A 532790-nucleotide genomic window follows, 5' to 3' on the forward strand; every position below is an offset into this window, starting at 1 on the left:
TCTAATACTACTTAATAAATACTTTTAGCCTTATTATATTAGCCCTATGTATAGTATATTACCCCGAGGTCTGCTATACTCCTAATTATATTTAAATACTTCTCCCTAAGAATCTCTCGCTAGAGTTTTAGTACTTTATCTTTTAACTTCTTAGCCTTATTATATCGGCCCTATATATAATATATAACCGCGAGGTCCACTATACTCCTAATTATATCTAGATACTTCTCCCTAAGCACCTCTCGTCTAAGATCTAATACTTTTACTAAGATCTCTTTATCCTTATTATATTAGCCCTGCCTATAATATATTATTGCGAGTAATACTATGCTCCTAATTATATTAAGATACTTCTCCCTTAGCATATCTTATCAAAGATCTAGTACTTTATACTTTAACTTTTTAGCCTCGTTATATTAGCCCTATGTATAATATATTATCGCGAGTAATACTATACTCCTAATTATATCTAGATACTTCTCCCTAAGTATCCCTCGCCGGGGTTTTAATACTTTTACTAAGATCTCTTTAGCCTTATTATATCGGCCCTACTAATAATATATTACCCTAAGGTCTACTATATTACTAATTATATCTAGATACTTCTCTCTAAGTATCTCTCGCTAGAGTTCTAATATTACTTAGTAAATACTTTTAGCCTTATTATATTAGCCCTACGCATAATATATTATCGCGAGTAACGCTATACTCCTAATTATATCTAGATACTTCTCCCTAAGTACCCCTCGCTAGAGTTCTAATATTATTTAATAAATACTTTTAGCCTTATTATATTAGCCCTATGTATAATATATCGCCCCGAGGTCCGCTATATTCTTAATTATATCTAGATACTTCTCCCTAAGTATATCTTATTAAAGATCTAATATTTTATCCTTTAGTCTTTTAGCCTCGTTATATTAGCCCTACGTATAATATATCGCCCCGAGGTCTATTATACTCTAGATTATATTAAGGTACTTCTCCCTAAGTATCTCTCGTCTAAGATCTAATACTTTAGTTATAATCTCTATAGCCTTATTATATCGGCCCTATATATAATATATCGCCCCGAGGTCTGCTATGCTCCTAATTATATCTAGATACTTCTCCCTAAGTATTCCTCGCCGGAGATCTAATATTACTTAGTAAATACTCTTAGCCTCGTTATATCAGCCTTATTAATAATATATTATCGTGAGTAATACTATACTCCTAATTATATCTAGATATTTCTCCCTAAGTACCTCTTATCTAAGATCTAGTACTTTAGTTATAATCTCTATAGCCTTATTATATTAGCCCTATGCATAGTATATCGCCCCGAGGTCTATTATACTCCTAATTATATCTAAATACTTCTCCCTAAGCACCTCTCGTCCGAGATCTAATACTTTAGTTATAATTTCTATAGCCTTATTATATCGGCCCTGCATATAATATGTCGCTACGAGGCCTACTATATTACTAATTATATCTAAATGCTTTTCCCTAAGAATCTCTCGCTAGAGATCTAGTGCTTTATTTTTTAACTTCTTAGCCTTATTATATCGGCCTTATATATAATATATAACCGCGAGGTCTATTATATTCCTAATTATATCTAAATGCTTCTCCCTAAGTACCTCTCGCCGAAGATCTAATACTTTTACTAAGATCTCTATAGCCTTATTATATCGGCCCTGCCTATAATATATCGACGTGAGGTCTACTATACTCTAGATTATATCTAGATACTTCTCCCTAAGTATATCTTATTAGAGATCTAATACCTAACTATCTATTAGCTCTTTCTCCCTTTATTATCCTCTATTATATAGAAAGCGTGATACTCTTTAAAATAGAGTTACTATCTTAATCTTAGTCCCGCTTACCTCTACCTACTCTCTTATTTATATAATATATATTATATACTACTTATATCGCCTCTATAAAGTTTATTTTAATAGCGGGAAAAAGCTATTTATTATCTATAGAGCTATCCTAGAATAGTATGTTTTACCTTTCTTTAGTTTACTTAACTTATTCTTTACCTATAGCGCCTTACCCATGGTTATCTCTATCGGGCCTCTTACCCCTAGCCTATACTATATAGCTTCTTATATAAGCTTATATATCTTATAGCTCTACTTATTATCCTCTATTTAATATAGGCTAAGAAAAGAAAACTCCTTTAATTATATAACCGCCTCTAGAACCTTAAGCTCTATAGCTTATCTAGTTAAGCCCTTATTACTAATATTATATCGATTAGCCACTACTATTACTAACTTATGCGGTATATCTTAATTATCTAGATATATAACTATATAGAGAATCTAATATAATATCTTACTCTTTACTTATATCTATTCTATTGAGATCCTCTATATCTTAAGTATATTATTTAATACCTCTAGTTATTAATATTAATTAAAGTCACTTATCTTTAGTAATTTCTATTAAGTCTAACCTTATCTAAGGAGGCCTAGGTATTGCTTAGTCATTATAGATATATACTATATATACGCGCTAGCTTATAAGATCGCTAATAATAGGTATTATAGCTCTTTTAGAAAAGCATTTATTTTTACCTCCCTTAATACCTTACTTATAATTAGCGGCTTATCTTAAACTCTTACTAAGAGTATTATCGCCTTATCTATCGCTATAAATTATACCTTAATACCTTAAAGCGGTCTAATTAGTGTACTAGTAATATATATATCTTAATTTATCTATAATACTATCCCCTATAGCGTATATAGTATATATCTATATAGGTTCTAGTTCTCTCTTATCTTATCTCTTTTTTCTTATTAACTAACCCTAAATAACTTTAGGTTATTAGTATTATTAAAGATTATTACTTATTTCCGCTATGCTTTAATCCTATCGCGTACCGCATCTAATAGATCTAACCCCTTAAGCTACTTATTAACCCTAAGCTTCTTCCTAATTATCTTATAATTAGATATAAAAGTTACTTTATTATTAGTATATACCTAGAAGATAAAGTATTTATTATCTATATCACATTATTAATACGCATAGTTAAGTATAATCTACGTCTTACTTAGTTTATTTATCTATTAGTACTTTCGTAATACTATATTATTCCGGAAGTAAAGACTTACCCTAATCCCCCTAGGCCCTAGAGCGCGGCGCTATAGGATCCCAGCGTTTGCGGTAAAAGCTTATCTAGTCTATTAATAAGATCCCCACGACGGACTAGATCCTCGTTGCGGGGATATGGGATGACGCGGACGACTCCGGCACGGGCCGGCGGGTGGGGCAAGCCGTAGTAAACATTCCCTTGAACGTTTCCCTGGTTGATGAAGTTGCGGTCGCGGAAATGGCTGTGGCTAACGTCGCGCTGTTGATGCGCCGAATGCGCCGACATCCTGATTTCGGCTCAGTTAAGATCAATTAAAGGAACCTTTTCAGGACGGGTCTAACCTTGGTTGCAGGTACAGAAAGCTGAAAGACCAACGCTATTCACTTCAGCCGCTCACGTGATTATACGTCAACTCATCATCCTTGATCTTCTTTGCCCTGTGTCCATAGCGCAATACCGCATACAACTCTCCTACCCAATGGATCTTCAGCTTATATCCATATCAACGACAAAAAGTGCTTAAGACCTCTGCGCTTCTGTTCTTTTTTCTTAAGATTCCGCATTGCTGTTGTCTTTAACTAAGATTTAAGCATTCCATATTGCTAGTAAGCCTATGGTCACGTGTATTCAGGCAGCCATGAAGGAAACGCGTCCTTTGTCCTTTGTCCATTGTTGGCAATGGCCTGCCCACCACCTTATTGCCCTTCGTCGGGCTCGTCTTGCTTCCTCGTTCTCTCACTGCTAGCCGTCGCGAAGAATTCGCCTCCTGCACGTCGCCTCTCGCCTGAAATGTATACGCCCGACTACGATCCTCGCCACGCCAACGATAGCCCCCTCTACCTTGATGACGAGTTTGAACTTGACTATGGAACCCCATAACTCCCGACTTGTGATACTCCTTGTGCTAGGGGGGAGTCCGTTTCAAGAAAGCTGCCTACCGTTGCTTTAACTAAATAACTGGGATCCGGCCTTTCGAGACGATGAACTTGATCCAACATGTATTCACTACGATATCGAATGGAAGCTCCAACTCAAGAAGGGAAGACTATCCAAACTGGTCGAGATCACAGAGGAGAACCTCACCCTTGCCCCCGGTGCCTACTGGGATAGGTTTCTGAGCGTCGAGTTAGCGGCGACCGTGAAGGACAAGCTCCCCGAGCCGAGATACGAATCCGACGAGACCACCGTTGTTGTGAGCGTAGAGAAATGTAGCGAATGTAATATGAGAAAGCGATTTAATGGCCTCATCGTCGACTGGAAGACGGTAGAAGATAAATTGAGAAGCTAGGCCCCTCTTTTCCGTGAAGGTAACAAGCTAAGGATTTATATTTCCTTCGTTTATAAAGAGATTATCTAGCTAATAGCCGTGGCTACACGGAGTCGCGGTCGTGGGGCTACGGGCCGGCAGCTCATCGCCAGAGACCAGCTGCTTGCCGATCAGGAAGAGACGACCGGCTCTCGTCCAGTATAGAAAGAGGTATACGAACTTCTGCACTGCATAGGGGTTCCATGTGTAAACTCATAATTTTATTGCTGGCGTGATCCAGGGAGCAAGAAGCATTACAAACTTGACACTAACATTCTGGGAATGCTCGTTGACTTTGCTGAGGAAGGAAATCTTCTGAGGATACACGATGATGTACCTGAGAATATCCGACAGGTGATCTATAAGCACGAAGAGGAGAGTTCGGAGCGAAGGAGGCTGAAGCGAAAGAGATCTGATAGTTCGCCTCCAATCAATATCCACGTCACCTGTCCTGGCCATCCTGGCCAGCATTCAGGGGAAATCTTCACTGAGCCTAATGTGGAAGCGCGAGGAGAAGCGCAGGGGTCGGCGCTGCTCTCTCGGAATCGACCGATGGACCTTGTCATTCCCATGCGGAGAAATAAGGCTCTGGAAAAGTACCACGAATGGCAACAGGATCAAGTGGATAGCCCGCGTTGGCAGCAAAGCATTCAATATGCCTACGAAATCACAAGGGAGGCATGTCTCGATCTTAAGCATGTCCATACCAAAGTCGGTGTCGAGTTTTACACCGATAAAGGAGTCTAGTTGGGCGTTGCGCTGTCGTTCATCAACGATGTTCCACGTTGGGTTGAAGAAGCTCTAGGGTAGTAGAGGGATGGAATGTTTCGTGTGCCTTACGCCTCGTTTCTTTCTAGCTGCAATTACAAACAGTTTCTAGTGCCTCTCTGGAGGTTGCTTAACTGCGAGCCCTGTATTACGAAAGTGACCCTCAGCGCTGGCCTGCCGTTCGCCAACAGCTTGAACGCACGACTTGACATACGCCCCAAAGTCTTTCTGGATCAGGTTGACGTGTTCATCCCACCGTAGTTTCACACAAGCCTTCATCTCGGCAAAGTACTCTTCAATCGGGTTCGTGTCAGGAGTATAAGGTGCTGTCATCTCCACTTTCACGCCGGCCTCGTCACACATCTGCTTGATCTTATCTGAACAGTGAATGCTAGCGTTGTCCATGACAAGCACTAATTCCGGTTCTGGCCATCTGCCACAGTGATGCAATAGCTGCTCGATAAAGTCTACAAAGGTCGCAGTATCAGTCGATCCGCGATAGACGCGCGAAAGCTTGATGCCCCTCTGTGTGTAAGCAGCCAGAACCTGGTACCTCTCCTCTCGTTGAAAGCGAGCGATCTGCATGGGCGGTACGCCCTTGGGAGCCCACCCCTTTCGTCGAACGCCGATGCTTTTATCCAAGCCAGATTCATCGAGAAAGATCAGATAATACGATCGATAGCCGCTTAACTTTAGTCTGTAATGATAATAATGGCGCAGCTGCGGGTTTCGCTGTCTCGCTACGCGGCGTGTATTCTTACGAGTCCACTGTAAGGCCTGCAGGGTTCAGGTGATGCGCGTGGGCGACACGTCTACGTCGAAGCGCTTTCGGAGGAAAGTAACCATCTCACGTCTCAGCATTTCCGGTTTTCTGACCAGCTCTCTGCAAAGTGCATCTCGCATAAGAGGTGTTATTTTGGGATCGGGGCCGGCACGGTTAGTAGGGGCCGCTGCCGTACCGAATCGTCGAATGGCCGATCGTGTTCGGTAAACGGTGCGTTCGGTGCAAGGGATTATTTTGGCGATTTCACTTATCGAGCGCCCTTCCAGCAGCATTGTGCGGATTCTATCCTTCTTTTCTGGAGTGAGTCGAGGGGCCATTTTATATTGTACCAGGTGATGAGGTAGGTTGTAGTTCCTGGACGTTGGAGACGAGATAAAACAGAAAGCAAGGAGGAAAGTAAGGAGGAAAGCAATCACAGGGTATCCTGCCTTGCCTGAGTTATATAAGCCTGAGATATAAGGCCACCCGCTACTGCTCATTGGGCGAAGACACCAAGACGCCACGGGGTCAGGATGTCAGGTCCTAGCCCCAGCCACACACCACACCTCAGCCACGCCCCAAGGCCGTCTTCGCAACATCACCACCAAGGGTCCCTGATAACGAACCCATCCATACCTTGGGCGGATCGCATGATCAACCACGGATCTCAGGGGAAAAAAATGCCGAATCAGACGTTTTATGTAGACCCAAACGTCAGGTCTCCTCTCACATCACCCTGGTTGATCCAGGCTCTGTCTCTAAATGAATTTCCCGCAATGCTACGTCTGTTGGCATTGTGTTGATCTGCACAAACGTTAGTCTGAACACGCATGGAAAGAAGGTGGGTTATACCGCTTTTTAGGGTCGAACCCCGATCTCCATCGTGGACTGCGTATCGTCCTAGAATGGCTTTCGCCACAGATGCAGCAGTAGCTGCGGCAAATTTTTGCCAGTCTTTATTCTTATGGCTATCTGCGTAGTCGCAGATACCCTTGACAACGATACACGGAACTTCATCCCAGGCTCCCGCGCCCTCCATCTCGAACGCAATAAGGCCGTGTCTAGCGGCGACCCGGTCTCGATCCTCTCCGCTCTTCATGACGGTGTTACCGGATCCGATACGACCGATGAAGATCTCTGGGCAGAAATCTCCACCCTGGATAAGATCTCCGGGGCGCTCTCTCACAATCAGATTGGTGGAATCACACCCAGCCTCGGCACACGAAGCCTTGAAAGCTGACTCGCAGAAGACGTCAGGGTCGTTAGTACATACGCTGCACCACTTTCGATGTCTGTGAGTATATGTCGAAGGATATAGTTTGTCTTCCTTCATCCCAGGATAGTCGTAATTGGCTCGGCGTCGTTTCTTTTTACCGGCTTCCTGCAGATGCTTTAGGTGCTTTGAAGCCTCGATCTGCAGCCGCTCTCTCATGAGCTCTGTTTCAAAGACTGCAAGCAGGCCCCGGATGTCCTTGTTGGCTCGTCCAAGACTGTCTTCGACGGTGTTCTTGATGGCGAAATGCCCGGGATATTGCCTGCCGTAGTCGTATTGGATGATGGTCTTGCTCACGACAACATCGCCCAGGAATGCGTCGAAATTCGCGATGCGGGGGACACCACCACATATGCCGACAAGGATAGCGAGTTTAAGACCAGTGTAGCTCGATCGCAAGCTAGCAGTTGCAGCCGCTGCGCTGTTGGTGCCCATGTTTGGAAGAACAGCCAGAACAACATGGTGGTCCCCGATGCGACCAGTGATGTAGGTATTCGTGTCGCCATCTGCTCGGCCGTAAGGATCACGTTCCTCGTCCCAAAACTGATCGAACAGCAAGGTAACAGCATCAGCCTCGTGAGGCAGAGCGCACACTATGGCAACTCGAAAGCTTTTGCGGTCGGCAGGTGGTTGTGGGGAAGCCATCGTGTGAGTTGTGATTGTGCTGCGAGAGAGGGACGAAGCCTGGGACGGACAGGGGTTTATGTTGCTGCCTTACGTTATCACGTGGGGAGCTGAGGTTGTTGGGTCAGCATTTCCTTCCGCCGCGGCGTTTTGGGCTACGATCAGGTTGGTCGATCTCAACTGAGTCGAAATCAAGATGCCAGCGCATTCAGGACACGAACAGCGCGAGGTCAGCCAAAATCGCTTCCGCGACCATACTGTCATCCACCAGGGAAACGTTCAAGGGAATATTTACTACGGCTTGCCCCACCCGCCGGCCCGCGCCGAAGTCATCCATATCATCCCATATCCCCGCAACGAGGATCTAGTCCGTCGCGGGGATCTCACCGATAGACTAGATAAGCTTTTACCGTAAAACTCTGGATCCCATAGCGCCGTCCTTTAAGGCCTAGGAGGATTAAGGTAGGCCTACTTTACTTTTAGAATAGCACTATGCCGCGAAAGTATTAATAGATAAATAAACTAAGGAAGATATAAATTACGCTAGATTATATATATTAATAATATAATAGCGATAATAAATATTATATCTTCTAGGTATATATAGATAGCGAAGTAACTTTTATATCTAATTATAAGATAATTAAGAAGAAGCTTAGGGTTAATAAGTAGCTTAATGGGTTAAATCTATTAGATATAATATATAATAGGATTAAAGCGTAGTAGAAATAGCTAATAGTCTTTAATAATACTAATAACCTAAAGTTATTTAGGGTTAGTTAGTAAAAAAAAAGAGATGGTATAAGCGAGAACTAGAACTTATATAGATATATATCTTATATGCCGTAGGGGATAGTATTATAAATAAGTCGAGATATATATATTACCGGCATACTAATTAGATTATATTAAGGTATTAAGGTATAATTTATAGTAATAGATAAGGTAATAATACTCTTAGTAAGAGTTTAAGATAAATAGCTAATTATATATAAGGTATTAAGGGAGGTAAGAATAAATGCTTTTCTAGAAGAGCTATAGTGCCTTCCGCTAATAATCTCGTAAGCCGGGGCATATATGCGATATATATTAATAATAGCTAAGAAATACCTAGCTCTCTTAAGGCAAGGCTAGACTTAATAGGAAGTATTAAAAATAAGTAATGCGGATTAATATTAATAGCTAGAGGTATTAAATAATATACTTAAGATATAGAGGATCTTAATAAAGTAGATCTAGGTAGAAAGTAAGATATTATATTAGATTCTCTATATAATTATATATATAGATAGTTAAGATATACCGTAAGAACTTATAAGGGTAGCCGCTAGCTAATGCAATACTAATAATAAGAGCCCACTAATATAAATTATAAAGCTTAAGGTTCTAGAGGCAATTATATAATTAAAGGAGTTTTCTTTTCTTAGCTTATATCGGATAGAGGATAATAAGTAGAGCTATAAGATATATAAGCTTATATAAGAAGCTATTTAATATGGGCTAGGGGTAAGAGGCCCGATAAAGATAACTATAAGTAAAGTGCCTAGGGTAAAGAGCGGGCTAAGTAAATTAAAAAAGAGTAAAGTATATTATTCTAGGATAGCTCTATAGGTAATAAATAGCCTTTTCTCGCTATTAGAATAGATTTTATAGGGGTAATATAAGTAGTATATAATATATGCTATATAAGTAATAAAGTAAGTAGAGGTAAGTAAGACTAAGATCGAGATAGTGACTTTACTTTAAAGAGTATTATATTTTTTATATAAATAAGGGTAATAAAGAGAGAAAGAGCTAATAGATAGTTAAGTATTAGAACTCCGGCGAGAAGTGCTTAGAGAGAAGTATTTAGATATAATTAATAGCATAGTGAACCTCGCGATAATATATTATATATAGGGCTAATATAATGAGGATAAAGAGATCTTAGTTAAAGTATTAGATCTCTAATAAGAAATACTTAGGGAGAAGTATCTAAATATAATTAATAATATAATAAACCTCGCGATAATATATTATAGGCAGGGCTAATATAATAAGAATAAAGAGATCTTAATTAAAGTATTAGATCTCTAATAAGAAGTACTTAGGGAGAAATATCTAGATATAATTAATAACATAGCAAACCTCGCGATAATATACTATAGGTAGGGCTAATATAATAAGAATAAAAAGATCTTAGTTAAAGTATTAGATCTCTAATGAGAAGTACTTAAGGAGAAGCATCTAGATATAATTAATAATATAGTAAACCTCGCGATAATATACTATAGGTAGGGCTAATATAATAAGGATAAAAAGATCTCGGTTAAAATATTAAATCTTTAATAAGAAGTACTTAGGGAAAAGTATCTAAATATAATTAGGAGTATAATAGACCTCGCGATAATATATTATAGGTAGGGCCGATATAATAAGGCTAAAGGTATTTACTAAGTAATATTAGATCTCTAATAAGAAATACTTAGGGAGAAGTATCTAGATATAATTAGGAGTATAGTATTACTCGCGTTAATATATTATAGGTAGGGCTAATATAATAAGGCTAAAGGTATTTATTAAGTAATATTAAATCTCTAACGAGAGGTACTTAGGGAGAAGTATCTAGATATAATCTAGAGTATAGTATTACTTACGTTAATATATTATAGGTAAGGCCGATATAATAAGGCCGAAAAGTTAAAAGATAAAGTATTAGATCTCTAATAAGAAGTACTTAGGGAGAAGCATCTTAATATAATTAGTAGTATAGTAGACCTCGGGGCGATATACTATTAGTAGGGCTAATATAATGAGGCAGAGCGGCTTTATTAAACCGCTTTAGACCTTCGCCGGTATATGCTTAGAGATAACCATCTGGATACTATGTAGAGTATGGCGTACCTCGCCTCGACGCGGGAGGCATTATAATAACTACCATCTCGTGAAAGATCAGTTCAGTCTTTGGCGGTCATGCAAGTGCGAGTCGGAGGAAGAAGGGGAAGCGCGGTATAGATCGGTATGGGAGGTTATAAATGGGAAGGTGGGGCGCTTTCGCAAGTGGAGATCCCATAGGAGTATGGGCCCTGAATAATATCTATTTCTACCCAAGGGTCTATATAATATTTCCTATAGTATACGCCGCGCGGACCGCCCCAGTAACTAATCAGCATTTTTATATGCTTATTAATAGGATACTGTATGTATGCATACTGTACTGTACATAATCGTTGGGTGAATGTAGAGTTTGATCAGAACCAGACGCTAGAATAAGGATAATCAAGGCTGATCTTCCGAGGGGTACCAGAAGATGGGTGGAAGTTATTGATGCCTGAATTCTGAGGCACGTAGATGTTGTTACTGTCAGAAGGGGACAGGGATGATGTTGGGGCTAGTGGTGCACTGTGCACTCGCCACAGTTGATCCACTTTTGGCTGTTCGCAGTAAAATTTCAATGATAGATTACTGACGCTGAACCCGCACCCCACTGTATAGGGAAAGTGCAAATAAACGTATACTCTATACTAATGTGCTATGGGCCTCTTTACTACCGGTGTTATAAGCGATTTCCTGAGTCTTATTTGTTCGTTATTGAGCGAGTGTGCTTGCTTCACTCGCAGAGACTAGTGTGAACTATACTAACTGCCACGTTTCTGGCTGTAATTCCTGGAATTTTCTCCTTGCTGTTTCCCCTTTTCCCTAGGTACTATAAGAGGAGCGGGCCTAGTTACAGTACGTACAGTGTTATTTCCTAACTTAATCTCATAATAGGCCCTAAACCAGGTCCTAGTGAACCTATCGAGTCTTTTTAGTAATCACATATTGAATGCCACTAATGGGGCCTATTACCAGGTATCCCAAAAAAGGGTTTAGAGCAAGCTTAGTTTGACGGCTATATAAGACCTGGTCTTCAATTTCCATAATCCTATAACAAAAACAGCTACCCCAACCATCTTACTTAAATAACATATAAACCCAAACAAAAGTTACATAATCCCCATATATCATTATGCCCGATCAAGTATCCCAACAGAGTGATGGGGAACCCCATGATGCGCCAAATAGCACCGAAGGGTTCAGTCTCGAGAAGAGGATGAAATCATATATGCACCTCACGACTTATCACAAGTGGAGCGACGTATGGCCGATTATTCGAGATAAAGATTCTAATCCATTCGACCTTGCAGTTGCACTCAATGATTTGCCTGAAGTCTTTCGACGAAGTGCAGTGGAACATTTCAAGCACGGGAAGGAATCTATCATACTGAATCATATAACCGAAATACAAACAAAGAAGGAGAAGTACGACCCGCAGTCGTTATTCCCCATCGTGGCAACAAGAGAGTTCCTACATTCCTTACCAAAGCCAATGCAGATATGCAATATATGCAAGGAGCCCTACAGAGAGTGGCAGGATATAGTCCCAAAGCTCTGTGGGAATCATTCATGCCATACCCACTGTCTAAAGCTTCAACTACAGGTATATAATGTCCTTTCTATATGGGGTCCTTGTGATTGCAATACTGGCGGGTATGGCTCCTCTTGGCGAGAGAAACGGCATGACTTCTAAAATGCCCCGGGGGGGGGGGGGGCTTTTATTGGAGGACAGGCCGAATTGGGATTTTCTAGCTAGGAAGGAAGAGGGTTTTTTGATTCGCTGGCCGATTTTTCTTCTCGCTCAAGCCAAGTTTTTACCTGATCATTTTAGAAAGCAAGTCTCCCGAGAAGCGCTGCTGTGCAGCTGATCGCATCGATTATATATAAATTTATGGGATAAGCGAGGCAGACAAATTTACGGTTTAGTCTACTTGCTAATGTTCTTTAGCAATATGTTGAATTGCCCCCTAAGTAGCTATGTGCTTTGTTTAAGAGCGATATCTCTCGAAGCGCTTGAGTATTCTCGTTCGTGACCTATTCAGGTAGTAGCGGATGATAGTGTATCAGTAGAAATACAGAGTAGTGCCAATTATCATAGGTATTTGGCATCGGCTGCCTCATCCCTTGGGGTTACTGTGCAGACTGCTAATCTTGTTGGCCTTTTCACGCCTAGGCCATGATGGAGGTAAGCCGATTCCTCATTGAGTCCCACTGTTGCTTGATGTTATTGAGACCTTCCTACTCGCGTAGCCAACGGAGTTCCACGCTTTCTCAGCAGATCAGCATTCGCCTAATCCGGGCTAGTGTGGCTTCTCAACAGTGCGTTTCGCGTCATGACTGGACAGCACCGATAAACCGGGTTCAACCGCGACTGGAGTGGTAGTCCTGATTAGGCCACTTGCTAAGGATCAAGGTGTGGATAAAAAGAATGATCATGAAGGTGCTGACGCTCCGGGCCAATCCGTTGCTACAGGGTAGGCGACTACAGAGTCAGACTAGCGGTGCGCCAAAGCGGCAGCCGGGGGTTACTTGCCCGGCCGGAGCCCTCACCGTGGCTGACTGCGTTACCATCCTTACCCATGCCTACGCGCGCGCCTCGTGGACAGGAATGCCAATTCGCCTGACTGAGAAACAGCTCTGATGCGCTGGGAGCATTGACATGGATTCTTAAACTATGGGGCCTGTGAGGCAGTGCCGCTTCATGCATTTCGCAGCGATGGGCATTAGACAATACAGGCACTTGATTGGTTACTGAACGCCGCCGTACACAGCTGGGATGCCAGCACCAAACCGCGTTACATCCTCGAATTAGTATGCAAGGGACGGGCCGCTCGGCCCTAAACTAGTCCATGTGGTAAATAGTGCCGAAATTGAATAAGAAGCTCCTCCATACGTCCCCGTAAGAAGATAGAATGCCCTTTCATCCACAACGTCGATCTCTGGGGTAACCGGTCCTAATCGGGGGAGTTGAGGAAGCATGGCAGGAAAGCGGGAAGGGAGAAGTGGCGGTGGCAGCGCCAGCTGGTGGTGGCAGTGTGCATGGGTCGGGCAGCAACATCATCTGTGGTTGTCTGATGCCTTACAGCCTACCTTGACGATTGGCCCCTGTTCTTGGATATTATTTCTAGTTTCGTGTCAGCTTGCAACCCTCTAAAAGTTAATTAACATGAGAGACCGTCATCGGTGACCAAGGCGGCCAGAGGACACCAATAGGTAAGGGATTACTTGACGATTGTGAGGATCAGAGGGGTGGCGTCGCCAGCTTGGATTGGGGTAAGAGACAAAAGGACGAGGGCGGGGTAGGGGCACTTTCCAGCATCTCAACGTGGCTGTGGTACGGGCCCTGCGCTGTCGGCAGCGCCATTGGCTTGATTTCTGGATTGTGCTGCCACCTGACCCGCCACTTTGTGTGCGCCGCGTTCGCCCTGGGCCACTTTCGGGCCAACCAGGCACGCTGACTGCCTCGCAAAAGCCATGGGCCTCAACCTTAATTGACCTGGATGCCCTTCCTCTCGCACTCTCACGTCTGCTAGCAACGACACCTCTATTTCCTCTACTTTATTGCAACGAAGAGGGGAAACCCGAGACGCACATAGTCGAAAGCAAAACCTGACGAAGAGTTCATCTATCGCACGGTCTTTCCGCCAAATGGATGTCGCCGAGTCCCTCAGGGCTAGCGGGTGATTAGGCTGCCTTATCCCCGCTTTTGTTACTCCTTCTAACGAGCCATCGCAGCGACGACCTGTGGTCCGCCGCCATCCGCACGCTCGGACACGAACTGACATCTCAGATAGATTTTGCCCAGAACAGCAAGAAAAAGACGCTAGATGAGCTGCTAGCGGTGACTGACCAGGAGAGGAAACGTTTGGTCGACAAGTCGTGGTCCTTCAAGCGGAAGGACGGCGAGGTTGTATTCGTGCGTGACTTGTTGGCCAAGGCGGCCAAGTGGGTCAATCACTTCAAGGCAGTAGGCGACACTGTCGTACAATACGATCCGGTCCACGCTGCTCTGCCTTGGGCGGGTGTTCGATTCTTGTTGAACGTGAGCGACGCTCTTCGTTCATTTCCATTCGGTGCGGTCACACTCACATCTAAATAGGTCGCAATTGGGGACTTGGATACATACAACAGTTTACTGGAGAGAACCGTCGATATTGCAGAAACAATATGCCGAAACGCCCTTGTTGAAAGTCTGCTGAAAGATTCCCAGTCGCAAACCGCAAAGGAACTAAACCGTGCGTTGGTCAAGTTATACGCAAGCATTCTGGCCTATCTCGCCAAGGCAAAGTCATACTACGAGCAGAACAGTCTCAGTAAGTTGGTACATACTCGTTATGGACAGTCACTGACCTGGCTAGAGCGTGTTGTCAAGCATGGAATCCTTGCCTCGTCCGACTTGGAGTCAGCCTTCACCGCCATCAGCGAAGCCCAGGCACACGTGGATCGTTGTGCCACTTCCTTCGGCTTACAAGGTCGGTCACCATCTGCATCAAAAAAATGCTATGCTTACACCATAAAGACCAGCTGGAAAGCCATGCCGAGATGAAGCGGATGCTGAGGGACTTTGATGCCCCCGTAAACCGTTGGGACAAAGCACTCCACACTATCGCTGATCAACTCCATGGTAAGTCTCTGGTCCAGAACATCTCGTTACTGCTAACACACTCAGCAACAAGAAGAACCGAGATTTTGAGTTGGATCTCCAAAGAGCCTTACAGACAACATCACATGCAGACGAGGAGTGAGGTTTTGGAGGGCACAGGGAAGTGGCTTCTGCACGACCCAACTTTTTTACAGTGGAAGAACGAAAGCGCTTCCTCCATTCTATGGCTTCATGGCATTCCAGGGTCCGGCAAGAGCAAGTTGGCGTACGTAAGGTACAATATGGTATGTTCTGATCTAATTATGAATCACAGGTCCATCGTTGTCGAGGACGCGCTGGAGGCATTCCAACAGAAACAGGCACCAGCTCCGGCCTATTTCTACTGTTCCCGAAACACAGCTGAGCCTAGGCGTTCTGATCCTTCCAAGATCGTGGCTAGCATTGCGAGACAGCTCTCCACTCCTGAAACTGGAGGACCACTTCTCGATGCCGCAATCGAGGTGTACAAAAGACGGGAAGAAGACGCATTCGCATCTGGGTCGCTCCATCTTGATGAAAGCAGGAGTTTGATCCTCAAGCTGCTTGAGCAATACCAGGGCGCGACAATGACGATTGTCATCGACGCTCTGGACGAATGCAACCCACTAACTCGGGGAGATCTGCTGGGTATGCTAGAAGACCTTCTGAAGACATCTCCATGTCTCCTGAAGATATTCGTGTCAAGTCGGACGGATCGGGATATTGTCTATAAACTGGACAATTATCCGAACTTGCACCTCTCCTCCGACCGTAACTCGGCAGACATAGATCTGTTCGTACATTCAGAGACAGACCGCCTTATCGACAAAGGGTCTTTGCTGCGGCTCAGTATGCGAAAGGAAGAGATACGCGACAAAATCATCCACGAGCTCACTTCCAAGGCGCAGGGCATGTAAGTTGTTTCACAGTGACGGGGTGGCCATAGTCGACTTACACAATCAGGTTTCGTTGGGCGAGCTTGCAATTGCAGGCTCTCTGCCAACAGACCACCGACGCTGCGATTCTGGAGAGACTTGGACGACTACCGAGGACGCTAGCAGAGCTTTACCAAGAAATCCTTGCGAAGATTGAAAATCTTGACGCGGATGCAGACAGGCAGTTCGCTCAGAGTGCTCTCAGCTGGCTGCTTTGTGCCCAGGAGCAACTTCGGTCGGACGTCTTTCTAGCCGCTGTGTCTATAACAAAGAATGGATCCGCCCCTACAATCTCGAGGGATCAGCTCTTACAGTTATGCTGCAACTTGGTTATTTTCGACTCCGCCGTCGATGCGTTTCGGTTCTCACACTTGTCGGTCAGAGAGTTCCTTGAAAACCAAAAGACGTACCAACCAGCATCCGCAAACGCTCTCGTGGCGGAAGCTTGTCTTTGCAATCTCGATAGGATGGCACCCGAAGCTTCGCCAAAGTCACCCCTTCTGAAGTACTCATGCTTGTTTTGGGCGGAGCATGCCTGCGCAGCCGCTCAGGAAAGGCAAACACGACTGAATGAAGTTCTGCTCAAGTTCTTGTCGGCTGAACAATATTCATCATGCTTTTACCGTTGGCATCGGATGGCTGAAGAGTATTTGAGTAATCGACGAGTACACTGGGTTGCTGCATTGAAGCTCCAGGCCACCATGTCCTACGTGCCTCGAGTTCTGCTCGTTATCTGTGCGTATGACTTGTCTGGTGTTCTCAGCCCGGAACGATGGAGGGAGTTGGCGCAAGAACGGCCCAGTAACAAGGATGGTTTAACACATGAGGAGGTTGCGGTCAGTTATGGCAGTGGTTACATTCTACAATGGCTTTTAAGCAACGGAATTCCCTTTGAAGTGAATGAAGAGGTGCTCAAGGGAGCAGCTAAGAACGAGAAAAGCGGCAAGGAGATACTGGCACTACTTCTCGACAAGCGCGGGGACGAGATCCAGATCACGGAAGGCGTGGTCAAGGCAGCAGCTGGGAACTATCAAAGCGGGAAGGAAATACTGGCGCTGCTTCTCGACAAGCGCGGGGATGAAATCCAGATCACGGAAGGCGTGGTCAAGGCAGCAGCTGGGAACTATCAAAGCGGCGAGGAAATACTGGCGCTGCTTCTTGATAATCGCGGGGACGAAATCCAGATCACGGAAGGCGTGGTCAAGGCAGTAGCTAGGAACTATCGAAGTAGCGAGGAAATATTAGCGCTGCTTCTTAATAAGCGAGGGGCTGAGATCTAGATCATAGAAGGGGTAGTCGAGATAGTTACGAGGAGTTTTAACTAAACTATATTCTAAAAACTTCTTAATAAACGTAGGGCCGAGATCTAAATTATAGAAGGCGTGGTTAATATAGTAGCTAAGAACTATCGAAGCGGCAAGGAAATACTAGCACTACTTCTCGATAAACGCGAGGCCGAGTTCTAGATTATAGAAGGCGTGGTTAATATAGTAGCTGGGAACTATTAAAGCGGGAAGGAAATATTAGCGCTACTTCTTAATAAGCGCGGGGCCGAGATCTAGATTACAGAAGGGGTGGTCGAGGTAGTAGCTAGGAACTAGCGGAGCGGCGAGGAAATACTAGCGCTGCTTCTTAATAAGCGCGGGGCCGAGATCTAGATTATAGAAGGGATAGTCAAGGCAGCAGCTAGGAACAAGGGAAGCAGTAAGGAAATACTAGTACTACTTCTCGATAAACGCGAGGCCGAGATCTAGATCACAGAAGGCGTAGTTAAGGTAGTAGCTAGGAACTATTAAAGTAGCGAGGAAATACTGGCGCTACTTCTTAATAAGCGAGGGGCTAAGATCTAGATCATAGAAGGGGTAGTCGAGGTAATTACGAGGAGTTTTAACTAAACTATATTCTAAAAACTTCTTAATAAGCGCGGGGATAAGATCTAGATCACGGAAGGGGTAGTCGAGGTAGTAGCTAGGAATAAGGAAAGCGGCAAGAAAATATTAGCGCTGCTTCTTGATAAGCGAGGGGCTAAGATCTAGATTATAGAAGGGATAGTCAAGGCAATTACGAGGAGTTTTAACCAAACTATATTCCAAAAACTTCTTAATAAGCGCGGGGATAAGATCTAGATCACAGAAGGGGTAATCGAGGCAGCAGCTAGGAACTATCGAAGCGGGAGGGAAATACTAGCGCTACTTCTTAACAAGCGAGGGGTTAAGATCCAGATCACGGAAGGGGTGGTCGAGGCAGCAGCTGGGAACTGGCGGAGCGGCGAGGAAATACTGGCGCTGCTTCTCGACAAGCGAGGGGCCGAGATCCAGGTCACAGAAGGGGTGGTCGAGGCAGCAGCTGAGACTTCGGCATGTGCACGTGTTGTTGGCTTACTGATGAAAACCGGAAAGAGTGACACCATCGCGGCCATTACGGACAGAGTATGCTTCGCCGCCGCTTCTTGCGGGCAGCTAGATTCTCTTCATTTCCTTTGCCAACACATTCCGCCTGCGAATGTCGACCCGAGTTGGGACTCTATCGCTCGTTTCTATCGAGCTGCAGAGAACGGTGATGTCAACGAAGTCCACAAACTTCTGCTTGAAACAATCCCATTCGACACCAAGAACAGTGAAGGCCAAACCCCCCTGTGGATTGCCGCACTTAACAGGCGAACGGATGTAGTGAGAATTCTGGTACGTGGACGGCATGCCGACGTCAACTCTTTGTCAGCATCTGGGCAGTCACCGATTTTCTGGCCTTCCGCCTATGGATATGAGGATGTTGTCAAAATCCTTGTGTCTGCTGGGGCGAAATCACACTTCATCGATGCTGATGGAAGAACCGCGATCTCAATGGCGAGACAGAACGGGCACGAAAAAATCGTCCGAATCCTCGACTCACAATCGGCACAACACGCAGAGAGTGCCCCGGTTGGACGGAAGCTTCGGTGGAGGCGATTATCACTCGGTATTGGCCTGGTCCTCTTAGGTCTCATCTTTGGTACTTTTTGTATCTAGTTTCACTCGTGCTTGCCTTATGGAGTATTTCACCTTAGCCCCTAGACTCGATGCTCGCGATGGCGTCCCTGACGATCAACATGAGATAAAGATATAGTTGTATGTTTCTCGGCATGCCTTATCTTGTATCCAAGTATTATCCCAGGGCATCCATGAGCAGCTTGAGGCGTACATGTACGGCGAAAATCAAACTCACTTTGGCGGCCTTGGTGATATCATGAGTTGAATCTCAGTGGCAAATTACTAACATAGAAGGTGGAAAAGCACTTAAATACAAACCTCACCCTACTCTATGTGGATAAGCTGACCTCAAACGCCAAAATGGCCTTGGCACCAACATCCCACTTGTCCACCCAAATGTTTTCAGACTTTGGTTGCCCTCGCCACTTGGCCTCGTACAGAGTCACTCCTTCCACCTCCTGCTTTGAGACCAATCGCTCAAATTTGAATTCGTCCTGATCATAAGGGGGCATCGCTTCGTAATTTGATATAGCCCCCGTGCCGATGTCCTTCTTCTTCACCCAGCTGTTATCGCTCTCGGGGTAGCCCTTCCACTTGACCTTGTACCACACTCGCCTTCCGATGCGCCCCTTGGCAACCAATCTCTCAACTTCGAACTCGGTACCTTCTTGGTCCAGAGAGAGAGGCCTATCATGACATTCTTTACCTTGGTTGTCTTGTGGAGGGGCTCTGCTGATAAGTTCCTTGCTATTAGGAACTTCGTTCATTTGACTAGCTGGTGTTGCTTGGAATGACACATCAACATTCATGGAATTGGTAATGCTAGTCGCATCCCATTCTCTCGTAATGTCTGACGTAGCAGAGGAGGAGTCGCAGAGATCCCCTGTGACAATGGTGAGAATTAGCCTTTTATGAGTCTCAAGGGATTATCTTACCTCGGCTTTCCTGGAAAGTGTCTGGTGTTGCCTCTCGTGGATCAATGATAACTGTGCAGCCCGTAAGCTTATCATCCGGCCACGTTTCTGCCAGGGACATAGCAGGATCAATTACATCCTCTGGCGGGACGGATGATAGTGGGGTGCTGTAGCCGGATGGTACGGCATCTTCGCAGTCAGTAGTACCTGAGCTGCAGAAAGGCGTGGACCCTTGGGAAAGGCCTGACGATCCGGGAGATGGCTGCCTCTTTTTGCCATCTGGATAGCTGTTATGGAAGGTGTATTGGGTTTGCAATGCGGTCATCCTGTCGTTTCCCTCAGAGTTATCGAGATATTGTTGCACTCTCTTCCTCTTCGAAGGTGAGATGCCGTCATCCCCATGTCTCGGTCTTTTCATCTTCTTAGTATCGTCACTGCGCTCGACACCGAAAGCATCTTGAAGATGGAATTGTAAATCCAAAACCGAATCAAACTTTGTTGGACAATGAGAATGTAGGCGTGGGCAGTTCAAGGGCCTAGTTGCATTTTCGAGCTCTCTGATGTGGGTTTGGATGTGATCGAGCCAGGTCCACCGCTTCTTAAATTGGTGCATCCGCACAGAAGCTGGCATCCGTTTATCTCCGAGGCAGAACGGACAGTAGCCAGCCCTAGCGAGAACCCCGCCGTAAGCTAGAGGATCGCACCACGTCGGAAGGCTGTCCGGGTGGTCCAAGTGATGTTGACAGTGAGTTTCCCAGGCCCCGATACCATAGAACCATTCATTGCAGAGGAAGCACAGCTCTGCAAAACCATCAGCTTCCGCAGCAGCTGTTCTGTGACAATCGTATATGTGTCTCCAGTCATAAGAAGAGCCATCACTGTCCTTTCCGCAATGGCACTTATCTGGCTCTAGCCCTGGCCGATACTCCACATTGCGACGCTTCTTGTAAAGAGCTAGCATGTCATGGAGCACAGCAAGACCTGCAGGACTCCGTAGCTTGTCGATCAGGAAGAGATTTTGTGCCAGGCGGTCCCGTTCCGGCATCAGGAACCGGACACGGTCAAATATCGCTCTATGGTATCCTGGCAGATCGTCGTGCTTGACTGGCTGGTTCTTTTGCCACTTTCGCAATCGCTCGGCAATGAGTTTCCGCTTCTCCGCGTAAAGCTTCTTACGCTGCTCCTGGGACTTTGTATTGGTTGTGCCCCGTAGCGTAAGAATTTCTCGATTAATGTGCATCATTTCGGCGCTGGTATCACAGTCGTATTGCTGTTTGGCTGGAAGACACTGCCAAAGCCTCGGGTTTCGAGGTATTGTTAAACCTCGGAAGAGATCAAGGACCAAGGTTCGTCTCTCCTGGCCATGGTAGGCTGCCTGGCCATCTGCGCCGTTTCGGGGTAGGTAATGTGTAGCAAGCGTATTTGGGTCGGTATGTCCGGCATAGACCATCCGCGTGGCTTCCGATTCGAATTGATCTATTGGTGAGGGCATGTTAGCAGTAGAAAGAAAAGGGAAAGAAAATCTAATACGTACTCATAAGGTGAAGACCCTCTGCCCGAATATCATGATGTCTCGGTGGTGTTGGGTATCCTGCTCGTAGACCCAGTGACCGCAGTCGATGGCTAAAGGCACCGGCAGTCTCGATATCCTCGCTTGACTGACTTCTAAAGAATGGAGTCTCAAGAAGATGTTCCTTCCATTGTACCACCCACATCTCACCTTCCGGTGGCTTAATCGTGAAGAGCTCGTCAATGGTTTTGTAGTCCCTGAAAGCTTCGTATGCAAGAAGTCTAGCCAGAAATGGAAGCATAGGATTGAAGCAGAGCACTCCAGGTTCGATACCTTCGTATAAGGCGTGTTGCGGTCTAAAGTAAAGACGGATGAGAAGAAGAATTTAAGAGCTGAGCGATGATTCCTACCTTTTGTTAGGCGTACTAGTCATGTTTTTGGCGTCTCGGGTCAGCTGAATGGCGAACTCCGGCAACCCTTCCTCGTTGATAAACGCCACAAATGTGAGATCCTTAGGGGCTGCTTAGTGTTTGTCTGGGTTGCTGGGCCAAGGGCAATATCGTTACCTTGAAGTAGAGGCCTCGACCGGTTCCCCCGCGGCAGGTGGACTCAATGTACTCCCCAATCCGGGAAGAAGAGTAGGTGTTGCCCAATAAGAGACCCCAGTCATCAACAGGTGTTGCTGGGTGTTTGTGTTCAATCCAATCTGCCGCCCAGAGCTGCCTGGCGTAGTTGAGCATGACATTCTTCGTAGCGAACCTTCGACGCCTTTTATGCTTCGGCATGCCCATTTCTTTTGCTAGAGGTCCCTTAATGAACTGGCAACGAAGTTAGTATTTTCAGATATCCTGTGGAATGCCAATGTTGAGATACTTGCTTCTGTCACGGACTGCGCTAGGCCACGCGGTATTGACTCCTGGGGGTAAGCACGCTGCCAAGCGGCTGTGAATGCGTTCCAGTATTTCCGCACGGTCTCCCATCCAGGGACATCAAATTCTCCGTCCTCAGCATCCTGTCCGTCAATGCCGTAGGCAACCTTCCTCATAAAGTCTTTCAGCGACTCCAAGTCATGTACGGAAGCCTTGCTCTCCATCTTCTGGTACCTGTGCACTTGAGTTAGTCAAACATTTAGGCCTGGAATCACTGTGAATATACTCACTCGAACCAGGATTCCATCATCCTATTATAATTTCGCTCAACCGCGGGCTGGAGTGTCCTGTGGACCAACTCGCCATTCACAATGCTGCTCTCTTTCGCCGCGCTCCTTTCAGAGCCTAGGCGGAGAGCGTCAGCTGCACTCTTAGCTTTTCCCATTGGGTAGAGCCGAGTTTATGAGAAGTCAAGAGCAAGAAGTTATGGGTGTCCAATGGCGTTTGAGTGTTTAGATCGGAGATTCGAGTGTAAATACCACGGCGAGGCTTGAGGACAAATGAATGAGCGAAGTCGAGTCTAAATACCACGTCGAGACCTGGGCGCGAATAGGGGCAAAGGCGTCACATGAGTCCACGTGGATTGCCTATCCTCACGATGTGGTCAGGTCTTAGGAGCGAGGAGCCTTGCATCGGAGCGCACTGCTTCCGGACACAGAAGGATTCAAGTGTGGTCAAGTTCCGGGACTTTTGTCAAGGACCAGGAACTGGGTTCCAGTCCCAAAAGAGGGCCCGAGGCTGACTTTGGTTGGGATGCCATGACGCCTGTGGGAGTTGAAGGGGTGACGAGACCCAGAGGTTGAGGGCCTAGAAATGGGATCAAGAGCGACCGGTGCGCTCTGCTCAGCCAAAGGGGTGATCAGAGCTGATGGAGGCTGATGGGGGGCTGAGGGGGGGTGATGAATAACTGAGCCGAAGCTGAGCCAGGGAGCGAAGAGGCCTTAAAAGCGGCGATCTATGGTAGGGCACGTGTCGCTTGAGTTTCGTCTCATAATACCAAAGCATTGCATTGCTCAAATCGAACCAACACCACTTCAGCTTTTACTGATCTAATACAGCAGGCAGTCTGTGGAAAACGCCACACTCATGACAATGGACCGCCCGCCTTCTTGATAAAGAGTGGTTTGCACGTCTCAGTGATGTGCCAGTACTTGTGAGCGGCCCTATCCCTTTCTTTGGGGCTCATGGTGTGGAAGTAACCGTCGTCCCAAACGTTGGGGTCAAACTCCTTGCCTTCGAAGTTGCCCTGTACGTGGTCCTCCCAGTGCAGATCCATGGCTCTGAAGGTGAATTTTAAGCCTAGAGATTTGGCGGTCGCTTCATCATCGCTGTAGTCCTCGTCGTCCTCATTTTCGTTGTCGTCTTCACTTATGCCTTCATCGCTGCCCTGACTCTCGTCATCGTCACTCTTCTTATCGTCATCATCGTCATCGTTGTCTAAATCAGATCCACGCTCATCCTCGGATTCAGACCTCTCGTGACCAGCAAAGCAATACCACATTAGATATTCATTCGCTCCACCATCGCCGCCGTCCTGATCGTAATAGTCAAAGAGATTGAACTGCATCTCAATGGATGGCTTGCCTCTATAAGACTTGGAAGTGAGGCCCTTTCTCGCATTTTCTCTCCCATTTTGGCTCTTGTTCCATCGTCGTGAGAGGAGTCGAAGTGATTTCTTCTAGACGTCCACTGGTGCGCTCCATTCTCCAAACCAAAAGATAAATGAGATCTTCTTCAATGTCGGTATTTCCTCCTTAATATGTAGGAGTAGTGGGACGAGGTAACTAGGGAAATCCTCACTATCCCAAAATTCGTAGTCATCGTCTTCGACTTCATCCGGCTGCGATGCCTCGACAATGAGTCTCTCGCATTTCTTCTTCATATGATCGGGAAGGTTGTTGAGACATGTCTTGAGCTTTTCGCTATCGAGTCCTCGCCCCTTCACCCATTCGCTGGGTTCTTGAATCGGGAGTACTAGGGAAAAATCGCCACCATAAGTGCGTTGTCTGAGATCGGCAGAGATGACTGGGTGAACGTAGAGCAAAGGGCTGACGCCTCTTGTGTATCCAGAATGCACCGGGTCCAGAATGTTGGTTTTGACATCGGGGTTGAAGGCCAGATCGTAGACGAGGCTACGAATCTCCGGGGGTAGATACAGAAAGGAAGTAGGATCCGATGAAGCCATGCTGAGCCAGGACAAAGGTACAAAGAGGAGAAGAGTTTTGCTGTCATTTAGAAGTGGGAATAAGAACTATTTATGGGCTTCAACTGACCAACAGAGCTCTGACCAACAGGCGTTGATTGATTAGTGCTTGCCCTAGGCAGCTGCGAGTATCAACAGGGGTTTGCAGGCCTAGAATTTCATCTAAGTGAACTAAATGGAGAGTTTTTGGCACATCCTGTTGACTCAAGTAAATAATCCATAGAGAAAGCAATCTTGCATACATAGGAAAGCCTTTTATTACATACTAATTCTTGGGATACATACAAGACACCGCGCACATCACCGCAGGAAGTGATCGGCCAGTTTCCAAGCACCCCAGCATCCAACACCCAAAGCCGACCAAGCAAGCAGCCCCCTCGCGATGAGAATAGCCTGAACAATCTGGAAAGTTTTCTTCTCGTTCAACTTTGGGAATGGCTCTTCCGGAACATCCTTTCCCAAAAACTTGCACAGCGGTTCATAGCCATCTTCAGCCTTGAACTCGAGCACCTCCTTCCCTCGCTTCTTCGCCTCGGCTCTCACCATGTCGTAGTACTCTCTGTAACACCTGCCAGTGAAGATATCGCCGTCGCCGAAAAGTTCTTGGCAATATTTCTCCGATTCTCGGTTGAGTTGGTACCAGATCCTATCTGTCGTCCATAGCAGTCCCGTCCACTTGAACCATGGCGAAAAGATGAACCTGAAGCTGTCGGCGGCGCTGCGTGCCCAGACGTCTGGGTCAGGTCGTCCATTCAAGACTATCTTGACGTCGGGGTACATGTCCATAAGGTCGGGAGTGAAGAACACAACGGGAAGATCGCAAATGGCATAATGGCCATGGATGAGTTGGCGTAGCATTTTGTGGCGAACCCGTGTGTCCTTTTCGCGCACCGCCTCTAGAAGAAGCTGCATACGGTCCACATGAGGAATGACTTCTGCCATGTGAAGACATGGTGCGAAACCGATCCTTTCGAGTGCTGCTTGCAAGGATGATGTGGCGGCACGGGGGAGGCCAGCTCCGATGACCATGAGCGGCACCTCTTTGCCCTGATCTTGACGCGGCTTGTCGTCGGTGATGAAACGCATTTTGACAAATTTATTAAGTTGGAAAGAGAAATGAAGCGACGACCCGAAGAAAGTCATTAAATACTAAATCTCACGTAAACCTTAGGAATGCTAGTGCTTATCCTTCGTCATGCCGCCAAGATTTTCTCGTCTGTCTCGCAAAATGTATGCTTAGTTCATCTTACAATACCCAAGCCCATGTAGTTCCAGCATTCTGTGTAAAACGTCAGCAAAAGCGGTGAGGGGATCGAATCCTGCTGTCCAACTTACTCCTCAAGCACAAGTCATCCTCAAACACAGCCCGTCGAGGCTCCTCGCCAAAAACGATTTCTTCGCCAGGACTCCAGAGCACCGCTTGGTTACCGAATGCATATCGAAACATTTCAGGGTAACCTTCAAAGTGCTTCAAATCGGGCTTGTCTGCTGTAATCTGCTCATATATGTTGACAGCGGCGAAATACCCCATTTGCATTGCGGGACTGCAGCGTCGGATGCCCTCAAAAGAGACAATATCCCCGACAGCAAAATGCTGTGCCACAGTTGAGTCGCCATCCTTGATGTTTAGCCTAATCTGGTTCAGCAGGGGCTGTTGACATGAGAGGAAAGAACTCACGTAGTGGTCACTCTCACGTAACCACTCTCATATAGACAACGTGACGGAAGATATTCTGTAGAGGGAATCGGGTTGGAAGTTGCCCAAACAACATGGCCTGCCGTGATCTCGCCACCATCAGCCAATTCCACGACATACTTGTTTCTGCCTTCGCTTCGAGACTTGATGGTCTTGGCTCTCTTCCCGAGCATCACATTGACGCCTTGATCGCGGAGTGCTTGAAGAATCAAACTCTTCAAATTCGGCGGCAACGGCTCCGAGGCCAACAGGGTTTGTCCGCCATGGAGCAACGAGACTGTGGTATCAGGGTGGGTGTGCAAAATCTCGGCTGCAATTTCGACTCCTACGGCGCCTGTTTCCCAGAAGACAAGATGTTAGAAGATGCATCACAGATTTTAGAATGACACCCTTCAAGACTTACCGCCACCGATCACCACAACTCCATCTTTGGCATCCCGGATAGCCTTCACCTGCCTCTTCACATCGGCCAGAAATTCGGACTTTGTCAAAGCTTGGGGGACAACCGGCCAAGCTCTATGAAGCCCCGTGGCTGCGACGAAGAAATCGTAACAAACCGTAGATGGAGTCTCGCTGTTGAATGGCAGGATCACGGCCTCTTTTGACTCTGGTGAAACAGAAGCAAGTTTGCCTTGGATATACTTTACACTTGGATGTTGCAGAATCTCCAGGGCTGAGTACTCTGTCCATACTTTTTGGCTGTACTCTTCACTGACCATGGCAAGTGGTGCCCCAATGGTATGAACTTTTACAAGGTCAGTCCAAAGATCACCTAGGAGCACCCGCTATCTTACAGTATCCATCTCTCTCGTCGACTATTGTGATGAACAAATCTACTCTTCTGCCGTTATCGTCATCACCGGTAGCCTTGTCGAGGTCGAAGCGGGCTTTCCGTCCTTGACACAAGTCGAGCAGGTTCCCAATAAGACTTAAACCAGCAAAACCACCTCCAGCAACGAGAATTCGTTGGGGGCGGCTCGTCTGATGATCGACGGTCATGGTGCGAGATTGCGTCCAGCAGAAAACAAACCTTGAAGAAAATGATATAGAAACATGCCCGTGGAAAAACGACTAAAGACGCTTGTCGGCCCCGATATCGGTCAAACCACTTGCGGTAATAATTCGAGTTTCTTTAACCAGGCATGGGACTTAACCGAGTCTAGAATCGCCCAACCCAGGATTCAAGGTTAATGATACGAGAGCCAAGGCCATGGAACTTTGTCACCCAGTCCGGTTAAAAACCAGCCTTACCATTTATAAGGGTCCAAGTAGGAAGCAATGCCGCAGCATCAACAAATCAAGATCAGATAAGATCAAGACATGCCACCCCCACGTGGGCCTCTTTGTCTTGGCTCGTGGGGAATTCTTGACTAAGCGGGTTAAGATTGGGTCTGCCGTAGGAAGGTTGGCATCCATCCATGTCCCCAACATCCCATAGCCGACAGTTTGTCATCGAGGGTAAAGGTATCCACTAGGTCGGGCCAAGCTACCGAAGAGACATGGTAGCATTAAATGGCTCAAGCTTTGTTGATCGTTACTTGAAGTGTTTGATGGTCATGTGGGATCTAGAAAATGGTCTCTAGAACCCCTTCACTGGACTCTTGGCAGTATCCGCGCCATCACTCCTGATGCTCGCCAATTCCAAACCGCAGTTCAACACTATCACCAAGCTTATGTCGATTAAGCATAAAGCAGTATGGGCCGGGTTCCATTCTCTACTCTCCACCAGTAATTCATGCCCGACTGCTTGGCGCAAACTCTTCCAGGCATGAACTGCGGAGCCGACTGAGCAAAGTATGGGGAAAACCGTTGGCGCAGGGTGTCCCTCGTATTGGGGTCAAGAGCACCAATAAGGCCCCCTTGACAAGAGGGGATCATCAAGCTCGCTTCAAGTCTGAATAGCGCTAGTGACACACACGATTCTTTTCGGAACTCGCACCGACGATCTGATAAAGGTGACAGTATCCCCTCTTTCTCAGGTGCATCCTGCAACTCAACTCCGCATCAACCTCTGCAGCATCCATCATGGCAGATCCAAGAGACGAGAAAGAAGAGGTCGACGCCAAGGAGAGGGCGGCCATTGTCACGCTCGACCGGCCCCAGGGTGAGACGACTCAGACAACCCTGTTCAGCCTGTTTAACCGCGGCGTCGAGAAACAGAATCCCAATGACATTGCTACTCAGCCAAGTGTCTTTGACGACCCTCAGCAAGCCCCGCACTTCCAGCCGCATCCCAAGTATGAGAACCTTCACCGGTTTGACCCAATGTTTACTTGGACGTGGGGCGAGGAGACTGTGAGCACAGACAAGAGATGCTATGGACACACTGCTAACAAACCATGTCTGTAGCCTCTTGTCAAAAAGCTGGACTTGAGGGTTACGTTTTGGGCTTGGGTTGCATTCATGGCTTTGAACATGGACCAGGCCAGCTTGGGACAGGCCAATGCAGACAACTTCCTCGATGACCTGAAGCTGGATACCAATGGTACGTTGTCTTTCCATTCTTGCAAATGGTCTTCGTAGGCTGGCTCCTAATATTTACGCTTCACCAGACTACAACCTTGGTGTTACCCTGTTCAGAGTGACATTCCTTCTCGCCGAGATCCCATCCCAGCTCGTCAGCAAGAAAGTCGGCCCCGAGAAATGGATCCCTACCCTGATGCTGTCTTGGTCTATGGTCGCCATCTGTCAATTCTGGCTCAGCGGCCGCTCATCCTTCCTCGCTTGCCGTGCCTTGATGGGTCTTCTCCAGGGAGGCTTCATCCCAGACCTGGTCCTCTACCTCTCGTACTTCTTCAAGGCGACAGAGCTTCCTATTCGGATGGCGATTCTCTGGACGGCTACACGTCTGAGCAGCGTCGTTGCTCCGCTGCTTGCCTATGGTGTTCTCAGACTAAGAGGTGTCCACGGCTACTCTGGTTGGAGATGGCTCTTCCTGACCGAAGGCCTGCTCAACTTTGTCATTGCCTTCGGATCCATCTTCATGATGGTACCCTCAGTGACCCAGACAAAGAGGCCATGGCGCAAAGACGGCTGGTTCAACGAGCGCGAGGAAAAGATCCTCGTGAATCGCATCCTTCGCGACGACCCGTCCAAGGGCGACATGCACAACAGACAGCCCATCACCTTTAAGCTGTTCTGGAATTCTCTTTGCGACTTTGACCTCTGGCCCATGTACTTCTTGGGCCTGACATTCGTCTTGCCGTCTATGCCGCCGGCTCAGTACCTGACCCTCACGTTGCGTCAGATTGGCTTTGACACGCTCAGCACGAACTTGTTGACTATTCCAGCTCAGCTGGGGACTACCATCAATGTGAGTAACTTCCCCTTATATCCCACCGTGAGGGATACTATTCTTTCTTTTCATTTACCTAACATTGAATCCCAGATGCTGTTGGTCACCTATATCTCTGGCAAGATTGGGCAGAGGGCTCTCATCGGACTCTTCACCCAGCTTTGGTTCCTCCCGTGCATTGTAGCCCTAGCTGTCCTGCCTGCCGACATGAACAAATGGGCCATGTACGCCCTGGTGACGGTGCTCCTCTCATATCCGAACCCCCACCCCCTCCAGACAGCTTGGTGCTCACACAACTCCAACTCGGTCCGCACCCGAGCCCTATCAGCCTCGCTCTACAACATGTCTGTTCAGCTGCAGTCAATCATCGGTTCCAACATCTACAGAGAAGACGACAGACCAGAATATCGCCGTGGTAACCGGGTCCTAATCGGTATTAACTGTCTGAACATTGTCCTCTACATACTTATCAAGGTTTATTATACCTGGAGGAATAAGCAGAAGGAGAAGAAGTGGAATAGCATGACGACGGAGGAAAAGATCCGGTATCTTGAGACGTCCACTGACCAGGGAAGCAAGCGGCTTGATTTCCGCTTTGTTTCTTAAGTGGAAACTGCGCTATATCGCTCGACTGGACCATTTAGTTGTCAAGCTAGATATGGCCACGATTGCGTAGGGAGTTGTATGCTGGACTACAACGTCTTCCATCTTTGAACTAGGTAGTTGGAGTCTGGCATCTCGTACGGAAGTTCATCTAAAGAAATGAATGTCCTGTCATATCCTTGTTCAAATAGTTCGTGACCTCAAACATCCCATCCCAACGCTTGCATAACATCTACTTTTAATTTCCCACACTTGCCTCCATTTTCGCGTCCTATTTACTCTCATTGTCCCACGCCATCTCAGCTGCTCTTCTTCTTGGAACCTCTCACAATGACGCCAAAAATATCCCAGAAAAGCCCCAACCATCCTCGGCTCTTCTCAACGGCATTCATAGCACGAACCCATCGCCACACAAAAGCCTCCGAGTCGGTGTAGTCTTCCGCATAGCAGTCCCAAACAGCCCTCTCATCCTTCTTCGCATCGTCAACGTCGGGGTCGTCGATGGCCACCTTGGGTCCAATAAGCAAGGCTCTTCCAACAATGGACTCATCCGCAATCAGTCTCGTCGCGGCATCCAGAACGTCGGCGTGTTGGGCGGGTCCGGCGGTTCCAGTGAGGAAAGCTGCTTCTGCACCGAGAGGGAACATGCTGGACTCGCTGACAAAGTAGGGACACAGCATTGTCACTCGGACACCATGTTTCCAAGCAGTGCCTCTCATTGCGCGGAATAGACCGGTGATGGCGTGTTTTGAGGCTGTGTAGTGTGATTGGCCGCAGAGGTGCCAAACACCGGCGTAAGAGCCCAAGAAAAGCAAGCATCGGTCGCGACCATCAGCCTCGGGCTTTTCATCAGAGTTGACTTTGTCGGATCCATTTCTCGGCAGCCAGAATAGAGCGAGGTTTGCCGTGTACATGGCTCCTGTGATGTTGACGTCGAGAATCTTGGTGCTGGGCTTGTAAGGCGCATCCGGGTCCGTTGGAATGGCCTCTGGGTTCTCAAACCTGCGATTGGACTTGGGATCGACGATGCCGGCATTAGCCACCACGACATCAATCCCGCCATGAGGCGAAGCCGCCGCGGCAGCCTTGAAAAACGCCACCTGCGAGTCCCAATCCGTCACATCGCAGTGGAAGAAGTGGTGGCTGGCCTTGGGGTACTTTGTCCGTAGCTCGGCGATGAGCTTGTGACCTGCTTCATCGTTGATGTCGCCAATCATCAAGTTTGCGCCGTGAGATGCCCAATGGCGGGCAAAGTTGGCTCCCAGGCCGAGGGAGCCGCCTGTGATGAGGATGGTTTTGCCAGCGACGCTTAAAACATCGTAGGGGAGGGACGTGTCGATGGGGCCTGAAAGCCGCACGGCTTTGGTGAGGTCGTGATACGCCATTTTTCGAGTTGTCTACAGCCACACACAATAGTATAAAAAGTCAAGTTTTCGAGATATGTAGTCAACTGAGAAAGGAATTTTAGCCCTCAACAAAAAGTGCCGAGGCTACCTCAACAACCATGCCGTGAAACGTGTCGTGTTTGCTTCTGGGCCAAGATTGTGGCTTGATAGCGTTCCTTGATGGGAATAGACTGTCAGCCAACGGGGCAGACTATTGATCGAGACTGGGCTATGGAGAGTGCAAACACCAATGAGAACAGCCGCTTGTCTCATTTCTTATCGAAGTATTGGCTTCAGCTGGTAAACATCCTGGAGTTAATTGGAGTTCGGCTTTTCAACCCATGCTGCCTGTTGAGAGAGTTCGTGTCCTTCGAGGAGCTAGAATCCTTCTGGATCCTTTGCCGACATGCGCCTCAATTCTCCTTCCGACGCATCCTGGCCAACATCAGCAGCGAGGCATTGCTCGGCTCTGTCGGTTACCTTCTCAACGCCTCAGACCAAGCCATGGCGGACCACGGAATGCAAACGGCCATGCTGTGTCTTGTGATCGGTCTTTATGAAACACAAATAAGAATAGCTGCTCTTCAGGTTACTCGTAGAAGTCATGTTTGCCAGCGTTCAACATCCCTTCGTCCCGCATCATGGCCGAGCCGTTCACCATTATTGGTCTTCTTGGCGTCGCCGCCCAGTTCATTCAGCTCGCCGTTGACTTTGGCTGCGACTGGAAAGACGTACCTGAGGATACAATAGCACTCATCACCGAACTCCAAGGCCTCAAAGCTGTGCTATCGGTAACACACATCAACATACTCATTCATCATGACTTGCGCGATGCCTTCCTGGGTCGTCGAGCAGTGAATCTTTCCCAACCCGGCATCGGTGATCCCAGTACGACCACGGCGGGAATGGTATCATCGTGCAAGGCAGGACTCGAAGATCTTGTCAAAGCTTTGAGACAATGTGAAAAGGGCCATCGCGTTGGCTGGCAGCGCATCAAAGGGGCGTTTAATGCTAAACCGACACGAGACAAAGTTAAAGACCTTCACCGCCGATGCGAGATCTTGAACAACATGGTATCAATCAACTTTCAAGCCGCGACCTACAATGAAGCCAAGGCAATAAGAGAGGAGCAGCGAGACTGGCGCCAAAGCGAAGAGAATAAAGAAGTGCTAGCCTGGCTATCCGGTCTGAGCTTTGAGGACACACACCGAGCTGTCCTTACCAAGCGCCATCCCGATACAGGACAGTGGTTCCTGAATAGGGATGAATTCAAGCAGTGGCGAGACAGTCAGTCCAATACGACTTCGGCACTTTGGTGTCCTGGGATGCGTATGTTGAAGTTCCTTTATTGTGTGCTGAGTGGCTTGTACTAACATAAGAGTTAGCCGGAGCCGGGAAGACGGTCATAAGGTATAGATTCAACTCTAAGTTTGTTCAGAACTAATATCGCCTAGCTCAGTTGTCATTGATCATCTACGGCAGCAGTGCAATGATTCTACGACAGGCATAGCTTTCGTATACTGCGACTACAAAGACCGGCTGAACCAGACCCCAAGCAACCTACTCTCCAGTCTCGTCAAACAGCTCGCTAAACAAAAGCAGGTCTTGCCTAAAGAGGTCAAGGACCTTTATGACAAGCACGGAAACAAGGAAACCTTTCCCTCTCTGGATGAGTATTCCACTCTGTTTTCGCAACTTGTGGCCTCTTTCGGCAAGACTTTCATCATCGTTGATGGTCTCGACGAACATGTTGGAGAAGAGGATGATGGTTCCATCAACATGGAGTTCGTTGACCGGTTACGAAAAGTTGAACGACAAGACGGCATGAATGGTCGCATGAGACTCTTCATGACGTCGAGGGAAAATGATACCATTCAAAATAATCTCAATGGATGCAGTTCCATCAACATTCAAGCACTGGCCTCAGATATTAGTGCCTTAGTAAGATCCCGCATCTCTGATAACAGCTTCAGATATTCAAGGGTCCTACGGGAGGACCGGACAGATCTTGCCAATACGATAGTTGAGACTCTAACAGAGAATGCTCAAGGAATGTTGGTCTCTCCGTAAACACCGCCCCTCTTGCTCTGCGCTTACTAAACACCGGGTTCTTACTCGCACATCTTCATGTGGATCAACTCGGGAGGCAGACAAACATACGAGACCTCAGGAGAACCCTGAATGATTTGCCCAGACCAAGCAGAATCAACAGCCTCTATGAGGCTATCATGACGCGAATCAACAGGCAACCAGAAGGGGATAAGAATCTTGCGTTGGAAACATTAAGCTGGGTCGTTAGGGCGCGTCGACCGCTCCTCTTAAGCGAGCTACTCATTGCGCTTGCTCTCCGCCCCGGCGATGATGACCTAGACAAAGACTCAATGCCTGTTGATTCTCTGATTGCTTCGCTCACAGCCGGACTCCTCACCATGGAACCGACATTGACCGGTCAAGACAAAACAGTTCGACTAGCACACTTCACGGTTGCCGAGTACTTCAAAGACGAGGGAAGTCAATATCTCATTTACACAGAGGACCATTTGGCAGAGACTTGCCTTAACTACCTTTTATTTGAGGACATGGAGCCAGACCTTCCAATGCGTCAGCCCAATCAGCGATATGGCTTCTACGACTATGCCGCCAATAACTGGGGACACCACGTTCAAGCAGCCTCCACCATCGACCAGAATTCGGTCATGAAATTTCTCAGAAATGAAGCCATGGCCAAGACCTGTTGCACAGCTTTAAACGAATATCTCAACTGGCCCGAATCCAAGCCATTATATCTCACGGCACATTTCCAACTCGAAGAATCAATGCGTACTCTTATCGCAGAAGGATGCGACATCAACGCCGCAACCCCCAATGGATGGACCCTCCTGTTGTCCTTTGTGGAAAGGGGCCAAGAGGCTGTTGTCAGACTTCTCCTCGACAACGGCGCCGACATCAGCCCCAGAGCCACGCAAGGGAACATCACACTGAGAGAACCACTCGCGATTGCTGCAGAGCAGGGGAACCAGACTATGGTTCGACTTCTTCTTGACCACAGTGCTGATCCCAACGCCGAGGTCCAAGGCGGCCAAGAAATCCGAAAGGAAAGGACTTTGCCGCTTGTGAATGCTGCAAAGAACGGGCACGTTGAGATTGTGGAGATGTTACTGGGGACGGAGGGCATCCGTATCAACGAAATGGTTGAAGGTCGCAAGACAGCATACTATTGGGCCATGGTGAGAGGACACGGCGAGGTGACCCAATTGTTACAGAGCCGTGGTGGGGCTATTTGAGGGGTATATCTCGATTTACAGTTTATTGATCAGATTGATGCAAATGGCGACTGAGCGAGCTATAGACATCATTCAACGGTTAGGAATGAAGTAAATCACGGGCTACTATCAACTTGATGACATTTGTTGCCCTTAAGTGCACTAATTTCCAAGTCCTAAAATCAAAATTCTATGCTCATTTGTATGCTTAATGAGCTCTGAGTTATGCATAAGATGATGGCCATATGGATGAGAAGTAGTTGCCAGATCACTTCGTCCCTTTGCCTCATCAAACGGCTCAACTACTCCGTGCTCCCACCCCTGGGCTTCTGGCCATATACCACGTAACTGCAGAACGTTAGCATCGATAAGTATTTGGAAGATTTGAACCCACATCTTCCAATACCCGTGAACCTTGGGATTTCTCAGCTCCCTCCTCACATCGGTGCATAGAGCCATGACATCTTCTTTGCTCCACGATAAGACACGGGTGAACAAAGCAAGGCTCACACCTTCCAAGCCAGCATCAAAGTTGGCCAGATTCCACTTTCCAAGCTCCTTGAGCTTTCGATCCTTGGGCCAGCTGTTGGTGGGCCATCTAAAGATGGTCTCGTGGACATTCTGGAAGCCTGTGCGTTCGAGAATGTCTTTGTACTGATCAGAGGCGCCTAGAGGTCGTCCGAGTTTCTTGGATGCATCAATGAGGCCCTCTTGCCATTTCGTTATTGGGGATGTTTTGGGGTCCAGGGTTCCATCATCGCAAAAGACGGGGAGCTGGATGTCTTGAATCTCGTACCAGCCCTCTGCGCTTAAACCACTATCTTGTGTCAGCGAACTTTTAAACAGACCTAATGCGGAAACGATAAAGCCTACTTGAAGACCTTGTTGGCCATTGCTTCGGGGTCAGCGAAACTTCCCGTCATCATACGGCAGAAGATAAAGTCGAAGGGCGTTTTCCAGGTCCATTCCTTTTCGAGATCGTCAATCTCGAAGGTGCAGTTCGGTGGAAGGCTAAATAGCGTCAGGTTACAGTTAGCTGAAGGGGGTTATCATACGGACAATGCGGGTTGGATAGGACTCAGGTCAACCCCGACGACCTGTGCCATTGTTACTATGATAGCATAGGTGAGGGAAGGTCATTGTAGAGTGGTACCTGAGCTTCTGGGTGCTGATCAGCTGGAACACTGTTAGGAGTTGCGTAAAACTATCGGAATTCTCGACCTGCCAAATTCTAGAGCCCAGAGTCCAGTGCCGGTTCCCATGTCCAAGACCCGCTTGGCGGTCTCAGCTCCTGGGTTGAGGGCTCTTTTCCCGTCGAGCGTGACCAAGTACAGGTTGTCCTGCAGGTCTACATTCTGTCAGTAGACCATTTGTATCACATATAATTTCGTACCTAGTCTATTGTTCTCAGCCTGCACTTATTAGAGAGGGTTTTACGAGTCAAAGGGCGACTTACATCATCGTTGGGAAAGGCGTATTCTTGGTGCCGTCAGTGAGGACTTGTTCCCAAGATTTGCGTATACCTACTGCCTTCACTCAAGCGATGATAGGTGCGACCATTTTCTTGCTGAAATTGGAGAAGACTCGAGCGGAGTGATGAAGTAGAAGGTTCTTCGAGAGGCTGTTATCGATCAGCTTCGTTTTGGCTTCAGACATCTTGGAGATAGTACCACTTCAAGGGCTGACTCAAAGTCGGGGTCCACGGCCTGAGTGTGATTAGTGTCTACTCGTTGATTCAGGTCGCAGACTTTACAATTTCTTCATGCATGGTTGAATGTGGCTTTTCGCAACAATGGCTGAATGGTCACTTTGCGTCGTCAGGTATGGAAGAGGGAAGCGGGGGAAATGCTAGTCATTTATCGTGACTTGCCGTCCCCTGTGGGTGTTACGATGCTTGCATTGATACCTCGATCTTTGATTCGATATTCTGGATCCCGGCGTCTGTAGACCTCGGTGCATATTCCGAAAGAGGGCCGATCTACCATATCCCTGACCTGAGTCGCATGGTGCTGCCGGTGATTGGATACAGGTTCAGAGGTGGAGGACTATAGGGTGGTTGAAGGATCTGGGCAAAAGCTGCAGCAAGTACCTCAACTAGAGAGTGTTTGAGCTCAGCTTTAAACTGGAAATGAAGGCTTGTTTCTATCCTTTTGCCTGGATCTCTTTTGTTGCTTAAACACCAGATTCCAATTTGTGTGTTGCTTATGTCGTGGCTTGGTGCAGAATTTGTTGCATTTGTTACCGGGAATGCCGCCACGATCACATCCTTGCAAATTTTAGTATAGGACACCGATGCATCGCGAACTGCACCTCTCATGGACCATGAATAGGCACTTTTTCATCTTGGTCTGTGGTCAATTGTCATCTTACAACAGGTTGATTCAACCATGAGAGCCCGGAGTTGAAATTGGCCGTTTCCGAGCGCTACTGTTGTATCGAGGCGTGGCTGCATTAGCCCCGTCGCAAGCTGAAGCCATTCCCGAATCCGGACTAGCCAATATTCGCGTTTCAGCTCTTTGAACGCGCTGAAGCCCCTTTTTGTTTTGTCTGTATCGCTCCAATTTGAGGTCGTCAAGATGGCCGACAATGGCCACTCACCAACTGATATCATCACGTACATCGGCGTGCCGTTGGCCGTTTTGGGAGGTACTATTTTCTCGTATATGTGAATGCCAAGACTTCCGGGCTAACGTGTTAAAGTGCTTCCCATTCTGTACAACACGTTCGCGACTCTTGTATCTCTGTCGCGCATAAAGCGCATGCTTCGGCGTAGTCGCTTGACTGCACTCACAAGAAGTGACATTGTCAACCGCGTTATCGAGATTGAATTACCTCGATATGCCGTCATGCCCTTGGACAGGTTCCAGGACCGCTCCGAGTACTGGACTCTTTCAAGACACCCCAGCTCCATACCCGGCGGTAGCTGGACCACCTTCAACTGGAAAACCCATTCCATTGGGATGAAGACTCAGCGCGTCGAGTATGCAGATCAAGTTCGTCAGCCTCAGGTCGAGGTCGCGTTTGATGAGCTTGTTTGTTATCTGCTGGACTTGGGAGCTGTCCCTAACCCCCATGGCTGGAAATTGCTTCGTTCGACAGGGCTCTGGACCCCGGTAGGGTGCTCTTTGATGATGTCGCCCGATGGTCGGGAGGACGCCCTTACAGTCGCCCTCTCAAATGACTCGGATGGCAACCTATCCTTGGCTGTAGCTTGGTCGAGCTCGTGGATCACGAGGAATTACTCTAACCTGCCACCGTACTGGGTGAGACTACCGGCACCGCCTCAGAAACAAGAAAGTCCCGATCAAGGTGGAAGCTCTGAAGCAGCAGGTTCGTCGCGACGAGGGTCAGAGGAAGGCCTCGCCAAGTCAGAAAAGCCGGACAAGGGAATGGACTCGATCGAGTTGGATTCAATTCACCAAGACAACTCCTCTCAATCGAAGAAGGCCATCACCTGCCAGATTGCCATGTCTGGAATCGTCACGGCCTTAACCGAGCAAACGCATTACGGAAACCAGAGCAACTTCAATCTCGACAGCTTGTACGTCGACCACCTGCGCATTCATCCCGTAAAGTCAGATGGAGTATGGTTTGCCAGTGCAGCTACAGCCTTTGGAACCTCGAGTCAGACTATTCTTTGGAACTATAAGATCCCAGATGAGATACTCTACTTCGCCAGAAAAGAGACGGTGCCGTGCGGAGTCCTTGTGGTTTTGGGCATGGTTGATGAATCCGAGACACCAGATTGGACGACGAAGCACAATGATTACGGGGCATCGATTGACCAGTTTGCGAGGAGGAGCCAGGAACGACGTGCGGCGATGGCCGCGGAGGCGCGAATGGCTCCTGCTCAACGGGAGGTAGCTGTGCGGGAGAGAATGCGCAAAGAGACGGAGCAAAGCATGCATGATAGTAAGTACTTGACCCTTCGCTTGCCTCTGAATCTCACTGACAGCAACTAGTGCGTGACAAAATGAGGGCCGACCAACAGCGCCGCGACCAACGCATGATGGAGGCACTCCAAAGTCCCAAGTGGGATACAAAGCTCGTCGCCGAGCACTCTCTCCAGTGGCTCAAGGCTAACGGGCACTGGGACGCCTCATTGACACTCAAGGACGTTGTAGGCTTCATGCTGCACAGAATGGTCCTTGATGGAGAGTTTGCTTCGAATATCTTCCGAATGTTGGACTTGTGGAAGGCTTGGGGTGATGTTGGAGGTATGAGGCAGTCGGACTATCAAGCCGTTCAAGATGATAAGCCCGGGTTTGCGAACGCGACACTGTTGGTTGCTCTGATCAGGGATACATCCACGGCTGTGGAGGGCACGGTTTCGATGGACTTGCAAGAGTGTCTTAGGATGTGGAGAAAGGTTCGTCTTGGATGAAAGTTGGGTAGAAAACGAGAAGACTAGCTATCTAGACACATTGATCTGCAAAGCCAATGTGCGCAGTGCCCCCTGCCTGCCTGAAGACACTGAGGAACATCTACTGAGTATACAAAGGCCTCAACGCCTCGACTAGCTCAACCTTTCCTTGAACAGTCCTCTCATTGGTGCCGAAATCTCCCGCCATGATGCCACCGGGGAGGGCAGAAGTAGTCATCTCCACAAAGTCCTGGATTTGAGCGCTTGGAATCTCCCGAGCATAGAATTCCGCAATGTTATCTTTCTCAATGGGCACAAGCTCAACCTTCTTGCCGGTGATTTGTTCGACTGCTTCCTTGACGTCGAGTGCGCTATAGTGTCTGGGGCCGTAGAGGTCGAAGTAGTATGGGCTGACGTCCTTGGGCGCGGCGAGCAGAGCGTCCGCGCAAGCTCGGCCGATATCTCTGATGCTCACCTAGCATACAATGTTAGTGTACTTGCACTTGTCAAATGCTCTTGCTCAATGTTAGTGTTACCATAGGAATCTTGTGGTCCAGAGGCGTGATCGTGGAGTAGATGACAGGTGGCTCCGCTTGAATCGTCTCAAAGGCATGAGACCAGTTTTCTTGGAAGTATCCCGGCTTGACAATGACGGCCTCGGGCACCGAGTCTTTGAGGATTTTGTCCGAAATGTGGTTCAAACGCAAGAGACCCTGTGATGTTGTTAGGCTTATTGGTCAAGGATATGGTGTTACAAAATGAGACTTACGATACCATGGTCGTACTGAGCACCCATGGAAGAGAACAGGAGCAGTTTCTTAACATTAGGGGCTTTCCCAAGGGCCTCCTTGACATTAGTAGCGGTTTTGACGCCCCACTCTCCCTGATCGGTTTCATCGTAGGTCGGAGGTGGAACGTAAAAGAGGGCATCAGAGCGAGAAAAGTCGAGCCCTGTTCCAGCCCCCACGTCGCCCTGAGTAGCCTCAAACCGTTCATGGTTTGCAAACTCAGCAGGAACCTTGGAAAGGTCGCGGTAGATACCGTGAATCAAGGGCTTGGCATCCGATTCGAGCAAGTTGCGGATAGTCTCTTTTCCGGCCTTGCTTGAGGCGGGGAGGACGGTGATGCGGAGAGTCATGTTGGTTGGTGGTGTTGAAGTGAGATAATGGTAATAGAATTGATGGTGGTAATACGATTGATGATGGTGTTTTCGTATTTAGAGATTCTAAGACTCGTAACAGCTTTTATAGTCTTCATCGTGTCAACTCTAATCGTTAGTTGTAGTCCGGCAACCCGCGGGCGCCGGCGGGTGGCCGAGATCCGCGCCGTCAATGTCCGCATGCGGGGCCGCCTTCTTGCGGAGTTTGACCCCGGGCGACATGATAATCCTACCGATGCCGTCGGCTCGGGTGAATTAAGAGTAGAATCTTAGTCACGATGAATTTGTCTTCAACACGGTTAAGTGGTGCCATGCTGACATCCCTCTGGCCGCTTTGTTACCATTTCGACTTTGACACCTCAAACATGCCCTCGAGGATAATACTCTGGCTGCCGTTGCCAATCAAAACCTTACCAGCAGCCTTCTCCATCGGCTAAGACCTCTGAGGAATCTCAAAAGCTAGGTGTACTTCTTTTCGACTTCGATACGCGAGGTGGCCGTCCCCCCGCTGACAACCTGCATCTTAGTGAGCCCCTTCAGCTCCCGCGGTGAGCGCCGAGCGGTTTGAAACTCTGGCGATACGTAGGCTTTCACTATCTCGGCGCCATCGCAGTCTCCCGTGTTCTTTGCACTGACGGCCATGGCAAGATTCTTGTTATCGCCCTTGCCAGTGATAGCGAGCTCATTCAGCTCAACCGTGGTGTAGGACAAGCCATAGCCGAGGGGGGACAGCAACTCTTTCTGAATCTCCGCGTACAATCTGAAACCAATACAGATGTTCCCTTCGTATAGAGCCTTGCCTTTATTAACCTGGGTGTTGATAAAGACAGGGTTTTCCTCAATGCTAACAGGGAAAAGCGAGCATAACGTACCGCTGGGACTCCAAAATGGCATCAAGGGACATAGATTTCATATGATCAGGATCTACATAACTATTTATATTAAGGAGATATAATTTGTTCTAAGAAAGAATCTATTTGGTTAAAACTCCACCCGTTCGCATCGCTGACAGTCGACAACGTGGAATGATCCTATGTCATTGCAGGATAGCCGAGGCCCATTCTCCTATTCACAGTTTAGAAATCCTAGGTAGGGAACTCCAGTAGGGAGCTCAAAACCTTGCAATCTTACCATGTGATTCATGTCTCACAGGTTCAGCAGCTTAAAGAAGACGGAATCGCATGATGCAAGCGGTCCGATATGTGGTTAACATGCATTCCTTGCATCTAGATCACACATATGCAACGTTATATACCTCAAGCGGATACCCTGGAGCAGATTTCTTTCGTCTTTTCTCGATAGAATCCTCAATTATGGAGTACTGCCAAGTTCAACCCCTGTCCCGATGCAACCTGCATGTCTCACAGCGGGATGCCGTGATGCATACACGAGCAATCTTAACTGGAACACTCCCCTCTCCGTGCGGGGTCTGGCGGTATTTTCCTCCAAGACAGGGCGATCCGAGAGAGATTCATAAGCATAAAAGCCGACGCAGGGATACACCATGGCCGATCCGTCTAAGCTAAACTCTATCGCCTCCTCCACGACACCATGACTTCACTCTTTTCGACGACGGGTTTGCTGCGGTTGCTTCTTCTTTTTGGATCCGCGTCGGGTCTGAAGAAGCCAAAGCATCACGCCCAGCACAGTATGGAGTCTGTCCTGGATGAATATGACTACATTGTTGTTGGTGGTGGGACAAGTGGATTGGTGGTTGCCAACAGGCTGAGTGAGGACCGGCGCAGTAAGATTACCCCCCCGCAGCTGCTGTCAGCAAGAACTGACGATGGATCACAGAAACCGTCTTGGTCGTTGAGTATGGCGACTTTGCCAACACCATCAACGTTACGGTGCCATACTTTACTACCTTGGATCAAACGCCTCGGCTTTACAATATGACGTCTGTTCCCCAGGTACATCTTGACGGCCGCACCAGCAGGATGCGTCTCGGAAGCGTGGTGGGAGGAAGCTCGACCATCAATGGCATGGCTTGGGATAGAGGGTCTTCAATCGACTACGATTCTTGGGAAGAGTTAGGAAATCCCGGCTGGGGATGGAAAAATCTGCTCAAGTATTTCCGCAAGTCGTCGAGGTTCTCTCCTCCAGCTGAGGAGTACGTTGAGAAATATGGTTATACATGGACTCCCGAATCATATGGACATGGCCCGATCAAAGTTGGATATCCATCCTGGCAATGGCCAGGAGCAGGTGAGTTCCTTTGACAAAACCATGGCTCGGATGACTGACTGTTTCGCTGCCAGCCATGCAAGCAGAGGCATGGACCGAAGATCTGGATGCAGATATCCTACGCGATGGCGCTGATGGAAAGAACGTTGGCCTGGCTTGGATTCCCCAGAATTCCGGTGGCAAAGAGGCAACACGATCAAGTGCAGAGACGGCCTACTACCAACCGGCCAGTCATCGCCCCAATCTCCACCTCCTGGTTCGACATTATGGGGCTAGTATCAAGTTCAGCGGCAACGTCACGACAGGCGTCGAGATTGCCAGCCGCGATGGTGGGCCATCGAGGTGCATCTCATCCAAGAACGTCATTCTCGCCGCGGGAGCCATCAACACCCCTCGAATTCTGCAGCTGAGTGGCATTGGCCCCAAGAAACTCCTCGACTCGCTTGATATCGACGTTGTTGTCGATTCACCTGGAGTGGGCGCAAACTTCCAGGACCATCCAACCTTTAACATGATTTATGAGTGTACGGAAACACTACCGCTTTCTTGAATCAAAGACAGCTGACTGAAAACATCTAGTTAACAACAAGACCGTGCCTACGCGCGACCTTATGGACGATCCCCAGTTCTATGATGCTGCCTGGGAGGAGTATGTCGCCAACAAGACCGGTCCCTTCTCCCATGCATGGGGAAACTACATATCTTTCTCATCGCTCCAAGACCTCGATCCAGACTTTGAAGCGATTGCCGACAGTCTCGCAGAACAAGAACCGCTGGATCACTTACCCGCCATCTACGCTGAGAACCCGCCTCTGGTCAAGGGTTTCCTCGAACAGCGTCGAGTCTTGCAGTCGCAATTCCGCAACCCCGAAGCTGGAATTCTTGAAATAGTCTTTAGCGGTGCGATTGTTGTGCCTGTTGCTCTCCAGAAGCCGCTGTCTAGAGGAACCATCTTCATCAACACCACCAACGCCGACCCTTCCATCTCGCCACTCATCGACTTCAATACAGCCGCTAACCCGGTCGACATGCACATCGTGATGCGCGCTCTCACCAAAGCCCGCCAATTCATGGCCGCAGAGAGCGTCGCCTCCCTTGAACCTGTCGAGGTCTCCCCCGGACTCACTCTCCAGGATGAGGTTGAGATTCAGACCGCCATGCGAAAGACATTCCTTAGTCCTAGCTTGGACCACCCTGTTGGAACGGCTGCTATGATGCCTCGAGAGTGGGGAGGTGTGGTTGACACAAATCTCCGGGTGTATGGTGTTGAGGGACTTTGGGTCGTGGATGCGAGCGTCATGCCTCTGCTTCCCGCAGCGCATACCCAGGCTACGGTGTATGCAGTAGCGGAGTATGCAGCAGATCTAATCAAGAAGCACAGCGAGAAGGCGTAGATATAGCAGATATAGCGGTTTCTAGAAGTTGGAACAGTCTCAAGTCGTTGTTTCCTGTCGCAGGCCCTGAAAGTGACGATAAATCACCACTAGGTTGGCACCCAGGTAAGCTGAGGTCAAGGCAACGTTTTTGGCTCTATTCTACCCCCCCCCCCCCCCCCCCGATCTGGCTGTTAGGTGCACCTAGATACAGATGTCCCTACAATTCCAAACACATCTCGACTACCTCATGTATCACCTTAATGCCTACCTCTACGTGCCCTAGCAGCCTCGTACTCCTCGCACGTACGGCACCTGATTACGGGTAGATAACCGGCATCAGGGTCCGTCTCGTAGCTCCAATCAAATCTAGGGAACTACTTATAAACAAGGTCAACGCCAACCTGCCTGAATACGTTTGCTATGGTGCCATCGTCGCCTCGCATATCTCTTTGGAGTCGCATTGTATGCACTCCAGGTTGGGAAGTTGAACTTTGTTGTACTCGAGGTAATGTGCCATGTTTTGTTGGTTGAGCCAACGCGTTACCAACATCATCTGAGGTTGGTGTTGGTTGGCAGCTGTCAGTGCTGGTCAATCTGACACAGAAATGCATCGCACAGCGTGGTAACTACAGGGGTAGGGAAGTAGTACTACTAGCATATAACTTTCGAAGCAGAACATATCTTTACGATCTATTCAAATTACAACTTGGAAGACACTGTTGACTCGCACCCACACCCCGCATCGGTACCCTCTGCAGCCTTCTTGGACTCAATCAGCGTGCTCTGGTTGAAACCCTGCTCACTCGGCGGCACATCCAATGCAGGGTTCTTGGTAAAGAAGTTGACAGGCTTGAGATGCACCTTGAGAATCTCAACCGGCATGACGGGAAAGTCCTCAATCCTCGGCACATGGTTGATACCAAACTGCACCCAGAGAACAATGTCAGACTCTGGAGTCAGCGTCTCGCTTCTCTCTGCCCAGCTGCGTACACCTGTGCCACCGCGTGACTGGTTCGTGTACCAGCCGCCCGCAAACAGCTCCCGGTCGCGGTGGGTGGTGACGTAGATGTTGTGGTCAGCGAACTCGGCGCGGCGGAAGTTGAAGCTCTCATTATCGCTCATGAGTTTCTGGAATGGGGGAGCCATGATCTTGTAGCCGACTGGCTTGCCATTGATGGGGTTCAGTGAGTTGGGGTTGGTGATCTTGAAGGTTCGGTTTTGCTCAAAGTCGAGGTCAAGTCCTGCCGTCTTTTCAACAGTCTTTTCGACAAGTTCATAACCGATGCCATGAGCATTCCAGTTAGGATCTCGCGGCATTTTGTGAGTTTCCGAGTAGACCAGCTGGTTAGTGTGTCCATCGATCATTGGGTCAATGCGCAAAGAGAAGATGTGCTGGTGAAGGCAAGCAAGCACACCAGGGTGCACAACCGTGCCAAAGGATACACCGGTCTTGTTCAACTCGTGGTCAAGTGGTTGCGTCGACAAAATACCTGTAGCTCGTACTTCGTATGTCAATTCTCCAGCTTGGTTGAAGATGAACATGAGAATGTACTCGTAGTTGGAGACTGTGATGATGGACTGAAGAACGAGCTCACGAGACCGGACAACAGCAGATCGACCAGTTCGGTAGTTGACATGCTTCCAGCCAATGCCGGCATCTTGCTCATGGATGCAAATGCAGTTCTCCTTGGGTACCGGCTCACCCTTGTCGTCGCAGATGACCCCGCTGAGGTACTGGATGCTGCCCAGGCAATCACAGCCTAGTTGGAGGTTGTTGGCTGTGGTACCAGCTCCGACATCGCCGAGATCGAAAGCTGACTTTTTATGGAAAGGGTGTCGTGGATCAGCATAGGGTACGGTCATATCGGAGAGGGATAGTCTGTAGAATAGAGGTCGGCCGTCGTATTTGACGTTGTATAGCACCATTCCCTCGCGCTGATTGAAGCCTTGGCAATGTCAGTACTCGCCATGCACTTTTGGGTGTGTGCCAACTTACCGATGAAGAAATTCCACTTCTGCCACTCCAAAACATGCCCTGTTTCGCCCACAGGTGTCACAGTGAAACTGGCACCTTCAGGCTGCAGAACACGAAGCGGCTTGAGGTCCTTTCGCAGTTCCTGGGCCTCTGGGATGTACTCGTTGGCGGGTGTTGGTTGATACGGAGCGGGAGGCTTGATTGTATTGTCTGCGCCGGTGGGCATGGTGTCGATTCGAACCACCTTGTACTCGGTGCATTCAATGACAGGAGAGATGGGCAGTGGGAACGCGTAGTGGTTAGAGTCGGGCTCTGAGGAGTTGGCAGGATCTCGCATGTACAGGAAGACCTGGTACATTCTCTGGTCATCGTCGATGCCATCAGATCCTATAAGTGTAAGTATATGAAAGGCGTCTTCGTGCTGGACCTCTCACCATAGATCCAAGGGTCGGCGCACACAACGGTGCCTTCTGGTAGCTTGAGCTTTTCAAGCTCGGCCAGCACCTTGGGGTCCTCCAAGGCAACCTTTTCGATCATTTGGGCCTCATCGTAGTCTGCATTACCATGGAGATGGGGACCGAGCCTAACATTGCTCTCGACGGTCCCTGTTGTCAAGTTGACAACAGCCTCATGGAAAATGTCCTACAACGTTTAGTAGCCGTGCAGAAATCGGCGCTGGGCGATCTTACAGTCTTGCGGATATAGTATGCGACAAAAGCTCGACGATCGAGCGGAGAAGGTGATCCTTTCTCAAGGGCTGCCAGATACGGCGCCAATTGCTGCTTTGGAGGCTCGCTGAGGGTGATAACCTTGAATCTCAGAGATACCGACGCCGGCCACGCACCCTGCACTAGGCGTGCACTAGCTTGGATCTCAGAAGCGGAGAGGGGGCAAAGAGGATGGGGAGGAGGGCTAGACATGATGTAACAACAGGGCCTCTAGGGCAGAAACTTAAAATGAAGATGAAAATGATGTGATCAGAATCAACACTTGAAGCCGAGGAGACGGTATTTGAACCCCAGAGACAAGATCTGGATCTCGTGGGTGACACCTCCACGTTCCCCCTCCAACCCCTCCTCAACGTTCCGCGTCTCGCAAAATATCCACATTCGGTCATGGTGATGGCGCAATTATCAATGATTGGTCCGTCGACGCCAAACTTCCAGACACGGATAAGCGTGACGATACGGCTTTGAAAACTGCGCGATAGCTACTTTTCTCGGTAAGGATCCTCGCTTGGTTATCTTCAAGGCATTGGCTTGGCTCGTTGTCCTGCTGGGCCGCACATACCGGAATCAAAGCCGCTCGAGAGATAGTTCAGCTGTGGCCGTCAGAAGGATTTAGAAAGGGATTTAGAGCTAGAGTTCCATGGCCTACCTTTTTGTTTTCTTATCTATCTTCACCGGCCCGCTACTGCTCGGCTAAGCCTCCACTAGTCTCCAAGACTTGAGTCGTCAACCGTGAGACTTCTTCCTCCGAGTGGTGACACCTCTCCGCCAACTGCATGTCTCACAACGCTAACTACCTACAGGAACAACCAGCTTTCTTCCTTCTCCTGAACAAACTCCAACCATGACTTGTCCCCGCTTCCATCACCGCCCCAAGCCCATATCTTATCCAGCATCCTCGCTGCATTTCTTGCATTATAACAGCACGATGACACCCAGATATGCCGAAAGGTCGCTCTCACTGCTTGTCTAAGATCTGGACGCTCGGTTTCTGCCCCAAGAACAAATGCCGGCCAGACTAAACTCTTGATATGAAAGTCGTGTGGTGGTATCGAGAGCATGTGGGCTATTCCACGTTGCGTTGTATCGAGGATGTAGGATTCAGATAGATATTGGTCTTCGGAGGATGGTCCGATGATATGAGAAGCATAAACTTCAATCGCTGCCTTATAGGTGCAGGCAAGGTGGTATCGTGACTGGTAGTGTTGTTGATCTGGGAAATCCTTGGCCCACGTTGAGGGCGAAAAGGTGCCAAGGCAGCTGCAGAGGCTAGCAATCGTATCTTCTCGTTCGGGGACTGAGTGATGGACTGAGCGTATCGAATCAATAACCGAGAGCAAATAGAGAAGTTCAGCCGGACAGCCAACCCAAGTTTGGTGTTCAGAGTGTCGAAGAGTCTGTAGGAATGAAGGGTCCAAACAGGATGGTGGTCGGCTGGAGAGGTGTGCTGGTGCCAGTGTCGCTCCCATGATTCCAAATCTGCCATACAAATTAGCAAAGAAGAGATAAATTAGGGCTAATCTCTTACGTCGTGCACGCTGTGTCAAAGTATGTGAGCCACCTGGCCGAGTCCAAGTCTCCTCTTGATGCTGACTTGCGACTTCGAATCATCTCTTCAGCACCGCGCAGATGATGTTTCCACCCTCGGCCTCCGAACTCGACCACATCCAGGCAGATAAAGAGGATGACTGCTGCAATAACCGCGTCGTTGTTTCTCTCGGGGTGAACTTGGAGTTCGTGTTTTAAACACTCGAGGGCTTTTTGCTTGTGCGACAAGGCTGTGCTGAGTGAGTTGCCATAGTTGGGCTGGTTCTTTTGCCAGGCATGGTCTTCCGGCGAGTACCAGTCCTCCGAGACTTGGGTGGGAAATCTCCTGCTGCCCGAAGGGGCTTGAATGTGATTAATCACGATCCGATGCGTAAAGTGGAAGGCTGATATCGAGACCATAATGTGGGACAAGGCGTGACTACCAGGCATAAGAGGCATCAGGGCGAGGAAGGGATTCGCTGACGGATTGTTGTATACGACGCATTCTTTTGACAGCTCGAGATCGACTGACTCGTCAGTTCAGCGAGCAAAAGGGGGAGTGGAGGGGACTCACAGTAGCGTATGTACTGCCGGCAATCTTGTGACAGGTCTTGCAGCCCAGGTTCGACAAGCGACCAGGATACTGACACAGGGGAGGGACGCGCCTCTCGCTCACCATGTTCGCCTGACCGTGGCTCTGGGAATAGTAAACGGACTTCAGAGTCAGACCTTCTGCTGAATCCATCAGCTGTGTCGAATGTGGCCTTCCCCATCATCTTGCCTCTGCTGGCCATACTGTTCGTCCACACCAACCTCTTCCTCCGCTCATACCCCAAACACCGCAACTTGAGGTCCGCACATCGCTGACAGGTCGGAAGAAGCCTGTCACACTTGACCCGCCTCTGCCGGCACGTCCGACACGAGTTTGGCGCGTGGGCGCCGCCGTCCTGCATAGCCGTAAATCGAAAGGTTTCTTTGCCACGAGGAGGCATGCAAACTCGAAGAGGCAGGCAGGCAGGGGGGAAGTTCTCTTTAACCCGGTAGTCCGGGAAAGTTGGCGATGGTGCGATCGGCGTTAAACTGTATTTGGAAGCCAAGACGCGACCCCTGTCGAAACCCCAGATTTCGCTATCTTGAATAAAAGGGATGATGGCCGTCTTTTCAGGATATAGATGTGCTTGCAATTATATCTCATTGGGTCTCTCGTTTGACGACATTCTGAATTATAATAGCCTCATCATGTCTCGGTTCTACTGTGTCGCGGAAATGACTGCAAGGGTGCGATCTCGTCATCTGCCTTTGATGTGAGCACTACCTCATTAACGGTGTCTGTGTGCGACCCCGTGAAACACTATAAGGAGGGGATTTTCTGCTCGATCAACATTAAGGTGCTCCTTACTTGGATTCTATATCGCATCTTCATACTTTGAAGTTAAGCAAAGTCAAGATGGCGCTCAGTCATCGCTCGGACGAGAGTCCAGAAATCCCATCCCCACTCCCGCAATCGGTTGGATATGGCGTCGTCGTGGCAGCTGGACTTGCTTTTGCTTTTGGTTCGTTTCTTTTTATCAGAGTTGTATCGGGCGCGAGCTAACCGGACAGGCATGATCGGAGTGACGGCTATTTTGAAGAAGACTCTCCACGAAGACAACTCCAAAGCCGAGACGTACGACGCGCCACCATCACCCAATAAATCTTCATACTGAATATTCGATTGCAGGTTTATGGTTGCCAACCGTCGAGTCCGAACCGGCCTTGTCGCATCGGCTGTTGTATCTGTACGTCGAGTTCCGGTCTCGGGGTGTCAGGATATCTAACCATTGGCAGTCCTGGCTCTGGAGCACAGCACTGCTCAGTTGTGTCTTTGTAACCTATAGCTATGGTATAAGCGGTGCCTTTTGGTATGGTGCGGGATGCTCGACTATCATCGTTTTCTTCGGGTACCTCGGTGTCGTGTGCAAGAGCCGAATTCCTGAAGCGCACACGATCCTGGAAGTCATTCGGATTCGATATGGTATGTCCAGCAAGCTTGATTAAGTTTCTCTCAGTTGACCCTTCTCTAGGCACCGTGGCTCATCTCAGTTTCACCTTTCTGGCGGTGGTCAACAACCTCCTCAACACCATCAACATGATTCTAGGTGCATCTGCTGCCATTTCGTTTCTGTAAGTCTTTAGCCTCGTTGAAAGCCAAAGGAAGCTAACAACTTGAACCAGAACCGGAATGCACATCATGGCTTCAACTTTCTTGCTGCCGCTTGGCGTGGTTCTGTATACACTTGTTGGAGGCATTAAAGCTACGTAGGTGGTTCTTCGACAGTTTCTTCTTATCAATGGCTGACATAAATATCGTAGGTTCTTGACTGATTACATCCATACCTTCATCATCCTCATTCTGTGCTGCTGGCTCACAGCGAAGGTCATCGCCTCAGAATACGTGGGATCGATCGGTGGCCTTTACGATCTTGTTGTTGCTGCACAAGAGGCACATGTCATTGAAGGAAACTACAAAGGCTCCCTTCTCACCATGACATCCCAGCAAGGCATCTTCTTCGCCATCATTCTTCTCGTCTCCAACTTTGGAGCAGTAGTCGTAAGTCTGCCTAGTCAGCGGAGGAGGCAGAAGCTGACCTTCCTAATCAGATGGATACGGGCTACTTTTTGAAGGCGTTTGCTGCATCGCCTAAGGCTGTTGTGCCTGGATACGTCGTTGGAGGCATCTCATACTTCAGCGTTCCCTGGTGTCTTGGAACAGTGGTCGGGATGGCTTCGCTTGGGCTTGAAGCCTTGCCCATTTTCCCGACATACCCGAGGGTAAGCAATCCATCGTTTTCTTTCTAAGTGAGATCTAACTGTCTTTATAGGCCATGACAGCCGCCGAAGTAACGAATGGTCTTGCTTTGCCTTATGTTGCGGTCGCCGTCGCTGGTAAAGGAGGTGCCGTTGCAGTTCTCCTGATGACATTCATGGCTGTCACATCCACATTGTCCGCACAAATCATCGCCGTCTCTTCGATCTTGACTTTCGACATATACCGTGTTTACTTTAACAGAGAGTCTAGCAACGAGCAGGTGATCCGCTGGGGGCACATCGGAGTCATTCTATTTGGTGTCGTGGCCGCTGCCTTTACGGCCATGTTTCACTACATCGGTGTTGATATGGGGTGGACTCTCTACATGCTGGGTAAGGAACCCCGAATCCACTCAAATTCCATTGCTCACCTTCTACAGGTGTTCTCACGTGCCCTGGTGTCATACCCGTCATCTTTACCATCATCTGGCGCAAACAAAGCAAGATTGCTGTCATCACTTCTGCCTTCTTAGGCATGGGAACAGGCCTCGGAGTTTGGCTCGGCACTGCGTACGCCTTCTCTGGAGAGGTATCAGTTGCATCAACCGGAGGAACTCTGCCCTGCATGTACGGCACGGTTGCCTCACTGTTCAGTCCCATGCTGTATAGCATCATCATCTCGCTGATCCGCCCCGATAACTACGACTGGAACGACTTCAAAGAGGAGAAGCTAGTCATTGACTCGGACGAGAATGAGCAGCAGCAATCCTCCCAAGACAAGTCAGTTACGAGCAGCAGCACGATTGAGATTCCACAGGATGATACCCAACGTCGATGGGCAAGGTATGCTCTTTGGTGGGCTATTGCTACGTTCCTCGGTCATTGGGTTCTCTGGCCACTTCCCATGTATGCTGCGAATTACGTCTTCAGCAAAACAGTGCGTCTCCCCTTTTGTCTTCTCTTTACAGTGTCTAACGTTTCTATAGTTCTTCACTGCGTGGACCGTCGTGTCTCTCATATGGCTGTGGTGGACATTGCTTGCAGTGGGATTTTATCCAATCTGGGATGGTCGCGAGCAGATTAAGACTGTTCTGCGCAATATCTGGAAGCTCTGGCGCTCCTAGACTACAAGGTTTCATCTCGATAGTAGTATGGACCAGATAGCTCTGAAGGTTCACGCACAGATAACTTGGAGTTGTAGAGCAAGAAGAGAACGTGGATTACTATGTTTCTAAAACGCCTTTTCATCAAGAATTGTACAAAGCGGTAGAATGAATGGTAGCCGCCCTCTACAATATGGTAACAAAAGCCCGTGGGGGCATCGCTCAAAAACAAATTCGCTTTTCGTGAGACAGCACCATATGATCTCTAAGTCTCCACGATGGGACCGTTGTACTCCTTTCGTCCTCGGACAAAGTAGTAGACAACGCTGAAAATGGCAACGAAGCCAGTGACAAGAACGCTATAGTTCATCATGTCGACAGTGGGGTTCAGCATCGGGGGCCAGAAGCTGAAGAAGCCAATGACGACCAGATAGCAGATGCTGAAAATGTTGTTGGCAATGCCAAAGACGCCAGGGAGGTGGAAGGGGCCCCAGACGAGTTCAGCGCCAGCAGTGTTTGCCAGGGCTGGAAGGTCTGAGCCAGAGGGCATAGTGAAGCCCTTCGTCATGCGACGATAGAGGAGCAGAACGGCGGCGATGAGGTAGGAGGCGTAAAGGCAGGAGATGGAGAGGGAGGTGACGTTCTGAAAGGCAACGGGGGATCCAATGTTGATGAGGGACAGAAGGATTGCGATGCCTGTAGTTACAGCGACAGCCCAGACGGGAACAGTAGTACGCTCATCAACCGTCGAGAGGACGCGCCAGAAGGGGAGACCGCGATCACGCGCGAAAGACCAGAAGACACGAGAAGTCGAAGCCAGCATACCTACAGTTGCGCAAGCTCCGAGGATCATGATGATGCTGGCCATGACAGTGGCTCCGGCGGTGGAGTTGGTGGCCTGCTTGAAGATGTACATGTGAGGGAAGCCCAGCATTCCAGGACCAGAGGCGATGGCCTCGTCGAAGTTGCCCATGCAAAAGACCATGGCAATGATCATGGCAAAGCCGCAGGCGCCGTTGATGACGAGACTGAGGAGGATGGAGGTGGGGACAACGACAGATGGGTTGACGGTCTCTTCCGACATCTAGGATAAGGGTTAGCAGTGGCTACAAACATTGAAGTGGCGGATCATACGTGAAACGCGGCGTCGGTACCAACAAAGGCAAAGACATTGCCCATCATTCCAACCATGAAGGACAATCCCTGAGATGGCCAGGCACCGTTGTTGATAAAAGTCGTGAAGATTTCCTTGGCATCTCCATGAGGGCCCAGAGTGACTAGGGGAATCAAGATGGCAAAGAAGCCCAAGACGTGAAGGATCAGGATGAGACCCTCAAACTTGGGCAGCGCCGAGCTGGCAAGAGTGTTGATGAACACGGCAAAGATGAACACGGCCCAGAACAGCAGTGTTCCCTGCCACAGCTTGGGCTGGAAGCCATCATCATTCAGAGAGGTGAGACCCAAGATCATGTTGCCGGTCAGCAGCGCGCTCGAAGCAACCGAGCCCTGCCAACCGCCAACAGTCAACATTCCAGTTAGGTAGCTGAGGAACTTGGCACAGGATCGCGGCGCCAACATTGCAACCCAATGATACTGCGCTCCGGCCGTGGGCGCCATCGAGACCAGCTCGCACATTGTGGAGAAGACGCTGAAGTTACCGATCCAGACGATGAGGAAGCTGTAGATGACGCCGGCCGTGCCGCCATTGTTGAGGCCTTGGGCGAAGAGGACGGTGACAGCTTCCCAGGTGATGAGGATGGTGCAGCTAAAACCGAGAATGGACATGAAACCAAAGTTGCGCTGTTGTATGGCGTCAGTATGGATGCTTGGAGGGTCGAGGGGGGATGTGTACCTTGAGGACTGGCTTCTTTCCCAGTCGGGCCAAGTGATCATTATCGCCGTATGTGCTGGTTGATCGAGACGAGGAATTGGGCTCGACTTCAACGGCGACTTGAGCGTTGCTGGTCTTGACGGCCGCCGAGTTGCCCATTTCGTAGGTGGACGAGTTATCGCTGCCCATGTTTGCGGTGGTGGTGCGGCACAATCAAGCAGAAACACCAAAGGAATGGGGAAAAGAATTGAGGAGGAGAAAAGAAAGGGAAACAGGCAAGTAGGCAACAAAAAGCTCCCAGGAAAAAAAAAGTAATCAACAATGCACGTTGGATGCAATGTCAACGGTAGACAACCAAGGCATGCAGCCGCAGGAAGTAGAATGCTACCTATAGCATCCAGACGCAGACTTTAACGTAACCGGATCCTGCCCCGACGCGCCCGGTCGCATCTTGGCACACTTGCTCAAGGGGAATTTTCCAGGTCAGGGGGGGGACCCTGGCAAGCCGTGTACCGAGAATAAAGTGACAACCTGAAGATGGAAGGTCAGGACCGTGCTTTGTGAGCATGGGGGGACCGTTGTGATTACTTTCTTTTTCTTGAATTGCCCTCCTCGGTTACGGCGGAGGGAACTTTTGCATGGGTGCTGGGGGCGATCTGAATGGACCACGCATGGAAGCTATCATCTGCGCAATTTGGTTGAATAGAACAAGATCGACTGTGAATAAGCTCGCGTAGAGAGGATTCAGCTGTCATCACAGTGAAGAGAGACGCCACGAGGCAGTGCCGGATTTGACTTGTCGTCTCTTGCCACATCACACCAGACGGGACAGGATGTGTTTCATCCTCTCATCCTGCTTGTCCTTTCTTGTCTTGCCTGATGCAATGTACGCGCAAGACACTCGCATTTCCTTCATGCCCACCATAACCACCAACAAAATGGATCCGCCTCCCAGTGGCCCCCTGTCTTTTGCGGGAGAGCATCCCGCAGGTTCGTCTTCACAGTGGAGACCGTTTTAGCCTCCTGCATAATATACCTTGGCTTCACATGAAAAGAAGACGATTTTAAGGTGACAAAGTTGGGACATTCAGACCATCCCGCATGTTTAATTGCTTTTTTCTTGTCGTCTACGCATCTATGAAACCCCAAAGCGCCACACTCCTCCCCTCAGGGGAAGAGAAAAGAAAAGAAAAGATTCGGAGTCTTTTTTAGTCCCGCTCCCTCTCGTGCATGTTCTCCACGTCCACCTGCCAAGTCTGGTGAATCAGAATCGTCTGGCTGGAGTGGCTCGTTCGACTCTGCCCATCCCACGTCGCATCCCCAGCCGCCTTGGTTCTGTGCTTGGGCAGGTCAACCATCTCAAAAACTTGACTTGCTTGCGATTGGGTCGTGGGGGGTTCCTTTGCCGTTCGTGATCGGCTGCCCATAGCGCTGTTCTCGGCTGATTTGTAGCCTGCGTATCCCGCCCGGTTGGTTGGGTAGCCGTTGCTGCTCGACTTGCCCTGTCGGCGGAGATCGTCGATCCGGATCTGGCCCGACTCTAGGCTGTCGAGGAAGGGCTTGAAGTTGGGGACGCAGACTGTGAGGATGGCGAGGCATTGGACCAGCTGGATGGCGATGGCGGCTTGCCAGATGGAGAAGGAAAAGTCTATTGAGGCAATGGCCCTGTTGGTGTAGTAGATCTGGACAGCAATAGCAGGTGTGACACTGGATGTGCATGTCAGTATTCTAATCCAAGGCCTCTGGACAATGCATCGGGTGAAACTTACAGAATGCGACTACCAAAGACACTCATCACCAATATCTTCTTGGACAGTGATGTGCGGATCTTCATGACATTCTCGCACATCACCACCACAATAGCAAGATCAGTGATGATGTTAGCAATGGAGTAATAAGTCCAGAAAGCAGTACGGTTAATGCACTTTTCAGCATCGTCGTACAGCCAGGGAGAAGGAAGGCTGCACTGGAAGAAGCTGACGATGAGGGCAGTGAGACCCCAGAGGCCGACGACAGCCTCGCAAGTGATAAAGATCCATTTCTGGCTCTTTTGGCCCATGATACGGAGACTCATTGTGCCTGAGAGCTTGCAGCAGAAGAGGGAGGCGATGAGCATGGCGTTAATGGCATATTGTGTCTACGGTCGCCAACTTGGTCAGCCGTGGAAGGGAGGCCACAATGGGGGCGTTTACCTTGAAGAATACGTCGATATCATCAGTGCTCAATGTGTCAAAATGTTTTCCAAGGCCATGGTCGCATGCGACAAAAACGACAGCGGACTGGGCAACCGAGAGAACCTGGAAAACACCGAGTGAGCCATGAACGCCGAGCCCAAGACTGGTCTACTCACAGTTGCGACAATGGTGAGAATATCATCGACCCTCAACGCCTTGATCATGTGGATCTTTGTTCCCATGCGCACAAAGCATGAGAGAATGGCAACGACCAGAAACATCATGGTCAAAACCTGAACAAGCGGAGACTTGTTGGAGTCGGTAATGACTCTCTGCGTAGAATTCATGTTGGGCGATCCAGCGGCAACAGTAACATGGCGCAAAAAACGAGAAAACTGAGAAACGAAAAAAAAAGATTGACAGAGTCGGCACTTGAGAGGGCAAAAGGCAATTAAGAAAAGGGATCACTGCAGGCGAAACACGGTCACATCTTGGAAAAAGCGGCACAGATTCATGGCCTATAGATTCGTCTTACGGCTTGCATCTCCCGCTCGTCATGTGAAGTCCCTTCCCCCCCGACACACACTGAAAATGGAAGGAAAAGAAAAAGGGCCAAAGTCGAAGCGCGGGATTTCAGCTCTGCTAAGACTCTTATTGACTCCCTGTAGTGTCCTATTCGGCGTTCCAAGCCCTGTCGTCACAGAATGAGGGCCTCAGCTCATTCTCAACCCCTGTGAGATCTTAAAACAGCCCGGATGGAGTTACCGGAGTTGAGTGGCTGGACGGCCCATGTATTGCAACCCGCTTTAGGAAGTCTTGTGCTGATCCTGATACAAGGGTTCTCAGGTGTTGGACGTGGTTGGACTCACAGTTATAGTAGCATCCAAAACGTTTGATATTAGAAAAAGCATTTTCAAGAAAGAGAGAGAAAAAAAAGAGGCCATAATCACGCATGGTAGACCAATGATGCCCTGAGGCACAAAATCACACTCTTCACAGGTCTGATACCCCTGCAAATCTGCAACCCCATCCGAACAGGGATGTCCAGGACCAACAGGTAACTTCCGTAGCGGTACAGTCGGTAGATCGACCCGAACAGTGTCCGTGCAATCACCTTCCATTACAGTTTGAAGGCCCGACTCGCAAAGAGCTGAAGGATCCTTCGCTTCGCAAGATCTCACGATACCGAGGGGAAGAGACGAGTCGACAGTCGCAGTTCGTCACAGTGATAACGGTGAATGAGGTTTCTCCTGCATATCTAGGAGCATTATCCCGTGCGGTGTGGCGCCGGATCACCCCTGATCACATCCCTGCCGTTCGGTGGCGTCCGGCATTGTCAGTAACGAACAGAGAAATTGGCGCAAAACGGATGACCTTGTTGGGGCTCTATGAAGAGCGTGGTGGTGTGGTTTCCAGGTTCTCGGTTTTGGTGGGTGTGTTCTCGAGCCATCTGTGTCTCATCTCATATCAGCGCTGCAACCCTTTCTCTTTGCCCCCAAGATCGCCATCATTGATACCGTGTTGAACACTGAAAAGAGGTAAAATCAGCCATGACTTTCAGGCTGCTTGAAGTTGATCTTGCCAACGACTTTGACCAAGTCATTGAGTGCCAATGGGCCTCGTACGAGAAACCCTATCAACCCTTCTTCCGTCTCTTTTGCCCCCTTCTCGGTGACGGACCTTCTGCGAGAGAGGAGTCACTGAGGGAATCCACAGCCCGCCAGCTGGTATGGCACAACACTGATTCAACAAGCTACTGGGGCAAGGTTGTGGATGACGATGGCACCATTGTTGGTGCTTGTCTTTGGAAGATATACCCAACCAACCCCTTTGAAGACTATAACGCCCATGAAGATGCCGACTGGCACCCTGAAGGGGAGAGGAGAGAGTATGTCAGCAAATGCCTAGAGCAATTTGACCTACCGAGAAGTAAGATGGGGGCGCGGCCACAAGTTTGTAAGTAATAAAGTAATCCTGGCTGTCGATCTGCGCCTCTACTAACCCTACCAGATCTCAACATCCTCTACACGCATCCAGACTATCGCCGTCAAGGCGTCGCCGACCTGATCCTCAACTGGGGCAAGAAAAAGGCCGACGAGATGGGCGTCGAGATGTGGCTAGACGCGACCGAGCTCGGCGTGCCCGTTTATAAGAAGCACGGCTTCACGGTTGTCAACGTCAACCGGTTGCAGCCCACCAAGGCGGAACCTGGCGAGGAGTGGAGGGAGATTGAGAACGAGCTACAGCCCATGACCTTTTGGCAGATGTGGAGGCCTGCTGGTGGTGATTACGTGGAGGGTAAGTCTGTGAAGCCTTGGGAGACTGACTCCTGGCAGAGTGATAGCACTGAGGAGTAGGGAGTAGGATGGGGAGTGAATCATAGAATGCAAGTTCAATCAATTTTTTCCCATTCAATCAGTTTGAGCACCAAAATTAAGCTTTTTGATGTCCTCTATCCCACCTAGTTAGGCATGAAAATACGGACACAACACTTGCTGTAGGGTAGTACGCCTGATGTTCGGTGTGAGGGTATACCCATGTGAATGAGGGTCAAAGCCGTACCGAGGGCGCATGTGACAATTCTCCAGAATCTCCATAATTAAAACGGTCAAATGCACGTAAAATCCCGGTTTTAAATGTTACAGTCTGATCCCCTGGCTTAGGAATTGTCTTAGTGCGAAATCTGGGATTGTGAGACAGACAGGCGCGCTTTCATGCAAGACACGTCCAGGTGTCGAAAGGTAACGTTGACAATTGCGTTCGTGGTTAAGATCAGCAGTGATCGACCGTCATGGTTTTGACTCGACTTGGCGCGTCCAGGCACCTTGCGCATTTCTTTCTGCTTGCTTTCTGATCCACCACCCTTTTTAGAAGGGCGGACGAATCTAGGGTTAGGTTATCAACTGCCCCTCAGCTGGTGCTCATAGCAGAGACAAGAAGGATTTGAACCTGATTTTGATGTAACTAACAAATATGCATGTGTTTTGTATCATGAGGAGCCACTACACGTCAAGGCGAATGGGCTGGTAACCATTAGGGTATCAAACAGCCCGGCCAAATCACACGCAAGGCACTCAACCTTGAGATACTGGAATCATCCTACAAACTTATGCCTCGTTTAGAGCCTTGATAAAGGAAACTTCCGTTCAATATCTAAGACAAGCCGAAGCTCATAGCTTCTTCGATGACGTGAATTAGACTACTATGCATGGGGCCATCGCGAATTCGAAATGACATTAGAAAGCACCCTTTAGCAATTCAGAGTCGCGGGTCAGTTTCCAACCCAATACCATGAAACCTGGAGACCAAACTTGGGCGCACCGAAATCTATTTTCGTTTCTTGAGCTGAGCTCCTGCTGCTCTAAGCTGAGCCTGACAATGCACCATATGAAATGAGGAGAGTCGAGAGCACGGCTGTCACCCTTCAATCAGGATGCTAGAGAAGCGTTCAAAGAGAAAGCAATACTATAAATAATGAACTAGTTCTGAAGAAGTTTTAACCTGCCGTGAGGCGGAACTACATAAAGAGGATCCAGCTCTGGGATGAGCATGTCAACAATGACTTTCCTGGCTTGACGGATGGCCGCTGACTTCAAGTCGCAGATACCAGAAGCAACACCTAGAGGCATCGCATTATGAGCTGAAGTCCCTTAAAGACTTTATCAGGAAGGTTGGCTATAGTATTAACGGCGAAGAAGGGAGTCCGTTATCTACTGAATTTACCCCTACCCCGTCGCGTATTCAACACCATATGCACTTATTCGCATTAGCCGAGCCCCTAAGCCTGAAAGTCAGAAATGATTTACCGCCCAGGTGCCATTCTTCCACTCTTATCACACCTTGGAAGATGCCTCGTGCTCTAGTAGCAGCTGGACTACCCCCTCGTGTCCATTACTAACCGCCCAACTCAGCGCTATCCTTCCATAACCATCCTTTGCCTTAGTATCCGCCTTATGCTCCAGTAACAACCCCACTATAGCCTCGTACCCATGTCTAGCTGCATACAATAGCGCTGTCCATCCATCCTCATCCTTTGCATCGATGTCCACCTCATGGTCTAGTATTAGCTGTACTATAGTCTCGTGCCTAGCTATGGCTTTCCAGTGCAGTGCCGTCTATCCAAACAGGCCCTTTCCATCTATATCTGCCCTATGCTCTAAGAGTAGCCGCACTATCGCCGCGTCCCCATTTCTAGCTGCCCATAATAATGCTGTCTATCTATCTTTATCCTTTATATTAATATCTGCCCTATGCTCTAGTAAGAACCGCATTATAGTCTTATGCCTATTCCTAGCTGCCTAGCTTAGCATTGTTTTTCCCTCCTGATCCCTTATATTTATATCCGCCTTATACTAGAGTAATAATCCCATAATGCTCTTATACCTATTCCTAGCCGCCTAGCTTAATGCCGTTAATCCTAGGTTATCCCTTATATTAATACCCGCCTTATACTCTAGTAAGAACTGCACTGCGCTCTTATGCCTATTCCCAGCCGCCTAGCTCAGCGCCGTCCTTCCCTTATTGTCCTTGTTGTCTACCGCCTTATATTCCAGCAAGAGCCGCACTACCCTCTCATGCCCATTCCTAGCCGCCCAGCTCAGCGCCGTTCTTCCGTCACCATCTGTTATGCCAGCATTCACCTTATACTCCAGCAGCACACGAACCACGGCTTCATGTCCTGCCTCTGCCGCCCGCAACAACGGAGCGAGCCCATATTTGTCCTCCAATTGGATGTTGGCTCCAGCCAGCACCAACAACTCAGTTGCTTCTGAAAACCCATTCCTAACCGCAGTGTCCAAGAGTCTGTCTCTGAATCCCTTTGCAGTATCATCTGTCTGGCTGCTGAGCAAAACTTTCTTCAGGTTTGAACTAGCCCACCCTTCTAGCAAGTAAACAGCTCCGCCTGAAGTGCGAGTCAATTCGTCAATGAATTGAGAGAAAAAACTCGAGACATGTGGATCGCCATGACAGCGATCCAGGTGATCCTTGAGATGCATCAAAGCATAGCTTGCCAATGGCCTTTGGTTGAGGTAGTGGACACAACTTTCGAATTGATTCCAAGTCCAATTTTTGACATCCGAAGGTCTTGCTGCCATGTTTGCGGCGCATAGCATGAGGTACCGGATGCAAGTAATAGACATGGAAACGTGGGCGTCGCTCTCAACCATCCTAAACTTGGACGTTGCTACACATCCATCATCACGAAGAAAGAACTCGCGAACCGTTTGATGCATGGCCTGCACTGTAGCCTTTCCTGTAGACTCGTTAGCCGGAACATGGAAGGGGGATCACTAAGCCAAGGTACCATCAAGTTGCTTGATTTCCAAGAAGTTGCCACCGCAATGTGTGATACGGCGCTGGTGTGGTATGCGCTTTTGAAATGATTCGTCCGAGGCCAGGGATTTTGTTTCAGGGTTATCCGAAACACCGAAAGCATGGAGGAGTTCGCAAACCGTGAGAGGACGTTGTGCAAACAAAACAAACTGAAACATCTTTACTCCATCCTTGTGTTCTTTTTCCGTTCTTCCGACCATTTTGTCAAGCATTCTTCGGTAAAACTCATCCAGTTCTGTGGGGAGGCTTTTTAGGAACTCAAAAACGTCTTCCTCAGCACAACCTTGCTCATCGTAGGCGAGCAGCTCCTCTCCGACCAGTCGTACCCATAGGAAGACACCGTTGGCGTTATCAACAACATACTTTCTTGCTTGCTCAATGAACTGAGAAAATTCCACCCGTTGTAGGAATGCGTTGGCGAAGTTAAGGATGTCCAACTGTGTCTCGTCCTGTAGCCTTATGAAGCTGTGGAATTCGCTGATGCGGCGTTCGAGAGTTGCGACCGGCCGGCTTGCAATGAATGCCTTCACAACGCATTTTTGCGCCTCTGAACAGATCCTGAGAAACAAATCTAGAATTTCGCGCCTGTCGTTGAAATCGGACTCATCGACTGCATCGATGATGAGATAGAGTCGTTCCGCTACCGTGTGATCCCGTAGGGATGAAAGAAGGCTTTTAAGCGACGAATAATCCCATCTAAAGAGACCACCACCACCAGCTGTTTGTAACTGGCGACGATACTCACATTGAAAGTGGTGGTAAAAGAAGGCCTCGTGCTGGTTTAGGATAGCGTAGAGAATCGATCGAAGCATGTTGTAATGACTTCTTTGCGCCTCTCCCTCTCTAACACTGTAGAAGAACGTGGCCACAATCGCCGACTTGACATTTGGTTCTCGCTCCGGTAGATACTTTGCGAAATATTTGGTGAGAGTGCTCTTTCCGCTGCCAGGTTTTCCTTGAAGATACAAGACTCGGGAGGAGTCTGCCTCCAACCATTTCTGGTACTGGTTATGCGTCCAGATCCACTCAAGGGAACCTTGATGCTCCTCTGAGATCTTGCCATGGCGGGAGTTATCGAAGCGAAGACTAGCAAGGCACTCTTCACATATCACAGTGAGTTTAATATGCATCAGAAGTGGGGTGCGAACTGACCTTTCCTCTCCTTGTCATACTCGATGCACGGGAACTCAGGAAATACAACGTTCCCGTCGGCTCGAGGTCGGCTCGTAAGTAAAACCTTGGTTTTCGGTGTTCTTCTCAGTAGATATTGGCCAAATTCATGAACGCCCTTCAAGAAGTCATTCTTGTGATCTTTGACATCATCTAATCCGTCGATAACAATCAGCATCTCCGACTCCTGTTCAATATCCAGAGCTGCCTGTAAAGCAGCCCAATGATCATTGGCTGAAGCCGCATGAAGCATCTGCTCTATTGTCGCATGTGGAGGGCCATCCTCTTTGAAAGACGTATCGAATTGGTGGTGCCATTCGGAAGTCTTGTCGGGCTGCTCAGAATCCTGCTCTCGCTGTTCCACAAGCTTCTCACGCAGAGTATCAAGAAACGCTTTGATGATAGACATCTTCTGCGTCGACGACCAGCAGATGAGTTGATGAAGGAGCCTGTGAACGAGCCTAGCCGTTATTACTTTCTCCCTCACTTGTGATGAGCAGAAAAAGCATAGGACACAGCGCGGTGGTCTCAAAATAGCATTGTCTGGTTGCACAACATGTGACGAAACTTCGTGGAGACTGCATTTAGGCGGTCCAGATAACCAAAGCACCTGGGAATGGCTGGATTGGACCCAGTCCTTAAAGTCTAGGTTTTTGAAGATCCAGTGAAACCTCGGCTGGTTGAAATCGACCGAAATTCTGGGCGTATGTTGCTCTTGGTCCTTGGCTGATAGCATCTGAAGAAATGGACGTAATTGCACACCCTCGACGGCGCATCGGAGCGTTTCCTGTTTGAGTAAAACCTCAAGGCATCAGCAACTAATTTGCATCGCAGGATTTGCGCGGAAGTGGATTATCATACAGACAAAATCGCTCCAGGGACTCTGCGTGTTTCGGCCACTGCGTCTTCTGGGATGATCAACAGGATCTCCTTGGCACATGCAGCTGCAGTCACTGATGCATAAGGCTGCCACGTCTTGCTCTTATGAGAGTCTGCATAGTCACAGATACCTCGGACAACAAGACATGGGAAACTGTTCATCAGGCCTGCTGCTTCCATCTCGAAGCAGAGCACTCCACCAAGCTCCTGGCTAACCCAGTCCCTCGACTGGCCGTCTCTCATAACTTGATTCCCGGAGGCGATTGTGCCGTAGTGAACAGCAATCTCTTGATTGCCACGGGAGTTCCGATTGACCTGTCTGTCTCTATCGCATCTTTCACATGTATCCCCGCCAAGGTGTTCGTAGGTCGACTCAAACAGGATATCGGGTCCTGCACTCTCGGATGTGAACACTGGCGAACGGCTAAGCGTGGATAAGTGGTTTGCAAGATTGCTCATGCCTCGGATGCGGTTTGTCTTTAACTTGGAGAGTGCGTTTAGCAAGATTTCCGGTGGCGAATTAAGTGAACCAGTTCGTTCACATCTGCGTGGCATAGTCTTTCCCATATCATATTGAACCACTCCTCCATGTCGCTTTTCTGGTTGACTGATCACAACATCCCCGAGCCGGATGTCTGCTTTGTCGCTTGGGACACCGCCTCCGATTCCCACCATCAGGCCGAACCGGATCGATGTAAATGTCGACTTCATCCGGGCGGCGACGACAGCGGCAGGGTTGGTTCCTGTCTGACCTGCTGGGAGGCACGCAATAACGACATTGTGCTTACCAATACGGCCAAGAGTATACGAATTGGCGTCATTGGAATCCTGGTGAGATAAGCCCTGGTGCTCCTCATCCAGCACCTCCTGTGCTGCGGCGAGTTCGATTGGGAGGGCACAAACCCATCCCACTGTGTAGTCCTCTGGGCGGAACTTGCATCGACTCATTTTGTAGTGTTCCACGACAGGGGAAGCTCAAATGGGAGGAGATGGAGTTTGGAGCTTCCTGGGGTATTACATGGTTCAGTCGGTCCTTGTTCAAAGTTCTGCCTGATTCCAGTTGGGCTCAGCTTTAGGCCCTGATGCAGCCATCAACTGATGTTCTTCTGTTTATGAGCATAAAAGCACGTCTAATTACATGTGTTCAACCAATATAGATGTATGGCGTTTTTCAATGTATCGGGCTTGGGGTAGGCAGCCTGCATTGGCTAATTCGAAGGTAACTGGGGTTGGCTGAAGGCAGGCTAGACTACAGATGGGCCATCGCTTTACATTCGAGTATGTCTGAGATTGAATGCATTGACCCAGCCTCCCTATGTTGCAAGTCGACCGCCCTACGCTTATGGACTTGATCGAGAACCTCCGAACTGGGTGTGCCGCCTCATTTTGTGGCTACGATGCTCTGAAGGTGGGTTTAAAAGTAGAAGGCTATTGACGATAGTGCCCATGTGGGTGAGAGTAAAGACACGGCAGTTGGACCCTTCTGTAGGGTTGTGGGTTGTTGAGCCAACAATCCTCATAGTCTTGAAAGCGCGATGGCCCGCTGGAGTCTCGGGTTATTACTCACGGAAATACAGTACAATTCACAGCTAGTTGCTTGTTGTTGTTAATAGTTGGGATTCTCCCGGCGGCAATTCTCGAGAAGAACAAAATTTGGGTTATAAAAATCCATATTTAAGATCATGCAGTTCGCGTTATGCTGCCCTCTTCTCGTCTGAGACTCAGTCCGCGGTTTCTACACGATGAAGTGTAAATTGCTGGCTGTGCTCTTCGTAACTACGGTATTGGTCGTTTCGCCGGCTGGATCTTCCGTAACTTCTTCGGTAACTCTTTCCAGCCAAGAAAAACATGAAGTTGGAGACATGCCTGGCTCCTGCGCACACGGTCACATCGACACGGACTATCCGTCTAACTAGCATTGTGTTCATCGCGTTGCTGCCCGCCGTAGTGACCAAAAAGGTGACTCAGATGAGCACTGAGACTGGTTCACAGTGAGTGCTGCTGTTCTAATGATTCATCCCAGGTACTGACCGCCCCAGCCAGTATAACTCCCCTAACCATCACCGTCACTGCCACGGACGTCAATGCCGAGACGATCACCGAAAGCCATACCACTCACGCCACCAATTTTGTAACCGTCACTAAGACAGAAACTGAAACTGAGGTCGTCCCTGAGACCAAACTCATGTTAGAAAAGCCACCATACTTTCACTGCCCTGGCTATCGGTTGTACAGAACCGAGACGAAGACAAGGACTGACCCTTGGTCACCTACTGAGTGCGATGATGGACGGGTCATAGGCAGCAAGCGTGAGTTGCGCCAAAAGCCTCCCCAGATACCTGCTGAATGCTGTATGTCTTGTCCCCCACATGTCAGCTTGTTACCTGCCCTTACTCACTACGATAGGCTGCCTCCTCACCGCGACCAAGGGACATGAGCCCGTACAGATGGCCACGGTCACAATCACTAAGCCCGAAGTTCCTCTGGCCATCTTCAAGATCATCTCTAAGAGGTCTGGTGTCACTAGAACAGTCACCCTCACTCGTTACGCCATAGGCACTACCGTATCAGCCCCCGAGACTAGCACCGAACATAGCACTCCAATAGACCATTCCCTCGTCACAGTCACTGACGACATCACAGAAATCTTTACCGAGACTGAAACAAGGGTCACTACATCGATGAAGACAGAAACTGAAACCAAGTGGGTTGCCCAAACAGCTGCCGCATGCAGCAACCCCGAAGCCCCAAGGAAATCTGGGTGCTTCTCAAATCCCACCGTCTTGTTCGGGAAGAAGTTCGGCAACGTAGCAATAACTGAGCCTGAAGTCACGAAAACATGCTGCGACGCGTGCTTTTCTAACCAGGGCAGCGCCTAGTCCAGAGTCGGGTGGCCGCGCTGCAGAACATACGGCACTCACTCCAAATTGTCAACTCGTGCGACCCTTCTCAGGGTCCGCTTCGCAGGCCAGGTCTGACTCGGAGCATGATACCTACTCCGTAGGCTTTTTATGTGGGAAATTGTTCCGATGCTTGAAGGGGGTCTGATGGGTCTGGCGATCCTCGTACATGGATAGATGGATGGTTTGATCGTTGTAGTAGGCTGTAGAAATGGCCGGGAATATGGTAAAGGCTATTGTGTTGTCAATCATAAGTGTGTGTGAAGCTATAGATAGCCAGAAGCATCTACCAGTTTACAAGCCCAGTTAGCTCTTATATTCACTGAGAGATTAGTCCATATAAGCTTAAGCTCAGGTGGTTGATAGTCCTCACTGCGTCGAGCATGTTCGTCCACTGGCAAGTCGGCGTAGGCCTTTTTGGCGGCTGATCTGTATGGGCAACGTCTTAGTGAACTGAATCACTGAGCAACCCATGCATAACAATAAGGACACTAATTTCCTATTCCTTGACCAAACTATAACTTCAGCTGTATTCATAGTTCCGCCTATCCCCCTGAGTGGCTGCGAGGCAAAGTTATACTGAAGTGCCATGTCTAAGTTATCCCTAATTTCTCATCCAACTACACACTGTATCTATCCCACAGCAGTAGCTCCGGCTGTGATGTGCTTTTCATTACAACTATAAGTAAGCCCTCCCGAGGACTTCCCCAGTACTCAAGTCGCCACTCGCCTCGCCTTTCAACAGTCAAAAGCAACAAAGACAACTGAAAACAATTGGGAAGCCATATTACGTCACGATGTGTAAAAAGACTTATGATGGTTACAAGTGCAACCATTGTCAGGCTATCTACCGGTGGGATCAATCCCATGAGTTGTGCGAAGAGGTTCTCTCACGGAGCCGGGTTTTTCGCTCGTGTACGAGGTGGCAACCTACCATCTCATATACACACTATGGCTTGTGCAAGAGATGTCAACGCGAAGATGAGGAAAAAGGGATGCCCGCTGAGGAGGGAATATTCTATATGGATGATGTGTAACGGTAAAGGAGGGAAAGCAAGGACCTTAAGTGCTGAATTTAAGCCACCCGCAAAGGAAATCATGGTGTTGCACAATTAGTAGACCATGAACATAGGCTGGAGTTCCAATATATACCCACAGCCAAAAGGTTAAACCAAGAAGTCTCCCCAGCTATGTCACCGTCGATTAGAAAGTCTCTTCAGCGTGACATGGGCCGACACAAATGTCACAATGTAAACCAATAGTGATTCAAGCCGAGGCTTCAAATCCCCTACAAACATTGAATACCCTCCATGGTATAACCCCGTCTTCTACGGCAAGGATTCATTCAACTAATGGAGCCCCAGGTCATTACCACCACGTAAACAACAACCGTGACTGCTTTTCATCTCAGCTATAAGTAGACCTCCAGCACAACTCAACCACTCCTTTAGCGCGCAAATCTCCTAAAACCTCCACACCCAAGATTTCTAAGTGTCCCGAATCCACTAACGAAAAAAAGACAAGTATTGCCGAGATGTGCACAGAAACAGTCACCCAATACACTTGCAAACAGTGTGACTATCCCCACAAGAAAACAACAGACCACGACGTGTGCGCCAAGGTGCGCCAGGCAAAGGGCAAATTCAAAGTGATGGGCTCATGTGGGAAGACGGACCATGTACAGAAGAGCAACAAGAGCGAGTTGTGTCCGCTGTGTCGACTGGCCAAGGAGCAGAAGGGCAAAGGAGGGTCTTGACTTTCTAGTTCACTCAAAGCAGCCCGTTGTCCTCGAGCGACTAGTCAGATAATCTGCAGTTAGCCGAACAAGGCTCCGATGGTTAGTCCAAATTATGCAGGCCACGTTGCGAGTCGGAAGTGAAGGTGACGATAGCCTTAGGAAGAACAACACAGACATTACAAAGATTGAAGCCATCCACGAGGATAGCTCTAAGTTCCGACAACACCATCACCTCCTTAATCCTTCTATATCGACCATTCTTGAGTCCACCAGAAACAACAAGCCCAGGTTGGTGATAATCCCAGGCGGTCTGGGTGCCATTTCCTTCCTCCACAAGCACAGCTTGCACGCAATATCAGCCATGCTACTATACTTAGACAAACAATAGTTTTCCTGCTGAGCGGCCATTGGAGGCGGTTGCTACAACTACCACCATTGCCAGACTAGCATCGGGGTGGTTTATCTCTCCAAACCGTGAGACTCCCGAAAACTCCTCAGTGATGTTTGCCGTGACGGACCAGGTTTGGTTCGCTCCAACGACGAGAGTTGAAGCAAGGACACCATCAACGTATACCTCCAAGTCCAAAGATGCTTCTTCGTGTTTGTCGTGCGATGCAACACGACCGTTGATGTATACAGCGTTTGCTCCAACGCGTTGGCCATGAGCAGAAAGATCGGGGCCTGCCTTACCCTGGGTAAACACTTGCCTCTCTTTGTACTGAATCTGATCCGTCTCCAAGGGAGGTGTACGCCGGGGTGCAAAACGAGGCGAGACATGGGCTTGTTCAAAGGCATACCCATAACTCAGAAGAGACACGTCATCGTAAGCCTTGGACGCAAAGGTCAGACCAACCGGCATCTGTGTGTCCTTCATCGTACCCATGGTGACTGTGACGGTAGGCACTCCAAGCTGGCGAATAGCAAAATTGCCCAAGGACCTAGCAACACCGTTGCGCCAGGTCAAGGCTGCAGCTTGCTCGTCCACTTCGGCGGCTGCGCGTCCGACATCACCCGCGGCAGGCCAGACAAGAAAGTCAAGACCTTTCTGGTCCATCCAGTCTTCGAGGTCCCTCTTTCTGCGATCCTCAAGAGAATGAAGCCACTCGCTGAAGCCAGGGACTTCTACAATTGGGCCTCTCCTGTTCTTTGCATCTTCGACCGCAGCGGCATTACCACTCGTTCGGTTGTTGAATGTGTTTCCGTACCGGTCAGGGAGTGTTCCGGGGATTTGAGGGAAGATGAGGGCTGGATCAACATCGCCAAGTTGGACAACGCTTGAAGAATCATTGACGTTGTGCAGAAAGTCATCCCAGGCCAGAGCACCAAAATCCGCAGGGCCGGAACTGCCATTATAATAGGCCGGAAGAGGATAATCGCTGTTGACCTCATTTCGAGTCGGGGCAACCTCAAAGTTACTAACTAGCGGGAAATCGACTTCTTCGATTGTCGCGCCAAGATACTCCAGTGTCTTCCGGGCCTCTTCCCAGAGATCAATGACTGATGCATGAATGTACACCGGTTGAGACACGGCATCTCTCTTTCCGAGAAACATGCTTGGAATGCCAATACGCTTGCCTCTAATGGAGGAGTCGTTTGCGAGTGACAGGAAGGAATTGGGTCGAATGTCTTGGACGTTTGGAAGTTGAACAAAGGGTTGTGACCTCCACAGGTCTCCAGTTGTCTCATTATCTGGGACAAACAAAACGTCAAGCACGGCGAGAAGGTCATGTAACGTTCTGGTATGAGGCACGACCACATCTGCCGATGGAGATAGAGGCCAATTACCCCGAATTGAGAGCATGCCTCTTGAGGGAGTATAGGCCACAAGTCCGTTGTTGGATGCAGGGGATCGCCCTGATGAGACGGTTTCTTCGGCCATGCCGAACACAGCCATGCTGGAAGCAGTGGAGACGCCGCAGCCATTGGAAGAGCCAGAACCCATAGCAGCCGCAAGATACTCTGGGTTGTAAGGACTTTCTGCTCTTCCGTACAACCCTCGCTGCATGCCTCCGTTAGCCATGGGAGGCATATTGGTTTTGCCCAAGACGATACCTCCAGCAGCGCGAAGCACCTCGACTGCAAAGGCATCATCGTGTGCTGTGAGGTTCTGGAATGCAGGTGAACCAGCGGCGACTGGCAATCCCTTCACCATGTAGCTGTCCTTGACGGTAAAGGGCAAGCCTTCGATGAGAGACCGGATAGAACCATTGTTGTCAGCTCTCCAATCATCAGAGGCCTGTGCTTCTTCAAAAGCATTGATGCTGAGTACGGGAATGGCGTTGAGATGCACACCTCTCCGGTCGTAGTGAGCAACTCTATTCAAATGCTTCGCCAGGAGCTGAACTGCATTGATGCGACCCGAGGTCAATGCCTCCTGTAACTCGGAGATGGAAGCTTCAACAATGCTGAGACTCTGCCCACAGACTCGTCAATGTCAAAAAGCAGAAAATAGCTGATCAGATACACCTACCTGCACACCTTGAGGAGTCAACAGGAGTAAATTGACAAGACACAAGGTAAAGATTGATTGAATTGCGCAAATCATCTTCATGTTGTCAAAGTGTCAGCACTGGACACAAAGAATAGCGAGATACTTTGAATGCCCAATGAGAAGATCCGCAGGTTGAAGAAACTGCCTCGAGGGTGGATGGTCGAGATATAACTTGCGATCCAACAACCCAGTAAACGTGTTGAGTAATAAGCTTGCTCTCACCTCATCACCAAGATACCAACTGCCTCATTCAGTCCGGGATACTGAGCCACATCTTGAGAAGCTTGAGATAGGTCTTTTACAACTGGACAGATGTGATACGTAAGAGAAACGTGTTGGCGGTAGTGAAGCCTTGGCTATCGCATCTCATTCGAGGTAACATCGTGATACGTAGCAGGGACTTCTCAAAATCCACCTGTAAAAGCAAGAAGGGTGCTTATCCGCCTGTTATCTGGGAGATACAGGAAAGCAGCCGGCCCCAAAGGATATTTCCTGACAGCCAAAGATTCAGAAGCGAGATGGTGGCTCCCCTACAGTTCTCTGCAGATCAAACTGGGGTAATTGAGTTTTACTCTATATATCCAGGCGATAAGAGATGATGCCCCGAAGTCGATTAAGCGAATGCGCCCACAACGGGGGGCATCTAATGATCCCTCGGGCCATAAACCTGTGACATGCAAGACACTTATCAACCATGTTCCACTAATTGATGGGTGAGGAATGTCCAGCCGACACTCGGTTGGGGTATGACGATGCCAAGACTTGGTTGACCAAACAGAAGGCAGTGCCAATACCCCTGTGCTTTTAAAGCATGAACATGTCAGGTAGCTTGTTCTTTGCGGAGATATCTTTGCGGAGATACGGTCAGCAATAGTTGTCAAGGGCCCAAGTCACAGAACTTGGGGTACAACGAGGAAGACGGAGGAAGACGGAGCTATCGGCACGGGGGAGTGAGCCCCCTGCCCGCTTGATGCAATTATCAGGGATTAGTATGTGAAATCGGGCTCCGTAGACCCTCTAGCTAGTACACACTCCCCTCATGAGGGCTCGGCCGGGGGGACCTTTGGACCTAATCATCAATCAATCGTTCCTTGACATGAGTTGCATACCGTGGCCTTGACAATAGTTGATCATACCCCCCTGCTTATCTTATCCCATGAGCTTCAAATGAGAGAATAAAGGTCCAGTACAAACAAGGGGTCTTTTCACAGGATGCGTAGCAAGAACTCAATTCGGAGCTCAACGTTCTCAATGATAAGCACAAAACTAACTAACCGTAACGTTGTTAGGGGTCTCTTCACCAGATACTTTGGGCTAATGTTATCTTTTCCGAGGCCTCCGCTGGAATCGCCGGCAAGATCTGACTCGGTCGATTGTTCTCGTTGAGGGCGGAGAACCTCTGAACCTCGCCTACAATGTCAGCCCCCACCAACAAGGCACCCAGGGGGTCCGATGGAGCTGGCCATTCTAATCTTCGCTGCTAGGCAGGATTTACTATTATGTGTTTCATAAATCTGTTTGTCATAATTTTGGAGGAAAATCGATAGCGTAGGATGAAACTTATCTCTTCTCGAGGAACTTTCAACAGATAATCGAAACCGTGTGGTTTTGGGTGTAAGCTTATCACAGCAAACCCTCAAATTCAAAGCCATGAGGACTCTGTGGCCGCGGTCTATAAAGTCAGGATGAAAGAAGACACTGTTGGTCAGAAGAACGCCAGCCTCAGTCGATCTTTGCAACCGAACCCCCAATCTCCCAGTCAATTATCGTCAATACCGCCATGAGACACCCTTCTCTCACTGGGCTGATTCTCAGTCTGCAACCTCTCGTTGCACACTGCGCTCTGATCAACCCGGACATCCGAGCGGACACGAACCGTGATGGCGTGGTTGATCTGACAGGCGACTCGGATGCAATCAACAAGGCTGTTTGGAGCGATGCGAGAGGCGCCATCTTTCTCCCCAACGTTGGTGACAAAGAGTTGCGCTGTTCCAACACCGATCGCAACGGAATGCCCTTGAGCAACGAGGAGCTGTCCTGGTGCAATGACGCATCAGGCCATCTTCTGCTTGCTCCAGAGTATCTTGCTCCTCTCAGGACTGTCCCTCTTGCCAACATATCAGATGATGCTTTCGCGCATGTCTACGCTACTCCTCGTGAAGCATATGAAAGGGTCCGTATCTTTTATTTGGAAGATGCGCAGCAACCAAACTCGACAACTTCTTGGAGGCTGGTGAACAAGCAGCTCAACTTCAACGCAACCCAGCTGCGAGATGGCCTGGTTCTCGGAATCGACGGCCGCGAATTTGTTACCGAGGCTGAAGTCTGGGATGGCCATGTTACCGTCCACTTTGACGTATACAACACGCCTGGTTTCAAAAACTACGTTCGCGACTCGGTCGCTCTCAAGGTGGCCCCAGTCCTTACCCATCACCCGCTCCAGCGTGTCGAGACACTCGTCAGCACATTCGCAAACGACTCTGAGCCCATTCAGCAGTACTTTGTTCAACAGCTGGATGATGCTCGCTCCGTCGCCGGTATTGAGAACCCTCTGTGGTTGTTCAATCAGTCCTCTGATATCTGGGCCCAGGATATTGTTGAGCCAGCTTATGCAAGCATGCCAGGCCCTAATGGCCCCATTGCTATCCGAATCATGCTTCGATCAGCGCAGTCCACTCGAACTGGTGGTCGTCAAGTCTTTGAACAGCTTCGAGGCCCCGGCATCGGCGGGTTTCAACCGGCAGATGGTCCAGGAATCGGCTTTTCATCTTCTGGGTTTGGCTACCATACTATCAACAGCTACGGCAACCTTGAGACTATTCCTCCTCACCGTAGCAAGGATGGCACTCTCTACAAAGCTGGTCGAGTCATTCAAGGCAAGCACTTTGAAGAGTTTCCGGCCCAAGCTGTCCGGAACCTCATTTTTGGTAATGGAGTGCAATCGACCCTTTTCCTGGAGACTGGTTGGTTGGTAGTCGGGCACGTCGATGAATTTGTCCAATTCTTGCCTTTTGACAACGACTTGGGCTTCACTATTGGAATCGCCAGTCCAGATGTCGGCATCAAGATCTTGAGCGATGCTCAAGCTGCAGGCCACGGCAACGCGTCAGCCATCAGCTTCGATGCTCAGCCCCAGATTGAACGTTTCGATGCCGAGGAGCCGCCTTTCTTGAACTTGTCCGTTTCCAATCTCTTGGATAACAAGACGTTTATCGAGGTGAACAGATACGCCCAGAAATGGATCGATTACAACCTCGATATTCTCTTGTCCGAGATTCCTCTTGACAGGGAGGATGTCGTCCACGTCCCTGCGCTCTACCGTGACCAATCTGGGTATGGACCTTGGATCCGACCTGATGGACTGGACTACTACTGGCCCCCAGTCCACAAAGATGAATATCAACTGGGTGCCTTTATTCCGGCACCGATCAACGGCATTGTTATTGGAAATCACTACTTGAGTCCTAACCCATTTGGCCCGATTATCAACGGTGTTGATGTTATCGCTCATGCGGTTACAGAAGCGTACGCCCGTACTGGGATGAACGTCACGTTTGTCGATGATTATTATAGCCACCATATGCGTGGTGGTGAGATTCACTGCGGGTCCAACACCCTGAGGGAAACTGATGTGGAATGGTGGCAGTAGATAGGGCTGCGTTCTTGAGCATGTTCGCAGTCTTGAAAAATGCAGCCAAGCCTAGACGTGTTCAGGAGGGGTAGTCTAATTTATAGGTACTGATAGATATTCTTTCCTAGTAGAACAATACTAGATTACCTCCTTGCTCACCTCTTATAAGTAAATCTAATTAAGGCTAAAAATAAGGTATTATCTTAGATCTAGGGCGTTATAGGAGAATATAATCCTAAAAGTAGGCTTATACAAGCACCTTAGCCTAAGCTTAGTATTAACTTAGCTTAAAGTAGTAAAAACTTAACTTAAGAAATAAAAATAGATTTTAATATACTTAAGTTTTGTCTTTAAGTATATTAGTATTTAGGCTTAGTATTAAAACTATCTAATCACTCCCAATAGCTACAAAGCACTCTAAATCTTAAGCACGCAAGGTATCTATCGAGCAAAAGTTCCGGGCTGTGGCCCGAAGAACTCACCCTCCGGCACCTTGAGTCGAGTGCAAGCGTCGACCTCGCAACCACTGTCCGCACTGTTTCCAATCCAGTTGATATCTGCACCATGATAGCTCACGGCGAAGAAGATGACAAGAGCCGCAAGTGCGATTCCAGTCTGCCACGCAGCTGAGAGCACATAGTTGTACTTGGACCAAAACGTGAGATACCTCTTGCGGATGACGACCCAAGAGAGCCAGCCTGGAATAACGGCGGGCCACATGTAGGCCAAGTTGTAAGGCGACCAAACGTGACCACCGCTGAAGATGACAACGGGATGGATCTTGGTAAGCCAGTGCTTCTTGGGGAGCTTGCGGGTTGCATAGTAGTAGATGATGGGGAAGGCCAAGCCGACGGGGAAAGCAGCGAGCAGAGCGGTATACTGCGCTCCTGATCCGAAAACTCTGCGGGGTGCAAGGGAACCAAAGAGGACAGCAGCAGTAAAGTAGCTCTCGACGCCAGGGCAGCTAAACTTGTCCTTTTGGTTGGTCTCGCAAATGTCGGGGATACTGGTGATCTGAAAATTCATGACGCCGGTACAGACAAAGGCGGATACAATAGCTGTCGAGAAGAGTTAGAATAGTCATTTCCAGTTACAGACCAAATACTCACTTGCAACTGTCTGGCACCAAAACGTCTGACGCTGGGGGATCTTTAGATAGTGGCCGAGCTTGAGATCATTGGCAAAGTCCAGGGCGTGAGCGACAGTCACATAGCCGAAGCCTTTGAAAAAGTTCATCTAAACAGAGTCAGTCCTGTTGTAGCATTGACACCTGGGATAGCCTACCGCCAAGGCATTGCCTGGTTGCCACGCTCCTCCAATGAACTCGGCAAGCACATTGTACTCGACTTCGATGCCAGTGGTCGCAAAGATGATACCAGTGGGGATGGTGAATATAATGGCAAGTGCAATTCCAAAGAAAACTGTGCCCACGCTTGTGTTTGTCGGCCAAGCTGCGACAGCGATGATACCGAGGACAATTCCAACGACCTATGAAACCTGTTAGCTGGATCCAGAAACACAAAATAGAAACTCACGTTCAGAATCAAGTACCACCACTCTGGAACCTCGGTATAACTCTCCATGAGCCTCGTGTGAATGTCCTTGAAGTCGTTGACCCTGCCGTTTTTCTTCATGCTCTCCAGCAGGGACTTGAAGCCCATCTTGATGTCGTTCCAGTGGTACAGGGCAGCATAAGATATGACTGCACTGTAAACAGCAAAGAAGTAGATACTGCTCCAAGTCAGTTCAAGGGTCTTCAAAGGCGTCGGAAGAACTAACTAATAAGTGATTGAAGAGGCGGCAATGTAGACTTGGCTGTAAGCCTGGTACTTGCTCTCGTCCAACAATCCGTTCTCATCTAGGATCGACGAAACGTTATACTTGGCTCCAGTATGGTCAAACATGGTGTTCGTGTTGATGGGCAGATATCCTGTGTTGAATGTGTTTGTCCAGTACATTCCCGCAATGGTGATTCCACCCAGGACACAGCCGATAAACATGTTGAAGGTGACGTGAAACGGCACCAGCAAGGGGTCGACGTTATAAGTAGCGACGTTCCAGTCAAAGGTAGGGAACGGGTTGAGGCCGAGGCCCTTCTTGACGCCAGTGATCGCCGCGAGAGTGAAGTTGTCGGGTGCGATCCACGCCAGCCAGTTGAACAGCGAGAGAGCAGAGGCGATGTGCTCAGGGAACCAGAACCAGACAAACATGGCGCCGGATGACATGAGGAAGAACTTGTACCGGGTCATGCTGTATTTCCGGTTGAAAGGGCCTCGTGCCACCGTATTGCTCTCTGTAGATGGTCAACATGCTGTAGCCAATAAGTACCGAGTTTCTTCTTACCATTGTGAAGACTCTGGTTGAGTGCAACTGTGGCCAGCGAGCGAGGCCAGATGCAAAACGATGGATAAACCAAGAATCGTCGAGCAAGTCCTGCGAGCCCAAAACCGAGCAAGTTCATCGACAGCTATCATGGTTAGCAGGTAACTCAAGGTAGGCCATGAACGGAACCAACCGAGAGGCAGACTTGGAATCCAAAGTCTGCTGCAAAAGGCATGTCAAAGTACTTCTTCAACCAAGTAGTGAAGATGATGTATCGTGAGTGAGGCAAACTTGATGCGACATTGGCCATAATCGAGATCAGCATATGTTCCTTCTGGTTAAAGCGACCTGGGTTCAACATGTGTGTCGAGCCAAACAAGGTAAACTCCCCAGTGGGCAACCACTTCTCCCAGGCCTTTCCAAGAGGGTACGAAAGAAGCTGGATAACCGGGGCTTGAAGCTTGATAAACGGCTGGCGAACCGAGAAGAGCTGATTGACGAAGCTCTGTACGACGACAAAGAAGAGGCCAATGATCCAGGCCCGTATCGTGCCGGCGGGTGCCGATGGGTCGTCCTTGTTGCTGACGACGGCGCGAACTTCGGCGTAGGGTGAGTTCATAGTCAGGAGGGCGACCTCAGTCTTGATGTCTGCGATGAGGTCATGATGCTTCTCAGGGTTCTCAAAGAGATCCTCGTTCTGAACGAAAGCCTGGAGGCGAATGATGGAATCCGTATTGAAGTTGGGATCATGTTCGTGAAAGTAGAGCAACGTCTCGGCGCGCTGCCCAAGTTAGATCCGAGATGTCAATGTGATGAAAAAAAAACTCACCCTCTTCGCTTCATCGAGGTCAATCGTCCGTCCATACTCCTCAGCCTCGAGAAATTCCTCAGCAGTAGCACCCAACAAGTTCGCTCGATCAGTAACAGACCCGCTCGTCGACGGCCTATTTGAAGAATCATCCTGTCTCTCCGTCAAAACCGCAGCATCACCCGAGGCGGGCTTTTCCGTGACAGCAGCCATCTTTTGACGCAGATTTTTTGATGCTGGGAGAACGCCCCTCCTCGAGCTGCGTGTGTCTGGCTATATAAACAACGCGCCACCCAGTCATTAAGCCTTTTTCGCGGCCCTTTCTCGGGCGCAGAAGCAACTACGTGGAACATGCTACCTTGGCGCAAGTCTAGGAACAGAAGGTGACCACGTTTATCCTCCAAGGGAAGATCAGTTACGGGGCTCTACCATGGGTGCAGGTTGTTATTTAGTAACGGATGTCCCGATGGTGCTCCACGCTGGGGCATACTATCTGCAAGAACCGATGGGTCTGAGCGGGAAGATTGCCGGAATGAGATCCTTGGATAATGTACATCTTCTGCATGGGATTCGTAATGATCTTCTCGAGTCGATTGTGCTTCCGATTCCACGACAAGCTACTGCCCAGTGCCCGCTGACCTACCCCTATCTTCCCAAATATACCTCCCCTTGTCCTCCCTATGGTGCGGAGTTGTTTCCCATAGAAAACTATCTGCCGAAAAATCGTGCCAAAATTCCCTCTCTGTCTCAGAATCGACATCTCGGAGCTTGATTGCGTGCTTGTAAAGTGGACTCTACAAATGGGGCCGGCCCTTGTCGAGTCTCCATCATATAAAGTTTTCCATCATGGCGAAAGAGGGCCCCGGGCTTGAGAAATGATGCCAAGACTGTCTATTACGTGTTTCAAGACAGATTCTGACCTGGTATTATTGCAAGGGGTATCTATGTCCGTGGTCTAGAAGCATTTCAACAAGCCTAGGTGGTCAGGAGCCGCTTACCTCACATCAGATTCGCATCCATCATTCGATTTTTCAGTGGGCACAAAATTCGCCAGAGGCTTTAGATGGCAAACATAGGATATCAGGGTTCTCTGTGCAGAGACGGGAAGTCTAACCTTAGCCACTGACTCTATCTCAACGACCTGATATCATCAAAAACACGGCTTTCAACACATCAAACCCAATGACGCATAGAGCCGCCCAACGACCGATACAGTTCCCGTTCGACTGGTACCTAGCGCCCGTTAAGAGCGTTGTACTATTGACTTGAGATACCTACTGGCCATGAACCTGATACTCAGGCGTGCGATTGTCCTCATCATCATAATTCCACGTGTCTTCGATGTCATCTCCAACCTCAAAGATGTCAGGCCACTCCATCGCACTCCATTTCTGCGGGTTCTCTACCGCTTCGCGAAAATGCTTAATCGCCAAGACTGTCTGCTCCGCCCATCTCTCTGGAGTGACGAGGCCTGTGCCCGTCGCCATGGGAGTCATGAGTATCCTTGAGATCTTGTCGTTATCGGGTGCTGCACGATTGTGCTTGTCAATGGCGCAGAGCAAGCTCCACACAGCGTCGTAGACAATCTCTCTGTCCCACCTAACGTCCATGGGGACACGCATCGTAGGGCAGAGCGCCAAGAATTTTGTGCCCCAGACGTTCATCGATCGCTGACGGAAGGTTTCCGGGATCCGAACTATGGTGCAGGTTCCGGGGGGCGCAAAGCCTCGCCATTCATCATACAGCTGTTCCTGAGCTGCACGAGTAAGCGCCATATAGTCGTCGCCAGGTGAGAAGGCAAGGGAGATGGCATCATCGAAGCCACCATCTAGCTGGCCATATGAATTTGCAGGAGATACGATGGTGTCGAATTGAACTGTGGATGGCACTCCCGTGAGCTCGCAGTTGAGGATAGACACTTGAGTTGGGGAGCCAAGCTCAAGTTGTTGACTAGCCTCTTGGAAGGCGATGCTGCATTGTTGATCGAGGCATAGCAGATAGATATGAGGGATGATCTGAGCCCGGGACATGATGGCGCAGGTTATCTTGCGCTGAGTTGATAGTTGATGAAAGGCCTGCGGCTGGGGCACCGCAGCGGGGTTGTACTCAAGCCTCCCGCGTCAGGCAGCCACGGCATGCATGAATATGTCACATGACATGATATTATTGGTTTTATCGGGTGGTTTTGGAGTAGGTTGTTGATGCCTGTACAGTATCAATAGGAACATGTCTGGGGGAAATGGTGAGAAATGCCCCCGAGGGCGCAAGGTATAGTGGAATAATCTATCCTAGTGTACATAGTGTCGTCTCCTCCAGCGTCAATATCATACAAGAAACAGTTTTTCTACCATCACTGAGTGGCCTTCTTCCATACCTTTTCCGCCAAACCCTGAGATTGCCCCAAAGGCCAGGTGATGTTAACCAACCTCGCCTGTGCATCTTCCCACCTGTCAACACCACACACTCGACTCCAGGTTCCGATCAATCTATCAAAACACCTCTCAAACTCACCCACGTCCTTTTGAAGAGAGAACGACTGAAGCTTTGCTATACTGTAAGCTCCGAGAAAAGTCTTCCAGAACCACAGATCAGACAAGCTAGGCGATCGTATCTGGTGGACGTTTCGGTCGACGTCGCGCATCAGAATTGACAGGAAGCGGCGGAACATGCGTGGTTCCAATGACTCTCCAGCATACCAGATCCCCAAGGCGCTGTGTAGGTAGAGACCGGTAGCGACGCACATGCTGGACCACGAGGTGCTGAGCCTAGGAGTCTCTGGGGAGTCACCATCTTGCGGTTCTGAAAGCGAAGCGAAGTGTGCTTTGACCGTCTCATAGAGTAACCTCGATTCTGATCCCTCAATCCACTCCCAACTAGGATCATACGTCGTGTTGTCATCGCTGGTGAACAGTATCGTGGCCGTGAGGCTCTTCAGGCATTCCACCATGGGTGTTGCATCAATGTCGTAGAATCTGGCGTCAGGTGGCAGGACAGCGAAGAAGAAGGGCATCATTCTCATGGCGCCTAGCCTCTTCTCTAGATTGCCAATCCTTTGCTCTCGCCAATCATAGACCAAGGACAAAAAGTCAGAAAACTCTGCCACGTTTTCTTGGGTGAATATCTTTTGCAGGGCAGCGCTGCTGACGATTCGTGCTTTGAATCCCTGGAAAGAATAATGTGTACTGTTGGGCCGTGTGAGTAAATACACAGGGTTACGACTTTGAAAACTCACAAGATGAGATATCGATTGGCAAGCTCTTCCCCAACACTCAAACTGTTCAGAAAGTTGCCATCACTCGGGCTTAGTAGATCCACAGCGTCAACTAGTCCTTTGAGGTGAGTTTCTGCTGCGGCTACATTGCCATGGCAGCCCTGTGGCATGGTCAGAATTGGACGACAGGTAGCAAATGTATCACATACCTCGACAAAGCATAGAATTGAGACGTGCCTCACAAAAGTCATCAGCCCAGGCTGATTGATATTGTGAAGCCAGTTGTTCAAGATCCGAATAGTTGCAACTTTGTGGAATAAAAGAGTGGACTGGTAAGTGTGGATATCTCCCACAGTCCAGGCGTAGTGTAGTCCGGCGACAAGCAGGGTGTCCCTAAGCGCGTCTGGGTGGATGGAGAGTAGAGAAAAGCTACGCGCAGGAGCGATTAGTAACTCAATGACTAAAGGGGGGCTAGAAGAGCATACGGGTCTTTTCCCGTTGTGTTTGAGAGCATGTCAGTGCAGCCTTTCGCGTAGCGGACTTTGAAGGGGTTAGCACTGCATGGGTAAAGTGCGCGGCAGTCGCTTACAGTAATGAAGAAGCTGCCTTGACTTGTATGACATGTCAAGTCCCAGACAATCGAACGGATCCATAGAATTTGTCATGGATGATCCAGGATTCAGTGCAACTTGTGTATCCACCGTCCACGGCTGGTGCTCACCAGGGAGCCATTCCGCCCGGCGGTCTCGGAGCGGGAGATCTGAGCCATACTCACAAGTCCTTCTAGACTTTGTACACTTTGTGCTGCCTCCTCGTTAGCGGAGCGGACTTAACGGGGTCTTATTCCTAGCCCGTCGACTCACCAGACTGGCTGGCCTCCATCGCATCGGACGCGACGCTTCCTGCATGTGAGACATCCGGCTCGGCTCCGCGTGTGCGGCTTTCGGCACCTGGTGCTTGTGTTCATCTCTTTTCCAGACTCGGTCATTGCGCGTAGAGTTCAGGGATCAATGGTCTGAGGAACGACGGACTTTGTAGCATTTGGAATGTTGGACAAGGTCGGGATGGGAAGCCTCGTTTTTGGTGTCCCGTTGACTAGGACGGCTGTTAACGGGATGGATGGAACCGTGGTTGACCGGGATTTTGGGATCATGCACTATCAAAGTATTATCTTTATCATGCCTCGATGCGTTAGTGCGCTATTTCTTCACTGGTGCTCACCCACCTCCACTAACTAACACAGCCGCCCTCAGCTCCGTGTGGGGCCGAGTAAGCGTCAGCCCGTCTGGTGACTCGCAGAAAGGTCAAAGTCTTGGAGCTAAACCCTTTTCAGAAGAATAAACGAGCACAACTCCGCCGTCCAACCCAGGAGTTGGCGATAGTCGTCGGAGGTTGATAGTTATTAGTTCACAACTGGCGAAAAAGGCCCGGTTAAGGGTCCACGACGTCAGACTTTAGGAGTTAGATCGACAGGCTTGTGTCAGATTTTATGTATATAAATAAATGTCCAAGCCACCTTTTCAGAGACTCACTCATCACACAGTTCTCAATACATCCTGCAACCATATTTCACTTTTACCACATCATGTCTCAAAAACCAACTCTTATTTTTGTCCCCGGAGCATGGCATCTTCCTGAGTGCTGGCACAAAATTGTCTCGGCCATGGAAGCCCAGGACTTCAAATGTGTTCCTGTGGCCCTCCCCACTGTCTCCTCCAACACCGAGGCCACCTTTGGAGACGACGTCCATGCGATCCAAGACGCAATCCAAGGAGAGACGACCCAAGGACGCGACGTGGTTGTCGTAGTCCACTCTTACGGCGGCGCTGTCGGAGCAAGTGCCCTCAAGGGCTTCACCGCCAAGCCCAAGGATGAAGGCACTGGACGTGTCATCGGATTCTTCATGATTGCCACCGGCTTCGCGGTCGGCGGCGTCACGTTCCTCGATGCCCTCGGTGGTAAGCCACCACCCATCTGGGAGGCCGACTACGAGAAGGGCCTCGCGCCGCTCACAGTCGACCCGAGAGAACTCTTCTACCACGACCTCCCCGAGGAGGAAGGAAAATACTGGGTCGACAAAATCCAGCCTCAGTCACTCAAGGCCTTTACAACAGGTGCCGAATATGGATATCCTGGCTGGAAGGAGGTTCCCGTCTGGTATCTCGCCACGACCGAGGATAGGTCGCATCCGACTGAGGTGCAGAAGATGTTTACGCAAAAGGCGAGGGATGAGGGGGGAGATATTACGTACCGGGAGATTGCGAGCAGTCATTCGCCTTTCTTGAGCAAGCCTGATGAGACTGCCGCCATTTTGCTTGAGGCTATCCAGGCGTTTACGGCATAGGATGGTTGACGTTGTCAATTGTCACTGCCGGCCAGCGCCCACTTTGAGGGTGGTCGAAAAACAATAAGTGGGACAAATCTCGGATTCTTGCTGGGGATAGCTTCGTGTTGGGAAAGTCGCGTCTTTCTGCCTATTGGCATACCTATTTACACCTAGCAAAGACCAGTTCAACTTAGTAAAAGAGGAGCGCATTTATATAAAAACCCAACAATTTCACCTCCACTATTAGTTTAATTCTGTCTCAAGGTAATCTCAAAGGCGCGTCTTTGATCAGGGGAGAACCAGCTACCCTAGAGTCAATGCCAAAACACGGCGAAAACGCGATTCTTAGCTTTGGGGTTTGCTGAATGCTTGGCACTCGAACGCGCCCTTGACTACTCAGGACATCGACTCACGTTTGTTTTCTCAAAGACCAGCGCAGAATAATCGCGTTAGATCACAGCGTCTCAAACAATAGGGCCAATGCGCGATTTTCTCAGCACCCATATTATCCCCACAATCTTGATTTAAGCTTAACGGTAGGGCCATTATGCATGGAAACCGTGTTTTGCAACCAAGGCTATCGCTACCAAACGCGCAGATGCGTCTCTAAAGATGAGGGATTCCTAAATGAGAAGAATAGGAATAGCAAAGAAAGCGAGGGCGTAAGAAAATAGTTGGTGCGCTCCAAAAGCCGCCAAGGCGTTCCCCAATCTTGGCCTTGGGGAATCGCATCCTTTCTGCTGGTTTCGCGCCGCTCCAACATCTTGGCCTTGTGAATTCTGGAATTTGGAGTATCCTGGCCTTGATGCATCGATCCCGTTGGTCTGGATGCAGACGCCGCATCGCCAAGCGCGGGAGCCTCAGCATTTTCCGATGGTGGCGTTTTGGAGACGATAGACGATAGACGACAGGCGACAAGGAGCGACACTTATCGCGACTCGTGGTAGGAATATCGTTGGATGTGGCTTCACATCGTGTATTCGCGTCGCTAGGCTCGTTCGTTCGATGATGGTAGCAACCTGCGCACCCGTTCTATCGGGTCTCGACGCGTCGTAGTTCGATCGTGGTCTGGATGGTCGAATGTTGCAAGAAAGAAACCTGGGAACACGTTTGCATATCAAGACATTGACAAAGAGAACTCTTGATCGACCCATCCTGTCATGCATGCTACCCATCAACTGCAACCAAAATCATACGAACCTCCCGTCGGGCCTTCTATCCAGATCCGCACAAAAGACTGCCTGATTCCGCCAAACGGGGTCGCATTCGAACGGGGGGATGACCCTCCCTTTCTCTGGTGGAAAAAACAGGTACCTCGGTCCATGTCTCACCGAGTGTGCACCACCCCCGCAAAGTGAGAACCTGGGGCCCCGAGCACATAGCTTTCGGTGGGCTATGCGCCGAAATGAGCGGAGAGCAGGTCCTTAGTCGAGCGGCTAAGGCACCTACTCCCCAGCCAAGGAATCATCCCCGAGTTGGGGGTTGGGGGTGTTGGTGTGGTGACCTCCTCGTTTTTTTTTTTTCTGGGCAGAGAAGGAGAGACGAGAGAACGCCAACGGTTAAGCGTCGGACCGTTCATGCAGATGACCATGACGTTGCTGATATCTCGAATGATGCTATTCAGATAAGCAAATCATTATTGCCACCGAATAATAATCCCCTCTCCGAGATGTTGACCCAAAACCATCTGATAACCTCTGTAGATACCCCAGAACTTCTCTCCTCACCGTCCCCGCCCCCAGACGAGTCTGACTCGGTCTGATCACCTTTCCCCCGTGGGGACACAAAAAAAAAGAGGGCTCGTGAACGAGTGGAGCCCATCACACTTAATCTGCCACGGAATGTCACCCCATTCGAGGGAACAAGGGTTTCGCGACTCCATTGGAGAAACCCAACATGGACAGGCTCCGAGAGGGGGCATGTTCATAAAAGGTAAGTGACCGCTCCCCTCATTCTCTGTCTCTGTTCCCCAGCTCTCTTCACACCTTCTCCAAGCTGTCTTTCCATCATGTCCAACGTTCCTGAGACCGAGGGCGTGCCCAAGGCCGCCTCCACGCACAAGGAGGACATTGAGCGCAAGGCCTCTGTTGCTGAGGATGTGTCCAAGGGTGATCAGACACAGTACCACAAGATCGACAAGGAGCTGGCCAAATATGCTGGAGGCGAGGCCATCCACATCTCCCCTGAGGAGAGCACGCGTCTGCGCAAAATGATTGACAAGCGTGTGCTGCTGGTCATGATCATGACGTACTTCTTGCAGGCTATCGACAAGGGAACTTTGTCGTTTGCGTATGTTATTGTGTCAAATAATGAGTGGTTCGAAACTGACTGTTGATAGTTCCATCATGAACATGCCTGCGGATGTAGGAATGGCTCTTCCTGATGGGTAAGTAAACATGTCCAAATCTATACGTCAACTTCTAACAATCACCAGAAAGCCTGGTCCCCACTGGCCCTGGCTCACAACCTGTGTGTACATCGGTATCCTCTTCGTCGAATACCCCCAGGTAAGAATCTTGACCTCAACCGCAACCACACTCTCACTCACAACAACCAGAACTACATCATCGCTCGAGTCCCCGTAGCCAAGTACCTCTCCTTCAGCATCGTCGCCTGGTCCATCGTCCTCGGCTGCCACGCCGCCACGAGCAGCATGGCCGGCCTCATCACGGTCCGCACCCTCCTCGGTATCTTCGAGTCCGCCTGCCAACCCGCCTTCGTCGTCCTCTCAGGAATGTGGTACCGCCGCGAAGAACAGGCCTCCCGCGTGACATACTGGTACATGATGAACGGCGCCCAGCAGATCGTCGGCGGTCTCCTTGCCTACTGCTTCACGCTGATCAGCTCTGGACCTCTGAAGAACTGGCAGTGGCTGTTCCTGTCTTATGCCATTGTTTCCCTCATCTTTGGCATTTTCGTCGGTTGGTGGATGCCCGATTCTCCTATGCGAGCCAAGTGCTTCAGCGAGGAGGATAAGCGTCTGATGATCGAGCGTGTGCGAGATAACCAGACCGGTATCCAGAACAAGACCTTCAAGAAGGAGCAGGCCATCGAGGCTCTCAAGGATCCTCAGACCTGGTGCTATGCTGGTATCCAGTTCTGTACCACTTTCCCCACCAGTGGACTCGGTGCCTTTGCCAACGTTATCATCAAGGGGGCGTTCAACTTTTCTACCCTTCAGACCCAGCTCCTTGCCATGGTTCTTGGTTTCTACATCATCATTGTTCTGCTTGGTTCCGTTTGGCTCGTCAAGAAGTTCAACCAGAACATTTACATCATGCTGGGCTTTGTCGTGCCTTCTTTCATCGGCACAATCCTGATTATGGTGAGTTACGCGCCCTTGAATAGTCTCACTTTGATACTAACCTGTGAAATAGACTGTTCCGAACAAGAACTTTAGTACCTCTGTTGGTCTCCTCATCTGCTACTACATCACCCTCTCTTTCTGGTCCGCCCAGACCCTGGGTCTGAGCATGATGTCCCGTAACGTCGCTGGCCAGACTAAGAAGACCTTTGTCATTGCCAACAACTTCATCTGGTGGAGTGCTGGCAACGCCGCTGGTAGCCAGGTCTTCCTCGTAAGTTGCTCTAAACACGGAATCATTGAATGTCTGCTAACTAGCCAACAGGCCAGGGAAGCCCCCAAGTACCACACTGCTTTCGCCACCCACCTCGGCTGCTACTCCGCCCTCGTCATCATCCTCATCTTCTTCCGCTGGCACCTCAGCCGCGAGAACAAGCGACGCGACGAGATGGCCGCCGCCGGTGTCCGTGAAGCTGCTGACGATCGCATGGTTCACGCCTTTGAGGATCTGACTGACAAGGAGAACCCCAACTTCCGTTATGTTCTGTAAACCAGCACCTTTGTGTGCTTTCGAATGGCCTGCTGGATATGTCTCCAGCTGTGGAGGAGTTACGAGTAATTCCATCATGACGGATAATGAATGACATTGGATACCTCTATGCGGATGCTAGATACCGTTAATGAAGCACTGCAATTGATCAACACCTCGGTGTTGTATACTCTTAAGACAACAAATCTCTTCCGAATGCTTGCATGTCTTAATTCCCTGCACAAGATAACAGATACTGCAGTTGGTGAAAGTACATCCAATCTATCGTACAACGCCTACAAGAGACCGGAACATAGCCCCTTCTCACACGCTGCTCTCTTCTACTCCCTTTAGTCTCCTATAAGCCTTCCGATGCATCTCTAGAAAGAAAAAAATACAGATAGTGTGCCTAAAGAAGTTAGCACTCCACTTAACTCAAACTTGGTTGAAGATACTCACGGCCCCTGACGCAGAAAGCTAGGAACCCATCCCTTGAATACCCACGCTGGGCCATCACTCCGAGATATACTCTTCACCATCTCCCAAACACCAACATCACCCGTCGAAGACATGACCCTTGTCTTGATGACATCAATCGGACTCGTCACTGTGGCAGCCGTCAACCCAGCAATAAACGACGCCGATAATTGCGTTGTCAACGTGTCACCCAGGGGCGTGTGTTCGATCAGCAGCCGCTTTGCCACGTCATAGGTCGCTAGTTGGCTCGCCGTTGTAAGCGCCGCGCGACTGCTGTTGGGAAGCCATCCTCGAAAGTAACTCGCCAATCCTTCTTCTCTAGCCATCCGTACAGCTCCGTCTATGGCATGCTTGTAGTTCCGGCGCTGGTGGACTGGAAGCGCCACGTCATTTTGCATGCGAACGTTGAGGACATCTGCAAAGTTGCCCGCAATGCCTCCAACGAACCCAGAAGATGTGGCCATGGCGATGAGCGAGAGGAAGCTTGCGTCATTACCCACTCTCTGCTTCATCTCTTCATAGATACCGAAGCGAACGGTGGAGTATGTCATCTGTCGGAGAAGAGAGGCAGATATTCCACTGTAGACGCCAAGGGGCCCTTCTGTCTTGAGAATCTTGGTGAAAGTCGTAAACATACTCTTTGGCTCGCCAGGGCCTCGAGTTTGTAACCGGACCTATTACATCTTTAGCATCAATCATCTATTTATCAGTTGTTCATGATTTTACCTTGACTAAAGAGGATCAGCACCAAAACCAGACAAGAGGCATTACAACATACCAAGATCCAGGGGATGCGTGACACATGCAGCCATGCTAGTTGCACTCCCGCCAAACCAGAAGGGGTACCGAATAGGGCTGTTCTTCTTTCGTTCCATCTTCGGGGTCGAGACTCCAACTGCCGTCTCGCTTGACACTGCCGCGCTACTCATCCTGCCGCAAGAATCAGGCAACTCAAATACCCCGAAAAGAACGAAGATAACCAGAACAGCCGCGATTGGGTCTCGGATCCCGGGTGAGATGTCAAAAGTCAGCAGTGACAAAAGATGGACTGATTAGACCTTGCCCTTGCGTCACAAGGCAACCCAAAGACTTGATGTCATTCGACGCGTCAGTCTTCGGCGAGAGAGGATGGTGGTGACCGACGGGAGACAGGCATTATATCATCCCGGTGACCGTCCAAAAGCCCAATTCAGTCCGCCGATTCCCGATGTTGGGGTCGGCGACCATATACGGGCAAGGTGAGTCAGATGGTTTCGGCGACCTTGCAGATATTGAGGCTGACTTCCGGTCATGAGGCGTTTGTGCGGTATGTAGAGACCTTGCTCACCGTTCCCCGAGCCAAGACATTTAAATACTCTCGACGAGGCTCTGCGATTCACGATCATCATGGCACACTACTTCATGTATTCCAACTCCGTGATATATTTCTATGCAGTAATGTACACGCTATCCCAGATTTTTCTCTAGTTGATCCAGCCCTTAGGTCCGCCCCATTGTCCCTTGACCATATACTTCTGGTACACCCACGGGAAGAAGTCCTTCTTCATGTAGTAGAAAGAGCGGCGGGGAACGGCCTGGTCGATGCCAAGCAGATCTCCAAACGTCTCCTTGGGAACACCTCCGTACTTGAACTCGGCCAGCATCAACTTGCCGTACTCTGTCGGCAGAGGGCAAGAGGTGTAGCCGTCGTACGCAGGCTCGGGCTCCTTGCCCTCCATGGCTCGCAGCAGGTTACTGACCAGGACGGGAGCCTCAGAAGTGACGGCAGCAGCCGTCTTGGAGGTGGGCAGGCTAGAAGCATCACCAGCGGACCAGACGTTGGCGAACTTCTTGTGGCGGGTGGTGTTGTCGTCAACATCGACATAACCAGCCTCGTTAGCGAGAGCGCTGTTCTTGACGAAAGCATGAGGGCCCATCTTGGGGACAACGTGCAAAAAGTCAAACTGCTTGGTCACATTCTCCTGACCGTCGGGACGGGCAAAGATGGCCTTGTTACCCTCAATAGCAACGAGATCGTGCTGGAACAGACCCTCAACACCTCGCTCCACGCGGAGCTTCTCAAGCGCGGCGCTGTACTTGGGAACACCGAACATGGTGGGGAGGCCGGTAGCGAAGCTGATCTTGATAGGCGACTTGGAGACGTCCTCGGGGTTGTACAGATCCGTCTGCTTCCAGTGGTCCAGAGCGAGCCACATGGCCTTCTGAGGAGCACCAGCGCACTTGATGACGCCAGCAGGCTGGGTGAAGATGGCATTGCCCTTCTGCAGACGCTGAATGGCGGGGAAAACCTTGTCGCAAGTCTCATAACCGTAGATGGAGGTGACGGGAGAATCCCGGGCAGCAAGGGCCTCAGGGAGACCCTTGATGCTGTCGTAGTTGATCTTGATGCCAGGGGCCACGACAAGGTGGTCGTAGCTGATCTTCTTGCCGTTGGCGAGCTTGACAGAGTTCTCCTCGGGGGCGAGGCCCTCAACGCTGACGTTGTAGAACTTGAACTTGGGATCGACAAGGTCAGGGAGCGAGCTCTTCAGCTCCTCCTTGTTCTTGAGACCGGCGCCGACCAGGGTCCATCCGGGCTGGTAATGATGCCATTGGGCGGGATCAACAACGGCAATGTCATCCTGGGCGAACTTGCCGGTTCGGAGAAGCTGATGGCTGATGGAGATACCAGCAGAACCAGCACCAATGACCACAACCTTGTGGTCCCTGCTCACGGGAGCGACTGGCGCAGCAGCGGCCTTGGGAGCAGCGGCTTTGGGAGCGGGAGCGTCAGTCGAGGCGGCAGTAGCGAAACCCCGGCGGGCATCAGCAAGGACGAAAGATCGCCCAGCAGTACGGGCTGCCAATGTCACGCGACTCCGGAGCATCGTGGGCTGTCTGTGAGTTGAGAATGAGGTTGTTGGTGATACAAAGAAAATCGACAAGAAGAGGCAGCTAAAAAGTGTCGAGTGGAGCCGGGATTATCAATTCAAGGTACGTACCCACCCGAGGTGCCCGGCTAGCCGTTTCGGGGAGTTGTCGGGCCGGATTATCAAAAGCGCGGCGACGGTTGGTCGCCGATTGCGGGCTAGTTGTTGCGGGAAAAACTCTCAGCGATGGCGTGATGCCAGGGGTCGTTCGCCGATGGTCCGGTCTTGATGATTCTGGGCTCTTGGGCGGCGTCTTCCGCTGGAGCGAGAGGGAGTCATTGGCTCGTGAGAGTGAATGAGTCGTTGCTGTGTTGTTTGGTTTGGACCCTGAGACGAGAGGTTCACCGAGGGGCGCTCACCGAGAGGCTGTCGGTGACTGTGCAGGGTCTCTTCTCGGCATGCTCAACCGCTGACGGATCGTGATCTTATTGGCCGAGTGTAGTCTACAGCCATTTGACAGCTTACGGCAACCAATGCAAGCAATTACAATTATCAGACATCCTGTTCACCTGCCTCTCCCCCACAAGACCATACAAGAATTGCCGATTGTGAAGAGGGATAATGAATTGTTTCACAATTGAGCCATCACGCCACTCCCATTCAACGCACTCTTTCAGCCGACCATCAATCTCTTCAAAGCCCGACAACTACCCTGCAGTGTCAAACGCGGAAAAGGCCGGAATGTCCAAAAGCCCGTATTACCAAGATCAATGCAATCTCAGACACTTCTCAAAATCGTAAGAGGTTCAAAACCCCCTACCCATCACAATGACGTATGTGTCCAATCACGGGCACCGTAGGTCGGCTATCTCTCCCTCGGGTGGTCGGCGAGCTGATGACAGGTCCCCGACGACCCGAGCCGCCAACAGCCGCAAAACATCATCGTCAATCAATCGCCACTTGAACTTGATTGCAAATAAACATTCTTGATCGCCCTTCAATTGTTAATCAATCAACGACCATCGCGACATTAAAGACACCATGAAGTCCTTCCGAAGTTTGACTCCACTCACAGCTCCAAGAGCATCCATTTTGAGCGGTTCAATCAAACACATTCGTCCTTTTCGTCAACAAGTGGCAAAGACGGCAATTGCTTCTCGGCCATTGACAACATCAACAACAATCACGCGCCAAATACCCTACAGAAGACCAATAATGGCTACCCAAGCCACTATTGCCCGGACTGCCACCCAAGGTCATGCGTCCTACACGACTCAGGCTAGTGCCGCCGGTGAACCAACAGTCCATGACCTGTTTGAAACCGTTACAGGGACATGGCAGTACGTGGTCGCTGACCCATCTACTCTCACCGCCGTCATCATCGATCCAGTGTTGGACTACGACCCCGTCACCCAGGCCATCACCACCAAAACCGCCGACTTGATTCTATCCCTGGTCAAGGACAAGGGCTACAAGGTTGAGAGAATCCTCGAGACACATGCCCATGCCGACCACATCACTGCAGCTGCGTACCTTCAGAAGCGCCTCACCCAATCGCAAGGGCACAAGCCTCTTATCGGTATTGGGAAGCGCATCGATCAGGTGCAGGCGAGGTTCGGCAAGGGATATGGAGTCCTGGCCAAGGAGTATGAGTGTGTCTTTGACAAGTTCTTTGATGATGACGAGACTTTTGATATTGGCAACTTGAAGGCGATGGCCATCCACTTGCCTGGTCACACCCCCGACCACTTGGGCTACAAGATTGGAGGTGAGTACCGATGCAGTGAGCTTGGCATGCACCGACTAACAAAGATGACCAGACAACGTCTTTTGTGGCGATTCCATCTTCCATGCAGACATTGGCACTGCCCGCTGCGACTTCCCCGGCGGCAGTGCAAGTGACTTGTATGAATCAGGAAGAAAACTCCTCTCCATGCCCAGTCACGTAAAGATCTGGACAGGCCACGACTACCCACCAGAAGAGAGAGGCGCCCCCGTGCCGTACATGACAGTTCAACAGCACAGGGAGCAGAACAAACATGTCAAGGACGGCATCACTTCAGACGAGTTTGTCGCTCTGCGGAATGAGCGAGACGCGAGCCTGGCCGCTCCAAGACTGCTTCACCAGTCGCTGCAGATGAATATTCGGGGTGGACAGCTTCCTGCCCCGAATGAGTCAGGACATCGTTTGCTTCATCTGCCACTTAAGATGAAGGTTGAACCCTGGGATGATGGAACTGCTTGAGGGTATGTATTGATGACTGGAGTTTCTTGAGTATGTTAAGGCTGCGATCTGTCATTTGTTGGGATGTGTTGGCGGCATGATATCAAATTGTTTTCAAGGGAAATACTAGTCCAAAACCTCGCATTCAGAGCAATGAAATACCAGAGCAATAGTTTTCATCAACCTCATCATTTCTCGTGTGACATCTAAGTCGACTACCTCTAGGGCTTGATCGTCTCGCACACCCACTTCCACATCTTCAGAACTCGCTCACGGTCCAATGGCTTCACCTCGGTCATTGCTGCGGAGACTTGCTGGGTGCGAGACAGGTCAAATGCAGGACTTCGCGGGGGTTCCCCTACCTTGCACTCATGACCCTCATCCCGGTAATAGTTCTGCTTCCACAGCCCTAGTAAAACTTGAGATGGATGATTGCCATCTTTTTCCTTCAGCGCTTCTTCCAACCGGCTCATCCACTCTCGGGGAGGTACGATCTGAAAGCTAAGTTCTTTTTCACCGTCTGATACCCATTTCAGCATCTGGCTCCAAGAGGGGTTGGCGTGTGGGCTCAGAACGTGATAGACCCGGGTTTCCGTGGCCGATAGTGATTCGCCGTTCTCTGGCTTCGTAACATGACTGGAAAAGGCAATATCCATCACTGACTGAGCAGCCTCCTCCACAGGTAGCCAATTGAGCATCTCATGTGAAATGTCGGGCAAGCACCCAGCTACTCGTGCTGTTGATAGCAAGAGAGGGTACGCTTCGCTTGCGTTCCAAATACCAACATCATTGCTACACAGCTGACCGATACGAACAACCGTGGCGAGATTGTCTCCGTCACTCGAGAACTGCTTGTTTGCAGACTCGCAGACCCGTTCAGCAACCCATTTAGAGCGAGAGTAACCCATCGGTGAAGCTTCAGAGGGGTCTTGAGAGATTCTTTCCAGGATAGGAGTAGAAGTCGAATTGCTGACAGCCGCTGTTGAACTGACGAAAATTAATTGTGCCTGTGCTACTGCTGCTAGCTTGAGGAGGTTCTGGGTTGCGGCAATCTGATCTTCGAATGAGTTGAGCCGGAGGTTGAAGTTGACCGCCCAAGCTGAGTGGATGATGACGGCGGTTTCATCCATGATGCGTTGTCTCTGTTCTTCTGATAGCCCAAGATCTCCATTCGATAAATCGCACGGTAGGCAGACAATCTTGTCATGATTTGCCTCCGATTCTTCATAAGTCTCCAAGCCAGGCATGGCGCGGTCGACAAGGGCCTTGGAGACTCTTTCATGTGCAGACTGTAGACATTCAGCCCTGAGAAGGCAGTAAACTTTGTTGACTCGAGCATCGCCCCGAAGGAGATTGAGGATATGAGCTCCCAGAAAGCCAGTGGCTCCTGTAAGGACGACGGCATTTCCCTGCCATATGCGAGGCTTTATCTCGATATCTCCAAAAGCGCTGTACTTTTCAGCAAGCTGGCGCATGGACCGCAGCTGGGTTTCTTCTCCGTTCCGCTCCTCAAGGTTGTGCCCTCCCCGAACACGTCTCAAGTATTTCACGAGTGCGGTGATGGTACCTTGGTCGTAAATAACATTCATGGGAAGGGTCATCCCCGGAGACAGACAATTCGACTCGATGAGCTTTCGTATCTGGATGCAGGCAATAGAGTCGACGCCTTGACGATAGAGATCTTGATCAGGGTCAGGCTTGCGACCCAGAACTCGCAAAAAGCAATCCGAAACTGTTTCCGCAAGCTGTTCGTCTACGACCTGGCTGAAAGCTGATCGACTCGAGCTTAGTTTGTACGACAGCTCAATCTCCTTGGCATATCTCTCCTCGGCTTGGCGTCGGAGGATCGTACCTTTGCTGCTTTTTTCAAGAGGCTGTTCTCCGTCGCGAACGGGAACGACTAAAAGCATAGGCTTGGTGATACGGGAGTGACTTTGGCTGGCGTTGTTCATCTGGTTGACATGTGGCCAGATAGAGTCAATGATGTCCTTCTGAGAAACCTTGTTCGAAACAGGGAACAAGAGAGCACCGGCGTAGTCTCTTCCGCCCCCGAATATGAGCACGTCTTTTAACATGTTCGTCGAGGCTAAGATGCTGCCTTCGATCGGCGAGGGATCAAACTTTCTGCCATTTGCAAGCGTGATCTGAGAATCAGCTCTGCTGTGATAACGCCATGCATTTGGTTTGGAAGGATGGGGCTCGAAAAGATCTGAGGTAGCGTAGGAGCCATCGTCGCGGTTTGTTTTGACTTTGAAGGGCCATCTAGGCTTCACCACGAGTTCCGAGAGCCCGTTTTCTCGAGGTTCAAATTCCAAAAGGTGAGTGTCGTTGATGACTCTGAGGTACTGCCACTCCTTATCCTTGGCGTAGTCTCGATGCGAGCACGTTAGGAACCCACACTCGGCGCTTCCCATTCGCGACAGGAGATTCACCCCTGCTTCAACGAATTTGTCACCCACGGCGGAAGGTAGAGCAGCACCTCCAACACCGACCAGATCCATCGATTTCAGGACTTGAATCCCTCGGGCTTCCTCAGCGAGCATCTGGAGGACGTACGGCACAGACGAAAAGTACTTGATAGGAGCGGCGTCTTTGTTGCGAGCGAAGTTGATAGCCTTCAAGATATTGACTCCAGTAATAGGCACTTGTCCTTCAGGAAAGAACCAAATCATGGCCCCGCTCGTCCAGGCTCTCATACAATCAGCCAAGCCTCCGTGATAGAGTGGTGTGGTTGAGAAAGTGGCAGGCTTGTTCTCGCCGGGGAATACTGGTAGCGCTCCGACGACGCCGAATTGACTTTGAGGGATCGGCTTTGGAAGACCGGATGAAGTACCCGAAGTATGGAATATGTAGGCAATGTCGGGCACCTTGGTGGTTCCAGGCAACTCAGAGTCTGTAGGTACCCCGAACTGTCGCTGAGGTTCCTTTGAAAGCCCAGATCCGAGAAGTTCCTGGCATGATAAGGTCCTTAAGAAGTCGATGCCAGGGACTGTGGAAGCTCTATCTCGATGCGCCATGTCTGAAAATATCTTGGTGACGCCCAAAGTCTCGCAAAGATGTTGGATTCCCTGGGGCTCGAGTTGTGGCCTACCAAGGGTTGTTAGATTTCTGTCGAGAGCATCCGCGTGGATTGACCTACGCCAATAGCAAAACCGAATATCCCGAGCGCGCAAGACCCAGCCAAGTGAACACAAAGTCGAAACTGCTGGTGCAGAGTAATCCGACTGTTAAGCCGCCATCTTTGGACGAGTTCGCCCAGCGGGACAATGCTCGCTCAGCGCATTTTGAGAGTTCACAAAGGTCGTGGAATGAGACGGCACGGGGAAATACTGCTGAGATTAGTGAGTGCACCAAAAGAATTGCTGTTGAACTCACCGTTGCGAGTAGACTCTTCATCGTCGAGTGATGCGAACCCAAGAGCTGGAGATTGGGGCCTAGTCCTCGCTTGCGTTTCGATCAAGTCAATCACCGTCTTATATGACTGCATTGGGCCATCGGCTTGCTGTTTCAGCTTCAAAGCCTCCCCAAGTGTGCAGGTGAAGTAGTTGGGTTCAACATCAGCCATAATGATGGTGATTGTAAAGATCCAATATTCAGAGACGGATAGGAAACAACAATCTGTCTAGAAGCCTTTGAGCCAAAGGCTTTTCTCCGGAAAGTAACTAGTGGGTGAACTATTTTGTCTAGGAATGATATGATATCATTGACTCCGCAATCGTGTGTGCAATGAGAGAGGACGATGGGAAGAGAGAGTTGAAACGTCATTGACTCGGCTCGTTGACTCGGCTCCCTCAATTCTTACTGGAGCTTCACGACGCGCCTCGCGCTCGTCCTTGTTTAATTAGTAACACTGCATGGAAAAAGACGAACCAAGTCTCAGCTCATGTAACACGATAACTACCCCTCTTCAGATATCGGAGATAACAGCCGACATTTTGGAAAATAACTCACACTGCCACTGCCGAGTGCTGACGCTCACAACTTTCTCCTTCAAACCTTGTGACACAATCGAGTAACAAAATGGCCAAACGATCGATTTCCGACACTCTCTCGCTGAATAACTCTCTCAAGATCCCACAGCTTGGGTTCGGCGTCTACAGGTCCCCAACCGATGTGTGTATCCAATCATGCCTGACTGCTCTGGAATGTGGCTATCGCCACATCGATACCGCACAGTACTACGGCAACGAGAAGGAGGTTGGCTTGGCTGTCAAGAAGTCAGGTCTTGACCGCAAAGAAATTTATCTCACTACCAAGATCCTGAGTCCCGGCGGTTCTGTCGACAAGAGCTACGCGCAGTGCGCAGAGAGCGTCAAGTTGCTCGATCCAGACACGGGATACGTGGACCTGTTTCTGGTTCACAGCCCCAATGGTGGCGCAGCTGCGAGAAAGGAGATGTGGCAAGCTCTTGAGAGGCTTTACAAAGAGGGAAAGGCCAAGAGTATTGGCGTGAGCAACTTTGGTATCAAGCACATTGAAGAGCTCAAGGAATATGCTGAAATCTGGCCGCCTCATGCGAACCAGATCGAGGTGGGTGATCTTACTTTAGAAAAGATGGTTGTACTGATGGTTCACTCAGCTTCACCCCTGGATGCAACAGAAAGAAATTGTCGAGTACTGCGAAAAGAACGGCATTGTTGTCGAGGCATATTGCCCCCTCGTGCGAAACACCAAGGCCGACGACAAGACCCTCTTGGGCCTCGCTGAGAAGCACAGCGTCACTCCAAGCCAGGTTCTGATCCGGTTCTGTCTTGAGAAGAAGTGGATTCCCTTGCCCAAGAGTGACAACCCCGGACGTATCAAGGCGAATGCGGACGTGTTTGGTTTTGATCTTGATGATGAGGATATGAGTGCTTTGAATGGGCTTGATCAGGGACGTGCAGGTGCTATTGTTCAGCCTGTGGATAACTAGATTTATACGCGGCATCTAGAGTATCTAGATGCATTGCCATAAAGAAGTTAGACTATCGAATGTTGTTGCAGTCCTCATGGATGAAATCGTCTTCAATGCGGATAAGTCAACCATGCAGCCAACCTTTCCTTGACAAGCGCCGAAGTGGTGACCACTCGGCAACCTTCCGTGACAAGATGGAGGGGCATTATCCGTCTGCGGCTGAGAGAAGTGACAAGCAAAAAACTGGTAGGCTCCTTACTGGTGCGTTTTCAAGTCTTCCCGGGCGATCGCTCCGTATGTATATGAACGACAAGTCAAAAGTCAGTCATTTTTCCGTGTTGACGTATTTCATGAGTTATCCACTTATCCGAAGCCGATTTCCGAGGAGGGCTTCATAATTCCAGCAATAGCATCATCTCGTCATCTCGGATGCATCGGCCGACATGCCCAACGTGGAAACTTGCATGCTACCCAGGCCCTTTTGGTGGAAGACATCTAGATCTATCATTGTGTCAACGCAACTGCTTGCTGGTTATGTTCATGACAGTATCTGAATCTGTATCTATACAGACGTGTGATGCAGAATCGCAACATGAATGCCACCTCGGGCGGAGCCGCTTTCAGTTTGGACCAAGATGATGTTCCGTTGACGAGAATGGAAGTCGAGTACTGGACTCTATACGCGGGTTTCCTGTCCCTGGAGATATAAAAGCAAACTGAGTGTAAAGAAAAGCTGGTAGAGAAACAACAACAAACAATCTCCTAAACACCCTCTTCCAACTACCATTCACGCTCATCTCTCAACATCATGAAGTTCTTCGCCATCATTGCCCTTGGCCTTGCCGCCGCTGTCACGGCAGCTCCCGCTCCTCAGCTCGACTGCACTCGCGATGGCTTCTTCTGTGAGCCCTGCGTCAACGGAAAGCAGCAATGTGTTGCCTGCGCTGATGGAACTGGCCTTGGACTGGTTCGAGACTGTTAAATGTAAGAGAGGCCTAATGCGAATATTTGTGATGTACGGATGCTAATTGAAGAAGGGAAAACAATGGTTAAGAGATTTGCGTGAGAGAAGAGCCTGGGACTGCGGATTACTCAGGACCGGAGGGGCCTTCTTGCTCTGAACTCGGGGCAGGATGTTTGAAAAGTAAATACTTTGGACCTAGAACTAGGTATCCAGAGAATGAAAACCTGCATTTAACTGCGGCTGCTTGATTCATTGGGCAGATACTCCGCGGTAGAAGCAAGAGATACACCTCGGTGCTATATCAACCATGTTGACATCGTCCTCGCTTTAATGTCCCAGACCATACGCATCCACAGATGTCTCCTTGAACTTCCTGGCATTGACCCTCTTCTCAAACAGGATGTCAAGTTCCTCATACGTTCGTCCCTTTGTCTCAGGAAGCCGAAAGTATGACCAGATGGCAGTAATGGCCGAAGTTCCCGCCCAAAAGAAACCGGCCTTGCCCTTCCAGTTCCACTCGATGGGGTTGAGCATGTAGGGATTGAGAACATTGGCCACAATCTGGGCCATGGCGTATGTGTTCCTTGCAATCACCACGGTCTGGGGTCGCAAGCGCACCGCGGATGTCTCGGAGATGATGGCGTAGCAGATGGGGCCGACCGTCATGGAGTAGGCGAGCTTCCAGACCAAGACAAACGAGACTTGAGCCCATTGGGCGCCTGAGGTGGAAGATGCGGCTGAGCATATGCCTACAATAATGAGGCAGCAGCTTGTGAGGGTGATGCCCAGTGTATACAACACTCGTCGGCCAAAGTAAGAGAGCCAGACCCAAGAGACACAAGTTCCAAGGAAAGCCATTGCTGTGCTGCCAATGGCGATCTTGAATGCGTTGTCAGTGCTAATACCGGCCTGGATGAAGAAGTAGGTTGGCGTATACGCAAACACAGCACCTGAGAGTTGCTGGCCGGCAAAGACAATCATGCAGATCTCCGTTCGTCGCAGATTCGCGCCCCGGAAGCAGTCGAGATAGCTCGAGTCAGATTGAATGTCAGACTCGAGTTGAATCGTGTGGCGCATCTGAGATACAGTAGCTCGGCAGTCAAGACGAGATCGGTTAGAAAGCCGCATCAGAGACATTTCGGCATCTTCGTACCGGCCTCGCTTAGTGAGCCACCAAGGAGACTCAGGAGCCAAGGTGACAGCGATGATAATGGGAAGAGGCCACATCCACTGAATGGCAATGGGGACGCGCCACGACCACTCTGATGTATACGCAAGCATGCCCTTGAGGACACCAGCTGAAAGGAACTGGCCCATGGCCCAGCAGAGGTTGACATAGACGGTCAAATGACCTCGCAGAGCAAGGGGAGCCACCTCGGAGGCATAGGCCGGCCCACTGGTCGCGTAGACACCCCAAGTAAGACCGCAAAGCATCTGACCGACGAGGAGCATTTCAATCCTGACAGCGAAGAAGGAGATGAAAATGAAGCCTGTCATCAGAGCAAGCGAGATCTGAAGGACCCTCTTGTAGCCGTAGCGAGCTGATGCCCACCCGTTGATGAAGCCTCCAATTACCACACAAGAGTTGGTACCGTTTTGCAGACTGGCTTGCCAAGCTCCAGTGAGTTGCCAAGTATCTTGCTCTGGATACTATATCTTCCGTCAGTTGAAGAAAGATGTTGCAGTAGAATCTTGCGTACATATGATCCAAACTTGCGCTGAAAGGTTGGGTAGCCAAAGAAATTTGACATGAGACTACACACCACAAAGTTAGCATAGTTCCAGCCACTGTAGGGTACACAAACCTCTGGTCGTATCCCTCCATGACAATAGTCAGCGAGATGACAGCAGACCACAGGACTGCTTTCCAGTTCTCTCGCAAAGCCTGCCGCAGGGTGGTGGAATGCTCCGCAGCTGACGCAGCCTGAGCCTCCTCCAGCGAGTGCAGCTGGGCCTTGGGGTTGTCATCGTCATGATGCTCGAGCTGGTGGTCGACAGCATCATCTTTACTAGTGGTTGGATTCATGACTGGAGTAAAGACTCGAGTAGTCCGGCTGATGTGTGATATCTGCTTGTGTTACTGTTCGGGATCTGGGCTATGTACTTATATGGGTGCGGTGTCCGGACACACACGATACCCTCGGCTCTTGCAAGCTGCGTCTGACCCTCAATCCCCAACTTTTGATGGAATTTAGCTAGTCTGATTAAGTTTAAGGGTGCCGATCCGGGGTTAAGGTCGACCCCGGTCAGTTGAGAGAGCCGAGGCGGAGGCTCCGCCTCAGAGGTGTGTATGCCAAGGCCATACCGGATAATATTCTGATGGAACACGAGGGAGGCTATTTCTGAAAGCCGCTTCAACTTGACCAAGACTTGACAGTTGAGTGCGTCAACTGTACGTAATAGACGAAACACTAGGAAGCATCTGGACAAGGCTCTCCTTGTGTTCAGTTCCCGATATGCTACCCCCATAGCTACGTAGTCACATTTATGTTTGACTAGGACTTACACTATTGTATTAAGGCTAAATGACTCTTGCAAAGACTAAAAGTAAGCGAGCCTCCTCTCGTAACCCCCACGCAACTTGACCGTCAATTCGCGAGATGCAAAATAGCCAACCCCTTACAAGGGGCGGTCGGCCGAAGGTGCAGCAAGCCTCGTTAACGCTTTTGATGACGAAGAGACACCAAGAAGATGATTCAGCATCCCCGGACTCCGAGAAACGGACCCTAACCTCAACTTACAATCATCCATCGCTTGCCTTCCTTCGACCGGTCGTCTTGGCCGGTAGCATCGGCTATCAATCGTATCACTTCCCCCGCATAACCCCTCTTCTGTCCCATCCGAGTCGTGGTCAGCTGATAACATAAGCTGGGGGAAGCTTCGTATCGATCTCTGTTTGGACCGCTTTCGAGCTGCAATGTCGATCTTCAGGGACATTCTGCCTAATATCATGGCCCATTTGCTATTGGTTCATATGATGACTCGGTCCATTTCTTGGTCGTATTAAACCTTTCCCTGAATATTCCCGTTCGAGGAAACTGCCATCCCATTCCAGCATCAATACACCAGCAGAATTTACCCTTGTTACTATACCCTGGCCATGGCTTCTTCCACTGCCGGCAACCAAGAGTACGGCACCAGACCCGACCCTGCCTTCACCAATGAAAGCAACCGCCGGCTCGGGTTCCGCTTCGATGCCGAGATCCTCTACATTGAGCCATGGGGTCCTGACTCCCTTCGAATCCGGGCGACATGTCTGGCGACTCTTCCCGAGAGAGAATGGGCTCTGACTGAGAAGCCGTCTGCATCAACACCAGTAATTGACATTCAAGGCAGCTCGGCCTCAATCACCAACGGCAAGATCAAGGCCGACATCAGTCGCCGTGGCAAGATTGTCATCTCAAACACCAAGACGGGCAAGGTCCTTCTAGAAGAATTTGCCCGTCATCGTCTGGACATTCTCGACCCAAAATGCAGCTCTCTGAGAATCCAAGCTCGCGAGTGGAAGCCTCGTCTGGGGTCCCCCGACTATCACTTGACCATGCGCTTCGAGTCCCAAGACCCCGATGAGCGCATCTACGGTATGGGTCAGTACCAACAACCATTCCTCAACCTGAAAGGTGCGGACCTGGAGCTTGCGCAGCGGAACTCGCAAGCGACTGTCCCTTTTGCACTTTCAAGTCTCGGGTATGGATTTCTCTGGAACAACCCTGGAGTTGGCCGAGCCGTCTTCAGTAAGCTCACAACTACTTTTGAGGCATACTCGACCGACATGCTGGATTACTGGGTTGTCGCTGGTGACACTCCTGCTGAGATCATCCAGGCCTACACAGGCGTCACTGGTCGAGTGCCGATGATGCCAGAGTATGGACTCGGATTCTGGCAGTGCAAGCTTCGTTACCAGACTCAAGAGGAGCTGCTGGAGGTGGCACGAGAGTACAAGAGACGAGAGTTGCCGATTGATCTCATTGTATGCGACTACTTCCACTGGCCAAACCAGGGAGACTGGAAGTTTGATCCTACGTTTTGGCCTGACCCTGGTGAGTACTTGCCTCTTTCTAATTGGATATCCACACGCTAACGATTTAAAGATGCCATGGTTGCTGAGTTGAAGGCTTTGAACATTGAATTGATGGTTTCCATCTGGCCCACCGTAGAGAAGGACTCAGAGAACTACGACGACATGCTTCGCCGGGGCCTCCTCATCCGACAAGACAGAGGCATCCGGGCTGCCATGGAGGGTCGTGGGTACGCAATCCACTATGACGCCACAAACCCCGAAGCAAGAAAATTTGTCTGGGATGCTGTCAAGCGCAACTACTACGACAAGGGCATCAAGGTGTTCTGGCTCGATGAAGCCGAGCCTGAGTATACTGTCTACGACTTTGACATCTACCGCTATGCAGCTGGGCCTAACCTGTCCATTGGCAACATCTATCCCTACGATTATGCCAAGGGCTTCTATGAAGGCCAGAAGGAAGCCGGTCAAGAGAACATCGTGAATCTCCTCAGATGTGCTTGGGCTGGAAGTCAAAAGTTCGGTGCCCTTGTTTGGTCTGGAGATATTGCGTCTAGCTGGGGCAGTCTCCGCAACCAACTGGCCGCTGGCCTGAACATGGGCATTGCTGGCTTGGCTTGGTTCACCACTGATATTGGCGGCTTCCACGGCGGTGATCCTGATGAGCCGGCCTTCCGAGAACTTTTCGTTCGGTGGTTCCAGTGGGGAACCTTTTGCCCGGTTATGCGACTACATGGAGACCGAGAACCTAAGCAGCCGAGACTGGGCACCACAGGAGGAAGCTTCTGCCTCTCTGGTGGCCCCAATGAGGTGTGGTCTTACGGTGAAGAGGTGTACGGCATCTGCAAAAAGTACCTCAACATCCGTGAAGAGTTGAGGGAGTACACAAGGGATTTGATGAAGTCTGCTCATGAGAAGGGTGACCCTCTGATGCGTCCTTGCTTCTACGATTTCCCTGGAGATGGCAAGTGTTGGACTCTTGAAGATCAGTACATGTATGGGCCCAAGTATCTGGTGGCACCGATCCTTCATCCAGGACAGAAGACCAGGGGTGTGTACCTTCCTGGTGAGGGTATTCAGTGGAAGGGCGCGGATGGGACTGTTTACGAAGGAGGCAAGCTGGTGACTGTGGAGTGTCCTTTGGATACTATGCCCGTGTTCTCAAGGGACTAAGCATAGGGAGAGATGACGAAATGAGAAATTGTACGCTACAAAATAGATTCTAACAGACAGTCAAGACGATCCTAAACATAAACTCATTATCTGATGCCCTCCCTCGAATCACTCCACCTCCATCCACATAGCCTGCAACCTCGCGATCTGCATCCAATCACCCCCATTATTTGCATCTGCCATGCCAGAATGCATATTGTTCATCATCTGCGCAGCCGTAGCACCGTGCTCAGTCTCATAATATCCAAGAGAGCTGTTCCCATGTAGATAGCCATCCGTCGTTCCAGAGATAGCCGCCATGGAGTTCATGCCTTGGTACATGAGACTCAGCTGGCCCTGATGCATGGCGTTTTGCATCTTGAGCATCTTCATGCCGTGGATAAACTCGATCTGTGGGACCGTTGCGTTGTAGACTTGCATGCGCTTGGTGCCGAATGCTCTGAACTCGTTCAACGCTGCTTCGGATTCTGGAGAGCCAGGGGGTCCAGCTGCGCAGACTTCGAGCCACATCTTGCGCATCCTCGGTGACCAAATCTGACAGACGAGGGCTCGCTCATCGTATACATCCTTGACGGGAAGAGAGTCCGCGAGGGGTGTATCGGCCACGAAGCTTAGGTAGCAATCCGGACAGAAGAGGGCCTCGCCATATCCCCACCATCTTCCCTTCTCTCTATGCTTGATGCCAGGGCATACAGGTACGCTGGCCCACTTCTTGACGTAGTCCGAGTAATAATTGAAAACTCCCTTGTCGAGTGCTTCGGCAAACTTCAGAAGGAAAACGCCAAAGCGAGAGCCCGAAGGACAAAAGTTGCAGACAATATCGATGGTCTGGTCTCGTTCCGCCTGCTCGAAGAAGTGACCGACACCTGCGGGAATTAGGATAGCGTTGTAGCACGCTTCGCAGATGTTCAGATCAGGACATCCACCTGTCACAGTCCACCATTTGCCTCGTATAATGCCATGCTTGGTACAAGGAACAAGACTGAGAATGGCATTAGCGGCGTTCCAGAGGACGTCAAAGTTGCGTTGATAGATAGCCCCTTCCAGAGCAAACTGCATAGAAATCTTGTTGTCTGCAAAATCACAGGCCCATCGTTCGCCGAGTTGTGCCAGGAAGCCGTCAAAGCCAGCTGGTCGTTGATAAGGCTCAAACTCGCCGTTGAACCTCGTCAAGGCCAGTCTGTCCAGGTAACACGCCTCGCAAACGTACATGTCTTTGATCTTGCGGCGTGGGAGGTACCAAGTGCGACTGCTAGCCTCGACAACCTCACCCTCGCAGACTGGAAGCTCAAGACGCTTTTTGGCGGCGGCTACGAAGCCTTGCCAGTCATTCTGCTTTGCCGTCTGTGTCACCATTTTCTGCACGTATGGGATGGCCATGTCGCACGTCCACTTCTCCTCTTGCGGATGAGGCCGAGAAGGTGAGAATTGATGCTCAAAAGGTGTTCCTACCACATGATCCTCGTAACAGGCCTCACACGTAACGAAACCGTTGATCTCGTCCCGTGCCATTTGGAACCACTTGAAGCCCTCAGCCCCAGTGACTTGGGCTTTGCCCTTGCAGGCAAGTACCTCTGGACGCTTCTTCATGTAAGCACGGAGGACGCTCAGGTCGTTGCTCTGAAGAGCCTGTGGCCAGAGGACCTCCTTCACACGAGGGACGTAGAAGCCACAGCTGGACGCAGAACCATCGGGTTGCTTGACTCGCTCAAATTGGCCTGCCAGGTGTGTTGCTGAGATGTGATCGGCGTGACATCTAGTGCATACGAAAAACTCGGGAATATCTGGGAGACGGTACCAGTCGAGTGAGTATCCCACCACTCTGTTCTCGGGGCAGTACGGAATCACCTGCCAATCAGGGCCCGTAGCTTGGTAAGCCGGTGGCCCTCGTGGAAGTTCTGGAGAAGGCATGTGTCCACCATATTGTGTCGCTGGGTACTGCTGCCCCCCTTGTACGTTGAGGGCGTTCATTTGATTCGACAGTGCAGCAACAGGGTCTTGCTGAGGGGCATATTGAGGTACAGGAGGCACTCCCATCCCTGGTTGAGCGTACGATGGCTGTCCAGGTGGTGGAGCGTAATATTGGCCTGCTGGAGCGGTTGACCCTGGCACTGTCGTGGTGGCCGCAGGCGGTTCTGCTGACGGGATGGGCGGACGAGGAACAGGCGCAAAGTACTGTTCATGCTCGGTCCGTGAAGCAGGAGCTTCGGGTTGTGGACGAGGGACAGGCTGAAAGTATTGCTCGTGTTCCTGTCTGTTCTCGATAGCTTGAGGCGCCGGTCTAGGAACGGGTTGGAAATACTGTTCATGTTCTTGTCGGTTCTCAATAGGCTGAGGCGGTGGGCGAGGAACAGGTTGGAAGTATTGTTCGTGCTCATGGTTCCGCGAAGGAGCAGCTTGCGGAACAGGCTGTGCACCCTGCTGGTTGCCGGCTCCGAAATCGTTCGGCTGTGCAGGAGCTGGAACAGGAACAGAAGCCGCTGGAGTAGGGGCGGCACCAGGCTGATATCCACCAACTGGTGGAGGAGGAGGAGTGTAGTAGTTCGAAGCAGGAGTGCCCTGAACAACAGGTTGTGTGTTCGCAGCTTGCTCTGGCACATGAGCTCCATTGCCGGGAGGTGGAGGAGGGTAATATTGGTGCTGATTCGCTGCTGGACTAGCCTGGTGAGCAGGTTGACTGCTTGGTGTTTGTGGTGTCTGCGATGCTGGATCATAGACAGGGGCACTGTAGGCCTGAGAGTTAGGTTCTACCGTTGTCGGTGGTATCGGCCCAGGGCCACCTGGAACTGGAGTTGAGCCTGGAGGACCCCCATGCGGCGGAGGTGGGTAGTAGTGCTGCTGGTTAGCAGCCGGGCTGGTGTGTTGTGCAGGCTGCGTGGCTTGAGCCTGGACCTGTGCCGTTTGGTCTTGATGAGCAGGATAGTAGTGGTTCTGTGCCGGGGATGGAATCGCGGGCTGTTGAGCAGGTGGATTGGGGCTAGCTTCTTGGGGAAGTGCCGTCGGAGTCTGCTCAGGCAACGGTGCTGGAGTCTCGTATGACGGCGGGATTGCCTGGGGAGGGTATTGAGCATCGTGAGGAGCCACTTGACTGACACTAGCTTGTGCATGATGACCCGGGGTCGCTGGAGTTTCTTGATGATGTGGCATTCCTGGAGCTGGCTGTGACGGATGCGGAACTGCCTGCGGATTATAAGGCGCATGAGGATTCCCATGTTCAGTAGGCAACGTCGGCCCAACCGGAGGAACTTGGTAGGCCGGTGACTGCGGCTGGTACACTGATTGGACGGGCTGTTGCACCGCAGCGGGTTGGCCATAAGGGGGAACAGCATGAGGAGACGATGTAGTCACAGGGGACTGAACAACTGGCTGCTGTGGGCTCGTGTAGCCGCCCTGCTGGATAGCCGGTGGTTGCTGATACTGAGGAGGCGCGGATAGAGATGGGTGGATGGGAGCAGGGCTGGCATACTGAGTTGGCGGCGCAGTATACGGTGGTTGATACGGCTGTCCGGGATGAGGAGTCTGCCCGGCAGCATGTCCCTGATCGGGAACAGCACCAGATGGTGACTGAACCGGTGACTGAACCGTTGTCCCATGTGGAAAAGGGAAGCTGTTGTGGTGTTGCAGGTGCTGATATGGAGAGGAGGTATCAGGAGGTGACTGAACCAAAGGACCAGTCACATGGGTTGGTCCTGGGTTATACGGCTGCTGAGTTGCAGGAGGCACCTGAGCGGAACCTGGAAGAGAAGCATGTTGCCCAGGCGGTGTTGGGGGGTGATAGTAAGTGCGAGAAGGCTTCTTGGTAGGCGGGTTGTATGTCTGGGGTTGTGGAGGTGCGCTGACATGACCTTGCTCATGTCCATGCTGCAGTGGGAAAGTCTGGGCATGTTGAACAGAACCCTGGGCATGATGCTGTTGATAATTAGTAACCGGATGAGGAGCCGAGTAAGTACCGGTCGAAGGCGGTGCACTCGGGGCCGAAGCTGAAGAGGAGGCACCAGGCGTGCCACCCGGGTACTTGTTCTTGATGTTACTTGCAAGGTCGCCGAGAAGACCCTTGCCCACTTTGTAGAATGATTTAGCGGTGGATTGGATAGCCGCTGGGGTGGATGGCGGGGCGGAGAAGACAGGACCAGTGGGCTGCTGGGCTACTGGCACCGGAGCAGGTGCCTGCCCGTATGGTAGATGCTGTCCAGGGATACCCGAGTGCTGCTGAGGACTGTACGAGGCCGGGTGAGGAGGTTGGCCAAGCTGCTGACCTGGGGTAGGTGTCTGTCCATATGGTTGGGGCTGTCCAGGGACTCCTGGGTGCTGTTGAGGGTTATACGGGGCTGGCTGAGGGACTTGACCAAGCTGTTGGACTGGGGCAGGTGTCTGTCCATATGGCGACGGCTGGTAGGGTTGTCCGTAGCCCGCGGGATGCTGTTGGGGAGCATATGGAGCTGGTTGAGGTGGCTGACCAGCCTCCTGCCCCGGAGGGGACGGATAGTAGTTGTACTGGGGTTGATGCGACATTGTGTCTACCGGAAGCTATCCGCTCGAAAGTGACTAGACTCAGTAACCTCCAGCGACAAAGCCGTATAACCGACCGTCACTGCCAAGTCAAAGCAGAACATAATGCCACGACTCCTCAAGAAGGACTTCACAGATAAATATGCCGCTTCTCTGATTGTGGAGGGTCTAGACCGGTCCACGCATTTCAGCTGGAACCGCTAGTTCCACACGTGCAAGGCATAATTCCGACGCCGTACATGGCTTCCCAGGGTCCTACTGGCTGATTGGAGACGAGCCCTCCACTCTGCTTACCCCAGGGTCGGGGTTTTGGAGAGTCCGGAGGCGTTTTTTGAGGGTTTGATGGGCGGCTGTGCTGGCGGTTGATTTGAAACGTGGCACGGGGGCCTTGCGTTTTTGCAGATCTGTGAATCCTTCACAATTCAGATTGGCAAGGTTATTAAAATATTGATTGCCTGTGCCGATAAGAAGGGCTAGTTGTGAAAATGATGATTCTGCGGCTCATATCCACTATGTGAGTCTCTCTGACTCGCAACCTCCGTTGCTACCCAATATAAAATATTTGTTGGATGGGATCTAGACTCTTGGTCTTTGAACCTAAACACTCACCTTGCCATTTAAATTTCTTAATTTAAAGCCTTAGTTCGAAGTTGTCCAGCATGTCATCCATGCCTTCGGGCTTGGATAACCCTCAAATTCTCGACTCTTGCATTCACATTTCATGAAGACTATATTTTTCACCTACCAACTCCAAAAACTGTCTCATTGATATCTAGAATTTGCCAACTTATCTTCACTTACTAAGCTCCAAATGATGTTTGAGAGATGTGTGATACACTTTGCTTGCCAGGTTAATTGCTGTGTTGCGTTGTAGATCGGGAAGCCGGATCAGCTTCAAACCTTTCTCTAGACATGGAGAACGAACCGTTCAACTCGATTGAATGATCCACAATGAATACCAATACTCCCACTGTGTGAATCGAGCTCAGATGGTTTGGTTCCTTCGTTCTTGCCGCGATCTAGCACCCAACGCGCCTTCACATCGTGGAAATCCTTCACCAATGACCGTGCCTTCACTTCGCCCATCCTCTGTTGGGCGCCCAACTCCTCCTTTCTCTCTTCTCTTCACATCTTTGCAATCATCCATCTTGGTTCAACACATCATCATCTATTAGTCTTTGCAAGATTCCAACGCGCAGTTTATCCCGACATTATCAAGCATCACGAGCAACGAACAATGTCGAATCCTCCCGATCCGATCGAAATCGACAACCACCCACAGCCTGGCCGGTACTAAGTGGACCTACAGGGGGAGAAGCGACACATTTTCCTGCCCGTTTGCCTCGAGACATCTCAAGAGCTCCGCATAAGCGAAATGACCGTGCCCAACGAAAACGAGCAAATCACTCAGCTCCGGAATGTCAACTATACATCCAAATTAATTGAGACATACCCTCGCTCTCTAGTCGTCTTCATTGGCGGAGCTCGTCCTCGATCAACAGATCCATCAACAGCTCCACTGTCTTGGACTGTGACGTTTGCACCAACGTCACGCCACAACCTCTCTGGGACTCTGGACTCTCACCTCCCTCGAACCGTCATGTGCGCCAAGCAAGAAGCCATTCTCAGATTCCTGGAATTTGTGAAATCAGAGAGCTTCGACCACCGGTGGCGAAAAGTTATCGTTGTTGTCTCTGACTCGATCCCCATGGCAAGACTGGTGGAGTTTCTGGAAACTTACGCCTCCAACTACAATTATCACCCTGCAACGAACTATACCACCGAACAAGGGAGGACCGAGGTCATATCCCAAGAGCTCAAGGAAATATGGATGGTGAAGAATGGGCTGAACGTCGAATTCTGGCTTGTGCCAAGGAAACAGATTGTAGCACCCTTGGCGGCCGCTTCCAACGAGTTGGGTTCGAATGAATCGTCGGGATAGTGGCAGTAGGGGGTGAAAGTTGCAGCTGTATTAAACAGTAGCATGCAAATACTGACAGACGTACTTGTTTTGAAAGATTGCAGAGTATGGTGTTGCAATATGCTCGTTGACCAGGGTGTAATTCGATAAGAAGGGACGATGCTCCAGAAGATCCAGCGCGATAGTATCTGAGGTATGATCTTGCGAGGTCTCTAAGGTGTTTGTATTCTCAATTCCTTGCCAGCTATTTCTCTTCGCGTATCTGCCAGTGCCTCGCTCTCTAGGGTTTCCTATCCAGGAACGATTCCTCATACTTCCAGAACCTCACAAGATCCTCCACATCAGGGCGTTCGTTCGGGTCCTTTTCCATGCATCGCTCGACCATGTCAATCCAGCGAGAAGGCATGTTGTTCTCGCCATCCCAAGTTACTCGAACATCGTTGGGGTGCTTGACCTCCTCAAACCCACCGACAGCCTGCGTCAGGAGCATCCACATGGTTCTTCCCAGAGCAAACACTTCAGCAAGCTCAGTGGCTCTGGGAAGGTTGGCCTGCCATTCCGGAAACACATTCCACGCATGGAAAGTCGCTGGTCTGCTCCCTTTAGGCATGTTGCGACGCGGTGGACCAGTGTACTTGGTGTAGATCAGTCGAGTGCCTTCATCCGTGGCCTCCTCATTGACATCCCAAGTTCCGTCCGCCTCTGGGGCAAGTGTGGCCACGGTCGCACTGCTTTGCTCCCAGTCAATGAGGGTCAAGCTTCTTCCTGCACTAACAAGAAAGTTTCCAGGGTTGATGTCCATGTGGAAGGTATGCAGAATGCGGTGCGTGTGTGCGACCACTTGAGACATTTCATAGCACCATCCGGCTTTCTCTCGTAGCGAAATCCGTGCCATGCCTGAATTTTCTTTTTCGATTACTAAAGCCAGGTCGCCTTGATTGCAGAATGTTGACAAGTGACCCATGAGCACTTCTTGACCCTTCGAGTCGCGAATTGAGACCAGGATCTTGGGGGGTTGTTGGAAGTAGGGATGCGGAGGCATACCAGCAACCAGTTCGCTTGATCGCCGCCAGGTTTCCACCACGGCACGAATAGCCTCGTTGTCGTCATCACGGAGTTTCAAATAAGTCGCGAAGTCAATGCCCTTGAAAAAGAAAGAGATTGAGTGCCCCATGTCTTGGACTTGGGCTCGCTTGTTGCATCCTCTGCCGCCCATGGACTTGAGTAAATAGATCTGAGCGAGGTCGATGGTACGAGCAGAGTTGTCAGGGGGTACCAGGTCGCTTCGCTGGATATGTCTAAGGAGGCCAAGGTATTCATCGAAGAGAGGCGACTGATAAATACACCAAATAAGTCCTTCGTTATCATCGGAGGAGAGATCGATGACGGTGCCGGGCGCAAAGAAGTTGGGGTCTCTGGCACACCGGTGCCAAACGGTAGCGATAGAGGACCAGATGGCGCTTCGCATAGCGGCTCGATCTCGAAAGCTCAAAGTGTCGTCTTGAACGTTTATATCGTGGTAGCAGCTGACAACACGGTTTGCCAGTGATTTCGGCGAGTGTCGGGGATTCCTGTAGAAGCGGAAAATGGCAGGGTTGAGCTTGAGGACTTGGGCGTAGACAACGGTTTCGTTTTGATCGCCCCAGACGCTCTCTGGCACGAGACCAAACTGTCTAAGACGCATTTCCTCCCCCATGATGGATGGTGATGGCAGATAGGCATGGGTGAGAAGGAGAACAGGAAGCCCATGCTTTGAGGAGGGTTCTTTGTTGTGAGCCATGGAATTTGTGTAACCACGCAACATATCACGTGAAAAGCATCCCCAGGCACCTTCTCATGAAGCTTTCACGATTTTTACCGCATTCACATGCCCATATGTTCCGACAGTGCGCTGAAGACATTGTCGTATCATACAGTTGAAGGACTTGCTGGAGATAAGCTCGAGAGCGATACGGAGGAAATCGTAGATTCACAATCTGCTTAGGTACGGAACCTTACGACTTTATTCATTTATTTAATGCCCAGAACTCTCTATGCCACGTATTTTTGTGCAATTCTTGGTTTAACCTATCTCCGTTGGCCATCATCTTCGTTGGTTTGGCCGAGATATCTTATCACTGTCGCCCGGAGGCATGGTTCCCCGCACCGTCTTTGGGCGTGTCACCGCCTCGCAATACTGTCAAATGCAGCATTTGGGATTCACTGTGAGTTCCAAGCCGCTTGCCAATACATACTCATGCTAGTCATAGAGCAATATGCTATTCCTAGAGCGCAGATGGCTTGGGAGTATTCGGCAGTACCTTGGACTCTATTGGATTTCCAAATCCGAGAGCTACTCGGGAATTTTGGGAAGTACGGCCGGTAAGCCGCTATTGGTCAAGAAAGCCGAATGTTCATAAAATCAACGAGTGGTTGACAATCGAAGGGCGTCAAATCGATAGCGTCGAAAACTCAACGATGCCAGAAGCTGCTTTGTGATGATGGTGGCTTCGTTATCGCCGTCCTCTACTTAAATAGTCCAACACCCTCTTCACCTGTTGTGGTTATGCATTGTAGTCCCCGTCTATGAAACGAAAATGTTATTCCACAAGTTAAAATCTGATCCAGGCCTTGCTCCTGATGGCGGAACTCGAGCCTGGCTCCAGGTCGTTGCCGGGTGTCTCATCAACGCCCTCACTTGGGGATATTCGGCATCCTTCGGAGTCTACCAGCTTTATTACACGACAGAATTCGACTTTCCACCATCTCAAGTCTCATGGGTCGGTTCGATACAAGTCTTCTTAACATTCTTCGTGGGAGTGCTCTCTGGCAGGTCGGCCGACGCCGGGTTGGCTCAGCAGACAGTCTTGCTGGGCTGCTTCATGGGAGTTCTCGGGACATTTATGACGAGTCTCGCAACGACTTATTGGCAAATCTTCCTTGCTCAAGGTTTATGCACGGGTTTGGGCATGGGCCTGATGTATATGCCCACGGTTGCTGTCATCAGCTCCTACTTTCAGAAGAAACGGGCCTTGGCTTTAACCACCTCGGCTTCCGGAAGCGGGGTTGGAAGCATCGTGTTTCCTTTGGTGGTGCAGAACCTGCAGACCAAGATTGGTAAGTTCTTTACTCCACCCGAGTTGGCATGTCATCGTTAACTCACTGTCCATAGGGTTTGCATGGGCCGTTCGTGTCCAAGCCTTCATCGCCCTCTTCTTCTCCATCGTCATCATCAGCTTACTTAAACCCCGTCTCCCTCCACGAAAGTCCGGTCCCCTAATGGAGTTGCGTGCATTCTTGGAGCCATCGTACTCCTTCTTCACGATTGGCATGTTTTTCATCTTTTGGCCACTTTACTTTGCCTTCTTCTATGTCAACACCTACGCAACTTCCAAGATCGGGGTGTCTGGTGTCACAGCCGCCAACTTGCTGGTGATCATCAATGCTGTCGGAATACCCTCACGCCCTCTGCTGGGTTTCTTGTCAGACAGGTGGTTTGGCCCACTTCCGACACTCGTCGCGTCAAGCACATTCTTAGCCTGTATGCTATTTGTCTGGATATCGGTCAAGTCGCTTGGTGGAATGTACGCTTGGGTTGTGATATATGGAATAGCTACAGGGGGCACACAGGGGATTTTTGTCGGGGCTTTGGCATCGCTTACCAAAGATCCGGCAAAGATGGGAACGAGGTTTGGCATGGTGTTTTCGGTGCTTGGCTTTTGCACGCTGGCAGGGCCGCCCACCGCAGGCGGAATGATTGAGAACATGAATGGAAGCTTTTTGGGAGCGCAGATATGGGCTGGGGTGGTGACTATTACTGGCACTCTCTTCATTGTCGCGGCGCTGTGGGCGGACAAGAGGGCAAATACTAAGGATTCTCCAAGAGAAGGGGATGGCGAGAGCTCTTCAGGTACGGCATGAGCGCATGGTACGTAGGATAGAATCCAGGTCCAACGTTTCTGTTAGGATATGGGACAAATGTATCCAGTAGCTCCCTGATATTCAGTACTCCTAACCTATCAAATCATCACTCAGAGAGAGATGCTTGGTACAGTAGCAAAGGTGGTTTAACGAAAAAGTTGGTACCAAGCCCACTACGACATAACACGGCAGTTGTTTGATCAATCAAAGGAGACAGCGAGTTGATAAAATAACATCATTGATTTACTACACTGAGCGCCTATGAAACTGACTAAATATGCAAGGTATCAAGATAATAACTTCAAACAGCGAGCAGGGTATCGAGGCGTCCAAGTCATGACCGTTCCGTTGCATCCATCATCTCTCCTCCAGAACCTTTCCCATCGCAATATCACAAGAGTCATTATCCGATTATCATCCTTCATAAGAAACAAAGGAACCGTGTTCGCTACAGGTCGACTTCATATGGTGGCAGAATGTAGTCACCAACATCCTGCTCGCCATCGATCTGTGTCTGGGTATTGTATCAGCGTCCATGAGCCTCGACTCTCATGCGTTTTGACTTACATAATGAGGGATTCCATCCAATTGTGGTGAGTTGCAGCCCTCGACTGCGATTTGAAGGGGGAGTGTCAGGGCAAGGCTTGACCCATGAGGCCCAGTAGTCACAATGATCCGGATTGTGTAGGTTCGAGATACGAGACATGAAAAAAAGGTCGGAAGAAGAACCTTCTTGTCGGGACCAGGGAGCTCAAATGGGACCTTGAGCGTTGCTTTATGCTTGATAGACGCCGTCTTGATGATGTCGTCGCTTCGGGAACTCCGTCTCGATCGACTGCTTGATGCCCCGGCTGATTCTTGGCTCTCGTTTGAGTATTCGGAGCCTCGTCGGGAATTCTCCCCGGACGATGGATGCTGTTCCCATTCCAACTTCTCCTGTTTGTCGAGCACAATCGCATCGTCGATGAAGTAGGTCAAGATCGGATTGGGCATTCCCACAGGGTGCTTGTGCTGGTCTGGCAGGAAGTTGATGTGCCCTGTGGAATAATGAGTCGATGCCTGCAGAGATGCGGCCTTGGCGTAGACTTCGGGCGGTGTCGCTTTTGACGATGCTGGCCAGAACTCGAGCTCAACAGCGACAGAGCCTTCCGATGGTTGAAGCTTATCGGCAGACAGTACAACGGGATCCGGCTGGACAGCTGTCACCCTCAGGTGACCAATTTTGGCTGAGAGTAAGTCTTTTCGCACTAACTTCTCTTGTGATAGCTGGTAATTGGGGTTTGCGGGGTGAATGTGAAGAGGCGGTTGTTCGGGGAAGAAGGGCATGACCTTGACGGGATGACGGCCCTGGATTGTTTCCGGCTTGCCTTTCTTGTCGAGTTTATCCTTCAAGGTGATTTTCGCTTTCACAGCGTAGTCGATTGTGATAGAATGTATGGAGAGGTCGTCGTGCTCCCAAGATCCGATTGTGGGGGGCGGCTGGAGATGTCGATCCCTGATCACCGGGTTCCTATTTCTGCAAGAGGCGCTAGGAAGTTGATAAGGGATCACAAAGGAGAATGGGATTGTGTAAGGCAATCCAGCCAGCAGAACTCCAGATTCAGGAAGAGAGTCCTCGGGAATTGGCATCTTGAGCTCCAAGAAGGTGTGTGTGGCGCGAGGTGCCTCCCGCTGAAGCATCTGAACCAGAGTCGAAGTAGAGCCGGTGAACACAACCTCGAGGGACTCAAAGGATAGATTCATTGGGGGAGTGATGGTCACAGTTCCAGTGACAGATGAACCGGACGTGTAGACCTTGGATTCAAAGTGTCCATTAACGCTGATTTCGATGGGAGAATCCGTCTTCACCAGAGAGGGCACCCAGCTCCTCCCCCGAGGCTTGGCGAGAGCGTGAGGCGACATGGCTTCGGCAACTGATAAGCTCGTAGAGACGACAATAAGGCCGTTTGACGTCTCGTAAAGATGAAAACAAATCCTAGGGACCTTGAACTTGACGGTAGAACAGCGATACCGGCCCTTTTTAATGAAGAGGGAAGGGTAAAGATGCCCTCCCATTAGCTGATCATTCTTCCGTCACATCTTCCGTCACCCTCTGGGCCAACACATGACCCCATCGAAGACGCCAAGGTCACTTACCCCTCTCATTGGTGGTCATGGCCGAAGCCACGGCGCGGCGGGCTGATGGCGCTATTTGATTGGTTGGAAAAGCCGATGGCCGGCCGCAGACTCATCGCCCAGTTTTTTCTAATCGAGTGCGCCCTGACATTGACACGAGGGAAAGGAGATCTGATGAATCAACAGGGCTGATTAATTAGGTTCTGTCACACTATTTTAGGCATTATTCACGCTCTAGCATGATGCAGGGTCCTCGAATACTAAGGTAGCTAGGTCGGATGGAACGCGCCCTTCCTTTGGCAAGCAATCAACGGAAGAGGGACGAGAGTCAACAACGGACCGGAACGTGAAATAAAACCCGAAATACCATCTCTCGCTTGTAACGTGGAGTCTATTCTTCCGTGAACATGCCATTATTGTCGAGAATACGGAGCAGCTGGTCGAATCGCCGAGATCTGGTGGATAGATGGGGGTCCAGTAATTACCGAGAGGAATTGCGCAACACTGCACTCCCGAATCGTATAACCGACAATGCTAAAGCGAAAAGGACAAGCAGGAAGTATCTTCTTTCTGCGACAGCAAGATATGAACCTGCCTCTGCCTCTCGAGACTCAACACCAAGTACCAGTGGCTGCTTAGCGCATCTATTTTGGATGGCTGCTTCACACTCAGCGCGCAACTGTAGTCAGTAACGCCCTATGCAAAGCGCATTCAGCCGCCAGTGGATACAGCAAAAATTTCCATGGAACTTTGTTCCTGGTCCATCTTCCGATCTGCCCACCGAGACTGCTCCACTTGGTAGGGCGTAAGGAGAAGTGGACGCCCTTGCGAGCTCGGAAAGTGCCTCGAGGTTTGGTGGAAACAAAACGTAAGCACAACTCCACTGGAAAGGCGTGGGAGAACCGCTCTTTGACATTCGAGAACCGGGGTATATAGATTATTGATGTTTCATAGGTAGTTCCAGGGTCTCAACTCTAAACAGGTTGGGCTGGTTCATGTCGTATCCACCATCTCGGTCCCACTGTCGAGATCGTCGGGACGGTTGAACCCACGCTCGGACCAGGATCTTAGGGGCCTTGACTTGGACGTCAAAGTAGATACTCAGATGTTGGAATCGATGGTCTCCTGAACTGTAATCCTAGCAGTATTAGTTTGTGGGGATGGGCTGAGATCCAGCCTTCCCTCAACACTCTGGTCCTGCCTGTTTGGAGGCGAAGCAGCAAGTCCTTGTACCTACCATCGAAGATCGATCAGTCGCCTGCCGAAGCAGGGAACTTTTAACTCAATCTATATCCTCTACCTTGGCCAATCAATCTTATCGCCTCGGCGATGGAACTCCAGTAGCATTAATCGCGGAATTCTAACGTTAAATTGGCGGGAGGGGAAGCACGTGGGTGACTTTGATCAAGGTGCGGGCCTGCGGGGTCTTTCTCATGAAAACGCGCGGGGCTGTTCAATGAGGCACGACGCATGCTCACACAGAAAGCGCGAAAAATGATCTCGTCTCTTTCATCTTACTGATGGTGTGAAAAAATTCGAACCTTGAGAGTAAGGAACAAGGCCCGAAAGTTCATTTAGTGTGAGCTCAATTGTCGAAGATGAGTACAAGGAACAAAAACGTTACACTTCATCTCACAATCAGACATCGGACAATAATTTCATCCCCTCTGTGTGTAGCATGACCTCCAAAGGGAAAGTATCTCATGCTAAGCTAAACTGAAAAAAAAAAAAAAAAACATTAAGGATTTATTCGAATGGCCGTTTTACTCAATCTACGATCAAACGATGAAGCCGTTTGCGAAACACCGTTTGCTCTCGGGTAGCCCGACCGCGTGAGGTTGGCACGTACAGTGCGAAGATGGTGGACAAGCTCTTTATTTGGGCAGAGGCACCACCCCCTCTGCGTAACACTGAGCCAAGCCCTTTTGGCCTTTTATTTGCTGCATAGAAATACGTGGCATTTTTCCTGCTCTCTTTGCTTTTTGTGCATCAGTTTGTCACACAGAGCCAGATCAGGGCACAGCGTTCCCCTCTGACTCTGAGTGCTGGAATTAGCACGTGACAGCGTGAGTCAGCATCGGGCAGGCTCTGCTATTGTCGCCTCATTCTGTCAGGCACTCTTTGTCTTTGTCCCGCACTCTGCATCAGCTCAGCAGCGACGAGCAGCGTCATCCTGTCTCTCTTTCTGAGTGTTTCTAGTAGAGAGTCATCGGCGGCACATACCATTTCTGGCACATACTTGCGATAGTATTCATCTCATCTCGTCCAGACTGTGAGACCATCAATCGGCGATGCGGGGCCGATCGCCAAGTGCCCTTTGTCGCGACCATGCTTCCTGATGAGACAATCGACAAGGCGGCTGAGAAGCTTGCCGCGTATCGGAGCAACGATGTACTCCCCGAGATCCTGGACCAGTACCGGGTCCTTATTGACGACTACCGCCGTCTGAAGAGCGATTACGAAGAGGAACGAGAGGGGAGAGAGCGATACAAACAGCTCGCTCGTGGCCAGGAGCGCAATCCCTTTGCCCTCGTCGTCATTGACGGAGACGGTTATATCTTTGACGACCACTTTGTCGGCTCGGGAGAGGAGGGAGGTAGCAGAGCCGCCAAACAACTTATCGACAGCGTCAAAAACAGCCTCCGCCGCAAGGGACTCGAGAGCTGCGAGGTCATGGTGCGCGTCTACGCTAATCTCGTGGGCTTGTCCAAGTCTCTCTGTAAGAACGGGCTTTGCGGCGCTGAAAAGCGTTCCCTTGCGTCCTTTGTCGCAGGCTTCAACAGATCTTATGGCCTGGCCGACTTTATCGACGCCGGTGAACTAAAAGAAAATGCCGACTTCAAGCTCAAGGCCATCCTCCGCCTCTACGCCGACAATGCCCAGTGCAAGCACATCTACTTTGCCGCCTGCCACGACGTGGGCTATGTCTCCGACCTTACTCCCTTTAGGGGTAACCAAGATAGGTTTACCCTGATCCGCACCCCGAGCTTGCTCTTCCACAAGGAGTTTGAGAAGCTCGGTATGAACATTGAAGATCTCCACGGCGTCTTCCGCCAGAATCCCCTCACGTATGCTGCTCCGTCTCAGAGCAAGCTCAACAACTCATCCACCAAACTCAACCTGGCATCTACGAACCTGTCTAACGGGGGTTCCGCCAGCAACGATGCCGTCTGTCAGTTTTACAACCTCGGAAAATGTAGATATGGAAACAGCTGCCGGCTCGCCCATATCGACACCAAAACTTCGTCTTATACGAGCCAGAACAGCACCCCGTCCCCCTCTATCGGTAATGGCCCAAAGCCGGATAGAAACCTCAACAGTGACTGGCGCCGTGGCTCTAGCAACTCCCTCTCCAAGGTCAATATCGAATCACTGCCCAGGAAGGAAGATATCCCAGAAGGCTTTGTCGCTGTCAACCATGTCGACGAACGTCTCGACGCCTTCTTGCCCACGCCTTCCGGCGACTCTATCAAAAAGCTCAAGGCGTTATCTGCCGAGAAGAGATTCTGCAACAATAAGCAGCTGTTTGACGCATGCGACAATGACGCCTGCGAGTACGACCACACCCCAATCGCCGAGGAGCTCAAGCCGGCCCTCGAGTGCCTCGCACGCTCAGTCCCGTGCTCTAGACGAGGCGGGTGCCGAAAGGCTAACTGCGTATACGGGCACGTCTGCCAAAAGGCTGATTGCCGTCACCGAGGTGGCAAAGGCTACTGCCGATTCCCAAGCAGAACATGTTTGGGAGAATACTCTGTCACCAACTACGTCGAAGCCAACGACTCCCCTATGATGTCGCCCTCCATGGACTCGGAGGACGCGCGAAACGCCGAAAACGGTGGCACGAACCTGTGGGAATAGGCTTGGTATGTTTGAATACCTCGGTAGGAGAGGTATACGGAAAAGTTGGTCGTCCAGTCATGAATGCTGGTTTAACTTGTCTTGTTTCTCTATTCTTGCTAACCCGCTTCTCGATTGGCAATACTGAGGGAAGTGGGAGTAAAAAACAGATAGTTGCTGGAATCAACTGATATCATCGCTTTACTTGCTCGTATCTTTTACCTCTTCCTCTGCCAACGTCTGCCTCTGAAATCTCAATGGGGCCCAGCTGGCCTCAAAGACTGCACAGCCCGGTTCAATTGAGGGGTATTGATGCTTGGCCATGACCTCAAACACCGCCACGTCACCCATTACTGTGGCAGGGCCTGCATCTGTCGCTTACTGATAATTGTTACTGGACGCCTCTTTGTCACAAATGCACTTTCGGCGCCTGCAATTCCGCTTCCCCGCTCTGCGTAGCTGTCAGTCTGCTGTTTTGAAGGCAGTCAGGATAAAGGATCAATAGCGCATGAAATCATAGGGAGGAGACGTCACTACGGCCACGTAGGTTGGCAATAAGTATTGGGGATAATGGAAATGGGCTGCATTGAATTTAATGATGATATTCTGTTAAATATTGACTTGATGTTTTCTTTGACACTCTGAGTTTGACGTCATGTATCAACGACTGTGTCTTTCGCTGTTTGGTTGATGGCTTCTTTTGGGGCTGAAAAGAACACTTTCCCTTTACACGTGAGATAAGAAGTGCTGAGTTCACCAACGCGGAGGATATTAGAAGAAGGCTTCTCAGCCTATTAACCCCCCGATGGACCATGTGTCTACCAGTCGTAGTCGTCTTTCTCAATTGTACCCTCCATCCACGCCAACTCGTCCTCCTTGTGATATCGCATCCACTCGTAAATATCACTCTTGAACCGTAGAGACACTCGGCCTTCTTGAAACGCCTCATGCCAGTCCTGCAGGTTCTGAACCGCCACATCGTACCTATCACTAGTATACGGCTCATCGAAACTCTGCGGTCTCCAACCTGTGTAGACAATCTTGACCGTCTCGAGATTCTGCAACCCCCCCTCCGCCACCTTTCTTCCGATACCCATGATGCATCTTGAGCATCCTGTCGTATCTGATTTCTGCAGGATGAGGTTGAGATGTTTGACCGAGGGAGGGATGATGTCTGCTGTGCAGGGGGGAAAGGTGGGCTCTTTGAAGTTCCCGTAACGTGGATCACACTGGCAGATGCCCTCTAGACTGACGTAAAACGACTCTAAAGCCGTAAACTTGGCTAGCATTGGTGCCTTGACTTCCTCGGTCTCACACCATGTATTTGAAAAGTCCAGCTCGAGATGCTTCAGGTGTTTCGCCACTGGCTGCAGTCCTAGGAGAAAGCCCTTTATGGAAACATCATGATCAACAAATCCAGGGGCGCCAGAAGAGGGATTTGCAGAGAAGACAAAAGACTTGAGGCTTGGAGTATGCTTCAACATCTCGCAGAGAGCGCCGTAGTGGGAGTTTGGAGCAGTGCCCTCAAACGTGCACCATTGGAGTCGCAGTGTTGTGAGATTGTGCAGGGCAGGTTTGATGGGGTTGATATCGAAGCGCTCGTACTCTGGAAAGCCGATTATTGAGTCCAGGCTTAGTTGCTCTAACTTTGGCATGACGCATAACAGAGCCATGATGTGGTCGTCGGTTAGGGAGGTGGTTGTCCTGCATGGTCGCGTCACACTCAGGTGGCGGACATTCTCAAAGCCAGTGCCATCACCAAGTTTACCCAAACGTCTGGCGAGATACTTGAGGTCTGCTCCTGGCCAGTCGTTGTAATCGAATCTCTCAAGAGTCAACCTTTCTATCTTGGGAGCCCGCACCATGAACAGTTCAGCCACGAGAGAGTGTTCAAGGCTCAGGCCCTCATTCTGAGCTTGCAACAGGTCAAAGTCCTGGCCGACTGCTGCCAGTAGTTTGCGGGTAGTTTCCATAGCAGGGTTCAAAATCTCTTCGTCGCGCGAGTAGTGCGGCAGCTCCCACTCTCTGATGTAGTCCCCCAGGCTTGGGTCAATGTCGAGGAGCTTGTGAAGGCCTTCATTTGACATGTGATTTTCAGGGATGTGAAGCATGATGGGCAAGGCAATGGAGCGTAGTCGCTTTGAGGTGAGGGTGAGAGACTCTAAGCCGTCTTCGCGGGCTCTCCTATGCTGGTAGTCGCGGGTCGCGTAGCAATGGGGGCAGAGTGTTTCGAGGATGGGCTGCAGGAGCTCATCTGGTAGTGTTTCGAGAGACGCAGGGGTCTTGGTGTTGCGTTGAGTAGTCATTGTGATGGTGATGTGACCAACGTAGCAAGTGAGTGTGCTTGAACGAGACTGGTGATGGTGTTTTGGCCGTGTGATATGGTTAAGCTGACGCGCCAAACTGTCTTGTCTGTGCACTCAATTGAGTGGTGTTTATTGGCTGAAGCTGGTTTTGTGGGTTTGTTCAGTTGAAGGATTCGGTATTGAGTCACTTCGGCGACGAAGATTTAATTACAGGGGCATGGTTCTTCAAATTTGTTTTTTGGCCAGCACAAATCTCTTGTGCAACTTGGGCCATCTGGTAGCTCGTGCAATACCCAATTGTTTTGTTGTAAAGCAGTCCATGCTCTAATCTGATACCTTAAGCAACGTGTTTGCAAGCTGGAAACGCCACTATTAGTGCCATACGAATAGTGGCTTCCATTCAAGGTCAAATCCAGCCTGCATGAAGTGCTCCCAGAGGGCGGTGAGACGGGGCAGAAACGAGACTCCAAGGCACCGACAAGCATCCCAATTTCGTCATCAACACCAAAATTTGAAGAGCCTGCGACTTGTAGCTCTGATATCAACTCGATACCATTACTGCAGACGAATGAGCCACTGCTAGCGATATTCTTAAAGCTCTCCTGTCTTTGTGAGCGAACAACGCAACACGACATAATGAAGCCCCCCGCTACGGACTACGACTCGGATGACGAGGTCTTGATCGACAACACAGAGGCTCTTACTCTTCGTTCCAAAAAGACAGATCGCCAGAAGAAGAAGCTAGAGCGCAAAACCAAGAAAAAAGCAGCCAAGCCTCATCTGCTGTCTCTCTACCCAGAGCTCATCATCGAGATCCTGACACATTTGCGACCCTCGGACGTCATCTCATACCAGCAGACATGCCACTCAGCAAATGCATTTGTTGAGCAACACAACTCGTCTATCGCAAGATGCGTCATATCTTATAGATACTCTGTCCTTGCGCGATGCTTCCCGAGACCCGTCTTCTTGGACACGGTTGACCGCAAATATCACGACGTCATGTTGAGTGAGCGCCGCCAGAAGCTTCTTACCATCCACAGAAAGCCATATTCGCACATTGCAAACCACGATGCTTCAATCCTCTGCTCGTGCCTGACGTGCGTCTTGGCTTGGAATAATCTGTGTCTTATTACCGACCTTTCACACTGGATAAACTCGGCCATCGCACACAGAAAACCTATCCCAATGATCCCGCGTGGTCAGAACCCGGAATGGAACGTGGAACTCGTCGAAAAGCACGCCAATGTTGTCCGAAGGGCACTCAAGTCTCCAATTTGGTACGCTCTCCTCCTGCAGCAGCATCTGCAGTCCACTGTCTTTGGGATTCGACGGTACACGTCCAAGGATGGAGAGGCGGGCTTTGGCCTCGATGATGACGATGTTGCGGCTGAGACTGACGCCTTTTGTGCCCGAGATGGGCCTCCGAGCTACGAGTTTCCACTACATCGTGATACGTATTATTCGCTGCAGACGTATCTGCCAAATCGGATCTGGAAAAAAGAAGAGGACGAGTGGCGGTATCAGCCGGCAGACCAGCACTTTAAGGACCTGGAGTGGATGATGGCAATGCAAAATAAATGGACTACACCTGTGGCGGAGGCAAAAGCAGAGGAAGAAGAAGTGAAACAAGAGCAGCCAGTCAGTCAAGAAGTGACCAACATTGAATAGAACAATAGATTAATGTTGAGACTTCGGCTCTACTCAACAACTCCAAAGCGATACTGTGCCCAACTCAAACTCCTCTCTGGTAAAGTCCAGATTCTTTCACCTCGGTCTGATCCTGCAGCGCCGGCAGCAACGTAGAGGGGAAGAATGTGCTCCAGCGTCGGATGAGCCTCTCTGGCTTCGCTGCCTCTTATCAAGGCTGACATGGTTGCCCGCCTCTCATCTGGATCCGACGCCACAGCGTCTTTGAGCGCTTCGTCAAAGCTATACGCGTACCTGAACTTGATTAGCAGTGTGTGGTATTGCTCATGACTTGGCTTACGGCATGGTCCTTCCAGATGCCCTCATTGCTCTGTAGTCATGCAGGTTGTGGACTGCCATTCCGGCACCAATGATGAGAACCCCTTCATCTCGTAGACTTTCAAGAGCCTGTCCCATTTGGTAATGTTGATTCCAGTCCTCGTTTCCGAAGAGTGAGACTTGAACGATTGGGACATTCAATGGGTTCTTGATGGGATCAAAAGCTGTTCTGTTAGTAAGAGCAGTCACAGAAGAGTTAAGAGACTACCCACCAACCATGAATCCCGCCCAGACTCCATGATCAAGGCCTCTCTCGACCCTCTCGACATCAATATCAGCATCTCGTAACCTTGCGATGATCTTTTCAGCAAGTTCAGGACTCCCCTTGTTGGGATAGTCGTATTTGTAGTAATGAGGCGGAAAGCCGTAGAAGTCATAGATCAGATCTGTCTCTTCAGCAGCATTGATCTGAATTGTAGACGGTCCAGCTTGCCAATGAGCAGAAAAGACGACAACTGCTTTCGGCTTGACTTTGGTTGTAATCTCCCTGCCGACGGCGACAAGTTGGGCATAAGCAGGGTGATCTGTCTCTTCCATGAAGTTGGGTCCACCGATTCCGAGGAAGTAGACCGGTGTGCGAGCTGGTTTCTGGAACGATAAGAGAGACGTCATGGTGCTAGCTTGACCGCTGTTATCTGAACAAGGGTGGAAGTGGTAGAGGAAGGGAACAGAAAAAGCCATTGGCGGGATATCAATGTTGAAGAGTACGGGATCTGCTGGCAAGGGTAAAACAGTGGCATGGCTAGATTTGAATCAGGAAAAAGCCGTCCAGGATTTATGAACCGCAACTCAACGCTTCTCCCGGATGGAACAAAGAGCTTACGAATCTTCGCATGACGACGACTTGCCCAGTTAGATGATAGCCAGTACGAGGCGTTCCTATCCCGGTCGTAATCAACACCCGAATGCCTTTCCCGCGCGCTTTGTGGGGTTGTTAGTTCGGATCATCCGGATGTCAGCTTCATTGGATGTGATCCATGCTCTGAGCTTTCCCGCGCGGATTGTGGGTCTCGTGTAGACTTGCGAGCGGCCATGTTTGGCACCTTGTTCTATTAGGTGTGCGAATTCGTCTAGTGCTACTCTCCCATGCTGGTACTTCGAATTTCTTGATCGGGACCTGAGTTCCCGCGCGGATTGTGGAGTCCATAGGCACTCTGCTTGGCTTCACGGCCTGGTACTTCAACATGTCTAGGTTTCGGGCTATAAGTAGATGGCCTCTCTTCAGAAAAGCATCCATCTCGCATCTTCATATCTCGTCTCGCATATAAACGTCAATCTCACTTTCGAAAAACAACAATGGCTACCAGCCCTGTACTTCTCATCCTCGGAGCCGGCCCTAGAATCGGCGCCTCTGTCGCCGACAGGTTCGCCCTTGACGGCTACAAAGTCGCTATTGCGAGCCGCAGCGGCACAGACTCTAAGAACGAAAAAGGTTTCCTCTCGCTCAAAGCCGACTTGGGCAAGCCCGACTCCATCCCGGCCATCTTTGACGCCGTCAAGGCCGAGTTCCATGCTGCTCCTAGCGTTGTTGTCTACAACGCACCGGCATACACGTACCCGCCAGACAAGGACTCTGTTTTTTCAATTCCAGTTGAGAGCTTTGTGGCTGACTTGAACGTCAACACTGTGAGCCCCTATGTCGCGGCGCAGCAGGCCGTGGCTGGTTGGGAGACGCTGCCCCAGGAGAGCAAGAAGAGCTTCATTTACACGGGCAATATCTTGAATACCTCTGTATTTCCTGTCGCAATGATGCTGGATCTTGGCGTTGGCAAGTCAGCCTCATCGTATTGGATCGGGGCTGCTGATATCCTTTACAAGACTCGAGGGTTCCGGTATGTAGTCCCGCACAAGGTAAACCTTTGATTACCTCTAATGCTTGGATATCTAGATTCTTTTATGCCGATGAACGTACCGAAGATGGCAAGATTATCGGAAAGGATGTGGATGGTACCGCGCACGCCGAATTTTACGCTCAGTTGGCGAGACAGGAAGGGGATATCCCATCCCAGGCTACATTTGTGAAGAACAAGGGATATGTTGCCTTCAACTAATGCCATGGCGCTGAAGGTTGAAAAACTCTCTGGATGGGGCATCTCGACCAGAAACCTCCTCTCCTTATATGCTACTCTATGGCATTGCCTTCATTCGTCTTTCAAACAAGTAACACTAAATCCCCATGACCTTTGAAGCACGTGGCCAGATCGCGCCCCGTATCTTGTCCATCTCTCCAGACCTTTTCCATTATTTCAAGTGCCTTGCCGACTGTGCCAAAAACTCTTGGTGGCTGCAGTTCCTCGACGATCGCTCTGAAACGACGCTCTTGTGCTGGCTCGGCGAGACAGCCTGCGACGCAGAATGGCCACACCATTGTGCGCAGCAAAGCCCGTGGTAAAACTGGGCTCTCGACAAGTTTGAGTATGCCTTCGACGTTGTGGCGTATCTCGACACTCGCTGGCTGCCAGCCGGATACAACGATAGAAAGGTAGATAAGCGCTCCGTGAGCCCAGACCTTGGTGACGAGGGAGCTCTGGGCAGCTCGTGTCTTTGACTGTTGCTCGTCATACCCTGTGAGAACATTGAAATGCCTTTGGCGTTCGTTTGTACCTTTGCTTTCGGTCGCTTCGAGCCCAGTGAGTTGGGTTTCCAGGGAGGTTTTGATTGCCTTGGCGATACGAACCATTTCCATCATATCGAGATTCCCTGCTCTTTTGCAATTTTGCTTCCATGCGTCCAGCGAAGCAATTTCTCCCAACTGGGCGAGTACCCAGTTTTGACAGCCGACGACCCTCTCCAGATCAACCGCAGGACCGGCCTCGTCCACATAATCGAGAAAACTTTGGTGGTATTCATAAAGTTTGGGTTTCTGCTGAAGGACCGTGCTGGCAACAACATCGTCAAACATCAAAAGCGCCGAAGAAAAGCGAAATGCGGATTGTTCAGCGCTTGGTACCTCGAGCCTTTCTGCGATTTGTGACGATGGTCCTAGACGACTGAGTACCACGGAGAAGTTTGACCGAGCATCAGATGATCCAGCGTTGTCGAGAAGTTGTTTGAAGAGAGCCAAGGCGCCGTTAAGGTGCGCCTGACAGTTATCAAAGCTCAGAAGAGAAGTCTCGTACCGTTGGAGCTGCATAATGCCCGCCAAGATACGAATAGCGCCATGGACGTGCTCCATGATATTGGAACCCTGGATGGCTTGTAGGGACTTTCCTAGCATGCTAAAAGCATCCCTTGTTTGTTCGAGCACAGTCTTCCAATCTGCATCTTGCCCCTGTGCAAGAGAGAAGAAGTATGAACTCTGGCACCGGGTTGCTTGTCGTACCACTGGGCTGCTTATCATCATTTCCAAGATCCAAGCCTTTCCACCTTCGAGCAGCGAAGGATTGTAGAGGGGGAACAAGAAAGGGAGTAGGTTATCTAGGTAGAATGTGAGAAGGAAAGTGTCGGGCCTGCTGAAGGTTATAGTATTGTTGGCATTGCCTGCAGTGAGGATGCAGTCAGTTCCTCGTCGAGGATGAGGTGTCACTTCAAGAGATGATTTAGCCTCAGGTTGACCATCTGGTAGAGATTTATGCCGCGATGGTGTATCGTTGAGGTCTCGAGGCGGAATTCGTGGTAGAGACGTATGCAGCAAGCGCTCTCGGACTGGACGGCGTCGATGGGCTTGCTCTTTCACTTCCTTTCGCAGTTTTTCTGCCATTTCTTCTTGTCTTGGACCGCCATCCATCCACTCGGGTTTGTCCTCGGTGAAGTAACAGGTGATGTTGAGTGCTGAGCAAGTGTCGCACACCGGCCGGATCTCATCACACTTCTTTCGCCGGAGGCGACAAGTCCAACAACCATCAGAACTCCTCATGACTGGGTATGAGTCGACTCTGGAATAGCGATATTTGCGAATAGTAAATGCCTTGTCGGCGTAACCTCGTATCAGGAGCGTGGGTTGGGTTAGTGGCGTGGACCGGGAGTAAATGAATGAGAGTCGAACGTCAAGTAATTTGAGTTTGGGGGAAACCTGGAGAAGGCAAATATTGAAGATTACATAAGCCAGAGTTTCCGGATTCTTGTCGGATTGCAAAGAACTCCCCTCAGAACGAGCTTCTCTTTCTGTCCAGGCATGAACATCAATTCGTTTGGTTGAGTGACAAAAAGGAATTCAAATCCAACTTGGTCTGGCAAGAAGAGGTGTGCAGGTGGTAGCACGGTACAGGTTCGTCCACATCTACTCACAGGCACTATGTAAGAACCGAGCCCTGCAGTCCAATAAAGCGACAGCATAGCTGCTATGTATCTGAGCAGACATCTTCGAGCCACAGTGAGTTCATAACTGTTGCTAACACCTAGGATACAATTAGGCAAATGCAGCTCGGATCCGCGTGGCAAGCAAGTGAAGAGAGGTTTTCATTATCAATTGAGATCCGACAGATATAAGGCGCTGGACTCGCGGATGGGATTGACTTTATCATGGATGAGACTGTCAAAGGTTGCATACATCCTGTGGGAAAGTCATTGTGAAGCTATGTGGCGACGATGGATGATTGCGCTGGACGAACCGTCATATCAGTGGTGGGGGTGGTGAAAATTCGACTCGGAAATGCCCAAATCAAAGTGGAAAGACACTGAGAACCGCGAATAGCCGGTACAGGGTTCAACGCTGATGCGTAGGGCGTGGGAGAACTAGCAAGGTCAGAACCCACGGCCGCGTGGGTTCTCAAGTGGTATTAGATATTTCCCGTTACGTTGCATCGAGAAATAGTGTAAGCTGATTCCTAACTAAGCAGCTAAAAAAGGCACGGGCCAATACCTTTTCCCCAGTGACTAGGTTCTCGTCAAAGCACTCAATCTATAGCCCCGATGGCATCATCTGGGCGGACCCGTGCCCTCTATTTGGTGGATTCGAGCGCTCTTGGCCCTGTACTTTCCACCCATTGAGAGCCTAGGCAGCATTATATCTCACCTTGTTGTCGGGCCTTTTGTCTTGGGATTCTTCATGTAGAGGCGACCCAAAGGGTGGTCTAGCGAGATGAACTTGGCAAAGGATTCAAGCAATTCAGGCAGAGTGACGCCTCCAACATGTGATCCTTCCACCAAATTGGGTATTCTGACCAATCGGTGTCATGACAAGCCCGATATATCCTGTTGTGGAGAGAAAAGGCGGGTGAACCCCGTGGAGTCGAGAGCTTCAAACGGTCGGAGGGGAGCCGGTCACGAGTCGGGTTCCAAGCCGGTCGAACAAGGGGATATGCTTATTTTAAGGGATTTTAGACTTAATCAGTAAGGTTGTCTCCGCAAAGCCGCCGATTTCGTACTTGGTCGCAATGTGTGTGATGCAGCCACGGTGATCTCACCACGACTTCCCACGAGTGCGGCTCAATCTAAACTCCAAAGAGCGAAAGAAAAGATGCCCTGCTTCTGGAAAAGGTACCATTGCTCGTCGATTTGTCGGGGCGTGCCTCTTTCGTAGGTGCTTATCCAGGCCCGGGGACTCCTTGTCATGTAACACTAGCTTTGGCGTCATGCCTAGTATCCATGACGTGCTTCGTACAAGGTCGCTCAGACTGGAAGGTCACTAGCCGTCACGCAATCAGGAGCCAATCTTGGTGTTTCGGTATAGTAAGGCCCGATTCTTGGCAGATCGACGTCTAGTGCCAACAGTCTAGGTAGCATGGAGGCACGTTACACAGGTCGTATTAAAGCCATGGCCGTCTGTCTGTTCTTTGCCTGTGATCAGCATCCCATCGTCCATTTGCTCTCCTGCAACCGCCTGCCATAATGGGTCTCTCACTTGGCTGGCGTGCGAAGCCAGAAGCCTCGCCAGCCGTAGTTACGGCTGGCGAGAGTGACCTCAACTACACGTCCGACAGCTCAGACCCGGCTCTCCTTCGCGATGGAAACCTCGCCTTTACCCGAGTTCAAGGCGGAAATGACTCGAAGCCGTCGTATCAAGAGGCTATTGGAGCCCCTGTCGAGTCCAATTCTCCATTAGGGTACCACGTCGGATGGATCACCATCATCTTCCTCAATGTCAACCAGATGGTTGGATCTGGAATCTTTTCGTCCCGTGAGTAGTTGTCCTGTCCACTGGGTGAACCAATCGCTAATTCTTTCACTCAGCTGGAACGATTTTGAACAAAACCGGATCAATTGGCCTGGCCCTGATTTACTGGTTCATTGGCTTCCTCATGGCCCTCGCGGGTTTCGGTGTTTATCTCGAGTTTGCGAGTTACTTTCCCAACCGCTCGGGATCAGAAGTGGTGTATCTCGAGCAAGCGTATCCTCGACCAAAGCATTTCTTCCCAATTGCTTTTGCTGTGCAGTCTGTCATCCTGTCCTTTAGCAGCAGCAACGCCATTGGTGAGCTGGACCAAAGACCCCCTGGACTTGCCTCGACTGACAACCTCTTCCAGTTCTGTCTCGATACGTATGGAGAATTGCTGGCAAGGTGCCTTCTGATTGGCAAATGAAGGGAGTAGCCATTGCAGCTTACTCCCTTGCTGTAATCTGTATGCATTCATACTAGCGATGATGATCAAGCGAGCGCATGCTAACTCCCCAAGGCGTCATTGCCCACAACAAGTACTCCTTATGGGCCACCAACTTCATCGGTTTCCTCAAGATCATTACTCTTGTCTTGTAAGTATGGACCATGGTGTGGCCGAATGTTTTCTAACTTGTCCCAGCATTTCAATCACTGGTTTGGTGATTCTTGGCGGCAATGTTTCAAGCATCCCTGACCCCAAGGCCAACTTCCGTGACTCCTTTGCGGGTACCACCGACAACGGCAACGACCTTTCAACAGCTTTGGTCAACATTGTCTTCTCATACAGTGGCTACGCCAACGCGTTCAACGTAGTCAACGAGATCAAGCGGCCCATCCCAACTATCAAGAAACACGGCTTCTTGTCCCTGCTTGTGGTTGCAATTCTCTACATGCTTTGCAATATTGCATATTTTGCTGCTGGTAAGTAATTGCAGAGGTTAAAAATGTTAGAATTCTGACCAACTTTTGGACAGTCCCCAAGAAAGAGTTTGCCGAGTCTGATGAGATTGCCGCTGGCGTCTTCTTCACCACCGTCTTCGGAACTGGCGGTGCTGAGACTGCCCTGAATGTCCTTGTGTTACTCAGCGCATTTAGAAATCTGTTGGCCGTTCTGATTGGACAGTCTAGAATGATTCGAGAAATCGGACGGTGAGTTTTGATGGTCTCGAGTAGGCTACCAGTACTGACTGTGCGTAGACAAGGAGTGTTGCCTTTCACCACCTTCTGGGTCTCAACAAAGCCATTTGGAACGCCTCTCGGACCGTACCTCTTGAAGTGGGGGATGACATTTATCATGATTGTTGCACCTCCAGCAGGTGATGCCTTCCAGTTTGGTAAGTCTACCTCGAGGTGGCTGATCGGCGTTGATTGATACCCAACTCATCCACATCCCTAACCGTCGTATTTTCCTTCTAACATTTTACAGTCGTCAGTCTAAAGACGTATCCCGACGGTCTCTTCCATTTGGCCTTGGGTATCGGGTTGTACCTTGTCCGACGCCATAACAAGCGTGTGGGCAGAGGACGCCGAGACTTCAAGGTCTGGGACGTCCTTTTGATCTTCTTCATCCTCATCCAGGTCTTCATCATCGCTATGCCCTGGTGGCCACCGAAGGGCGGCCCTTACGCCGGTGAAGTCAGCTTCTGGTACGCAACGTATTGCGTGGTCGGTATTGGAATGTAAGTTGTTCATCTTTAGACTTGGATGAGTTCACTCACTGATATGCGTCTAGTATGATTACATGCTACCTCTATTATGTCGTCTGGATTTACTTGATCCCCAAGTGGAAGGGCTATGTTATTCGGACGGAGGTTTTGGAAGTTGACCAGAACGGCGCCAACACGCACCGCCTGGTCAAGGTTCCTCTCGCCGAGGTAGACAGATGGGACGCAGAACATGATGACGCTGGAAATCTCAGGCAGAGGCATGTCGGGAGCCCTGAACAAGAATCTGTGACGACTGAGGAGAAGGTCTGATCCAATGGTCCGAATATCATATCCAGATACACCACATAGCAACAGAGATGGGTTGCCATCTAACCGGCACCCACTATCTTGGGCCTCCCTTACAAAGCTAGAAGTCTGTAAAGGACACTTAGATACCAACTTGCATTTGATGTGAGATGTGGCTCAAGATATGTGTCATTGATATTGCGATATCCATTTTCATAGATGCAGATCGTCGAAGATATTGCCAATAAGTTCAGACTTTAAGTTGTACACGTCAACTTTCGCCGGACTCCATCAAGGGCGATAACCAACTTTGTTCAACCGCAGTCTAACACCCGCTGCGATTCGGACAGAGCGGGATGTGTGATCGACGCTTCAACTACGTCACGCAGGTCATTGTGTGGGGGCATCGCCGTAAGTCGCGCATTCTCGCCTACCCTCAGGATCCGGGTCGCAATATTTCGAGATACAGAAGCCTACTTTGGGTAAGTATTGCGAAGAATGTATTTATACGGGGACAGAAAGACTGACAGCGGGGCCGTTATATTCGGCGGTGACGGAGCAAAGCCGTCCTTGCGATGGAGGGTTCGGAGTTTTTCTCGTCGATCAAACCCTGTTTTGAGCGGAGACAAAATAAGCATGAATCAGCCACCTGCGTAACCGGTCGGGGTGATGTACACTGTAGTTATTTATTCCAGATGTCCAACAAATTCCATCTTCCAAGAGACGAAGGCAGTTCATCAACATGGCCACGACCTTTGACATCTCGCCCGAGTGGAGGGCAAGTCAACTTCATTTCTACTACCGCCAGCTCTTCATCACACCCCCAATGGTTTCACGTCGCGATGCAGACTTAAGTGGGAAGACGGCCATAGTCACAGGTTCCAACACCGGGCTAGGACTAGAAATAGCACGTCAGCTTCTCGATCTGGGCTGCAAAGTCATCCTTGCGGTACGCGATGAAGCCAAGGGCGAAAGGGCCCTCCAGGAGCTCAGTAATGGTCGTGATCTTCCATCAGATTTTGTGGAAGTCTGGAAACTCGACATGCTATCCTACGAATCCATCATGACCTTTGCAAAGCGCGTCGAAAGCTTGCAGCATCTCGATATCGCCATTCTCAACGCCGGGGTACAGAAAGCAGAGGAATCATTCTTGGCAACCGGTTTTGAGGAAGGCTTTCAAGTAAACTTCCTGTCCACTATGCTCCTGGCAATATTGTTGCTGCCCATCATCAAGGGGAAGACAAGCGGAAGCAGTCCTGGCCAGATTTGCATTCTATCATCCGACATGGCCGCGTGGTCCAGGTTTCAAGAGAGAAATACAACTCCTCTTCTATCAGCGTTTAAACAAAAGATGCCTAAATGGGATTTGATGGATCGCTATTGCACAACAAAGCTTCTCGGACAGCTGTTTCTGTCTGAGCTCTCTAAGCATGTGTCTCCGTCCGATGTCACCGTCTCTTGCGCGAATCCGGGACTCTGCGGCGACTCACAAATTTCACGGGAGTTTCAGGGCACACTCCACTTCGCTTTCAACATCTATTCCTTCTTATTCAGTCGGACATGTTCTGTTGGAGCTCGCACAATTGTGAACACAGTTACCACCCTTGGTGACCAGGCCCATGGACAGTACAGCGAAGATGCCAAAGTTCAGCCGTGAGTTTCTGCCACGTGCACTTTATTGTCTTGCATTGATTAAACTAACTTTCACTTCCTAGAATGTCGCCTCTCGTATATAAGAGTGAAGGCTTGCGTCTTTCGAAACAGCTTTACGAGGAAACTCTTGATGAGCTCTCGTTCGCGGGTGTAAGGGATATTATCAATGACCTGTAAATGTCTTAACTCGGGCATAGCAGGTATAGTCGGCATCGTCACAAGTTTCAGAGGTTAGCGCAGCGCATAATGCCCAGTTCGCCAAGGGGTATCGCCGTCACGGGAGTAAACGTATAGATCTTGGCTTTATTATCCGTGGTTCAGGAAACTTGCCCGACGGAAGGGAGCCGGCCTCCGCGTGCTTTCAAAGGGGAAGGTACTCTGTATGTCGAAGAGAGCGACAAATCAAGTCATCAATTAGGGTAGCATTGCATTCAACCAACCAGAGCCATTAGAAAGTTCCCGTGTTACATGACTTTATCCTTGCTATTGAGCACAAATGAGGCAGGTTCCCCGCGTGGAGCCTTGGCTGAGGGGTTATACGGAGCATGACGTGGTTATATGGCTCACCAGACATCTCGGTCGTATTGTGCGTGGTTTTTCCATCTCCATTGTTGTTCCAGAGCGTGCGGAAACACTATCCGAAATGAGCAACGAGGAACAGACCCGCCAGGGTATCGCCATTGTATGCATCTGGCTCGTGGGCATCCAGTGCATCCTCGGCATGTGCTAATTCGTGTAGGACCCCGAGGTCACTGGCCGGGATGACAATGACACTTGTGATGATGTGGAGAGGTCCAAAAACCTTATTGTATGCGAAGGGAACAGGAACTGACCGTGAGATCAGCACGTTCTCGTCCACGGCATCGGCATCCTCGAGCATTTACGAGTATCGAAAGATACAAGGACGAACCTACCAGAGCTCCAACACAACAGACTATTGGTAATCACCCGTATTAATCTTCACACCTCAAACTAGCGATACTAACTCATCCAAGGGCACCTAATGACGAAAAGCATGTCGAGGCATTTGACGTGGCGCAAGTCTCACTGAACTGTTCACTACGGGTCGATCCGTTAACTGTTGTGTAGGCACGAGTGGCTCACCATGATGTTGGATGACAAGCTGTACGCTGTTCCACTAGGCGACAATCCCCAGGTGAGAAGGTTTCATGCCGAGACATGCATGTTCTGACCATCAAGTAGCACATCTTGGATGTCGGAACGGGAACCGGAATATGGGCCATGTCAGTCTCACCCTACCCGGATCAAGAGCCTTGCTAACCAGTCAGTGATATGGCCGACAAGTTCCCATCTGCCGAGATCATCGGTGTCGATATCTCACCTACCCAGCCATCCTGGACGCCACCCAATGTCAAGTTTCAGATCGACGATGCTCAGCTGGACTGGACCTTTGGGCCTGCCTCATTCGACTTTATACATGTTCGCTATATGCATGGTGCCTTTGATGACTGGCCGAAGCTATATAGGCAGATGTTCAAGTTTCTGAAGCCTGGCGGTTGGTTCCAGCATATCGAGCCCAATATCCACTTGAAGTGTGAGAACCCCAAGTCGGTGGCTGAGAACGAGTGAGTACCTCTGTGAAAGAATGTAAGTAACCGAACTCACGTCGGCTTAGAACCTTCAAGCAATGGGCCGAGCTCTTCTTCGATGCTGGCGACAAGATCGGCCGGACCTTTCGCGTCACCGATGGCATTATGGAGGAGTCGGCCCGAGACGCAGGGTTCGAAGACATTGTGCACAAGATCATCACGATTCCCCTCAGCGGCTGGCCAAAGGAGGAGAGACTCAAGAAGGAAGGCCAATTTGTTGGCTTGTACATGGACCTAAGCTTAGATGGCTTCGCCTTGTACCCGATTGGACAGATTCTTGGTTGGAGTCGCGAGAAGGTTGACGATATTGTTTCCAAGATGCGGGCTATTATCCGAAATCCCAAACACCTCGGCAGTGGAGACATGTGAGTGCGTCGGGGTTGTTACTACAAACAGTGCTAACCAGATGCGTGATAGGCACATGGTGTATGGCCGAAAGCCGCTCAAGACGGATGATTGAGAAGCGCCGGAAGAGTGGAATTGAGGCAGATCAGGGTCACGGGGCGGCAGAATAGATTGTCTCTTTCACTGAAGTTCCCAGTTTCTACTTCGATCAAGATCTCTCTTTTGCATTACTGTGTATCTGATCGCTTTGAACAAATGCCTGCAAGCTAAGCCAGAACCAACCCAGCTCGCAGATGGTGTATACGGGTATTATTTAACAATTGGAAGCTTCCAATTAAGCCTTTCCTTCCTCCCTGTTGTCGTTGACCAGAGCAACCTCGGCAACATACGACTTGAACTTGCGAGCAGGAACGCGGTTCTCGAACATCTCCTGGACCTCGGCGTAGTTGCGACCCTTGAGTTCGGGAAGGCAGAAGTAGAGGTAAACGCACATGGGCACCGAGAGACCGAAGAAGACGAAGCAAACCTTGCCGCCGAGGTTGGCCTGATCGGTGTTGATGAGGTAGGGCATGACCTGGGAGACAAGGCAGGAGAAGGCGGTCGAGACCATGATGTTGATACTGTAGGTCTTTTGTCGGAGTTGGACACTGGAGCATGTTAGTTTTACCTCCTATGTAGATTGATGAGATTCTCACCTGGCGGTTTCACCACCGACACTGTAGGCGACAGCACCCAGGGTGGCCTGGTACAGGAAACCCCAGATCACCATGAAAGCGACAGTCGCGGACAAGCTGGGACCAGAGCCAATGGTGCTGATTCCACCGATGACGAGCAAGAGACCAGTCATGACGAAGCATCCACCAACGATCAGAGGTCGTCGTCCCAGGCGATCGATGAGCGGCCACGAGCACATGTTTCCGACGAGCTGAATGGCATAGGCGATTTGACCGATAGCGAGGGGATCGTTGACGCCGGCAAGACGGAAGTAGTATCTATTAATTGTCAGTCTGTAAGCTTCGGTTGTTGATCTTGGGAACGTACGTGAGATAACCGTTGATGAAGCCAATACCGATAAACTGCTGCGAGAGGTACACCATGATGATAATGGTGGTTCGTCGAAGGTTGGTGCCCTGGAAACACTCAAGCCACTTGCTGTTCTCCTGCGCCTTCTTGGCTTCCTCCTCCTTGGCAATGGCGACGGTCGCAATAGCCATAGCAGCATCCACATCAAATCCGTCACCGTTGAATCGTCGGAAGGCCTTGGCAGCATCGTCACGGCGGCCTTTGATGATAAGCCATGTAGGAGACTCGGGAAGGAAGAAGAGGTTGAGGAGAAGAAGTCCGGGAGGGATAACCTGGGTGATCAGGGGAATACGCCAGGCCATGTCCGAGGGATCCTTCTTGCAGGCGAAGACGACGAGCGAGTTGAGCCATTGGCCAAGAGTGATCATGGTGTTCTAGATTTGTTAGCACAACGCATAGAGCACTTGGCACTTGGCGTTTTCGAGAATACTTACCAGCAGAGCCAAGCACAAGCCTCGCATCTTAATAGGCGCAAGCTCAGCAACGAAAACAGGACCAAGCGAATGACCCAGACCAAATCCAAAAGTCGAAACAACCTTGCCGGCAAACAGCATCAGGATAGACTTGCTAAAGTATTGAACAATGATTCCTCCGAGGCAGATGACACAGGCAACGATGATGGTCTTCTTTCGGCCGATAAAGTCGCTAACGATACCGGTTGCAAAGGCAGAGGTGAAAATTCCAACGGTGGCGGCGGCGTTGAGGATTTGCTGGTCGTGAGCGGCGACAACCCAGGTCTCACCAGCCTGATATCCGAACTTTTTGGCGAAAGGAGTGACGGCGAGGAGTTTTCCCGTCATTGACATTTCATAGCCAAAGTTGACGGGGAGGAGGTAGATGATCAAGCCTTGGCGGTCAATTTGATGAAAACACGCGTTTTTGGTCAATGGCACTTACAGAACATCAAGACGCGTCGGTTCTCCCAAAAGTCGTGCCAGACCAGGTTCTCGTTGGCCCGACTGGGAGGCAGAGCCGCAACCGCGCTCTTAGGCATCTCCTCCAGCTGGATAGCCTCTGGGGCCTTTGGCTCAATGTCTTTACTCATGGTTGATGCTGCTGTTGCTCAGATGAAGATGCAACCTTGGACGATGATGGCATCAATATCGATGCGCAGATCTTCATGATATATAAAAAAACATGCAAAGTCAAACTTAACCCCAGATCTTCCCCGCAAGTAAGAAGCCGACTCCTGGTAAGCTTGTTTTCGGGATGCGGAGAGAGCAGGTTTTGCCTTCCGATTGGGTTCTCACCTCTCGCCTTCAGCCCCTGGAGGAGAGCGGGTCTTGGTTCGTCCAATACGAGTTTTTCGTCTCCAACTGTTGGAGTGAATCTAGAAGCTTGAAGCACCGTTTGTGTTGGCCCTAGTCATGAACCTGGGCCTGAAACTCCTAGTCGGGCAAACCTAAGCGCTTTTGCTCTACCCTTGCACAAGCGAGCCACAGACCATTCCTATATCTTGCTAGCACGTGGATCCCGAGCCTTAACCTCTCGGAGCAGAAGCCATTTGTGCGTTCCGGATTGCCTGATGGGTTCCGAAGACTTAAAAGGGCATCTTCTCCTCCATCAGCTCGTCCTGATTTATCACACCACGTGCGGAGAAGTCTTCACCAACCCCATGACCGTAGCTACCCCCCGCAACTTAAGTGTTCCTTTCCCCATGGGCAGCTATGTCCGTTCAATCGGGTCACTCTTAGTCAGGCAAAGAGACCTGCGTCGGTCAAGCTGACCCTGGCATACCTGGTAGAGCGGCAGTTAACCTCGGCAAATGGAGCCACCAGGGATAACCAAAGTTAACGTGACGTGACAAAGACCACCACTGGACGGGGAATCGATGGATACTACGCTCAGATTGAATATGACGTCCTTGGAAACCTGTAGCGCCTTCTCCGCAAATTCACGTCGAGCTCTATAGCGAGAATGGCTAGCATACTCCATCAATGATCTTCAGTATCACGCATTTCCCGGGGATACTCGGCTACATTAATCCGCAATCCTAGTTATACTCGGACTTCCAGGATTGTAACCGCGCAATATGGAGACAATAGGGCACATGGCATGAAGCTATAAAGGAAAGTGACCCGACCGCTTGGAACTGGGAGCTGCATCCTCACACCTGGGGTAGTTACACGATGGCTTCTCTTCTGAAACTTGTCACGGTGGCCCTCGTGTTTGCCGAGGGTGCTGTCTGTGCTGCTACCAGACAGCCGCCCACTGTGCACGTAAAGAACGGTACCTATGAGGGCAAATACGTTGCTTCATATAACCAGGATCTCTTCCTTGGTGTTCCCTTCGCCCAGCCTCCTGTGGGGTCTCTTCGTTTCCAGAACCCTCAGCCCTTGAACACAACCTTCAAGACCAGAAAGGCGACCGAGTATGCTGACTCTTGCGTCGGATACGGAGTAAGTCATCTTCACAACAACTATTAGTGCAATAGTTTCTGACATCTTACAGAACAGCCCTGCTTGGCCGCATACCCTCGGCGAGGACTGCCTGACCCTGAACATTGTCCGCCCGGCAAAGTCAGGACGTGGCAAGAATGACAAGCCGCTGCCTGTTGGTGTCTTCATCCACGGTGGAGGTTGGTCGATGGATTACAGTGCCAACGGCGTCTACAACCTGAGCTTCATTGTGGAGGAGTCTGTGAAGATGGGAAAGCCTTTCCTTGCCGTCTCTGTCGACTGTAAGTCTCTGAAACCACACCCGGCAACTTCGTCATTAACATTCGATAGACCGACTGTCCTTCTGGGGATTCCTAGCCAGCAAGGACATCATGGACGCTGGCATCGCCAACCTCGGTCTCAAGGACCAGCGCATTGCCCTGCACTGGATCAAGGAGAACATTGTTGCTTTTGGCGGCGACGTTGACAAGATCACCATCTGGGGCGAGAGCGCTGGAGGCGGCAATGTCGGCTACCAGGCCACTGCTTTCGGAGGAAAGGATGAGGGCCTATTCCACGGAATCATTGCCCAGTCCGGCGCTGATGGAACGGACATGAAGAACCTGACTAACCCCCAGAAGCGCTACGACACCATCGTCAAGGCCGTCGGCTGCGACAAGAAGAAGGATAAGATTGCCTGCCTGCGAGATGTTCCTTTCGACAAGCTCAACGCGACTAGTGAACTGGTTCCCGGTAACTTTTACCCCGTTGTTGATGGAGATTTCATTCCCGACTACTCGTCAACACTTCTTGAGGAGGGCAAGTTCACCAAGGTGCCCATTCTTCTTGGTACCAACGCCGACGAAGGCACACTATTCGGAAACTGGGGCCTTAACACCGACGAGGAGGTCAGGAGCCTCATCGCCTCGGCCGGTCCTGATGCGGAGACCATCGATATCCTTATGGCTCTGTACCCCAATGTTGATGCGCTCGGTCTGCCCGCTGCGTATCGCGTGAGGCCCGATGGCCCTGTCGGAGCCCAGTTCAAGCGCGTCATTGCTCTGCAGTCTGATCAGCTCTTCACCTCGTGGAGGCGTCTGAGGACTGATGCTTGGTCCAAGCATGGCGCTACTGCGTACTCGTACTTGTTCGAATCGCCCAACACTCAGAACTGTAGGTGGCCACCAACATCTTATGCTGCTCCAAGCTGACAACATCCCTGTAGTTGAGTTCTTCGGCACTCCTCACTTCACTGAGATCGGCTACGTCTTTTATAACAGGATCGGCCTCGGCTACGCTAAGGGTCAGAGCCCTCTGACTGGTGCCTCCAAGGAGGTCCTCCAGCTGGCCAAGCTCGTCACTCGCATGTGGATCAGCTTCATCAACAATCTCGACCCCAACAACCATGGCAGTAAGATCTCCTCTCCAAGTCTCCTAGTTGAAACAATTCGGCTAACCAACCAAGTCCGCGGTGTTGAGAAGTGGCCTGTGTACAAGGCGGGCGGTGGCTACGGAGAAAACTTTTACTTCAACCCCAACGGTTCGAGTGTGCAGCCTGACACTTTCCGACTGGCTCAAACGACATTTATGAACTCTGTTACGAGGGAGCAGTATGGACGGTAGAGCAGCTTACGTAGCGAACTCATGTTGACGAGTTGATCATGACTTCTATGATCCGCCTTGTGGGTATTAAACTACCCTACATCTGAGCATTTTTCTTCATTAAAAAATACATTTGATCACCTTTCATGATGCGGTGCCCGTATTGACCCTGTTAGACTCTTATGATGTCTAAATCATGCTTTGTAGTTGAATCTCTTCATTCATAGGTTTTCTTGATGAGGTTTTAGGTGTCTTCCACCGCTTGAGAGTTTTCAATACTGCCAATATTTATCCATACCAAGATCGACTCACCAATGGGAAAACATGGAAGGAATAAAAAGTTCATAACATCTAGTATTCAAGTCCTATGCAAGGCCATTAAGTGTATAATCCAAGATATGCCAAGTTATACGGCTAGCTATCTGGAATCTCGGTGACGCAAGAGGCCAATCCGACGGTAAGCGATACGACAAGCAGGGTCCTATCACAGCTGACAATACAACCCTATCACGTTTCCTGCCAACAACACACGGACTATCCAATGTGCACATATCGTGGCACTATTGGCAGACATCTGCAAGCCTCAGCCATGTGGCGTCGGTCCAAGTGACAGCGGGTGCATGACCATTCTTGCATTGAAGATCAATCAGAAGACTGGAAAATCATACGATATCGGTCAATGGCATGGCTGGGAAACGGTCATTTGGCCTTGATGTATGGCCTCTTATCTATTAACACGTAGCATTCCTGATCCTGCTCTGCCTTAAAATGTAAGTGCATCTCTGGATGAAGCAGGGAGCTATTGAACTCTAATGACGACCATTTATCGATAACCGATCTACGCAGTCCGAGTCTTCAATTTCCTCACCGATATTCTATCTGCGGTAATGTCCACCTTCGTTGAGTAGACACCTTTGCGGTCGGCCCAGCAGCATCAGCTTTGATCTACAAAGGAGCGATACGGAGGACATGGTCCGCCACAGCCCTAAAGCCGATACGATGACGAAGCCCATTTGAGGAAGGCGAAAAGACGGCCAGTAAACTCAAAGTCCAGAAATGGAATTCACGTGAAGAAAAACCGTTATTCTCGTCCATTTCGAGAAATCCCGACGGCTGATGGGGGGCTGATGTCTGTTCGCGCGCTCGGACGGACAGCTGTCTTGCAGCAACCTTTACGAGGCTCGATGGAAAGTCATTGCTTGTCACCGGTACCTCGAGGGACATGGTAGGCTTAGCCTTTTTAAGACCCTGTTTTCTTGTTTTCAGAGGATTTTAACAGGGTAAGCGATATCTGAGCTTGGGCTGACTCTATATGTGGCAGCTGAATCCTACGTGTGTATCAGGAAAGGCTGTCACCATTTCGGTGCACTTGCCTCGTCTCTAGCTTCTTATTCTTCATTCTATTGGTGGTCTAATAATAGGGCAAAGAAGAGAATTAGATGCATCAGTAAGGAGTGTACAGTATCAACATGACTCAATATGACGCCACCCAACGTGGCAAAGCAACATTCCAACATCGCAACTTCTAAGGCGACCTCGCATAGAGCCAGAAAACCGAAATTTTCTCTTCGAGGCTCATTTACATAATTCCTCCGACCACAGACGCGATGTGAGGAGACAGTGCTCAATTTAAGGGCGCCTTTGACGACATGCCCCACTGAAGCAACCCCACTCGATGCATCAAGGCGATGATATAAAGATAACCGAGTAAGCTTCAAAATAGCCTCGTTCATCGGCAAGAAGACCACATCGACACATTCTACACTCACAATGGCGCTTTACATCCGACAGCTTAACATCAACGACCTCGAACGGTCTCTCGTCGTCGAGACGGCAGCGTTCCCTCCCGCAGAGGCGGCCACTCGTGAAAAGGTAGCGCCCAAACGATGACGTGTAGAGTCTTTCACCAACCGTGTTCTAGATCGAGTACCGCTTGACCGTCTGTCCCGAGCTTTGCGTCGGTCTTTTTCTTCGCGCTGGAGCAGAGTTGCCCGCTCAAGCCCCTCAGGACATCCCCATCATCACCGAGGGTGCTTCAGACGACGATGTCCTGATTGGACACGTCATTTCCACAATGTCGACAAACAAGCCTGTGCGGGATGAGGACATGGCTTGTCCGCCCGAGTGGAAGGCCAACCCGCAAGCTGACTACGAGGTTGGTCACAAGAAGAATGGCACGACGATTGCACTGCACTCACTAGCCGTCTCGCCCAAGTACCAGAGGTCTGGTTTCGGCAAGGCGCTCATGGCGGCGTATGTCGGCCAGATGAAGAAGGCTGGCAGGGCTGAGAGAATCTCGATTCTCACCTATGACCGCCTTGTGCCTTACTACCAGAAGCTTGGATTCGAGCACTACGGAAAAAGTGAATCGGAATATGCCGGAGTGGCCTGGCATGATCTAGTAAGTACACGCCCACAACAAATTTTGTGAAGTATTGCTAAATGTCATAGTCATACGTTTTCTAAACGAAATTCCTGCCTATTATCAGATGGGAAAATCTGATGCGGATATGTCTCGGCAACAGGAATGTAGATGGGCCGATTTGACCGAGGTTGATGTAGAGACTAGACATGGGTTTTGGTTTCTGGAACAAATAAAACGTGTAAAACATTCCAAAGATGAATAAAATCGAGGATGAATATCGTATAGTATCGAATCACCTATTGATGCACGCGAGGTCAATCTCAGAATTTGGATGAGAGTGAGTTGAGGGTCTGATCTCACAGTCCGCAAGGACAACATAGATCCACTCCTATTCAGTGAGTTAGGTAGGTAATGTAAGGAAACAGCTTCCTGGCCCCAGTGGGTGGTTTTTCTTTTGCCTCGAGCTGCTTCTAGGTCTGTGATAGAGGGTTGATGGTGGCCCAACATGTGAAGTTCGATTTGTGTGGGCCTCCTTTAATCAAAAACCAGGGAGCCGAAGTAGACCATGATATTAGTTTGTATAACAAATATATGCCAGAACTTGAATTATGTGAAATCCGAGGGCTAAGCCTTGGTGGAAAGCCCATTTCATTTGATGCCATGTTAACCTATACGGGCACAGCAATCCTAGGTTTATTCGTCTATCTTGATCCCTGGAATCTGCTTGTTTGTTCTAGATGCTTTCAAGAGTTATGAGGCATTAGTATTCTCAATTATAATGCCTATATCTGTACTTGTTGACGAGGGCATTCATTCTTTAGTTCGATCCATCCCTTGCGACTAGTTCCCTTTAGCAAGCGGAACGACACCACTAGCGTTGCCAGTGGACTCTGAGTTCAATAATGTCAAAGATGAAATTGCATTGCTATGGAGAGGAATGAATTGAAAACCGCTTAAAATGCTGCGGAACGAGTTGCAAGGCAATAAAGAAATGTTGAAACCACGGCATATCTCGGTAGAAACCCAGTTCCACAGTAACTGTCAAGTCTATTGACATTGGAAGCAAAAGTGACGTCGGCTAGATCCGCAAGCGAGACAAGGCTCCGTAGAATCGCCAGAGGCTACGAGCCGTGTCCAGCTGAGTATGGATCCCGATCTGAATCATCACGAATGAGATGTTTCCTTGTCAATGGCGCTTGCCAAGAAGGCTCGGTCTCGGCCTTTTCGACTCCATCAGCCCTGTTCTAGTGAATGATCCACTCGCCAAGTCAACCAACAACCCGTGGGGGGCGTCTTGGGTACGAATGTCTACAACCGACTCCGAGCAATGCATCATCAAACAACGCATTGCACTTCCAAGGCAGATACCATGTTCACCATCCATTTGAGGTAATGTCATTAGTCTCTTATACTCCGAGAAAATATACACAATTAAGGTTATTTGCCCGAACTCAACGCAACGTCGCTTGATGTTCCTGGTGTTATCGCATCGGGGACACGGGACTCGGTTCCGACGGGACGCGCCGTGCCGCCTCAAATTCAAGGCCGTTGAAGATAAAATGCTACCAAATGATAAAAATGCTACCTACGCCATCAGTGCAGATGGCCTCGTGCAATACCACCTTCCATTCAGCCGTATATCTCCGCGGCTTCTTCTTTAAGCAATGGTCAGTGCAACTCCTGGTTACGGCCAGATACAGGCTATGGCCAAAGTTTGTTAAGACCTTCCAAACAGGGACCCTTCCGATGCCACGGTCCCTGGTGACGCGTTGCATCAAACACCAACGGAATGAGCATGCACCTTGAACCTGGGCATTGACGTAACATTCAGACAGAGATATCCCGTCAACCCCCACTCAAAAAGCCCATTACTCATTGTGTGACCAAACAAAAGATCCTTTCAAGTGTCAAAAACAAGACCGAAATAGGCTACTTGGACTTCCACTCGGGTGTCCTCTTCTCAAGAAACGCCCTCACACCCTCTTCCTTATCAGCCGTGCTAAACGCCGTGTAATACAAGCTCCTCTCAAAGTCGTGATCACATCCAAGATCATCCGCTAGGTACCGTGTCAGCGCCGGAATATCAAACAAGGGGAGGACCGGGTGCTGTGCCGGGTACTTGCATCTACATATCGCCTCCTTGGCGAAGGACAGAGCCGTGGGGCTCAGCGCGGCGAGGCTCTTTGCCGTCTCAAGCACGTTGTGCAACACGCTCCCGCTGTCGTAGATGTCGGCGATTAGTCCAGCGGAACGGGCCTCGTCTGCCGAGATGGGCCTCCCGAGGAGGATCATCTGCATTGCCTAGAGTGGAAAAATATCAGCTTCCCGTCCCGGAGCCAAGATATGTGGTGCCAACATACCTTGAACTTGCCCACGGCGTTGGTCAGTCGTTGGGTGCCTCCGGCGCCGGGGATGAGACCAATGGTGACCTCCGGCAGGCCGAAGCGGCTATCTCGAGCGGCAAAGATGAGGTCGCACTGTGACGGTGGTGGGCATTGTCAGCAAGCGTCATTCGTGTCTCTCTGCATGTCTTGGGTTGGGATGACGCCTCAACGTCAGGGTTCAGCTGTCAGCTGTCATGGGGGGCTCAGATCACGACTCACCATCAAAGCGACCTCGAAGCCACCGCCGAGCTGTCAATCATCAGTACGTGGTACTCCACATTAGATCCGAGGCTAGTCTCTTTGTTCTGTCTGTTGAACAAAAGATCTGCTCTCGAAAAAGGGTATTTGCCACTCACCGCCATTCCCTCAACTGCCGCAATGACGGGCTTCCGCACGGATCTCATGCCCGTGCATAGATCCTCTAGATATCGACGACCCCGCGCGGCCTCCGCATCGAGGGCCGAGATCTCGCTGATGTCGGCTCCCGCTACTCGCACGTCAGTCAGCTATCGCAAGTGCCGGGGTGGTACCCCTGGCGTGTGGAGCAGGGCATGGCAGTGTAGATGTGCATGGGTGGGATGTGGGCTCTTTACCGCAAAAGAAACTTTTGCTGCCAGTGACAACAATGACTCGCACGCCACTATCCCGGGATGCTTCCTGCAGCTGTTCCAGAAACACGGTAATCAGCTGCTGGGAGAGGGCGTTGCGCTTGGTTGGCCGGTTAAAGGCGAGGACTCTGACCCCGTCAACCGGAGTTGAAGCAATGACCAGCTCGTCACTCATTGTGTAGAACAAAGGTACAGTAATCACAGACAGACAAGAACTTGGCTGAGTTAATGCTCTGTCTGTCGGGTCCATCCTGGGCGGTGTTGGCTCAAATAGTCGCGTACGCCAATAACGCGGTTTAGCTGCGTCGATCAATGTGGATATGGGACGCGCAGCGCAGGCTCAACTGAGACACCTGAAATGATTGTTCGGCCAACAAGGCTCGCAGGCGTGCTCGGAAGGGAAAGCGTGTCTCGGTTCGCTGAATTGAGGCATTTCTGATTAAGCGGTGGTTGGGGGTGCGTGGATCATCAAATCTGCATAACCCGCGTCGGGCAATTGTCGATGCAAATCGTTTCTTTTTCGGCCGTCGACGTCGTGTCGATCTTCGGGCCTGTCAATCCGTCGGCTCGGTGTCAGTTCAAGCGGTGATGCGAACCATTTACAGTAGCTCAGAAGATCCTTGCACTTACAGTTGGCGGTATGCTTTTGGCCGTCAGTTCAGAAGATGTCAAAGTTGAAGATGAAAAGACGCGCAACTTGCAAGGTTGATCCTGCTTATATGGGCTCCAACTCCAAGCCATAATTCCCACTCAACAACCCAATAAACAGCCAACAAAATCTCACCTTGCATCTCCCTCCCCGAGAACCCCACCGAGACAAACCACACCCCTGCCATCCCTCGGCTCATGTGAGATTCTGCAGCTGCCGGAGCACGATCCTGCAGTTCCCGGTCTGCTGGAGAATGCTTGGCAACCCTTGTATCCGCGGTCATGGAACCGTCTCTGGCCTATGTGGGTGTCGTCTTGCAGGGGGGTTCCACAAAGCGGGCGACCTATACACACACACACACACATCTTGGGAAGCTTCCATGTTCAGGTACTTGTCGGGAACAATGCTCAGCCATCGAATGATTTTCCACAGCCATCCGCATTGTCATGTGGCATACCCTCCAAGCTAGTTAGCGTCCTCGACGCTATTTGGCCCGCGTGCGCTTTAGCCTGGCGTAGACGTCTCCCCCTCCAACACCACTTACCCGATCAAGGCGGAGCAAAGGTCCCCTTTTGGTCATCAGTTTTCACAAATCTCGATACCAACAAGCAAAAAAAAAAAAGACGCATATCCTCCCCCCGGGGGCGGCTGGAGCTGAGACTCGGACCGCGTGCAGCTGACTGGTCCAACGGCCTGGCCCTCTTTTCCCAACAGTGTGTGCCAAGTTCATGGCGGGAGGCTGGCGGGAGGGAAGGGACATATCAAGAAGCGGAGAGGCCTGGCTATTTAAGGAACGGGCTTCTTGTGGTGTAGGGACATGAGCCCTCGATTAATTTTAAATCATCAACACCAATCTCCTCCTCCTCGACCTGCACGTCGAGCAATTTGAGTTTATTTGATTATTACCCGGCGTCGATCGTCATCTTGTTGTATGAGCACTTCATCAAAAGTCCCACCCCCAGCTAGCATGGAGCCATCTATGCCCTCAGTCTCTCTCGGCTCGGCCGTACCCGTCTCGTTTACGAGAGGTACCTCGAGCAGGCCTAGCTTTTCAACCATCACCGAAGCCTTCTACCACCATGCCTCCTCACAGCCCACAGCAGTCGCGGCCCGAGACCTGTCGGTCGAACCTCCTGCAGAGATCAGCTATGCAGAGTTGGCTCAACGCAGTGCCAGGTTAGCCCGGCGGCTTCAGAACCTCGGAGTTGTTCCTGGGGATCGGGTGCCGCTTGTTGTAAAACGTGGTGTTGGCATGCTGGTCGGCATCGTCTCCATCCTGTCATGCGGAGCTCAGTACGTTCCTCTAGATGGATCCGTCGTGGCAGACGAGACACTACAGTTTGTATTGAAACAAACGGGTGGTCGCACTGCTTTGGCTTTGAAATCCACTGCTCATCGTATACTCGATGCTGGAGTCAACAATGTCGTTGTCGTTGACGACATGGACGAAGTTGAGCAAGACGCCACAAGTCTCGAGGACTTCAAGCCCTTGAGTAACCCGGATGACGGATGTTACGTGATCTACACATCAGGTATGGTTTGACATGTCCCCTTCACAGATGCCTAGTTGCTGATGAGATATAGGCACTACAGGGACACCCAAAGGGGTAGACGTCACTCACCGCAACGTAACAAACCTCGTATGCCAGTCGCCTGCAAACTTGGGCATCTCTCCTGGCGTGTGTGTAGGTCAAGTTCTTAATGTCAGCTTTGATATGGGTAAGTAATTCAAATCAAACTTGGGTGAGGGTTGGTGGCTAACTCGGGTGAAGCTGCTTGGGAAACCCTTGGCTGTCTGTCGAACGGCGGCACGCTTGTCATGCGTGGCTCTGACTGGTCAAAAGCATTGAAACAAGTAAGAAGTCTCTTATTTTTTATTGTTCAGCAGTCACTGACCCGTCTGCAGATTGAAGTCTTGATTTGCACTCCCAGTATCTTAGCCAAATACAACCCCTCAGACTTTCCAAACCTCAAGGTGGCAGCCACCGCGGGTGAGCCCTCTAGCCAAAAGTATGTTCGACCTTTTGCATCAAGATTCTTCGTCTAACTGGTCTTTAGACTTGCCGACCTCTGGGCATCTCACCTAAAATACTTCAACTGCTATGGCCCAACTGAGACAACAATTGTCAACACCATGCAACCTCACCAAGCAGGTCAACCTCTATCAATCGGAAGACCCACACCAGGAAACAATGTCTACATCCTCGATGAATTCCTTTCTCCTGTTGCGGTTGGCGAGGTTGGTGTTGTCTGGGCTGGGGGTGCAGGTGTTGCCCGCGGCTATGTGGATTTGCCTGAGAAGACGGTTGAGAGGTTCAGACTAGACCCATTCGCTCAAGACGGGTAAGTCTTCACAAGTCTGCTTCTTGATGCATCTACTAACACACCTTGATAGTTCCAACATGTACAACACTGGAGACCTTTGCCAGTGGAACCACGACGGGACCCTCCACATCCTTGGCCGCGTCGACGACCAAGTAAAAGTAAAGGTGTGTACCTATAACCAACCAACCAAACCACCAATACTAACCACCAACAGGGCTTCCGCGTCGAGCTAGATGGCGTCGTTGCAAGCCTCAACTCCTGTCCCGCAGTGGACTCTGCATCCGCCCTCCTCATCGACGGCGAGATACACGCCTTCCTCACACCCCTCGGCTGTCCTCTTCCAGAAGTTCAGAGCCACTTAAAGAGTCGCCAACCTTACTACGCCATGCCGACAAAGTACCACTTCTTTGAGACGCTGCCCATGACGCAGAATGGAAAGATCGACAAAACGGCGCTGAGGTTGACGGCATCGTCTCCCGTCAAGCACATGTCAACAGACGAAAAGACTTCCTTTGGTCTTGTTCGCGCTCCTCAGCCTGTCCATCTGGGTCATGCTCGGTCCGACTCTTCAACGTCAAGTGCCACGCAGTTCAGCACATTCTCCGACTCATCCGATGCCACTCTTATCGATGAGCATCAGGTTGATCTCGAGAAAGCTCTCCCTGAAAAGAACTATGGCAAGCACACACGCGGTCTTCGCTATAGAGCGCTCATCATCTACCGCCGCCTCTTCTCCCTAGTTGGCCTGTTCAACATCTCGGCAGCCATCGCCCTGATCCTCACCGGAATCAGCCGAGAGTGGCTGGGCAACATCACGGCGATCAACCTGGCGACTGCTGTTCTCGTCCGCCAAGAATTCGTCATCAACGCTCTCTACACGATCACCTGCAGCGTGCCCAAGTCTTGGCCCCTCTGGATCAGGTCTCGCTGCGCCAAGATCTATCATCTTGGAGGTGTCCACTCTGGCGCGGCTGTCAGTGCCGGGGCGTGGCTGCTGGCGTCCAACATTGCCGATATTGCCTGTATGTACGGAAGCTGTGCCAACTGGGGTACGCAGTCGATTGAGTCCAAGACCATCTCATGGGTCCTCTCTGCGCTTTTTGTTGCCATGATCGCGCTTGCGTGGCCCTCGATGCGGAAGCGCCACCACGATCTGTTTGAGAAGACGCATCGATTTGCTGGTTGGACCATGCTTGCTCTTTTCTGGGCTCAAACTGTTCTCATTACCCGAGACAGCGCACCAGCTGGTACCTCTTTGGGTCAAGCTTGTGTTCGATCGGTGCCATTCTGGCTCCTGGCTGTAGCTACCGCGAGTGTCGCCTCTTCTTGGATGTTCCTCCGTAAAGTTCCCGTTCAAGCCGAGGTTCTTTCCAACCACGCCATCAGGCTGCACTTTGACTACACGGTTCCCGTCAATGGATCATTCACTCGGTTATCGTACAAGCCTCTGATGGAGTGGCACTCATTCGCCACTATTCCCGCTCCCGAAGCCGTCAACGGCAGGCCGAAGGGCTACTCGCTCATCGTTAGTAACGCTGGCGACTGGACCAAATCGACCATTCAAACCGGCCCCTCCCACATTTGGACCCGAGGCGTTCCAACCTGTGGTGTCATGCGTATCGCGACCCTCTTCAACCGAGTGGTTCTCATCGCAACTGGTTCAGGCATTGGACCCGTGCTTGGACACATCCAAAACCCAAGCTGCGCGACTCAGCTCATCTGGTCTACCAAGCAACCAGAAGAGACATTCGGCAAAGCCCTCTGCCAAACAATCAGCGACCGAATTCCGAACGCAGTCATCCACGACACCAAGAAGTCCGGCCGTCCGGATCTGGTCAAAATGGGCTACAACCTAGCCAAGAGCTTCCAGGCCGAGGCTGTCATCATCATCGCAAACGAGAAGATTACGAAGAAGGTAGTGTATGGGTTGGAGACAAGAGGCGTTCCTGCTTATGGCGCAATTTGGGATAGTTGAGCATGTTTTTATGAAGTGTAAATGTCCTGTACTTGTTAGAGCATGAAGCATGAGGGACTGGAGTTTTGGGGGTTAATGACGCTTTGAGATGCCGGAATGAGAATTGATGAATGATTTATGGTTATTTGATACCTTTTGACTCGAACTCTGAAATTTGCATGATTTGGAATACCCTCACAAGCGTTATCTGATAGGCTAGCTGTCAAACTCTGTCAAACTCTGTCAAACCTGTCAGATTAAGTTTCAAACTCTGATCGCGGTTCCGGCTGCGTGGTAACTTTCCACCCATGTCACAATGCTACCGAAAGGGTCCGGGTGTGCAAATCAAAGGCAGACGCCCTGGGGGGAGAGTTTAACTTTGGTGCAGCGGGTGGTGTGCAGCTTCAACGTTGGTCAGGGTACATGAACTGCTCTGGTAAAACATGTCTCAAAGAGCGCATGAAGCCTCGGACTGCCCCTGCAGGAGTTTATGCGCGATTAACAAGACTACAACTGTCGATCCAGTACGGAAGCCATCAAGATATCTAGCTATCTGTCGAGATCGAGTTGCCAAGATAGTGGTGATAGTTCATATCGTGCCACGGAAAATTATACCAGCAACCAACCTTCATCACGACCCAAGAGACGTCGGATCCTAATAGATATCCAATATCCTAATAATCAGGCTGTCTTTCTTTAAGGTCTGCACATCTTTCATAAGTCTTTCCTTACCAGATATCCCTTTTGTTGGCGGCTGTTGTATCACGACGCTGGAAGTTGAAATGCTCTGATAGGGCTAGGAGTACATGGGACGCTTCTCGGCGATTACAACCGCGCCTTTCGATTGCGTGGTTTTATGGAATCTTGTGTTCGAAGGAACATGAATAGCCTGAATGCTATTCCGAATGATTGGGTTGTGCAAAACGTGGGCTCCTGATCAACGACACTGACTCCGTGGGTGCAAATATTGGGATGGGACAAAATCCACGCTACACTGCGGAACCACTACAAGCCCCTTCTGGGGCATGAAATTCAGAGAAAATGGGGCTATCTATAACTTGAACTTTAAGAACGCTATCCCACTGGTTTTGAGCCCCCCTGGAACCCATCGCGAGTCTCTCGAGTGGGCGCGTCTTGATGGTCTAGGGTGGCACGATGGTGCCACTTGGTGGTTGTGCCATCTTTGGCCTGTCCTGGGGACTCAACCTTGGCTGGGGTAGCAAATAACGTGTTGCACTGTTAAACAAGTATCAACCGCGCAGTAAAACTGCACCTTAAGTGATATATCTCTCACCGACGTCACCATCACGAGGTCCTTTGTTCGCATTGTGTTTGATCACGGAATCTCACGTGACTCGGAGACCGTCGGAAATGAAGTCTCCACACCGCGGCGACTTTTTCAAAAGTCTCCGCTCCGCGGTCCGGCGCGGCACACGCACAACTGGAACCCGCACTGCCTACCGACCTGACCTGACGTCGCTGGAGGGCCTGGGGATATCCTGACATTATCAGCCTTTCTACCTTGATGGCCAACCTTAGAACCCGCCTTGTAGCGGCCTTCTCAGCTGCGTGACATGGACCCCCGCACAAATACCGACAAGTCCCGCCATCGTGCCTGTGACCCCTGCAGTCAGTTCATGTCCCCCCACGAATTTTCCCCCGAGTGAGCAGACTAACAGGGCTCCCAATAGGGAAGCGCAAAGTGAGGTGTTCGCGACACATTCCGCTGTGTGAGAGATGTTCGCACTTTGGATTGGAATGCGAGTATTCGCCTGTTAGGACAATGGGTAGGCCTCGTGTGCGGCAGCCTCGTCATGATGTCAACTCTACTACTGCTTCGATGCCGAACGATCTCATCAACATGAGCACCTTTGACCAGCCAATGGGTGACATCTTTGGAGATTTCACCGCTCAGCTGCCGCCTTTCAACATGGACTTTGGCGGTGGTCGAAACAGTTCACCTGGGCACGATTTCTTTCAGTCCCGACCGATAGACGAAGACGAGGCTCCCACTTCACCGCAAGATCATCAAAGCCCTTGCTTGCTTCATCATGGGCCAGGAAAGTGTGGGCAAAAGAGCCCAGACCGCGATACAACTCCCAGCCTCTCAACAAAGAAATGCAGTTGCGTCGAGTTGGTGAACCAGCACTTCTCTTCAGTTGAAGATTCCCTTGAGACATTCCAGGTTCTAAAGGTTCTACAACAATCAATACAGTCGGCAAAGTCCATCCTGGAGTGCAACACCTGTTTCGGATCGTGGGACACGAACCCCGGGACGTCTAGAAACGTCTACCTTCTGGGCTCATTAATGTCAAGCATCAGCTCTTCATACGGCGACTTTTTCCTCCATCAGAAGCGCATCGCCGCCGAGTCAACGAGCAGTGGCAAACCTATCAAGGTGCTGCTTGGCCAACCACCAGATGAGGCCGCCACGGTTGAGCTTGCCCTCGACGGCCAAAGCTATGGGGACTTCATACGTGCGAGCCTGAGACAGGAGCTGGGGCGTCTTCTGAAGTTGAGCGATGCGTTTGCGGAAAGACAAACTCGGTTACACAACCAAGGCCACGAAGGGTGCGAGCCGGGGAAGGACTGTACAAATGTAGAGTTTGTGCCTGACGAAAAACATCCGGCAGAGGTGTGTCCGAGAGATGTGGACATCACCGAGGTTTTTTCGTGCTTCCGCACAGTTGACCAGGTGCGGGCCGTTATGATGGAGACGCAGAAGATCATATCAGCATAGCAATAGCGATGGTGTCGGCGTTTAGCTCTTGAAGCATTTATGGTAGCGTGAAATATTGTTGGCACAATAACGAGGGAATGGAACCTGGTTCTGAATTGTTCACGAGTTATTTTTCGCTCGCTTGCTCTGACCAGCGTCTCCATTACTTTCGCATCGGATAGACGCCCTTACGTGCCTCAACTCTGGTAAACTTTGCTAGAAGGAAGATGCGCATCTAATGTGTATTGTATTGTAGTCTTCAAGACATGTCTACAGCGTCTATCTAAGCTACTATCATCCCCCTTTCCCTCGTCCGTTCTCTTGATCAAATGTCCTTGACCTTGGTCTTGAGGTTCAACAAAAACATGGATACCGCAGCCAGAATCACAGGAATGACACTAACCATCTCACCAAGACCAGCATACGCGGGCGGGATGCGGAACTTGACCCAAGCGCCACTGGCCATGGTAACGGCGAGAACGTTGTACACACCAGACCAGATGAAGTTGAAAGCCATCCTGTTGAACGACGCCTGACTGACGTTGAGCAGGAAAGGAATCCCTTCAAGGTCATTCATAAGAATCACATCCGCAGCGCCCTGGGTGACGTCGCTGCTGGTCAACCCACCACCCATCTGAACACCAACGTTCGCTTGAGCAACAGCTACAGCATCGTTGGTTCCATCACCACAGAAGACGACATACTTGGACTTGTCTTGCATGAGAGTGGCGACATAGTCACGCTTCTCGGGCGGGGTGCGCTCACCGACGGCGTTCTCCGGGGGGATTCCAACTGTGGCTGCGACTGACTTGACGGCCACAGTCTGATCGCCGGACACGAGGTGAACGGCAATGTTGCGGGCTTTGAGATTGGCAATGACGCGGATGGCTTCGGGGCGGATTTGGACCTTGAGACCAAAGACGATGAGAGGGATGGAGCCTCGGGTGATCACCAGGGTGGTGAGACCAGCTTGCTGAAGACGAACAACCTCTGGCACATCGTCGGCACCAGTCCATCGAGCATTTCCAGCTTGCAGTCTGGATCCTTTGTAGTCGGCTTCGATACCGGCGCCCGGAACAACCCGAATATTGGACACATCAGTCATGACCTTGACGCTCTGCTCACTCAAATGCTTCTCGACTGCAGCCGAGACAGGGTGCTTGCCTCCTGCGACGAGCGCCTTTGCCAAAGCAATAATCTCATCTTGATCTGTTCCAAGGACCACTTGCTCAACAGCACCAAGCTCGCCCTCGGTAATGGTGCCGGTCTTGTCGAAAACCACATCGGTGGTCTTTCGAGCACGCTCAGTTGTCTCGGCAGACTTGATGATGACGCCGCCCCGGGCCGCAATACCACCAGCGACAACGAGGACCATGGGAACTGCGAGACCAAGGGCACAGGGGCATGCGACAGCGAGAGTGGCGACGGCATACGTGATGGCGTTTCCGATGGTCTTTCCTCCGCTGTAGCCACGGACCTCGATGCCGACAGCGACCCAAATGACAAGCGTGATGGCAGCGACGACTGCCATGGTTGGGACGAACCAGCTGGCGACCTTGTTGGCGAGGTCTTGAAGCTTGGGCTTGGAGTTGGCAGCTTCTTCAACCAGCTGAGCAATGTCGGTGACCGTGTTCTTTCCAGGCAGCCGAGTGAGCTGAGCGACGACAGTACCATCTCCATTAACGGTGCCTGCGATCAAGTCGTCACCCTTCTTCTTGAGGACAGGCAGGGACTCTCCAGTGAGCATAGATTCGTCGACTTCGGTCTGTCCAGAAACGACAAATCCATCGGTAGGAACACGAGAATGCGGAAGAACCTTGAACTGGTCACCGTACTGAAGCAGGCGAGCATCAATCTCGCGATCACCATCTTTAGCGACCAGAACAGCGGTGTTGTTCTGCTTGGATCTCAACGAGACGGCAGCGACGGCTTGGACTCTTGCAAAGGCGGCGATGAGGCGTCCGACGAGGATCAAGGTGACAAGCATGGTGCTCGTCTCGAAGAACTCATCTTCATCCAATGGCTTGCCAGCCATCTTGAAGCTGAAAGCAATGACAGAGTAGATGTATGCTGCACTGATGCTCATGACGACCAGCATGTCCATCTCGACAGCGCGGCTGTACCAAAGGGCACTGATAGCAGGGCGGTAGAACTCGGGGATAGCGATGATCTGGACTAGGGTTCCGAGAACAAGACCGATGATTCCCTTGGTCTTGCCGTCAACTAGACCTTCGTCCCAAGAGACAACTGCAACGGGAATGGTGAGGGCAGCTGCTAGGGCAGTCTTTGTGAGCTGATCCCAAAGTCGACGACGGCTGTTTTCAAGTTGGGGGTCGCCGCGAGGTTGGGCAAGCCCTTGGCAGTGGCCCTCAAGTGAGGCGAAGAGATCGCGGGCACCAATTACAGTTGGCTCGTAGGAGAGACGAACGGTTGACTTGTCGAGAGGTTGGACGTCGGTCACGCCTCGAGGTGGCTCATCAACCAACCTCTTCCCCTCTGTGGATGAGACCAAGACATCGAGGAAATAGTTGCCGCCAACCACCTTGCTTAGAGTGAAACCACTGGCTGTTGTAGCAAAGCGAATAACTTCATCCGCATCCGTGATGGAAGTATCAACATTGAACTCTCCATTCCCCATGACAAAGTTGACTCGAGCTTGAGAGACACCAGTCATAGACCCAAACACGCGCATCAACTTGTCAGCACAAGTAGTGCAATCCATGCCACTGACCAAGAAGTTGACAGTCTCGGCACCATCCGCCTTTTCCGGGTCACTAGTTTTGACACCGCTACCAGAAGGCTTGAAGGTCGGGATCACGGGGCGTGGCTTGTGCTTGTGCTTGTGACCGGCCTGCTTCTTCTTCGGGTTGGACTTGTGGCTCTTGCAGCAGGTATCGGCGTCGCGGTCGATTACGCTACGGCAGATGCAGCGGAGCTGTTCGAGATAGCTGCTGTACTGATCGAAGGCAGCTTGGAGGTGGGTGTTGCAGGCAGCTCCGGTTCGGTGGCCGGCCGTGTCGTGTTCGTGAGGATGATCCGAGGACTCTAGACTTGAGTTAGCCCATGATACGGATGGGTAGGAGGATATGGACTTACTGTCGTGGCTTGGATCACCTTCACAAGCCTTTGCACACTCGAGTGCTGCTGCATTTTGAATGCATTTTTCTGGGGAGACGTGTTAGAGGTGACACGGTGAAATTTTAGGTAGTACGGCTTACCGTCACAGCGCTCTTCAGAGCCACAGCAAGTAGAAGCAGTAGACATGACGCTGGCGCAGTCAGAGTCGTCACAGCATCCGGCGTGGCCATGATCGTCGTTGTGAGACTCTTGGTCGTGATCATCACCACAGCATCCACCGTGGGCGTGGCCATCATGATCGTCATGGTCATCGTGATCAGACTGGTGACCATAATCATCACCGCAGCATCCCGAGTGCTCGTGGCCGTCATTGTGCTCTTCGGGACGCGAGGCAGGGGATGACTTATCCCCATTGGGGTTTGAACAGCACGATGCACCCATGGTCTAGTGAAAGATGCAAGATGGATAAAAGAGAGTCAATGTATTCAAGATACCACTGATAAGATACAACAGAGGAGAAAATTCCATCCAGAGTGTCCACGTTTCTTATATAACCCACAAAGGGGCTGTTTGCTCCAAGGCGGTGTTTATCAATCTGTAAAGTCGCCGCGCGCCGCGGCCCCGCTGCAAGCGACAACAACTCTCCGCTCCGCGCAACTTGTCGGTGAAGCTCCGCTCAAAGAATACGCAAACCAAACAAAAAATTGATTAATTACCGCGTTTCGGGAATAAGTCCATGGCACGGATCTGGTTTCAGGGCATTTGTCTTAGATACCCGCGTTCCTCGGCGACATTACGTCAAGTGTGAGCTGCATCGTTATGGTAACAATTCCTCGGCCGTATTAGACGGGTTTGACGGATGGAAAAGAAGAGTAAGATTAGTGAGCTCGTCTTTTGATGGACCGGATACCGGCAGATCCAGAAGCCAGAAGCCGGGTTGGAATGGCCGATAGTGGCAGGATCAGCCGGAGAGTGTTTGCCGCGGAGAGTAAACAATGAGCTCAAGCTGCAAGGTTTTGCCACAAGGCTAGGAGGTTAATACTCTTGACAGTTGCTTGGTAAATGGCCTCACTGTTTGGCTGCTTGAGGTGGCGTAAAACATGGGTCATGTGAAGCTTGAGAAAACAGATATATGATATGACAGCCTAGCGACACAAAGCCTGACGAGGGTAAAAAACGTGAGATTGGAAGACAACAAATCTAGCGCCGCAAAGGTATTGACTGTTTTTGTCTCTTTGTGACCTAAGCCCTGAAGATTGTCGGTCTTGTCGGTATGTCACTGCAAGTTCTGGTTGCTACAAGGTGATAAATCTTTTTCTTCAAATAGCATGGCTTTATGGAATCATGCATAGCACTCGATAGTCAAGCTAGGGGGAGTCCGATAGTCAAGCTAGGGGGAGCCAAAAGGAAGAGACGAGACTGAAAAAGAAAAGAAAAGAGGTTGGATAAGTAGAGGAGGAAGAAGCTGAGCTTTCCCTATCCCTGGGAAGGCGACAGAGTTCTCAACATGACAATCTTGTAGTCAAAGCCAAGCTAAGAAAAGTCGCGTCCCGTCGGCTGCTGTTGTGACATCTTCATATAAGCGTTCCTGGTCGCCACTCTTCCCTTCTTACCCCAAACAAGCAATACCGCAGGGAGGAGGAGCACCACAAAGCAGACGACAGAGATGAAGATGTGCAGCCCCTGAAGGCCCATGGCTTTGGTCCATGGGGTGAGGGCAAACAAAACCACCACGGCGAGGACGTTGCGAACAAAGACGACACCCACCAACGCAGTTCCGACAATCTATGGCTCGTGTCAGATTCTCTGTCTGGGCTCTGAGGGGCTGAGTACCTACATCGTGATAGCAGTCCATTGAGTAGGAGAGTGCAACGTCGCTGGCAACGGTGAGACCAAATGCAAACATGCCGAGGCCGACGGCAAGGACAGGCCATGAAGCTCCCTAGGTCGTAGAATAAGCCACTGGGTAGTAATATGACCGTTGGGGGTTGAGACTTACGCTGTTCAGCCCCAGACCGAATGTAAGAATGCCGGCCGGGGTAATGATGGCCATCGGAAGAGCAATCCAGAGACGCATCTCAGGTTCGTAGATGCCGTTGTTCCTCTTGGCCAGCCACACAATAGACTTGTCGTTCAGGTATCCGCCAAAGAAGACTCCGGGGAGCGCGCCGACGAACGGGGCGAGGTTCATCAACCCTACACCGACCGCAGTGAAGTTGTACGGTGGAAGAAATAGGTAGGTTGACTGCGTAGAGACCAGAATGGCAAACCATGCCAAAAGGGTACCAAATGTGGCAGCCGTGTAAGCAACCGCAGGGAAGGTGAACAAGACCACCACGGGCTGGTAGAAGTCGTGTAGCATGGAGCCATCAGTTTTGGTGACCCATGCAAGGCGCTCGCGGTATGACTTTTTGCGGGGTGGAGACTCAAGCTGAACAGCAGAGCTAACCTGCTGTAGCTGGGCCTGCTTATCTCGAGAGGTCTCCGTCGACTCGTTTCTCTCGCCTTGGTCAGATGCAACCTCGTGTGAGCCTGTCAGAACACGGGTAAACTTGGTTTCCTCGAAAAACAGGAGAATCAATACAAGGTTGATCCCGAAGAGTATAACACACCACCACCACATCCATCGCCATCCTTGACTCTCGACGATGTATCCTGAGGCCACTGGTCCAAGGTAGGCGCCGGTGAAGGTGGAGAAGAGGTACCATCCGTTCATGGATGCGTGGTCGTGAACGAAGAAAAGGTCAGCGATGGTCATCTGCGCGATGGTTTCGCTTATGGCTCCTCCGAGCCCGGAAATCAGGTTGCTTCCGTATGAATCCCCTATATTCTTTGTCGTCGCAAACCAGATGCAGCCGACAAACTGCAGCAGTGCGCTGAACAGGTAGACTGGTCGGCGGCCATACTTGTAGGCGAAAGGAATAAAGAGAATGCAGCCCACAGCCAAACCGGCATAGTTGACAGCGGCAGATCCATTGAGCTGATCAACTGAGAATCTTAGTTCCCCTTGCATTTGCTCCCAGGCCGTGAATCCAATGTCGAGCTGAACAAAGGTGAGCAGGACATATAGAGACACGAGGGCGAAGTTGACGGCTTTTCGCAGTGCACTCCAGTTCAAGGGGTCATTCGGGTCGTCTGTCGGAGTTGGATGCAAGATCGCGCCGTTGATGAGCTCGTCGCCTCGTAAATAGTTAGCTGATGGATCGAGAGAGTGCGCTGAGGATAGGGTTGCTCACGATCAGCTATGATTACCGTTCCCGGAGCCCAAAAATCAGGGTTTTGGTCGGGTTGACTCGAGGGCGCCATGGTGATAAACAGTTCAGTGTTGCTTGACGAAGTGCTTTCGCCCATCATCTATGGTTCTGGGAGAAGCAATTGATCCAGAGCCGCCATTCATCTGCAATATTAATATTTCGAGGGCCTCAAACAATCGCAGGGTCTGCAACAATCGCGAGCCGGTGGATTACGTAGATAGCGTATCAGGGGGTTACGAAGTGTGACCTCCACGACCGGTAGTTTGAGAGATTACTTATCAACTCGCTTGGGCCTGGCCAATTACACGCCAAAGAATAGGCCGGTCGCTCGACAACGTTACCCCAGACTTACCATCCCATCTAATCGTGCGTGGATTCTTGACGCGCGAAATTCGATCTTGCGGGGTAAAAGGGCACTTTTCCGAAAGCAGCCAATATTTTGCAATCGCGGTGCAGAGCGAGCCGGGAGTTTTTGATAGATACCATGAAATGGCTTGTCGCTTGTAATGCCCATTTGTGGTTAGGTTTTGTGGTCGCAGAGGGCATTCTCAACCGCGAACGAAGCAACACACAGCATAAGAGCAAACTGCCAACACTATCGGCATTCGTTGCCATATCGTAGCAATCCCAATCATGGTCGTCATCAACTCCCCCCAGCCATCCGAAGCTCAACGCCTCGGTGAGATTTACGTCTCATCAATGGCCGACAACCCCGTTGTTGTTGTCCAATTTCCCACACCCGAACGCCGACAAGAATTGCAAGCCTACTTTACAATCTCTATCGAACATTCTATACAAAAAAGGCCCGACACGACATTGGTTGCCAGGCACGACGATGGACGGATTCTGAGCTTCATCAATTGGGATGTGATTGACCCTCACACCGCCCATCAAGAGGCTGAAGAATCGACCATTCAACCAAAAACTGATCCTTCAGCCGGCGAGAGCATTTCTTTTGACAGCGAGGCTCTTAGCTGGCAATCGAATTATCTTGCTATCGCGGAAGATGCACGGGCCAAAACCATGGGTCAACGACCGTACATCCGTAAGAATATGCCCGGGTTTGGTACAGAAGCTCTCTAACTGCTGAACATTTAGATCTGGTCTACGTTTCCACGGATCCCAATCACCAAGGCCATGGCGCTGCTAGTAGACTTCTGAGTCGTCTAATGGAGGTGGCCGTATCCAAGAGGCTACCCATTTGGCTTGAGAGCACAACGAATGCAGTGTCATTTTATGAGAAGAAAGGTTGGAAAAGGGTATGCAAGATTTGTACACCGGCGCCTGGGAATCCCCAGGAATTCGATGGAGGTGTGTATGAAGAACAAGGTATGCTATGGGAGGCTCCTTCGGCTTGAGAAGGCAGTCCCATATCAATTAGTTGGCTGGCAACAATGAAAATTCATCATGCCTGCACTCTTACCTGGTTGCCTGTCGTACCATTTCTCGTTAATGCATCAATGCTGTACTGTTCGAACACATGTGACTATGTTATTGCGCCAAGTGAAGAGAGATTCCGCCACTGGCCAAAGCCAGATGATCCGGCTGTCCTGTTCTGACTCTCGCCGATTATGAATGCCCAGCCTTGACTCGGCATTCACTCGTTTTCTGTTGTTTGCTGCATTTTAGCGGAGTAAGGCCGTAGAAAGGTGATTCCGATCAAAACAGTTGTTGCCAATAGAGCTATTGCACAGATACAAGCAATGAATTTTGTTTTTAACATACTAGCCCAAATAACAAGTATAAACATCCTCAGGGTGAAACAGTCAACTTTTCTCAAATCTTGGCAGAGGGGTCGACAAAGGTCTCCTGGAACAAGGCCACCGAAGCGTCTAAAGTGCAAGACTTAAGCCTCTCCGAAGTGAGGAGGTAAGACTTGGGGAACCATGAAGGCACATCCTCACCCAAGGCCATTCTAGCCACAGCTTGGCCAGTCAGCCAACACTTATCCATACCGTGGCCGTTGAACCCAGCTGCTATCCACTCCTTGGAGGCCTGCCCCATACCAGCTTGCCCAAGATTCCCAACCATGGGTAACCAGTCCGTTGTGAAGCCCATGATTCCAGACCAGACCATCTTCGCGCGAGCGCCATCAGCGCCTGAATAGATCTTCGGGATGATAGATGAGATGTTATCCTTGGCAGATGTCGCAACCGTAGAGTCATCACTTGTCAACAAGTTCTCGACTTCTTGACTCTCTCCTCCTATGTAGATATCCCCTGTCAAAGCATTTTGCTGAGCATAGTATAGTCCTGTCGTGATGCGCTTTGTCTCAGGATCATAGCGGCTTTCGTGCATCTGTGTCCACGAGTATCGGTCGCCGACTCGAGGGAAAGCAGCCCCAGGATCTTGCACCGACATTGTACCCCTCAATGGGTAAAGCTTGCCAGTCAGGCCTGGTAGCAGATGAGATGCATAGCCATTCGTACAGTGGATAACTGTTTTGGCCTTGATGGGTCCTCGTGTTGTCTGCAGTACGTATCCAGGTTCATCCAGTGACTTGTCTTGATAGGAAACTGAAGTGACGGCCGTATTCGTCTCGAGGGAGAATCTACCACGATGCAAGTCCAGTAGACGCTTCTGAAGGATGGTGATAAGTCGATAAGGCCAGAGGGCGCATGCGCCTTCCTGAGTAAAGCAGGCAATGCCATCACGATACATGTATTCGTTCTGTCAGGTGGGAACACGAGTTAGCTTCTGATTAAACATTTGTCATAAGCCTGCTCTCATCAGGCAGCGTACCTTGATGATGTCTTGATCCTCTGTCATGCCATATTTGAGGATGGTATCGGGTATCGTAGCTTGCAGTAACTCCAAGGAACGTTTGGCCTCCTCCAGGGATTTCTTATCCATCACAACATCCGTGGCATTGACTTCTCGGAGCTGTATAAAGTCACGTTCCTCTTGTTCAAGCTGGCTCACCAATGCCTTGAGCTCCGTGATATTAGCCTCGCTGAAGCGCAAAATCCTTGTAGCTTCCTCGGTACCCAAGCCATTGACGAGATCCTCAAATCGCCCACAGGTATCGGAAACAAGGTGGCCGCCATTGCGGCCCGTAGCGCCGCTGCAGGCATCGCGGGCTTCCAAGATAGTTATGCGTAGCCCGGCAGCAGAGGGGTGGTTCAACATCGTATGGGCGACACTCGTGCCAGTGATACCCGACCCGATGATGGCAACATCAGTGACTGGAGGAAGAGTGGACGATTGAGCTTTTGCAACGTCGGCAGGAGGATATTGCCATGCAGACGAGGTGGAGTTCTCTGAAGGTAGACCAGCAGGAAGGCTGATGCGGTCCCTGACCTGCTGGGCGAAGGCTACGAGAATCTCATTAGAGGCGGCATATAGAATGGTACTCAGAAGCTTACACTGTTGAGCCATTGGCGTCAGTTGTAAGTGTGTATGCGTGTGTAGTTTTGGTGGCAGAAAATGAGTGATTGTGAGTCTACCAATGTATTGCAAGCAATCATCAGGTGCACAAATACTTAAGTATCCATAAATGCAATACCTCAGCAGCCCAGCCGGTCTATTTTGGTTGGCGGGCGATCAACGCCGGCTTCAACGAGCTACTGCAGCAGCTAAGCCCATCCGGGGTGTTAGATTGCACGGAATCACGGGTTGTTATCGTTCCTTGTCATGCGGCGTGACGTCTCGGACCCCGCAGATCCCGCTCCATCTCTTGACCACCCTAAGCTCGCTTGGGTGTTGGCAAACAAGATCCTGTCAGGAGGAGAGTATCGACCAGGAGGTCGGTAGAGGATGTCATGCGGTGTCTGGGTGACCAAGGCAGGCTTGATTGGCGACAAGTTGATAGGTGCTCGACCGGCGGATAAAAATAATGCACCACCGGCGTATTTTCTGGGCTATTATTCACCAACTAATCTTGTGGCTGCCATCTGTCAGGAATGTGACGCGAAACCCGCGAGGCACTTTGTTCGGTGCAGGGGATAGTCTTCGTCCAAGGTTTCAATCTCTAGACGCTAGCATTTCTGGGCTTTCATGTCTTCTAATGAGTTTCATCCTGCGCTCATAACTAAGAGACTAAAGTATAACTAATTCTCGTCGTGGTACATGTTCATGCCAGCCAGGGATGAATTGTAAATGATGAATCTGGGCCAGCCCGAGTCTTTCAAAACTGTCATGTTGCTGGCTCGATCTCCCCAAGACCATGAATCCAAGACTCCCGCTGACAAAAGAGGTCACCAAAAAACACCAAACCGTCCCAGAGACTGGAAGTTGGCGGTGATGCTTATTGGTGTTGGACCTCTGTAGAGTCGTACAAATTTCCCCGTTGCTCATTTGGAAAGATGCCGCTTCTAGAGGCACGTCAGGGAAGAATCTCCGGGTCGCTGAGTCCATTAGTGGTGCTAATAGTGAGAATGGGGCATTCGGTCCCTGGCTGGTCTTTGAAGCGAGACTAGCTTCAAGGGTTGCTTCAAAGCAAAGACTCTCTGCTCTTATGTACCCAGATGGGGCCCTTTCGGGGTCATCGGCGCATGGCCCTTCAAACCGCGCGTCGAGTATCCTAGCGTCGAAACGTAGTGACGGAGCCACTGGCTCGGAAATAATGGACGACGACTCTATCGATGCCCAGGACCATGACGGAGCACGATACCTATCCGGAAGGCAGCCCGGCTCTGGTTGCCTTGCGCTAGGCTTGCACATCCATAGAAGACCACGGTGTAAATCGTGTTTCCATAGTCCAGCAAGATATACATCTCCCGTCCTCAATCTAAGTTCCTCGGCGATGGCTGACAAAGCCGGTAGCTTATCGTCTTGTTTAGTAAGTTTCAATTTCGTGTACGCCGGGACGAGGGACTGATGCCACCAATCGTATATCGCCGATATCTCGTGTTCGTTGTGTGCAGCGGGCTGTGAATTGGAATTGTCGGCAGCTATTCGAAAGAAGTCTCTCCGATAGGTTATCTGTGTGTCTTCCGGAGGCGAATGCCCAGTCTCCGTGAATGTCGACGCGTTGCAGTCCCATCTAAGCTCTGCTGAGCCAAACGACAAAATCCTCGGGGAAAGCAAGCGTTCTTGCAGCACCCAGCCTCGTGTGTATAGTGGCTCGCGAAATTCAGCTCGTCGACCACTACCTGCTTCCTCTGAAACCTCTCGAATCATCAGGCCTGCAGGGAGGCCTGGTATTTGAGGTAAATCCCGAACGCTGGTAGTCTCCTTGGGACCAAGGAAGCCGGACTGATCGTCCACAGCTGAAGCAGCAGCGATAGTGAGAAATGAGTTCTTGTAGTTATCACCCATTTTCGCCAATTCCAGCTCCCAGTCCGACCTGAACATTTGAAGTTAGTCCGAGGATCTAAAGGATGAGTAGATCAATCCTGCAGTACCTTTTGTCCTGTATAATACACAACGAGTCTATCCACAGAAACCTAATCCCTAGGCTTCGGGTGATTGAAATCGCATCCTGGAATGTTTTCGGAAGCGATGTCCAAGGGATTTCAGTTTCCAGATCATTGATGTTCTCAGATGTGGTCACAAAGTGTTGAGATGTTCCCCAGCAGTGGCTGAGCGTTATATAGTGGGCTTTTTCGCCATGAGACTCGTAAAGTCTTGGTGGGTAGCCAACGTCGATGACCCGAGATGGGAGACGAGAGTCTGCCAGTCCTTGATGCGAGCAAGTTGGGTGCTGGTTCTCGCAGCGGGATATCCACTCACGGATTCGCTGAATGCATTCGTCTTGCCTCGTGTCTAGGATTCTAGTGGGTAAGAATGCTAAGGCCCCTGCCCGTTGAGCCTGGTACCCATGGTTTACAGTGGTATCGATTGGGCCCTCCAGCGTCCAAGAATTATCTCCTGCAGTTCGTGTCAGCGTGGCATGATCTGCATCACAACGGCTCCCAATATAACTTCTACCGCGCTGTGACTTCGAGGCCAGACCTCTTCCCCTCCAATGGCCGAACGGGAGTGTGACATGTACCTTGCAAGCAGAATGTGAATCTCTTAGATGATGTTCCAGAATTAGGTGAGTATCGAAATTGGAGGGTAAACTGGCGTTGATCCAGGGTTGGTACTGCAATAGTCATGACGCGACATTTGGCGTCCTCAACGTTGGCTTGAAGAGCCACTAGGCCCTCTCGCAGTAGCCTGCAAATTGTGCAACCTTTTTTGGCTTTCGCATTGATGCTGGCGATTTCCCGAGAGTCCTCAATATAGTCTCTTCGCCAATACTTTGGAATAAGTCGCATCAGGCGATAGTTACACCAGTTACAGATGTTGCTCATTGGATAGGATTGAAGGGATACAGCTTCGTTGGTGGGCCAGGGAGACGTTTGGTAAGAAGAAGTTCTGGAAACCAGAGTTTGTCCGAAAGTCCATATCATTCTCATCCGTATACCATTGATGCCCAAAGGAGCCTAACTCGGGCAAGAAGTTCGTAAGCAACAAACATGGGTTCGACACAGCTTAGATTTAGTTAGACCTTAGTTAGGAAGCGTTTTTACACAATCCTATTCTGGCAGAGAAAAGTTTACCAATGAGCTACCTCTACCCTGGTATATCTAGAAGGGAAGACGGACGCTCCCCATCGAGATGGTGGTGGAGAATACGGACCAACTCATGACCCGAGTCGGGTTAACTCATCCTCCTAGAAGTGAGGAGAAGGTGGAAACCGAAGAGTGCAAATCCATTGATTGGTTTGTCAACATGCAGATATCGGAAATAAATGCCATGATGGTACGACCAGGCAGGCCCGACAAACTATATAATAGAACCTGAGTGTGCCGCGGGGGACATGACATGGTTATGAAACACCTCCGTCACTATCCCTCGCAATGTCGACTATTTTCCTACACAACTTCGCGACATCGCCATTTGGTGAAAAAGCTCGGCTCATCTTAGGGCTAAAATCACTACAATGGAAATCCGTGGATGCCGAACTGGTCATGCCCAAGCCGAACCTCACTGCGCTAACTGGAGGATACCGCAAAACACCGGTTATGCAAATCGGAGCAGATATCTACTGCGATTCCAGATTAATTGCGGATGAACTGGAAGAACGGTACCCTTACCTGACTATATATCCAGGCGGCAGCCGAGGCTTGTGCGTCGCCTTGTCAGAGTGGTCTGACAGGCCTCTGCACATCTCGAGTTCTGGGCTTGCCATCGGAGTCAATAAACGAGACTTTCCTGCGAATCTAATGGCCGATCGAAAAAAGTTCTTTGAAGGACTTATAGATATCGAAAAAATTGAAGCCGAAATACCGCATTTGAAGAGTCAACTACGAGCACACGCCGGATTGATCGAAGAGCAACTCGCGGATGGGCGCCGCTTTTGGCTGGGTGAAGAGCCAAGCCTCACCGACTTCCACGCCTATGTTGAGATTTGGACGGTTCGAGAATTTGTACCATCTGCGACCGAAATATTACGTGGATTCCACAAGATGGAAGAATGGGAGAACAGAGTCAAGCAAATCGGCCATGGCGAAATGAGTATTGCTACAGTGGAGGAAGCCCATGAAGCTGCGCGAGTGAGCACAGGGTTGCCAAGACGCGGAGTCGAGGCTGACAATTTCCTTGGGCTCTCAAAGGGCGACTTGGTGGCTGTGGTCCCCGATGACTATGGTAAAGAGCCTGTGGTTGGACGTCTGGTGACTCTGTCACTTTGTGAGGTTGCGGTGGAGAGGGAGGACAGCCTGGTTGGCAACGTCATTGTTCATTTCCCGAGGATCGGATATCGTATTATCAAACGCTAGATTGAGCAGCTATTGACACCATTACTTGGCTGGATGTTAAAGATCATACTGAACGGCTGGATTCTGCACCGATAATGAGACCACAGGGCACTTTACTATCAAGAAATGGCCTCCCTCCCGGCCGAGCCTTATCGGCCACTGTAGTCGAATAAATAGCCAACACACCACCCCAAACCATAAGAGCATCTGTGTTGGCACCTGTGTACCCCTTAAAATGCCTTGTCAAGCCATGTGGTAGTAAAGCCCTGTTCTTGGCATGGATCACACCGCCATCTAATTTCATGAGCGCTTGCAGAAAGTGCAACTTCCCTGGTCGAATCCAAGGCTGATTTAGGGCTGAGTCGCAGACACCTGACAATTCAACAAAGCAAAACTGTAGCCAGCCCCTGCGATTGATGGGCTTATTTAGTTTGTCCCCCGATCAAAGTAGGGAAGAAAAATTCTTCCTTTTCTCCTATCTCTTGCAACAATGGCCACGGCAGTGAAGGCCCCCACGCACGACCCGTTGCCGAACAATCTCCAACCCTGCGCAGCGACAGCCTCGTTTTTCGCATATGCACAGGGCAACTCGATAATCTGCTGTCGTCGTGACTCTCTTGAGATCCAAAAAAACTCTCCAAGGGCATTCAGCCAATATCTGCCTGCTCGTTGCTGACGCTCATAGCCAGTATTTCCTTGGCGACATTATATTCAGCTACGATGAATCGGAGGTTGGCATATTCTGGGACCTATCTGTTGGCAGCGTATTGTCCCGGCTGGGTTTTAACCAGGGCCTAACGGCGGCAGCATGGGTACATAAGGGGGTATTGGGCTTTGGTAAGATTGCCCTCATCGTCCACTGGTAGACTAGTGGATGACTTACACCGGGGTTATCAAGGGTCTGTCAGGGGCAAGATCACTCTCTTTGAGCTGTCTAGTGCGAGCGTGTCTCGGCCGAGACAATCAGCAGCCCAATTTCATCACTATCCGCCGCATTCAGCCGCGACAAGCTTGCAATTGGGTGAGTTAACGATTAACATGAAGTGCACTATGCTAACCCAGCACACGAAAGCTACCACAATGGAACCATTCTCATCACTCGCCTGGCTCCGCGATTTACTATTCTATATTCACTCTCGATCTCAGGGATTAAGTCCCCAATCGTTCTTCTATCATGGCATCGATCTTTTGCTGTCTTGGCTGCACAGAATGATCGAGGGGACCTCTGTTGCTGTCACACTGAAGAAGTTCCACCCAGGCTCATTCGGAAATACAAAGTGATAGATAGTACTGCCTCTGGACCTGGATGGATGGAATGGTTTAAAAATGGTCATATCGTGCAACTGTTCGATCTTCAGGCTCAGTTAACCCATCGAGGGCCGCGCTCCAACTATAATAAAGAACACATTTTTAACACATCATAGCATCATAATCGTGCAACTGTTCAATGCGTAGGTGAAACAAGACGATCCAATCAATTTATCCCCCCTCGAACGCGAATCTTGGCTAACCTCAGTTGATAGGCAAGCACCACTAGCGGTGCGGGACGTGAGGACAAAACATGTCAGACGTACTGACTTAGCCTTGCCTGATATAGTCAAAGGGCTTGCGATCTACAGCCCAGATGCAATGCTATACGTGTTGGGTGCGGAACACGGCATTTGGCAAGTCAAATTTGAGAACGTCGGGCAAACGCCCACAATCCGGCATTTCCGATCCTGGGTACTGAGAGAAGTTAATCCGGTCCTCGAGACGAGCTCCCATATTTTTACGTATGAACGGGGCTCGAGCACATCCAGTGATGATGAGTCCGAAGCCGTAGGCTCACTATGGTCCAAGAAAGGCTTCTCACGTGGGGCAACAACCGCATCTTCCGTGATCAATGGAGGAGCTGATCGTTCAGACCAAAACGATAAACCCGGCTCCATATCGCTCAAGAGCCACCTTAGCCCATGCACCCACCATGACCTCCAGTAGCCACATGAGTATAGCGTTGAGCCTCACCCGCCTGTCACTGAAGGCATGAGGCCACTCAGCCATCCGGAGCCAGTACCAAAAAGGTTCGGAACGTCTGTTGCTGACTTTTTGACACGAGAGTTCCTCGGTTATCAGAGACTGCTCGAAATTTACCAAGATGCTGCCCACCGTATGGAATGATCCCTGTTTGTTTGGAATCATGTATGTTTGATGACATCGTACATGTTCGACCGGAGGCGCCAAGGGAAGACAACAGAGCTCATGGAAGACCTGGCATTTCACCTCTCTGAGCGAGATCTGCTTAGAATGGCATCAAACATCTTTGACTTCGTCGCTTCCCCTGAAGCACAACCCCGAAAAGCGAATACGACGACAGGCAGCCAGGAGAAGGACATCAGGCTGCTTCTCGACCGTGTCCTAGACGGGTTCAACATCGATGCGGAAGAGACAATCCACCAGGCTACTGTGGAAGCACCATACTCCGATGGGCCAAATAGAGTTACGAGCCATGAGAACTATTGGGCCACGGGGCCACGTATGGAGTCTTTGACCATCAACGAACAACTCGAGTCCCACGAAGACGACCCTAACAAGCCCCTCCACTTGCCGCCAGTAACACCCACAACTCCCGAAGGAGAAGATCTGGATTCAGCCAACGGCTCTAATCCTACCAGCAAATTTGGCCTAGCTAACAACTCCACCGACGAGAAGCGGATGCTCAGGGCGGCAGATAATGCTATCCCCTCGACACAGTTGCCCGAAATCGACAGCAGCTTTGGCCATAAGTTCATTAATTCAGCAAAGATAATTCTATCCAGTACTTCATGGCTAGCCAGAATGACGAGGCCCAGGTTGAAAGAAGGGTATCGCCTTTTGGAGTGGACTTGCGTAAGTATTAATCTATTTACCGCCTTCTCTCTTATTGAACTCGAAATGAACCCGGATGGCGTAAACAAGAACCTGTTGCTCATTTCAAGGACTGCGGTGTTGAGTTGTACGCTGACCTCTGCGTTCGCAATTCACAACAATTCGAGAACCTCGCGCTCCCTGAGGAATCCCATCCAACCGGGCACTGGCTCGGAAGAACCCCATAGCCACGGACCGCAGAGCACCGATGGATCTGAAGAGGGTAAAAAAGCGATAACGACACCTGACGGCCAACATGGCACGCAGGACTCCAGCAATAGCAGTGATGGCGACACAAGTTCCAGCACTCTAGGCAGCCCATCAACTCCAAGCACCCCAACCTCGACTCCAACCACAGATGTAGCTCCGTCGAAGAGCGTTGCCACAAATCAGCCGTCTGAAGGGGCGCAGTCGAAGTTTCTTGCTCTCTGTGTCAACACGGGGGGCATTTACAAGACCCTCGCAGAGGTTGACCTGACTGGAATTAAGTCTGACATGTCTGGGTTTCTTAAGATGAAGGAGGCGTATGTTGGCACTCGTGGCCTGCGCTCTAGATTGAGATTTCTTATTAAGCCAGTGACCTTGGAGTTCGTACAGGTGAGTGTTGTCTGGTAATAGGCACCCTCCATGCATCACGCTAAGATTCTTTTTCCTGTCTAGTTCACGCTCTGGAATCGAAAACACGGTTATGTGTCAATTTGCAACAGGCCCGAGAGCATCCCACCACACACAATGAGGGACTATGAATACGCTCCCAAACCGCTTGAGCCACTTCCTCCCATGCCACCAGAGATCTTCCTACACTACCTGGAGCATGGCGAGGGGGAACTGAACGCGGCACGCCACGATTGGCTTCCCCGCCTCCCGTTACGGCTGGGTAAGAGAGTCATCGATGGTGATGAGGCTTGTTATGGATACGGTGTTCACATTATTGAGGGGCCGAACCGCATGACGATCTTCTGGATGTTCATGACCACCATGGCGGCTAGTATACTGGCATGTGTATTGTGGTCCAGTGTGAAGGATGACATTCAAGGTGGCACTTCTCTGGGGGCCTTGATTGTAGCTCTTCCCGCGGCTGTTCTAGCAGCATTCTTGTTTCGATTTGAAGGTGTCTAGACATCCATTATGGGGCTCTGTTTTTGGCTACTGTTTGTCTTTTGTTCAGTCAGACCAGTTCCCAACATACTTTGGGGCAAAGAGAGTGTGGACTAAATTGTCTCGTGTACTGAAAGAGAAGACCGCAAAATGCAATATCCCAATGCCCAATCCAAGCACTGCAAATTCATGCATCTCCATACTCCTTTCCCGATCAGCAGCTCACAGTGCAGGCTCTCCCCAGGACTTCTGCCATGCCACTTCCCATTCTACCCTGACCTCGTCCAGCCATTCCTGGAAAGAAAGCTCTCTTTCCTGTTCACCCTTGATAACCATCTTGCCGTCCCTCGTTCCACCCCAGTCGTCGCCACGGGCTGATACGTACATGTGCTCGGGTCGACACGCGGGTTGCAGCACGACATCATCTATCTCTTCGCCAGTGGTCTTGCCGGATCTCGAAGGTTCTTTGTTGTCGTAGCAGCTCTTGCAGGCGAATGTGTTGGTACAATAGCAGCACAGATAAACAGCCTCAGCCTCGGCATCCCCGCCGATCTGTTTCTCGCAGTAGCTGCAAGTCACAGGGGACTGAGTTTCTCCCGTAAATAGCTGGTCATCGATGACGTAGAACTGACAGGAGGCCGCAATCTCTGCGTGCTTCTTTAGCCCGGGTACCAAGCACAAGACCTTGGCAAGGACCTGGAAGCTTGGCGCGTCGTTATCCTGGTGCTCGTCCGTCAGTGTTGTGACGCATCCTCTAAAGGTCTGATCGGCGCCCTCGAAGAAGCTCAAAGCTGGACTGAGCTTGCGTCGCATGATAGACAACGGGATGCTGATCTGCGACTGGTAAGGCTCAAAGTCGGCCTGCAACCCCTGCAACTGAGACATCAGGTCCTCCATCTTGTCAAGGGCAGCCTGCTTCTTGGCCAGATTATCCTTCAACTCGACAGGTTCTTGTTTTCCTTTTGCAGAACCCAGGAACTGCTCGAGAAACATGTCTGCCAGCCGCCAGCCAATCCGAATCGTAGTGTCGACACTGCCCGCAACCTTGACTCGGAGGGCTCGACGCAGAATCTCCTCTGCTTCATCTGCCGCGTCCGCTTGGAGCCCTGCCCACACGAAGCGCACAAAATCAGCCCACCAGATCGACAACATCTGGGCCGAAGGATCCTCCCCTTCGATCAGGCGGTTGACGGCCTCAGCGTATGTCTTCTTAACCTTCTCAGCGGCTGGCCTGCCCTGTTTCTTGGCTGCTTTGTGGATTCGCCGGTGCGTTTCTGCCATGAAGCCCTTGACGAGCTGGGCGTGTCCCAGGAGATCCAGGAGTTGAAGAACGTTCTCTGGTCCGTCTGAGCCCTTGCTCAACTCATGAACCAGCTCATCGAAAAAGACCGTCGTGCTCTCTTCTTCGCTCTTTTTAGCAGTTTCCACAGCTCTGCTTACGCTCCCCAGAGCACACTTGTTGTCTCCAAGAAGTGCCTCAACCTTGGCCTTTAACCAATAGGTCCGTATCATGTTCCGGCCCTCCTCTTTTGTCCCAAGTGCCGTGACGAATGCCACGCGAGCCGCCTCGAGATACCCCTTCCTTTCCAGGGCCTTTTCCGGGAGGGAATTAGCACCGGCCTCAACCGCCAGATCGGTCTTGTCTTCTGACATTCCATAGCAGATTCGCCCGATCCTATTGTAAACGTCAAACCGAAGCTTAGCCTCTTTGCTTCCCAGGGAAAAGGAGTTCCCGCTTTCCATGAGTTGCTGCAAACTTGTTTCGTAGTCACCGATACTGGTCTTGGTGGGCGTTGTGTCTGATTCTTCGTCTCGCGCTTTCATGGCCCCGTCGTAGGCATTTTTGAACGCATTGAAGACTGCCCTGCCATGCTCACCCTGTCCCTCAATGATCTTTGCCGCGTTGAGAGCCTCTGCCAACGCTGGCTCATAGAGCCCGTCATACCGCAGTGCCATCGCGATGGCAACACTGGCTGTGGCAGCCTTCAGCCTCTCACTCTCATCGTCCCGCCCTTTCAGCCTTGCTCTCAATCCTTCTCCCACTTTAAGGATTGCTTCTGCGCGTGCTTCAGGCTCGGAGCTCTGGGGGTAGGGTCTCTGCCCTTGTGACATGTAGGTATCTCGATCGCGCAACACTTGGTGGGCGAATCGGAATGAGTTGTATGCGCTGCTTGGGAACTGTGCTGCCCCCCAATTGTCGCTATGGCGCGCCGCCAACTGTTCGAGGATGCTGCAGTGAGGCTCTGGGTCATCCCTCTCTGGTTCTATCGCGTTGAGCCAGTCTCGAGGTCTTTCAGACAGGCCGGGCCAGTGATTCCTGTCTACTAAACGCAGCCAGTACGAGAGTATCCTCAACGTTGCACGGATCTCATCGAAGTTTGTTCCTAGCAGAGACTGGCATTTCCCCCAATCTACTTCGGGTACATTGACCTCCAGAAGCTTCAATGCATCATTCTCGTTGCTGAAGACGTAAGCTATTCCTCGTACCACGGTCTTTGCGACAACAGCAGCCGGTCGACTCTTCTCGTTGATTGGAACCTCGGGTCTTGGGAACGTTACGAGTTGCGGTCCCGATGCCTCGTACGGTGGATCTGGTGCGCGTTGTGACCTTCTTACTGGGCCTTTCCGGGGGGGACTGATGTGGTCGGCAACACTGGTTCGAGTCATAGTCTTCTGATTGCGGGAGATTGGCGCGATTGCTCGACGGCTCGTCGCGAGGTCCGCCATGATGCTGCGCGGCGGTGTCATCGCCATGATGCTTCGTGGTGGTGCCGCTTCTGGCCTCATTTGGTGGGAATCCATTGTAGAATCAACATGCAAGTATTGCGATGAAGCCGCCCGTAGGAACTTGAACCAAAGTGTGGCAGCTTGATACAGAAGTTGCTCATAGTTCTTGTCCTTCTGTTCCCCGACATCGGTCTTTTCAGTCAGAACATGAGAGAGCATCTTGAACATGAGGACATTAGCCGGAAGACTAGCCCATGTTGTTGTTGGCCAGTAGGCCTGAAGCGCAGGATGTCGGAACTGAATCAGGTCATCGTCACCCGCTTGGCCACCGTTTTGACCGTGTTTGGACATGGGGGCTGCCCGAGAAAGAAGACTGGTCGTTTAATTAGCATAAGCAATTCCACACGAGCCGCGAGGTGATCTTGCTTGACTCACAGGGATAGGTTGCCGGCGAGTTCTACTTGAAGCCTATTCCCAGCTGCAAGGCCGACTCCGTCACGGGACTTGGCTTCCCCCTTTCCTTCGCTGCCCTCCTCCGCGGATGTGGTGATGTTCCATTGGGAAACCAATTTTAGTAATACTTTTGCTGTGCCAAGACACAGCGGTTGGTTATTGCAAAGAGCCAGCCAGGTGAAGAGACAATGAAGCTGAGTCTGTTCTTGCTCGTTTCGATGATCGATGCATTCGTGGAAGAGGTCCCCGTATATCTCCACATGATTCGTTTTGAGCGTGTTTAATGGAGACAAGTCACTGCCGCCAAGGACGTTGAATCGTCGAAGAGCATAATCCACATACAAGTAGGCTGTGCAGGTGATGGTAAGCACCGGCATAATGAGTTGGGGCATCGGCTTTTTACTTACTGGTCGCTTTCTCACACACACCATTGACGAGGCTTTCTCGTGTTTCGGGTGCGAGGTCGTTCAATGGGGACAGGTTCATGGTGAGATGTTTGGTAAAGGTGCGCAGGTCGTGGTTTTCAGCATTTGTGTTACCGGCCCCCAGAATAATCTTCGACTCTTCCGGAATGTCGATCTTCATATTCGAGCTCGTGGTAAGGACGAGACTGATTCTCAAATTTCTCTTTTCGATGCTTGTCTGGAACTCGAGCAGATCGTTCTTTGACTCGGCAATGTCGACATCGTCAAGAACTAGGAACAACCAGGGTTGATGTGAGTTGCCCTCCGATGGTTTGAATCTGGCCACAAAGTGATCGTCCCATGTTGGGTTGGTACTCTCTCCTCGAGACTTCTGCCCGAGACAGTGATCCATGGCCCACTTGCGATACGCGGCGTCTTGTTCGACGATCTGGATGACGCAGCAACGAATCATGTCGTCAATGGAATTTCTGCCTCTAAACTCTTGGCCGAAACAAAAGTAGGCAACCGATATGCCTGCGGCTTCAGTTTGTGTACCGCTCTTGTTGATGGGGAGTTGTTGCTTGGAGGTCTTGAGGTGCTCAAAGATAAAGGAAGACAGCATGCTTCTCCCGGTGTGACGGCCACCTTGCAGCAGGAGAAACTGAGAGGTTCCATCAAGGAGGGTGTGATAAGCCTGTTGGTGATGAATCCACTCGCAGGTGCCGGGGAGCCGTGAAGACAACATCCTGGTCAGCCGTCTGTGGTGGATGCTCTCCGTATCTCCAATGTTGAATGATGCCCTGAGGGTTCTCAGAACGTTGGATTGATAGCTAGCGTGGTCCACCGTTACGGTATCCGCAGTTTGTTTGCTAGCATCGTCCGTCTTGGGTTTGTGACGTATCTCGTGAGAAAAAGTGCTAAAGTCTCGCCTGAAACTCCCGATTTGCAGTTGCAGGTCGACGATATTGGTGCCGAGTCCATCGATCTGGCCGACGATGTGATGGGTATCGTCGATGACCAAGTCCACCGAGGCGCGGAGATCGGCGACGTTCTTATTGATGTCAACCGAGATGCCCAAAGTGCAATATAATGCCGCCTGGTCCAGTCGAGTGAGCTGCTCTTGAAACAAGGCATGCGCGTCGGATAAGGGCGTGGATGGCTTGGCGAGCTCCTTGAAGAAGTTGATGAACTTTCCGCGGCCGACAAAGATCTGAGCATCAACGATGAAACCGAGAAGCCGGTCAAACACGTCGACAAGCTGCTGGCCAAACTGGGGTCCATCGGGCAACCTTCCCTCAAGCACCGACAGACGCCTGAAGAAGTTTGCTGTGACTTCAAAGAATTTTTTGATCTCGTCGAGCTGGCCCGACACTTTCTGCGTGGCACTCAAAACAAAGACCAAAGCTTCCGCAATGATCGGCGCCGGCGCAAACACGCTCCCTGCGATGGCGCCGATGGTGCTCGCGGTCCGAAGAATGACCTCGGCCGCCCCCTTTGCAACCTTGAGCGTGACTTGAAGCGGGCCCTTGATGCGGTCCGAGAAGTGTCCAAGCGAGTCGCGCTCCTTTTCAAACTCGGCAGTCAGCCGGTTCAAGGTGGCCTGCATGGTGGTACTGTTCCATGGCGTGTTCATGGCCTTGGATTGATCGAGTTTGAACTTGATGCCGACTTTTTGGTTGTGTTTGGCCACGGCTGCAGTCCAAAGCGTGCCTATGTCGGTTCGCCATGCCGAATCCATGGCCGGATCGATCACTGGGGAGCTGGACATGTTGAAGCACACGAGAGTACGCAAGTCTTGTTTGGTGAAGGTGGTAGGGGTGAGCCACTGGCCCTACACGTCCCGGCACGCTGAGACATATTTAAAGGGAGAACTCCGTCACATGCTGATCTTCACCTATCTTCAATACGAATGGCATTGCGTAGGGAGATCTTCGCGCCGGAATGCGGCGGCTCGAGCCGAACCAAATGGGCGGCGCTTGCTGCGGGCGCATCGATCCGATCGGCCATCAGAGTCCAAGACAACTAGATGTCCACTCAGTATCGCCCCTCAAAGAACTTTCCGACAGATATAAAGTTCTACTGGTCATCGCCATGTCTTTATTCCACCCACTGTGCTCGTCAAAGCTACTCCGCTAACCTCTATACATCCAAAACAGAACCGTATCCTGCCACCTGTGCCTGGTGTTTGACGAAAAATCAAGCTTTCCGCTATTTAAACCCATGGCAACAGCCGTAGAAGATCGTTCTAACTAGGCTCTAGAGCCTAGCCCCATTGGGCTTAATGATGTGCCAGTAACCGCGCTTGTTGTCATTGTGGCTGGTAGCTTGTTTTGGAGGAGGGGTCACTAATATTCACAGATCTAGGCTAATAGAAAATGTACCCCAAGAGAGAGGATGCAACGACAGGAAATCTTGTTGAATCTTCCCTTACTCAGTATGGATAATCTCCCTCTAAACCTGGTAGCTTCGCTACGACCTTTGTCCGACGGGCCAGGCGGGCTTCCCGCTGCCTGCTCGCTGTGCCCCGACACCAGCCTGTCGATCCAAGGCACACTAGCCTCAAAACCTGTACGCCTGTCTCATTATGTGGTGTCATTGGATTGGCTATCGTCGACTTAGCACAAGCCCTCGCCGGCGGGCTCGCTGAAGGTGGAATCTCGAGCAGCGTTCATGGCCACCTCCTGATTAATAGCTAGTCATCAAGGCGCTGGTGCCTTTTTATATATTGTTTGTCAGTATAAAGATGAAGAATGATTGCAGCAGAAGCAACTGAAAATACCTCTACTTTGAGTGAGCCTCACGCCTGGAGCCCAAGTTCGCGTTTGACGGACGAAAATGACGCGCCTTCCTCAGGCGTGGCGTTTTCAAAAGTGAATTCAACCTCGTGGAATTGTTGTTTTTGTAATTGTGCTCTTTTAGGCTGGCCATTGATAAGGAAAAACTTGCCCGACGGCATTCCGTCCATTGGGAGTTCGTCAAAAGTGCAAATAGGCGGTGGCTGTGCAGTAACCCTCGTCTCTGGCGACAGCCTCACTTTCAAGCTCAGGATAATTAAATGTCAGCTGCAAAACTCCCTGGGTGGCCTCGAACACATGCTCTCTTGTGCCACCCTCTTTTACAGTTCTTATTATCAGCAATCAAGGGAGGCAAATGGGTGGCACGACATACCTCGAGTTCGTCAGGTTTCGAGCCAAGGCCAACCCCTTCATTTCTGGCCTCTATGAACACCTCCAACGTGAATCTCGCGCCGCAAGCAGGATTGTGTACCTCGATTACCGCCACAATGAGCCATCTCAGCTTGAGCCAAAGCCCGTTTCCGCGATGGAAGACGACCTTGTCTACCTTGTTGAAGGAGTCACGCCCTCCACGACACGCTTCCTTTTCGTGGAGAATATTACTTCCACCATGGTCAGCCAGCTGGGCGAGGATCTCGACATCGATCCTCTCTTCTTTGCTGACTACGTCAATTTTCGTTTCGACAGTATCCAGAAAGCGGCGGCCCCGCCTTCGTATGCGACTTTACCGTCGCTCATCGGGAAAAGAAATCACATCCATCTTCATCACTACCAGTTTGTGGCTTTGGGCGGCAGCGATGGCTCTAATGTCCCATACGCATTGACAACAGGCTCCAATGTTCCTCGGAACGTCCGGCGACTGGCACCAATATCAGGCAGACAGCTTGCCCTCGCTCGGGCATGTTGCTCCTTCATTATCAAGCCCGTCAAGACGTCCCAAATCTGTGAGTACATTCTTATTTTGAGATCGACCTGATACGTGGCCTGACATTACAAGGTCTGTTCCTCGTAGATCCGCCCATTACCTCTGTCGAAGCCCTACATACGGAACTAAACAGGTCATACCACGCAACAGTTTTATGCGATGGGTTTGAGGACTTCGAATCACCATGTTCATTTTCCTCCTTCGCCCATGGCAAAGCAAGCCGTTTATTAAACACAACCTCGATGCTGGATACGATCGTTCGCTACCTAGGGAACCAACGGCCGCCTGGATTTCATGCCAACTCGCCGAGCATTCTGAGCGTAGGATATTATCCAGTCCGCATTGTGATCTCTGGGTGGAGCCTCTACAACTACTTAACAACCCGCTGTTCCAAATACGATGAATACTCGATCCTCAACAAGGCTGGGCCAATACGTGACGAGGATATTGCCCACCTTCAGCGCTGGCGGCGGCGCAGCAAAAGAGGACAACAACGACTTGATCTACTAGCGGAAGTTATCTGCTTTCATACGCAATATGAGGACGAGAAAGAGCTCTGGAGCCTTATTCTCAAAGATGTTAGATGGCTAAAGGCACAACAACAAGAATTCTGTCAGTCCCTCGAGCAAATGATCGCGGTGGCAATGTCAATAGTGCAACTGCTGGATTCGCGGCGATCCATCCTCGAAGCCTTCACCATGAGACGCTTGACCTTTATTGCCCTGGTCTTTATACCATTAGCCTGGGTGGCAAGTCTTTTCAGCATGTCTGATGCATACTCACCAGGGCATGAGCGCTTTTGGGTTTACTTTGCCACAGCACTACCACTTTTGGGAATCGTTCTCATTCTGTCTATGCTTCGCTATGGTCAGATAGGCAAATGGCTGAGACAAGCTTGGGAGGGAAGAGGAAGGATTCAGATGATCGGCGAAATGTATCGACTCCCGCAGGTTGCGGTATGATGTGCAATGTGAAGTCGGGTATTAGATGATGCCATCAAAGCTGTAGATCAAGTGCTTCAAGGAGGAGCTAGTTACCGAGGCAAAAGTATTAGCCCATGGGTTTTCTTATTTCCTAGATATGATTAAGTTTATGCTATTCATTAATTTAATATAACTCGAGATATCAAATATTCTCTCAGAAACCTGAAGATAACTGCTTCCCACCCATCCAAACTTGAACCCTCTCATCCTCAAACTAAGTATCAGTATTGCATTATCCCACTAATGTGTGCTTTATTATAGTTGAAGCCTGGCCCTTGATGGGATAACAGAGGCCGATAGCCAGTCAACCCCGAACCGGTCCTGAGACGTCCATGGTCGGGCAAGTCCCTCACGAATAATCCCTATAAAGAGTTTTAGATTAATCCGATGCTGATCGGTCCCCAGGGTCTCTTGAAAGACTGAAAACTTCGACAACGGCGCTCACCAACCGATATTGTTTGTTGTAACATCAGTCAAGACCTTTGCAACAAGGATTGTCCACACATCGACCATCCACCAAAGTAACCATCGGCACTTTAAGTATTTGGTTAGTGACAGTCGAATCGCAAACACAAGAGCTTGGTCCGATTTCAGAGAAAGATGTGTCTATTAGCAAACGAGAACAATGCGCCGGTCATTTCCAATGCCTTATATGCGTTATGCGTAACCCCAGTAACCTCAACTTGCAACAATAGCCTCACTTCTGAGACCTGTTTTCCATCTCTATGCTCGTCAAATACTGACTCTCCCCCTGGTCCGAAGCAGCCCGCGTCGCCTCTCCGCGCATCATCCTACGTGTCACGCCCTCATCTTCCTTCCCGTTACTGATCTTGACATAGGATCTCCGCGCCGCCTTCTCCATGCGCTCCATTGTATCTGCATCTTCCAGAATACCTCCGATTCGGTGTCCCTGGCGAATAGTAGCGAGCGTACTACTACGCGCCAACGGCGTCAAGTCCGGGTCTCCAGCGCTTCTTGCCGTGATGATCAACAGGATCAAGACACAGACGAGCATCACCCCGTGAAGGGCTACCCAAGGCCATTGGATGTCGTATAGCACCTTGTCCGTGCCGACATTGCCCTCGAAACTCAGCTTTCCTTCGTACCGATCCTGGTCTTGCCCTTCGACATTGTCGAGCCTAGGATTGGGGTTTCTTCGCATCTCGTTTGTCATACTCGTCGCAAGGGCATCGAATCTTCTCGTGATGTTTGTACTCGTCCAGGTCCATAAGCCTCCGATTCCCGGCGGCTCAGCTTCCACGGTGAGTTCCTTGCCGTTGGGACCATGCGAGACTCCATTAAACCCAACAGCGCCTTTGCCCAGTTTCTCCTGTATGCTCTTCTTGATCTCAGTGGTGTTTGTCCAGTTGCCTAGTAAGAGGTCCTGCATGTGATGACTCAGCGCCATCACCGTGTCCGACGAAACGCTCATCGGTTCCGTGGACAAGTTTCCTGGGCCTCTGAGCTTAAGATCTGAGTAATACGCAGCCGAGTACCAGAGGTTAAACTCCAAGCTGTCAATCTCATCATCTGGCGGCGTGTTTATCTTTGTCAGTTCGTCGTTGTTGCGTCGTTCCCATGACTCGGGGTCCCGGATCCAACCATCTGCCTCGGTGATGTTCTCAAAGAGCTGATTTCCCTGAACCTCAGAGTCTACCATCTTGATACAGTAGTAAAGGGAGCACTCTTTGGCTTTCATGGGAATGTTCGGCCAGTAGAGCCCCTTGTCTAAATCTCTATCTGACGTCGTGTCGAGTGATGCGTTGTTGAGATATTTGACATCTGGATAGATAAAGCTCATTGACCAGATCAATGTGTCGATATCCTTCATAGAGTTTGTCTTGTTTGGGTTGCCGGTGCCGAAAGAGGTCAGAGCATATCTTTTGTCGGAGTAGATCCCCAGCGGCTGCTCGTTCACACAACGGTTCCACAGATAGTCGTGAAGTGGACACCCGTCAACATTGGTGATGAAGTGGCCATTGGGTAAAGCAAAGGCGGTCGCATTGACATTCTTGGTACCGTAGCTCACGTCATGTATGGTGAGAAGTGTCTCTCCAAAGCCACCAACACGCTTCAGTTTGGAGCTAAGGTCCTCGCACCTGTAGCAAACACCAAGCGTAGCGAACTGGTCCCAGGTACAGTTGCTTGTCGGGCATTGAACGAGGGCCTCTTGCGCAGCCTCCCAGGGTGATCGAGAAAAGCCGTTCAAGATTGATGCCTGCATCGATAGAGGTAGTTGAGTTGTCTGGTAGGTAACATTCCCAACCTGAACCCTCATCGAGCTTCCCACCTCATAAACGCTTGTCCGAGATGCGAGAGCGGATAATCCAGGCTCTCCAAAAGCTTTCGGTGCAAACACCACGCTTTGTTGAAGCTGTACTAGCTGCTGCGCCAGAGGATCGAGAATGATAGCTAGGAGGGTCAAGATGGCGCCAAACTGAACCGCCAAGCTGTGAGTCGCGGGCAAGGTCAGTTCGTATACATGGGAAGTCAGGCAGTTGCTCTCATGACTCACGCGCCCCTTGTGCCAAGAAGCACCTTGATACTACCCAGCGGGCCACGGGTAGCCGAGTCGATGCGATCAAAATCGACAAGCAAGCGTGGTCCCCTGGCGAAAAGGATCCACTTCCACTGAGCTATGCATTCGGCAATCACAAAGACTAGACTAGTCTTGATCGTTAATGATAGAATTGAGACGACGGCGTTTAGGGTGATACTGTTCCAGGTGAAGGGAGCTTTGCCGTCAAATTTGGATAGGAGCACCACCATGGCGACGAGGGACGCGCTGGAGCCCAGAACTGCCAACAGTTCTGAGCCCCAGGCCCTCCATGACATGAGTTTGAAGATTTTCAACATGGGAAACGAACCATGAAGACGAAATTGTATGGCTTCGAGGATTTCTTGAAAAAGAGCAAGAATCCGCCAAGAGATCAAATGCCGATGTTTTATGATTGTCGGAGACTTTCCTGGACACTTTAGCAGTCAGCCTAGGGTGGCTAAGCTCGGACTCGGACTCCAATGAAGAAGGATGAAGGATGCTGAACCCTGTCGATTTGCGCCTCGCTCTAAACCTATTGGTCCTTAGGACCGTTACATGTCCTATAAATAAGCTTCAAAGCGTTTCACCATTGCTCGCACTGGTGCAGATCATGCCACGGGCATCGGCGAAGTGCTCACATGGTTGTTTAAATAGTTGAGAGGGCTGCCATGATCTCAGCCCTAATTCCTAATAAGCATCAATCTGACCAACTCAAAAAACAATTGTGTATCCCAGTCCGAGAGCTCTATGTTGTGAGTCCGAGACTGTGATGAACCAAGGGCGTAGTAAGCTCAAACATTGAAGCGAGGGCCATCTGAATTGATACAAAGAAAATGTTTATGACTATATTACGAAATCAAATTACTTAGGCAGCCTCAGAAATATTATGTTCTTCCATATTAACTTACCCTAGACAGCCATGATTTCTAGTTGGCATTAACAGCGACCCTAAAAGAGACCATCAGGGACAACAACAAAATATATAATTATCAATAAATAATAGTTATTATTTAATTCCGATATTATAGGCAATACCCAAAGATTCTCATCTCTACTCCTCCGATGTTATGTCCATCGTCTTGTCTGTTTCATTCCCCACCTCCTGACTCTACTTCACCGAATCCCACCTAATTACCAGGATAAGGATTATACCCTCCCGTCATTCTGTTCAAGTCAGACATTGAGCCCATTGATGAATTCAGACTTCTATAGGCCTGGGTTTGTTGCTGCATCGGGGTGAAAGAGCGTTGAGACTGGCGGTGATACTGAAGGGGCGTAGACTGTGCATGGCTCTGCCGATGATATTGAACTGGCGTCAATGACGCAGTAGAGCGGCGCTGATGCTGGATGGGTGGGGATGGCAGCGTTTCGGTAACTTGGTGGATTCTTTCTGTGGTAGACTGCAGGGGAATGCTTGTCGATTCGTCATAGCTGTCAAAGATCTCAGGGCCCTTGGACGGCAAGATCACACGCCCTGGATGAAAGACATTAAAGAGCGCCGTAGTAATACACATCAATGCAGCATCAAAGACGTAGATGTATATTTCGGTCGATTGAAGCGGCCCATTCGCTCCTGTGATGTACTCGACAATGCGGAAGATCGATCGGACCATGATGAAGCCGCTCGCAACGTAGAGAACGAGGATGAGTCGCTTCCACGGAGTCGTGACAGACAGGCTTTTCCGGGTCGGGTTTTTGTTGATGCGGCGGTGGAAGACATGTAGAACGGTGATGAAGAATGCGAAGAAGTAGAGCTGAACTGCGAGGCCGAAAATGATGATGTTCTGGCCTCTCTTCTGATCTGCTGCTGATTTGGCCTGGGATAACATGCCACCACCTAGGCATGCTTAGCACGATCACTACGAACAGAGACGAAGCAATTATACATACCCCCAGATTGAGCCAGGAAAGAAATGACGTCGCCGATCACAAACACTTTTGTCAAGTTCTGGATCGGTACCAGCGAGTAGAAGTCGGCATCAAGGAACACGATGAGGCGTCCCAGCGTCATGTAGATGGATGCTGCGAGCATTGTCGGACCGAGTAGTAGCAAAAGACTCTGCATCGCGTAGGGCATGACAGCCCAGTCGGGGGTTTGCTTCGCGGATATCGCACGTCCGGCATAACCGATTGCTTCGACTTTGGTGACGAGGTTAGCTCGTCAGTTGGGGTCAGGTACTTGGGCCACTAACAGACACATCCAATAAAGAACGGGATGAAGAAGAAGGTCTTGGAGCGAGCGAGCTGATAAAGGTGGCCGAGTGCGGAGGCGGAAAAGAGAGCTATGAAGATGACTGCGGCAATAAATGAGGGATCATAATGGTAGAGCTTGAACTCTGTCATGGTGAAGATGTTAATTACAAGACAAAAAGAAAGAGGGCAGCAAAGAAAGACAGGGGTAGAGATGATTAAGAATTGGCATTCAGGTAAGAAGATGCCAAGGTTAAATATTAAAAGACCTTCAAGCGGGTGCCAGTCGCGGGCGATTTGGCAGAACGAGACCCCTGGTTTAGGGCTACGGAAGCCTGAGAGCACCAATGCACGATCTCTCGTACTTGAAGCCCTCTATACGATAAAATACGTACTATTATTAACTATCGGATGCCGGCTCACCCGAATATCTCCAAGCTTTCTGCTTTGCAATCTGAGAAATTGACATGATGAGGACGAAAGCCCCGGAGTTTTGAGCTTACCTCCATCCGAGCTCAGATCGATGGACCCACCCGTATTTTTTACGAGTGGGTCATTGCAAATCGGGGCCTGTTTAGGCTGCCTCAAATACGGGTCGATTTCCCCTTTTATCCTTCGCATGCACGTCTCCTTGGCCCCGAGCCATCCGCCTAGAAACCGAAACCGAAACCGAAACATCTTTCGGATCAGAGAGCTCCATAACTTGACTGATCTGTTTTTTCTTATCATCGATGACGAGGCCATCGGCCACAATAACAAAGAAAATAACCGGGGTGTTTTTTCCAAGGTCCAGTCATGCAACGCTGCAGACACAAAAAGTCTCGAAAAGGCTGTCTCGAATGCAAGCGACGACACATCCGGGTTCGTTACCTTCCATATAATCTTTTGATACATCTTTTGACACATGAAGCTAGTGTGATGAGGGAAGACCTATCTGCGCAAATTGCATTAGTGCCCGGCGGAAATGCGAGTACCGCAAGCCCGTCGCTTCGGTAGGTGACGTTTCCCTTGTCAAGCTTGCCAAGAGTGGTCATCGCGCCCGCTTGTCACTCTCTTGTCTCTTTAGCTGACAATTGGACCCTAGGACCAGGATGTTACATCAAGGCTCCCCCCACTGGCCACCTTGGGCCTCAGTCCAGGCTCTGGCGTGGCTAACCTCAATATGCATCAACTAGAGCTTCTGGTTCATTTCTCTTTCGCCATATACGTTCCAGAACTTGAGGAAGACCATGATGCGACCAAATTGGTTCTAGAAGCAGCTCTCAATGCCGAGTACCTGATGCTTGAGGTGTTGGCACTATCAGCTCGGCACCTGTCGACAATCCGTCCAGACAAGGCAGCCTGGTATCTTGACCTGGCCTTTGAGTTGCAAACGAAGGCTATCCAACTATTCAACACAAATGCTACCCAAGATGAATCTGTGCAAAAGCTTCTATTCTCATCTATTCTTGGCCGCCACATTCTCGTTGATACGCTTGTCAGCCGTGATCTTGAGTTCGACCAGTTTCTCGACCGCTTCATACAAGGCATGCGCGTCCACCGGGGTACAAAAGCAGTAACGGCGGCCTATGAGTGGGAACCTCTCCTTAACTCGAAGATTGGCTCCTTGATAACAAAGGGCATCGATCCTCTTGGTTTTCACGACCCAGGTTCCCTTCGCCCACATCTTGAGTCACTGATATCCCAGGCAACTCGACTTGACGCAGATGGCAAGCTTGCATGTGACAAAGCCCTACGGATGATAGAGGGCGCCTTAGATGATCTTGAATCTCCGGAGAGGAACACATTCGGCCTTCGGATGATATTTGTCTGGCCCATCTTACTACCTGAGGGCTTTATCAGCCTTCTGCAACAGCGCGTCCCTGAAGCGATCGCCATTCTCGGTCGCTATGCTATTCTTCTACAAGCAGGACGAAGATTATGGCAAATCAAGGACGCTGGAGAATACCTATTAAACCTGGTTTCTGCATTCCTGGGTCCTGGGTGGGAAATGTGGCTGTGAGGAGTTGTATTGAGAGCAGATAAAGGTAAATATTGCTCGTGTCCTTGGTGGGACTGGCGGCCCTGGCCTTGCCGTGTATGAACGAAAGATATGCTATGGCCTGATAGTTTGGGACGAATTAGTTGGAGAGACCCTTCATTACTAATATGAAATGCGAGATCTGATATCAATTGCGATATTTTCAACTCAACCCCGCTAAGGCTGACGCTCAGCAACCACACCATTGACAGGTCGCACTTAAGAAGTCAATTCGAAGATGATGGAGCTACATTCTCACGGCGTTGACCACGACTTCGAGCTCGAGCTGATGCTGCGCTTCCCTCGGGACATGTCGAAGCCTGAGCGGTTCAGCGCGAACTTACCAACAACATGGCCATCCTTCGTTCTCCCGCAAGGTCTCGAAGATTGGGAGCATGACAGTGATGATGAAATTGCCAAGAGAGTCCTGACTGATACCAATTCGCTAGACCTTGAAGCTCGATATCTGTACTTTCGAGTGCTCCGAACGTGGCTGCTGAATTGCGACGAAAACCATGATGAGTGTCGATTGCGACAATCTGGGCGTGGATTCTGGCCGACGAGAGCCATCTACGTTGGAGACCACCCCAGCGTGAGGCTCGTCGAAGAACCGGACGACGAAAAAGACTATATTGTACTGTCACACTGCTGGGGTAAGCCGACGGAAGAAGAACGGAAGCACTTCTGTACCACTCCCCAGAATTATCACCATCGCTTGGACGGATTTTGCTTTGATGACCTGCCCAAGACGTTTCAGGACGCGATCATGGTATCGCGAGAGCTTGGGAAGAAATATATCTGGATTGATGCCCTCTGCATCATCCAAGGTCCCGGCGGTGACTGGCAAAGCGAAGCTGGGAGGATGGAGCACGTCTTTGCCAACGCCTACTGCACCGTCGCTGCAAACTCGGCCAAAGGGTGGAAGGACGGTTTCCTGGAGTCAGGCCTCTGGGATCAAATCAACCCAGAAAGCACGGAATGCGAATGTTTGTTTGATTCAGAAGTTAGTGAGGCACCCTTGATGCAGAGAGCCTGGGTTCTCCAGGAACGGGTGTTATCACGGCGAATCATTCATTTTACCTCGGGGGTTTCGAATGCAAGACCTGGGCATACATATTGGGAATGTGGCGGTGGGATCCGCTGCCAGCAGTTTTCAAAGCTGAGCCCGTGAGTTTGCAATGTGAATACCGAGTCGAGGATGAAGTCAGGTGTTGACATGACTCTAGGCCCATCTACAAAGACACATTTATTCGTGACCCCTACTTCCCAGCGCGGCTCAAGGACGCATCATATTTTCGCGCTCTTGATTTTATGCAATCCCTTTTTCGGGAATACTCACTAGCCGGGCTCACATACAAGTCCGACAGAGACACGGCCATATTAAGCCTGCTCAATCGCATCAGCCATGAACTTGACACAGAGGTAAGATATGGCGTTATTCGCTGTTTTCTGGGTAGTCTGCTCTTGTGGAAGCGAACTGCCGAGGAACTGACACCCTCGATCGACTTTGGGCAACGGGCCGTGCCGTCATGGTCCTGGATGGCGTACGACGGAAGCATCGAGTTCATCATCATGTATGATTACGAGCTGAGGATACCTCGCGACACGGACCTTGGATTCGCTCAAGATGGGGAAGAACTGAACGTCAAAGTCCGGCGATTTGAAAATTGCCAACTAGGCGCAGCCAAGCGAGGTGGTGGATATTCTATCTGCGATGGAAACGAGAAGATTGGGTCACTATGGTTGGACATGAAGGACCGCATCGAGTTCAGGCACTGTGTCGTCATTGGGGCTGGTGATACAAGGCCCCGTCAGAAACAGCTCTACGTCCTAGTGGTTCAGGAGGAGCCAGGCAAAGGAAGATACAAGAGGTTGGGAGTTGGCATTTTGGGTGATGGTTATGTGTCCGTGGAGAGTGAGCCTGGACGACTTGTGTGATGGCGAATCAGAACATTTTTGGGGGGATTAGTCAAGCTGTAAGTTCGGATTAACTATTCACCCGCCCTCGTAAACCTTTCCTCTTTTGGATGTTTACGAGTTGCCGTATTTCGGTTTCCAAGGGATTAAACAGATGCCTAGAATATTTTAGAGGTAAATCAAGGGGAATGGACTGATTTGTTGTTATATAAAGCTGTTCTCCGCGACATTTAGGACTCTTCTCACTTGAATACTCAAAATCATCCTCATCACATTTTCTTTACAGACTTCCCAACATGACCACCACCTCCCCCAAGGCTAAAGCCATCAACGTGTTTGCACGATGGCGGCCACTCGCATCAGATGAGACCAAGTCGGGCGAGATGCGGCACAGCAAACAGCCAGACTCCAAAGGATTTTCTTCTGTCTCTATCAAACCTCAAGCATCGTCCAAAGATCGCCCATGGACGAGTCCCTCAGCGTTCCATACCATCTTTGGTCCCGAAGACCACAACTCCGAGGTATACGACACTGTTGTGGTGCCCAACATCTGCAAGGTTCTCGCTGGTGAAAGGTGCAGCTTCTTCGCGTATGGACATTCGGGTAGTGGAAAGACACACACCATTCTCGGTTACGATTTTGAGCACAGCCGGGAGCTTGGGCTGTGTCTTGCTGCCGCCAAGCAACTATTTGCAGAGATCGAGCGCCTTCAGATGGAGAACAAAGAGCAAGAGCTAGGTATCGGATTCAGCTTGTTTGAACTGCGCCAGAAGTCAGCGTTTGATCTTCTTAACAACAGGTCTGAATGCCATGTCAGACAAGGTCCTGACGGGAAAGTCCACATCCGCGGCGAGACCGAGATGCTGGAAGGAGGCAAAGTCCGGGTTCAACCCATTGTTCAGCGGCCATGCTGGAAATTCGAGACCTTCCAACAAGAGCTTGTCCACGCCCTTGGTCAGCGTGCAACGGGCTCTTCGAGCGTGCACGACCAAAGCTCCAGGACTCACGCTGTGCTGGAACTAGAGATTGTCAGCCAGCCCTTGATTGATGCGAGAATGGCTTTGGTCGATCGCCAGTCTGAGCTTGTGCCCGTGGGAAAGCGCGCCATAGACGTCAGCATCGAGGAGGATATGAAGAGCGTCATTCAGACGAAAGATGGAGGGTGGGCACCCAACCCCGACTACCAGAAGGACGAAGCTCGCATCAAAGCAGTCGAGGATGAGAAGGCCCTATTTGAGGGTCGTGTCGCAGCCGCGGAAGAGCAGATCCAAGCGATCCTCAAATTCAGCCCCTCTCTGTGTTTGGGGGCGAAGATGGTGTTTGTCGATCTCGCCGGCGCCGAATACTCGGAAGACAATGCCGCCCGGATGCGGAAATTGAAGCAGAGTCCCCAAGAACGCCAAGAAGGCCGACAAATCAACAGCGACTTGCTAGCATTGAAGGAGGTGATGAGGGCTTGGTCCAAGGGGTCTAACAGAATACCGTTCAGATCTTCGACTTTGACGATGGTGTTGCGGGAGCATTTTATTGCTACGGGGAGCTCTGCCATTATTGTGACGCTGTCGCCTGCGCAGGGTCAGTATGCTGCGACCCTCAACTCGCTGAGATATGCGAGCTTGGTCGGAGCTCCTGGTGCTTGATGCTGTCATGCAAGTGTCACAAATCAAGGGAGGTTATTGTGACTGTTACCTAGTCAAGCGAGATGTGTTTGGAGAATAAGAGTGAAGTTCATTGGAGATGCCATGTCATCGTATCCTTTATTGTGTCTTGTAAATAGGTAGTTGCGAACAGACTCGACTCTGTTCCCAGCAATTCCCAGGTGTGCCGACCGCGGCCCGTGTCGGAGCCGACTCGGCAGTCTTGTTTCTTGTATCGTCTCAAGATTACCAATACTGTCAAGACCTATGATTAGAACTTAAAAGGATGTTTAACCAAGGTAGATAGAAAGGTACCATGATATTCCGTGTTGTACCTATCTTGCCGGGCCGAGCGGCGCTGCTAATAGGTACTCCCACCTCGATCGTGTTCTGGTCTGACCTTTTTCTGGCGCCTAACTAGGCACTCACGTCATAGACTCGATACTCGGTTCCAAAGATAACGTTAAAAATGAATAACTAGGAGCGGAGAATAATTGACGGTGGAGGGATTAACGTATCTTGCAACCCTTGAATCCGACCGAGAATTGCTTACAAACCACCAGGCGGTTAATCCTAACTCATTGGCCTATTTAGCATCGAACAGGCCCATGTTAAACACAGCTCCATACCGTCTTGTCAGGTCAAATACACGGGCAACAATAATGCCTCACAACGTTCTTCTAACCGGTGCCTCTGGCTACCTCGGCGGAGACCTCCTAGCAGGGATCTCGGAAGCAAATCTGCCACCTTTTGGAACCCTCTACGCTCTTGTTCGCACCCCCGAGCAAGCCAAAGCTGTTGAGCAACATGGCGCAAAGCCTTTAACCTTTGACGTCAAGAATGAGGTTTCTGTTCGTGGTGCAGTTGTGGAGAATGACATTACCATCGTTTTCTTCTTGATTAACGCTACCTCTGCTGTCTCTCAGGAGCTATTTATCAAGGCTCTTGGCGAAGTGAGAAAGAATACTGGCTCTGAAGTTCACTTCTTGCACGTAAGAGATCCTCTTTTTAATCTTTGGATGAGGCACTGACTTGTCTTGAAAGACCTCTGGTGCTAAGCTGTTCTCGAGTCACGCCGGCGCTCCTACAGATGGCGCACTGCGTGATGATGACGCAAATCTATATGACATCCAGGCGACCCAGCGCGCAAATGTTGATGCGTTTAAACCAGTTAGTCGTTGGTTTCTAATGCTGTCTTGATGCCATACTTATGCAGTCATAGGTGGTTGGAGTTAACAAGAAAATCATTGACCTGGCTGAAGCCAACCAAGTCCGCAGCTACATATTTGTACCCTGCATCGTTTGTACGAGATTACTTCCAACGCTTCTCGAGCCAGTATCTGATCGCGTTTCAATATCTAGATGGCAAAGGTCGAGGCTTTGGCAATCCGATATCTATTCAGATAGTGGCCATTGTGAAGGTAGCCAAAGCAATGCGGCGGGTGTATCGAACGGATCAAGGCCGTCCTGTATGATCCCACCCACCCACGATGATCCCATGACTGAGCTAATCTAAACAATTAGACCTGGCCTGTGTGCCATGTAGTTGACAATACCAACCTATACATCGAGATTCTCCGCGGGATTCTAGAGAATAAGGATATTGGTCATGGAAAGGAAGGATATTACCTTGCATCTTCGGGGAGTGTTGCTTGGGACGACATCTACTCCCAATTTGCAAAGGCCCTCGCTAAGCGGGGCCTGGTTGACGATGACGCAGTCAAAGATGCTGATGATGAGGCTTTGGACGGCATGGCTACCGCTCTGAACTGCTCTAGGGATTTTGTTGCCGTGCAGCTTGGGGGAAAGTGAGTCGTGATCCTTTGACACAGAGGGTAATCATTGAACTAACATGCCTTATCCAGATGCACTTTTACTGCTGCTCATGGGAACAAGATTGGTTGGAAAGCTCAGTATCAATCGGAGCATATCCTTGAAACCGCGGAGGGCGAGGTGGACTGGATTTTACAGCACTTGAAAGACTGAGTTGGGTAGATTATTGGTATTTGTGACGCTGGTGATCAGATCCATGAAGTATCTCTATCAGACTGCAATAACACTGCCATAAAACAAACAAAATTCAGTTTTCTGGTATCTATCACGAAATAATTGACGCTGAAATTTACAGGTACGATGTTCCTCCAGGTGATGTCCCATACCCTCCTCCCGCCGCCGTTCCCAACGCTCCACCACTCGGGCCGCCATACACGCCCCCATATACACCTCCCGACACGCCCCCGTTAGGCCCTCCATTTACGCCTGAATACACTCCTCCATGAATACCACCATATAACCCCCCGTTCGACCCATCTCCCCCCGACGGCGAAGATGCGTACCCGCCTGGAGCGTAGCCTGGGCCAAGTCGATCATCAGATGAAGGCCTTGGGCTGGCATCGGCTCTGAATTTGCTGTTGCTTAGACGAGCAGTGGCTTCGGCTGTTCTGCGGCCTGTGGGCTCGACTGGTGATGGCTGTGGTTCTGTCTCTTCTTTGTCGTCTTTTTGTTTTCTTGAGAAAAAGTTTGGGAGACACATTGTCGTGATTTAGAGTTTGAAGTCGCGTACGCGTCTGATGTCACGCGTTTGGCTGTTGTGATGCACACCCAAAGTATCGAGAGGAACTGAAATATTGGTTTTGCTGTTGTGACTTTTGGTTGAACGTGGAAACAAAATTCAATTGGGAGCCTCAACGTTTTGAATCTGGAAAAAATATGCTTAAAATGCAAAATGACAAGTGGCTCAGCGCTCGGCGATCCCCGAGACGCGTAATCTTGGTTGCGAAATTGGCCTCCTAGCCCTCGTGTTAGTCCTGGGCTGGGATCTGCACTGCCCCGTTAATACGTGCGCGGTGATAAGTCACGATTTGAGTAAGGATTAGAACACGTGGAACTATTTAAGTTATTGAGCCGCAGCCTAGCTCTTGGAACTATTATCGCATGCCCGATCAATCGGGGTAGCCGTTGCGCTCAACTCAAATCCATTCTCACAGGCCTGGACCCACAGCCACCGTTTCACTATTGTTGGCCAAGAGCAAGGTTTCTTCGCGTGCCAAAGAATCCAACATCAAGAGTCACCAGGTCTTCCAAATAAGACAAGTCAATGCTAGCTAGCGTCGAATTATCCTCTTCAAAAAACTTGGCGACACGGCGTGCAGTCCATCTTGGGTTCTCATCGGCTGTTGACATGGTTAGAAGTTGAAAAGCGCAATCTTGGTGTTGTTGCCAAGAACTTACCAATCCAATGGCCAGCTTTTGGAATAATGTCGAGCTGAAGATTTGAGGAAATTGGTTCGAAAGATTGACGAAGAATGGATCTAATTCCCAGACTTGCTTCACCTCCCATTCCGAGAAGCGGCACCCTCAGACGGCTTCCATTCAACTTTGACTGGAAGAACTGAGAGTCTTCGTAAACAGTCGCGCTTGAAAAAGGGCCAAGCATTGCTCTGAGGAATCCTGGCTTTGAGATACTTGAAGTGTACCTGTTCACCGTATCCTCACTAAAGCTTGCGGGACCGGAGTAGCTGCCGTGGAAAAAGTACCATTCCAGAAATTGCTTCTCTTTGCCCGACATGAGAAACTCTGCCAAGTCGGGAACCTGGAAGAAGGCGAGTTGCCAGTTCTGATAAAGATCCCAATAGGGCGCCGGGTTGGAGCTTTGCTCATATCCGAATCCTGGGAGGGGATATTCGGCGATGGCAAGTCTCTTGACCAAGCTTGGGTGCTGGATGGCGAGGGCCGTGGCCATGCCGACGCCTTTGTCGTGCGCAAAAACGTATGCCGAAGAGACATTCAGAAAATCCAAAACGCCCTTCAGGTCAGCAGCTGATGCTGTCGCACTGTAGTTTCCGTCAGGGGGAATGCTTGAATCTCCGGCGCCCCGGTTGTCGGGGGCAATGACCGTGTAATTTTGGGCGAGAATGGGACCGATGAACTGCCACGTCAAGCTATGCTGAGGGTTTCCATGAACGAGCAGAGCTGGTGGACCAGAGCCGGCATATCGAAAGTGTATGCTAACGTCGTTCAAAGCAACGCGGCCATGTTCCCAGGTGTCAAAGTCGTTTATCGCTCCTAGGACTGCCGGCAAGGCGAGAGCGGAGACGGCAAACTGAAATGCTCGCATCTTGAAGTTGGAGTTTGGAGAAAGATGTCCCTGTTAAGATTGCTAAAGCCCTTGGACGGGATACGCCCGTTTTTATAATCAAATTTTACTCTACCGTCGTCTGGATGGATGATGAGTCGCTTGCGGCTCAAAACTCCGACTTCTCCATTGAGCAAAGATCCATTCTCCTTTAGGAAAAAGGTGTCTTACCAATCACCTAATGCTAAGGAACCTCACCATAGATCCCACCTTTACAGGCGGTGATGACAAGATGACCGGGATTAAGGCTTATTACTTGTGGCGAGGATGACTTTTCCACGAATTGATTCGTTCCTGGAGTGTGCGCCAGATTCTGGTCTGATTGATAATAATGCACCATGGAGGGCGGAACCGCGATGCCGAACGTTCCGCTCGCTGATAGTTGCCCTCATCCCCTTGAAATGCAGAAGGTGCATGCAGCTGCTGATAAAGAATAATTCAATGAGGATAGACCAAGATAAGAGGTATAAACTTCCTAGCTAAATTAGCCTAATGGCGAGCTATCAAGAATATCTCATAGACCTAACAGCTACATCACCAGGCGCTTACTTTGGTTGCTCAGCGTACGCATAGATACGCTGGGCGATTGGCCCACAACAGCTAAAATACACCTTGCGCATTTCAAGTGGATGATACACATCCAGAACGTTATTTTTGTAGCTGGACTTTGAATCTACGGGGTTTAATAAGAAATATCAATGTTATTCTAGACTTCTTGGATTTTGGCGTCACAGATGGGCCTGGCGTCTGCGTGAGCGAAAACATGCGAATTCGCTGCCTATACCACGTGCAACATTTCAAAGTCACGGTATGCAAGGCGTGGAGTAGGTAAAAACCCAATTAAGCTACTGTTTCTATTCTTTTTTTTTTTTTTTATCATTTTTGGCCAGTGGGCTGTCATGTGAGTAATTTCAGCGTCTGCATGTCATGAGCTTAAGGCACAGGGTAGAGCCTCCTTGCATGAACCATGTCCCCTTCTCACTCTGAACAGGACTGAAGAATACGCAAGCAATCAAATAATCAGCAGTGTTGCCCATTCAAAATCGAACCCTTAATAGGACTGATGGTGGTAGGAATATAAGAAACCAGTATGGGATGTAATGCTGTTGATATGAGAGCTTAGATTGATGGTTTGCTTAGCAAAACAGCCCTAGAACCTTATCGACCATTTCAAAAGCGATATTATAGTTAACATCGTCCCGCTAGGTAACGAAAAAGAGTTCACCACTTGCATCTCATGAAAAAGTTAGTGCATTCAGTCATGACAATCCTCAACGATTCAAAACACTCATCTGTTTGCCATAAAAAGCCCATGCCCCCAGTTCATCCTTCACTAAGCAAACATACAAACCACAAGCCAAACACTTCCGAACAAACACTCACGAACCAAACACAGATTTCGACATGCATTTTGAACCTCGGCAACCGGCTCACAAGGTACCGATCAATCTGACAATGGGCTTGGAATGGCTGAACCGCCTTCCTTTGGCGTGTAACACAACCGCCAACCAAACCGCGAACTGGAGTTTTGGGGAATGGGTTGAAGGTCGAAGCCCAATCGACTTTGGCACATGCGTGTTCGAATGCGTATCTTACGAGGCATTCTGGATCATTGGAATCATCATCATCATCAACGCCATCTTTTGCAACTCTCAGTTGAATGGCTTCAAAAAGTCCAACGAAGAACCTCCCACCAACACTGGGGATTCATATCTTCCCACATTCGACTCGAATCCCGCACCCAAGCAAAATGGCCCCTGTTGGATGCAACGCCACCTAAAGTCCCGGCCCTGGCTTGTTTTGGTCATCAATCTTTGCTTCCTGATAGTTATTTTGGTGATGCTTGAGGGCTTCCCAGTCTTGCTCACGGCCTGGCGATTTAGCATCTTCTTTATCCAACTCACCTTTCCGGCCTGGGAGCCTCGTGCCCTGGCGTTTTTGGCTTATTCGCCATTGTCGCTCATAATCCTACTGGGCTGGGTTGGGGTTTTCTGTGCGGGCCACTTTCTTCTCAAGGTTCAATTTGGTCTTATGAGCGAATTGATCTCGCTTTACTGCGAGAACCCGAAGAAGGGAGTCAAGATTGAAGATATGGAACTAGGGGACTTGGCCGATGAGGAGGAGGATGATGTACGCCCGCCGGCTTATGAAGGATGGCAGCGGGCTGAGCTACGGGTGCTTTAAGGAGAAGAAGCTGCTCTTGAGGGACATGGGGTCAGATTGTGAAGATTGGTATCTGTTGGAGAAGGTTTTAGGGATAAGAAAGAATAAATGCGGTTCTCGTTCAACCTTAGAGACTAAATGCTAGCTCTAACTCTTGTTTAACCCATAGACCACAAGTCAATAGACCTGGCTACTGCCCTCTTGCCCGACCCAACCCCGTTGGCGATATCCGTAATATTGGTCCTTGGAATAGCCAAGTCTGAGTCCGAGCTGTTGATAGCACCGATACTCCACACAAGACACCCGTATTCAGACCTGTCTAAAAATATACCACCTCCACTAACACTGCTGTCTGAGTCACATTCCGTCAAGAGCCCTAGGGAGGTGCGGCAGTAGTCGTTTAGAGTGAATTCGGCCTGTGGTTTGCAGCCGTCCTGGCTAGAGGACGTGAAAACTTGCACCATGACCGAACTCGTGTCACTGAATATGAATTCTCGGTTCGCGGTCCCGTTGATCGGCACTGTACTCCCGTTGCAAAAGGTGGATGTCATCACGTCGTTTAACTTCCTGGGGTACATCTTGAATGGCTTGAACTGCTCGAGCTCGCAGACCGTCCGGCATCTCTGGAGCCCCTCATCTCCTTGTCCGGCGTCTAAAGTCGCCATGACGGGGCAAGATGCAGATGAGGTTGGGGCGTCAGTTGTCCTGGTGCCAAAGATCGAGTCAAGTTCGGATTGGGCATGATCGGCCGCTGCGTCGATAGCTTCTTGGCTCTCTACCATGTCTGGCCACTGTTCCATGGGATGGAACAGGGTGGCTGTTGGGGAATGCGAGGCAGTGCTTATCTCTGTTTCCGTCACGCTTTCAGTAGCGCCTTGGACGTTGCAGCCATAAACGGTTCCGCACATGGCAGTAACCTGGCTTGTCACAGTGCTGGTCGTCGTAGCATCGACAGAAACGCTGTAGGAGGTGCTCGTCATGCATAACTCGGCTGACTCGGTCTCACAATCTGTGGGTTCCTCAGAGAAGGTTGGATTGTTGTCTTCCCCAATACTAGAGACGGCGTATTAGCATCCGAGGCCCTCATGTGTGTTTGTCTTATGTGTGACTTACGTGAATTCTGGCCAGTCCGGGAGATTCCCTTTGATGTTGATCTCAATACCAAGTCCCGGGGGGATGGAGATGGATGGTGGGGGACCCCTGGGATGTTATTAGCAATAGTGTCTAACCAGCAAGAAGAAGGCTCTTACGGCGGATAAATGCCAGGCGGACGGATCATCTTCCACCCAAAGATGGGTCCGATACAGATGTTGAAGAACCACAGGTTGCAGGGGATGACGAAACCGTCATCTGTCGGCTTAGGTTCATCGACTGAGGTTGTCACCGGGATGACAACATTGTCATCGGTTGTGGTAGTTGGAGGGGGGGTCGTCTGCGTCGATGGAGATGAATTGCCATCACCATCACGGGATGTGACCTGGCTATCCCCTGTTGTGGGTTGGCCCTCTGACTCTGTTTGCTCTGGCTCAGTTTGAGTTGTCGCGTCGCCTGGGTTAGTGGTGGTTTCGTCAGAATCCGTTTGTGAGGTGGGCGTCGTGGGAGCCGTGGTATCGGATCCGGTCTTGGTCTCAGCACTTGTCTCCGATCCCACAGTTTCTTCCGAGGATGCATCGTTGCTTTCTGTAGATTGGGATGTAACAGGGTTGCTTGTAGTCTCAGCGTCTGTGGTCTCGGTAGCAGGATTGTCAGACTCCGTAGCCTCAGATGTAGTAGTGCCAGGTCCGGTGGTCCCAGCATCGCTTTCTGTAGACTGGACTGTGCTGGGGCTATTTGTCGTTTCCCGTTCGGTGGCCTCAGTATCAGAAGCGCCTGACTCCGTAGTCTCAGCTGCAGTAGTCTCTGCATCGCTTCCTGTGGACTCGGTGGTGGTCAAGTCACTTGTATCGGGTGCAGTGGTCGCAGTTCCGGTTGACTCCTGAGCAGTAGACGTAGGTTCGGTTGTGTGGGAGCCATCAGTGGCAAGAGAAGAGTTCTCACTTGTTGTCTCGGTCCCTGGAGTTTGCGTGGCGTCAGCTGCAGAAGACTCTTCCCCAGCGGTCTCAGTTGCGGTAGTTTCCTGCGGAGTGGATGTGGCTTTAGTTGCATCGGAACTACCGGTAGGGAATGAAGAGCTGTCGCTTGCAGTTTGAGTTTCAGTAGCTTCAGTTGCGGAAGTCTCATCCCCAACAGTTCCGGTCTCGGTAGTTTCCTGGACAGTGGTGCCCGTTTCTGGGGCATCTGAGCTGCCAGCGAAGGTGGAAGAGCTCTCATCTGATACGGCAGATTCAGTAGGGAAAATCGTTGATATTTGGCCATCTGAGTTGGTAGTTTCAATGCCAGACAAGGTGGCTGAATCAGTTTCGGCCGTCGACACTTGGTCATCTGAGCTAGTCGAGCCAGTCTCTGTCCCTGGAGGGACGATGGTAGACACTTGCCCGTCCGACTCTGTAATCACCGTGGGGACGGTTACGTCTGAGTCGGTCGCAGACTGAGAGCCAATGGTTGACGTCTCGCCGTCAGATCCCGTAACAACGGTCGGGACAGTCGAATCGATATCCTCAGTTGTCGGAAGGATGGTTGAGACTTGGCCATCTGAGATGGTGACAACTGTTGGAACAGCTGAGGTGACGTCATTCCCACCGGAAATCGTCGAGACTTCGCCGTCCGAGTTGGTAACAACGGTTGGGACAGCTGTATCGATGTCCCCAGTAGTGAGAAGGATAGTCGAGACTTGACCATCCGAGCCCGTAATGATAGATGAGCCAATAGTATTCGACTCGGTGCTATCAGGAATGGAAACAGTCGATGGTTGGCCGTCAGAGTTGGTAATGACGGTGGGAAAGTCCGAGACGGTACTGTCAGGTGGCAAGATAGTTGAAACGACATCAGAACCAGTGACGGTTGTAGGAACAGCTAACTCGGTGCTCTCCTGGTGGGAAACTGTCGGCACTTCTCCGTCTGAGTTGGTAACCACTGTAGGGGGAATCGATCCTGTATCATGGCTGGTCTCATCCGAGGCGGTGGTGCCGCCGGGGGTATTCGACCCGTTGTCGCCATCGGACACGGTCGATGCACTAGCAGTTCTAGAGATTCCATCAGAGGAACCACCTCCCGAGATATTCCCGGTGGGCTCTCCTGGTCTCTCGGAAGTAGAGGGGTGGTTCCCGGAGGAATGACCAGAAGCACTCGGGGCCGTAGTGAGAGTGCCGGATATCTCGGCATCAGTGGTAGGATATTCAGGGGTAGGCTTGACTATAGTGATGATAGTAGGAATGCAGTTGGGCCGCCGCGAAGAAGTGCGAGTAACCCGCGGATAGCACATTTCATTGTGTCCGCAGCCCCATCCCTCACGGCAGCAACCTGCGCCACAACACTCCCTGCCTGAAGCGAAAGAGTTAGCAATAGTCCACATATGCAGACCGATGGCAATGTACCAGGGCCACAGATGTGTTGAGGATGTCTCCCCCTCCTTGGGCAACAAGTTTGATCTTGCTCAAGAGCTTGGCATTGATGGCCGCAGAGACAGAATCCAGCCTGGCAGTCCGGCTCATGGCCATATTTCGACGCCGAAACCAAGTGGCTGCTGAGGAAGAGCAGGATTGGGCCGACGGTGGAAGCCCTCATGTTGGCAAGCAGATGGCCAAGGAGGATGTATCATGAAGGAGCGATAATGACGTGAACGAATGGAGAACCAGCAAACGATTGTTAGAGAAAAGAAGAGATGCTCCTAACATGAGCTGCTGTCCTATCTGTCAAGACGGCCTGCTAGTATATGTATATAACTGTTGAGGCAGAACTATAGGCGGCTGGCCAAAGCCCTTCACCCGTGGCTATGCTATGATCTGCCGGGCCAGGGAGACGCAACATGATCCTGGTCATGTTCATCTGATGGACCAACGCGCAATTAATTAATGTTGAAACAGGAGCTGCATATCAGACGGAGGGAATACCCGTGCGGAGGCGCCGATGCCAGCACAGCCCACTTCAGCAGATCATTGGTTATCGATGCTACACGGGCGGATATTGAGTCCCGATAGTGTTGTGTGACTTTCTTGGCTGACGTCTCGTGTCAGTTATATTTAATAAATGCAACGGTGCTGCAGTGGTGCTTCGATCCGATCCGTATAGCCACATCCGCTAATCTCCATCCTCTGCCGAGTCTCCTCTTTTGTTTCCCATCTCCAGATCTATGTGAAACATGCATTCCTTTCAACTGAACTCAAAAGCTCCGCCAGTATGCACCCGCTCTATTCTGGTGACCAGATGGTCAGACAATGGCTGAGGCGGTGCTGATCCTGATCCTTTTGGAGGTTCTATGTTATGTTCATGCTCCTAATTCCTAATTACGCGGATCAAATGACAGTCGGACATCGGCTCTATGCTTTATTATCACCGATGCGCCATCTGGTCCAATGCTTGATGTTATATGAGGGACTTTCAGGCTCACTGTCTCTGTCCGCCATCATTCATTCGTTCCCCTTATTCATTCCTTCTCTTGATGCCATTGACGGTTGCTGCATCCGCCAGCATGTCGTTCAAGTTCTCGCCCTCGTTGGCCCCTTGGCTGGCGAGGCTAACTATTCTTCTCGCTTTCGTCTCCCCAACCATTCAGGGAACCATTTCTGCACGCGCCGGCACCATCGACGACGTCTTCCACATTAAGACAGGCACTGAGAAGGGTGGCTGTGATAACTACGACGTAATTCAGTGGTGGAATGACGGGCGCGTTCTCGCTGGCGCTGCAGACCAAGTTCTGAGGAATGCCAGAACCTCCAAAGCTAATGGTGTCACGAATTCCGACAGTCAAAAGCACCTATGGACCTTTTTCAAGCTTGATGCGGCTGACGACTCTTTCGACTCCATTCTTGACGCCATGATTGGTATGTCTCGAAGTGTTACCTTCCTGTGCGAGCAAAGGTTAACCCCCAAACGTCAGTCAACATAACAAAGGTGCGCAACGCCTTTGACGATGAGTCGGAGGGCGAAGAGGGAGACGACAAGCCGTGGATCTTTTGTGACAGCACCTTTCAAACAGGTAAGCTTCCCTCCCCCTTACTCTTGTCTTTTGCACGCTGACCTCTCGTGACGCAGAGATGAAATGGACTGCCACAGCTTTGATCGAAGGCACAGGCGCCACGGATCCGGACAACAGGCAGATGAGGAAGGTCTATGAAGATATATACCAGGTCAACTACTTGGACCAGAAGAAGAAGAGAGACAAGGCGTCCAAGACTCAAAGAGCGAAGATGCCCCTGCCCTTTGGTATGTGTTCCCTCTTCGGCATGCCGTATTTCACAGCACAATGTTTAACATAAGGCTCCCAGTCCCGTTCTGGTGCGACGACTTGAAGGCCTTCCGCTATGATGAGCCGGGCGACTACTGTTCTAAGGGTCGTGGCAAGCAGAAGACCAACATGGGCGCCACTGACGACAACATGCAGCCAAACACCATCATGTTTTGTCCCCAAAACTGGGGGAATGCCGTTCGCTACCCAAACATGTTTCAGTTCCCTGATGTGACGGCGGAAGGCGTGTCGATGGAGGAATATACCGTCGAGGCCTTGACGTTTCTTCACGAAATGTTCCACTTTGCGTTGGTGAACGAGTACACGCCAGACACGGCATGTGAGCTTTGTCTCGAGTATTCAGGATGTCGAAGAGAGCGCTGACAATGTGTCTTTAGATTTACTGGGTGAGATCGTTGGGTCTGATGTCCTCGCGGGTGGCGCGGCTATCACACAGGAGGAGGCAATCGCAAATCCCGAGTCATGGACCTTGTTTGCACTGGCATGCTATCTTGGGACCCGGTTCCCAGATTATACCTGGGCCAGCACCAAGTCCAAGCTTAGGCAATCCTAGTTGTGGAGGATATAGGTATATTCAACATCTTGGAGGGTACTGAGCCCGAGGAGATGAATATCATGGAGGAACCTCAGGGCAACGTAAGGTTGCGTAGTTCATGATGCTTCAAAGAGTACCCATCCCGCTAGTTACATCGTCAAGCCTCTTCTTTTCACGTCGGTGACTTCGCGTCATCTCGTCGTCGTATATCATGCTGAGGGGTATGAAATCCACATGAACCGATTCCCAACCGAGGCTGCCGAGGTCTTTCAGGTGTTGCTCGAAATCATTTACAGCGAGCGGATAGACGATATCCCTGCCCGCATAAACGACTCTCTTCTCAGTTCGTTTAAAGTGATGCTCCATTTCCTTGCTCTTCCAGTGATGACACCACACGCTTGCCAGTACCTTTTCTTCATTCCAGGTCTGCAGCTCATCGATCCATCCAAAGACCGGGGCCTTTGAATAACAGCGCGGGTTGGGTATCCCGGTATGGACGAGCATCTTTGATTTCTTCACCCCTTGCTGAGTCTCGAGGGAGAGCGAGGCAGGCCAGTAGGCAGTAAAAATCTCGGTGTTGGGGGTAAATCCGTGTCCAAACATTTTATTGGTGAAGATAATATCCTGGGTATGTGTGATATCGACTCCCAGGTTATCCGTCAACTGTTGATAGTGAGGGGATGATTTAAATTTCTCGTAGGCCGTGGGCGAGTTCCAGCCAACAGCGAGGACGTAGTCTTGGGGAGAGTCTGAGTCTGTAATGCGCCCGTAGGCTGGGGTGTTGATATGGCCACTCCAGCTACAAAGCGGCTCAAAAATGATGTCGTCAAGAAGATCGGAAGCTTTGAACCTAGTCCATGTGGAAAATCCAGGCCATTCAGAAAACGCTTTTTGGGCACACATGGTGATGGACGCGCTGTCGGAGATGAGGTTGATTGGCTTTGGTAGTGGCCCGGGGGGAGGGCTTTTATAGCGGCTTGAGGAGCGTGCTGGCTGCCGGGGATGCACAGGCCTGCCACATTTGTTTGTTTCAGGGTTTTGATGACGTGGTCTTGGCACCGAGTCTCAGGCAGATCAGGCAGAGAGGGTTGCATTTCTTTCTCATTCAAAAACAAAGAAGAAGAAGGGACTATTGGGAAGATGATTGTGGCGACCGACCAAAAACTATGTATTGTCTTGACGTGCCCGTTTATGTAGGGTTCCTAGGCACTTAGACTTGGTCGATTTCCCGATTGGCATAAGATGACAACCTGTCACATTTATATGAGCAATCGCCATGGCTGTCAAAGGGAAGCAACTCACTCGATCAAATTTTCGTCTGGGTCACGAACATACAGGCTCTGTATTGGCCCTTGGGCTCCTGTCCGAGCCACAATCCGTCTCCCTTCCAGAACCTCAATCCCTTCATTCCCGAAATTCTTGAGTAGGTCGTCGAGGTTCACACTATCGTCGACTACAAAGCAGAGGTCCGCAGTACCAGGCAGCGCAGTCTTTGCTTTTGGTTCAAACTCCTTTCCTTTCTGATGGAGATTGATCTTTTGGATGCCGAACTTTAACGCTGTCCTCGCAACGGTAGGGTCGGATGGTGGTCTGAATGTCTCGACTTTCATGCCGAGATGTTTGGCATACCAGTTGGCTGTGGCGCCTACGTCGGTGCAAGTGAGGACAAGGTGGTCAAGGGCCTTGACGACGGCTCGTGATTTCGACATTGCAGCAGAGTATGGATGTCTTTGGTGTTGTTTGGAGATAGAGTGGAGAACCGACGTCAGCAAGATGGGGAGGGTGGGCTGTACTTAAATACGCTTTCTGGTTGGATGTGCGTCACTTCAAGCATTGGAGATGGCCAATAGCCGAGGCACAAAGCCGTCTCACTGAACAACACAAAAATAGGCGAAAAATCAGCGTATTTTCTATAGAATATCTTACTGAATCTACCTACCCTGAAAATCTTGCTACAAAATCAAGCCGTAAAATACCCAGGGAAGATGGCATCCTGGTGCTGATCGAACCATTCGCCGTCATGCGCCAAAATAACCTCTACCTGTGGCACACCTTCAAGCCCCTCGTCGCGAATTTGTCTAATGTTTCGTACTGTTTCGGCTGCAAGTGCTTTATCCATATGTATGCAAACATTCATGCCATTTTCAACCCATTCAGACATCTCTGTCACACCATCCAAAATTCTTCGATGATGGCACGCATCTCCAGCAAAATACACGTATTGATCCTGTGCAACGCGTACGAGAAGATTCGTGTGCCCGATGAGATGGCCAGGGCTATCGACTATGAGGATGAGGCTATCGCCGAAGAGGTCTATTACGTTCTCGAATGGTTCAAATGGTTTCCAGTCATGAGAAACACCGGGCACCAGTTGAGCAAGTCGTGGATTTGCTGGCCGTGCAGATCCACCATCGCTCTCTGAGCCTGGGCGTCGAGGTTCTTGTAATTCAATCACGCGACCGATTGGAAGAAGATCTTTCTCAAACTTGGCTGCAGAATGATAGTTCATCCCATGTTGTAGAAGATGGTGGGTCCCAGATCCGACGATGAAATACGCGTTTTCGAAGTCGCTGGGCGTGCCCACATGATCGTAGTGAACATGGCTGAGAATAACAGCGTTGATGCTGGATGGAGTCAAACCACCTCGTCGCAAAGATTCACTGGCATCTGGAAATGTGTGGATCGGTAATCGTGTGGACAGATGAGGTTGAATGTCTGCAGGGTATTCATCCAGGTTCCTCCGCATGCCGAGGTCGAAGACCAGCTTAAAGTCTGAACTGGGATGATGGATCAGAAATGACATGGATGGAACAGTATTTCGGATAGATTTATCTCGCTGGTCGGCGCAGAAGAAGTGCTCGGGGAGTGTGAGAAACCCGCTCGGGAGTAGAGATACTCGCGGAAACGCGAACGGTTGCTTTGGTGAGTCGGACATGATTTGGCTCGTCGTTCTTGGGTGAAGGCCTAATGGAGAGCGAAAGGAGACGTTTCCGAGGTATGTGGTACAATGGAGGGACAGGGTATGATGTGATGGCTATGGAATGACAGGTAAGAGAGTACGAAGAGGCCATGGGGAGAAGATGCGTTGGAGGCGGGTCAGGGTTGTGGAGGTTGTGGAGAGGAGTTGGAGAGACCCGCTGACACCAACTCTCCACGACATCTCCAACGATGAAATAGCCGAGGCACAGGGACAGCCGCTCGTTGTCAGCCTCGACCAAGATTGCACATTGACCAAGCACTGGATATAGGAGAGTGGAGAGAAAGCAGCGACCTAGGCCACTAAGGCCATAGAAATATATAGACAGCGGAATCTTGGGGACAGTAGGTAGTTGGAAAGGACGGCCCTGGATGAAATTTCACTTCTACATCCTCACTAAACCATAATGAAATCATTCCAAGAACAGTCACTTGTCGTACCCAACTCGACCTTTATAGCGGGGGGTTGGTTGACGGTTGCCCAGGATCAATGCTTTGTTGTGTATGGTACGTGATGTTAACAACGCTAATGTGAACCCTGCTGATACGAGCTAGATCCTGCTACGTCAAAGCCTGTGGCATACGTCCCTGATCTAGACTCACGGCAATGTGAGCATGCAGTGGAGACTGCAAAAGAGGCTAGAAAGAAGCTGGCCTTATTGACTGCCAAGGACAGAAGCCGGATGCTTAGGAAGTGGTTTGACCTGGTTCAGGCAGCAGCCGGCGATCTTGCCGACATCATCACAGGAGAAAATGGCAAGCCTCTGGCAGAAGCGAAGGGAGAAGTGAAATACGCTAGCGACTTTATCGACTGGTTCTCTGGTGAAGCAGAGAGATTCGATGGAGCGGTAAGCGGACCCGAAACTGGTTCAGGCGACTAAGGAAGCTCAGATATTGCAGGTCTACCAATCATCGAATCACAACAGTCGTATTGTCACCATCAAGCAACCGGTAGGCGTCGTTGGCATCGTGACGCCATGGAACTTCCCAGCCGCCATGGTGACAAGGAAGGTCGCTGCAGCTCTCGCAGCGGGGTGTCCATGCGTGATAAAACCAGCCCCCGAAACACCTTTGAGTGCAATTGCCCTGGCTCATCTTGCCCACCAGGCGGGGTTTCCAGCAGGGTCTTTGAGTATTGTAACGACGAAGAGGCACACGGTGCAGGTTGGCAAGGTCTTGACCCAGCATCCAGACATTAGGAAGTTCTCCTTTACTGGCTCTACGGCAGTGGGCAAGGTGCTTGCCGCACAATGCACCGGCACCATGAAGAGGGTCAGTCTGGAGCTTGGTGGGAACGCTGCCGTCATTGTCTTTGACGATGCCGACTGCGAGAAAGCCACAGAGGGCATCATGGCGAGCAAGTTTCGCCTCTCAGGGCAGACGTGCGTGTGCGCCAACCGTGTCTATGTTCACTCTAGGATATACGACAAGCTGGCGGCTACGCTCGTTACCATGGTCAAACAGCTCAGGCTCGGGGCTGGACGTGACCCAGAGACCACCCTTGGACCCCTCATCACCGAAGCTGCCGTGGAGAAGGTCGACATGCATGTCCGCGACGCAGTGGCGCGAGGGGCCAGAGTATTGACGGGAGGGTCTCGAGCGACCAAACTTGGAGCAACGTTTTTCGAACCAACAGTTTTGGTTGACGTGGCCGCGGACTCGATATATGCGACTGAGGAGACGTTCGGACCCCTTTTGCCTCTTTTCAAGTTTGAAGATGAGCAAGAAGTCATCAAACTTGCGAATGCTCCTTCAGTTGGTCTCGCGGGTTACTTTTTCACTCAGGACATTGCTCGTGCGTGGCGAGTCGCCGAGGCTCTGGAGGTGGGCATGGTGAGTTTCTCCTCTGCGCATCATGAGTCCCTAGCTAACCATGACTGTGCGCATTCCATAGGTCGGAGTCAACACTGGCCTTATTAGCAATGTCGCCTCACCGTTCGGTGGCGTGAAGGAGAGTGGGCAGGGTCGAGAGGTGAGTTTCCCGGCTGGAAAAGCCATTGCCGGACTTTTTCCCCCATGCCTGGCACAAATTTCTAACAGGACTTGTTACTAGGGCTCCAAATTGGGAATTGAAGAATTTCTTGAGGTAAGACTCCTTATCCACCACTACTTGGACACAGGCGGACTCAGTTAACACCGACCCAGGTCAAGAGTATTACATTTGGATTATAGAATGAGGAATACCGCATTGATAGTATATTGAAGTTATTTTCTCGATTAGAACTCCTGCATCAAGGAGCTAAGAGGTAGCGATAGTTTGTGGCATGCCAGATGGTTCACAGATTGTAACTTAGATGAGGCGGCATTAGCCTATCTCCTTGAGTGCGTTAAGGCTACAACCAGGTCACGAGCAGGGGTCTGATCCAATTAAAATGCCGCAAATTAGAGGTACTTCAATTGCCTCCTATTTTATATGGTGATAGAAGTCCCAACAATCCTGCTGGTTACAAAGGGCAACATCACACTGCCGGCAGCCGTACCTTGTTTTTTTTGGCCCCTTTTTCCTCGTATTAGTGTTGATGCCGGTTAACGGCTTCCTCTTGCTTCGTGACCTAATTTGACCGCAGCGGAGGCCTTGACAAGCAAGGCAAGGGCTATTTTTCCCTCTTTTGACACGTTCATGCAGCTCCATAGGCGTATTTTCGTCGCCAGCTCGAAATCGCTTCCTGGAATGACCAGTCCAATAAGCCGCAATAAGGTCATCTATAAGGCGGCCTCGCCAGTCACTTTGAGACCGTATTTTCTTCCACTTTGGCTGCCCATGAAGCTGAAGAAGATAGCTGTTGATGAGGGCTGTGTCAAGAAGGAAGGTCCAAGCTATAGCCTGCCAAGGGCCGCGACGAATTGAGTGACTATAGCCTCGTGATGCCCTCAGTTGGTCGCCACGGTCCACATGATTCATCTCGTCGTTATAGGTAGCGGCGATAGAAGGGATCGCAAAGGTCTTGATGGCTTCGTCACCAAAAAAAAAAACGCTGTATTGGCCGTGCGCGGGCTTGATCTGTATTTGGCCTCTTCCTCTTCCGTATGATAAGCTCGTCGCCTCTGAACACAGTGGATAAGAAGAGCACGAGGGCGTTATCCTTCCACGCGATTTGGTTGACCTAGGGAAGAGTAAGTCAAATTAGTAGGGTTTCTATAGGTAAATTTGACTTGGCTTGCTACCTTATTATCAACTGTTGGAGCGCTTTTGACCTCATTGAACTGAAGGAGCCTCCGGCCGGCAGAATCATCCTCTTTGAGCTTCGCGAAGGGGGCGTAGATACCACAGTTGCGGCGGGCCGTGCCTGTGGCCCCGTGGCCATATTGACGGAGGCTTCTAAAGAGGTTAGCGGACGAGAAGAGGTTATCAATGAAGACGTGATATATGGCTTTGGCAGCTTATTAATAAGGGCAATAACCACGCTTTGTGTCGGGTTGAGGTGTGTGTAAAGTCGCCTTCTTCTCTGAGATCGAAGCCGCGTTACGAGGCTAACTGGACCGTATCTCTTCTTCGGCTCGTGCCAAAGCCACCGCAAGAAGAGGCCTTTTTGCGCCGTGGCCCAGATCTTGAAGCCCACGGGGATAGGCTTATTTGGGACTCGTGTTGTCTGGTATGACCTTCCTGTATAGCGGATCATACACTCGTCCACAGCGATATTCGTGCCCGGCTTGAGGAATTCAGTTGACGCGTATTGTAGGTGCCGAGACCACTCGTCAACGGCGGCGAAGACCTTCGCAAGGCCAGCTTTGGCAGCCTCTTTGGCGAGGCTGAAGGGGTTGAAGAGCCGAAGGTGCCGATGAAGCAGTTGAAAGCGGTCAAAAGTCATGACTTTGAGGATTGAATGGTCGGAACCTTGGTGCCCTAGCCGGGAAGTCTTCCAATGGTCCCGGATTGTGATTTCCTTATGAATTCCTATATGAATTAGAAGCGCAAGCCATAGATATACCTCTGGCACGGTGGTTGGCTTCCAACTACGAATTCGAGCCCGTGGCTTCCAGCTGCGACTGCGAAGCAAATGATCAACCCATTCATTCGTATATTTAACCCATTTTGCGACTAGGAAATAAGGCACAAAGTGATGGAAGAGGTCAAGAGGCTGCTGGGGCAGCTCTTTGACCTCGAGGTCGCGATCAGGCACCATCACCGGGAGGAAATTGGTGCCGCAGCTAGGGACCGGGTTGAATACAGGTCGGCAGGTGAAATCGGCTGGCTGCTCGCGGCGGCTATTCTCTTCTGTAATTATAATACTTGGATCAGAGGCACTCAGTGCCTGGCTAGGGATTGATTGGGAGCTCATGAGTATCTTCAAAAAGATTTGTATGGTATTTTAGGTGGAAATAATTAATGGAGCACTACGCCGTACCCCTCTCGTACCTACGTCATGACTAAGGTCATGTGGGTCAAGTAACCGGCTGTAGCCTTAACGCACTCAAGGAGATATGGTTACTTAGTCGGCGACTAAAGTGGCTTCAGATAATCGCAACAAGGCGCCAGGTAGGGCGCACATCTCCATTCAGTTCTGTTTTACGTGAAAAGGAGTCCATAGTTTACCTGCGCGTCAATATGAGCTATCGACTGGATGGAATCCACACGGCTGATTCGAACTATTTGTTGTCAGTCATTGCCAGGGGAAGATTTGAAAAACGTATGCCTGAGGCACTCATATTCGGTCAAAAGTATCACCCCGCGTATGAATAAATATGACACTCAAACCTCGCTGCATCTCTGCTTGACCTTGCGCCGACCTCCACTAGGATGACCACTGTTGCCCCTATTCACAGGTGCTCGCACTGCTCGCGAGAATTCGGCCGAGCCGAACATCTTGTACGCCACGAACGGACCCGTACGGCGCGATTCCCTCATCTGTCATCCTGCCATGCTAATGCTACAGTTAGACACGAAAGAAAAGCCATATGGCTGCGACTTGTGCACCCAAGCTTTCTCGAGGAGGGATCTGTTGCGAAGACATGAGTGGAAGGCGCACCAACGTGGACGGCCGCCAAAGGGCAACGAGAGGGTGACGAGAAGAGCCGGAGATGGCACGCAACGACAGGACATGTCTTCGCCAGAAGATGAGTCCCCGTCAAGTCATTCCCAGATTCAGCCAACTATAAATCTACCGGTGAGCATTGAAATTGCCGTCATATTAAGCAGGAAAGAAAGTCCTAACCATGGTCAGGACCAGCAGTGGCTGAGCCATCACCCGCAGGACTCCTCGTCATCGTTGTTTGGGACAAATGTGTCAATCCAGGACTCCTTCATGCCCGACGAGGTGCAATGGCTCCAGACTCTTGACGAACTCGGTCCAAACGCGCTGGACCAGTTTAACTTTGCTGCCTCCCCTTCGCGTGATCGGGGGCCCAGTGTGCAATTTGGCCCTAGCGTTGGAACTGTTCAGCTCAGCAGACAATCTCTGTTCTCTCTCCCGCCGTCTCCTGAGCTGCAACCCCTTGATGATGCCTCACCAGGTAACTCACTTACCGGCGCCGAGCTCGCCATCACGGAAGCCTGCTGGCTCCATCTCCAACAAGAAGCGCAAAGATTGAAGCCGGGTTACGTACTGGTAGGCAGAGATGTTCTCTGCAGCTACATCGATCGTTACTTTGACAGCTTCAACCGTCACCAGCCGTTATTCCATCAGCCAACCTGGACTCCCAGCGAAGCCCCCGCATTTCTCATCTTTGGTGTATGTGCCAATGGTGCTCTGTACAGCCTGGAGGGGTCGACAGCCCGAGACTTGTTCGAGTTCGCCACGGCACTGATGCCTGCCTCGGGTGGAGGGTTGCCGAAACTGCAGGGCATGATGCTCTTGACAGCATTTGCTGCTTGGGGTGGTGAACCCGATGACCTCGACAAAGCACTCCAATACTACGGCCTGATGACGATTTTGTTGCGGCGGGAGTGGGCCAGGATGCAAGGAATCGGGCTTTCGGTCGATCCATGTTGGAAAGAATGGCTTCAACTAGAAACATTGAAGAGGTAAAACAAGACCCTCTGCGGCTATTCTAGACTTCACTAAGTTATGAAATAGGGTAACGGGGTGCATTTTTACCTTGATGACTCTATTGAACGTAGCTTACGATGTGCCTTCGCCCTTTCCATACGAAAAGGAACACGAGCTACCGTCGAAAGAAGATAAATGGGACTCCAAGACTGAAGAAGAGTGGATACAAGCATGCCAGCGATCTACAGATTGCACGGAATCTCAGACTATGGGGTCTATTACCGACCAACTCGCCGATGAGTCGTCCTCTGCTCCGCCAAACATCGGCACCTTTGCCTGCCACCTCGTCATATCCTTCCTACTTCAGAAGATCATCCTCTCTCACCGAGCCCAGATACCTAACGGGACCGAAGAATTGTCGACTCGCGACGAGTTTGCCAACCTCCTGAGCCGGTGGCAGCAAATCTTCAAGCACATTTCAAGCTTGGGGTCGCCACCTGATGACCCGCGGGAGCCTATGCTCTTCAACAGTACCGCAATATCTCGAATTGCATACATCCGACTTGCTTCGGACTTCTCTCACGTGAGAAGGAGCTTCGGGGTATGCTCCGAAGAACAGGTTGTCGAGTTGATTAGGTCCACGCGACCCCCCAGCCGCGGATCGGCCACCACGCGGGCAGCCTTGCAGGCCTGTCTTGCCCTCCGGACGCCCACTCAACTAGGATTCCAGGTTGTGGCGCGCACGAGCTTTTGGTTCTGGAGCGTTCAACATTCTTTGAGCTACTTTGAGTGTGCCTTGTTTCTGTCCAAGTGGGCGCAATCAGTCTCGTGTATTCAAGACTTGTCTTTGGATGAGCAAAAGGTTCTTCGCTTGCTGAAGCAGCTGACGCGGGCGAGTGGCGAGCATTCAAGGGGCGAGACTTATAGACCGCTTTCAGCTCTTGTCCTGTTGAGATGGGCCGAGCTGCTTGATACTGGGTCGACGACGGTGTGGGGTATCATGCCGAGGATGGCAAGAATATTGACCCTGTATGCAGATACACTGGCGTGAGAGTTGACTGGTTCTGGGCCAGTATACGCATCCAAACAGTTCTAATACGTGTAGTGACTGTATTATAGTACTTCTTCTTTAGAGACTACACGATAGGGGATGAGGAGTCGATGCGGTCGTAATAGGCGAATAGCATCTCTCCTACAGCGTGTTATGAGTTTGGGTTGATGCCATCATAAGTTGGCAACTGTATAGTTTGTTATTGTTTATGAGGGCCTCTCTCGGAGACTTCATTGATGGCAAGAATAAAAATGGCGGCTGATGCAATACTAGCCGCTAGCAGCAATGGAGATTTACACCTTCACAGTGGCTCTTTGTGCAAGACATGCTTCGGGGAGTAGAACAAGTCTATATTTGAATAGGCTCACTTAAGAGTTCAGCCGCGCCTAAGGTACGCCTGCATCTAACGCTATCCGTCACTTATCCCATGCAGCCTGACAGCACCACCCCATATTTTGCTAGCATGAAGATTGAGGCGTTCATGGCTTGATAGTCGTACCCTCACTCTCCATCGTAATCAGAACCTTCTCGGCCGCCTTGAAAGCTTCCATCCCGGCCGGAACACCCATGTAAATGCAGACCTGCACGAGCACCTCCCGAATCTCAGTTGACGACACGCCGTTGTTCACAGCACCCCGGGTGTGGACGGCAAGCTCGTGGACCTTGCCGGTGGCTGCCAGCATGGAGAGGTTGATGAGCGACCGCTGCTTCCGGTCCAGGCCGGGACGATCCCACACTGCTCCCCAGCAAAAGGCTGTGGTGAACTCTTGCATGGCCTTGGCGAACTCGGTGCTGCCATTCTTCAAGGCGTTGTCGACGTAGGCGTCGCTGAGGACGGAGCGACGGATGGGCATGCCGACTTCATAGAGGCCCTTCTGGAGCTCGGCTCGGTTGCTTTGTCCCGCCATTGTGAAATTCTGGAGTTGAAAGGGGAAAGATAGATGTTGTTTTGTTGAAGTCGGAAGGTTCAAGGTTGAGTCCAATGACGACTTGTAGAGAAGGGATTCAAAGGTGGTTAGGTGATGATGACGACAATGGAATATTTCGACAGCGGGGTCTTTAAATACCAACTTTTTGGCAAACGGATATGTTTTCCGTGTTTCATCGACGCTTGGAGATTTGCCCGGCATTGAAGCCACCACGACAACCTCTCCAAGATCCCTACCGCGTGGAGAAGCGGGCTGTGTCGGGGGGTTGCAACTCCAACTCTCTCCAACCTCCACAACCATGCATAACAGTTACCCTCCACAGCCTCAACTTCTTGTCTGACAAAAGCACTCTCCAAAATGCTACCTAATGCAGACCCACTGTGGTTATTGTATGTTCATTGCTGCTACGTGAATGCCATATGGCTCAGCCCAATGCACTCCATCAAGCGTACCCCGGCTCCAAGACTACCCGAAGTTGGTATGTCTAGAGCATTGGAGTGGCCAAGGATGGAGTGTCAATTCAACATCAGGATCCTGATGATTAAATACTCTGACCAAACCCTGGTCCGCTTCCAGTTAGACCGCTAGAAGACAATCTTCACATCTTAATTTTACTCCCTCGTACCCTCATCTCTTCAACATGGGCAGCATTTCGCAGACAACTTACGGCTTTATTGGTAAGAAGACCTATAAAACTAAACCAAGATACATTTATTTTACTCATAACGAACTGCAGGCCTCGGCCAGATGGGCCACGGGATGGCCAAGAATATCCGCCTCCGTATTCCCGACTCGTCCCTGCTCGTGGTGTACGACGTGAACCAGGAAGCGGTACAAAGGTTCATCGACGAACACAATGGCACAGGTGTCCGAGCAGCCTCGTCGCCCAGGGAAGTCGCCGAATTAGCAGTACGCCCATCACGACGCAGCTTTATATGAGAACTACCCAATACCTAACACACTTTTCAGGATGCGATCATGACATCGGTCCCGCAAGCTGCCCACGTGCGTGATGTGTTTTTGCACGAGGATAGGGGACTTTTGGCTGCAGAACGGAGGCCAGGCCACAGCATACTCTTTCTGGAGCTCAGCACTATTGACGCCGGTGTTTCGGCTGAGGTAGCTCAGAAGGTCATTGATGGAGGCTGGGGAGATTTTGTGGATGCACCCTGCTCGGTAAGCTATATGGACATATGACTTTGGACTCTGATCCTTACAGTTCACAGGGCGGTGCTATGGGGGCTGAAAACGGAGCACTCTCCTTCATGGTTGGATGCGACGATGCAACCTGGCCACGGGTCTTGGAGATCTGCCGCCTCATGGGCAAGGACGACTCCATCTTTCACTGTGGCAAGCTCGGCTCCGGTCTCAAGACAAAGCTCCTCAACAACTACCTCTCTTCGCTGACGGCCCTGGCCACCGCCGAGACCTACAACATCGGCATCCGCAGCGGCCTAGACGTCAAGCGACTCGACAGTGTCATCAACGCCAGTTCAGGCATGAACTTCAACTCCAAGATCAACAATCCTGTCCCAGGCCTGACCCCTGGAAACGCGGCAAGCAAAGGCTACGCAGGTGGGTTCTCGCTGGAGCTTTGCCTCGGAGTACTGGAGCTGGGTGTCAAGGCTGCCGACGACTTGGGCGCAAAGACGGTCTTGGGCCATCCCATGCTAGATGCATTTAGGGATGCTGCCAAGGATGTTAGGTTCCAAGGCAGGGATTCCAAGGTCATTTACAAGTGGCTAGGCGGCGAGGATCCTGTATTGTGATGGCTGTATTGCTTAGGTAGTTAACACTGATGTCTCGATGGTGTTACGTTGCCCGTTTCTCAATATCTACGTTCCCTCGTGTCTTGTTCAAATGCCCAGGACTCTTAGATAGAACTCCTACAGGACTAAACTTCCAAGAAGATGAGAACAACCCATTACATTACTTCATCTAGGAATGGAGCCTGTGGTAGCCGGCACCAAGAAGCATGGTAAGTTAAGAGACATTCAGTCACGCGTCAATGCCCGCATAGGACCATCAGGTCGGTGAGCAGGTCAGTTGTCCCGTTGATGCCGTGTCCTGTGCAACCTCGGCCGTCTCCAAGAAGGGACCACACTTAGCATCCTGACAGACAGCAACGCGACCAGACGGTGAGATGTCTCGGCGACCAAGCTTCACTTGACCCTTGCCAATCTTGCCCAAGGCAGCCTAGCTCTCCAACACGCTGACGCCACCTCCAACAGAAACACAAGCTTTACCGAGGGAGAGTTACCCATCGAGCCAGTCACATCTTGGAGAAGCCCTTCTCTCCAACTGTTAGCTTTTGCTCCTCTCTAATCTCCATATGCGCCGAGTCGAGACCCAGGGAGAGGCTCTGGGGAAAGGGGGATGGAATCTGGGGAAGTTGTGGGGTAAGGACCTTACCCCGGATTTTCCTGTTGCTTGGAAGAATGGAATGGATTCAATGGCTGTATCAATGTCATGATGGTCAAGTCGCTCTGCGAATTATATAACTGCGCGTCCGCCATTAACAGCTCATCTCTGCCAGTTCTTATTCCCTAAACATCATCGTTCGAAGATCCTGCTCCAACCTTTACCCATCTTAAGAAACAATGTCTCCTGACCAGAAAGAGGACCAAATCGAGCACATCGACATGGCGAACGTGGATAATAAGACCGATCCTGAATACCCGCCCATCGATGACGCTTGGAGGGCCAGAGAAAAACGGCTTGTTAGGAAGCTGGACATGACACTCATGCCTATGGTCTGGGTTTTGTATCTATTCAACTACCTGGACCGAAACAATATCGCGTTGGTGTCATCATGGCCGCACAAGATGGCCAAAAGCTAACTCGCCGTGTCAAGACAAGCAAAGTTAGATTCATTCGAGGATGACCTCGGTCTCAAAGGAAATCAGTTCAACATTGCTGTTTCCATTCTCAATGTTGGGTATGCAACTCGCTTCCAGTGAGCTAACCCGGCTCTTGACTGACTTCTTGGACAGATACATGCTTGGTCAGCTGCCCAGTAACATGATCCTCACTCGCGTCAGACCCTCACTCTTCATGCCATTTTGGATCTGCGCCTGGTCCTGCATCTCTGCAGCTACTGCCGCTACCCATAACTTCGAGGGCCTCGTTGCGGTGCGGTTCTTCCTTGGAGTTTGCGAAGCACCTTTCTTCCCTGGCGCCTTCTATCTACTCTCCTGCTGGTATACGAAAAAGGAACTTGCTCTCCGTACAGCAGTCTTATACTCTGGTCTTGTCTTGGCAACTGCCTTCTCCGGCTTGCTAGCTGCAGGTATCTTTGCTGGTCTGTCCGGCGCCCGAGGTTTGAGTGGCTGGCGATGGCTGTTCCTCCTCGAAGGCGTCGCTACTTTCGTCATTGGTGTCCTGGCTATCTTTATCCTGCCAGACTTTCCCTCTTCCAAGTCCGGTTCGGCCACTTGGTTGCTCAGTGACGACGAGCGACAGTTGGCTGTGGAGAGAATTGCTCGAGACCAGGTTTCCAACCAGGAGTCGAACAGGTCCATATGGCATGGGCTGAGGACCGCAGCGATGGATTTTCGCGTTTGGGTCTTTGTGAGTATCTTATCTCGTCTTCTCCACACGTGACTCCAATTAACACGTTTCCGCCTCAGGCTTTCATTCTCTGCAGCAACCATACTGCCTACGGCTTCAACAACTTCTATCCTACTATTGTCAAAGGCTTCGGCCTTGGCAGTCGCACAATCACTCTCCTTTGTACATGCCCTCCCTACTTTGTCGGGGCAATCGTCTCCTTCGCTGTCGCTTACTCGAGCGATGTCCGAGGTGAACGCGGCTGGCATATCAGTGTCCCGATGGGAGTCGCCATCGTTGGTTTCATCATCTCAGTCTCGGTCCTCAACCTTCCCGTTCGCTATTTTGCATCATTCCTGTACATCTCGGGATGTTTTGCTGCCAATGCGATTGTTTACAGTTGGGCCGCATCATCTACGAGCCAGACGCCGGAAAAAAGAGCTTGTGCTACCGCGATCATCAACCTGACGGGCCAATTCGGAAACATCTGGAGCCCTTACTTCTTTTTACCCCACGAGTCGCCCAGGTATACCACCGCCATGATACTTATGATTGCATTTTCCGGGGCCAGTATTGTTGGCTGCTGTCTTATGAAATGGGTTTTGCGTCGGGATAACAAGAAGCTGGTTGAGAGTTGGACGGGAACTGGGGCCCCTAACTTGTACACCCTCTGATTTACAAGTATGTGGTACTTCCTAGAAGAAGCAAAACCATATACGCATCTCTAGCTTCATTCAGCCAGCGTGAGGGCGACGGTTTGCTTCGAAATTGATCCTCTCTTTGTCAAAGGCGAATCCAGCTTGTCCATCATTCTAGCTTCCACATCAATCCATCATTAATCTAAAAAATTTCCTTCTGATGAGACGTTGAGGCTTTATAATACGCAGAAGCGTTTGAATCTTTGCCCAGCTCTGTCTTAATGTCATAATAATAGGCCATTTATGCGCTAAAAGAAGGCTTTTCAATGGCATAGGTCTAAATGCTGCTATTGGGCCCATAGATGGCGCTGCAATTTCTGCCGTGATGGGCACTTCGATCGTGAGGAAGTGAGGCTATCGTGAGATAATGTTTGGGTGAATGGGGCTAACAATGAGAAGATTAGCCGCTATAGCGATAAGGTCACGTGATACACAGATAAGCTGATGTGGGGCCAGAGCTGCGCCTGCACAATCACAGCAATAGAAGGTGAGCGTGACCGCTTCAAAGCTAGATAATGGGACTTATGTGAAGCAGTAAAGCGCAAGTCAATAAGGCTAGCCTAAGTAGCACCATCTACAGCGACGAGCAAGGCGGTATTATTTTTCAATAATATACTTTGTATGCGAATGGTTTCCTCTGGCCAGATTATCATGATATCTAGGCCCTCATGAGACTGGGCTTGTTTCTCTCGGGCTACCCTGGACCTTAAAAATGACGTCACCGTTGACCACGGGGCACCCAACACGAGCAAGCTCGACACTGCAAGCGAAACCGATCCCTTCAGGGTATAGATTCTGTATTTGGACGCAGAGACCACTGAATACGTCCTAAGTCTAATGCAGGCTGTCTCTACCAGATCACAAAGTACTTGGAGACTTTCAGTCGATACCCCGAGCTCTTGGAGACTTGGAGGTGAGATCCCGGGCCGATCCAAATGCCTACTCGACGTTGAAGAGATAGCCGATTTGGTTGGTGAGGCTAGTCGGCTACTCCCTGTGTTTGGCCAACCACGTTGCTGCAAGCTGAGAGCTTGTCTGCCTTCACATGGACGTCACTCAAACTAACAACCTCCATGACATCAACTTGAGGCCCCAACTCTTTGATAGATGCGGGGTCGTCCCGGTGGAGGTGGTTTGGCCTTATCGCGGGGTTCTAGATCTGGGAACGGAACCCCTCCCGAGGTCACAGAGTAGGAATATATATGAAGGCCTCGGTCGCCTTGGGACTCAACATGTTGTCCTACGTAGAGAATTTCCCTTTCCTCCAGACTCCAGGCTTTCATTAGTCCCTGTCATCATCATTAAGACAACTGTTAACAAGTCACCATGGGAAAGAAGCGAGCCATCATCACCTACGGAGTCGATGTCGACGCCATCTCAGGCTGGATCGGCTCCTATGGTGGCCAGGACTCAGCCGGTGATATTGCGCGAGGTACGCTGCCATTTTGAAGATCGAATCCCCCATCTCTGCGAACATGCGAACGTGGCGTTGACTGATATCCTTCAATTCCTACAGGTTGGTTCGGCGGCACAGTTGGCGTGGAGCGGATGCTCAAGGTCTTTGCCAAATATGACATCAAGACCACCTGGTTTATCCCTGGCCATTCTCTCGAGACCTTTCCGGAACATATGAAGATGGTTCTAGATGCTGGTCACGAGTTCGGACTCCACGGTTACACCCATGAGAACCCCAATGCTATGAGCGTTGAGCAGCAGCGAGACGTTCTCGATAAGAGCTACAGACTGATGACTGAGTTTACTGGAAAGCCCCCACGCGGTATGGTGGCGCCCTGGTATCTTCACATCTAAGCTACTTGCATGGTAGATGCGTCGCTAACCCGTGTTTAGGTGGGAGACTAGCTTTGAGGGAACCCAGCTATTGCTCGAGTACGGTATCGAGTATGACCACAGCCTGGGACATCACGATTGCCAATGCTACTACCCTACAATTGGCGACACCTACACCAAGATCGACTACTCCCAAAAGGCCGAGACGTGGATGAAGCCTTTTATCAAGGGAAGGCCTACCGGGTTGGTTGAGATTCCTGGGAGCTGGTACATTGATGATCTCCCTCCGATGATGTTCATCAAGTCCGCCCCCAACAGTCATGGTTATGTCAATCCAAGGGACGTCGAAGCTATCTGGAAAGACCACTTTGAGTACTACTACCGGGAGTACGATGATTTCATCTTCCCTATTAGTATTCATCCTGATGTGTCTGGTCGCCCCCATGTCGCCCTGATGCATGAACGGTAAGCCCACCATAACTCTTCTCACCATGACACAGGCTAACTGTCTACGAGGTTGATTGAGTGGTTCAAGACGTTTGAAGGTGTTGAGTTCATGACCATGGAGGAGGTGTGCGATGATTTCAAGGCAAAGAATCCTCCAGAGAAAGGTGCTCTTCTTCCGGCCGAAGCAGGGCTGAAGCTAAGAGAGGGAAATTAGGCGGGCGTGTTAAGGCGGTAGCTAATTTACAAAAACCTTCCAAGCATGTTACTCAATAGCATTTTTAACATAGACGTCTCTACACTAGCCGTGAGCGTGTGCTGCCTGATATCCACATGCGGTCTGGGGTTGCGGTGGTTTACGGTATTTGGTTTTGATGTCGCCGTAAATTGATAAATGCAGCCTTTCCTGTTGCGACTGACCCCATCGCCATTTTCGATAATAATAACATTGTCACTGTGGGGTTGTTGTGCCGCGCAGACGGCCATCAAAGCGGCTTTGGTAGAGATTTGTAGCAGACCGTGCTATTTACATGATCACCTCGTGGTTCATTTCACTCAAATTTCCCTTAGATCTGTGTGCCTCTAGTTATACCGACGCCTTGCCTAGGAATTCCTCGCTGAAGGGGTAGTCAGTGTACCCCTTGATCTCGACAGGCGTATAAAAGGTTGAGCGATCGTATGGGTTCATCTCTATGCCCTCCCGGATTCTGAATACCAAGTCAGGTGTCGAGACAAAATATCTCCCAAACACAACCAAAGTATTGTGGTCTCGGTATTCTTCGTCCACAGCATTTTTTGCGGACTCGCTGTTGAATCCGCCAGCGACCAAGATAGGAGACTGGTTGCCCCATATGTCAAAAGCAAACTCCAGGCCCTCCTTCTTCTCACAGTCGATGTTGTTTACGACCCGTGACTCGATGAGGTGAAGATAAGAGAGACGCAGCTCCTTGAGTCCCCGGATAATGTGGGAAAACTGTCGAGTTGCGAGCTCCACGTTCATCTTCATGGACTGGAACGTGCTCCAGGGACTGAGCCTCACAGCAACCCGATCTGGACCGATTGCGTCGACAACGGCCTTTGTAGCTTCAAGTACGAATCTGGACCTGTTCTCAACGGAGCCTCCCCAGCGGTCAGTTCGGATATTGCACGTATTCTGGCTGAACTGATCGATGAGGTATCCATTTGCTCCGTGCAGCTCTACGCCGTCGAAGCCGGCCTTGATAGCGTTTTGGGCAGCCGTTTTGAAATCAGCGATGCAATCCCAGATGTCAGACTCGGTCATCTCTTGGGGAACCGCGTCTGAGTCGCCATCGGTCATGGATACAGCACTAGAACTGTATAAGGGATATTCTTCCTTGTGGCCAGCACGACCGGGAGCAAAGATCTGGCAGTACATGAAACAACCCTTCGCGTGAACTTCATCGGTGATCTTCTTCCAGCCATCGATCTGGGTCTGCGACCATATGCCGGGGGCATGTGACCCTGCAGAATGACGCGGGGAGATGGAGGTTGCCTCGGCAATAATCAGGGTACCGGGAGAGCTAGCTCTCTGCGCATAGTATTCGAGACATTGCGGAAGGGGAACTTGATCCTCGTCTGCTCGGAACCGAGTCAATGGGGCCATGACGATCCTGTGCTGTAGCTTCATATTGCCCAGCCGAATTGGCTGAAAGAGCTTGGATGTGGACGACATTGTGAAGGATTGAAATGAAGTTATTGAAATGAAGGAATTACTTGAAACAAGGTGGAGATGTGTGAGATACTCTCTTGATGCATTCTGCTTTGGCGAGCTATCTATATAGCTCTATGAGCTCTTGGGTAGTTAAGCCGATCACCATCTCTACCCATCCGAGTTATCGACCCCGATTCATTTCATCTCTGTGCCCCTTGGTTGACAAATCTTGGAGCCTCATGCCCCCGAGTGTCCCGGTCCTAGTCCATCAGACTGACTAAACATGTTGGGGTTGATTTCATCACGAGCCAAATCGGCTTCTTGAGATTTGAGGAGTAGCCGAGTTCTTGGCTTACACTAACGCTAACCTTGCCACCTCACGAAGCTTGATCACAAAACAGCGCTGTACCTGGTAAGGGATTTTGCTCAATGAAATTTCAAGAGGCCTTCTGAAGTCAAATGTGCTCATCGGCCGCGTCGGATTCCCCTTGCTCGAAGGCATTGCTTCGCCTTTGAGATTAACTGGTCTCAAAATTTACGTAGGCGCCGCCCCTATAGGGGATTCACTATCTATGTCCTTTACGAGTCTTATGAACATTGTCAAGAATAAGCTCAATATTGTTACTCCATTGTTGTCTATCGTTGAATCATTGTCCACTGTTGATCTAGCTCTTCACCTTAATGACAACTTTGCCAAAATGCGAGCCTCCCTCAAGATATGCGAAGGCATCTCTACCATCCTCAAAACGAAAGACACGATCAATGACAGGATGGATCTCATGCTGCTCATAAAATCGGAGCATTTCTTCAAAGCGATCCTTTGGCCCATTGATGATGCCCTTGAGAGTGACGGTACGCGACAGCGCAAGGACATTGACGTTGGTCCTGTCGTTAGCATCATCTTGTTTCCCAGAAACATAGCCAATGCATGCAATCATTCCACCGTAAGCAACAGAGTTGAAAGACTTTCGGACAGTCTTGGCACCACCAGTCTCGAAGATGATGTCGGCTCCGTCATTGTTTGAGATTTTCATCACCTCATCATCCCAGTTGGGTACATCTCTGTAGTTGATGACGTGATCGGCCCCGAGAGTCTTTGCCCGTGCCAGCTTGGAGTCCGAAGATGATGTGATTATCGCTATAATACTGTTAGGATGCGGGAAGGTGTTCTCAAGGCGCAATACTCACTGGTAGCACCCGCCGCATGGGCTATTTGCAAACCGCTGATACTCACTCCGCCTGTGCCCTGCAGAAGAACGATTTCTCCCTTTCCTCCCGGCTGACCAAGGGGTCGAAACTGGTTGATTGCCATCCAAGCTGTGACAGCGGCAATCGTCAAGCATGACGCCTCTTCATCTGACATGTACTTCGGCGCCCTGAGAAGAGCATCTGCCTGGAAGATTCGATGGGACTGTAAAATTCCGTCCAGTGGCAGACCGAGACCCGTCTTCATGATATCGGGGTTGATGCTCCCGGTAAAGTGTCCCTGGTTCCACGTTGAAACGACGCGGTCACCGATGTTCCATGCGACTCCTTCGCCAACCGCGACAACGACACCGCACATATCGGAACAAGGGACCAGCGCATCTGGCTGACCAGACTCAATAGCCTTGTGATGATTATACAGCCCTTGAGCAACTGACAAGTGGGTTAGTTATTTTCGGGTCGTGTCAGAAGTTTACCAGACCTTCAAGATCGCGATAGTTGAGCGACACGGCTCTGATCTCCACAAGGACTTCCCCGTCTTGAAGGGTTGAGATGGGAGCTCTGGCTAACACGAGGTTCTCCAGGCCATCCTGGCGTGTTTGCCATTGTAAAGTTTCCGAGACGCCCATGATTGCTCGTTCAAGGATACGGCGTGATGGTCTATGAGATACCCGTCCTGGAAAGACGTGAACACATCTCCTCGATCAAATAGTATCAATAACACCTCAGAGACGGAAGAACTTACACTTGATATGTTTGACATCTTGGCGATGTTGTTTATGGGACCCGAGTCGAGATGCCGAGCTCGGCTATAAGATCCATATCTACCTAGGTATGGTCAGTTTACAAATCACGATAATCAGAATTATTATAAATCAAACGTTAGGCCCGCGTACTTTCTACCCCAACTACTTCTTACCCCAGCTGTGTATGACTCCATCAACCAGGGGTCACATGCCCCCAGTACGGCCCGACGAAGTCGTGTGGTTATCGGAAACGTCGTCATCGGAAACGTCGTTATCGCCGCAGACTGCTCTCAACACCCGACAGCTTCTCTACCCAGAGCCAGGAAATCCACTCACTCGGTACACGAAGGATACCCCACTAACGGTGATTCACGGCACTGAGTGGTGATGACAGTGTTGCTGCTGAATGCGATGGCCTCTTAATGGTAAAATAATTAATAAAAATAAATACTTGAGAAAGGAAAGTCTATAAACTAATTGTAATAACAAATCCCCTGTTTCTTACTGCTTGTCCACCTCTATGTTTACGCCCTATACCCCACGATCCAACTTTTGGGCTTCGCACATCTTGGCATATAACCCATTCTGTCGAATAAGCTCCTCGTGCGATCCCACTTCGGAAACCCTTCCGTCATAGAAGACGTAGATCCGCGTTGCCTGCCGGATAGTCGATAGACGATGTGCAACGGCGATGGTGATCCTGTCCCCAGTTGCTGCCTCCATCAGAGCGGCCTGGACGACACGTTCCGACTCGGTATCCAAGGCGCTCGTCGCTTCATCTAAGAGAATAACACAGGGTTTCCGGATCAATGCCCTGGCAATCGCGATGCGCTGTCTTTGACCTCCGGAAAGCTGACTTCCCCTCGTGCCACAAGGAGTATTGAGTCCCTCTGGCAGTGAGGAGATGAAGTCCCATGCGTTGGCGGCGCGACATGCTTCCTCAATGTCTGCATCTGAGACCGAGTTTGATGGTGTGCCTTGTGAAATGTTGTCGCGAATGGACCCGGAGAATAAAGCCGGCTCCTGCTGAACAAGCGAAACATGTTGCCGATATGAGACAGGGTTGATGTCAGTAAGTGGAGTTGAGTCGATGTTGATGGTTCCGCTCGTCGGGTCATAAAAGCGCTCTAGGAGGGAAATCATGGTGCTTTTTCCGCAGCCGGATGCGCCCACAAACGCCACAAACTCGCCTCGTTCAATCTGTGTGTCGTGTAAGTAATAGTACAAGGTGAAAGTTGAGCTTGGGGCCGTATAATAGAGAGACTTGCCGTCATTGACACCCCCTTCAAGACTCTGTTATCCGGAGCCAAAGGGTAGGAGAATTGAACATTGTCCAAGCCATACTTGGAGCAAGCACTAGCAGGCTCTTTGTCTTGGTTCTGTCGTTCGTCGACCGTTGGCTGCAGCCCCAAAAGCCAGAAGTAATAGTTCACGGCCTCATTCGCCTTGGTGAAACCTGAAGAAGAGCCATTAGCGGGATTGTAACCGGACCAAGGCCAGTATACTTACTGCCTGCAAAACTGAACATGGTACCTGCCGCCGAGGCAGAAAAGAAAACACCCATAAACGCAACCATGAACTGGTAAAAATTAATCTCGCCATCATTCACGAGCTTAGATCCCCACCTGATTCAGTTAGCTGGATGCAAAAGCCGGAAACCAAACGGCTGATACCGGTTGGCTTGGGGGTTCAAACTCACCAGAATCCAAGTGCAAGCACAAAGTGCTCCATGCATTGCGTGAAGGAAAACCAAACCATCATGTGGAATAGGAATGGTGTGCAGCGACGAATGGCACCATCGATCTCGTTGGTATACCGCTCAAGGATTTTACCTTCGATTGCCAAAGAAGAGACGGTCCTTATGGCCATGATGGTCTCGGACGCGATGGAAGCGCTTTGAGAAAAGGCCGTATTCATCTTTCCGTCCATCCTGGTTTCCAGCCGGGTTCTGGCCCATCCTGCAAAGACGAGTGGCGGAACTCCGGCAAAGACACCGACGATGCCGACCTTCCAAGCGACAATCAAGGACAGAATGCTGCAGGCCAACACGCTGATAGCAGAGACCAGAACAAAGGATATGTTGATCCCCATCAGCTCCAAGATGGACTGCGGATGCGCATCGAGACGGCTGTTCAAGGCACCGACGGTGTTCTCGGGGCGGTCGAAGAAACGGAGATCTTGTCGGAGAAACGCCTCAAGCATATCTTTTCGTATCAAGGTGTTGAGCGTCTGGGTGTTGCAAATGGGTTAACAAGGGACTGTCCTGGGCTTCCCAACAAAATAGAGTGAAGGCCACTTACCTGCGCAACAATATTGGTTGTCCATCCCATGACAAAGTACACAGCAAGGCAACCAATAGCCAAAATGAAAAACATGAGAGAGATGAAGTTGGCTTCCTTCGTCACGTCATCAGACCCCAGGAGGTTCACGATTCTACCCATGAGAAGGGTTTGGCCAGGATAGACAGCGGCTAATTAAGATCCAGTTAGCACCAAACTCTCAGTCCCGAGGACAGAATACAGTCATCATACCTCCTCCAATGCATGTGCAGAGTGACAGTATGTACCAAGGCACCAGCTGTGGCGTCGACCTCACAAGCCTAGCGATATTTCGGATGAGTCCGCTTTTGGGGCTCTTTTCGTAGTCTTCTCGATCTCTCAGGAGCAAGAGCTTCTCCGCCTCGGCAGTTTGCAGCTTCTTGAGGGTCCTGCTGGGTTCCAGAACCAACTCTGTCGATTCATCATCATCAGAGGAGCTCCCAAGGGCTTCCCCCTTGCCATCAACTGGAGCCAGGTCTTGGGCCTTGACTAAGTTGGCATACACCCCTTCAATGGCAAGTAGCTCCTCATGTCGCCCTTGTTCAGCGATTTTCCCCTGTGAGAGAACCACGATGTTATCAGCGTTGCGAATTGTGGCAAGCTTATGTGCAATGACGATGGTGGTGCGATCTCGTGCTGCGCGATCCAAAGCCTGCTGCACGATGCCTTCGGCGTGGGGATCAAGAGCACTAGTAGCCTCATCAAGAAGGAGAACCTTTGGTTCGGAGATAATACTTCGCGCAATCGCAATCCTCTGTTTCTGGCCGCCTGACAAGAGGCCTCCGTGCTCACCGATTTGAGCATCATAGCCGCCGGGGAGGTCAACGATAAAGTCGTGTGCGAATGCGAGCTTGGCCGCCTGTTGGACTCGCTCCATTTGCTCTTCCCGTGTATCGAATTCCCACTGGGTGCCGACTAAACCGTTGGAAATGTTATCGAAGACGGTACCGTTGAAGAGGACGGGTTCCTGAACATGTCAAGGTCAGCCACTGCTGCTTTCACCCTTCCTATACCATTGAGAAATCCATGACGCCTCCTCACCTGTTGCACTAGACGGACATTGGTGCGAAGCCATCTCAGATTCACGTCCTTGAGTTCTCGACCGTCCAACTTGACACTGCCGGCGGATGTGCTATACCATCGCTCAAGTATACCGATGATGGTACTTTTCCCTGAGCCGCTGGGTCCCTTGACGTTGTGAGCATGTGTTCATATGGCATCTATGAGCTGGGGAGTAATCACTTACTACAAGAGCCGTAACCTTGCCCGCCGGAACTGTCAAGCTGAACTTGTCCAAAACCGTCACCTCGGAACGCGTGGGATAACTGAAAGACACATCCTCCATGGTGATGGTTCCTGTGATCTGTTCCGGCTTCACCCCCGAATTGTCAAAGGCATTGATTTCGGATTCTCTGTCAATCAGCTTGAAGAGTTCCACCGATGCAGTAGCTGCACGACCAAAGGCAACAGTGTGAGGCGCCAGGGACATCATCGTTGTTGCTGCGATAACCACAGAGAGCAAAACCCTAGAAAATGCATTAGATGAGAGTCGCAGGTGTAGAGGGGAACATCTTACGTGAACACTGTACCCAAGTCCTGCACCTCGCCCCTATCCATCATGGCGAAGCCTTGCCAGAACGCAAGACCCATCCCGGAATAGATGACAAAATATTGCCCGCCAAACATGACGCCATAAAGCTTGTTCTTCTTCATGCCTCGGTCGTATGCTTCCTGCAAGAAGGAGTAATACTTGCCAACAACCCTCTCCCGTAAACTGAAAGCGTGAATGGTGCGTGTAGCGCCAAGCACATTCTCGGCATAACTTCCCGCTTGGCCGTACAGTCGAAAGAGGTCGTTGTTGATGAAAGCGTCGAAAATGGAGACACCACCAACGACGATGAGGAGGGTAGGGACGATGCAGATGATGATGAACGTGAGCTTCCATTGGCTGACAAATGCAATGATAAAAGCAGCGACAAACGTCGAAATGGCCTGAATGAAGAGGCCCAGCTTCTCTGCGATGCCACTCTGGATGAGCTTGCCGTTGGTGGTGGCCTGCATGGAGACTGACCCAGCAGAGTTAGTACCAGAAGACCCAGTGTCGTAAAAGCCAATCTCCTGGCTGAAAGCGGCTCGTAGATAGGCCTGTTGAATATTCCTCACGAAATGGTAGGCGTTGTAGGTCATGAGGGAAGAATAGAGATAGGTGCACACGAACCGCACAATGCCGATGTAGACAAAGTACAACCTATCCGTATTTGTTAGGTTGCTCTGTCCTAGAAGTGCAGGAAGTCTGAGATCAACTCACGCTGTGGTGCTGACGGTATCTATGAATCCATTGGATGTGCCTGAAACCGAGACATCGCCGAGAAGAGTGATAAATCTCCCCATGACGACATTGACCATGGCCAGGCCGACCCCAGATGCAATGGCCGCGAGTATTGCGATCGATTGGAGAAGATATATTGTCGGGGAACCGTATTGGAAACATCTCTGGCGTCGCAGTCGAGATCAGCAAACATACACTAGATGCTGTTGAAGGGTGATACATACCAGGAAACTTTTGAAGGCTGACGGATCTTTCGAAGCAGGCGCATCATCGGTAGAAGCGCCCTCCAAAATCACGGGGGAGGCATCTTGGGTGGCTTGCCCACGGTCAACCTTCTCGGAAGCGGCCATTGTTTCGACTGGTGAACGAGTGACAGAGTAAAAGATCAAAAGAATAAAGGAAAGATTAGAAGGAGAGGCATGAATAGGGTCTGGCGAGAAGCAAGAAGAAATTGAAATCCATCTTAAATACGACAAACGCGCGAAGTGTTAGAGGTGGGCAAGACTCCTTACGGAGGGAGCTGTCCGGCCGCAAATCCAGGGTGAGCGGGCGCCAAGAGCCTCCGTCGTGCGTCCGGAGCGGGATGCGGAGCTCCGTAACTCCGTCATTTTTCGGAGCGGAGCGCACGTTCTTCGATCCGCTGATGCACGTGACAAGCTGTTTCTTCCAACTTCTGGGCAAGGCGCCACTGGTCTTCTACTTCATTTCCAACGACCGTCATCGAGGGAAAAGGCCTACATTGGATCCTTGGTACCACTGGTTGATCCACTGGTGGCGAAATGGCGACCTTCACCCCCGCCTACAGTGGCGGTATCCCTACCGTTGAAGACACCACCCAAGTTGACAGCGACAGCCCCTTTGTTGATGAGGAGCAGGGCCCACCTGGCGGGAGAGACGGCCATGAGCCTTCCGCAACAGAAAGACTAGCTGTATTACCCCAAGATTTCTCCATGATGCCTGTTCTGTGCATCCTCTCAAATACTAACAGCCTCTTAGTGTGACCGTTGTCGTAGACGAAAAGTTCGACCGATCCCGCCTAGGAGCAACGTCGTAACTAACATGCCTGTCACTAGATCAAATGCGATCGCCTCCATCCGTGTGCCCATTGTATCAAGGCAAAGTTACAATGCACCTACGACCTGGGCCAGAAGAAGAGGGCAAAGCGACAGCGGGTCATGATTTCGAGCGTCTAGTGTGTTTCAACTGTGCCTCCCAGTTCAGTCACTCGACCACTAACATAGCTTGCCAGCGAGAGCAGGATGGATGAGATTTCTCAAAAGATTGATGATTTGACAGAAATTATGAGTCGTCTTAGCCCTGCCCATGCCGGCATCGGTGACACCATCTCGACAACCAGCCCTCACCCGCCCCCTAACCCTTGGCCTCAATCTATGTTGACCCAAACCCCCCGAATCAACATCCAGGCGCACCAAAGGGGGAGTCACCAGGAACTGACCGAGGCAGATGCAATCGAGCCTTCTCTCTTCTCCCAAGCCGTCTTTGCTACCAAATTCCTTCAAGCTGTTCTGGCCCATGACATATTCTCACCTGTTGCATCCGAGATGACGTCCGCACTCAAGTCGTTGGGTGACATTGTTGAAGCTCAACAGCGGCGCAACAACTCGTACGACGCCTCAAACCCCTTCTCCAAGACTCTCCCGCTAGGCTACACGATTAGAGATCTTCCGCTTCCCCCAACTGGAAAAATCATGGCCTGCTTAAGGCTGGCTAAAGGTCCGTCCAAAATTAGGTGCGGCGCCTGCATTCGATAGCTGACCTACATCCAGAGAATTGGAGAGTCCAATCACATATTCTTCTCCAATTCAAGTCCCTTGGCCATTTCACCGAGTACGTGGTCAAGGCATGTTCTCCAGGACCGATGACCGATGCCGAGTTGATTCTTGTTCACCTGGGTCTCTATTGGCTGTTTTATGAGTGTTCTGGCGTCTCAACAGACCTCAGCACAAAGCATGATTATGCTGCACAAGCATCTGTCTGTGAGAACAGCCTTGAGATTGTCCTGTCAAACCTTTCGTTTCATGCACCTGCGACGGTGGATTACGTGCATGCAATGTATGTGGCGGTAAGTATGCGTTAACCCCAAGATACGTGACTCAAAAGAATGTTGACTGATACTCCATTGAATAGGCCATGTACTGCCTGCAGATGAACAAGCCAAATGCCGGATGGGCCTTTGTATCAAAAGCTTCACTCCTTGCCCAAGCGATCGGCATGCATAGTGGTACTGCCATGAACTCTGAAGTTGTAGAGGAGAGACAATACAAGAATCGTCTTTTCTGGGGGCTCTACTGCCTAGAAAAGTCCATCGCACTTCGTCTGGGTAGATGTTCTACTATCCGGGACCATGACATTACTATTCCTCAGCCATTGAGAGAGCAGAGGACTTCCTCGGGCTGGTTTAGCAGTCTACCGGACGGCATAGAACTATGCAGACTATTTGGCCTTGTCTTTGACGAGCTTTTTAGTCCCAGCGCTCTTGTGCAGCCTGTCTCTGTTCGGAGGTCCCGCGCAAAAGTCTTGTCTGCTAAAATAGAGCAAAGAATAGCTTCAAGGGCCGTCTCTGACGTAAGTATGCCATATGTTCTTCTATATATTGGCCTTCCATTAGTGGACTGGCAGTAATAAAGTAAATTATCCCTACTCTAACTAACAAGTCGCAGATGCACCCAGAACCTCCGAGCCAGCTGATCGAACCCAAGGTGCTCGCCTTTCTCAGACACGCCAACATAGTCTGCGATTACTCTACATTGGCGTCTATCTACAAGAGCATACCACCGGAAGATACTTCTAGTTCCTCATGCCCGGAGTGCATCTCCGCTGCGAGGATCGCCCTCCAAGAGCATGCCACCTGCATCTCCCTGATCGCAAACCAGGCATCCGAATATCTCATTCTTGACTTCTGGATCAACACCTCGCTCTTGCTCTCACCTTTCATACCTTTCAACATTCTCTTCTGCAACATTGTTGAGACATGCGAGTCCTCCGACCTCCAACTTCTAGCACGTTTTGTTGGGGCACTCGAACTGGCTTCTGCTATTCCGCGCTACTCGGCCGCCTGTCATAAACAACTCCCGATATTCAGATCCTTGTACGATGTTGCGGCGAAATACATCGAGGCCAAGGCCAAAGTGTATCAGCAGCACCCGTCAGCCAGCACTACTGCGGCCGGACTCGGGATGGAAACTGTCGAGGCGTCCCCTTCTGCGTTGGCCAAGGCAAAGCAGTCAAATATGCCGAAAGATACGTCCCAAGATGGTATGAATGACAGGCCAGATGAGTTTGGCGTGGAGATGGATTTATCTAGTGTGGAGTTGGGGGATTGGTTTTATCAAAATCAACAGATGATGAGGCTGTTGGAAGATGGGTAAACCCGCGAAAGGCTTGAGGCACAAGGACGTACATGGACCAGTTGTCATTATTAAGGGTCCCCTCATCCCCCAATATTGGAATCCATCCAACTCCGCACAGCGCCATTGACCACCTCCTTTCTAACCGCGGCCTTTCCTATCCAAGTTGTATCATGGGCAGAACGCCATACCTAGTCGGCGAGACCTTGCAGCTCCTGCATACAAAGCCCGCCGATCTTATGTCCACCTCTGGGAAGGTTACCGTATCGACTCAAGACCTGTCAAGAGGATGCTCATTGGCGATGTAAAAGTACTACTCTTATTCCTAGAAGCATACATACAACATCAGGTGACTAGCTTCTTAAGAAAGCTACCGTACCTTGCGTAAGAGAGGCAAGCAATGGTGCAAAAGCCCGCAATCGCTACCCAATGTGTTGAGTTGATCCGGTGCTCCGCGGCCTTCGGATTCTCCGCCTCCCACTCCTCCTTCATCTTCTGGACAAACAGCCCGTAAGCCATATCGCTGTCGGGGACAAAGCGGTTGAGATGGAGGTGCTTGTCTATCCAGTGAAAGGCCTCGTCGTGGATGATGTCGTGCTTCTCAAACTGGTAGCACTGGAGGGTGATGCACACCTTGTCGGAGTTGTTTTTGAGCTGGTGAATCTGGTACTGTTTCTCTCCTAACCATGTCATGTCGCCCTTTGATAGGCGAACCGGGTTTTTGATCTTTTTGGGCATGCGGTTTGTCTGTAGAGCGTCAAACCACGTCACGTCGATGCTTCCGTACAGGACTCTGATGACGGCTGAGGCGTTACCGTGCTGATGAATAGGCGAAGAGTGGCCGGGGGGCCAGATTTCCATCACATAAGGAATGCCGGGGGAGTTGGCCTGCCTGGGTGTCAGCTAAAGGCAGGTAATTGGATGGCATATTGCGAGGACATACCAGGTTGTCACCGACAGTTATGCGGAGATAGGTTTCTAGAGGGTCCTTAAACTCACCCTTCTCCGCCTTCTTTTTCAGAATCTGACCGCACACCTTGTTGGGGTCTCTGCAGCTCTGATCGATGGCCTCGGGCAGCTGAGGGAATGAGGGCGACTGGACTGTGATGTTGGGACCAGAAATGTTGTGATACAGCTTCTGGCAGCCTTCGGGCAGGTTGGCCCAGGTCATAGCTGAGGACTCCTCGAGCTGCTTCAACGTGATCTGGTCCTGTGGTACCACCAGGGGAGGGAAATCCGTTGTCACTGGCGCCTCGTTGAAGTTGACGTCGTTGGAAGGGAGGGACTGAGTAAAGCGGGTTAGCTTCCTGCATGTGAATGCTAATAAGGTACGGTGTCTCACATCGTTATCCCGGGATACCTTGGTTGAAGCAAGGTGATCCATCCAGCCGGCCTTCTCTGGGTCAAATAGAATCTCCATGAATGTCATTGAGTTGTTGGTAAGATGTTGCCCATATCGAATCCGGGCATTGCTCCGGTCCACCGAGATCCAGTAGGTTGTTTTGTCCGATGACGACACATCGAGAAGAGCAGATGCTTTGCCTTTAGGGAACATCACTTGGTTGAAGTACTTGGACCTGTCCCTCTCCTCTGGGTCAAAGTTGGGACATTCAGGAATGTGCTTATACACATCAGAGTCATTCTCCCGCTTCTTCAAAATGCAGTTGTCTCTGGTGATTTCAAGCTTGAGAGTGGGCTGCGTGTCGGGGTTCTCAGGGTGAATGGTGAATGTCAGGTTCTGTTCAGGCAGCTCGGATTTCACAGAGATAGTGCCAAGTCCTCCGATCCTGAAATTAACTCCGACTGTTTGATCCGAAGATGGCACAGAAGAGTTGGTGTGCGAGATCGCGCCTTTAGGTGAGGCCACGTCTGGTGTGGCCAGGCGAGAAAAGCGATTGCGCACAAGGTTCCACAAGGAAGTTTTGTACGAGACAGAGGCTTTTGCGAGCTCATAAGAAGGATCTGATGGAGGACTCCAAAAAGGATCGCTGAATTGGGAGGGGTCTGCCATGGCGATGATACAGTGCAGGTTTCAGCAAAAGGTTGAAGAGTAATAGCAGAACACAAAGATATCCTTCAATATATATACTTTTGTTTTACAAGGCTGGCTTTGATAAAACTAACACTATCGAAGCTGGATGAGCGGCCCTTGCACCTATCGCAGCCATTGCATTCGTCATCCAAGACAAAGATGTGCACGCGGCGGGCCGCGACTAGGCTATCAGCTAGCCACCGACATGCAGGTGGCCAATAGTCAAAGCTCTCCACCTCGGTCTGGACCCCATCCGACGGGGGTTTCATCACAGCTCGCGGCGAGCAGTTGATCTATACTACAAAAGAAGCTGGGCATGCTTGAGCGGTGTGCGAGAAGTCTGAATAGTCACAAGTTGGACATCCCACTACATTGTGACAGATCAAATATTACAGAAGGGAATGAGCTTTTCGTGGAGCTTCGGCGCACTAAGGCTTGACGCTCTGTACACACCGAGAGCTGCGTTAGGCTCTTTGGAGCCGGAAGAGGCGTGGTCAAAATTAAACAGAAAGTAGTTAATAAAGACAACGCGGTCTCAGGATGCTCTAACAAGGCGATTCAGCTCTGATTTACTCAGTTTTTGGCCAAACTTTCTGTCCCCACGATCGTCGTATGGTAGCAGCAGCCGAGGCTTATAGTGAATCAGGCCTCGCATGGACTTTCGGCAGAGCTCCATGTCTTACTAGAGCCTGTAAATGCGCTCCGGACGGCTGGGTACTGGTTTTGTAGCTTTACATGTTGGAGATCTGATATATATGATTTAGAGCTCGTGAAAGTGTCAATGGGACACTCTGGACACGGGATGATAACTCGGAATAGCATGCCAAGCCAAGCAAAAGGTAGCTGCAAGATTTGAAGCTCGAAATATTTGGAGGAATGTAATTATTCTTTTCTTAAATTATTTAGTGATGTGATCAGAAACGTTAGTAAATCTTGACGATCATCTGGGCGTCTCTAGGGTAGGCGGACAGACACCAAGCATGACAGCATCTTGAACATCTACGGAGCTGGCACGGCAAGCTCGTCCATAAAAAAGAGCCTGGCCCGATCAATGCATTGAAATCCAATCATTTAGTTGTATGTTGGATTAAAGACAAGACGACAAGTCAGCGGTGGGCGTCATCTGTCGCGTTGTCAGGGGCTCGAAATGCACAGCCCCGACAGATAACGAACATGCTCTATCTAAGCGCAGATTCAAATACAGGGCAGTCTGACCATCCTAAACAAGACGAATTCCTTTCCTCCTCAATGTTGCATGGAGCTTATTCGGTGTTATTTATGGATCAGAGTGCATGCTCATTGGTGAAAATTGGGGTTCTAGACTTGAACCCTTGTAGGATTTGCGGCAAAGCTGGGGCACAAGCACTGAAATACGGCCAGGGCTGAGCCAACATCGGACGTTACGTTACCTTTTCTGGTCTCTGCGGCGTAGTGACTCACCCGGTAAGAGAAATGGAAGGTCATTCAAGGCTAGATATATATCGCAGAATGCCCGGCTTTTTGCTTCATAGATTGTTCTTTCAATTATCTCAAATTTCAAGTCTCTCGTTTATCCCAATTTTCGTCATGGGTTGTGGTTCCTCAACTCCAGTCGGCGATGACTCGCGAGCTCCTCGCCCAGCAAAGAAACAACCTCAACAAGAAATAGACCTCGGTAGTATCGTCCTTCCTGAAGTCACATGGGAACAGGACGAAGCCTGGACTGAGTGGTTCTGCGCGAATGAAAAGCAAGCGATTGAAGCTGGACGTCACGATGACTTCTTGAGGGTGTACAAGGAATTTATGTTCCATGGCGCTCGTCGACATCTCGCCGAGATGTATCCTGAATGCGACGATGTTGGAACGATTGAAGATATGGGAGAGACACATGTTTGTACCGGTGCAGGTGTTTGTTCAGGCGATGACAAGTGCAAGCATCCTACAAGCACTTTCCTCGTCCTTGACGCGTGCTATAGCGGGATTGTTCATGCGTTTGCTCTGATGATCGCGAAGCCACCCACCAAGCCAGCAACTTCCAGCGAAACTGAGATGACTGAGAAAGACACCCAAGATCAACAACCTTGGCTCATCCCAGGCGCCGAGCTCGACAGCCCCGAAATGAGAGGCGCAAAGCACGAGATGCTCTCTCGTGTCGCCATCATGAGAGCAAAGGACACCAACGTCAGCCACGCCCTCATCCACATCTTCATCGGCGCAGACCTTATCACTTGCCGCTTCGACGCCACACCAAAACCACCAACCATCGACCGTCGTCCCATCCATAGACCAAAGGAGCTCATCCAAGCAATGAACGGCATCGTGAAAGACACCAAGAAGGCGCCCTATGCCTTCCGAGGACTCTTTGCACCGCATTGGTTTAGACAAACCGTGAGAGATTGCAGTAATGGCTGGGAGGGAAGTACGGTCTGGGACGAAGGACCATTGCCTCTCAGACTCCCGAATGGACAGATGTATCATGAACCGACGAGATTGCTCGTCACAAGGGTCTATGAAAAGATGACAGAGAGTGTTGAAGAGGTGTCGTTTACGGCCACACCGCCTCCATTCCCGGGTACAGAGATTGAGCCGTCTGATACGGTGACGCTGGTCAGGAAAGCTGATCCGACCAAGGAGCCCGGTGGTATTGTCAGAATTTCCTTGATCATCGGTATCAACAAGGGTATCACTTGGCCAAAGATTGGCGACTACGCCAAAACCTCGACGATGGAGGCTGGTGAGAAGGCTGTCCATGAGTATGCCAAACGTCTACATGCGAAGGGTGTCCTGGATCGCTGCACTATTCGTGTGTACATGGGCACTGATGAGTCCCTCTTCAAATTTGTCGGCGATCCCATTGGCCTTACAGCCAATACCAGAGCTCTCCCTCCTCCGAGCGAACTAGGAACACCAGCAGGCCTCGCAGCAGCTTCGCCCACTATAGATCCCATGATGGATAAGAGTCTCGAACGAGATTTCAACTTGACTGTCGAAGTTCGACCGAAGCATGAGCTGATGGGCTCGGAGAGCCAGTTCCAAGCCATCAAGCAGTACACAACAGAAAAGGCCATGAGAAAATCCCCCGAGGAGCTCAGAGCTCAGGCTATGCTTATTGGGCCAATGACAGCAAGAATGATCCTCGAGGTCAACTTTCCCAACTGCGAAGTCTCGGACGAGGGTCCGTTCCCTACTATTCTCCCCGACGGCACAGAGACATTAGACAACGACACTCGTCTGATGGTCGTACGGGACCCCAAGCAGGAACCAAGCAGTATCGTGGCAGCTATGAATGTGGTTCCTCTTCCAGATAAGGAGGCCAGTTTTTATAGTGATAAGAATTGGCTTGAGACACCGGAAATGAAGGAGGCTGATGAGAGGCTACTTCAGCTCTTGAAGAGGCTGCATAAGCAGGGCAAGGTTTCGAATGTGGATTGTATGGCGCTTACTATGATGGTCAAGGATGCCACGATTTATCAGTTTGTGGATGGGGAGAGGTTTGAGGATTATAGTGACGAGAGGATGGCACAGTTCAAGTGGGGTTAGCTTGTCAGTTTTGGGGTTGTGTTGTAAATCAAAGGATTAACATGGAATAACAGTAATGCGTAATGTTTGAGAAATAATAGAGGAATGATCATATTACAATGGTTCTGTTAAGCTATAGAAGAAGATTTGCCAATACAGTAGACCCCATTGATATCTAAGAAGGTGAAAAGATTTATGTATTTTAGGGTTCTTAAGAAATTCATCAGAATACCATAATGTACATGATAAGCGAGTACACCGGACAAGTGAGTGCACCAAAAATCCCTTAACCTATATCACTTCCATTTGATCAATTAATTCTCAACAACCAAACATGCCTTAATCAAATAAAAAAGCTAGATTACTTCTTATACTTCACGCCCTTCAAAATAACCTAAAATTAAAGCTGCGACCTACTATAAGACTCTATCAGGTTGACTATTATGCCTTGCGTCGTTAGCATAATGGCATTTAGTCTCAGCGCGATATTACTCCCAAATCACGCAAATTATCCGATCTAGAGGAATAGATCATAGTTTAGTTTATTCTTGACCTAGATTCGCGAGGGTTTCCCCCGCGACTACGTGGTATAAAAGAAATAGCTAACCGACTACTCGCTAACCGCGACGCGCCACCCGTCAGCAAGCGCTAGGCTTCTAACTTTATTAAGCGATATGATAAACTTAAGACGCGTTTTTTTCATAGATATAATTACTAAAGGGCTAAATGCGAAGATTTAGCCGAGATTCAAAAGTGGTTTAAGCTCATAGAGAATATAATCACTAAATATAATATTAACCTTGCCGATATCTATAACTTTAATAAGGTTAGCTTTCTAATAGGCGTTATTATAAGCGGAATAGTCATTATAGGCTCTAAAAGACATAAAAAACTGAAATTAGTATAGCCTAGAAATAGGGAATAGATTATTATTATCTAGGCGATCAATGCGAAAGGCTAAGCGATCCCGCCATTTATCATAAGTGCAGGCTAATATCACCTCGCTAATTAGTACCGAGATAATAACCTCCCGGACGACTAGGCTATTATAACGTCTCCTAATAGCTAGACTAATAATAAGCTAGGGCTTAAGTAGCTAAAGCACTTTAATCGGTATATAAAGACGCGATTAGTTAATCGCTATCGTCTTTTAATCCTCGATAATCATAAAAGTTATTATTCTCTCGAGTTTAAGAAATATTACTAAGCAAACAAGATTATTATACTCTATATGCCGCCTTATTCGTCTCACCTACTTTAGCCCCTTAATATCAGGTACTTTAGCCTACTCAAGAAGGCATATGGTCGAGAAATCAAGCATCTAATCCGATACTTAATAACCCACGTTTCTAAGACCGAGTTCTTTCCCGCCTTTTACGCCGCATTCCAGGCCACTATGACGGAGAAAGACATCAAGGCGGCTTTTAGAGGGGCCGGGCTTATTCCACTTGACGCGGAAAGCGTGATTTCGAAGCTTAATATGCAGCTATGGACCCCGACGCCGGTCGAGGAGGAGACTAGCCCCTCTACTACTTAGGTTTCAAAGACGCCAAAGACCGTCCTTGAGGCTAAATCTTAGTCTAAATACCTCGATAGACGAATCAAAAGGCATAAAAATAGCTCTCTAGAGTTAATTCTAAAGGTATTAAAGTCTTTTTCTAAGGGAATAAAGGCAATAATATATAAGAATGCCTTATTAAGGGCAGAGAACCGCGACCTTCGATAAGCAAATAACCTATTAAGTCGACGCCAGAGGGCAAAAAGGACCTGATTACAAAAAGGAGGAGTAATGACAGTAGGGGAAGCAAGGAGAGCAATTAATTAGATTAGTATAGATAGGTAGGTAGAGGGCGAATCGTCGAGAGGTAGTGGTCAAGGAGGGTCAGCGAGACCGAGGGAAAGGCGCTATGGAGGATGCGGAAAGATAGGACATAATATAAGAACATATCAGATAGTTATGGAAATATCTAAAGAAGAATATAGCGATTAATTTTAATTAATTAGGTGACTTATTGTGTTTTTCTGGTGATTCCTATTTTAAAGGTTAAGATTTTTGGTGCACTTACTTGTCCGGTGCACTCGCTTATCATGTACGTTAATTACTTTTCTTTTTACTTCAATGTTATTAGCAGGAATTACTAAGAATCTAACACTTTATTATATTACTAGTTATATATAGGATTTACAAGAGCCGCCTTGTGACGATCGTGTGTTTCCCAAAGGATAAACCGGTCGTGCTGGGTTTATGTTGGCAGAGAGTACTGGGCATAGTCTGAGCAAAGAGGGTGTAAGTCATGTCTGGTAATGTGTTTAAGGTATTGGGTGTAACCAAGTTGTATTGATAGCTGAAGTAGCTGGTACATAAGAGAGAGCAAATGATCGTATTTTATATACTTAAAGCGTTTCTTGGGACCGAGTTGTGATACCGTCGGTCCGGGGTAGGACCCTGAGGACTGAACTTTGGTCCTGTCGGTCCTAGTGTATGGGACTGGGTGCCGTTCCTTTCGGTCTTGCCTTGGTAATTATTCTGCCGAGTTTTCCCGCCCATGGTATGTCATGGCCGTGACACGCAAGAGGAAGAAGTCTCGACCCGTGAGCTTCCAGCCCGGCAACAAGGAGTCATTTGCAGCGGTGGATGCCATCAGCGCCGCAGGGCTCGCTATTCCTTCATTCCTTATATTCCAGGCGAAGTCGCTGCTCGAGGAATATGCCGTTGCAAACATCGATAACGAAGTCGTCCTTACGCACACGGAGACCGGGTTTAATAACCACCATCGTGCGTTACAGCGGATACAACACTTCAACCGTCATTCATTCTCTCGGAGCAGTAATTTTGACGGCTTGACTATTGAAACCTGGTTCGGATATGAAGCCGATCTCACAAGAACTGCCTAGGTCGAAGACATCGCTTTCAGGGCATCCAAGATGACTCGGAAGTTGGGCCCGGTGCACAGACTGCTTCTGATGGATGGGTTTTCCGCTCATGAAGATCCTGACTTTCTCTGGTACTGCAAGATATTCGATACCACCGCCTTCCAGCTCCCCAGTCATACGACTCACCTCACACAACCTCTTGGCGTTGGAGTCTATCAGCACCTCAAAAAGGAACAACGCAGCGCTCTTACAGACTTCATCATCGGCGGCGGACTTAGGATGACACGTTTTGAGTTGCTTAATATGTGGGATCGTATGTATCGAGCTGCCTTCCTGTCCTGTCAAATCTACACGGGCTTCCAGAAGTCAGGATTATGGCGACCGAATAGAGAAGTAGCTCTCTCACTGCTACGGTAAGAAGCTTAGGATATCGAGGTGCCGATGTTCCCTAAGCTAATCCATCTAGTTACGCCGAGAAAAGTAAAGAAAGACCTCGCCTCTATCCGTCATAAGTTCACCGACTTCAGTATCCCTACCAGGGCCAAAATCGAGCATGCCGAAGCCGCCTTGGACTACGCTATCGTCGCCAAGTTATCACATCAGAGGCTTGTTAGTCCCCAACGGGAACGCATTCGTATTCATACCCTGCGAACGCATACACTTCGCCGGGTGCCGAATCCAACAAACAGTGCCCTCTCCTTCGCCGAGATTCGAGAGAGTAACAGACCGGGCTCATGATGACTGGAATAAGGAGTTTAAGAGGCTGCCGCCGGTGCCGACGACGTCATTGTAGTTCAGGATCTTTCTTCCTCACCGGGTGATTTTCTCTTGGTACAGTCATCGCCAGAGTTGCCTCCTTTACCCGACGATGAGTCAATGGATGAGGATGAGGTTGAGATCTTCACACAGCCACGGGTTGGAGGAACAGCCGAATTGTGGTATAAAAGAGTTATGTACGGGTTTCGTCACCCCTCTCCGGCAGGAGGGGGGGCAGCCTTATAACTCTGGCCCCCGGGTAAGTGTGGGTCAGAGCGCCTACCCAATATCACGTGACTTCATGTAATATGGGCTTGCCCCCGTTCACTACATAGCCGTTAAACTATTCTGCCGAGTCCGAGGCTGTGATAATTTTCGGCAACCGTTTCGATTATATATCTATCCATCTATTATTAAAGTTGGGCACCGGCGGCATCATGACTCGCCGGTGGAGGAATATCGAACGCAGGTGGCAGTGGGGAATGGAGTATGGATGGCCCGAAAAGTGACGTAGAGAGTAGAGAGATAATTACAGGGAAGCGAAGCCGAGGGGAAAGAGGCAGTGGAGAGGAGAGCACAGGCGATGAAGTGTGTATGTGAGTGTGAAGCAAGGTAATGAAGTCCAAGGGGTGAGACTTACGCCCGCAAAGAGCGGTACCCTAGCTATTGTGTAGGCGACATGTGATGGATCGTATTTCAGGTTGTTAACGACCTCTTACGGATGGGACGAACCTTCAGCTACTCATTTCCCTGCGTTCTTGAAATTAAGCGACAAGAGGCACAGTCACCTAGACTAAATCGTTTTCGGACTAGATAAAAGCTAAATTCACAGGTATCAGCAGTGGATGCCCACCCGCATGAGGGGCATCCAATTCTAGCCGCCTGCCACGTACGCCTCATCATCTGATCTCATATCCATCACTCGCAAGCCACTATCGTTTTCGCACCTGTGCACGGCATTCCCCGGACTCGTTCCGACTTGTTCGCGACGGCTTGGAAGCCAGGGTTCAAGAGACTAGTGCCGTTCCGTACCCGTCGACCAGTGCCGGGCCGCCCACGAAAGGATCCCCAAACGACGCTATAGCGATGCGCGACGATCTGGAGGCCTTCGCCGATCAAGGCAAGCAGGCAGGTTGGTCGAAAAAAAAACACCGCCGGTACTGGCACCAAAATTGTATGGGGAGAGCGGCGATGATTTCTTCGACCCACCTGGCAGGTTATTCTAGTCGCCCACTGGTATAAAGGCCTGGTTGGTGCAAACGCCATTCACGGGCCTTGGCTACGAGCATCGATAGAAGGAGGCCAAGGTGGGAGGAATCGTCATATTCCTGTACGGAGTACCTCGCGGCATTTAAAACGCCATGGGCTAGGGTATTCTCAGGCTTCTCCGTGAAACTGGCTTCCCTCGATGCTCGTTTAGGTAGCAAGAAGCGCCGGGACTGGCCAGGGACTGCCAAACGCTAGCGCCACATCCCCTGGCACATAACGTACTACAGGACCGCGGCTAAAGTCTCGATCATAGACAACAGGGCCCGTGCGCACACAACTGAGGTGAGGTCTGAACCATGATCTACCTGCAGATCTGCAAGAGGGGTTGCAGCTCTCACGCACGAATACTACTCTGCTCTCGCTGCATCTTGCTCCTTAATGGCACGCTGCTTCCACGATAACAAAGAAGACGGTTTTTTTTTTTTTTTTTTTTTTACACATCATTGACATCACCACCCGACATCAACACAGCTGCCTGGTACGTGCGCGCCTGGACTGGTGCGGTTGACTACGAGACTTGGCACGATATGCTCCTTGTCTGCGAAGAAGATAGAGTGGTCCCTGCCGCTGTTTAAGAGTAGGTGGCTTAAACTCTGGGCCTGTCTTGGGGCTTGCGCTACATGAACGAATGGGCAATCCATGACTCGCCTCGGCTGGTTGCATTGTGAACCCCTGAGAAAGGTATTGTCGATCCCAACCCTTCCGACAACTGGTTAACCGGCCGATAACTTAAAATAAGTATTGTTGGTGCGACTGCAATATTGTTGAGACCACCACCTGTCTCCTCAATCACCAATGCTGTTTCGAAAATCTTCCCAAGATCAAAGATGGGTTCTCTCCCGGATGCGGCTCCAGGTCTCGACTTCGAAGAGACCAAAGTCCCGGCCCTCGTCTCTGGCTTTGTCCTGACCTGGGTTTTCGGGGCTGCTAGTGTCTGTCTGCGCATCATATCCCGAAGACTTTCTCAGAGCCGGCTCTGGTGGGATGACTGGCTCATTATCGCTTCGCTGGTATTTTTCTCCCTCCTGCAAAAAGCTTTCCCGGTTCCATGGCTAATAGGGGGCATAAATGCAGCTATTCTCTGCCGCGTTCATGTTTGACATGACCTGCTACAGTGAGCTGTTTGACGCCGTAATCCGATATTGATAGCAAATATTGACCGTTCACCCAGTGACTACTCGCGGTGGCTTTGGCAAGCATATCTGGGCTGCACCGCTGGACGGACTCATGGTTTACTTTCACGGCTTGTTTATCGCCGAGTACGTGTATACTATGAGTATTGTCTTGGTCAAGTGGTCCATACTTGCTTTTTACTGGCGGATTTTCGGCTCGGTGGGCTCAACTCGATTACCAATCTGGATTTTATTTGGCATTATTTCATCTTGGGGTATCGCCGTTGTATGTCCCCTACTGCTATTCCTTGGCCGGCTTTCCGTTCTCAGTATGCTGATCGGATGTCTAGATTCTCGTTTCGACTTTCCAATGCATGCCCGTGTCGGCCTTTTGGCTTAGGTTCGACCCCAACGGCGGTAGTGACATGACATACAAATGCCCAGTTGATGTCAGGATGTTCTTTATTGCCAATGCAATACCGAACATCATCACCGATATACTGTTGCTTCTCGTTCCTGTCCCGGGAATCTGGAGCCTACAACTGCGCAACGCGCAGAAGATGGCAGTCTTGGGCATCTTTGGCCTCGGTCTATTGTAAGCACGACATTAATATTGGGATTTCCTTGATTGAGGCTAATTTCGATCCCTCGGGCCAGTGTTACCGCCGTGTCTTTCGTCCGGCTGTACTACGTGGTTTCGCTCGACTTCACCGACATAGATGTCACCTGGATGTTTAGCGAAGAGATGATGTGGACCGGAATCGAGGTCAACGTTGGGACCGTCTGCGGTAAGTCGGGCAAGCACCCGCCCGAGAATGTCGCCCTGATTTATCTCTTAGCTTGTCTTCCGTCCTTGAAACCTATATTGAACCTAGCCATATACGGCGCAGCTCAACATAGCACGCCAAAAGCCTACGGGGGAAGTCAAGGTCTGTCGGGAATTATGACTATTGGCGGTTCTGGAGATCCTCGCGGGCGCGACAGGGCTGTGTGGCTGAATACGCCCAACGACGATGCTGGCAGCTCAACCTCGATTGTACTCGCTCCCTCTAAGTACCAAGGTGATGCGCATCCGTTTTCGTCATTGACGGACAACGAGTCAGATTTGTGGCGGGATCACGGAAGCCACGATTTGGAGATGGATCAGATGGCCAGGGCCGACGAGGGAAGACGAGAGCGAGTGTGATCACTGACGGCGTGTAGAATTCAATCCTGGATGGTTTGCAATGGAATAAATGTTAATGTAATATGTACCTATATATATTTTTCTGGCTCCTTTCAGACAGCACCTGCCCTAGCTTTCGTGGATTCTCGGGCCTTGTGGTAACCCCACAACTCTTTCAACGCGAGGAGCTGATTGAGAACAAGCGGATCGGTTCAGTCCTGGGGAGCGAGGGGTTTCTGGGGGAGGGCTGTGCTGGCGGACGGCCTTACCTGGGTGGACCAGATGGCCTTCCGTACGCAGATAGTGTAGAGCAAGAAACAGCTGGCCAGGCCTGCCTTCAAGAGCGCATTGGTAAATCGATTTGTAGGGTTCCAACGTAGCAGGTCTTTCAAGGCCACGTATTTGTGCCCTCTAGAGGCGTTACCTTCAGTCTTTAGCTCTTGCCAAGGGATGGTCGACCTCTAGTTGCCAGCAGAGGCCGCGGGCAAAGGTAGCGTCGATCTCACCCTCAAACCGGTGGAAAGTGTCCGGCTCGATCACGGCACTCTTGGCTGGCCAGAGAGAGTGCCAGTCCGAGTCGTAGTGTATGGGAACACCCCAATAGTGATGCGTCGGAACGGACATGTGCGAATATAGCCGAAAAACACAACCGAGAGCGTTTATAATGTCGTTCTGGAACGACAATGACCGTTTGCTATATGCCAAGATGTGCCAACGGAGTTTACCGTCCTCTCCATACCCGAAACTGCCATGGAATATCCCGCCAGGACCGTAGTACGTAGTGTTCGACTGATAGTAAAGGTCATAGCTGACTGTCTCCAGACACCTGGTTCTGTTGCACTCGAAATAGACCTGTTCCTCAGTAAATATGAAACGCCGCCTAGAAAACAGCCCTTCTTGGTAGGTCCAGCCTCGGTTGGCCCATGTCGACGTCTTGATCGCCGGCGCAGGGTCCCTAAGGCTTGACACCCAAACTTGGCCGTTCAGACAGATTGCCGGTTGTTCTGATCTCGCTGTTAAACCAACTCCAGGCAGGCCAAAAGAAGCATCCTCTCCGCAGGCTGCCACGATAGTGCAGAACGCAGCGTTATAGATCATGTCCATGATGGAAATTTGCTGTGCCAACTCGATATCGTTAGACTGGTTGATACAATACTTATCTACCCATAGGTATTTAAGATTGAGTTGTAGTACCACTTGTATCGCGTCCTCGATGGTTCTTGGCACAGTTTCTGACAAAGAGGACAGGCTCAAGACTGTCGCTTCGGCAGCATGGGTCTTGCCCCATACGTAGCTAAGAGCCACATAGGTAGCGTCCCTAGGTGCTTCTACGACTTGTCTTGTTTGACAGTCTATCAACTTCAAGCCAGTGATCTCCTGCAGGAGGGCTTGATCTAAAGGTCCACATGTCGCTGAGTGATGAGTCTGGCAGTGAAGAAGCCAGTTTCGCAAGATGGCAAAGTCAATCGACGCAGCGTCGATTTGGCGGATAGCAGGCAGCTTGGGGTGTTGCAAGTTGCAATCAACCGGCAGGATGCAGGCTTCGGGGAGAATGGAATAAGTCATGTAGACTCCAAGAACATTGAAGTCATATATAGACTTGTCTTGCACATCCCTTATGGGCAAATGACTGAAGCCTTTGGGAAAAGGTCGAGCCCCCAGATAGTACCTAATCTCGGTGTCCAGGCCTGGCGATGGAGATGGATGTCTGGCAGATGCTACTGTTGCCAGAAACCGGCACAGAGGACAGGCAGAGCCCATTGTGCTCCTCAACCACAGTCGGCTATCCTCTGGGTGCCTTAATTGTAGTAAGGCGTTGAGGTCGAGAGAGGCGCATTGGGCACAAAGATGCTCACTCGTCGTCTCGGGCAGGGGACTTGGCCGCTGGATCAGCGAGATTGGCCCCTCGGGGGTTGAGCAAGTACACGTTGCCATTGTTGATAGCTATACGCTTGGAACATTTGAGAGAAATATGAATTAGACTTAGGCCGGCAGGCTGAGGCGAAATGTACATTTGGTGCCTAATGGTATGGTTGCGGAGTAGTCATGCAGGAGTGCCAAACATGCATATAACGATCCTGGGTGTATCAAAATGCAGGCTTATACACCCTAGAAGTATGCTGTGACCGCCTACACGTCTTAGATAGACCCCCCCATCCATCCCATGCTTGGCATTCATGCCGTCTTGCATGTTTTACAGCATCGGGTTTTGATACTGGTGTGTGTCTCTTTGTGTGTTCTTTGATCCTGTGTATGACGGAGACGTTATTGAAAAATCTGAATCCATGCGGTATTAACCAAATCGAAGAGTATTGCCTGTTTATAAACCAGAAGTGAGCAAGGAATGTAGCGAATCTACTGTGGCTTGAAAACTGACCTCATCAAACAGTAAATGTAAGGATGAGCCGAACAGTACGACAGTCGTCAAAGCCTCTTCGCATGGTCAAGGGATACGCAGTGGGTTGCAGTATAGTGTCCCATTCCTGCCCGGACGATAAACCAACATCAATGGCTAAACCATCTGATGTCGGAATGGGAGCCTGAGCCGCCCGATCATCGCTGATAAGGTTGCCTGTGTGGGATTCTTGCGTCGTTTGGTAGCTGTGCTCGGGGCCGAAGTGGTTGTATTCACCCTCGGTAGCAGTAAAGGAGGGGTCCAAAACCGGCATCGGATACAGCAATGAGTCGGGCAAATTCCCTCCGGGGACCGACCAAGGTAAGAGTGTGGCTTCCTTGGCGCTCGTGCAGGGAGTGGCTGGTGTACAGGAACTGTTGTTGAGCATGTCGGGAAATACGCTATCTGATCCTAATAGCGAGCAACCTGGGGTGCTCGTTGTGGCTAACGAATCTCCATAGTCGTCTAAGTTTGGAAGAAAGACTGAGTCATCCGTTGCGTCGAGCTCAAGGGGCGTGTGATGCTCGTACTGGGCCGCCTCTAGTACTCTGCTTAAAGGATGAGCCTCTGATCTTTCCAGGATATTTAAATCGGGACTTGCCGGTGAGTTATCAAGAACAGCCTCCGTCCACGAGAAGTCGTCTCGATGAGATTCAGGAGGCTGTGGATTCATGGCTAGAGATTCAGCGCCGGGCTGTTGCCATGTACTCGCTATAGGGGGTGCGATGCTGGTTATGGGATCTTCTGAGGAAGATGACGAAGTCTCATGTGGAGAAGCGCATTGGCGTGGTGAAGATGGTAGAGAACTCGAGGAGCAACAACCTCCAGGGTCTCGTCTTCGCGCTCTCGATTTGCGTTGAGAGCGAGCAAGCTGTGCTCGTCTTCGTTCGAGTCTCTCGCTAACTGAAAGTTGGAGAGCTGGTCGTCCGCGCTTAGCCATCGCGCTCGGAAGAAGGGAAATTTTGGTCAGAAGGGAAAACGTGGACGAGGGTGAGATCTGAGGATTGGAGGAAATAAATGTTGACGCAAGGACCCGCTCAACTCTCGTTTTTTGTTGACATCCTGGACGCCTTCCCAAAAAGGTAAAGATTTCCAGATATCGGGGACGCTAAAACTACTCCGGATCTATTAACAGTCGATAACGATTCTGCCTCTTCCACGACTCACACAGCTCAGCATGAAGCTCTTCTTCTGCTCGTCATCAAGCGCAACTCCTCGATGGTCAACCTCTCCTTTGGCCAGGTCTACCATACATGTTCCGCAATTTCCAACATTGCATGATGATTCGACGTCCAAGCCTGCCTCTTTCAGGACGTCCAGTAATGACTTTTTGGCTGGCACGGGCAAGATTTGCTTGGTTGACTGAAGTTGAACTTCGAATGGTTCCATGGGACCTTCTTCAGGCCCGTCGAATGATTCCAAGTGTAGGATTGAGCTTGGGTAGCCCATCGCCGTTGTGCGATTCTTCAGATCTCTAAGCAATGAACTTGGCCCGCATGAATAAATCCTGACGGGTGAGTCGCTTCCATTCCGTGTAGGAATGATGGTATCGAGATTAAGTCGTCGACCCTCGTCTTTGGCATACACCGTTGTGCAGTGGCTAGGTAGCTGATCCAGATAGGCGGCGTCGCGACGGCTGCGTACGGCGTAGTGTATTTCCAACGAAGCCGAGGCATCCAAAAGTGACTTGATCGTCAACATGAAAGCAGTAACTCCGATGCCGCCAATGATTAAGATGTGCTTTGTTGCCCGAGGGTCCTGCGTGGAGTCGAGTTTTGATGATGATTTACCACTTGCCACCTCAAAAACATCACCAACCTTGGCTTCTTGATGCAAGAAACGAGACCCTCCCCGAGAATTATCTGCTCTTGCTATGCCGAGCTCAAATTTGCCAAAGTCGCCTGACACAACCGAATACGCTCGGGTGTAGCAAAAGTCGGGTCCAAACTTGAGCCGCACATGAGGAAACGGGGGTAGAGAAACATCTTGGTTTGGATCCTTGTCCACCTCAGCAAAGACGAATTTGCAGATCCTCGGCGTCAAGGTTGTCTTTTCGATAAGTTTGAATGGTCTCCACTCCATGGGAATAGCGCCTAGGCGGCCACTCATGTCTTCAACCCCTTTTGTGAGCCGTGATGTAAAGAGGCGGACAAGCTCCTCTGCAAGTCCTGGAAGCTGACAGAGCTCGAGAAGCGCCTCTCTGTTACCTGTGTCATGGTACAAGATGTTCTGGACTCGAGAAACGGACCATGTTGGGTTGATGCGCTTTTCCAGTTTCAACTCGTCGCCTACCTCGACATGCCCAGGTTTTATGACGCGGTAGTACCATCCAGTCCGTCCGCTGTTTTGAGACGAGCTGGAGGCTTTCTTGTACTGAAACCGGTGGTTGAGCTTGAAACACGGCTGGCGAGGTAGCGAGACCTGGAGAATGACCTCGCTTCCAAGACGAAATGTGTCGCCGATGCAGACATTGTCTTCGCTCATGTGCGCCGACGAAATGTTCTCTCCGAATCCTCCGATTTGAAATAGATGCGCTCGGCCAGGGGCTTCCTCATTCCACGTTTCGTAATGGCGGGAGCAGTACTGCATAACCGCTTTATCTGGACCTCCGTGCGTATCATGAGCTTGCTCATCCCCGTCGAATCCTAAGGTGGTGAGTAAGATTTTTCCGTCTCGTGGGTGCTTGTTGATGGCAGAGCGGATCTTGGCGGTTCCGAGATTTCGTATCCTGCCTGTTCTGAGGCTGAGAACGACGTCTTTGGGAGGAAGTGGCACGAAAGCGGTCGAAGGAGAGGATATCTGGGTAGAAAGAACAGGGGTAGTGCATGTTAACGACATTTTCGTATCGATCGTCAGCTTGCTTAATTGCTGACGTCGGTCAACAAGAGCGCGTTCGGCGTTAATATTTATAATCCGAATCCCCAACCGTGTAGAGATTGAGTTACGAGCAAACTTGGTAGTGCATGTCAACAATAAAAGTGAGATGGGACCTGTCAACAAAAAAGGAGGGCCTGGGTTTAAGGTGGTAGCACGGGGTGGAGAAGTCCAACGGACATGTCATCACACCCTAGACCAACATCCCGAGCAAGATGCCGACTCACTTCCCGAGACGTTGAAGTTGCGGGGAAGACATTTTAGCGCCTAAAATAGAGACAAAAGAGGATAAACGAAGACAAACAAGGAAAATCAGTTATTACAGTAGTGATATGATGCCGTTTAGCCGAGAAGGAAGGGAAAAAGTCAATCGGATATGGAGTTGAGTCTAACAAACCTAGCAGGAGTTCTGGCATAAGTGAATGAAAAGCTGTATGGGCGGTTTGGAATGGCGCAACAAAAGGAGGACGTATAAGGCTATTCTATGTACTCAACACACCAAGGGTATTTCAGATGGAAGGACTTCAGGGCAACGCCTTGCAAATCATCAGCACCTCTCCCCCATAAAGTCACCTGACTGGCTTTCGTTAGTCGTCTGTCAGCCTCAGCCCCAGACTTTTACTCCTTCACATGTGGTCTCTCTACAATCCGTCCATGCATTTGGCGCTTCCAAGACATTCTTGTATGTATGATTCCACATCTCGACACGTAATCGAACAACAATGACCCCCACCAATCCCCAACCGCGATATGAGCACACGGTAGCAGAAGACACGGTCCTGACGCTCCACCAGCTTTGCCTTACTTGCCAAGACTTCGTCCATCATTCTGTTCTTCTACAAAAGATGTCACGGGGCAGCGAAATTAGATTCTCAACGTCTGAGACGACGCCCCTCTGCTCCGTGGACCAGCTTCGGGCAGGCTACCTCGGTGGCTGTCATTTCTGCGCCCTGGTATGGGATCGCGCAGGAGGTCATCTGCTATGTTCAACAGACATGTCTCTTGCTTCTGGCGACATGATCGAGGTGCAACTCACGGCGAGAAATTGGGAGATTGAACGCAGAATGTGGGATGAGCCGCAAAGCCTCCGGGTCCGCTGGTGGAAAGTCGTTCCGCCTGCCATGTAAAAGTTCACTGGTTCTTATAGAGACCTCAAATGCTGATCGTGAAGCTTAGCGGTGATGAAGGGGTGATTGTGATGGATATCCCAGCTCTGCGAGGCAATAGACGCACTGGCAAGGAATCCAATAATAAGATGAGAGGCTCTGGAGACGTCAATATTTACATATGCCCTTCCAATTGTGAGTTGGCTCAAGGAATCTCGTCGAATCAGTCAGCCCTAACAGTGATTCCTAGCCCCAAAGTTAAACCCAGCAACTCTCAGCATGTCAAGTAACTCGGTCTCATCAAAGCACGACTCAAAGCTAGAACAGATCAGATCTTGGTTTCACAATTGCTCCAACCACCACAGCAACTGTCGCAAATTTTCTGACCTAGTTGCTCCACAGAACCAGCGGCCCTCGCGGGTTCTTGATATCCATGACTCGAAAGTCAGACTAGAGTGCTCGGTTCAAGACATACCAGACTTTGAGTACGTAACACTCAGTCACATGTGGGGGCCAGACCCTACGGCGTGCCTTCGTCTTAAGTAAGCCTCCTTGGAGGAGTTCAAAGTCCGGATACCAGATGACCAGCTACCTGGAAAGTACCTAGATGCGATCCGAGTTGCCAGGGCGTTGGGGTTCCGATATATATGGATTGACTCACTTTGCATCATACAGGACTCTTCAGAGGACTGGGAGAGAGAGGCTGTGAAGATGGCCAGTGTGTACGGACGCACAAGCTGCAACATTTCGTATGTTTGCCCCCCGTCAAGTGATCGAGGACAGCATCTACGAGATCCAAGAGTCGATCTTCCTTGCAAGCTGCGTCTATCACCTCCTCAGACCTCAAAAAATGCTCCAGGTCCCGCTGAGCTGGTGGTTCAATACTCTCCAGGGTTCTTAAGAGAGTACTGGTCGCCAACATCGCATAAAGAAGAATGGCCCATACTATCACGGGCGTGGGTTTTTCAAGAGCGGCTTCTTTGCCCACGGAACATCTACTATGGACATTCTCGACTGATATGGGAGTGCTGCGAGGCCTTTGACGACGAGTTGTACGGCCAGGCCAAGCGCAACCCAGAATCGAAAATGCAGACACACGCTCTCTTCGCCGCATCTGGCGTGGGAACAAGGGACTTCCCAGGTGACTTTGAGGCTCAATGGACTCGTCTAGTCAAGGACTATCGCACTGAGAGCCTGACTTACGAGACAGATAGGGCTATCGCCTTTGCGGGTATCGCCAGAGCGATCCAAGGGCAGACAAACATGACGTATCTCGCTGGGATCTGGAAAGAATTTGCAGAATTTGAACTTCTCTGGATTGTTCGTCGACCCGAAGCTCTCTCACACGAGACGAATAGGAAACTGGCCGAGCAGCAAAAGCTAGCAGCCCCATCCTGGTCTTGGTTCTCAATCGCTACTCTCCCTCAGGAGTCACGCTTAGCTACCGATTCAGTTGGCTTCTCGATTTGCACGTCGATGGCCATGGAATGTCGGTTTGTCGTCTATAAAGCTCAAGTACTATCCTGGCATCATCCTCACGGTCCAGAAGCCCTGTTTCACAAGTTTGAAGGGATGAGGTTGGTACTCAGAACGCGGAAGGTTGCCAGCAAAATGGAGTGGGTTGGAAATGAAATCAGGCTGTCCTCAAACGGAAAGCATCCCTTCCAAGACTGCGGAAGGCTAGGGCCGAAGCACTCCATGTCCTATTCCCACGACGACGGCTCCGTCCTACCAGGCGCTCAGCTTCCGACTGACTCGGTCATGGTTTTGTCCATATTCACGGCATCCAGAAGTGGCGGAAAGACGATCAAGGAATATCAGATACCTATTACGCAGGAGGATGACCGTGATGAGAACGTTGAGACGCAGTGGAATTATGCAGGGCTGGTGGTGGTGCCAGCTGCTGGAGGTCCTGGGGGAGAGGAGCGTTGGAGACGGATTGGCGCCTTTTTGTATTCCAACAGCGCGGACGGGAAGATCCAGGTCCCCACGCCTTTTCGCATCAATGAAAGTAAAGAGGAGGATATTGTTCTCGTTTAGTTCCAGTCTTTGGCGCTCTTGGCATTGGCTAATCTTTCGTGGTAACTGACCCAACATATTTCCTTCATACCCTTGCCGTTGGGAATATTTGGCACGCCCATGCTGTACTTTCCTATATCTTTGTTTGCATTAAAGCCTAGCCACTCATGGTATCCTCCCAAACTCACTAGGCAGCAGTTTATGTCGCCATTTTGGTGGCGGTGTCACAAAAGCTTATGTGGAGGCCATGACAAAGGCGACAAGCTGATTTGTCCAGCTTCACTGAGGCTTTTTCCCTTATCCAACAGTCTCAGACACGGCAGTGTCTCTCCCAATGGAACACTCAACACCGGCTCAAAACTCCGAAGAGAGTCATGCATCATCATGGCATCTCATATCTAGAGTCGTCGTGGACCTAGACGACACATATATCCCCTCAGCAAACCCGGAGCATGAGTCTCCTGCGAAAAGGCTCATCATCGTTGGCGACGTTCACGGTCACCTCTCAGAGCTCAAGAAGTTACTCGAAAAAGTCCAATTTGACAGAGGCAATGGCGATCATCTCATCTTTGTCGGCGACTTGGTCAACAAGGGTCCCGACAGTGCAGGGGTTGTCCAACTGGCCATGGATCTAGGCGCCAGTGCCGTGAGGGGGAACAACGAAGACAGGGTTCTCGCGGCTCATGCGGCTTTGAAGAGGGACCCGACTTTGAAGATTGAGACTGCGAAGCCCGTCGAAGAGGCTACGTCTGGTGAGAAGACTGCTTCACCTGCGAAGGAGGAAATTTCTACCCAGCCTTACGATCCCCAAAGCCTAAAGAGGTACAGCGCCGACAAGGACTTTGCAACAGTTGCTTTGTTGACCGAGGAGCAAATCTCTTGGCTGTCCTCTTTGCCGCTGATCCTACGCATCCCCTTGAAAGGCGGCGGCACTCCACCTTGGGATGCAGGAACACTGGTCATCGCGCATGCCGGCCTGGTGCCTCATTTACCATTGGAGGGACAAGATTACTGGGCGGTCATGAATATGCGTGGCCTTGTGTACCCTGATCCAGGCACTGATGTGGAAGAGATCCGAGCTGATGTGGTCAAAGGAGTTCGATCTCGCATCCGCAGGCAGATTGCTCTTCATGAGACCACAGATGAGGCTATCAGGGCTGAGTGGAAGAAGTTAGATGAATCACTCAACGAGGGACGCGGGTACAGCGGTTGTTATCGAGATGAGCTTGTTGGATGGCCCCTCGAGAGTCGTGAGGGCGATTGGTGGTGCGTCGCTTGGAGTCGAGCTCAAAACTCGATCCAAGCTCCCCAGGAAAGGAGCATCGTTGTGTACGGCCATGACGCCAAGGTTGGGCTTCAGGTTGAGCCCGAGATGGATATTCAGATCAAGACGGCCGAAGGAGGCGAAACGGTCAAGGGGCAACGGTATGCGTTTGGACTCGACTCGGGGTGTGTGTACGGGAACCAGCTTTCGGCCATGGTTGTTGAGAGGAGTTCTAACGGAGGATTGTCGCATTCGATAGTTCAGGTAGATTGCATAAAGGAGGACAAAGAGGAATAGAATTGATACACGTTCGCATTTTCAAAGTAAAAGCTCACACATCTCCCAACACTCAGGACACACTGCCACGTTTCCAACTCCGATATCGTGAAGGGTCGATAGGATGACATCCGCGAAAGACGCCATTGGCATGATTCGACATGTGCTATCTCAGGGCCCCTTTTGCCTCGGCAGAGATCTCACAGAGCGGCGCCAGGCCAAAAATCTCGGTTCCGATCTGCGGCCGATAAAAGCTATTTTCGCGCCCTACGCCCTACGCCTCACGCCCTACGCCCGCGCCTATCAGATGCCGAGATTAGCGCGTTGCCGTGAATCCACAGCGAATGTCAAACAGTTGCAGCCAGGTCTAGCAAGGCTTCTAGAATGACAGGCGTGAATTGTAATTGTTTTCCTGTTACAAGTCGAGCACCGCATACGCCGTCTCAACCTATTTGCCGTGGCCACCATAACCACAGTGAGAATTAGAAATGAGACCATTTGTGCATTTCTACTGATTACTATTCTCAACCATATAGACCTCGAGATGCCAGAATCACGCCTTGTGCTCCATAGCCATGGGCGTAAGGCGTGTTGCGATGGGGCCGGACTCGCCGCGAACCTGCCAGCAACTGTGCGATTCAGGGACGCCTTTCACTTGACATTCTTTGCATGCGCATGTTTATTAAATCGTGGAATCTTTACCGGGTCCTGGCTTTAAAGTGAAGTATTGACCATGGCCTGGAATAGGCGGATCTCACTGAGTGGGCTTCACACTTATACATCAAAACACTTTACTTGGACCAGAACCATGACTGTCAAGGCTAGACAACCTCGCGTCCATGTCCTCGGACTGGGGAGCATTGGCACATTTGCTGCACACTCGCTCGCCGATGTTCCATATCCTCTTACACCGTCAGTCACGCTGTTGCTTCATCGAGCCCCTCTCGTCGACAACTTTGTCTCCTGCGGAAGCAAGATAAGATTGGAGACGAGAGAAGGTGAAATTGTCGACCACAGCAAGTATGATCTCGAAGTACTACAATATGGGAAATGGCATCGGCATCAATCGACACAGCTAGACCCTTCTCCTACGGACGACGTTATCGACAACCTCATTGTTTCAACAAAAGCCACCCAGACGGCATCGGCTTTAAGGCCCCTCAAGCACAGGCTCAATGCGTCTTCATACGTCTTGTTCCTACAAAACGGATCCGGCATGATTGAAGACGTGAACAAGCATGTCTTTACGGACGAGGAAACACGGCCAAGTTACATCACAGGTGTCACTTCACATGGTGTCACACTCAACTCAGCCTTCAACATCGCTCACACTGGATTTGCGGCGACATCATTGGGCTTAGTCCCCAGAAGCGACAAAACCGCAGATAATACGAGCTCTATTCCATACCTCTTGGATGCACTACCTCTGGTGCCACGACTCAACGCCACCTCGTACGCGTTCCTCGACGTTTTCCAGATCCAGTTGGAAAAGCTTACGGTCAATGCCTTCTGCAACCCTCTATGCGCCCTCAACGATGCCAAGAACGGGTTCCTGTTCACCATTCCCGAGACACGCCGAGCCATCCTCACCGAGATATCCCGAGTTGTCTACGCGCTTCCTGAATTGCGCGGGGTGCCTGGCGTACTAGAACGATTCTCAGTGGACAGACTGGAAGCGACCGTGAATGGCATCATCCAGAAAACGGCAGAAACAACTTGCTCAATGGTTGTGGATTTACGGCGAGGCCAGAAGACGGAGATCGAGTTCATCAATGGGTATTGGTGTCGAAGGGGAAGAGAAGTTGGTGTGCCAACACCAATCAATGACGATCTTGTAAAGCAGATCCTGCATCGACAGGGCGATGAAGAGCTGGCAAAGAATTACCAGTAAAAAAAGCAATGGTTGGGCAAGGGAAAATGGGGTAAAAATAGACATATAGACATTTGGTAAAACATCACAACATCACATCACATTGGAGATATTGGAGAAGCTGCGCCCTTTCAGCCGAGGCATTTGAGATGGCTTCGGTTTGTGGCGGGCCTGTTTGCATGAGACTCGGAATCATCAAAAACGCCGAGGTCGGATTTAAGACAATCGTTGGTATAAACTTGCTTCATTCCCGGGCCTAAGAATCGCAATAAGACACCGTCCCTCCCCTCTCTTAGACTTCCCTCAGCCATGATCAGAACACATCGCCAATTAGCACGGCAGTGGAAGAGTCTCAGTCCCAGTCCATTTGCGCAACTTAGAAAGCGGAATACATCAATCAGAATGTCGTCATTCTACCGAGTGGTTGAGCACACGGTCAATTGCTGCCACACCAGAGATCATGTCACAGCAACAGCTCATGGCGATTCCGACACCCCAAAGCTCGCGGTGAAGCAGTACATTCCTCTCGATAACCCGAATCCACAGCCGGGTGATGTCACTATCATTGGAGCTCATGCAAATGGCTTTCCCAAGGTAAATCTTAAGATTTGGATCATAGACCATCTTTAACCGGTAGTAGGAACTATACGAACCGCTCTGGGATGAAGTCTACCACCGATCAGCCCGGAATGGCTTGCGCATCCGATCGATCTGGATAGCGGATGTGTGGAGCCAAGGCCAATCAGGCGTCATCAACGAGAAAATACTCGGGAATGATCGTTAGTACCTCTCTCCCAAGCAAGCTTGACACTAACTGTTCGCAGCTAGTTGGTCGGACCATGCGAGAGATCTGATGAACCTGATGAACCAGAAGCAAGACTCTATACCTCACCCAATTGTGGGAATAGGCCACAGCATGGGCGGTACTCAGCTGTAAGCGACCACTTCTTGTCCCATCGATATCTTCTGACCACATCTGCAGGTCTCTCCTCTCTCTCAACCACCCACGTCTACTTAGGTCTCTAGTCCTGATTGACCCTGTCATTCAGGCACCCAACGGAAGCATCCCTCCGGCAATAGCTTCAACCCCTCGGCGAGACATTTGGCCATCCAGAGAAGCCGCGGCAGAACGGTTCAGAGGAAGCAAATTTTTCCAGTCATGGGACCCTCGCGTTCTTGATCTCTGGATTAAGCATGGTCTTCGGCAAGCCCCAACAGAGCTGTACCCTTCAGAAGGATCAGAACCTGACGATCGAGTTACCCTCATGACTTCGAAGCACCAGGAATTGTTCATGTTTCTGAGGCCGACATATCGGGGTATTCCTGGAGAAAAGTACAGGGACCAAGATCCAGTTGCTGATCAAGAATATCCCGGTTACCCGTTTTACCGCCCCGAACCACTGCAGGTCTTCCGTCGCCTTCCTGAACTGCGCCCCAACACACTGTACATATTTGGAGACAAGTCAGAGCTGTCACCGTTGGAACAGCGCGAGGCGAAGATGGCACGAACGGGCACGGGCGTCGGGGGTAGTGGGGGTGCAGCTGCCGATCGAGTCAAGGAGGTGGTTCTTGACTGCGGCCATCTTGTAGCCATGGAAAAGGTTCAAGAGTGTGCAGAGTCCATCACGGCATTTCTCGGGAGCGAGATGGCTAGATGGCGACGAGAGAAGGAAGAGTTTGAGAGATTCTGGAACGGACAGAAGAGACGGGAGCAAATCACGATTGATGAGCATTGGGCAGACAGGGTTAAACCTTCAGGGCCGGCTGGCAAGGTGAAGCTTTGATATGGAACTGATGGAAGTAGACGTATAATGAGATCTTAGAAACTGTGGACATCCTTACACAGATCGTTCAAAGGACCTCCTATTCCGTGTAGAATGGACTAGCCCCCTGTGATTATGAATCAACAAGCACCATCTCATGAAAGTCTAATCACAGGGAGGACATTCAAGCTTATTTATTGGCCGCCCTTCGCATGCCGTTGACATGCTTCCAGCTAGCCCCTTTATGGAATAGCAGAGTGGAGTGAGCCGACTCCGATCCCGGGAAACGCAAACTTGTTGGTCGCCTCCCACTTCAAAGCACCCATGACCCATCCACTTTTGTATTTCTCAAGATCATGAGCGAGGGCGAGTCGGCTTCTTGCGACACGAACTGCTCCGGAAAGCATCTAGAAGCCTTTTATCCTTCGAGAAACCGATAGGTCCACTGATGGCGCCAAACGATGATGACACTGCAGCTGCAAGGCGTCCACTCGGAGACGACATCGAGGGCGATAGTAAGCAACATTTCACATATTCAAAACATTATTACTAATTTACATGATCAGTTATGAGGTTCTCCGAGTTGGACTTTGCGAGGCTTGGACTGGCAACAGAGCCCAACAATCACCTCCTTGGTGCTGATAAGCAGAATCACTTCCTTCCCCTACAACCGTCCTACCCGGATCGACAGTCATCAAACACAAGCTTGTTGACTCCTAATATCACAAACTTGGCTTCTCCGGCAGCCCCAGGGGCCCTTCCACCTACAGTGTCCCAGGATCTATCCCTCGACTTCCAACCCTTGGATCCAGCCCTATCATCCACAAGCCTCGTGCGAGATCCCTCACGGTCAGAAAGCAGGGGAAGATCTGGAAGATCAACACGGCGCTCGGACTATGTCAACTTGTATCAGCAGCCTGGCCTTCTACGACGAAGGAGTCGATATCTCCGTCAACAACCTCAAACCCCCACCGAGCCGATAGCAATACCCACCCTGAACAAGTCAACAGATAGTGGTTTGGATCCTATGCAAAGATGGCAAGATTCGCCACCAGAGGCCGAGGCGGCATCTCTATCCGCCATAGTCGATGCGCTGGAAAAGACACCACTGCGGAGTCGCTCTTCGGCTGGAAGCCCCGGCAGCCAACACTTTGGCAGTCGAGCTGCCTCGACAGTCAGTTTCGGAAGCGGAACAAGCTACTCTTCAGCTTCCGTTGCATCCGCCAGCTCTATAACCCACCGAAACCCACCCCGCGGACGAGTTACAAAACGAACGAGAACGCGGGTTGCAAAGGGCAAAGAACCGGGAAAGAGAGTCTTTCCTTGCACCTTCTGCTGCGATTCTTTCAAGAGCAAGTATGACTGGGCAAGACACGAAAAGTCACTTCATCTTAATCTTCAAGGTTGGAGGTGTACCCCCTTTGGAGGGACAGTGGTGTCTCCCAGCACAGGGAGGACCCATTGTGCTTATTGCAGTTTACTTGATCCGACGCCAGAGCATCTCAGTTCCCACAATCACGAGAGCTGTCAGAATTCGGATTCAACTCACTTCTTTAGCCGCAAGGACCATCTCGTCCAGCATCTGAGGCTTGTTCATCACGTTCAGACGATGCCAATCATCGATTCGTGGAAAGTGGAAGGACCAACTGTATCATCGAGATGTGGCTTTTGCAGTATCCAACTGCATACTTGGCAAGAACGTGTCGATCACCTCACAAAGCATTTCCGAGCTGGAGCAACTATGGATAGCTGGAAAGGGGAGCATTGCTTCGAGCCTTCTATTGCTGCCCAGGTCACCAACGCCATACCACCGTACCTCATCGCAGCCGAGTCTCGAGCTCTAGTGCCGTTCTCTAGCACTGATCCAGGGACCAAGGACCACCTGTCTCAGATCAAGCATGCAACTCAACAGAGCTTAGGGCAGTGGGAAGATGGAGGTGCTATGGCAATAAGTGGCTCGGAACCATCCCCTCAGTCAAGCACCCAGCAACGTTCATTAGATGGCATCCACGAAAGTGCACCACCGATGATGTACCCCGACGTTCTTGCTCTACATCTCGGTCGCTACGCCCAAGAAAAGATGAAGCTCGGCATTATTCCAACAGACAGGATGTTTCAGGAAGAGGCGAGGAGGATCATGTTTGACTCGGTTGACCCGTGGGATCAAACCATCGCCGACAACGATGACTGGCTGTCATGCTTTCGCAGTCGCCATCTAAGGGATGCTTCAGGCAGTGGAGAGAATTCGGCGTCCTAGGGTAGGAATAAAATGGTTCGTGTATGTATATACTCTCCTGACGCCCTTGCTTAAACCTCAAAGGGTTCCAATTCCTTGTTACCTGGCTCTTTTTCTACTTCTTCCTTTCCATGGATATCATTAACCTTGAAACAGATCCGGCATCAAGAGATTCCCCATTAAGCCCGGTTCCCTCCATGGCCCGCACTTTCCGATGGCAGCTCTGCCGGGGGTATAGGTTGGTAACTATCAAGCTCCCATGCTTGCTGCTGCTGCTGAGGCCCCTTAAACCCTTCTCCTCCAGCTGCGGCATTGACCTTCTTGGCCCTCCTAGCTCGAAGCACAAACCATAACAAGGCAGCAAGTCCAGCCAAAGCCGCAACTCCAACGCCGACTCAATGCCTGCCTTGGCTCCAGTGCTCAATCCCCCACCACCTGACGGAGAAGACGTTTCAGTCGCGCTACCAGTTTCCGCAGTGCCAGCTTCAGAAGTTCCAGAAGTTTTAGAGGCCTCAGCCGTTGAGGTATCGGACGTGGTGGACGCAAAATCGGAGGAATGCCATCGGATGGGAATGCCTATGGCGTTTGCTGCAGCTCCTTTGGCTGTTGACTTTTCCCAATCTCCTCCAACAGTCGACACGGAAAAGATTACGTCGACTGTATCTGGGATCACGATGGTGCAGAGGTCAGTGGTGTACCAAGGCCAACCCGTCTCTGTTTGGCAAGAGAATGAGCTAGATCACCGTCAGCATCACCTTCTTCAATCGACAACCATGCCTTCCCATCTTGGACAGCATGTCGCTCTCGTCTCACCACCCGACGTCGAACTACACGCAATCTCGAATCCGCTGGGGCATATACCGGGGGAATAGTAAAAGGTTGAACCCAATTCCAAGCTGCTAGGGAAGCAATCCGCATCGCTTTGAGAAGGTCCCAGCTGCATGTACGTGCATGCGCTGGGCTCACCGCTGTTGTCAAGGCATTGGACCTTATCGCCTGTATACCTATACTTGTAATACTGCGAACATGTCTTGGCAGGCGTAAAGGTTGTTGTGAGAGCCGGAACCTGTGATGTCATGATTTTCTTTGGAAGAAGGTGAATATCCACGGTCACTTATGCGGTCCGCTCGCGTGGGGATGATGGAAGTAGAAATAATTCGCGCACGCCCCTTCGGCTACAAAAGAAGACATGATCCCTGAGCTTGTATGCCAATGAGACGTCGTACGACAGGGAACGATCGGCATAGTTATCCGCTTGGGGGCCAATGATGCATGGGCTGAGATGCAGGACAGGGGTACCAGCCACCGGGCGAAGTTGGAGATGAGGGCTGTATCAAGGGGCTGGGATGGTAGCTTGGGCGGGCAGATGGAGCATTAGCTGGGGAAAAAGGCGATCATGGAAAGTTAATCTTGAATTGATTCTCAATTAGATGAGTCGTTCGGTAATAGGAGCATCATTTTCTTATCCCCGATATGCAATTGCCGTATCTTGTGCTGAGGCAGGTGCGTCACACAGCTGAAGCCCAGTCGCGGCAGGCGCGAACGAAGCTGTATAAACGGCCCCCAACCCAACCCGACGATCCCACACTTGTGACCACGCTTTCAACCGAGCCAGCATCCCAATCCTACCTCAAAATGGCGAAGCGATGCAGAATCAACCTTGCCCAGCCCGGAAAATACAAGTTACGCTCCGTTTAGCCGCTGAGAATGCCCAGCGCGCAAGGGAAACGAGGCTGTCGTGTCGTGGCTGTGCGCGAGGATGGCAATTCGGGGCCTACCCCTCCAGCTTGGCAATGTCGCTACCTAATAACAACATGCTGGCCCTCAAGGCAATCGGCAAATGTCAAGACCTCGAGAGCTTGTCCCGATGGCAGACTATGCGACCTCGTGCAAGTACGACGAGATCGAGACGATCGGGCGGGGGAGGTTTGGTGTCGTGAAGAAGGTCGAGAGGCGGATGGACCAGAAGGTGAGACACGGCAGCCTAACCCAGCCCGGCAAGCCATCGCTAACCTCTTCCAAAGGAATTCGCCTGTAAAGTCATTACCGTCGTCCAGAGTCCCCACGATCCGTCCGTCAACGATGCCAAACATGAGTACGAAGTCCTTCGAGTCCTGCACCATCCCAACATTGTCGAGTATGTCGACTTTGAACGAACCGACCAGGAGGCTAAGATATATATGGAGCTATGTCGCGGAGGGAATCTGAAAGACTGGATAAGGGCACGGAGGTTCGATCCGACGACCTGCCAACCCACCCATTGCCCTCCATGGCTGATTGAGATACAGCAAGCAGCCAGACTCCTACCTCCCAGAGCCCGCGCTATGGAGCATCATTCTCCAGCTAACGTCGGCATTGACGTATTGCCACTTTGGATGGAATCCAACTGGAGGAGAGATGGACTCGTCCATGACTCCCAATTTTCGCACAGTTCTACATCGCGATCTGAAGCCTGCAAACGGTAGGCCTTATCCAACTCCCTTGACAACACGAAGAGCGTTGATAACATTCGATGTCAGTTCTCATCTCTTCCACCGACGGTCCTCTCGTGGTCAAGCTTGGTGACTTTGGTCTTGCCAAGTTTATGGACCTGGAGCATACTCTGTCCACGTTTGCTGGTACGCGACCATACCTTGCACCAGTTAGTGACCTCTTCTGCCAAGGATGGTCCTCAGATTCTAATCCAAGTTAGGAGATTGTTGATAACGAGGCCACTGGTCGGGTCAAGTGGACCAAGCACTCCGACGTCTATTCTCTCGGATGTATGCCATGACTCCCCAGCACCACAGAGTCATTACTAACTCGCACAGGCATCGTATACGAACTTTGTACACTCGAATTACTCCTGAATAGCATCAAGGCAGACTTCCAGCGAATACCGGCCGTGTACTCCGACAGTGTACGAGGCTTCATCGGGAGGTGCCTATCCAGAGAACCTTCCCACCGACCCGATGCGCGCGAATTGTTCCAATGGGCGTCGCGATGTTGTGGTAACAGAGCAACGACACCAGGAGAGATGGTCGAGTCGCTAACGGCCAACCCTTCAACCATCGGACTGCTTGACCAACAACTCTTCGAAGGTGTCAGGTCCTTCTCAGAGTTCTCCGCGAGACCCGTCGTCCATGTTCAGATCTCAAGCCAGCAGAACTTCTGGATCGACAGCAGGCCCTTCGCAGAGTCTCTTGGGAAAACATTTGTCTGGCCAATGAAAGACAAGGGTGGAATGCAGGCGTTGAACCAGCCAAGTCATAAGAATGAAGCACTAGCAGCTCGTCAACATGGCATCGTGACTCTCCTCCAACTCGGCGGATTCGATGCCTCAAGTCCTTCTTTCTCGACCGAAGTTGCATTCAGATGGGCCATCAGACACGGTCTTTGGAATGTGGTGAGGCTCCTCATCGGACAGGGGCCGTCTATCGAATCAAAGGTGTGGTTCCGGGACCAGAGTGGACATCAAATCGACCGCCTCACGCAAAACAACTTCGAGGCGTACAACAAGATCCTCGGTCTCATGTCCTCTCTAGGAATAAGGCATCCGGATGGAGAGCAGGCCCTTGATCTCCTCATGACGCCCGTGCACCATGCCACTCTACAGCGTAACCGAGGCGTCCTGGATCTTCTCGTCAACTCCGGCGCTGACATAAACGCTGCAGCGATCTTCAACACCACTCCAAAGCTCAAGATCAGCGCCCTGATGATTGCGGCGATACTAGGCGATGAATGGATGATCAAGAAGTTGCTGGAAGCTGGCGCCGATCCGTCGCTGACTTTCGGGGCTGACGTTCTCAATCCCCTTATCCTCACCGTCAAGATAGGACTGTCAGAGAGTATCATCAGGCTCCTCATCGAACGAGGCGTTGGAGCGCGCTTGGCGGCAAACGGAATGCCGATTGCTCTAAACGCCATATCCTGGACAAGAGAAGAAGCGATCAAGATCATCCTTCTTGATTGCATCGATACTAGCCCAGATAACAATCGAGCCAAGGACCAAGAGCTTCCCCTTCAGCGAGTTCTCAGCGACGCGGCCTTTTCCAAGCACCATACGATCCTACGAAAACTGCTAGACCGGGACATTGCGAGAGAGTTCCCAGGCTTCGAAGGCCGATCGCCATTCTTGCTAGCAGCTGCGAACGGTGATCTCGAGGCCATGAAGCTACTCATGGACAAAGGAGTCAACACCAAAGCCACCGACGACGATGGATGCACTGCATTGCATCTAGTGGCCGAGTCCTCAGCCGATGACAAGACAAAAGAACAGGCAGTTGGGCTCCTCGTAAAGGCCGGTGCCGATGTCAATGCCCGAGACAACCGACAATGTACCCCTCTCGACTTTTCCGTGTGGCAAGGCTCACCGTTCAACGAAAAGATGACTGAGATACTTCTCGAACACGGAGCGGATGTCCACGCACTAGACGATGAGGGCAGCACTTCGATAATGCACGCTTCCATTCAAGGCAGTACTAGCGTCATGAAGATGTTGCTCCAAGCAGGTGTTGACGTGAATGTCCGTAACAAGAAAGGATGCACTGCCTTGGACTTTGCTGCCGCAGCTGATGGTGACCATGAAGCTCGTTTCAAGTTGCTACAAGAGCACGGCGCTGAAATTACTACCCTGGCAGATGTGAACGAAACCGTGGTTCACAATGCCGTCGTGCATTGCACGGTGAGCGCCGTGGAGGAGCTGTTCAAGTTATACCCAGCTGCGATTGACTCAGCACATCGCAGAGCGACCGACAACATGAATGCCCTGGACATTGCTGCGGCAAACGGCAAACGAGAGCACCTTGAGTTCTTGTTGGAGAAGATGACGGACCTAGACATGGACTCGAAGAGCTGGGTGCTCTACTTCGCAATTGTTGGAGGAAGCGCAGCCTGCGTCAGTCTTGTGATATCGACATTCCCAGATCTGACCTCGCGGGCATTCAAGCTGCCTAAGCCAAAGGGAGAAGGGCACCCTACCATCTCGACGCCTCTTCATGAGGCTGCCTATAGAAACCCCGAGGTTGCTCTCCTGATTCTGGAACATGGGGCTGATGTTACGGCCCTTAATGACCTCGGATGGCCTGCGTTGCATGACGCTGTCGCTACTGACAACGTTAGTGTTGTTCGGGAGCTCCTCCAGAGAGGGAAGGAAACCATGCTTTGGACATCAAAGGTGTACCACAACTTTGAGACGGGACAGATAGAGAGTGATCAGCCGCCCTGGATGCTGACGGCGATTCACATCGCTGCGGCTCGAGGAGCAACGGAAGCGTTGGAAGCACTGCTCGCGTCCGGAGCAAACATTAACGAGCCCACACACGACGACTATGGTTTCACGCCGTTGCATGTCGCCCTCTCTTGTCATCAGTCAGCCGCCTTCCACCTCCTGGTCAGCAAAGGCGCAGACAATGACAGGGCATCGAAACAATCTCAGACCACGCCGCTCTTACTCGCGCTCAACAGAGGATTTGAGGGGCTAGCCGCAGAGCTCGTCTACCTAGGAGCCCAAACTACTTGGACGATGCAAGACGGTTCCACAATTACCGCTCTGAATATCGCGGCTGTGAAGGGACTCGTGAGGGTGACTGGTGCCCTCCTTGGGAAGCTAGACGACTCACGACATGCCCCTTCAGTACCCCGGATCGAAATAACGCCAGATGATATACCCCGCGATGATGGTTCGAAAGCTGAGGACACGGATGACTCGACTTGCGATGGGAAAAGCAGCCTGACTATGGTCGAGAATATGCTGGAGAGCTCAAGCACGATGATCCCGGCCGATTTTGACAAGACTGTGGCGGCGGCGGTGGCACACAAAAACCTCAATCTACTTCAGCGGTTGGCAGACTTTTGGGAGTCACAAACAAAGAGGCGATATGGCAAGAGTATGGTGCAACGGTCAAACTCGGAGCCGAACACCATTAGAAGCGGACGCGACGAGCTAGCCAAGGCCCTGAGACAGGCTGCCAATCAAGGTCTCACCGACTACATCCGGCCTCTGACGGGCATCTGCGGTTGGACCATGGATTTTGAAGGATCAGATGGATATCTGCCCATCCATGCTGCCGCGCTCAATGGACATGGGGAGTTCGTGCGTCAGCTGCTTTCCGAGACCAATGCAGACGTTGATCAAGAGACATGTGACGGCACCCAAAGGACAGCGCTACACATAGCTGCCGAGGATGGGTTTATCGACGTTGTGGAAACGCTTTTGTCCCATGGGGCTGCAGTTGATCGAGGCGACGAGGATGACTGGTCCGCTCTTCACTTTGCGGCATCGGCAGGAGAGCTCGAGGTTGTGAACGTCTTGATTCAATCGAAAGCAGACTTGAACAAAAAGTCTAACGAGGGCAACAGCCCTATCTCGCTTGCCGCGGAAAACGGTCATTTGGCCGTGGTTGAGGTATTGGTCAAAGCTGGTGCCACTGTCGACGAAGTTTCTAGCCAGGATGGATGGACAGCCTTGTTTCACGCCACGAGGGAACGTGAGCTCGAGGTTATGGAAGCATTGCTGAAAGCGGGAGCCAACCCGAACCAGCGCTGCAACGACAAGTCTACTCCTCTTCTTGAGACACTTTCCGCAGTCGAGGAGTCTGAAGAGGTCTTGCTCGAAACGATCAAGATGCTCCTCCAGTATGGTGCTGATGTAGAGGCTTGCGACGGTGAAGACTGGAACGCCCTCCGAGCTGCTACCTCCCACGGCTGGAAGTCTATTGTCAAGGCTCTTCTGGAGCACAAGGCCGACCTACACGCTCGCGACAAGGATGGTGACGACGCGCTGCAAATCGCTGCCCTCTATGGCTTTAGGGAGATCGCGGAGGTTCTCTTAGAGGAAGGCGCCGACATTACTGGGACGAACAACAATGGCAACACACCGTTGCACACTGCCGCGTTGCATGGATACGACTCGGTAGCTGAACTGTTGATCCAGAAAGGTGCGAAACTCGACGCTGTGCAACCCGAAACTGGATCAACGCCTATGCATCTCGCAGCCTTCAGAGACCATGTGGTGGTCATGCAAGTCCTACACTTTTACGGAGCAGACATTGCATCAACAAACAAGGAGCAGATGACACCTCTCTTGCTGGCGGTCGATGCAGGACACATCGAGGCTGCGACGTTTCTCATCCAGCAGAAAGTAGACATCAACCCTGCCACCGCAAATGCGGAAAAGACGGCGTTGCACTTTGCAATCATCCAGCAGAACGAGCACCTCATGGATATCCTCCTTCAGAATGGAGCTGATCCAAACGTGTACCCTCCCACCGTCAACAACGGCAAGAAGAGTGGCATATGCACCAAGTTCCGCCAGGGCTGCCGTCAGATCAGATTAACAATCAGATATATCAATCAAATCAATCAATTCAAATCAGATATGGAATTTCATCAGATCAATCAATTCAGATACAAGCGTCTATACATCTGATATATCTGATATCCCTTGCACAGAGAGCGGTTACCCTAGAACTGCCGGATCATCTATATGCTCCGACTCCGGAGAGTAAGGCTCTCTCCGAAAAGCAACGGTGTTACAGGGGTCAGCCGAGCTGATTGGTCCTGGACCCCTGCTTGCCTGGGTCCTGGCCGGAGGCAAATCTGAAGGAAGGTTCCCCCTTTTTTCCTACTCTCGCTCTATCACGGTATAGCCTTAGCCAGATGAACATACACCACCCTTGGATCGTCAGAAACCTATCTTAGCTATTTAATTTTGAAGCTATCTAGACCTTCTGCTAATCATAGTCCAAAATATCCGAGACCGCTTTAAAAGGCAGCCTTGCTGGCAGCGCGTCGTCATCGCCACCACCCGCATTTCCTCGTCTCGGATCCCGGCCTAAGAGCATCGCCAAGCAGTATAATGCCGCTTTGGCTTTAGCCTCGACTACCGATTCTTCCGTTGACGACCTTTACAAGATTACTTGGGGCCAACGACGTTTCGTTATTGCAAGCCTCTTAGATAGGAGGAAGAGCAGGGGCCGGCGAAGCTGGATCGGAAACCATAGCTGGTTCCTAGCAGAATTAAGGAGAGACAATACATCTAGCGGGGATATCTGGTGTTGCCGGCTCTGTGATGATAAGGGCACACCGCGATTTTTCAATGCTCAGTCGATATCTTCGGCACAAGCCCATCTTTACAAGTTAGCGGTCCTTCCCTTTTTCTAGGTATTACTAACAGTTTCAGAGCTCACAGGATCACCGAGACCTTCGAACCGGGCTCATCTAACGATTCGTCGGTCCTCGATCTTCAAAGAAGCGCATCCAAGAAACGGCCAGCTCCTTCTTCCTTCATTCTTCCCCGAGCGAAGATAGCGCGGATCAGAGAGCTCTCAGTTGGCTATATTGTTGATTCTAATCTCCCCTTTACTACCTTCGAGAGTACCTACCTACAAGAGCTATTCCGTCAGCTAGACCCTGATCTTTATACCCAGGTGCCCTGGGGTCGAACTGCAGCTAAGAAAGACCTAGAGGATATACTCTCTTTAAAGAAAGCGGCTATCAAGGAGGAACTCGACAAGGCTATTACCCAGGTACATATCAGCTTCGATCTCTGGACCTCTCCAAACAGACTAGCTTTCATTTCGATCTTTGGTCACTATATTGACCAGAGCAACTTATACCAAAGCCGGCTGCTAGCTTTCAGGAGGCAAATTAGGTCTCACGCCGGCGAGAATATCGCCTACACTATAAGGAATATCGTCCGTGATTGGGGGATCGATTCGAAGCTTAGGGTCTCGATCTATGATAATACGACCAGCAACGATATTTGCTTGCGAAGCCTCTACACAACTCTCGATGCCTCGATGACTCGAGCGGATACGGAGGCACGAAGGATACGATGTTTCGGGCATATTCTAAACCTTGTTGCCCAAGCTTTCCTCTATGGCGATGATGCAGCTTCTTTCGAACTTCAATCTGAGGCTTATGGCATGCTAGAGCGGGTTAAAGAAGACCTCGAACACTGGCGAGCTAAGGGTCCAGTTGGGAAGCTTCATAATATCGTCAGGTTCATCCGAGCCTCTCCGCAACGCACCGAAGCATTCAAAGCACATGCCAAGGAGCAGGAGGAGGCGGACATATACAAGCTTGCAGAAGAATCAACGGCCGAGCTTGAAGTCATACAGAACAACGCTACGAGATGGAATTCGACCTATATGATGATCGAACGCGCCTTGATCAAGCAGTCTGAGCTCAATAGCTTCATTCAAGAGCTAGGGCTAGAAGCAGACGCCTCAAGAAGGGTTCCTACAGCTGACATCCTGACCTCTGATGACTAGAAGGTCCTCAGGGAGGTTAGTCATATCTTAGAGCCGATCTATAATATGACGATGAGAACACAGGGATGGGGTACAAGCGGGGGGTCACGGCCGGCTCTGGGAGGTCATGACAGGGATGGAGTTTATTCTGGAACATCTCGAAGACTGGAGGGTTCTCTACGAGGATGAAACTGCTCATCTAGCTGCGGAAGTAAGACATATGATCCAGGGAGAGGAGCCCGAACCAGCTACGGGTGTGAAATCAACATCTGCGCGACCATCAGCAGTCGGACAAACCCGAGAGCGACCCTCACGCCAGCAACGACTACCATCACGACTTCAGGGGTATAAGATCACGCCGTTACGCCGCCGCCGCGAAACAGCTCTTCCGGCCCATCAACTTGCCAGCCCACAGTTTAATGAAGATGCCCTCCCTGCACATTCTCGAGAGGACTACCTACAGGGCGATGCTCGTTCCATGAGCAATATTGCTAGTATGGAGGGCCAAGAGCGTGCAAGTATTAGGGCAAGCATCAATAATGCTTGGATTAAGCTTAACGAGTACTACACTCTCCTCGGGCGATCGCCTCTGTTTGCGGCCTCTGTTGTTCTAAATCCGGACCTTGGCCTCCGGTGGCTTGAGACTAACTGGACCTCCCCGGAGCAGCTACAATGGCTTCGGGATGCAAAGGATGGCATCAAAGGCTACTTTGAGCGTTGGTACTCAAACGACGATAATGCCTCTGAGGAGAGTATTTTCGCCACGCCCTCGTTAACGCCCCGACCTGAGCAAAGTAGGTTTAAGCAGTGGGTAAAAAAAGCCGGCAGCCTAAGCTCTCAGCAACAGGCAGTGAGCTTGAACGATACTACAGGCTTGAGCCGGAGCAGGTGAATGACCCTATTCAGTGGTGGATTAATCATAGGAACGCTTTCCCGCGTTTAAGCAGATTTGCATTGGACGTCCTTGCTATTCCGGCCATGGCAACTGACTGTGAGAGAGCATTCAGTCTTGCGAAGCTTACAGTCACCTCACAGCGGCATTCCCTGCTTAGATCGAGCATTAAGTCGGTCCAATTACTAAAGAACTGGATCAGGGGAGGGCGTATTACTCTAGGGGGCCTATGCTTAAGCAACAAGGCCAGTTAGAACCTAGGGCAGGATCCTGAGGATAGGGATAGCTTCACGTAAGCTATGATATATCAGATATCTATCAATCAATCAATCAGATCAGATATAGAGGGCAAATTATCAGTTCAGATCAGATTTGGGTCCTGATCTGATTTGATTGATCTGACGGCAGCCCTGGAGCCTGTTACCAAGATGAAGGAGTCGGGGTGGAAGATTTGGAAGTCGAAATAACAGGTAATTACCTTGATGCCATATAATGAATAATGCAATCCCGCGAGCTCAGCTAAGACCTAAAATTTGCTATAATTGGTGTTGTAATTAACCCCATAATTGAGGGCTCAATTGGTGCCGTAATTGGCGCCATAATGAGGCTATCACGAGATAGCCTTAGCTGGGTGGGCTTGATAAGGTGAAGTTAAGGCGACAGGGTGTTTGTTGATCTACACGTGACTATCCACGTGATGAGAACTACGGGATTGGCAGCAGTATGTTCAGAAGTTTTTGGAGCGTGCATGGCGCAGTACACATCTCCAGTTCTAACATCCCATCAACAGGACGCGTCTGTGATAATTTCAGGACCTAAAAATAGCAGGGCCTTTAAAGTAATTCACGATTAACATATAAATTCATTCTTTAGAAAATATTGTCGCATATAATTGCCTAAGATGCGGCAATTCTGTCGATGATGGGCTGCTCTAGGGTAGCACCGCGAGGTAGTGGCTATGAACAGTGACGAAGTGGCGCAGATGCGAAACGCGACACTTTTCACTTCAACTAGCCACATCCGTGATTGGCGAGAGGTAAGCTTTTAGAGTTAAGAGAAAGGATAGTTATCCCTGGGATTTTTACAATTCATTATTGTTACCTAATGATCACCAGGGGCTGTAGGTAGTCTGCCTTGAGCATTGCCCCCTCACATCTCCAGGTCATGTGACCACTGATCCTTCGCGGTTTGGCTGTCTTGGGCTGAATTCCCCTCAACGAGCTCTGACGCAGCCACTGCTTCGCCTCCTTAAGGCCTCTTACTCACTCTTTTCCTTTCTTCGGGCTCGACCACAATTTTTAACCTGGGAATGTCATTTACGAATCGCTAGGGAATAACATGGCCGAACTCATCCTCTCAGCCGTTGGCGTCGGCATCGCCATTCCTGAGTTCGCCAAGACCGTCACCAAAAGCCTCGACTACCTCGCTGACTTGGGGAGAAAGTACAAAAATGCACCGAAGATAGTGCAAGAGATTTCAGTTTTTGCGAGAGATCTTGGTCAGGGCAAGTTGACTCTCGATGTCAGCCTTGCCGAGTGGGCAAGCCGGCTCGAGGACCTCAACCCAAAGTTCAAGGACAGCTTGCACGATTACTTGCAGCGCCTGCAGGAGAGTGTGGTTGAGACTTCGGCAGCTATTGAGAGGCTTTACGACAAGGATGGGTCTTTGAAGAGATTCTATTTCTCGACGGTGGGAGAGAGACGAGTTACGAGGGCGGCCAAGAAGTTTCATCGCTGGCAAGAGGATTTCGTGCAATTGATTGAGTTGATTGAGAAAGAGAAGAGTCTCACTCACAGAGACTTGTTACTCTCTAGCGATCAGCTTATGATTTTCAGCAAAGGCGATGGCGAGCATTTATCACCGGTTCCCAACTCTCGCCGGCTTTTTGTGGGGAAGGGAGAGTTTAAGAATCACGGCGGCGGTATTAGCACCATCGATATTCTCGTTGAAAGACGCCCTTTGCCCATCGATGAGATATCAGTAGCCCGCGTGGCTTCGAGGCTTAGCAGGGCCAAGTGCGACAGGGGCATTTTGGCATGTATCGGATACCGGCAAAAGAATGGTATCGAGCTACTCTTCCGGATTCCATCTTATCTTCACGACCCTCGACCATTGAATCAAATAATCGGCACTACCGACAACGGAAGGAGGATACCTTACCCTCTCGAGAGCAGGCTAGAGCTGTGTCACGAACTCTGCCGTGCGGCCCTCTCTGTTCACACCTCCAACTTTGTTCACAAGAATATCCGACCCGAAAACATTCTTCTCTTCCGAAACAGCAACAAAACCCAGACTACGAATGGCTTTGGTTGCGACGAACTCGGTGTGCCGTTTCTCACGGACTGGTACATGCTTCGCTCGTTCGACGACCTCTCAAGCCGACGGGGCGTCAACGACTGGGTTGAGAATATCTACCGACACCCCCAACGACAAAGTCTTGAGCCCCAGGCTCGATACAACCTCGGCCATGATATTTACAGTCTTGGAGTCACTCTGTTGGAGATAGCTCTGTGGGAATCCTTTGTCAGCTCCAAGGACCCCCCCGAAATATCACAGCGTTACAGAGATACTGCGATGGAAGTCGGCGGCCTAACATCAAGCACCATGGATCCAGCCAGATTGTTTAGAAAGCTGACAGCTGCGGTCCTTGCCCAAAAAGTCATGGTTAAGTTGGCGAGAGAGGAAGTTCCATCAAGGATGGGCACTTCGCTGTCTCATCTCATCGTGGCTTGTCTGACATGTTTAGAAGGGGGAATGGGAGAAGGGAATAATTTCGAGGAGAACCCGAATGATGCAGCGCTGGGGTTCCATGAGCTGGTTGATGAAAGCTTTCCTAATTATGTTTAGAGTTGCATGGAGCGCGCATCAGCATGTTAGAAGGCGATTTTTTTTCTGAGCGAGTATGTCAAAGCATATTGTTTCTTCTCACGGAATGTGTAACTGGTTAACACATTTCTATTTCTGTAATGTGTGAGTTAGTACCTGAGTACAAAACAAGTGACAGGGGACTGCTGGGAAGCAAAGACAAGACAAAAGGAACACGGGCCGAGTCGGTAGGTATCCTATAACCAATGTCCATCCTCTCAACGGGCAAAACCTACTCTTTACAATTTCGTGCTTTGCTATGCTTGCTCACTTGGCCAGGGAGCCGGCTGTCAGCCCACGAGGATGCCTGTCAGCCTGCCTGTCGACGGCTCAGCCTCATTTCTACACTTTTGCGCGAGTACTCTGCCTCAGGCATTCGTGCAGTTGTCGTGGCATTTGATGTCTCCCACCTTCATAACCAACAACTTCAACCCGGTATCCTTCTCAAACTTGGATGACGAAGTCGTTTAAGCACCAAAACCCATGTGCCGACAGCCGTTAAGAGACGACTGACATTTTAATCTGGTCCGTAAAACCCCGAGCTGACCAGGGCCTTGGCATTCACCCAGCCATGCAGCGCAACATGTCGTCGCCGACTTCTGCACCTCAAAAGTCCTCGCTGTACGCCAATCTTCACATGAGCGGTCGCCAGATTCGGCTGCTCCAAATCACTTCAACCAAGCCTGAAATCGTCTGCAGGCTCGAAGTCGTCAGCCTTGAAGATGGGCCGGCATACAGCGCCTTGTCCTACGCCTGGGGTGACCCTGCAATCACCAAAAGCGTACTCGTCAACGGCAAACGCGTCAATGTGACGACTAATCTCGCATCGGCACTGGAGCATGCTCCCAAGCACCTGGAGGATGCCAATGTGACCCCTAGGCTGTGGGCAGACGCGATCTGTATCAATCAAGATGACCCCAACGAGAAGAACCATCAAGTTCCTTTTATGAAGGACATTTACTCGCAAGCGGAAATTGTCATTTGCTGGCTGGGGCCACCGGATGATCAGATTCATCGAGGTTTAGACTGGATCGACGTTATCGCTCGAGAATGCTCATTCGCACACGACGACGATAAGCTCCAATATGCCTTTGACACTCTCAACCTGCAGAAAGGTTCTGAAAAGAAAGACTCTGGCAGTACTCAGAGCCTGATAAGGTCTCAGGATGCTGATACGAGCGTCAATGAAGCCACTACCATGGACAGCTCCGGTGGAAGTGATGCTCTAGCGTCATATCAAAAGAGTCTTCAAGAGTATACTGAAAGACAGTGCCCAATCCACAAAAGCCCCAATTTGGCATGGATCAGCAAGCATCCTTCATTCTATGAAAGAATCCGCGAGGGCGCAGGCGGCGCACGGGACCTCGTCGATACATTCGACTCTCCATATTGGACTCGTGTATGGATATTTCAAGAGGTAACTCTTGCAAAAAAGCCCATCTTTGCCTGCGGTACTCGCTCTATATCTCTGGCCTCTCTTGATCACCTCGCCCGCTGGACCCAGTGGTTGACAAATGACCCTACCATCGTCAGGCCCCAAGCCATGGATCTGATGCAATGGGAAGGTTTAAGATTCGTCTCCCGTCGGGTATACGCCACACTTGAGTCTAGGCTTGAAGCACGACGCGCCGCAGGTCACCCTATATCGTCATGCTTGAAAGCGCGGGATGCACATGTTCAACCGGAATCGCACTGGCGCATGGCTTGCAACCTAGTGACGAGCAATCCGAAGGACTATTTCTATGGGTTTCTGAGTCTAAGTTGCCTAGAACTTCTGCCAGACTACAGCGCCGATACATCTGTGGGGATGGTGTGCCGTCAGTTCATGGTCGAGTATGTCAGGGCATGTCGGCGAGGCTCACTCGGTACGATCTCTGGCGAATTAGAGCTTCTTGTCTTTGCTGGGGTAGGCCACGGATGGCACGAGTACCCCGAAACGCCCTCCTGGGCTCCAAATCTTCCAGGACTGGAGAGGAGGGATGGAGGGGGCCAGCCTGTTTTCTTCTCCCGCCTCGGCAACTTAGATCATTTGTTTCTTCCATCGTGCAAGAAGACCAAGTTCGTCGGGTCTGATATGCTGATCACGGTTCTAATTCTCGATATGGTCCAAGATCTGGGCCCCCTGCGAGACGACTTTTGCAACCCTGGGGCTGACCATGGACCGCCAGGGATACTCCCTTGGATCGTGAATTTTGCAATAAGCCGCCAGGAATACGTGAACGGATGTCACCCGCTGGTTGCGTTGCACTCGATGCTTCATTTCGACTCAGGTACCCAGGAACGTGAACCAGCCCTTGTCATTCCGGACCTCAGACAGGCCACGGGCTTCGCTCACTGGGTAACGTTAAAGTACAAGTACGGGGCCTATGACGGGGAAGCAGAAGTTGATCCGCAAAAACAAAATCCAAAGACCGAATATCTGAACCGATTGTTGGGGGGACTACCGGTGAGTGCTCGAAGAACCACAGGGGAAACGTGTGGCATTCTAATCCTTCGCGGTCAAGACCGACGGGGACGCGGTACATGAAGCGAGCAACAGACTCATCGAAAGCTGCTTTAAGAAGACTCAGAGACTGGCAGAAACGAGTCTCGGATATGTCGGCATATTTCCTCTCCACGTCCAATCCGGCGATGTGGTGTGTGTGCTGAACGGGTTGCATTGCCCCGCCGTACTCAGGAAGGTAGGTGAGTATTATAAGTTTGTTGGAACTTGCTTCATTCAAGGGCTTGAATCTGCAAAGCAGGTTCAGCGACTAGCGGAAAAGGAAGGGAAAGAGGTTGAGACTATTGTGATTCGATAAAGTTGGATGGCGAAGATGGACCTTCCACCATGGCACGAAGAACCTTCTCTAGCCAGTACAGTGATGATGATTATTCTGCTCGAAATGCAATTTCTCTGCTTCCACTGCCACAAAACGTCACATCTAGAAGTTTACATGGCTTCACTTCTTTAGGCCCCAGGTTAATGAGTAGTGACACTCATGCAACCACCGACATCCTCCGTGTCTCTGATCTCATTCGAGCTTCAGCTTGAGCCACAGCAGTCTCCCAATCAGTCAGATAGAGGTACAAAGTTTCGATCCCCGAGACACTAGAAGCTGTGGTTAGTGACATGACATTTTGATTGAGTTGTCTCAACTCACACGGCAAGGCCGACGGTCAATCCGACCCAGAGACCGGCTAGCTTCCAACCTAGACCGAAACTTGTTCCCAATGCGATCGGTAATGCCACGAGATAATAGGAGAACAAGTTGGCGTAGCCCCCGATAGCCTGGTGGCCGATTCCTCGGAGAAGACCATGTGAGACAGCCGCCATGGCATCGAAAATCTGCATCAACGCGCAGACGAGAATTACTTGTGAGGCAATATCGACGACTTCGTCATCTTCTGTGAAGATCCGTGGGAGTTGTCTGCGAAGCGTGACGAATATTGTCAGGTTGAAGAGTCCAACTACGCAGGCCGCGACAATAGCCTACAAGGGCATGTTAGTTCTGGACTTGTGAGGGATGAGATAGAGACGTACCACTCTTGCGGTTGTACGGGCAGCATCACTCAGATGCGCTCCAATCAGATTGGCAACTCGAGTAGATGTTGCAATGGCCAACGGAAACGGTATGTTAAATGACGTAGAGGTCACCGTAACAAGGACACTCTGCGCTGCTAGTTGAGCTGTTCCGAATCGGCCAGCAGCAATGGTTAGAATCTCCAAGACGGAAAACTGAGCCTCTATCATGATCATGCCAGGAAGGGCGAGCCTTATCATCGGGCCTGTTTTTGGAGCATCTTGTTAGTTCCAAGTCGCTGAGTTATCAAAGACGAGCTAAACTTACCCCAGTTGCTGAATGCCTTCAAGCTGAATCCTTTCCAACATTGCCCGCCTTCAAATAGCATGACGTAAAAAATGACCAGAATCGGCAACAAGTTTTGAGTGACTGCCATAGCCGTTGCAGCTCCAGCAAAACCCCAGCCAGCTCGAAAGACGAACAGCCAGTTTTGCAAGAAACTCAGGGGAGCACCAATTAGGAGAGTGTATGTCGTTGCATGAAACAGACCCTGTGACTGTACAAACCGTTTGGCACTCTCGAATGCTGCGACTCCAGGCATACCGGCGATCAAGACTCGCAGATAGAGAGCGGCAAGTGTTGCTGTTTGTCCCTTGCCAACAAGAGCCGAGAGTATTGGCTCCGAGAACCACCAGATCACGGCAATGGGGAGCATCAGAATCCAAAGGAGCCAGGTCATGCGCTGCGCCTGGACACCTACGAGATGCTTGTGGCCAGATCCGTAAGCTTGGGCGCAAAGGGTATCGAGACAAGTTGCAAGGCCTTGCACAGGGACGTAATAAGTGATGCTGGCCGTCATGGTGGCCACTAGCTGTTTTCAGCTGTCTGATATGGGGAATATTTGGCGCTGATACTCACGGTTTACTGCTGCAAGCTCTTCCATTCCGAGACGACCGACTGTAAGCACACTAGCCACAGTCACCGAGTAGTGCAACAAGAACGTTGCAATCAACGGTGCCGCATATTGTACCAGCGTCTTAGCCTCACGCTGCCAGGTGGTCTCGATATCATGTGCAGCCACAGCTTGCTCCCATTTTTTATGTATTTCGTCGGGAGGCGGCGTCGCAAGTCCATTTTCGAAGCCTGCAGTTACTTCAGGTAGAAGTCGCGTCTCCTCGGTAGGTTCTTCGGCAGCGGCATGGTGATCTTGTACTCTTGTGCTAAAGACGGTACGGTATGCGCGCTCAACGACGCTGGCTCTCCGTGCTCGAGGGTGCTTGGGGGGAAGGATGTCGTTGTCGCGCAGCAAGTCGATTTCAGCTTGCAAGGATTCATCTTGCTCGTGCGGGTTGGGAACGGGGAGATCTATGCCAGGAAGAGGAATAGTAGAAAAGCCGCAGCCGTATGCGACGCCGTTGGGATGGAATGCTAGCTGGACGTCGGCAGAGTCAACGTGTCTCGATTCAGACTCGTCAACGGCAACATGAGCTTCTTCGTCCTCTTCTTCTTCGTCAGAAGAGCAGTCCTCGATATCTCGGCTCAAGATTTCTTGGACGCTGGGAGCTGTAGCCACAAACGATGAAGGGAAGGTTAAACTGCCGGGGAGGAAGTCAGATAGAATCGAGTGACGGCGGCCTCTGGAGCCGCCGTCGATATTAACAGCTGAAGAGGTAGATTCAGGCATTACAGCTGCAGGAAAGAGGGCTCCTGACGAAGAAAAACGAGGATTGTAGAAAGTTTGGTAAGCACAGTAACAGAGCAAACTCGCTATAAATACCCCCAAAATTCCCATTATCCCCAACGTTGAGCTTGATATCAAACCCATCCAAAAAAGCCTCTGTGATGTCAACCCTCAGTGCTAAGATAAGGGCGGACGAGTTAAACGGCGAAGAATGGCGCCACCGCCAGACCGAGCACACCCATTGCGAACCCCGCGTGTGAGTTATGACATGATGACATCTGTCCGACCCTACAACCAAAGACGGGATCGGCATATTTGTTTGATGCAAACCATGGTTTTTGGATCTCACCGGGAGATTTCCCCCGGGATGGACAGCCGATCGAAACGGTCAAAGCACAACGTCAACAGCTCTTGGCGGTGAATATCTTCCTCACATGCTATCGCCGAGAGGCGAGGTCGGTGAATGTTCAAGGCGAGCGCATTTCGCAACCAAAGAGGGAGTGAGCGATTTGACTTTCTTTACACCGTTGCAATATGTTTGGCACCTGTGACCTGTCAAAACTTCTGACGGCTTTCAAGGCTCATCACAGGCCCACAGGGTATATATGTCCAGATTGGGCCAGTTGCAGAAGATAAGCACATACAAGATGAAATTAAGGGTCTCATTCAGCCATGATAGATCCAGGGTTAGCTGTTTTTGCCCTCAGAAACACCATTGGGCTCCCGGTCCGCCACCTGCGGCCGCTTCCAAGTGAGCTGCAACACCCTCAGTGGCTTCTCCCACACAATCTTCTCTTCATCCAGCTCGACCACAAATCCAGCCTTCTTGTACAGATAGACTGCCGTGTCTTGAGTACCACTCGTATAGAGAGTGGCCTTGTCAAACCCGTTGCTCTCGATAAACTCCATAGCGGCGGCCAAGAGTTTCTTTCCGATCCCCAGACCACGGACTCGCTCATCCACAATGAATCCACGTATCTGCGCTGCCCCTGTAGTCTTCAAACTTTCTGAGTCGACAAGAAGAGTCCCTACGATGCGTTGGGTGAAGACGCCAGGGCTCGTTTGTGGTGGAGGCGTTTCAACGGCTGCCCAGACTTGATTGCGGGGGTTTTTCTCGAGTCGCTCGATGATTTCGGCAAAGTCTTTGGCGAGTGATGTTTCAAAGGCGAGACCCCAGTGGACAGATGGATGGTAGAAGGCTATATGCATCTCGAGGCACCTGGCGAGGAAACCGGGGCGGTATCCCGGTTCGATGGTGATGGTGGGGGCGCTGGCCATGGTTGACGATAGGGTTTAATGGATAGGGTCAATTGACAATCACAATAGCCAGGCTAAGAGATAACTATGAGGTTTATATAGCCTACACCAGCCCGGTATCATTGGGGTTTGAAGATGCTCTTGTGAGTCATTTCTTGGCACGCCTTGTCAATGGCAAGTTGACATGTGGGGTCGGCAGCCTCACGTGGGGTTGTCCAGTGCTATTATCATTGCCAGTATCTATCGCATGGATATGCATGTTTGTATAGTTCGATTATTATTATTACGTTATATGAGGCTATCCTATCTTCTTGATCAAGGTCCCGAATCAGTGCTTGTCATGGAAGGATCACGACTGGTCTCTTGAATCCGAATGACCTGCCTGGGATGCCCAGTATCCGAGGTCAGTGGCAGCTCGTCCTCAACCCTCTCCGATCCTCGTCCTCTTCCTCCATCTCGTCTAACTTTATATGTCTTCGTATCGGCCTCCACCTTGACTTCAATATCCGTTCGTCGATGAATGCCAGATCCAGGACCAGCTCGGCTGATAGGGCCTCCGGCCTCTTCGTCAGAATCCCCAGCAACCACCTTGGACCTATTCGTCATTTGAACGCCATTTCCGTGAGCCCAAGGGTTGTTTCCCGTTCGGTTGTTGCTGGGATCATGTCCGCTCGCGCCGTGGTTGGAATGTGACATTGAGGGATAGTATTCATCGGCGTTTTCACCGCGGGCGAGACGAGTGATGAGCGAAGCCATTGACATTTCAATGTTGAGCTTGACCATGTATGCGACGGGGTGGAATTGGATGTAGACGACTTGGTTCGGCAGTGACATGAGTCCGATGAGCATGCCCTGTAGGTAGACATTAGCAGGTGTGCGACTAGTACAAACAACATTGGCCACTTACATCCATGGCAATGGAAACAATCATGAGCTTCGCGTTAAAGCCGACGAGAGGCTCGTACTTCTTTAGACGATGTTGCTGGAGAAGGCGCTTCTTAACAGTTCGGAGGAAGTACCAGTTGAGTCCGGCGTCAACCAGCAGGATGAGGACTTTGGAGATTCGGTCCCAGTACTCATTAATACGAACAATGCTGCAACAATCAGCATCATAGCCAAGTAGTTGTCTTCAAGCGATATACGTACAGTTGACTTGCTGGAGGAACCGTGTGTGCAGGTATCCAGATACAAAAGACGGCGATGTTGATGCAAGTGATAATGAAGGCCGTGCCCCATTTGAGTTTAAAGATTGTAGATCGATGCTCGGCGATGATGGAGATTCGGTTGACGATGATCTGCAAGAGCAGCTGGACCTCAAAGACCCAGAAGAACAAGATGAAAAAGAGGACCGGTACGCTAGAAAATTGTTAGTCCGTCATTAGGGATGGTCGAGGGTGTACAGGATCTTACGTTGGAGATATTATACCATCCAGAAAGATCCAACCGATGATGGCAATGATAAGATTGGCGGCGATTTCTCCCCAGAGCATGTAGATGTAGGCACTTCGCAGTGGATTGCGATTTCGTCGTGTTTGCTTGATGGCTTCCCAGACCGTCAACAAGCCGAAGCCAAGCGTAAAGCCGGCTGCCAGGGAGGCGATCTTGATGTCACTGGTGGAAGCCATGGTGCAATGATCAACGTCTCCTCACAAAATGAATGAATGAAAGAGAAGAAGCCCCAAAAGGATAAAACTCAAGGACATGGCACTGAAATCGGGCAGACCACGTTTATAACCACGTTTTTGACACGCCGGAAGACCCGCCAAGACTGTGGTTTGCCACATGGCGGAGCAGCACCAGGAACGGTCTGGCGCCGGGGAGAAAACTCTACACATCTTGAATCAGGTTCAAAGCCCCCTTACGCTATGGCATCTCAATCGGTGCGACGATTGCCAATCTAGTTCCCAAGGCCGTTACTATTACGGATATTAGTACCTTGGCGTGAGGAGGTGTGGTTTGAGGTTGGTGTGGATGGATGGGTAATGCCATTGCGGAGGGCCACATGGCAATGCAGAAACGTTTGATCGACGTTATTCCTGCAAGGTCAATGATCTGCACATGGTCAGGGGCAAGCAAGGGGAAAGAATCTGGACTCAAAAACTGGGAACTTCCCATTGTGTTGGGACGGATATGCTTTCTCTTCTCGGGCAATGCCGTGCTCGGCGGGCCGAGACTAACTATTATCGGGCCTTTTCCCCTTCTTTGCGGCGGCGTTCCGCACCAAATTTCTTGCGCTTTGACAGCGAGCTAGTGAATCACGGGGTGGACGCCTCCTCCGTGATGTTGAGTCAGTCAACGTCGCGGATGATCCAATACGATACCTTGACAGCACCTCTGTACTTAAGCGAGCCGAGGTAGCGAGCAACGACCCCGAGGTCATGATCAAGGTGGCTGAATCAGTCATTTCAAGGATTTCGAAGATTGCGTTGAGGTATGTGTGCATTGCCTGTCAATGCGAACTCGTGGAGAGACAAGAGCTGAGAGAAACAATCAAAGAGGTTCCTGTGACTAATGTGGTCTAAAGGCTACCCATTTGAAGTGTACTGGGCTCCATATTCCAGCAATTGTCCAGTGAGTAGACATGATCTGCAATAAGGTCCAGCCATTCACGGCTCTAACCGATGAAGCCGTCCTAGGGATAGGCGAGGACCGCCTTTGTAGATTATTTTGGAGGCCAACTTCGAATACTTCTTAGATTATCTAATTATTTCCATATTCTACATCTGACCCACAGTCTATATTCTATTCATTCCTGTCGCGGGGCAGGTCTTTCACACCGAACACGCTGGAGTCACCTATCTATCAAGATACTGGCTGATAGCTCCGGTGTTTCCACTGCTACATCGCCAATCTTAGCCCTGCCATTCCTATGCCGCCTATGCTCACCCCAGCACAAGCAGATTCCGTGGCGCTTGTTAGCTTTCCCAAGCTAGTACTTGAAACGGGCCTATAACATAAGTAGGGGCCTTTCTGACCCCTATTAGATCCTGATTAGGCGGTCGGACGACCACCAAGTGATCACCTGTCGCACCATTCTCAAAGCTGTGTTCCAGGATAGTGGCCTAGTGCTTTACTGGCCGCAACATACACACTCGCCTGGCAACCTCACCAACACTACTGAAATTCTTCCCTCATATGGGAACTCTTGGACACCGCTGATCATGTTCTCCCAGTGACATGTTCTTCAGGGAACTACAACAGGCACAAACAAACAATAAATATATCACCCGACGCCGGATAACCCAAAATCAAAGATAGCTATTAACACCAGTTTGTGTTAGGACTTGGGACGCAGTCCTCGACACCTAAGTACTGAGTTGTTTACCAGCGAAGTTGATTTCAACTCGCTGACGAGTGATGAGACTGCAATCTGTCCAATCCAACATGTTTCCACGATTCTTATCTTGACACTAAGACAGAGAATCCAAGTGAGGTGGAGGTGCGTTCTTACAGGTGACGGATCAGCTTCCGTGGCCTGTTTTCCGGTCTCCTCGTCTGCCTTGAGACATGCAAATATGCGTACACAGTGCTTCCTGGCACCCAGGATTCGGCGTGGGGGCTTGTCAGCCATCAGGACGGTATAGATGCAAATCCACCACACTGAGAGAAAGAGGCGTACATTGTGCCTCAGGGATGAGCCGTTACTGTTAGTACAAAGCCGCGTCTGCTGTGTGCATCACCGGCTCGCGATTCTACAGGGCCCGTTGTGGCTTTGAGACATTTGACTCATCGGCGCGCCGATCACTTGGTCAGCCCCGACATTTTCCCAACATATTTGCATGGACAAGCACGCGTCAATAGTGGTGAAGAAATAAAGGCACTTTTTTGTACTTGGAGCACACTGAATATCGGAAGAGACGCGAGATCAAACGGTCTGAGCATTGTTGCACTCCACGCAGACAACAAGCTCTCCAATCTTTCATTGGGCTGCCTGCATCTGTAGATTATTTCTGCATCTGGCCACAGTTAAAAGACCCTTGGCCAGCCGAAGGGAAGGTCAAAGACCCTCCATACCCGGCCGAGACTGGTAAGATCTGTCAGATCGCCGTCATGGCCCGCCATTTAAGATGTTAAGGCTGCGGCTTTTCTCTCTTTCAGAGCATCTCAGTCAGCCACTCAGCCGCCACAGCGCTTCCAAATAGCCTAGACCAGAGACTAATGCTTGAAATATTGGTGATTGCTGCGGCACGGCACGGGAAGTCCTGCAATTCACCCTCTGACGAGACATCACATGCGTGTTTCGATTGGCGTTTGTCTTGAGCATTCATCAGCATTACCCCGCAGTTGCTTCTCCTCTTGGCTCAACAGAACTTACTAGGAGCTACGGCTCTCAAGAGCTCTTCCATACCTTCGGCTTGCCTATCCAGGTGCAGCAGTATTGGTTCATGGGGCCCTGCCCACCATAGCCAACCCCATGGCCAGTTGATAGCCAGGATCAATATTTATAGATCTATAGCTCCTCGCAAATATGTTCAGACGATACGGCAGGGCTGGAGTGCTCAGATATCACACAAGTAGGCTGACACTGGACCGCGGTCTAGATCGCAGACTGGTGGTGGCAGTTCTGAGACACACGGCCGTATCACAGGTGACAGTTATGAGAGCTGGCCTCCGCTGCCATTCAGTCCGCGACGTGGTATCTGCCAAGAAAAGCCATCCGTCACATTATGTACTTGTCTTCAGCCTCCAAGCAGACGCCTTGAACATCACCAATGGGCAGGCTGCGTGCTGTTCACTAGTGTCGCCACAGTCTCTTTTCCTAGCTAAACAATGGCACACCTGAACTTTGAGGCACATCAGAGCTGATGTTCTTCATATTGCTGAGGGGAGGAAACCCTATAAGAGAAACGCTGTCCCCCTGCTGTGCTTGAGAGTCTACCAAACTCAGCTGCAATTATCCTCCTGCAATTTTTAGTTCAAGGCATCCCTCAGTATTCTCAAGATGCCGCCCTTCAACCCTCCCCAGCCTGGTCCAAATGAGCCCTATGTTGTCAAAGGTATTGACGTCAAGCCTGGACAGAAGCCCGGCATCCGCCAAGAACTGCGAGAGTTCAAGAAGAATGAGGACGCGTGGAACCTCTACCTGCTTGGTCTCTGGCAGTTCGAACTAGTTCCTCAGGACAGGCTGCTGTCGTACTTCCAGATCGCGGGTAAGAACTCTTTGTGTTCCAGGCATATATGGCAGCTGACAGTGTCTAGGCATTCATGGTCTGCCATACAAGGGATGGCCCGAAAATGATCCCGAACTCCTCAAACTGGAGAGGCAAAGGACTAGAGAGGATGGGTTCGGAGGATTCTGCACCCACTCCTCTATTCTATTCCTTACCTGGCATCGACCCTACTTGGCCCTTTTTGAGGTAAGTATTTTGTATTTTGTACCCCTAATGGGGTAGTCAATTTCTAATAAGTTGCTTTAGTCTGTCCTCCGGGATGCCATGATGCATGTGGCGAAGCAGTTCACCGCGGAAGAAGGCCAAGAAAAGTACGTGGCCGCTGCTGAGGCATTCCGGATGCCATTTTGGGGTCGGTACTCTTTCGGGCACCGTTCAAACTGAAGGTATTCGACTAACACCATTATTACCAGATTGGGCTCGTCCAGACCTCCCAGTGTTTCCCGCCGAGGCTTCCAGCTCCAAGGTCGTTCAAGTCAAGATGCCAGATAGCCTGAGGAAGGAGTACAACTTCCCGGCGGGCAAACTCGTCGAAATCCCCAACCCCTTATATTCATACAAGTTTCAACCCGGCACGCAGGAGAATATCAAGGTGAGCCACGGAACCATGTCAAACACATTTGGATCAACTTGACATTTGGACCCTACGTAGGTCGACAGGTTGTCAACAACGACTCGCTATCATCAACGCGGCAAATCCGAGGAGGAAGAGTCAGCGGTGAGCAAGCGAGATCTCCTCATCGAGTCCATCACGCCATATACCAAAGGGGTCGACGACGGATTGAGAATGGAGGTCAACCTTCGCGAGCGAGTGGTTTACCTTCTCCAATCCTACGAGCTTTTCGAGCAGGTAAGTCTGAACAAGGTCCCCCCTGGGGTTGTGCAGCCGGGCAAGGGACAAGACGAGACCGTGAGGAAAGGCCGCGGCTTCGGAAGTTTCGAAGATGTCCACAACACCGTCCATGTTCTCAGCGGCGGTACTGGCGACAGATCTGGCCATATGGGAAGAACCTCCTACTCAGCTTTTGACCCCATCTTCTGGCTCCATCACACGTAAGTTCCATGTGATACACCTCAAGGGCTACGAGACTGATGTTTACAAAGGAACATCGACCGCCTTCTCGCTATCTGGCAGGGCCTGCGTGAGAATCCTGACAAAGAAGACGCCTGGGTCACAAACCAGATAGCAGGGGATGGAAACTGGGCCGTACCCACGGGGGGCAAAGAGGGGAACCAAACACCACTCTTGCCATTCTACAGGACGGCAGACAAGGCCGTTCCTGGCCCGGATAAGTTTTGGAAATCCAGCCAGGTCCGGGATACGGCAACGTTTGGCTACGCGTACCCAGAAACCCAGCACTGGGATTTTGCTGATCTTGCCCTTTATCGCGAAAGCATTAAGGACCAACTTCGTTCCCTCTATCCATCCGGGTCACTGGCAAACATGGTCGTGGCCACGAGGGGAGGAAATGAGAAGCCAGATGTCACGCTCAGGGAGCGCGCCACGAGGCTCAGGCAGGTCCAAAAAGTCGACGCACCCAATACCGCATTGACTGCCCTGTCTCTCGCTCATGCGGCGAAGCCCGCCGTTGCAAAAGAGCTGCAGTCGATTCTCACGGACCTAGAGGTTCCCAAGGTCACCATCCCCAAAGAGCGCTCAGTGGCAGACTTAGTCAAGGGCCAAACTTACCTAGAGTGGCTCGTCAACATCAAGGCGGTAAAGCACGCCCTCGCGGGCCAGTACGGGGTCCACGTCTTCCTTGGCGATGTGCCGGAGGAGGAACCGACTACTCTTTACGTCGTGTCGCCGTATCATGTCGGAACCTTTTCTCCCTTTGGCCAGGATGAAGAGACTTCGTGCGGCAAGTGCAAGGAGGACCAGGCCGCCGGTCTTGAGATCAGTGGTCAGATCCCTCTTACCATTGCTCTAGCTGAGCGCTACTTTGCCGGCCAGCTACCCAGTCTTGAAGAAGAGGATGTCAGGGATTATCTTACGAAAAACCTCCACTGGGAAGTCGTTGACCAAAACGGTCAGAGACTCAGGCGCCGTCGAGATGACCTCGCGGGCCTGCTTGTTGGTGTTGTCAGCAATGAAGTCACGCTTCCTGACACTGAGAATGGGTTCCCCAGCTACTCCGAGTACATCAAGGTGTATCCCGAAATCACTACCAACAGGGAAGGAAACGGCCGTGGAGAAGGAACAGGAGTTACAGAGGGGCAGGAGAAATTCTGTTGTTAGAGTGGGCGAGTTGTGGGGGCTGAAGCCGCTTAACCGGCATGAGCAGAAGGATCGAGGTCGGGAACCTTGATCTTTGGCCTGACTCTTAGTCACAGTTCAACCTGTGATAGTTTCATTTCTTTCCCTAGTAGGACCTTAATTGATTCGGCCTCTAGCAGGCGTCAACGAAGTTATATGAGCTGCTTAGGCCTTAATGTTCAACATTGTGATGACGTCATGTTTTGGTGCTGAGAGAAAAGCCTCACTGCAACTACAGTGAAAGTTGAATCAATATCGTAGACGACAAAAGTGAAATACCGTGATATATACCGATGCAGTTAATCCATTAACTATATGGTTCAACAGCCGACAACCGTAATGTTTCCTACCGTTGCCAATAAAGACCCCCAGGCGTGCTATTTCGCCATAGACAGAACAGGTACGGCACGCCGGTCCACACAATCCTTCGTTTAGAAGCTTATGACATAGAACCACATATTAAACAGACAGTTGGAAAATACCAGAAGTGCTATAACGACGGTTTTAGGGTAGACAAGTCAGCGCCGATGTTGTCTATTCCTTTCACAACGCCTGTACCTCCAGGGTAGCGAGACTTTCCGCATTCGTGTATTTCAGCAAGAAAAGCTGAGAGATCCAGCCATGGTAAACGTAAGCTGATACTGTTGCGCAGCTGGTGCATGAGAAATCCAATTGGTGGATGATCTAACATGATATACCGGGAATCGACACTCTGTGTGACGACGAGACAAACACCACACCAGAGATCTCAGCATACTGAACTGAGAATTGTAATGCAATCCCTGATAGCCATGAAGCCCACTCATCAAGTAATTGCCGGTATTGCTAATATTCAGAGGGAGTAAGTCAATCACACCAACCTTTGAGGTGACCGAAATCCCACTTACGGGCGAGGATACAATGCAAGACGAATTTCAGGATGGCTCGGCATCGCAACGTATCGCCCTGCAAGCCAAGCGGAGTGGACCGTGACGCAACATGGGTCTCAGCCCAGTGAACCGACGTGCGCCCTCCTGCTCAGCCCTGTTCTGTTAGAGCCCTATCTCACTCCACCAGCATCTTAGTACTGGACTGTTACTGTATTATCACACATGCAAGGTTGCAGAGGAGACTAACCGTAGCTGGTTTAGATTCCCGCCCAGGACAGCAAGGAGATTGGGACAGTCCATGGCACAGCGCGCGATACCACCCATTTTAGGTGCCGAAGGGAACCAAGGCTTTGAACCCTGCACAATCGAGGCACTTTTGGCGCACTGACGTGTAACTTGTGCCGCTGGTTGGTCAGGCATCATTGAATTTGCGGAGTGGTTGACCATTGAAGCTCGGCGCAGCACTCTCGCACGGGCAACTGCAAGGTTGATCGTCCGTATTATTTAGGGAGTCTCCGTACTTTGGCTGGTAATCAGAGCATGAATTGCTTTCTGATTGGGTGCAGAGTCGGAAATACCCAAGTCTCACTGCATCAAGCTGAGACGAATGATTCTGTACCAGGAAAATGACCAACACGTACGACATACAAGGGTGAAAAGGCCCATATTACTTTGCCGATCGACTCCCACTTCCCGCCCATTCAAGTTTTGTCCTTTTCAAGTTGATCCTCCCAGACGCTTGCCCCCAGCGTCCTCGTTTATCTGCTTCCTTCGGATGGGCTCATTGGAATCTCCGGCTACCCGCTATATAAATCCGCCGCCGTATCGCGACTCGGTGATGGCATCGACACGAGACGCCGAGGGTCTCCAGGTGGACTACGATCGGGAGGCAGCTAGTGCTCCGGAGGCGTACAACCAGCATCAGTACACAGCGGTCGCGGCAAAGGATGAACCGTACAATGCTGGAAGCCAAGCAGCGACGCAACAGCAAAAGATTCCCTTTGGCTTGAGCGCACTAAGCTTTGGTTTACTTGTCGCGCTCGTTACGGCTGTTATTGTCGGAGGAGCAGTTGGAGGGGGTTTGGGAGGAGCTCTGGCAAACTGCAAAAGGTGAGCATCGGTCCTCGTCTCACTTGGAGGACATCATACTGAGACCTATCTCTTGCAGCTCGGATAGTTCAGACAATTCAGAGGCTCCGACCCCGACCGAAACAAGTGAATGCAGCCAGTCAAACAGCACCGAAGACGCCGTTGGCATCAATTATGCTCCCTTACCGGCCGCTCAAGTCGCCAACCTCACATTGAACTGCCCCAAGAACGGGGCCAACGGGACAGTGAGGACGACCAACGGATATCGATTCAGCACGTACTGCGGAGTGAATGCGCCCGACACTGGAGACGGAAACATCAATGACATTGTGTCCATCTGGGCCTACTACTTTGAGGACTGCATGGGCGCATGTGCGGAAATGACGAAGAACAACGACACCATTTGCGACAGCGTGTTCTACAGGATAGGAATGAACGGATCGACGACACAATATGGTAACTGCTGGCTGAAGAGTGGCAAGTTGAAGGGGGGTGATGGTAGTTGGACTGATTACGAGTCTGGCCGCGTCTATGCCGAGATGGATGACGATGACGATGACTGAGAAGAGAGGGCAGGAATTTGACGTATCTGACGATAGTTGGCGCCTGGATTGGGTTGGACTGGGTTGGAGACAACTTAGGTGGATGCTGATAGCGATGGGCATGGTGTGCGTTAAGGTCTTCCGAAGACACCATGATAATGAGGGGGCGCTTAGGACATCGAAATTCTAACACCAGGCTTGTAGATATTAATATACCCAGATACGGACACTACCCACTTCAGCAGGTAATCCAAATCACCCCTACGATCCCCTACGAGCTCTCAGTTCAATACCGCCTTGGGATGCTCTCTGAGAGACTCGTTGCCACCAGTGTTGCTTGTTGCCATTAGAAGATGTGTTCTCGCCGTTGCCGACCGCTGATGGTGCGTTCGAAGCAGTGCTACCCGCGGACGATACGGTGGTGTCGTTATCATCCTCAGGATCGACAAGAGTCGATTCCTCACGCTTTACGACGTGGATATACCCACCGAACGCGAAAGCGGTACAAATAACAGTGAGAATAGCCCAAATCCAGACTTGGGACGGTGAAGATAGGTATTTGTTCTCCATAAAGAATGGCATCGCGAATACGGCCTAAAGTCTCGTTGGTTAGTTCTCAAGACGACACTACGTGTAAAGATAGGTCTTCGTACCGCGAATGTGGCAGCTGGGAGAAACACAAGGGTCATGATGGCAATCTGCACGGGACATTGATGTTAGTGAGCAATATTGTGTGGCTCTGTGAGGAACTGACCGTCTTCATGGCGATGCTGTCTCTCTTCATACTCCTAGACAGCATGTGAGAAGCCATTGATAGTCTTTGCGAGATCCGGTTCTCTTGCTGAGAAGCGTTGAGGATAGCCTGCAACGTCTTGTCGTTGATGGCTTGGATTTGATTGAAGAGCTACAAGGGAAAGTCAGCCCGGCGGACGAAGAAGTAAGCTGTTGACTTACCAGGGCCAAGATGTTCTGCACTTTTCGCTCCGCTTCATCCGAGGAGCAACAAATGATTTTTAGATGTGACGCCAATTGCTCGATTTTTTGTAGCTCCCGGTCTGTTGGTGAAAATTCTTCCTCCTCTTCCTCTTCCTCTTCTTGGTCCTCCTGCTTTCCATCTTCCTCTTTATGCCTCTGTTTTGGCCTCGATTTGTACGTCATCTCCTTACGGCGTCTGCGAAGATCAGAGAGGACCAGGTCGACACGTTGGAGCTCGGTCTTGTAACGGTGGAGGTGGGCAGCCATGGTGTGGAGAGCGGCATTGAGAGCTTTGCTGGTGCTGAGAAACCCTTCTGTCTCGTTTGCAATCTCCTTTTGAATCGTTATTTCCTGCAAGATATTAGTTCAGTGACCCAAAACACCAAGATATACGTACATGGCTGATCAGTTCGGCGTCCAAGTAAAAGAAAACGTTATCCCACCCTCGTAGTATGAAGGCAATGTAAACGAGAAGCACAAAGCATGGACTGCCGTCTAGGTCCATGCTGGATCTTCGCTCGAGACCGCTCTGGATCTGGGTAAGGGGTGCTTGGAGAATTTTCCCCCTTGTATTGTCGAAGTCCACGACAAAGATGCGCAATCTCCTGGTCTCGGAGTCACGCTTTATATAAACCCCAATCGTATACCTGGCAATAACCGCGTTTTGGCCCTGGAGATGAACATTACTGGATGGGTGCATCTGCGCTTCGGGCTGTATTATAATCATGTCTCTCGGCACAACTAGAACTCTACAAGGGAGTAGACACCAATAATCCCACTCGTGGCTGGACTGGCGTCGGAAAACCGTTCCGCGAAAAAATATCCGGCGAGAGAGAGATGCAAGAAACGCACTCGGTATGTGGTACACTAACGCGAGATGCCTGAGGACTGCGGGGCTAACCCGAAGCAGTTGTCGTTCTTCTTCAGGGAGTTGTTTTTCGTCTTCCTCGTTCCGTAGAAGCTGTGATATGAAGCTAACAAGGGGGTGGTTAGTGGCAAGATCTTTGGTGAAATGAAATTCAAAGGGACTTGCAAAAGTTCAAAAGTATTCGCGTTTCCCTCCTACTAATCAATTAGAAACCCATGTTCCTTTAGGTAGGTACCTCCGCCGGGAGACACAGGTAATCTACCTACCATTGATGGGTCTAGGTTCATCGCCTCTTCGTCATCGAGGAATGAATGTTGAACATCTAGATCCCATTAGTGAAACAAGCGCAAAAAAGTTAAGATTGGGCCACAAATTTCCTACGTAAATTTGTGTCGTTTTCTTAGCGGTGATCAGTTGGAGGCATGTACGATGCCATAAATACCGGGTTTCAACTTCCGCAATGAGTTCTTTAGTCCATTGATCAAAATCACTTAATTGTTAGCAATATGTAACTATTAACGTGAGCATAGAGAAACAGGGCCACATTTGCTCACAGATCAATGTCGAAACGTACGGGGTCGGCAGTCCAGTAGTCATCATCGTGAGATTGAGTGCGGACTGGCGCCCCAATGGTTGATTGAGACATCCCTGTACTCATTTCGACAGGAGTAGGTCGATTGATAGAGGAAGAGAATAGTTAGGGGATTTCAGGCTCTTTAAAGATATTGAGAAGTTATAGTTTGAGTGAGGGTAACACGGCTGGGGCTAGGTCGCGATACGTGGCGTGGGCTGAAAGCCTTAAACTATGCCAAACTTGTAATAAACAAGGCGCGTGACGGCGCCACAGTGGAGGTGACGATTCGCCCAGTTGCTTACGACTCTGGGGCGGTAGGTTTGGGTTACCGCGAGGCTGATTTTCCTTCCCATGGGCGCCTAGCCATCGGTGTCTGTTACAAGCCACAATCGGGGAGCACCCCAACCAAGTCCTAGGAATAGGGTGTGAATAGAAATTGCTGGGAAATTTCGGGATTCTCTGTGTCTACGTCAAGAGCAACTGAGTCTTAACAAGCACTGTGTTAGTATTGGGATATGATGCTATGAGGTGTTGATAATGTGCTCTTTGTTATAGTTGAAGCCCGGCCCTTGATAGGATGACTGAGCCAGGAGACCGAGTCTCAACGAGGTACCTCAGCCACCGCCTCTGGATGAGTGCGTCGCCCCTAGCGCCCCCAAGCTGGCAATTCGAGTCGTCGACATGACATGTTTCAATCGCACAGATACCATGCCACCCATCTGTTGTGGGGGGCTCTGGCGGTAGCCACGGCTGAATACTCTACTACGCCTACCAGTTAGACAAGAGCACGGGCCAAGATCTTGTCGAGGTCGCAACCGAAACAAGGCCGGGCTATAGCATTTCAGAAGAGGGAAGTAGGATCTATGCTCAAGACCACAGCTTTTATTCTAGGTGTCCAGTTGCCCTGACACTGTTGAAGCGTTATCGATGCCCTTACCAGATCTCCAACCTTGTAATGTGTCTAATCGTGATCCTGAGTATGCTTCCTCTTCTTGTTGTCGGTATGCTCCATCTCATTTGGAAAGTATGGCTTCAGGAGGCGGACAGCCTCCTCCGACCCGCAGCATTTGCCTTTTGCCCATTGTAGCGGCGTTTCAGCATCTGGGTCTTCAGGAGCATAGTGCTTAAACAGCAAATCAAGCAAGTTCACCCTGTCCATCTCCACAGCCTGGCAGATGGCTTTTCGGACATGCTCTTGCTTGGCTTTGCTCGAAGCAGGTTTGACCTTGAGAAAAAGCTCCACCATCTCATCAAGGCCGTTTGATACTGCGACTTCCAAAGGTGGAACATTATCCCAGTATACTTCTGAGAAAGGCTGTGCGCCGTGCTCAAGGAGTAGCTTAACGGATGAATAATCCTCTGTGTCGATTGCATTGTCCAAAGCCAGAGTAAGTGGTGTTTGGTCGGTTTCTTCGTCGTTGGATGAGACGTTTCTCGCGAGGAGCAATTTGAGTACCTCCAAGTGGCCATCGCTTGCCGCCCAGGTCAATACGCTCTTGCCTTCTTCTTTGTCTCGAGTGTTTGGGTCTACACCCCTTTCAAATAACATGGACACTATCCCCGCATGCTCCTCAGAAGCAGCGTGTAATAGAGGCGAGAATCCATTGCCGTCCCAATGATTTGGGTCAGCCCCCTTTTCCAGTAGGAGAGACACAATCGCATCGTGCCCTCTCAAAGCCGCAACTGTCAGCGGGGTCATCTCTTGGTCGTCTTCAGAGTGAAGATCAGCCCCATTATCCAGGAGAAGAGTTACAACTTCCATGTGCCCATTTCCGGTTGCGTATGAGAGAGGAGTCCTCCCTTCCTCGTCTTTAGAGTCCACTTCGACATTCTTCTCGAGCAGAAGCTTAACTAGCTTGATATGGCCTTCTGACGCAGCGAGTACGAGAGGTGTCCTTCCAGTCTCGTCTCTGTGCTCCAGGTCAACAGCCTGCTCCAGAATCTCCTCAACGACCGAGATGTATCCTTGCTTAAAAGCCCATTCGAGACGGTCTTCATTGGAGCCTCCACTGACATCGGGATACGCTGAAAAGATCGTTTCACTTGTCAAGCCCTCTTTATCGGCGCCCCTGGAGCCCGCATCTGCCTCTTGGTTTGCCAGAATCTCAACAATGTCATCATGTCCTTCTTCGATAGCCCATGCCAGCGCTTTTCGACCAGTTTCGTCAACGAGATCTGTCGAGGCGTTGTTCTGAAGTAAGAACTCGACAATGTCCGTGTGTCCATTGGCCGCTGCCAGAGATAATGCGGTCTGGCCACAATGCCATCCTTTGACATCAATATCGGCCCCTGCATTTAACAAGAGCTCCACCAACGAGATGCTGCCATCTTTCGCCGCCACGATCAAGGGTGTCTCGCAACTTGCATCCCTGGTGTTGACATGGGCGCCGGCCTCAATTAGGTGCCTTGCCACGGCTTCATGACCATTGGCAGTGGCCGCCAAAAGGGGCGTTCTACCAAGATTAGGCTCAATGAAGTTGACGTCAGCGCCGTATCTTATGAGCAGCTGCACAGCATCCTCATGTCCTTTCTCAGCAGCCCAGAACAATGGGGTTTGGTCATATTCGTGATCAGTGTCGTTCACACCCACCCCTTTGTCCAGCTCTTGTTGTAGTGTTGCAATATCACCGGCAGCAGCGGCGACGATATGTGTTGCTTCCCAGGGGTAAGGTTCGTCAGCCATGTTGCTATTGAAGGGGGCGTCGAGGGATAAATGATGCGTATGGTGTCCTTGGAGAAGGACGTAGGGGGGACAAGGAGAAAGTGGGAAAGGTGTTAGTTGACAGTGTTCGCAATGTAATAAATCTATTTACGAATGGTATGTAGGAGTAGCATAGCCTTAAATATCAATTCTGAATGTTGAGGTTGCGAGAAGCTAAGTTTGAGCCGTGCCTGCAACTGTGGAGCTGTTAAGAAATGACGCCGGATGAAAAACGGTACGAATGCCTCTTTCGGACAGAGTTGACGTGGATTTTGACTTTTAACTTTTCATCTCAGCTCAGGGGTAGAGACTAAGACCAACTAGGTAGTCGCCGTAGGCATCAAGCTCGTATTCGTTTGCTGCAGTCTGTGCTGGCCAGTAGATAATTATGCCTGTTCTTCTTTCTAGATTATGGGAGAGGCGGATTGAATCGTAGTTGAGAACGCGTCCTTATCAGCTCAACCGATGGGCGGTATTGTGAGACACCTAGATTGGCATGATCTCAACGTGCTACTGCTGCCTGCAAATACTACCTAGCGTTCCCGATGCGCCCTCCTTTCCTTCATCGACCCCCTTTGAGCCTGCCAGCTTCTTCCTAAGCCAAGGAATCTCTTCTTCCGAGTACCGATACGCGCGAAACAGAGCATTTGACTCTCCCGGAAATATCTTTGCAGTCACTTCATCAGGATATGGGGAAAAGTGCGGGTTGATGTACTCCCAGCAGATATATCCATCCTTGGTGACTTCAAAGAGTCGTCCAAAGCCACTCTCGCACAGCAAAGTGTTGCCGTTGGCCAGTCTCTGAGCGCTGCCCATGAAGGGGGTAAAGAAGTAGAGCATCTGCGAGCGATCTCGATACTCCCAGACAATCTCCTTTGTTTTCCTGTCCACCTCAATAGCACGTGTGTAGGTGATTGACTCGCCGTTGCGAAAGGCGCCGTTGTCAAAGATAAGAATGTTGCCATTTTCTAGCTCGGTGGCGTTGTGTTGCTGTGCGAGGACTTCTGGTCCGAGTTTCCAGACGATGTCCCCTGTGGATCTCTCGATGATGACGACAGCCGAGACGGACCGCATGGATGCGAGGATGTGTTTCCCATCTCGCATGGGGAGCACCGAGTTGATCAGAGGATAGTGCTCGCGGGTGTAGTGAGGCTGAAGAGGAAACTCATCTCGAGGTAACCTCTCAGATACTTTCCAGTGCCAGAGTAGGTTCCCCTTTTCATCAACCTCATTGATGGTGTCCGCGTAAGTAATACCATCAATCTCTGTCCCAGGGACTCCACCGACCACCTTGGCTGACTCTTTCAGGGAGAGAGCCTCAAGGCTGGTGTACAGGATGCGACCATCACCATAGTGATATTGATCATGATGGCCCAGAGGATCAGTGAACTGACGGACAACTTTGCCGTCGGGATCTAGCTCGCTCATGACCCCACCACCGTACTTGTTGAAGAAGGGAAAAGGAAATGGGCCTCCATCGCTGGTTGTTTGCTTTGGGGAAGGTCGGAGTGTGTTGACGGCGAGATTTCCGTTGGGGAGAATCCTAGCATGGCGACCGATTCTGCCGGGTAGCTTCCATGAATGGACTTCGTTTCCATCGATGTCAACTAGATGGGCAGTGTCGCTGGTTAGGGGACAGAACAGGGTGTAGCCACCAAAGGATCGTTGTTTGTCGACGCCGGTGAGGCCAACACCTCTTCTTTTAAGCGTGTTTTGCTCCATTTGGGAAACGGAAACGTGGGTGAGGCCGAGTTCAATGGGGGTGTTGGGATACAAAGATGCGGCGTATGGGAGAGATGTGTTTTGTCCAAGCCAAGCAAAAAGGTGATTTTCTAATCGCTCCTAGGGGTTATGCTGTACTTGTACTCCTTTTTCGAGCCTGTGATTAATTCGGTCAATGGGATGTTTTTTAAGAAGATTTCTTGCGCAATTCAACCTGCTTGGTAGGTTATCAGTGTCCCGACGGCATCCCGTGGCATACCGCCGGTTTACCGTCGGCATGCCGTCGGCTTGATAAGATCCCGCCGGCACCAACTTCAGGGTGCCAGGATGATAAGCTTGATAAGGCCTTCTCATAGGCGAAGCATGGCCAGCACGCCATTATCGTCGCGATGTCAATTCATGGCTTGATTTGTACCCTCGCAATAGCATCTTGAAAATATCCAGTTATAAATCTGCCAGTAGCCCAGTAAGAAGAAAATGTAGAGCAGCAGCCAGCGCCCAATCTTTCCAATAGGCGATCTACTCTTTGAATCTCGCTGAAAATATGTCTTCTGTTTCTGAAAAGAGCAATCCAATGTTGCATCAAACGTCGGAGCACGGTGACATCATTGCAGATGAAGCCATCAACGTGCCTGGCTACGATGCCACCATCAACATCGAATCCGGCGAAACCAGGAGAGCATTGCTAAAGGTTGACTTTTGCATCCTCCCATTTATCGTCCTCTGCTTCTGCTTTCTCCAGTTTGACCGCACCAACATCGGCAATGCCTTGACCGACACTCTTCGAGAGGACATCAACATTGACAACTCGGACATCAACTTGGCCCAGACTCTCTTCACCGTGGGCTTCATCGTTACTGAGCTGCCCTTCAACCTGATCAGCAGGTACATGGGTCCGGAGAGGTTTCTCCCGATTACAATGTTTCTGTGGGGCATTGCAACATGGTCTCAGATGTTCCTGAAGAATGCAACTGGACTTTGTGTCGCTCGGTTCTTCGTGGGAGCCCTCGAAGGTGGATATATCCCCGGTTTCGCACTCTACATCTCGAAATACTATACGAACAACGAGCTTGCGCTGCGATACGCCATTTTCTGGGCTTCAAATAGTTTTGCGGGTGCTCTCGGCGGACCCTTGTCTATCGGTTTGCTCTCCCTTCGAGGAAGAGGCGGCCTCCAAGGATGGCAATGGCTGTTCCTAATCGGTAAGTCATAGGATCTCCGGTATCTTGTTCTGATGCTAATAACTCACAGAGGGCGTTCTCACTTGCTTCCTGGGAGTCATGGCTTATCTGTACTTCCCTCACTCTGCAGCAAAACCCAAGTCCTTCTTTGGCAGATCCTTTAACATCTTCACCGAACGAGAAGCATCGATCCTTGTCACGCGCGTCATCCGCAACGATCCTACCAAAGCTCTTCGATACGGAAAACCAGTGCTGCCTTCCCACATACTCGAAACGTTTATGGATTGGAGACTGTACGGTCATCTTGTGGCCGCTCTGCTCTCCATGGTCATGATATCACCAATGAATACATACGCCCCGTCCATCATCAAGTCTCTGGGGTTCACTTCCCTTCAGGCGAACGGACTTAACTCTGTTGGAAGTGTCTGTGCCCTGATATGGTCGGTGTCTCTGGCGTTTAGCAGCGACAAGTTCCGTGAGCGGGGGTTCCACATTGCGGCGGGATATCTTTGGGGTGCAGTTGGTTTGCTCTGGCTGGCATTGGCACCCGACAACGTCAGTAAATGGACACTTTACGGTAAGAAAACCCTCTATCTGAATCTGAAGCGCAAAAATTGATCGTTATTCTCTGCAGGAGGAGTTGTTTGGACCCAAATGGGCATGGGCTGCGCGCAAGCGATTAGTGCAGCCTGGCTCACGACGAAAATGCAAGACTACAAGCGCCCTGTGGCCTTGGCCGCTTATGTTATGAGCATCCAACTTGCTAATTTCCCTGGAAACCAGCTCTTTCGGACACAAGGTGAGATATCTCTGGCGCGCAGTGTTCTTGAAAATCCCTCTGACCTGTCTAGACGCCCCTCGATACACCCGAGGATTGAGCATCGCTGCCGGATGCGCCATCGCTGCAGCAGTCGTGATCCTGGTCTGGAAGTTGCTTTACCGCTTGTTTGATCATGGCGACGCTGGTGTTGAGTCTGAGTTTCGAGTTGCTCCAGCTGAGGAAAGGGGCGAGAAATAGACAATCCTCCGAGGCATATTAAGTCAAGTAAGAGGATTTGGCACAGTCCTGGAAGTTTAAGCAGCACCCGACATAGGCTGTTTTCAATTTTAGGTCAATCTTTTTCAGAGATCTTTGGTCGATGGTATAGACATGCTTGATGAATTAATAGCTTGAGTCATTCTTTACTTCATGAAACTCGTTCCTCATGCTTGAGCTGAGTGACTGAGGCTCAAGATCGCGTCGGGGAATCCCGAATCTCATGGATCTCTTATCGGTTCGTTAGCGCAAAGTTTACCAGCGCCTCGGGATCTCGGTGTACAATCTGCGGCCGTAGACACCTGAACTAAGAGCTCCTTATCTCTAGCGACCACGTGATCAATGAGCACGACATATCCCTTGAAAGGTCGCAATCGCTCAACTACCATCAACAAGCCAAATGCTGCCTGCACCCCGTCACGAACTGAAAATAAGGCGAAATGCCTCCGTTGCGATCTGGCAGAGCTTCAAAGGCGTGTGATCTTTGTCGCAAATACAAAACTCGCTGCTATGCCTCGGACGATTCTAAGGGCACTTGCCTTCGATGCAGAACGCTGTCCCAGCCGTGCTCTCTGGACTGTCGGAACACTTATAGACCATCCCGCTCGCCTATCGGGACTCATCGAAGGCGAAACTCTGGTGAAACTTTAGAAAACTCACGTCCAACGAGCTCCGTTGATGAAAGGTGCAGTTAACCACATTTTCAAGAGGGGAACATCAGTCATTGATAGCGGTACTCAGACTTGAACGACTAGAGAGAACTGTTGGAGCTCTGGTAGATCGACTAGACTCTCGACTTGATCAGCTCGGCAGTACCTCAAACAAGACGCAGCGTCCAATCAGGTCGAGCGAATCAGTTACTGCTCCTGATCTGGATCCAGCGCCAGTGTTTTTGATCAGGGATGCCGCTACCGACGCTGGTGTACACTCGCCAGAACAGGCCGTTCATCCCGTCTTTCAATCCGACGTCATCTCATCAGGACTCGTCCCCCTATCAACGGCACACTCCCTCCTGGAACTGTAGGCATAGGTTGCCTGTGAGCACCTCCAAGAGCTAATCCGAGAAACTAGATTTCACTTTCACTACAATCGATGGGTCCGGCTTCCAGAAGACTTGCCAACAGAGACTATTCTGCTGCACGTGAAAAAGTCTCCGCTGCTACTCTGTAGCATCTTCTTGATCGCAGTCAGGCACACAACTCAGGAACTAGCGGACAAGCTAGCGCCTCGACTATTCGAAGAAGCAAAACGCCTTGTCGCGTCGTCACTGCTGGAAGTCCCTCAAACGATCGAGTTCTTTCAGGCTGCGCTTGTGTTGAGCTTATGGTCCACAACTATTGGCCAAGTACCGTTGAGCATTGATAGCTGGTTGCTGACTGGGTATGCTTTACAGCAAGCCCTGGCAAGTCCGCTTTTCTCAGAGGTCCTCGGAGCGGAATCATTGTCGGGACCTAGTCGACTGCAATTCGACTCTTGGTGCTTATGGAATCACCTCTGCGTCGCTCATCTTCAGTAAGCGACGCCAAAACTTCCCCAGAGGCAATCGCTGATATTCATAGATACTGCGTTGGTACTCGCCGACACTCATTATTGAACCAAAATCAGATTTATCGCTGCCTTGAGCTTGTCAAGTTCGATGGGATTACTAATTATGAGTCAAGAATGGTAGCCGAGGTTGAACTATACTGGATCATCTACAACAAATGTGGTCGTCCTCAAGTAGATTTGGAAGACACTAAGCTCGCTCTCCAAAGCTGGCAACGAGACTGGACAGGTTTATATCGTACGTTTATCTCTGACCAAATTTCGGGCCATCTTATTAACTCACTCGGTCAAGACGGACCTCGCTCTCAGTTCCTCCAGATGGGCTTCCATTTTGCCCATCTTCTCACCTATTATCAATCACTCAAGTCGCCCAAATCCGTTATGCACAATTCCATCCTTGAAGACATGATCCGGCATTCTAAAGCCATCATCAATCTAGCTGTTGATAAAGCTGATGAACGTACCCGACATTTGACAGATCACATCTACCACATCGTCACATTCTCAGCCCTCACGCTATGCCGCATTGTCCGCACCTATGAGTCAAAGCTACGAGCAGCCAACTTTGACATTTCCAGCATTGACAACCTTATCTTCAATCTTATCAATTGGCTCAAAACCATTGGCCTTCCATGTCATGCCGCCCATATATTGGGCGATATCGTTTCAGCCCAGTTTAAGAAACTTCGGCCACATTTTCAGCCTCTTGCACTGTCAGCAAGCGGCTCTCTAGCCGGGGACAATACTGTCGTCTTCCCGGTCGGAGATATCTCTCTCCCAAGCGATATATCATTCTTGTATCCCGATTTCATTGGGTCGGAGATGTTCATTATGGATGGAGACTTGGATGCTTGGCCGCAATGGGGCCAGATACAGTCAGATACCGACACGTCTATGTAGGAATAGACACAGCTCGCTCTATACAATTCATCTCGATTTCATAATCGGACATAAACTGTTGCCCTCGGAAGGAATTTGACTTGACCCATATTCCCCTTTCCCTTTTATGTTCTCCAGATGAATGCCGATTCAGAACCGGATCGCTAGAGTCTACTATGCCAGCACTGAATTGCCCTTATTCTTTGAATCGGCACCAGCCACCTAACCCTGGTGCTAGCTACTTTCATCAAAGACCGTGGGACCATCGCCCAGTTGGAGTTTCTTGTCCTTGCTTTACGGTGTGTTACGGAATTTGGTTTGAATACCGTCATGTATTGAGAACTGTCTCTTTTGCTCATGTGGCTGACCCTCTCTTGTGCACTCGTCATTCAAAACAAAAACTATCTATTCGCCCTGTCCTCCAATCAAGGGCCGGGCTTGAACTAACACAAAGAAAACAATAGAAAACAATTACATTGAATTCTCGTTGCTCGATTGCCTTTGAAGATGCGAACCAAGATGCCATGCTTATGCGAGGTCTGCTTCCCGTTCAGACAAGTAAGCCCCCGCAGAAGTCCACAGCGTCGGCAGGACAAAAATGCACATGTAAATGGTAAGAAGAAAGTAAGTAAAGTGACTTGCCCAGAGCCCTGCCTCCTCGCACTCGTTTTTTGACCACGGTGGGCACAGGGGCTCAGCAACAGCAGCCAAAGAGAAGATCAGGCCTAGAAAAAAGCACACTAAACCCACAGCGGTGAATATATCGTGCCACATTCTATTTTTTGATGAAGGGTTTCGGCAGACTTTGTGAAACGAAACCGTCCATGGGACCGTGCATAGGGGTAGTACCAAAAGCATGACGGTAATCCTGAAGTTCCTGGTTAGCCAGCTGATCAATAGGGCAGTGCGGTCCTATGGGTAATCACCCATGCAAAGGCGAACCAGCGAGCACTGTCTCAACTGCACCCCATATTGCCAAGCCTTCAAAGGCCTGCAATGATAGCGGCGAAGATACATCCAAAGATAATGTGGGCGAAATTTTGGCCTCACGGGCTAATTTTGGTGCAACTTTAGTTGCTGGCAAGGTCGCTCTCGGGGTTATCGAGTTGGCACCTCCGTTAGCAGGCCAACGCCTGGTACTCCCAGGACCTGGAATGGCTGTGTTCGGAATGTTCTCGGTGACAGATGCATTGAGCTCGTGCTGACCAGAGTTTCTCGCATTAGTAACTTGGAGTTCAATGCAAGAAACAAAACCCACTCACCTGTCCCAGGGAGATATCTAGTCGCCCCTGTAGTATTAGATTGTTGTAATGCCTAGCCAACGGTCCATCTCCATCTCGACCTGGCTCTTCATTCGTGGGTGGTATAATACGGGGAATCTCGGCACTAGGGTCGGTGAAATCCTCGCTTGGGGTCTGGGGGATGAATCTGATCCAGTAGATGTACGCTGTCCCAAGAATTCCCATCAACGTGACAGCAGTGAGTGCCAAAGCCAGCCAGAAGAATGCGACGTTCTTGCTAGCGTTAACGGCTTCAGCAAGTAACGAAACAGCTGTAAGAAAGAGAAGAATCGTTTGGTGCACTAAAAGGACCATGATGAGCGGTTTTTTGAAGAAAAACACCGGCGTGAGGGATGCGAAGAAGATCCAGAAGAAAATCATGAATATAAAGCGAAGAACGCCGCGCCCTTCGTCCAGAAGTTTTTGGTTATAGGTCCACGATAGAGCAAGTTCAGCCGCAAGTACACAGGGTTGAACAAGGATGTACAACCACATTTCGTACGATCCTGGATGACGCCGGCCAAACCGTTCGTCAGATCGAGAGTTGAGGCCTTCCCACCACGGAACCATGATAGACAGACGATGTTGGGCAGCGTTATTAGAGTGAGGAGGACGAGTCTCTAAGTTGAAGTTGAGATGAATGAACAATGATGTCGAGTTTGGGATTCTTTCAGCCGAAATGTGGTGGGAGGGAGAGTCTTAAACCGGCTGAGGTGGAAATCAGGCTGTCTTGTTGATGACCTTTTGTGACAATTTTCGATTGGACGCCACCAAGGGCTGTGTCGGTTTCAGTAGCCGCCGGCCACATTGCGGGGTTCTCCAACCCTCGTTCAAGTGAAGATAACTTGTGTTTCTAGGTTTGACCTCCCCCTTCGTCAACCACCATGTCTTTGTGTTCAGACTGCCACAATTTGGACCTCTTTGCAGGATCTCCCAAGCAGATATGGTCCGAAGAGCTATAGATAGTTCGGAAAAGAGCATCGCTTGGCTGTGATCTCTGTTCCCTTGTCCTCGGCGTCGCTCTTGACCACGCGGTCACGCTACAGGGCTCTCACCGTCCTGAGAACCCACCGAGCTTTGAGCCTGGTAGCTACGTCTTCATGGTACATCTTTCCCTGTTGGGTAACGGTACTTCGAGACGCAAGCCACTCTACAATAAGCTGTTGGTTACAGTCACCAGGAAGATGCCGTCTTGGAAGACAATGGAGGGGTTTAGTGATACGTCCAAGCAAATCAGCCATGACCATGAAATCTGCATCGCTGCCGATCCAGGTTCGTATACGATCGCGTTTATGGGGACTTTAATGTACCGATGATGTTTCCAATGTCTAATCCTTTGCAGATAGTCCGGCCTATCAGTCGGGGCTCATTGGTGGAAGGTATCTCGGCATGGACATGAAAGCCCCGGAATACATTTCTGCAATTGGCAAATGGGTCCAGGGCTGCATCTCCTCTCATGAACGATGCTGCAAAGCTATCTCGGACGATTCTACATTCAACCCTTACCTGGTGGAACTCCCTACCCGTTGCATCGAAGTCACATTTACCGGCGCCTACCTGCGACACACCCTGGGGACCACTGGAAGCTATATCACCCTGAGCCATCGTTGGACTGGAGAGACTGAAACCGTCAAGACCACATCGTCCAATTACCAGGAACGCATCTCCGGGGCAGATTTGGGGCCTCTTTCAAAGAACTTTGATGATGCCATCGCCATCGCTCGGAGACTGGGAGTCAGGTACATCTGGATCGGCTCTATCTGCATTATCCAGGAAAGCGAGGATTGGGACCAGGAGAAGTGGAAGATGGGCCAGTACTATGAACATGCTCTGTTTACCATTTCGGCTGTTGGTACCGGACACGAACAGAAGGAAGGCAGCAGCTTTCTCGACCCATCCCAAGCCCGTACACCCAATTCCCTTGTGCGTCTTCCGTTCCGACAAGATGGTGTCCGAAAGGGGTCAGTCTATCTCTACAGGCGTGACCTAAACGCCTACCTCTTGTTTCATAATGACGTCGACAAGAGCGAGCTTCATTCACGCGGTTGGGTATTCCAGGAGCGACTCCTCAGCAAACGGATCATCTACTTTACCCACCGAGAGAGCTTCCTAGAGTGCTCCTCACAGGTGCCTCAGAGCTTCTGTAACGACGTGGTGAAACCACCACTGCCAAAGTTGGAGCAGGCCATCCAGCTAGGAACGTTCAGGGATATTCCAATGGTTCCCAGGCATGGCTTCAAGGTCAACTTTACTTTGGAGCACGATTCACCCCTCGATATTTGGTACACTATTGCAACATCATTCTCAGCAACCAGTCTTACAAACCAGCATGACCATTTAGCGGCGATTTCCGGCGCAGCTTTTGAATACGGACAAGCAATCGAGAACCAACTTGGAAATAGGAAAGGCAATAAGAAGGGAAAGGAGACTCGGACTACCCCAAATTACTTGTCCGGTCTTTGGCTACGAGATATTCATCATGGCCTGATGTGGCTCAGGGAGGGTGCCCCAAACCTGGCGTGTCTATGCGGTGCCCCCTCATGGTCGTGGCTCTCGTACTAGGGACCGGTTAGCTGGCCGCCTCGAGGTATCCATGCCAAGACGGCCCTCAAAGTCCTCGGTGCAGAGTGCGAGCCGGTTCCCAGGGGCGTCCAGAATTTGCTGGAGGCGGTCATCATGACCTTGAAGCTTCGGGTAAAAGCAAAGATGCAGCGGGTTCTCGTTGTACCAGAGCTTCAAGATAGATTCGACACAGGCGGCCTGACGAGTAGTTTGTTCCTGCCTCAACTTCGCACGAGGTCATCTTCGGACGGGCCGTACGCAGTCTGCCATCCGAGCTCACCCGACTTAATCGGCGGCTGGGCTATATTTGAAAGACCTCCTGTGGGAGAACGGGACAGTACCCAGTCTGGGACTGCTACACTAGCCATTCACGTGGGTTCGAGGCGAGCGGGTGACGCCATCCCATTGATCAGGGACTTTCTGAACTTTGGAAGAACAGTGTGTGATGTGATTTTTGTTGAATCTGTTGGGAACAATGCCTACCGAAGGCTGGGGGCGGGCATGATCTTTGACTGGAACGTTGTAAAGGGGTTCCAACGTGATGAGGAAATCGATATCATTTTGAAGTAATGCAAACTGTGGAGGACAGTGGATCTGTCTGGGATTCAGCAAAAGGATGAAGTTTGTTGAACTGTACATAGTTATTAATGCTTACCAAATTGCTATTCCTCGTATTTGAGCTCTGCTGAGCAAGGTACGGTATTATCATTGTGGCATCGGCATGCAGAAAACAGTACAGAAACATTGTCAGCGTGAATTCCAGGCGTATCAGGCCATTGGGTAAAGAGTCCCTATTTAGAGAGTGATTAATGTTTACACATACTTTTGCAACTTAACAGCACGGTGAGTGTTACGTACTTAGTGTGCGGTCCATCAAAAGGAACAACCAAGAACACAACTAGTATCCAATGACTTCCAGATATTCGTCACCCTAAGCAAAACTCTTGGCTCTCATCCCAATCCACCCCCGACTGTGCCACCCAACCGGCAACCTTTCTCTCGGTAACCTCCCCGACCCTATCGAATAACATGGCATTACTAATGTCAATCTTTGGCCGTACACGTTTGCCACGATTCGGAGCTCCGCATCATCGCTAGACCCCGGTTGAGTCTGCGACCTCGCCTCCTCATAGAACTTGGCGTCGAAGATGGCCGGGTTCTCATCTACCTAATCCTAATCCCTAAAGCTATCGAGCAAAAGATAGACGGGGTTATAGTTTTCCACGGTGCAGCGTGTGAGGAGCAGGCTTCAAAGGCAAAGATGGGGGTGATCCACGATTTATTTGTGATTATCAACAATAACATCATTCTCATAACAGCAAAACAAAAAGACTAATCAAAGCTAGAAAATCTCATATAATAGGCCTTATGTATACCCGTGAGCATTCGCCTTTATCCAGACGCTTGTGAGTCGGTGTTGACAGGAAGACGACTGCGAACAAAATCAAGCACCTTGTGGGACCAAACTCTCAGCTCCTTTCGACTTTCGGAATCCAGAGTTGAACAATCTCGTTCCATGATGCTCTCTGCTTCGCGACACACATCCTCCTTCATCTCAAAGTCAATGCAAGTGGACGGTTTCCCGCTGACCTTGATTTTCAGCATGCCCACAAGACAAAGAGACATACCCACTTTCATATCAAGTGGAATTGTTGCCGCCTCCGGCCGGAGAAACTTGATCAACCCCCGTTGGACCCAGCTGTTCAGCAAATCCTCCTCAACTGACGAGTGGGTTCCAAAGGCTGCATTGACCATCGTCTGTATTGCGTCTTGAATGCCGATTGCGTTTTCTTGTTCCGTTGTCGATGCAGCCGTGAGCATAGGAACAAGGCCACGAAGCTTGACGCATGTCTCAGCTAGCCACGACAGTTTTGTAGGGATGAGTTCTTTGAGCTGCGTGAATTTACGCTCGTTTCCGTTCTTGACGATGGATGGGATGTCAAATGTCTTTAGATCACGTCGCAAGTGTCTCAAGGGGTCGTGCATCAGAACAACCTCCAATCCCACCATGTCCTTAAGCTCATTCCACCTCCGGCCGCTTCGAATGAATCGTTTAAAAAGCTGGTTGAAATTTGGGATGGCCTGAATTGAACCCTCATTGACAGTGCCACTTGTGATGAAATCTTCAAGTGGTGTCCCGACCGGGTACAGCTGGGCTTGTTCGGCATGTGCCCGCATGGATGCGAGCCGTTCGAACACTTCTTGAACGAATGATTCGAGAAGATCCAAGTAACCTTCAAGAGGTCCCATCTGGGCCCTGGAGAGTAGAGGCTTTCGTTTCCAGTCAATGATTGCCAGTGCCGCAAACGCGCGCGTCGAATCGCCTCGTTTTTGAGTGTTCGTTTGCGCGCTCAAGACACCGCCCGTAGCCTGTTGATCATGCGTATCTATCAAATTATTCAAGCCATTCGTGACCAGAAGTTTGTAGAACTCAGGGTCTCTGTCGTTGGGTAATGTTTGTTCATGTTCTGCTTCGCCTTCGACTTCGTCCTCGGAGTCGGTTGTATCCTCAACTTCTTCCTTACAGTCGGGAAGCATAGCGGATCGGAGGTTACAACAATCCTTGAAGCGGCGAAAAGAATCGATAGAAAATCTCCTGTTCTCCCTCATACTAGCGTTAAAGGCTGTTAGACTATCGTGGAACTGTTGAGCCATAGCTTCACCCTGAATGAGTGGCCAGCGCTGCTGGATCGTCTCCCAAATGTTGGACCAGGCTGGCAACGCTTGAATGGCGAGTGAGCAATAAACCCAGAGGGCGGACTGGACACGGGCTCGGCGATCAAAAACATCTCGGTACAGAGGTACAATGCTTGGGTCTTTCTCGTCCTACAAGTCGTGGTATTAACAGAATGAAACAAGAAGCCGAGGGAAACCTTACCATGGAATCGTTGTGAATGGACTGTGGGTGGGGATCTGGGGCCAATAAGACGGTGAGTATACACAGGATGTACGACTTTTGATCCTCAACAGAGTCGAAAGAGTTACTGTTGGAGACAACTTGAAGGTAGCGGAACAAACAAAGTTCCAAATATCGTGATGCCACCCAACCTAAGCAGGATACCAGACTGCTTGTCGACCTCTCTAGGTCGTCCTCGGGGAGTTGGAGAATAGCTCCGTCAAAGGCAAGCCGGGGTGGTTGCCGATACGAAGAGCTTAAACAGAAGGCCATGACGGATGTCTATTCAATGTTAGCAACTGCCGGAGATCTTGGTCCTTACGGGGATTTTACAGCCCATTCTGGTGTGTGAAGCCCCTCAGTGTTGTTGGAGAGCCGAACAAGGTTTCCGGAAGGAAACTCCATTAGCCAGTCGGCTAGTTTCGGGGCCACATTCGAAAAACTTGGTCTCTTCAAGTCGCGTAGGCCTTTGCTGCGGTCGGCAAAAACCGAACACATTGCCAGTATCCCAACACCCCATGGAATCACGCAAGTTTGTCCGAATCTCATCGACTCGATTACTGCATAATAATTTCCCTTCTGAATATCAATAGTCATCAAGTGAACCACCATTGCTATGATTGTTCGAAAGTTCAGGTTCTTGAACAAGGCTATTTCTTGCATTGTAACGGCTGTGCTAGTGGGTTAGGTAGTATCTTAAAACTGGAGGATAATCTTACAGGGAAAGATTGATCCGGCCTTGATAATATCTAGGAACTGAGCTTTCGTACAAGGCGTTGTCCAGATTCGCGATTTCCCTAAGATCTTGAGACAGGGAGAACATGGGGTGCCACCACTACACTTAATGAGAGTTAGCATCCAGCTTTAATATACGTCAAGTCCAACCTACCCCGATCCTGCACCTTCTGCAGCGAATGCATGCGCCAGAAAGCTTTGTTTCTCTTTGTTTCAGCGCTTGCGATGCACTGAGTTTACCTCGTCTTCCCCCTCGGCGTTTAGGAGGCAACTTTCTTGTGGCGATGTTCGATCGCTGCTCTTGATGATTGATGCTTGCAGGCGCCAAAGGCGTGGGAGTAGCATTCTGAGATGCTGCTGGGGCATTAACGAGTTGGTTTCCAGGGCGTTGGATGTTATGAGCCGTTCTAGTATCGTGCATTTGTGGCGTCAAGTCCCTGCTCCCAACGGGCTGTATTGGTCAAACGTTAGCAATTGCGCTTGGCGGACTATATCCATAAACCAAAAAATGAAGGGAACGGGGGCTGAGAGGGAAACTAAGGAACTAACCATTGAGTTAGGCAGGGGAAATGCAACACCGTTGCTGTTATTTGCCGCTATCCCCTGCAAGTCCATCGAGTTCATGCAGGACGACAAGGAAAGGTGTTGCACGGCAGCATCGCTTGAGGGGTTATGATTGTCCCCGGCACTAAACTGAAAATCCATGGGGCAGAGCTGCTGCATCACGCTCGAGTCAGACATGGAGAAGGCATCAGCCGTTGCAAGATTGGTTATGGGGGGGCCCAGTCCAGGAACACAATCTTGAGGTATTTCAGAAGCCTGGAAATGATCCAGGGGGCCTGCAATATAGTCATGAGCTGCGATGTAACCTGTGGATTTAGCCCATCGGGCCATACCAAAATCGGTGGCCACAGCCAACTCGTTGCCGCCAAAAGATGTATCCATATTTGAACAAATGTTGTTGTGAGGCATTGCGGCAGGTCGATCATCTTGCTGGACTAAATGGTCTCCTGTAGCAAGAAGATCCTCTACCCAGGCATCCAACAATGAATCGGGATCAAAGTCAAGAAGAGTATGATCGAGCTCTGCGGGCTCGCTGTTGCACCCTGGCGGATCCATGGTGGGATGTTGAAGAAGCTTGCTGAGTTGAACTGGAAGAAAAACGTGAAGCCTCGCCGACTTTATACTTGGGAACAGGCAGAAGGTCAAACCTGAGTGCTCGACCAATGCCCAATCAGATGTTTGATCGGTTTGGGAGGTTTGCAGGGAGGATGGTCTGAGACCAGTACGTGGCCAATGAAACGTCCAACCGGTCTTGGAAATTGGCAGGGAGTATGTTTCTCTGCCAATAAACTTTATGATCGGTATTTGAGTCGATCCACAATGCCAAGTCAGCCCCCGTTTTCTCCAGACGGTCTGGGGAAACAACAAAATGCTGTGCAACAGCAGCATGTCCAAGCGTGCCATGCTCTGATATGTCAGAAATGAACTATTCAGCACAAATAGAGCACTTGCTTCTGATAAGATGCAAAGTCAGTCGATTTGAGTATTTGAGTGGTAGAACATAGTTAAGACGATGGGCGTTCTGCGCCGAATGTTCCTTGACGCATCATATATCAGAGACCGAAGGAATAAAGCAGCTATAGACAGCGGTTGAGTTCCCAAAGGCATTCAAATTTAAAGCAGAATACAAAAATAAAGAAGAAAGTCATGGTATCATCGTCATTTGTCAACAATCGTCTTCTTCCTCATCCCCTCCTTGCCCATCGCACTCCGACCCGCCTCAACAGCCTCCTCTAGCTCAGCCAGGCACGCCGCCTTGTCGTAGCAGTTTCCAAGATGAATCCTAAACGTCAAGCGGGCAGACATGTTCCTTTGTCCTTGGCTCCTTCTGAACTCGGTCACCATACGACCGATGGTGGCTGGGCTCACAACCCTATCTGGGTGGTTCTTGATGTACCAGAACAACTTCTCGTAGATGAGAGAGATGCCTGCGATCATCTTGAGGATGATGGTGGCGGTCTGGGCTGCTGTCAAGGGCCCGAAGAAGTTGAGTGCCATGAGAAACTTGGAGCCGAGAATGTCTCCTGCTGAAGCGTCGAAGCACCCTTGAAGGAAGAGATTGCGGACCTTGGAGTCATGGAGGAGAGGCGTGCAGCTTGGAATGCCCCAAATGGTGTTGATGGTCTTGAGGATTTTGATGAAGGCGCTGTAGATGGCCGTGGCACCTACAAAGGGGATGAAGGGGATTGAAGAAGTGCCGACTGCTTTCCAAAAGACGTCCATACCCAGCTTGATGGATTCTGAATAATGTTAGATGTATGGCCATAGGGACGAGTGACTCTGATTTACCTTTCAATTTCATATCCGCCGAGTGGCACTGCGCTGCCGTCCACAGGAGCTTCAGTCCGTCTTCCAGAAGCATTCCTCTCGTTTCCTTGACCAAGGAATCAACACCGGATGTCTCCATTGGCTCGCCTACAACATGTTAGCCCAAATACAAGAGAATTGAAACCATCATTCCCTTACCGTCATCTGGTTGCGGCATGCTGAGCCTAATGATAGCCACACGCAACCGCCGTCCAAACTCCCTCTCAAATTGTCCACGATAGTTGGAGTCGTAGTCGGCGATGGCAGCATTCATGGCGTCCCTTTCGAGCTGATCCATGTCGACCGCCTTGCCGCGATTACGCTGGCGCCGGCGTAGCTGGCAGAAATGGTCATCGACCAAGGTATCAAACTGTGTAAAGACAACGACGACTGGGATGTCGCCGACATCGGCATTCAGGAAGAAATTCTTTTTCGGCGCTCTCGATCGGTCGGTTCGAACGGCAGCTGATGCAGTACCTGGAACACACACGGGTTAGTCAAGGCGACGAGGGTTAAAGACAGGGACGCACCAGATGCAGTGCAGTTGATCTGCGAGGTTGGGTTGCTCTCGGCGATGCTTGATAAACTTGTGGATCTCGTCGACGCATTTCAAGTCGCCGGCCTCGAAACCGCCCGAGTCGTGTAGAACGAGGTTCTCATTCTCGCCAGGAAAGGTAATAGGGTGCCAGACTTTCTCCTTCTTCGTCCCGACAGTACGGTGACTGACTCCTGTCTGTTCCCTGCTGTCAGTCGCATGCGCGTTTCATGTTTGATAGCTATTCACCTTTTCCGGGGGCACACCAAACACGGTCGAGCATATTGTCGACTTTCCTACCCCAGCTTTTCCAATGACCAGGATACGAAACTTGTCGCAGCTCTCGGGTAGGTTCGTAAACGTGGGGGCGTCGACGACGATCTTGGACGTGTCAACGTCCTGGCTATAGTCGTCATTCGGCGCGTTCAAGTTGACGGGACTCGCCCTATGACCGTAGTACGCGTACGAGTCCATGATTTCTGTGATTCCGAAAAAGATTAGAGAGTCAAGATTGCAAAGAGGGGACTTCATGTTCCCCTCTTTCTTAAGCGCCAGCCTGATTTACACAGACGTGGGAGGGAGCCAGCCACAGCTGCAGCTGAAGGCGTCTAGAGCCAATAGCGAGGTCTAGGGGTGGCTCATTTTCAACCTCAGCTGCGGGATGGGGAGATTATGGCCTAGAATCCAAGGCAAGGGACTAATCAGGCTCTAGCTGAAACTCAAGGGAGGGTATGGCCAGCGTTGATTGTCTGCAGGGTGCCGATCAGCCGTTCCAGCCACAGTAGGTTGTGCGTGAGGCACATTTTTGGTGGTTATGCACAGGCATCGACAATTGAACTATTGATGCAGGCATTCCCCGAGGCATTTGCCGGCATCCATTATGTCGATACGTATCGAAAAGACAGGGAATTGATAAGGCTATCTATGTACCTGAATAAAGAACAGATTGTGCCTGCCACAGCCCTTTGTGGCTCAGCTCAGTACAAGAACCTGCACAAAAGATTATCTTAATTCCGATCAAGCCTGCATACAGACCCTGGCCTGTGAGAAAAAGGCAACCCTTGTCGCATTCTACCTTCTGCTGAGAGCCTGATCTCCCACGCGGTGAACCCTCCATCATGTTCAGCTCCAATTCGCATAATTCTCCAGGTCCTTTTCAAATCCCGTCTTTACTGGGCTTTCACTCCTCCGGCTGGTAGGCCTGGCCTTTCATCACGAATACACAGACTCAGATGGACCTCGAAGGTGCAAGATCGGCTGCACTTCCGAAACCGCAGAAAACCACTTTCGCAGCTGAACGGAAGTCCCTGTCTCACCATGACTACACGGTCGGCTGGGTGTGTGCCTTGCCACTTGAGCTCGGCGCGGCAACAGCGATGCTCGATGAAGAGCACCAGACGCTACCTGTCGGTCCTGGAGATAAGAACACCTACACATTGGGCAGGATAGAACACTACAACATCGTTTTGGTATGCCTCCCCAGTTACGGCACCTCCAAGGCTGCCGCAGTGGCTAGCCACATGCTCCGTAGTTTTCCCAACATCCAGGCTGGATTCATGGTTGGCATTGGTGGCGGCGTTCCAACAGGTGATGCTGATATACGGCTTGGCGACATTGTCGTTGGCAATTTAGTCGTGCAATACGATCTCGGAAAGACGGTGAGAGACGGCAAGTTCGAGCGGACAGGTGGCTCTGGCAAGTCGCCGCCAGATAACCTCAAAATGGCTGTCCAAAACCTACGTGGGCGACACAGCTTGCAGCCGAGCCGAATCGCACATATTCTTTCCAAGACGTCGGAGTGTCATCCATCCACTACAGGAAAGCATGGCCGTCCCGCTACATTTCTGGACAGGCTCTTCGAGGCGGCCTACGACCACATTGAGGAACCCAGTGTTCGAAACGCCACACCTTGTGCGCGCTGCGACGTCTCACGACTTGTTCAAAGGCCGGCGCGATCTAATCAGGACTTCAAGATTCACTACGGCAAGATCGCATCTGGCAACCAGGTCATAAAGCACGGAAAGACGCGTGACCACTTGGCCCAGGAGCTCGGTGCGGTGTGCTTCGAAATGGAAGCGGCCGGTCTCTTTGACGCCAACTTCCCGTGCCTTGTGGTCCGTGGCATTAGCGACTACGCAGACTCTCATAAGAACAATCTATGGTAGGGGTACGCTGCGGCCGTGGCTGCAACTTATGCAAAGGAGCTCCTGGCTATTCTCCCAGCAGCCCAAAGTCCATCCAGAGTTACTAGCCAAGGGCATCTCCCGGATGATGTATCCCAAGAGTTGAGCTTGGGTAAAAATATGTCTGTAGAAAGACCTGAAACAGGCCCAGTTGTGTTAGAGTTTCCACTGCAACCTTCTAATGGCACTGAGACAGCTCAAGGCCAACTGGCCAGCGCAGTGGAGACTTTAGAGCGTCTGGGAAGCATTATCCAGGTATCTACCAAGGTATCAATCAATTTCACTGCCTCGCGTTTTGGAGCTAACACTCGCAGGACATGAAAGCGGTTTCAAGAAGTTTTCGCCATGATACCACTCGAATGGCGTTGAAGATGAGGAGAGCAGAGCGATTGTTTTTCCGAATTCATCGACCTATTCATAGCGCAGCAAGACTCGACCGAAAGAAACGCCTCGCACACTCGGCAACATTAACGGATTCCTCTATCGTCTCGAATCTCGCTCTTAGTCTGCAAAAACTAAATTGTGGTGCCCAGTTCGAAGCCGAAGACGACCGACCAGTATCGAAGAGAGCCTTTGAATTCAAGCTCGAGAAATCACCTTCACTAACAAACAGTCCATTTTCATCACCAGGCCTTCTGCGAAGGGAAGGTCCGGTTCAAGGCTCGTCGTCCGTCGATTCAGCAGCGGTTGTGCTCACCGACTCAGTTGAACATGGTCTAGTTCTTCAAGGTGAAAATGACATGGAAGGCATTGTGAGGGGCAAATGTCCGCTGTGTGGAGCGCTCTATGAATCTTGTGAGCCTGCTTTTCGGACAAGAAGTGTGACGTCGAGCGATTTCAACTTTGTTCAGGGGGAAGGCCACACCTACCATTGTTTCGGGTGCAGGGAGTATATGTTGCCAAATGATGACTCCTGGACATCTGCCGAGGAAGTGCTCCATTTTGTACTGCATGGTATGGCACTGGGTGGGGAGCCTCTACTTGGCTCTGTCGCGAATTTTGAGGGTCGCGTGTTAGACGTTGGCACAGGCAACGGATGGTGGGCGATCGACAGTAAGTTTGGGCTTTCCATTTTGACAAGAGAATTACCCCCAAGGGCTACTCAATACTAACCCTGGTATTTAGTGGCAGATGATTGTCCTCGTGCAGATGTGATTGGGATCGACCTGAGCCCCATCCAACCTGAATACGTACCAGTCAATTGCAGATTTATCATCGATGATTTTGAAACATCATACGATTTCGTCTTTGCTTGTTCTGATTACTACCCAGATGTTATTCACTGCCGCACTATGGTCATGGCTATCTATGATTGGACACGATTTATTGCGTGGATCAAGAGGTGCGAAATAGTTCCTGATACTTGTTTGCTTCAGGCAACACAGGTCACATGAGCTTTGTTCCATCCCTCCACACTTACGACGGCAGTTGCTAACGAGTTTTGGTGGCGTGATAGGGAGTTGGAACCCGGGGGCTTGGTGGAGTTTCAGGAGCTACTATGGTGCCCATGTATCCAAGACGGTGGTATCATCAAGCCTTACACAGGACCACTAGCAGAATTCTTTCAGACACTAGCTCAGGCATTTGGTGCCGTCGGAATCAGTCTTGATGCACCGCGATATCTACGGACCGGGCTCGAGCTGTCTGGTTTCAAGGATGTGTCTCAGCAAGACTTTCTCATCCCTCTGGGGAAGTGGCCAAACGACCCCAAACTCAAAGACATGGGGGCCCTTTTCTACTACTTTCTGCTGGTGGCAATCGAGCCCTTGTCGAGCCGAGTCCTTCGCCGCGGGCTCAACTATAGCCCGAGCGAGGCCAAACTGTGGGCTGAGCGATTCAAGAAAACGCTGAAAGAGTCACTCCGAGAGCTTGTTTTCTTCCAGTTCATTGTTGTTCACGGCCGGAAGTACAGAGCTATACAGTAAAAGGGGTTCCATAGTTCAAAATAGCGACGACAATGACGGGTATGGAGCTCACATTGGTGTGGAACCAGTCCAACGTTGGCCCTCCCCTGTATCTGTTAATTTACTGTCTCTTCACATTGTCGGCTTGTCCCAAGTACTCCTGTACCCGCTTGATGGCAGTTACACAAGCAGTTCAGGGGTTGCCCTTACCCCTTTTAGAGACGCCAATGCAAGTCACAAACATGCAATGTTGTAAGCATTAACCCCCTTTCGGACATCCATCAGATCTTCAAATCTTATTCCTCATGGTTAATCGCCATCTTTGTGGCGTATCTTCTAACTCATGATTCATTACCCTACAGAGCGAGACCTGACCCTATCAATATCATGAGTTCATCTGGCCGCTCAACGTCCCTTCACCTCTCAAATAATCAACTTCGTAAGAAGCTTGCCCTGGTTTCCACCGCTAAACAGTCTCATCCACACCTCAGGCTGCTGCTCAATAGGCGCCTCCACCACAGTCTCCGAGTTGTGCAGCTTAATACGTCCATCCGCCGCAGCACCAATGAGCTCTCCAAGAATAGCGGGCACCTTATCCATGTAATCCAACATGATGAAACCCCGGATAGTGATTCTCATGGAGATGAGCTCAAACCAGTTCTTCAGCGCCATTGGCTCGTCAGAGTTGTAGCTGCTCACTGCACCACACACAGCGATCGTGCCGTGTCGCTTGATGCGTGTCAACATGGCGTCAAGCACGTGTCCACCGACGTTGTCAAAGTAAACGTCCACTTCATCAGGGGTGGCAGCCTTGAGGTCTTCGAGGAAAGTTGGGCTCTTATAGTTGATACACTCATGCGCGCCGAGCTCCTCCTTCACCCAGGCACACTTCTCGTCAGAGCCGGCGATGCCAATGACACGCTTAGCGCCCAGGATCTTGACGGCGATCTGGATGGCCATGGACCCTGTGGCGCCGGCTGCGGCTGAGATGACAATGGTGTGCTCTGGCTTGGCCTCTCCGGCCATGTACAGGCCAGTATAGGCGGCGATGCCGGATGCACCAAAGGCACCCAGATAATGTGTAAGGGGCAGGTTGCCCGGAAGGGGCGAAAGAGCCTGTGAATTGGCTGCATCTAGGATAACATACTCGCTCCATGTACCAAGGTGGAAGTCCATGACGAGATCACCAGCCTTGAAAGTCGGCGACGCAGACTCGACGACCTCAGCGATGATACCAGATCGCATTGGCGAGCCAACAGGCACAGTGGGAACGTAGAACCGCTCAGGCGCCACGGTGCTCTGGATAAAATTCCTCAAACCAGTGTCGTTGGAAAAGTACTGGACTTTGCAGAGAATCTGACCATCTTGCAGGGGAGGAAGGGTGACGGTCTGGAGCTTGAAGGTTGCATCGTCACCTTCAAGGACGGGAGCCCCTGTGGGCTTTGAGGCGAGGACCCATTGTTTGGTAGTGTATGTCTTGGAAGAGGCCATGATGATGATCTTTTTTTGGTGCTGAGGGGATTGGTGGAGATGTTGCATCCTCCAGATTTGCTCGTTTGCTTTCAGGTACTTATAGGAAGACGCGGCAGCCAGTGCAGGGTGGTATTCAGTCCCTCGTCTGGACTAGACTAATTCTGTATCCCCTCCGTTGGCCTGTGCAAGCCTTGGTTACCAGGCGAATGTGTTTGGTCTTCCGAGTCTGGCTTGCAGCTCGCAAGTCGGCGAACTCGAGGATCGGCAGTGTGGGCTAGCAGGGAACCCCTGGTGAACCTGGTTCATGCAGGAGGAGCCTGGCAGATGTGACGTGACATGAATTGCAGCGAGAACCCGACCAGCCGGTAAAGACGGCCAACAGGAGACGGGGATAGCACGGGAAGGATTGTGAGGAAACATTTGTTCCCAGCAGCAAGGTCGTAAACTCTATAAACCTCCGGGATTCAGATGACTTGCATCAAACTCAATCAACGACAATTGACGAACAGGCTGCTATTTCGCCCCTCCCAAGGCATTAACCAGTAGCTCCGGCACTGTTCCCCTAGTTCCTGCATCGGCCTCACCAACCATTGTCGTGCAAGATCGGCAATCCCAGGGGACGAAACATGGGCAGCATCGAGAGGAAACACTCGACATTTCGGAGCACTTGCCCCGTTTCCGCTACAACCAGTGCCCGTTAGCCTCGGCACGAATCATTGTCCAAGTGGGTATTCTTCATAGGCGAACCAGTCGCCTTAGAACTATGGGACGGGCCCTAGAAGCGGGCCGTTAGACGAGTAATCTCCCTGAGCAAGCTTTTGAGCCTTGAAGAAACCGTCGAGCATCTCCCGTAACCTTATCATGCCCGTTATAGACCATCTCCCGAAGCAATACTGTTATCTTAACGTTGGGAGCAGAGGCGTCGTCAACTCGTCAAGCAAATGCTGAAACTGGGCCCAGCATCTCTACGGCGTCTTCACCGGCCACTTGGTTCATCCAACGGGGAACATCCCTCCCCAGCGTAACCCCCATAGTGGATCCTCCACCAGGAACACCGTTTCACGAACCCCGTAAGCAATATCTTGGCCTCGCCACGGTAGAGCCACGGCTTAGCAAATTTTCCAATGCGTCTTCCATGCATCCCGACGACATTTGCCGTCGAGCCCGAGCCTTTGGGTTATGATCGGCAAAAGGCAGCAGTTCTAGTTTGTCATATAAGGAAAGCAGTGCGGACCTTTTCGCGTGTCGCGCGAGTTTTTCGTTTTCGAGGTGGTTGATTTAATTTTCTTTGTTTTGGTGCAATGTCGACGATTGAGATTCCGACGACGCCGCAGATTTATTACCCAATCCTGGGGTACGTCAAGGCTGAGCTTATCATCAATTGCATCATTGTCTTTATCGTGCTATGTGTTGTTTCTCTGAGAGTCGTTGGTCGGTTCATGGGGCCTGGCATTGGGTGGGATGATGCCTTTGTCATTTTTGCTACGGTTTGTTCAGCCCTTGACTTGCTGTCGCTTACATGCTGACCAAGAAGTAGCCACTGGGCGTAGCGATGTTGTGCTGTCAAGGAGTTTGTGAGTATTACCATGGTGTGGAGGAAGAGGTGATGCTAACCGTCTGCAGTTGCTCCTGTTGGAAACGGGTACAACTTGGCCAAACACCCGGAACGTGAGTCCTTCATACGTGAGGCATATTTACTTGAAGAATGACAGACTGACGTCTTCCAAGTCGCTGCCAATATCCCCTTCATCCTCAAGGTACAAGCAAGCGGACTCCCCCTGACATTCCCAGCTAACATCGTCAGTTGACATTCAGCATGCAAATCGTCTATGTCACCCTCCTCGCCTCGGTCAAGTCAAGCATGCTCTGCTTCTTCATCCGCGTCTTCCCCACGTCCTTTATGCAAAAAGCATCTCGAGTCGCTCTGGTCTTTGTGTTTATGTGGATGGTTTCCTACCTCGCTTCATGCATCTTCCTATGCAACCCAGTCTCGGCGCAGTGGACCGGTCAGGGGAAGTGCGGTGCATACATTCCCATGATTCAATCGCTGATTGCTACGAATGCTATCGGCGACTTGGTCATTATGGCCATGCCAATGCATAGTATTTGGAACTTGCAGACGCGTCGGGCAGACAAGATTGGTATCACGTCTTGTTTCGCTCTTGGTCTGGCGCAAGTCTCCCCCAATTATAGCCTTCTCTATCATCATCGCTAACGCGTCCAACAGCTGCGTCGTGTGCGCCGTCTTCCGACTTATCTACATCTCGACCGTCGACCTCAACAGCAACGTAACGGGAACCATGCCCACGACAATCTTCCTCTTCATCCTCGAACCCAACCTAGCGATCCTCTGCGTCAGCATTCCAATGCTTCGACCGTTTTACGCCAAATACAAGAAGCGAATGGGAGGGTCTCGACTGACCGAGTACTCGGACGAAAGAAGCACGGGATTCAAGGACCAAAGCAGGACTGGGGGGAGCAAGTCGGGCACTGTTGTTAGGGACCCCAATCTTTCACAGTGGGAGATGGAAGATTACAGACCTGCCGAGGGTATCCAGCGCGATTATGCTGTCAATGGCTTCCCTGATGAAGCTGGCTCTGAGAAGAACTTGACTGCTTCTTCACACGGGCGGAACGACGAGATCAAGGTTGAGACGAGGTGGACAGTCACCCATCACTAGGCAGTAATGTCTGTTCAGTTTATATAGCCAAAGATACCAAACTTCTAGCTAAGCAATCCCCGCTGATGGCAGAGACCATCGCCCATTGCAAGCGCCACAAGCTAGGCATTCAGGCCTCTGCGCCCACACGACTTTCTGCAAGAAGTAACCATGAATCTTCTTCGACTTGATCTCCCGCCGGTGATGCTCACCGAACGCATCAATCTCCCCCTTGGACCAGCCCAGTAAGTTCGTGATGAACATCAATGTGCCCTCAATGTCCTGCAGGGTAGCAGCCTGGAAGTAGTGGCCAGCCTCCGATGGGAACCTCTCGTCAGTTAATCATCTCACTGGAGATTTAATGTGCATCCCACCTTGATCTCCTCTTCTTCAATATTTATCAATCCAGCTTCTCTCATGCTCCCTGCCTGCAATCTATCCTCTAAAATAGAAAAAGGCCTTTACAGCCTTCTCCCTCCCTCGAAAAGATTTGCCCCCATTGACTCATGGCGCTTGTAGGGAAGACAGATCTATCGTCACTGCCGATATCTGGGAGCCTTGTGGGTTTCAATCTGATCGCCCGATTTGAGGCATCTAGAAGGTTCCTTATAAAGGCTAGCCTAGTCGACGATGCTCTCAACTAAGAAGCGAATATGCACAAAGCCGAGCGAGTTTTCTTGGAACGTCTACTCTTGGGTACAGTCATCGATTTGACTGAGCGGTCAGCGTTAATAGTTGATTATTCACGTCCAGGCCTTACAATTCTAGGTTTGGAGGAGTCCAACTAGGTTGGATGGCAGAGATATTGGTTCCTATAACCTTTGTGCTGGGGAACCCATCCGCAAAGTCGCTATGGCGGGGTAAGCTTAGGACTGAACTACTGTGGTAGATGTGGATGAATCTACATTGCCCAAATACCCATTCGTTCATCTTGACTAGTCTATTCCAAGGGCCAAGGCCAGTCAAGGGTCAATACCTGCTCCTGTGCTAATGTCCACTGCCGTCTACAGTGCATGGCGCTTGAGTCCTTGTATCCACGCACCGCGAACCGAGAGGGATGAACCCGTATACCCTTTTTGAACAGTGCTTCGTACAGTTTCCCTCCATATATAGGTGTAATAACGTGGTGGCTAGAACACCATGAGCCAAGAGTCTATGCTTCGCAGGTATACACTCACTTGATATCCAAGGCTGCATTCGACTGCTCGTCATTCGAGACCCTGTCCTCGCATCAAATCCCGCACTCCAAGTTTCGTCAAATAACTCTTACCAATATTGGGCATTACCACGCTCACTATCGTATCTCCTCCCATTGAGCATCCTGTACTCAAGAATCGTCGAAGCCAAAGAGGCGGTAGAGCTGGCGTTGTCGTCCAGCGCCAAACCAGTGTCGACCTCGTCTTGTCCAGGCTCCTGCTGTTACTTCATTTTAGTTTTGTCGGTCATCACATGAACTTTCGGAGATCTACCAACTGCGTCCAATGGGCGCCCAGTAAGAGTCCAGTGGTGGTTTCTGCCAACGGTGAGCATGGCGACGCGTCAACCCCAGGCTTCTCGGCCGACTTCTGCTGTGATATGTTGGGCAGATATCCAGTTGATGTTTGGAAATATCAGACAAGAGATGTTTCTACCGAGGCATTTTGACTCAATCTTTGAGGCGGGGTATCATGCCATGCGTTACCAACAGGTCAGGGGTCATGATCTTACCGATTGCATGCAAAGAACCTGGTTACTATCCGCAGTCAGATAAGTATTCTTGATGTCATCAAGTATTGTTATCACGGGTAATGTCCCTGAAGAGATCATCGGCCACAACCGCAGAGAAACAATTATTAATAGCACAGTATCCAGCACTAAACTTTACGTGTCACACAACTCAGGGGTTAGCAGCGCTCTATAGCTGCCCTACTATTAGTCTATCCCGCTTCTCGGGGTTAGTATTATTCTACCCTAAGTCTATTTAAATGCTTATGAGTTATTAATTATAGAATGAATTACACTCGGCTTCTCTAGGAGACTCCTAGTCAAGGCAGGTTTTCCAACTATCTCAGTTTATATCGCCCAATAGCAATAAGCTCGGCATATCCCACAGCGGTTTAAAGTACTCGACAGTTGCCATCCTGGCTGGCTTTTGTTGTCAGTGTTGGTTGCACGCGGACCAATCGCCCTGTCTAGGTGTCGCCTGCCGGGGAACATGGTTCTAGGGGCTCCAACTCCCATGTTATCTCTGCTACTTACCATTGCAACGCCTGGAGTCTAGTAGTGATGTCATTGAAGCGGAACAGGTGACTGTGCAGTTGATGTAAACAGCCGCTGGCGGCGCTGATGTCGACGTCCTGGGCAGGATGGCAACGAGAAAGTATGGGGTCAGATTTCTGTGGGAGAAGTCAGCTACTTGCCGTCACCTGTCAACATCGGCCACTTGCCATCCTTGCAAACAGGTGAACGGAAAACTCGGCCAGGGTTTGGACGAATATCAGATTATGCTTTGGTCACCATGACTAAAGGGAGTGCAGGTGCAAGCAGTTCTCATCTGGCTGGCAATCTTTCTAGAGTGATTCAGGAACAGAACGAAGACTGTCAACTACATGACGAGCCTACCGACTCCGAGGTTAGATGGTGGCATAAGCATGTGAAATTAACACCGCAAACTTTGTCGGGAATAGGTGTCCGGGGACCGGCTCCTGCAGCGAGGCTTCGAGAGACACAAGCCAGGTTCCTTCATCGACAGCGCCACTCGGCCCACTGCCCCAGACTGCTGCATGCATAGTTTCATGCAACCAATTAATCCGATATGAATCATAAACTTGAAGTATTTGGACAGGCGAAATCTGCAGTATTTCCAATGGGACAGACAAATGCCTGACCGCCGGTTTTTATCACGAAGTTCCATTCCTCAGGTAAAGACCATCCTCGCTTACGGCCATACATCACCGCCCAGTCCCCACCAAAGGATCCATTGCTAACTCATTTCATCATTGTTGTCAACCCTGATCCATCACATACTAAACCATCCACCACTCACGCGACGCGTTTGCCCCTGCTCACTTGACTCGTTAACCTTTTGAAGACCAACACAGCAACGGACACTGTAACATCGCGTTGAACGTTCGGCAACCGAGGGTGATTCGTCATATTGCAATACTTTCGGCCTGATTGGGCATCGGGGAGTTCTAATAGCGACAATTTCCGGGATCCTAATAAATACCTACTTTCGGATCGACCCTGTTGGTCGCATCCTGAACTTGCTTTTTTTAAAACATGGACCAAAGTCTGTTCAACTGGGAAACTCTAGTGCGTGTAATAGCTTCATTTTAGCGAGCACTTCTCTTCACTCAATCAATTCATATCACCGGCAAGATGAGTGCAACGGCGACAACCGTCAATCTTGACGTGCTCAGACAGCGCTCTGACGTCAGCACAGAGCCCAAGAAACTGTCGGGCTTGAGCCTCTACTCGCGTTTCGCCTTTGCTGGTGCCGTCTGCTGTTCCGTCACCCATGGAGGTCTCACGCCCGTTGATGTGTAAGTTGAAGATCGACATTTCGCATAGTTACTCGAGAAGATGACGTTTAAGAGCTCAGCCATCAGCTTCAACGCAATGAAGGATGAGACCAGACTGACAACTAACATGACACAGCGTCAAGACCCGCATCCAGCTTGACCCAGCCACCTATAACCGCGGCATGATCGGCGGTTTCCGTCAGGTCATCCAGAATGAAGGCGCCGGTGCTCTATTAACCGGCATTGGCCCTACCTTGGCCGGCTACTTCCTGCAGGGCGGCTTGAAATTCGGAGGCTATGAGTTCTTCAAGCAACAATCCATCAACACAATCGGCTACGAGAACGCCAGGAACAACCGCATCGCGGTCTATTGTGTCTCTGGCGCAGCCGCCGAGTTCTTTGCCGACATTGCCCTCTGCCCTCTAGAGGCCACGCGCATCCGGTTGGTGTCTGAGCCCGGGTTCGCCAATGGTCTTGTTTCGGGCTTCACAAAGATTGCTCGCCAGGAAGGCCTTGCCGCTTTCTACTCTGGCTTTGGTCCCATTCTCTTTAAGCAGTACGTGCTACCAACATTTCCCTCTGTCCGTGGCTCATAGATTTTAGGGTCCCGTATACGATGACCAAGTTCGTCTTTTACGAGAAAGTTTCCGAGTTCGCGTATAGCAACTTCTTTGACAAGAAGAAGACTAGCGACGGCATGCAAACCGCCATCAACCTTGGTTCCGGTCTGATTGCCGGTTTCGCCGCCGCCATCGTCTCGCAGCCAGCCGACACTATGCTCTCCAAGATTAACAAGACCAAGGGTCTCCCAGGTGAGAGCAACACCAGCAGGTTGATCAAGATCGGCAGAGAACTGGGCCTGCGTGGCTCCTTCAGCGGAATTGGTGCTCGTCTCTTCATGGTCGGTGCCATGTCGGCCGGCCAGTTTGCTATTTACGGTGAGTATCGAGCTCTGTTGGAGGCATTTAACAGTTAATGTTTACTAACATGACTCTTTAAGGCGACCTCAAGAAAGCCATGGGAGCTGTAAGTCACAGCCAGAGTACAAAGTCGAGACATGGGGCTGACATTTTATTAGACTGGAGGCGTGGAGATCGCAAAATAGACGTGTTGGAATCACACATGTGAATTGCTGCAATTGAATAGATTAGAGAATAGAAGCCTCAGGAGGGCAATTTGTAATCAAGGCCGTATTTTCCAAACAGATAGCGTGTTATCTACCAGTAGTTGGCTATACTGAGACACTGCCAGTTGCTGCTCGCGTCGTACATAACCAACGGTCCATGATTGGCTAGCTAGCAGAATCCATGTCGATACGTTGATTAACCCGAGGTAGATACAACACTCGTTTCGACAAATAACTATTCTGATTGTAGTTACATCCTATTATGATCTAGATGATAGCCGGTGATTTGAGATCTACACTCATATGTAGCCAACGCCAAGACGCTCTGGACACAACTTGAGGTGCCGGTGCCGCACTTTTCGGACCCCGAGGATGTGCGAGTTCCGAGCATATGGCCGCACTTTAAGTTACGAATCTCCTTACTCTGTACTAGCCTGCGCATCATTTCCTCTCAGAGTGACGTGTTCAAAGCTTAAATCAAGCTTCCTTCATTTCCCAGCTATATCTACTTTGTTTTCCACTGATCTTCCTCAAGTTTGCAGCACCCATCTAGCCCTTTCTCAACACTCTTCAACAGTACATTTGAGAAACACTCTCAGTAGACTTCAGCATGCCGACATTTCTCGTCGTAGGCGCAACAGGCCAACAGGGCGGTGGCGTTGTGGAAGCCCTCCTCGCATCAGACCGCCCCAACCTGACAATCCGAGCCCTGACACGAAACCCATCGTCATCATCCGCCCAGGCTTTGGCGCGTCGCGGCGTGCAGCCAGTCAAGGGTGATCTGCTTGATCGCCAAAGCATCTCCAAGGCGCTTGAGGGAGTCGACGCTGCGTATCTTGTGACTGACTTTCGGGGCCCGGAGGATGTGGAGGGCGAGCTCAAGCAGGGGAAGCAATTTGTGGACATTGCTAAGGAGACTGGTAAGTACTCTGCATGCTCTCAATGGTGTTTTGTTACTATACTTACGTACAGAATAGGCGTCAAGCATCTGGTCTTCTCGTCCGTGGCGGGAGCCGACATCTCCCAGCCCGTGGAGCATTTCTACAGCAAATACAAGATCGAAGAGTACATCAGAGAATCAGGCCTCAACTGGTCAGTTATCCGACCCGTGGGCTTTATGGAAGTAGTCCCTCCTCCAGGCGTCGGCCGGTTCTTCTTTCTCAGTGCCATGGCCTCCCTCATGGGCAACACCAAGCAGAAATACGTAGCCTGCAAGGACATTGGCAAGGCGAATGCTCTCGCTCTCTTGAACCCTGAAAAGTTCAACGGAAAAGTTGTGACGATTGCCGGCCAGGTCGCTGATGTGGACGAGCTTCAGAGTGCCTTAGAGAAGGGAGAGGGCAAGAAGGGGTGGGGGAGAATCTGGTTGCCTCGGTGGGTGATTATTCGGCTGACGCCGCATCATTACCGGCAAATGTTTGATGTAAGTTTTGCATGTGTCAAGGACTGTATTTCCAGGCTAATTTTGGACAGTGGTTGTACCATGACAACTGCCAACCGGGAAGCGTGCAGGAGACTAAGGAGTTGATTCCTGACTTGTTGTCGATCGAGGACTGGGCAAGGGAGCAGAAGAACCAGCGAACTAAGAGCGAATAAGTAAATTTCACAATTTATGTAATCGAGTTATAGATTCTATATCGGAACTTCTCTTTAGGTCGTTGATCCTCACGTTGTAGGGCAAGACCCCGTGCATGGTTTGATCCTTCATGCCGAGGGACAGGAGCCATGAATGCAAGTCATCACAGCCAGGCCACCACTATCTAAGGAACTCCAAGATGTAACTATCTTCAGGTACTCGCAAGGCTCTGAGCATCAAGGCATTATTGGTTCCTTAACGAACAAACCCTCGCAAGTAATCGGCTACAATGGTAAAATACACACTTATCAATACATAACGGCATCAAAATCTCATGCTGTAAAATAACATAACCATAGAGCGAGCATTTCTCCTCATAAAACAATACTCTAGGCCCTTCCTGAGATTAAGCGATCCTTAGCACCATTCGCGTAGTACGGACTGTGTTTAAGAAGGTCCAGATATCCGTTGGTACTTCTGGGTTTGACCACTCAAAGTGACTTACGCGCTTCCAAAACTCAGTCTGCTTGTAAACTACCAAGACGAAAAGCCTCTGTGGTTCAGCCCCAACTGACCATGTGCCCTTAAAACATATCGGTACTCCAATTAACCGGCCCTGTCGTGATTGATTAGGGCCCCAGCTTGACCCTTTACACAGGGGATAAAAGTGGCCAGTCACATCACCAACCACCCTGAGACTGGTCTTTGCATCTGGTCCGGGGCTTCCCATCGATACCGGAACATTGGCATCACCCTCGCCATTAAACTCCCCAACTTGCAATGGAAAGGCAAGGCAATCAAGAAGTAGTGTCCTGAGATGCTCCTGGCTGCCGACTGCTCCCAGCGTAGGCTCCAGTTGTGACCATTCCGTTCTAGTCCCATCGGGCGCTTCAAAAGAAACGGTGATGTTGATGTCATTGTCGGCAATGCTACATAAGTCGTCGGTATATGTTGAGTTGGCCACCCCTTTCCATCCAGCCCATGTGAGAAAGGCTAGGGTGGAATAGATTCAACTTGTTGGATACTGATTTACGTGATACTCGGGCCTTGTAGATTACGGATGCGAAAAAGAAATGGTGCCAGAAGTCAGCCTTGTTGGGCACCAACTACATGAGCAATACCCTCATCCTTAGTCATCCGAAAGCATACCGTGGACTGACGCATCGGTCTGCGGCGCAGCGTTGCCATTATTATTGCCTTTGCCGTCCCCTTCCTCATTGTTAACGGTGGTGCTATTAACTTGGGGTCCGGGAACATAATAACACATCAGTGATCATCACACAGCGGGGGGCTCCTTGAGGCAGATTAGCTCTTTCTGCGAAAATTGGCAATTCTAGACACCGGCAAATCCCTGAGTAGATGAGATCGCGTCGCTCAATATTTGACCAGAGGCTGCAACGGCATATTTACCGGGCCTCATCCAGTTACAGTGCCGATCCGAGCCGGACAGTCGGGGTAGGTACCGGGCAAACGGGGGATACCCCAAGTTGGGGCGTGTCCCTAAGCATAACTGCGGAGTACGTTCTCCAGCTTCTTCTAAATCAAGACCGGTACAATTGACGGCATGGCTCCGTTTGAAGACTGGAATATATCTCTTACCGAAAGGAATCTACATTTTCCATTTCAACAATTAACTACAAGTCGCTATTAACCCGGGGGTTATTCATCATCCACATTATTCACCATGCTTGTTTCGGCTCCATGCCTTTGGCGAGCCACGGTTGGCCTGCTAGTCGCGCTGTCCACTTCTACCCTTCCTGTCAACGCTGCTGTTCAACCAAGTCAGAATAACCTCCAACTTTTCCCCTTGCCTAAAGAAGTCACCAAATCCGATCTCTTCCAGGTTAAAGTTCGATCACTCGCTAAACATGCTCGAAAAGAGTGGGAGTCTCTTGATCTCATAAGCGCCAAGGTCAACGAAGTGAACCAGACGACTGGACAGACTCTGTCTTATGACACGTCTGTAGGGCTTTTTGACTTTGATGGCCCCATTGAACTCTCTATTCAACCATCCGAGAAGGTGTTTCCATCCATCGAGACGGTCAGGGTTCGCCCTCTTTCATACAACCTCAAAGCGGGTATTCACGGTCGCACTATTAAGTTGGCTCTAAACAAACCGGCCAACTTGGTAGTCGAGGTCAACGGCGATGTTTTCAGGGTTCTGCATCTGTTTTCAGATGAGATCCAAAAAGACACCATTAGCCGGGACGAGGCCAAAAAAGACTCTTCGATTCTCTACTATGGCGCCGGATATCACGAACTAAAGGACCAAGTCAATATCACTTCGGGCCAGACAGTCTATCTCGCTCCTGGGTCTTTCGTCAAGGGAGGCTTCAATTTTCAGAACGCATCAGACGCAGCCATCCTTGGGCGCGGGGTGCTTTACAAGAGCCCTTATGATGCAATCACTATCAACTATTCGAAGAATGTTCGTGTCCAAGGTGTGACGGTTATCAACCCTGGCCATTATTCTGTCATTATGGGCTCTAGTGATGGCGTCACTGTCTCCGGCCTGAGGTCAATAAGTGCGGTGAAATGGGGAGATGGCATCGATGTATTCTGTTGTCAGAATGTGGTGCTTGAAAAACTCTTTATGCGCAACTCGGACGATTGCGTGGCCATGTATCAACACCGCTGGGACTACTACGGCGACTCCAAAAACCTTACTCTCCGGGATTCATCTTTGTGGGCTGACCTAGCTCACCCAATCCATCTTGGCCTACATGGAAACACTGTTACCCCTGAAACCATGGAGGATGTCACCATCTCCAACATCGATATCCTCGATCACCGGGAGCCGCAGGTTGATTATCAAGGATGCCTAGCAATCAACGTCGCCGACGAGAATCTTCTCAAGAATATCGTTTTCCAGGACATTCGCGTTGAAGACTTTCGGCTTGGCTCACTTCTCAGCTTCAAAGTCCTCTACAACTCAAAATACAGTTCAGGGCCTGGGCGGGGTCTTCACAATGTCACGGTCAAGAATTTGTCATACAATGGGAAAGGCGGTAATCTTCCTGCGATAGCGGGATATGATAAAGATCGCAGGGTCGAGTTTGTTGACTTTCAAGGATTGGAAATCAATGGCGAGCATGTATGGGACGGTATGCGAAAGCCCGGGTGGTATTCCACGTCTGATTTCGTCCCGCTCTATGTGGGCAGTCATGTTGCTAACCTAACCTACTCTGCCTAAATGACTATCAAAAAATAGACCATGCTTAGCAGTCATCATACCTTAAAAGTGTCAAGCACCGATGAACACATCAACGGGTAGGCAACACCGGTAACCATTAAAAGACATGTCATCTTCCGTTTTGCTCAGACACTACTCCCTAGGAGCCTACCGACGTAAGCCCCACTGCGCTTCACCTCGCATGTTGGAAACAAAACCGTCGCATGAGAACCCCACACATCTCATGGGAACTCCTTGGCGGCAACTATATGCCTCTATGCGGATCATCAACTTAGTCACATAGTTCGTTAGATGGAAGATTCGTGAGGCTGTTGAAATTCGTCACAATCAACGAGATGTAATAATTAGCCTGACAACACACGGCCATGGCCTTATTCCACCGGCTCACCAAGCTATGCCTGCGTCGTCTTCTTACGCCTCAAGGCGGTATAGCAGCGTTCCGAATCCAAGTTGATCATAGCCACCGCTCGTGGTTCCATAGTCTCCTCCTCCACCTTCAGCTCCACCACTTTTCTCAACGACAAGGTCCCGGTAAGCCATGGTCCATTTAACATCACGACCCTTGATAGAGCCGTAGTGAGCGACAAAGAGTTCGGCCATCGGCCTGATGGTGCCACGGCCGGTACTGCTTATCTCGGTTTGCGTACCATGCACTGCGTTGACATAGGTAGAGAATGGAACATCTTCGCCAACGTTGTACTTGGATACGTACTCCATTCTAGGATTACACAGTTAGTTCATACTCCCTGTAGGAACTGATGAAGAACGAACGAAGGCTTACCCAGCAAGAATCCTATTTTCCAAGTATCCAAAAAGGTCTTCACCTTGGTTATGGGCCTGCTGAGCAATCACGCCCAGCAAGGCAAAGTCGAGGGTGGCGTGGCCTTGGTCCCTGCCCGCTTCCTGATTCTGCCCCAACTTCTTGCCGGTCCCTTCTTCTGTATGAATGGACCAGATGGCTTTCTCAATAGCTCCGTTTCCTTGGCCGTGCTTGAAGTATTCGATCGCTTCGTCCCAGATGGTATGATTGTCGGCTAGCACACCGATGCTCATCATACTTGCAATGTTGCAAAGGTCCCAGTTTGCCCAGTAATTGTCGATATGGGCACCATTGTGTTCAGTCAAGAAGCGTAGGTTCATCGGATAGAACACGCGAAGAAGCATAGAGGTTGCTGCTTCGAGACCGTTCCAGCCGGGATAAGAGCGGAGAATCTCTGCTACGTTCGCAAACTGGTAGCCATAAAGGCCCGCAGCTAAGAACTTGTCGGAGCTACCCCAGATATCTGTGAGATTTGCAGCCCAGGCATCGACGATGCGAACAGCCGCTTCCGCAAAATCTGGGTCTTGGGTGATTTTCCAACGGATAGATAGAGCGTATGCTGAGGCAAGGTCTCGATACAGCAGAGCGTAGTTCTCTGGGAGCTCCGGCGTGTTGCCTCTGACAAGAATCTTCTGAGGGCTTGGCTTGTAGTCTGGATTTGCCCGTGCGACTAGCTTTTCCCAGCCATCTGACCAAGGCGCCTCACCAGAATCAACAAACTTCCTAATGCGGCGGAAGTCTGCTTCAGAATGAAGAAGCCCTGGGTGGACAAATGTGCTGGAGGCTTTGTCCACAGCTCTGATAACAGGCCCATGGCGTAGATGCAGGGCTGACACGGCAGATGCGACAATGCCAACAGCGGCTAACAAAGAAATCTTCATGATTCCGACACGAAAATAGAAGAAAGGTGTGCAAAAGTTTGAATGGCTTATGTCAAAAGAGTGTTGGTACAAAAGTGTGGCAGCTTCCGACTACTTTAATAACGAGCCTACCCTCAAGCATTTATGGTTGCTGGATTCAGGTATACTAACTAGACGGCGTTTCACTCCGTAAACAAGATGCATCGGCAAGACTGTCGGAGAAGATCAAGGGAGCATTTTCCAACAGCGTAGCATCCGCAAATTAAAGGATCAACATATCAGGAGAGATCGTCAAGAGCTGCTACCCTTTGCGTCACGATCCCCGGACCGGTCCTTGACACGCGCCCGAGCTCCGCTTGGCATCCGGGGAGCTGGCCGTGTAATCCTCCGTAGTTCCGCTCAAGAGGGGGACAACTCTTTACAGTTGGAAGGTTGGAAGGGTAAAGCCAAGGCACTCAAAGCAGGGACTTATGCTTAATTAAAGCAACCAATCAATTTCCAGGCTTCTTATTGCTATTTCTACCCAATAGAACGTGCCCACGTCAGTCACCACGATGCTAACGGTTTGGCGTTTTGGTGGCTGGCTACCCGACCCCTCCATCAACTCTTATCGCAACCTCCAGCCCCATCACACCAACTCTGCCTACGCTAAATCCCAGCACGCCTAACCGTGTGGCTTTCACACCTTCTGCAGAGCACACAGCAGTGAATGGTTGCGTTTCCTGGCGCCCAGCAAAAATGCGGAATGGCCAGCCTGCACTGCCAGCATGGGCAACGACTAAAGGTTGGCAGTCGGAAGCGAGTCCATGCTAGCACGAGAAGGCCGATGACGGCAGGAAGGGCAATCAGGGCCAGGAACCTGTACTCAATGTCCCTTTTCCCTGTGGTTTTTAGCGGGCGTTCTAGCAGATGGGCGGCGGTTACTTACTCGGCACGTTGGGTGGCTGAGGGAGATCTACAGACCTAGTGTTAGAGGGGTCAAGACTCAGGGAGTGAATGCCGGCATACCTTTTTTCTTGGGCAGCGGCGATGGGAGAGAGAAGAGAACTTTTCTGTCTGTTGCTGTTGCGATAGTGCCAGTTGACGCTGGAAAGGTACTAGTTGCCGTTGTGATACTTCCAGAGAAAACCGCAGTCGTTGACTCGCCCACGGCGTGAACGCTGGAGGCAAAGAGCGCGGCGAGGATCAACAGAAAGAGTCTCTTTGACAAAGGCATGACGAGGTATTGCTAAAGCTGTAGAATCTGAGAAATTTTATCTTGGTATTGAAGAGATTTCTTGAAGTTCCAAGGCAATTAAGTACCCTTATCTCATGCCGCATCTAAAGGTGGTTGCGAGGCTCCCTCGTGAGGCTGCCATAGCCACCACCACAAAAAAACAATAGTTTAACAGCCTTTATGCAAGGCAACTACCGACGCTCAGACGCTAATGCCAGGCGTTCATCCTCTTGGGAATAGTCGTCGCCCGTTTGCTTCCAGTAGTCAACGCATCTCGTATTAGCCGACTGGCATGGCAGGATACGACATTTTCAGCTGGGGCTCAATTGATGGAATTGCGAACCGTGAGGCAACTTGGAGAGGTTTTCAGCCTCAGTGAGGCATATCGCGAGGGAATCTGGAGAAATCTTTAGGAGGGCAGGTCGGAGAGAAAAAGGCCCTGGTGTTACCCCTCTTCAAGCGATCATCTTTACTTTTCCTGTCCCACAACATGAACACTATGCTTGGCTTCTCTTCTTCTGTATCACAACATGGGCCTTCAAGGCACCTTCAAGCTCTCTTTTTCTTCATCTTGGTCTTTCCTGCCCTAGCTCTCAACTCTGGTGAAACCTGGTCCAAGGCCCAAACCTCATCTGCCTACAAGAACCTTCCCGAGTGCGCCAGAACCTGCATTGCCCAAGTTGACAACAGCTTGAGTTGTTGGAGCTATGGCTGCGTTTGCTCCGAGAATACCGTTGGCAAGAACTTCATTGACGGTGCCAACTATGTTCAGAAATGCGTCCGGGATGATTGTCCCAAGGGAAGCGAGTCTGTCGTCAATAATGCTCTGGATGTGTTTCAGTCGATTTGTGAGGTCGAGTACTTTGAGTTTAGTGACTCGACCACTGCGACTGTTACTGCCACCATAGCCCCGACTGCTACACCCACATTCGACGGTAAAAGCCCCATCTTCTGTCATCCGTCACAAGATGCTTACTTGACCAGCCAGCAAGGTCGTCATGATTGACAAACCCGACGGCTCGTACAAGGCCCTCGATTCATGCGTCCGCTGGGTTCTCAACGGCTGCGACAGTCCCAAAGACAACAAGGACAACTGCAAGCCCGCACGCCCAGGCAATCACGGCGATATCTGGACAGGCCTTGGTGCGTACCTCCAGTGCTCAACGGCCGAGTGCGTCTGCGGTGGCTCGCGGTTCTTCTACTCGTCGCAGAAGCTATACGAGCGCGCAGACCTTTACTGCAGTATTGGGTTTCCCTACGAAGGCAGTGACACTAATGAGGCGTTTCAGCTCACGATGGGGATGCTGGCTGATTACTGCTCTACCGAAGGGTTTGTTCTAGGGAAGTGGATTATTACACTGTTTGGGACAAAGAAGGAAACGGGTGAGTATCAATCCCTTGGAAAGACAGGCTGGTAACTGATGGTGTGTTTAGGAATGACTCAGGAAACCAAGGTTGCTATAGGATTTGGTGTACTTAGTGGAGTCCTCACAATTATCAGCATTGCGTTAACTTGCTGTACATTGCGCAGGAAGGCGTAACCACAAGACTTGCTGTCGTGACTGCATTGGGTTGAAGGAAGAGCCGTAAAAGGGGGGTCCATGTGATATGTTAGGGTCTATGTATGTTTTCTCTTAATAGCGCTGCAGCTATTTTTTGCTCGTAAAAGTCAGATCTATGATTTATTATGTTATCATGTTTAAAGAGCAACATTATAGACGCCCGTTCCCTAAGACTAGGCCATGATAATGGAGATACTAAAGCTGTCACCTATGATCAGCCAGTTGGAGCAGGATAGCTCCCCTAGTATTTCTTTACTAATAGGTATTAATTACTTTTTAATTAATATGATGTTTTGTTGGAGAAACAGAACACACCAACCACACAGCCAGAACTCCTGACGCGTTTTTCTTCAGTGACTTTTCAAAAGAGGGATCTCACACACTGTCCCGCGATCTTAATATCATAGAAAATAATAAGGGCAAATAATCAATTAATAGCAATGATAATCACGCCGAGGAAAAAGGCCCAAAGCTCCTCTTTCTCGTCATGACCGATGAAAAAGATGATAATGGTCAGAGGCCGTTGCCTCTGACCTTTTTCTACATACAAGAAATTGCCCAATGGCCCAAAACGGCCTAGCACCCATTTCCCCTAACTCAATGTATTACTAAATCTAATTTAATACCTAGTATATTATTAGATATAACTTATATCTTATTTAAGATAATACTAATATCTCTTATATTAAGATAAATATAATATAATTAGTTTATTTCTTAAAAATCTTATAATTATTATATTTTTTAATAACTTATTAAGTATTTTTTTTTATAAAAAAAATAAAAAGAATTATATATTAATTTCTATTATATAATTTCTAAAATATTAATTATTTTAATTAAAGCTTAAATTTTATAAAAATTTTTAAAATAATTTTAAAATAAAATATAAATACTAAGAAATTTTATTTTAAGATACTTATTTATTTAAGATACTTACTTATAGAAAATATTCTAATATATTTAATAAGTAAGTATAATAAATAAGTAAATATAATAAAAATCCTAATCTTTTTACTAAAGATTATAAAAAAAATACTATAAACTATTTAATTAATTAAAACTACTTACTATACTCTTCCCTAGATATCTTAATCACTACCTAATAAGTCCTTATATTATAGCTAGGCTTACCGCATATACTATAGCGCTAAATACCTAGTCTAATTAACCTTCCTTAACTACTATTCTTTAATAATTTAGCTACTACTTATATATCTATATCTATTTAATTAATTATTTATCTTCCTTCCTTTACTATTATTACCCCTCTTTTCTATAATCTAGTCCTTTTTGCCCTCTAGCGCCAGCTTAATATCTTATTTACTTCTCGAAGATCTTTAACCTTAGTAATTAATAAGGTAACCTTATATATAATAGCCTTTATTCTTTTTATAAGGGACTATAGAGCTTTAAGGATTAACTCTAGAGAGCTATTTTAATACCTTCTAATCTATCTTTTAAGGTATTTAGACTAAGATCTAGCCTTAAGTATAGTTTTTAATATGACGATCGTATCTTTCCCAAGGGATAAACCAGTCGTGCTAGGTTTATATTAGCAGAGGGTTATTAGCATTATCTTAAATAAGGGGTATAGTCACGTCTAGTAATATGCTCAAGGTATTAAGTATAACTAAGTTATATTAATAGCTAAGGTAGCTAATATATATGAAAGTACAATAAGTATGGTTTATATACTTAAGTGCGTTATATTAGACCGATCATAAGTTAGACCGCTATTATTCCTAGACCGCGTCGGTCTTAGGCCGACGTTATTCCCATATATTATCGGTCCTCGTCTAATAGGTCTATAGGGCCTAGGGTTCTATAGAGACCACATAACATAGCCGCGGAGGTCATAACATAATATCTCCCCTCCGTTAGGTCTTATCCCTAAGACCTACATACCCTAGTCTTCCTATCCTTCCGTTAATGCATTTTAATCTTAACCCTTTTACTACTCTTAATGCCGTGATGATTAATCATATATCTAAATAGGTTTCACATAAAACCCATGAGTTACATATCCTCGCTTCTTCCGTAGAATTCTTAAACGAGAAAGCCGACATGCCCTATACCCATTATTTTCACTTAGGCAAGCGGTATCTAATATCTGCGGATTCATCGCGCTATAGCAAGTGTATTCGCAGTAAGAAATCCTATGATAGCACCTATATGGCTGCCTCCCGTGCGTTCTATCTCTCTCCCCTTCGTGCGTTCCTCTAGCTAACCGTAGTAGTGACTTCTTTAATGAAATAAGAGAAGAAGTTAGAATAAGACGAGAGCGAGGCTAGCGACGCCCTCCTTATGCTTCACGAGGAGATAGCAGAGCTTTAGTCTCGCCTAGCCGCGGCGGCTAATCATTTATCGCGCATTCATAAGACTCGGAGTAGCATAAAAGCAAGGCATTCTAAGGCGACCCGCTAGGGTCTTTAGGAGGTAGAGCAAGAGGATAACCTATTATCCATATTAAATACTCATAAAGATACAGTGGTGCATAACCTTTAGGTAGATCATATTCCTAACGAGGTTAACTAAGTATCCCTTGGGTTAGGCGATGAGTTTCTTAATATATCGCCCTTATTTAATCCTAGTGCTACTAGTAGAAGTTCTTCAAAAGGCGTTATATACTAATGAGGTATTCTAGGGGTTCCTAGGTATTTTCTAAGTCTAGGTAATTTTTTTATTTAATAAAATATATTATCTTATCATTGACTTTATATATATTAAGGATAGCTTCCACGATATATTCTTTTAGTCTATTGACTTTAGCCTTTGGTTTATTACTAGTTTTAACTTAGATAATATTTTATGCTAATTTAAGTAATAAAATATAAAAGATTAAATAGAGTTTAATCTTAGGTAATAAATCTAATTTATAGTTATATTTTGAGATTTTTTATTTAATTTTATATAATCTAATATATTTATAGTTAAGTTTTTTATTTTATCGTTTTATTTTAAGGTTTTTTATCGCGAGATAAACTATATCCCCCTCCGAGAAAATTAATCCCTTAATTTTTTTTTAATTAGCATAATTTATTATTCTATTTCTAATAAACTTAAGTTCTATTCTTATTTCCTCATATAGATTTCATAATTAATTATTAATAAGAATTATTTTTAGGTTAATAATAATATCTCGTATTTATCGATATATATCTAAGGTAAATCCAAAATTAGCATAGGCTAGTATAATTTTTATGCTTTTATTTATAGCTATATTATAGGCTAGCTAAGCAGCTAATAGCTTCTTAACCTAATTAGTTTATTTATAGTTAATATAATATCAAAAGTATTATTCTAATATCTAATTTATGCATTTAGTTTATCCATCTATCTCCTTATGATATATAATAAAGAGTTTATAATTAATTCCTAAATATCCTATAAGGCTTTGCTAGAATTTTAAAGCAAATAATAATCCTTAATCTATGATAATTTTAAGTAATATGCTATGTATCTTAGCGACATAAAAGTAAAAAAGGTATGCGAATTCTTCTATAGTTATCGCTTCTTTATAAGGTATAAAATAAGAAAATTTTATAAGTCTATCCACGATAACGAGAATGCTATCATAGAAGTTTCTAGTGGCCGGTTCTTCTAATAGGGGTAATTTAATAATAAAATCCATAGTGATTAAGTCCTATAGTTATTCCGTAACCGGGAGTAATTATAATTTCCCATAGGGTTTATAGCATTATGCCTTAGTTTTCGCGCAAAAGTCGCATTAGTTAATAACTATTAAAACGATTTTCTTTATTCTAAGAAATATAAATATTATTTTAACTCATTCTAGGGTTTTATTAATTCCCTGGTGCTTATATAATTAATAGTTATATATTTCGCATATAAAGTCATATTATAATTCGTCTAGGACTTATTATTTATTTATTTTCTTATTATCTAGGAGTTATATATTATACTCCTAGATCTACTTAAGGAGTAGGTTATTTTATTCTATAACATAGGAGCTTCTTATAGTAATATAGGATATTCCCATAGCTTAGTCATACTTATATAGCTTCGATAAGTACTTATCTCCTAGCTATATATAGTCATAGTATATCCTATAGTTAAGGTAATTATCTAGTCCTACTATGAGGTCTTCCCACGTAAAGTATTAGTATATTATTTCCTAAAAATCTCTATCATTAAGTTTCTTATTATATTTTATAGTCTAATAATAATATTTAATAAATTCTTCTATGCATTTCTTTAATATAAAGATATGTTTCTAATATGTAATTATCCCTTATTAGCTTCTTACCTAGTCTACCTATCTAATCACGAGTCTCCTAAGTTCGCCAAAGGTAATATCAACGATGATTTTATTTTTCTATTTATCCATTAGGTAATATAGCAATATTCGTTATTTAGTGTGGGCGATTATCTATTATTTGAGGTGTCTTTCCTATATAAACTATAAAAGTTATTCCTTCGCTTAGATCTTCCCAGTATCTAGGTTAGGTTATCGGCTAATAGCATCCGCCTTGCTATTCTCTATTCCTTTAATATAAATAATAATATAGTCGAATTCCAAAAGGTATTTAGCATATTATAGTTATTATCCGCTAAGTTCTTAAGTTCTCGCGAAGTGGGTGATATTCTTATGGTCAATATATACCTTAATCTAGTATTTACTCCCTAAAAGGTAATGCTGAAATTCCTTAAAAGTATTAATTATTGCGAGGAATTCTTTATTATAGATAGGGTAATTAAGTTTTGCTTTATATAACTTATAGGAGTAGAATATAATGGGATATAAGAGTCCTTTATCGTCTTATTATCCGATCTAGGTACCTAGTGCAAAGTCCGAGGCGTCGGTTTTAAGTTTAATTTATCGAGATAGATTAAATATCTTAAGTATTAGTTCGCTTAGGATAAATTCTTTGATTATATTAAAGGCTTTCTTAGCCTTATCCCTAAATATAAATATCTTATCCTTCTTTATAAGGTCAATTAGTAGTATAGCGATCTTCCCAAATTATTAAAAAAATCTATAATAATAATTAGCGAAACCAAGGAAGGCTTATACTTCCTTAATGTTTATTAATTCCTTCTAGTCTCTAATTACTAAGACTTTCTTAGGGTCTATATATATTTCATTATAAGAGATAATATATCCGAGGAATTCTACTTCCGAGGCATAGAACTTACTTTTCTCGGGTTCTACTAATAACTTAGCGTCCTATAGTATTTATAGTACCTTATAGATATATTTTATATGCTTTTTTTCTATTTTAGAGAAAATAAGGATATTATCTAGGTAATATATAATAAATATATCTAGATATTCTCATAGCATATTATTAATCATCCGTTAGAATATAATAAGTGCATTAATAAGTCTAAAAGGCATAATAAGATACTCAAATAGTCTATACTTAATATAAAAAACGGTTTTCTATTTATATCTTTCTTTAATTTAGATAAGGTTATAGGCTCCTTTGAGGTCAAAAGTAGTAAAATACTTTATTCCAAATAATTAATCCTTTAATTCACTAATAAGAGGCAACAGGGTTTAATCCTTAATTATAATAACATTAAGCATTCTAAAGTTAACGCAAAGCCAGAGCTTCCTATTCTTTTTTAAAATAAATATAATAGGGTATTTAATAAATAACTTACTTTCCCTAATATATCCTTTCCATAGCATATCTTCGATATATTTCTTTAATATAAATAATTATACTTCGTTAAGTAGGTAGAGTTTACTAAAGCCAGGCTACTTCTTATTAATAAACTCGATTTCTAGGTTATAATACGTATATTTAGGTAAACTTATTTTAAGTTCTTCCATAAAGAGCTTCTTATAAATATAATATTATAATAGAATATTCTTAAGTTATTCTTCCCTTAGTATCTATTTTACTTACTTAAGGTTTTTTTTTAACTTATAGAATTATTTTATAATATATGCGATTATTTACTAGTCTTATTATTTTTATCCGTTATGATATTTATATCATATCCCTTTAGGTAAAGAGGTATCTTATATTTACCTCTTCCTAGCTTCTCTAGTATCTTTAGTAAAAGTTTAAGATCTTATATTATATCTTAAGTTATTATTTATCATAGAGAATACTTTATTATTAAAAGAGAGCACTTAGCTAGTTTTTTAATTAAAATATAGATTATAGCATTATAACTATAGGTACCTAAGCATAAGATCATAGTACTTATTAAGTATAATATTAAATAATATTTCTTAGTTCTTTCCTTTAATAAAAACCTTAAGGTAATTAATCTCATAATTAATAACTCTATTATTATAATTAAAAGGGGTTCCTTCTAGGTTAATAACCAAATAAAGCGTTTTTTTATACCTTTATAATAGCTTAAGTCTATTTGCCGTCATTAGGTTAAAGTAGTTCTACTTAGCTCCGCTATCCACCAAAGCATTCAATTATTCTCCCTTGACTTATACTTTTAGTTCTAGGCATCATCGCCTATATGCTCCGTTCATAGAGTAAAGGGACTTCTAGGGTAATATCTTCCCGTATTTATCTATCTATTGCCCTATGCTAAACGGGGTATCTAGTTTTTTAACTTTTCAATAGCATAGCCGAGGTAGTCAAATCCATACTCGCTATTTGCGCATACTTCGTAGTCATAGTTATTTCTTAAGCTATCTTACTATTACTAGTAGCTTTCTTTTGCTTCTCGATCTTCCTTATATTAGGCATTACTTAGTTCTCCTTATTCCTCCTAACTAACCTTTTTCTATTAGTCTTTAATCCTATGAATTACTTATTTACGTTTTTAGATAACTTAATATAAGTCCTCGTAGTATTATGCGCATACTACTCTAATAGAGTTATACTAATAGAATACTTAGTATCCTTTCATTTTATACTATATATAGGGGTTATTATTAAGTTAGGCTAATAAAGCAATAAGGAAATAATCTTATTTTTACTTTTCTTCCCTATGTTCTTTATACTAATAGTACTAATAAGATATCCATGAAATATTAAGATATTCCTTATATATTAGGTATATTTGCATATTATCTTAGGGGTTAAATAATACTTCCTTATATCATGGGTTCTTAGCTAATTCCCTATGGTAAGCCCAGAGGCAAATCTCCTATATATATACCATATCTATATATTCTTATGCTATATAGATATACCGTTCTCATTTACTATTCTAATATCGGTTATTATCTTTATTATAGAGCTATAGGTAAGGTTCTTCTCCCCATAGTTCTTCGTCGGTCTTTCTTCTTTCTTATCATTATTCCTTCTAGGTCTATTAGAGTTCCTTCTATAACTTCGCCATATTACGCTCGAAGTTAATTCGCGCTAGGTCTCTAGTATCTCTTCTAGAGATTCGGTCTATGCGTCGCGGTATATAGCATTCCCTTTTTTATTATTCATATATTTCGTTATATTCCTATAATACTTTAAGTTAATATCGTGGGCATAGGTTATAGTCGCATCGCGCGGGGTTATCTTATTAGCAATCCCTCCTATATATAATAAAGGGCATATAGGGGGGTACTATATCATATCCCACGATCCATTTCTTATAATTAAAACCTTCCGTAGCAGCTTCCTCGAAGTCTACTTATTTTACTATTATCAAAGGTAGTTATTATTTTTATTCTATTCATACTTCTATTTCCTTTTATTTAAGTCTTCTAGTTATTGCGATAATAACCATTCGTTGGCTTATATTACTTAGTCTGGTTTTTCCCTGCGTCGTCGGCTCCAGGAGTGGTTACTAACATATAGGTTTATCCTCTTCTCATGCCTTTGCCCTTTGCCCTACCTAGCTACAGATTTTCTTATCATTAGGTTCAGGTCCATAGGGGTTCTTTTTATCTATCATGATATTATACCTACTTCGTGATATCCTAAGCATCTAGATAATACAAATAGCTATTTATAGACTATAGTCCTAGTTAATAATATTTAATTATTTTTTACCTTCAGGGAGTAATTATTATTCCCGGGGCTTATAATATCTTTCTTAGATATTATATTATTTCTTTCTATACTTATTTACCTTATAGCCTTTCTTATAGTAATAATAATATTCAATATCTTTAGGTCCTCGCTAGGTTACTCTAAGCTCCATAGGTCCTAGGTTAGTGCTATATAAGGTATTATTCTGCCTCTTTTTGCCTTAGTTAATATCAAAATAAGAATTATTATTTTTATTACTAAACTTAGGGTTCTATAGTTTTTTCTAAGAGAACTATTAGTCATCGATTTTAACTGCCCTGCCGATATAATCAATAAGGTTATCTAGTCAATCTTCCTTATAGAATTCGGCCTATACTTTTTTCTTAAGTCTATCAAAAAAGAAAGATATTAGCGACTACTAGTCCTAGTTAAGTTTCAAGGCAAATTAAAGGTACTTCATTCTATATTCCGAAGCAGATCAAGTTTATTAAAGTACTTTAATCTCTCTTTTAGCTTATACTTTTTCGTTAATAATCCCAAAGGCTTATTAAAGTATTACTTTAAAGGCTTTATAGTCTAAGTATAGGTTACTAGTTTATGGTAAGAGTTTAGCGAATGGGGTAGTGAGGTATTCCCTTATGACTAGCTCGAACTATATAGCAGCGTAATTCTTAAGTCTTCCCGCGGCGTATTAGACCCTACTAGAGGCCAAGGTGAACTAGGTTAGATAATAGGTCATAAAGGCCCGCAGCTACATAAAGAAAGTCGGCAGCTTATATGCGGTTTCGTCGAATATCTCTAATAGGTTTAGCTTTAAGACTTCTCTTATATCTTTTCCCCTCATAGCAGCGGTAGCCATATTATTAACATCCTAGATACTATTTAGGTATTACGCATTCTAAGCGCGCTGAGATTCACCTATCCTTTCGATAAGTTCGCGGAGTCTATCCATTTCGGTGCTCATAGCAGTGATCTAGGCATAGAGCTATTTAACTTCCTCGTCATCAAAGCTATCCGCGTCGTCTATTTCCTCGTCTAGGTTAATAGGAATAGGTATAATAGGCATAGGTGGATAATTAGTAGGTGGAACCTATTAATAGTTATTAGCGGGAGTAGCCTAAATAGCCATTGCGTTTAATATTATTTAAGGTAATGCAAGTAATTCACTAAATAAAAGCTATTAATATATAATAATTATATCTTTCCTAAGGGATAAACTAATTGTGCTAGGTTTATATTAGCAGAGGGTTATTAGTATTATCTTAAATAAGGGGTATAATTACGTCTAGTAATATACTTAAGGTATTAAGTATAACTAAGTTATATTAATAGCTAAGGTAGCTAATATATATGAAAGTGCAATGAGTATGGTCTATATACTTAAGTGCGTTATGTTAGACTAATCATAAGTTAGACCGCTATTATTCCTAGACCGCGTCGGTCCTAGGCCGACGTCATTCCCATATATTATCGGTCCTCGTCTAATAGGTCCGTGGGGCCTGGGGTTCTATGGAGACCACGTGACGTAGCCGCGGAGGTTGTAACATTTAGGGTCCTTAAGATCTATAGGGTTAAGGGTTTAGCCCCCTCCTTAGTAGGTATTAAAGTCTATAGCTATATATTAAGCTTTAAGACTATAGTTTCTAGGTTAAGAGAAATAAAGCTAGCTCTTTTAAAAGCCCTCTTAATATTTCTTTTAGTTATAATAGCCTTATATACTATATAGAAGGCTAGAAAGAACTTAGTTTTTAAAATATAAGTTATAAAGTATTTAATTAATTACTTTATTTCTTAATTATAAGCTTATTTTAATATATTAAAGTACCTAATATTAAGAGGCTAAAATAAATAAGATAAATAAAGTAATATATAAAGCTAGATAATTTTTTTTTTTATAATATCTCTTAAATTTAATAAACTAATAGCTTTTATAGTTATTAAGGATTAAGAGATAATAAGAATTAATTAATCAATTAATTATATATTAATTAAAATACTTAAGCTACTTAAGACTAATCTTATTATTAATCTAGTTATTTTAGGTTATTATAATAGCCTAATTACCTAGGAGGTTATTTTCTTAATATTAATTAATAAAATAATATTAGCCTATATTAATAATAAATAATTAGATCGCCTAGCTTTTTATATTAATTATTTAAATAATTATAATCTATTCTTAGTTTCTAAGCTATATTAATTTTAGCTTTAAATACCTTTCTAAGCCTATAATAATTATTTTACTTATAATTATATCTATAAAGAAGCTAATCTTATTAAAGTTATAAATATTATTTAATTAGATATTATACTTTATAATTATATTTACTATAAGCTAAAACTAATTATAGATAATAATTAGATCTTTATACTTAGCTCTCTAATAATTATATTTTTAAAAAAAATATATCTTAAGCTCTTAGTATTACTTAATAAAATTTAAAGCCTAATATATACTAATAAATAGTATATCGCAGTTAATAAGTAATTAATTAGTTATTTCCTTTATACTATAAAGCTAGGGGGGAAATCCTCGCGAATCTAAGTTAAGAATAAAATAAATAAAGATCTATTCCTCTAGATTAGATAACTAATATAATTTCTAGATAGTATTATATTAAGATTAAATACCTTACTATCGGCGATATAAGGTCTCATAATAGACCTTATAGATAGTAATAGCCCATTAGAGACTTAATTTTAGGTTATTTTAAATAGCTTAAAGTGCTAGAAGTATTCTAGCCTTATTACTAGGGCCTGATATATTAGGTAATTATAAATTAATTAATTAAATAGAGAAGATATAAGGTGAGGGATTTTTGTTGCACTTGCTTGTCTGTTGCACTTGCTTATTAAATACATTACTCTAATAATTTTCACGGGATAATCCGCTCTAACCTAATCAGGACATCGTCACGCTCTATAAAAACAATACTAATCCAAAAGAGGAAATGATCATATTCTACAAGCAGCGACAATAGCAATATAAATCTAATTATTAAAAAAATTCCATTTCCATATTCTTTAGACATTAAACTTTTGAATAGGGCTCTATATTATAAGGAATCTTAGTTATGGCTCTGAAGATCTACTATCAAATTCCTCCTTTTGATTTATTGTGACTCATGTGGCATAGCGAGAGGCAGGCAAACCCACGAAAATGCGCCACGTATGCGTTGTCATGCCACACAGTACTATATAAATGCCGTCTATCCCTAGTTATCGTATCTCTGGTAGGCCGTTCACACTTCACAACTAATCATGGCAACAAATCTGGCACAAGATCCTCGACAACCTTATCGATATACGCCCTTGAACCATGAACGCACCATCCGCTTGCTCAAGGTTACCAACATCTCAAGTCCCAACCAGCAGTGCTGGAATTACTCCTTGATCAACACCGAACTCGATGATGCTCCCCCATTCGAAACATTATCATATGTTTGGGGCTCGAATGCCCTCGATCATGCCCTGATGCTTCGTGACGGTAGCGTGTTGCGCATCACCGAGAATCTGGACTGTGCCATGTCCGATATCCTACCTCATTGCTCAACTGGATTTCTTTGGATTGACCAAGTCTGCATCGATCAGAAGAACGACACGGAACGAGGTCATCAAGTCAAAATCATGGGCGACATTTACGCAACTGGATTTCAGGTTCTTGTCTGGTTAGGGCCAACTGACCTGCCTCCCTGCACCGAACTAGACGTTATCTTTTCTGCCGCGGATCAAGTCCTCCAGAATAACCGGCCCACTGAAATTATTCTTAAGCACCTTCAACTCTTATTGCTTGGTGACGTGGCGTTGAAAAACGGCGAGCTTACCATGTTCCGAGATGATCGACTGCTCGCTCTTTGGCAGTTATACAAATACCTTGGAAGCCCATGGTTTTCGCGTGGGTGGGTTTTCCAGGAGATAGTCCTGTCGAAGCAGTCCAAGTTCGTTGTTGGATCATCAGCAGTATCTCTCGAGGGGCTTTACTGCATATGCCAGGCTATTCAGCTCGTTGAGTCGGGAGAGCTATTGCAAGTTGGTCTTGATGAGGCGATACTGTCTGCGCATTTCGAGATGATATCAATCATGCGACGTACTTGGCTCGACTGGCATCGTTCTGATAACAGACGGTTCGCCACTTCCTGTGGCTTTGTGGAGCTCCTGTCCACAATCATTCCGAAGATGATGACCACCTTGTCACAGGACAGAGTTTACGCATTTTTGGGTCTCAATCGGAACCCAAAAATCGTCATTGAACCGACTTATTCATGCTCTGGGCACGAGGCTCTGGTCTCTACAGTAAAGGCCGTCATCGAGGGAACTGAACGACTAGACATCTTCGCATACCTATGCCGCCAAGGAGATGGTGATGCAGGTCTACCGTTCGTGAGGAGGTCACCGACTTGGGTGCCAGAGTTTCCTTCTCCTCCGCATCCTAGCCCGCTTTCGAGATCCTTGATCGATAATCAGCAATCTCAGAAGCATGTTGGCCGATTTGAATCAAACATTCTCGTCGCTCACGGCAAGCCATTGGACCGGATCCTCGCTCGAGTTTATCCACGCTTGCCTCCGTATACGAATGGCCAGGTCCTAGATTTCTCTCACTATGTTACCTCGGCAGTATGTTGCTGGGAAAAATCAACCAAGCAGGCCCCAAAACCTACCCCACGGTCTGTTTTCGCCGCATTAGTGGCTGAAGGTCACTGCTCCGATTCTATGGCCTTACCTTTGTTGGAGGACGAAGAGCTCCCCAGTTTGCTTCTATCAGTCGAGACACATTATTTCAACACTCTGATGGTGAAGGCGGGGGCAAATTTCGAAGTAATACACACACATTGGGAACGGTTGCAGAAAGCGACCTCAGCAATGTGGAACGCCGCGTACAAGCGCTTCCTCTTTGTCACTGAAACTGGTCGGCTAGTGCTAGGGTCTACGCTAGAACCTGAGGACACAATATGCATTCTTCACGGATGTTCATATCCAGTTGGTCTAAGACCGGACGGGAACGGAAACTGGTATGTTCAAGAGTCGTGCGTCATGGAGGGGGCAATGGATGCCTGGAGGAGCGGAATGGTGGATTGGAAAGACGATGAGAGTACAGAATTTAAACTTGTGTGACAGTCGAGCATGTTTTGTTAGTGTACAAGAACACACACCGTGTCCTACTCTTCTATTGTAACTCTTACCTCACCACAACTACTGTGTCGTATATCAAACCCTACTATACACACAAACAAGCCTAATACGCCCGGTAGGCCATGCCAAAAGGGCTCTGAAGCTAAAAATACATACATAAATCTATTTCTTACCTTGATCTCGCTAAGCCCTTATGAATCTCGCCTTGTCCTTTTGGTTTAGTTATCGCTCTTCTCCGTGGTCCTCGTGAAGGTTAGTAGCAAGTTAACTTAAAGCCTAATTCCTCCAAATATTCAGTTTCCTATTTTCAGCGGCTAAATCAGTGCTTGCTTTTGAATTACATGAGGGGTTTTTAGTTAGTATTGATGGGTAAGCGGAATTTAGACCATCTCTGATCAAGGCGACCCGTAGCGATTGTGAATTTGACTATGGCTCGCACAGCGTCTATGTTTGCTGCCCAGTTCTGTCCATCTGATGCCGCCTTTTCTCCTAGATAGAAGGAGAGCTTCCTGCGTTTTATATCTGTGCATTGAATCATATCTTTGCGGAGTATCGTCCAACGCACGCGGCGGAAAGAAAAGACTCTACCGTTTCTTTTGCTTGTCCGCACGGGCATTCATCTGTCGGCGCAGCTCGAATCTGATATCTGTTTAGTCGGGCCATCCTGCTGTTGTGGTGAGCCTGGGAATCGAATGGATGGATGCCTAGGTCCTCCGGGTGGGCGATCGGGAGATTGCTCGCATCGAGTTTGCCAGAACTGCACCCACACCCAATATTAATAGGTCTGTGTAATCTTCCGGGAAATAGATAATTTACTAAAGCACATCAAAGATTTATCCTTTCTTTGCCATGCGAGAGAGGTCCAGAGTGTATGCTTGTTGAGTTTGGAACATATGCAAGCCGGAATCATGTCAAATTTCCGCTAGTAGCTGAGTGATAAAAAATACATGACCAGCGCGCATTCTTATAGACATGCCTAAGAAAGAGTATATTCGTGGGAAATCCAACCACCATTACCAAGTCAAAACTTCCTTCTGCGTCCCGCAACCAATGCTCGCACAGATCATCTCATCCTGCTCACTCACTTGCGCGTCACAAGGCAACTTCTGCTTTGCCGGCCAGATTTCCTTGCCCTCGGATTTCTCCCGCTCGTGATGCTCCGTGATGACCTTTCGAACGGTGCTTTGGAAAAACAGTGGCGCCTTCTCGTACTTGGGATGCAGCTGACCGTTGACAAAGACACCGCGGTCCAGGTTCTTCTGCGCGTTGTTGCAAAGAACTTTATCCTCTGACATGACGCGCGCGTACATATCACTGATGAGCTTGAAATCGGTGTCGGACGAGTTTCTGTTTCTATAGATCTCGTATGCCATCCTGGAGCTTCTCGGCCCTGAGGGGAGGAACTTCTGGATCATGATGAAGTGCGGGCTAGTTTGTGTCAGGGAACGCGCTGTTTGAGCTCGCCGGCTAGATGAACTTACGAGACAACCATGGCAGAAATGGGGAAGTAGTAGGTACTGGCAGTGTAGAGTCCCTTTGCTATCTGCTCGGGCGTGGACACACAGTGATGTTGGATGTGGCCGTCTTTGGTGTCGCTGTCGAAGGACTCAAGATTGAGGAACTCGGGGATATCCGCGTGTGTCGTGGGGCAGTGATAACATTCGTTGAAGTTATCGGCCAGAATCTTCCAGTTGTAGTCGCCGTCCAACTCGTAGGTATGATCAAGGTCATAGTCATCGAAGTTGTAAGCTTTGTACCGGTCTTGCTTGTCGACGTCCTTAAAGTGCCCCTCCCATGGCTCTTCTGGAACTTCGTTTGCATCCATATTCACCCAGATAAAGCCGTTGATGTCGACCTTGGTATGAATACGGAAGAGACCGTTCTGCTCCTTGTCGAACCCAGCCATCCCCTGATATCCAGGAGCTTTGGCTAGCTTGCCATTGAGTCCATACGACCAGCCGTGATAGCGACAGGCCAGAATCTTGGCGTTTCCCGAGCCTTCCTTCTCGATCACGGGGTATGCGCGGTGTCTGCAAACGTTGTGGAACGCGTGGATGTTGTTCTTCCGGTCACGAGTGATGATGAAGTCGAATCCTGCCATCTCGTAGCGGAGCCAGTCACCGGGCTCCTTCAACCGCGAGCTGTGGGTGATGAAGAGCCATCGCTTAGAAAATATGGCTCGGCGCTCCAACTCGTACATATCCGGCGAGGTGTACCATGATGAGGGCAAGGCACGCACGGGTTCCTGAGGGGTTGCTTCCTTGGAGGAGTCCGGGGCGCCATTGCCACCAAAGTTGAAGTAGTGCAGGGAGGAAGATGTCATGGCTGTTGTGAGAAGCACTCAGGTTTTGAGGAGAAGAATCCACAGAGCTGCTGAGGAGTGGATGATGGCTTGGAAGATAGCTTGGATTGCTTAGCTTGGATTGCTTAGCCTGAGATATCTACCACTCTTTTATACGTCATGGAGCTACTCAACACCACCCTAATCATGCTCCCGACCCTACAATATCTTGCACCTCCCTGTGCCAAGAGCGAATAGAACGACGCCGTTTAGTCATTTGCGATGCGTCTGTGACAGCTAAGGGGTCTCTCGTGGTCAAGCCAATCGGGAGCGCGGGGATATCTCACCTTTTCAGCCCCAATCTCGGCTTCGATGCCGAGGGGGCGCGGGTCCTGACATTATGTGGCCTATGATTGGAGCTAATCAGGAGTTGCATCGGTTTCGATTCCCGAACCTTGTCTTTGAGGCGACGCCTCTCAAGCGATACCCCGGATACCCCGCGGTGGCGGCAGTCATATGCCGACTATGCATGTCTCCATCCATCAATGATGGGTTGATCCTCGCCAGACTTCACCTAAACAGGGCATTCGTCACGGGACAAGTTCCAAGACTGCAGATATTGCTCGGTCATGCGGACAGCTGTCCTCGGATATCCCGAGCATTGTTGTCGGTATCAATGAATGTATTGCCAAAGTTAGCAATGGCTCTCGCTTCTGCCCCCGTCCCCTTCCTCAATAAACACGCAGCATTATCAAATTGTTGGTCTTGATATCCTTGTCCTGGTTTGATTGCCAACTGGCGGCTTTGCGTTTCGTCATGGCACAAGTTTTTAGCCACGCAGATGTGCAACCTCACAACACTAAGGATGATCTCTATCTGATTATTCGCGGCAAGGTTTACAACGCTTCGTCATTTGTGGACGACCACCCGTACGTCTTTCTTTGTTCTCATCACCGGCTCTATCTTTTCCTTCAAGGTGTGACTGACGTATACCCAACAGCGGGGGTTCAGATATCTTGCTCGAGGTCGCCGGGCAAGATGCCACCGAAGCTTACGATGATACCAGCCACTCTGATGAGGCCGACGAGATTCTGGACGATCTCCAAGTAGGCATTCTGAGCTCCGACTCCAACTCAGCACCACAAGGGGCCAATCAGCCCGTCACCCAAGAACCTGCAGCGCAAGTCGCGACCAAGATGCTGCGACCGGATCACTTCCAGGAGTTCAAACTCGTGGAAAAGAACATGGTCTCACACAATGTGGCCATGTAAGTTCGCACTTTGGCCTCCATATACTCGCTCCCGGCTCACTGATCTTTTCCAGATATCGCTTCAACCTCCCCAGTCCCGAGTCAATACTAGGTCTACCAGTCGGCCAGCACATTTCTATCTCTGCCCAGATTCCACAGCCTGATGGTATTAGTAAGGAGGTTATGCGCTCTTATACACCTATCTCTGGTGATGACCAGCCTGGTTGCTTCGACCTACTTATCAAGTCTTACCCTCAAGGAAATATCTCCCGATATATAGATACGCTTGTTCCTGGTCAAACCATTCGCATCCGTGGACCCAAGGGGTGTTTCGTTTATACCCCTAATATGGTCCGCCATTTTGGTATGATCGCTGGCGGCACTGGAATTACACCTATGCTGCAGATTATCAACGCGGTTGTCCGTGGTCGTGCGAGTGGCGATATAACTGAGGTGGATCTTATTTTCGCCAACGTGAACTCTGAGGATATCTTGCTGAAAGAGAGACTGGACGCGTTGGCTAAAGTCGATGCTGGCATCCGCATCCACTATGTCTTGAATAACCCACCCGCTGGCTGGACCGACGGCGTCGGATTTGTTGGAGCCGAGATGGTAACTGTGAGTACCTTTTTCTTCTTCAAAGTGCTGCCTCTCTTGTGACCGACTAACATTTATAGAAATGGCTTCCCAAGCCTAGGGACGATATCAAGATCCTGCTTTGTGGACCGCCTCCCATGGTCAGCGCTATGAAAAGAATCACAGAGAACTTGGGATACAACGCGGCTCGGCCCGCCAGTAAGTTGGAGGACCAGGTCTTTGCATTCTAAGCCGCAATCCCTTGGCCAGTGTAAGACGCAGCTGGAAAAGTGATATCTGAGTACCTATGTTTAGTACTATTTAATGAGGATAGCAAATGATATCTAAAAGGCAGCCCCTGTGTTCTTAGATTGCCTCATATATGTTAGGTTATCAGTGGCGTCTTTCGGGTCTGGGTTACACATTTTGTGCCAAGTTAATAGCTATTAATCTGATAGATTAAACTCACTCAGAGGAGCTAAAATAGGAGTGCTCCCATGCGCTACGAAGTGTCATAATGGCAATGTATTTTGTTCCAGGTGAGCCAGCATGGCTTGTCCAGAGTGTGATTATGGGTTATTGCATTTAATGAATTCTGTTTGGTGCTACAATAGTAACCCCGGCATTGGAATAAATAGTTGGGCAGCAAATTGCGTAGATGCCTAAAAGTCCTTGGCCAGAAATGACAGGGTTACAAAAACGGCATTCTTTTCTTATCGCTATTTAGGTACTAGCTGTCAGGATTCCATTATACAACTAATCGGACCAACCATACGGAGAACTATAATTCATATCCGTGGATCGGTATTTCCTCATGGACCTTGCTGCAGGGCTGCCGTCAGATCAATCAAATCAGATCAGGACCCAAATCTGATCTGAACTGATAATTTGCCCTCTATATCTGATCTGATTGATTGATTGATAGATATCTGATATATCATAGCTCACGTGAAGCTATCCCCATCCTCAGGATCCTGCCCTAGGTTCTAACTGGCCTTGTTGCTCAAGCATAGGCCCCCTAGAGTAACACGCCCTCCCCTGATCCAGTTCTTCAGTAATTGGACCGACTCAATGCTCGATCCAAGCAGGGAATGCCGCTGTGAGGTGACTGTAAGCTTCGCAAGACTGAATGCTCTCTCACAGTCAGTTGCCATGGCCGGAATAGCAAGGACGTCCAATGCAAATCTGCTTAAACGCGGGAAAGCGTTCCTATGATCAATCCACCACTGAATAGGGTCATTCACCTGCTCCGGCTCAAGCCTGTAGTATCGTTCAAGCTCACTGCCTGTTGCTGAGAGCTTAGGCTGCCGGCTTTTTTTACCCACTGCTCAAACCTACTTTGCTCAGGTCGGGGCGTTAACGAGGGCGTGGCGAAAATACTCTCCTCAGAGGCATCATCGTCGTTTGAGTACCAACGCTCAAAGTAGCCTTTGATGCCATCCTTTGCATCCCGAAGCCATTGTAGCTGCTCCGGGGAGGTCCAGTTAGTCTCAAGCCACCGGAGGCCAAGGTCCGGATTTAGAACAACAGAGGCCGCAAACAGAGGCGATCGCCCGAGGAGAGTGTAGTACTCGTTAAGCTTAATCCAAGCATTATTGATGCTTGCCCCTAATACTGCACGCTCTTGGCCCTCCATACTAGCAATATTGCTCATGGAACGAGCATCGCCCTGTAGGTAGTCCTCTCGAGAATGTGCAGGAGGGCATCTTCATTAAACTGTGGGCTGGCAAGTTGATGGGCCGGAAGAGCTGTTTCGCGGCGGCGGCGTAACGGCGTGATCTCATACCCCCTGAAGTCGTGATGGTAGTCGTTGCTGGCGTGAGGGTCGCTCTCGGGTTTGTCCGACTGCTGATGGTCGCGCAGATATTGATTTCACACCCGTAGCTGGTTCGGGCTCCTCTCCCTGGATCATATGTCTTACTTCCGCAGCTAGATGAGCAGTTTCATCCTCGTAGAGAACCCTCCAGTCTTCGAGATGTTCCAGAATAAACTCCATCCCTGTCATGACCTCCCAGAGCCGGCCGTGACCCCCGCGTACCCCATCCCTGTGTTCTCATCGTCATATTATAGATCGGCTCCAAGATATGACTAACCTCCCCTGAGGACCTTCCAGTCATCAGAGGTCAGGATGTCAGCTGTAGGAACCCTTCTTGAGGCGTCTGCTTCCAGCCCCAGCTCTTGAATGAAGCTATTGAGCTCAGACTGCTTGATCAAGGCGCGTTCGATCATCATATAGGTCGAATTCCATCTCGTAGCGTTGTTCTGTATGACTTCAAGCTCGGCCGTTGATTCTTCTGCAAGCTTGTATATGTCCGCCTCCTCCTGCTCCTTGGCATGTGCTTTGAATGCTTCGGTGCGTTGCGGAGAGGCTCGGATGAACCTGACGATATTATGAAGCTTCCCAACTGGACCCTTAGCTCGCCAGTGTTCGAGGTCTTCTTCAACCCGCTCCAGCATGCCATAAGCCTCAGATTGAAGTTCGAAAGAAGCTGCATCATCGCCATAGAGGAAAGCTTGGGCAACAAGGTTTAGAATATGCCCGAAACATCGCATCCTTCGTGCCTCCGTATCCGCTCGAGTCATCGAGGCATCGAGAGTTGTGTAGAGGCTTCGCAAGCAAACATCGTTGCTGGTCGCATTATCACAGATCGAGACCCCAAGCTTCGAATCGATCCCCCCAATCACGGACGACATTCCTTATAGTGTAGGCGATATTCTCGCCGGCGTGAGACCCGATCTGCCTCCTGAAAGCCAGCAGCCGGCTTTGGTATAAGTTGCTCTGGTCAATATAGTGACCAAAGATCGAAATGAAAGCTAGTCTGTTTGGAGAGGTCCAGAGATCGAAGCTGATATGTACCTGGGTAATAGCCTTGTCGAGTTCCTCCTTGACGGCCGCTTTCTTTAAAGAGAGTATATCCTCTAGGTCTTTCTTAGCTGCAGTTCGACCCCAGGGCACCTGGGTATAAAGATCAGGGTCTAGCTGACGGAATAGCTCTTGTAGGTAGGTACTCTCGAAGGTAGTAAAGGGGAGATTAGAATCAACAATATAGCCAACTGAGAGCTCTCTGATCCGCGCCATCTTCGCTCGGGGAAGAATGAAGGAAGAAGGAGCTGGCCGTTTCTTGGATGCGCTTTTTTGAAGATCGAGGACCGACGAATCGTCAGATGAGCCCGGTTCGAAGGTCTCGGTGATCCTGTGAGCTCTGAAACTGTTAGTAATACCCAGAAAAAGGGAAGGACCGCCAACTTGTAAAGATGGGCTTGTGCCGAAGATGTCGACTGAGCATTGAAAAAATCGCGGTGTGCCCTTATCATCACAGAGCCGGCAACACCAGATATCCCCGCTAGATGTATTGTCTCTCCTCAATTCTGCTAGGAACCAGCCATGGTTTCCGATCCAGCTTCGCCGGCCCCTGCTCTTCCTCCTATCTAAGAGGCTTGCAATAACGAAACGTCGTTGGCCCCAAGTAATCTTGTAAAGGTCGTCAACGGAAGAATCGGTAGTCGAGGCTAAAGCCAAAGCGGCATCATACTGCTTGGCGATGCTCTTAGGCCGGGATCCGAGACGAGGAAATGCGGGTGGTGGCGATGACGACGCGCTGCCAGCAAGGCTGCCTTTTAAAGCGGTCTCGGACATTTTGGACTATGATTAGCAGAAGGTCTAGATAGCTTCAAAATTAAATAGCCAAGATAGGTTTCTGACGATCCAAGGGTGGTGTATGTTCATCTGGCTAAGGCTATACCGTGATAGAGCGAGAGTAGGAAAAAAAGGGGGAACCTTCCTTCAGATTTGCCTCCGGCCAGGACCCAGGCAAGCAGGGGTCCAGGACCAATCAGCTCGGCTGACCCCTGTAACACCGTTGCTTTTCGGAGAGAGCCTTACTCTCCGGAGTCGGAGCATATAGATGATCCGGCAGTTCTAGGGTAACCGCTCTCTGTGCAAGGGATATCAGATATATCAGATGTATAGACGCTTGTATCTGAATTGATTGATCTGATGAAATTCCATATCTGATTTGAATTGATTGATTTGATTGATATATCTGATTGTTAATCTGATCTGACGGCAGCCCTGCCTTGCTGAAGGTAAATTGTGCGATACATGTGTCGCCGCCTTGAACGGCGAAACCAAAATCAAGGAATTGAAAGATTACTTTGGCGAAATTGGCAACTTTCCTTTCGACAATTATCATCACAAGACTTATCGTGACTTTGTGGCGAGCAAAGACGACGGATGCTTCATCTGCACTTGGTTGTGGAACAAATTGCCACTTCCGCCAGAGGCTAAAGATGGGGCTACTGGGCAATCTGCAACTCTGGATGGCTTTCAGATATACTGTCGAATTTATAAGCCAACTGTGAGGTTCCATGTCGTGTGCCCCTGGGCTGCCGATATTGAACTCGAAGGTGTGCTTCTGCCATTCCTAGACTCCTTAACAGGCTTGAATACGCACTCACAATTTTATCCATCTAGTATCCATGAATGATAAAAGGGGATTCTCGTCCCGTTCTGCATATGGCCGCCCAGGATCTCCGCCTCCGCCCGCTTGGACGAAACTTGATGATCAACCTTGGTCTTTTCTTGATGACAATATTGGGTCCAGCCAGTCCCTGCAAAAAATCAAGGACTGGATTTCGACCTGCGCCATGGACCACCAATATTGCCTCCCACTCGAAAGAGATTATTTCCCTACTAGGGTTATTGACGTCGATCAGGCTGAGGTCGGTTTCGTCCATCTTCGCGACAGAGACGAGGCCAAGGCCCAACACGATGACGAAGAGGGCGAAAGGTCTCAGAATCGGGGAGCCCATCCCTCCTATTGGACCCTATCTCATCGCTGGGGTGATCCAAAACTGATTCCACAACTGTTGCAGACCACGGAGCATCAGTTCCGGGACGGCATACCCATGAACAATTTGTCACCGACTTTCCGTGACGCAGCCCTACTCGTCCACCGTCTGGGTTATAGATACATATGGATCGATTCTTTATGTATCTTTCAAGACTCTCTTAGCGAATGGCAGCAAGAGGCCAAGGCAATGGTTGATGTGTATCGACATTCATTGTGCAACATCTCGGCCATCGCTGCGTCATCTGATCCCGGGAGAAGCAGGCTTTTTGTCAAGAGAAGACTCCAACCAAGGCTCCTATTCCCCTTCAAGTTGAACAAGAAGCTTCAGGGGCGCAGGGAAGAAGTGAATGACGAACCATGGATTTTCTGGAATGATTCCCTCTGGGCTGACGAGATCGAAAGTGCTCCCCTGAGCACACGCGGCTGGGTTGTACAGGAGCGATTCTTGGCCCCTCGCATTCTTCACTTCACGGAGAATCAGATCTACTGGGAGTGCCTGGAGAGCAAGTGCTGCGAGGTGGATCCCACTGGGGAGCTCCTCATCCTCGCTGAGGCGAGAGGTTCACGCGAGATTGTCCCGACAGTTTACAAGAAAGCGAGGCTAGAACTTGCCAAGAAGAGAGCAGAACTTTCAGAGAGGCTGCGTACCCCCCGATTCACGGAAGACATGGGATCCTATTTCCACTCTCAGTGGGGTGACGTCGTCTCCCTCTACGCAAACTGCGCTCTCACCAAAGAGTCAGACAGACTCATCGCCATGTCTGGCATCGCCAAAACATTCCAAGAGGCCAACAACGACAAATACTTGGCCGGTCTGTGGAAGAGAATGATCCATGTCGATCTTACGTGGACGACGAACGCAAGCGATGGTGCCGAGGTTCAGCGCAGTGAGTCGTATGCTCCGACTTGGAGCTGGGCTTCGGTCGTCGGGGGACATAAGAGACTTTCTATGTTGCACGAGAAGTACAGCCGCCTCCCCGAGCACCTTATAAAGCTCCTCGACGAACGGATCGTAACGGAGCCTCCGGGAGGTGATCCTACGGGGCTCCTCCGCTCAGCCGAGCTCGACATTAAGTGCATGCTGTATTATTATCGATGGATAACAGAGTCGAGCAAGTTTGCTGTGTACACAGATGAAGCGAGGACGCAGTGCTATTTCGAAAAGGAGAAGAAAGCCCAAGACCTTCGCCTCGACACGACGGATCTGGTGCGAAAGTTTGCAGAGTCGGACAAGATGGAAGGCGTGTGCGTACCCCTATGCGGAGCCTACCAAGGATACGGAGGGGGTACCAACGTGTATCTCATGCTGGAGCATGATTCAGGGGCCAGGTTCAGACGTATTGGAGTTTTCCGAGCGGGAGAAATTGGTAAATGGATCAGCGGATGGTCCGGTCAAGGCACGCGCATTACACTTGTGTAGGGAGACGATGTCTCCAGATTCCAAACTAGGCAATTCTTAGTTCGCATTGAGTCCATCTCGTCCCGGTGCTTCCGTTCCCACTAGATATGGATATGACAGGAATGCAGGATAACGTTACGATTTCTACCTTATTTAACTCGAAACCAGCAGCCCACCCATGTGCCAAGCTGCCAAGACTCAGCTATCCCAATTCCTGATTTCCCCCATTCCCAATATTGTGATCACCTGGACCATCGCCGCTGGCTGAACATGGCGCTGAGCACACGCCCCAATGTCAGCCCACAACAGCGCCTCTGGGTTGCTTTGGCCAACTAGAAATGCAATCTAACACAGGTGGTCTGACCACACTTTGAAGCTCATATTTGGCGCCTTCTTTTCGAATCCCCCTTTGCCAGCAATTTTCTCAATGTCATTCTTATCGTCACAATCATCAAGATGGACTATGTATCTTGGTTGTCACCTGGCAACCTCTTATCAATCCTCCCCCAACTCCCGCATTTTACTCTTCCTATTTTAGTGCTTGTTGCATTTTGTTGTCCCCCTTTTCATGGTCGCGGCGTCTTTTTCGCGACTCTCATCGTCCTAAATGATGTCGCGTGTACCATTTCCCCATGGCCGCCGAACACCGGCGCAACGCGCGCGATGCGCTACGGCATGGCGGGATCGTGGTTGCTTGTCCTTCCGGCTGTCGAGAGGTTGCTTTTACATGTGCCGGAGCGAGACTTTTGGCTGGTTGACCAGCAAGGCCAGGTGAACAACGGACGCCCGAAGGAGTGGACATGGGACAAGGTCCGATGGGCCATGAAGCTGGTTTCTTCTTCTCGAGGCGTCGGATGGAATTTTGGCCATCGCAAGGTCAACGATGCGCGTTCGGCCATGAAAGCGCAAAAACTTCCCAGGCAAAAATTCGTGTTAGCCAGGATGCCAAGGGCGATTCTGTCATATGTAGTCTTGGATACGGTCATTCACACTGCCCAGAGCACCGCCATTCCACATTCCTGGTCATGGGAATTGGACAACCTCAAGCAAATCGTGTTCGTCGAACTTCTTATGGGTCTCTCGCTGTATACGACCATGACGCTGCAGTATGAGGTTGCGGCGATGATGGCCGTTGGCGTGGCTGGAGGCCAACCAGAGGTAAGTAAACTGTATCTATTTTCTTCGTATTCTACTAAATATCAAAGGACTGGCCACCACTTTTCGGAAACATCGCCGACTGTTACACAGTTGGCAATGTCTGGGGGAAGTATTGGCACGGTTATATCCGCCAGGTAAGCCCATCAACTACGCAGTCCATCTTCCATATTCCACTGATTTCCAACATCTTCAAGCCTACTCTCGGCATCAGCCGCGTCATTGTCAAGAACCTCTGCATTCCACCAAGGTCACCTCATGCCTACTTTATTCATCTCATCACAGCCTTCTCCATCAGCGGCTTCTTCCATTTCCTCAGCCTCTCCGTCATCTGTGAGGGCTACGTTGAACCAATAACCCTCGCCCTCAACATGGGATTATTCTTCATGATTCAACCATTCGGTACCATGGTCGAATATGCCGTTATTCAACTATGTCAGGGCGCAAGATGGTCTGAATATCTTATCACGAGGACAGATAGCGAGAAGTCGGTTCTAGATCGCATACCTCAATTGTTAGTTCACCTGCTGGGATACGTCTGGGTGTTCTGTTGGTTTATTTGGACTGGTTGGTGGTTTGTCGAAGTATATGCTGCGATTGGAGTTTTGGAATGGTCAATGCCAGTTTCACTTTGGGCTATCGGAGGCAAGGCAGTTTGAGGACAAGAGTCATAGAGGAGGACACTCCGGTCGTTCTTGAACTATTAGGCATTTATGGAGCGCTACCTTTTTGTAATCTATCGCTTCAACACATCCAAGCGCAATAAGGACCTCTACAGATTCCAGGGGATGCTCTTGGATCGGTTCTGGCCATGCCTCTTCTCAATCTCCTCCAGACTATAACCCTTCGTCTCTCCCATAAACAAAAACACCATGATGGTGCAAAACATGCTACAAAACGCAAAGAGGTAATAAGCACCAAACGTCGACTTAGAGATAAGCACGGGAGTGATGAGAGCGACCACGTAGTTGGCGAGCTGTGGACATATTAGCAAGCTGGATAGTAATGTCAAGTCCAGGTCACTTACCCAGTTTGAGCTCTGTGCAAGACTCGATGCACTACTCCTCGTCTTCCGGGGCATGCTTTCCACCACCCATGTTCGAAACCCGATAGCCCAGGTGAAGCTAAACGAGATGGCAAACAGGTAAATGCAGACAATGACAACCCATCTTCCGCTTCCCCATGTCGGATGAACCTGTCCTGCAGCGTAGACAGATCCCATTATCAGCATCAGAGACGTAATCAAGACGCCACCAACAATGCCAGAGGTGCGTCGACCCCATTTATCTGCAAAAATCGTTGCGGGAATCGTAGCCACGAGAATCACAATGGCCGACACTCCAGATGCCAGGAACGATGCCTTTTCGCCACTCAAACCCGCCTGTGTGAAGAGAATCGGGGCATAGTACAAGACGCCGTCAATGCCAGAGAACTGCTGTATGCCCATGATGAAGCAAGCAAATGCAGTCCTTTTCCAGTACGGTGCAGAAAACGCGGTTCTAAACTCCCTGAAAGTCTGTCGCAGACTTTCCCAGAGCGTCATTGTAACTTCCGATTCACCAAACGATTCGGCTTGTCCTAGAAGCTCCTTCTCTTCAACTTCATCGATGCCGAGTCGTCGACAGACTGCCTGGGCTTCTTCCACCCTTCCTTTGGACAGCAGCCATCGGGGAGACGGGGGCACGATAAAGTAGATAATTGACAGGAAAAATCCGAGGAATGCAACGATAGCAGGGGGCAGTCGCCACGTCAGCGATGTGTTGCCGAGCCGTGAAGTTCCGTAACAGGTAAAGTAACCTGTCACAATCCCAGAAGTGATGAGGAACTGCGGGAGCGCTGTCATAATGCCCCTCACACTTGAGGGCGACATTTCGGAAACTTGCACGTAGACATTGCTGAGAAAGAGTCCCTCGCCGATTCCTTTAATGAGTCTTCCAAGGATGAAGACGCCGAGGTAAGGAGCGCCGCACTCGAGGGCCGCTCCTATGCCAAAGATGATGGAGCCAATGGCGATTAGCTTCACATGGCCAAAACGGTGGGCGAGAGTGCCGGCAATCAAAGCTGTCAGGGCTCCTGGGATGAGGATCGTGGAGACAATCACTCCGTGGACGGTTGCTGAAAAGTCACCAAAGGTTTCTCTGAACGAGGACATGGTCGTGATGGGACCGATACTCCCAGTGTCCATTCTATCACGTCAGATTCCGAAATACTTGCGAATTAGAGACAAAAACTTACCCAAAGAGAAAAGCAACACATGATGTCGCAACACCAGCAATGGCATACAAAGGCACCTTCATTGCGATCACGATACTGCCAGAAACTTGCACCAAAGCAACAATGTTTCTTCCACAACAACTATTTCACCAGACAATCTGACTTGCAATCTCTTTAATCATGTGTGATCAAATATTTAATGTGGAAACACACCTTCGCGAGGTCCCGCTAGCGCTTCGTCTTTCCATTTCTGGACCCTTGATAAGGTCTGGATGGAGTATATGGAGCCTCGCAAAGTGTTCCACACCTCCTTGCTGCATGATTAGGGCTCGGTGAGAGGCGAAAGTTTGCTTTGTCTCGATACCACCCACTCAAAGTTTCTGATAAGGCACGTGGTTTTGATATGTAGGCTGCTGAATTGGGAGTTTAAAATCGGGACTCGTTGACGAGAGGGGGTTGTATCCCGAGTCGGTTGATACCCGTTCTCCTCGGAAGTTATACCGATATAGGCACGCAATGTTACTATCGGATTTTAGAACACCAAGGTGAGCTGCACCAGCAGGGCCCGCCGGTAGGATCTTATTCCGACGTCAAGACAGCCTTCATGCTCGCCAACAGCCAACACATGGGCTGTGCCTAGCTTTTGCATGCAGACTGAAAAGCCATATCCAACTTTATGATTCATGAGACCAGAGATTCGGTTCGTGCAGCTTGGCCTGTCGAACCACGGGATGCTGTTGCGGGATTACTGGAGAGCACAACTATGATTAACCTCATCATGGCCTCCTGACACCATGTTTATGCTCCCAGGTTTAGGAAGTGTCTATATAACAACTAGAACGAGTGCAGGATATAAAATCTACAGGACCTGAGGAAGGGCCCAACATGCACTGATTGAGTCCATATTGTTTGTGATGCGTAGGTACGGGTGCTGTGTAATAATGCCTATGGCAGGGCGGAAGAGAATGCAAGTTAAGAGTGTGTGAGAAAAAAGATAAAGTGAGCTGAGTATTGAAACTACAATAGGACCAAGTTGGAAGAAAAGTCGAGGTGATAAGCTGATAGTGATGTAGAAGACAAGCAAAAAGATAAGAGGGAAGAACGCCAAAAAAGGAAACACCCGAAGGCTTATGCTGGACGAACGGGGAATCGAACCCCGGACCTCTCGCAGATCGTCTTCAGAACCAGTTGGTTCAGAGATGCGAAGCGAGCATTATACCCCTAAACCATTCGCCCGATTGCTTACTAACTGTGCACCCAAAATCACTCTATGGACATTCCATCTGCTCCCGTTCAGCCTGACCTCAAGCCTCCTGGCCCTTTACACCATCGCAAAAAACAAGCCACAACACATTTTCTCCCTGATCTCGGGACCTTGCCGCTCTCAACGCCTCACCCCTGGCGGCACGGTTGAGCCGTAATTCGCAGGCCCTGGAACCCAACAACTAATGGGGCGGTGGCGTAGTTGGGAGCGCGTCAGACTGAAGCTCAACTTCAATCATAATATCTGAAGGTCACCGGTTCGATCCCGGTTCACCCCATCTCATCAGCTTTTATAGGCTTTTTTTTGACATTTTTGCATCTTTTAGCGACGCAAGCTCATGAAACGGTATTCTTTTTGCTTAGGCTTTTGACTTTCTAATAAAAATCGGCTCTGAAGCAGTTCCGCCTTGACGCGGTTTAATCTTTTTCCTCGTCTTGTTTCTATCAAGGAGCTATATGCGCCAATTGCTGGGTTCACGGCAAAGCACATCACAAAACATCTGCACCGCATAGACTCTTTAAAACAGCGCAAAGATACTTAAATAACAATAAAATCCGAATTTCTTTCTTAATCGTCGGCCTCATCTCATCTCCAACTTGTTCAATTGGACTTAAATGTCGAAAAATGGTGCTGCCCCTTGAAGGTGTAGGGTAGCCTAGCTCTCGCTCCCACCAGTCGGGTCAGCGGCAATTGTATTCTTCCGGCCTACGCGTGTCCACACTCCCCAGAACCCAGCCAAGTTCGAAGCCTTCGGACTTCGGAACACCCCCATATGCGAAGTACGCGTTTATCGTAAAAATGGCTTGCAGGAGGATATTACGAAGTGCGACGATCCACGTAAGACTGCCGATGCGACGCCGCGATGGAGCACTAGCTCTCGACCCATGCCCACCCTTTCAGCCCTGAATTGTTCACGTGATCTCTGATTCCTGGCTTCAGTGGCTCAACCCGTGTCAATTGATAGGCTGGCTACACACTTTCAGAGAACCTTAAACGTATGCAATTGCTATCCACGTCATGGCGCAACTGCCTAGTGAAGATATACTCTAATTTTGGTGACGCGTCTTGCTAAAATTACTGCGTGTTGGTTCATGATCCTGCCTGTCCTTGCGGTGTTGCTTATCGGCGCCGACCGGCCGGTATCATCGCCGTCTTGGCTCGGTGCCGAGTCTCCACTTACGGTCCCGAGCTAGAATCGTCAGCCACGCCAGCGATGGGCTCGACTTTAAGAACACGACCGTGACCGCCTTCTCAAGGTAAGTCCGACTGAATGCCTTTGTCCCAATTTGAAGTATTTTATCAACTCAACATGCCTTGGCCTAACGCACACTTCCTGGAAAACAAATCCATTGTGGTGGCCGGGGCTGGCATGGCCGGCCTCGCCTTTGCCATCTCACTGAAGAAACAATGGGGCAACTCACAGCCACTTCGGCTCACTATCTTTGATCGCGACAGCCGAAACGGCGACCCGAAAAGACAAGGCTATTCTTTGTCTATCAACGGCGTGGACAAGGATGGTGGTCTTGTGGCGCTGCAAAAGATTGACCTTCTCGATCGCGTCATCGAGGCTGCAACTCCAGGAACCACGAGCATGTCTTTCAAGATGTGGGACAGCAATTGGTCCGAGCTCATTTCAATCTCCGCAAAGCCATATGGGGATCTCCCAGTTGGCGGATTGCGGATTGCGAGGGCTGACCTGCGCGAAATCCTCATCCAAGAAGCTGAGGCTCTGGGCATTGACATCAACTGGGAGTCACAATGCCTGAGCGCCGCTTCTTCACTTGACGGAAGTGTTGAAATCACTGTCTCCTCCAACGGTAGCTCAAGTACCGTGCAGCACAAATGCAACATTCTGGTTGCTGCCGATGGCGCCCACAGCAAGATCCGGGCCTCCATCCGACCTGACGACGTGCTGCAATACGCCGGAGCAACCCAAATTGGCGGATTGGCTGTATTTCAAGACGAAATCCCGAAACCACTGAGCGAAGCATGGGGGATTCTCATCTCCGGACATGGAAACAGCTGCTTTGCTGCACCCATCAGGGACAAAACTGTTGTCTGGGCATTGAGCAAGGCTGAAGAGATGCCAGCGCAAACTGCGGGTGGAGATGGCCGTGCCTTGCTCGAAGAGGCACGAAAACTTGGCGAGGAGATAGGAGACCCCTATTCGAGTCTTTTGAAGGCGACAGATCCATCTACGGCCTTTGTCATTCCAGCAAAGGACAAGCAGCCATTCAACCACCAAGGAGTCTTGCCGGGTGTTATCTTTATTGGGGACAGCAATCATGCCGTAAGCCCCTTTGCTGGAAATGGCGCTAACACGGCGATGCAAGATGGTTGTGACTTGGCGGAACTCTTGTTTTCCTCGGATTCTCTGGAGGGCGCCGTCGTTGCATACGATAGTGTCTCGGTACCGCGAGCCGAGAAGACGCTCAAGTCGTCACATTGGCGGATCAGCATTGCGAATCTGGAGGGGATTAAATTCTCCCTGTTTAGGCGGATGGTAATGGCAGGTGGTTTCTTCATGTGGTTAGCTGGCAAATGAGATCGTTAAGTCGGCGGCAGGTCGGCCAGTTCAAGTTGTATATGTACTCAATATGTCTTGCAAATTCATTTACATCAGATTTATATGTACATCGAAGTTGAAACCCAGCTTCAACACTTACTCCGCGGTAGGAGCATAAGCAAACCACTCATGAATACCAACTCCACCAAACTGACCAGATCCTCCCGAGGCCTTGACTGTAAGCCTCAGGCTCGTGGTAGAGATGGTATCGAAGCTGACCTCTGGGGGATCAAAAGAAGGCTCAGTGGGATAGCTGCCCTTGGCGGACACCTTGGCCCAGCTTCCGCTTCCGGTGGCATATTCCACGTACCAGGATGCTGGAGGTGGGACGCCGATGTTGGATCCGGCGGGTTGGTCTGCGAAGAAGGATACGGCGACACCGTTGAGCTTGACTGCCTTATCCCATGTGTACGTCAAGACGTTAGTCTCTGGGGATCGCTCTCCTGCATAGGAGGACCAGTAGTCAGGAGGCAGAGGAGTCTCCTTGATGCGGCCATCGTTGAGGGCAGCAATCCAGTACTGAATGGGAGTCTCGTTCTCGGATGACACCTCGGCCTTGGGGGCGATGTTGCGGGTTGGTTTGGGTGCAGCAGCTGGTCGCTTGGTCTGCTTGACCTTGAGAGGCAGGGGCGGTGATGAAGAGTCGTCCCACTCGAGGGAGTCGAAAGCCACGCTTCGTCGGAAGTGACCTCCGTCCTTGGCATCAGCAGTGTGATAGACCATGAACCATTCACCTCCGAGCTCGTAGAAGCCGGGGTGTGATGTAGTCGAGGAGACGATGCCCAGCACCACACTGCCGAATGTCCAAGGACCGAGAGGGCTGGAGGCGGTGCCATAAGCAATGCAGGCGTGGTAAGAAGTGGGCGTACAGGGAGAGTTTGGACCAGCGTTATTGGCGGCATAGAAGAGGTAGTAAGTATCCTTGCGCTTCGACAGCCAAGGCGCCTCAAAGTAACCGTCCAGGTTGTCGACGCGGACTTCGCTACCCTTGATGGTAACCATGTCGGAGTCGAGCTCGTATCCTCGGAGCTGGTTGAAAGAACCCCAGTAGATGTAGACCTTTCCATCGTCATCGACCAGAACAGTAGGGTCAATGTTATGGATGTCATTCTTGGTCGGAACGTTTTGAGAAATGATGGGACCAGCAGGATGTGCGTCTTTGTAAGGTCCCACGGGGTCATCTGCAACGCCGACTCCGATCGAGAAGGGATCTGAAGCCCCGTTCTGCTGACGGATGGAGACGTAGATGTAGAACTTGCCGTCCTTTCCTTGGACAATCTGGCTCGCGTATGCTCCTCCAGGTTGAGCCCAAGAGAAAATGTCTTGTGGCTCTGCGATATCCTTGTGAAGAGCCCATGTACCGCCGGATGGCTTGGGGTTCTTGGCCTCGAAGAGTTGCCACTGGTTCATGACAAAATCGTTTGTACGTTCGTCGGCCTCATCCCTGCCGGAAAGAATGTAAACAGTATCGTTGACAACTAACGGTGCCGGATCAGCCGAGTAGAGAGAGCCATCACCGAGAATGGGGTTTCCAGGAGAATCAAAGATGATGGTATCTTTGGCCTGTGCCGCTCCTAGTGTTGGCAGCAAAGCAGCTGCAAGGCTGAAAGGCAGAGTCTGACGCATAGTTGTTTCTGTTTCACTTGCTCTGCAAGTCTGTTGCTTCCCGAAGACCGGCTTGAAGATCAAACCCGTAAACACGCCCTCTACCACATTATTAAATACCGAACCCAACGTTCTGAAACGGTGGAGTTTAACTATACGAGAGTTTTGTTTGGAGTTTATTACCCGGCGATCCTCCTGTTTCCACCAATACGAGAAACGCCATGGCCCAGGATGTCGAACGCAACCCTGTGTACCTGAAGCCGAAACGGGTAGTCCCTTTAAAAACGCTCCAATGGCTATAAACCGCTTACAAGCCCTCGCGTTTAAATGCGGAAAAAGATCGTCAGAGTTTGATAAAGAGTGGAGCGTAACACATGACCTGTCTATGAATACGGCAGGTCGACATCCTCTGCTCGTCGGAAGGATAGTCCGACGTCCTCTGCTCGTCGGAGGGATACTCCGCGTTTTCCTGATGCAGCCGTGCACAGCGACTTGTGAGTGTGATGGATATATGCGTGCCAATGGCGGTTGATTGATCAACGGGATTAACGCGCATATGGGTTGATGATGGTCGCTTCTCGTATCTGAGTGATATTCCTGACATACATGATCCTTGCGAGAATTGGGAACTTTTGTAAACTCAATTATAGGCCTATAAAAGATGCCTCACGTTCTGTAGTGACATAGTTGAGACAGTGACAACCAGCGCCCGCCATGAGATCCCTCCTACAGCTCGGCAAGGTCACCGCGCTGCTTGCCTCCTTTGGAGGCGCTGTGCTTGCGCAGACTGACAACCTGGGTCTTGGGAATGGCTTTATCGACGTTGATATTGGCAACTTCAAGGCTCGCATTGCGCGAGATGCCCAAGTCCTGACCTCGCTATCACCAGCGGGTGATTCTTTTGACTTTTTGCCCTCAGACCTTCTCGAAGTTCGCGCTCGGAATGGTCAATATCATTGGGGTGACATCACCTTTCGTTATCGCAAGGAGAAGGATACAGAATGGATCGACGGTGACTCTTCACAGAAGCGTCAGCCCGTCAAGAAGACCACAGCCGGAAAAGGTGTTCTCGCCGCTTCAGATATGAGCCCTACCTTGCCGACTGGTCCGTTGAGTATTGTCCGAGAATGGCTCGACGTATCTGGAGACCTGGGTCTTCAGTTCACTATCAAGAACACGGGCAAAGATTCCATCGAGATTGGCAGTCTTGGATTCCCTGCTGAGTTCAACAGCATCTTCAGCAACAGAAAGGCCACCGAGATGCAAGCTCATTGCTCCCTTTCTGATCCGTACATTGGTATGGATGCTGGCCAAATCCGTGTCGCACCAGTGAAGGGTACTGGGAAGGGTCTTGTGGTCACACCCTTGACCGGCACATCATCGCCTCTGGAGGCATACCGAAACCTGGTCGAGGCTAACATCGAGCCCACTTACTACGGAAGTCAGACTTTTGAGGGCTTCTACGAGTGGCAAGTCCTCACCAAGGCTTGGGCAGAGACAAAGTGGAAGTCACAAGAGCCTTGGAACCCACCTTCATCCAAGGTCTTGAAGGCTGGTCAGTCGCTCAAGGTCGGCGTCCGATTCACAGTTTCGGACTCGATCCGAGACTTTGACAAGGCTGTTCGGAAGACGGGAACCCCTGTTGCTGTCGGCATTCCTGGATTCATCATTGCCCAAGATCTGCCAGCCCAACTCGTGCTTCAGAGCGATAGTGCTGTGTCGTCTGTCACTGTCTCACCTAACGGTGCTCTTCAAGTCAAGGAGGACGGCAAGGGACGATACACTCTTAGCCCAGCTTCCTCGACTTGGGGTCGCGTGCGAGTGACAATCAAGTACAAGGATGGAAAGACTCAAACGGTCCACTACTTTGTCACCAAGCCCACAACCGAGGCGCTGAGTGACATGGGAAGCTTTCTCACCACCAAGGCTTGGTTCAACGACTCTTCCGATCCCTTCAAGCGATCTCCTTCTGTCATGACTTATGACTATGAGAAGGGTGCTATCGTCGATCAGGACGCCCGAGCTTGGGTTGCTGGACTCAGCGATGAGGGTGGCACTGGCGCATACGTCGCGGCTTTGATGAAGCAGGTCGTTCAGCCCAACGCCGAGGAAATCGCCAAGCTAGATGATTTTGTGCAAACTGTCATCTGGGGTGGAATTCAGAACAAGGACTATGGTGTTAAGAAGTCCCTATTCTTCTACGAGCCATCCTCAGTTCCTGGATACAGCTACAGCAAGGACATTGACTGGACATCTTGGACATCCTGGAACAAGCAAGCTTCCTCTGTCGTTGACCGTGCATACAACTACGTGCACGTCACCGCAGCTTACTGGTCCCTGTACCGCGTTGCTCGAGCGTATCCAGATCTCGCATCCAAGGACTGGGACTGGTACTTGACCCAGGCTCAGAAGTCTATCATCCGTATGACCAAGAGCGATGTTTGGTACGGAGATGTCGGTTTGATGGGTGAGACAGTTTTTGGAGAAGTCCTGGTCGACCTGAAGCGTGAAGGCAAAGACGCTCTTGCCAAGGCGTTGGAGGATGCCATGCACACGCGAGCCAAGCTCTGGGACTCGCAAGAGATTCCGTATGGCAGTGAGATGGCTTGGGATTCGACTGGCCAGGAGGGAGTTTACTACTGGACTCGGTATGTGCTTGAGAAGTCTACGACTGACAGGTTGATACTGACTTAATAGCCACTTTGGTATGACCGACTCGGAGCACAAGACTATCAACAGTGTTTTGGGATACATGCCAAGCGTGCCTCACTGGGGCTGGAACGGTAACGCTCGACGATACTGGGACTTCATGTAAGTCATTGCACTCGATCTGCACGGTACATGACACTTACATCGTCACAGCTACGGAGGCAAGCTTAGGAGAATCGAGCGTCAGATCCACCACTACGGCTCTGGCCTCAACTCCCAAGTCCTCCTCTCTGCCTTCCGCGACGACCCATCCGATACCTATCTCCTCCGCGTCGGATACGCTGGATCGAGTGCCCCGATTTCCAACATCAACCAAGACGGTTTCCCAAGCGCTGCCTTCCATTCTTGGCCCGACACCCTCAAGTGGGACGGTATCACTGGTGACTACGGTGGTGGCTTCATCGGCACTGCCTTGAACTCGGGAACCTACGTTGTTGATGACAAGGATCTTGGTGTTGTTGCCTTTGGAGGTATTCTATCCAAGAGCGGCGATAACGTCACAGTCAAGCCCAAGGACGCTGTTCGTCAGCGAATCTTCATCGGACCTCTAAAGGTATTGATCACCGTCGATGTTGGGTCTATCGATGAGTTCGCCTACAATGCTGCCAAGGGTACTGTTGAGGTGACCTTGTCCCAGACAAAGGGAGCGCCTAAGGCTTCAAAGGCTGCTGTTTGGGTAGAGTCTACTGGCAGCGACAAGTGGCAGATCAAGGCTACAGGAGCCAGTGCGGGTCGTGGAGGGCAGATTGTTCCTCTGGGCTCTGGATCTGTTAGCGTTTCGTTTAGCAAGGCATAGATGCGCATGAAATGATTGCTGAGGAAAGTTGGACGATTGTGAAGGTTCAATATTATAATGTACATAGTTGATGCTCGGGCGATTTGATCAGGGCACGATAGAAGTGTGAGGATATGACAATTACTCCATCCAGGGAATAGTATCTCTTGATGTGAAGTGTAAATTAGGAGGCTAAATTGCATGATAGTAAACTGGGCTATCCTCTCGTGTATTACGACAGTTCGTGTGTCCCCTTAGTCTCAGTCGCTGTCCTGGTCTCCTCACGACGTTCTACGCTGACAGTCTTTGAATCAGCTTCACTGTAAACATTTCCTGCACTTCCCTCAATTTCGACAAACTTCCGTAGTGGTGCGTCAAGCTCTACAGTGCTCTCCTTGGTGTGACTCTGGTTAATAGCCTTTGAATCAGCCTCAGAGTAAACATTTCCTGGGGTTCCTTCAATTTCGGTCAAGGTGGAAGTTTGCTGTGTGATCGTCTTGGGCTCCTCCTTGGTCCACTCAAGAATCTGAGAATCGGCTTCCACAAAGATGGTTCCCTGGCTGCCCTCGATCTCGGGAAGACTCAGCTGAGTATTATTCGCGGTCGACTTTCCAGCAGGTGTTGTGTCTTCTGGGCGAACTGGGCTGATAGCCGTCGAGTCAGCCTCTAGGAAGAGCTTGCCGGCACTTCCTTCAATCTCGGCCAAGTCCAGTTGCTGTTGCATCGTAAGAGAATTGCCTCCGGAGGTAGCTTGTGTCTGCTCGTGAGAGTGGTGGTTCTCGGGACGGGGGGGATTGATCGGCTGCGAGTCGGCCTCGGTGTATCTGTTGCCGGCACTTCCCTCGACCTCCATCACGCTCAACTCCATGGGCTTTTGTGTTGTAGGCTTCTCTTGGGTAGTGGAGTGAGAGACGACTTCGGTGTAAAAGCTAGTAGTTGCTGTCTCACCGATAGCAGAGGCATGGTGCTGGTGTGTCTGATGCGTCGATGACTCAGTTACATCGTCAGACCCTCCCAACACATGCTCCTCGGCTTGGTTTGCGGGGCGTGGCTTTCCAATTGGCTGTGAATCAACTTCGGTGTAAACATTGCCAGGGCTTCCTTCGGCTTCGGCGAAGTTTTGTTGTCCGACTCCAGAAGATGGCTTCTCAGATGAAGATGAAGTGTGAGTTGTCGTCGTAGTCACAGTTGTCGATTGGGGGATGCTGACAGTATGAGAGTGAGATTCCGTAGCCATGATGCCCGTAGATTCAATGGTCTCTGTAAAGCTGGTCTGGTGTCCGGTGTGATGACTTGTTGAAGGCAAAGTGTTGTCACCAAGCAGCTGGAAGGAAGTAGGATGTGGCTTGCTAATAGCGTGTGAGTCGGCTTCAGTGAACACAGTTCCCGTACTGCCCTCGGCCTCAGCAAAGCTCGGGTGGTTGATCTTGGTCGCCAACTGAGAGGTTGCAGCATGGGCGCTGCTGGCATAAACATCCCACAGACTTCCTCCGGAGGCTTGAATGTCCGGCAAGTTAAGAGGTGGCTTGGCCTCAGCAGAGGACTGCTCGGTAGTGGAAGTATGGTGCGTTTTACCAGGGGGGTGGTTGATGGCTTGTGAGACACCCTCGGTAAAAGTAGTTCCGGTGGTTTCGGTCCCCGTGAAGCTTTGAATGCCTGGCAAGTTGATGTTGGGCTGACTAGCTGTTGGCTTTGCCGCCGAGGTATGTTGATCAAGCTGATGAAGGGTTGTATCGTGAGGCAGGCTGGCCATGTGTCCGTGGCTGTTCACTGGACTGGCGTAAGCGCTGTGAAACGCCGAATGATTGATGCTTGACTGATCAATGCTTGGGGACGAAGTTGTAGAAGACAATCCACCAGATGGGTGCGACATGATTGTAGAATGAGTGTGGGTAACAGGTTGCGAGTCCGCTTCGGTGTAGACATTGCCTGGGCTACCAGCAATCTCGGCCAAGTTGGGCGATGCAGTTGGGCTAATGACAGGCTTGATGGTTGGCTTTTCCTGCTGGTAAGAGAACTGCGAGACTTCCTCAGCCTGTCGCCAGGCGTCAAACCGGGCCTTGCTGATGGCCTGGGAATCGGCTTCAGAGTAGACGTTGCCCCGCGATCCCTCGATCTCTGCCAAATGCTGCTGCTCCTTCTGAGGTGCTGTAGACTGGTACGTATCAGTCTTCTTTCCCTCGGCAGCAATGCGAGCCTCTTCATCGGCTTCTTGTCGGACATTGAAACGAGCCTTGCTGATAGCTGTAGAGTCAGCCTCCGTGTAGACATTGCCAGCGGTGCCTTCAACCTCGGCCACGCCAGACTGAGGCTGCTTGTACGCAGCTGCCTTTTCCTTGCTAATGTCGCTGCTGTTGGATGCGCTCGAGCCTGCGCCGCCTTCCACGACGACAGTTCCCTCGGGCGAAGCGGCGGGCTTCTTTCCTCGGCGTCTGAAGAAACAGAAACCTCCCACGGCCAAGATCGCAATCACGGCGACACCTCCAACAACTCCTCCAACGATGGCACCAATAGGAGCGCCTCCCTTATCGTCGCCCGAGCTCGAGCTGGTTTCTGCTGTAGAGCTTCCCGTTCGAGTCGCGTCGGTGGCGTCAGCAGCGGCAGTTCCACTCTCGCTCTCACTCTCGCTGTTGGAGTTGCTGTTGGAGTTGCTGTTGGAGTTGCTGTTGGAGTTGCTGTTGGAGTCGCTACTGGCGTCGCTGTCACCGTCTGGGCTCGGGGCTGCGAGAGTGTAGATGACAGCACCGCTCTTGCAGCAGTCGCTTCCGTCGGCCGGGGGGCAGCAATATTTATTCTTGCCGCATTCTTGCAGAGCGAACCAGGTGCCGGAATCGGCTGCAGACAGTCAATGTTAGAGTTGTCCATGCCAAATAAAGAGCTAGGATCACTTACTGTCCATGCAAATCTCGGGACAGTTAGACCAGTCCTTGTTCTGGCAAGCCGCACGGTAGTCGAATCGATCTGGCTGGTTGCACAATCCATTCGCCAAGCACTTGTCGCCTTCGCCAAAGTAGCAGCAAGTAGAATAAGTCGTCGTCGAGTTACCGCAAGGCTCATACTTGTAATCCTTGGCCGCGTTGCTGCCGTCGGGGTAGTAGCATGTCGCTGACGCCGAAACGGCGAGCGACACAACCAGTAGCCACTTATTCATGGCTCCGATCTTGCTGGATGCAGCTCGAGATGTCGACTCCAATCCGAGGGGGGAATATCGTCGAGGGGATGCCCTCGAGGTGGTTGTTTTCACAGCAGAAAGACCCAATTTCCCAGAGGAATGGAAGAAAGGGGCAATCAGCTGCCACCACCTCTTTAAGGAATTCAGCCATCTCTGAGCTGAACACGAGTGGCTTACTACTGGCGTTGAGGCGCATCAACGATTTCAAGCATCAGCTTCCAAGTGGAGGACCCTTACAGAGCCAGCTGAGGACGTGCATTGATCTAGACTCGGTCTCTGGACTCTGATTCGACGCCGTAGCGAAGCCCTTCAGGAACGACTGGTCAATCGGCCTTGGTCTAGGCTACATAGGGAAAAGGGCGTTGGACGTGGCGGGACTAGTAGGCCTGGACTTGCAATAGTTTCAATTGTTTCTTTGGCTTGGTCAGCCCTGTGACCTTGCTCTCGGCAATCAGAGAATCGAGATTCTCCACCGACTTTTGAGAAGCGGGTGATCGCTTCAGAATGTGAATCTGAAGCTGGTGGTAGTTGAAGAACAATTAAAAATAATGAACTCCTTAGCAGCTGTTGCAGCTCTTTCACTGCAGAGTGGCGCAACCAGGAGGGGGCACAATGAGACTTCCAGTCCCCCAAAAGAATGAAGATTGAGAATATCGAGACATTCATACGCATTGCCGCGTAGTATAGCACGTACTCCGCTGAGTTGTCACATGCCTTTGGGCCAACGTGGCTTGCATCTCTTGCTCCCTGTATGCACGTTTGATGCCTGCCCTTTGTGAGGGCTGAAACACTTCTGTTTGAGACACTCTTGGCCGGCCAATTGCGCACCTTCATCATTGACATCTTCAGCCATCTCGATGGTGGCTTGAAATATCGATGCTGAACTCAAAAGAGCAAGATCGCCATGCAGGTTTCACGATCAACTGCTGGAATCTCCAATTTTCTACGGTTGATACACGTCGATAATTTCCTGCAGAAACTTGGCTCATACATTTCTCTGCAGAATTCTGTGGTGTGACTCCAAGTGACTGGCTGCGGGACTCACATGGGCCTCCAGGTCCGTACTCTCGTCAGCAATGTTGGAGCTTTCCGACCTTCTGTAGACATGTCTACCATGAACGAGGACCTCTTTGAGGAAAAAAGGAGAGTCCCAGACAAAACAGCCAGCCTTGTCATTGTATCCCTTGCATATCTTGACCAATTCTTGTGAGACATCATACGCGACAAGGTTCGTCCCGCTTCCCCGCCATAAACTCGTGGACAAGTGCCTACCCGATAGCCCCAACAAGAACAATGCCACCGCTGACAGATGGGCTTTAGTACCTCTTTGAAGTTGATAGAAACACCGTTATTGGCTACTATGTATTTTATAGATCTAAAGTTGATGCAAGCAATATGTCGACAACTATTGATGCCACCATGGTCGACAGGCAGTTTTTAGACAAAAGAAAGCGACCTAGTCAACAAAATGCATGGGCCATGAATGTAATTAGGCCTATTTTCGTCTTCACATAGACGTGGAATATCATTTCATCACGTTTCTCTCTTTCTCAGTGTTTGGGTTGGGCCTGCTTCTCTCAAATAGTGATACTGATCTCTATGGAGAATAGACATGAGAACGGCCTGTAATCAGGATGCTTTCATTGACGAAAGGCCATCACCGTTCTGTCCCCACGGAAGCAAAGGGACGTGCTTATACGGGCCGAACTCCGAAAGAGAGATGAGATAACTAGCGAGTGACATCTCATATCAACAACCCACTCCTCGTCACGACATGAACTCACAATAAGCTCAAACGTGACAGAGCTAATCCTTCGATACCACCCAAAAAACATGGAATGGTGTCTGTCAAGATGATTGCGGTAGCAAACAACGCCCATCGTTCAATTTAGCCTCCAGTCGGTTGTCCTACCGGACGAACGACCTTTCAGCCGACCGACCATCTACCGTCGATCTCGGCAACCCTCCGTAATCCTGGCTATTCCCCCCCCAGTCATAACCTTGTGAGTGTCATTGGCTAGGATAAGGAAGCAAGGTTCGGCTATGTCTTGAGAGGTTGGTGGAGGGATCGGCAAAGCAGGCCGCCTCGGAAAAGCATCAAGAGTCACTTTTCCGACCCGGAGGTCACCCTGCCCGTTCTCGAGATTGGTGGAACCGGAGCCTCGCCCTTGTCCTTGCTTCGTTAGCGCTGTAATCCTCTTCCCCAGACTGGCTTTCCCCGCATCCCCGCAAAGCAAACGGGGGCACTGAGATGAAGCCGTTCGGTCAGATGCCAGGTTTAGAAACGCCCCAACCAAGGATTCCCCGGTTGTGACTTTTGTGGTATAAAGTGTTGAGGGATCTTCTGAAAGAATTGGAAATACACCAGACCTTCTCTCGACCGTATCACCCCGAGCAGGACTGTCCCCATTGTCCAACCATCTCAGCAATCATGGCGCACGACGGCAAGAACAACATCTCGCATGTCGAGACGCGAGATGAAGAAGATCAGATTCAGAAGACGGATCAGAATGTCAAGCTCGACGCGTTTGGCGCTAGCGCAAAGACAGACCCCAAGGAGATTGCCCTCGTCAAGAAACTGGACTGGTACATGATGGTCAGTGTCCACGTCTTCTGTCAATTGAAGCTTATCTAACTCTCATTCTCAGCCCATTCTCTGGCTCATGTACTTTTTCAACTTCCTCGATCGCAATGCCATGATTAACGGACGATTGAACGGCCTCGAAGACGACCTGGGCCTCAAGGGCACCCAATACAACACCTGTGTCTCGATCCTCTTCGTCGGCTACCTCTGCGGCCAGATCCCCTCCAACATGATCCTCAACCGCGTGCGACCCTCGTGGTACATGGCCGGCTTCTGCATGGCTTGGTCTGTCCTGTCTCTCCTGACGTACAAGGCGAACAGCTACGAGAGCATGCTGGTGTGTCGATTTCTGCTCGGAATCACTGAGGCGCCGTTTTATCCTGGTGCTTTGTACATGATCTCTATGTTCTACAACCGCAAGGAGATTGCGACGCGCATGTCCATTTTCTACACTGGAAATATGATGGCAAGCTCCTTTTCTGGTCTGATTGCGGCTCCCATCTTTGCGAAGCTTGATAAGGTCCACGGTCTGGCTGGTTGGCAATGGTAAGATGATCAACATATCAAGATCTGAACATGTCTGACGTTGAGAATTCAGGCTCTTCATCATCCAGGGTGCCATTTCCATCGGCGTCGCCATACTCGGTTTCTTCACCCTTCCCGATAGCCCCCTCAAGACGCGATGGCTCACTCCCGAAGAACGCCAACTGGCTCATGAGCGTATCTGCCGCGATACGACCGGCCGTCGCGAGGGTACCTCTGTTTGGACTGGTCTCCGCGAGGCTGCTTCTGACTGGCGCACTTGGGTCTTCTGCCTGATGGACAACCTCCATCTCTCTGTACGTGATGCTTCAACAAGAAGCTGCCCAATACCTTTCTAACAAACGTGCTAGGCCAACGGATTCAAGAACTTCCTTCCCACCGTCATCGAGACTCTCGGCTACAACACCACTATCACGCTGGTCCTCACCTGCCCTCCTTACCTCTTCTCTGGCTTTGTCTCCATCGCCGTCTCATGGTCATCGGGCCGCTTCAATGAGCGTACCTGGCACGTAACACTCAGCAAGGCTGTTGCTATCGTTGGCTTCGCCATGTGCTGCGCAACCCTCAACGTGCCAGTCCGCTTCGTCGGCATCATGCTCTTCGTCGGTGCCACATACGGCGTTAACAACATCATTCTCGGCTGGACAGCCTCTGTCGTCGGCCAAACAGATGAGAAGAAGGCTGTTGCGATCGCCATGTGCAACACGTTTGGCAACCTTGCCAGTGTTTACACTCCTTACCTGTGGCCCAAGTCTGCTGCTCCTCGCTACCTCCAACCCATGGTGGCTTGCATTGCTTTCTCGGCAGGCGTGTGCATTTGCGCGTGGATCTTGAGGATTGCTCTGCAGCGACAGAACAAGAAGACCCGAGAACAGAATCCTGAGGAGACCAACTTTTACGTCTACTAATGAGGGATGAGCAGTGGTGGATGAGCGTCTTGGCGTATGGCTATGTGAGGCTGAGAGGAGGATACGGTGGATCGTTGAGACACCATATATCTTTATGAACAGATATAGTAAAGTGCCACTATTCAATACATTCTATGATACCATTTGGGTTATGTTTGACAGTTTGCGGAAGTCTTAGTTTAAACGGTGACTAGTACGTTATCTATTCTCGAAATCTCTGTTACGTATATAGCCGTCCCTTAATTGGCTCACCAACATCGTGCTGTCTTGTACCAAAAATCAAGTGCCCTATAATGTTCTTGACGTTGACGCGCCGTTTGCCCCCAAGTACCTGCGCCCTCGCCTCCCCCCAACGGAGGTGGCTCTGTGATACATTTAGCAGGTATCGTTCTATATTCAGATCACTAGGCTTTTGAGCATGAGATTCGATATCCGTGCTCCCCCTCTCTTGGATCTGCAGAGGCACATTTGGCGGTGCTAGGAGGCATTCCCTCTCGAATAGTGTTGATCCACTGAACCACTGAGCGGCCTCTTGATCGGATGAGCAGCCTTCGACTCGCCCCAAAGCTGACTTGTATCCAGATTCGGACTCTGAGGCTGGCCTCTCAGAGGCGTCTATTGTTAAGTCTTCAAGTATGGGAACGTGGTAGGCTGCAGACAAGACTAAAAAGCTGCTGACAGCAAGTGGCATCGGGCTTGTGATGGTGGGCCGTGTGAAGATCAAAGGTAGAATAGAGATGATAGAAAAGAACGACCAGGAGCGCGAGCAACGCTGGAGCCGACCATTCAATCCCAATGAAGGCGTCATCGCTAAGTACCGTCTGTAGTGCTAGGCTGTGGTCGACTGTCGGAGGTTCAAAGTATCCTAACGAACAGTTAAGCATCAGACACCACGGCTTACACAACACGGGAAAACTGGCCCCCTTCAAAAACAAAGACATATAGGGCGTTTGACACCAACCAGTGTAGAAATATGCTTGCCAGGATCAAGGGTACACTGTATCGATACGGCAAATGTGTTCTTTATTATAGTTGAGGCCCGGCCCTCGATGGGTCAACTGAGCTAGAAGATCGTATCGATACGGCAATTCTAGTCTGAAGGTCAATGGCTGTTGTCCTTGTGGTTCAGTCACTCGCAATCCGGAGAAGTCCATTTGACACACAAACCTTGCATCTGGGGAGTTCCTGTGCCAGGCAGTATTCCAAGTCAACGTTCACTGCATCGCCGATTACGTCAGGCGAAGTTGTGGACATGCCGCTGAGAAACCAATTGGTGTATGTAGATGGAATCGAGGTGGGAGGTTTGACCTCGTTTGGAAAGAGATGATAGATTTTTCCAAGTCACTAAAGGCAAGTGCCTTTCTGTAGATCTGCGAACATGATCGATTTTGGAACATGCCGGACAACAACCGTGTTTGGCATCTTGAGGTGTACCAGAGAGAGTTGTTCGCATTTGCAGGAACGTTCTGATGCCATCCATCTTTGGGCCCATCGGATACCCCGGTTAGCTCGAAGATGGCGCTGTGCTTCCAATGGTAATAAAGGGGTAGCTATTATATTAAATAATAGCTTCACTTGTGAAATTAAGCCTTAATTAAGACTAGCTAAATAAGGGTTTAATAAGTAGAAGATAATTTTAAGTCTTAATTAAGTAATTTATATATATACTAGCGCTTATAGTTTATCGCCTGTAAATTTAAGTGCTTCATATCCATAGCTATATCTCTTTTCTGTCTTTTTTCTAATAATTCGAGGAGATTCGTATTAGAACTAAACATTTTAAACAACCCGTGCTCTCTCTCGCTCTGGCTATGAACATATCGTTTGTTCCACTTGCCCCTGCTCTATTTCTGGCGCCCAGTCATACGAGGGTTAATGATTAATTGCACTGCTCTCCAGGTCTTGAGTCCCGTAAGGATACCACGGCCGTGAGACTTCCAGACGATCTGCACCCATATTTGGACTCCCGATAAGCCACTTGTCGGTCCACAGTAAAGCGATACTAGTGGTAAATCCAGCCGGTAAGAAAACGTCGAGACAACCGGATACCTTTGGGACCATGCGAGGTGATGTGCATCTTCAAGCATCTTTGCAAGAATCAAATTATTGTGAGATGTCATCAGCCGGACATATAATTTCCCCTCGTCCCAGAGTGAATTCGGTTCCTTGTAATTGCCGAACTGATCGATCTTGTCCCTGTTAAATAGCCTCATTCGAAAACGGATGTAGCGGAAGAGATCCTGCATACGCCAGGAGATGGTAACGGCGCAACAAACAATAAGACCGAGGATGCCGCCGATAGTCGAAAGAAGACCCAAATAGCCTTGATCATAGGTAAAGTCGGAGGCGCTCACCCGGTGCAAAGCTGCAATACGCAGGGCCGTGATAATGGTGACCCTGCAACACTGGTAAATTACCACTTACTCAACGGCTAGGTAGTAGGTACATGGGCTTTTTGTTTCTTTCACTACTTACAGCCCACTTGCGCAGAAAATAACCAGAATCCTGGCTTTGCTTCGTTTTGACAGCGAAAGATTCAATATTTCCTTGCAAGGAATGCCCATGATCGTGATATCCAAAAGTAGACCGCCAATTTCGAGGCTGACAAATGCCACCGTCTGGTTGCCACAAGATCCGGGGATGTCCAAGTACGACGCCTGAATAGGACGACATATGAATACTGCCGTAAATATCGCTGCCATCCCATGCATAGCAGTAAGAATAATCGTGCCATATATGCTTCCTAATGCTCCTGAATATCGAAAGGTCGTGAAAAGGAAAAGCAAAGCGGATATCCGCATTAGAGTGTTCTCCAGGGACCACAAGACCTCATTAGCAAGTAACGACTGATCTCTCGCCCTACATGTCAGCGGGAGATCTGCCTTCGATTTCTGATCATCGCGAAACGCGAACATACCTTGGCCATAATGCCGAGGTGGCTTTTTGTGAAATTCGAGACATGCTGGCCTTGACCTTCGTCAATGACAGCCCAAGTGATCTGGCCAACCAATGCGAGCGATAGAATAAATGCGCACAACGTGATGATGTCGTCCCATCTGAAGGAGGCACTTTTTTTCCTGCGGAGGTACACATGATCGACTGCTATTATGAGAGCAAGAAAAAGGAACACATAGGTAAGGACAATGGTATTTTGTGCCACATCTGACAGGGCGGGATTCGTCGTTGTAGACATGGCTGACAGGGCAAGAAGGAAATTAGGTGGTGTGGAATGCAATCAACATATGCATACTCCCAGAGACACCTTATATACGTTACCAAATTTGTGTAGCTCTATCTGAAGTGTTGGGCCCAAACAACGCTGCGTGGCTGTGCGATTGGTTGGGCGTCAAGGCATTGCACATGCCAGTACTAAGACCTGCGTGTTGACCAATACAGCAAACGATCCATACAGGACGTTCAGAAAAGCCTTTTCAACACCCTATCCCAGACCCTGAGTAAGCTGCGCCTCATCCAAAGCCTTCATAGCCACCACCGCTGGGCAGGCCTTTTACTACATTCTGCCTGACGCCCAAGGCCGCCGTCGAAGCCAACCCCATGAGACCGATGATCTGATGGGATGGTAGCCTCTTGTCGTCGTGCTCCATTCTGAGGCAGCGGGCACCAGGTACCAAACTTGGCTGTTAGCCCTCGTGAGGTCTTCCACGGGAGCTGACCAGTCGCAAAAATGCCACAAAGGCTGACTGCGTCTATACCTAAGACAGGCTGAGGGCGATACGCTCTTGGCCTTTATGTAAACATGTACCTCAGCCTCCACCCCATCTTCCTAGAGCTGATGCGTATATGCGATATCTCCTTCCTTATGGCAATCTGCGGAGCCAACTTCGATGAAAGTAGGAGGCAGCCTACACAAGTGGGCGGGTTCCGGGCTGAGCTGACCTGAGAAGATCACACCGAGTAATTGGGATTTCATGTCCCAAGCACAACCCCGTTCCGGCAAGGCTAAGCGGTTGATGTTGGGTTCAAGGTTTCCGCGTACATGAAGAAGGCGCTGCTCAAGGCATAGGCGCTAGAAGCTGCCTTGTCTAAAGCACCTTACACCATCACGCATATGCCAAAGGAACGACTTAGGTTTAGCTAACGAGTACCCAGGAGTTTGTACCCTGTTTGATGTGATACTATTATAGCAGATGATCAAAGTGGCCATGGCATAAATGCACTGTGACTGACAAAACTTAAGGGGTGCTCGATGTAAACCGAGGTAATGCATGCCTAGAAGTTCCCAACACCAGTACAAGATTCATGCCCGAGATCACTAGCTTGGAAGATTCAAGAGCACCTTCGGCGTTGGCCCTCCGTTGGTCCCACCTCGGAGGATCCTTCAGCGAAGCCGCGAAGTCTACATGTCCAGTCAGCTATTTTACGCTTACTGAAAAGTGGGATATTCGGACTCTAGTACACTTCGCTATCATCAAGTCAACTGTTTTTGCGCATGCACCCCGCATTATTAACCCCTTACGTTGTTAGGGTTCGAGGATTATGGAAGCTCTTTCTCAGGGGGGCGGTTGGAGATGTCCGGGAGTTGCCTTGGTCACTGGTTGGGTCAGGAGCGTCAAGCCTCAAGAGCCAACTTCTGGACATCTTCATTCTACTATGGGAGTCCAACAGTGAGATTCTTTCTGGTGTCAAAATACAACAAGTCGACATAAACAGACAGAATCATAACAATAATAATTATTATTCTCAACTACAATTCCAGCTCATGTCTGCTGGCCCTCCTTTTCCTCGTCGTCGTTCGCTGCCACCTGCCGCCACTTGGTAAAGTATTTCTTCCATGGGTGCTCTTCCACAAAACCCAACATCTCTCGTATCTTCTTATTACTCATCGGGGCTTCATAGGTATCCAGTTCCCTTCTGATGGGTGTTTCGGGGCAGAGGCGGCGCAGAAAGTCTCTCGTAGGAGTCATGTTTGTGATGGAGTCATTGGTAGCATTGAAGATCTGCCATCCTAGGCCGTCAACCTCCAAACAACGATGCACCATCTGACCCAAGTCTCGGGCATCTGTGTAAGACCAGCCGTGCACAGCCCATGAAGGTGCGTTGTAGATGTAGTCTTCAAAGAGATCGTTATATTCATGGGGTTGAATGACAGCCCCGATCCTCAGACAGTAAATGTCCACTCCGAATCGAAGTGCGAGAGACTTTGCGACTGTCTCCCCCACCAGTTTCGAAAGTGCGTAAGGATCCGTAGGAGTCGGGTTCAAGGTTTCGTCTATGGGAAACGATGGATAGTGCCGAACGCCTTGGGCATACGTCACGCCGTAAACGGTGACGCTGCTGGCCAGGATGATCTTGCGGACGCCGAGCTTGCAAGCTGCGTCGATAATGTTGTGAAATCCGAGTACATTGGCGCGGAAGATCTCGCTGTCAGGAGCCAAGAGTGGTCTGGGGTAGCCGGCCAGGTGAATAACTGCATCTGGGGGAGAGGGCGGTCCAGCGTCAAGTGGTTCTTTGAGCTTGAAGTTGCTGCTCAATGCGCTAAACACCTGGCCGGCGTCGGCCACATCGCATTTGATCGTATGAACGGCTTCATTGTCGAGTGGTTTCTGGTCAAGGTTGAGAACCTGGTGACCGTGGCTTAAAAGAGACTGTACCACCCAGCGCCCGACGACGCCAGAGCCTCCGGTAACGATCACGCGTTTCCCCATTTTCTTGTTGAGAAGTTGAAAAGGTGACTGGAACGGTGAAAGAGAAGGATGGCTTGAGGCGCAATGTTAAGTGTCCAAGCGACATCTTGTAAGACACCCGGGTGTCATGTTGTGCTATCGGGGCTTACACGGCCCACAGACATCCTCAAACCTTTCCTCATGAGCTTGATCCTTCTCGGGTATTGATTGCCGAACCGAAGGGAAGTCGGCGCGGGGAAGGGCTCGGTACAGCAAAGAGCGAGCTGCATGCAGTTGGAGAAACAACACCCTTACTGGCCAGTAAGAAGGCATTCAATGCAATCACATTACTCTTTTCGAGTCGGTTAAACGGATAAAATGCATGTTGGACGCCGAGTTAGCTCACACGCATCTTAAAGACATATCAAATGTCGAATAAAGCAAGGTCACGCGCATGACGAGTGCCTCAGGGCGCGCCACGCCGAGGTTCGGATACTTCTATTGAGGAGCCTTTCTCACTAGAGAAATTGCACTGAGATTCTTGACTTCAAATCATCTTTTATGATCTGGGTCAATTCCATAATACAAGAATCGTGATTAATTCCGATATTTCATCTTAAAAGCACCCTACCAGCCTCATTGCAACTCGCCGCCATGTCAAGACAGTACCTCAACTTTCCCAGTCTCCCAGACAATGCGGAGAAGGACGGAAAGCTGCGACTGAACCGACATTCCAGCTACATCACCAATGACCATGACTTTCCCGCTGCCAAGGTGAGTATGCTGTTAATTCGTTATCCTCGCCATGGCTGACACGCTGTGAGACCATGTTGTACGCTGCCGGAGTGCCAGACGAGCATACCATGCAAAACAGCCCTCAGGTTGGAATTGCTTCGGTGTGGTGGGAGGGGAATCCGTGCAAGTAAGCAATCCCACCCATTTACTGCCTACGAAGCCTAGCTAACCTCGAGTCCTCTGTTAGCATGCATTGTAAGTCTATTCTGCTTAGCTTTTTCGCCAGGAATACTAATATCTACCAAGTGCTCGAGATCGGAAAGGTGGCCAAAGAAGCTGTTCTGAAGGAGGGCTTTCTCGCCTGGCAGTACAACACAATCGGTGTATCAGATGGTATCACCATGGGCCACAACGGTGAGTACGCAAGGTACCAACAAAGCATATGGCTGACAGTTTCAGGAATGCGATTCTCGCTACAGTCCCGCGAAATTATCGCCGACAGCATCGAAACAGTCACCTGCGCCCAGAGTCACGACGCGTGCATCGCGATCCCAGGCTGCGACAAGAACATGCCTGGCTGTGTTATGGGAATCGCGAGGCACAATCGTCCCTCTGTGATAATATACGGTGGTACTCAGCGGGGAGGCTTCAGTAAGCTTCTGCAACGGCCGATCGACATTAACACTTCATCCGAAGTCCGAGGCGCATACATACTGGGCAGGATGAATGAGTGGGCCAAGAGATCCGACTACACGCCCGAGGAGCTCATGTGCGATGTCGAGAAGAACGCGGTGCCAGGACCGGGAGCCTGCGGTGGAATGTACACTGCCAACAGTCTTGCCGTCGTCATCGAGGTTCTTGGTCTCTCTATTCCAGGGTCCTCCTCATCGCCGGCCAAATCTCCGACCAAGATGAGGGAATGCAGCTCCATGGGCAAGGTTATCCGAAACTGCCTTGAGAAGAACATCAGACCCAGCGACCTCTTGACCAGGAAGGCTTTTGAGAATGCTCTCACCATTATGATGTGTCTTGGAGGATCCACTAATTCAGTCCTCCACACGATAGCCATGGCCAAGACGGCCAATGTCGAGCTCACGCTAGACGACTTTCAGCGGGCTTCCAACAAAACACCCTACATCGCCAACATGCAGCCCAGTGGACGATACAACATGGAGGATCTATACAACATCGGAGGTATCCCGTCAGTTGTCAAGCTCTTGATTGCAGGAGGGCTTCTTCACGGCGACACGTTAACTGTAACGGGTCAGACATTGGCGGAAAACGTGGAATCTTGGCCTTCTCTCCCCCAGGGACAGGAGATTATTCGATCCCTTGATTCTCCGATTAAGCCGACAGGCCACATCGAGATTCTGCGAGGCAACATCGCCCCTGGAGGGGCCGTTGCTAAGATCACAGGAAAACAGGGTCTTCAGTTCACTGGCAAGGCCCGAGTATTTGACGGCGAGCAGGCTTTGTGTACCGCATTGGATAAAGGACAGGTGCCTCGCGATGAGAACATCGTCTTAGTCGTGCGGTATGAAGGTCCTAAAGGTGGCCCTGGGATGCCAGAGCAGCTGAGAGCCTCAGGATCATTGATTGGAGGCAACTTCAAGAATGTTGCCCTCATAACTGACGGGAGATACTCTGGTGCCAGTCACGGTTTCATAGTGGGTCACATAGTTCCCGAAGCAGCTGAGAGGGGACCTATCGCCATTGTGGAAGACGACGATGTGATCTGCATCGACGCAGTATCTCATCGCATCGACATGCCGCACGTTACAAAGGAGGAAGTCAAGAGGCGCCTCGACTGCTTGAAGCCGTTCCAGATGCCTGTTACGAGGGGTGCCCTTGCGAAGTATGCGCACCTGGTGAAGGACGCTTCTAGAGGAGCAGTAACAGATATCTTCTGAGCAAGGGGATGGGCTACCGGCTGTTGATGGTCAGATTATGTATTGATTCCGCTGAGCTACAGATCACAGTGGTTCTAGACGTAGTCAGAGTGGAAAGTTTCTATGTCTACTAGAATAATGCATCGTGGTAAGCTGCCTTTGCAAGCCGTTGTAGGTTAGGTATGAACCTCAGGCATTGAAATTAGCTTCGCTGGCCTTTGACAACGGCCAGTATACAGGTTAAGGTAGCCTATAAGAATAGCCCTACTCTCTCTCTAATTCATACTACACCCCGCTCCATTGATCGATAAACTCCTCCAGGGGCTCCACTACTGTTTCAAGGACATTCCTTAGAAACTCCTTGTCTTCCATGTCCGCAGACGTTGAGAATGAGGCCTCGATACACCGCCTTACGGGCTCTGCTAAACCCTCCTCTAGAGCCGGATCACTCGCGAGATCCTCGTACCACTCTCGCGCAGCCGCCATGTCGGTATACTCATTGCGCAGGCCATTGGGGCAGTGCTTATCCCAGTAGGGTGAGCTCTCCAGCGGTGTGCGGTAATGGAGCTCTAGCAGCAGCACGCCTAGCGAGAACATGGCTAATACAGCGTGGTCACCGGCGTTCATTGGCTCCTCCTTGAGCGTAAAGGATAAGGAGGAGTGGTCAATGTAGGGGCCGAAGGTATATGTCTGGCCACTGCTGACCTGGCTACAGCGCATCAGGAAGAGGTCGTTTCGCCCCCAGCAGCGTGGGATCCAGGCCGAGGTGCCCAGGGTAAGGAGTGTTATCGCAACAGAGAGGCCAACCCGCAACCGCGAGGAGAGGTCCATCGTTGAGCACCAGAATGCCTCCATTATCTCATGCTGAGCCTTAAGGAGGTGGCGCTGGAACTGGGGCTCTAGGTATAACTTGATGTCATGATAGTCAGCCGCTATCGTCCCTAGAAAATTGTTGGTGGTTGGCACCGACTTGATGAAACCACATATGTTGGTGATGCTGGGTTCCGCCGTCGTTGGCGTAGGTCGTGGTGCAGGACCAGCGATCTGGACTCGCTTCTGGGGAGGCTGAACAAGTTGTGTCTGCGGCCCCTGTGCCTGAACAGTTTGTATCTGCCCTGAGGAAGTACTCGAAGCACCTTTGATTGCTGAGTTGAACCTCTTGACAGGTCTCGTCAGGTTTTTAGCCCAACCTGCCCCTTTATTATCAGTCGTGGCGTTTGCGAGATTGTTCACAACGGCAAAAGACGAGAATGCCAATGCTGCTGGTTTGCAGTCTTTGGCCGCCTTCAAAGAGTCATCCTTTTGCCTCCAGAGGTTGGCTTGCAAGTCCAGCTCGTAGATATGATTTAGGCTGTGCTGATCATCCGTAGGTATTGGCGGCGCTGCTCGATCAGCCGCTTCCACTTCCCATCTGACCTGCTTTCGTCCCTCACGATCGTCGATCAGGAAGTTTAGACTTGGGGCTCTACTGTCCAGGGGGGACTTATCCCACTTGGCCGAGATGCCACATCTGTGCTGGTCGTTGCAGGAGCAGCTAAATTTGGACTTCAACGCCCCGTAGAATGTCCGTGATTGCTTTTGAAGCTGTATGAAGGAGCTGACGTAAGTCGAGTTTGAAGAGACTCGGCGACTGGTAGGAGGGGCACGCTCCATTTCAATGACCTTGGCGTTTCGAAGAATCTGTCCAAGTCGATCGTTGGTGGTATGGATTTTGTCTGCCAGTGCGTGTCTTTTCCGGGAGAAACTGATAGACAGCTTCAACTTTTCATAGTCTATGGTGCGTGAGGTTGGAAAACGGACCTGTGCTAGTCAATAAACAGCAAGACACGTTAAGCTAAAGGATATGCTCACCTCGCCGTTTTCAATGGGGAGTAGTTTATAAAGCTCGTTGATGTCGCGGTTTAGCTCCGTTAGCATGGTTATGAAGTATGGCTGTGCTTCCCCCAAGTGCAGCCTGAGCTTGCTCACGATATCAGGATGATGCCAAAGATTAGACTTATGTGAATGCCTCAGAGACCAATACCCTTTATCTGAGAGTTCAAGGGCCCTGAGCAACATATCAAGATTCTGACCGAAGATAACCTCCTCGAACTCGATGGCGCGAACAAAAGCATCGAAATCCGTCCGAAATTCCCACCATCTACTCAACCCCTGGAAGTAGAATTGAGCAGCCTTCACCCCTTCGTTAAGGAGAGGAAGTCCACCCAGGACGATGCCAGCGATTTCGAACCCTGACATTATGACCAGAGCAAACGTGGGAGGCTCCGAGGTGGAAATGGAGTTTTGAGTTCGTTGCCCTCGCGAGACTCCCCTCCCCTCGCCTCGATGCTGGACGCTGGTATGCGCTTCTGCCTAACTTGCGGGGATGACTGTAAAAAATCCCTCATCAGGCTTGGCCTGCGGCACTGTCTACAGCTCACCTTCTCCCTGAATTTTAGTGCGAGGAAAACACTATATCTAGTTTATCTAGCGGTCCTGAATAGCAACTGACTTCTTCATCCCTTGACCAGTTGGCAATTTTAAACGTTGCTACCGTCACCTCTTGGTCCTTAGTAGTCCCTCAATTCAACAGTACGTAAAGTCCACACCTCATGAAAGGTCACGCGCTGACAGGCCAGTTCAGCTCATGCATGTTAGCCGCACAAGCCACTTGAAAACCCAGACACGACGTTGGTCCAACTCCAACTGCCCCCAAGGGCGCTGCTGTTGACAGACAAAGGAGATACGGCCCTCAGACAAAACTCAGTTTGACATCTTTTGCATACTCACCATGTTTATCTCGGAGCTGAGCCACAAATGCGAACAGGCGCTTTCAGACGCATGCGCAGACGCTTTGTCCAAGACCGAAATCCATGACGGAGTGGAGGATAATCAGGCAGCAACTCAGGATCATACGTTGGCCAGCCGAGAGCAGCTACTTATCGCCATCAAAAAGGAGCAAGGGCGTTTTCGAGTATGGGCGAGCAACATCGGTGCCCTCCGGGACCCGAGATCATTGAGCTCCTTGGATTCACGGCTCCACGACGCCACCAAAGTCCGGAGTGCGATAACCTCCATTCTTGAAGGCCTCTTGGCATCTCTCAGCAGAGCCCGGATGATTCTGTCTGGAGATCTCCCCAACAGAACCGCCGCCATCGAGGCGACGGACGAAGGCGTCAGTCCAGGTATAAAGACCGAACTAAGTGAGTTAATTCTCAGTCTCGGCTTTTCAATCACGGACTTGTTCCGTTATTCTGTATTCCTTCGGCGACAACAACCGCGTGGTCGAGAAGCACCCTCTGGTGGCGAGCTACCGTCGCCTGACTCATCGCTTGATATCAGACATACGAAAGACAAGTTCCCGAAGCTAAGGAGCCAGCCTTGGCTTGCCGAGCGCATAGGAAATGCTATTTCACAGCGCCGAGAGTACATACGATTCCGGCAGCGACACAAGGAACCGAAGCTCAAACCACAGTCACAGCTCGGGGCTAACGCCCAGGAGAAGGAGGCGGCGTCTATGAAGGCAACTACGTACAATGAAGCTGAAGATGAGAGTGACGTGACTCTCAGACAAGTCCTAGACGATTCAGGTCGCAGCACCCGGACGAACGCCACCTCTTTCGTGACAATCAACAATGACGACGGGACGGTAGAAGTCCGCGTGCCAGATCTTGAGCGCCTCAAGTTCAAGAATATTTGGCTGAAATACGACGAGTTTATTGAGTGTCCGTTCTGTCGAACGATCCAGAAGTTGCGCAATGATTGGGAATGGAGGCACGTCTCAACGATTCTTCAGCAACCCTATCTCATGTGGCTAACTCATCTCGTTCTAGACGCCACGTCTTCAATGACCTCCAACCCTACATTTGCACGTTCGAGGATTGCTCCTCGGGTAGCTTTAAAGCGCGTCACGACTGGTTTCGGCACGAGATGGACTGTCACCGACGCGAGTGGCACTGCCTGAAATGCCACAATGTATTCTGCTCTCAGTCCGACCTCGGACTTCATTTCAAGGCCGACCATGCCGGTGATATAGCGGAGTCTCAGATCGAACAGCTGCTCAAAATCTGCGGACGTCCGATCCGGCACTTTGGCTACGGCTCTTGTCCCTTATGTGATACCTGGCAACCGGCACTGGATGACGGCGACAATTCTCAAGATTTCTGCAAGCATCTTGCGCAGCACCTCCAACAGCTAGCATTTTCTGCCATCCCCCTGGCTATCGATGGCCTGGAGATTGAAAGCGATCAACTTCCAGCACTCTCGAAGAGCGATTCCACTGGCCTCGAAGAAACCTGCCCCTTCTGGTTACACGACCCCGATCAATACTCATCTTCTGAGAGATCGACATGTAGGACTCGAAAGATTGAATTTTCCCACATAGTAACCCATATGGTTGATCACCATGGTCTCATTGGGGGGAGAGATCCAAGATATTCGAATCGCCCTTATCTCGTAAGTTGCAAGCGCCACGATCCAACTATCAAAGCCAAGGGAATTTGTCCCAAGTGCAAATCTGTATCGCAATGGGAAGATGCAGATTTCAAGGACCCTCTCCATGCTGGGCCTGCTCTTTGTCTTCGCTGCTGGTGTAGCTTCGACAAGAGAGGTTTGAAAGAGCACCTGGGTCAGTCTCTGTGTTCATACAGGGCAGAGCAGCCTAAGGAAGGTTTCGATCTTGCACACCACGTTTTGCTCTCAAAACCTTCCACCAAGTCAAATTCTTCCATACAATAATCTTCTACCGAGTCGGACTCCTGCATCTGGCATTTCCCTATCAAATGAGGCTCCTCCATCCGGCGCGCAAAAAAGAATGCGCCGAGCACGCGACCCGAGAAAGCCGGCGCCATAGGCCAGCTCGGTCAGGAGCTGCCTATGTCAGGCCTTCACGGGGGCTTCCGATGGGGGTCGGAAAAGCCCGCAAGTGCTTTGACGGCTGCTTGGCCGGCGGAAGCAGAAGAGGACTTACGGCGTCCCGATATATGACAGCTACTTGCGTCCGTATGGGAGGCTGTTCAGTGGCCCACGGCAAGCCATGACGCAGGCTTTGGCTACTCTATTCGAGATCAAATTCGACTTCCCTGATGACTTTGATCACGGCTCTCGCGGTCCGCGATGCGGCGAGGAGCTGAAGGTCCCTGTCGAGATAACCTCGATAGGAGGATGACATGTTTTCTAGAGTCGCTCTACGATGCTTGCCCAAACTCAATCCCTGCGGGCATCGTCTTTGTGCCTGGAAGAAGGTTTTCTGTCGAGGGCTTTGGATGGGCTCCCTGTACTTGGATGGTTGGGCAGAACGTGGGTCACGATGATCCCATCTTTACCCATACCACTGCAGCTGAGTTGACCGTGAATAGGTTGCTTGTTAGATACCCAGGCTTCCTCCTTCGCTCATCTGAGAATCGCATATACGATCCGGTGGAGCAAAAGTTCGCGTTTCCCTGCGACATCCTCTTGCTCGAATGGTACTGCGTCCAGCCATGCGACGACAAGACGGAAGCTCTGCCCAACATAGATGGCTTGGCTATAATATCCTCGAGGGAAGAGGTTAGAGAGGATAAAGCGATAGCTCTTCTTGTTTCAGTCAAAAAGACACGGCGTCCGAGGCTACACGTGGAGATTCTGCAGCGCGTCTGGATCTGGAGGGAGAGGGACCAGGCAAGGATTGAGGAACTGAGAAGGACATTTTGGGATCACAAGGCTTCTGTCTATGAGTACGGTGAGATCTTGAATGATGATCAGCAGTGGTGTATAGGAAAGCACAAGTAGGACCTTGCAAGGCTGGAGGAGGGGAACCGTCTCGACAGTACTCTGAGTCCCCTTTGAAGTTGCTAGCTGCCGTATGGTACATTGATTTATGGACATGTCTTTAATGGAGTCTTTATCGAAGTTTAAGGGCTGTCCCAGATGACATGACTTTTATCATAGCACAGTTGAGCATGAATGTGGCTGTGAGTGGAGGTGGAGGATATCAGGGTTAGGTCGAGCCCAGACAAGAAGGCCTCGGCCGTTCGATCTACCAGCTAGCTTCCGGTTTGGACCACGCTATCGAGTCTCGGCCCGGCACGCTTGCCAAACTTGTCACTGCCCGTCAACTATTGTCTTTGAATACTCCCGGGAGAGGACGTGGTTGGACTTTGATGATGGGTGTGGGCCGTGCTAATGAGCAACTATTCAACGCCACTTTGTCTTGACACAGCCAGCGGTATCAGTGCTCAGGATCAAATTGTCAATTCAGCCAGCCACCCCGCCCTTCATCTAGACCTCCAAGAAACACATGAATTATTCTTGCCATCGAGTTAAGGCCTATAAAACCTAAAGCCAGGCCCAGCGTCATCTTCTTCGTTTCCCTATCTATTTGGTGAACTGTACCGCTAAGCCCTTGCCAACATCAACACAATCATGCCAGATTCATACACAACGACGGAAACACAAGAGTCTGAGGCTCAACCTGTTTATGGTTGCTTCATCGCCGGCACAAAGGTCGAAACCTCGAACGGACCAAAGGCTATTGAGGACTTGACCGAGGACGATCAGGTCTTGACCCGCGCCGACGGGGCAAAGCAATGGGGCACCCGCAGCGATGAGGTCGTTGAGAACCCGTCCCCTGACACCTTGTACGGATTCAACGGGGAAGCACCTTTCTTCACAGCGGGACATCCGTTCTACACCACAACCGGCCTTCGTTCTATCGATCCCCACACTGCCCGCCAGGAGAATCCGTGGCTGGATGTCGGCCAACTCAAGCCTGGGCATGTGCTACTTCGCTTGAACGCTGAGAAGCAGTACGAGAGGGAGGTCATCAATTCTATCAACGTCTCTCGAAGCGATGTTGCCAATGTGTACGGAGTGCACCTTCGGGAAGGGCTCCGGAGCTACCATGCCAATGGGTACCTAGTGGCCATCAACTATCCCGAGATTACGGCCGTATCAATTACTCGGCAGCTGCAAACCTTCCCCCCGGCTGAAAGGGCCGCAATGCTTCAGAGCCTTGGTGTTCTGAAACCTTTGTTCGAGCGCTTTGGTGCTGGAACAGTCATGGACAAGTTGATAAAGGAGGCTGGTTCTGCCTGATGCAAGGTAGAAATATGAATTATATATATATTCCCTTTCACGATAACCCTATTCCCCATCTGACATACCAAGATCCAAAACCTCCAAAGGCCACTTGAGATAGCACTGCAGGTCTTGCTTGATTTCCTCCTTGATGGAAGCAATTATGTGCTCTGCCCATAGTTCCATACCAATTGCTCCTCATTGTATTCAGAAGAACAGCATAGTAAGCCGGTATTAGCAAGCTAACTTGGTCCCCTTGTTGTAGACTTGCAATAAACTCGGCTTCTAACCAGTACATCCAATGGAATACAAATCTGTAGAGTGGCTTCGGGTCGGTGGCTTGCTCTTCAACTCTACCGTATGTAGCTGCATAGATTGGTATCATGGCGTTGAGAGCTCTTAGACGTACTGAAGTAGATGGGCTGTCAGACAAGTCAACAAACTTGCGAAAACAGTCCAGAGGTTCTTCCCAGTCCAGTCGTTTAATGTTGAGCCGAGTGAAAGTTGGCTGCAATGATGAAGGAGCCGATGAGTAATGCCGGAAAGGCTCCAGGTGTCCTAAAAACAAGACCTGTAGGAAACCTTGATCTGATGACTCGCACGCCGCGGATCAAAGGCATCCACGTTCTTGACTCTTTGTCCTCTCCCATGCTACACACAAGCAAATCGCCCTTACTTTGGGGACCAGCTGATGCAACGCACATACCTAGTTAGAAGTGGGTGGCAAAGACATCCTTTTGCTTCCTTCCTGAGACTACCCTATACCATCGGGAATGCAAATCCCCGCCCAGTATTGGGTGTTAAATACAGGATGCGGGACGTTTCACAACATCGTAGGATGATGATTGTGTTCAAGAATCAAGATCGAGTTCTGATTTGTAGTTATGAATGGGTGTGGGAAGAGAAGTAATTAGTGACGATGATCAAGGGAAGATCCACAAGTTGACGAATTTTGTTGATCCCCGAAGCAAAGCTCTCTTTCTCGCATTATCAAGTCCCAAGTGATAAGGCCTCAGCCATTCCATTCTTATCTTCGATCGGCCCGAGTGTCGTTGCAAATGGCACGTCATCATGCGGAGACAGCTGCATGTCCAACTCCGAACCGGACCGGGGACAATTAACCCGAGCCGGCAACAGCTCGGTTGGAACTCCGAGCTTCTTGTCGATCCTACCCTCCATTTCAAACTGCCTATATCGCTCAACAGGTTCAATCCTATTTGGATGCACAGTCTGAATATTATTCACTATGGGAAAGATTGCTTCAATCGAATATTTCCGCGTCCCTCCTCGCTGGCTCTTTGTCAAGATCACCGACGATGCCGGCAATGTGGGGTGGGGTGAGGCATCACTTGAGGGGCACACGCAAGCTGTCGAGGGGTGCTTGGATGCTTGGATCTCGCAGTATACAGGCATGGAGGCCGAGTAAGTTAATCATGCAGTGTTCTTAAGATGCAAAACTGACAAATGCAGCGAGATTGAGCAGATCTGGCAGAAATCTTGGCGCATGGGCTTCTACAGAGGTGGACCGGTCTTCATGAGCGCGTTAGCTGGCATTGACATTGCGTTATGGGATCTTAAAGGTAAGGTATGTCGAGATTGTTCGATATGTATACTGACACTTTTTAGCCCGCAAACTCAACCTTCCCATCTACCAGCTTCTGGGTGGAAAGGTGAGAGACAAGATCAAGGTCTACGCCTGGATCGGAGGAGATCGGCCATCAGACGTGGAAGCTGAAGCGTTCGTTTGCCCACTTCTCACATTAGTAGAAAGACACTTACTCGGGACAGATTATCCCGTCGTGCGCAAGGTTTCACTGCTGTCAAGATGAACGGCACAGAAGATCTGGGCTGGTTAGACTCACCATCAGCCCTTGATGCCTGCGTCGAAAGGGTCAAGACCGTGAAGGCTCTTGGAATGGACGCTGGAGTCGACTTTCATGGTCGTGTACACAAGCCCATGGCACGACAATTGGCAGCACTTCTTGCCCCCCACCGGCCAATGTTCATCGAAGAACCTCTTTTATCCGAGCACATTGAAGGCATCAAGGCCTTTTCGCAGACTGCTACCTGTCCCATTGCACTCGGAGAGCGACTGCATAGTCGTTGGGATGTAAAGCCCTTCCTCGAAGCTGCATGTGTGGATATTCTGCAGCCAGACATCTGCCACGTAGGAGGCATCTCAGAATTGCGACGAATTGCGGCCATGGCCGAGACCTACGATGTCGCCATCGCGCCTCACTGCCCTCTTGGGCCAATTGCTCTGGCGGCCAACATCCAAGTTGATGCTACGACGCCTAACTTTGCGATTCAGGAGATGAGTCTGGGGATTCACTACAACACGGGAGGACATGATTTGCTCTCTTACATCAAGAATCCTGAGATCTGGAACATTGAGAATGGATACATCGACTTGATGAAGGGACCTGGCTTGGGCATTGAAGTTGACGAGGAAAAGATCCGGGAACTTAGCAAGAATGCAGAGCCATGGGTGAGCCCAGGGTTTGTTGGCCCGGGAGGTGAATGGAGAGAGTGGTAGACTTGAGCACAGGCCGTACGGCCAAGTTACTCGGTCGCTGTGGCAATAAAGGGAGATTAAGCCTGGGAGCTTGGTGGAATTCTCATGGGTACCTAGTTACACAGGCATTTCGAGGCTCGCCAAAAGCCACCTATTTGGCATAGAGCTGCTTATAGATACATGCCATTAGACCACCCATCATCTCCAACAAACAGCCATTCTTCCGAAAAGTGAATACCGAGGAACAATGACATCCCCATCCCATGCCCCCAATACCCCTCCACGAGTCAAGGATATGATCGCCGCTAACCCCAGACGCCAACCCCCGCTCCAAAACCTTTCCCCGCCCCCGGATACAAAGATAAGAACTCCGCCGTGTGTCCCATTTTCCGACGGCTCCCTTTTCCGTCGACGCGTGAGAATCCAACCCGCCTCAAACCTGCTCGACAATGGACGCCGCCCCCAGACGCAGCAGCTCCAGCATGACTGGCATGAGCCAGCAAGATGAGGGAGATGGTCATGGACGCGGTCAGTCTCCTAACAAGAGGCGTAAACATCCGCATGTGAGAAGCAGGGCTAGCAGAGCTTGCGATCGATGCAAGGCGTGAGCATCCCCTTTATCATTCCTTTAGATGTTGAGAATGGGTCTTTTATACTTGGCTATGGGTCTTTGATAGCCGAGATCGACTTATATCGGCCAGATCCGATCTCCAGTTCAGCCTGGACTCGTCGTATGCGTCCCGCTTGATGGATACTGGCTGACCGCTCATAGACGCAAGACTCGGTGTTCGGGAAAGTATCCATGTGCTCTTTGCTTTCGCCTTCGTCTTGACTGTAAGTACACGGCCTCTTACCGCCGTGGTCGTCTTCCATCTATCGAGATGGACACAGACGCATATGGAGAGCACGTGGGTGGTGCACCCCGAGCCACGGAGGAGCAGCTGAGAGGGTCGGACCCGCCCAATGAGACGCCTCAGATGGAGGAGCATATACCGAGTCCCGTGTCTATAGAGGCTAGGACATTTGAACCGTCTAAGCCGGAGCGTGGAGCGTCGACGCAGTCATCTCGCAACTCTCCAGAGCCGGCGCCCATTGACCGGCAAGGCCACTACGTATGTTTCATGCACCCACTGATGCTTTCTTACTCACCTTTATAGGTTGGCCCTGCTTCTGGGGCGTCATTTTTACTCAGGGTTCAGAGGAAGCTTCAACAGCACCGCTCAGCATCCTCATCCGACGGCTCAATCTTCACCTTTGGCGATCTTCCACTTCCAGAGTTTGACACTCGCTTCCTGATCCTCCCTCCAAGATCTGAGGCAGACGCTCTTCTCTGCAGATACTTTGAGTTCTCATCTGCTACTCATCGATTCTTGCACCGTCCCACGATTGAAGCATGGCTGCAAGAGCTCTACGAGACCCATGGGAGTATGCGCAATCAGACGGACGCGAGAAGCAGAGCTGCTTTGCTGTTCATGGTTTTCGCACATGCTGAGAATTATCCCAAGTCCAAAGCCGGAACAGTCGATCCGTCTTCAAGGTTAGAGCAGTGCGAGTGAACCGCCATCATCGTGGCTAACCGCTTGTAGTGCCCGCTTCTTTTCCGCCGCCGAGGACCAGCTCTCGGCCGAGAAGGGTGCGATACGACTCACTAGTATCCAAGCACGTCTAGCACAATGCCTTTACCTCTTATCACACTCGCGTTTGAACCACTGCTGGAGCCTCTTTGGCACTACTGCTCACTTGATGCTTGCTCTGGGTATCCACAGAAAGTCGCGTGTCGATGCAAGCAGCCACCCAGATTATGTTGACCTAGAGTGTCGCAAACGAACGTTCTGGTGTGCCTATAACCTGGACACTTATCTCAGTGCAGCACTTGGGCGCCCACGAACATTTCACGATGATGATATTGATCAGGAACTGCCTCTTTGTGTCGATGACAATCGACTTGCTCGTGGCCAACCAGCGCCTTCGCCACTGGGAACGACCCAATCAATCATGTCAGGGTCCATCGCACATATCAAGTAAGAACCAGACCTCTCCTATAAGTGCTTCCCACTAACGGCGTCAGATTATCTAGGATCGTTGCCAAGATCTTGAGGGATCTCTACGGCATCCGGCAGCCATCAACCGAGAGCCAATACAAGCTCGCCGCCAAGTACGCAAAGGAGATTGACAACTGGCACAGCGGCATATCCTATCTAGTCGACACGGATGGTATTGACCCATCTCTATTCCAACCCATCTTTCTCCGACAGCGCAACGTCTTGAACTTGGCGTGCTGGCATGCACAGATCCTAGTCCATCGACCGTTTTTGCTCAATAACTTTGCCAGTCTCGCTAACCTAGGGACGACGAGAAATTCTCGAAGTCGTCAAAATTCTGAGCTCACGCATGAGCATGTTCAACGCTGTTTGGAGGCTGCCATGAATATTGTGGCCAAGATCGATGACCTTCACTCGAATGGACTGCTGTACAACACATTCTGGGTACGTCAATGTCTAATCCCATCGAACTTTCCAGGGCTGACCTGCTTCAAGTTCTCGCACTACTTTGCCTTTTCCGCTGTCGTCATGCTATATGTCTATGCCATCCAGCAGCGACATGCGCCACCGGAAACCTACCTCCCAGCATTCCACGCCGCAACCAAATGTCAAGCACAGATAACTTCAATCGCCATACCTGGCTCTTTGGGTCAAAGATATGGTGTTGTTCTCCAGGAACTGCGAGTCGAGCTTCTGAGACACAATACCAATTTGCTCGACCTGGGCCCAACAGACGGCCAGGGAGCTGCGGGTGGTTCCACAAGCATGCGCAATGGAGAAGAGGGATTGCTAGGATCGTACACGAACCAAGACATACTTGACCTTGGGCCTCAAGGCATCGGCTTTGCACCCGGCGCTGAGGATATCACCGGCCAGTTGGGTTTGGCTGGACAAGATGGTCTTGGGTTTTCCGAACACAGCCCAGGGAGCTCTATCGTACAAATGACGGGATGGGGACAGTTTGAATCACTGGTAAGGGCTACTTAAGCCATCCTACGGTCTCTGATTGACAGTCTACTGACGTATTTCCTTGCAGGTCACAGGAGGTGTTGGCGGTATCGAGGCCTTCCTGGATGGCCATATGGGAGGATGGAATTTAGGGATGGGTGAGCAACTGGATACCTGAAGCTCTCTAGTTCATGGAAGGTTTTCTTATCAAAGCTCGCCTCTCGAGTCCCTTGACTACATGCCAAGATTGGGTTTGATGCTCCATGTGGAGACAACTTATTCGATCGATCTTATCGGATTTAAGAACGTGCTACGTCACCTAGGAAGAATCTCGCATCAATGCTGTATTTCCGGCGGCCGCCATCCCATGGTGTTGTGATATCGGAAAAGCTCTATGCGGATGACCTCGGCATCGGCTTTTCCGCTAGGCACTTTTCCGATGTCTCGAATTGCTCCAAGTGTGAACCGATGGGTCAATTTCAGCTTAGAAATTGCACCACAACTTCTGAATCCATTTAACCGACAAATTATGGCGGCAGGCAAATTGCTAGATATACCATTGAGGACAGAATGACTCGCTTACATTACTCTATGTTGGAGCTGGATTGTCAGGACCAGTGTATTCCTCAGGAGCAATAAATATGAAGCCAATGACGTCGACAGCGTTGTGGTCATGTGATGATGTGATCGCCCGACGCGTCAACAACCCTCTGGCCTGTCACATACGTCCTCATCACCACAAGCAAAGATGAGGACCAGGAGCTCAGACGCTAAAGCTGATGCCGACCAGGCAAGCCCTTCCACTTCTCACGGTCGCAAGAGATCGTCGGACCAGACGGAAGCAAAAGCAGCAGAGCCCAAACCCAAGCAGGCCAGAAAAGGCAGAAGAACCAGCGCCTCTCAAGCCGAAGCGTCAACTTCATCGGGACAAACTCAGAAACCGCGTCTCACAACCCCAGATCTGGAATTTGATTTCGACCGGGACCAACTCCGAGACCCACGGCCCACTCCGGGCCGTGTTAAGCGACCGCGATATGGTGATCATGAACTCACCCAGGAATTCAAGCAGCGGTTCCATATCCCCAAGCCACGACCAAGAGACTTCGAGCATGAAGCATTGGCAGACCCCAGCGCCACATTCCACGATCTCCATGTCTGTCACAAGAAGGGACCTAAAGGCTCGCCCACCTACGACTCGGCAGGCTTCCAGCTCGACTACAACAAGGTGGCCAAATGGATGAAGCCCGTGGCCTACAACAAGAAAAGGATGGTCAGCGGCATGGAAAGACACCTCGAGGAACAGGCAAAAGAGGATGAAAAAATGATCAAAAGCTTCTTTGTTGACGGCAAGCACCCAGGAAAATACAAAGGTGGCGAGTTTATGGATTTTCTGAGGGACCATGTGTCGAAGGACTTGGGGGTCCCCTGGCATCAGATTGATTCTAAGCGCGTCAAGGAGTGGGAGGAGAAAGGGTTTGAAAAGATTAATGCGGACGAGTGGTGGCATGAGCCGAATGAAGTGGAGAGGAAGAGGTTCATGAAAATGTTGGAGGGTGCAAGTCTGCGCACGGATCTTTGAAGCATTGGCTTTTGTATTTGATCTCCCTCTATCCTATTTTGTCTCTACGTAACCCTGATCTCTTTGTTGGTATGTCTATCTATCAACTCATGTCCGTTGGCTCCAGGTTTTTACTCCAAAATGCGCATCAACTTTTAATCTTGCTTCAATCCAATCTTGCCTGTCTTTCGCAACCCGGCTCCCGCAATGACAACGCATGCCATCATGAAAGCAAACATTGTCCAGAAGCTTGCCCTATATCCCTCTAACAGAGCCTCAGAGGGCTTCATTCCATCATGGTCCTTGGCCACAAGGGTAGAGACAACCTGCATGACGGCCAACCCAAAGGCGTTTCCAAATTGGGACGCAGTGTTAAAGACAGCACCAGCGATAGACTGCTTATCATCGGGAAACATCTCAGTGACGATGATTAGTCCAACGGTAAAAAGCACATCGGCAGAGAAGGGCATCAAGAGTTGGGCGAAGAATGCGCTTGTCCAATAAGACCAGCTTGGCTCGATGGTCGCCATGAGCAAAGGGGAACCAGCAGAAAGGATGCAGGTGATGACAACGAGCCAGAGGGCCGGAACCTTGTGCACAAAGAGGCCAGTGGAGAAGTTGAGAGTGACTCCGACGACGATGCTTGGCAGAATGCGAATTGCGGCTTGGAGGGCCGAGAGATGCTGGATTTCTTGGAAGCTATGGTTACAGTCAGTTCTCAATCCCTACTGTCACAACGAGAGCAGACTTACAAGAGGCTAGCAAAGAGTTCCAGCGAGGTCAAAACCCCAAAGGACAAGGCGATGGTGGCGCAAATGCTGGCAAACGCAGAGTTTTCCCAAAACGAGTTGGGGATGAGGGCCGGTTGGCCTGATGTGTGCTGACGATGCATCCAGCCGATGAACAAGGGCAGAGCCACAACGCCGAGACAGAGAATGACGATGCTAGCAGGCTCTTTAATGCGGTAAACGTCTGTGCTGATGATGCTGCAAAGCTTATAAGCGGTTGTTAGGATCAGAGGAGCGTCAACTTACGCGAGGAAATACGAAATCAATGCCATGAAAGCTGAGGCGAGCAAGGCACCAACCCAATCGACCTTTGTCTTCAGGTTGTGTATAACATCCTGGAGCGTCCCAAGTGGAGCGGACTTGGGCAAGGACCAGAAGCCAACAGCTGACAGCACCAGAGTGATGCCTCCGTAAAGATACCATCCCGATCGCCATCCAATGGTATCAACCAGAATACCGCCAATGACAAGACCAAAGGAGAAACCAAGCGGTTGACTCAGACCGAGACAAGCAAAAGCAAAGTTGCGTCCCCGACCGCGGGGTAAGATCTTGGTGACGAGGGATACAGAACTGGACAAGTGCAGAGCAAGGGCGATACCTTGCAGTGCCCTCAGGACAACCAATTCTTCACCCTTTTGGATGAATGCGCATGCAAGCATGAGGGCGCCGTTGGCGATGCACCCAAGCAAGTCTACTGATCGTGGACCAATGACATCGGCAACAGCACCAGCGATCAGCAGCGTCGACGCTGTCGCCAAACCAGGGACAGAAGAGGGCCAAAATGCAAGCGATTGAGGCAAGTCAAGGTCCTGGGTCATCCGAGGGAGACCGACCACGATGAGACCATTGGCAGCGCTGGAAGCAAAGTTGACGCCAGAAAGCTGAAAAGTCACAGCCGTCTTTCGGAAGCGCGAGGCTGGTCGGACTTCCTCGATATCGGAGCATCCAGAGACACTATCGGTGCTGGGCAATTGAGTGTCGCTCCCAGACTCGAGGCCCGGGTGTGCAATCGGTGCCAATACCAGCGTTTCCGTCTGAGTAGCCATGATGATTCGTCAATTGGCGTTGAGTGAAGAGATGACCGTTATGTCGGTCAATGGCAGTAAATATATATGAAAGCCACTGACTCCCACTTGACTCATCGCGCCCTGCCCGTTCCCTCGCGCTCAACCATGTCGAGACCGCGCCCTTCCATGGTGGAGAAAATGTCAACAGGATTGTGGGGACAAGCCTTTCTCTCCGAGGCGAGTCGGAGCTAAAAGACGGGCGCTAGGGTAAACTTCAGGGGAAGGGTGACTCAAACCCAGACAGTCAAGATGGTATCTCTAAAGAGGCTCGGAAGGGAGATCAGCGGTGTGGTAAGTGTCATAAAACATGTAAAGCTTTTGTGATAATAGTTTGTCAACTCTAGAGCTGTCACATATACTCGCTTTTCCTTCAAGTTTGGATTCAAGCCGTTTAGGGCAATCCCAGTTCGCTCAAGTAGCTCGTGCCATCAAAAACAAGCAAACGCATTCTCGATCCATTGAACCAGCTCAAGAGCATTGCACCTCCGATCCAAGACTGCAACGATAGAAACTCTTGACACGCCCCGATTTCGCAATAGCCCCTGCACTATAACCATGGTCCTTGAAACAAACCATATTCTCCACATCGAACCCCGGTCCGATCGCGTGGATGATTGCAGACTCTCCATCAGCACTCTTCAACCATCCAGTGCAAGCTCCAACCGAGAACCCCAGAGGGCAGTCTTGTTCGGCACAGAGTAGGCCGGTTCCCCTGTTTCCGGTTATTTTGCCAAGTTCTAGAATGTTGCTGTCAGGCGTGACGCCTTCTCCAAAGTTGAACCAGACTCGAGGCTGCGCCTCAATGTTCAAGGTGGGGTTCAAGATGATGAAGTCTCCAAGGACGAACGAGCTGCCCTCGGCAGTCGATGCGAGGGCTGCCAGGAGAAGAGATAGGAATTGCATGATGAATAGAATTTTGGTTGATGATTCTGGGTAGAGAAGCTTGAAGAAACACTGCCTGCTTCTGCCTTGGAGTGAGGCGTGATAGGTCCAAGAAAGAGTGGGAAAATCTACGGGCTTTATAATAATCAATATCGTAGACATCAGCCACCCTCGATGCTCTGGTAACGTGACTCAAAGATATCTCGGGTCAATCGAAAGATAGGTACGACAAGATATGCCCCCCTTCGGCAATCATACCGTGACAGCAAGCCTATCGTCCTGTCTAAGCGACGGCAACTTTTGTACAGCCATCTTGCGCATGGATTGTCACCAATCGCACAATTGTTCGGCGTCTCTCATACGGAATAAAAATCATTGCAAGGTTACTTGGATCTGATGTGTATGGCCACTCGTCTGCTCTACTCCCGACTCTGTACTGCCTTGCGTTTCACCCGGTCAGCATACACATGCAACTATTTCTTGACCGAGAAATATGGCTACAGGTTTACTCGGCCTTTCTTCTCACGCAAATTTCGAAGTCGCCGTTGTTGCGCCTGGTGCTCGACGTTGCGGGCGAAGTCGTCTGTTGGACAGACAGTCAATGGCGAAGGTAGCTTAGATTCGCAAGACAGCCACTCTAAGCTCGTAGTCAATTTCGAAACAATACAACTAAAGTGATTGGCAACTAAATCTATCACAGCTACTAAACTTGAGCGTGACTGAAGACAGTATAAGATCACGTGACCTGGGTTCGAATCCTGCCCTTGGGGGTTTGCACAGCCCTTCCAACACTTCCAACGACATCAACTCTCGTCCTTCGTCCACTCCAATGGCTTCATCAAACAAAGGAAAATGTTTCAGCTATGTGCCTCTACGACCGGACGAGATTCGGCTTTTGTCTGTCGCGCCGGGGGACTCAGAACCCATCACTTGCGAGCTTGTTCACGTCAGACTAGACAGCAAACCAAAGTTCTGGGCGTTATCGTATGTTTGGGGCGCACGAGAAAATCCCCCGCCGATTGAAGTCAACGGGTGCTCCTTCGTGGTTACGAGAAATCTGTACGACGCGTTGCGTGAATACCGCCGGCAGTTCTTGGGGTGCGATCGTGACACAAATGGCTCACTCATCTGGATCGATGCCATCTGCATTGACCAGACCAATCACAAGGAGAAGGCTATTCAGGTTCCACGCATGTCTGAGATCTATGGCAGATGCGAACATGTTTTGGCTTGGCTCGGCCCTGTGGATGATGTTGAGCAAGATGCTGTCCGCGAGTTGTCAGAGAGGCTCGAGCAATTTGGGGGTCATGCCAACTCTCCGAGTGATGGCAACTTCGCAGACGGACAAATCAGCGCTTTTCGAGAAAGTGCTTATACAAGTGCTGAAGCTGCAGAAGAAGTTCAACGTCTGCGGCAGACACTGATCAACATTGGCCAACGACCTTGGTTTCGACGTGTCTGGATTCTTCAAGAAGCAGTCCTCTCTCAGAAACCACCGATTCTCCTGTGTGGACCACATACTTTCGGCCACGACGTCTTCTTTAGGACTTGGGTTAGGTTGCTGGACCCATCCACAGATGGACAACTACTCATCACATTCTTGGCTCGAAGCCCTGTCCGATTCAAAGCTGTCGAGGAGATCTACCGGAAGATCCTAAACACAAGGCTTCATCGGGAACAAACCAACCGAGAAGATAATGAAAGGCAATGCGCGCTTGATATTCTCCAACTGATTGGCGAATCTACCGAGTTAAAAGCGACAGTTCCTCACGACCACATATACGCACTTCTTGGGCTGCTTGACTGCAATCCATTACCCGAGGCACTATTTCCCGATTATACGAAACCCTTCGAAGATTTGTATCATAGATTTACGGCATTTATACTTGCTGAGACGAGGGATCCTCGAGTATTGAATCTTGGTGCTGTGGGCGGACTTGAGGGTGTGCCCTCTTGGACTCCAGATCTCAGACAAACGCTCAACGCAAAGATCAACAACAGTCAAAGAACAGGAGCCTGCATTTCATTGTCTGAAGATAAAAATATCCTCAAAATGCCGGCAATTCTACTCGGGAGATGTGTGTCTGTCTTTGGTCCAGTACCACCTGACCCGACAACTGAGACCATCGCGCCGTCCGTCTTTCTGGATTGTGATAGAGCGATCATTCAGCCTGCTGCGTCTATTAGGCAGACCACCAGACTAGACATAATGCGCCAGTGGTTTAGATATCACCTTGCTGATATCTTTACCGTCCAGAGGCTTGAAAGAGACCCTACTATCGAGCAGAGTTTCTTGATGGCTTACTCGTGCATGGTCCAGAGCCAACCAGTTGAAGAGTACAGCAACTACTTCAACTCTCGACGACAGCTAGAAGGAGCGGATGGACTAGCAAGAAACCGGGATTTGCAGACTTCCATGCTCGGGCATGGTCTTTTTGTTCTGCACAATGGTATCACAGGGGACCTGGCCAGAACTGATGTTGCCGCTGTCGTGGGAGATGCTGTTTGTGTTTTCCCTGGTCTTTCGACACCTTTTGTACTCAGACGGCAGGAAGATGGGACCTTTCGTGTCGTGAGTCAGGCTGCTCTCTGGAAGTATCCTGGGACTGATATCACGGAGGATGCTCTCGAAGAGTACCAACAGTCTTTTGCAGATGCTCATCACAAACGTCCCTCGAAGCATGAAGTTCGGTGGGTGGACTTGGTTTAGCGAGACAATGATCACATTTGCGAATTATTCTACATTCAACATGCCCTTTCTTTCTCTGGCGTGTCAATGGCTTGGCCACTTTGGATATCGTTAGAGGACAAGGAACTTGTAGATAATGCATTCAATTGCTACACAGATATGGATGCTTGTTGACACCTGCCAGGGCCGATCCACAGCATGAAATACATGATGATGAATGATAATATGCGTTGCCTTCCTTGTGGCCGAACCTGGCCATGAGACACAGTAAGGGGTGGCATTACGTAAAAACTACGCTGATTCCTGCTCAGGGGACTGTAAACCCTCCCATGTCCCAGGAGCCGGGTACGCGGTGCCTATAAGTTCCCTGTTCCCAAAAAGAAAATGCCCATCTTTGGCCAGATCCGCAATAACATGTCTGTCGGTTGGTGGAGGGATCAGAGAGGGCTCGTCGGGAGGGGAATCGATGAGACAAGCACGCCCATCGACCACTTCCATGTGGTCAGCATTGATTCCAGGGCTGGCCCAGAACGTCATGTTTGGGTCGATCTCGGATTTGATCTTAGAAAGGCGTGGGTAATTTGTACCCCAAAATGCTGAGGTCCAGTGTTCCTGTTCTGTACTCGCCTGGAGAGTGGCATGTCAGCATCTTGTTCTGATTTCGCTCCCAAGGAGCATGGAAAACAAACCTCATTGATATATGTCCCCATGTCGGGAGCAAGACGCCGTAGCCCGTCTACGTTGGTTGTATTCGTCTTGTACCCAACGAGGAGTGCGACAGCCTTCCGCCATCCCGGATTGTTTGAGGTCTCGGACCCATCTCCGAATCTTCCACCGGGCGAACAAACCAAAATACCATAGTTGCCTCTCGTTTCCCGCAGCGCAAAGGTTATGTTGGGACTGTGAAAGTGCTCGGCTCCGAGCAATCGACTGTCAAAGGTGACGATACCGCGATTGTAAGGCGGGGTGGGTTCGTCTCCTGGATTTGGAAGCGGGCCGTAAGTTGTGTCGAAGAAGTCCTTGTAATCGACAAAGTCATAAGGCCGCGACTGGAAAGGCTTCATACCCGGGAATTCCTGCATCTTGGACAAAATCGGGCCCCATACGGCGTTGGCATTCGCTATGCCAGACCGATCTGCTGCATGAATGGCGTAACATCGAACGCTGGTCGGCGAAGCATAAATGTACGCCGTGATGCCCTTCTCTTGGAGGTCTGGTAACTTAGACAAAAGGTACTCCATCGCCTCGCTCACTGGTGTCCGGCCAACTTCATAGTCAGTCGAGTTTGGACCTGTGAGGGTTGAGTTTATCCACCAGTTGAACCCGGTCATCGGGACTGTAGGATACACCTTCCAGGTGGCTTCGACAACGACACCAAACGTACTGCCGCCACCTCCACGGATGGCCCAGAAGAGATCTCTGTTTGCCTTGTCGTTGGCGATGCGAAGCTGCCCATCAGGTGTCACTACTTTGGCCTCGAGCCACTGATCGACTCCGAGACCGTACTGAGAGGTGAGGGGCCCATAGCCGCCATTCTGACCCCATCCTCCGGCTACAGCCACGGTTGCTACACCGAGTTAGCTGCTGATCCTACTCGCAGTAGGACAAGGCATATTGTCGCGTGTCGCGTGTCGCGTGTCGCGTCTTGCTTGCACTTACCTGCAGCTCCACTCACGGTGAATAAGCCAGAGGGGTCAAGTGCGTAATTGAGATAGAGCCCAGCTGCGGCTGGCCCAAACGTAACAGCAGCTTGAACACCGGGGACTGGAGTAATGACATTGGGCTTCTCTATGTGGCCGAGCCTGTCTGTGCCAGTCTCAGTTGCAACGAAAGATTCGTGAACCTTGATGCCTCTCAGAAAAGACAGATCAAGGAGAAGACCTGAACCGGCATCGCTTCGGCCAAGCTGGTCATGCCCTGTGGTGATGACAGAGAGACGGACGTTGTGCTCCGTGGCAAACCTTACTGCATCCTGGACGTCTTCAATGGAGTGTGCGCGGAATCGATAATCCGGGAGAGGGCCAGTCGTAGAATTGTGCTGTATTGGGATTACACCTGGTAGTGCTGCCTCCCATATTTCAGGAGCTGGCCAATCTGGATCTTTTGGAAGTTTGCGGCATGTCTTGTAGGCCTTGGTGATGGCATTGCCTGGCGTGACAGCCCAAGCCGAAATGGCAATATATTGCAGAAACGTGTATAGCTTCATTAGAACGAATACCAAGATGGAGAGAATGTGTTTCTCAGGAGCATCCCGTGGTTGCTAATGGACATAGACTTGTCGCAAGAACACCTTCTTACTTGAACAAAATCAGAGACCCTCTTTCACGGCTCAATCCGAAGTTTACCATCCGCACCAGCCATTCAATGGTCAAGGCGATCTTGCAAATCCAGCCTTGATATACGGAACCGATACCGGGTGCGAGAGCGAAGGTAGATTTATAACGTTATTTAATCATTTTATTTAGAACTTGGCAGCTACGCAAATAGTAGGCTCGGCAGTTGCATTGTGGAGGTGAACTATGCGCCCCTATTTCATGTTCTATAGTGAGGCCCTATAGTGGGACATACTTGGGCCTTAATTGGCCGTGTCTCGAACAAGGGGTGTCTGGTAAAGTTCCGTAGCGTTTAGATCTTCGGGCAACGGGGTTAAGTTGAAACCGCCCCCGTACCCCGAGCATAGTGTCAGGGGTTTAACCCAACTGTGACCGAGATATACACTGCTATAGGTTTTGAACCAAGGGTGTCGCTATAGCGGGGGGGGGCGAAAAGTATTATTTCAAATTGGCGTAGATGCTGCTACTATCAAGCAATTTTATAATCTCGCCTGTTGGTAGCTCTACTTCAAACAGGGGTGCCAGACACGACACTCGGACAAGGCAGTAGGCTTCAAGATGGGGTTCAATTTCTAGTGCAATAATCAACAAAGTTGTCTCTACTTGCAACTTGAATGTGAAACAACAAGACTTGCACGAAAAGTTAAACATCTTTAGTTTCGCGTCACAGACGTCATTTGTTTGTTCGCCGGCCCTTCCTGTCCTCGGCTGCTACCAGCCATTCAACCAACTAGCTAGTTGAAACAAGGCCTCGTCATTTCCGAACTGTTATCAGGACACTGACATTGGCTCGAGGTCCGGACTCATGGAACGTGCCGAAGTAAACAACAAATTCGCATGGTTTGCGGTACGCTCGCGGGCCCGCTAATAGCAAGGAACTTGGTATTCTCGAGGAAGGCGGGTTTTAGATCCCAATCTTGCGGTCCTCAGCCTGAGGTGATGGGTTACTCTACACGGTGGCCAATTGAAGGCTGTTGTCTCCAACCATTGGACAGAAGATTGCAAGATACGCCTTGCGTGAATCTGCTCACTTCCACAGGTTTGGCAGTGTGCTGAATGATGTGACTAATATTCAACTCCGAAACATCTGCTGCAAAGGTCAACATGAAAACAACACCGAGGCATTGAACAGAAAGTATTTTTCGGAAGACGGAGTTATTTCGTTTCCTAGTGAATCGCATAGCGTCTTTGGTGGAAGATGAGGACAGAGGAGATAAGTCAAGGGTAGTTCACGGCGAATACAACGGATTAATGATACCAGATGATTGTATCTTTACCAAACTATCACAGTCAAGGTAGTAATCCAGCAAAAAAATAGCGCTCGTGTTGATTACGTGGTCGTTCAAGGTCATGCCCGGCCTTTAGACACAGAAATTACTGTGATTGACAAATCATAGTGCGCGGCTCAAGGTTGCAGCCGATCTTTTCCCAACTGCCGATCCAGACCTCGGTCACGGTTTCGGTTTCGGTTCCAGCACGAACTACATGGATGTGCGTCACTGTGGCGTGTTTTAAGCTTAGTGTAGTTATGCATAAACGGCGATCCATAACGGCATGCTGGCTTCGGACTTCTCTCTTTTTCCTGTCTTTGTTCCTGTAATGAGTTTACTGTTTGGCCTAGTCGTGTGTGTACTCTCCATAGATGATAAATTTGAAACGATCCGGACACTTGGCAAATTGCGACCCGAAGCAATCATCAAGATCCTCCGCTCCCACTCTTGAGGGAATTCTGTCCTTATCTCCGAGTGTAACACTGACCGTGACTTTGAAAGGCTTGGCAGCGCGGTCAAAGTCCTCTGGCCAATAGGTTAAGCCGTAAAGCAGGCATTCAAGAGCTACGCGGCGTCCATATGCTCTGAGCATAGCTTCTCTTTGCCCCCTTGGCAGTCTTTTCGATGTGAGGACGGAGGATCCGGATCTCGCTTCCAATGGCTAGATCCCCTGCAACAAGTAAGAAGCTTATATAGGCACCACGGAGATTATCGAGTCCACTAAGACAAACTATAAACGAATTTTGGTTTAGCGTAATTCTAATTGCCGTTATGCTCTATTCTTGAGCCAGCCCCCGTGGGGTTGGAGTCAGGAGGGCCTGAGATAGTTGGTGCGTCTGCTGTGTGATATTTTAGACTCAGCGGATATATAAAGCTCAAGGTATCTGCTCCAAGAAATGCGTTTTCCCAGCACGCGCAGAAGATACTGCGCTTTGAGAACTCGTTGTGACCTCTCTCATTCAGCATCAAATGTCTCTCCAAGCCTCTCTCCTCGGACTCACCGCGCTGCTGTCAGTGGTGTCATCCGCTGCTGTTGACGACGGTTGTAATGCGTTATCTTCCAAATATCCTGACAAAACCTTTTTTCCCGACTCGGAACGATACAAGTTTGAGAATGAATGTAAGATGACCCCGTCCCAAGCACGATCCAACGTCGCTGATAGAAGGTGCATAGACTCTTGGACCTCAACGACGCACCTAGGACCATCCTGCATCTTCGCTCCGCAGTCCGCGAAAGATGTGCAGTTTGCGCTTCACACTTTTCAGGAGCATCAAGTCCAATTCGCCATCCGCGGTGGAGGTGCCATGCCCATCGACAACGCTGGCAACATCGGTCCAGAGGGTATCATGGTGGCTACGACGAATCTGAGCACCATGGCCATCTCAGACGACCGCAAGACTGTCAAAATCGGGGCTGGTGTGACCTGGCCTCCATTGTATGCCTATCTGGATCAATTCGGTGTCACGGCCAACGGCATTCGTTCTGGTAATGGCGGAGTCGTTGGTGCAATTCTAGGAGGCGGGCCCTTCGGTTTCATGGCCTATGAATACGGAATGTCTAACATTGCTGCCTCTTTGGATGTAAGTTACATCGCGCAGCGTTCCGTGTGAAATTCAGCTGGCTAACAAGGTCTTACAAAATTCAGTGTGTTCTCGCTGATGGCACATTGGTGACGGCCAGTGCTGATGAACATCAAGACCTATTCTGGGCGCTGGTTGGAGGCGGCAACAACTACTGTGTTGTCACAGAGGCCACTCTTCATACCATTCCTATTTCTTCGGCCCTTATTGGAACAGTCTCTTGGGGTCCAGGCGTGTCAGAGAAGTACATCAAGGGCGTGGAGCAGTTTGCACTGTACGGCGCACAATACCCCAAGGCTTCCTTCGAGGGCCAAACCCGCTGGGTGCCGTCCCGCAGCCCCGATATTTCGTTTGATGGATATCTTTGGTACAGCGGTGAGGGCGATGTGCCTCTTGGACTGGAGAACTTTACCGCGCCAATCCTACCCATCACAAGAGGAAACATCACACGCACGACCATGGGTCAATGGTCAAACGAGTTCAACTATGCCCCTCCTCTTGGCACGCGAGCTACCTTCCACTGGCTGACTAGTGCCGCCAACGCTACAGCTGCGAGAATCGCGTTCGACACATACTACGAGTCCATCGCGTCTCTGGCCGACGTCGAAGGTTTCTCAACCGCTTTCAACATGCTCCCAATCACACCCATCGTGACTTCGGCACCACCCAGAAACGCAATGGGTCTAGGAAGCGACGACAGTCCGTCGATTTGGTACGTTGAGAGCCCTCTATGGTCGAACCCTGAGGATGACGAGCGCGTACTCGGAGTGCACGCCGAAGCCAACGCCAAGATCAGAGAGAAGCTTTCCGCGGCGGGCCTTGGACCTCTCCCGTTCATGTACCTCAGCGATATTCAGAAGTCCCAGATCCCTGAGACCTTCCCGGCCTATGGGGCTCGCAACTTGCGGAAGCTCAAGATCATCAGGGACAAGTACGATCCTAAGCGAGTCTTCACTGACCTGGTGCCTGGTGGTGCCAAGGTTGCTTTGGCTTAGATGGAAGGAGGGATTGTTTTGGATGCCGTGTCTTGTCTACAATGTCTTTTTATTACATCATAAGTAGATAAAGAAGATTCCAAACTTGCCCATCTCGTTCCTGATATACAGCTGCGGAATAACGTTTTATTGCCAAGAATCCACTTAACCCCCTCCCTAGGCACTCTCACCAGCAGTTTCACTCCGTAAGGCGCATCCACTAATGCTCAAAGGGGATCTCATTGCTGAGGGAAGAGCTTCCCGCAATAGGCTTGTAGCTCCTTGAACTTTGATCCTGGAGAGGATTCTGCGCCTTGATCAACCAGCACAGGTTAACACATTCCCATGACGAGAGACTACAATTGATAAAGAGCGGGGAGTGGCTAGTTAGCTCCACCACATGAGATGGGGCGCAGCGCTCACTGGCAGGTTTGGCTGCCTGGGCTTCGAGAGCCTGGTCAGAGTCGTCGACGGAACTTTTCCCACCTGATTACATCATTTCTTTCTTGGCATTCCTGGTCTCGAACAACTGTTTGCCCCGTTGGGTAGAAAGCGTGGTCACCTCTAACTCACATTATTGCTCGATAGATAGGAGGTAATATACATGATCTTATAACTCTTATAGTAGTTCATATACAAGGTAGAAAATTTATAAATAAAAAAATATCAAAGCTTTAATTCCCATCTCACATGTGATTATGCAAGTAGCAATAATAAGCGATGCAATTACCATGTCTATTTTATCAATCCTGCCTCTGTAAGACGGCAGCCTAGAGTCTGTAGGCTACCATCTTCCCCACATTCTGTCAGATCACCACAGAACAGAACATCTCCCCCATGCCCTTGACGAGGTCACAATGGAAGCAAACTTGGCTAACCTCAACATCAACGATTGTTCTTCCTCAGGGGAAGCTGAGGCTCCTGCAGCGGCTCCAGGGACGCCACCGCCCGAGGACGCCCCATCAACTGCCAAGCTTTACGAGTATGAGCCTCTTGAGACGGGGTCAATTCGCCTCCTCTTCCTCCTTGAAGCTGATGAGGACGACGATGACCTGGAATGCGCCCTCATCCACTTTGAGCTCTCCGAGGCCATTGAATACACCGCTCTCTCCTATGTTTGGGGCGATGAAAGCAACCCATGCGCGATTTATATCGGCGACGACTATTTGCCAATTACGGCCAATCTCGAAGACGCGCTTCGTCATCTTAGACGGCGAGATCAGCCAGGATGGCTCTGGGTAGATGCGTTATGCATTGACCAAGCACACACCGAGGAGCGAAACCATCAGGTGCAACAGATGCGCCAGATCTATGAGTCTGCTACGCAGACAGTGGTCTATCTCGGCGGCCAAACAGGTGGCAATACTGGCTACTCAGCCTGGAACTTTCTGGAACGCAATAGCACCTGGGCCCTCAATCGATATGGGGAGAAGGACTACACCCTCCCAGCAGTGGTGGAGGATCAAGTTGACTTCCGTGGTGAACTTCACGACGTGTACCTCGACGTCTTGGCCCGCGACTGGTTCAGCAGAGTGTGGGTTTTCCAAGAAGTTGTCGTTTCCAAAGAGGTCATGATTCAATGCGGCCCTCGTGGGGTTGCGTGGGATGACTTTTGCAAGTTGGTGGTTTTGGAAAAGCGAGCCCACGACCGCTATGGTTTGAGTCTTCAACAACAGGATTTATCAGACAACTTACGCCGTATCTGGCAGGCTCGAGTGGCCTTCCATCTCACAAAGGACCAGGAGCACTGCCTGCCTGATTGGTACATACAGACACTCAGCTCGAATGATGCCACAACCGACATTCTCGACATGCTCGTCCGAGCTCGCCACCTCATGGCTTCAGACCCAAGGGACAAGATCTTTGCCCTGCTAGGCATCAGCACAGGCTTTGGCTGGAAAGAGCTCGACACTATTGATTACGCAAACCCTACGAGTAGTGTCTACGCGAAATTCGCCATGGACGTGATGACCACCAGAAAGGATTATCGACCCCTAAGCTATCTAAACAGGTCATCTACGGTCGATTACCTCATCGAACTGCAACGCCTGTGGCTCGCCGAGTTTGGTTACTGGCAACAGATTGTATCCCGTCAGAAACCATTTAGCTTGCAAGAATGGGGGCTGCCCGAAAGAAACCCGGCCCTAGCAATGACAATGCTCGAAGAATGTCAAACCCACGATGGGCGCTTGGCGCCTGAATGCTACAAGTATAGGGACCACAAGCCAGTTCGTCTTCCATCCTGGGTCCCGACTTGGCATTGTATCCACATGTCAACGTTTGAGCCCCGGGCTATCATCGAGGTTGTTGAAAAGCAGTCATCTTCCTCAGTTGAGGCTAATGATTATCGCACCTTGTTATCAACAGGCGCTTTCGCGGTCCACGGTCGGGTTATTGGAGAGCTACACGAAGCTATATCACCGGCTTCGGTCTTGGGCAACGATGAGCTGGCCTTTGAGGAGCTCAAGCGAAAGTGGCAACGAAGCCCAGTCTATCAAAATCATCCTCTGGAGACTCAAATACTGACACTGTGGGCCCATATGCTTGATCTCACGGCTGTAGAAAGGCACCATATCCCTCGTGGTGTTCGGATCAACATGGTACACCAGTCTCCGGAACTCCGGAGAAGGGAAGACTATGATGTGGACGACATACTCAATCATCCACCAGGGAGCCTGGGCAAGTCATCGAGGATATCCTCCTTCTTGAACTTTCTGGACTTGAAGACCTGTCCACCCAAACTCGGGTCAATCGAAGCCCACCTCGTCTCTCGAGCTCGCAAAACAGCGGAATGGTCAGATGAATCCCAGCCAACCTTCAAAAGAGTCAACGACCCAGAGTCCATCATCGATCAACGGGCAATCGGGGTCTACACGGCACGAGATACGGCTCAATACCTACACAGGACAGTAGATACACCAGAAGTCCCAAGGTCACATCCCGTGCTTCTTCCAAGTTCTGCTAGATTCGGCGACTTGATTGCATACTTCCCCGGGGCCAAAGTTCCCTTCCTCGTTCGCCCCAACATGTATTCCCCGCTTCGGGTAGCCGAGATGAAAAATTTGATTCCTTCTGGGACCCTCCCGTTTTTGAACGACGAGGAGATGTATATGGGGTGTGAGCTCATAGGCGAGTGTTGGATTAATGAGTTTGAAGAGATTGTCTCGGAGAAGGGCAAACCGGACTGTTTGCTTGGTTTGCTATGAGCTTATGTCAGGTACTGGACAGAACATAGAAAATAATATGAAGCCATAACTCTCACAAGAATCCCGCGATTTCCCAAATCACGCTAAAGTTTATTCAGAACGATAACCCAGTGATGAGGGCTTTTTTTAATATTTTTTTTATCTAACCCGCTCCCCCTCACCCCCATCACTCCTCTTTTTCCTCTCCCATCACCCCTACTCACATATTCTTCCATGAACCTTCTAATGTTCATCACCGGAAAGGTAGTTGCGCCTGGCCCATCGCATCTGAGAAAGGGCTCGCTTTCCAAAGCCGCCGAATCGGCCACCTCGGTTGCCTCCGAAGCGGTTTCCGTTGCCGCCGTTGTTGTTGTTGTCAGTACCGCCGTTGGTTCCTCCGTTGGCGGCGTCGTTGCCGGTGTTGCCGTTATTGGCATTTCCATCGTTGCCGGTGGCGTTGTCACCGTTGTTGTTCCCGTTTCCGTTTCCGTTGTTACCATTGTTGTTGCCATTGTTGTTTCCGTTGTTGCCAGTTCCGTTATCATTGCCGTTGTTGTTGTCATTGCCATTGCCATTGTTTCCGTTTCCGTTGTTGTTGCCGTTGTTGCCATTGTTGTTACCACCGTTGCCGGCGTCAGGAGTTTGCGTAGCATCAGGCTGACGTCCAAGAGAAACAGTAGGCGTCTCCTGAGGGAAAGCCGAAGTCACAATTGTGTTGCCCAGAAGAGCATCGACAGCCGCGCGGTTCTGCTCCGCGTCGTCGGAACCCGCGTTCTGGTTCGCCTCGACAGCATCAGGGAAGTCGGCTTGGTTCTGTGCAACCTGATCCGTGACCTCCTTCAGAGTCTTCGCAGTTGTGATTTGTTGCGGGCTGTTGGTCTTTTCCTCGGTGTCGATTTGTTGGACGGCGAAGCAACCACCGAAGGGACCAGCAAGAGCATTATTACGGCAGCGGACGGTGCAGATATTGCCAGTTGAAGCTGTCTCAAGTTAGATGGTTGAAACTGTGGCGCTCTTCATGGAAAACATACCTCCGAAACAGTTCAGGTCATCAGGCATCACGACAGTGATGTTGAATTGCTGTTCCTTGGCTTGAGACAGACCATTGGAGCCAGGGACGTTGTTCAAAACAGTCAAGTTCTAAGTTTAGCGTTAGTGAGTGCAATGGCTAGAACAATGGGGCGCTTGACTTACTTGGGAGATCTGGTTGGCATTGCTGCTCTCATCGAGATCACAGACGTAAGGGCCAGCACCGTCTGCATTGACCTGATGGATGGTCACAGTAATCTCACTACCAGCTCGGACCTGGGTAACAGCGCCGGCAGAGAGAGCATTCTCTGTGTTCTCACCAACGTCGATGTTACCGGACAGCTCGGTTCGGCCGCACTGGTTGACGACATTGGCTTGAATCTCGGCGTCGCGAATCAGGGTCGCGTCTTGCTGGCAAGGGTTGATGGTTGTGCAGTTGCGGGCGATCTCGGGGTCCACTAGAGTCCAATGAGTACTTAGTAACGGATGATGATTGTTTGAGTTCTCACCTTGAAAGCCCACACTGGCAGGAGAGCCATCCTCGCCCTGGGCGTTGAGAATGACAGCATGACCGTTGGCCAGTGCCAGTAGAGTAGAAGAGACAAAGAAAGAGAGAAGAGAATGCATCTTGACTAAAGTGAGAGAGGTATGTAAAAGAGGAGTGTGCCAGCACAAAGAAGCAAAGTTAGAAAGTAAAGACGGTTAGAAAGAACAGGTCACCAGGACCTCGAAAGAAGAGAATTGAAGAGTTGAGCTGACACTGAAGGTGATGGGCGACAGAAAGAGAGGGAAGAAGATGAGGCTATATAGAAATCACACCACTTACCAGCGCTGCTAATCTCGTAGAGTACCTGCTACAGCGTCTGTCTCACCGTCGAGGGAGGCATTGTGTGAAGGGGCCCTTGACGGTCGCGATGCGACGGGCCCAATGAGCGGATCCGTTTGCCAGAGACTTGCAAGTGGGTTCTAGCGTCTGAGAGATGACACAAGTGCCAAGATGCCTCGGTAGGCGCCGAGGCAGGGGATGGGAAGATTGTAAGTAGGTGAGGAGGTATATCACCGGAAAGATAGACTAGGATTCTTTGACAGGCCAGGTACTGCATGTCAATTGCAATCTCCAAGTCCGCTATGGCCCATAGATCGTAAATCCTCTTTCAAAAATGGGCAGTGATGTCGACGTGCATCTATCTCCGTTCATCCGCTATTCCCGGCCATGAATCGAACGATGCTACCACCCATGATTAACCCGAGATCTCCTACACTCCCAAACTACGAAACCAAAAACACCTCCCGAACGCGTTTTAAAGCCCGTCCCCTGGGTTTCAATCGCGGTGGAGAATCTCGCGTCGCTTAGTGGCAGCTCGCGTTTGAGACCGGCCTGACGAGAAACGCGGTCGTTTCAAGGGGCTCGCCTGGCGCCTATCGCATTTCTTTGGCGAGTTTTAAGCCTAAGCTTGAAAGGGGTGGTTTTGAATCGATAAACAGCCACATGTCCGGTTGCGCGAGTCAAGGTAAACAATGGGTTGCAACCTCGGATGGTTGATGCCACATGGTTATTGGCGGATGTTTGTCTCACTTGGTTCTAGACTGGTTTTTTTGAGTTTCTGCTTGGCCGATACTCAGACGTCAGAGCCTCCAGCGTGCTTCTCCGCCGGCCTTATCTGAGAGGATGGGACTGGTGGGAATAGCATCTTTGTGGTTTCATGAATGGTTTTGGACCCGATTGAATCCACACAGGCGGTTCCGCTCGGCGCTAATTATAGTGATTTGAATGATGTCTAAGAGATTTGCAAGAAAAATTGATGCGATGTTGGCGAGGATCGTGTTTGGTGAGGCCCTCACGTTCACAATGCCTAACCTACACCATCGAGGTCGCACGGCTTCAAAGAAGTGGCCATGAGGCATCTAGCTGTAAAATGAGAATCATGAGTGATTAGAATAATTTTCTAGTTTTAATCTAATATTTTGAGGATGGTTCTGCCTTATTGTAGTCCTTATGATAACTTTTCTGACAAAATCGAGGTCTTCTCAATAAAATATTGTTCCGGTCGAGCTTCACCTCTATGTACTCACCTAAATATCCACCAAGACAGGAGTATTTTCATCAAGCTGTAGTTTATCTGGCACTTACATGCCCTCCATAATTACGTCTCCGAATTCGGCGCTTATAGAAAGAATTATGCATTGGCCATCTTCCCGTCAATCACTCGGGGTAACGCAACCGACCTAGGTATCTACGTCAACCGGGAAGAGTCCAGTTGCAGAATCTAATCGTAGTTACCTTGAAGATAAAACGGTATTCAAACAGTTTTGGGATGAAACCTAAGCACGTTGAATGATTCTCTAGAAGGATTGCAAAGGTCAAGGGCGCCGGAAGCACTATGGCAATTTCTAGCACCTATCATAGCGGGTAGGGATGAAGCCCAATATGCCTTAGATTAGTATGATCTGCTGAGTGCGAGAGACCAAGGCCTCGGGACCCCATCGATCTAACCCTAAAGGAAGCAGGCTCCATCAGGGACGTCATTTATCAAGATAACGATGGGGACACTGGGCAGCTGACACGGCGAGGCGGTCTGCATTTGCATATCAACTACCGGAGCGGATGCCAAAATGCCACAAGCACATAGCGGCTCCATGAACTCTCGGGTGGCGCTGGGGATCCCTGTTCTGTTCGAGGCGGCCTCAACCATGACATGTGAGGCCCTCCCAATCACAGCTCTCCCAAGCATAAACCTGTCAGGCTCTGCGAGTGGCGAGCTGTATCAAGGATCATTTCAGCTGATATGCGGAATTGACGTCCTGTCAACAGGGTTTCTCATCATATATCTCTTTGATCAGCAATGCACTTCCTTGTCACCAGACGGGGGGTTGGAATAACCGACTCGTTAGCGTGTGGATGATCCCGGCGTTAAACTATCTTGAGGCAATTCGGCTAGACGGAACGGGAAAGAAGAGATTCTTGACAACGCTGCATGTCCAAAACTTGCTTGGATAGGATCAATAGCAGCGCGCATGTCTCAGTTCAACTGCCGGCAATTGCACAATGGGCGCGGAACTCACAAATTGCGGGATTATTCGAGCTCTGAGCAGCTGAGTAAACTTAGGACCTCCTTGAACTATTTAATCCATTTTGTTGGGCGCATATTCTATGAGAAAAAAGTAGCTTCCCATCGACAACCCCTATCTCCGCAATTCTATCTTCCTCTTTTCATTACATACAAGTCCTATCCTCTTCCATTGAGCCTCCAGTATGCAAATCTGCGTGCTTCAAGCCACTTACCCAGACGGCCATATTCTCCGTGAGCACGATGAGTACGCCGATCCAGGCCGTTACGTGAAGCAGCACAGCTTTCATCACCGCTTCATCGACAAGGCCAACTACCGTCAGCAGATCGATGCTGCCGTGGCCGAAAAGTTCGACTTTTACATCAATTTTATGTGGGGACAGCCCGAGGATGAAGTCGCAGGCGTCGAGGCTACAGAGTACTTCGAAAGCCTCAACGTGCCGTTCATTGGCCTTCGGAGTCGTATTCTACGCAAGTCGAAAACTGATCTTTATGAAGCGGCTCGCAAGCAGGGCAGCCCTCCAGTACCCTCGGCGGATCCTGATGTATTCCCTGTCATTGTCAAGGCTGCCCGGAGTTGCGCAAGTCAGTTCTTGTCTGACAAATCCATCTGCTTCACAGCAGAGGAACGTGATGCAGCCATCGCCAACATTGATCGGCAGCTTCAACCTGGCCGGTTGAGAGCCTTGGGTTATCCCCCAACCGACAAGAGCAAGCCCCCAACCCCGCCTTTGGAGATGAAGCCGGCCAGGGTCTATGATCTTCCTGATGATATCATTGTGCAAGAGTTTATACCCGGAGTCGATTACTCGGTCGTAGTCATCGAGTTCGGAAAAACGCCCATTGCATTGAACCCTACCATCTACAACTATCCCTCGAGCGAGGATACCAACAACAAGTACCGCTTCCTCACCTTTGACATCAAGTTTCACCCTGAGCTATCTGAGAGTCTCGTCAATCGTGACGATGGCCCCGAACTCTTCGAAACACTTCAAAGGCTAGCCGTAGAAGCTTTCCAAGCCAACGACATGGCCGGCGGCTCTTGGGGAAATGTCGACATCCGCATCAAGCCCGATGGCAAGCCCGTCGTCATCGAGGTCAACCCCATGCCTGCTGTCTTTCTCCCTCCAGACTTTGGATACGAAGAGACTGTGATTTGGAACAGTTTGCCTGGAGAACATCGCGCCTTGTTGAACATCATGATGGCATCGTACATGATGCGATCAGAGACCTATGACAATGTCCGCCAGGATTTGATTGGCAAGGTGTACAATCGAGTTGCACCCCAATATGACGCCCAGTACAACCCCCAAAGCTCTGCTGAAGAGGTCTTGGGCCGCCTCTTATCCAAGTTCAACTTTGATGGCAGTCTTTTGGACATTGCCTGTGGCACTGGTCTCTTTGGTCGTCTGGTTCGATCCAAGCAACTGATACACTCCAATGGAACATCATCGGCTAGTCAAAAGTCGCGTCACGTTGGACTTGATATCTCATCAGAGATGGCACGTCTTGCAAAGGAATCAGGCTATGACCATGTGTTCATTGGCCCCGTTCAGGAGGTTCTGCCCACCATCACAGAGACTTTCGACCATATAATGTGCTACCAAGCCATTCACTTTGTGAGTGCCTTCGAGGTTTCTTTGGTGCTATCTCGATGTTTCCAACTGGCAAACAAGTCGGTGACGATTGGTGTCGACGAGATCCCTGAGGCGTACAACGAAGCCATCAAGAAGCTCCCACCCCCTAACAATGTGATGACGAGCATCAACCACGTTCAAGAAGTGAAAGACTTTGGAGTTCCGCGAGGATGGAAGTTGGCTCTGGAGGAACAAGTCTTTGGTTGGAAGTCGCCAAACACAAACGTGGATGTCAACACGACACTTTTCCACTTCGAACGAATATAAGACGTTCTGCCTTGGAGATGGAAACACAGTTGATTACTATGACTAGGCATTGATAGAAAAATATATTAATACCACTCGTTCAGTCCATGAGTCCCAAATCGTAACTGCTGCCGACGCTACAGAGAAGATGAAGTCCGTGAGGGTATCCATACAAGGAGAAAGAAATCATATGCGGTCTCTTCCTTTTCCTTCTTTTTTTCTTTTTTTTCTCAACTTCTTTTTAGGCCTGGTAATGCTCCTTCGCATTCGTACCTAACAAACCCATGGGATAGTGACCTTCTCCCTTAGAGTCTGAAAATGTGGGCAAACACCATCGTTTAGCATCCTCATGCCATCAAACCAGACTTCGTATAGCTCCGTCACCTGAACTTGGCTGAAAGAAGGGAGGACCCTACCTAATACATGGCACAGTCCAGATTGGTTCTGGACAGGCCGCTTCAAAGTCCTACATTGACCCCTAGCAGTCAAAGACCATTTTGACCAGGCATATTGCCCGTTGTCGGCGATAGTTGGGGTGGTAGGGTATGGCGTTGAATCATACTGGGACACAACCTGGAAATGCAGCCAACATGCGTGTAAACCCACCCCGTGTAAGGCTTCTGGATGCCGTCTATCGGTTGTCTCTCGAGTCTCACGTCATTATCCGGGGTTTGATTATTGTTAATGACGGCACAGATGACGGGTTGAAATGGGCCGGGTGCCCCTCTATCAAGCCACGCTTCGTGTAGATCGAGTGTGTCGAGACACCACTTATCGACATAAATACAAGAATCGTATTCGTGTTTGACTCGCCATCCATCGTTAGGAGGGGCCGGCATCTTGAGGGTTAGACCTTGTTCGTTCAAGGAGATGAACCGCTCCTGTACGTCCTCTTTGGAAGCGCTGTGGAGCCTTTGGCGGTCCTCGATAATCGTCCAACGTAGTCGACCCCAGATACTCCAGTGAGCACCAATGTCTTTCAGCTCATCCTTTACCGCATGCTTAAAGTGATACATATAACTCTTCCACTGGTCATCATCGGAGTAGTCGCATCGATAGACGGCAAAGCCCCATCTTTTCGATGGGGTGAGCGAATCGGGTCCCGGTAGACTGGTTGTGGTTGTAGGCTTCGGCGCGATCATGGAGATGGAGCAAAGGAGGAGGAGAATAGATTAAATGGTATGAGCCGGAAAATTAAGGAGATGCCGGATGTTGTGAGGGAGAGGGAAGCTGGCATCTTATAGACAAGCAGGTCCTGTTAAACTTTTCATGGCTGTTCTTACATGAAGGCGAAGCAAAACCTAATGCGTTGCAACATGTAAATGAGTTGACGCTGCATGTCGTATTCCTCTTTTTTTTCGTATTCGTTGCTTGGTCCGAAAAGTTAAACGTAAAATCCTCATCCATTGTGAGACCACGTCGTGCTATCGAGGTATAACTATTTGCCTTATGAGACGGACCGTGAAGAAAAGGACCAAGGCCGATCTTGCACGGGCTTGACCAACCGGAATCACCGGACCCTGGAGAGGAGAAATGTAAGCACTCGTTATGTGAAAATGGCCGTGTTACTTCATGGGCTGCATTGTAGCCAGCCCTCGCCATCAGTCTATGACATGTCGTTCGACTGTAGTCGGCATTTTCGGACATTATCTATTCCCCGGCAGAATTCACCGATCCTTGTAGTCTAGATGAGCACGATCGCACTTCACCTCAGATTTCCGTCACCAGTATATTGCAATGACAACGCTTATGCAAATCATCTCTCAGGAATGTCCAAAAGTCGCCTCCAACCCAGCAAACATGAAGACTGGCATCCTTGACTTTACTTCCATCATAACAAGCGCAGCATCCGTTCTCATTGCAGGTTTTCACATCTTTCTGGGGAAATCTCGCCCTAGGAGTGGGCCTCGACGATTCTTTATAATTCAAGCTTCACTTGTGGTTCGCATGAACCCGGTTTCATGGGATGAATCCTTCGTTCCAGCTGATGAGACCATTTGGTAGCCTGAAACAGAAGTTGTAGATCCCAGGATAGGAGAAAATTTGTATTATATAGAGCATTTTGTCAGCCCAGCTGTCCTAGCCCCAGAGTTGTTTCCGGCAGTGTTCGCTGGGGATAAGCATAAATCCCTGCAAGACATTAGCACGTCAACCTATGACGAGCTGCATTTCCGTCCCGTGCTTCATCGTAGGCAGTTGCTTAATTAACAACCAAGTTGAAGGATTCCGATGGAGGTTTTATCACGCTACCAAAGTGTTGCAATTCACACTCCTGAGCATGTCCGACGGGAAAGTGCGAGTACTAAGCGATTCCGTCGATCTTCGACACATTGACAGGGCAACAAGCCGGCAATCTTTTTTGAAGGGGTATAACCATCAAAGTCCGAGCGACCGTCCTACGGAGTCCGAGATCACAGGGTATATAAACAGTAGGTACGTTCACCAGATTACCGATGAGTTGAGAGGTTCTTTGGCGAAGAAAAAGATGCTACCCGTCTTGACTTTCCGAGATTTGTAAGCTTGGCTCTCAACTTGCCCAGATTATGAAGCTGATCACTTGTACAGATATCTGCTGCCCTAGGTGGTCCAACTGGCATGAGGTGCTGTGAACTTGTTGATCGCAATGGCTGCGACAACTACTCCGATTGCGAGAATGAGAGTGACGGCCCTGGCACCAACCTCGGGCTCAATTCTTTCGTGTCTCTAAACAATGTGGGCACCCTCCACCCCTCACGATACGGCCTTTGGCTGACGTCCAATTAGGTCATCTGAAACTGGTATGACCAGCTCGGCCGCACCGCCGGCTACGCCCAGAGCTCGATAGGTGACTTCTCAAAGACCTTTGCCCCCGTTCCCAATGAGGGTATGGGGCTTACGCTCATCCTGGATATGATTAGCTTCGGCTACGTTGCCATCGGTGCTCCAATGTGGAAGACTGGTATCGATTCCTACTTTACGGTATGAAAAGCAGGCAGCTAATGTTTGAATCAGTTTTCAAGAAGGTGAACGTGATCAAGGATGGCGACAAGTTTGCTGTTGTTGAGGGTCTGACCAAGGATCTTATCGGTCAGGGTGTTATCATCACCAAGGATGCAACCAGAGCGTAAGCCGACCTTGAAACTTTGCCTTGATGTCCAATACTATTTAGCTGGCTGAGCATTGAAACAGCAGCACACAGCTCACCTCTCAGAATACCCTCGAGGAGCGTGTCGGCAACATGATCAGGGCGTGGTACGCGGCGACGGACTCTCTCAACCAGCACCTCTTCAGTGGTGAGCCTCTCGGCCTCAACGACAACCTCGATATTCTAAAGAAGACTATTGCCGACGGAAAGTTTGTTGATGCGAGCTTGGATCTGCTGACCGCCGAGGAGATCGACCAGCAGGCTCGACGCGCCATCTATGGCCAGCTCATCCCATACGCTTGGGCTGTGGGTACTTCTGAGTCTTCACCTTTGTAAGTATCAAGTAGGAATTTTTCTTGCGCTCACTGACTTGTTATTTAGCTTACTGCGCTCAGGCAAGAAGTGCAGTGGCGGAGGCCGACCCGACCACGTTCCTGGAGACGCCCCGAGCTGGTGTTTCTCTGATGACAATGGCTCTGACGAGGTGTTTTATCTCTTGGGTGCTCAAGGATATGACAACGGCGTCAACGAAGACCTCTTCACTGGCTTCAAGTGCCGTGACTTCACAAGACTCCCTAGCATCAAGGAGCTTGACGGATCCAAGTGGGGTAGTGTCACCGAGGAAGACACAATGCCAACGACATGCTCTCAGACATCATCGACATGGAGATCCGTGCCCCTGGACCCGTCTGGCTACCCGTCTGCGGCGGCGACGAGGCCCACAGCAACTGGGAGAACAACCTCAACGGCAAAGACGAGTCCGCGCACTACCCGTGCAACTAAGAGATCTCAAGGGTCAGCAGGTATTGGAGCAGGACACGAGGTTGCTCGCGACCAAATAGCCAAGGTGGCCGAGTGGTCTAAGGCGCTGTGCTTAAGAAAGCTAAGCTTACTCCCAGTAACATGGGTCCACAGTATCGAGAGATTCTTGGGTTCGAACCCCAATCTTGGCATTTACTTTTTTAACTCGGCTTCTGCGTAACTGCAATGTTAAACTCACCGTTTAATTTTTGACCAGCAGCCACTCGACGGGCCCTAATGATGCCTTTATTTTGATGACATGAGCTATGACAATACACGACTCATATGAGGTCGTTGTCATGTAGAGAGCTCATTGACGTTTATACTCACTTGTCCATACGCGAGTAATGCAACTTAGAAGCCAAGCAAATAGTGCCCTAGAGTAAATCCTTCGATTTATCATCTCTCCTGATATGTTCCCTCCCAAGTGTCATGCAACCCAACCGTTTCCCAACCCTTGACTCACTGCGGCTCCGCAAGGCATCAAGCTCAACCAATATCAGCCGATTACAACACCACATCCGACAGCCACCTAACCATTCTTAGACCTGTCTGTCCCGAGTACGCGGTTAAACCCACGTGGTAGCCAAAACGTTGACATGGCGTGCTGTCAAGCTTTAGATTCGCGAACCGCGATAAGCTCCACCGGTCTTGCAGGCGGCCTATGACGACGCCTGTCCTGTTTTACAGATATCTCGGCTACGGACATGTTCCATGACATCGTGCTTTGTGACACTGATGACGCAAACGAAGGCTGAATCCTTCAGAGCAAGGTTGCTGCAGATATGGTGGGGTTGCATGAACGAGCTGTATTAAAGACGACGATCTTCTTAAGATTCTCCGGGTTGGTATTTGTGATTTTTGACAGCAAAAAGACAGCCGAGTGAATACTGATATCATCATGGTTGCTGAACTTAGGGGCCGTGCCCTTGTGACGGTCATTCTACTGACGTCGGGTGTCGATTTTCTGCTTTTTGGAGTAAGGCAATTCAGGATGTATAAAATGAGCTGATACTGACCACTCTATAGTATGATCAAGGTATTGTGCGTAATTCTCAAGCATGAACCTTCATTAACGATGTAAAGGCTTATTTGGTGGTATCCTGGCCGGGACTCGGTTCCAGAATATGCTTGGAAATCGTGAGTAATGTCTCATCACCTGCACTTGCTGGTACTGAACAAAGATAGCAAACTCCACAATGAGCGGCTTGGTTACTGCCATCTACGATGTTGGATGTGCCTTTGGTGCCGTCAGTGCCTTTTTGTTTGGTGAACGAATCGGACGAAAGCGATCCATCATCTATGCCAACATCATCGGTAAGACGCAAAGTAGACATTGCGAGATCAATTCTCATCTGTACCAGTAATTATCGGGGCTATCATCCAGGCTGCTTCTTATTCATATGCTCAAATGTCAGTTTAACCCAAACGATTATAGCCCAATACTGACTTGATTAGGTTCGTCGCTCGAATCATTGCTGGCATTGGCATTGGCCTCAGCACTGTTGCAGTACCCATCTTGCAGTCAGAAACCCTTCCAGCACACAATCGAGGATCGCTTCTTGTCGTTCAATCTGCTCTGATCGTGGTTGGCATCTCAATCGCCAGCTGGGTCTGTCTAGGTACTCTGTACGCCGAGAGCTCAATGCAATGGCGATTTCCGGTATGATACTTCACCGAATGCAAGACATGTATTTTCTAACATGCCTTCAGATTGCATGTCAAATTCTCTTCTCTTTCGTCGTTCTCGTTCTCTGTCTATGGCTCCCCGAGAGCCCTCGGTGGATGGCCAAGACCGGCAACGTCGAGGAAGCTCGCAATCTTATCTCCCGAGTTCTAGACAAGCCACTCGACAGTGAAGAAGTCGAAAGCCAACTATCGGAGATTCTCAAATTTCTTGCGCTTGAAGAAGAAGCCGGAGAGGCCGCCTGGCATGAGATATTCCGCAACAACACCAAGTCGCGAAACCTCCAGCGCGTGTTGTTGGGTATGGGACCATACTTGATGAATCAGTGGAGTGGCATTAACTCGCTGAGCTAGTAAGTTATTAGGTCCTTCCTATCATTTCACAGTGCCTCATCTAACAACCATAGCTACCTGGGTTATATCCTCCAGACATTCCTCGGATACAGTCAAGTTGTATCCCTCGTCCTCGCAGGCGTCGCCTTCACCCAATGTGCCATATTCTCAACACCGCCATATTTCTTCATCGACAAGATCGGCCGCCGAAATACAATCATGCTCTCATCAGGTGCTTGCGCCGTCTGTTTGTTCATCATCTCGGGTTCCCTACAGCACCAACGCTCCGCCGACGCTGCAGCTGCGGTCGCATTCATCTTCTTGTACCTGGACTGCTACGTTCTAGGCTTCCTCCCCGTTTCGTGGTCGTATTCTGCCGAGATTCAACCTCTTCGCGTTCGTAACAAGGCGACCGCTATTGGAGTCTTTAGTCACTGGGTAAGCGCCTCACCAATCCGACCACATGGCGAAGAGACTAACAATTTACAGATCAGTAATTTTGTCGTCGTCATGGTCACACCTATCGGAATCAACAACATTGGAGGCAACTTCTTCTGGATCTGGGCTATCATTTGCGCTTTGTTTGTGCCAGTAGCCTACGTTTTTGGTGTCGAAACCTCGGGACGAACTCTTGAGGAGGTTGACCAGATGTTCTTTGATGAGCCGCGGATTATGATGGGGCTGAATCCTAATCACAGAAGGGTCATTAGGGCGTCTCCAGGTGGAGAAGTCGCGCAGGTTAGAGCCGTCAAAGCTCAGGGTGATGGAAGTGATCTGGAGGCGACACAGCCAGAGAAGGCTTAGATGCCTCAATCAGACAAGGGGTGCCAAAGTGCTGTCACGGGTACAATCTCTGACAAGTATCTTGGATTCAGGATCATAGTTACTACGGGAATGTGTAGCATTAAATCCTCCTTCTCATCAATCACCTCCCCTATCATACCAGTTCACACCCCGGGCTTGAAGCTGAGCTGCAAACAGGCTGCGCGGCTTCACCTGATTACCCGACTGGATCAAGGTTGCATTCCCATTCGAGTCACCAGGGCTTCCGCAGCCGACACACCAGTTTATCCCCAGTGGAGGTGACTCAAAGGTCACATCACTTCGCAAGTTCCAGCCGACACCGGCGTTAACAGCCCAGCCGCGGCCAGTGGTGCCTCTATTCCCGAACTTAGTTGGCGCCGAAGAGTCTTCGGCCAGCAACCCGGTGGACCATCGCTCAAAAGGCTCGAACTTCTGGTCACCGGAATCTGTCTCGTAGCGGGTGACAGCATTTGGTCCTGGGGTGAAGGCATCAGTGGAGACCGTATAAGATCTGGCTGTGTCGAGCCCAACTTGGGTAAGGTCTTGGATGAGAACCTGGCTGCCTCTGAGAACAACGTCAGAAGGCAAAGATGTTCCCTCAATGTCCTTGTTTCGATTCATGATGGTGTCCTGGATGGTGATCCTAGCAGCGTCTCTCTGAATCTCAAAGAACTTGTTGAAGCCGGTTAGGTTCAATCCACTGGCCCAACTGTCAACCGTCCAAGACGCAAACCTGACCGCAGCGTAGTTGCAAGTTGTGTAGTCGAGGCGCGTTCCCGAGCAGGTGTCGGCTCCAGCTTCTATCTGAAGGTTCGCAACCCCCATCTCTGAAGTTGGCTCCGGAGGTGTGTAAGCCCGGACTTCGGCTTTCATGTACACCGAGTTGAGGTTGTCCGTTAGGGGGATCTTGAACGTGATCGTGTTGCCGCTAATGGTCTTGATGATGTTTGGCGCCATGATCTGAGTTCCCACCTGCCATCTCATTAGCATTGCTTTGTCTTGGGGTAGAAATAGCTTACTGATATCCATTCTTGGTGGTTGCCGTTCTTGACCAAGTCACTCATTCCATTAGTTCTGACCCAGGACTCTGTCACAGCTCGAGCGATGTAAACAGACTGTCCGACCACAAATCCAGATGCATCCTTGACTGTAACCGTGGAAGCCCGGACCGGCACGTAGCTGTTGGTGATCCTGGACCTGTATCCAAAATCGGCCTTGGGGGCAATACCGAACCTGCCAAGCGTGAAGACGGGCTTGGTAGGTTTTCTCTTGAGAACGATAGTTGTGTCTTTCTCGCCGGTGCCCCTGACGATGACATTGCTGTACAACTGAATGCCGGCTATCATGTAGAACTTGCCCGCTGGGATGCGAACAGTGCCTCCACCGTTTTGCCATGCTTGATTGATGGCCTGCTGAAGAGATGGACCAATATCATCGGTCGCCTTTGTCGGAAGGGGAAGGACGATGTTCCCGTTACCGATAGTCGGAAGGGCCGAGTCCGAGTTGCGATAGCCGCAGTAGCTAAAGTCGGGCAATTTGTCACCGCGAGAGCTGGCGACAGAAGCCCAGTTAACGACTGGGTCTCGCTTGAGCAGGCCAGCTTGGGCAAGTTGGACAGTGAACCAAAAGATAGTAATAAAAGTAAGGGTCATTGCAGGAGGTGTTTGGTGTAGTTACTGTGAAGATTGGTTGAGTTGTAGCGATGTATTGATTGCTTGAGCTGAGATTGACTCAAACGATAGGAACTTGACGTTGACTTTATATGAGTTGCCCAGTGATTCGGAAACAGAACGGCCTGGGCGCTTCGAGAACTCAACCGCCTCGTCCGCCTTGGAACGCTCGTCCATGGTCCAGGCGCCCGGCACATCTTTCGCCTTGGACTTGATGCTAGTGCCAGACTATCGAAATGTGACTTGTCAGGTCAAAATTCAGGTCTTGTAATGCTAACACTCATCCTCCCTCAACGCTATTCGCTTGAGGCTTCTAGCACTTGATCTAAAAGCAGGCGGGTGATCCCGCAGCCCTCTGCATCTGTGTTAAGGCTTCACTGCCACCAGAATCGTATGATCAAATCCAACTTTCACAGTCCAGAGTCTGTCACTCCCAGGCATGCTCTTGGCGCTATCCTGTGCCACAGTTCTTGAGATTACCGCGGAGCGCAACAGCATCGGCAGTTTCCGCGGCTCTCAAAGGAGTTGGTCTTTTCGAACAAGACGGGGAGAAATAACACAGAAGCCTCCCACCCAAGGGTTCGCTTGACTTAGTTCTTGGATTAGACTTCTTCGTCACCTTCTCAGGATTCTAGCAGTGGGCATTTTGAGCGACTTGGACCGTCTGCTTCAATGGCCATGTCAAGTCCCATCTCCTCCATTCACTCAATGTATGATCGTTCGATGTCTTTCTAGAGCTAAACTCGTTGTCACTGGGCGTTCCAAGGGAAACATCGTGGGGATTGGTGCAGTTCCTAGCTCATGGCGACTTTTCAAGATCTATAGAATGATGGAGGAAGTCTATTTCCTCCCAAAGATGCTTAAATCTACACTTGCCGGGACCACCATGTTAGCTTACTGCTGCAAGCAGCCACCTCTAGTACTCTAGTTAAGCGTCCTGTGTCATGTGCACCTTTTGCGTGACTCTTTTCTCTTAAACAACCTTTTTAGAGCAACATCAACAATAATAAACATGCCAGTCAATATGAGCTCTAAGCAGGATCTCAAGTCTCAAGTGAGCCGCTCTTGTGGTGTAGTTCTAGACGGAAGAACCTCCAACCTTGGCAAGAGGACCCCTACTGTTAGTCCCGTACGCAGCCTCAATGGCTTCAATTGTCATACCAAGCCCCCCATTTGAGTCAGCCATCCGGTCGGTATGAAGGTTAATCCAGACGTTGGTCTAAATAGCATCTGCGTTCCTGTCCCGGGCGTGGCGTTGACCAGACCGGATCCGGCCCGGATCCACAAACTGGGCATGTCACCGTCCCGGAGACTATCCTCCAATTCGCCCAACTGTAGTAAATTTGCAACATGGAAGTTGCCGCGAGCCTCCAAGCCAGTACTTGCTCTTGTCCAAGTTCGGCTCTCCGTTTGGGACTCCACGGGCCACATGGCCTCTCGAGCAATGCACACAGGCAAGCAAGCCTTTTCCGCATCCATCCCGAGCCATACCACGTCTTTGGGCCCAAAAGCGTTGAGTGGAGCTCAATTGCCGAGTGAAGATCGGCACCCACCGCATCCGCCATGGCCCACGTTGAGTGTGGGTAGTTGGCTCACTCTGCGTAAAGTTGTCAATTAACGGGCGGGCCACGACAGAGAAAGCAGGGCCCGATCTCCGCCGTTTTTCGTGCATTCTGTATGATTCGCAGCCAGTGATGCAGCGCCTGTCTTCTTGGCAGTGGAGCCAGTGATGGCCCTTCAATGTGTCTGGTGCTTGGATGGAGGCGATGCAAAGGGTTCCCTGTAATAACGCTTCTGACGACATCTGTACAACACGATAATTATCGTCCAAATCGGATGACTTTTTCTTAGAGATAGCGACTTTTCCCGGACAAGATTCGGAGATAAAAAGGTGATGGAGGACGCTCAGTGAAAAGGCCAACCATTTGTGTGTGACGCTATCTTGGCCCTCGATCACATCATCGAGTCTAACAAATCTGTCATCCGTCGGGATCCCACACTCACGAAACGTCAATTTTCCTGATGGCTGTCTCAAACTTCAAGGTCATCGTCGTTGGGGGTGGTCCGGTTGGTTTGGTGGCAGCTCATGTTCTCTACAAGGCTGGTATCGACTTTGTTGTCTTGGAGCGTCGCCAGAATGTCGTCCTCGATCTTGGGGCGGCCCTGGTTCTTGCACCGCATAACATGAGGGTGATGCATCAGCTTGGTCTATACGATAAACTTATGGAAATCGGAGAAGAGTTGCTCAACACGAAGGGCTTTCTTTTGAATGGGTATCAGTTCAAAACGGGTACAGAGCTCCAGCTTCTGAAGCAAAAGTGTGTCATTCAGATGTCTATCTCGGTGAACCTCGCTAACTTTCGCAGTCATGGTGTTGGGCTGGTCGCATTTCACCGTGCCCAACTCGTCCAAGTTCTTTACAACAATCTGCCAGAGGAAGCCAAGTCAAAGTATTTGCTCAACAAGAAGATCATCGCCATCGACTCAAGCGGTGAGGGTGTGCGCGTAATTTCCGACGATGGCAGCATCTACGAGGGCTCCATTGTCCTGGGCGCCGACGGCGTGCACAGCATCACTCGCAATTGGATGAGAGATATTGCTCTTTCTGAAAAGCCCTATCGTGACTGGGATCCAAAGGAGCCGTTCACATCCGTGTACAAGTGTCTGTGGGCCAGCTTCCCGCGTCCTTCCGAGCCGGGAGCCAACTTTGAGACAACAAGCAAGGACCAATCGGCAATGTACCTCACTGGCCGCGAAAGGGGCTGGATTCTACTGTATGACAAGTCTGAGCCGACAACTGCCCTACGATCATATTCAGAGAAGGAAGTTGAGGAGGTAGCGGCCAAGCTAGCCGAGTTCCCAGTCACCGAGACCCTCAAAGTCAAGGACGTTGTCAAAGAGCGGTTCACATGGGGCATGTCGGATCTCGGCGAGGGCATCCTGAAACACTGGAGCTACCGACGCATCGTCCTCGCGGGAGACGCCTGTCACAAGTTTACGCCCAACGCCGGCTTGGGCCTCAACAACGGGATCCAGGATGTTGTCGTGTTGTGCAATGGGCTGCACCAAGCCGTTGCAGACGGGAAGACCGACACCGCCACTCTTGCAAAGGTGTTTGAACAGTATCAGAGCGACAGAGCGGAGGCGGTGGAAAAGGACTACAAACAGTCGGCGTTGGTTACAAGGCTGCAGACTTGGGCGAGTGGGCTATACTATTTCCTCAGTCGGTTTGTTCTGTCAAACAACTTTGTTGCCAGGTTTGTGGCGCGGTTTGTCACGTCGCCTCACATCAGGAAAGCAAGAGTTTTGGATTTTGTCAGGGCAACGGAATTACCACTCGGTAACGTTGGGTGGCAATATGCCATCCCGCAATGAAGAAGACTGTCAGATGGGTTACGCATGGTTACAACTTTGTTTTATAGTGTTTGTGTTTTAAATAGAGTGGTTGTCGCTTAGCAACTCCCGTGTTATACATTAAATATCCAATGCATCTTCAGTCAAAGCCCCGTTGTCCAGGGGTCAGGGAGGATACTATTGGATGCAAACGGGAGAGTGCTTTATTGAGGGGCCCGCATGTGTGTGCGATAGAGGTATTAGGCATGGATGTGTGCGGGGTTGTGGATGCATTTAGATGTATAATCCAGTTGATGCGGAAAGAAACAGTGTGATAATATAGAAGTCTTGGCAGGAGTGTTGAATATTAAGGTGAAGACAGCAACACAGCTTTCTCTCGTTTTCCACCGGCCAAGACTGATTGTTCCTAAGCCGTTAAAAGAATGACTTACCCGTCAGACTTTGCTAGGGGCAGGGTAAGCATCCTACTTGACACCCCATCATCGAAGAGCCTAACAGCCTCGAGCGCAGGCTCAGTTCACACTCAACATTTGGGGCTGGCCCTCAACAAGGATCAGCAGTGTTACGGCGAGAAACAGGCAAAAACGCCAGGGAGAGAGAAGGTCTGTGTGCTCTGTCCCAAGCCACAATGCATGCCCTAGTTTCGTTTGCTCTCGGCTCCGCCTCCTCATTGGCTCGTCAGTATCACTTCTCAGCTCTTCTGTTACACGGCAGCAACTAAATCTTCAAGCCTGATTTTGAGTGACGCTATGAGCCGCTTGAAGATTACTGGGTGGTAAATGTGCAAGAAAAATCTTGCTCGCCAATCGGGTACTCAAGATCCCTCTTCTCTCCAACCTCTTGGGTTTCTGCAAATTTCATTTTTCAACACACTCAGAAACCCATCGACGGCTTGCCTTTGACCTTATCCTCTTGTCTCTCCAAAACTCCTTTTGAACCTCTTTTAACAATACTACGATGGATTCTCGTGGGAGTTCCGTCGAGGTTGCTGATACCAGCGACTGGGGTAAGGCCATGGCAAGATTGGCAGAGGTTCATTCACTCTCAGCACGACACGGCGGTAACCTTCACTCCATGAATTCGCCGTTTAAACAGCAAGATGAACGATTTGAATATCTTAGAGCAAAAGTCCAGCGCCTGGACCTCGAATATCATCAGGTACTCTCGGGCGGTCTGCCAAATAACGCCAGACCAGACGACACCATGTCGGAATGGATAAGACGCCGTGTCCTCAAGATACAGAAACTCGAGGATGAGCTACGGAGGGGACCCGATCGAAAGATAGTCGAACACGCCGAGGCCGACTACCAGGCACGATGTCGAGAGGAAGAACAACAATATTTTCTTGACTTGTTGAAAGTTTTTGGCGACATCGGCCGGAGATGGGTGATGGAGTCATATGGCCTAACCGACCACATCGCCACGACAGACATGGCGACACCGCGGTCCATGGCCAGCAACGCGTCCACCCCTTCTTCAGTGAACCACTAAGCCGACGACCTACCTGGTGGTGATGAATGGGACGTTCCTTAAGACGTGGAGGACCCCACCCCTCTCGCCCCCCGACCGAACACTCACTTGACCGAGGTCGCCACCAGTCGCAAAAGGAGAATCGCCAGAATCGACAAGTCCAGACAACGGAAACTACCCCGCTATAATGATCACCGGGGCTGCTTGACGGGCGACCGAACAATCGAGTTTAACCAAGTGTTCCAGGATGGCAAGGCTCGAACCAAGTACAGAATTGCCCGGTACCCGCCACAAGGCGGCGCCTGGTATATTTTGGAATGTACGGAGGACGAAAAGCATTTCCCTAAGGGTCCCATTCATGGTGCTGCAAGGCACCTAGGCTCTCCCGCCCATGAGCATATGGGGAGAGGCCATGAGCAGGCAGTCCGGGAACTCGGCACTCTCGTCCTGGGCTGCAATGAAGCACTAGCAGCCAAAAACAACGTCATTTCGACCGAGCTCTAGTCAAAGATGCTGAGAAACCTGGTGGGAGCAGACGACCAAATAATGGAGCCCGCAAAAGTTGCTTCAGACCACCCGCGGTACGGAACACTGCCAACATCATGACGGTAAAGCCAGGCGACATCTATGCCACTCGTTGGCAGGAACACAAAGGTCTTTATCCCATCTACATACTTCCGCTCGGGGTTTGCCCACGCCTGGGCTTCACACAGAGCGCAATCGTCCAGACCAAACTGGTCACTCAATTGCCCTCCTGTTACGAGTTTGACCCAAAGACAGACAGCGAGCCTAGATGGGCTCCTGACTACGAAGATGGCGGTGCTCGTGTAAAGGAGAGGCTGTGGCCAGTCATGTTCTTCAAAGATGGGAGGTTCCCGAACGTAAACGAGATTTCTTTTGTCCCTGCTAGTCACATGAGACCCTACGACAAGGCCGATCCGACCATTCGATACAAAGACGAGGTCGAAGACTTTCTAACCAGGCGTGACAAGCCTACTCCCTCGCCTTCGGTGGAGAGTCGGGGATCCAGCCCCAGTAAGTTATCAACAGTTGAGATCGGACTTGGAGCACCATCACTAACTATGATTGCAGCAGCCAATTCGGATCGCCAGGATACCCCCATCAGTGATGATGCCGTTCCAGAGGACGGAACGCCGAGACAGCAACATTCTCGGCACTCTGAGATTCAACGCATTCTGGAGCAGGCGGGTGTCGACTTTGGTGAGCATGCTGTTGTTGAGGAGGGGCATGAAACAGATGAACATGGCCACTTCCGTTACAGCCCACGCGCTGGTGACACAGATGACGAGGAAGAAGAGGAGGAAGAAAGAGGGAGCGTGGTAAAGAGCACGTACCACTCTCGCGATCGGAGACAGAGGCGGAGGTTTTATGATGGAGACACTGAAGAGTTGGCGGCAGAGTCGGAAGAGGAGGAGGAGGAGGAGATGAGAGTGGATGATGGGTTTGACATGTACGGGGACGATACCCCCAGGAGATCACCACCTCGCCACACTCGAAACCGCACAACCCCCCAGATGCGCTCTTCACCAAACACGACCAACATGCCAGTGTATGATGAAGAAGAAGACATATACGAGGATGACACCCTCAGGCGACCGTCGACTGATCGTTCTGGAGGCACATCCAACACACCAGAGCCCTCTGCGAGCAATGTGCCTAACCCCCAATTCCCCATATTCAACGATTTTTGGCGGCGGCACAGTCGAGAGAGGACAACCGAGTCGGACCAGCAAAGTTCGTACAGTGAGCTGCTTCGTGTAGGTTTGCAGATGAGCTAGACGGGCGCTTCTAGTTAGGTGTGAGTGGGTTGGTCAACGAGCATTGGGCGACGGTTTGAGCAACAAGCGAAGAGTGGTTTCGCTTGTTGCTCACGCATTCATTTTATGCAGAGTTTGGCTGGCATAGTTATGCATATCAATTCAGAACACCTGAAGTCATGCACATCATTCATTAGTGAAGTACCGATTTCTCTAACAGCCACTCCAGCCCTTGACCACAGTCGCTCGACCAGGGGGCGGCTTGGCGCACTAACAGTCTGGGTACTACGGTATTTTTATATCTCAGCATAATTTCTCGAATTTATGCAACCACCTTGAGCATGCTTACCCTACGACAGTGTGCAGAGAGGTTTGTCAACGTCCATAGAGTCCAGGCTCAGGCTATTCCTGAACCTTCTGGTCAGAATCCCGATTCAAGACTTATGGTGAAGCTTAGGATGAACACTTTGGTTAGTTCTACTAATATTAACTCATGTTTCTACCCCATGTTTCCTGCCCAACCAACCCTGGGCGATGCTTCTGCGCGGCTGCTTCATACTTGATGCTCTTCTTCACATCAAAGATCATTTTAGATCATTTAAAGTTCGCCAAAATACCTTGCTAAGTGCACCGCCATCTGGGTGAGAATCAAAACCAAGGATAATTCCACTGGAAAAGCCTCAACTGCGTATCATCCTGTCGGAGCAGTCGCACCCGTATAGCAAAGTTGCTCTAGCGCATTGTCAAATAAGCTCCCGTTGACGTGTGGGTCGTCTCCGCCTGTCTGTAATATCCGGTTGGTCAGTTCGTACGGTAGTTGGTCGATGAGATTCACAGGGTTCATCTGACCCCCAGTCGATCGTGCGTTCTGACAAGAGAATACCGTCTTGAGATTCACGTCTTCAATTGAGTCATTCGGTAAGTAAACCCCGGATCAAATCCTTTGGAAGTAGCCTTATCTCCGTACGCAAAAGCAGGGGTCGATTTCTAATCATCATACGGATGCAGACGTTGAATCCACAAGGCTGCTGTCCGTACGAGGTCCACCTGGCCATGGATGGGCATGATTAGCAAGCAGCAAGCCAACCACTGGCCATTGTGTTTGAATCCTTCCGTTATACCACCAAGAAGCGGGAAGACCTTTGCTCCGACAAGGCTTCTATCATGCGATGGTGAAGGCAAGCGGCTACTTACCACGGAGACGGAGACCATGTGCTCAAGTGTGGTTGAGGGTCTATAAAGACTGATGGAGCTCTCCCGAAAGTATGGCTTTTCTCTCTTCACTATCAAACCATCCATTGCCTTGCAACCTCAGTTCCTCTTTAGCAACAACTCTTGCACACACACCACTCTCATCATGTCTGCCACTCAGTCAAACCTTTGGAAGCCCCTCAAACTGGGAAACGTCACCCTCACCCATCGAATTGCTCTGGCCCCTCTTACACGTCTTCGCAACGATGAAGAGCACCTCCCCATGGATATCATGACCCAGTACTACACAGACCGAGCATCAACTCCTGGAACTCTCCTCGTCAGCGAAGCCACCGGTATCTCCAAGGCCGCAGAGGCAGCTCCCCACACTCCAGGAATCTCTTCGCCTGAGCAAGTCGCAGCCTGGAGCCGCATCTACAATGCTATACATTCCAAGGGATGCTTCATCTTTCAGCAACTCTGGGATATGGGCCGTGCGGGGTACCCCGAGTACGTTCAGAGTCGTGGGCTGAAGTACTCGTCCAGCACTAACAAACAGTTGGAGGGTCGATCGATTCCTCCTACCCCCTTGACTGAGGAAGAAATCTGGGAAAAGGTTAAAGACTTTCGATCTGCTGCCCGCAATGTTATTGATGCTGGCGGCGATGGCGTTGAGATCCACGGTGCTCACGGGTATCTCATCGACCAGTTCCTGTCCAGCAGCATCAATGATCGAACCGATAAATGGGGTGGCTCCATCGAGAACCGTGCTCGCTTCTTGCTCGAGATTGTCAAGGCTGTTGTTGAGGAGGTCGGCGCCGAGCGAACTGCCCTTCGCCTCAGTCCTTTTGCAAGCTTCCAGGGTGCCTACACGACCAATACGTGGGAGCAAACAAGCTACGTCATCGGGGAGCTCAAGAGAGCCGGGTACAAGCTTGCGTACCTGTCTTTTGTCGAGCCACGGGGAAATCCTACTCTTACTGATGCCATTGTCCGTCTCGCCTCAGATATCGAGAACCCTTTTGGAGAGAAGAAGCAGAGCCTGGACTTTATTCTCGAAGAGTGGGATAACCAATCTCCTGTCATGGTCGCTGGCGGTTATCTGCCTCATAACATATACCAAGTGGTAGACGAACAGTATAAGAAGTGGGGTGTTGTTGTTGCCTTCGGTCGATGGTTCGTTTCGAACCCGGACTTGGTGTTTCGGGTGAAGAATGGGGTGCCGTTCACGCCTTACAAGAGGGAGTTGTTCTATGCCTTTAAAAGCAACGAAGGGTACAACGACTACACCTTTAGTGACGAGTTTGTTGACTTGGCAAAGGTGGAGACTGCGAAGGCTTAGAGGGAAGTTAGGTAATCGCATCATGTATCTAGCCCTAAGCATTTGACGGTGAGAGTAACGAAGATGTATAAACATGACCGACGAGGGGAAATTTTCTTCTGCTTCATCGGAAAGCCATCCGAGACATTCTGGCCCCATCACCATGAAAGTCAGTAGTGGGAAAAGCCATTGAGTTAACAACTAAAATACATCCTCATTCTAGTAGAGAGGACGTGTGATAAGTTCCGGGACTCGATTGTTGCCAAAACCGAATACTACCAGCCAGGCAAAACCACTGATTGCCCGCACAGTCCCCTAAAAAAAGAAAAAGAACCAGCTGACGCCAAACTCCTCGCAGTTGGCGGCAGAATCAACTGGTCACCAATGCAACATCCCCCAGATTCATCATGTAGCCCAGATCCGCGCCCCACAATCTACTGATCATCAATTGTCAGTAATGCCATGCTTCTCGTCTCTGTATCTCCCACTGGAGTAGAGACAAGGCCGCTGCGTTGCTCGGATTTTGGTGTGGGGGAATGTGTGTCGCCGACGGGTCTGCTGTTCAGCCATCGGATGATGAGTCGTACTTCCGAGGAAATATCTGGTGTGTCAATGTTGACGAGACGTGACGGTCGAACAATAACGTTGCCATTCTCAAAATACGCCTGTGTGATACGAGCGGAAAATCGACCATGGAAACTGAAGACCAAGACCTGGATAGATGTTAGAACACCTGCGTGATCAACGTATTGTTTGTAGGGCGGTGAACTCACAGGACAGATGCAGTGGTCGATATAGACGCTGGTCTTGCGTATCTGCTCCTTGAGAAGATAAACCGCGACTCGGAGTTCGCTACGAAGCATCCCTTGGAGGCGTGGACGCGATGAGTCGTAGACTGTCGCAACTGCATGCGGGACACTGGGGTGCAGGGAATCCATCTCATCTGAGCCAGGATGCCACGCGTAGTATTCACCGCTGCGCCAAAAGTCCGCGCATGGCTGACCGGTCTGGCGTGAGAACCAGACGTTGAAGAAAGATGGCCTCTTGGACTCTTGGATATACCTATGCCAAATGTGAGAAACACTGTGCGCTTGAGAAATAACAGGCGGTTCTTACCCATGATGCTGCCAATTCGAGGTTACCTGGGCTGCTCGCTCACAAAAAAACCACGATGTGCACCCTCTCTCTCATCACTTTGCAGCCGACTGTCATAGAGATTCAGACGAGCGTAATGAGGGGCGTCGGCGTACTTCTGGTCTTCTTCGCGTCTGAGGTCATCATCGATAGGTTGAAATTGGGGCCGCCTGCAGTATTCCGTGAAATCAGTCTCGTTGATGACCTCGATTCCATCTTCCATATCCTCGACAGGGCCACGGAGGAAGAAGCGCCGATCAAGGTCAATGGGATCGTCGTCGTCGATGTTGAAAGGCGAGCCTCGTATGATGGAGACTGCCCCCAGCATATTATCGTCGAACTGGGTGGTCATGTAGAACTTATCTAGCTTCTTCTTAATCTTGCGTAGACGGTGGAATTGTTCTTCGCGGAACGCGGAGCGACGGGCATCAGAGCTATCGCCATGCCCCTCGTTTATCGTGGGCCTCCTGGCGAAGGAGACCATTCTGACTGACAGGTGTGTGAAGATGTGGATGAAGGTGTCGGCGGCAGCAACGTGAGGAGAGAGGCATGGATTTATGTTCCTTTGAGAAGAAGAAAGGTGACATCGACTATGCGTAAGTTTTCCACCATTTACAGTAACTTTTTGGCTGCAGTCACAGACCAGAAGGTTAATGGTCTTGATGTTTGTGGAGGTGCCATCATGCCTCCCGCTAGCACGTGACCTGTATCACGCACCACGTCACCTCTTTGCAGTGCACGCCTGTACCTTGCCGTTTGTTTAGGTGACAAGCAAATCAGGTCGGAATACAATCATTTTAGTATCCAAGTACTTGAGTATGTATCATTCTTTCTTTGTGGGCTCCTATGATAAAAAGCGCTAGAGGGATAAAGCCCAGGCATTGATGCAAACATTCCTGATTGCGTGCCTGATCGCTGGAACAAGGCGGGCTGAAGCCCAACAATCTCCTTTGCTTCTGGCTCGACGGTCGCAATCACTTACCTTCCTGCCGATAGCTTTGTCTCGACCAAATCTCGTTTTTCATTCAGAATACTCTCGCTGTAGCCGCGTCGTGAATGGGCCAGCCCATCGCAAGTTCTCCCTACTCTTTAGCCTCAGCAATTTGCTGCGCGCGCACCGAGACATCACGAGCCACAGCTGGCCCTCGAAGCTGGTGGCTGGTGTTCAGGCAGGCTGTTAATGGTGAACCAGGGTTTTTCACTTGATCACATCTGCCCTCGATGATGCGGCTGTCGCGGTTCATGGCTTCCACATCCTCTGCTCCAAGGTCAAGACAGCGACGACACTGAACTACGATGGGCTGTGGTTGAGAAAATGGCTCCCCGAGAACAAGATTTCACGCCTGGAGACAAAGGCCACCTTCAGCGACGATCCTCCATGCCGCGGCCTTGACGATGAGACCGAATCTGCAGCCTCCCAACGCGCCCTGTCTTACCTCGCTGATCGCGTCAATAAACGCAAGGAGGATCATGACAGGTGTCGTAAAGAGAGCCAATGGTTTTCATGGAGGGCGCTACAGGTACAGGCCCTCCACAACAACCCGGCGTCAGTTGTCTGTCGCGGTCATTTCCCTCCGAAAAGCGAATACATCACTGTTAGCCACCGATGGAGGGACTCTGAGCAGCTCGCACTGACGAGCGACACACCTGTCTAGTTCCCAGAGGATATTCCCGCTGAGAGGCCCCTGGGATTGTTTTCCGAAGCTGCGTAAGTAGCTCATGAAGTCGACATTTTGTACCTCTGGATTGATTCCTGGCGAGTTTTTCGGTCGCGACACGGTGCGGATCGCTGACAGATACCTGCAAGCCAGACGCCCTGGCTGCCTTCCGGACGATAATGATGCTCTTGCTATCATCGAGGTGAAGCCGTACCGCCGACATAACCCTCCGGCCAACCTAAAGGCGGTTCGAATCTAGGAGGGTGCCGAGATGGCTTCCTGGATCTCTACTGAGAGCAAGAAGGGCTTACTCCCGCCTGATCCCAGGATCAAAGCCTATCGGTATGTTGTCCCAACAAGGCATGCAGGGTACACACGTGTAGAACTAATACCCCATAGACGACTCTTCATATCACAGGACTTTGATCATGTCTTTCTTACCATTGCTGAGTTTGATGATCAGTATGTACAGTATGTCAGAGGTCCTGTCGATGAGCCCAAGGGCGATGAGCCAACGGGTGATGGGCCAAAGGGCGATCTTCCCCCGCTGCCAGAACTCACGACTCCCAAGAAACGCGGTGGTACAATAAAAGCCATCAAGGAGCAGACGTCGAGAATTCTTGATCTTTCAAGCCCAAGTCACCGGCATCCACGGCACCGCCATCTCCAACGGTGGCAACAGAGGAGTTAGCGACGATCCCCACAGACGATCCAGCAGCGATCCTCACAGACAAGCCACCAACTACAGCAATGGAGGACCCACCAACGGCTCCAAAGAAGAGTGCATCTAGTGCTCGCAGAAACGTTGAGCTGGGGAGCGGCCCGAAGCCTGGTTTTTTACGCATGATTGAGTTCGAGTGGTTCGACTTGAGGAAGCAGAAGGATGTCCGCGAGTTGATGGCTCTCTTGTACAGCCTTACATAGTATCTCGTATCCAAGGACCTTGCCCTAGAGCCCAAGCATAGAAACTAGGCACAAACAGCCAATGGGGTTTTACTGATTAGGCCTGTTCACGACAGACGACGATGCCAACTTTGGCAAGGAGCAAGACACGACTCGTGTGCCCGCAAAAGGGCTGATTAGACTAAAAGGGGCGACCGGTTTGGTGGAAGAGTGGTGGCGAAGGTTGTTTTTTCTTGCATGTACCTACCTTGATCATGAATTGCTGTTAGGCAATAAGGAAGAATGGATCACCTCGACCTACTCATCCCCTAATCTGACCATGAATTTCTCTCGGGACATATAGAAATGTGGATCAAGAGCTTGACATGTGTAGATGAGTTGGCCTAACATTGACCCAAGTTGTCCCAAAGCGCCCTTTGTGAGCCCAAGGTAGGTAACTTCACTTAACCTTTTGTTCATCAATTGATGATAAGAATCTAATAATGAGAAAAAACATGGTGTATTACTAGAACTCTTTCCTAAATCCTAAATACTATCAACACCAATGTTCACCGTGAACCCTTGCACCCCTGGGTCGTGGTATGCGCCTCTTGCTATCAAAACCTCCCTGCAACTCGCTTCGTACTTCTGGGCAGATGCTGATGTCTGACTGGTCTCCGAGCCAATACAGACAGACTCTGATGAGGTTGCCTCAGCATCAAGGTGGAACCATTGCTCTCCTGAAGTAGCGGTTTCGCCCTCAGAACTCGTCGAGTGATTGAGAGGTGTAGATTTCTGGGGATAGACGAACCCATCTGCTGGAACAATGCCATCCGTAAAACCCATCCGCTTGATCTGGCACAGTCTTCGAGCATATTCGAATGCTGACTCTTCACCATGCCTTGCTGTCCAGCCCACGAGCTTGAACCTGGCTTTCACGATCCCACCCCAGCAGCTCACTTGGGTGTTGGAGTGGCGAGTTGAAGCCTCGTCAGCCGCGTGTAGCCTCAATCTGTCGTTGAACCGGCCCACCAGCAACCAGGACTTGACTTTCCTGGATCGAGCCACCGAGAACACGTTGATGGGCCCTATCCTTCCATTGTAGGTAACTGTCGCACCTCTTCGAACAAGTAACCGGACCGCCTCGAGCCGGCCACATGCGCTCGCAATCATCAAAGCCGAGCCTAAGGGGCATCCTTCAAAATCAAGATCGGCACCCATATCCAAGCAGTTCTCCATGATCTTGATTGAGCCTTTCGAGGCAGCTCTGCAGAGTGGGCTCCATCCTCGGTCGGGCTGAAGGTTAAGCCATCTCTTTAAACCCCGGTCTCCAAAACGACGGCGAAACTGATTAAATGATGTGTCAAGAAAGCCCATTGCTGAAAATCGATGGGTCCAGTGCCAGGGGAATTGTTGTACGGTTTCCAGAGTGAGCTCAGAATTCAGGAGAAATGCCGATATCTGCGGAAGTGCCCAGAGTAGGTAATTGAAAACATAACCATGACCCTGGCTTGCGATCGCCAGGACGGTATCAGGGGTGGCCAAAGAGTCCAGATCATCCGGCGACTCAGTAATGAAGGAGGGCGCCGAAGAATCGAGGGCGCCTCGCAGTTCTATACCTGGGATTTGCATGTGGTCCTGATATGTCCTCATCAGTACAGAGTAGTCGCCCCCCCAACCTTTGAGGAGGTTGTTGAAGGAATCTGTGAGAACGAGGACTGGTGATGCGCCGTGTTGAAGAAGAAGTGCCGTCATCTTTGGGTCAGTCGTAAAGTCAAGTATACATTTCCCCTCTGTCGTAAGTTGATCGGGATCTGCCCCATTTTCAAGGAGTAGCCGAGTAGAAGCAAGGTTTCCGACCCAGACCGCAATGTGCAACGCTGTTATGTCGTAGAATTCTGGGTGCAGCTTTCTAAGCCCTAACTTGCGGTCCACAACCGAGCAAACCACATCCTCAGGCCGAATATGGCTTCGGTAACTATAGATACTGACTGTTAACGAATTGAACAATCCCAGCGCCCTTTCTTACTTACCTAATTGCCACGGTATGTTCAGCCAAATAGTTGAGTATTAACTTGAGGCTCTCTGTCTGGCCTGTCCATGCAGCATAGTGCAAGGGGAATTCGAACCCACGAAGCCAGCATCCGCCTTCGTCGTGATACCTGGCAAGAATCGTGGGAATAAGTTGAAGATAGTCCAGATACGCCCCTGCATTTTCGACTACGGTGCTGCTTTTGTCGAAATGACAAGTGTCCCCATCATTGACCAAGACGCTTGCCCCGTTGTCAAGGAGCCACTGGGCAATCGCAATTTGCACCTTGCTCAAGGCAGAGACCAGAGGGTAGCTCGGCTTCCATCCACGCATCGGTTCATTGAGGGGGCATCCGATAGCAAAGAGCCTTTGGCACTCGTCTAAGTTGCCTTGCTCGATTGCTATTCCCAGCTGCTGAACTAGAGGTGCTATTGATTCCGGAGACAGTCTGTTGAGTGATCTAAAATGCCTGTCAACAATTTCGGCAATGTTGTCATGACCCTCTGCGCTGGCCAACATGCTCGCTGTTCGTCCATCCTTGTCAGCCAGGTTCATAGCACCCAGTTGCAGTAGCGCGCGGGTCACGCCAATATTTCCAAGATATGCTGCAAGATGCAAAGCAGTCTGGCCTCCGTCAGACTGAAGATTGACCGACGCCTCGTGAGAGACGAGGATTTCGATGATATCCACCTGGTTGAACATAGCAGCAAAATGAAGAGCCGTGAGCCCCCCATCACAAGGAGAGTCTATGTTCTCGACCAGTTGCCGCTGAAGGAGAAACTCGACGACGTCAAACTTCATTTCGGCGCATGCCCAATGACAGAGAGTGCCGTTTGTGAAATAGGGATGACCCTGAATTTTCTCCATTTCACGCCCCAAGGCACCATCTATGTGTCTTGTCCAGCCTATGGCAGTGGATTTCTTTACCGAGAGATTGTGCAGTTTCTCAAGAAAACTCAGGGATCCTGCGACAACCGCGGTCGTGAAAGCATCAGCGGGTCCGAACACACCACTCCCAGTCAGTAGAGGATCTGCTCCCAGTTCCAGGAGAACCTCTGCACAGAGAATAGATTTCTGCTTGAGATGCCATGTGAGTGGAGACATGCGAGATTGGGGAGATGCCATGGGGCTGATGGCGTCTAGGGCAGCCCCCTTTTCGATAAGTTTCCGCAAGAGCCACTCAATGCGCTTGGGAGGTGACTCCATGGCGAGCCTGTGCAAGATTGAAAAAGCCCGATCGTCAGTGGAGAAATCTCTGATCCTCTCAGGCCGAGAGTGGTCAAGAAGACATTGGAGAATGGCGATTCCCTCGTCTTTCGAACAAAGGTCGCGCGCAACTTCTGACTCGCAGGCAAACTCGATTGGACTTGTCCCATTTTCTCGCTGATGAACGTCTGTACCGTACTTGGTAAGGATTTGGACCGTAGAGGTATCCATACGCCGTATCACCGACTTTAAGTAGCCGACAACGACGTCTTGGGTCGGGTCCCACAGGCTTGAAGATTGTATAGCTTGTTCCAGAGTCGCTGGGACAACAGTCCAATAGCCATCGGCTATCCAGGAACAAGCCAGTAGTAGATAGACACCGCATTGGCCAGTTTCACCTTCATAGGCTTCCATTACTTTAAGGCCCAATAGTTTGGCCGAGGTACGGTCAAGATCTGCCCACCCCGATGATAAGAAATGCCCCTTGTTCTCCCAGTGCCGGGCTTGGTCTTTCAGATGACACACAGCTTCCCATGGTGTGACACCCTTGTTGTTCTTCAGTCTCAAGATCTCTGAAGGAGAGAGAACTTGTATCACATCACTCCTCGGTGCCTTTGAGGCCTTCAAGGCTCTCTCAATATAGCTCTCGAGTGGTAGCTGGTCCTCATATCGAAGCTGCAGAGCTGCAGGAAAGGTTGCTGTTAAGAATTCCAGCCACTCTTTTGTTGGATTGACTCTCAAGCTGTGAAATGGTGTGGCGTCGCCAGGCTTGATCACGTTGGACCCAGGGTTCAACTTTAAGAACAGTTGAAAAACTTTCTTGGAGCCAGCCCGGCTAACTAACATGAACAAAGATTCATGCTTGTCCCAGAAATCCGGCGTTTTCTGACAGTAATGTAGGAACAGGAGGGCTTTGCTTTCTAATTGCTCGACGTAGTCCTGAGGGGCGTCCTCGAGAGCTGCCAAGGCCAGCATTGGGGGTGTAAAGCCATCTTCTGTTCGCATAAGTAGAGCCTTCTGGTTGCATTCCGGGTCAATGTTGAACAGGGCTTCCACGAATGAGACCTCGCATGCATGGGAGCTTGCGCAAGCATGCCAGAGCGTGCCCGAATCTGAACTCTGAGCGAGGAGCGACAACCCGTGCTCGACGAGAAGCTTCAGGACGCTCCCGTCACCCTCCAGATCACAACAATGAAGGGTGGGAGTCCCCGTGTTTGTACGAGCTTCAGGGTCACCTCCAAGCTTCAAAAGGAGACGAGTGGACTCCAGGGCATCGGCCGCGACAGCATGGTGTAGCAATGTTCCATCAATGTCGCCTCGCTGGAGAGTCTGGTTGACGTTAACACGACCGTCTTTCAGACAGAGTTGGAGCGTGGCAGTGTCGTCATTGCCGATTGCGGCTAAAGTCTTGTCAACCAACGCCGCAACTGAAAGGGATATCCGACTGTCCGTCAAGCTTGTATCGTTTGTGAAGTCGAACCCAAGAGTGACGGCGGCAAGCCAGATCTTGTTGCCAAGGTCAAACCCCCAGTCTAAGTCGTATGATGATGACTTCTTCAAGTAGTTAAGTAGCCTAAGGATGGCTTCTTCTAAGTTTGAGCAATCTTCGCTCTTGGGCCATGTCTTGAGGTAATCTCCAAAAGCAGTTATGTCGCCGTCAGTAGGGATGTGTCCGTGGCCCAGCAGTGTAATAAACGGGTCAAAATCCCGGAAATGACATCCAATGGTGGCGACGGACAATAGCACGGAATGGTCGCCAACCAGGCCCTCAAGATCATTGAAAGATGCACCTGATGAAATGAGGCAATCGATTGTGTTGTTTCGCCGAGATGATGTGGGCAGAATGTCCTCAAAGTAGAACCACTCACGGTCAGGATATTCGCCCGACAAATCCTCTATGAAACCGAGAAACGAAATTTCGGCAAGTAGAAGCGGCGTCCCGAGGGGGGAACTCGCATCGGCTCGAGCCCCGGCCTGAATGAGGAATGAACATATTTCGGGAATGTTGAGCGCCGAGGCAACGTGCAACGGAGGCAGTGAATCGCTGAAAGACAGGTCTCTGACCCTTGGTTCTACATCATCCCAAGGATCCTCTTCCAAGTAGAACCAGAGAATTTCTTGAAATAGAATGTAGATCCAAAAACGAAAGTTGAGCGTTGCGTTGTGGTGAAATAGGGATTTGGCAGCATTCAATAGTGAAGGGTCGTCAAGTCCATCCCGAGTAAGATCCAGCCAGCGGCGAGAAGCTGTGGAGAAGAAGGATGAAAACCCCGGACCCTCGGCCAGATCGTGGCCAGAGAGGGAAGATTCCACGTACTTGTCATCTATGTTGCCAACTTGCAAGAACCTTAGGCATTGAAGAGCGATCAGCGCTCGGCCTTCCGACTCGACAAGTCTGTACGCGCCTAGTTCCGGAGTCTGCAAGAGCATCTCATCCTGCAAGAACTCCTTGACCGAGAAATGGGCGAATTCGAAGTACTCATCTTGGGCGGATTTCCGTATAAGGCTGCTACAACACAGAGCAACCTCTCTCTCTGCAACTATGTTTGTCTTATCCATGCGCGCACCAATAGTCTCGGGTACGGAGACGGCTACGCAGAGCTCCTCAATGGGCATTGTTGGATACTGGGCGATGAAACTAAGGCACTTCTGGACCAGTTTGCGGACTCGGGGTGGACGTTTGTTGATCCTCTGGAGCAGTCTCAGATATGTCTCAGATAGGGTTGGTGGCAACTCGTAAAGAGCTTGGCGGCGATCCGCGTCTGTGAGCAGCTGGCCCAGATAGTCCAGCTGGCAAACAACCCAACGAAACCTGGCTTGTTAGTAGTCCGACGAGAACATGGAGAAATGAAAGGTACTGACATTCCGTTTGCCCTACTGACCAGCTCCGTTTGGATCTCATCCTTGATTGTCTTGTTTTGGATATCCAGTTGCTTTGTTCGGATCCTCTGTTCCATCTCGGCCCGGACATAGATTTTGAGGTCCTCTTCACGTGCTTCGATGATAAACTCCTTGAACCCACCCTCGAGAGCCTGTCTAATTTCGACCTCGTTCCGGCTCAGTAGCGCCATCGAAGTCGTGTTTGCGAGGTCGGCCAAGTCACAAAGGGTTTCCAGGGCCTGGAACACAGCATCACCGCACTCATCAAGCCCATCAACAACTATGATAACTTGGGAGAATAAATTGCACATGCTGGCCGTGACTCTTGCAAGCTCATCCACGTCTGCTGGCTTGTTGAGGCCGCGGGCTGGATGAAGTTCCTGATAATGCTCCTGCAGGAGATCAAACGAATCATCTCTTTGAATGGCAAGCTGCGATGCCAAAGCCCCGATGATGTTGACCGACTTCAGTGTCGCCTCTTGCTTGTAATCGCAGAAGAAAAAGGCCACAGCGACATCAGACTCGGCCCCGCTCCTAACGATGGCTTCCTGAATCATAGCACCAGCTAAGACGGTCTTACCACCGCCAGCAGTTCCGTTAAGCCAAAGTTTTGATCCAGGCGACTGAAGCCACTCTGTAAAGGCAAAGGACTGAGTGAACCACTCCCCAGTGGCTGGTTGTCGTAGCTTGAGACTTTGGTCCAAGTTGGCTTGGGGGTTGAGCTTTGGTGGCATGAAGAAGTCCAAGACAAGCTGCTTTCTCGGGTCCATAATGATGGCCGTCCGAACCTCAATCTTCTCAAGACTTGCTGCCATCTTGGAGAGTGTTTGACCCTGCTCTCGCTGTTTCATGAGGCATAGTTGTAAGTTGCGCATGGTGTCGGCCGAAGTTGCGAGGGTGATGCTGTCCTTGCAGCGAGAGAGCTGCTGCAACAAGTCCCGCGTGTCCGAGGCTGAGAAAGGCCATTTCAGTTGTCGGGAGATGCCTTCCCATCGAGAGCGGTTGTTGAAGCTGTCCAGAGCCTTGGTGACCTGGCGTTCAATTTTGTCGAATATTTTCCGGCACTCAATGAGATGGTCAACATGGAAGGCGGGCTCAAAAGCCTGCCCCTCGGCTTCCAGCTCATCAGCGAGTGCCTCGAGGTTGCGAAGGATACCGGAGAAGCTGTTGATCTCTGTAGCAAGAGCTTGGATTTCTTTCTTGGCGCCGGTTGCGGTACGCCCAAACTTGTATGTGTGGCGGAAGAGGGTGTCGGCAAGACTGATGAGGCCAGCGATGCTCGCTGCCATGGACAGCGGATCAGCCATTGTCGTGCACACTAACCATATAGGCTAGGTAGAGCTTCGTTGAGCATGTATATTGGCTAGTTGGTTCGGAGTGCTTTTCGTTTGTGGTATGGTGGATTTTGTCTGAGGAAGCAACCTGGACGAAGCGGGGTGCGCTTATGTACCGGCTTAGGAGTCAGTTGTCAGCCTGTCAGTTAGCCAGCCTGAGGCTCTTGGAGGCGAAGTCAGGCTGGGCTGGGCCGCCTGGGTGCGCCTTTTTATTGTGGGCGGTTAGCACAGCCAGTGACAGACTGCATGAGCCCCCTCATGCACACAGGGCCATGAAAATAGACACTGGCCAAAACGAGGGAATGAGTATATCCTGCTCGAAGGATAGTAATAAAGACAGGGAGAACATGAAGAGGCGGTTAGAACATTATCTCATCTTATGATGTTTTTTAGTATATGTTAGTGTATTTTACATATATCTACTCATTGTCATAGTCAGTCATAGGCTTTGAGGAGTTGGCGACGTTCTGCTGGTTCTCTTGACCCGGCTGCCCCTCAAATGCGCATTAAGTCGTTTGAGGCAATGCGGCCTGGTTACGGTCGCATGCTTGGTGGCTGTGTCCTCGCTTCTTTCGCCTTGTTGAAGTGATTGGATGAGATGGGTTGAAAAATAATCGGATATTGGCAACTGATTAAGACTTCTTCTGAATTAACAAATCTGATTATATATTTTGCGCAATACAAAGAATACTAAATAACTTTTAAACCTAAATATTGTTCGAGTTCCTTGACACTTAAAAGGGTACACGGTCATGTGACTGCCAATCGCTCCTCGAGGTGGTGTAATGTACGGATATTTCAGCCTCAATCAATGAAACGACGCCATTAGGGTTAGTAAGCATAGAAGTCAGACACAACCTCACACCGACCAACCTTGAACGATCCTTTCTTCTACTTCTTGTCCAGGCTACCATGTTGTTCGCATTTTCCATAGGGTGGTGCTTATTAGCGCTTGGCCCCCTGTTTGTTGCAGGGGACTCTAGCTTAGGCAACTCCTTCCGCAAGCACTGTCTCTCCTACAAACCCCACAGACTGATATTCAACTCCACCTTGACGCGCCTGGAGTACATCATTGATGGCACCAAGCTTGGCCTCGATGACAATGTCGAGTCCTGCAACCGGCCTTCTCAGCAAGTCTCGGCCGATATCTGCCGCATTGCTCTGCAGATCCCGACTTCAGAGCGATCCAGCATAAGCTTCGAGCTATGGCTTCCGCAGAAGTGGGAGGGGTCTCGATATTTCGCGATTGGGAATGGGGGTGTTGATGGGTGTGAGTATTCTAGCGAAGTCGAGCGACGATACTGATGGAATTGCCAGGTATTAAGTACGAGGACCTGGCCTATGGAACAGCTCACGGGTTTGCTACTATGGGCACGAACAACGGCCATAATGGTACTACGGGTGAAACCTTTTTCAAGAACCCCGATATTATCGAGGATTTTTCGTATCGAGCGTAGGTGTGCTCGACTACCCCGATAGATATTTGACGCTAACCCTCGGCCAGCCTTCACATAGGCACCACAACGGCGAAGAATATTATCAAAAACTTTTACAACAAGGAGCACAGCCGCTCATATTACATCGGGTGTTCTCTAGGTGGCCGCATGGGCATCAAGGCAGCGGAGGCCTTCCCAAATGACTATGATGGCATTGTTGCAGGTGCCCCAGCTGTCGATTTCAACAATCTTCAGGGCCAAAGAGCCATGTTCTACCCCATCACCGGTCCTAAAGGCTCGCCTGATTTCATCAATGCGGAGAAATGGAAAGGTCTGATACACGACGAGATTCTTAAACAATGCGATCATATCGATGGTGTTGAAGATGGCATCATCGAGACCTCCAGCAAGTGCTTCTTCAACCCTTGGACTCTATTGTGTCGTCGATACGAGTCTACCAATTGCCTCACATTCGCGCAGGTCAAGCAAGTTCAAGAAATCTACGCACCGTACACTTACCCTGATGGACAGCTCATCTTTCCTCGGATGAATCCGGGAAACGAAGAGCAGGCTGTTTCGAAACTCCTCGCTGGCAAACCTTTCAGTTATTCTGAAGACTGGTTTCGATATGTCGTTCTCAACGACCCAGACTGGGATGCCATCACCTACAACAGAGACCTTGTGCGTCGCGCTGATGAGCTTAACCCCTTCAACATCCGGACATATCCAAAAACACTTCCTGCTTTCAAAGAGCGTGGTGGAAAGATCCTAAGCTACCACGGGGGTCAGGATAACCAAATCACCCAATTTAACACGGAGCGCTTCTGGGACCATATGGAAACCGCCGACCCAGACCTACACGATTACTTCCGATTCTTCCGCATCTCTGGCATGTTTCACTGTAGCACTGGCCCCGGGGCTTGGGCTATTGGTCAAGGTGGTGGTACTCCGGCTACGGGCATCCCATTTGATCCACAACGCAACGTCTTGGCTGCGATAGTTGCCTGGGTTGAGGAGGGACGGGCACCTGAGACACTGACGGGGACAAGGTTTGTTGACGATGATTACACGCGGGGTATTGACTTTCAGCGTGTTCATTGTTTGTACCCTAGGGAACAAACGTACGTCGGGGGTGATCACAGGCAGACATCCAGCTGGAAATGCAAGCCATGAGAGCTCGTGCATAAAATCTTGGGCTGTCTCTTTGCGGTTCGCCTAGAAATACATATCTCTTTTCGGAATAGACTACTTGTTCAGCCGAGGGGCCCTTTCGGGATCTCTCCAGAACAAACAAGCCTCCTTTCGAATCGAGTCCTCCTCAACCTTCGTGTTCTGGGGCTGCACAACGAGCTGCTGCGGCGACTCATCCCCACCTTGATATGACGGCCACTTCGGGCTACCGGGGTACCTATGACGATTGGGATCTCCCGATGCCACAAAGCTGGCCAGGTATGCATGGTAAATGTGGCTGATCTCAGGGAACTCAGTAGTGGGTTCGTTCCAGGTATATGCCGTGTCAGATGTGTGTGGGATACCCTGCCAGTCTGGAACCTTGTTCCTCGTGTTGAAACGAACCTTCCAGGTTGGTACGCCAGCTGTGGATGTTCGATAGGTGGTTTCTTGGCCGGGGCAAATGTAGGCGTAGTCGCTCCAGGCAGCGGAAATACGGTTGTACTGGGTGCTGTTTGGCGAGTTTGCGAATGGTGAAGTTGGGTCTGATGCTGGATCGGGGTATAGAGAAGCGATATCGGCCAAGTCTTCCTCTGTCAGAGCTGGCGAGATGTTGTGCAGATAATCCAGAAACTCCTGGTTAGTCTCCAAGTCACCGGGCGTGTAAAACTTTCCCTCGTCAGTGGTAGTCGATGAAATGGTCGGGACATGGAAGAAGGCGCCGTCGTAACCCGATTGTGAACCGGGCTTCTCGAACAAAGGTCCTCCATGGACAGGCTGGAAAGGCCAAGTCAGGACAGGGTCGTAGTCGTTGTAAATCTTGGTGCTAATGTTTCGAATGTCGTTTATGTCTGCCTTTCGAAGACATTTGAGGGTGGCCTTGTTTGTCTTGGCCTTGTCGCATCCGAGGAAAGACAGATACTCGGCGTATTGACGCTTGTAGAGGGGATAGCTCGCGTTGGGAAAGGCTCTTGAGGTGACAGAGCCAGACTGATGAATCGCCCGGGCGAACAAGGGCTTGGTGTCTTTGCCGTAGTTGTGGAAGTAGTGGATTCCCACAGAGTGGCCACCAGCAGATCGACCGCCAATAGTAACAGACTTGCGATCACCTCCAAAAGAGCCAATGTGCTTCTGCACAAACTGCAGAAAATAGTTTTGATCTCGGATTCCAAGGTTCAGCAGACCTTCATCCTCAAAAAGCTCAGAGGGCAGGAAACCAAGAGAGTTGAGACGGTAGTGGAAGTTGACGACAACAATGGGTTCTTTGGATGAAGCCACGAATGCGGCGGCATCGAAACTTGCCCAGCTGCCGACACAGAATGAACCTCCGTGGATCCACACGAGGACGGGGAGTTTCTTGCTCAAGGGTACGCCCTTTGTTCGATAGACGTTGAAGCTGAGGCAGTCTTCGTCTTGAGTGTCAAGGGGAGTCCGGGAAGAAGCATCTTGGATACACGCCTTTCCGTAGGTGTCGGCGGTCTTAACTCCTCGGAATTTAGCAGGTGCATCTACTGGGGAGAATCGCTTGTTTCCAGTGGGTGGTGCCGCGTAGTTGATACCGAGCCAGGCGTCGACTGGTGCTGGGAGGACCTGTTTGGAGTAAGTGCTGTTGATGACCGTGCCTGAAAAAGTGCCGTATCCATCAAGCTTGACAGGGTTGTAGTGCTTCGCAGTAACTTGCGAAGGACCCAGCCCAAAGGCCAGCAACGCGCTGATGTTCGTCAAAACCTTCATCGTGCCTATCCCAACCGTCACAAACAGCTCGACCGAGGGCTTAATAAGAAGATAGTCCCAACTATATACCTCAATCCTCATTTAAGTATCCAATTGCGCCAGCACCGTCGGTCAAGGTTGACCCCCGCAACTAGCGATCGGCAAACCGCCGACTCGCTTCTCTTTGAGGGAATTCCTCGGGGCCGACGTCCAAACTTGGTCCGAAGGCAAGGATCCGCATGTTATTTGCACGAACTTGTGGGGAATTGTATCATCGCCAAGACCGCTACATTGATAGAAGACTTACCATGCCTCGGCGTCGGAACTAGATGTATATCCCGTGGTGAAGTGCCGATTGTCCGATGCTTTTTGACCTTCCTTTTTGGTGCTAATCGTGAGTGATAAAGGTGTTATAGTTTATGCATATCAGGTGTATCGAAGCATGGGTTGCGTAATCAATCGAATGATGGTATGATAAACTGTCAATAAATAACTCCTATCGCAGCACAACGCTTAACCCCAACCTATCCTCCTAAGCTTAATAGGCAGGATAGTCCGTATATCCAATAGTAGAATTCTCAAAAGGTCCATAGAAACGCGACCGGTCATAAGGCGCAAGAGGCCAACCGTTTCGCAGCCTCTCCACCAAATCAGGATTGCTGATGAAATAGCGGCCATACAATAGGCCGTCATACTTGCCGCTCTCAAGCACGCCCCAGGAGTTTCCATCGTCAAACCCCCCAGCGGAGAAGAAAGGCGTGTCACCAAAGATGGACCTGAACAGAGACAGGTCAACGGTCGGCAGGCCCCAAGAGTTCAAGAACTCCTGTTTCTCTGCCTCGGAGAAGATTTGCTCGTATCGAGGCTCGACGAAGCTGACGTAGGACAAGTTAGGAAGTTGCGCCTTCAGCTCACGACAGAGGTGACCCCAGGTCTCGACTCGCTGCTCACTGCGGGCCTGGTTGAATAGACCGAATGGAGTCAATCGGATAGCCAAGTTCTCCTGGCCAACCGTCTTGGCCAACTCCTCCATAAGTTCCAGCGGAAACCTGCATCGCTTCTCGGCTGTTCCTCCATACTCGTCGGTTCGCTTGTTGATGTTGGTACTCAAGAATTGCTCTGGCAGGTATCCGTTTCCAGCGTGGAGTTCAACGCCGTCGAAGCCAATGTCCATGGCTGTCTTGGCAGCCTTGCGGTAGTCCTCAATGGTTTTCTTGATGTGGTCGACAGTAAGCTCAATCGGCGGGTGATCCGCCAACTTGACCGGTGTCGTACTGTGAGGTGCTGGGTAAGAGAAGGTCTCGTTGGGGTCATCCCAAGTGACAGCAGATGGGGCAACGATGGGTGTGCCCGTCAGTTGAGGGATGTTGGCGCGACCTGAGTGCCAGAGCTGGGCGTAGATATATCCTCCTTTGGCATGGACGGCATCGACAATCTTCTTCCAGCCCTCGGCTTGCTCAGGGAGAAAGATGCCGGGCACACCCGGCATGGCATTACCCTGTTGTTGTCAGCCTCGTGTCTTCATAACGTCAGGGCTCAATGTTACCTCCAGCGAAGGTGGCAAGCCTTCTGAGATAATAAGGCCACCCTCTGTCGTCCTCTGAGTATAGTACTCCACCATCAAGTCATTGGGCACCCAGATTCGGTTGGGGTTTTCGGGCGTTGAGTCGGCGTTCAATGGAGTACCTCTATTCCTCGTAAGGGGTGCGAGGATAACTCGATGCTTGAGGCGAATCTTGCCATTGGCAATATCCAGAGGCTGGAACAGCTTGGAAGCCGGGCCAACGTCGAGAGCGTCTCCCATGGTGAACGAGCTGTGAATGGGTGGGGGAGATGGTCGGTCGCTGACAAGGGGCTCGAGGTGACAGATTCAAACAGTTAAAGAATTTCGGAAAAGGAAAAAGTCTATGGGAATCAGTTCGTATTTCTTAAAACTCCGAACAGTGAGAGCTTATCGCATACCAAGAAGCCACCCCTGATATCACATGCAGTACGCCCCAAATCTCATCTCACAACCCTTGAACAACGAAGACCAACACCACCTTTAAGTAACATTTCCCATCACATGAAACTCCATTCTGCGGTCATTGTTTCGTTTCTTACCCGGCTCCACCGGACCAAAGCGTCGATCCTTTCTCGGGGTGGTATCCAAATCCGCGCTTGAAGAGACCCTCATCAAACGCTAGTCCAGGATTCCAAATGTAACCCCAGCGACCCAGCTTTTCTCCTGATGATCCTGTGGTTCCTCACGACGCAAGTGATTGTTTTTGGAAGTTCCAAGTTTTCGGGTCCAGGACACGGACATCACGTCAGGGGCAGAGTCCGATGAAGCGTGCCAATGCGGATGGACCTTGGAGGCTTCTGCGCCGTTCGGCTATTCGTACCGATAACTGGGGATGCTACCAACAGGCTAATTCCCTGTAGCAGGAGAGTCTAACAAGATAATGGAGCTTTTGATCTGCAAATCAAACCCACATTTATGCCGAGGACTTGTGAAGCTACGTCTGCAGCCCGAGGCTGCAGAAATTAGCCTGTGGGCTGAATAAAGGCTTTTGACGGATGATCAGGAACGCGGTTGAAAAGAAAACTGGGCTCCTCCTCGGCTTCAAGACCCAGCGTTTCCCGCTCCCAAATTTTCCGTGGCTCATTGATACCCTTCCTTCATTCTTTTAAAGCGGTCTTTTAGGGCCTGACATTGTTGAATATGAGTTTCCCCGGCGCAGGGCCTCCGCCTGAGGGCGTGGTGCCGAATCTGGAGCACCCCCAGGATGTACTCAAGTCGTGCAATTACGTCACTCAGGCCTTGACCCTCGTGTTTGTGTCTGCCTTTGTTGCAACTCGATTCTACGCCAAGTCCAAGGTGATGGGAGGGGGCACGACTCGTGATGACTGTGAGTGATCTGAGTGCCATTGTTATAGTTGAGGGCTCACAAAGAATAGGGTTCACGTATTCTTCCTATGTACGATACTGAAACTCCTTTCAGCTTGATTGTCTCGGACTCACCGGATGTTAGGTGCTGATGGTTGGGTATTGTATCACAGCCTGTGTTGGTGAGTACATCTTATTCCGAAGCTTTGGTACAATGCTTACACTACATTAGCTGGGACATATGGCGGTGGGCTCAATCAATGGGAAGTACGGAAAGAGCATGCACAGATATTCTTTCGGGTGAGTCGGGACGCCCATTTTTTATTACTCTTCTGACAGTTATCATCACAGTCCGGATACGCCGCCACAATTTTTTACGCCCCGATGGCCTTGACGGTCAAACTTGCCCTCCTCTCCATCATCATACGAGTCTTTGGATCAGTCCACAAGAAAACAATGATCGGCATCTATGTCTTCATCGGTATGCTGGTAGCATACTACGTATCAGGTGTCTTGATCAAGATATTCATCTGCTGGCCCATCAGCGCATACTGGAAAGGAGAGACGGACAAATGCCTGGACCAGAGTGCCATCATCACTGCCGATGCCATAATTAGCACCGTCAGTGACTTGGTCATTCTGCTGTTGCCTACTCCTCTTACTTGGTCTTTGCAGTTGTCTAAAAGAAAGAGGCTTCGAGTTATTGGCATTCTTTGCGCCGGAGGTGTGGCAACCGCATTTAGCATCTACCGTCTCGCAATGATCCTGCACGAGGGCAAGTCACCAAACCAGACCATTATCTTTACAAAAGTCATCCTCTCTGGGTAAGTATCCCGACCGATAACGCTTTGGTACATGGCTGACAAGAAAAGTAACGCGGAGGCCGGAATTGGACTCATTTGTGCATGCCTCCCCTCCATCAGCGCTCTCCTGGTTCGGCGTCAAGGGTATCCCTACTACGGAAACCAAAGCCACTCAACTCATGGCGAGTTCGGTCGGGGAGAAATCATGATGACCCGATCTTTTCACGTCGAGACGGGCAAGGTTGCCAAGGAACCGCAGCCCGACGTGTACGACCTTGGTCACGATGAGGCGGGATTGGTCGCCGGAGGGCAGTCCAATCCGAAGAGTAATCTTTCTAGCCGGAGGGGGTCTGAGTCTACAAGTTAAACGCTTGTTGGGTACGTTTTGGCATTGGCGGTATGATGGTCATGTTTGGTATGAAAATTGGGTATGGTACATCGGGTATGGCTGAGGTCGGCTTTCACATCCTCATCTCTTATTACTCACTTCTGCACAACTAAGAGCAATATTTTACAACTACTAATAGCTTTTTACTTAAACTTGTATGCTTACAATGCTGCTTCGAACATAAAATTCAGATATTTATCGACCAGACTCATCACCAATTCAGGGGCTCCAGGAGCCTCCAACATCAAGCCCGTGGTTAAGTGGCTGAGCAATGTATGTGGCTGCATTTAGAAATATCCAATTTCACGCATCCGCTGTTTTCCATCTCTAGGCTCAGCCATTCTTGTCTCTTGTCCTCTTTCTATGATTTCTCGTGCCGTTATCCTTCAAGCCTCAATCTATTTTTATCACCAACTTTTTCAGCTCCTCGAGCACTGCCGGGTCTCGGCAGCATCCTTCTTAGCCACATGACCGCTAAATCAATCCCATTGGCTGCCCGCATTTATTATAGCACACAGGTAGGAGAGGGTGATGCTCGTGGCTGGCTCAGAAACCCAGAAGGAATAAGCGTCGTATGACCAGTAATGCATGGATTATAGGGTGCATCCTCCTGCAGGGTCAAAAAACGGTTCCATTGAAGCATCCAACGGAATGCCCAATCTAGTTAGGCGTACATGGAGTGAGCAGAGGCTATAATATGAACCAACACCCACCTCTAACATCTGCGCTCCGTTGACATCTGGATCCACGATCCAGATGACCCTTACCCAAGATGGCCGGCCACCAGCAAACTTCAGGCTCAGGGCCCGGAGAATACCGAATGTTCAATTTGCAATATGCGCAGACCCTCTCTTTGGGGTCTCAACGTAAGTCTTGCTCGTGCCTCCTCTGCCACTGCATTGATACCTTGACCTCTTAATCGAGGGCAAGCTCCAGGCTAAGGTCTCACCACTTACCTATTCATAGAAAGCAACTTTTCTATATCTATGACGGGGCCCCTTATCTCGAATCGAGACATGGGAGAGCTTATGTCTCGCGATCATGGGTTTGAAACAGGGTTCGAACCCAAGGTTGCGTATAATCAAACGCCGTCAGAGGAAAGCGAATCAATCAGGCACTTTATTGTCGCTCCAGATGGTCTCGGTGTTCCTGGCTCAATATACTCAAGTCTGTATCAAGAGGGCCAATTCCGTCTTCTTGCGATTCTTCCCGGCACCGACGATGCCCCAATCCGATGCCGCTTACACATCTGCTCTTTGGACGACAATCACGACACCTACGAAGCGCTCTCTTACTGCTGGAGGGCAGAAGCGGACTGTGATTGGGGTGTTGAGTACCCCTCGATCGAATGCAACGGGGTTGAGATGGCTATAGGCGTCAACTTGCATCTTGCTCTACGTCGAATACGCCGCCCAGACTCTACGCGCGTGGTGTGGGCTGATGCCATCTGTATTGATCAGAGCAATCCCGTCGAGCGAAGTCAACAAGTTGCTGCGATGGGTGACATCTTTCGAAATGCGTTCAGAGTCCTCGTTTGGCTTGGTCCGAATGAAGATGACGATCCCCTGCAGTCAACAGCCTCACAGGCCCTCGCCAGTATTTGCTCGATTGTTTCCACGTGGGCGATGCCAACCAACCGTCCAGTCGATTTCGAAAGTGCTCGGTATCGGATCCAAGGATTAGCTCAAGAGTTTCATGGTGAGCGACCATTGTCGCAAGAGAGTCCAATCTGGTTTAAGGCCTTGGGCCTCTACGAGACACGGTGGTTCCAACGCCTCTGGGTAGTCCAAGAAATCGCATTAGCGCAACGAGCTACGGTTATCTGGGGGAGGTGCGAAATGTCGTGGCAATGGATCGGACTCGCTGCCGCAATTATTCGAACAAACTGGCACCGCATCGTGCTCAAGGACTTTAACAGAGGCAAAATGTCAGACCGACAGGTACCCGTCGGTGTGATGAACGCGTACTTTATGTACAGGATATCGCGTTCCCAGGACTATCTCGAGCCCCTTCGGTTTTCCTTCTGCGAGCTTCTTACATTGACTCGACAGTTTGGGTGCCAGGAGAAGCGAGACAAGATCTTTGGACTGCTCGGTCTAGCTACTACGGATGGTGTCAACTCGCTAATTACGCCTGACTACACGAACCCTCTTGGAGAAGTTTACCGCAAGGTAGCGTCTCTTATGATCGGCTCCAAGAATCCTCTGGCTATCTTATCTCATGTTCATCACACCGAGATCTTTGACCACCCCGGACATGCGGTCTACGCATACGATCACGACTATTCATCCCAGACTAGTTCAGCCAGAGTCACGCCTTACAAAGATTCATGGATCCCGAGATGGGATGTCAAGGGACCACAGACACTGACGCCTCTGGATGCACATCCGGATTTTGCAGCTGGTTTATCCAAACCAGCTCAGATCCGAGACGGCGTCCAAGGCGATCGACTCACAGTCCAAGGGATCATCATTGATGATGTGAAACATAAGGTCTGGATAAATCCTCAATGCTTCAAACGGCAACAATCATTGCCTTGGGAGCAAACACCAGGCCTTGAGGAAATCCTAGTGCGAACCGGCCACACACGACACACCTTGGAGAGGTTAGCTCTGACCCTGACGGCGGGCAAGAGTTGGTATGGCACTCCAATCACTGATCGCGCCGGCATGCTTGCAGATTTTGCAAATTGTCTCGTTACTGGATGGCTCTGTTGGGCGCTAGAGCCAGATGCCTTTGGATCGAAAGATGTCAAGGAAAACAGAAGTGGGAGCAAGGGGAACCAGGATAATACTGCAATTTTTTCTCCAGCGGGAGGTTTCATCACGATGTCCGATCTAGAAGAGCTGGCTACAGAAGGGAATGGTCCTCTTCTCCTGGATTCGGTAACCACGGCTTGCGTTGGGAGATGTCTCTTCTCGACCGGGTCAGACATGCGAGGCGTCGGACCGATAGATACACGGCCTGGGGATATGGTCTGTATCATATACGGTACAGCTGTGCCGTTTGTTATTCGACCATGTGAGGGTAAACAAGGGTATACGCTTGTGGGCGAATGCTATGTTCAAGATCTAATGCATGGGGAAGAAGTTGGTGACGGGAGGTACAAGGAGACTTGGATCGAGTTGGTCTAGACTTGCCCGAGATCCCGTTAAGATTAGCATCAGCCTATTAGTAGCGGGATCTTGCATTGGTAAGGGAGTTTAAAATTGAGTTTACCATTTGTTTGTTGTCCGGTCCTCGTGGATGCGTGGGTCAGCAGTTTCGAGAGACAGGCGACCATTCAGTTCCCTTCGGGTGTTTTCCACAGTTCTCCAAAGACGAACAATACAAAATAATGCATTCTTTTTCGTCCTTCAAGTTCCAATCAAAGGGGTTTTCATCCCTAATCCTTCAGCCCTCGAATATGAGCGTTATCATTTATCCTCCAGGGTATGGGGCAGACGCACACTCCCAATGGGATGGCATCACATGGATGTCAGCTTGTTTGATCGCACTTGTCACAAATCATGGGGTCATCTAGGTCAAGGACAAGGATGTCTGAGAAATGGGGTCACAATGCTGGGGTAAACATGTCTCCGCCTGACAGCCGAAGTTGTCAAAGGTCCGACGCGAGAGTGCTTGATGACTGCCCCTGCGGCTTTTTACACAGGAGAGGCTTACCGAGTTAACTGCCGACCTTCCAATGCCCAGAGTTCGTGGAACAGCCACATTACCATCTCGTGAGGGGAACGGGCATTGTCGAACCAAGGAAGATGAGAGAGACAGCGAGAGAGACACTCGTGACGATGGGTAACAGTGAGCCTGAAGCTTTTGACTCGAATGTATACCCCCAGCCTGGTAGCATAAAGATTCAAGAGTGGTTCGTAAAAACGAAATTGGCCTGAGACCTGTCACATTGGCAATTGTGGGAATAATCGGGTTTGGATACGCCTTTAACAAACGGTGTTTGGCCTCCGCGATCGCAATTACACCATTAAGTTATGCAGTTGGCATAAAAACATTAGCCTTGCCCTAATGACTGACCGAAATGCACGCGCAAAAAATCTGGGCAATCGACAAAAGGACCGCAATTTCTACAGCATCCAAACAGAGTTTGGACACCTCACGGACCTGACCCTCCTTGGTGGATTTGTTAGGCCGTGCCTTGGCTATAACGTAATACGAGGGACAAGGGCACTAGCTGCCAGATCAATAGGAGAACGAGGGCGCGAGATATCAAGATCTAGATGCACCACTTGTCTCTGCCATGGGCGATCTTGCTCAAGATTGCGCACTTGTTTTATCAGATCTCAGAGGTAATTCAGGGTAACGCTGTCTCCAGCTTTGACCGGTTCTTTGGGAGCGGAAAGGTGGAGAAGCAGAAATGGCGCCGTTGAGGGCCGTTGAAGACACCAAAACGGAACCCCTGCGAAGTGGCGGCAATCAAGTGGCCACCCGCACAGACGCTCATGCATGTCTTGTTCTGGGCCGAAGCGAGGAGCTTAAGGGAGTCAGAGTTTTGCTGCAAGAGGGGAATGATGTGCCCGTGGAAGCATCAATGGAACTCTTCCACGTCTTAACGGTTCGAACCCTTCTGCAAGTTCCAACCGATGTGGCTGCCCCCCGTTGACCTGAACGGCTTCCCTTCCCCTTGGAAGGATCTGCTAATTTGCTCCTCTTGCAGGGATTGTCCCCAGCCCCCGGTACGTCCGGAGCACACCCTTGGTGACACTGTCGAGGCGTGATTGGCTCCCCCGGCCTTTCGACCGAGTCATGATGCCATCTGGGGGACCCACGAAAACCCTCGCCCTTCGCTTCCCCAGCTCGCCAAGACAATAGCACTCCCCCAGTCTCTCTCACCTCTTACCCGAGGGACCAGTAGTCCAGTTTTTCCTCTCTTTTTTCCTCGCCCTTCCCCGCCGCCGCGGCATATAACGCTGGGGCCGAACCGAGCAAGGAGCAGCATCTGCCCGTCGTCATCTCGTCCACACTCAACTCCTCCTCTCACACAATGACCTTACCCCGACTCGACGAGGCATGGCATTGTCCTCCGACGTCGCCCTCGACATCACGACGGCAAGCGTGTGCGCCGCCCTCATCATCGCGCGCCTCGCCTACCGCGTGCTGTTCCGCTGCAAGCTTCACCCGACCTGCCACCGAACCTGGCGCATCGACGACTTTTACATGACCATCGCCATCCTCCCTCTGATCGGTCGATCCACCTGCATCTCGCTCTCCTTCGTCCTTAACCACAGCCACACCTACGAGCCCGCCACCGAGGCAGAGGCCCTTGCTCAGGGCGTCAGCGTCGACCAGCTCAACCACGACAGAATCCTGTCGCACAAACTCTTGATACCCGGTCGGATATGTTATGCGTTGTTGTATGTAGGATGATCTGCAGGAACGAGGCTGTGCTGACTTGCAGTAGTTTGTGGTGTCTTAAGCTTGGCCTGCTTGCATTTTACACGCGCTTTGTTGGAGTCTTTCGATGGGGAAAGGCTGTCGCGAATACCCTCTGGGCGTTTATTGCCCTGACGTTTATTGCTGTGTTGATCACTACCTTGACGGAATGTCACCCACTATCATTGTATGTGCTTTCAACTCCGATTGCTGAAGCTTCAACTGACAAGGATAGAATGTGGAAACTTCACTCTGAAGATACCAGTATGACGATCGAATGACATCAACTTCAACTTCAACTGACCTCTGTCGCAGAAATAAAATGCCAACGCGCTCTCGTAAACCTCATCCTCATGGCTGTCTGCAACATCATATCCGACGTCGCATTAATCATCCTCCCCTTTCCCATCCTCCAACACCTCCGTCTCGACCTCAAAGCCAAACTCCAACTGGGCTTCCTATTCAGCGTGGGCGCCGTCGTCGTCGCCATCACCATCCTCCGCCTCCCTCTCATCCTCAACGAATCCGTATCCCAACAATCACGCTCCAAGGTGAGACTCTTCCTCTTCCTCCGCTATCGGACCTCTTTCTGACCGCCACCAGTGGGCTTCCATCGAGATATTATGCGCGTGTGTCGTGGCAAACACGCCATTCTTCTACGCCCTCCTAAAAGACCTCCAACGACAACACGACGACCGAACTGCGGGAACAGCGAGTGTCGCGCACAGGGGAGATTTCTATCTACAGAGTCTACCGTCGTCTTCATTGCCACGGAATCCATCACAGTCTTCAAAGCCGTCCATGAGGATGTGGGAACAAGTCTAGGGGGAAAACAAAATAGCTATATGAAAATCTAATTCAACGCGTTAATGACACCATATGCACAGCTGAGGCTGATTGTTCCACTTGCCCATCTTGCGGTCTCGAAATGTCAGGCCATCCTTGTCGCGCCACAGGGTGAACCGAGCTCGTACGACAGCGGAGGAGTTGGATGATCGACATGCAGGATCTGGGATGGACATGATGCGGTGGAGATGATGTCCGTCCGGCCGAGAAGACATGGGCAGGTTGAAGCCCGTGATGCATACACGATAAACGACTCTACACGAGTTACATGTTATTCGCCGAGTTGCTGGCCCAAGCAGCTCCCACGGAAACCAACCCCGGATTCACAGTCAAGACCCCCAAAGCCGCCGTCCCAACACCCGCGACGACGCCAAACAAGCCCATGGCCTGCTTCTGCGACTGCTTCCTCGCCCTTTGGCTCTCCATCTGAGCCTCTGCCGCCCTCTGTCTCCAAAGCGCCGCCTCTTGCTCCTCCTGCTGCTGTCGTTTCATCTCTTCTTGTTGTTCAAGAAGTGCTCGCATCTTTGCTTCGAGTTGTTTTTGTTTCTCTTCTGCTTCTTTGGCTTTCTGCTGTTCTTCTAGGACTCGTTTCTTTTCCTCCAAGATCCGCGTCTTTTCCTCTAGAATTCGTTTCTTCTCCGCTATTTCGCGCTTCTTCTCTTCTATTTCTCTGTCTCTGCGTTCTTGTTCGGCTTGCTGCCTCTTCCTTTCGTCTTCTTCCTTTTTCTTGCGCTCTTCTTCGCGCTGTCGCCGATATCTTTCCTCTTCTTCCTTTCTCTTACGTTCCTCCTCCATTCGTCGCTGTCTCTCCTCGTACTCGCGTCGCTGTCTTTCGGCTTCACGCTGTTGCCTCTCGGCCTCACGCTGCTGTTGCTCGATCTTGCGAGCCAGCTCTTTGACTTCTTCCGCGTACTGCGCTTGAGCTTCGCGAAACATTTTTTCGTCTTCAGCCCTTTCCTGCTGAGCTCTCCGAATGTCCGCCTCTTTTTCTTCCAGGGCCTCTGCCATTCGTCGCTGTTCTTCTTGAGCACGCCTGAGCATTGCTTCATACTCGGCCGTCTTTTCTTCGAGAAGAGTCTCGAGCGATATCTTGAGTGACGCCTGAGCCTCATTGGCGTCTTTGAGCTGCTTCTCAATGGCCTGTCTCTGTGTTGCAAACTCATGGGCTAACTTCTCGTTGGACTGCTTGATCATGTCCTCTTGCATTTCGCGCAGTTCCTTGATCTCCTCTTGTAATTGCGCCTTTGCAGCCGCGATTTCTCTCTGCACCTCTCGACCAGCTGCCGTCTCATCGAGATCCTTGTCTTCGTTGACCATCTCTTGTTGGATCTTGAGCACCGCCTCACCCGCTTTGTCGTGAACCTCGATGATCTTGCCGACGATGCTCTGGGCAGACCCTTCGTTGCCCAACCACCGAGCCACTTGACTGCCGCTCTTGTACATGGTGCCCCAAAACTCGGCTCGGCTCATGAGTTCCTGTTCCCGCTGATCGCCCACGTCTTTCGAGGCTTCATCAAGTGTGTCCCACATTGAAGTCGCCAAGATGACATGCCCAAAGGCTTCATCGCCGCAGAGCTCCTGAAACATCTTGAGATTCTTCATGGACGATCCCCGAACTCGATTATCGGTGATGCGATGGAGATAGACGATTCCAGCAAGTTTAACATCCTTCCTGTAGATCTGCGACAGGAAAAATGCCACGTCCTTGAGCACCTCGGTATCGGTGCGAGTAGTATCATCAAAGCCGGGCGTGTCGACGAGATAGACGCAACGATTGGGACTTTGCTGATAAGGAAAGACGCCGACAGCTGCGGTGTGCGAGACCAGGCTGTGACCGACCTTGACATCCTGGCCGGTGACTTTGCCAATGAATGTGCTCTTTCCAGCGCCCGTCACGCCCATTACGGCGATGACTACATCGTTGGGGCTGAGAAATTGTTAGTCCAATAAGTAAGTTGAAGCTAAGCATTCTTTGTTTACGTACCTCAACGAGAATGACTCTGGCGGTGTCAACTCCATCATGTCAACAACGACCTTTGCAACAATGTCTGATACCTAACATGCCGTCTCTTTAAGCTCTGGACTCACGGACATAAATACATTTCCCGGGCGTTCCAGGCTGGTCACAAGCCGTGGCTGATGCAACGTCCAAATAGTCTATTGACTGCCACTCAGCTCGCGATATCTCGAACGAATCACGTCCAGCCACTAATGCAACCCCTGTATCTGTGCTCGCTACAGCGTCCCCATGATTGGCGATTTAGCCATTGTCTCTCTTTCAGCTGGCGGTCTCGACCTTGGGTGAGTCTACCTTGGGTGAGTCTGCCTTGGCAGACACATAAATGCGCCCAGAACCCGGCTGTGGATTGATGGGTTGAGGAAGAGGGGACAGTTGAGACAGCAACGATGGCGGGAGAAACAAGGGACGTTTGGGTTGCTCTTATGGGCGTTACTGGCTCTGGGAAAAGCACATTTATTTCCCATTGCACTGGCCAGAAAGCCACTGTCGGAAATGGCCTCCAGTCCTGTAAGTATTGCGTGTACTCCAGCGAATACACTCTCATTCGCAACCAGGTACACGCAATGTTGAGGTCTACAGCTTCACCTACCGACCCGGACTCACGGTTCATTTGGTTGACACTCCAGGCTTTGACGACACCAACAGGCAAGATGGTGCTGTCCTCGGAGAGATCTCAGGATGGCTCAGCAAGACCTACACCGAGCAGATCTACCTCAGCGGCATCCTTTACTTTCATCGCATCAGCGACATCCGGATGCAGGGCACAGGAAAAATGAACATGTGGCTCCTCCGGAAGCTCTGTGGCCGCGGGGCGGTGAACAAGGTCGTTCTTACTACCACCATGTGGGAGTTGGTCGAAGAGAGCACGGCCGAGCAGAGACTGAAAGAATTGGAGGAGACGGAGGAGTTTTGGGGATACATGAAGAAAAATGGCGCAGGAGTCCATCGACACTACAACAACAAAGAGTCGGCACTGAATGTCCTTAGCCGGTTCGTGCCCCAGGAGCTCAATGTTGAGCCTGAAGTTATAAAGCTGGCTATACAGACTGAGCTGGCTGACGATCACAAAACTCTTGACCAAACCGGTGCAGGAAAGATGCTCAACGCGGAATGGGCTCAAGAGAAGGAGTCTCTTGAGAATGAGCTTGTTCAAGTCCGTGAAGCCATCAAGACGGCGACTCAGGAGCGAGACATGACCATGGCCAAGCTTCTACAAGAACAACAAGAGGAGATGAAGCAATCCGTCGAGAGGATGCGCATCGAGCAGGAGAAGCTTAGGGTCACGATGGAACAGTTGCATGCTGAGCGACTGGCCAAGATGAGGGAGATGCTGGAGCAACAGAGAGACGCTACCGAGTCTCTGAATGCAGACTTGCGGGAGAAGGAGAGGCAGCGACAACAAGAGCAGAAGCGCCACGAGGAGGAGAAGCTCCGAAACAAGAAACTGGCAGCTGAACAGCAGAAGACTATTCGTGGTTTGACGGCGAAGCTGAGCCCGGCGCAATCTCCCAGTGCTGCTGAGCCACCTCCATGGACTCCTCCGGCATCTGAAGCACATAAACCAGCAGGAACAAGGTACACATGACTCACTCTGGGCCCGCTTGATAGTCACTAACAAGATGATAGCAGGTATTTTGAACATACCCACAGCCAGGATACGGTCTTCAGCCCTCACTGGACGCTCGACTTTACTCCTGACGGGAAGAAGCTGATCGCTGGCCACAATCAGAAAATGATCTCGATTTTCAGCCGCAACGACCAAGGTCAATACCACATCACACAAGAGTTCAAATGCTGGAGCACGAGCAAGTGGAAACGAAAGAAGTATAGCCGAATCGCCGTCACCATGAGGCCAGACGGCCGGACCTTTGCCACATCCGCCGACAACCGACGTATCCAAATTTACGAGTTGGATGGCTCGGGAATGTTTCGTCAGATACAAAAGCTTGATCAGAAGGCTATGATGATGGCCTCGACGCCGGACGGCGAATACCTAGTGTCGGTCACGAATATGTTTGACGGCAAGGTCCAGGTTTGGAAGGGGTTCAATGCGCCTTTGACCATGAGGTGCGTTGAAGAGAAAATGGTGGAGGATCTTGGGGGCAGTGTCGCCAAACATATGGTCTTGAGTTCAGATGGGCGCCTAGCTTTGGTGTTGAGCGACAAGGTCATCTTGTGTGCCCTAGACAAGTCCACGGGAACTCTCACCGAAACACAAGTCCTACCTTCAGACTTGAGCACGATCGAGGGACTGGCATGGGCTCCAGATGGCCGCACCCTCGCGTCCTCGGGGTCCAGAAAGGAGCACGTCGAGATCTGGACCACGGGACACGACGGGCAAATGCAGCGGGCGGCAAAACTCGACATGCCCTTTGACTGGTGCAGACGCATGTGTTTCTCGCCTGATGGTAACTCCTTGGCCATTGCGTATGAATTTCAGGGCTGGTGTATGTGGATGAGGGATGAGCGGAGCCATGATGGATGGACCATGGTGTTGAACCGTCTAGCTGACCAGTCGGATCCAAAAGCGATGGCGTTTCACCCTGATGGAAAGTCGATCGTGCTTGCGTATATGAAGAGTCAGTTTATCTGGAGTATTGTGAGAAAATGAGAGGGTTTATCTGGGCGGTTATACAGCACCTTCCCTCGGCTGAATTCACATGCTACAATGTTTATTATCTTTTATTAGCATTTGATACCTATGCATGCCTGTTGTGTACGAGAAGAATCAAGCCAGTCCAAGTCTACAAGAGCATTAAGAATACCTCCCATCATGTACTCCCAATAATACAGACAGCCCCTAGTCCTCGGAAACTTCCACCTCAACCTCTCGTTTCAGCATGGGAATCCTAGCTCCTTTCTCAGAATTGGAAGCTCTAGTTGCTTCTTCTCTGAAAAACCATGCCCGAATACCAGCTCTGCAAACTCGGGACCAGAAACATCTGCCACCCACTGGCGGTCCGGGATCATCATCAATTGCGTCACGTTGCCTCTGCCCTTGATCATGACCTGCACACCAGAGACGCCATTCACGGCCGTGAGGTTGACGCCGTCATTTCGGTACGCAATCAACAGGGTCTGGAGAGCCGTGTGTATGCTTGTGTACCCTAGCTTGCCAACTTCTGCTGCCAGTGCGACATGGGGCTGATTATCCATCGTCCATGCCGACACGGAGCTCAGGCCCGCGCCGATAAGCTTGAAGACCTCATACTGGATACCGACGTACATACGGTCAGCTCGTCCGTGACGCGTTATGAGCCAGCCTTCGACAAAAACCTCGTTGCCAAAGATGACGAGACCCACGGCGACCTTCCATGTAGTTGTGAAATGACGGGCCATGGCGGGTTTTATCACCTTTTTCCACTTGAGTACCTTGAAGATCAAATCTACCACGGTGGTAGAGCCATTCAAACATGAAATCTTGAAAAGTCAGTAGCTGCGTCTTGTACGCCGTAATAAAAAAAATGTCAACTTACAATGTGGTGAGGGATTCCAGGGACGCCACTACGATCAGATGGCAGAGGCAGGTTGACAAGGATGTTGATGGCCGCTACCGCGCCGTTGATGATACCAATCTCTGTCGAGTAGGCGCCGAGGCCAACGCCATCAAAGGTATAGTCCCAGGAGCTAGTTATGGCATCCAGGACCGACGTGGCAAGCTGTACACTCTCAAAGAAGGGCTTGACGGTGCGGACAGCGTCAGCCCAGGGGACTCTGTTGTTGGCCAAGTGCTCAAAGTTGCCCTTGTTGAGGTGGCCTTCCCACTTGGGTGCTATGGCCCTGTCACCCAGGCTGGCTCTGTGTAAAGCGACCGCTGGCCAGCCGACGAGCAGAGAGACAAGAGTGAGAAGGGTGAGGTCCTGTCCGGTGAGCTTCTCCCATAGGTAGGAAAAGATTGGAAGATAAAGCTTCCGGTTGAGTAGGCTCTTAAGGCTCCGCGCGGCGTGGCTGATCTTGTCGTTGATGTGGATTGCTATCTTTCGGAGGGCCTCGAGGACAAAGTCGGCGATGTCCTTGCCCACTCGCTTCATGAACGTCTCAAAGCTGCATTTTCCTTTGATGAGACCCCAGATATCGTTTCCAAGAGTCTTAGCCAGATCTCCCAACGCGTTGATGATTGTCTTGATCTCGTCAATGGCTTCAGTCAGGAAGGGTGAGATGCCGTCTAGGTTGGAGTTTGCCGTGTTCAACCCTTGCGAGCTTCCGCTGTCCTTGAGAGAATCAAGACCGCCACCGTGTTGGAACTGGTCCAAGGCCCAGTTTTGGCTGATGCTGGCTGAATTGGTGGGTGTGGATGACTTCTTTGCGGCGTCATGATCCTTGGGGCCCTCTTCTGCTGCCTGCTGGGATCCGTCTTCTACTTTTTTAAGGAAGCCGGGGAGTACGCTGCGGATGGAATTGGCCATCCTGTCGCCAGCAACGTCGAGGCCGGCATTGACACAGGCCCCGATCGAGTTGGACCAATCCTTGACAAAGCCCCAGTTGGCGATGAGCCCGACGAGCTCGATGATGGCGTTGAAGCCGAACTTGACCTGATCAAAAGTCCACACGAGAGCCTTCCCAATGGCCTTGGCCGTATCTAGGACGAGCTCCCATGCGCGGCCTGCCCACTAAAAAATCGGAGTATGATCGAGTAAGACCATATCAAGGATGGAAACAGTGTATTGACAATATGACTGAACATGTCAAACGTGTGCTTGAAAATCTAAAAAAGGCCATTTTCAACGATCTCGATGAGGGCCTTAAGAACCAGCAAACTATGCATCTCCCTGGTGAGGGCTTATTCCTCTTGAGCGATCCCACCTTCAATCAAAGAGGAGATCTGCTGGCAACGCTGACATGGAATGGGTAAGCCCAAACATGTCCCTCATGGTGTCCTTGACGCTGACAAACTCTAGAAAACTGGCTGCTGCAGCCAAAAGTAGCACAGGCTTGGCCGGGCTCTCTGACGAAAAAGATATTTGGGAACCTAACCTCAGCGTTGTGGCACATCTGCCCGCACGTCAGCAGCCATATGTCCTTGACAATTCGGTGCCTGCCGTCTTCCAGACTGCTGCGTTCAAGATTCTACCTCCGGACCTTGATGAAGACGTGGCTGAAACGCAACGCAAGGGAGATCAAGAGGGGATTCAAGCCAGGGAGGTTGCCAAGGTCAATCAGGAGGTAACTTCGCAACAGAGTCCGGCTCAAGAGGACCGCTAGTCAGAGGTTTAGTGAATCTTATACACTGGTTCAAGTACGCGAGAATTGATCGGACGATAAAAGATGGGCTTGAACCTTTCGATACTGGCTTTATGTCTCATCTCCTTCAACTCTGTAGTCGGATACTCAATACACACTGCATTTTGGGAACCTTTTCCTCGGAGCAAGAAGACACCGGTCACCAGCACGAGATCAACTCTGCAATAGGTATGCGAAATTCGCGTGGGCATGGTCCAAACCGGCCAACCTAAATGACAGATCTTTCCCAGCTTTCGGGGCAAGCTGTTTTGTTACCCTTCCCCATGCACATGCCCGAGTTGCTCGCTAGCCTCCGTCATCGTGGTTTTAAGTGCAGCTTCACATATGTATCGCCCAAGTGCAATTTTTGGGGAAGTTAAAAAAAAATTAGGTGTCAAGGGATAAAGAGAAACATATAATCACAATAAACAAGCCTCTCTGCCATACATTATTTTTTTGCACTGTGAGGTTGCGTTTCCTGAGTCCTGTAGAGTCACTGCGTACCGGGATATGGGCGTGGCGGTGCACTGTGGCGTGTCATGGATCACCAAACGTGGCGGTGCGTTGCTGCATCAACCACCATTCCCAATCCCTAATCCTAACTCTAACCCCATCTCTAACCCCATCTCTAACCCCATCTCTAACCCCATCTCTAACCCCATTACCATGCTAAATTCACGATACCAAACGCCCTGCATGACTACCACTTCTCACAATTCAGGGCAGCCGTTCTATTGAACCTGCTCCAAAGTCATGTTCGACATCCAGCGCCTGATTTCCTGGCTAGACACCATCCCCGAAGTATGCGACTCGCCGCGAAAGCTTGACCCTCCCACCAATAAACGAAAAGCTGGGCAACAGGAGCCCAGTCCTCCAGCCTCCAACAAGGCTTCAGACACAATGGAACGTCAGACGCCAAAGAGACGCAAACTCGCTGACCCGAACCGTACACCGCGAGCCGCCGACTTTCCCGCCCCTGCCTCAAGCGCGAGCTCTGTGTCGTGGTCCGAATCTAGTGAAGGCGCCTCGCGGTCTAGCTCTCCCAAGAAGCAGATGCTGGGTCTACGACTCGAAGAGAAAGGACTCGAGTGCCGCCAGCTCAATATCGACACTGCGCCTCCCGCTGCGGCAGACCTACTCAACGCGATCCGAGAGATTGGAAGCGGCATCGAGATACTTCCCGAGGCACAGAAGGAGACTATTCTCAGCAGTCCCCATGTGCAGGGCCAAAATACACGACTATGGAGGTTCGCTTTTAAAGAGGCTGGTGAACAGGATGTTCTCCCAGGGCGCATTCCTCCTCCAGACGAGATCTCTCTCATTTGCGATCACGCCCGACAATGCCACGACAAGAGTCATGAGGAGTTCTCTTGGAACGTGGAGGTACACCACCGTCTTTTACAGGCCATTCTAAGGGAGCCGGGGACTTGCAAGGGAAAGCCGTTCAACTATTCAACCTGGTATGCCTGCGTTGTGTCCATTGTCACTGTGACTCGATTAATGATCATCTCTAGCACCACTGCTCGACCCCATCGCAAATACGTTCCCTACTCCTCAACAGCCAAAATGGTCGACTTTTGCCTCTACCTCGACGACGAAGCCGACACTGCAGCACTCCAAGCCCTCGGTCGCCGAACCCCAACATTGACTGTCAACCACACCGACTTTGCGCCCGTGCAACTAACGCCCATCGTCCTGAGTATTGAGACTAAGCGCCCGGGAAAGGAACTCGACGCGGCTCAGTTGCAAATGGGCGTTTGGCATACAGCCCAATGGGCATTCCTTGAATCTGTAATTGGCTTGACGGCACGTCCTCTGTCGGTTGAAGAGGAAATACTACGAAGGCAAAAGGCGGGTGCGGCACTCTCCGAGCTGGGGCTCATTCCAGGAATCATCATCCAGGGACATCGCTGGCACTTTGTCTTTTCGACGCGCGAGGGTAATAAGACGGTCCTATGGACAGAGCGACAGTTTGGAACCACGCAGAGCATCCTGGACACGTACTCTGTCGTTGCTGGCATTCGAGAGCTTTCACGATGGGCTAGGGATGTCTACGTGCCCTGGTTTCGGAAGAATGTTCTATCTGGATTTCGAGTTGAAGACGGATGAAAGGCGCCTGATGAATATTCGAAAAATTCTACTGCGGCATTTCATACATCGAGGCCACGAAAGCTCTCCCTTGAGGAATGAGCCATCACCTCAGAACAGCCCAAGCACTCGCACCAACAACACCAAAGATTCCCAGCCACCGCATCAACCCTCTGTTCACGTGCCACTTTGCGAACGATTCTATCGCTTGGCCATCGTTGATCCTCGGAAAAGGAACATCTTTGGGGACAGGAAGGTCCAATGCTCTGCACAACGGCTCCCAGCCATCTTTGACGTCCACAAAGAAAAGACGGTCTTGTGGCACATTCTCCTTGAGCCAGGCAATCTGTTGGTGGTAGACCTTGCTCGTCACCGGCTCCCTTTCGCCATACATGATCAGCCACTGCCGACGCAGCGCATCGATGTAGTCGACGAAGAAGCGCATCGTTGGCAGTGGGAACAGGACGAAGCGAAGGAACCATTGCGTCGCTGCGTTGCCGACGGCCTCCATACTGCGCTGCCACGCGTCTGCATCGCGGACGGTGCAGATTACCTTGGCATCGGGATAGAGAGTCATGAGTTCTGACACGAGGCCGCACCCTGGTGAGTCGGTGATGGCGACGAATCCATCGGTGCGACTCTTGATGAGGTCCAGGTTGGCGCGTCTTGTGGCTTCATCTTTTGGCGGCCACTGGTTCAAAACCTTGATCCAAGTCTTGATCTCGGCTTCTGGACCAAGGGTGGATTGTGTGCCGCCGTGATACACCGGGCCGTCGAGCAAGATTTCGAGTGCTTTGCTGAATGAGGCTGTTCCGGTGCGAGAGAGACCGGCGCCAATGACTTGCAGTTTAGCGCCTGGCTTTGGATGTGAATATTCCTGGCCCATTATGAATACGAGAAAACAGAGAGATGAAAGAAGCCGTGAATCATTGAGATGATTGAGTAGCCTTGATTGAGTTATATGCATTTATGTCGTTCAAGCCTTTGTGTAAGCCTAACCTGCTGGAGTCTTACGCAGCGCGACTAATGCGTCATGCGTCAACATCCCTGTAGTTATTAAGAAATACTCTAACTAGGGTGTAGATGTCACGTCGCTTCAAGTACTTTTTAGCAGGGTTGCCTGCCGATCAAGCTTGGCTGAGAGAGTCCAAGGAAGAAGTCCGAGGATAAGCTGACGGCATCACAGCCTCAATTCACATCCATGTCGGTTACATGCTCCCCCATCATCTTGATTGAGAGACATCTTGCACGCGAGTAATTCTCTTGTTCAACTCACTAATGGCCAACAGCGCATGTCTCTACACACATCCATCCACGTAGAACAATCACCACTACCCTCGGCTTCATCCCTCCTCCTCCAAACCTCGACCAGAACATCTTTTGTCACTCGATAGCTCTCAAATCCAGATTTTGAGAAGCCCTTGTCTAGCCAGGCTGAGATGTGGTGTCGCTGTCGAATAGACATGGCCTCTGCCCCAGCGATGAATGCAGGCCACGCTGTTCCGGGTCCAAGAAGACCGTGCTGTTCGAGAGCGTCGTCGAAGGAGTGGAGGAATTCTATGACGTCGTTGACACTATCTTGGAGGACCAGAGGGTTGACGTTTCGTATCCGTCGGTAGAAGAAAATGACGAGAGCAGAACCCAAGGCGCGCACCATGTGCATGTGTGGTGTACCGCCAGGAACAGGACTCAAGCTCGCAGTTGAATCCGTCTCTGCCTCGTGACGAGACTTGAACAGGCACACGGCATTTTCTAGGTACGATGCTCTGGGTTGTAACGACACCAGGATTTCGGCGTCTGACTTTTTCCTGGTCGAGAGGCGGTCCATGACGTTGGCGAGGCGTGTTATTTGTGACACAAGGCTTAACCATGTTTCCGGAACGCCGTATATCTGCATATACATGTTTTCATGGTCTTGCGATGTATCCGCTAGATGAATAGCTTTGATATCGCGTCTTGACTCCTTCTGTCCGTGACTAGAATGTAGTTTTCGCGGCTCGAGATGGAGAAAGTTATCAGGGGTAATGTCGGGGTTAATGGATTGCACAGGCACGTTGTTTGTCTGCTGTCGTTTTGTCATGTTTGAGCGTGAGAAGGGGGCTTCTATGGTGTGGTTCTCGTCGCGGAAGACGTATGTGCTTTCTGAGACGATGCGCATCCAGGCGTAGATGTTGTGTAGAATGCGGGCGCGGCGGGATATGGAAGGTTTTGTGAGTCCTCGCCAGCTTATCAGGCGCTCCATTTCTGTGAGACACCATCTTGTATCGTCTTGATTGCCGGAGAGCAGCTAAGAGAAAATAATTAGCGATGAAACTGATGGAAGAGAATATGTGCTCACAGAGGTTGCCAAGACAGCGCTGATTCCCATGAGCTGCTCCTTGTACTTGGCCTTGTTTGGCGGCTGACACTCCTTCTCGAGACTAAGTCTCAGATGATGCTTCGCAGCCTCATATGTCCGATTTGAAAGAGACTTCCAATGGTCCCCAGGTCTTGCGAGGGCCGGAAACGTTGCAGAGTTCAACGAGAGGTGAAACGATGAAACGGCGATCAGCGCGTAAAAGATGGCTAGGTTGGCGTGCTTTATTTGGTCCTTGTCTGCGTCCAGCACTGTGAGTTGGCTCAGTGTCATGATTGCGGCGGGATAGTGAAGAGTTCTCCAGGCGGACTTTTCGTTGATGGGGAGGGATCCCATTTGGCTGATGACGTCGTCGTTAAAGTGTCGTAGAAGCAACGCCGCATCTCCAACGAGATCAATCTGGGGCCATGCCACATCGTCGGGAGTCGTGTCAACGGAAAGCATCGGATCAAGCGTCTCTGAAAAATTGACCGTAGGTTCGGTTGGCCAGTTGAGATTCATGGGCAGAGCACCCAGACCATCCTGCGGGTTCATCGGAAGAGGGGGATTGTCGAGGATGCTCACGTCCCAAGTGAACAAATCTCCCCACTGCAAAAAGTCAAGCGAGCTCGAGGAAAAATCTGTTGATGTTTCCGGCCTCATGGGATCAAAGATGACAGATTCAGAGTATCCTTCACTAAGGTCATCAATGTCCATTCCGCCGAACGAGACGGGGTCGGAAATGGCGGTTCCGACAGAGTGGCAGGGTTCTGATTCGAACTTGAAGACCCGGAAGGGGCCAACTTCGTAGGTGCTTGACGAATGGTCCTCAATCTCGAGGGATTTTGACTCTTCGTCGATTTCACTGAGGGCTGCTGCTATGGTGGAGGGAACATTGTTGACCAAAGCACTGCTCATGGATTCTCTACCCTTCTCTGGAGCATAATCAGATTCAGATTCACGCAAAGGATAAATGAGCACTCACCAGTGTATAAATGTCGCCTCGAAAACTGCTCTCCCCCAGCTTCCGCCAGTTGAGGAGGCTGTCTATCATACACTTCCTTTCCGGTAGATATCAACCACCTCAACGCAGGCGTAAAGCCTTCGCAGGCAAGTCCAGCAAGCCGGCATCGGTTGCATTTCGGCACAGACTGGTCGCACTTGAGATGACGTTTCCGACAAGTCTTGCACCCTCCAAAAGAATGAGTCCGCCTAGATCTTGAGTTGCTCATGTTGAAGAGAAATTAGGGTGTTTGCTTGGACTTATCATGGGAAGATAGAGTCGTTAGTTAATGGATTTTGAAAAGGGAAGGGGCTCGGGATCTCCTTCCAGATTCGACAGGGGCTTATCTTGTGCCGAAGGAGGCCGCTTGACGTGTGGGCGATGAGTGGCCAATTGAGACTCGATATGAGAAATATCAGCTTCTCATTGGTTGTTCAAGATTGAGCTAGACGCAGACGCAAGGTTCCCCACGTTTTGGCACATGAACTTGTCAAACGGTCAGAGTGAAGTTTCTTAATGAGAGTGATTGAGGCAGGGAATGTAGAGGATGAAATGGACTCTTACCCATGACCAAGGTCATATCCCCTTGAAATTTCTGCGTCACGCATGTTTTGGCTGTTGTGGTGCTTTCAATGGCGCGACCGACGACGCCCTTTGCCGTGTCATTGATAACAAGTCTCCACTTGGGCGAAGCCGGAGAAGTGGAGCCCCCGGCATCTCGGGGAACCACCGGGTCTACCGCTCTTTGCACAGATTGGCTTGATCATGCGGATTGTGATCCTGCCGGTTGGTTGATTCGAATTTGATCATGCTGCTTTCTGATCTTGTTGATCATGCGGCTGTTCAAGTCCCTATCTCGACCCTATGACCACTGTATCAACGGTAAAGGTATAGGGTATTCTGCACATAAGGACCGAGGTAAGGTCATTTGTCCTGTTGAACAACACCTTTACATCGTTAAACACGTTTTTCATCTTATTCATATTCCTCTCTGTATTCGAGGCGTGAAGGGTAGTGCTGTTTTAGTGTAGAAACCTATTGTTTTCATTTGTGATGGCAATTTCCTTTCACACGTGGAAGACGGAGTCAGTCACCTAAAAAAGAACACACTTGTCAACGCCCAATCCCATCCAACGGCGATGGATGAACAACCCCTAGACCACGCAGAATATCACAGGAATAATCCAGTAAATGAATGTTAAACAATCTTGTTCCCTAAAATGCAGACTTCGCTAGCTATAGCATACATGAGGATCTCAATCCATATCATCCACTCATTCCTCCCAAGTTTTTTGACCGGGGGCCCATTTTTCGTCCATCAGTTATACAATCACTTAAGCAGTAGCAGTAAACAGCGCCTCAATTCGGCGGTTGTTCCACTCCCAAGCAGTGACATCCTCATACTTGCAAGGCGTAGCATCAGTGATGAACTCCTTCAGGGGCAGCAGGGAAGCGTTGCGGTTGGGCTTGGCAAAGTAGGCGATCGAGTATCGCTCGGGGATCACCCGCTCGTCGCCCGCCTTGATCGTGGGAGGGTATGTGACGCGGTGGCAGGCGGCCTTGAAGGTGTCGTTAGTTAGGCGCTGGAGAGAGTCGCCGATGTTGAGGATGATGTCGGTTGGCGCTGAGGACTCGACGTTTCGGAAGTTTCCAAGGTTCTCTTGGTCTTCGACCTGGAGACCGCCTGTGGAATCCTGGAAAAGCATGGTGATGGTGCCAAAATCGGTGTGCTCGGCGATGCGGGTCGCGGTACCGTCAGCGAGCTCGGAGGCAGGAATGGCTGGGTAGTGAAGAAGACGGAACTCGTTCTCGGCGCGGTTGTGGAGGGACTTGAGGTGATCCTCAGAAACACCGAGGGCAATGGCAAGAGCGGTGAGGATCTGGAGTTCGGTCTTAAAGGCCTTCTCGTAAAAGTTCTCCATGAACTTGCGGAAGCCAGGGAGGCTCTCCTCAGGAACCCAGAGGTTGTCAACGAGGTCATCAGTGGCGGAGCCCATGTCGAGAGTCTCCTTGATGTCACGGGTCTTGAGAGGACCAAGACCCTTCTCGTAGCCGCTAATGTTGGCAACGTTCTCCTGGCCGACGTAGCTGTATCCTCGGTTGGGGTTCGCCTGGGGAGGGTGCTTGGCGATCATCTTTGTCTCGTGGGAAAGGTTGAAGAACTTTTTGGTCTGCGGGAGTTAGATAAGCTACATAGGTATTTGGTCGAGTGTCTTACCTGTTCAAACAGCTGCTTAATGTCCTCGGCAGGGATACCGTGGTTTTGGAGCTTGACACATCCTCGCTTCTTGAGGAGGGCGAGGAGGCTCTCGCAGAACTCCTTCTTCTGGGTCTCGGTTCCGAAGAACAGGGACATGTCGAGGGTATCAGCGTTGATGGCAGCCATTGTTGCGGTTGTGGATGCAAAGGTGGCTGTGAAGAAGAGTAGAGTAGAGTAGAGTAGAAGTATGAGGAGTAGTGTTGATTGATCTGAGCTTGATGAATTGTTTGACCAAGAAGCCGTCTCATCTATTCTTAAATACTTGACGACCTCGGAATCAGTTGCTCGTTCCCAATCTCACAGCCTTCCATTTTCGTTTCAATCGTAATCCAGACAAGACATCTCAATCAGGAACAACAACACCACGTTGCCAATTAGTGCGATCCCTATCTACCGAAGCCGTCAAGAGCCGCTCCTTCCAGCCTAGAACTGCACCAGAACAAACCCCCGGGCTTGCCGAACCGCGTGGCAACCAGACCAACCTAGACAGAGATCCCGAGATACGTATTTGATCGGTTATCCTCGCTGGGTGACGAGATAAGGGGAAGATTCTACCCCGCAAAAAGCCATGAAGAGGGCTGAGCGCTACTGATAGTTGGCGTGGGGTAGGGGCGCGAAAGAGGTAGGAGATCCCGATGTCTGGCCTAATCCGTCTTGGGCGTTGGAATTGTTCGGATGGAGGGTCCTACAAAGTGTGTTCCTTTCAACTTCTATCATCAAGAGCAATTAAATTGGTGATTTCAAATGCCGGCTTAAACCGTGGGCCGTTTGTGCCGAGTGTAGGTGTTGCACTTGCGGATTCACGGGGAGCGATCGTGGATTGGCTCCCTTTGCTGTCGTGTTAGCCATACCGACATGCACAGAGAACACCGGACATACAAGGATACTGTCCTTATGTTGATAACCACAGTGAGTAATTTAGTATCAAAATGTTAGACCAGATGTACCTCCATCTACGTAGACCCTAGGCGGTCATACAGGTCCAGCCCCTCGACGAGATCCTTTGCCGCCGTCTCATTGACCCCTGCAAGTTCTGCGAGTGATGGAAGAGGAAGAACATAGCCCGCCACACGCTCAAACGCTCCATGTGCTTCCCTGTAGAGGACTAGCCCCCAAACCTCACAGTTGAAATGGTGTCCCTAGAAGAGTTGGGAGACTTCCATCAACCAGAGGTCTACTACTTTGCCGTCTTCGTAGGAGGAATCGATCGTATCAGGGTAGTAGGCAAGATGTGCAGAGGTACAATCGTCAAACTGGGCTCTTCGTCTGGCGGAGCCGGAACAGAGCTTCTGGGGCTTCATTCATGCCCGTACTTTGAGGGTGGCAGACTGGATCTCGCCGCTGCGGGCCACTGGTATCTTCCATTTGACATCGAAGGTTAGCACATCGATCGCGTCCTTTGTGTCCCGTTCTCGTTCTACCATGTTGATGGCGCCTGAGATCGAAATCCAAGACCAGCTTGGCCCTGCACGGCGGGACGGGCAAGGTTGAGGCTGTTCTGCCATCCAACCAAGGTCGATGGCCCAGAAATTGGCGAATAGTCCCGCCACATAGTCAGTTCCCATCCCTTTAGCCACATCCTGCCCGATGGCTTCAATAGCAACGTATCAGTCGCCAGGGTTCGTCATCTTTCGCCTGGTGTAGGTAGCAAGAAGCTCGATCCATGTCCAATGCGCCCCATCACCACTCAAGGCAAACAGATCCATCTCATCGCCATACCTCCTCGACTCCAGAACCTGTGGCAATCGCATGCCGCCGTCCGACATTCTCTCAGACCGGTAGAGCCATGAAGAGTAGTACAGAATCCGCGGCGAGAGAACGTGCTCCTGAAGAGTCCATGCGCGGTGGTTAATAGGATCTGGATCCCCTTCTCGACCGCATGTGGGACGAGATACACCTCTCCTCTCGTTGCAGTTTCTGATATGAAGGCTACCTTGGAAATAGGCTTTGCTTTCTCGGGGCATTCCCGGGGCTGGAGAAAGCCCTCGTAGCAGCTCACGGCGCTGGCAGCAGATATTGTGACTGTGGCGCCACGATAGATATCGCCCATCTTGGCCAATTGACTGCCTTTGTCATCGTTGTCGTCCTGGATGATACAAAGCGAGTCGACCCAGATATGTGATGTCCCATCGAGACTTCGGGCAACTTTGATAGCATCCTGGACCGACTTGGCAAACCGGCAACAGTGATAGACGTGTGGTACGCAGTGAATCTTGCCTGGGTGAGTTTGTACTCTTGATCGCCTCCCCAGCAGTAACTCAGGGCGGCATATGCGAAATTCTGATGATCAAGGACGAGGCACACAATGGAATCGTCTTGGCCTAGTTTCAGGAGCCTAGCTGGAGACTCGCAAGTGCCCTTTGAAGAACACTTGGGGTGGTTTGTTAGACAGTTGGAGAGCCAGGAACTAGCTTAGAATACACTCGGAGCAGATCCAGGCTCCAAGTTGGGTAGGACGCGATTCACAACATTATGGACGGGATCCCCTATATTGGATGAGTTGATTCAAGAGATTAAGGTTTAGGAAGAACTACCTTCTTGTGTGAACGCGAAAAATGGTCTCACTATCCTCTTGAACCACACATCGAGCGTATCTCCTAGGCCGTAGCACAACGAGACCTTGATGGGCTCCGAGTTAACCCTTAAGAGTAGCGTAGAATGTGCAGCCGTTTTCTGCACCGTGTACGATGTCGTCAAACGTGAGGTTGAGGGAGATGGATTGGTCGCCATCTGGCTCAAAGTGGAACTTGGATTTGCATCTTCTGGCAGAACGTGCAGTAATGCACCCAAGACCAACCCATTTTGAACTGGATATGGCGATGGAATAGGTAGACAATCAAGTAAGTTGTCTCCAGTCAGTGAAATGTAAGGACTCATCGAGAACAGAACCCCAACTGAGCAAGACACCCAACATGCAGCCAAGAGTGCCCAGTCACGTGTTCCATGTAATAATATGATATGGATAGAGCAACTCATAAGAACAATCTAAATGTTTCGTTGAATTATTAGGTCTATTTTATGTTGATAGTAATAAGTATTCTATGTTGCATCCAGGCTTGACTCGTTATTTCTCGGATGACGGCTCATAATAGGCGCCCAATCTATCTCATGTTAGCAACTTGCTGTCTACAATGAAGAGCAGACTTACCCAATAATCACATAACAGGCATACATCAGGGCTCCTTTCAGCCCAACGGCCCTAACACTCGTACTGGTACGACTCAAGATGAGCAGGTTGATCAACAACCCCGTGCCCACCAACGTCGTCGTCTCAAACACGTTGAAGGCCATCTCAAGGTCCCGGTGCAGCATCCAGGCTATCAGGACCGTCAGGGGTGCCACGCACAAGGCGATCTGAATCGCCGAGCCCACCGCGACTGAGATGGCTAGGTCCAGCTTGTTCTTGGTGGCAACCGTCACGACCGTCACGTACTCGGCAATGTTTCCAACTACCGGGAGGATGATGAGGCCGATCATTCCTTCCGAGAGGCCGCCTTCGTGGGTTACGTCGTCGATCTCTTTGACCAGGAATTCAGCGTTCATCGACATGAGGGCTGATGTGAGGACCAGCACCGTCACGGATGCAAATGTTCCGCTCGAGTTTGTTGGTCGAGATGGTTGAAGAGCAGACACCTCGTGGGCGTGTTCCGGCAAGAACTGACTTGCGATAGTCCCGTCGTTTAATGAAGAGTCTCGGCTGTGAAATCCTTGGCTAGCGCTTAGTGAGCGTGAGCGGGAATGTCCCCTTGCCCGGAAACCCTGTTGGTATGAAGAGCCAAGTCGAGAATCGGGTCGTGCGGGATCTCTATTCACAGGTTCCTCCTCGACAATCTCCGGATTCACTCTCGACTGACCCCTATCCAGGGTGGTGCTCCTCGCACGGCTTTGAGCATTCTGGTCTGCGAAACGGATACTTCGAGATCCAGCATTGGCCTGAGATAGTGACGCCTGCCCGCGGCGATGTCGGGTGTTGCCTGGTTGAAGATTCTGCAGCGGAATAGGCAGTGCTTCTACTGTTTTGGGTCTCATCTCATATGCAAAGTATATGACGTAAATGACGAGCACGACCAGGGAAGAAGCGCGGCTCATGCTGAGAGCGGCCTCACTCCTCTTGCCCTTCATATGAAATGTGTAGTCAAAAGCCGTCTTTCAAAGTCAGCATATACACTGCAAAAATAAGTGAAAAACTCACAGGTACCAAAATGACAAAAACCGAAATGAAGAGCAGGCACGCCAGGAGCTCTGATTCTTCCACGCTGCAGTGAGGGTCATGGCTGGACATGCTACTGGCCAGAAGAGCAGAGCCGAGAATCAAGAGGAGATTCACGAGCACACTGCCTAGAATGGATGCTTGAACGATGCGAATATGGTCATTCACCAGCGCAACCCTGCAAAAAGAGTCAATACTCGGCTTCAATGCGGTTCTCGGCATTTCTTACACTCTGGTAACGAGTCAGTAAAAGCATTCCAGTGAAAAGCACGTCAGAAAAACTCACAAAATAATCAACTCGACGAGATTGCCGAGGGTAATGTTCAAAAGCGCTCCGATAGTGTCTCCCGCCTCGATCGCTATCCGCTCAGTAGCGTCCGTCAACATGACAGATAGCGGAATAATGGCGATGGCGTTGGTGATAAATGTGACCAGGGGTGAGAGGTCGTACGAATGAGCCGCCAGACCGATGGGCACGAAAATGAGAAGCCAGTTGAGCTTTGATGCGACCAGAGTCGCTCGAATCTGACCGAAAAAGCCGAGATTTGCGTCGTTGTTGCTACCGTGGTCGAATCCATTCCATTCCAAGGGCTGAGTCTCCAAGTCGGTGAGATTCGAGCTCGCCAGCTGCTGATAGCGAAATCCATCTCCAAATCGCGATGATGCACGCAGTGCTCGCTTTATCGTGTCTTTTCACCAGCTGCTTCATCAGTACACGCGATCTCTTTCACTTCAAACATCCGGCAAACCCGGGGGAGGGGCCTCTCGCACCTCGCAGGCTAAAGCCTACCCCTGAGACTTGGTGGTGACCGCCGGAGGCCTCCTGGTCGAGGAGGCGCGGCGAGCGTTCGTCGGGCGAGTCGTCTTCATCTTGGCTCGCACTCAGAGGAGAGCAGTCGTTATACCTGGGGGCCTCGGCGACGAGAGAACCCATTGAGGAAATGCTGTGAAAAAGATGGCAGTTTTTTTTTCGCAGGGGAAGCTGGCAAAAACAGGAGGGGCAATTTAAAAGGACATCTCACGATGGAGGCGGCCGCTAATTATTACCCCTGAATCCAACCTGGGGCCCTTAATTGGAAACATTGGGTCCTTAGTGGATGTGTGAGGGATTTAGCCTTGTTCTCCCTCCGTAGGAGCCGCGCCGCCCAGATCCTTTGGCTGGCATTGATTAAGCAGACGCCGCCTGTTTGTCCCATTCCCCCTATCATTTATCTCTTTATCTAGCTAATAAAGTTCCTCCACGTATCGTTCGCTTCTTCCCCCACGGTTCAAGGCCTGCCTCGCTCACCCTCATCTCCTTGACGTGTGACGCCCCACAACCGTGCCCTTGCAAAGACGAACCATGCATAAAAGCAAATCGCAATTAAAGACGTTGTTAACCGATGGGCGACGTTTCATCCGCTAGCTGCTTGGTTTCAATCTGAGGCTGACTTTGTATGGACCTTGACGATTCTGTTATGCTCACCGACTTGGAGGGACAGGAATGAGAACTGGGGCTTATTATTAAGCCCCAGGAATTTGGTCTTTGTTTCCGGGTCAATAACCGCGTAATTATTGCCACTATCGATGAAAACCGAGAAACGCATTTCACGCGTATCGACGTCGGCGAGACCCACGTATGATGCAAGACAAAAAAGACGACAAGAGAGTGGATATCTGGCATGCCTACTCCGTTTACTCTATCCAAAAATTCGTCATCCTTAGCAGATCGTCATTACTACCTCTTTACAATTTTATTAAATAACAGTCTAAGAATGTAGAAAAGACGTCTAAGGCTAGAGGAATTTCTTGTTCAATTTCTCATAACTACTTGTCAATCTTGATGCTTTAAGCACCTATCTGGCAGATGAAGCTGCAACACCAAACCTTCCCTCCCTTCGGATTTGCGGGAGGGATGCAGGAGAAACCACTTCGCAGGGCAGATCCAAATGGTAGATGGCATCGCCATGGGACTGTATGAGGCCATGAATCTCCTGATTATCAACCTGGAGTACCAGTTTTGTGCAGCAAGTAATCAATCTCCTGTCGGCTTGTCGTAGGCAGTAGGAGTCTCGATGTCAGAGCTAGAGACTGCAAACTTCCCCAGACCGAGAATGGATTGGCGTTTTGGAAAAAGTCTTTGGCGTCGATCATGTACGAGACAGCGAGGTGCTCAAGGTCGCGGCTCCGAGTAGCAAAGGCGGTAGCAAGCTGAGGATCTGTAATACGGTAGGTTTCCACACGAGAGGGCCAGTGTGGTCTGGTAGTCGCCTTGACCATTGCTGTGGTAAGATAGTCGCTGAAATCTTCAAATATCGATATTCTCTTGAGACTTCGGGTGGCCAGCTTCAATATCAAGTCCATCATCTCTGTGACTCAGATGTCAGTGATTGAACGCGTGCAATAGGGGCTAGCATGGAGACGCACTTGTGTCGTTTATCATCCTCCACTCAGCCTCCCACATCCGCCATGGCTCGAGCATCAGGCGTTCCAGACGGGGGAGCTTGTACAGTAGAAAATGAAGTGATGAAGCGGGAAGTGAACGGCGCATTTCGCGACGTATCATGAGACATGTGACGTTTTCGACGTGAGGGGGCGCTCGTCTGTCGGAGAACGAGAGATGGGGCGTGTCGAAGAGCCGTCGTATAACGGACTCGGGAGGATACTGGACCTGCTTGCCATTGACCCAACCGTGGAGCGGATCGTACCAACTATAGTCGGTCTTTTGCACAGTGGTAGAGTCCTCCTCGTCAGAGGCAAGATAATTCCTGAACCAGTGCTTAGAATCTGTGGGGGAATGCGCGCCAAGTTCCAATGTCAAGCCATTCGCCGTCTTCCAGGTGCTGAGGATGTTGAACAGCCTCCGGATTCCATCGCTGATCGTGACGCCGATTCTTGGCCTTCTGTTGGTAGGCCACCGTTTACTTCTGCATTGCCGGCACGGATACGTTGGCAGCTCGATGTCGAGCAAAATATGCTGAACAAGGTCCCTCGTCCGAACGACTAGACGTTGGAAATCAGCTAGGCATGACACGCTCAGCTTTAGCCGACAAAAGTTTCGCTTCTCGATGAAGAGTTGCCATTCTTTGCAGACTGATGCGAAAGAAGCCCAGCCTGGATGCCTCTGCTGTACGATCTCCTCCAAACTCAGGAAGCGAATTTCTGCCGGCAGCCGCGTGAAGGGCAAGGTTTTCCATCTTGTCGAGGTGCGTAGTGCCATTCGATGGCCTCTGGGCCTGTCCGCCATGGTTAAAGAGGGAGGAGGTGGTTAGGGTTGACGGAGAAAGGAGAATTCAGGCTCAAATTTGTGTTTTACCGATGATTCCGCTCCCCTTTTTATACAGAGGGAGAAAATGTTGGGCACGGTGGGAAAATGGCAGTCTTCAACATAATAACGGCGTTGGAACCTTGTGCTGCATAACGCCGCGACCTTCTTCTTCCAATGTCTCCAAAAGGGGCCATTCAGCCACAGTAGCAAACAGGTATCAGTACCTGATGTACATCTTATTATGTAGCTTTTGGTATTTTACTCTGTTCCAACCTCGAGGGTCTGATTCTCTATATTCTATTCTCGACATTTAGGCCATCAACTTCATCTCTGATGCTGCAGCCTCCATGCAATACGGCCAATCACAGTTCAGACACTAAATCTTCTGTTCACAGGTTCAAAAGATCGTGCAAGCAATGCGTCCGATAATCCTACCTACATACACAACTACGGGAGTGATCTTGGCCACCTCTGGGTATGAGCTAAGATCAGGAGAAAAATGTCGAAAAGCGCGCTAACCAGAGTCTATCTCGCCTGATTTCCTTCTCAGTGTGCCATCTGAAACACTAACAAGACCGCATAGGGCTTGCAGCCAACTCGCATCGCACGACGTCACGACTCCGCATATCTACGCACTGGACTTTGCGGACTTTACGGATGTAACGGATTTCCAATAGCGAGCTCAATAAAGCCGACTATTATGAGAATTGAATGAGGTATATATGTGGCAAACAGCCTATCGTATATAAATGTTGCAGATTCCTTCTCATAGTCAGCAGCATCTGCCAAGACTCTGCCATAAATCTCAATATCAGCCACCATGTCTCCACGAGTCATCATCTTTGGCGCATCTGGCGCTGTCGCCCGAGCTGCCGCATTCGAGGCCCAGCAGCGAGGGGCCACTGTATTTCTCGCTATGCGAGACACCAACAAGGCCATCCCCGGGCTCACGCCCGAGATCGAACAAGAGCGCGGCTTCAAGCGAGTCAAGGCAGACTTGTCCGATCCAAAGTCTGTCCAAGACGCCATTTCTCAGTCAGGCGCAACCGCTGCGTTTACGTACATCGTCCATGGGGTGCAAGATGGCCTGCGTGCGACTCTTGACGCTATGAAGAAGGCTGGCATATCCCATGTCGTTCTGCTATCTTCATACACGTTGTACCGACACCCGAATGCAAAGGCTGCCATGAACAGCTCCGATTTCATTCCCGCGGCCCACGGCAAGGTTGAAGTTGCTCTGGTTGAAAGTGGACTAGCGCACACCATTATTCGGCCGATGTATTTCAGCAGCAACTTGAAGGGGGAGGCCGAGGGTGTCAAGAAAGGAGAAGTCAAACTGCTGCGCCTAGAGTCAGTTAGTGACTATATCGCACCAGAGGACATTGGGTCTGTTTGTGGTGTGAAACTGGTTGAGCATGAGGCAGAGTCTGAGATTGTACCTTTGTGTGGTCCAGACCTACTCACCCAGAAAGAAGCTTGGGAGATTGTTGCAGAGGCAATTGGTCGAGACTTGACCATCACAGAGATAAGCGAGGAGGAGTTCATCGCCAAGAAGGAGGAGACACTTCCAAGTTTCGTTGCTCATGCTCTCGCTGAGTACTTCCTTGGAGACGACAAGGCGAGATATCCGGCAGAACGGTACAAGGAAGCTTCGGCAAACATCAAAAAGTACACGGGGAGAGATCCGATCAAGCTTTCTTCGTGGATCAAGGCGCATAAGAAGGAGGTGTTCAATATCTAGTGGTCCTATATCTACCGCCAAGAAAGAATTTGAATGATGCATGTACAGTAGTCAGCTGCATGGGGGTGGAATGTTTTGGCCCAATGAAGCTCACAAGCACACCGGCAACAACCCATTGGGCCATCCGGCAGGAAGCAAGCCACTCACGGGACTGGTGACGTGTCTACCCCAAGCGCAGCTCGTCGGCCACTTACTTCCCTTCGCTATCACCATCCATAATATATGTACAGTCGATGGCAAAACCAGCCTCCCGTTTATCACACAACTCGACGTTTACTTGGCCACTGACTCTGGCTCCATATCTATCAAGCCCCTCACGAATCACCACCATTCCGTGTTCCATGGCACAGCATCGAAATGACAGCCTCGCAAGTAAATTCATCACACCCTCCTCTCGATCATTCGAAACGGCAAATAAGGCTGCTCTCCATCTACGAAGATGCAGACGGCAAGATAGCGTGCAATTTGTCCGTCTTTGATCTTTCAAGTTGCCCGCAATTCATTGCACTCTCGTATGTGTGGGGATCGCCGTGCACTCAGCACGAGATCACCTTGAACGGACACGCATTTTCCATACGTCACAACCTTTATTCGGCACTGAAGAGCATTTGCAACTACATCAAAACCGCAGTTGAGGAGCAGGGTATTACGGATAACTCGCTGAAAGCCACATCCTCTGAGTTCAGCGCTGATCAACTCAAACATTTCGATCAGTCACCTGGATGTTGGAAGTACTTCTGGGTTGATGCCATTTGCATCAACCAAAAAGAAGTCTCAGAACGCAATCACCAAGTCCGCATGATGAGTGACATATATAAAAGCGCCGTACTCGTGCTTGTTTGGTTCGGCCCGAGTTGTGAGAAAGCTCTTCATCTCCTCGCTACCGCAGACCTAGCCAAGTTACGGGCAGTATACAGGCCATACACCGATCGCTTTCAAAAGTCGGAATTTTCAGAGCCATTTATTCCCCTACTAGAATCCGAATATTGGTCCAGAATGTGGATCGTTCAGGAGTTCGTGCTGGCTCAAGATCTCGTCTTTGCGTCTGGTTCTGTTCTCGTCCATTGGGACCGTGCAAATCATCTTTTCCCAGAGGTGTACGCACATGGCGGCCCAGGCGAGATTGGTTCCGCAGTCACACTCGTCAATGAGAGGCGCCAACACAGATTTCGTCAGAAACAAGGCATGCGTCCAGATTTACACGAACTGTTCCGGCGCTTTAGGCTTATGAATTGTTCGGACCCGCGAGACAGAGTCTTTGCCTTATCTGGCCTTCTTGGGGAGAGCTCAGATCCGGCTGACAACGTTCTCGTGGTAGATTATTCGCTTACGCCAGCACAACTGTCTATCAAGATTTTAAGACTTGCCTCGAATTCCCTCAAACGTGGAGCTCTTGAGGAGCTTCAAAGTTTGCTCAATGCTGCGCTTGAAGTCAATCCTGATAAGTTTGATACTGCGGCGGATGCAGAGCTCGAGTGGATCTTGAAAGGGATACCTGACGGAGACGAAAAGTCCGATATGGATGGTATGATATCAACTCTGTATTCGAATGGTTTGCTTGCATGCTGACTACGACTAGATGCATCGGTAACACAATCTGCGTTGGAGGAGGCTCTTGCAAGCCATATGATGAATAGCGGAGCGACGAGTCGATTTAGCATTAGCCAGGCGTTCCGGAGCCGGTACACGCCAAGCTCAAACCAGGGATCATATTAGATTGGATGGACCTTCCTCCCTAGTTGAGAAACACTCCTCAAAATCCAATTAAATAACTAACAGTGTTTTCTGTATACTTATTTCACGAGTTGTCAGAGTTCTTAGAGATGCGCTTACATAATATTCTGATTGGCTGGACCAACCACTGAGCGCGCTTTCAGTCACAGCCTCAATCGGGCTGCCTCTCATTTTCAGCTCTTCATCCTCCAAACACGTCTCCCCTCATGGCCGATCCTCTCAGTATCGCGGCCTCAATAGCCGGGCTGCTATCTACCACGGGCCAGATCGCCAAGTTTCTAGGCCCTTATGTCTCTGCCGCCAAAGAGACGCCCCAGATCACGGCCCATGTGTATTCGGAGGTTCAAAGCACTCAGGTGATCCTAGCTGGGCTCCAGAACCTAACGCAGAACCTTGGCGCTGTTCAGGCGCGTCACGCTTCTTTGATTGCAGTACACCAAGTCGTCACCATTCTCACCGATGGGGTTCTTTTGTTTTCAGAGCTCGAGGCTGTTGTTCGGTCGCTGCCACCTCGTGAGGGAAGTGATCAGCGTTTGCCGCTCCGTGCTCGGCTACTATGGGCGCGCAAAGAGAGCACATTCACTCCGCTTCTCACGAGAGTTCAAAGCTTCAAAAGTTCCATGTCATTGATACTCATGATCTTGCAGAGGTACCCCAGTTCTGGACTCCAAGCATAAGCTGTGCTGACTTGCTCGTAGCGATTCCGATCGGATGGCGACTCAGCATCAGGAACAGCTCTCTGTTAACATCAATGCTCTCCTCGAAAGAAACCATTCACTTTCCCGACGACTCATGAACCTGGAAGATGCTTTGGACGTGCAGACAATTGTCTCAAAACGGATGAGCCTCCTGTCTGTCTCAGGAACTGGGCCACAGTCTAGCAGCTCAGTGGAAACACAGAGTAATCTCACCGATGCATCCACGCAACCCACGAGCCAAGGGTCTGATCTGGACTTGTCCAAGTTTGACTTTGAGGATGACCTCGAGTCATCACGCGTCTATCGCCGAGCGCAACGAGACACCATGGACTTTTCCTTTCGCAGTTCAGTCGCACCATCCAACATCTGGTCCATCTTCTCTGGTCTCAGCCTTGGCGATATCTCCATTATATCCGTCGTTGCACTACCAGTGTATCAGGAAGATATCACCAACGCCGAGAACTACGACTTTGGTGCCGGCGTCGAGGTTCCAACTGCTATGCCCCAAGCCAAAAAGACAGAGAGGGGGCTCCTATACGAATGCTTCGAGATCAAGTTGAAAATGCTCCAAATTCCCGAAATGAACGAGTATTTCGAGCAAGATCTCAGTTCTGCTATCGCATTCTATGAGCTCTGGGTCGTCTTTTCCAAAGGAATGCCCCTCTTGAAGCTTGTGCAAGCCTTGGATCCGCAGATCGACATTGTCGTGGATCCAAGGATGCGTTCCCCTGGAGGACGAGGAGCCGCCCAAGATGCCATCTTCCAGTTTCTTGAATACTGCCGTAGTGATTTGAAACTCAGTGTTGAAAATCTCTTCACAATCTCTGACTTGATGGGGGCCGATGCTTACGGGTTTTCAAAAGTCAGGCTCTTTTCCTCTTGGCATTGCTCTTTCTTACTAACTGAGACAAGGTCATCACCGTGGTTTCATTCATCATTGAGAGACTCACAGTCGGCGGCGTCCTGAGTGCCGTCGATACCCAGTTGGAGGAGCTTGTCCCGACCAGACTCAATGGTTATCCAGCTGAGGAGGAGTTGCGCCTCTTGCTCGAGGAATTCTTAGCTGACCAGTACGCTCTAGTACGTCAGCTACAAGAACTTGTAGAGGTACAGACTTCTATAGAGGTTGAAGGCACCCTCTTTCGGAACGACATGATCGAAATCTTTGGGAATACCCGACAACTGACCAGCATGCATATAGGATTGCTGGTCAGGATGGAGCAGAATTTGTTCCTACCCTTTTCCGAGCAGAGGTGGACAGAGGTATTCCAATTCTATCTCGACTATATCTCCGAGGAGAGCGAATTTGTTGCGAATGAACAGAAGGCCAGGGCCAAGATCAGATCATGCATTGGCCAAGAGAACAACGTCGCCAGGAATTCACTGAGCATCCAGCTAACAAGATGTTTGAGGATATTACCACTTCCAGCTCAACGTTTCCCTAAATATAGTGCATTTCTCAAGGTGAGTGGACAGTCGAATCCATTCATAGGCAAGATCGCAACTGACCACGCGCAGGACTTGAGCAGGATAGCGAGCATGTCAATCTCCCAGGGGCCTGATCTGAAGCTGGCACGAGCAAACCTGAGACAAGCAATAAGCATTATCAATGATAGGGTCAGATCTGAAGAAACCAGCGAGGCGTTTACAGAACTGAAGCATCGTGTTGAGGACTGGAGAGGTCACAACCCTACCCAATTTGGCACGTTGCTGCTGTATGACTCGGTAATCATTACGAAGGACAAAGTCAGACGACCTGTAAGCTCTCTCCCAACAAGCGGCCACCTTCGAGTACTGACTGGAGTAGTACCGTGCATACCTCTTCAGGAACATCCTGTTAATATGCAAGGAGTTGGAGCTCCAACGAAAACAAAAGAGCTTTCAGTTCTGGAAAAGCAGCAGAAGACTGCAGAGCGACAAGCAGACAAAATTTCAACTCAAAGGCCGTATATTCCTCAACAATATTGACTCTGTCCTCACTTACCAACGCCCCGGTATGCCCTGTTATCACTGCCCAGACGAGTTTTCTACTGACGTGTCTAGGGTCTTACAAATGTGACGTCTGGTGGTTCGCAGCGAATGAGAAAGAGAAACAATGCTTTTCATTCGAGTTTGCCGCCGAGGCTCAGATGATTCTCTGGTCGTCGAAACTCGATGAGGCCAGAGCCAGGTTTGATGCTGCGTACGGGACAGAAAGGGACACAAACTCGCATCTTCTCATTGAGGGGGTCGGGCCTCCAATTGGCGATGATGAGGACGACGAGGCCGATAAGTATTATTTTCCTGGTTCCAACTAAGGGTGTTGGGTGGAGATGGTCGTTACAGGTAGGCGCAAGATACTCTGAGCACCCAGCATAAACGGTGTATGGTCCTCTATGGTTGGTTGGTTAGTTGAGTCATTTACTCTTTCCGAGATATCCCAGTGTATAATAAAACTCGCAGATAACTTCTGCTGTATTTCTCCATTATGTTGAGGCTGTGTTTGAGTAGCACAAATTCCAGCTAGTTAGCCAACTCGTTGTATACCCTGCTGCAGGAGTGCAACAGAAAGGACTTCGTAAATCACATCCCAGCTGACTTAATCTACGAGTTGCCAAGTCCAGATCCCTACTGGTGGGCGTCTGACTCTCATTGGTCAACAAGGATGCTGCTCAGCCTCGGGGGAAATATCAACTCCCCCGCCCAAACGTGGTATGATGTCCCAGCATCACTATTCAACCCCCAGAAGATGGAAGCGGCTGGTCTAGCTGTCGGCGTGGTAGGCCTTGGCCTGCAGTTGGCGACAACGTTGCAGACCTACGTCGAAGGTGTCGCAGGAGCCGAGAACCGCCTGCGAGAGCTGTCGTTCGATGTCGCTTCCACGGCGTCGACGCTCAAGCAGCTTCAAGACATGCTTGATGCAGACAATGCCGCTATCGAAAATACATCTCCTGGTCAATCTGCGGACTCCGTAACAATCTTTACGGACCAAGGCCGTCGCGATATCTACTCGCTATCACGGCGATGCGAAAAGGTCTATCAAGGAATACTACGCGTTATTGTCGGCGCATCGGCGCCCCCGTCAGCCACGGGCAAGTCGATCGCCAGGAATGTCGGCCTGAGCGACTTGACGGCGACCCGTTTGGTACAGTTTAGTCGGGACCTGAAGTGGCCATGGGTCGAGCCAAGAGTCAAGGTCTGTCAGGAAGAGTTGAGATGGTTGAAGATGGATCTGTTGCTGCATCTGCAGGTTGCAACTGTTGCGAGGATTCACCTACAGTGAGTTGTCATAGGGCGGCATAAGATGACGTGCTAAAATAGATACAGACAATCTCCTAAGCAGGTCGCAAACTTGGATGGCGAGTCGACTCTTGAGGCCGTGGCGGAACGGCTAATTGCCCAGAGAGCCGGGTATCGAAAAACTGCCCTGGAGGGGCGCCGACAGAGAAAGAGCCTAGCGAATGCGGCAAAGACAGGCGTGACAAGTGAGCCGCTTCTAGCGGCAAGTCAGAAAACTGCCATATTCGAACATGAGGAGAAGGGTCTTAGTAATGATCAGAGAAGTGCTCAAGAAACCCAAGTTTCTGCACTAGCCACGAGCTTGGCTCAAGTATGTCCCCTCTCACTCATCTTTCAATCTACTACTAATCAGCCCGTAGACTCCATCCTCCTCAGGTCCGAGAAGCTTATTCCGCCCTGCAGAGAATTCAAGTAAGGGGTCTTCTCGTTCACCTGTGAGTGACGACACCATGAAAGAGACAACTCGTGGTAACACCTTGATCACATCGACCCGATCTCTAAATCTAGTGGATAAAGAGAATATTAGCCGAGACCTGAATTCAACTTTATTACATGGCAACAGTCGTCCATCCTTCAGCCATTCTGGTAAAGTTGGCATGCTTCTTGGCCATCACACCGAGGCTATCAAAGAAGAGAAAGATACTGACGATCCTTTTGATATCGAGGCATGGACATTACCCCTGCCTGGGGTCGAGCCCCGACGTCTTCCGTTTAAACGAGAGGCTATAATGCAGCGCATGCAACTGGCCGCCACAAACGGGGATGTCTCTGCGTGGGACCAGTTCCTAGCTTTGACGCCTGAACAGAGAGATCAGGCACAAGATCTGGTTGCTCAGTCGGGAAAGGCTGATGCTCGACCGCGGAGCTATCTGGCTCTAGAGACTCGAGAAGACGAGATTATTGTCTTTGTTGCTGTCAGTCAGCATGAAGAGGTGGTGTATCTGACAGATCCTATCGGTAGAACTTGGCAATTCTCATACAAAGACTTTGAAAACTGGCCGGTGAGTGGTATAATTCTAGTGCATGCGAGTGTTTTAACCCAATTACAGGTCGCAAAGCGGCAGATTTGCCTCTTGGAAGCCAACGATGCACACCTTCAGCATGAAATCACGGATGGCCACTTTGATATTCGTGCAGAAGCTGGTGCCCTGATTCCACCCATGATGTGGCATCACTTTGTCAAACCGGATAAAAGGCTTGAGATGGCCATGTGGAATAAACATGTGCCTTTGTCTTCTAATTCTTCCTCTTCTTCTGAACCTTTCATTGAAAAGTCGGCACTCAAGAGGCTCTTTACTTTTAGGCGGAGGAGAGCTGCGCAAGAGAAAACAAGGATACAACCAATCATGGATCCAATCCTCACAGGCTCCGGGGGCGACTACCAGGTCCTAAGACGCGCGGTCGATGTCTCAACCATCTTGAACCCTGTAGGTGCGGCCCCCGACGAGGCGCTACGTCCCTCGCCAGACGATATGGCGGGCCACAGCGAGCCTTTCAAGGTGGAGAGTACCAAGGCAGAAGTCGATTATGAAGACTTTTTTGACTGGAGCGATGAGGAGGTGGACGATTTAGATACAGCTGAAACTTTTGGCCAGCTTTTGGCTAGATGGACTAATGTGGGCAAGGGTTAGACGGTCTTGGTATGAAGGCAACAACAGGAAGCTCAAGTTTGCTTGCAAGATGCCGCTTCAAAGGCAAGAGGAAGACCTTGCCTGGTTTCTTTATAGGAATAGTCATGAATACGGTATGTAGGAAGCTACAGAAGACGCTTGACAAACATGAAAACAGCATTCACTTGCTACCGCCTCCGCTTCTCTATTACCGTTGACAAGGATCTTCTCCCAGCCGCGAGATCATATGCATAATCCGTACCCATCCATCGTCCCTTAGCATACCACAGCAACAGACTCAATATCTTGATGTTTCCCAGCTGCCCCGTAGCTCGTTTCCTTCCAAGCGTGACGGCCATCATCTCCTTCCGGTTCTTTTTGTACGGTGTCATCTTGCCCCCACTGAGGTATATAGGGAGGTTCTTTATGAGGTGTAGGCACTGAGAGTCGGCGTACATTTCTCTGTTGCTCTCCAAATTCCCAGCGTCGCCAAGTACAAAAATATCGGTGTGATCCTCGACTTGAAGATACTTCGTCTGTTTGATGAAACCGCGGTTATCCAAAATCTCCTTTGGTGCAAAAGCTGTGTTTGGTTTCGTCCCGGTAGCTGGGATGTAGGCCTGAGTTCTCAAAGTCTGGAAGCTGCCGTCAGCTCGGCGGAGTTGGAGGATGGTGTCTTTGCCGTCCTTGGTGACTTCCGCGACGCGGGTCTTGGGCAGGAGGTTGACTTTGAGCTTTGACAGATCCTTGACGACTTGTTTCCTCACACTATGAAGAGTTGACGGCCCAAGCGGGAGGTCATCATCGTAGACAAAGTATACCTCCTTTTCACCGTTGTACTCGTACGCAATCTCTCCGGCTGTCTCCGTGCCGGTTGGGCCGCCTCCTGCGATAACAATCGTCTCAGATCTTCTGATATCGTCCCATAGAGCATGCAATTTCTCCTTAGTCTCCTCCGTCGTGCCCAAGACAGTCCACGGCACATGGTCCTGCGCAGTCGAGCCAGTCGCAATGACAAGGGTGTCGTAGTGAACCGTGTCAACTCCTCCTCGATTCAAAGCAACTGTGATATGCTTTCCCTCCAGATCCATACTGCTGGCAGCTCCGAGAACAAACTCAAACCTCTCAGGAGGATAATCCTTGAAGAAAGGGTAAAGCTCAAACATGACCTTGTGCTCAGACCAGTAGTCGGGAAGAATGACTCGAGGCATGGCAATAGGCCAGTGAAAGTGTGTGTTGGGTGCGATGACGGTCAATCTGAAGTCATCCTGCTGCAAGACTGACTTGAGCATGATTTGGCGGATCAGGGGTGCGGCTGCCAGACCGGCGCCGAGTATCACGATGTCCTTCATAGCGATTGTGTGGTTGTGTGCGGTTGTAACATAGGTTCGGTAGAAGAGCAGAGAATATTATTGTTAATCGAGCGTCCCAAGTCTGAGGAGACGGCCTTGGTGAGAAGCAACAGATTATTTATCCAGGACACAGACAAGGCTTGGCCCGCCTGTACATTCTAATGGTGTAACCCTGTTCACCTTGGCAAACAAGCATTATTAGCGCCGGGGCTTACCATCAGCCTGTGCCTCGCCCCATAGCCTCAACGCAGTAATAGTAGCACATGGGAAGCTCACAGATGGCTTAGGGCTCCATCATCAATGGTTGTGGCACTTGCTGAAGCTCAACATGGATCTACTTATACAGAGCTGAGCATCTACATATACGTGGCCCACCGCTCAAGAAAAGATGCCTTTGCTACCATTTTACCGGGGTTTTTTTTTTTTTTTTTTTTTTTTGCCAAATTTCCTACCGAATTTCCTTAGCAGAAAGCCAACGAGCAGCTTCCAGGCTGTTAGCATAGCTATCCGTGTAGACTGCAGAATCGAGCTTAAACTCCGCTCAACTCGACTCCACCAGACCGTCGATCAAGGCCGACGCACGTCCGCTCACAGCCTTGCCTTTGGGGCACTGCTCGCTTAAAATGGCATCATGCTGGACTGAAAAGGGTTTCTGGGCGGCAAATTCTTCAAATGAGGATGGGTTTGGGTGGTTGGATGAACCCAGTTGGTGATCTCATGCCCCACGTCAAGCTGGTGCTGCGTTAGCTTCCTTTGGGAAGAGTCTTCATTGGTCAGTGAATACGATGCACGTGACTGCTTCACTTCTGTTGGTCTTCTGGAAACGGGTGGCATTTGGACAAGCACTTGGCACCATTTGACAGTATCACACAAAGACAAAATTAGAATCTTGAGCCCAATAATCTCACCGCTGGAATTACCAAGTCAGGCCTGCCATGCGTGTTCCATGAGTCTACTCAGCCGCAATCAAGCAGGGTTCAAGCCTTCGGAGTCAATGCGTTTCTCCCAACCTCGAGCTTGCTGAGATGGTAGGCGGCCAGATTTGAAGCTAATAGGCGCAAAAACGCGATGCTCAAGAACGCGGCGGCATCGGAGGAACTCCAGGACTAAGGAATGATTGAAATAGCATCACAGAAATAACATATGTAAAGAGCGGCAGTGGTCTTTGAGGGTACTATTGCGGCTACACTCTAGTCCAGTTTGACTTCTTCAACAGATGTGAAGAAAGCAATCTTCTTCAAAACATCTCATGTTGATTCCACACATTCGTATATGAATAGAGGATGGCTTCAGGCCTCATTGGTGAAAGTGAGCTCCAATCAGATACCCCCGGCTCCAAAAATAGCTGACGGAGAGTTGACGGAGAAGTCTCGGCATTTTAAACAACCTCGCCGATGCGTACAACTTCCTTCTTTCTCTTTTGCTTATCCTTAGATGAACTATAGTTGGTCCTTCAATGGTCCTGATCTACAAATAATGGGGTAAATGCAAGCCAAGTCGGTGAAGGGCAGGCGACAGCGAACCGATCTCTTGTCTTGGTGTTTTCGCTGTGGCCTTCCCGTTCGGCGCACTACTCCGCTTTCGCTCATGATTGCCCATCACATCCCACAACTTATAAAAGGGTGTTTCTATGAATCTCACATATATAAGTCGTTCAAAAGTCTTTTCTTAAGGTCTTTATCAGACTGGCAGACATACATCGGAGTGCAGACCCGTCATTCTCTAAATAGCCAACACATACCTCATCACAATGGCCTCAAGAACCGCCGTCATCACCCCCAACGCTCCGCCCGCGGCCCCTTTCATGTCCCAAGCCATCATCTCCAACGGCCTTGTCTTTTGTTCTGGCTCCCTAGGCCTTGACCCCGCAACTGGAAAGTTTGTAGAGGGCGACGTATCTGACCGGGCGGTGGGTGCTCTAAAAGTGTCCGCACTCACCAGATCTATAGAACTAACCTCTTAACCTTATAGACCCAGGCTCTCAAGAACCTCGATGTCATTCTAGAGGCTGCGGGTTCTCGCTTGGCAAAGGCCGTCAAGATCAACATCTTCTTGTCTAGCATGGATCACCTCGCCCAGGTCAACGAGGCCTATACCAAGTTCTTTACCTCTGATCCCAAGCCGGTGAGATTTCTCGTTCCTCTATGTATTACAATTACTAACAGTGATGATAGGCACGAACATGCGTGGCGGCTGCAGCACTGCCACTGGGTGCAGAGTTGGAGATTGAGTGCGTGGCAGCTCTCAACTAAACAGATACGTCAATAATACATCAATCATGCCGCATGTTGTCTTTTCGCTCTTTACATCATGCCTATGCTCCCGAAAGTCAAGCACCAGGTCAAGTGACCATCAAAAAGTCCATGCACTCCGTGTATCACCAACTTCATGACAATAACCGACCTCGGAACCACCATCCCACAAAAGTCCAAGACTTCTTGATACATTTACCACCTCAAGTCTCAGCCATCTCCGTCACATCTTCGGCTACGCCACCAATAAGTTTCCCAAGATCTCGGGGTCAGACACCTTTGTGCGTAGTGACATCATGCATCTTCTTGTCTCGAAGGTCTCCTTGCAGACCGCCGCCGCTTCTCCGCAAAAAAAAGGGGGGGGGAAACGCCTCGTGGTGTCTCGGGCCGAGCTGCAAGCCATTCCCGAAGAAATATGAATACGAACCAACACGATGACGATCGACGTTCGGCAGTGAGTGCCGCGCTTTGACGTCGGTGGAAGAGCAAAAGAAAGCATTTCTTGGAGAGTATGAAAAGCTACCTCGGCAGCCATCTAGCATTCTGCATCTCGCAGATAAAAACAAATAATCGATTCAATGCTTTGTTTGAGTCACCAGAAAATCACATCTTGTTGGTTTCAACTGTCACGCACGCTCCATTACTCCCGCACAAGACACATCGCTCAGCAAACCATCTCAACACAAACATATGCTCAAGTCCAAATATGCATCTTCAAAAACAACAACAAAAAAGACATCTTCACTCGCTGTACACTGCGGGGGTTTGTTAAAAAAAGGCCCAAAAATTTCATGACGTAGCGATATCCCTTTCAAAACTCCTATGAATCAAGGTAGCGAAGGGACGAAAAAAGACGAAGCCCCCAAAATTTCCCATCTAATCTTCACATCCAACCCGCCTCGCCTTTGGCTTTTTCCATACACAAATAAAAAAAAGTAATAATGAGATTATTAACGTTGCCAAGCAGAGAGGAGGGTGTGTGCCATCCATCCTGGGATGTTTACCACTCTGCTTGCTATGTCGTGGGTAGAATTAACAGATCGCCCCGAGACGCCTGGTATATAATGCAAGGGAAAAAGTTTCGAGGCTCTTAAGCCAGGGAGTGATGCCGCCAGAGTCGTTGCCGCTCGTATGCCCACCATTGGGCTATGGGTACCGCCTCGGCCACCCACGCGCTGGCCTCCTCACCAAAGGCCGCTTTAGCGTCCTCGACGAGTTGCTCGCTCGACCACGCTGATACAGGGCTGAGCTCTAGCGGATCTGTGATGGCGTTGGTGATGCGGTACTCAAACACCTTTGTCCAGGGAATGGTCAACCGCCACGGTACGTCGGCCGATGTGATGCCGATCATGCCGGCGCCCGAGTTGACGACGGAAAAGGTCCATGCGCGTCGGTCATTCTGCTTCTTGATATAGGGCCGAATGAGAGACTGGCCCTCATAATCCTGGACGAGATCAGAGGCGATGCGGGTGTCCTTCTTGTTGAGAGAGCCGCTGTTGACGAGGAGGTCGAGGATGGTGGGCAAGATGGAGATGGTGGTGGTGTTGGCCTCGTACTGCACCCGAGGGAGGTTGGGATGGCGGAAAGTGATGGGGACGCGGAAATTGCTGACGTGGGCGCTCTCATAAGTGCCCTCCTTGTTAAAGTCCTCGTGGAAGCCATGGCCGTGATCGCCGGCAAAGACGACAAGAGTCTCGTTGGCAATACCCGTCTCCTCGAGGAGGTTCATAAGCTGAGCCATCCAACCGTCGTGATACCGAATGGTGTTGATGTACTTGTTAAAGTTACCGTGCCACTTGTTGTCCATGTTTCCATGGGGCAGGTAGTCCTGGTGAGGGAAATCCTTGGGTGTATCCCAGGCATGGTGGGTGGTGCTCGTAAAGTGAGACATCCACATGCGCTGGTTGTTGGCGGTGGTGTTGGCGATGAACTCGCGGAGGTACGGCATAAGGACAGGCTCGGGGTAGGCAAAATAGTTGACCTTCTGGTAGAGAATGTCCGACTTGTTGAAGCGCCAATCCTCCTCAAGCTGTCGCCTTGTGATGATGTGCTGGAAGCCCAGCTTGGCATCAAACTTTTCCTGTCGGTCGTACTCCTCCACCTCGGCCTCGAAGAGGGCGGTCCTCCACTGCAGATCTCTGAAATCGTCATCGTCCGAGGATACGTTCTCCTTGGCGCGGTTGAGGAGCTCGAGGATCTGGGGGATACAAGGCTGGTAGGCGTCGGTGTCGGCTTCGTCAAACTTCTCGACGGGCATGGGATAGGAACCACAGTGGTTGGCGCAGTAACTCTTGGTGGACATCGTGGCTGCGGTGTAGCCGCCGATGACGTTGACGCCACCATATCCTTCCTTTGCCGTGTCGTGCCACTTGAACTCGGGGGTCTTGTAGGCCTTGCCATTGGCATCGGTGAAGCCCATGGGTCGTCCTGTGAGCTTCTCGATGTGCGGCGACAGTTGCGACAGGCGCTCGTTGACAGCCTCTCGGTCCTTCTCGTCGCTGGCGTCCAGGATCAGGTTGTGGATGTGGGAGCCCTGCTGGAGGGGCCAGAATTCCTGTCGCAAACTCTCCATGAGGATAAACATGACGTGCTTGATCTTAACGGACCCATCGCCGAGAGCCTCCTGCAGAGTGGGGAGAATTTCGGTATCAAGATTGGTGATCTTCAACGGATCGTTGACAGGGTTGTAATAAGGGCTGTGCTCCCTGATATGAGGGCACTTGTTGGAGAGAGCATCCTTCTTATCACCCAGAGATCCATAGTAGCCATTCTTGGTCCTCAAGGGATCCCACCTAAAGAAACCACGGGGCAGAGTCTCGGGAAGCCAGTCAACAGTTCGGTTCTCGTAGGCCAGAGAAGCATCGCTGCGCCAGCGCGGGTCCCAGCTCGGCGACCAGCCCTTGTCGAATTCACCGTCGGCATCTCTCCAGGTAGAGTTCGTAATGAGCTCGGGGAAGGGGAAAGGGTTGTCGACAAGCTTGCGCTGCTCGGTGCAGAAATCGGGTTCCGACTTGAAGACGTCGAGCAGCGACACGGGGAGGGTGATGGACATGTAATCGTAGGGCTTGGCGGGTCGCAGAATGAGGGCGACGGCGATAAAGACGGACACGATGATCTTGTAGACCCAGGATGGAATGAAGGACATGAGCCTCATGAACTTGCCTCGTGGCGTCAAAGGCTTCTCTGGGGCGTGGGCGTGGGGGTCGCCGTGACGACCGTCGAGGTGATCGTGGCTGGAACGCCCGTCGAGGGAGAATGTCTCGGTCGATTCGAGGTCGGTGTCGGCGTTTTTAAGAGCGGAATATCGACCGCGGCGCAAGAATCGCAGTCGCTTGAAGTAACCGTAGACTAGACCAGGGGAAATGGCAATGTCAGCACGCGATCGCTAGCTTCACAAGGGGGTAATTGGTACTGACCAGAGGCAATGTCGTCGCCGATTGAGCCCAGCAAGGATCCAATCGCTCGGTAAAAGATGCCGTGAGCGAAGCAGGCGATGATGATGAGCACGAGTCCCGAAGCCAAAACAGCCCAGCTGCCCGTCATCAAAACCTTGAGTCCCTCCTTGCTAGTAGCGTACGCCGTCGCGTCACGCCACTCAAGCTCTCCTCCGGTCTTTGCGTAGAATCCAAGTTGCGACGAGGAACCGCCGATGGCTAGAAGGCTGTAAGAGTAAGATGCCAAGTCAGCTGTCGTCGCTCTTCTGCTGCCAAGGAAAGGATGCGCGCGCATACGTCGCAAGGCTACCGAGGATGCAGCCGCCCCAAGCCAGAGGACTCCTCCCCTGGCACAAAAGAAGTCTCGCAATGCATATCGCTATCAGGTCGAAGAGGAAGAATGTCGGCAGATACAGGATAAATGCCGAGGTAGGGACCGTGGAGAAGTGCGTCCATAGGTGAAGGAGCTTGCTGGAAATGACCGACACGAAGAAAACGCCAAAGACGAACGAGACGGAGAAGAAGAAGCACATTTTTGTTTGCGCCTGCGAGGTTGAATGGGCAGACACAGAGAAGGAGGGTTGAAGGGGAGGGGGGAGGGGACGGGAGGTATTCCCAATGACAAACTCGAGGGCAGCAAAAAGAGAGAAAAGAGGGAAGAAAGGAACGGAAGAAGAAGGGGTCAAGAGAGGCTGAAAAAGGAACAAGCAAAAGATCTGGATTCTCTCTACAATGTGGGGTAAACGGGCCAAACGAGAAAGGGGTCGCGTGTCCAGGGGTCTGGGTCTAGGTCTAGTGGTGGTGATACGGTAACAATAAAATAAATGCTAGCAATGGGCCACTGTCTCCTTGAGTCACCTCCCTCCTTCACTGCCGTATGTACCGTACGGGCTACCAGCCTTGACTAATTTCCCTGCGCTGGGTCGGCTGATCGGCAGCCCAGAGAAGGGTTCGGCGCGCTCTGTCGAACAATGAGTTCCAATGTTGCACCCTCTCTTGGGGAGGGTCAGCCCGCAGAACGCCACGGCTAACGCCCAGGCTAGAGGCGGAATACGAGCAAATCATGACCCCATCGCCCATGCCATGCTCATGCTTGCTGGACGGGGGCTGGCAAAACGTTTGTCCTCCAGCTGCCGGCCTTTACTCTTGGCTTCCTTGTCAGGTGTAGGGCGGGCCGGGGAACTTGGGTGCTCGGGGGTATTGACTCGTTGCAGAAGGGGCCGAATGACACCACTGTATCTAAAACCTGCCCTGCGGACCGCGGTAGGGCTCTAGAGTGTCAGTGCATCGCCGCGGAGCTATGCTGTAAAGTGCATCGAGTGCTGTGCATCGCCACACAGACGCAGACAAAGGATGGACAAGCTTAGCTACATCCATTGGATCCCCCGTAAAAGGCTTGTTCTTGCGGCGCTGCAGCTGGGCTGGTGTTGGTGGGGCTGTGTGAGGTGTTTCGGTTTTGGGTTCCGCTGATGATCAGTGATGGGCGGACCGCGATGGATGCAAATGGGTCCCGCCCTGGGATTTCGGCAGTGACCTACATAGTAGAAGCAATCACCCAAAGAGCGAGCTGCAGTGCATCTCCATCTCGATGACCGGGATCCATCCTTGGTGTTCTTTTCCTTCTTCTTTCCCAGTCTTGGCTCAGGTTCCATCGCGGGCTGTCCCGCATTGGCGCTGATACATGGCTGCGGTACCTCGCGTCAGGTGTCTCTTTCTGTTGCAGATGTGTTGGTTCTTCGGTGTTTCTCATTCTGCGTCAGGGTCTCGGCGCCAAAGAATGACATCTAACGCCTTTGAACTGCCCTCCCTTTTTCTCACCGACGAACGAGATTGTCTCAAATCTGGCATGGGTGTGGAGGGGAAGGGATGAAGAGGATGCACAATTTTATGCCAAGGCGGGCCCTTTTCCGACTTCGCCCCACAGGTACCGAAATTCTAGCGTTGTTCCCTCCCTAAAAAATAAGCTTTGTCAGCATTCCTTAGCGAGTCTGGTCGCCGAACGCTCGGTGCTGTCCGGTGCTCGGATTTCAAACGACCCTCTATTTTTGCCCTCGTGATCTCCATCCAAACCCGGTCTGACTCTCTCGGTAGACGGCACCTACATGAATCAAGGCCCTCTCTTCATTTTAAATACGAGAAGCAAAAAAATGCCAACTGCCGCCCTTCTATTCCCGATCGACTCTGCTTTGCCTCTTTCCCCTGGAATGACAGCGATTCGCGACATGCCAAGTGATGACACTGTGGGCCAGGCCGTTGGCCAAGCTCCTTGAAACGAGCACGCGACATGATAGGATCTCTGTGCACCAACACGTCGGGTCGGCCGAGGTCCCTTTTTTTTTTTCTCGATGTTCTGGGTCACGGCTGATTGGCGCAGGGGCTCGGATCCATGCTTCCATCCTTGATTTCCGCATTGCATTTTGCGAGAATGAATGTAGGGTAAGACGATCAGCTTCATCCTTGCTTCTAGAAACTTGGCATCTTTTTTGCGAGATAACCGTTTTCGCTATCGATCCTCTCGTCATAGATCTTGATGCATTTTGCGCTCGGTTTTCTTGGGATCTTTTGTTGCATCATTGATGTTGTGTTCCGTCACTGTGTGAGCGTGGCACCATCCGAGCACGTTTGTTCGTGATACCGCCACACAAACAATTGTCACGTCGATCAAAGGCCTCGGCCCTCAAAGAATCGCACACTACTTGAAATGTTACATGTTAAACATACACAAACACAAACAACAGGTAACGATTAACTTTATTACCTTCAGTCATCTCGATGGGACGAACATCCGTCTGCTTGGGTCGGGTCACCCTCCATTTCGTTGATGCCTCAGGATTCAGGCGTCACATCACCTCGCTTCCCTGCCGAGGCAGGCACCTGCAGGCACCCTCCAAGGCAGCAACAGCACCGTGAACGCTTGCACCCCATCAATTGAACTTGGCGATAGCATCAAACATGGGTTATTTACCAATTCGTCACTGGTGCCTGGAATTTTCACCGAATCTGGCATCTGCTGCCTGCTTCACCATGTCGCGTTGTCATGTGACTTGGCGAATCCTCCCGTCGCGTTATCGTCTTGCAGCGTGTTGGCTCTGACCCCTGCCGAAGCGTACTTGATCCAATCGACACCGCTTATATGTGAAGGCCTGCTGCGAATTTTTTATCTGCAGTCTCTCCCTTTCCAAGAAGCATCGAATTGAGCAGACACCGTCTTCATCCGTCTTTGCCTTCCATTGCAGCCAGCCACGATGCCCAAGTATCAATATCCAGGCCTCGGCCTTAACCTCCGGTTCCATGACCAGAATGAAGGAAGGGAAGAGTGGTATCCTGTGGGAATCCACACCAATTGCTGGGGCTCTGAATCCGAAATGCTCCTCGTCCGAGAAGTGGCCATGATGATCGTCATGGATCGATTGACCGACAAGCCAGACTGGCATATCAAGGTCTTTGACGACACCATCACCGAGAAGTGGATCGAGGAAGGCCTCGCAATACCGGTTCGGCCACTGTACAACGAAATCGCCAGAGACGGGAAACCTACCGAAGAGTCGGATGATCCCGCTGGGTCCCCTACCATTGCTTCCAGGGATCGTTTCTTTGCCGTGGTGCTTGACACTATTCTTGATAGGGGATGTCTTGAATATGTGAGATTCGTCATCGTTGTCCCCTCTCTACTTCGTCGCTCACAACGCCATTAGTGCATTAAAGAGCTGCGCTCCAAGGCAGAATTCTTCCGGAAGTCGGGCCTGATTCCTACGCTGGATGCTTCGTCTACCGTTGTCAAGTCTGATAGCTTCATCGATAGCTCGCTGCACGACTCCCTTCGCGCCGCATTTGTCAAGCTCATAGAGGAACACAAGGATAACCCCGACTGGCACCCCCTCACGAAGGAGACGGTGCTGGATCTTGTTCACCCTTCCCTCTATCCTCTCGTCTACGGCAGAACGCGGGTCTTTGAAGATGAGGTTGTTGGTGTCGAGGATGCTATTGATAAGTGGGCAGGTAAGGGAGAAGTTATCTCTGAACAAGGACCTGATGGGCAGTCACCTCAAAATTGGCGGCATTGGTGGGAAACAGACGGAACAGGCAGCACCAGTGTCGGTGGCAGCCATGTCAATAGCTACTTCTGGTCGGCCAAGTACCAGTGGCTGCCTTCCAACGTTGAGCTTCGAGAAGATGGGAGTGTCAGGTTCACAAGCTACATCAACAACCTGCACCCCGTCAAGCATCGCGACGTATACAGAACTATTGAGAAGGTTATCGAAAGGGCCCTTCCAGCATGGGACTTTTGCCTCAAGCTTCATCTTCGTCGTCCCCGCCGATCATTCAAAGGGGCTGGTAGAACTGAGCCTCGCTTCCCGCTCCCAGAGGATCCCGAGTAAGTTTCAGGGTGCTCTTAAAAAGAAAATGGCTGATGCAGAATTTTAGCGACGATAATGAGGATAACTGGTCGCCTCCTCTCAGGGACATCCCGACTCCTCCGCCGCGTCCCAAGCCTGAAGAAGCTGAAGTCGAGGAATCAGCCTCGAACCCTGCATCATCCGACGAGTCAGATTCAGACGATCCAGATGAATATATCTCAGAAAGGGACGAGAATGGCATAAGCTGGTACGGAACACGCAGAGAGATCGCATGGCAGAAGGTCCGGAAGCCCGCTCAGCCAGAAGCTCCTGAATTCAAGGCGTGGAAGTACGGGATCGGGCCTGGCGATTCCTTACGTGAGCGATTCGATGATCTGCAGATCATTGTTAAGATGGCCTCTATCGAGCTCACCCCCGAGAAGCCCGATTTCCCTCCCGGCGGCTGGCACGTTGAGGGCCAGATGAATGAGCACATTGTCGCTACAGCCCTGTACTATCTGGACTCGGAGAACGTCACGCCCAGCTTCCTTCAGTTCCGCATGCAAACTTCCGCCTATACGGACGAGAAGTTCGAAGTTGGCCAAGACAATTTTAGGTGGATGGAGCAAGTTTACGGCACCAGGCTCGGGGGTGGTAGCGGTGGCGTGTGTCTCCAGAATTATGGTAGTGTCGAGACTAAGGAGGGCAGACTGCTCGCCTTTCCCAACGTCTTCCACCACCGAGTCTCGCCCTTTGAACTCAAAGACAAGACAAAGCCTGGCCACCGCCGATTCATTGCTCTGTGGCTTGTGGATCCTCTCACGCGCGTCATCAACACCGGAAACGTGCCCCCCCAGCAGCAGAGTTGGTGGATGGAGAACGCATTCGGCAATCTGGGCAGCGACAACGCTGAAAACGTACCACAGGCGCTTGCGGAGCTCGTCCTCGAAAAGACACCCAGCCACCCGGGACTGGAGGAGGCCGCCAAGAGGGGGGAGCCGCTTCCGGCGGAGCTGATGGAAATGGTTCGGGATAATTTTGGAGATCCGGTGCCTATGTCCCTGGAGGAGGCCAAGGAACATCGGTTGAAGCTGATGGAGGCTCGGAGTGCCTTCCAGAAAGTGGCGCGCAACGAGTGGCAAAATGTTGGGTATAGTTTCTGCGAGCATTGATGCATGGGTGCAGCCAACAGAGACTCAGACAGGGAGGATGCTGGGAAACGACAGTTTGTCTTTCTTCAGATTAAATCTTCTGATGGAAAGGGGAGAGGAGACCTACCCGTAGAGCGACGAAGGTCTTTTGCCAAGCCCAGCTCATCTCCCGAGCCTATAGACATGAAACAACTCCTGAACAGATACAGCCCTCAATCTACCCACTTGTTCATGCCGTCTTCCTTGATTTCAGGTTGTATTTAACTCTTACAAAGTAATCTCTCAACTGGACCATCTGCCTTCAAGCACGTCGTTGGTCCTAGATTCAGAGAGCTCCGATTGGCCATCACCCAACATCGCCCATCCATGCAAGCAACATGGGGAGACTGAAGCCTGTTGGTTGACATGACTATATCTCTGGAGCTTGGCGTCTTCAGGCCAACAGATTCAAGGGGCTTTTCATTTTGACCAACAGTCTGTTGGTCGCTCAACAATTTCTCAACCTCGTTGCATTTCAGCTTCTTGATGCACGTACCTCACGATGGACGGTGTTGCGGGATTTAACAAATTATCGAGCTGGGTGTCGCTTTATTTACCTTCTAGCGAGAGAAAATACGATGAAGATCCATCGTCAACCCCAAGAGCCACCGCCTAAACGATGAAAAACTCCCGAGACTCCCCTCTCCTAAAGTAAGAACACGGGCCTTCACCCGCACACCTGGACCACCCTAGTCTCTGGAACCGATCAACAGGCTCTCCTTTGGCACGACCTAGGATTAAGCCACGTGTTCCCGGCTCTCTATCACTACTGAACTCGAACACTGGGAAATAGAAGAGATCGCCCTCCCAGTGCTCCGCAATCTTGGTGACCCGCTTTGCCGAGATCAGCGAGGCATCTTCCAAGAGGTCGATACCGGAAGTATCGAGATGAGAGATCAGCGTATTTCCGGAAATTGCTTCGTCCCAGCGAGCGTACATGGCTCTGTGTGGACTTGGTGTGTGGTCTGGGAACTTGAGAAGTTGGAAATTACTAGTGAAATTTCCCTCGCTCGTTACCGGGAATAGTCGGCCACGTAGAAGCATGTAACCTCCTTTGAGATCTCCATATGGGTTTGTACCAGCATTTACGAGATGAATGTTGAGTATTTGGCAAGTATCCGTGACAGAATGGTCGGGGCTGCGGTCTAGATGGAACTCGACCCCTTCGAGAGAAGCCCAGGACCACGAAGGCGCTCTGTACTGAGATGGTCGGAATCCCTCTATAGGCCTGGCCAACTCCCCCCAGCATAGAGCATGGGGTAACTGAGACCGCCAGAATCCCGCGACGTACTCGTCGGTCCCGATGCTAGGTTGTAGGTGGCTTGCCAGTCCAGCCATGGCGATCAACTTGTCGGAAAAGTTGGTCAGTCTACAGCGTGTGTACTCTTGAACTAGATTGCGCCAGGCAGAATGGGCTGATTGGATGCCGCCTCCTTTTTTCCTGTCTTGATGGTACGCTGTTTCATCCATCACCTCTTTCGGAATCCCTGTTGGCCAAGATTCGCAGCAGAGTACCTCGCGGCACTCCCACCAGAGCTGAGTATCAGCGAGGAACAGAATGCGATTGGAAATATAAGATTCCTGAACGACCCAGGCTCGGCGACGCAGCGGGGAGTTTCTGATCTCATTGAAGGGCTCCCCTGGCGCCAAGATGTATGGAACGTCCGGCATCTCTCCTGGTCCTTCCTGGGGAACCATGATCGTAGTAGGTTGAATGTTGAGAGGATCTCTGTGAGTCAGGCTTGACTCGGAGCTTTCTGCTGCCGCTGCTGCTGCTATTGTGAGAAGGGCGTTGCCGTAGACGTGCATCATCGTCGCTGATTCAGCTCTCCAGTCGTCGGTTGAGTCTTGGATGATGCAGAGTGAATCAATCCAGATGAACTTGAAATTCAAGCGTATGCAAGCATCGATTGCCTCTTTGTAGCTCTGAGGTAGTTCTGAAATACTGATGCCCGTTTCAAGACGGGGTTTGTTGCCTTTCAGTAGCTTGAGGGTCTCGGCTTCGCCCCAACAATGCGAGAATGCGACGTAACGCTGTAAAGTCTTGTTGCTTCTGCATTCGATTACCCGAGCAGTTGCGTTGTCTACGATCTCAACGAGTCTTGTAGGGGAAAAGTCTGGACTTTGCGGTGCTGAACACTTCTTGTGACCCTGGCAGCATTCATCCAGCCAGCTCCTGGCCAGGGACCACATGCTATTTGCGCATCCCGTCCCGACGAGAGACCCACGCTGTATGTATTGGGATGGAATATCTTGACATGCTCATTAGAATAGATGACTGGGACCCTTTGAGATGTGCTCACGTGTTTTCGGGTTGAATAGGAATGTCCATCCAAGGAGGCCACTCCCTGGTCCATCATCGGGTTCAAATTCAAAGTCTCTTCCAGACTGAGGGATCAACACCTCATCATCTTGGGCCGAAATTCGGTCTCCGTCCGCCTCGCTGACGTGTTGGTAGGCTTCAGAATCACTGGAAGGGTGTAACCAGATCTCCAACTTGACCGAACTCGTCGGGGCAATACTCTGGTAAGGGGTTCCCCGAACATTGCCTGTTGTTATGAAGGAGATGCTAGGATCCAGTTTCGCAAACTCGCGGCTCTTGACGATCCGCGAACAAAGCCTGCATCCGTTGCCAACCGCTGCCAGAATACTCTCCCTGGATTGATGGTGGGGTGTGTAGACTTGGAGAAGTGTATCGTCGGCAAAGATCTCCTGGCACTTTGGGCATAATTGGGATTTCATGATGTTGAAAGATGGCGGAAAGAGAGGAGTTTGGGTTGTCACGTCAGACTAGGCACCCTTTTGTAGGTACCTAACAATAAAGACCCCGCTTGCACCCATGCTGATATGTTTGGACCAATGAGACGGGCATTTGCAGGGAATGGAATGAGCAAAGAGAAGGCGGGAACAATATATTATTGTGGCTGATGGCTTCTTTTGGAATCGTCATCAAGTTCACAGTCGGCGGCATAGGTGGGTAGTCACTCTTGACCCAGAGAGGGACTTGTCTTTTCACAGGAACATAGGTACGTAATGTCATCTTCAGTATAATATTGGAAGACTGACCTTATTATATTGAAACTCACGGATCGTAGCCATTCAGTGCTCGCAGAAGCTATAGTACCACTTCTCCCAGCTTTCGGCTTCACTTTTCCTTGTCCGCTGGTCCATTAATTTGAGTCGATGCTCTCTTGCCTCTTGCACACTCATCGATCTCTCAGGAATAATTTTTTGGGACTCCTCAGACCCAGACTTGTTAGTCCACCAGTCTTGTTGCTGCGGGGGCACATTGGCGGTGGATACGATGCGCCGGTGAGGGTCGATGAGCCAGAGCGCGATGAAACGTCTGTGGCCAGGCTTGGTAGGGTCTTTGAGTCGGAACGAAGATACGCGGTGTTGACTAAGAGGAGCTCAAAGTCAGTACCTACATGAAGATGAAGAGTGTGCGGAGTAGACCTACAAAACGTTGGGAAAGGCTAGAAGGCGTCCCTGCTTCGTCTGGACATCTCCAAAGTTCTGCACACAGGTTGAGAATCCATACCCGCGCAAGGCAGTACCATAGACTCTCTCAAGCCAGTTGTACTCATCTTGTTTGGCGTGTATCCGATCATTGAGATACGAATCGGTCTGCGTGCGGAGTGATAGATGACTGGGAGTGACGTTGTCACTGTCGAGGTAGTAGAGCGCTGTTGCGCAGATCTTTTCGTTCATCTGGCCCTCAAGCTGCGGATCCAGTTAGCGCATGGTGGAGGCTTGACAAAAGTTCAATACTTACGTGCCATCCTCCGGCCGGAAACTCGGGCTTTTCGGGCGTCAGTTCGATACTTGCCATCTTGACAATAACCTGCAGCCCATTCTCTTTGAACTTTTCGCGGAGGCTTTTCTTGGGTGCGTAGTCGATCTCTTCAAACTGTCGTGGTTCAGGGAGCTTGGCTTCCCTGACCTTTTCCCATTTGGCCCTCGCGATGTGACGGTCTTCGACGTTTGGGGTTAGGGGAGGCAGACCTTGGCGCATCCTCTCGTGCTGCGCTTTCCAGCCTATCTGGGTGTTGCCTTTTTCAAAACATGCCATATCCTCGAGTTGGGCAAGTTCTTCATGCGTGAGGTTGACATCGATGTCTTTGAACTTTGCGACATCAAGTACTGGAGCCCAGAGGCTGTCATCCGAGTCACTTGGCCAGAGTAAGTTGCTGCTTTTCCACGAGATCCAAACCTGGATGAGGCTGCACTCACGAAGCTTCAGTAATCTTGTGGAAGCGTGAATCTACTCTTCCGACAACAGGGCCCTCTTTCCAATTGGTATATTCATGAAGACACTGATCCCAAGCGGGAATTGCCTTATCAATAACATACTCGAGAGTTTCGTAGATCTCGGGAAATTTCTCTGGGTTCAAGTTGTTGACATAGCTCGTGAACTTGACGGTGCCATCGTCACCGAAAGAGATGTTAGAAGGGAGCCATTGATATGTGGTGGACCAAAAGACGCGGTCACTTTCGGCCTGTTCGTCTTTAGGGACAGTTGCGCCTTTCCCAACATGACCCAAGGCGTCATGCACGCCGACAACTTCCTCTTGAATGAATTTGGAGCGGCCTGGCGAGGATTAGTGTTGGTTGCAAATTCTGGGTTCCATTTCATACCATAAACGAAGGGATACATCGATGGATGAACCAGGTCTTGTACCATATCGTTGCTTCTTGGGTGCCAATCCACACTGTCCCCCTGATCGGCACGAAGAGCGTCAAAAGCCTGTATCAACTTGTAGTGAAGAGACTTTTCGATGTACGAGTCCGACTTGACGATAGAATTGCCAGCTGAATCAAACGTGGGGATGAGACCCGACGTAGTAAAGTACTTGGCCTTGTTACGTAACTCGGCGATGCACTATCGAAAGTTGTTAGCCCAGAGATCTCTATTCAACACTAAACATGGCCGTACAAAGTCAAAAGTTTGCTCAGAAATGATTTTAGAAATCGGCTTCGGGATATAGCGAGATTCTTTATCCTGCATGACCCTCGCAAAAAGGCCATCCTCGGGTTGCTGACGAGCCTCGTCCCGCCACTTCTGAACAATGTCCTCATCGAAGACTTTCTCATGCCAGTTTGGCTTGTCCGTCAGACTATCCATGAGAATCATCATAGCGACTTCTCTGATTGGGAGGATGTCGGCCCATCCCTCTTTACTGTACTCTGGAAAGCCGACCGGATAGTTTGGGTTCGAACCACGTCTCCAGCCTCGATTGAAGCCATGCCTCAGAGGGACATTAACACCAGGGTATTTAAAGTCTGGCATTTTTGTGCGTGATAGTCTGGCCGAGAAAATCTGGATGCAAGGAGGAAAGCTCTGGGTTGAGACCCAGGTTGGAGAATCGTCACGATTTGGGTTTGATGCTTTTTCTTGACCGCATCCTAGAAATTGGTAGAGGAGAAAAACTAGACTTAGGCAACAGCGGGAGTGTAATTAATCCGGGGCAGCCAAGCTGATCCTTTGCGTTGGAACCAACAGCATAAACTCGATTGTCGGGATTTCCCGGTGGCCTATTCTTTGTGTTCACGTGGCTGAAAAGAGAATCCTTTTGGCTGTTCACTTGGCGGTGAGCAAACGCGGTTATTGGTAATAATGCTCAGAGACCTGTGTGCTTTATAGAGACCATGGTTCCAAATTTAGATCACACTTTTGTTTTGTGAATGCTCTAATCTAGCATTGTTGAGTCACGACCCCTATTGAGAGGGTATCGGTCATCATAGCAGAGAACACACGCATTAACATGAGGGTGGTGAAATCAAGTCTATGGTGCTCTAGTACGCTGCCCCTTGTGGCATGTAAGGAAAGGGTGTTGCGTTGTGGCACTGATTGCTACGAATGAACTATAGGTTGGTTCTTATGCCAGCGGCTTTTTCCTGTTTAATTGAGGAGACGTAATTGGTGGAATAGCTTTGGAGAAGATCGCATGTGTGTGTAGTCCGCTGCAGGGGCGCCTGGTGGGATTTACCTGGCTGGCTTAGAGTGGACTTCCCGGTCTAAAGTTGGCCCAAGGCCCGATATATTATCAATGGATTTTATACGAGTCCGAACTCTGAGAATGAATACCCTTGAGTCACCGAAAAAACTCCCTTCCAATATAGTGGTCTAGTCAAGGTTAGGCGCTTTACTACTGCACTCTTAACTTAAGGTTGTGCGCCATGGCTGATGGCCAGGCTCTTAGCTGGTAGCAAAATCATAAGCTTATTTCCTACCCTGTGTTCAATAGTCTGATTTCTATCGGCATTTAAGTATTCGGATTTTATTGCTAGTGGTTTTGATCATTCTTATCTTGATGTACGGGTGCAAGCGCAAACTTTAAGCTCTTAGGCTCAGCTTAAATGAGCAGATCATCAGCGCAAACAAGTCATTCCTACTCTTCGTTGCTCTAGGCATCCGTGCTTCAATATGCCGTGCCTCTTCACATCTGTGAAGATTCTCTTGAATCCTTCTCCTTGTCTACCAGAAACCTACGTCTTGGCACTTCGCCAAGCTGGTCTTTGCCAAAGGCTAAATAAATGAAGTCAGAATTCAGGAGTTCAGACTGACAGCTCAAATAAGGTCTAGACTCTCTCGGAAGTGGAACAGGTCCAATAAACATCAGCTGTTTTATATAATCAAAGCCCCACCGATATCGATAACGTCCTTCGATGTGCCGACTAGCCGGCTCGCGCGGACCTGAAACAATCCACCTATTAAACAGGGGTCGCTCGGCATCTCGTGCCGACCGCACGGGGGTCAACCACGGCGCCGGCTTGATTAGAAAGAGGCTGAGCAGCCTGGCTATGACCGGTTCGTAAAAGAAGGGTCCCTGAAACCCCCCCCGTCTTCATTTAACTCGGGCCGTTCTAGAAGGTTTGCGGAACTCGCATTGGAGGAGAAACAAGGTCCCGCGGGCTTGGGACGGGAACAATTTGTTTGACAGATGGGGTAGAGTTCGGATCTAGCGGTGTTGGCATTGGTACGCGTAGCTTAGAGAGGTTTGGAGTGTATATAAGACTATGGTGCAGCCGTTCTTTGGAGAGAAGAAGAACCATACACAACATCGTCTTGCCGGACAAGGAACACCTCATTCCCTTACTCTCGTTTTATCTGTTTTTACAAGTACATACACTCTTTTACCACAAGACAACATGACTAAGATCAACTTCCTCCTCGCTGCCCTGGCTGGCAGCGCCATTGCCGCTCCCTCCGTTCCTCTCATTGATGCGCCTGAGCACTTCAAGCGTGCTGACAGCTGCACCTTTTCCGGCTCCAGCGGTGCTGCCGCTGCCATGAAGGCTCAGTCTTCTTGCACCACTCTCACTCTCAACAACGTCGCTGTTCCTGCTGGCACGACTCTTGACCTTAGCAAGCTCAAGGATGGCGCTCATGTTGGTAGCCCGAGTTTCTCGCCATGCGCATCTGGCTGACAATTTTATAGGTCGTCTTCAAGGGCACCACCACCTGGGGCTACAAGGAGTGGACTGGCCCTCTGCTGAAGATCTCTGGAAAGAAGATCACGGTCGACGGTGCCGGTGCCGTCCTAAACGCTGACGGTGCCCGCTGGTGGGACGGCAAGGGTGGAAACGGTGGCAAGAAGAAGCCCAAGTTCTTCGCCGCCCACAGCCTGACTGACTCTGTCTTCAACGACCTGTACATCAAGAACACCCCTGTCCAGGCTGTCAGCATCAACACCGTCAACGGTCTGACCATCAACAAGATGACCATTGACGATGCTGAGGGTGATTCCAAGGGCGGACACAACACCGATGGCTTTGATATCGGTGAGAGCACTGGTGTCACCATTAACGGTGCCAAGGTTTACAACCAGGACGACTGTGTTGCTATCAACTCTGGCAAGGTGAGTTAATGATCGGATGCGGTAGTGATGGAAGATATTAACACGATACAGGACATCACCTTCAGCGGCGGTCTCTGCTCTGGTGGCCACGGTCTGTCCATCGGCAGCGTTGGCGGCCGAGACAACAATGTCGTCGACACTGTCAAGTTCCTGAACAGCCAGGTTACCAAGTCCACCAACGGTAAGGTTTACTGAGATGCAAGGAAAATACAGCAACTAACAAATTTGCAGGTCTCCGTGTCAAGACCATGAAGAACACCAGTGGCCAGGTCAAGGGCGTCACCTACTCTGACATCACCCTGTCCAAGATCTCCAAGTGAGTTAACCTTTACCCTCAAAGAGACGCATGACTAATGAGCAATAGGTACGGTATCCTGATTGAGCAGAACTACGACGGCGGTGACCTCCACGGTGACCCCACCAGCGGTCTCCCCATCACAGGCCTCACCCTCAAGAACATCTCCGGCTCCGGTGCTGTCGACGCCAAGGGTACCAACATTGCCATTGTCTGCGGAAAGACCGGCTGCTCCAACTGGACCTGGTCCAACGTCAAGGTCAGCGGTGGCAAGAACTACGGCAGCTGCCAGAACGTTCCCAGCGTTGCTACCTGCAAGGCCTAGACGACATGCTTTGAGAGGCGTGTTGGTATCTTTCTACACTAAGGTATTTCCTTAGCTATTGTATATAGTTTTAATCGTACAAAAGTCATAGAGTATTTAAGCCTTCTGTGCAACGTGACGTAGCCACTTCTCAAGATCGGCAACAAGCTGGTCGGCGATGCCAGCGTCAACAATTCCATCTTGCCAGGTCAGGTCGACATATAGATCTTTCCCCTTGACGCTGATTACACCAATGTTGAACATGCATCCCACAACACAGGCGGAGAGAGAGAATTTGCTTCTCTTAATGGTCCAGTGTGAAGAAGCAGCATCCTCATCGTTCCGCTCGTCGATGACACCCACGTTGCTGACCAGCCAAGATGCTGTCCTGGGTTTCTTCAACTCATCCTTGTGGAACTTGTGCCAGTCTCCTACCACACCCATCAAGCCTACCACGTCATTCTTTAATCCGAGGTCAAGCTTGTCCTTGATTTCTCCCCGGATAAAAACGGCCGCAGACCACATCTCTTCCTCAAGGGCAGCAAGTCGTTCCTCGTCACCTACGCTTCTCGACTGTTGGCGAACCTTTTGGACAAGACTCTTTTTGAAAACATGGTCCATCATGGTCACGTAATTTGCGATTAGCTGCTTGGGCTCAAGTCCAGAAAAGGCTTTGGGGTTGGGCTTGATGAAGCGCCTCAGATTAAGAGGAGTTTGTGAAATGATTGAAGCCAATTTTTCCTCTGGTAGTTGATGCACAAGAGACATGAACGCGGCGGCGTGCAGGAGACCCGTGAGAGTTGTTTTGTGCGATCGACAAGCTGAGAGGATCTTCTGGGTGGATTCGTTGTCGATATTGAAGCTTCTGATTTGAGTCTTGCGAGGAGTCCTCGTGATATCGGCCCATGAAACATACGCCGTCTTAGACTCGAGCATGGGAGGCTTCAGCTCTTCCCAGACGTTGGCGGCAGCAAACTTGGGCGTAATTTTGAACTTGGCAATGACATTTTGCGGCGGGAGCATATTCTCAGGTGTTGTCGTGGTCTTGAAGACGTGATTTTCGAGCGGTGGGAGATTGGGCGTGTTCAAGGATTCTAGCAACGACTCGTGAAAGATCTTGCCTCCATTTCCATCTGTGCACATGTGGTTCCAGATAAACATGACCTCGAGCAGATTCTGGCCCTCTAGTTCCTGGACAATCAACCGCCAGCTTGGTCGTGTTGCGAAATTTCCAAATGTGGTGTCGAGTTCTTGAAGAGTGGTTTCATTGAGCTTGGCATCGTATTCGTCGTTGGGATCAACAGTTTTCCAGACAATGTGGTTCTTGAGATTGACCTCGTCGAGTTGAATCCAGGAGGGTCGCTTCGCCTTCTCGGCAATTACTCCGACTTGCAGGAGAGGATGTTTGCGGATTGTGTCTGCGACAGCGGCCTCGAGTGCGTCGACTTGCTTGTCGTGCGAATCTTGGAGATGCTCGGGAATGCGATAGAGACTTGTGACGACTGGGCCACATGTCAATCCCATTGTCAACAATGATGCTTGGAAGCGCTCGCTAGGAGGTAATTAGACTTGAGATTGAGTCGAGGTTTCGGAGACTTACAAATGGCCCAGCTTACGAAGGACGCGCGGCTTCGCGCTTGAAGCTGCTGATTTCGACATGATGGACTTTCTGATTCAAACGGACTGATTATTATTACCAATAGTATGTATCACTGCAAGAAGAAACAAACAAGAAGGAGAAAGAGAGATACGAAATGAGGTCGACGTAGGAGCATTTATTATCAACGGATGAATGCTTATGTGCAATTAGCTTTTAATAAAACACGCCGTGGGCTGACGCAAGATCGCCTCTAACCTCCTCTGGGTTTAATTGCGGTGGCAATTAGAAAAAACAATGCGCTAGGCAGCCGGATGATGGAGAGAAATGAGACGCCAAGGACAGGCTAATTTCTCACTCTTTAAGCTATGGGGGGACTCATTCGCCTAGCCGAGGCGTAGCACGCAATTCATTGGTGAGGAAAACGAACATGAGTGACTGATCGTTTCCGAGGGAGCCAGTAGGAGCGAGGTAGAGGTACCGGGGTGGGACCCGCGGGTGCCGGGACATGGACACAGGGACGGAGCGGGATTCGAGGCGGGACGGGGCGGAAGACGGCGGGAACTTCGGCCGAGTTGTGGACACCTCTTGACTTCGGCTCCGATATTGGAGACCATCATCGCCGGAATCCGGGGAATTGAAATACCGGCGAGGTGCGGAGAAAGTGACGCTTTCAGGGTTTTTTGAACCGCACCAACAGCCGGTCAAGGAGGGCGGCATTCCCCCCCCAGTGGCCTTTGGCCTTGCACTAGTCTCACCCAGGGAACATGTTCGTCCTCCGTAGCCTATCTCTTGTCAGTGATAGGTCACGATGACAGTTCCAGGGCCTCGGTGTTCGTGAGGGGTTCAGTCACAAGACGATTACACCGCCCCCTTGAAGAGAGATAACAAAGACCCGGCTGATGGGGTCATGCGCGTTTAAACAGAGGAGGAGGTTATGATCAACAAAGAGCGCAAATGCTAACGCTCAAGAAACGAAATAAAATGGTTCTGAGCCGCTCTGGGGTTGGTGTTCTCTGATAACTCTCGCATCTCTGGTTGAGTGCATTATCGATACGGAACTGCCCTTGCTCCACCACCAATCCCGTTTCGCCCACCTACGTCATATGATGGGTAAAATTCTCTACCCTCCAGACGCTGCTGAGCCATTTTTCCATCATGATCCTCCTCAGACCGTCTTGGCCTTGCCTTCACCCGACATGACGCACAATATCTGGACGATTCCGCTCCAACTGACAAACTTCAACCTCGTCGTTGCCGTCCTCGGCGGCTTTATATCTCTGTTTGGGTTGGTGTCGTATCTGCTAAAGGAGAATTACTACCTCTCAGAGGCCCGTACGTCCTCTTGGCATACGCTTGGCGGCGAGAAGCATCCACTGACAGCTTGGTATTCTAGTCATTGCGCTCTTGGCAGGCGTCGCTTTTGGACCGAATGGTGCCAATTTTATTCGTCCGAACGATTATGCGCAGTGCGAGCACCATGGTGTGACAGAGAGCGATTGTTCCGATAACCTCCATTCCATCACGCTCAACTTTTCTCGCCTTGTTCTAGGCGTGCAGCTGGTCCTCGCGGGCGTGCAACTTCCGAGTAAATATCTCTGGAAAGAATGGAAGGCCGTCTTTTTGCTTGTTGGCCCTGGAATGACGGCAATGTGGCTGGCCACGAGCGTGCTTGTCTGGGGCTTCACTGGGCGACTTAGCTTTTTGCATGCACTCGCTGTGGGAGCTTGTGTGACGCCTACGGATCCTGTCCTTTCCGCTGTCATTGTCAAGGGAAAATTTGCCGATCACAACATTCCCAAAGACCTGCAGAATCTCATTGTCGCCGAGTCGGGAACGAACGACGGCCTCGGTTATCCGTTCCTCTTCTTCGCCCTGTACCTCATCAAGTACGTGGGCTCGGGAGCTACATCCGGAGGTGCCGGAGATGCCATGGGTCTTTGGTTCGCTTTTACCTGGGGATACACCATCATTCTGAGCATCATCTACGGTGCTGTTGTTGGATGGGTTGCCAAAGAGATGCTTCACTGGGCTGAGGAGCGCAATTACGTCGATCGAGAGAGCTTCCTCGTTTTTGCCATCTCCCTTGCCCTTTTTGTTCTGGGCACGTGCGGATTGATTGGAACCGACGACGTTCTTGCTTGCTTCATCGCAGGTAACACATTTACCTGGGATGATTGGTTCCGCCTCGAAACGAAAGATGATTCCCTGCAGCCGACCATCGACATGCTTCTCAACGTCACCATCTTCCTGTGGTACGGCGCAGTCATCCCCTGGGAACTTTTCAACGAGAACTCAGTCATGCCAATCTGGAAGCTTGTGGTTCTAGGCATCCTCGTCCTCATCTTGCGAAGGCTTCCCTGGGTGTTTGCTATGCACAAGTGGATTCCTCAGATCGAAGAGGCTAAGCAAGCTGTTTTTGTTGGCTTCTTTGGTCCCATTGGTGTTTCAGCCATCTTTTACTTGTTCATCAGCTTGGAGTTTATTCAGGAGCACCTAAGCGATGGGGAAGACAAGCCTCGTGAGGATGTTCAGAAGTTGGGAGAGACAATTCGGATTGTTGTCTGGTTCCTTGCGGTTTGCAGTGTTGTAAGTGCCACATGCAGGATGCTCCTACAAGATATTGTTGACTGACTAGATTAGGTCGTTCACGGACTTAGCATCCCGCTCGGAAAACTAGGATACCTCGCCCCTCGCACCCTCAGCCGCGTCGTCAGTGAGAACATGAGCGACGACGCACGCGTGGTGGAACGCCGCCGAAAGGTTCCCCTGATAGGATCATGGCTCGCTGGGCTCAGTAAAGGAGAGCCTGAGCCGAGACCTATTAGAGGTCCCATCGTTATTGCTAGTGCCCGTCCGATCCGGGCGACGCCAGCAAACCGTATCGACGTGTCGGGGACGAGCACTCCACGACGAGACCGAGAAATTCGATTCCCTGACGAGATTCCGTAAGGACGCATCGATGATCAGGAGAGATACGGGTCTTGTTGGATCTGAACAGACCTGCCATCGCTGGAGATCTTATCGTCACCGATGAGGTCCGGAGTGTTCCAGTGGAGGAAAGCTAATCATTTCACCTTTATTATGAGCATGTTACTGGTTAAAGCTGGCATTAGGGTCCTGAGTTGCATAGCATTTTATCTGTAAGCGTTACGAACCCATATAAAGGGTATTTTTAGGTTTATAATATATTATATTACCTAGAGCGACCCGCCCCCAACTTATCCACAGTTTCAACGGACTAGGGGCATCGAGGACGCTTTCTCTTCCGTTAAGCTCTCCGGGTCGACATAGGCACCCCAAGTTGTTTACAAGACAGAAAATCATATCAAGGAAACGAGAGCTGCACTAATTTTGACCAGAACTATAATCTATGGCCATTATAACGCAAAGGCCTTGGATGGAGTTGCTGTCAACCTGTCAATCCACCGCAACGGCCTGGTCAGTCTTTCTGGAAAGTGTAGGACAGTGGGAAATACAATAAGAACGAGAGAAAAAGGAAAAACACTAGTTGAGGCATAACACCACTGTAGAAGGCACCTAGAGTCATTGGGTAGTTGATCTGGGTGTTGAGAGCATCCGCTTGGTTGTTCTCCACCACCAAGCGATCGATGTGCGCCCAAATGTCCTCCCCAAGCGGCGCGTTGATCTGAGTTGCTTGGAACTTTGCAACATTGTTGAGGATGATCCGTTCAGTGGCTGGCTGCCTGCCCTCGACAGTCGGCTCCATGCATGCTCTCAGGGACTCGAGATCCTCCTCGGTTAGGGGCACTTTGCCATCTGAGACTTGTAAGCATCGTGTCATTCTGATGGACCAAGACGCACCTGATGTTCGATCCTCGATAACCCTCATGATTCTGAGTCCATCCTGTAAGTGTAGCTTCTCGCGGAGGATGTCATCAATCCGTTTCGCAGAGGCTGTGGTGACAAAAGCAATGCCACGTTCATGATCCTTCCCCAGGCCAACGCCGACGACTTGAATGGCAACGAGGAGTGAAGTCTTGTCCCCTTCTAGATCGCTAATGATCTCGACCAGTTTTTGCTCATCTTCAGATCCGTTGAATAGTTGATGAAGAAAGAGACGCGCCGAGCTCTTGCCAGCAGGATGGATGGAACGCAGAAGGAGTTTAACCTGTTTACCCCTTCGTTCAAGCTGCTTCAGCTGAGCTATGACTTTTGGAGTGCACAAGACCTCTTCATCTTTCACGATCTTGACAATATCCCGAATGCTTATTAACTTGTCTTCAAGGCGCCCGCAGACGTTTGGGAGGTCCTTCTTCTTTCTGTATGCTCCATGAAGACTTTTCGTCGTGGAAATTGCCGCTTCCACCAATGCCAGGACAGAGACAGCCAGTTCTAGTCCAGACTAGGGGAGTTATTAGTCAAGCTCAATCAAAGGAGACAATTGACTGACCATTCTTGACTTGACAATGAGTCAAGGGCCTCTTGAGGAGAAACTGACGAAAATGAGTTGACGACTAGCTTTTAGAGACAAGTCGGTGCGTCGGAGCAAACTTGCTTGCCGTAAGTCAGGCAGCAATGGAGTTTTCAAAGCCCCGCTTCGTTATTGAAGTGTTGGCTGCATGTTGCATCAGGATAAGTGGCTTAGCAATTGACGGACAAGTGCCATGCATTTTCAACCCTCCAGAAGCGCCATTAGAAGGATTTGGATGGATAAAGTGCAATTGCATTCACCGAGTCATCGAATTGGATCACCATGCTTCGCGAGTGGCTGATGGCACCCTTGTCTGGGCACGTCATGATTGGCCTCTGGTCACTCCTCACAGGCTGACGACCTGAAAAGAGACCAAGAGCTGAGCTGGATTCAGCACCTCGACGCTTGGCAGTCACATCATGAGCCTTGTTCATTGGCTACGGTGCAAAGCCTCCCTGAGACATGCATGAAGCAGGCTCTACTCCGTAGACCTCCTTGGCAATGCTTATCGGTTAAGGCCTTCAGGCTGTTTAAGGCAAGGCCGCTCGGGCCTTTTCTTTTCTCTCCTCTTCTTATCGTCGGGGTAAGTGCCTACAAGCCACGACTTGGAGCATCCTATCCATCCTCCCAGTCTGATGCCCGCAATATGCCACCCTCGGTACCCAAAGTCGTTGAAATCAGTAACAACAGGTCAGGGGCTGGCTCGATTCAGGTTAATGCGCCTATTATCAGTAGGGTTGTCTCAGCTAAATGTTTGCATCTGTTGCTAACTGTCCGTCTGGCAACCAGGCGGAGCTTCAGCACCAGAGACGGAGCGGACAAGGGTTCGCAATGAACTGTTGGCCCGGATTGGGCCCCCAGACGTGGAACCGAGGTTTGTTCCAGGCACTTGCGAATGGATCTTGAACGACAACAAGTTCCAATCTTGGCGCGCAAGCTCTGCCCAGCACCTCCTATGGATTTCCGGCCGCCCTGGCAAGGGAAAGAGTCATCTCGCCGCCTTTCTTGGTGAAGAGCTGTCTCGTCGAACTGGGGAATCGTCAAGCTCCCCGCTTGTTCTCAAGTTCGCCTGCAAAAACACCGACATCCGGCGGAGCACATCTCTTGCCGTGCATCTCAACGTTTTGCATCAGATTCTCAGGTCTCGCAGATCTGATGTGGCGCTTCACGACGACGCCGCGTCAATACTGAACGATACACACACGTCGCTCAATACAAATCTTCCACGGGACGACCTTTGGGGGATCATCAAAGGATTCATCAATCGGGAAACAGGGGGCAGGGATCATCTAACATACTTCATTCTGGACGGCCTTGACGAATGTGACGCGGAGTCAATCGAGGACCTTAGCAAGAAGCTGCAACGCTTGTGTTCGGCCGACAATCGACAAGGGAGACCTCATTTCAAGGCGATCCTGCTAAGCCGCCCTTTACCCAACATCAGCAACAGGGACCTCTGCGTTGACCTTGACGATGATGGACTGTACGGCGAACAGATCCTACACGAAATTAGTTTGTTCATCGATGACGAGATGTGGCCCATCTTGGGAACACGAAGGACCGAGCTAGAGAAATTGAAAAGCACCCTGGCAAGGCGATCAAACAAGACCTTTCTCTGGGTATCATTGGCATTGAAACTCCTGAAATCATATAGGAACGACCTGGAGGCTATTGTGACAGGCCGAGGACAAGATGCATTGGATCGCCTCCTCCCCGTTGGCCTGCCGTCTATATACAACCGCATGCTTCTCGAAGCTCTTCGAGGAAAATACGACACTCAGGGGAAGTTTGACGCGAAATCTTGCGCCAAGATTATTCAGTTCATATCTGTGGCATTTCGGCCGTTGACTCTGGTCGAGATGCAGGTTGCAGCTGGTATTTCTTCAGACGTTTCTACAATTATCAGCAATTGCAGACATATACTGGTTGAAAGCAAGGAGGAGGCCGCTCAAGAGGATGTTGGCCGTAAGTTTGAGGACGGAGTCTCCTGGGTGAAATCCCCACCCGAAGCCGAGCATCATAGTCATCAACAAGAAGCCGAGGACGATACCGAGAGGAAGGCTGATGAGAAGACATTTCAGCTGGTCCATCTATCCTTGAAGCAGTATCTGCAACAGCCCCCGCAGTTCACGATCCCCACACCGCTGGGATTACTTTTATGGTCACCTCTCTCACTCACTGTTGACACCCTGCGGATTATGATGCACAGATGTTACTATCTGGATCACATTCTCTTTATGGCTATCCTCCTTTCGTTGAGTGGGCTTTTCAAACGCTACCCAGCAACCGGGCTTGTCCTGGTAGCACTTTTAGCTCCTCAACTAAGCCGACGGTGGATGCAAAAAAGGTCATGGGTGCTCCAAACGCTTCTGGGGGTGCTTGAAAGCTTGCTTGGGCGTTGTCTTTATGGAATTTTCGCCGCCTCGGAGCGACGAAGCCACAAAGAACTATTTCTCAGATCTGTTGCCTTTCTGATGGACAAGAAGGAGGGTCTACAGAGGGAAAAGGACGGCAATCTCTCGCGACCAGGCGCACTATCTGCCCGACAGCCCATGAGTGTCGATGCCGAGCTTGCTCCATTCGGTCAATACGCTTGTCGTTTCTGGGTTGACCATCTTTTTAGCTTGAATGGAGTCGATTGGACAAAACAAGAAGAGGCACTTTACGGGAAATGGGTTCTGCAGTTCCTTGAGAGCCATCTTCTTGATTGGCTTAGGAACTTGTCTCTGCAGACTAAGCTCAGGGATGGTACCATATCCATCAAAAGACTCATCCAGATATTTGAGGTAAGAGCTCACTGATTGAACTTCTGTTCATTCACTAAAATAATTTAGAATCGAGATTCTGAAACTCTTCAGCTGGAGCTACTTCTCAAAGATACTGAGAGATTCATGATGCAGTTTGCTCCCATCATCGAACGCGCTCCATTTCAGATTTACGCCGCGGCCCTAGCCTTCTGCCCAAATAACAGCATTGTGCGGTCGACGTATTGGGACCGGATATTGCCATGGGCAGAAAAGATCAGGACCACCCAGGATGATTGGAGTTCCGTGCTACAAGTTCTGGAGGGCCATACTAGCCATGTCTTTTCGGTCGCATTTTCCAACGATGGTAAACTGATCGCCTCGGCTGCAATGGATGGTACTGTTCGCCTATGGGATGCAGAAACAGGCAGAATGAGGAGGGTCCTAAAAGTTGCGTATGGAAATCCCCTCTGCGTGGCATTCTCCCGTCATGGCAACTTAGTCGCTTCTTCTATAGGGGAGCCTCGGGGTGCTGCGATAGAGATCTGGGATAGACACACAGGCAACCTGGTCAACAGCATCAAGACTAGCTGTGATGTCATACACGCTATTACCTGCTCTCCTGACAGCGATGTACTCGCCGCTGCCAACGATAAAAATTCGATCCAGCTCTGGGACCTTGGGACGTGTAGTTTCCTGAGGGAGATTGCATATAAAGGCGCGAGTTCCATTACGTCAATGACCTTTTATCCGGATGGGAGTCTGGTTGCTTTAACCCTTGGTCGAATCAAGACCTGGGTCATTGAAATGGGGAAATCGAAATGCATGATTAAGCCTGGCGTTGAGTCTGACTTTCATACTGACGATCAGCCTTGGTGCTGTGAGCGGATGGCTCAGCTGGATTCATTCGTGCTCTCAGTCAAGGGTCAGGTCGCTAGTCAAGGCCCAAATCACCACTCAGTGCATCGGTAGGATTCAAAGACAGGCAAACCTCATGCGGTGCCCTTTCAACATTCTTGGGAAATGGGCAGGTTGGCATTCTCGCCTAATCGCACATTGGTAGCATCGGCTCACCTGCTCGGGTGTGGTATTCGTTTGTGGGATTCAACGAAAAGCTCTTTACCTCCAAAACGGCCTCTAGACCTAGAAAACAGCCATGACAGTGTCAAGTCGATGATTGTATCTTCAGACAAAAAGACCCTAGTCACTGTGTCGGCAAGCAATAGGGTCAAACTCTGGAGCTTACAAGCTGGGGTCTTGATACCGAGACACGTTCGGCTTCCCTATGTTTCCGCAGTCGCATTATCACCAGGTGGTGATCTTTTAGCCTTCTCACTGCCCGGCTTCGGGTCTATTGGCAGGGGAGTTGGGATTTGGAGCGTGGCTAATGGCGAACAAGCCCATTTTCTTGTCGGACATGAGGAAGAGGTCATCGCAATAGGTTTTTCTTCAGATGGCCATACATTGGCTTCATTCTCTGATGATTGCGTGCGGCTGTGGAATTCCGAAGATGGCACCTCACGGAAGATACTGAAACCTATTGCCCCCTTCTTTTTCTTGCCTGATCCAACGCTCTTTCATGCGTGCCCATTGTTCGCCTTCTCTCCTGACAACATGTCGATCGCTTTCGCCACAGGCTCCAAGTCGTGGGCGGCAATCAAAATTTGGGATTTTACGTCTGCTAAAGATTCAGGTGTGCGCTTGGAGGGCCTCGCTGATAGCGTTGTTGCGATGTCTTTCTCCTCTGATGGGAAGAAAATCGCTTCTGTTTCCGAGAACGAGGCGATAGTGCGAGTCTGGGACACAGAGACAGGGCATGTTCTCACGAAACTTAAGATCAATGACGAATGGACAACAGCTCTGACCCTATCCCTTGACAACAACAAGTTGATCTTATCAAGCACATGTGCTGCGCTTCAAGTTTGGGATTTAAGCAAAAAAACCCTCGAGGAGGCGTATCATTCCACAGAGTATTTTTTAAAGTTTGCTGTGTCAGACTGTGGCACCTACCTGAGGACGGAAAGGGGGGTCATGGAACTTCAGCGTAGCGGTTCCCAGCGTGAAATTTTTGTTGACGGCGAATGGATTGTGAGGGGCCAGGAAAGAGTCTTGTGGTTACCGCCTGACACGAGGGCGAACCGTGCTGTTTTGGTCAATGATCTACTGATTCTGGGTTGCGTCTCTGGGGATGTGAAGCTGGTACAATTCTGAAGGACAAGAAGAGGAATGACAAGGGAGCTGGTTTGGTCAACCTTTCGCCGTAACGGATTATCATTGTTGCCTGACGTCTCTTTTCGACCTCCAGTTATCTCTACATTAGTGCAGATTCGTCATTTCACTCCACATATTCGATAGATTGTCTCTGCCTAGATTAGGAACCAATATTGAAGCCTAGATTGCGGCTATATATGGTGCGCCTGCTCCAATCCGAGGATTCTCTTTACGGAAAAGCAAAAACCAAGACACTATGGCCATCTCCATTCTCCCCGTCGCTAGCTCTGATTTGCCTATGCTCGCAGAGTTTGTGCACTCCTCCAAGCTCTGCCTCACCATCAATCGACTGTTGTATCTCGACTGGCCTAATGACGCTGCGCAGAAGCCCCAGTACAGACGTGCAGTTGAATCGTCGTTCAACAACGACATGGTTCAGTGTCTCAAAGCCGTGGATGAAGAATCGAATGAGCTTGTCGGTTATCTCGTGTTGACGCCAAAGACTCCCGTTGAAGCGAGAAAAGACACTGAGATCGGCAGCGATGCCGAGGAACAAAGCGTGCCAGAGGGCATGCATGCGGGTGTCTGGTCGGCAGTGACAAACGCCGCGGCTAAGATACACCGAGAGACAGCTAGCCTTGATCACTTGGGTATGTAGACCCTTATCAGCAGATGAGGACCCAGGAGACTAACGAGAGGCATAGAGTTGACTTATATCTACGTCAAGCCATCGCATCGCCAGAAAGGGATCGGCTCATTGTTGCTACAAGAGGCCTTCCGCAGGGCGCATGCCGATCGTGTCCCCCTTGCGCTCTGCTCTGAGCCCGCAGCGTATAGCTTCTATAAGAACCGTGGTTTCCAGGACACCAAACACGTTGATATCGATCTTCGTTTGTGGGCTCCTCCTTACACAGGCTTTGGGATATTCAGACTGAGCGGCATGATTAGGAGAGTGGAAGGTGAAATGTCGGGGGTGGCCCTCCAGTCGTAAACGCGATGCATCGCAGACATATTACCGAATTTATTCTTCTAGTTATGAACTCGATGCGTTTATAACCTTATATAGATTACGCAAGGATATGCCAGCTTGTCTGCATCCCAGAAGTGCTTGCATGGAGCCATTATCATCAGCCTGCCCTTTCATTCTCATCCCCCACCCAAAGTAACCCGTCATAGATGGCCGCCATAGTATTTGTAGACGACATCTAGAGATTTTTATACAAATTTTACGCTTTTGATATACCTAATAGTAACCTATATAGAGATTTTCGTTAGTAGATTGTTAACCGACGCCTGTGCTGAGAGGCTTTATCCCTGCAGGCAGCATGCCCGAGAAGGTTTTGAGAACTTAGACCTGGCGTAAAAAGAAGACCATGTGAACATAAATGGCATATTGCTGGTAGCAAACAAGTGACTTGTAAGCTGATGAGTTTTCAGAGCATCTCTTGAACCGCAGACGTTGTGCCTTCACATCTTCATAGCAATCTCAGGCCATCCCATCATGCATGCTCTCAAGATCGACAGGGTCAACCCTTCTTATTTCCGGTCGGGCACCAACTGCTATTTTTAACCCTTGCCGGTCATGATCTGTGCGACAATACCTTATACTCACTAACATCCAAATGTGTTGCGTGTGTTTCAGAAGGGCCGCAACTGTTACCGAGGTTGTTGGAAGGCTACGGCTTCAGCCCGAACGGCTGCGAATCCCTGCATGCGAACGCCAAATTACGGGGATAGGCCGGCTTTGTTTTACTCGCGAAAGGTTATCTGGAGCTGAACGATGTTACACTTGGTTGTGTAGGGTAGAGGTGGTAACGGCTTCATGTCCGTCGCATCCTCATTTATGCGCATTATTTAGACCCTGGAAATTGATTTGAACTTCAAATCTGAATTTTGATGTCAAAGTCATCAGGCCAGTATGTGGAAAGCTTAATGAGATCACGAATCACGGCGATAACGAGATTGCCCAGACTAAACTACGTGGCTTTCAGCTCTGTCTGAATAGCCTCAGTGAGCCAATTTCACGGCGGTAACAGAAACGACAAGGGTCTCTCGCCCCAATCACCAGTTCTTGGCCTCAGCGCTCAAAGCGGAGAACTGGGGCCGCCAAGATAAAGTGGGAGGCAACCGGGGGAGCGAATCAATATTGCCTCTTTCAAATCAATATCTGCCAAGAGACGATTCATCGGTCATTTCCCCGGATTTTGAGCGACTTTCTTCACATCTTGGTATCTGGTTTCTTTTTGAAAACACCATGTTTTGCGGAGCTACGAGATATCGTCAAATTCGTGAGTTTCAACTTTTTTAACCCCAAACCCCAACGCGAGTGTTTCTCCAATTTCGAATCCTTCGGAGAGGAGGAGACAAGACAGACTCTAAACTCCAGCTGTTGGGGATTGGGGGAAGAGAGGAGAAGCACGATGTAACCGAGGTTAGCAAAACTCGGAGAAGGGAAGAAAAAAACCGCTAGTGTTTGGAGGATCGGCGGCGACCTTGCTGGCTAGGAGCGCGGGTAAGGCGGCACGACGCAACACACACATCACACACACATGAGGGGATCGGCGAGATGACTGCAGACGGGAAAGGCCCTCGTGGCTGCCACGCGAGAAGGGCGCATTTTGCATGAGGATGGTGTTCAACGCCATCTTCTGCGCGTCTTCCACGTGAGAACGAGGCCAACGTGAACGCACAGAGATGAGTAGAGACCAGGGGGTGGTTGAAAAACTGTGTCATGGTGATGTTCTCGGCGTTTGGTCAAGACTGAGGACGATATGGAATCGGATCACTTACTGGGACAACTGCTCAGCCTGGTCGCCGATGTGATTATCTCCCTCGTTTGCCGACCCTCTTCCAGACTCACTGAGAAATGCGCGAAGTGGCACCACGATGTAGATCTTGAACAAAATCATAACTAGACCGCTCGTCAACAGTCACAGAATGGTGCCATGGGAAAGATGCAGCTTGCTTCAGCTTTTCAGCCGCGGCATTTTCACCTTTATGCCGCCGCCGCCACGTGTAGTCGACACATCCCTGATATCACTTATCCTCAAGGTATTTCCCCGCGGTGGTTCGACAAGAGTCCAAGCACCTCAGCGGACTACCGGAGAACCGAGGGAGTCGGAAGCCAGAGAGGGAGAGAGAGATGACAAGAGATGACAAGAGATGGGCCAGAGATTGGGCCCTGAGGGAAGGGAAGCATTGGCGGGCCGGCCGGGGCAGGGTAAGCCAAAACATGACAGGGAGCAGGGCATGACGACGTCAGGGTTGATCGATCCACCAAACAACCAGCTCGTTCGACTTGTCCACAGGCAACTCGCGCTTGGCAGGCTTGGCGCGCTTGGTTGGCGCTTGGCAAAGCCTTGGCCGGCGCGCTTGAACGGCCGCATTCTCCAAGTTCTCCATATTTCCTCACCTCCTTGTTTATGGGGTCCCCATGGGGTCAAGGTACTCGTCCTCCCCCCTCCCCGCTTTCTTGTCCTGCCTGCTCCCCAAGATCCCATGCCCTCGGGTAGATGTTGGAATGCAGCAAGAAAAAGTCATACGGTGATCTGATCTGATCTGATCTTGGGGTCTACGCGAGTCCTTCTTGCCCCGTCTGTGCTCCCTGCGGGCCTGAGAGTCGGGCTCAGTTCACTTGGCGCCGAGCAAAGACAAGACCGAAGGCCAAGATGGGTGGATGGAGTTGGTAAGAGTAATGGGGAGGGGGGAAAGAAGGGGGGAAACGGTTGAGGGAGCGATGAGACGGGCTTACTCCTACTGTGGTAAAGTCTAGCATTTCCCCTCTTGGTGATTGGCCTATGCATATTTTTAAGCATGAAAAAAGTTGGGGCGCAAAAAGGCGGAGTAGGGGGGAAGAGAGAGAGACGACGCGCGCTGTGCGGTGCGCGAGAGATGTGCAGACTTTTCACGACAGGGGCGGAGCAAGCGCTTTCTTCACAAAATGGAAACTCCGATGCGAATTGTGTGCGGTAGCGGAATAATGCACATAGATTACGTCAGCCAAGTTGTGGTCTCAAGAGAGGAGAGGAGAGGGAGGGCGCCCGCCCACCACACTCAACCGCCCCCTTATCAGGGCCATGCAGGGCCAAGCTCCGAGTTATTAGCAATAGGATTGGGGGTTGTGAGGGACTTCCGCTCGCCCGGCATTGCATTTGGAGAAGGGAAATGGTCACCTACCTCGTGAAAGCCACGTGTGTCGTGCGGTGCTGCCTCGTCGAGGAAAACCGCCCTCGACACTTCACATCTTGTCTCTATAGCCCTCTCTTGTTGTTTTCTTATGCGCGCATGCTCCGACACGGGATCCATGGCCTCATCCGCCCTCCCCCAGACGGAGGGCGCACCCGCCAGCGCGGGAATAGCCTGATAGCGGAGTCGTCGGGGAGTCTTGGCATGCGGGGAGGGAGAATCTGTGCTGCGGGGGATCTAGGATCATGGGTTTTTGTCAAGATCATCTCGGAGATGGGGCAAGGCATGGGGAGGGATTCCGTCCAGTGATACGGTTCTCTCTGTTCAGCCTGAAGGCGAAAAGGGCCAGCGGATGCGTCGCAGTCGCTTGGCCTACAGATGAAGAGATACGGGGTACCCGCCAAGCAAATGCCTCGCGTGGCAAGTTTTGAGCAAAGCTTGCATGCCTTGGCAATAACGCACAGAGGTCTGATGGAATATGGGGCGGAAAATGATGAGAGCCTTGGGGTTGTGGAGGAGAAGAGGAGAGAGTAAGGCCCCAGATGGTCTTGTCTTAACCCACGTGGATTAACATCTTGGCTTTTCTATAAAACACTCAGTCCGTCCTGCCATTCTCTCGCCGATCCTACTCTCTCCTCAGCAAGCAATCGCATTCCCCAGTCCCACTCCTTCGGGCTTCCCCTCCTCCTCCCTTCTCTCTCTTCTAGTCTTGAGCTTCTCGAAGCTTCAGGATCTTCTACTGTCTTTTGCTCCCCCACCACACTAGTCCATCTTCAGTTTGATCACATCTCTTCACAATGACGGCACAAGATAACCTGTCATATACTCAGCACGAGGTCCATGAACCTCCCAGACCCAAGACCTCTGACTCTTCCGATGGCAAGGGCAAGGTCGAGGGCATTGAGGAGGCGCGCGGTGAGAACATTGAGTTTGTCGACAAGGCCACTGAGAAGGCCGTTCTCCGGAAGCTTGACCTCCGCATCATCCCCACGGTGATGTGGGTGTATCTCATGAACATGATGGATCGAGGTATGCTCTGATTGTCCGCTCACTAAAAGCAATTACTCACCAATGCATAGTCAACATTGGCAATGCCCGTCTCTTTGGCATGGAGGACGAGCTCGGCATGAAGGGCAACGACTTCCAGCTTACAGTCTCTGTCCTCTTTGTCACCTACTGTGTACGTCATATCCCATACACATCTTCAGACATTGAAGCTAACCACTCTGCAGCTCTTCGAGTCCCCCTCCAACCTCATCATCAAGAGGCTCCAACCCGCTCGCTACCTCGCCGGTCTCACTCTGTGCTGGGGTATCACTGCCACCTTCAGCGCCTGGGTCAGCAGCACTGGTGCCCTGATCGCCTGCCGTCTCCTCCTCGGTATCTTTGAGGCTGGTTTCTTCCCCGGTGTCGTGCTGTATCTCTCCATGTTCTACGGTCGCCACAGTCTCGCCCTGCGCATCGCCTACTTCTTCTCCACTGCTGCCGCCTCTGGTGTCGCTGGTGGTCTCGTCGCCTATGGCATCAGCTTCATGGACCACACTCTTGGCTGGCGCGCCTGGCGATGGGTCATCCTCATCAACGGTATCCCCACCATCCTCACTGGTATCATCATCCCCTTCGTCCTCCCCAACAGCCCCGAGACTGCCAAGTTCCTCACCGACGAGGACCGTGAGAACCTCCGCAAGATCCACGAGGAGCAGGTTGGCCGCGCCCGCAACAGCCGCGAGCTTCTCAAGGAGGACGTCATTGATGCCATCAAGGACTGGACTACCTGGGGCTATTGCTTCGCTCTCTTCCCCTGCCTTGCCATGCTCTACTCCTTCGTCGTCTTTCTGCCTACCATCATCCTCGGAATGGGCGAGTGGAACTCTGCTGAGGTCCAAGCCATGACTGTTCCCATCTACGCCGTTGGTGCCATCGTCTACCTCGTCTGCGCTTACTTCAGCGACAAGACCCAGTGTCGAGGCTACTTTGTCATGGGCGGTATCTCTTCTGCTATTGTCGGCTATGCCATGCTCATCTCTGGCAAGGGCAACGGTGTCTCTTACGCTGGCTGCTGCTTTGTCTCCATCGGCATCTTCCTGTCCTCGGGTATCTCCTTCGCCTGGGTGCCCTCCAACAACCCCCGCTACGGCAAGCGAGCCTTCTCTACTGGCATGCACTTGACTGTCGGTAACGCCTCTGGTGTGGCCTCTCCCTTCCTCTTCTCCAACAAGGACAAGCCTCACTTCCGCCCCGGCTACGGTGCCAGTATCGGCATGCTCGCCTTCTCCCTCCTCCTTAACATCATCCTGCACCTCCACTTCAAGCGCCAGAACAAGCTCCGCGACGAGGGCAAGCAGGACCACCTCATGGAGGGCAAGACTGAGGACGAGATCGACATGATGGGTGAGCGCAGCCCCCGGTTCCGCTTTACCATCTAAGCGATACGCACGCGCGCACGCACTTGTTCGCAATGAAGCTCTCGTCGGTCCTTTATCATGATTGCTAGTGGAGTTGGCGAGGGATACAGGGATATGCATAGGATGGAGAATTGGTATTTGGGTATTCTTTTTATAACGCATTCTTGTACA

General features: G+C 50.2%; 174 protein-coding genes and 6 pseudogenes across 180 annotated transcripts, besides 6 other annotated features; 97 read left to right on the forward strand and 83 right to left on the reverse strand.

Annotated features, from left to right (window-relative positions):
- Nucleotides 1-6631: 6631 nt before the first annotated feature.
- Nucleotides 6632-7852, reverse strand: NCS57_01411000 (CCHC-type domain-containing protein; the record flags this gene model as incomplete). Its single annotated transcript, XM_053063722.1, has 2 exons — nucleotides 6632-6738; nucleotides 6787-7852. The coding sequence occupies 2 exons, from the start codon at nucleotides 7850-7852 to the stop codon at nucleotides 6632-6634; spliced, it is 1173 nt and encodes a 390-aa protein (XP_052907055.1).
- A 6363-nt stretch (nucleotides 7853-14215) lies between these two features.
- On the forward strand, nucleotides 14216-17523 carry NCS57_01411100 (NACHT domain-containing protein; the record flags this gene model as incomplete). The annotated part of the gene is made up of 8 exons (XM_053063723.1): nucleotides 14216-14367; nucleotides 14423-14729; nucleotides 14787-15000; nucleotides 15046-15159; nucleotides 15207-15311; nucleotides 15357-15555; nucleotides 15604-16221; nucleotides 16272-17523. The coding sequence occupies exons 1-8, from the start codon at nucleotides 14336-14338 to the stop codon at nucleotides 17521-17523; spliced, it is 2841 nt and encodes a 946-aa protein (XP_052907056.1). The 5' UTR covers nucleotides 14216-14335.
- Nucleotides 17524-23646: 6123 nt separating this feature from the next.
- Nucleotides 23647-24129, reverse strand: NCS57_01411200 (uncharacterized protein; the record flags this gene model as incomplete). Its single annotated transcript, XM_053063724.1, has 1 exon — nucleotides 23647-24129. One exon carries the CDS (start codon nucleotides 24127-24129, stop codon nucleotides 23647-23649), a length of 483 nt encoding a protein of 160 aa, XP_052907057.1.
- A 111-nt stretch (nucleotides 24130-24240) lies between these two features.
- NCS57_01411300 (uncharacterized protein) lies at nucleotides 24241-24747 on the reverse strand (the record flags this gene model as incomplete). Its single annotated transcript, XM_053063725.1, has 1 exon — nucleotides 24241-24747. One exon carries the CDS (start codon nucleotides 24745-24747, stop codon nucleotides 24241-24243), a length of 507 nt encoding a protein of 168 aa, XP_052907058.1.
- A 318-nt stretch (nucleotides 24748-25065) lies between these two features.
- On the reverse strand, nucleotides 25066-27460 carry NCS57_01411400 (Pyr-redox-2 domain-containing protein; the record flags this gene model as incomplete). The annotated part of the gene is made up of 6 exons (XM_053063726.1): nucleotides 25066-25914; nucleotides 26016-26044; nucleotides 26101-26396; nucleotides 26444-26795; nucleotides 26865-27206; nucleotides 27256-27460. 6 exons carry the CDS (start codon nucleotides 27458-27460, stop codon nucleotides 25066-25068), a joined length of 2073 nt encoding a protein of 690 aa, XP_052907059.1.
- A 1026-nt stretch (nucleotides 27461-28486) lies between these two features.
- On the forward strand, nucleotides 28487-30362 carry NCS57_01411500 (MFS domain-containing protein; the record flags this gene model as incomplete). Its single annotated transcript, XM_053063727.1, has 4 exons — nucleotides 28487-28756; nucleotides 28811-28946; nucleotides 29014-29774; nucleotides 29850-30362. The coding sequence occupies 4 exons, from the start codon at nucleotides 28487-28489 to the stop codon at nucleotides 30360-30362; spliced, it is 1680 nt and encodes a 559-aa protein (XP_052907060.1).
- Nucleotides 30363-30658: 296 nt separating this feature from the next.
- Nucleotides 30659-31744, reverse strand: NCS57_01411600 (uncharacterized protein; the record flags this gene model as incomplete). The annotated part of the gene is made up of 1 exon (XM_053063728.1): nucleotides 30659-31744. The coding sequence occupies one exon, from the start codon at nucleotides 31742-31744 to the stop codon at nucleotides 30659-30661; it is 1086 nt and encodes a 361-aa protein (XP_052907061.1).
- A 641-nt stretch (nucleotides 31745-32385) lies between these two features.
- Nucleotides 32386-35028, forward strand: NCS57_01411700 (uncharacterized protein; the record flags this gene model as incomplete). Its single annotated transcript, XM_053063729.1, has 4 exons — nucleotides 32386-33073; nucleotides 33130-33154; nucleotides 33199-33540; nucleotides 33795-35028. The coding sequence occupies 4 exons, from the start codon at nucleotides 32386-32388 to the stop codon at nucleotides 35026-35028; spliced, it is 2289 nt and encodes a 762-aa protein (XP_052907062.1).
- A 281-nt stretch (nucleotides 35029-35309) lies between these two features.
- On the reverse strand, nucleotides 35310-36775 carry NCS57_01411800 (uncharacterized protein; the record flags this gene model as incomplete). Its single annotated transcript, XM_053063730.1, has 11 exons — nucleotides 35310-35355; nucleotides 35402-35824; nucleotides 35881-36018; nucleotides 36067-36104; nucleotides 36161-36183; nucleotides 36233-36355; nucleotides 36401-36419; nucleotides 36464-36486; nucleotides 36535-36628; nucleotides 36678-36713; nucleotides 36761-36775. The coding sequence occupies 11 exons, from the start codon at nucleotides 36773-36775 to the stop codon at nucleotides 35310-35312; spliced, it is 978 nt and encodes a 325-aa protein (XP_052907063.1).
- An 808-nt stretch (nucleotides 36776-37583) lies between these two features.
- NCS57_01411900 (uncharacterized protein) lies at nucleotides 37584-39391 on the forward strand (the record flags this gene model as incomplete). The annotated part of the gene is made up of 3 exons (XM_053063731.1): nucleotides 37584-37653; nucleotides 37708-38919; nucleotides 38970-39391. 3 exons carry the CDS (start codon nucleotides 37584-37586, stop codon nucleotides 39389-39391), a joined length of 1704 nt encoding a protein of 567 aa, XP_052907064.1.
- Nucleotides 39392-39491: 100 nt separating this feature from the next.
- On the reverse strand, nucleotides 39492-40508 carry NCS57_01412000 (NAD(P)-bd-dom domain-containing protein; the record flags this gene model as incomplete). Its single annotated transcript, XM_053063732.1, has 3 exons — nucleotides 39492-39845; nucleotides 39907-40083; nucleotides 40140-40508. The coding sequence occupies 3 exons, from the start codon at nucleotides 40506-40508 to the stop codon at nucleotides 39492-39494; spliced, it is 900 nt and encodes a 299-aa protein (XP_052907065.1).
- Nucleotides 40509-42080: 1572 nt separating this feature from the next.
- Nucleotides 42081-44110, forward strand: NCS57_01412100 (GMC-OxRdtase-N domain-containing protein; the record flags this gene model as incomplete). The annotated part of the gene is made up of 4 exons (XM_053063733.1): nucleotides 42081-42273; nucleotides 42327-42737; nucleotides 42791-43240; nucleotides 43296-44110. 4 exons carry the CDS (start codon nucleotides 42081-42083, stop codon nucleotides 44108-44110), a joined length of 1869 nt encoding a protein of 622 aa, XP_052907066.1.
- Nucleotides 44111-44791: 681 nt separating this feature from the next.
- Nucleotides 44792-46993, reverse strand: NCS57_01412200 (Amine oxidase; the record flags this gene model as incomplete). The annotated part of the gene is made up of 4 exons (XM_053063734.1): nucleotides 46757-46993; nucleotides 46502-46709; nucleotides 46089-46454; nucleotides 44792-46038 (listed from the first exon to the last, which is right to left on the reverse strand). The coding sequence occupies exons 1-4, from the start codon at nucleotides 46985-46987 to the stop codon at nucleotides 44792-44794; spliced, it is 2052 nt and encodes a 683-aa protein (XP_052907067.1). The 5' UTR covers nucleotides 46988-46993.
- A 599-nt stretch (nucleotides 46994-47592) lies between these two features.
- NCS57_01412300 (uncharacterized protein) lies at nucleotides 47593-49098 on the reverse strand (the record flags this gene model as incomplete). The annotated part of the gene is made up of 3 exons (XM_053063735.1): nucleotides 47593-48274; nucleotides 48324-48849; nucleotides 48897-49098. The coding sequence occupies 3 exons, from the start codon at nucleotides 49096-49098 to the stop codon at nucleotides 47593-47595; spliced, it is 1410 nt and encodes a 469-aa protein (XP_052907068.1).
- A 671-nt stretch (nucleotides 49099-49769) lies between these two features.
- Nucleotides 49770-52233, forward strand: NCS57_01412400 (uncharacterized protein; the record flags this gene model as incomplete). Its single annotated transcript, XM_053063736.1, has 11 exons — nucleotides 49770-49875; nucleotides 49925-49988; nucleotides 50043-50100; nucleotides 50150-50336; nucleotides 50386-50485; nucleotides 50537-50620; nucleotides 50675-50912; nucleotides 50963-51133; nucleotides 51184-51502; nucleotides 51550-52046; nucleotides 52096-52233. The coding sequence occupies 11 exons, from the start codon at nucleotides 49770-49772 to the stop codon at nucleotides 52231-52233; spliced, it is 1962 nt and encodes a 653-aa protein (XP_052907069.1).
- A 244-nt stretch (nucleotides 52234-52477) lies between these two features.
- On the reverse strand, nucleotides 52478-54232 carry NCS57_01412500 (uncharacterized protein; the record flags this gene model as incomplete). The annotated part of the gene is made up of 3 exons (XM_053063737.1): nucleotides 52478-53296; nucleotides 53347-54012; nucleotides 54065-54232. 3 exons carry the CDS (start codon nucleotides 54230-54232, stop codon nucleotides 52478-52480), a joined length of 1653 nt encoding a protein of 550 aa, XP_052907070.1.
- A 1019-nt stretch (nucleotides 54233-55251) lies between these two features.
- NCS57_01412600 (uncharacterized protein) lies at nucleotides 55252-56564 on the reverse strand (the record flags this gene model as incomplete). Its single annotated transcript, XM_053063738.1, has 4 exons — nucleotides 55252-55750; nucleotides 55813-56180; nucleotides 56236-56340; nucleotides 56394-56564. The coding sequence occupies 4 exons, from the start codon at nucleotides 56562-56564 to the stop codon at nucleotides 55252-55254; spliced, it is 1143 nt and encodes a 380-aa protein (XP_052907071.1).
- Nucleotides 56565-57767: 1203 nt separating this feature from the next.
- Nucleotides 57768-58574, forward strand: NCS57_01412700 (N-acetyltransferase domain-containing protein; the record flags this gene model as incomplete). The annotated part of the gene is made up of 2 exons (XM_053063739.1): nucleotides 57768-58173; nucleotides 58228-58574. The coding sequence occupies 2 exons, from the start codon at nucleotides 57768-57770 to the stop codon at nucleotides 58572-58574; spliced, it is 753 nt and encodes a 250-aa protein (XP_052907072.1).
- Nucleotides 58575-61508: 2934 nt separating this feature from the next.
- NCS57_01412800 (uncharacterized protein) lies at nucleotides 61509-63130 on the reverse strand (the record flags this gene model as incomplete). Its single annotated transcript, XM_053063740.1, has 2 exons — nucleotides 61509-62650; nucleotides 62704-63130. 2 exons carry the CDS (start codon nucleotides 63128-63130, stop codon nucleotides 61509-61511), a joined length of 1569 nt encoding a protein of 522 aa, XP_052907073.1.
- A 446-nt stretch (nucleotides 63131-63576) lies between these two features.
- Nucleotides 63577-64548, reverse strand: NCS57_01412900 (PNP-UDP-1 domain-containing protein; the record flags this gene model as incomplete). The annotated part of the gene is made up of 1 exon (XM_053063741.1): nucleotides 63577-64548. The coding sequence occupies one exon, from the start codon at nucleotides 64546-64548 to the stop codon at nucleotides 63577-63579; it is 972 nt and encodes a 323-aa protein (XP_052907074.1).
- Nucleotides 64549-68611: 4063 nt separating this feature from the next.
- Nucleotides 68612-70789, reverse strand: NCS57_01413000 (Amidase domain-containing protein; the record flags this gene model as incomplete). Its single annotated transcript, XM_053063742.1, has 2 exons — nucleotides 68612-70651; nucleotides 70709-70789. The coding sequence occupies 2 exons, from the start codon at nucleotides 70787-70789 to the stop codon at nucleotides 68612-68614; spliced, it is 2121 nt and encodes a 706-aa protein (XP_052907075.1).
- A 1720-nt stretch (nucleotides 70790-72509) lies between these two features.
- NCS57_01413100 (PAD domain-containing protein) lies at nucleotides 72510-74378 on the forward strand (the record flags this gene model as incomplete). The annotated part of the gene is made up of 1 exon (XM_053063743.1): nucleotides 72510-74378. The coding sequence occupies one exon, from the start codon at nucleotides 72510-72512 to the stop codon at nucleotides 74376-74378; it is 1869 nt and encodes a 622-aa protein (XP_052907076.1).
- Nucleotides 74379-74801: 423 nt separating this feature from the next.
- NCS57_01413200 (uncharacterized protein) lies at nucleotides 74802-77703 on the reverse strand (the record flags this gene model as incomplete). Its single annotated transcript, XM_053063744.1, has 8 exons — nucleotides 74802-75418; nucleotides 75470-75596; nucleotides 75645-75848; nucleotides 75896-76091; nucleotides 76140-76653; nucleotides 76704-76827; nucleotides 76876-77463; nucleotides 77512-77703. 8 exons carry the CDS (start codon nucleotides 77701-77703, stop codon nucleotides 74802-74804), a joined length of 2562 nt encoding a protein of 853 aa, XP_052907077.1.
- A 920-nt stretch (nucleotides 77704-78623) lies between these two features.
- Nucleotides 78624-81689, reverse strand: NCS57_01413300 (Zn(2)-C6 fungal-type domain-containing protein; the record flags this gene model as incomplete). Its single annotated transcript, XM_053063745.1, has 8 exons — nucleotides 78624-78723; nucleotides 78769-79571; nucleotides 80006-80672; nucleotides 80723-80862; nucleotides 80911-81130; nucleotides 81187-81241; nucleotides 81291-81505; nucleotides 81565-81689. 8 exons carry the CDS (start codon nucleotides 81687-81689, stop codon nucleotides 78624-78626), a joined length of 2325 nt encoding a protein of 774 aa, XP_052907078.1.
- Nucleotides 81690-82286: 597 nt separating this feature from the next.
- NCS57_01413400 (AB hydrolase-1 domain-containing protein) lies at nucleotides 82287-83045 on the forward strand (the record flags this gene model as incomplete). The annotated part of the gene is made up of 1 exon (XM_053063746.1): nucleotides 82287-83045. The coding sequence occupies one exon, from the start codon at nucleotides 82287-82289 to the stop codon at nucleotides 83043-83045; it is 759 nt and encodes a 252-aa protein (XP_052907079.1).
- Nucleotides 83046-85035: 1990 nt separating this feature from the next.
- Nucleotides 85036-86881, forward strand: NCS57_01413500 (MFS domain-containing protein; the record flags this gene model as incomplete). Its single annotated transcript, XM_053063747.1, has 6 exons — nucleotides 85036-85316; nucleotides 85366-85413; nucleotides 85462-85534; nucleotides 85585-86352; nucleotides 86405-86605; nucleotides 86657-86881. The coding sequence occupies 6 exons, from the start codon at nucleotides 85036-85038 to the stop codon at nucleotides 86879-86881; spliced, it is 1596 nt and encodes a 531-aa protein (XP_052907080.1).
- Nucleotides 86882-87315: 434 nt separating this feature from the next.
- NCS57_01413600 (uncharacterized protein) lies at nucleotides 87316-88212 on the reverse strand (the record flags this gene model as incomplete). Its single annotated transcript, XM_053063748.1, has 3 exons — nucleotides 87316-88011; nucleotides 88064-88068; nucleotides 88116-88212. The coding sequence occupies 3 exons, from the start codon at nucleotides 88210-88212 to the stop codon at nucleotides 87316-87318; spliced, it is 798 nt and encodes a 265-aa protein (XP_052907081.1).
- A 588-nt stretch (nucleotides 88213-88800) lies between these two features.
- On the reverse strand, nucleotides 88801-90243 carry NCS57_01413700 (Pyr-redox-2 domain-containing protein; the record flags this gene model as incomplete). The annotated part of the gene is made up of 1 exon (XM_053063749.1): nucleotides 88801-90243. Exon 1 carries the CDS (start codon nucleotides 90202-90204, stop codon nucleotides 88801-88803), a length of 1404 nt encoding a protein of 467 aa, XP_052907082.1. The 5' UTR covers nucleotides 90205-90243.
- A 984-nt stretch (nucleotides 90244-91227) lies between these two features.
- Nucleotides 91228-92431, forward strand: NCS57_01413800 (Lactamase-B domain-containing protein; the record flags this gene model as incomplete). The annotated part of the gene is made up of 2 exons (XM_053063750.1): nucleotides 91228-91954; nucleotides 92007-92431. The coding sequence occupies 2 exons, from the start codon at nucleotides 91228-91230 to the stop codon at nucleotides 92429-92431; spliced, it is 1152 nt and encodes a 383-aa protein (XP_052907083.1).
- A 200-nt stretch (nucleotides 92432-92631) lies between these two features.
- On the reverse strand, nucleotides 92632-95975 carry NCS57_01413900 (Carrier domain-containing protein; the record flags this gene model as incomplete). Its single annotated transcript, XM_053063751.1, has 3 exons — nucleotides 92632-95497; nucleotides 95550-95739; nucleotides 95786-95975. 3 exons carry the CDS (start codon nucleotides 95973-95975, stop codon nucleotides 92632-92634), a joined length of 3246 nt encoding a protein of 1081 aa, XP_052907084.1.
- Nucleotides 95976-96430: 455 nt separating this feature from the next.
- Nucleotides 96431-97322, forward strand: NCS57_01414000 (Aldo-ket-red domain-containing protein; the record flags this gene model as incomplete). Its single annotated transcript, XM_053063752.1, has 2 exons — nucleotides 96431-96940; nucleotides 96990-97322. 2 exons carry the CDS (start codon nucleotides 96431-96433, stop codon nucleotides 97320-97322), a joined length of 843 nt encoding a protein of 280 aa, XP_052907085.1.
- Nucleotides 97323-97498: 176 nt separating this feature from the next.
- NCS57_01414100 (uncharacterized protein) lies at nucleotides 97499-98286 on the forward strand (the record flags this gene model as incomplete). Its single annotated transcript, XM_053063753.1, has 2 exons — nucleotides 97499-97624; nucleotides 98119-98286. The coding sequence occupies 2 exons, from the start codon at nucleotides 97499-97501 to the stop codon at nucleotides 98284-98286; spliced, it is 294 nt and encodes a 97-aa protein (XP_052907086.1).
- Nucleotides 98287-98595: 309 nt separating this feature from the next.
- NCS57_01414200 (MFS domain-containing protein) lies at nucleotides 98596-100294 on the reverse strand (the record flags this gene model as incomplete). The annotated part of the gene is made up of 3 exons (XM_053063754.1): nucleotides 98596-99918; nucleotides 99969-100023; nucleotides 100074-100294. 3 exons carry the CDS (start codon nucleotides 100292-100294, stop codon nucleotides 98596-98598), a joined length of 1599 nt encoding a protein of 532 aa, XP_052907087.1.
- A 1074-nt stretch (nucleotides 100295-101368) lies between these two features.
- NCS57_01414300 (uncharacterized protein) lies at nucleotides 101369-103459 on the forward strand (the record flags this gene model as incomplete). Its single annotated transcript, XM_053063755.1, has 2 exons — nucleotides 101369-102308; nucleotides 102360-103459. 2 exons carry the CDS (start codon nucleotides 101369-101371, stop codon nucleotides 103457-103459), a joined length of 2040 nt encoding a protein of 679 aa, XP_052907088.1.
- A 108-nt stretch (nucleotides 103460-103567) lies between these two features.
- On the reverse strand, nucleotides 103568-107971 carry NCS57_01414400 (uncharacterized protein; the record flags this gene model as incomplete). Its single annotated transcript, XM_053063756.1, has 1 exon — nucleotides 103568-107971. The coding sequence occupies one exon, from the start codon at nucleotides 107969-107971 to the stop codon at nucleotides 103568-103570; it is 4404 nt and encodes a 1467-aa protein (XP_052907089.1).
- Nucleotides 107972-110169: 2198 nt separating this feature from the next.
- NCS57_01414500 (Protein kinase domain-containing protein) lies at nucleotides 110170-111585 on the reverse strand (the record flags this gene model as incomplete). The annotated part of the gene is made up of 1 exon (XM_053063757.1): nucleotides 110170-111585. The coding sequence occupies one exon, from the start codon at nucleotides 111583-111585 to the stop codon at nucleotides 110170-110172; it is 1416 nt and encodes a 471-aa protein (XP_052907090.1).
- An 880-nt stretch (nucleotides 111586-112465) lies between these two features.
- On the forward strand, nucleotides 112466-113789 carry NCS57_01414600 (MFS domain-containing protein; the record flags this gene model as incomplete). The annotated part of the gene is made up of 2 exons (XM_053063758.1): nucleotides 112466-112985; nucleotides 113041-113789. 2 exons carry the CDS (start codon nucleotides 112466-112468, stop codon nucleotides 113787-113789), a joined length of 1269 nt encoding a protein of 422 aa, XP_052907091.1.
- Nucleotides 113790-114237: 448 nt separating this feature from the next.
- Nucleotides 114238-115691, reverse strand: NCS57_01414700 (Bul1-C domain-containing protein; the record flags this gene model as incomplete). Its single annotated transcript, XM_053063759.1, has 2 exons — nucleotides 114238-114303; nucleotides 114357-115691. The coding sequence occupies 2 exons, from the start codon at nucleotides 115689-115691 to the stop codon at nucleotides 114238-114240; spliced, it is 1401 nt and encodes a 466-aa protein (XP_052907092.1).
- Nucleotides 115692-118106: 2415 nt separating this feature from the next.
- On the forward strand, nucleotides 118107-119762 carry NCS57_01414800 (C3H1-type domain-containing protein; the record flags this gene model as incomplete). The annotated part of the gene is made up of 1 exon (XM_053063760.1): nucleotides 118107-119762. The coding sequence occupies exon 1, from the start codon at nucleotides 118233-118235 to the stop codon at nucleotides 119760-119762; it is 1530 nt and encodes a 509-aa protein (XP_052907093.1). The 5' UTR covers nucleotides 118107-118232.
- Nucleotides 119763-120559: 797 nt separating this feature from the next.
- On the reverse strand, nucleotides 120560-122047 carry NCS57_01414900 (uncharacterized protein; the record flags this gene model as incomplete). The annotated part of the gene is made up of 1 exon (XM_053063761.1): nucleotides 120560-122047. One exon carries the CDS (start codon nucleotides 122045-122047, stop codon nucleotides 120560-120562), a length of 1488 nt encoding a protein of 495 aa, XP_052907094.1.
- A 543-nt stretch (nucleotides 122048-122590) lies between these two features.
- Nucleotides 122591-123718, forward strand: NCS57_01415000 (uncharacterized protein; the record flags this gene model as incomplete). The annotated part of the gene is made up of 1 exon (XM_053063762.1): nucleotides 122591-123718. Exon 1 carries the CDS (start codon nucleotides 122684-122686, stop codon nucleotides 123716-123718), a length of 1035 nt encoding a protein of 344 aa, XP_052907095.1. The 5' UTR covers nucleotides 122591-122683.
- Nucleotides 123719-123747: 29 nt separating this feature from the next.
- Nucleotides 123748-124807, reverse strand: NCS57_01415100 (LigB domain-containing protein; the record flags this gene model as incomplete). Its single annotated transcript, XM_053063763.1, has 3 exons — nucleotides 124288-124807; nucleotides 124038-124239; nucleotides 123748-123991 (listed from the first exon to the last, which is right to left on the reverse strand). The coding sequence occupies exons 1-3, from the start codon at nucleotides 124754-124756 to the stop codon at nucleotides 123748-123750; spliced, it is 915 nt and encodes a 304-aa protein (XP_052907096.1). The 5' UTR covers nucleotides 124757-124807.
- Nucleotides 124808-125371: 564 nt separating this feature from the next.
- Nucleotides 125372-126126, forward strand: NCS57_01415200 (uncharacterized protein; the record flags this gene model as incomplete). The annotated part of the gene is made up of 2 exons (XM_053063764.1): nucleotides 125372-125907; nucleotides 125964-126126. The coding sequence occupies 2 exons, from the start codon at nucleotides 125372-125374 to the stop codon at nucleotides 126124-126126; spliced, it is 699 nt and encodes a 232-aa protein (XP_052907097.1).
- Nucleotides 126127-129844: 3718 nt separating this feature from the next.
- Nucleotides 129845-132088, forward strand: NCS57_01415300 (uncharacterized protein; the record flags this gene model as incomplete). Its single annotated transcript, XM_053063765.1, has 9 exons — nucleotides 129845-130133; nucleotides 130187-130426; nucleotides 130480-130575; nucleotides 130630-130705; nucleotides 130753-131033; nucleotides 131087-131261; nucleotides 131310-131446; nucleotides 131539-131791; nucleotides 131845-132088. 9 exons carry the CDS (start codon nucleotides 129845-129847, stop codon nucleotides 132086-132088), a joined length of 1791 nt encoding a protein of 596 aa, XP_052907098.1.
- Nucleotides 132089-132806: 718 nt separating this feature from the next.
- NCS57_01415400 (uncharacterized protein) lies at nucleotides 132807-133894 on the forward strand (the record flags this gene model as incomplete). Its single annotated transcript, XM_053063766.1, has 2 exons — nucleotides 132807-133717; nucleotides 133780-133894. The coding sequence occupies 2 exons, from the start codon at nucleotides 132807-132809 to the stop codon at nucleotides 133892-133894; spliced, it is 1026 nt and encodes a 341-aa protein (XP_052907099.1).
- A 430-nt stretch (nucleotides 133895-134324) lies between these two features.
- NCS57_01415500 (uncharacterized protein) lies at nucleotides 134325-135787 on the forward strand (the record flags this gene model as incomplete). Its single annotated transcript, XM_053063767.1, has 9 exons — nucleotides 134325-134399; nucleotides 134457-134509; nucleotides 134562-134657; nucleotides 134713-134754; nucleotides 134807-134873; nucleotides 134921-134961; nucleotides 135007-135303; nucleotides 135354-135692; nucleotides 135745-135787. The coding sequence occupies exons 1-9, from the start codon at nucleotides 134361-134363 to the stop codon at nucleotides 135785-135787; spliced, it is 1017 nt and encodes a 338-aa protein (XP_052907100.1). The 5' UTR covers nucleotides 134325-134360.
- A 219-nt stretch (nucleotides 135788-136006) lies between these two features.
- On the reverse strand, nucleotides 136007-137800 carry NCS57_01415600 (MFS domain-containing protein; the record flags this gene model as incomplete). The annotated part of the gene is made up of 5 exons (XM_053063768.1): nucleotides 136007-136319; nucleotides 136368-136664; nucleotides 136714-137129; nucleotides 137190-137602; nucleotides 137653-137800. The coding sequence occupies 5 exons, from the start codon at nucleotides 137798-137800 to the stop codon at nucleotides 136007-136009; spliced, it is 1587 nt and encodes a 528-aa protein (XP_052907101.1).
- Nucleotides 137801-138884: 1084 nt separating this feature from the next.
- NCS57_01415700 (Carboxylic ester hydrolase) lies at nucleotides 138885-140756 on the forward strand (the record flags this gene model as incomplete). The annotated part of the gene is made up of 5 exons (XM_053063769.1): nucleotides 138885-139154; nucleotides 139207-139435; nucleotides 139485-140306; nucleotides 140359-140544; nucleotides 140599-140756. The coding sequence occupies 5 exons, from the start codon at nucleotides 138885-138887 to the stop codon at nucleotides 140754-140756; spliced, it is 1665 nt and encodes a 554-aa protein (XP_052907102.1).
- Nucleotides 140757-142505: 1749 nt separating this feature from the next.
- Nucleotides 142506-143201, forward strand: NCS57_01415800 (N-acetyltransferase domain-containing protein; the record flags this gene model as incomplete). Its single annotated transcript, XM_053063770.1, has 3 exons — nucleotides 142506-142607; nucleotides 142657-143136; nucleotides 143187-143201. The coding sequence occupies 3 exons, from the start codon at nucleotides 142506-142508 to the stop codon at nucleotides 143199-143201; spliced, it is 597 nt and encodes a 198-aa protein (XP_052907103.1).
- A 1828-nt stretch (nucleotides 143202-145029) lies between these two features.
- NCS57_01415900 (uncharacterized protein) lies at nucleotides 145030-146342 on the reverse strand (the record flags this gene model as incomplete). The annotated part of the gene is made up of 5 exons (XM_053063771.1): nucleotides 145030-145401; nucleotides 145461-145577; nucleotides 145704-145733; nucleotides 145841-145971; nucleotides 146078-146342. The coding sequence occupies 5 exons, from the start codon at nucleotides 146340-146342 to the stop codon at nucleotides 145030-145032; spliced, it is 915 nt and encodes a 304-aa protein (XP_052907104.1).
- A 1366-nt stretch (nucleotides 146343-147708) lies between these two features.
- On the forward strand, nucleotides 147709-151041 carry NCS57_01416000 (AMP-binding domain-containing protein; the record flags this gene model as incomplete). The annotated part of the gene is made up of 7 exons (XM_053063772.1): nucleotides 147709-148273; nucleotides 148326-148460; nucleotides 148514-148596; nucleotides 148648-148751; nucleotides 148800-149084; nucleotides 149137-149230; nucleotides 149281-151041. 7 exons carry the CDS (start codon nucleotides 147709-147711, stop codon nucleotides 151039-151041), a joined length of 3027 nt encoding a protein of 1008 aa, XP_052907105.1.
- A 1630-nt stretch (nucleotides 151042-152671) lies between these two features.
- On the forward strand, nucleotides 152672-153760 carry NCS57_01416100 (uncharacterized protein; the record flags this gene model as incomplete). The annotated part of the gene is made up of 1 exon (XM_053063773.1): nucleotides 152672-153760. Exon 1 carries the CDS (start codon nucleotides 152804-152806, stop codon nucleotides 153758-153760), a length of 957 nt encoding a protein of 318 aa, XP_052907106.1. The 5' UTR covers nucleotides 152672-152803.
- A 304-nt stretch (nucleotides 153761-154064) lies between these two features.
- NCS57_01416200 (HMA domain-containing protein) lies at nucleotides 154065-157258 on the reverse strand (the record flags this gene model as incomplete). Its single annotated transcript, XM_053063774.1, has 3 exons — nucleotides 154065-156784; nucleotides 156836-156904; nucleotides 156958-157258. 3 exons carry the CDS (start codon nucleotides 157256-157258, stop codon nucleotides 154065-154067), a joined length of 3090 nt encoding a protein of 1029 aa, XP_052907107.1.
- A 1092-nt stretch (nucleotides 157259-158350) lies between these two features.
- On the reverse strand, nucleotides 158351-160123 carry NCS57_01416300 (MFS domain-containing protein; the record flags this gene model as incomplete). The annotated part of the gene is made up of 4 exons (XM_053063775.1): nucleotides 158351-158602; nucleotides 158655-158759; nucleotides 158817-159997; nucleotides 160054-160123. The coding sequence occupies 4 exons, from the start codon at nucleotides 160121-160123 to the stop codon at nucleotides 158351-158353; spliced, it is 1608 nt and encodes a 535-aa protein (XP_052907108.1).
- Nucleotides 160124-160704: 581 nt separating this feature from the next.
- On the forward strand, nucleotides 160705-161429 carry NCS57_01416400 (N-acetyltransferase domain-containing protein; the record flags this gene model as incomplete). Its single annotated transcript, XM_053063776.1, has 2 exons — nucleotides 160705-161116; nucleotides 161170-161429. The coding sequence occupies 2 exons, from the start codon at nucleotides 160705-160707 to the stop codon at nucleotides 161427-161429; spliced, it is 672 nt and encodes a 223-aa protein (XP_052907109.1).
- A 418-nt stretch (nucleotides 161430-161847) lies between these two features.
- Nucleotides 161848-163449, reverse strand: NCS57_01416500 (DAO domain-containing protein; the record flags this gene model as incomplete). Its single annotated transcript, XM_053063777.1, has 2 exons — nucleotides 161848-162741; nucleotides 162814-163449. The coding sequence occupies 2 exons, from the start codon at nucleotides 163447-163449 to the stop codon at nucleotides 161848-161850; spliced, it is 1530 nt and encodes a 509-aa protein (XP_052907110.1).
- A 3410-nt stretch (nucleotides 163450-166859) lies between these two features.
- On the forward strand, nucleotides 166860-167780 carry NCS57_01416600 (GST N-terminal domain-containing protein; the record flags this gene model as incomplete). Its single annotated transcript, XM_053063778.1, has 1 exon — nucleotides 166860-167780. The coding sequence occupies one exon, from the start codon at nucleotides 166860-166862 to the stop codon at nucleotides 167778-167780; it is 921 nt and encodes a 306-aa protein (XP_052907111.1).
- Nucleotides 167781-171962: 4182 nt separating this feature from the next.
- NCS57_01416700 (Goodbye domain-containing protein) lies at nucleotides 171963-177092 on the reverse strand (the record flags this gene model as incomplete). The annotated part of the gene is made up of 3 exons (XM_053063779.1): nucleotides 171963-174840; nucleotides 174903-175269; nucleotides 175328-177092. 3 exons carry the CDS (start codon nucleotides 177090-177092, stop codon nucleotides 171963-171965), a joined length of 5010 nt encoding a protein of 1669 aa, XP_052907112.1.
- Nucleotides 177093-178456: 1364 nt separating this feature from the next.
- On the forward strand, nucleotides 178457-180006 carry NCS57_01416800 (uncharacterized protein; the record flags this gene model as incomplete). Its single annotated transcript, XM_053063780.1, has 2 exons — nucleotides 178457-179063; nucleotides 179117-180006. The coding sequence occupies exons 1-2, from the start codon at nucleotides 178475-178477 to the stop codon at nucleotides 180004-180006; spliced, it is 1479 nt and encodes a 492-aa protein (XP_052907113.1). The 5' UTR covers nucleotides 178457-178474.
- A 718-nt stretch (nucleotides 180007-180724) lies between these two features.
- NCS57_01416900 (uncharacterized protein) lies at nucleotides 180725-182883 on the reverse strand (the record flags this gene model as incomplete). The annotated part of the gene is made up of 2 exons (XM_053063781.1): nucleotides 180725-182477; nucleotides 182543-182883. The coding sequence occupies 2 exons, from the start codon at nucleotides 182881-182883 to the stop codon at nucleotides 180725-180727; spliced, it is 2094 nt and encodes a 697-aa protein (XP_052907114.1).
- An 810-nt stretch (nucleotides 182884-183693) lies between these two features.
- On the reverse strand, nucleotides 183694-184909 carry NCS57_01417000 (uncharacterized protein; the record flags this gene model as incomplete). The annotated part of the gene is made up of 3 exons (XM_053063782.1): nucleotides 183694-184403; nucleotides 184457-184705; nucleotides 184759-184909. The coding sequence occupies 3 exons, from the start codon at nucleotides 184907-184909 to the stop codon at nucleotides 183694-183696; spliced, it is 1110 nt and encodes a 369-aa protein (XP_052907115.1).
- Nucleotides 184910-185551: 642 nt separating this feature from the next.
- Nucleotides 185552-186758, forward strand: NCS57_01417100 (uncharacterized protein; the record flags this gene model as incomplete). The annotated part of the gene is made up of 3 exons (XM_053063783.1): nucleotides 185552-185617; nucleotides 185671-185748; nucleotides 185841-186758. The coding sequence occupies 3 exons, from the start codon at nucleotides 185552-185554 to the stop codon at nucleotides 186756-186758; spliced, it is 1062 nt and encodes a 353-aa protein (XP_052907116.1).
- A 256-nt stretch (nucleotides 186759-187014) lies between these two features.
- On the forward strand, nucleotides 187015-188714 carry NCS57_01417200 (HET domain-containing protein; the record flags this gene model as incomplete). Its single annotated transcript, XM_053063784.1, has 2 exons — nucleotides 187015-187943; nucleotides 188003-188714. The coding sequence occupies 2 exons, from the start codon at nucleotides 187015-187017 to the stop codon at nucleotides 188712-188714; spliced, it is 1641 nt and encodes a 546-aa protein (XP_052907117.1).
- A 275-nt stretch (nucleotides 188715-188989) lies between these two features.
- Nucleotides 188990-190333, forward strand: NCS57_01417300 (Kinesin-like protein; the record flags this gene model as incomplete). The annotated part of the gene is made up of 1 exon (XM_053063785.1): nucleotides 188990-190333. One exon carries the CDS (start codon nucleotides 188990-188992, stop codon nucleotides 190331-190333), a length of 1344 nt encoding a protein of 447 aa, XP_052907118.1.
- A 659-nt stretch (nucleotides 190334-190992) lies between these two features.
- On the forward strand, nucleotides 190993-192316 carry NCS57_01417400 (uncharacterized protein; the record flags this gene model as incomplete). Its single annotated transcript, XM_053063786.1, has 6 exons — nucleotides 190993-191322; nucleotides 191375-191500; nucleotides 191553-191634; nucleotides 191693-191799; nucleotides 191855-192138; nucleotides 192196-192316. The coding sequence occupies 6 exons, from the start codon at nucleotides 190993-190995 to the stop codon at nucleotides 192314-192316; spliced, it is 1050 nt and encodes a 349-aa protein (XP_052907119.1).
- Nucleotides 192317-193342: 1026 nt separating this feature from the next.
- On the reverse strand, nucleotides 193343-194447 carry NCS57_01417500 (AB hydrolase-1 domain-containing protein; the record flags this gene model as incomplete). The annotated part of the gene is made up of 2 exons (XM_053063787.1): nucleotides 193343-193503; nucleotides 193562-194447. 2 exons carry the CDS (start codon nucleotides 194445-194447, stop codon nucleotides 193343-193345), a joined length of 1047 nt encoding a protein of 348 aa, XP_052907120.1.
- A 1473-nt stretch (nucleotides 194448-195920) lies between these two features.
- NCS57_01417600 (uncharacterized protein) lies at nucleotides 195921-196649 on the forward strand (the record flags this gene model as incomplete). The annotated part of the gene is made up of 1 exon (XM_053063788.1): nucleotides 195921-196649. One exon carries the CDS (start codon nucleotides 195921-195923, stop codon nucleotides 196647-196649), a length of 729 nt encoding a protein of 242 aa, XP_052907121.1.
- Nucleotides 196650-196786: 137 nt separating this feature from the next.
- Nucleotides 196787-199989, reverse strand: NCS57_01417700 (uncharacterized protein; the record flags this gene model as incomplete). The annotated part of the gene is made up of 3 exons (XM_053063789.1): nucleotides 196787-197681; nucleotides 197742-197828; nucleotides 197879-199989. 3 exons carry the CDS (start codon nucleotides 199987-199989, stop codon nucleotides 196787-196789), a joined length of 3093 nt encoding a protein of 1030 aa, XP_052907122.1.
- A 1206-nt stretch (nucleotides 199990-201195) lies between these two features.
- On the forward strand, nucleotides 201196-202525 carry NCS57_01417800 (uncharacterized protein; the record flags this gene model as incomplete). The annotated part of the gene is made up of 5 exons (XM_053063790.1): nucleotides 201196-201547; nucleotides 201604-201702; nucleotides 201759-201929; nucleotides 201992-202291; nucleotides 202350-202525. The coding sequence occupies 5 exons, from the start codon at nucleotides 201196-201198 to the stop codon at nucleotides 202523-202525; spliced, it is 1098 nt and encodes a 365-aa protein (XP_052907123.1).
- Nucleotides 202526-202633: 108 nt separating this feature from the next.
- On the reverse strand, nucleotides 202634-203410 carry NCS57_01417900 (uncharacterized protein; the record flags this gene model as incomplete). The annotated part of the gene is made up of 1 exon (XM_053063791.1): nucleotides 202634-203410. The coding sequence occupies one exon, from the start codon at nucleotides 203408-203410 to the stop codon at nucleotides 202634-202636; it is 777 nt and encodes a 258-aa protein (XP_052907124.1).
- Nucleotides 203411-203717: 307 nt separating this feature from the next.
- On the reverse strand, nucleotides 203718-204246 carry NCS57_01418000 (VOC domain-containing protein; the record flags this gene model as incomplete). The annotated part of the gene is made up of 2 exons (XM_053063792.1): nucleotides 203810-204246; nucleotides 203718-203757 (listed from the first exon to the last, which is right to left on the reverse strand). Exons 1-2 carry the CDS (start codon nucleotides 204214-204216, stop codon nucleotides 203718-203720), a joined length of 447 nt encoding a protein of 148 aa, XP_052907125.1. The 5' UTR covers nucleotides 204217-204246.
- Nucleotides 204247-204467: 221 nt separating this feature from the next.
- NCS57_01418100 (Lactamase-B domain-containing protein) lies at nucleotides 204468-205442 on the reverse strand (the record flags this gene model as incomplete). The annotated part of the gene is made up of 1 exon (XM_053063793.1): nucleotides 204468-205442. The coding sequence occupies one exon, from the start codon at nucleotides 205440-205442 to the stop codon at nucleotides 204468-204470; it is 975 nt and encodes a 324-aa protein (XP_052907126.1).
- A 448-nt stretch (nucleotides 205443-205890) lies between these two features.
- Nucleotides 205891-207655, forward strand: NCS57_01418200 (Succinate-semialdehyde dehydrogenase; the record flags this gene model as incomplete). The annotated part of the gene is made up of 6 exons (XM_053063794.1): nucleotides 205891-205990; nucleotides 206039-206331; nucleotides 206384-207316; nucleotides 207378-207455; nucleotides 207537-207569; nucleotides 207629-207655. 6 exons carry the CDS (start codon nucleotides 205891-205893, stop codon nucleotides 207653-207655), a joined length of 1464 nt encoding a protein of 487 aa, XP_052907127.1.
- Nucleotides 207656-210203: 2548 nt separating this feature from the next.
- Nucleotides 210204-212461, forward strand: NCS57_01418300 (uncharacterized protein; the record flags this gene model as incomplete). Its single annotated transcript, XM_053063795.1, has 4 exons — nucleotides 210204-210309; nucleotides 210362-210588; nucleotides 210646-211445; nucleotides 211498-212461. The coding sequence occupies exons 1-4, from the start codon at nucleotides 210222-210224 to the stop codon at nucleotides 212459-212461; spliced, it is 2079 nt and encodes a 692-aa protein (XP_052907128.1). The 5' UTR covers nucleotides 210204-210221.
- Nucleotides 212462-212940: 479 nt separating this feature from the next.
- On the reverse strand, nucleotides 212941-213369 carry NCS57_01418400 (CMD domain-containing protein; the record flags this gene model as incomplete). The annotated part of the gene is made up of 1 exon (XM_053063796.1): nucleotides 212941-213369. One exon carries the CDS (start codon nucleotides 213367-213369, stop codon nucleotides 212941-212943), a length of 429 nt encoding a protein of 142 aa, XP_052907129.1.
- Nucleotides 213370-214030: 661 nt separating this feature from the next.
- On the forward strand, nucleotides 214031-215159 carry NCS57_01418500 (uncharacterized protein; the record flags this gene model as incomplete). Its single annotated transcript, XM_053063797.1, has 4 exons — nucleotides 214031-214067; nucleotides 214127-214299; nucleotides 214360-214566; nucleotides 214617-215159. The coding sequence occupies 4 exons, from the start codon at nucleotides 214031-214033 to the stop codon at nucleotides 215157-215159; spliced, it is 960 nt and encodes a 319-aa protein (XP_052907130.1).
- Nucleotides 215160-215990: 831 nt separating this feature from the next.
- NCS57_01418600 (MFS domain-containing protein) lies at nucleotides 215991-217613 on the forward strand (the record flags this gene model as incomplete). Its single annotated transcript, XM_053063798.1, has 4 exons — nucleotides 215991-216190; nucleotides 216245-216328; nucleotides 216384-216960; nucleotides 217020-217613. 4 exons carry the CDS (start codon nucleotides 215991-215993, stop codon nucleotides 217611-217613), a joined length of 1455 nt encoding a protein of 484 aa, XP_052907131.1.
- Nucleotides 217614-218963: 1350 nt separating this feature from the next.
- On the forward strand, nucleotides 218964-220086 carry NCS57_01418700 (NodB-like proteiny domain-containing protein; the record flags this gene model as incomplete). The annotated part of the gene is made up of 4 exons (XM_053063799.1): nucleotides 218964-219069; nucleotides 219154-219430; nucleotides 219486-219890; nucleotides 219942-220086. The coding sequence occupies 4 exons, from the start codon at nucleotides 218964-218966 to the stop codon at nucleotides 220084-220086; spliced, it is 933 nt and encodes a 310-aa protein (XP_052907132.1).
- A 369-nt stretch (nucleotides 220087-220455) lies between these two features.
- NCS57_01418800 (Oxidored-FMN domain-containing protein) lies at nucleotides 220456-221562 on the reverse strand (the record flags this gene model as incomplete). The annotated part of the gene is made up of 1 exon (XM_053063800.1): nucleotides 220456-221562. One exon carries the CDS (start codon nucleotides 221560-221562, stop codon nucleotides 220456-220458), a length of 1107 nt encoding a protein of 368 aa, XP_052907133.1.
- A 644-nt stretch (nucleotides 221563-222206) lies between these two features.
- On the reverse strand, nucleotides 222207-223376 carry NCS57_01418900 (PKS-ER domain-containing protein; the record flags this gene model as incomplete). The annotated part of the gene is made up of 3 exons (XM_053063801.1): nucleotides 222207-222679; nucleotides 222730-223179; nucleotides 223229-223376. The coding sequence occupies 3 exons, from the start codon at nucleotides 223374-223376 to the stop codon at nucleotides 222207-222209; spliced, it is 1071 nt and encodes a 356-aa protein (XP_052907134.1).
- A 648-nt stretch (nucleotides 223377-224024) lies between these two features.
- On the reverse strand, nucleotides 224025-228490 carry NCS57_01419000 (uncharacterized protein; the record flags this gene model as incomplete). Its single annotated transcript, XM_053063802.1, has 11 exons — nucleotides 224025-224693; nucleotides 224786-224949; nucleotides 225003-225118; nucleotides 225193-225722; nucleotides 225794-225963; nucleotides 226025-226778; nucleotides 226853-226999; nucleotides 227058-227337; nucleotides 227388-228059; nucleotides 228120-228304; nucleotides 228365-228490. The coding sequence occupies 11 exons, from the start codon at nucleotides 228488-228490 to the stop codon at nucleotides 224025-224027; spliced, it is 3813 nt and encodes a 1270-aa protein (XP_052907135.1).
- A 429-nt stretch (nucleotides 228491-228919) lies between these two features.
- NCS57_01419100 (Zn(2)-C6 fungal-type domain-containing protein) lies at nucleotides 228920-231529 on the forward strand (the record flags this gene model as incomplete). Its single annotated transcript, XM_053063803.1, has 7 exons — nucleotides 228920-229069; nucleotides 229137-229160; nucleotides 229214-229332; nucleotides 229390-229874; nucleotides 229928-230223; nucleotides 230289-230726; nucleotides 230822-231529. 7 exons carry the CDS (start codon nucleotides 228920-228922, stop codon nucleotides 231527-231529), a joined length of 2220 nt encoding a protein of 739 aa, XP_052907136.1.
- Nucleotides 231530-231853: 324 nt separating this feature from the next.
- On the reverse strand, nucleotides 231854-233537 carry NCS57_01419200 (Cysteine dioxygenase; the record flags this gene model as incomplete). The annotated part of the gene is made up of 3 exons (XM_053063804.1): nucleotides 232851-233537; nucleotides 232452-232793; nucleotides 231854-232396 (listed from the first exon to the last, which is right to left on the reverse strand). The coding sequence occupies exons 1-3, from the start codon at nucleotides 233517-233519 to the stop codon at nucleotides 231854-231856; spliced, it is 1554 nt and encodes a 517-aa protein (XP_052907137.1). The 5' UTR covers nucleotides 233520-233537.
- A 1569-nt stretch (nucleotides 233538-235106) lies between these two features.
- Nucleotides 235107-237059, forward strand: NCS57_01419300 (uncharacterized protein; the record flags this gene model as incomplete). Its single annotated transcript, XM_053063805.1, has 1 exon — nucleotides 235107-237059. One exon carries the CDS (start codon nucleotides 235107-235109, stop codon nucleotides 237057-237059), a length of 1953 nt encoding a protein of 650 aa, XP_052907138.1.
- Nucleotides 237060-242764: 5705 nt separating this feature from the next.
- Nucleotides 242765-244235, forward strand: NCS57_01419400 (uncharacterized protein; the record flags this gene model as incomplete). Its single annotated transcript, XM_053063806.1, has 5 exons — nucleotides 242765-242947; nucleotides 243012-243051; nucleotides 243109-243335; nucleotides 243400-243644; nucleotides 243707-244235. 5 exons carry the CDS (start codon nucleotides 242765-242767, stop codon nucleotides 244233-244235), a joined length of 1224 nt encoding a protein of 407 aa, XP_052907139.1.
- A 405-nt stretch (nucleotides 244236-244640) lies between these two features.
- NCS57_01419500 (HET domain-containing protein) lies at nucleotides 244641-245780 on the reverse strand (the record flags this gene model as incomplete). Its single annotated transcript, XM_053063807.1, has 1 exon — nucleotides 244641-245780. One exon carries the CDS (start codon nucleotides 245778-245780, stop codon nucleotides 244641-244643), a length of 1140 nt encoding a protein of 379 aa, XP_052907140.1.
- Nucleotides 245781-247341: 1561 nt separating this feature from the next.
- On the reverse strand, nucleotides 247342-249447 carry NCS57_01419600 (uncharacterized protein; the record flags this gene model as incomplete). The annotated part of the gene is made up of 2 exons (XM_053063808.1): nucleotides 247342-247527; nucleotides 247777-249447. The coding sequence occupies 2 exons, from the start codon at nucleotides 249445-249447 to the stop codon at nucleotides 247342-247344; spliced, it is 1857 nt and encodes a 618-aa protein (XP_052907141.1).
- A 1853-nt stretch (nucleotides 249448-251300) lies between these two features.
- Nucleotides 251301-252629, forward strand: NCS57_01419700 (HET domain-containing protein; the record flags this gene model as incomplete). The annotated part of the gene is made up of 1 exon (XM_053063809.1): nucleotides 251301-252629. One exon carries the CDS (start codon nucleotides 251301-251303, stop codon nucleotides 252627-252629), a length of 1329 nt encoding a protein of 442 aa, XP_052907142.1.
- A 313-nt stretch (nucleotides 252630-252942) lies between these two features.
- Nucleotides 252943-254169, forward strand: NCS57_01419800 (Metallophos domain-containing protein; the record flags this gene model as incomplete). Its single annotated transcript, XM_053063810.1, has 1 exon — nucleotides 252943-254169. The coding sequence occupies one exon, from the start codon at nucleotides 252943-252945 to the stop codon at nucleotides 254167-254169; it is 1227 nt and encodes a 408-aa protein (XP_052907143.1).
- Nucleotides 254170-254956: 787 nt separating this feature from the next.
- On the forward strand, nucleotides 254957-256039 carry NCS57_01419900 (uncharacterized protein; the record flags this gene model as incomplete). Its single annotated transcript, XM_053063811.1, has 1 exon — nucleotides 254957-256039. The coding sequence occupies one exon, from the start codon at nucleotides 254957-254959 to the stop codon at nucleotides 256037-256039; it is 1083 nt and encodes a 360-aa protein (XP_052907144.1).
- A 288-nt stretch (nucleotides 256040-256327) lies between these two features.
- Nucleotides 256328-257802, forward strand: NCS57_01420000 (AB hydrolase-1 domain-containing protein; the record flags this gene model as incomplete). The annotated part of the gene is made up of 4 exons (XM_053063812.1): nucleotides 256328-256612; nucleotides 256659-256797; nucleotides 256843-256951; nucleotides 257001-257802. 4 exons carry the CDS (start codon nucleotides 256328-256330, stop codon nucleotides 257800-257802), a joined length of 1335 nt encoding a protein of 444 aa, XP_052907145.1.
- Nucleotides 257803-258229: 427 nt separating this feature from the next.
- On the forward strand, nucleotides 258230-260038 carry NCS57_01420100 (C2H2-type domain-containing protein; the record flags this gene model as incomplete). The annotated part of the gene is made up of 3 exons (XM_053063813.1): nucleotides 258230-258296; nucleotides 258348-259137; nucleotides 259339-260038. The coding sequence occupies 3 exons, from the start codon at nucleotides 258230-258232 to the stop codon at nucleotides 260036-260038; spliced, it is 1557 nt and encodes a 518-aa protein (XP_052907146.1).
- Nucleotides 260039-271480: 11442 nt separating this feature from the next.
- NCS57_01420200 (Protein kinase domain-containing protein) lies at nucleotides 271481-272989 on the forward strand (the record flags this gene model as incomplete). The annotated part of the gene is made up of 1 exon (XM_053063814.1): nucleotides 271481-272989. The coding sequence occupies one exon, from the start codon at nucleotides 271481-271483 to the stop codon at nucleotides 272987-272989; it is 1509 nt and encodes a 502-aa protein (XP_052907147.1).
- Nucleotides 272990-273590: 601 nt separating this feature from the next.
- Nucleotides 273591-275534, forward strand: NCS57_01420300 (HET domain-containing protein; the record flags this gene model as incomplete). The annotated part of the gene is made up of 1 exon (XM_053063815.1): nucleotides 273591-275534. One exon carries the CDS (start codon nucleotides 273591-273593, stop codon nucleotides 275532-275534), a length of 1944 nt encoding a protein of 647 aa, XP_052907148.1.
- Nucleotides 275535-275986: 452 nt separating this feature from the next.
- NCS57_01420400 lies at nucleotides 275987-278233 on the reverse strand (annotated as a pseudogene). The gene is made up of 5 exons: nucleotides 277429-278233; nucleotides 276838-277377; nucleotides 276531-276775; nucleotides 276151-276479; nucleotides 275987-276098 (listed from the first exon to the last, which is right to left on the reverse strand).
- Nucleotides 275987-278233: a sequence feature.
- Nucleotides 278234-278878: 645 nt separating this feature from the next.
- On the reverse strand, nucleotides 278879-279469 carry NCS57_01420500 (N-acetyltransferase domain-containing protein; the record flags this gene model as incomplete). Its single annotated transcript, XM_053063816.1, has 1 exon — nucleotides 278879-279469. One exon carries the CDS (start codon nucleotides 279467-279469, stop codon nucleotides 278879-278881), a length of 591 nt encoding a protein of 196 aa, XP_052907149.1.
- A 294-nt stretch (nucleotides 279470-279763) lies between these two features.
- Nucleotides 279764-281073, reverse strand: NCS57_01420600 (uncharacterized protein; the record flags this gene model as incomplete). The annotated part of the gene is made up of 4 exons (XM_053063817.1): nucleotides 279764-280300; nucleotides 280356-280542; nucleotides 280595-280804; nucleotides 280859-281073. 4 exons carry the CDS (start codon nucleotides 281071-281073, stop codon nucleotides 279764-279766), a joined length of 1149 nt encoding a protein of 382 aa, XP_052907150.1.
- Nucleotides 281074-284390: 3317 nt separating this feature from the next.
- Nucleotides 284391-286858, forward strand: NCS57_01420700 (Tyrosinase; the record flags this gene model as incomplete). The annotated part of the gene is made up of 6 exons (XM_053063818.1): nucleotides 284391-284598; nucleotides 284648-284805; nucleotides 284866-284971; nucleotides 285033-285211; nucleotides 285272-285672; nucleotides 285724-286858. The coding sequence occupies 6 exons, from the start codon at nucleotides 284391-284393 to the stop codon at nucleotides 286856-286858; spliced, it is 2187 nt and encodes a 728-aa protein (XP_052907151.1).
- A 1566-nt stretch (nucleotides 286859-288424) lies between these two features.
- On the forward strand, nucleotides 288425-289397 carry NCS57_01420800 (uncharacterized protein; the record flags this gene model as incomplete). Its single annotated transcript, XM_053063819.1, has 2 exons — nucleotides 288425-288855; nucleotides 288914-289397. The coding sequence occupies exons 1-2, from the start codon at nucleotides 288521-288523 to the stop codon at nucleotides 289395-289397; spliced, it is 819 nt and encodes a 272-aa protein (XP_052907152.1). The 5' UTR covers nucleotides 288425-288520.
- Nucleotides 289398-289637: 240 nt separating this feature from the next.
- Nucleotides 289638-290856, reverse strand: NCS57_01420900 (uncharacterized protein; the record flags this gene model as incomplete). Its single annotated transcript, XM_053063820.1, has 5 exons — nucleotides 289638-289970; nucleotides 290030-290074; nucleotides 290131-290280; nucleotides 290331-290702; nucleotides 290749-290856. The coding sequence occupies 5 exons, from the start codon at nucleotides 290854-290856 to the stop codon at nucleotides 289638-289640; spliced, it is 1008 nt and encodes a 335-aa protein (XP_052907153.1).
- A 1898-nt stretch (nucleotides 290857-292754) lies between these two features.
- On the reverse strand, nucleotides 292755-294476 carry NCS57_01421000 (uncharacterized protein; the record flags this gene model as incomplete). Its single annotated transcript, XM_053063821.1, has 1 exon — nucleotides 292755-294476. One exon carries the CDS (start codon nucleotides 294474-294476, stop codon nucleotides 292755-292757), a length of 1722 nt encoding a protein of 573 aa, XP_052907154.1.
- A 528-nt stretch (nucleotides 294477-295004) lies between these two features.
- Nucleotides 295005-296216, reverse strand: NCS57_01421100 (uncharacterized protein; the record flags this gene model as incomplete). Its single annotated transcript, XM_053063822.1, has 1 exon — nucleotides 295005-296216. The coding sequence occupies one exon, from the start codon at nucleotides 296214-296216 to the stop codon at nucleotides 295005-295007; it is 1212 nt and encodes a 403-aa protein (XP_052907155.1).
- A 544-nt stretch (nucleotides 296217-296760) lies between these two features.
- NCS57_01421200 (MFS domain-containing protein) lies at nucleotides 296761-298415 on the forward strand (the record flags this gene model as incomplete). The annotated part of the gene is made up of 4 exons (XM_053063823.1): nucleotides 296761-297418; nucleotides 297468-297974; nucleotides 298032-298196; nucleotides 298249-298415. 4 exons carry the CDS (start codon nucleotides 296761-296763, stop codon nucleotides 298413-298415), a joined length of 1497 nt encoding a protein of 498 aa, XP_052907156.1.
- A 775-nt stretch (nucleotides 298416-299190) lies between these two features.
- NCS57_01421300 lies at nucleotides 299191-300878 on the forward strand (annotated as a pseudogene). The gene is made up of 3 exons: nucleotides 299191-299453; nucleotides 299505-299945; nucleotides 299993-300878.
- Nucleotides 299191-300878: a sequence feature.
- A 2461-nt stretch (nucleotides 300879-303339) lies between these two features.
- Nucleotides 303340-304699, forward strand: NCS57_01421400 (HET domain-containing protein; the record flags this gene model as incomplete). The annotated part of the gene is made up of 2 exons (XM_053063824.1): nucleotides 303340-303409; nucleotides 303480-304699. 2 exons carry the CDS (start codon nucleotides 303340-303342, stop codon nucleotides 304697-304699), a joined length of 1290 nt encoding a protein of 429 aa, XP_052907157.1.
- Nucleotides 304700-310052: 5353 nt separating this feature from the next.
- NCS57_01421500 (uncharacterized protein) lies at nucleotides 310053-311709 on the reverse strand (the record flags this gene model as incomplete). Its single annotated transcript, XM_053063825.1, has 5 exons — nucleotides 310053-310633; nucleotides 310683-310808; nucleotides 310860-311177; nucleotides 311238-311433; nucleotides 311485-311709. The coding sequence occupies 5 exons, from the start codon at nucleotides 311707-311709 to the stop codon at nucleotides 310053-310055; spliced, it is 1446 nt and encodes a 481-aa protein (XP_052907158.1).
- Nucleotides 311710-312467: 758 nt separating this feature from the next.
- Nucleotides 312468-313400, forward strand: NCS57_01421600 (PNP-UDP-1 domain-containing protein; the record flags this gene model as incomplete). Its single annotated transcript, XM_053063826.1, has 1 exon — nucleotides 312468-313400. The coding sequence occupies one exon, from the start codon at nucleotides 312468-312470 to the stop codon at nucleotides 313398-313400; it is 933 nt and encodes a 310-aa protein (XP_052907159.1).
- Nucleotides 313401-314374: 974 nt separating this feature from the next.
- NCS57_01421700 (uncharacterized protein) lies at nucleotides 314375-315343 on the forward strand (the record flags this gene model as incomplete). The annotated part of the gene is made up of 3 exons (XM_053063827.1): nucleotides 314375-314471; nucleotides 314544-314760; nucleotides 314875-315343. 3 exons carry the CDS (start codon nucleotides 314375-314377, stop codon nucleotides 315341-315343), a joined length of 783 nt encoding a protein of 260 aa, XP_052907160.1.
- Nucleotides 315344-315745: 402 nt separating this feature from the next.
- On the reverse strand, nucleotides 315746-316813 carry NCS57_01421800 (PKS-ER domain-containing protein; the record flags this gene model as incomplete). Its single annotated transcript, XM_053063828.1, has 1 exon — nucleotides 315746-316813. The coding sequence occupies one exon, from the start codon at nucleotides 316811-316813 to the stop codon at nucleotides 315746-315748; it is 1068 nt and encodes a 355-aa protein (XP_052907161.1).
- Nucleotides 316814-318096: 1283 nt separating this feature from the next.
- Nucleotides 318097-319476, forward strand: NCS57_01421900 (uncharacterized protein; the record flags this gene model as incomplete). The annotated part of the gene is made up of 6 exons (XM_053063829.1): nucleotides 318097-318282; nucleotides 318333-318369; nucleotides 318419-318463; nucleotides 318524-318552; nucleotides 318600-318936; nucleotides 318989-319476. 6 exons carry the CDS (start codon nucleotides 318097-318099, stop codon nucleotides 319474-319476), a joined length of 1122 nt encoding a protein of 373 aa, XP_052907162.1.
- Nucleotides 319477-320141: 665 nt separating this feature from the next.
- On the reverse strand, nucleotides 320142-320985 carry NCS57_01422000 (uncharacterized protein; the record flags this gene model as incomplete). Its single annotated transcript, XM_053063830.1, has 6 exons — nucleotides 320142-320169; nucleotides 320216-320305; nucleotides 320550-320585; nucleotides 320634-320675; nucleotides 320726-320871; nucleotides 320929-320985. 6 exons carry the CDS (start codon nucleotides 320983-320985, stop codon nucleotides 320142-320144), a joined length of 399 nt encoding a protein of 132 aa, XP_052907163.1.
- A 1830-nt stretch (nucleotides 320986-322815) lies between these two features.
- Nucleotides 322816-324063, forward strand: NCS57_01422100 (uncharacterized protein; the record flags this gene model as incomplete). The annotated part of the gene is made up of 5 exons (XM_053063831.1): nucleotides 322816-322979; nucleotides 323095-323514; nucleotides 323562-323896; nucleotides 323959-323984; nucleotides 324037-324063. 5 exons carry the CDS (start codon nucleotides 322816-322818, stop codon nucleotides 324061-324063), a joined length of 972 nt encoding a protein of 323 aa, XP_052907164.1.
- A 631-nt stretch (nucleotides 324064-324694) lies between these two features.
- Nucleotides 324695-325680, forward strand: NCS57_01422200 (NmrA domain-containing protein; the record flags this gene model as incomplete). The annotated part of the gene is made up of 3 exons (XM_053063832.1): nucleotides 324695-325004; nucleotides 325062-325507; nucleotides 325558-325680. The coding sequence occupies 3 exons, from the start codon at nucleotides 324695-324697 to the stop codon at nucleotides 325678-325680; spliced, it is 879 nt and encodes a 292-aa protein (XP_052907165.1).
- Nucleotides 325681-327344: 1664 nt separating this feature from the next.
- Nucleotides 327345-328853, forward strand: NCS57_01422300 (uncharacterized protein; the record flags this gene model as incomplete). Its single annotated transcript, XM_053063833.1, has 1 exon — nucleotides 327345-328853. One exon carries the CDS (start codon nucleotides 327345-327347, stop codon nucleotides 328851-328853), a length of 1509 nt encoding a protein of 502 aa, XP_052907166.1.
- A 411-nt stretch (nucleotides 328854-329264) lies between these two features.
- NCS57_01422400 (Alginate-lyase domain-containing protein) lies at nucleotides 329265-330554 on the reverse strand (the record flags this gene model as incomplete). Its single annotated transcript, XM_053063834.1, has 2 exons — nucleotides 329265-329571; nucleotides 329635-330554. The coding sequence occupies 2 exons, from the start codon at nucleotides 330552-330554 to the stop codon at nucleotides 329265-329267; spliced, it is 1227 nt and encodes a 408-aa protein (XP_052907167.1).
- A 626-nt stretch (nucleotides 330555-331180) lies between these two features.
- Nucleotides 331181-331749, reverse strand: NCS57_01422500 (annotated as a pseudogene). The gene is made up of 3 exons: nucleotides 331542-331749; nucleotides 331462-331488; nucleotides 331181-331287 (listed from the first exon to the last, which is right to left on the reverse strand).
- Nucleotides 331181-331749: a sequence feature.
- A 499-nt stretch (nucleotides 331750-332248) lies between these two features.
- Nucleotides 332249-333290, forward strand: NCS57_01422600 (CFEM domain-containing protein; the record flags this gene model as incomplete). Its single annotated transcript, XM_053063835.1, has 3 exons — nucleotides 332249-332684; nucleotides 332734-333132; nucleotides 333184-333290. 3 exons carry the CDS (start codon nucleotides 332249-332251, stop codon nucleotides 333288-333290), a joined length of 942 nt encoding a protein of 313 aa, XP_052907168.1.
- Nucleotides 333291-347370: 14080 nt separating this feature from the next.
- Nucleotides 347371-348680, reverse strand: NCS57_01422700 (oxygenase subunit alpha; the record flags this gene model as incomplete). The annotated part of the gene is made up of 2 exons (XM_053063836.1): nucleotides 347371-347785; nucleotides 347839-348680. 2 exons carry the CDS (start codon nucleotides 348678-348680, stop codon nucleotides 347371-347373), a joined length of 1257 nt encoding a protein of 418 aa, XP_052907169.1.
- A 774-nt stretch (nucleotides 348681-349454) lies between these two features.
- NCS57_01422800 (NADH-cytochrome b5 reductase 1) lies at nucleotides 349455-350714 on the forward strand (the record flags this gene model as incomplete). Its single annotated transcript, XM_053063837.1, has 4 exons — nucleotides 349455-349567; nucleotides 349639-349905; nucleotides 349962-350505; nucleotides 350565-350714. The coding sequence occupies 4 exons, from the start codon at nucleotides 349455-349457 to the stop codon at nucleotides 350712-350714; spliced, it is 1074 nt and encodes a 357-aa protein (XP_052907170.1).
- Nucleotides 350715-351449: 735 nt separating this feature from the next.
- Nucleotides 351450-354100, reverse strand: NCS57_01422900 (Dimer-Tnp-hAT domain-containing protein; the record flags this gene model as incomplete). The annotated part of the gene is made up of 6 exons (XM_053063838.1): nucleotides 351450-351748; nucleotides 351802-352132; nucleotides 352250-352461; nucleotides 352557-352976; nucleotides 353149-353666; nucleotides 353997-354100. 6 exons carry the CDS (start codon nucleotides 354098-354100, stop codon nucleotides 351450-351452), a joined length of 1884 nt encoding a protein of 627 aa, XP_052907171.1.
- A 1010-nt stretch (nucleotides 354101-355110) lies between these two features.
- On the forward strand, nucleotides 355111-356736 carry NCS57_01423000 (HET domain-containing protein; the record flags this gene model as incomplete). The annotated part of the gene is made up of 1 exon (XM_053063839.1): nucleotides 355111-356736. One exon carries the CDS (start codon nucleotides 355111-355113, stop codon nucleotides 356734-356736), a length of 1626 nt encoding a protein of 541 aa, XP_052907172.1.
- Nucleotides 356737-357171: 435 nt separating this feature from the next.
- On the forward strand, nucleotides 357172-358529 carry NCS57_01423100 (MBOAT-2 domain-containing protein; the record flags this gene model as incomplete). The annotated part of the gene is made up of 3 exons (XM_053063840.1): nucleotides 357172-357873; nucleotides 357921-358007; nucleotides 358068-358529. 3 exons carry the CDS (start codon nucleotides 357172-357174, stop codon nucleotides 358527-358529), a joined length of 1251 nt encoding a protein of 416 aa, XP_052907173.1.
- Nucleotides 358530-358642: 113 nt separating this feature from the next.
- Nucleotides 358643-360191, reverse strand: NCS57_01423200 (MFS domain-containing protein; the record flags this gene model as incomplete). Its single annotated transcript, XM_053063841.1, has 3 exons — nucleotides 360106-360191; nucleotides 358898-360056; nucleotides 358643-358846 (listed from the first exon to the last, which is right to left on the reverse strand). Exons 1-3 carry the CDS (start codon nucleotides 360165-360167, stop codon nucleotides 358643-358645), a joined length of 1425 nt encoding a protein of 474 aa, XP_052907174.1. The 5' UTR covers nucleotides 360168-360191.
- Nucleotides 360192-362657: 2466 nt separating this feature from the next.
- NCS57_01423300 (FAD-binding-3 domain-containing protein) lies at nucleotides 362658-363893 on the forward strand (the record flags this gene model as incomplete). Its single annotated transcript, XM_053063842.1, has 1 exon — nucleotides 362658-363893. The coding sequence occupies one exon, from the start codon at nucleotides 362658-362660 to the stop codon at nucleotides 363891-363893; it is 1236 nt and encodes a 411-aa protein (XP_052907175.1).
- Nucleotides 363894-364010: 117 nt separating this feature from the next.
- Nucleotides 364011-365540, reverse strand: NCS57_01423400 (uncharacterized protein; the record flags this gene model as incomplete). Its single annotated transcript, XM_053063843.1, has 1 exon — nucleotides 364011-365540. The coding sequence occupies one exon, from the start codon at nucleotides 365538-365540 to the stop codon at nucleotides 364011-364013; it is 1530 nt and encodes a 509-aa protein (XP_052907176.1).
- A 693-nt stretch (nucleotides 365541-366233) lies between these two features.
- Nucleotides 366234-369024, forward strand: NCS57_01423500 (uncharacterized protein; the record flags this gene model as incomplete). The annotated part of the gene is made up of 3 exons (XM_053063844.1): nucleotides 366234-368167; nucleotides 368217-368330; nucleotides 368382-369024. The coding sequence occupies 3 exons, from the start codon at nucleotides 366234-366236 to the stop codon at nucleotides 369022-369024; spliced, it is 2691 nt and encodes an 896-aa protein (XP_052907177.1).
- A 211-nt stretch (nucleotides 369025-369235) lies between these two features.
- On the reverse strand, nucleotides 369236-372154 carry NCS57_01423600 (uncharacterized protein; the record flags this gene model as incomplete). The annotated part of the gene is made up of 2 exons (XM_053063845.1): nucleotides 369236-371838; nucleotides 371896-372154. 2 exons carry the CDS (start codon nucleotides 372152-372154, stop codon nucleotides 369236-369238), a joined length of 2862 nt encoding a protein of 953 aa, XP_052907178.1.
- Nucleotides 372155-374606: 2452 nt separating this feature from the next.
- On the forward strand, nucleotides 374607-376210 carry NCS57_01423700 (MFS domain-containing protein; the record flags this gene model as incomplete). Its single annotated transcript, XM_053063846.1, has 4 exons — nucleotides 374607-374771; nucleotides 374824-375305; nucleotides 375358-375598; nucleotides 375653-376210. 4 exons carry the CDS (start codon nucleotides 374607-374609, stop codon nucleotides 376208-376210), a joined length of 1446 nt encoding a protein of 481 aa, XP_052907179.1.
- Nucleotides 376211-380928: 4718 nt separating this feature from the next.
- Nucleotides 380929-381876, reverse strand: NCS57_01423800 (Epimerase domain-containing protein; the record flags this gene model as incomplete). Its single annotated transcript, XM_053063847.1, has 1 exon — nucleotides 380929-381876. One exon carries the CDS (start codon nucleotides 381874-381876, stop codon nucleotides 380929-380931), a length of 948 nt encoding a protein of 315 aa, XP_052907180.1.
- Nucleotides 381877-382488: 612 nt separating this feature from the next.
- NCS57_01423900 (uncharacterized protein) lies at nucleotides 382489-384479 on the forward strand (the record flags this gene model as incomplete). Its single annotated transcript, XM_053063848.1, has 5 exons — nucleotides 382489-382608; nucleotides 382659-382756; nucleotides 382817-382824; nucleotides 382876-382983; nucleotides 383029-384479. 5 exons carry the CDS (start codon nucleotides 382489-382491, stop codon nucleotides 384477-384479), a joined length of 1785 nt encoding a protein of 594 aa, XP_052907181.1.
- A 2749-nt stretch (nucleotides 384480-387228) lies between these two features.
- NCS57_01424000 (C2H2-type domain-containing protein) lies at nucleotides 387229-388401 on the forward strand (the record flags this gene model as incomplete). Its single annotated transcript, XM_053063849.1, has 1 exon — nucleotides 387229-388401. One exon carries the CDS (start codon nucleotides 387229-387231, stop codon nucleotides 388399-388401), a length of 1173 nt encoding a protein of 390 aa, XP_052907182.1.
- Nucleotides 388402-392739: 4338 nt separating this feature from the next.
- On the forward strand, nucleotides 392740-394029 carry NCS57_01424100 (MR-MLE domain-containing protein; the record flags this gene model as incomplete). Its single annotated transcript, XM_053063850.1, has 4 exons — nucleotides 392740-392915; nucleotides 392964-393073; nucleotides 393120-393231; nucleotides 393282-394029. The coding sequence occupies 4 exons, from the start codon at nucleotides 392740-392742 to the stop codon at nucleotides 394027-394029; spliced, it is 1146 nt and encodes a 381-aa protein (XP_052907183.1).
- A 752-nt stretch (nucleotides 394030-394781) lies between these two features.
- NCS57_01424200 lies at nucleotides 394782-397176 on the forward strand (annotated as a pseudogene). The gene is made up of 6 exons: nucleotides 394782-395120; nucleotides 395166-395545; nucleotides 395595-396029; nucleotides 396077-396494; nucleotides 396546-397022; nucleotides 397087-397176.
- Nucleotides 394782-397176: a sequence feature.
- Nucleotides 397177-397737: 561 nt separating this feature from the next.
- NCS57_01424300 (uncharacterized protein) lies at nucleotides 397738-398577 on the forward strand (the record flags this gene model as incomplete). The annotated part of the gene is made up of 1 exon (XM_053063851.1): nucleotides 397738-398577. The coding sequence occupies exon 1, from the start codon at nucleotides 397747-397749 to the stop codon at nucleotides 398575-398577; it is 831 nt and encodes a 276-aa protein (XP_052907184.1). The 5' UTR covers nucleotides 397738-397746.
- A 134-nt stretch (nucleotides 398578-398711) lies between these two features.
- NCS57_01424400 (MFS domain-containing protein) lies at nucleotides 398712-400390 on the reverse strand (the record flags this gene model as incomplete). The annotated part of the gene is made up of 3 exons (XM_053063852.1): nucleotides 398712-399255; nucleotides 399309-399542; nucleotides 399591-400390. 3 exons carry the CDS (start codon nucleotides 400388-400390, stop codon nucleotides 398712-398714), a joined length of 1578 nt encoding a protein of 525 aa, XP_052907185.1.
- Nucleotides 400391-400879: 489 nt separating this feature from the next.
- Nucleotides 400880-401314, reverse strand: NCS57_01424500 (uncharacterized protein; the record flags this gene model as incomplete). Its single annotated transcript, XM_053063853.1, has 1 exon — nucleotides 400880-401314. One exon carries the CDS (start codon nucleotides 401312-401314, stop codon nucleotides 400880-400882), a length of 435 nt encoding a protein of 144 aa, XP_052907186.1.
- Nucleotides 401315-402122: 808 nt separating this feature from the next.
- NCS57_01424600 (HET domain-containing protein) lies at nucleotides 402123-404003 on the forward strand (the record flags this gene model as incomplete). Its single annotated transcript, XM_053063854.1, has 1 exon — nucleotides 402123-404003. One exon carries the CDS (start codon nucleotides 402123-402125, stop codon nucleotides 404001-404003), a length of 1881 nt encoding a protein of 626 aa, XP_052907187.1.
- Nucleotides 404004-404273: 270 nt separating this feature from the next.
- On the reverse strand, nucleotides 404274-406188 carry NCS57_01424700 (FAD-binding PCMH-type domain-containing protein; the record flags this gene model as incomplete). Its single annotated transcript, XM_053063855.1, has 3 exons — nucleotides 404274-404609; nucleotides 404672-405549; nucleotides 405642-406188. 3 exons carry the CDS (start codon nucleotides 406186-406188, stop codon nucleotides 404274-404276), a joined length of 1761 nt encoding a protein of 586 aa, XP_052907188.1.
- A 2367-nt stretch (nucleotides 406189-408555) lies between these two features.
- NCS57_01424800 (FAD-binding PCMH-type domain-containing protein) lies at nucleotides 408556-410162 on the forward strand (the record flags this gene model as incomplete). Its single annotated transcript, XM_053063856.1, has 2 exons — nucleotides 408556-409167; nucleotides 409233-410162. The coding sequence occupies 2 exons, from the start codon at nucleotides 408556-408558 to the stop codon at nucleotides 410160-410162; spliced, it is 1542 nt and encodes a 513-aa protein (XP_052907189.1).
- Nucleotides 410163-410998: 836 nt separating this feature from the next.
- Nucleotides 410999-413347, forward strand: NCS57_01424900 (HET domain-containing protein; the record flags this gene model as incomplete). Its single annotated transcript, XM_053063857.1, has 1 exon — nucleotides 410999-413347. The coding sequence occupies one exon, from the start codon at nucleotides 410999-411001 to the stop codon at nucleotides 413345-413347; it is 2349 nt and encodes a 782-aa protein (XP_052907190.1).
- A 222-nt stretch (nucleotides 413348-413569) lies between these two features.
- NCS57_01425000 (uncharacterized protein) lies at nucleotides 413570-414982 on the reverse strand (the record flags this gene model as incomplete). Its single annotated transcript, XM_053063858.1, has 4 exons — nucleotides 413570-414306; nucleotides 414358-414466; nucleotides 414521-414813; nucleotides 414865-414982. The coding sequence occupies 4 exons, from the start codon at nucleotides 414980-414982 to the stop codon at nucleotides 413570-413572; spliced, it is 1257 nt and encodes a 418-aa protein (XP_052907191.1).
- A 2626-nt stretch (nucleotides 414983-417608) lies between these two features.
- Nucleotides 417609-419327, forward strand: NCS57_01425100 (ATP-grasp domain-containing protein; the record flags this gene model as incomplete). Its single annotated transcript, XM_053063859.1, has 1 exon — nucleotides 417609-419327. The coding sequence occupies one exon, from the start codon at nucleotides 417609-417611 to the stop codon at nucleotides 419325-419327; it is 1719 nt and encodes a 572-aa protein (XP_052907192.1).
- Nucleotides 419328-424132: 4805 nt separating this feature from the next.
- NCS57_01425200 (MFS domain-containing protein) lies at nucleotides 424133-426054 on the forward strand (the record flags this gene model as incomplete). The annotated part of the gene is made up of 9 exons (XM_053063860.1): nucleotides 424133-424210; nucleotides 424261-424270; nucleotides 424318-424371; nucleotides 424420-424548; nucleotides 424596-424644; nucleotides 424690-424894; nucleotides 424945-425270; nucleotides 425325-425688; nucleotides 425740-426054. 9 exons carry the CDS (start codon nucleotides 424133-424135, stop codon nucleotides 426052-426054), a joined length of 1530 nt encoding a protein of 509 aa, XP_052907193.1.
- Nucleotides 426055-426171: 117 nt separating this feature from the next.
- NCS57_01425300 (uncharacterized protein) lies at nucleotides 426172-427706 on the reverse strand (the record flags this gene model as incomplete). The annotated part of the gene is made up of 2 exons (XM_053063861.1): nucleotides 426172-427026; nucleotides 427074-427706. The coding sequence occupies 2 exons, from the start codon at nucleotides 427704-427706 to the stop codon at nucleotides 426172-426174; spliced, it is 1488 nt and encodes a 495-aa protein (XP_052907194.1).
- Nucleotides 427707-429746: 2040 nt separating this feature from the next.
- Nucleotides 429747-431099, forward strand: NCS57_01425400 (FAD-binding-3 domain-containing protein; the record flags this gene model as incomplete). The annotated part of the gene is made up of 1 exon (XM_053063862.1): nucleotides 429747-431099. The coding sequence occupies one exon, from the start codon at nucleotides 429747-429749 to the stop codon at nucleotides 431097-431099; it is 1353 nt and encodes a 450-aa protein (XP_052907195.1).
- A 936-nt stretch (nucleotides 431100-432035) lies between these two features.
- Nucleotides 432036-432569, forward strand: NCS57_01425500 (uncharacterized protein; the record flags this gene model as incomplete). Its single annotated transcript, XM_053063863.1, has 1 exon — nucleotides 432036-432569. One exon carries the CDS (start codon nucleotides 432036-432038, stop codon nucleotides 432567-432569), a length of 534 nt encoding a protein of 177 aa, XP_052907196.1.
- Nucleotides 432570-433150: 581 nt separating this feature from the next.
- Nucleotides 433151-434347, forward strand: NCS57_01425600 (uncharacterized protein; the record flags this gene model as incomplete). Its single annotated transcript, XM_053063864.1, has 2 exons — nucleotides 433151-433583; nucleotides 433641-434347. 2 exons carry the CDS (start codon nucleotides 433151-433153, stop codon nucleotides 434345-434347), a joined length of 1140 nt encoding a protein of 379 aa, XP_052907197.1.
- A 1336-nt stretch (nucleotides 434348-435683) lies between these two features.
- On the forward strand, nucleotides 435684-436859 carry NCS57_01425700 (Oxidored-FMN domain-containing protein; the record flags this gene model as incomplete). Its single annotated transcript, XM_053063865.1, has 1 exon — nucleotides 435684-436859. One exon carries the CDS (start codon nucleotides 435684-435686, stop codon nucleotides 436857-436859), a length of 1176 nt encoding a protein of 391 aa, XP_052907198.1.
- Nucleotides 436860-437272: 413 nt separating this feature from the next.
- Nucleotides 437273-438456, reverse strand: NCS57_01425800 (uncharacterized protein; the record flags this gene model as incomplete). Its single annotated transcript, XM_053063866.1, has 3 exons — nucleotides 437273-437551; nucleotides 437612-437900; nucleotides 437981-438456. The coding sequence occupies 3 exons, from the start codon at nucleotides 438454-438456 to the stop codon at nucleotides 437273-437275; spliced, it is 1044 nt and encodes a 347-aa protein (XP_052907199.1).
- A 1445-nt stretch (nucleotides 438457-439901) lies between these two features.
- Nucleotides 439902-440421, forward strand: NCS57_01425900 (uncharacterized protein; the record flags this gene model as incomplete). The annotated part of the gene is made up of 3 exons (XM_053063867.1): nucleotides 439902-439972; nucleotides 440030-440211; nucleotides 440264-440421. 3 exons carry the CDS (start codon nucleotides 439902-439904, stop codon nucleotides 440419-440421), a joined length of 411 nt encoding a protein of 136 aa, XP_052907200.1.
- Nucleotides 440422-441058: 637 nt separating this feature from the next.
- On the reverse strand, nucleotides 441059-447937 carry NCS57_01426000 (NACHT domain-containing protein; the record flags this gene model as incomplete). Its single annotated transcript, XM_053063868.1, has 3 exons — nucleotides 441059-442490; nucleotides 442546-446562; nucleotides 446613-447937. 3 exons carry the CDS (start codon nucleotides 447935-447937, stop codon nucleotides 441059-441061), a joined length of 6774 nt encoding a protein of 2257 aa, XP_052907201.1.
- Nucleotides 447938-448876: 939 nt separating this feature from the next.
- Nucleotides 448877-450573, forward strand: NCS57_01426100 (Carboxylic ester hydrolase; the record flags this gene model as incomplete). Its single annotated transcript, XM_053063869.1, has 3 exons — nucleotides 448877-449234; nucleotides 449282-449417; nucleotides 449469-450573. The coding sequence occupies 3 exons, from the start codon at nucleotides 448877-448879 to the stop codon at nucleotides 450571-450573; spliced, it is 1599 nt and encodes a 532-aa protein (XP_052907202.1).
- Nucleotides 450574-450645: 72 nt separating this feature from the next.
- NCS57_01426200 (Carboxylic ester hydrolase) lies at nucleotides 450646-452304 on the reverse strand (the record flags this gene model as incomplete). Its single annotated transcript, XM_053063870.1, has 1 exon — nucleotides 450646-452304. The coding sequence occupies one exon, from the start codon at nucleotides 452302-452304 to the stop codon at nucleotides 450646-450648; it is 1659 nt and encodes a 552-aa protein (XP_052907203.1).
- A 517-nt stretch (nucleotides 452305-452821) lies between these two features.
- Nucleotides 452822-454087, reverse strand: NCS57_01426300 (Oxidored-FMN domain-containing protein; the record flags this gene model as incomplete). Its single annotated transcript, XM_053063871.1, has 2 exons — nucleotides 452822-453781; nucleotides 453830-454087. 2 exons carry the CDS (start codon nucleotides 454085-454087, stop codon nucleotides 452822-452824), a joined length of 1218 nt encoding a protein of 405 aa, XP_052907204.1.
- Nucleotides 454088-454987: 900 nt separating this feature from the next.
- On the forward strand, nucleotides 454988-456322 carry NCS57_01426400 (uncharacterized protein; the record flags this gene model as incomplete). The annotated part of the gene is made up of 6 exons (XM_053063872.1): nucleotides 454988-455174; nucleotides 455224-455243; nucleotides 455298-455334; nucleotides 455385-455452; nucleotides 455504-455976; nucleotides 456025-456322. The coding sequence occupies 6 exons, from the start codon at nucleotides 454988-454990 to the stop codon at nucleotides 456320-456322; spliced, it is 1083 nt and encodes a 360-aa protein (XP_052907205.1).
- Nucleotides 456323-457115: 793 nt separating this feature from the next.
- Nucleotides 457116-459477, forward strand: NCS57_01426500 (HET domain-containing protein; the record flags this gene model as incomplete). Its single annotated transcript, XM_053063873.1, has 2 exons — nucleotides 457116-457209; nucleotides 457310-459477. 2 exons carry the CDS (start codon nucleotides 457116-457118, stop codon nucleotides 459475-459477), a joined length of 2262 nt encoding a protein of 753 aa, XP_052907206.1.
- A 1885-nt stretch (nucleotides 459478-461362) lies between these two features.
- Nucleotides 461363-462550, forward strand: NCS57_01426600 (uncharacterized protein; the record flags this gene model as incomplete). The annotated part of the gene is made up of 5 exons (XM_053063874.1): nucleotides 461363-461706; nucleotides 461754-461912; nucleotides 461961-461989; nucleotides 462041-462276; nucleotides 462329-462550. 5 exons carry the CDS (start codon nucleotides 461363-461365, stop codon nucleotides 462548-462550), a joined length of 990 nt encoding a protein of 329 aa, XP_052907207.1.
- A 285-nt stretch (nucleotides 462551-462835) lies between these two features.
- Nucleotides 462836-464593, reverse strand: NCS57_01426700 (G domain-containing protein; the record flags this gene model as incomplete). Its single annotated transcript, XM_053063875.1, has 2 exons — nucleotides 462836-464498; nucleotides 464556-464593. 2 exons carry the CDS (start codon nucleotides 464591-464593, stop codon nucleotides 462836-462838), a joined length of 1701 nt encoding a protein of 566 aa, XP_052907208.1.
- A 384-nt stretch (nucleotides 464594-464977) lies between these two features.
- NCS57_01426800 (G domain-containing protein) lies at nucleotides 464978-467202 on the forward strand (the record flags this gene model as incomplete). The annotated part of the gene is made up of 3 exons (XM_053063876.1): nucleotides 464978-465098; nucleotides 465146-466166; nucleotides 466218-467202. The coding sequence occupies 3 exons, from the start codon at nucleotides 464978-464980 to the stop codon at nucleotides 467200-467202; spliced, it is 2127 nt and encodes a 708-aa protein (XP_052907209.1).
- A 224-nt stretch (nucleotides 467203-467426) lies between these two features.
- Nucleotides 467427-469234, reverse strand: NCS57_01426900 (uncharacterized protein; the record flags this gene model as incomplete). The annotated part of the gene is made up of 3 exons (XM_053063877.1): nucleotides 467427-468011; nucleotides 468068-469201; nucleotides 469232-469234. 3 exons carry the CDS (start codon nucleotides 469232-469234, stop codon nucleotides 467427-467429), a joined length of 1722 nt encoding a protein of 573 aa, XP_052907210.1.
- A 1330-nt stretch (nucleotides 469235-470564) lies between these two features.
- NCS57_01427000 (uncharacterized protein) lies at nucleotides 470565-471920 on the forward strand (the record flags this gene model as incomplete). Its single annotated transcript, XM_053063878.1, has 1 exon — nucleotides 470565-471920. The coding sequence occupies one exon, from the start codon at nucleotides 470565-470567 to the stop codon at nucleotides 471918-471920; it is 1356 nt and encodes a 451-aa protein (XP_052907211.1).
- An 85-nt stretch (nucleotides 471921-472005) lies between these two features.
- Nucleotides 472006-475466, reverse strand: NCS57_01427100 (Zn(2)-C6 fungal-type domain-containing protein; the record flags this gene model as incomplete). The annotated part of the gene is made up of 4 exons (XM_053063879.1): nucleotides 472006-472758; nucleotides 473206-474186; nucleotides 474238-475169; nucleotides 475220-475466. 4 exons carry the CDS (start codon nucleotides 475464-475466, stop codon nucleotides 472006-472008), a joined length of 2913 nt encoding a protein of 970 aa, XP_052907212.1.
- A 1105-nt stretch (nucleotides 475467-476571) lies between these two features.
- Nucleotides 476572-477623, reverse strand: NCS57_01427200 (Fe2OG dioxygenase domain-containing protein; the record flags this gene model as incomplete). Its single annotated transcript, XM_053063880.1, has 2 exons — nucleotides 476572-477408; nucleotides 477456-477623. 2 exons carry the CDS (start codon nucleotides 477621-477623, stop codon nucleotides 476572-476574), a joined length of 1005 nt encoding a protein of 334 aa, XP_052907213.1.
- A 2938-nt stretch (nucleotides 477624-480561) lies between these two features.
- NCS57_01427300 (uncharacterized protein) lies at nucleotides 480562-482698 on the reverse strand (the record flags this gene model as incomplete). Its single annotated transcript, XM_053063881.1, has 6 exons — nucleotides 482479-482698; nucleotides 481994-482396; nucleotides 481937-481939; nucleotides 481690-481885; nucleotides 480646-481643; nucleotides 480562-480598 (listed from the first exon to the last, which is right to left on the reverse strand). The coding sequence occupies exons 1-6, from the start codon at nucleotides 482639-482641 to the stop codon at nucleotides 480562-480564; spliced, it is 1800 nt and encodes a 599-aa protein (XP_052907214.1). The 5' UTR covers nucleotides 482642-482698.
- Nucleotides 482699-483687: 989 nt separating this feature from the next.
- On the reverse strand, nucleotides 483688-484933 carry NCS57_01427400 (uncharacterized protein; the record flags this gene model as incomplete). The annotated part of the gene is made up of 2 exons (XM_053063882.1): nucleotides 483688-484055; nucleotides 484114-484933. 2 exons carry the CDS (start codon nucleotides 484931-484933, stop codon nucleotides 483688-483690), a joined length of 1188 nt encoding a protein of 395 aa, XP_052907215.1.
- An 841-nt stretch (nucleotides 484934-485774) lies between these two features.
- On the forward strand, nucleotides 485775-486695 carry NCS57_01427500 (NAD(P)-bd-dom domain-containing protein; the record flags this gene model as incomplete). The annotated part of the gene is made up of 1 exon (XM_053063883.1): nucleotides 485775-486695. One exon carries the CDS (start codon nucleotides 485775-485777, stop codon nucleotides 486693-486695), a length of 921 nt encoding a protein of 306 aa, XP_052907216.1.
- Nucleotides 486696-488626: 1931 nt separating this feature from the next.
- On the forward strand, nucleotides 488627-491424 carry NCS57_01427600 (DH domain-containing protein; the record flags this gene model as incomplete). The annotated part of the gene is made up of 6 exons (XM_053063884.1): nucleotides 488627-489078; nucleotides 489128-489989; nucleotides 490040-490591; nucleotides 490646-490885; nucleotides 490935-491121; nucleotides 491171-491424. The coding sequence occupies exons 1-6, from the start codon at nucleotides 488636-488638 to the stop codon at nucleotides 491422-491424; spliced, it is 2538 nt and encodes an 845-aa protein (XP_052907217.1). The 5' UTR covers nucleotides 488627-488635.
- A 2780-nt stretch (nucleotides 491425-494204) lies between these two features.
- NCS57_01427700 (Pyr-redox-2 domain-containing protein) lies at nucleotides 494205-495368 on the reverse strand (the record flags this gene model as incomplete). The annotated part of the gene is made up of 1 exon (XM_053063885.1): nucleotides 494205-495368. One exon carries the CDS (start codon nucleotides 495366-495368, stop codon nucleotides 494205-494207), a length of 1164 nt encoding a protein of 387 aa, XP_052907218.1.
- Nucleotides 495369-497118: 1750 nt separating this feature from the next.
- NCS57_01427800 (uncharacterized protein) lies at nucleotides 497119-497620 on the forward strand (the record flags this gene model as incomplete). Its single annotated transcript, XM_053063886.1, has 3 exons — nucleotides 497119-497277; nucleotides 497340-497492; nucleotides 497543-497620. 3 exons carry the CDS (start codon nucleotides 497119-497121, stop codon nucleotides 497618-497620), a joined length of 390 nt encoding a protein of 129 aa, XP_052907219.1.
- Nucleotides 497621-498710: 1090 nt separating this feature from the next.
- Nucleotides 498711-501617, reverse strand: NCS57_01427900 (Sulfatase domain-containing protein; the record flags this gene model as incomplete). The annotated part of the gene is made up of 3 exons (XM_053063887.1): nucleotides 501352-501617; nucleotides 501037-501281; nucleotides 498711-500968 (listed from the first exon to the last, which is right to left on the reverse strand). The coding sequence occupies exons 1-3, from the start codon at nucleotides 501585-501587 to the stop codon at nucleotides 498711-498713; spliced, it is 2739 nt and encodes a 912-aa protein (XP_052907220.1). The 5' UTR covers nucleotides 501588-501617.
- Nucleotides 501618-504257: 2640 nt separating this feature from the next.
- On the forward strand, nucleotides 504258-506563 carry NCS57_01428000 (annotated as a pseudogene). The gene is made up of 3 exons: nucleotides 504258-504695; nucleotides 504750-505429; nucleotides 505480-506563.
- Nucleotides 504258-506563: a sequence feature.
- An 801-nt stretch (nucleotides 506564-507364) lies between these two features.
- NCS57_01428100 lies at nucleotides 507365-509323 on the reverse strand (annotated as a pseudogene). The gene is made up of 2 exons: nucleotides 508885-509323; nucleotides 507365-508833 (listed from the first exon to the last, which is right to left on the reverse strand).
- Nucleotides 507365-509323: a sequence feature.
- Nucleotides 509324-509680: 357 nt separating this feature from the next.
- NCS57_01428200 (uncharacterized protein) lies at nucleotides 509681-511871 on the reverse strand (the record flags this gene model as incomplete). Its single annotated transcript, XM_053063888.1, has 6 exons — nucleotides 509681-509981; nucleotides 510042-510304; nucleotides 510357-510753; nucleotides 510815-511172; nucleotides 511220-511463; nucleotides 511518-511871. The coding sequence occupies 6 exons, from the start codon at nucleotides 511869-511871 to the stop codon at nucleotides 509681-509683; spliced, it is 1917 nt and encodes a 638-aa protein (XP_052907221.1).
- Nucleotides 511872-513601: 1730 nt separating this feature from the next.
- On the forward strand, nucleotides 513602-515063 carry NCS57_01428300 (uncharacterized protein; the record flags this gene model as incomplete). Its single annotated transcript, XM_053063889.1, has 5 exons — nucleotides 513602-513973; nucleotides 514024-514443; nucleotides 514495-514624; nucleotides 514675-514759; nucleotides 514808-515063. 5 exons carry the CDS (start codon nucleotides 513602-513604, stop codon nucleotides 515061-515063), a joined length of 1263 nt encoding a protein of 420 aa, XP_052907222.1.
- A 96-nt stretch (nucleotides 515064-515159) lies between these two features.
- NCS57_01428400 (uncharacterized protein) lies at nucleotides 515160-516701 on the reverse strand (the record flags this gene model as incomplete). The annotated part of the gene is made up of 2 exons (XM_053063890.1): nucleotides 515160-516594; nucleotides 516643-516701. The coding sequence occupies 2 exons, from the start codon at nucleotides 516699-516701 to the stop codon at nucleotides 515160-515162; spliced, it is 1494 nt and encodes a 497-aa protein (XP_052907223.1).
- A 1122-nt stretch (nucleotides 516702-517823) lies between these two features.
- On the forward strand, nucleotides 517824-519591 carry NCS57_01428500 (Na-H-Exchanger domain-containing protein; the record flags this gene model as incomplete). Its single annotated transcript, XM_053063891.1, has 3 exons — nucleotides 517824-517974; nucleotides 518036-519228; nucleotides 519283-519591. Exons 1-3 carry the CDS (start codon nucleotides 517839-517841, stop codon nucleotides 519589-519591), a joined length of 1638 nt encoding a protein of 545 aa, XP_052907224.1. The 5' UTR covers nucleotides 517824-517838.
- Nucleotides 519592-520081: 490 nt separating this feature from the next.
- NCS57_01428600 (uncharacterized protein) lies at nucleotides 520082-521056 on the reverse strand (the record flags this gene model as incomplete). The annotated part of the gene is made up of 3 exons (XM_053063892.1): nucleotides 520082-520419; nucleotides 520465-521005; nucleotides 521054-521056. 3 exons carry the CDS (start codon nucleotides 521054-521056, stop codon nucleotides 520082-520084), a joined length of 882 nt encoding a protein of 293 aa, XP_052907225.1.
- Nucleotides 521057-523548: 2492 nt separating this feature from the next.
- On the forward strand, nucleotides 523549-524790 carry NCS57_01428700 (NACHT domain-containing protein; the record flags this gene model as incomplete). Its single annotated transcript, XM_053063893.1, has 2 exons — nucleotides 523549-523860; nucleotides 523909-524790. 2 exons carry the CDS (start codon nucleotides 523549-523551, stop codon nucleotides 524788-524790), a joined length of 1194 nt encoding a protein of 397 aa, XP_052907226.1.
- A 1495-nt stretch (nucleotides 524791-526285) lies between these two features.
- On the forward strand, nucleotides 526286-527020 carry NCS57_01428800 (N-acetyltransferase domain-containing protein; the record flags this gene model as incomplete). Its single annotated transcript, XM_053063894.1, has 2 exons — nucleotides 526286-526679; nucleotides 526734-527020. 2 exons carry the CDS (start codon nucleotides 526286-526288, stop codon nucleotides 527018-527020), a joined length of 681 nt encoding a protein of 226 aa, XP_052907227.1.
- Nucleotides 527021-531011: 3991 nt separating this feature from the next.
- On the forward strand, nucleotides 531012-532640 carry NCS57_01428900 (MFS domain-containing protein; the record flags this gene model as incomplete). Its single annotated transcript, XM_053063895.1, has 3 exons — nucleotides 531012-531243; nucleotides 531294-531394; nucleotides 531447-532640. The coding sequence occupies 3 exons, from the start codon at nucleotides 531012-531014 to the stop codon at nucleotides 532638-532640; spliced, it is 1527 nt and encodes a 508-aa protein (XP_052907228.1).
- Between the last annotated feature and the right edge of the window lie 150 nt (nucleotides 532641-532790).

The sequence above is a fragment of the Fusarium keratoplasticum genome, chromosome 12 (assembly GCF_025433545.1).
Source record: "Fusarium keratoplasticum isolate Fu6.1 chromosome 12, whole genome shotgun sequence".
In the NCBI taxonomy this organism is placed as follows: Eukaryota; Fungi; Ascomycota; class Sordariomycetes; order Hypocreales; family Nectriaceae; genus Fusarium; species Fusarium keratoplasticum.